General features: G+C 46.0%; 5 protein-coding genes across 7 annotated transcripts; 2 read left to right on the top strand and 3 right to left on the bottom strand.

Moving 5' to 3' along the window:
- Positions 1-19,504: 19,504 nt before the first annotated feature.
- On the top strand, positions 19,505-26,967 carry LOC149340275 (uncharacterized). Its single transcript, XM_089549016.1, has 4 exons — positions 19,505-19,561; positions 21,013-21,171; positions 26,467-26,568; positions 26,905-26,967. The coding sequence occupies exons 1-4, from the start codon at positions 19,541-19,543 to the stop codon at positions 26,965-26,967; spliced, it is 345 nt and encodes a 114-aa protein (XP_089405142.1). The 5' UTR covers positions 19,505-19,540.
- Positions 26,968-29,418: 2,451 nt separating this feature from the next.
- On the bottom strand, positions 29,419-33,650 carry LOC149340274 (neprilysin-3-like). Its single transcript, XM_089551092.1, has 4 exons — positions 33,503-33,650; positions 32,127-32,578; positions 31,126-31,275; positions 29,419-29,796 (listed from the first exon to the last, which is right to left on the bottom strand). Exons 1-4 carry the CDS (start codon positions 33,648-33,650, stop codon positions 29,419-29,421), a joined length of 1,128 nt encoding a protein of 375 aa, XP_089407218.1.
- A 12,501-nt stretch (positions 33,651-46,151) lies between these two features.
- Positions 46,152-55,284, top strand: LOC149340273 (solute carrier family 2, facilitated glucose transporter member 8-like). The gene is made up of 5 exons (XM_089551091.1): positions 46,152-46,422; positions 47,320-47,543; positions 49,201-49,469; positions 52,187-52,459; positions 54,936-55,284. The coding sequence occupies exons 1-5, from the start codon at positions 46,152-46,154 to the stop codon at positions 55,282-55,284; spliced, it is 1,386 nt and encodes a 461-aa protein (XP_089407217.1).
- Positions 55,285-177,732: 122,448 nt separating this feature from the next.
- LOC149340271 (nephrin-like) lies at positions 177,733-560,549 on the bottom strand. Of its 3 annotated transcripts, XM_089549015.1 has the most exons (21): positions 559,629-560,549; positions 433,629-433,689; positions 362,540-362,575; positions 311,483-311,539; positions 290,017-290,133; positions 264,525-264,578; positions 253,745-253,801; positions 243,434-243,781; positions 242,225-242,335; positions 241,302-241,505; positions 236,501-236,791; positions 231,560-231,856; positions 230,522-230,815; positions 215,845-215,957; positions 213,468-213,654; positions 196,278-196,403; positions 193,242-193,269; positions 181,657-181,754; positions 180,684-180,808; positions 179,875-180,084; positions 177,733-177,870 (listed from the first exon to the last, which is right to left on the bottom strand). In XM_089549015.1, the coding sequence occupies exons 5-21, from the start codon at positions 290,087-290,089 to the stop codon at positions 177,820-177,822; spliced, it is 2,667 nt and encodes an 888-aa protein (XP_089405141.1). In that variant the 5' UTR covers positions 290,090-290,133; positions 311,483-311,539; positions 362,540-362,575; positions 433,629-433,689; positions 559,629-560,549; the 3' UTR covers positions 177,733-177,819. The 3 variants fall into 3 exon arrangements, with proteins under 3 accessions (XP_089405141.1, XP_089405139.1, XP_089405140.1); XM_089549013.1 differs by lacking the exon at positions 253,745-253,801; XM_089549014.1 differs by lacking the exons at positions 177,733-177,870; positions 179,875-180,084; positions 180,684-180,808; positions 181,657-181,754; positions 253,745-253,801 and adding an exon at positions 192,263-193,081.
- Positions 184,986-190,542, bottom strand: LOC149340272 (uncharacterized). The gene is made up of 2 exons (XM_089549012.1): positions 187,884-190,542; positions 184,986-186,458 (listed from the first exon to the last, which is right to left on the bottom strand). Exons 1-2 carry the CDS (start codon positions 190,110-190,112, stop codon positions 185,799-185,801), a joined length of 2,889 nt encoding a protein of 962 aa, XP_089405138.1. The 5' UTR covers positions 190,113-190,542; the 3' UTR covers positions 184,986-185,798.
- Positions 560,550-576,716: the final 16,167 nt, after the last annotated feature.

The raw sequence follows: 576,716 nt of genomic DNA, 5'->3' as shown, positions 1-576,716 counted from the left end.
CTCATCCGTTCCGTGGTCCGCGAGGAGCTGCAGCACCTTCAAGCCACCTTTGCCCCTCGCGTCGATTCCGTCACCAGCGTCATCCGCGAGGAAGTCCGACAGGCACTCAGGGCACAAGACGCTGTAGCTGTGCCGGCACCGCAACCGACCTCATACGATCCCGCGCCGTACCCGACTCCTGTCCAGCCAGTCACGTACGCGGACGTCGTGCGCCGCGCGGCCCCATCTCCTGGGCCTTCGCCTTACACCGCACCATTGGTCGCGGTGCACTCTGCCCAGCCGACTCCTTACTGGGCGGATCGGCGCCAGGCACCGCGGAAGACTGACCTCTGGCGCACTCCGGATCAACGCCCGCTCTGCTACCACTGTGGTGAGGCCGGCCATCTCTACCGGCGGTGCCCCTATCGCGAAATGGGACTACGCGGTTTTTCTGTCGACAGCCCCCGTCCACGCCCTGGAGAGCGCCCTCAAGACATCGCCGAGTATGTCACTCGCCAGCGTAGTTCACCATCTCCTCCGCGCCGCGAGTCGCGATCGCCCTCTCCACGCCGGTCTTCGCCCTCTGGGTCCCGTTTCGCCTCAGGACAACGTGGTTCCTCGAGCCCTCGTCGGGAAAACTAGCTCCGGCGGCCTTTGGAGGCGAGGCCGCCGAACGCCGTTCCGACGCAAAGCTTCCACCGCCGCAGCAACTGAATCGCCCCGACGTCGCACGCCGCATCGCTACACAGTTTTCCCCGACGCGCCTTTCGTATCGCCGCGATGCCGCAACCCCAATCGCCGACCCGCTTCCGCCGCTGCACCGACCCAATCGCCCCTACGCCGAACGCCGCATCGCCGAAGAGTTTCCCCCAACGCGCCACTTGAATCGCTCCGACAGCGCAACCCCAGTCGCCGACCAGGTTCCGCCGCCGCACCGACTGAATCCTCCACAACAACCATCGACGGGCAGTGCTGAAGGCAGGGTCTCCTTGGATATCCCTGTTCTCGTCGACACAAAGGAGGTCAGCGCGTTGGTTGATACGAGCGCAGATTACTCTATCCTTAGCGGACGGCTTGCGACGGCCCTGAAAAAAGTGACGACACCGTGGGACGGTCCCGACATACGCACGGCAGGCGGACATCTTGTCGCACCACTCGGCATGTGTGCGGCCCGTGTTACGGTTCGAGGCTGCACATTCGTTGCCACTTTTCTCGTTCTCCGCGAATGTTCTCGCGATGTCATCCTTGGCATCGACTTTCTTCGCGAGCACGGTGCGATCATAGACCTCCCGAACCGCTTGGTGACGTTTTCTACCGCAATGGCCACAGAAGAACCTGCGCACCAGGGTTCTCGGTCCGCCCTGCTAGTCGCCGACGATAACGTTACGGTGCCACCACGTGCCAGCATTCTCACGAGAGTTACCTGCGACGAGCCACATAGGGGACTCCGGGTTGTCGAGCCTAATGTCTCCCTCGTACTCACTAAGGGGGTTGCGGTGGCACGGGGCCTTGGATCCTTTCATGACGGTTGTACAGAGGTCCTTGTCACCAACTTCTGCAATGAACATCGACATCTGTTCCGTGGCACAGCCATCGCTTACGTCGACCATGTTCAGGAAGTGGCCGAATGCTTTGCTTGTGCGGAGGACACACCTGGAGCTGACGCCGAAGCGATCACCAGCGTAGACATAAATCCTGGCCTTCCACCCACTGAAAAGAGGCAACTCCAGGACCTCTTGCGGGAGTTTGGTGCGTGTTTTACGTCGTCGTCCAAAGTGCGCCAAACGTCGATAGTTAAACACCACATTATCAAGCATGAAGGAGCACGACCCATCCATCAGCAGCCCTATCGTGTGTCCCCTCGTGAGCGAGATGCTATTCAAACACAGGTCGAAGAGATGCTCACAGACGGCGTCATCCAACCGTCAAGCAGTCCGTGGTCGTCTCCTGTCGTCCTCGTGAAAAAGAAAGACGGGACACTACGGTTCTGCGTCGACTACAGGAAGCTGAACAGTGCGACGAAGAAAGACGTGTACCCGCTCCCGCGTATCGACGACTCCCTCGACCGACTTCGTCAAGCCAAGTACTTCTCTTCGGTCGACCTCAGAAGTGGTTATTGGCAGATAGAAGTTGATGAGAGGGACCGTGAGAAAACCGCCTTCATTACACCGGACGGGCTGTATGAAGTTCGCGTCCTCCCATTCGGGCTCTGCTGTGCTCCTGCCACGTTCCAAAGAATGATGGACACCGTTCTCACCGGTTTGAAGTGGCAGACCTGTCTTGTTTATCTTGACGATGTCATCATTTTTTCCACAACGTTCACGGAACATCTGCACCGCCTCAGGACTGTCCTCAAAGCCGTCCGATCCGCCAACCTCTCCCTCAAACCAGACAAATGCCACTTTGGGTTCACCGAATTGAAGTTCCTCGGGCACGTCATTAGTGCTGATGGAATCCGCGCTGACCCAGAGAAGCTTGCTGCCGTTGCTGCCTTTCCGGTCCCCTCCCACAAAAAAGCAGTCCGACGTTTTCTGGGCCTGTGCTCCTATTATCGCCGCTTCATTAGAAACTTCGCCCTGCTCGCCAGCCCTCTGACGCTCCTAACCCGTGACGACACGTCATTTTCCTGGGGCAACGAACAACAGACTGCCTTCGACGAGTTACGACGCCTACTCCAATCACCGCCCATCCTGGCACATTTCGACGAAGATGCCGACACGGAGGTGCACACGGATGCGAGCAACGTCGGTCTTGGCGCCGTTCTAGTTCAGCGGCAAAACGGTGTCGACAAAGTAATTGCCTACGCCAGCCGCGCACTGTCGCGTGCTGAGTTGAACTACTCTACCACGGAAAAAGAATGTTTAGCGGTAGTCTGGGCCGCCGCCAAGTTCCGCCCATACCTTTATGGCAGACCGTTTCGTATCGTCACCGACCACCACTCGCTGTGCTGGCTGAAAAATTTAAAGGACCCTTGCGGCCGCCTAGCACGTTGGGCATTACGCCTGCAGGAATTCGATTTCACCGTCACCTACAAGTCAGGCCGGAAACACACCGACGCTGATACCTTGTCACGCGCTCCCGTCGAACCTCCTCCGCAAGACACCACCGACGATGATAGCTTCCGTGGAGTGGTCAGCACATCTGAGCTCGTTTCCATACAGCGTGCCGACGCCGAGCTCCGTATGCTCATCGAACATCTCGAAGGTGGGTGCCCTGAAATACCACGAAACCTAGCTCGTGGACTATCGTCGTTCTGCCTGCGGAGAGGGGTGCTTTATAAAAAGAACTCTACTTCAAGTCCGACAACTTACCTGCTCGTCATACCGTCTGATCTGCGGGATGAAGTCCTCCTTGCCTGCCATGATGAACCGACTTCCGGCCACCTTGGAGTAACCCGCACCTTATCCCGAATCCGGCAGAACTATTACTGGCCCAACCTAACTTCAAGTGTCAAGCATTATGTCTGGACATGCCGGCAATGCCAGCGGCGAAAAAAACCCGCGCTCAAGCCTCCTGGACTGCTTCAGTGCATCGAGCCGCCACAAATACCATTCGACAAAGTCGGCATGGACCTTCTGGGGCCATTTCCTCTCTCGTCTTCCGGCCACAAGTGGATCGTAGTCGCCACAGACTACTTGACCCGCTACGCTGAAACGAAGGCCCTTGCGCGAGGTACTGCCGCCGAAGTTGCCCACTTCTTTATGCACGACATCGTGCTTAGACACGGCGCCCCATCGGCCATCATTACTGACCGAGGCAAGGCGTTTACAGCCCGACTCCTACGTGACATCTTAGCGCTAGCCATACTGCTCATCGACCGACAACAGCGTATCATCCCCAAACCAATGGTCTAACGGAACGGCTCAACAAAACATTGGCGGACATGATCTCGATGTACGTCGACGTTGAACACAAAACCTGGGATGCAGTCTTGCCGTACGTCACCTTCGCATATAATACCGCGACGCAGGAAACCACCCAGTTCACCCCGTTCCGTCTCGTGTATGGCAGAGAGGTTCACATGATGCTAGACGCCATGCTGCCGTACGGCGACGCAGAGCTTCCCCCTGAAGCTGGCCACTTCGTGGAGCAAGCAGAGCAGGCCGGTCAGCTGGCCCGCTTGCACATCAAGGACCAGCAATCCGCCGATGCCCGACACTATAACCTTCGGCACAGGGACGTGCACTACGAGCCGGGCGACCACGTGTGGGTGTGGACACCAGTGCGCCGCAAGGGATTGTGCGAAAAGCTTTTAAATAGGTATTTTGGCCCGTACAGAGTCCTGCGCCGCCTGAACAGCGTCAACTACAAAGTTGTCCCCCATGGAACTGTGGTCGTCGGCCCTCAGCGTCAACGGCCTGAAATCGTGCATGTAGTGCGCTTAAAGCCGTACTTTTCGCGTGACTGAGCGCTGTGTTCACGCTTTTTCGTACCTTTTCCCCTTACCCCACGTGTGAACTTGACTCTCCCTGCATGTCATCTAGCGCGCACTGTATAGTTCACCTCACCCCCAGTCTTTTTTTTTTTGTTCCTCCTCCCCTCACTGTACATATCCCATTCCACATCGACACGATGTTTGCTTTCGCGGGGGGGAATAATGCCACGCGCCTAACGCGCCGCGCGGCCTCCGCGCTGAGTCGAAGACGACGACGAAGCGGCGGTGGGCTCTCGTGACGCGCGGTTCTGTTCGGTGTCGTGGAAGCTGGCTCGATAATTAAAAGAAGGCTCCCGGTCTTGGGTTCTTCCCGACGTCTACCTTCACGGCTCCTCTGGTCGTGACAATATCTTCCAATATTTTCACATAGCACTCTTCTACACCCTGATGCCGCAATGTCTGCATGACTGCTGAGGTTTCTGCTGAGTCGAATGCTTTCTCGTAATCAATGAACGCTTTATATAGGGGGGGTTATATTCTGCGCATTTCTCTATCACCTGATTCATTGCGTGAATATGGTCCATTGTCGAGTATCCTTTAAGAAAGCCTGCCTGGTCCTTTGGTTGATTGAAGTCTAAGGTTGTCCTGACCCTATTAGCGATTACCTTAGTAAGTACCTTGTAGGCAACAGACAACTCCTTGCTCAGTAAAAAACTATTGAAGCATCCCGCTAGCGGGAGCTAATACACTAACTGCCAATCATCGCACCTTGCACCTCGCAGTCCCGATGAGCACTTGCTTTGCTACAGCACAGCATTACTTGTGTCGCGTATGCTGCGTGCTGCGCCTTTATATATTACTGCACCTACCGGCTATGAAGTGCATTACCAGACCCATTTGGAAAGGCGGAGTAAAGGTACTCGACGTGAGCCGTCTTTTCTTTGCCGTATGCTCCGTAAGAGAGGTGCTTACGGTGTGTCATTTGCCCTCTTGTCGCTACCGGACTGAGTCATGTTGTTGCCCATTCTGGCCAAGAGTGTTGCCTGCCGACTCAACGAAACATGACAACAGCTCTCCGTGCTTGCAAGCGACTGCAGCTGTGCACTCTCCCGGCACAGTTTTAGCAAGGATAAAAGGAGACATCGTGTCACAACAACGTCAGAGCTATGTTGTAGCACCTCCGGACAGCAAGTCATGCTTCTCTTATGTCTTTTTTTATTACAGTGAGCAGCTAAACGCTTTAGTCGTTCCTCATGTTAACAGCGTTGGAGGCGGCTCGTGAACGTTACACGATGCAAGACTGACTTCTTACGCAGTAACATTTCAACTTTAATGGCGCATATCATGTGTAGTATGTGAGCCTCTCGCACAAAAAACTTGAGTACCTTTGAGCACTGAAGAGAGCTATGCGCCACGTTCTTGTTATTTTTCCTGTTACTTTCAAATTATTTTTCATGAAACAAGCAGTTGAGTAGCAGACAACATTGTTTTTCTAAGCTCGGAATAGGTTGCGATTAGATATGGCCTTAACAAGCTTCTATTAAGAGATGTATTCACGTAGTAACTAGTTGAAGTATGGCTTCTACAGGCACAACAGATTTAATGCTGTTTGACTCTATCTGACAGATATAAAAAACTATTTCATCGCTCCTAGTTAGCTTTATGAATACAGACAAGGTTGGAGGATGTACGTTCTTGAAAGTTTCAGTTCTGCAGGTTTTTGCCCGAAACGAGTTTTTTGCTTAATATTTCTCGCTCTTGGAAACAACTCCAGATAAAAAAACAATCTGAGGAAAATTTAATTTACCGATGGTTGGCTAAGGTAAAATCAGTAGTAATTGACAGCGACTATTTTCTCGGCCTTTGTTCAATTTATCTTTCAACGGAACATTGAACCGCTCAGATGGGCAAGGTGTCTGAAGCAAGAATAGATGAAATCTCAATGATTTCTTACCGTTTACTGCTCAAACAACAGCAGGTGCTCCTATGGGTTCGTTCTCATGTGAACGACAAGAGATAGAACAGCAAGTGTCGGACATTGTGGTCGTGTTCGCGGCTCCTCTATCAGGCGAAATTTCATTAATCATAACTAGAAAATTGCTTGACGCCTCTTGATAATCATTATAAAAAAGTGACGCCCACAAAAAGTGACGCTTACAGCTTTTTGCCGCTTTTAATTAGAAAGCTTCATCGAAGAAGTATCTTCTAACGCTACTTTTTAATAGTATTTTCTACTGATGCCTATTCGACATAAGGGAAAAAAATGGAGAACCCGGTTAGTAGTCGCCATAGGCAAAAAGAGGGCTAAAAAGCCCGGCTTCGCATGCATTCCGAAAGGTAATTATCATTTGCGCTAAGTGACAACTTCTACATTTCATTGCCACTTTGCTTTGAACAAAGCGCCCCTATTCGTTGCAATTTGTTTAAAATGTTTTTGCGCATGATCTGAGCATGAACGTCTGTATTTTATCTTGCTTATGTGGCTCAGTGCATTAAGTCTTCATCTCTCTTAGTTTTTGTATCCGTTTTCCTTCTCCAAGGTCAGATAATGAGGCTCCTTAGGCCAACATTTCTGCCTTTGCTTACATTGAAGCCTTTAGGTCTTCTTTATTAATACAGACATCATATCAGCCATTATCCTTAGTGCAAACAAAAATCCTGTTGGATGACGGAGAATAATGGCCAATCCCTCTATGCAAAAAAATAAAAAGAAATGCCATGTAAGACTACTACGTTGGAGCTTTAAAAGTCTGTATTTTTATTTGAATAACGCAGTCTATTTGCCTTGGTTACCCTCTTGATAACCTCCTGTAAAACTTCGCCTGTCCTCTATTTCTTCTGTGGGATAGCGATAAGATAACATGTACCGCAGTCAAAGGCCCCTTCATTCTCTTAGAACGCGTTTTTCTGGGACCTTTTCATGCAATACAAAACTTTCTAAAATACACAATAACATTTTAGCCCTAATATTAGCATTTCCTGCGGTGCAGTCGTACAGCGGAAGTAGCCTAAAATACCATTGCTAACTGCAACTTGTATGGAGGCCATTTCAGAAAAGTAACGACGTATAACTGTTTGGTTTCTAACCATTTTATTTTTACAATTAATACTAACTATGAGGAGCATTCTTATTGTAAGGCAGGTTCTAGCCACGGTTATCAGAAGCGAACTCCTAAACCAACAAGCGTTGATCTCATGCGTTACATTAATAATTTTATTATGCACTGCCCATAGCTAGATAACGTAGTCCTAATGACCTTCTGTCTTGCAAATAGCAGCACCCGTTGGAATATTCCAGCAAATAAGTGATACGGAAAGACTTATCAGGTTTCTAGCACTCATGCGGAAAACCGACAACATGCGTGCAACAGCTAATGTACCTTGGGAAGGCTTTGCCAGAAGTAGTAAAGCACAAATATTTGGCAGGTTAAGATCAACACTTTTCACGATTTCGAGAATCCTTGACGGCTCGTCTGGGAAAATCCAGTTTTTATATCTGCGAAAAAAAAAATCCAGAAAGCATGACCGTGGGCTTTTTATAGACGGTGGAAGCGCAGCCCAAGGTGCGCTCCTCGCAGTCCCCATCCGGTATTAAGTTTTTCGTTCATAAAAATCCCGAAAAAAAAAAACCGGAATGACGAAACCATTTCTGAAAATACTCTGTCTGCTTGATTCTGAACACAAAACAACTCTCATAATACTTACACTCTCGCCCACAGCACCCTCGCCACCCGTATTGTAAAATAAAAAATATATATAAAACATCGAAAATGCGGTATCCTACATAAGAGCACATAACCAGTGCACTTACCTCCTATTCAATATGTCTTATTCACTAAGGCTTAACGACTAAACCAGGCATTAGACAGGCGCTCTCCGAATGGCACATGTTGTCATAGAAACAGTAATGTTATGCGGCTTGAGCGTTTGCAGGGAACGTGATGACAACTGACAGCGCCTTCACTCACAATGCCGTAGTCATTTTGAAAAAGGACCCCACCCACGCGACCATCTGTAAGATTCATGTTCCCCTCCTCCCTCCTCATTTTCTTGTCTGGGTATCGAATTTGCGCTGATGTTCCAATTTTAACTTGAATTGAAGAAAACAAGAAAAAGAATACAAGATGGAACTGCGACGCCCACTAGAAACGGTGGACACCTGAGTCGGCCTCTTTGGAGAATCCTACGCGCTGCGGGGGCGTTTCGCGAAGCTTACGAGAGGGCCTGACATCGCCCCTCGTTGGCTTCCAAGGCGAACAGATGTCACTCCGAATAGCCGCGCTAATGCGCTCGTGTCCTCAAAGGCGCGATAAAACTGGCTTTTGCCTCGTCCAAAAACGTGGAAGCTCCGTATTACTGCCTCTGCCGTTTATATCTGCCGCTGAGGACAGGCGTGGGCCAAAGGTGATAATTGCTTTCTCATAGTTTTGTCTTGTTTGTGTTACTGTACTCCACAGCTGCAGAAGATTAATGGGTCTCAGGCAGGATCCGATATGCAGTCGCATTTCGACGACCGAAATTGGTGACGCGTGGGAGGAGGTTGCCTTCTTCGACAGCAGTGTAGTTGAAGTGGGTAGCGCGGGAGGTGTTTTGGTGAAGGGAAAGTAAATAGGCTAGTGAGTCTTCATTGAATGTAGAATAACCAATCAGATCATTTCTTTTCATAATATGACAGACGATCAGTTGATAAGTTAGTTCTCAATATTTCAGAAGACTGGCCCTCTAGGGCGGTGCTAAAAAATTGTAATTGTCTTTCCGTCGCTAGGCGTACATAGGTTGCGAAATTGAAAACGCGATTACCTGTCTCACAAACACGATTACAGTTGCTGTGATCGGCGTCGATCGCAGCAAGAAATAAAGAAAACGATAACACGATATCGAGCTCTTGAGCATACCACGCATATTCGTTTCGTTGTAGAAAAATCTGTCTAAAACTCAGTCAGCTGCGCTACAAATCTGACGTTCGAGGGCACAGCAACCTGGTCTTACTGCGCGCACTGATGCTTGAGAGCCATTCCAAGGTTCGATCTGTGGCATGAATAGTTTTACATTAATGTTTTTACGACTGTGTCTATGTGAGAACACGGCCTTTTTAGCATCCATACAATTTTTTTTCTCACCATTGTCCTGCGGATCTAGCCCTGGAGTGCCTTCGCAGCCTTTCCCAGTGCTGACAGCCGCGGTGGCATGCGACAGAGGAACGTCACATCCTCCGGGAAAATGGTACGTTGCGTAATCTGCTTATTGTCACTGGACAAAACTCGCCCATTACGTCATTGCGCTTACGCGCTCATTATAACGTGACGGTGGTTTTCACAGAGCTCGTTTCCCTATTTAGCAATATAGTGCACCGAGACCGAAAGCACCAAACAGGGAAGAACGTCGAAACGGAAGGCTTTTGCCTAGGGTTCAGCTTCATTCCCCAGTTGCACACGGCTCCGACGCCCACGGGCTCGGGTTGCGGGTTCTGACTACGCCTGCAGTGCTCAATCCAGAAATGAACTCCATTTGAAACATCTTTGATGCCTCTATAAGCGTGAATATTACAGCGTGGAGAATAATTACTCAAGGTGATTTTCTGTCCTTTCACTCAGCATTTTTTACCGAAGTGTTAACACGGTCGTGCCTTCTCTGTTTATCGCGCTTGCAACCGCCAGTGCAAGAGTATTCCGTGTTCTGTGATCTATGAACAACCAAGTATCTCTGTGGTTTACCTGGGGTAATGTCTGGGTCACATTTGCGGCTTCGACTGTCATTTGTGGACACTTAAAGAAAGTCGTTACAACATTGCCTGGTCATTTTGTCTTGCCTGTGCCTTTCGTATCGGTTCAAAACTAGTGAAAGCTTTGAGGCCGCCTCACATGAGACACAATCATATGGAAAACTTACTGCGTAGCTCCGTTTGCTCATCCTGAATATATATTCCTAAAAGGACACTAAAAGAAACTGTCAAGCTAGCAAGACGGATAGAGCATTCGTCGAAACACTACGCGTGTTTTTTGTTTTTTTCTACGCCGAAAGATGCTGATAAAGTTGGAAATTATAGTCCCGGAACCCTTACAGATTCAAAGGGCCTGCGAAAAATGAGCTTCGGCGTCGTCATTCCTATGACAGCTTTGCCCTATGACCAATATGAGGCGCCACTTTCAAAGACCTGGAACGCGGCGGGCAACCGAAAACGAGAGTCAACAGATCAGTGGGATGAGTTAAGCACAAAACCAGACGAAGGACATAAGAACACATATAGGACATTCACGAGTGCTACTATCAACTTCAGTTTGCCAAACACAATATACATAAAGAGAAATGCGAGCATGCGTGGAGAGGTGCATGAGGAGCTTTCAGCACCCAACAAGCTTTGAAAGCTTTGTCCTCGCATTAGTCGTTGTGACGGGGGCTGTACGAAGAAACATGGGAACTGCTACCTGAACAGCGCCATGGGAGGGGTATATAGAATCCCCCTTTCATGCATTACATCTTATGGAGGCCAAACTGGCCGCTGCATTAGTGACCAGCTAAGGGAGCACGAGGGAGCACGCTAAAAGTTAGAAAACAGCAATAAATCAATCTGTTGTGCTACTTTTTACTTTATGTGTCAGTATGTTTAGGGGAAGGTATGAGAATACTAAGGTTCTGGGCAGAAGCGGGATGCAGAGGCTTGGCTTCTATTTCAGGCTTTCTATATCAAAAAGTTGTCTTGTTTGCCCAGTGGAAAACCTCGTCATTATTGCGCTTACTCTTGTAGTACTTTTGATGGTGCCCTGACATGACAGCACAGTCATTGAAATAACTACTACAGCAGCATTCACAGTGATGATAATAAATACATATCCTCGGTAATAACATCCCAAATGTGCGCAGATTGCTGTTCACATAGCAGAGAGGGGCATAGACTAAAGCGGGGAATTGAGTTTTAGCAATTTTTTCTGAAGTCTTGTCCTAGTTGTTTTTGTTTTTTTTTTGAAACACTAACATAGTCTTGAACAAATATTGTAACGCCTTAGACTTGGTGACACCACGTCTGAGTTTATATTTACAGTAATTAGTGAGCTCAGGATAGTAGCAATTACGGCTGCCAACTATGGTGATACTCTGGCACTAAAAACAGAGGTTATGCGCGGAAATGACAACTTCTCAAACGAACCTGGATTTAGAGCACCGAAGGTTTGTGAAAGGTTCATAATGGTTAGTGTGATGAATATTCATGCAGTGACGATGATCTAAACCGCATTTATTTTTCATGGACATGGATCTGAGATGCCCATGCGTCGTCTATCTCTAGGAAATGTTGTTATGAAGAAAATGGTGTATTCACCTACAGGTACGTGAAAGGTGAACTGGGGCATTATTGCAAGGCTTGTTTTTTTTTTCTTATTCCAACGTCTTCTTAAACCTTTTGAACAGTTATAGAGAGGCAGAAGGCGATTAGTGGTTCACTTCTTCAATAAAAACACAGATGTTTCGCCCCCGCGAAAGTTAAAGAATCGACTATGCGATAACCCAGTATGCAAATCTTTGCACGAACCTACTGGCGCCCTACCACTTCAATGTCGCTGTGCCTCGAGTACACGACGCGCTCTTACCGCCACTATAAATACTTTTACCTGTGGCCCGCAGCTCTATAAAAGGACGAGAACGTCGTATAGGTACCGGAGTGCTAAAGCGCCGTATAGCGACTCATACAAAAAAAATTACTGTTGATTTAACGCGGTTAGGAGTCAGGACAAATGAGAAATAGTTGCGCTGGCACCCTGTGTTTGTACATAGTGTATATTGCCACCCTCCCGCCCTTTCCTGAATTTTTGCAAATTCCATCGAAACAGGGATTGCCGTCAAGTTTCGCACCGTTAGCCAACATTTTTGTTGGCTGGAGCAGGTGTGTTACCTCGTGCTTGAGTACCATGCTGGGTAGTGGTAGACATCGCGCTGCCGACGCAGCCTCGCGGGCAAGTTAGAGATTGTCTAATATTCGCTTCAGTGTTCGGTACCTAGAGGGCAGCACTACGTGCTTTTCGCAAACGCTTGCTTTAAGATGCTTTCTTGCGCAAAGATGCCGGAGAATTAGTTTGCACAACAATTCGTCTTTTTAAGCTATCCTTTGTTTTAAAATTTTTAAGCCGAAGTTGTGGTTCAAGATGGCGATTGACAGAAAACTTAACCCTGTTCTTACGCTCTAAATCAAGACCACCAACGCGGAAACGCGTTTGTATATCTGTTCTGTTCATGCAGAATTTGCAGTTCGGTTGCCAGCTTATTTTTTACACGCCTTCGTACTAGAAGTTTCGTCGGCCCTTCTTCCTTTCTTTCTTTCTTTATTCAATACTGCAAACCTTATACAGGCCGAAGCAGGGTGGGTAAAATGGCAAACAAAACAATAATAACAAAGTTAGATAGCACGCCATGCAATCCAAATTCAGACTCGACCACTCTCAAGACTGTCTAGCAAGTAAACAGAGTGATAAATAATAACCAATGACTTTTGCCCTTGCGGTGTTCTAATGATTTAAATAACGCGAAGAACATGACAGCAAGCGTTTATGGTTCAACGCTTTTATATTGGGGAGTGCGTTATGCAACTGCATTAACTGAAAGCCCCTGTTGTGTGCCAAAGATTTCTCTCCTAATATAAGATCATGCCCCTCATTCTTTTTAGAATCCTAATAAAGCGGTTGGTTGAATATGCCATTGACCCTGTCCACAGTTTACTGGTTTCGAACAGTAACGGTCACCCCGGCTCTGAAGGGTGGCAGGTGTAATGCTAACTGCCAATACAATTCTTATAATGCGCACCTTTACCCGGCGCGGTGGCTCAGTGCCTCTGGAGTTCAGCTGTTGAGAAGAAAACAAATTCTAGACAGAAGTACAGTTCTTTTGCAACATACTGTATTGTGTTACTTGTTCAATAGAGGCCTAGATCGCGAAGAATGGGCCATATCATGCCAACGTTCTCAATGAACCATTTCGATATGACCAGTAAGGAAAGATTTCTTTTCTTTAATGGCACCTCAATCCTAATAATAAATTTGCTGGCCGTTTTTTGGTTGCGGTGCTCTGCAGAACTACAGCATTATTAATTAAACAAGAAAGCGCGTCGTTTAACTTTTTTTGCTCTTTGTCTGTTTGCCAGAGAGACATGGAGTAAAAATACAGGGGTACGTAGAGGACAGCAGTGGGTGATTATGGATCCAGGCCACCTTCGGATCGTACAAACATCCTGTGTTCAGTGATTTTGTCTAGAACTTGAATTCAGGACATGAAATTTGGTTTTCCGTGCACACAGAGGACGCGTGCCTGGAGCGTATGCCGTAGATCTATCACTTAAAAATTAATTACTTTTTGGTTACCATCTCGTGCGCGCCTCTTTGGTGAATCAATTTTAAGTTCATGTTTCTTTAAGGCAGGGCGCCCGAAAGACCAAGGTGGTGATGTTCCAAAAGTGCGCGTGTTAAAAAAAAAATTCCAGTAATATAGTATGCTTTATGCAAGAACTATTGAGTCATGGCAAAATTCCTTTTGAAAATTATTTCAATTAAATCAACTTTTTCATATAAATGCAATATATGTAAGAACACGAACTACAATTACTTTTAGAAAATAATGAAATTACATGCAAATCACTTTTTAGTTCTCATGCATACAAAGAAGTACATCGTTACAGCTTTTGCAAGTGCTCGAAATTTGTAAATTTATTGCGCCGCAGGAGTAACTAATGTTGAATTCCAATGGCAGATCGGGATCAAGTTTTTCTGCTCGGTTTGGATCAGTCGTATTCCAATGGTAAAATGGGAGAGCGAGTTGTATGTTCCAATGGCAGATCGGGATCAGGCGTAAATCCCGGATCGCTCCGTGGAGCAGCGATTCTTGATCTGCCGAAATCGGCGGATTTGACCGGAACCTCGCGTGACGTTGTCTTTTCCGCCGCGTCTGCTTCCTGTCGCGACCGGCAGCAGCCGCTTCGTTCCTGTCGTCGCTACGTGGTGAGCCGGGCGAGCCGGGACAGACGGGCACTTTCCAGTCAACAGTGGACAGCAATGATCTTGCTTCGAGCCGTGCGGCACTAATTTTGCTTCATGGAAGTGACAGTTCCGACTCGGGCACTGAAAGCTCAGAGTCCAGCAGTGAAGATTCGTCTGAAACGGACAGCGAGTGTGAAGCTGCCGGCCTGTATATGCCTGCCGCCGGCGTCAGAAAAATGCGCTAATATTCTTTGTTCGCGTTCATAACAAGCCCTGGAGTAGAGGAATGTAAAAAAATGAATCATTTTTGAGGATCGTTGGCCAATACCGAGTTGCTGGTAGAAGTGATAACTGCGATACAAGCACATTTCTTCCTGATGCCCAGTGCGGCTGGCCTGCTGTCTGCTAGCTACGCTGTTGAAGGCGTCGCAGAAATCGATCATGTCTTTATTTTATTATGAGACGAGGAACACAGTAAAACGGTGACGCGAGTAGCACCTTTACTACAGCCCTGGCCAATTCCGAAGCGCCCGTAGCTGCGGCATCGATGAAAAACAGTTAGGCTTAGCGACGACTACGGCAGCCAGGGAGAAACGTTGGCCGGGGGGCAGCGCAGTTCGTCGCTCGGCGAGTCCGCGGGCGGCGTCGTTGCCGAAAGCTCGACTGTCTCGCTGATTGGTTCAGCGGCTTGCATCTCGCAGTCGCAAGACTGGAAAATCGAGCAGCGAGCAACTTGCCTGCGCGTCGTCCGCCACTTCTTTCGTGAACGGTAGGGACAGGCGCACTGGCTCTCCGAAGACCGCGGCCGCATACTCGCGTGTTCACGGAGAGTGGACCATCCTGTAGTACATACGATTTGGTTTTGGTTTTACATTACGGCCTTCGTACTACCTCCTTTTTGTTTCGCCGAGACGGCGTCTGTCAACGCGGAGATCGCGCCTCGCGCAACTCCTGTCGCACTCGAACACGAAGCTAGCAGGGCGTCCGCTCCGGCGGCGCGCCTAGTTTCCGCGGCTCGCCACTGCGGCGCTGGCGTCGCGCTCCCGAGCACGGTGGAAGAAACCGTGCTCCCGAGGGAGCACTGGCATTCCAATCGCAAACTGGGAGGTGGGAAATCTACGCGCTCCGACACGCTCCGTACGCGATCCGACGGAGCGGTCTCGATCTGTCATTGGAATTCAGCATAAGCTTCAAAGCGGGTGTCAAAAATTTTTGCCCCGCTTTGAAGAAAGGGTCTCCTTCATCACGCTCGACAGCAGATGCCGATGAAGGTAACCATGTATTGTGCATGAAAAGGTTTCAGCCTTGGTTATAGCACTGAAAAATCTTGAAAACGCTGATGTCGTTCTTCAGCACGCGGAGAATTCAATTATTGGTTGTGACATGTAGTCGCGCCTATTTGATTTTGAAGAATTCGTTGCCCGCGTCGCTTCTGCGTGCTGTAGCGATTTCTCGTTTACAGTGTCAGCTCAACAGAGAGCGAAACCCGGCGCTGCGGTCCGGTACTAACAGTTACTGCTAATGTAAGTTAACGAGGAGTCATACCAAGAAAATAAAGAACCTAGGCGTCTAATTTTTCAAGACAAAGGAAATACGAATGGAATTACTAGATGCAACAGCGAAATCACAATATCACCTTTCAGGGAAATTATTCTTTGCACAGTTGATGTTAAGTTCGAAGCAATGACATCTCTTATGACCAACGACCGATCGCGTCTTTAATTCACTTGGAGCGGAAATAATTTGGTGCTTCTGCGGTCAAGTCAAGATCTGGCTGTGATTGCGCTAACGAGAGGCATAAGACTCTGAAACGCGCTAAAAGTGACCCAGGAGCATAAATCACTTGCCTGGCAATGATCGCTTGGTTTCACTACCTCACGTATAGGATAACCTGCTGGGCAATGCCTCGTTAACCTCCCTGCCTTTCCGTTGGGCTGTTTCTCTCTCCCTCTCTTTCACACCCACACTTGTGGTCGGAGCCAGCGGCGAATAACTGAATTATTAGATGCTCATGCGGCCTGGTAGCAATTGTCCTCAATGTTACAAGCTGTTGTTAAGGCTAGCCTTCCAGATTTCAGTAATAAACGCCTCTCGTGACAATTAAACGCGCTCCTACGCATCAGCCAAACCATAAAAATAAAACGGGCGTTGACCATGGCGCGGTCGCGCGCACTAGGCAAAACTGCCTCTTTACCGCCCTCTCTCGCTGTCTTGATGAATACCTTACTATGTTTCCCATTTCCTCCCTAGAGGGCGCTACGTTACTACAACGGTACATTTAATTGTCGCTACGTTCTGGTTCATTGAAACTCTCTCAACATCCGCATCAATAAACGTTTACTCACTCACTCACTCACTCACTCACTCACTCACTCACTCACCCACTCAATCACTCACTCACTCACTCACTCACTCACTCACTCACTCACTCACTCACTCACTCACTCACTCACTCACTCACTCATCCTCCGCCTGTTCTTATAAAAGAAGCAAAGCAGGGCTTAACTTCTTGATATTGAACTAACCGACGTAACAGTATGGGACGAACGGCGCGCGATTCCCGTATTGTGCTTGCCATGTTATTGTCCCGATTCATTCGAATTATTGTTTTCGATGCTAGACATTTATATTCATGCGCAAACAGAACTGCGTTTCTCGTCTCTTGGTGCGCAAATACACCATAACAGAACAGATAGCTGAATAAACTGGGAACAGGAGGAAAAAATCTCCATAAAGTGCGATTGACCTGCACAGCGATTATTCATTCAACTGTCGAGGGTCGCAGTTATAGAACAAATAGCCTGGTGGTGAAAGCTTGCGAAAATCCTGTAAATTGACAAAGAATATGAAGGCAGCAAATACTAAATGACATATACTCATGTGCTTCTAAAAACCATAGGCTGAGTCCTATGCATATCAGTATTTTCTGCCATCATGCCTATAGTCGAGTACCACTCATCAATGTCATCGACCAACTCTCCTGACGTCGTGATTAATACTATGAGAACTGCTAGCGCAACATCGCAGGTGGTGGTAAATTGAAGGGGATCAACCGCGGCCTCACTAAAATCGGCCGACATCGCTGGCCAATGGGTCTGCTCTGAGGGTCATTTGCCATTTCGTACTTGAGTTTTACCTGTCTGTGGTAAGTGTTTCACTAGTTTTGCTTCTTTTTCTTCTTTCTTTAGGGGGGGGGGGGGGGGGGGGGGGGGGGGGCAACGAAGCCTCTGCGTTTTTGTTTCAGCGCTGAACAGAATGCGAGACTAGTCAAATCTATCCTCCACGAGTTGAAGAGTAAGATTGGTCGTTAAGCAATGCTTGCTGCATGTCTGACCGTGCATTCCTTTGGGTTAATAAAACCAGCACAGATTAGAAACAATGTCGGGCTCATGTATCCAGCGTGTTTGCGCGTTCACGTTTTACCGTTTTACTTAGCTGTTGTTCCTAGTAGTCCGATGCTTTTTTCCAAACAAGTTCGCATTGGCCAACGGAAGCCCAGTGGACTGCTTCGCTAGACCAGACAAACTCTAGAGGTGTGATCGCACATTTGAAGCACCCTTACCAAGCAGGAATGATCCTCAAAAAGATATTTCTCCATTTCAAATATAGTTGAGTTCAGCCAGTAGGAGAAACAATTGTTTGCAAGGAAACTAACAGCTAGACTTTATATTACAGCGCTGTCTGAATGGTGGAATTTGCCTGCTTTCACATGTATAGCCCCCGCGCAGTGGCGTAGGATAAGGTAAGGCGCACATACGAGGCGAGCTGATCTTTGAGCCTGCTGCAGAGCTCAAATTATCTCCTGATCCAGCGTCACTGTACCACTCGCAATAAGCAATAACAGGTCCAATGACTCCGTGTGTCGTGAATCGATCGTAACATGGCGGTTAAAGCGCAGTCAGACATTCAATCGTCACTGGTGACGAGAAAATATTTGGCTTGAAGCGAGATTCACACTGAGCTGCTTTCGTTGTCCTGTGATAATCTTTTTTTTTTTTCTGAGATTCTAATTTCTTGTTTTCTGGTGGAGATATCTTGGTTCCGTTACATACTGGCGAATTCCGCTTGAGACAATCTCTGACAGTTGTTCTTACAGTATTTGTTGGAACTACCGCCTCTATGACTAACGATGACTGCTAAGCAGTCCGGAACAGCAATTTCAGTCATGTATGCTGAACAATAAGGCGACAAAGAAGTTGAAAGCAAACCAACACCTGTTTTTTTTTCAGCAAAATGTTCTATGTTAATTAAGTTTAAATATACTGCTGTCGTTTTTCATCGATACATTTTTCAAAATTCACTCTTGGATCTGATATTTTGTCGTAATCGCCTATGAAAATTTCCTTGTTACTACAGCTTGGTCAATCTCCCCATGTGGGTATGTGTAATGTCTTTATAGGAAGAAGGAGAAGAAGAAGAAGAAGAAGATGTGTTTTTTGGTTGGAAAACGAAGTGAAAGAAGACAGGAACGCCTGCATCGCAGCTATGGGAAAGGCAAGATTTTATATTTCTTAAAACTCGTAGAACAAAACTGTTCAGCTTCACGTACAAGCTGGGAAAATAGTGCTGCGCGGTGTGCCAATTCGCCAGAAATTTGATGACCGTCCTAATGGCGTGCCCAAGTAGAATTAGCGGCTCTAGCAGCAAAAATCACTCGCGTTTACGCGCATCCTGTCCGCGTAGTTAGCTTAGACTAATGTTAATACATTTATTTCGTCACGCTATGTACATGCCTTCGTATCTGCGATTTAACTTCATGCTGCAATATAAGAGGGCTCGCGGCAATGCGGTCTCTCCCTTCTTGTTTAAAATTTTGGCATTACCGTAAGCCGGGGCAGCGCAGGATGCACAAAATAACGAGAGTTGAAAGCGTAATATAGGTTTTTTCGAATTATTAATCGGATGCGCACCTGACTGATGTGAACGCGACATGGCATTCATAACTACTTTGTTACTTACTGGGGCCGCATTATGAATATTAATGTAAAGAATGCTGCAGATATCACAGCGGTGAAATATTCGAGATGTGTGTTTTGTTCCTGGGAAATAATGACGTATAGACTTTCACTAGCTATTGGTACTGTAGGGGGTATAAACGCACTTCTAATGCTTGTTTGGCAAACTATATCACAGTATGACTAGACTTCTTACCTTCTGTTTGCGATGTCCTTGATTATGCTTTGCATTCCAGGGAACCGCATCAAGAGGATATTTTGGAACAAGGAGAGGTATGGCGGCCGCAACTACCACTGTGAGTACATTTCCTCTTCAATTGTTGGACTCCTATTATGGTTAATGGGGGTTTATCGTCCTAGAGCGATTGAGGCTACGAGGGACGCCGTAGTAAAGGGCTCCGTAAAAATTTCGACCACCAGGAGCTCTTTAACGTGCACTGACATCGCACATTATACGGGCATCTAAAATTTAACCTTTATCGAAACTCAACCGCCGCGGCGGGGATCGCACTCGCGTTCTTCGGATCAGCATCCAGCGCCATAACCACTGGGTCAGCGCGGCGATGTTTAGCCTTCTGCTAATCCACCAGAAGTCTAGCTGCCTGCACCAAGCGGGTTTCAGCAGTGTAACTTGCATCTCTGCAACGCTCAATGAAAGATTTTAATGGGCGTTCTCCGCAGCTAAAAACTTGTAACAAAGCAGTTGCTCTTATTCATTTTGCACTACTGATAACTGCTTGCATCTATTTCTTATCCGTAAGATAGCGTGCTATCGCACACCCAAGTTTGTCACAACTAATGAGATGCTTTTTTCGTGTGAGCTACACTGGTCGAGGTTGAGCAGTTTCGCGTGGCTCCTGGAGAGCCGTGCTGCGCATTCACGAGGAGCAGGTGACGTCACTACGCACAGCTGGCGTGCCTCACCGCGCGCGCTCGCCTTCCTTTACTTAAAATGATCGGAGTGTAAAACGTTGACAACGCCAACGCCAATGAACACAATGAACGCCGATGGCCTATGGCTTCAGCGCCGCGTTTCTCGCACAACGTTGTCTATGCCAACACATGCAGCGCACACCTGTCACTACCGCCACTTAGCTTAGAGCTCGGTTGAGGTGTCACTGTTCCAAGAGGGCAGTCATGCGCCTTTCCTCTGGTTCAGGTGTCCCCCGAGATGTGGACACTTCGCCCCTACCTCATGCTACGTATATCCTGGCATAGCAGAGCTAAGCCACTGCCAATTTTTTACGGCATGCATGACGGAATACAAACATGGGTTGCGATCGCACCGGCGGCAAGTGGTTGTCTTTCTTCTGCTTTTATTATTCTCCCAATGATTAAAAAAACTACCAAAAAGAAATCTGTACTCCTTGGTTTCGGTGGCTGGTGGCTTCCGTCATGCATGCCATAACGAGCACCTCTTTTCCCTTCAACTGTATGCTTAACATGCTTTTGAATGCGACGCTAGTCATTACTCCCCTCTTTACGATTTAGCTAATATGTCTAGATTAGACTGCACGAATAACCGAGTCCACTTTGAAAAAAAGTGAACCTGGGGGTTGAGGAGGGAACCTCAGTCTGCTTAGCCTACGTTTAGACGAAGACAGGCCATCTTGTCGAATCGTAGCTAAGCGTACAGAGACTTCCTCATCAACCCTTGTTAACTTTGTTTCGTGTTGTCAAGAATTGCTTCCTGTTCTATCGCTAACGTGGATCCAAATACAGTTTGCTTTTTCTTCTCAATTCGTAGGGGATATCCTTCGTGATTCTCCTGATGCTGAACATGAAAAACTACTACTTCTACGGACCTTTCCAAATGCTGCACTACCTGAGCTTCACCTATATGCTTAATGGTTCCTTCATCGTTCTGCATGGCATTGTGGGTGACATGGATCCCACCACAAAGTTTGTAAGTGACAAAATTCTTGAACGGGGTCTACCTTACATTGTGACTTTTCTCACTGGCTCTGTAGACGCAAAAATGGCATTAGACATAGTTGTGCCTCCCATTCCGGGCGCATCCTTGATTTGCATCCCTGTAGTAAGAAAGTACGTGAATCGGAATCAACAGTAAAGAAGGTGTTGACAAGTCATCAATGAGGCTACCCTACGTCTGTGCATCTCTTATGGAAGGAAGCATTTGTCCTGATATGGGATTTTTTCTTATGCACCATCACCAATATCGCAATTATGAACAAATCCTTCACCAACAAAAAAGAAAACTGAATTTATTGAAAGAATCAACATTTATTTCTAACAAACTTGGCACATTTCAGCCAAATAAGAGAGATCAGATGGCAGCCGCATGCAAGGTAATTGAAAGATGGTCAAGGTACTGTGCGATCAAAGGGAATAGCACTTAAAGGAGCCCTGAGACAAGTTCCGAAGAGAGTACGTAGACTCGCTAAGTCCCTACAATGTCTTGTCAGGAACACCTAAAACCAAAAAACTTGCTCCAACACGAAGCAGAGAACCCAAAGCCGGCGCAAAATTTGGCAAGCCATTTCCGACAACTTTTCGTGCCTTCCTCTGTTTCACACTCCTGCATATATCGGTAAAGAGATGGCTATTAGGTTAGATTAGATCGCTATTAGATTATCAGACGTCAAGCAGCCACCATGGCTGTGGCAAGACAACCGCTTTGCATCGGAGGATCAGGAAGCTCCGCCCCTCGGAGAATTCCCTCCTGCGTTTGCAGCCGTTTGTGAGGCCACGTGGGTGAGGCCGGCGGAGGAGTAGCGATCTTTCAGCGTGAAACAAAATCACGAGACAGAGGCTCGACAACGCTGAAATTCAAATTTGATTGCAGGTACTAAGCTTCTGAGTTATCACACTCAACAAGAAGGCTAAAAAAAATTCTTACAAGAGCAGCCCGAGAGAGTTCGAGGCAATCAAAGTCAAGACCAGAGAGGGAAACGCCATCCCAAGAGTCAACAAGATCAGAGTGTTGGGAATGACGATCGAGACGCACGGCAGAAACGGCGAGACCGTCACCCGGCTCATTGCGAAAGCGGCGAACGCCACGAGACTACTCAAACGAGTCACGAACAAGAAAAGCGGAATGAGGGAAGAGAGCCTGATCAGACTGATCCACTCGTTCGTCATATGTCACGTAGCGTACGTGGCGGCCTACCACAAGTGGAAGAAGAGCGAGAGAAACAAGATAGATATACTCATCCGCAGAGCCTACCATACGGCACTGGGACTGTTCGAAACAACGAGCACCAAACACCTCCTGCAGCTGGGGGTGCACAACACGCTAGAGGAGAGAGCGGAGGCCCAACGCGCCGCACAACTCGAAAGACTGTCTACGACCAAGGCCGGCCGGAAACTCCTGGACAACCTGGGAATTGTATTTCAAGGCAGGGAACAGAAGCAGCTCCCCGTCCCCGATGAGATCAGGCGCAACATCAGAGTGGACTCGGTACCGAAGAACATGCACCCGGAGTATAATAAAGGGAGGAGAGCAGCGAGAGCCAAGGCGCTGATAGACCAGCATGCGGCCGACACATACGCACGCTACGTTGACGCGGCTGAGTACGCCAAGATACACGGCTTCACGACGGTCGTCGTCGACGCGACCGGCACCGTTCGCACGACCGCCAGCACGAGATGCCCCAGGGCAGAGCAAGCGGAGGAGGTGGCCATCGCCCTGGCCATCGCCGACCGCGACTGCCACACGGTGCTATGCGACTCGAGGCAGGCGGTGAGAAATTACGCCAAAGGCAGGATAGCGAAGGAAGCGGTGCGCATACTGCAGGCAACCAAGAACGACGATGGCAGCAAACAAGTGAGAATCAAGTGGTTCCCGGCGCACGCGGGCGAGGCGTCAGACCGCAACGCCAACCACAACGAGACGCACACGCCGATGCGCGCGCGCTAACGGACCGCGCCTCGGTCGACTGGCCGCTGTGGTTCAGCACCAAGGACCGAATGACCGAATACAACGAAATAACCAAGGCGTTCTGCCTAGCTCGCAGAACCCTTCCACCCCCTTGCTCGGGGCTCAGTCGAGAGCAAGCCGTTTTATTCAGACAGTTACAGACGGGCTCACTCCCCAGCCCGTCGCTGTTGCACAGAATGTATCCCGAGACGCACCCGACAGACAAATGCAGAGTCTGCCAAACGGAGACGGCCGGCTTCGCACACATTCTGTGGAATTGCAGCAAGTACCAGGAAGAAGCTAAGTCTGGGAGGATCCCGCCGCGACTGGAAGCAGCCGCAGGGAGCGACAAACAAGAGGAACAACTTTGGGCAGTCCAGCAGGTCATCGAGGGGCTGGCCCGGCAGGGACCCAGCGACCCGGCAACGGCGAGCGGGGACCCAGGCCGCGCGGCCGGCGCCCAGAGGACGACGTAGGCCCCGTCCGGAGCGCGCGCGCGCGAGCGCGCGTTCTACTGCAGGCCCCAAATAAACGTTTTAATAACCCACAATTACTCGAGGATATTCGTGAAGCAGCTTTTTTTACGTAATACTCGTATCCCAGGCATACCGCAACTTTATTAGTTAGCAGCCCCTTACATATACCCTTACATAACCCCTTTAAAAATTAATGAAAGCATGAGAGGGGGATGATTGGTCACTGACTAGGGCTTTTAAGCAAATTTTAATACTAGATTCTTGCATGGTGAAGCTACTCAATATAGCACGCGCGGGCGGTACGAGAAACAGGACATAAAATGGTGATACGATACCATACGATACAATAAATACAAAACAATACAATGAAATACAATGTAATGCAATTCAACGTCGAACAGTTTTATTCCGTTAGGGATGCTGGTGTTGGCTATGCCCGCGGAAGTGTCGAGCACTTGTGGGAGGGGCACGTATTTCTTTCGGGTCATTCTTGTCACCAGGGCCGTTGGTGGGGAACTGCGAGTAAGAATATCAGGTTCTTCATAATCGCAGGGGAATAATTGAAGAAAACATTACGAAAGACAATAAAAAGAAAAATTAACTAGTAGGGATGCACAATAGAAAACGTAAACTTTGGTTAGTGTGCTATAAAGCAGCGACAAGAAAATAGAATACGGGGTCTGGATTCAACGCAAACGCAAGAACACTGGGACACAGCGACGAAAAGCGCGACACAAGGTATTGTCACTGAAGTAAGACGACAAAACACTACGCGAGAAACAATCCGTTATGGCCACGGGAGTAGCTAACACCATTTTTTTTGTTGTCAATAGACAACGATAATTTCAGTGGCCTAACTGTAACGCATTAACTTTAAATCTAGTAGTTAGATGTCTGTATTTATTTGAAAGACAACTGAACGCACCATATTGGTAAGCAACGCGACTATGTAAGAGCATAATGAGCAGTCAGTAAACAATAAAGGTCAATTCCAGTGTGGAAATGGCGACACATTTGCAATGAATACAATGCAGTGGCAGAGCTTGGAATACACAGCGAATGGATGGCAGGACGACACATGAACTCGTCACAGTACAGACCGCCTAGCACATTGGATACACAGGGTGCAGCGGCAGAATGATACATTAGCATAGAGAAAAATTCTAAATCCAAAAGCTTTGCATGTAGAGAAGCACTTCAAATAAAGAACTATAGATAGGCAATTCTTAAATGCCGTGAACTGATACTACCGTATTGCACCAGAATATGCTACGCGTTATATCTGTGGTAGCATACTAAGTTTGTATAAGTAGTATACTAAGTTCGTTCGCAGCCTTCCACCGGCTAGTGACAAACAGCAGTCGCCATTTCCGCTAGCACAGGTTTTTATATTGCTAATGCAGTAACAATAAAAAAGAGTAATCAGATGATACGGGGCACATTGCTACGATTAAGTGTAACAGACTGAGCGCTTCATTGGATGAGTCTGGTAGATCGCCAGTATTCACGATCGGGTCACGTAAACGCAGGCTTTTTCATCGAGGGAATCAACAAGATAAACTCTTTGCCAAGAACCCGCGCGATTCGAACGTAGTCTCACATGACACTCAACTTCGCTGACACGAAGACTTTATCAATAACGTCACCGGCTCCTTAGTATGAAGACTTGCTGAGAGGATTAATTAGTCGGAAGGGATACAAAAATGAATGAGGAAAAACACAGCTGTTCTCGGTGCTGCTTTACTATAGTTGAAGGTACAGCACAAGCTAGAGAACGCTAAGACATTCCTTTCTACGATTCGAAAACATGAGGCTTTGGTTAGTGGACAAATTCACCTCGTAGTTTGCAACTGTACAGAACCCTTTAACGAACGAATGCGTGTATCCCCTGACGTTTGTGCTTCAACTATGGCTGTCATGTGCCAGCAAACTCAACATACCAAGCAAATGTCCTCGCATCTCGCGGTCTCAACGTTTGTATTGAGTGCTGTAAATGGACATAGATCAAAACACTCTGTGTCATAGTGTTCCCTGACATCACCGCCCTACTATAAATATACTGCGCCTCTCACGATTTACTCTGGAGTTCTTTTGTGAAACTTGAGGAAGGAAGCGCCTAGGCACTGAAGCGTGTTATATTCACGTGTCGATGAGTGAAACAATAGACTAAATTTAACTGAAGGTTCTTTTATCAGTTTTTGTTAATTGATAGCGTTCATTTAACTCAAGGACAACAAATACATGATCTTGTTTTGGGTGTTCCTTCAAAAAATGATCCCTCGACTCAAACGGAAAAGCGGCGATACCAAAGCAACTAAAAGCGGAAACGAGGATTGGAGCAGGAGCGGACATATAGAGGTGTCACAATGACCTCAAAGCTAGCAGTATACTAGTTTTTCTACTTAGAGTTCGAGCTGTGTTTTACTAATATCTAAAAAAATTACCTCTTCCAGGCGTAGCTAGATTTCAAAACTCGCAAAGCGGGGGAAAAGCGCTAACGACTTGAAGAAAAAAAAAATGGGCTTTACATTTTTTTTTCTTTTATAACCTTGCCCATTGGCTGCAAATCTAAGGCCTAAAAAGACTTCTATTGCCAATCTCGGTTGCACATCAAGCTATAAATCGGTATTGTGCTATAAAGTTTTGAGTTCTGTGGCATTAAATATATATATATTTTTTTCGCAACAAAGCAGGATCACTGGTCTCTTCTGTGACTCAGTGGGACCTTAGCAAGTAAAATGGATTTGAAACAAGATTCCTGAAAAAGGGATCTGATACAATCGATAAACAGCAAAAGTTCACGCGTGGTAGCGTTCATCACGACTCTCTCTCCCTTTTCTCGCAGTTAATCACGTACTACGGCAGCGGTGCACTGATGTACCTCGTCTCCAGCTTCATGTCGTTCTCCTATCTCTCCAGCAGCCACATGATCACCACCGCTATAGCTGTAGGTATCATTTTTGCACTCCAAATCACGATGAACCTGCACTCAGCGCGCGGCTTAATTAATGTCGCGATACATCCCAGTGTTCTAGATCACAGGAAATGAGACCATGTTTTTGTGCCACTTCCATGCCAGCCTTTTAAGCGAATGCTGGTACTGAAATGGTGAAATGCCTTCACTGAATTCGCAAAAATATACGCGTGTTATAATGGGAAACGATTGGCCGGTACGGTCACTATTGTGCTTATTGTTCTAACAGTTTTCCGAGGAACGTGAGCGAGCCGGACACCAGCTAGTGCTTTCTTCGAGACGCTTTGCTTTGCGTGTTTTTTTTTGTAGGGTCTTGGCGTCATCCAGGGAGTTCTGATGGCCGCCCTGGCGATTTTTGTCACAATGCTCTAACGCCCTCCTTTGAGCGACATGGGAACTGCGAGAAGATAGTGCCTGCACTAAAAGCTCAAATAAACAAAATGCTTTAATTTTTGGAAATTTCTACCGCGCGCGTCTGTTGTTTATGACTCACCGGGTGAAGATTAACAGTCAACAGTAGCAGCTGCTAAATTTATTTACCTGTTGTAAACACGCTTTTGAAATCTTAAGGAAGTCACTGTGCATCATCATCATAGAAACTTTATTGTAAGCAGAGGAGTTTGGGGCTCATAGACCCCAGGGCCCGCGCACGGTTCCACTGCACTCAAACGTTCATGTTCCTGCGGATCATGACGTCGGCAGCCCGGCTAGTTGCGATGGCCTGTTTGGCCGGGTCCGCGAAGCGCAGCAGGGTATCCCTTGCCTGCCAAGTGGTGAGGTGCATGCTGGTGCACCAGTCTTCTCTGAACGAAAATTTGAGCTTCTCAAAGCCTGAATTCTCTATTTAAGATAAGGCTCATTTATCAAAGGAATACACCCAAACTGAAGCCCGTTTTTGAATGCACCATGCTGGTGCGCTTTTAGCACAGCAGGTTCCGTGCCCAACGTAGGAAAGAGTGAGTGAGTGAGTGAGTGAGAGGGTGTGTGTGTGTGTGTGTGTGTGTGTGTGTGTGTGTGTGTGTGTGTGTGTGTGTGTGTGTGTGTGTGTGTGTGTGTGTGTGTGTGTGTGTGTGTGTGTGTGTTTGTGTTTGTGTGTGTGTGTGTGTGTGTGTGTGTCACCTGTCTCTAAATGACATGAATGGTCAGCAACATGAAAGTGGCCCCAGCGGCTATAATTATTTGCCTCGATGACGGGCACTACTGGCAAGGATGGAAGAACAGAGGCCTCCTAGGAGACTCTGATGCTCAGCTCTGACGGAGCTACTCAACTCGCTGTCATGCAACTGGCTGAAAAAGCTGCCTGGACCCAAGAGCTCTTAACAGTCGTCTAAGCGGATGGGTAACCCAATCCTCCTTTGTTGGACATAAGTTGTAATAGTTATATATTTGTTTCATTCTGTTTGGTGACCATTTTCTTTTTTTGCAAAGTTCATTGCAACGTCTCTATTTTCCTTTGTTTTGCCAATGTTAGCTGTCTGCCAGGCGCTGCCACTCAAGCCCTTTGAGGCTTTGGTAGGCCTGATTTATGTTGTCTGGCAATTGACGTGAATAAAAGTTCTATCTATCTAAAAAAAAAAAAAAAAGTTATTTCAACCATTCAATCTTTGCGACCGAACATCATGCAAGATTATCGGCGTTCACCGGCTTAATTAAAGAAAACTACCTATCTATTTCGTAGTTTAAGTACGCGTCAATACGTCTACGTCCGGCCGATTATGCGCTACCGAACAGCACAGAGGACAGACAAGAGAGAGCTTTCTTCGTATGAAAGTCTGAACACAGATCAACTGCAAAGCTTTGTAAAAAGCCAGCGCAGAAAGCGGAAGCTGCAGGCAGGTCGGCGCTCTCACACATTATACTTCGCATTGCCGTTGGCGGCCATTAAAACTGGCGCACAGAAAAAAAAGTAGCAGACCGGAGGCTGAAACGTACCTTGTTCCCCATGGACATCGCAGTAAGTTGCTGAGTGCACTGCGTGGCGCAACAGTGCCCGTGTATTTCACATTTCAGACGAAGCTCAGCGCTGTTTACGCAACGTAGGGCAGTAGTTTCATCATTAGACCGAGCCGACATAGTGGGCCTAGTTCTCTGTGCGCCAAATAATGGCGCTGAGGATTTCGGATTTCGCCTATTGTTCGCAGTGCACGTGTTCGGTGAAGAAAAATCCAGTAGCAGCGATTATGAAAAGCTACTGCTTCCACATGTTCATGTCCGCTGTTTTTGGAAAGTACGAACTCTGCTGCGGTCAAAAAAGCTCGATATACCCGGGTGCTGGGGCAGCACGACCGCATGCTACCGGCTTACGAATGGTCAGGCGACAAAACATTTGAGGAATAAATGCTTCCAGCTAGAAAATGTATTCTAGGGTCACATCGCCAGCGAAATTCCCATATCTTATCCCGTAAAAAATTAATATATTTTTGATTACAAACTTCGAAAAAACAAGTCTCAAATTGCGGAAGTCAAAATTCTTATCGAATGGAATATATTGATTGAATGGCGAAATAACCAGTATAAACACGTTCAATATAGCGACTATGAAGTGAACAGTTCCCAGAATATTTTTATTCAGTAACCAGGCACAACCTAATATAAAAAGTATTCACTTCATTTCCAAGAAAATTTTGAGACTCCTTAGACACAAGCAATGCTTCAGAGACTCTAATGCTCAAGCAAATACATGTTCACAGCAAATCTCAGCCAGACAATGCAAATAGAGAGTACGCGCGCACGTAAGATACAAAAAAAAATATTTAACTTAAAAACGCCGCCTTGCTTGTCTCTAAATAGCTTTTCGTCTGCGGACACAGTAAAAATTAGCTTTCAAGACGTACACTTATCTCGGGGGTTCATCTTCGAACCAACAGGACAGTTGAAAGCGTCGGCAAATTCTGGAATTCGCTTCACAACAGTGTTGCACTGGTATGCAGAATCGCCAAGCGAGGCAGTGTCCTCGCAGTAGGAATCGTCATCGTACGTCGGATCGGATCCCAACTTTTCGGGATCGCAACAACGCATAGCACAGTTCGCCACAAAAAACAGCTGCTCAGCCGTGTAAGGGAGAGCGGTCAGGAAGTCTTTCTTCGCGGACACGGGACGCCTGCGGAAGGCTACGTAAGACGCGGACGTCGCAGCTACTGCGGCAATGAGTTCAGGGTCTCCGAGCACGCCTTCAGCATTGTAAGCATAGTCTTTGAATGGCTGAAAAAAATACAAAAAATGCGGCTCATAAGTTTCTACCCTTTTGTTGTAAATATCGCGTGTTGCTTAAACCAGAGAAAATCGAAAAAAATTCTCTCGGCCTAACCGCACGTTTGTTCGGGCTCAAATTTCACACAGAGGTTGCATTTGGCAGTCAGTTTTGTTTTATACCACATTTAGGTGGGGTACTTGCCTGATTCCGTCAGAATTATTTGGAAATCCCCATCACCTGCGGCGACGGGGAACCAAACCTAGAGACTCGCAGCAGTGGTACCCGTAGCGCCATCTCGTACCCACCGGAGAAACCAAGCTGTGCTAAATTGGTGAGCAAATCATCTTTGCTTGGTGCTGTCTGCTGCGAAGCAGCGCAAGACATCACCGAAAATGCGGTCGTACATCGATCAAGAGAAGGTCATGGCCGTGACTTGGCTATGCGAGTCCAAGTCCTCCCACGCTGCCCTCCCCGGTAGAGGGCTCGTTTCTCCGGTAAGTGCGATATGGCGCCACGGGTACCAGTGCTGCGAAGCTTTTCGGTTTTTGTTTTCCGTCACCGCAGACAATGGGGATTTCCAAATAATTCAGACCGAATCAGGCAAGTACTCCACCTAAATGTAGTATAAAACAAAACTGACCACCAAATCCAACCTCTGTGCGAAATCTGAACCCGAACAAAAGCGCGGTTATGCCGAGATAATTTTTTTCGATTTTCTCTGATTTACGCAACAGTCGGTATTGATTTCTCTTAATGCTAAATAAACTTTCGTGACTAAACCCAGCATACGAAGAAATTGGCGGGCTATCACGCGATGTGTTCCGACAAATCTTCGTTGGCAGTAGTTGTACATTTCTCTTTTACAATGAACGGCTTCGCATTGCATCTTTAAATTTTATTTAGCCCTCTCTTTTTCCTTCTGCTGCTGCCGTGTCACTGCATCGCGCCGTGCTTGTCGAAAGACTTACATTATTGATGGGGTGTGCAGTCAGAGGTGCGACGGCGCTGACAAAGCGCTTATTGTGGACAATAATTTCGGAAACCAACTTTTGGTCAAATACTGGGTATTTGACTCTTAGGTCTACGCGTCGAAAATCAACTGCAAAACAATATTTATGTTTATGTGTATCGTCTTATACCAATGTGCTTCATGTCCGAAGGGACAATAACTAAGTTGAGTGGATGGATGGTTGCGTAACAAATACGCGTGCAATTCTGAACACATATTTACTTTAAAATATTTATTCAATAAGAAATAAGCTGATGTGTTGTACTTCGGTTTGCCACAAGCGCACGTTATGAACAATAGAGATCACCTCTAATCATTCAAAACTTACCGGTTCTGGGTGAGATTTGGTGCACTTCGACACTCGGTTGTAGAATGAGAGCGCGACGGCTGACCTCCAGTTTGCAGAGCCTCTGGCAGTGTCTTCCAGTCCTGGCGAATCCGCAGAGCACCCATCGCGCATGATTGCCCGTGCAATAATCTACGTTTCAAGAAGAGAGGGTTTGTTCGAGTTAGCAGCATGATGTGCGCAAAAACACTTATAATATCTCGCGCGATAGCCGCCGGAAGAAGGAAAACATGTACACTGATGTTACGTAATTACTACGTCTAAACCATTTGAGGTGATACTTTGAGGTAGACATTTGAGGTAGACATTTGAGGTGATACTGATCATTGTTTCTCGTCATGCCTGGTGTCACGTGGTAATCCTACATTGCTTAATTTTTTTTTTGCAGAACTTTGCTGGTTGTGTTGTCACAATGGAATTCTATCTTGTAAACATAAGCAGGCTAAATTTTTCATTACCGATCTAAACTGCATCACCAATAGTGTCACGGTAACAACACGGAACGCTTCTTTAACCAATGTGACATCCTTTTAAGTAAATTCGAGGCCACCGGATTTTTTTCCTGACCCTCTAGCGGAGCACCAGTAACACCTGCAACACTCACGACCTCTTAAAGTATGACGTTGGTGACAGTTTTCACTCACTGCTGATCTGGATTACTAAGTATAGCATGCGAGCCGTTCTACAAGATACAGAAGCAAATCCGTTCACTTGGGAACTTTTAAAAAGTTCAATATCTTCTGTATCCCCCTCTCTCTCTTCTGCCCAAACTTTTGTTTCCCGGTAAGACATGAGAGCGGAGGTACCAAAAAACACATTTTGGCTTCACAGTACAAATAAAGCCTAGCGTATTCATTGTTCACACCTTACTTATGACGTTACATATGCACAAGCAATGTGCATAGTTTAAACCATTCACAAAAGCTTGCTACGACTCACAAATTCATAAGAGAAAACAAATTATCCTTCACACGTGCGCATACCATCCCCATGGTTCCATAGTGGTAGACCAGGGGAGCGTTTTTCATGAAGACAGGAGGCCTGGCAACACCAGCAGGAACAACGAGCTTGTTGAGGGAGGGCGTGTAGGCGGCCACCGCACTCGCAGCCGGAAAGTGCACGTCCGTGGTGGCGACCCTCTTCAGAATACGCTTCTGCGCTATGCTCGCGGAGAGTATCCAGGTTTCCCAGAAGACCCCGTTTGCTTCTGGGAAGTCTCCATATATCTCCTCCAAGTCTGACTCCGTTCGGATGTGGGCGGGGAATCCGACGACCACGTCCGCCGCAGCAAGTCGTCGTAGCGCTTCTAGCCGTGTGGCCTCATCGGGAAGTCGTGATGAAAAGCTGGACTGTTTCTGTTTGACATGTTCGATCGTTGCATTCAGCAGCACCCGAGATAGAGTTTCCACTTGAGCTCTCACTTGCGGCGTGAACGCTGTGTTTGAGAAAGCGGCATATTATAATGAAGCCACAGCGATTTAATGCAGAATCCATCGTATAACAATGTGTAGATTAGCGAGGCAAATACGTAGTCTTAACTGTACGGGATCGGGACTCAAATAAATGGGGAATCATTTGATGAAATCTGATCAATGCGCCCACTATTTGGTAGGGAAGCAATAAGGGTAAATACGAGGGCGGAGTGCTACTTTGTTTCAAATGCAGATAAATATTTAGACTTCCCCGCGGAGGTTCTATTTCGCGGTTTCGCTCAACCAGCTCGGCCTATTATAGTGGCGACAGTATACTCCGGCATGTCTGTGCTTCGCTCCTAATTGCGTGAATACGGATGTTCTTCTCGTGTAGCCCAGTATTATTTATTGATGTGCACGTTAATACGCGACCGCTCAGTTCAGCAACCACAAAAATGCCACGATCAGTTAACGAGGAAATATATAGGAGTGAAATTCTAACGTCTTTTTATACGTAAGACAACGCTTCTTCTTTCGTACGTAATCATATTTTGTCTTATACCACGCTCATTAGGAAATTAGGAACTTTGTTTTTAACTCGTGCAGCATCGTATCCCTTCACGAAAATACCAATAACAAGTATAACGAAAACGGCCTCAGTGCTGGGAAATAAGCCGTAATACGCAGTAAACACACCTTTAGCTGGCACCTCATTTCTGACGAAAATCGGCTGCCTATACCAGGCATTCAGTTTCTACCTCTGCATTTTAACGTTTCAAAGGAACAACGAACCGTTTCAAGTTTTTCATTGATAGATGTGCCTAGGCATGAATATTGGAGGCGCACTCCGTTCCTCTCAGAACACGAAGATTCGAAACGACACTAACGAAAAGTTTTCTGAAAAGAACGACGCCTTTTCCACTGGCTGGAAGGCGCTCAGGACCTACTTTTCAGCAGGAACAGTCCCTGTAAAGCAGGTCCCATGACTTGAGATACTTTCTGGATGCAGCGGTCCTGCAAATCGCTGACGCTGTGCGCCGCCAGCAGCGAATTTCTGCCGAAGCCCACAAGTTGGCGAATGAGGCTCCACGTCATCAACTGATTTGCTTTTGGCCGTTGCTCTGGCAGTGTTACCAGTTTCAGGAGCGCAAGCCCAGCCGACGTAGCGTGCGCTGTATCGTTGACGCCGTAAGCCAGAAGCGAGGTCCGTTGAAGTTCAGTGTGCCACTGATCTGGGAAAAAGTTTCAACATAAGATGCAGGAGTTAATGCATTAAGGTCGACCTCGCGCACGGATGAAAGAATGCTTACAAGGAGACTAAAGGAAAATATCAAACAAGACAATAAGGATGAATTACTACTCGGGAACAATACCGACCTTTTTTTTTTTTTCAGTGTGTAAAGGTGACTGCGTTTCTGAGAAAATCGCAGATGAATTTCCCTAAACCGTTCCACATACAAAACGTCTCAGATAAATGTCAGATAAACGTCAGTTTTCATGACGCATTTGAAATAAAGCTCTCTGACCAATCATAGGCGCCATTTCTAAAGAACGGGAACGCGGCCGGAAACCGAAATAGTACAGGCCGTCTCCGCCCTTCCACTATAGTCCACCACCCACCGAGAGGCAGATGCTTTCTGATTTACGCTGAATCGCCTGCAAATGTGTCTCGTGGAAATTCACGCGTATGAAATAATTAGCCTCCATGAGTTCGAAAGAAACTATGTGATGTTATCGAGGGCAGACAAAGACTGCAAAACAAACTGCTGATCGCGCTCACGCCCGTATACATCAGCGGCGACGATGCGAGCGGATGGACCTCGGTGCGCTGTGGGCTGCCGTGAAGTGTACACATAAGCTTCAAGGGATCCGTAAACGCTTGGAGTGGCAGTTCGCGCGCTAATGTATTTCACCTGAGTGAAAAACTGCACGCGCATTCCTCATCAAGTGGTGGGCTGTGCTGTCCATTATCACGTATTTGTTGACTAGCTGCACAGTAAGCATGATCGAAGACGACCCTTGTGACTGACTCTCGTCTTGTCGTTGCGATGTCTTCGTAAGTACGTCAATTATTTCAGCGTTACTACTACAACTACTCCGACTAAGCTGACAAGTTAATGCTGACACCGACGACTACAACGCGGAACGCAGGAAGGGGCACCCAAGAGCTGCGCTCTAAAATGCGACTGATTATTGCACTAAAAAACTGTTAAGTAGGTAACTTTACGGTTAAGTGACTACGATTTTGTTGTAGATCAATATACAAAGAAGCTCTGTGTATGAAAAAAGCGACCCATGCAGAATTCACAGTTGTCTAAAAGAGACGTCGCTCTATTGTTGGAAATCAATTGCTTCTGTGTACTTTCAATTGTAAGCTCCCCGGCCAAGGTAAACTCCTTCCAATATCTGCGCAGACAATTAGGATCGCGTGCATATTGTTCGAAAATTCAACCCGATTTTAGTAAAGCACGGCTTGACATGGTGAAACTTATGTTGAATCTTTTGCATCCCGGCTGCGATAAAGCTTGAACAGCAAGTAAACTTTTATCCACTATTTTTAAATGCAACTTCCCCTGCCTGAACATGAGACTTACACCTAAGCGCATTCTACTTTTATGCATTTATTACAGATCTTCTGGCACTCAGCCAACTGTTCCCGCACGTGTCTAGCGCACGCCCGACTGTTAGTCGGGCTGACTTGCGTACCGTCACGAATCATAACTCCAAGCTAAACATTACATTATGGTATGACGGATGTTTGCCCTTGTGCCTTTGTACCGGAGAAATCATTTATCTTTATAAGTTGTGTGACAGATGTCCTTACGGTGGTGATAAGAAATGGCATTTAGAAACAGAAGTGTCAGCACATGCATATCGAGGGAAGCTTCTCTACCGCTGCCTTTTGCTGGCTGTTTTTTTAGGGGTTTGTCATGTATTAATATCGATTAAGATACCTCAGCGCAGGATTTTACGTACATTGATGACATACCTGGGGGTTGGTACCAGTTGGCATAGGCAGCTAACTCTTCCAGGTTGAAGAACAGTCCTTCCTGACGTCTGTTCGATATTCGGTCTTGAGCTTTAAGTTTCCGGGACGCTGGAATAATAGTTTATTAGTCAGTGTAACAGTATTGCACGTACTTTTTTTCCTTAGCTCGTGAAAGTTTCTTTGCACATATCGTGCAACCCTCGTTTTAGCTTTAGCACAGCAGAGTAAGGTTTGGCGACGGGTGTGTTTTGGTACGGCTAAGATTCAGGAACGAGGTAGCTGACGGTAAAGTTCGGAAAGTGGCACGATGGCGCTGCCGGTTTACAATATTGACAACACATTTGCGATAGATTTTGTTTTTCACTGACAGCCACAACTCCTTTAAGAGATTATGCATGCTGCTAGAGGAACTACCAGTGCAGGCATTCGCCTGTGATGCACTGTCGCTAAGATCGACGAAGGCAGTGTGCTCAGCGACCGTAATTGTCTGATAAAAAAGTAAGTGCCGACGTATTTCTCGTGCAGTCAATTGAGAACAAAGCAAAGTCCATGCTACGCTCCCATTGATGGTCAAGAAAAATGGTCCTACCTTGCGCCAGAACATAAAGTGCATGAGCTTTGCCAGAATAAGCTTTTCGTACCAAAAATTTAGATCAAAGTCCTTTTCCCTGCTGGTCTGCGAGTTTAATTTTTTAAAAGGCATGAAAAGTTTTAAGACGCGGAAGCGACCCTATTCAGAAAAATTGCTGTTTTTGACATTCCCAATATAGCGGTGGCACCTTGAGATTCGAAGTTCGCGATGTCCGGAATGAGCATCACAACTTCTGGCAACAGAGGCTTTTCTTCATAGACCAGCAGTACGCCAGCGTAGTAGTCTTTCTTCTCTTGCTCGCTTAGCATCGCCCTCTCTTTCAGCCATTCCTTGTCACTGCTGCTGACGAGAACCTGAAAAATGTGCACATCTGCATCAGTTCCTGCACCACATACGAAGAACCGTTTTCAGACTGCTGCGCTGCGAATACATTATGCGCATAACAGTCACCAGAATGTACAGCCTTGGACAAAAGTCTCCGGACCACGTGTTCCCCTAACGAAGCCGATAGATCTGCTATTGGTCGGCCGCTGTCTTCAGCCGCTGTCTGATAGTAGAGCTATAAGCTTCGTTTGAGGAACACGTGGTCCGGAGACTTTTGTCCCCGACTGTACATTAGGTACTAGTAGAAGAAGAAAGAGTAAACCCCTTTTGATGCCACCTTAACGTACTTCCATAATGTACCATTGCCTTGCTTTTTGTTTTGGAATGCATAACGCGTATTGTTCGTTGCTCTCAGCTTGATATTTCCTGCGTGGATTCGTATTTTCTATTCCCTTACCCCGTTCGCAGTGAGTATCTTTCTTTTGTTGTTTTTTGTTTGCCTTTTGCCGTTTTTCGCATTGTCTGCGCATGTTTTCATTTTTTAAGTGATCGAAGCAATAACTACCCTGCGTAGGGAGTACGCACTCGCTTTACTCTATTGTCTTAGTAAAAAAAGTTGTTGTGAGCTAACTACACATGGCGTCTGCCTAGGCTTTATGCACGGCCAGCTGAAAACGTACTACGACCTAAATACATGCGACTGAAGGGGTTCGCCCACAGTGGTCAATAGCTGCTTTTTAGCGGCGTCTTTAGTAGCGAGCGCATAGAAACATCATGTAGTAAGAACCCTTAAAAATTTAAATGTATAATTTTCATTCGAATTTCAGGAATAATATTGCAGAGTTTATTGGAGAAAATGAAGGGTCTGCATTACGGCGACTATTAAAAGTGAACGCCACTCTCCATCGAATCCTTCGTTCGCTTCCCCCGGCCCTTCATTCCAGGCTATGATCGGGGAAACCAGGAAGAGGCAAGCTTTATAAGCGCGGCGATGAGTCCCTTCACTCTCTCTCTCTCTCTTGACGTCATATTATACCCGGTCGGACGTGCCTACACTGCTGGCCATTGGAAGTATACCCGCTGACGGTATATGAGTCCAATATGTGCCTCTTTTTTTTGAAGATTGCCGTAAGCCTGTTCCTGTGTGCCCTCGGGCAGAGGAATTGGGCACAAAATATTGCCTAAATATCGTGCCAGAGAGGGTAGGTAGGGTGGCCGGTTGAAACAATAAGGTTATTCTGAACTGAACTGAACTGAACAAAACATTTCCATGGTTGACCAAAAAAGGCACATCACGGGGCATAAAAACCATAATTATGAAACTGGCCGCTATGAAGCGCGCACTAAGCCGGGCTCACCACCTATAATTGTTTCATTTGAATGGAGCAGGCGCTAAAGGCTGCACCTAATACTGTCTGTGCAAAAGCAGAGAGTCACCATATATGTGCTGAACAAGGCTGAAGCCCAAGTGGTTGTGTGTAAATCAATGGCAAGCGATTGTGGCAAGCGACATACTCGCAAATGGCAAGCGATACCAACACTTTTTGTCGTAAGTGCTGTCACAGAAGACATTTGACCCAGTTATGAGGCTTCAGATCCAGTAGCATCATAGCAGCCATTTTCTCTTGGCTGTTGCACCATCTTTTTGTACAAGAGCTTCGTTCAGCGCTGTGCAACTCATGGACTCAAGTTTCGAAGCGGGCACAGAAAAATAGTATTTCCAATGCTTATTCGAAGTATTTTTCTCTTAAGGAACTGTACGCATGGACACGCTTACATACGACTTGATCACTACCGCGAGGATGACAAGACGGTGCACGAAGCATATAGGGAGTCCCCTTGTCGTTGTCTCTATTGGTGGGCCTCGGCAAATCCGAACGCAAGGAGCTGATTGATGCGAATGCCGTCTTGAATATTCGTGTTCTTTCGAATATTCTAAATGCATGGACGACTTTCGAATTGAATTCGATTATTATTGTATAACATCTGATTGCTTTTAGAAATCGTGAAGTAGTCGCGCATCCCTAGGAGGAAACGTATTCACAAATATAAATACTAAGAACTTTAGGCACATTATAAACGTTGATATAAACGAGGTGCGAATACATGTGACATATTTTGACCGCTGGTAAAAGCATGCAAATCCAGCAAAAAATATAAACAAAGCTGCTCTTACTCGAAGTATCTTCTTGCCGTTTACGGCGTGTAGACCGTCGACAACAAAAGCCACGAATGTGTGCAGCGCATATTGAAGCGAAAGGCGTAACATGGGAAGCATCGGATTCTCCGCCGTCACTTCGCCCCTGTCCTTCGCGGCAGCAGTGAGGTTCATCCCGATGGATGCCAGAAAGCGCCGGATCCGGGGCAGCTCCAGAGCCAGCCCATCCGTGGGGAACCGCACACAAGCCCGGAACATGTTGACCGCCTTCTGAATCGCCGTATGGTCTCCCTCCGGAATTGACTGGGACTCGAGGGCCACTTTCAGCGAATTCATAGCCTCAGTTCTCATCTGGGATGGCGCGCAATAAGGAAAGCACTAAATGCGCAGTCGTACATGTCACAGGACGGTGGCGGCTGCAACGATTATTATGACACATTCTATATAACAAAGGCAAAACTACAGAACGAATTCCTGAATCCCGAGGCTACAGAACTGTGCGCACTGTGAATTCCTGCACTGCATGTAACGTCGTGATATTTTTCTTCATTTAACAGTTCTGAGGTGAAGGTACATGCAAAACAACCAATTTCCACGGCTTTTAGAGGAGCTAAGATAGTGCTCCTGGGCCTTTGCTGGCAATAAGCAACGACTGGGATATTCTTAACATTTGAACTTCAGGCACGTCCGCGCACGACACACGGCAACTCCCCTAATGCGTGAAAGAACCTGGGAATATTAAATAAAGGAGTTGCTTGTGTTTCGCGCTCTTCAGCAGTCACTCCGTAGCCCTATTCTTAACGTGTCTCTGAGGCAGCAGTTCAACTAAAGTTGACCAAAGATGCGCAAGGAAAAGCGTGCAGGTTGATGACTATATGTGCGAGCTTACGCATATAGGCAAACTTTATTACAGATATAAAGTATAAGCTATTGTAGCCAGTTTAAAGAAATCAGCGGACACTCCATTCGAGAATCGAGTGGAAGCAGAGAAATTACTCGCGATGGCCGGAACGATAGCGGATACCCAATTTTAACTTCAATATACCGCGGGCATGCATGTAGTGGCAAAATATACTTGTTACCTCACCTGTAGAAAGGGATTGCCCGAGCATTCCTGACCACCACCACAGACGTGCTTGTGAAAGTCGTCGCACGGGTCCACAGTGATGTCCATAGTACTAGGAATTAGTCGGGCGCCAGGTTTCTTACAAAGTTCAGTCTCGCATGGCACTGGCCCGGCATCCCTTGCTTGCGCTCTTTCCGCATCACGATGGTGTGAACCTATCGTCATTCCAGTTAATTTGATCATCGGACTTTTGTTCTTGTTTCGAACCACTTTAAGTATTTCATTTACCACTCGCAAATCATGTTTTTCTGTTTCGATAGATGCAGCGTTTGCCGCTCGAAAAGCACTCTCCTCTGATTCTGTGGGCGTGTTGTCAATCCTCCCATCTTTAAATTTCTCACTGGGAGAACTTTCTCTCGAGTTTGAGGCAATATTTACTGTGCGTTGATCTTCATTCTTACGACGCTTCGAGAAGGGCTTCATTGCTTTGATTTTATGCGGCGCACGTCTCTTGTAACTGATCCAGCGATTCCTCATGCTTTGTGAATTGGCAGATTTGGTGCTTACACCTTCGGCCGTTCCGGCACCGATAACGCTGTAATCGGAATAGTCCTCGCGTCGGGCTACATATTGTTGACGAGAGCGTGTGCTGGACGTTCGTTCTTGGTTGACGACAAGCCGTATGTTGAGAGCTGGTTTCGTGAATTGGCTTATGTTGAGGAAGGCTGCCCTATATATTATTCTTCGCGACATTCGCCTTGTAATGTGAAACCTGGCACGCCGTTGTATGATTGGCCTTCTCAGTGAGCTCCGTACCGTAGTCGCAGCATTGAGCGGCAGTATTTGATCGTCATTCCCGACTGCAGCGATTTTCGATTGCAGTATTGTCAAGTTACTCGCATGATCGGACTCGTTGCCGCTTGAGTTATATATTATTGTTTCATTTCTCTCGATCGATATGTTCCCGTCAGTTTGTCGTTCATTGTAGCTGCTCAACGCCATGACAGCTGGGCTGGCCTCCGCCAGGCGCCAGTACTTCCCCCTCAGTTCGGTGTCTAAGTCATCGACTGTCAGGTCTACCTGTAAACAAGAAAGACACACGGAAGGGCAGCGAATTTCTCTCTTTGTAAGTCGTTACAATTTCTTTCTGAAAGAAGATAAAACAATGTAGTGCAAAATTTAGGAAACATTAAAAGACACTGCATCAGACCAAAATAATATAGTTAATCGAAACATCGGCGTATGTGAGAAATTGTTTCTATTTCAAGCGCAAGCGCCGTGTATTCACATTTCATTAATGCTAACGACGGTTGAATGCCTTCAGTAAAGATGGCTTCTTAAAATGAGGCGCCGGAGATAAGCAGTTCACATCACTGAAAGCATGACACTAGCTGATCATGCCTATTGAGCTCAATAGAGTCCAACAATATGTGCTAAAGGAAAACAAAAGGTGGCAGAGAATCGTTCAAAACATCTGATATGGCGGCTGCGCTGTTGCTACTAGCATAAATGCATACAAGCAAGTACTAACCACCGCTTTCAGCCCAGCGAATTAATATATTTGCGTTGTCTAGAGTGTGAAGATTTTTATTTTTTTCCAACGTGCAAGCACATAGAAGTATTGGTGTGAAGATTTCACACACAGAGTAGCGCAGCAAAGGCTATCGCACTCGAACGGTCTTGCCCGTGTTAGTATTGGGCCGCTTTTCGTTCTTAAAGTATACACACTGTTATTTGATGGCGCACACCAATAAGAAATGCGTTCTTAACTGTATACCTCCGATCGAATATACTATAGATATGAGAGTTAACTTCTGGCAGGAAAGATTAGTAACGTCTACAACAACGATAATGATTGTGATTTAACATTAGAGTTTCATAACCGATAGCACAAAAATCAGCAAAATACATTAGGCGCCGGAAATCATTTAAGTAGGTGGTATACGAATTCTGTGTTTGCATATTTTAAAGGCCATAAGAATTTCCAAACGAAATAAAACTTAATTTAAGGTGGTGCAGCTGGCGGCACAGACGCCATTTTACGACGTCGATGACAAACAAGCTTTGCCCGGAAACCTTCTAATCAACAGTTCGAGTTGCATAACTGAATTGTCTGGAGGGTCAGTGAGCTAAATTAGCTCATAGGATGACTTGGAAGGCAAGGTTATGTTCGCGCAGCGTCGATTGTAATGCACCAGTCAACTTGCGCTCAAAATTCGCACGTATTATGAAGTTTCTAAAATACTTGTGAGAGGCGGTTTCTTAACAAATCACACCGCTTCATATTACGGTGAGTATCATTGATAGCGGTCCCACGCTATAATAAGGTTTTTGCAAGACTTACGCTGTTGTCGCCGAGGCTTCTTAAAGTAACGTACACAGCGGAGATGAGGAAGGCAGCAAGGAGCGCCAGCGCTGTCATGCCGACAGTGGCAAAGTGCTCGCACCTCGCCGGAGTCCCTTCCTCACCCGCCACATCTACAGCCACGACGTGTGGTTCGGCAAGGACTTCAGCATTGTCGGGAATGTCTTCGGAATGTCTCGCGGGTGACTCCGCTCCATGCTCCGTTTCGTCTCTGTTTGGCAGCAAGAGAGAGACACGTGAGTTTGCTGCGCAAAGTTGAGATCAAATGCTACTGCTGCCAAGGGAAGTACCCCTCAATTGCATAGCTTCTGACCAAGATGTGACTTGCATTTGTAACCCGTAATACTACGGCACTTCAGTGCGTATCGCCGACGCAAGTCTGTGTTTTTGTTACAAAAGTGTCGAATATATTTTCCACCTAGACAATAAATATTTGCATATTTACAGAAAAATGCTCTATAAATCTTGTCCTACAAATGACTTGCTACAATAGAACCAGCGCCTATATACAGCGCAGAACAAATTTTAGGGAAGAGCTTTTTGGCAAAACACACAAGATGGCTCACGGACGGAGCATATTGAAGGTATACGATTGATGTGTCATTTGTAACGGTTACCCAATTCAAAAATGTCTTCAGGTTTGAATGGGTCAGCAAGCAGGATTATGGCACGTTTGGTTTGGGTTTACGTGTTTAACGTCCCAAAGCGACTCAGACTATGAGGGGCGCTGCAGTGGAGGGTTCCGTCTGATTTCTACCACCTAGAGTTCTTGAACTCACACAGACACCGCGCAGTACATGAAACTCGCGAGTGCGATCCCAACCACGGCGGTCGCATTTAGATGAACTGAAATGTAAGAGGCTCGTGTACTGTGTGATGTCACTCCGCGTTAATAACCCCAGGTGGTCGATATTATCCGGCGCCGTCTACAATGGCGTCCCTCATAGTCTCAGTTGCTTTAGGAGGTAAATTCTGCAATACCAAGCCAAATGTGAACTATTTACATTTGCTGACCCATTCATCTGCACACGTGCAATAGGATACTCTTTTATTTCACCCACTCTAATGTAGAATAATCTCACGCATGACAAAATGCGGTAATGCTAGTGACTGGTATAATAAAAGCCGACCTCCCTGCAATTTACAGCCAGAAAAGCCTGACATGCGAAATCAGCTTTGCAACGTTAACATACTTGCGAACGTTTATCAAATATTGACCGCGACCTCTAGCAGAGGACAGTAGGAACAGCGGCGTCAGTAAAATAGTACATATTTTATGCGAACACTGTGTACTTTCGCAGTTAGATGGGGAACAAGGATCACGGGCGGGACAGAAACGATCTCCACATATTTTCTTCAAAACCACAGAGCTGGGCTTTGAAAAACGGCGTACAGCGACATATTGCAGGCCGCACTGCGCGCTTAAAACGTATTTTTCATTGCCTCGCGGGTCCGTCATTTCATAAAGTTTAGATAACACTTAACAAAGAAGGGGCTTACTGAAGCGAGTGAGCAGGCGAGGTGCCTGATGTCCCAGCAGTCTCTTCTTCTGAAGCTTCTGTGATCATTGGATCGAAGACAGCGCAGATCCTCCTCTTCTAAAATTTGCTTCTCTTCAACCTTTTAATAGAGCACCTACGACCAAAAAAAAAAAAGCCAAGATGTACTAAACTGTTGAATCTTAGTTTAAAGTTAGTTTCCAGCTTCTAATAAAACGCGCAATAAAACAGTGAAGATACAACAAAGTGGTTGCCACTTTCAGCGGAGTGTAGCATAGCTCTGTCCGAACACGTAATAGGCATAAACGGGTAAAACTACTGACATATCTTGTCTCAATAAACAAATGTTGTGAGGCTCGGTGCGAGGGCGAAGAATGAAGGGCGCTTCGTTATTAACGAAAGAAACATATTTAATGACACTTAGGCTCGGCAGCGCACACAAACACACCACAGCACACAAGGCATGGGCGCAAGACTACAAATAACGCACAAATACGCCAGCATAGGGTACCTTGATATCAGCGCGCCTCACCAGCGCTAGCATCGAGGCACCCTACGCCAGCAAGATGGGAGCTGCCACCTGTCGTGTGGCATGCAAAGCACGAGGGTGTGAACCAAGCATGTGCTGCCATCTGTTGGGAGGTGTCACGGGTGCTCATGTCGTCGGGAACATGAAGCTACTAAACCAACTCTAGAGAGAAAGCGGCGGCAACACTCCCATGTAAACCCTCTCCACTTTTTTTATAACCATGGACCGCAGCCACCGCAGTCGGGAAGCCTTCCGTATTAGCACCCATTTCTCCTTTTAGTCCTGACAATCATTTCTGACAGTTTCCTTCGAGTGGGCAATTGTCAGAAGCATCTTCGAATGGCCTAAAGAGACACCGTATCCCAAGCACAGCAAGACTAAGACCCTGCAAACATTTGGAGCTAAATTGGCAAGCTTCCGCTGATAAAGAACACAATCACAGATTTGCGGCAGACATTTAGTACCAGCCATGTGAACATTCGACACGACGGTTTTTATGCTCGAAAAAGGATGGAAAAGTAGTCCTCCCTAGGAAGGCATTATTACTTCCCGCCGACAGATCCGGTCTCGCGCAAAGCTTTAGGCAGTGCGCAAGAACATATAATTTTCTGTTTCTAGGTTGTTTTTTTTTGTTAAATGATAAAAAGTTCTGTGTGTTGTACAATTGCCGATTTTCCTTTTCTGCAAACCAGGTTCTGCAAATAGACACGACGCAGACATTGAGACAACAACCTTGGCCTAAGCAGGCTTACGCCGGGAAACCTGAGCAGCTCCTCCGTAAGCGTTCTTACTGTGGTAACGTATGAACCTCCAGCAAAACAGTCTTACCTGAATGTCCAGTTAGAGAAACTGGCGGAATATTGCGGAATGTTGGTGCACTAATGTTGTTGCTGGTGTCCTCACAAACTGGGGCGCTAAATCGGAAGCAGCCGCTTCTTTTTCCTTCACTTCTACTTTATTTACTTGTTTACTCAAAAATGTCTTCTGTTATAAGCTCAAGTACTGTAACTGGCCAAAAATTAGCGCCAACCTAAGCTCTTTCTGAATATTTTTTTTTTACTTCTGTTTATGACGTTGACAATGCTTAAGCGAAATCCCTGAAATAGCGATGCTCCGTGTTCACTGCCAAGTTTGCTATTCATGGAATCTACTAGCGACTCGCGCGGGACCGTCTGCAACCCGAACGTGCCACGCTATAGAAGAAGGAGAAAACTGAGCTTGGCGTTTCGTCGCTGCACCATGCGGGGAACAAGGACGAAAACATTCTCGTAAGACAGTGTTATGTTACTTTTTACTTGTTCGTTAGTCGACAAACAAAATTTTCGTTCCTCCAGCGTGTAGACATAATCAGTGGAAAGGCCCCGTTATGTGGTGATGTGTGATCCATGGGGCTTAGTCTAAAAATCACGCATTCGTTATGACGGACGTTGTAGTGGAACGGTCTTGATTAATTTAGACCACCTGCTGTTCCTTAATGTGCGCTGACATCATTGAACTGAATGCGGCATACGGGTGCTTTTGTATTTAGCCTCCACTGAACTGCGGCCGGCGCGGCGGGATGCAATCCCGCCTGCTTTGAAACCAGCAGATAAAAGCCAAAGCCAATGCTCTGCATCGGCGGGCGTGAAAGACAGTTAAGTACTGTTTTCAACGAGTTAGATCGGTACGTGGGTGTAAGGTGCGCCGTACTGAAAGGCTCCGAATTCACTACGGCCGCGAGGAGCTCTTCACGTGCACGGGCACCACAATGTGGAAGCCGTTACCTCTTACCGCATTTGAAATTATGCCGCAGCGAACGGGATTGATTAGAGAGCTACGTGCAGCAATGGGCTGAGACAATGTGGGCAGAAGATACCCTCTGCATTTGGTTCGTGAGGGCGGTAACTACTGAGAGAGCGCTTTCACGTTGGGTGGACTTGCCTTGAATAGTGGTACTGGCTACCCTGAGTCAAGAAAGATGTCCGTTTGACAGAGGGACGTATCTCGCAGTTCACAGAGCGTGCTGACACCGACCTCGGCCCCCAGCTCCGATGGCAGCGCAAAGTCTTCTCCCTCGTCGCCGACCAACCGCGCGATGGCGGCTCTGCGCCGCTGGCAGCCCGAGTTCAAGGGCGGCTCGCCTCTGGACAACTCGCAAAGCCCGTCGCCATGCGGGAGCCACGAACGCGCCATGATGGTCGCCTGCTTGGGCTCGTGCGCCGCCGGCACCACGCTCGGCTTTGCGTCCGCGGCCATGCCTTCCATCGAGCTCGAGCTCTGGTACAAACTGCCGCACAGCTCTCCAGAAAACCGCTGGGGCGAGGCCGTCTTCTTGCTGGGTGCGTCCGCTGGAGCCCTGCTTTCAGGTGAACAGAGTCTCCAGGAAAACGTAGGAGAAGCTGATTTGATTTTCAGCATAACCGAAATGGCTGCGATGATCAAGTCGAAGGACTGCTGTTTCAGAGATAATTGGTTTTTCCGGCACCCTACACAGGCCAAGCGCCTCGATGTCAGGGGTGGGCATTGGGCTATGAATCGTGGTGCAGTTGTATACTGAGAGCTACAGTGCTGATATACAGGACTTGGCACATTAGTTCGGCCTCATGCAGCCCTAACCACTGCAACGGTCCACCAACTACGTGAGATGAAAGCATCTGCAGAACCTGGCAGGCTGTACCTCTTTCGACTCCGTGCCGGTGCCGCTTGCTCTAACTGCTCACTCACGTTGGCGAACTTGAAGCAAGCTTTTGGAAACAAATCACGACAAGCAAAATTTACTGAGGCAGCTCAACAAATTTCTGAGATAATCTGATAGCCTAATGAAGAGCGGGTGTGGGTTAATGTAGCGTGAGAAATTGCAGTCTTCAGAACTGGAATGTCTTGGCGGTGGATACGAAGTTCTGGGAAGCCTCTGTACTACGTGATGAGGATGATTTTCTGCGTGCTGTGTGAACTAGCCAAACGTAATTCGGCTTTATGCGCAGAACACCTAGTCTAGAGGCTAATACAAAAAAAAAGTGTAGAAATATTTTCTAGCACCTGATGTTGAAACACTGCAGTAGCGATAATTACCAAGAAGTGCCTCGTACGTCACGCTGAGATGACAAAACCAGGTTCTAAATTTTCTAGTCTTTACAAGGTTCTATTACGTATCGGATACCATCCTATTTCATCGCTCATGAATGAAGTCATATCTCCTCCGTAGAAGCTCAAGTGAATAGAGCTGCACTGCGCTGCGATCAACGGGCGTGTCGGCCGCGCAGGGTTCTTGCTTCGTTTCGCGGGCAACCGAAAGACCCTGCTGTTGTCTGCCTTTGGCCTGCTGTGCGCCTGGGTCGGGGTCATGTCGTGCAACAGCGTCACCGCGTTCATGGCCAGCCGCGTCACGTGCGGACTCTGGCTCGGTGTGACGGCGAACAGCGCCCTCGTGTACGTGACCGACGTGGCTCCTCCCACCAAGAGGGCGTTCTTCGGTGGCCTCACTGAGGTGAGCAAGCGTTTCTGCCACACTAGGCTTCGCCATTATTATGTCAGCACTGCGAAAATGTTGTAAGGAAAGCCACATGAACATGCAAATCAAAGATAAAGATGAAACAATTTTTTTGAGCATTCGTCCAGATCGAGATATGCGAATGTATGAAGCTTCCGGGTGAAGTATACCCGGTGTTTTTTTTTTTGCCCTTGCATTTAAAACGGGGAGTAATCACCGATATAACTCGCCGTGACCTTCAGGCTGCTTCTCTTCACACCGCAGAAGTGCGGAGAAGGCGTCTGTTGGCGTTATTCGGGTTGAGATTTTAGATTTCCACTGCCATCGTCCACATGCTGCGTGCGTCATCCGATGCATCTAAACAACGCTTCGCGGGATTCACATACATTGCCTTTGGTTTTCTTAATCTGAAAAAAAAAAAACATTTTTTTCGTTGAAGCTATACTACTGATGTAGATGACGTCATCATCGAACCCTCTAACTGCCTAAGTGCGTTGTGGAGAACCGTGAACACCGTCGTGACTTTATTGAGCGATTGGGTCATTTCAAATGGTAGCGCAAAACGCCTTTGCGTGCTTCACCCTCAAGTTGCACGAACTAGATCCCTTTAATTAAAGCTCCTGGCATCCTGAGTCGGCCTTTAAAGTACGCCATTGGCGTGGCCCGTAGTATTTCGTTGATGGTACTTGCACTTGGTAGGTGTGTAAAATTCAGCTTCCTAAAGTGGCACATGGAGATATCAGGGCGCCTAGAGGAAGGATTCTGACGTAGTTAGGTGAGTAAAAAATTCACCAATAACTTTGGCTTAGGTCAGCACAACAAAGGCGCCGTTCTGAGCACAGCTTTATTTTTTTTATTCTATAGTGCATATATACACTGCGATGTCTGCCGAAAAAAAAAACTTTCGGTCTTGCACTGTGTTCGTAAATGCCTTAACAGTTGCCGCTGAACAAAATGCACACCCATATTTTTCCAACCAGAAACATTTTACAGAATGTCATTAAAATATACTGCAATAGAAGAGACACCTGGGCTTATTGGTACAGTGACATAATGATTAAACAGCGCTAAAGATGAGGACGAAGAGCAATGAGGAAGAGCGCGATTTTAATATCATTAAAATTTATTGGTTTATTGTTGGTTTACGGGGTTTAACGTCCCAAAGCGACTCAGGCTATGAGAGACGCCGTAGTGAAGATCTCCGGAAATTTCCACCATATGGAGTTCTTTGACGTGCACTGACATCGCGCAGTACACGGGCCTCTACGAATTTCGCCTCCATCGAAATTAGACCGCTGCTGCCGAGATCGAACCTGCGTCTTTCGGGTCAGCAGCCGAGCACCATAAACACTGAGCCACCGCGGCGGCCTCAGTAATAATATATATCCGGTACCCAACTACATATCCTTCCGTCCCGCGTCAGTCCTGCTTGCCACGTACTTATAAATTCGATTACGGATGACACCCGTGCTGGTTTAAAGCAGACATGAAGCACTGAACTACTCACAGTATACGAAAATCATAGCTCTCAACACCTCCCATTGTGTCGAAACAGTTAGAAATACCCTTTCTACAGTATAACTTTATCTGCAGTCATTTGCGTTCCTAAGGGAAACGTGATTTCATGACGCAAAAACAATCTCCTGTTCCTCAGGTTGCCTTGGGTGCCGGAACGCTGGCCGCCAGTACTCTGGAAAGCCTCAGGTGGGAGCTGCAAGCGACCGTCTGTGCCGTGTGGCCCGTGATAGTGTTTTCCTTCCAGCACTACCTGGTTGAGAGCCCACGTTGGCTGATTGCCAGAGGCTCTCGCCAGGAGGCCAACATTGCGGCGGCTCGACTTTTTGGCATAGACCTGCCTCCGGAGCTCAGGCCGAAGAAGGAAGGCGAGCCGGTCCACTCCTATCGTTGCCTACAGCAAATCCGGTGAGTTCAGCAGCTGTATTAGCCCCGCGGATAACTGTCCATGAAGGTTCGTGATACTGTCATAGAGTACAATACAATGTGCTTTAGTTGTCTCCTCACTCATTCAATAAGGTTTAGATTTTACCGTATGCAACAGGTGAAGCTGAGACCATGGCAGGTTTACGTAATACAGCCTAAAGCAGGAAAACCGATACCAATACAAAACTAACAAAGTAATGAAAGGTATAGTACTTTGCTTTTTAAAATCAATTTTGACAGGTGATGACGAGAGAAGAAGAACGAATGCGCATGTGTATGCATGTCTACATGAGTTCTGCGGTTAGCTTATGCGTCTGGTATGTTCACGGGGCACTTGCCAATGAGCTTGGGCTGCTTATTCATATTGGGCAAGTTTTGTTCTATTATGTCGTTAACGTCATAATTTCAGTTCGTCGAAATAAATCATACGAGAGCCGAAAACAGGACGTCTAGCACGCTGTGGTTGCATAAAAAAGCTGCTACATCCAGTAGTATAACCTCTTTGCATGAATCTAGATGTCAGAAAGGTTTTTTCAAGCCTTAGTGCCACACTGTTCAATCGTCTTTTGTAGGCACTGAGCATTAGGCCCCAGTCAAACAAAGCGAAGTGCATTCCGAATCATCCACATTCAACTGCTCCAATAGAAAAGGGCAAGGCGCCGCAATCTTCAAAGGCAAACTCTCTTAACCTCACTTGCCAAGAGTAGTTATTATTTGCATGCTGCATCTCTTGTTTGCATTTTTCCAGCTTCATGAAATGAATCGACTGCTGTTAAAAGTATGCCACATCCGGTCCCCTTTTCTACGTGGTTTTAGTAATGAGGGCTCTCGTGGTGGCAGATGTGGAGTGTTTAGTTATCATCGTCAGCCCAACATCGACAAATGCAGGACAAACGCCCTTCATTGATGAGAGTCAATCCGGTCCTCTGCGAACTGCACCCGCCCATTCCTTACAGACTGCCTGGTTTCTTGCATCTACCTTTGTCTTCGTCACCCCATTCTATCTTGCCTTCCCAAGTCCACGGTTTTACATGTTCACCGCCTTAAATGACCTACCCAGACCAATTTTCCTTTCTTTAACTTATCTAGATAAGAATTTATTGTATTCGCCTCATATTAAAAGTTCGAGTGCATTTATACGGCGCCTACGATGACGGCGTCGTATGAATAAGTAACTGCAAAATGCGTTATCCTTCAAAAGGTCAAAGTGGGGAGGCTAGACATTTGAGCTTAGTAGGAAAGACCGCAAGCAAAGCACTGCCATGGATAATACCAACGTGTGCTCGGTACAATGCCGTATTCTTTTTATTTGACGTAATGCTTTCTTCGTCAGGTTTGTGTGTACATAAAACCATGTTGCAGCGCCCAGAGTACAACCAAAAAAATAAACATGGTGGGAAAAAACAAGATGCTGCGCACTATGGTGTTCTTTCCTGCTTAGTGCCCCTGTCGTGACAGCGCTGAGAGGTGCTTGCGGTTCGCTAATGTTAACTGCTTAAAGAGCCCATGAAACTGTTTTGAAAGCGGATATTTTTATTAGCCCGTTATGTAAAGGCATGTCGTGAAAAACGAGCCAATAATATACATATAGGAAAACAGCTTTCTCGCGCGAACCCAACCTTACAAGGACATTCGCGTGGCGTCAATAATGAAGGGCTGTCATTGGCTTGTCACGAAATGCTGTCTCAACGTTGTCTACAGTAAACGATGTCTATTCAGACCAGGTACACGGGAGCAGAGGCGGACTGGAGGCAGCGCGTCGAGCTAGGTGCCGTCTTAATTAACATAGCGCTTCCGTTCTTTATGCATACAACGATGTCTCGATGCTTCGACGTAAGCAGCTGAACAGTCATTGAATCAAATTTGACTGCTGAGAATAATCACTGAATAGTTATTGCATTTTCTTGTGAACATAACATAAGCTGCGAGGCCACATGATAAGATATACAATTCAAGGCATTGGGCACAGGTGAAGACTTTTTTTTTAATTTTACGCAATTAAAGCCGAGCTAGCTCAGCCAACGGTGTTATTTCGCTTAAAGGGTCCATGGAACAGTTTGCGCAGAGGTGAAGACAAGTGCGAGACGCATAGATAGCGAATAGTCCATCATCATCCCGCTGAAATTTTCAGTTTAGTTATGCAGCGCCACAGACATTGGACATTAAAAAGTAGTCCCTCCATTTTTTCTCTCAACTGAAACATCGCAGGAAGCAGAAAGAAATATTACAGGTGGACTTCGCTGTATCTATCAGTCTTGTACTTGTCTTGACCTCTGCGCGAACAATTTCATAGGCCCTTTGAGGGAAATAAGATGAATTCCTGCGTTAGCTTGATTTTCCTTGCAAAAATTAAAAAAAAAAAAAACAGAAAACGTCATCACCTAAGCTTAATCCCTTCAATTGTATATCTTGTCCTGCGGTCGCGCGCCTGCTATCATGTTCATAAAAAAATGCAATAAATATTTAGTTATTATTCTCGGCAGTCAAACAATGAATCTATGACTGTTCAACTGCTTACATCGAAGCAATAAGACATCGTTGTATGCATAAACCAGGGAATAATTGACTTATAATTAGACGATTTTCGGGTGGTCCATAAGCTACCCTTGCGGTTCATAGCCCAATTTACACTAAATCACGCAGGTGTTATATACGACACTCTGCTTTGACTTTTCCCCTTGTATTTCGCTTTGCTGCAGGCTGGTGTGGTCGTGCCTTCTTGTGAACGTGCTGCAGAACCTGTCGTTCGCCCCGCTGTTCTTGCTGAGAGCAAAGCAGGTCCTAGGCAGCCTAATGGGCGAATTCACAGGTGGCGCCGCATCCGTGCTCCTGCTCGCTGCTTACGTGAGTCTAGGGGCATTCTTCGCTTTCCAGACATCCGCAGTCGGTCGCCGATGGCTTCTGGGCTTCTCTGCCCTCCTGGTGGCCGCCACGGTGTTCGCCTTGCGGCCCTTGGAGTACTTGGTGTTCAGGTTCGTTGACGCCACGCAGATTTTTTTTTTTTGTGACCTCATTCACAGTCTTTTTATCTTGTAATTAAGCTTTGTTTCTGAGCGCCCATCCACAGCGACTCCAAGAGGTACATGTGCTTCGATTTGCGCCATCATCCTGTGAAACTCTGCGAGGTCATGTGACCAGTGTCAGTGTAACAACACCGTCGGACAAGTATAGCACAGAGCGACTGACTTCGCCGACCTCAAATTGTCACATGGTGACAAAGGCAGTCTTGCAGTAAAGAAGACAGTGGAAGCCTTCCAAAAAAATTCATTGAAGTGGCGCCCACAGTACAGTGAAAAACTATGCGGCAGAGATAGCGCCAAACGTGCTCGGTGGTCGTCGAAAAGTAGAATCACCGCCGCTCTGGTTTTCAAGCTCACACAGAGCTTTCCAGATAAGGCGCCAAAAGCAAATACGACAATCTCAGACGTAGAAACAGTTGTTTAGGTCTCATCATTCGACATAAACTTGGTCGCATCTCACGTCACAGAAAAAGTGATGAAGCCGTGTGCTAGAGGCTTTGAGCATGAACAAACAAACGTTGCAAGCACTCGCGACAATATTATAACGGAATTTACTGGTGCTCGGCCACAGCCGGCACACGGATGGGCCGCAACTCTCCGTCTTCGCGCTCGTAATCAGTCGTTTAGTGGCATGAGATTGCTAGCGGCTTATACCCAACGCTTTACTTTAAGATGTCGTGAGAAACCGTTCCCTGTCACTTCTAAGAAGCAACAATGAAATGCGTGCCGCTGTATGGCAGTTGTGATGCGGCGCTCATACTCATACCACGTGTCTGACTCCGCCGCAGTTTACTTTAGAGCACATATGTCGTTGTAATTGGCATCACCCGAAAGAAGAGATTCCGTAGTATTTTATGTCTCTCAACACATGGCGGCCATTTAACGCGGCAGCGTTAAGTGCCCCGTTCTTCAGAAAATCCGTTGTCCGCGTTGTCGGCGTTGTGAGCGAAAAATCATGAGTATGGCCCTGGAAGGTGGTCCCTAGAGAGAGCAACCTAGGAAGCAATTCGGCCGCCTAGGTCACGTGACCTTGCGGCGTCATCACAACCTATCCATCAGACAGCGAGAAAACTTCCCACCCTGTCATGTGGAGTTAAAGATTGGTCGCTCTGGAACCACGTGCCATTGCAGGGCAGTGGCGCGTCACTTAACCGCGGCGCTACTGTGCCAGCAGGACTACCGGGGATCTAGGAATGTAAAGTAGAGAGTGACCTACAGCATATATGCTAATTAGCCCATTACGCTGTCGCGTCATACCCTTAAGGCGGAGCTTAAGTGTCGCTTCCAATTTTTTGGTAGCTGAAATGTAAATCGTTCGCACCCTGGCGGCCTAATGCCCCTTGGCGTGTGTAACCAGGCAGTCACAGAGGGAAGGAATGCGGCACTTGTGAGCCGCGCCGTTAAGGGCATTCAATTACCCTTGATTTCTACGTGCTTCTTCGCTACTCTTCTACATTGTTGGAGGTGTCACGTATTATACCAACTAAGCTTTTGCAGTGTTCTATGTGTGTGATTTTTTTCATTCGCACAAAGCAGCATTTGTGACGTCGCCGAACGGCCATGAGGATTATGAAAACGCATGGTCACCTGCAATAATCTCAGCGCCCCATTCATACAAGAAATAATGCAGTTATGGCAACGTCCCCACAGCAATATTCTTGCCGTCACGCCTGGTGCACCTGAGTAGGGTGAGCTCGACAGAACTTGCTGCAATGCCGATGCAACTACTAAATGCGAAATTTCAAGGAAAGCTGGGATGACTGAGACGTGCTACTTCTATGTCAAAGAGGTTTTCACATCTTTGCTCTGCGTATACCTAACAACGATAAGTGTGACTGGGTTGGTTGTAACATGAAAACTTTTCTAAATCTAGACGGCTTGTAATTTCATGTGGAAGGACACCTCAGAAAAATAGCTTCAGTTCATGTTTATCGCTTCGTTAAGGACACCTTAGAAATGTGTCATGTACTATTTGTGACATCTGACCTCAGGGAAGCCTTTGCTACTAGTCCGGTTCCGTCGTAGGTTTGTCCTCATTATGGAACAAAATTTGCTCTATTTATTCAAGCAACAGTACTCGAAATACACACTAAAACTGTTCCAAGATTAATGGCGGCGACAGTATATTATGAGCCAAGGCAATTTGAACTGTTTAATTACTGTTAAAAAATGTGGCTGAATCGCAGTTTATTATATTAACTGAATAGAATGGGTACGAAGATCGGGCTAAGTAATGCAACTTTGAGGCTAAACAGCACAGAAGAACGAGGGAAGCTGCCAAACAAGACTACGCTTATTACAAAGTTTGCCTCATTGCGCTCACTGAAATTTTGGTTACATTTTACCATCAAGTAGATCTGGCACGCTGTTGTCAGCGAGAGGCCTGACAGCCTCTTCTGATTAATACTTCTATGTTCATCACTTGCAGTCAGTGGACTATAGAGAAGCGGCCCAAGGAAATCAACTGGCGCGGCGTGCTGGCAGTCGGAATCCTGGTGCTGAGCTACTCGGTCGGTCTCTGCCAAGTGCCGCCTCTGCTGACTGGCGAAATGATGCCACTACGGCTGCGCTACATCGGCTGCTCATTCGTATCTGCATCGCGATGGCTGGGGACTGCGTTGCTGCTTCACTTCGACGGTGAAGTGGTGGAAGCAGTGCGGTACCGAGAGTCCTTCTTGGCCTTCGCTCTAGTATACCTCATCGCCGCTGCCACGGCGCTGGTCATGATTCCGGAGACTGAAGGCCGCACATTGACAGACATTGCTAAAGACAGCTGATGCCGAGAACTGAACTACGGTTTTCTCCATGTTTGTCTGCCCAAACATTTATTTCAACGCACGCAAATTCCGTCCCGCACTTCACAGGTGACAAGCTCAAGTCTCTGGAGCCTACTACACCGTACAGGTGGCCTTAATAGGATTAGCAGTCTATATTTTTATGATGAAATTTCACTTTAACATGCAGGTTTTATCATTCAATTTTTAGACTTTTTGATGTTTTCTCGCCTCAGGACCTATATGCTATGAATTGATATGAAAAATCTTATTGTCTAAGACTCATTGGGCGGGTTTTGCATTCTTAGTGTGTATAGCCTGCTCGCAGCGTTTAATCCCTCCACACCAACGAACATTCTTAGGGCTCCAGCCAGTTCGTTGTTCTGGCGATGAAATTGTTTTTCTCGCGCGGTTTCAGACAACTTGTAACTTGATTACTTAGCCTAACCTTTTACCTTTTGTAGCAAATTTACGTCGTCTCCTGCGTTCTTCCACTGGTGCCGCACCATTTATATTTTATTTCCAACAAATATGCTTACTTAAGAGTTTAAGATTGAGTTAAAAGTGGTGAAGAAAACACACTTAGATTTTTGGTATCAGCCAATATGCATGAGAATTATCCTCACCAGTGTTACAAACAACTGTCAGTTAGCAAACCAATTTGTTAATCCAGAACCATCAGCATCTAAAGCATTCTTTGGTAATGGCTCTTAACCGATGTTGTATGGTATGACAGCCAAAATCTATTTATAAAGCAGTTGACTAACTGAAGAACTGCTTTAATACGCAAGTGCATTTTGAATTTAATAACACCACAAAGAAGTATTCCAGGTCTGTAGTGCTTGCTCTTTTCGTTATCACTCATGGCGCCTCAATGACTATGGCAAGAAGTTGGAATTCTTGGTTTTTATTTTTTAGAAATTCGCAGTATAGAACGCTAAAGCCAAGAGAAAAGGGCGAAGAATACGTCATGCTACAAACCATTATTACATATTTGATATGTGCCTATGTGTGGACGCACATCAGTCTGAGGTCATTACATACACGTTGCACGCACAGATGAAGTTTTAAAACCCGTGCTGTGTTATCACATTTCTCAGTATTCCGTACCAGATGAATAAGCTTCGGTTCCTAAGCGCAAACTGTGCAAGCCCAGTCATTTCTTGGAAATACGACTCCTTTCCTGAAGGCATTTTGGGAAAAAGTCTGAGAACTTTATCAGCTCAGTTCAAGTTCCAGGCGCTTAGTAACTTCACCACATGTTGCTTACTTACTTCTAGTAACTTCTAGTAGTACTTCTAGCGCTTAGTAACTTCACCACACTTGCTTACTTAGCATTCTAAGCTCGTGGCTGCATAAAACATACCGCTTACAGATCTGACTTCATGACTTTACAGATAAATATCTTGAGAATTGTTTGAGAATAACTTCGTAGGGAGGTAGGTGCTCTGTGCGAAAAAAAAAAGTATTTCGAAGAAATTTGTATTCACCGAAAGAAAATAGCCTTAGCAAGAATCAAAGTGGCTGTGCTTTTCGTAACGAGTGTGCCACCAATATATTCAACCTCGGATTAATTGCTTTCAGTGCAATTCAAACAGACATGCCACGTAGTTTTATTTTCTCCGGCTCACCCACACCTTCGCAGCGGCGCTTATGTGCCTCCTGCGGATTGTTTCCATTGCTGAGACGGAGGAAATATTATAAAAGGGTGCACAATGACTGTTCCACTTTTTTTTGTCGTGATAGCGAGCACCACTACCGGGTTTATACACTACACTACAGCAATAGGCTGTCGGCCTATCTACATATCCGAAGCCGGGAATGTGGGGCTTAGTGCCACTAAGCTGCTCGTGGGCTGTTAGAGACAGCATAATGTCGGCGTCGGGAATAACATCAACCGCTTGGAGTTCATTAGCGCCCGGTGTTATTACGTCACTCTTGCGACTGCTATCCCATCGTACCGCAATCTTTGTTCGGGCGAGACTTCAGCTCTCAACCAGCGCGGCAACCACGGGCAAGGGGTATGTCTGTTGAAGAGCTGGTATGGCGAGGTTTACGTAAACATTTATCTACACTGTAATGAGACACATAATACAAAAGTTCGGCACAGGGGCCGATGCCATAAAGGCTGCTCGAGGTAGGGGCTCGGCCAGTGAACAGCGGCGATGACATTATCGCTGCGTCTCTCCCGGTTGCCTTCCTCGGACTTCGCGCTCAGTTCTTCTATACCTACAAGCAGACTAACTTATGTAATTGTAGATGTCTGAGCTGTATTGTGAGTGCATGCAACAAGGACGTAAATAGCCAGAAATGCGCGTTAGCAAACCCGCATTGAATCTCTCGTCCAGAAAAGCCTAATAGGTCTGAAAATATTAATCAGCACTTGTCCTGGTGGTATTTTCGGTTTATACCCAGAGTTTTATTCAAGCATATGGCCCTAGCCCAGAAGGTTCTCAGAAAGGACATCGAACGCAGCAGTCACTGGAATATCCGACGAAGTTGATGAAATTTTAAATAACCTGCAGTCTTTGAAAAATAAATAAAATAACCTTGGTACGTACTGAACCGAAAATCAGTAATGAGAACTGGATATTTTAAAACACAGAGTTGGCTGTTTAGGTTTCGTATGAATATCTAAAGAGGAGGATTTTGCAAGCGTGCAAAAAATCTAGTCAAGATGAAAATCAAAACCACTGGTTAGGATGCAGTTTTAATGCACGACTTCATTTTTTACGTTCCATACGTGTTATAAACATTTTTATACCCGCCGCATTCTTATATAACTTGTTGCAGACACTAGCTCTGAAGACAAAGAAAGCTTTTGTAGACAGATGAACCTTTATTCAGGAAGTCTGCCACCCATAGAGTTGTTACCTGAACGCAAAATTTTTCTGTGTCGATTCAGACAGGAACATAATTTGATAGCAACTTTACTTCTACCTTTATCAGTGAACGTCGTAGCTTATTCCACAAAGACAGAGCAAGAACCACTGGCTATACTAGGCTACGGCTAAGTTAAGTTAAAACACCGATGACAACTATCATGTTCATTTCTCTCTTCACTACAGCGGCTCAATTTTTCCTCCTTTTTTTTCTTCTGTCTCTCATTGTCTTCTCATCTCTTTTTCCTTACTTGTTCTTATTCCTTCAGCGTGTTTTTCTGATCTTCTTTCTTCCTAGTCTTGATCTTTCTTTTTGCTCTCATAGTGAACTATTCCACTTCCTTCTCTTTCGGTCGCTTGGACAGTTTAGGGCTGCTTCAGTGGACTCCATGGAACAGAATCTAATTCATTCGGGTACAGATTGTGGTGACAAGGCTTTGAGAGCACATTTCGTCTTCTAACCAATGTATATGCGGCACATGTCACGGGCATCTAAAAATGGACATCTGCGACTGACCTGAAGGCACCGCTGGCCGCGTCCAATGCCTTGCGCTCTTTAGACGGGCCTGGTCGGCTACCACTAATACGAATGCACTCCACTCCCACAAGTAATTTATTTTCTCCTTATACGGGTGTCCGCAGAATATCTGCGATTTTCACGCCCCGCAGGAGGCTCCTCTAGTGATCCAGCACGACAGCATCACGAAGGACTGCTTCTCGGGCTAGCCTAGATACAATTGCGGTTGTTTTAAAATGGGGGTCTATGGTAGCAGCCTCTTGTAAGACAAACAGTCTCGTTTCTTGAGACTAGAGCTCTCCCATAGGCGTAAGGTAAAGAATGATGACAACTAACAGCATGGAAGGGCTCGGTTACGAATCGCCACCGCTATCTGCTTAGCGCCAGCATCCTAGGGCGTGAATTTTATTCTTCGAGTAAAGTGGCAGCCCTCCCGGCATAGTCACAAGCGCTGCGTAGTTGCGACAGTCCTTTAGGCGAATAGTCGGCTAAGGTACCGAGCCACGTTATAGCCCGCTTGCATCCCAATCAAAGTGAATATGACTCGCAACTGGAGCGGGAAATCTTTCATGGCCCATGCTTGAAGCGTAGCGAAGACGCTGTTCCGTGGTATGGCGCCATGGAAGGAGGACTGCCACTTGGATGCCATTGTGCCGGGTTTCACACCGGTTTTGTGGAATCCGACTCTTCGTAGGGCGCTCCGGGCCACTTTTACTCCGCAGAAAGCTCCGCCTGCAGGTCAGGACGATGCCGATGGAATATATTGTTTCCATGCAACACTATGACAAAAGCACCTACTTTCGTGTTACTGGTTTCATCGCTATTCTCTGCGGTCCCTCCACGAGAATCTCTTCTTTCACACAATAACTTTAAAAAGAATGGATCGGCAACTTAGAAATGTATCTTTTAGATGCTTTAAGTTCTTACACTGATGGAAAAATACTGAAAATCATTTGTTCGAATAGTTCCTTGCTTCATGTTTTAGTCGTTGGGGATTACCTGACAGAAAAACCCGAAGCAGGACCGGTCACGGAATTCTGGCCAGGCGCTAAGGCTCCATACTTGCATGCGTCTAAGTAGCTATCGCCCTGCCATTTAGATTTCACGGCTAATGCACAAACGACGAAGCTACAAAGAACCATACCAAAGAAAAAAGTGTCGCGACCTTTGGTGACACTGTCTATTAGTAGGAAGTCAAACTTATTCGAATGATATTGGGTCTCGGCTTGTACAGCCGGCGTTTAGGCCTATCGTTACCGCTCCCGCTGCCTACAGATGCAGCACGTGTGCCGCGCATCTGCACATTCAGCACCTGGCACGTGTGTTAGATGCTAGCACGTAGGTTTTGTTGCATCAAAGTACTTAAGGACCCTCGTTCCCCTCTCCCTTGCCTTAACAAAGAAGCAATTTAGGAAAATAAATAAAAAACATCATGTTATTTCAGCCGACATTTTTGCTACAAGCCTCGAGACACGGATGTGCACAGAGACTAGCAACAACAAACATTTTGACGTCACACAATATGGAGCGCCCGAAATTTGCTTTTTTACATAGACATGCCATACAGGCATGTGTATCAGGGATAGCGGCTGTGCCGTCACTATCAGCTTAAGAACAATGACCCAGGGCAAAGCTCAATAGTTAACTTGCACAGTTCTGTATATCACTCTATAGTGGGCATAGAGATAATATTGCTCGCTAAACGACGGGATGCAGAAAACTTGGGCTATTTTTGCTTGCGAGCATGGGCTCTCAAGATAGGGCAGGGAGGGAAGCATTGTGTCTTTTACAGAATGAAACGACATCGGCAGGATTTTAAGGATATGAAGTCGCTACAGGAAGTACAGTCTGTAGTAAATTAAGAAGCTTATGAAAGTTGTCATACTCACAAACAATAAAGATGACGGCCAGCATACCCATAGTCACCTAAAACAGTAAAAGGTCACGAGAATGCCGGTAGTCAGTCATGAGTCGAATTAAAGCGCGAACGCGAGCTTAGATTCTCTTACGTTGTCTTTGCGTTAGATTAACCTATGGACCATGTTATTTTATCCTCGCACGCAGGCAGTGGGAGCACTCCTACTCTCGATATCAGGTGCACCTGTCCACCTGGTTGCACCTGGTGTCCAGTGCCAGAAGGACAGTAAATTGCAACTGTCAAGCAGGCGCGGTGGCTCCGCAGCCCCACATTCCCCAAAGAAACGCCCGCCCCGCGACGTGTCAGTCGGCAGAAATTGGCCGCTCAGGAGGAGGGCTCTGTATTCTAGTTTATGCGCTACATGCACCTTTGTTAACCTTTTCCACTTACTTTAATCCCAGCTGCAAAGCCAAACTGCAAAAAGGCGCAAAGGTCTCACGAAGCGCATGATCTAGACGTTAGAATTATTGCTGTCAAGATCATCGAAAACAGTTTTCTATGGTTTTCTATGGCGTTTGTATGTTCTAGACCTTAATCATCTCGGCGGCTTTTCGTATCTGTGTCCGTTTAATTACACTGCATGATACGGGGAACAGCACACAGAGCTTTCTTTGCGTTGACCTCTCAGATCCTTGGCGCGTTTACGAGCTTCCATTTTACTTGTTCTCGAATACAGATGGATATCTTAAGGCATAAACTACCGTTAATATGCACAAAGCGTGCTAATGGACATTCATTGGCCAAAGTTTTATGGATGAATCGTTATTTAAGATATCTTTAACGTCCATTTTCCTTTCGTTTTTTCGCCAACAGACAACACGACCTTTCCAGTGCACCCCATTAGAACAGTAACTCCTGGACAATCTCTCGACATCTAAACCCACTTTTTTAAATGTTCGGACCAGTAGTTCTTCCGCGGGCTGTCTTGAGGTGCTACCTGAATGAAAATGCAGCATGTGAGAACTAGAAGGCTTGTGTGAAAGCACGGGGCACCTTTTAAGATGACTGATATCGGCCGCGTAAAACTGAGCACGAACCGTAATAAATTTCTTTGGTGCTCCATTTCTGCAATGCTACACCTGGTATTCGCACTCTGGTCTTGGTGTCTAGGTTGTTTAGTTATCAATCAATACTGATCATTGCTAGTACACATGCGGTATTTCATGCATGCTTGTGCTCCAGTGCACAAACTTTAGAAGCGAGGTCATTTGCCATAAGTCCGGTTGTTTCTGTGATCACACATAGTCCAGAGGTTTTAAAGTATTTTTTCGGCGGGATTGAAGTTCCCAGTGGTGCACAAACACTTCAACGCGTTCAACTCTCATTTCAAGGATGCGCAAATAAACCGCGATGAAAATTTGACTAATCTTGCACGTGTGGCAGCGCCAAAAATATTTCAGAATGGTTTCTGTAAGATCAGACGCTCAAGAAGAAAACATGGTGCTCCAGATCTCAAATTCAGCACATGGAAGTTGGCGTAGAACGCATTTTTTCCAAGCAGTAGGTTTGCCATTCGTAGGAACACTGCTACCAAAGCATTCTACTTCAATTGTTGTGATTTGAATAAATAAAAGGAGGCATATGTTACCTTAATACGGCCTAAAATCGAATATGCGTCGGCCATCTGGGACCCGGATCAAGCATACCTTATTGATGACTTGGAATCTTTGCAAAACCGTGCCGTTAGATTCATCTTTTCTGATTATTCTCGTCATACTAGCGTCACCGCACTAAAGGCTCGCGCCGAACTTGATACGTTATCACATCGCCGCAAACTATCACGCTTGACCCTTTTCCATAAACTTTACCATCATGTTCTGCTCCATGACGATTTTTTTCAATCACCTGAATCTTTTTTTCCACGTCGCGACCACCCGCTGAAAGTTAAACGCATATCATGCCACACTTCTTCGTTTGCTAACTCTTTCATACCACGTACTATAGTCGACTGGAATAATCTTCCATCACACATCGCTTCTGAACGGGATCTTAATAAGTTTCAGGACCTTCTTACCCAAATGTCTGTTTAGCTTCATTAATTGATTGTACCACATGCTGCATTCAGCTTTTTTGTTATTTTGTTTTGTTCCTGCGGTTGTTATGCCTCTAAAACACTATCTGTTCTTTTTTTCGTGTAAATTACAATGTATACTACAGGTTTTTGTTTATTTCTTTTGTTTTCTACATGTGCTTTCAGTTCTTATGTATTGCACATTGGCGCTTGCTCAATATTATTTTGCGTTGTGTGTCATTGCTCCCCCCTATGTAATACCCTCGATTGAGGGCCTTTAGGGGTTTATTGAATAAATAAATAAATAAATAAATAAATAAATAAATAAATAAATAAATAAATAAATAAATAAATAAATAAATAAATAAATAAATACCGAGCTGTTCTTCTTGCGGTGAGCCCAAGATGCGGTAGCGACGTCCAAGTTACTTAGACAAATGTTTCACCTGCAGAAGGGAAGCGAAATTTCTCATTTCTGCAGAGAATTTTCTGCAATCTGCAGAGAAGTGGTTTCAGCTGCAAAGGTGACGCCTAAGCTCATTGCAGGCATCCTTTTTATCTACGGATGTTCCGAACGCTAACACGTAGCATATTGCAGCAAAAAGATTTCGCCCTAACACTAACCCGAGTTCGGTAAACAAAATTTATACGTTATACCGTTTTATTTAGGCTATGAAGGTGTCACTATGTGCGGCTCCGATTTAATGCCGGTAACATGGAAGCAGTCGATATACATAGAAATCTTGTCATGAAAACTTCCCATGCACTCGGCCTCTTCATGAAAGCAGCATCGCAATTAAGTTTCGAAAACTTTGCGGCGTCCATGGTTTTACTGAATCCTTGCCGCCTAGCGACTTGCTGCATCCATGCTGCACGCGAATCGCATACAGATGGGTTAGGCCTTGTAAAGCATCCGCCTCACATTCGGGAGGTGCTGTGCTCGGTCCCCAGTTCTGCCAGGTACCCACTGTTTTTCTAATGGGTGCAAGACTTCTGAAAGGCTGGTGCTCGAGTTTAGAAGGATCTTGTACAAAATCGTTGCTTTAACGGGTCAGTGATTAGCTACGGAGTAAAACAACTGAAATCCTCTTCGTGCGGCAAAGCCAACTTTTGTTGCAAACCGACAAGGGAGCGTAAAGAAAGGAGCTGTGTATTAGGCAGTTAACGCAGATGCGATTGAATCAAACCGGTACCGAATGATAAACACGATACCCGAAATGGTAAAAGAGAGAGAATAAACATTTATTCCGTAAAAATAGAATTTCGCACGTTTTCTCTACAGCAGATTGGAAGCAGCGTCTTCTAATAACCGCTCTCTTGAGAAAAGTGCGAAGCACTGGAGCCCTGCGACTTTATATCTTTGACGTTATCAACTTCACATTGCTTTCTCCTTGGGAGTGGTTTCACTAATTTACGAATGAACGGTAAATCGTAGCCTATGCGACATTGTGGCGAAGTGTTTTAAGTAGTGTCGCAGTACAGCTAAGCTCAATCAAGAACAGAACGGAATAAGAACACGAACACATCATTCCTGCACCAGTCTTGTCTGCGACGTACTGTCTCATTTTCTTCGGTTGATTTCACATCCCTTTTAGCGTACCCTTTTAGCGCGGCTCCTTTCAAAAACTTATACCCCGCGTTATGTGTAAAGGCATGGATCTGAATATGTTTTTAATCTTCTACTGCAATTTTACAGTACTAGACACAGACCCATGACTCGACAGTGATAACGGGAATAAGTCATGATCTTTGGGGTGTACTCACCCCCCTCAGGCGCTGCAGAGTTGCATACGCTTCTACCGCCGGCACCGTTTGACGCACGTCGCCTGTCCTCAATCTACGTGGAGGCCCGGAGTGCTCTTCGTCTTCTTCGCGCTCTCTGTCGTGCACAGGGTTCAGCACAAAGTTACGCTAACGAGAAAAAAGAAAATGTTGACAATAGCCTTATATGCGTAGGAAAGACCATTAGGCTGCTCAGCCGTGCCGCATGCTTGCTATGTTCGCTGTTAATGGAGAAGGCGGGTGGACCTTGCGCTGTGGGTACAACGCCCTAAAAATGATGGCACACGTTGGAAGCTCGAAGACGGCGAAGAGAACAACACCGGAAGTGCCGCACAACGCACTTTCTTTCACAGCGTCAGATGTTAATGGGAAGGTGTGTCGAGAGCTTGTGGTCTGTTAGACACCGCAAGATGAAAAACAAAGCATTTGACACAAAACTAACAAATGGACTGGACGATATTCTTTCCATTATGTCCACCAGTCTGGTTTATGCTCCTATGGTGCTGATCAAAGTATGAAGAAAACACCGTCAGAAAATGTACTGCAGCGCTGCAGACTGCACGTTGAGTGGAACAGCCCAAAACATACCAAAGGAGAGGAACCCAACAGCAGGTGGCTAGTACTAAACTTGACGCGCGCTAAATCGGTAAAGTCACAGCTCCCAAGACGGACGTAAATCACAAGACTGAACGCCACAGCGGCTCCCTATCCTACTTTTGTCTGCCCATATGCAGAATATTTCGCTCCTTTGCGAAGTTTGAAGCTTTCCTGAATTCTTCTTCGTTCTTTATTAACACCTACTGAAAGACCGCAAAACTTTATTTTTATATGCATTTTGTTTATTTTACTATATTCTGCACTCGTCTCTTACCGCCTTTCTCTCCAGAAACACCGATCCAACGCAGAGTATCAAGCCAGTGCTGTTTCATCTCCGGCTAAATCCGCTGTTTCATGACCTATCTCTAGACCGCACTGTAAAACTCAACGGTGCTGGGGCCTTTCTCATGGTGACATGTACTACCGCGACCAGAATTTTAACGAGAGGCGTGTACTTAAGAAAACGTTCCCTGTAGCTCTGCCTCTTGGCCACGTCGTGTGGTATTATTACCTGGGGATACAGCCTGCACGTCACCACATATATTTACACATTTCAAGCAGCTAGACGGAGTCACTGTGCCAAAATAAACTTTTTTTCGCACATCCACATCCAATATATACGACCGTATATACTGATAGATGGGCGATCAAAGTTGACCTTGTAGTCAGGTTGTCAGCAGCGGCTTCAGGAAAGCCGCATTAAAACATGCCGCAACAAAGGTATTGGATTCTGAGGGTGATATTGAGGAGCCTTTGGGCGAAGTTGACATGATTGACTTGTTTCATTCTGACAGCTCCGGGGAAAGTGATTTCGCCGGCTTCTAGAGGTGAAATCAGTGTGGTATAATTAAGCGCGCAGTTATGCTTCTTGACAATAAAATGCTTGCTTACCAATTTTATACTGCTTGCAAATAATATGAAAGTTATCTTTAGCCGAAATTCGTCCCCGCGGACTATTCACAGGGTGAGGACTACCTAAGTAAGAAAATTTTATTTTTAGTTGAAATTACCCCTGCAGACTACACACCGGGTGCAGACTTACAGTCCCGGAAATATGATACATGCATTCCCAGCCCGACGACCGCCTAGTGCACTTCTTATTCCCGATGGCAATTTGTTTTCTTTGCTTCATGTGTGTAGGCGCAAGTACACGGAATAAATTCATTGATATCTGCGCCACCCAGTTTTTCTCCTGACTATGGCTGTCGACACCACACGTATTAACTCGCTTGCGTAAGGTTACCTTATTAGTCTGTCAAACGCGCCTGACGCGTACAGGGTTCTCCTGTGTGGTGTGTGCTTGCCCCACGGACTTGAACACTTTTCTCTTTTTAGTGTGAAAGACGACATGTTTTAAATGCAGGAATGCATCTAACGGCTACATTTCGAACTCTCATTGTCCGTCACGGTTCCGTCCACCAAGGCTACAGGGTATCCATAGGTACCCTAGCGAGACTCAGAAGAATTTAAAAAATTCTCGTGCGTTGTTGTTGTATGGAAGTGAAGCAGCACTAACTGCAAAGGGGATTAAGTTACTACCCACAATAACGACATTGCGAAGTCACAAGATTGTAAGTCTGGGAGAGTTTCTAGATTGCCGCCGCCGCGGTACACTTAAAAACCCGCGGCCATTAAAAACAAGAATCGCGGTGGTGGCGCCAGATGGCGCAATTTGTCCAGGAGGTGGCCGAAAATCCGACATTTGTGCCGTCGGAAGAGGCGTCAGCGGACGAGACGGGGTCATAGCCAGTGGCGTAGCCAGAAATTTTGTTCAGGGGAGGGGGGGCTCATGTTGCAGCGCAGCCTCCTCATAGAATTTGTGGAGGGATCAAACGCAAGAATAATAACTACATTGCCATATTGACAATGACACTGTGCATTAGATAACGCTACGCCGTGTCTAGACAAGTGAAATATGCATTTTTTTAAAATAAAAGAATGTATTCGTATGTCTTAAAACTCGTGGCAGACATAACTGATACCAATGCTTCAATGTTTTTGCGTATATAATAAGTAAAGAAATTATCCACCAAGTCTAGAACTATGTCACTCCGAAACCAGCAAAGCAGTGCATGCCAGTGATATGAAAAACGTAAAGACCATGAAATGAGCAAGTAGAGGACAAATATTTTAATGAATCTTCATCGTTCAAGGACCTTTACATTTTGGTGCATTGCAACGGCCAGGGAAAGGTCTGAGTGACGCTGTCCTTCGTTCCAGTGTACTGCGCAGCAGCAGCTGTCACCGGTCATGTATTGCGAGTAATTGCATCGAAATTTTAGTCGCAACAGTGACCACGTGTATAAAGGATGAGTTCTGCAAGATATACACTAGACGTGCGAAGATAAAATGGAGTATTCGAAATGCGAAGATACAGCTTGATAAGGACAAAAAAGTGTCAATGGAAACAAAGTCACTGTATGCATACACAAAACCTCGCAACAAGATATTTAAATACAAATATATACAGCGCTGTCAGTACGCATGCATTCGTGCAATGGAATACTCCCGGCGTAGCACGGATTAGACCGATTCAATTTTTTCAGCCGTTGATTTATATTTTTTATGTTTACAAGTGGTGAATAGCAACTGGACGGGAATCGCATTTTAAAGGAAGAAACGCGCATTCATTTTTTTACTGTTCGCAATCTTATAGAGTTGAAGAAAATTCAGCTGAGCGGTGCTGCCACCCAGGGACAAAGGACTTCAGCTTCCCATTTGGTTTCAGCACGTGTCACCACGTGGCGATAGCGTCTTCAGGCAGGTCATCCATCCGTACATATTTTCTGTGCTTTCTTTCCTTATTTGGTGCAAATTTTTTCTCACAGCGGTGAGTTTTGTTCAGATATTCGATACTTTCTTATACAGTCTCATATTCTGTAAAGGGAAACATCTCACAGTTGAAACTAGCTGTCTACGTGGCCAAACTTTCCCCGTTCTACAATTCCATGCGCAGTGAATAAAAGGCTACAAAGGGTAGCTGTAGTTCGAAGTTTTGCTTTTACTCAACTCGGCGAATTTTTTGTATGTTTTGCTGGAATTTCTGACATATGACACTTGCAATCTAGCATTACTGGACTGGTTGCTAACCCACAACACTTCAGGCGATGTGTTTCACAGCATAGCATAGCACACCGTAGTTTCAATACTTCATTTTTATCTTATATTCACATTTGCTGTAGCAATATTTTCTTTTACTTCTTTTTGTTAATTTTATGTTGGTGTACACTGTACGAGCCGAGTCTCACAGAGAACCGTTTCATAAATAGATATCCTCGTTGCTACCGTGTGGTTACCTCTCCTCTAACTCAACTAATGGTAGTGACAATATGGAAGGGACATGATTGGTTTGTTCAGTAAGTTTCCTCACTTTCTTTAATAATAATCGCGGGCACATTCGGCGTAGCAACCACTAGACCCATATTTCGTATGAAGGGTAGTACATGCAGCCAGGATAGAAGTAGTGGTGATAGTTTGATGGATAAAAAAAAATACACTGCACCGCCTCAAAAGCTGTCCGTCTCCATGCGACATATTCATTACGCCTCGGACCGACCTTGACATGTTATTAAGGTACCAGGACAACGGGCAAGTTTTTGCTGGAAACATACATACGGTGCCATCCGCATCGACGGCGCCACCGACGCTGTTTTCCTCCTCACATACCCTCATCGAGCGAGCTTAGCGAAAAAGCAAGATGAGTAGACGTGCACACTTTAAGTGCCTCATCGATCAGTAAGCACTTTAAGTAGCCTTTATAAAAGAAGATGATAATGTCTGATGCTGTTTGATCAAAATTGCATTAGCCCCCTTTGACGGAGCCTAGCAGCCGTTTAAACTATAATAAATAAATGAAATTTTAATAAATGAATAAACAACTTCAGGCACGAACGATATGACAGGGGCGACGATTCGGCACATTCTCCGTGCAGCGCATCATCTAGACATTCCTGCTGCATTATTTGGTGATGGCGGCGGGTGACGTAAATAACTCCCTCATAGCATGCCTAAGGTTTTGTGACGAACGGGAGACACTCTTGTGCAGCGTGAGCAGAATGGACGTTCCGTTGGACGAAGCCTCTCGCATCGTGTACTCTGAGGAATCACGAACTGATAGGCGAACAGTGACAAAAACACTCGAAGTGGCTTTATGGGACACTGATACACACACATTCTTTCAGCACAGGTAACATAGGTAACTAAGGCGGAACAATAGCCGACCGGCCACTGTAAGGCTGCAGGCGGACCGGTATATCACAATGGTAGCTGCAGGTTGTAAGCTCCTGCGTTGGAAGACAAAGTATAGAAGATGGAAACATGGTTTACACCGATATATGGAAAAACGAAAAATTAAATTGAAATATCTGAAAGCGCTGCTATACAAACGTGCAATCAGTACGAGAAGCAGAACATCGAATAAAAAAAAATACTTTTTTTTAATGAAGTGTCAAAGTAAAAACGAAAATCAGGAAACAATAAGTAATAGCAGTCTCGCAGCTAAGGGGAAAACGTAAAACCAACAAAGAGCAGCACGCTTTCTGCAGACTGCACTGAGTGCAGAGAAACACGAAACTGGCGTGAGCCGATCTCGTGTGTCGTAAATTGTCTCACGATGTGTTCTGCAGCTGTTCCCGCGGAGGCCTTACTGCCGGCCATTAAGAAGTCCTCAATCTGCGCTTTAAAAAACACACAAACGTGAACGCCAATCGAAGTTCAGGCGCAGCAATAGCAACCGACAGACGAATGTTGACATTGTAGTGTGAAGCAGGAAAGTGATGAAGGGGAAACGACTTTAGACGCTGCGTAATCTATAGCTTGGTGTCCCGAAAATAACCTTTGTGTTTATAGCTCACGGTTGCCGGATAAAGGCCAGCTGCCTCAATATAAATCGATACATGAAGGAGCCGTAAGTAAGAGACTTCTCGCGGCTGCAAACTATACAACATGCGTAGAAAATATGCATGCCGCTATTAGTGTCAACAACTGGCTTTAACTGAAGATCTCATAAGCGTTTTCGCGTGTGGTTTGACTACCACAGGGCAAGGGGTGTCATGATACGGTGTTGTGAAATTTGCGCTTATAACCCAAATGGAGGAAAGTAAATTTAAGCTCGTTTCTTTTGCCGTGGACTTTCTTCGGGCTATCACTGACGCTTTCATTTCGAACCTGAGGTTCATAAATCACAGTGGCTACGTGCACAAACCTCATGCTTTAATTTGTGTCGTTGTGGAGTCTACACGAATGAACGGTGAAGCGAACAAATGCGCACATTGCATCTCAGAAATACAGGAAGTCCGAGTTCATACGTACTGCGTAAAGAAGGAAGTGTATGACCCTGACGTATGCAAGGATGCTGGACTCTGTTAACAGTAAGGAATGGTATTGGTACTATCTTCACATAAGAGGGTGTAGAGTATAACATAGCACCATTTTGGTAGAGACCTCTTGCCCCAAACGCGTGGCGTATTGAAAGCATAGTTTAATCTTTGAGAAATCCGGAGATATAGATGTGGCCACGGGTGCATGCGCATTAAACTCTAGGTGCGATTTCATCAATTCATAATTTTTTTTTATAAAGAGGACGTTCATTTTGTTTTGCTATTTTGCTAACCAGAGGTTCTGACGGTGTTATTGTCGAGGATTAAATTTGCTTCCTTATAATTATCAGATGAACTAACGGAAATAAGATTTGTTAATTTTTTTTTTTTTGAGTACTATGATGTGGCAGCATACTCCTTTGAAAACTACACATGCACGCCAAATTGAACCTATAAAACAACCAAAGTAAATGGGTCTGAAAAAGCCTGAATCTATTCTCAGGTAAGGCCTGTAGCGAAGCATTGTAATGTGCCTTCAGCCTTCAGCCTTTTCGAAAATAAAGAAATAGAACTTTCCAAAAGCAATTCTCATTTCCGATAACTATGTTGCTGTGTCATTTTCTTATAGTTAGTAACGCCCTCCTAATAGAGGTCGGGCGTTAACCGATTGCTTTCTTTGGTAATGCTAAACAAAACACATCGCGGAATATGCATATTCCTAAAGTAATCTTTCTGCTTACATAGGGGTTATTAATGACTTCGTTTTCAGTCTCATCATTTATATAGATTTGTATGAAAGTGAAAATGATTTATCGTAAGGAGTACTGGCACTCTACTTGCATGTGCCAAGCATCGACGCGGCCCGAAACTTGGCAGAACCTCCGTTATGCAGGATCCGCGAAGGCAACGGCTGATCAGGGGCTTCGTTAGGGCCCCCTTGCTTCGGTGCCACGGATCAGAGCGATGTGCTAGGAACGAACCCTGGGATCCAAACGAGTTACAACAGCCGGGCCTTCGGGGCCAGTCCCGAATGCCGTAATCTGCCCAATGGGAGCGGGGAACGAAGGCGAGGAGCTTTGCTTCGTGGCGAATTATGTGCCGTACTGCCCGGAGATGCGCCCGCTGACCCGAATAAAACAGTAAAGTTTACTCACAGCTGGCCCCTCACTGCAAAATTCAGAAAGATTGTCTTAAAACCTCAATATCTGCGCTGAGGAGAATATAGTTTTAGGTTTGTGTGAAGGCGCTTAGTATAGCTTATCTGTTCCGCTCTCCAGATCTTTCGCAGCTAAATCCCACTATTTATCTGTTTTTAGCTTGTGCGAAGAAACGCTCTAACAGGCTTAAAGATCATAACAGGGCTCTCTTTCTCAGCCACACATGGGCCGGACACACTTAGAGCACGCCGTTTACTCCGGAGAACGCAACTCATGAACTGCCAAGTTAGATTATTTAAATATACAACAATTTTCGCAGTATAGGTCATAACTAACCATTGGAGGTGACCAGCTTGAGAAAGCTTACGAGTAGTTTAATTTTATCCACTTATGTCAGCACTTTCTTGCAAAATTCGCAGCTTCATTAAAAATAATTCTTCAGGATAACCTCAAGGTCCATCTGTTGCAGGGTATTATGGGCGGGTAAAACGCAAACTCATTATAGGACTATTCATAGGAAAAAAGAAATGTAAGGAAAGTCCATAAAAGAAACTAAACTACAAGCGTATTCATAAAAAAATCAATGCGTTTTCCAAAGGACGGAAAAGGCATAAAAAGATACATAAAAGAAGGAAAAAAGAAGAAAACAAATCAAGAAAAAAAAGGAAAACATCTAGTAGCAATCGTGTGCATAAATAGTTAAAAAGCAATAAGGTGCGCTACAGAGCAAGATAATATTGAAAAAAAAGGCTTCCAGATGGCAATAGATAAACGCAAAAGCTCTTAGAATTTAGATAATTAGTTTTGGTGGTGAATGGTAGAAGTAAGGCATCCTAATCATTAAACTGAACGACTTACTTCTCATTCTCTGCGAGCCTAAACAAGTTAAAAGGACCTGGCTGCTTGCACATTCCTGTTTTGATCTTAAATATCATGGTTTCAACACAGAAATACGTCAGCCACTTTCCGCAATTCGCAACTGAAATTAGTGGACAGCGTGCATGGACCTCCTCAAAAGCGTCGCGTTGCAAGCGTGTACACCCGAAGAAGGCCTCTATTTAGAAAATATAAATTGTCAATCCGCACATAAGCAATTAATAAAATCAAGAAGCACAGTTGGCTGCGGAGTTTTGCCCCTCTAACCCGCACGTCTGCCGTCTACCTATCGGGCGTCCATCTTGTCCTTCACGAGCTCATTTGCATACTAAAGCCTCAAAGCTAATGGCCTGACTGCCCAAGGAAATGAAGGGGAAGGAAAGGAAGAAGATTGACGTCGTCTGGGTCTGCCGTTGTGGTGGCTTGCATCACCTTGTCGGCGCAGGCCGCTGCGAAAGACATGCAAATGGGGAAATTTATGGGCTTACATAAAAAAAGGAAATGTCAAGGAAAACGCAGTAGCTGTTGCGCAAGTACGGTTAGTGCCAGCGCCAGCAGTCGGGGTTTTTTTTTGCCTTTGTTCGTAACAAGCGCCCTCCCCCCCCCCCCCCCCCCCCCCCACCCCCCCGTGAATTCGTGTTGGTCCCAGTGGACGTGAAGAGGGTGGACATTGTGGTAACCCAATGGCAGGAAAGGAGCGCTAGCAAGGGAATACAGGAAAGCACGTTCTCTTCCTAATAGAGAAAAGACGCAGGTACCAGCCTTCCAGCCAGACAAAATATTCCCTCTTAAGCACTGAACTTCCCGATGCGTGAATGGGGCAAAACTGAGCTAAATAAACGGCAGCAATTTTTTCATGAAAGTAGAAACACTGAATAAAGAGCTGAAGTTAGCAGCTAAAGCTTTAAGTTGGGCTAGTTGGTAGTCCGTATCACACATATACACAAGCTAGCAGAAGAAAACTAAAGAAAAATACACACAAGAGACCTAGCAGGACAGAGAGACGAGGCTGGAATAGTAATGTGCCTCACAACGAGTCAATTCCAACTTTGGCTTCAATGGTGCATGCTGTGCGTGCTGCTATTCTGGAAGTCAGTCACGGTGGGGTCATGCTGTACATTTGTGCCTTCAAAGAAGTCGAATAGAGCCTTGATTTTCTCAGCATGTCTTAGCCACGGGCGATCGATGCGACTAGTAAGTGATGTAGCTGAACGTTGTGAAATAGCATTTAATAGCATTGAAAACTGTGATTTACGATTTCAGAAGTGAACAATGTAAAAAGTTTACAAGCTGCAAAAGCAGCCGACCCTGAGTCCAAATGCTTTTGTTTCAATGTTGTTAAGTCATTCCGCATGTTTAGTTGTAATATATCACTGATGATTGCAAATACTAAAAAAGTATTAGTGTTATGTGATGGGCGGTGTTGATTCCCTCAAAAAAGTGAAACTTATAGTCATGTACCAAAAGCATAAGTCGTCTGTCGCAGTGCACACATGTCATCTCTCTATCTCAAAGAATAAAAGCATAAAAAAAGAAAGGAAAAGCGTAATATCTTTCAAAAGATTTCAAGTGTCAGGAATCCAGTCGGCATATCGGCAACACTAATTCGAACAATAAAAATGTCGTCAAAGAACTTTGACGTCTCGCAGCAAAAATCAGCGTTTAACACTTCAGTTCCCCGATTTTTCAGCTGGATAAGTACCGTAATCACGTTGTGTTCGGGCCCGCGAGATTTCGTGTTTATGCTCTGTCGTGGTTGCTCTCTTGCCGGACACAGAGATAAAAAACAAGCATGACTCCGAAAAACATTGCTCCACTAGACAGGGAAGCTATAGATAATGGGCACCACCACAGGTATGGCAAGAATCAGTCTTGTTGCGAACATCACGTAATGAAGATATCTTTTTTCCGGGCGGGCTAGATTGAGATGGACGACCGGCTTTGTACTTGGACAGTCAGTGGCCGTGATCGCCGCGGCAGCAAAAGCGCTGTGTACTGGATTTTGCTCCTACCCGACGTGAGGTTGCGCGAAAGCTTTTGGCCCCTGTTTTTTTTAGATTTATTTTAATTATTTCTGCTTCGTTCCACTTCTTCTGTTGAAGTTGCTGTCTTTATTGGAGAAAACATGTTGTGTGTGGCTCAAAACAACGACAAAAAAGTGCTCAGTAATTACCCCTTTATTTAAAGGGATAATAAGAGTAATCATTAGGAAAAGTCGTACGTTTGCTTCGGTGCATGTTCAGCGGCGGTAAAGAGAGCACAGCTAAGTGCACGCAAATAACGCCGGCAGTCAGTCGTAGCTAATCAGGGGCTTAGGTACGATAACTCTCTTAATTCTGTAACTGACTGATGATGTTCTTTTCGAGGCTATTGTCACGAATTCAGGACATCCGATCGCACGCTTCAAAAGCGAAGCCTGAAGAATGTCAGTCTAATCTTCGCAAACTGATATCATATCAGTGCTGGGAAACAAAAAAAAGTAGCGAAGACATCTGAGTTTTTATGAAAAAGACAAACATCTGCATTCCTCCGGAGTGTCACGCAGTCTCCATGTGCACAGTAGCATGTCGCCCGAAGACAAGCGTGCAATTCTGAAACTAAACGTTGCAGTAACGGCAATAAGAACATTATCGCTGATGGCTTAAAAGAACGGCGCTGATGGCCGTTCGTAAACGACAGGCGTCGTCGGCAACATCGGTAGCAGGCGCACTCTGCGAGGGTTTCAGAAATGCTGCTGTTGCAAGAAAGGTATCCCCCATAGTGTAGTAAATTCGTAATGAGGAACAAAATTACTCATTGCAGCCACTCAAACGCCGCCATACAGCTACAGATAAAAACTATACAGCTTCCACATAAAGTTCGTACTTAATGATAAAAGTCGTGCTGGTTAAAGAAAAGTTAAAGAAAAATTTGTACCCAACACTGCAGAAAGGACGGGAAGAGGTTTGTTGACAGTTTCCATTATTTAAAGTTTAAGATCTCCGAAGCCTGGTTCCTCGGTTTACAGAATGGATGTAATAGTTAGGGTTTACAAAACAACATGCGAGGCGACATGATTCCTATAGTGTTACAGATTATGCCAAAGTTTTGAATTGTGAAGGCTTAACATTGTGCATCCGTGTTAGTAGTTTAGAGAAACTAGTTGTGCTACTAGTCACCGCCATGCGAAGATCATCACTAGAGCTTAGAGAACTTTCCCGCATTGAATACACCAAACTTGAGACTTTGCAACCGACTCAGACAATACCGAGTGCGCGTGCTTTGAAACACTGGTGGGAAAGTGCCTCACGTAGCACACGGCGCAAAAATTTTGTCATTTCGTGGGAAGGATTATTTTGGATGGTGTCTACTGCTTTACGTGCGGCACAAGAGTTTACCTGTCTAGACTTCGATGCAATGAGTTGGCGTTAGCAGTTTGTGACTAGAGTTGTGCAAACTTAAATCATATATTTAAACCACAACTCGACGCTCTTTCCCTCGTTTTCCATGCGTGCTACAGACACGGGCAGATGCGCTTTACTAAGAGATTAAGAGGCGGAAAAGGGAGACGAAATTGGGGACAGGACAAGGGCGTCCGCAGCACTTTTTCCAGGGGGTGGGGGCACCCGATGTCTGGGGATGGGGGCGGCGGTAGGTTAGCACCAAAAAGGAACTAGTGCATAAATAATATATTTAATTCCAAGGGGGGGGGGGGGGGCAACCGATGTCTAGGGAGGGGGACGGCGGTAGGTTAGCACCAAAAAGGAACTAGTGCATAAATAATATCTTTAGTTCCAGGGGGGGGGTTAGCACCAAAAAGGAACTAGTGCATAAATAATATCTTTAATTCCAAGGGGGGGGGGGGGGGGGGGGGCAGCCGATGTCTAGGGAGGGGGGCGGCGGTATGTTAGCACCAAAAAGGAACTAGTGCATAAATAATATCTTTAATTCCAAGGAAGGGGGGGGGGGGGGGGCAACCGATGTCTAGGGAGGGAGGCGGCGGTAGGTTAGCACCAAAAAGGAACTAGTGCATAACTAATATCTTTAATTCCAAGAAGGGGGGGGGGGGGTTGCCCCCCCCCCCCCCCCCCCCCACCTGCTTTGCTGCAATACGTGGGCCGTAGCCCACACTGAATGGATGTTTTGAGATATTACCGGGATAAGATTTCCTCTACAGTGAGCTTAAAGCGGGGGACAATAGCAATGGAGGCAGCTTTTATTTGTCCCGAGTAACGAAGGAATACGTTTTAAGACAAGATTTTTTCTAAATGCCAGTACTTTGAAACAACCTCGATTTTTCCCAATGCCATTCGAGCACGTGTAACTATAAGGAATAGAGGGAAGCCGTCGTGGCCGTTTTGCCTTCAAATCCTGTAGCCGAGCTGCCCGTTTTTCGCAGGTGGCGTCATACAGTGGCGAAAAGTAATAGGGGTATGAGGGCTTACATTTTACCGATCACAAGAATATTTTTTAAACATTTTTATGTGTCACTGGCTGCGTAAATCCAGCATTTTGTTTGCGTGGACATTTTTCTATGTCTCTTAAAGATAAAATTCAAAATGAGCGGACGCCACTTGTTCATTGGCGATATTGATGCAGACACCCAACTGAGCACTAAAGGCTACACTACGGGCTACTCGCAGGGGCTACACGTTAGGCTAAGCTGAACACAGTGGCAGGTAAATGCAGCAGCAGCTCCTGATTACTTCCGGCATGGCATCGCAGTTCCAAAAACAATCCTCCAGACCTTCTACCAGGTAATTCAAGAAAGTACAGCACTAACTTTTTTAAAGATATGCAAATATGCAAAAAAAGGCATGGGAGTCGGAACCAGCAACGTGAACTTGTGCAGCCAGTAGTTAATACTTTCTGCGAATACAAGCGAAGAATATGAACCTCTAAGCGCTGGTGTCCAAGAGGTTCCTCTACGGGCGATTCGTGAACTATGACCTGTGCAACGCTAAGGCACTGAGTAAGGGAGAAGAGATGTGATAACGAGACGATGTGGGGATTAGGGTGTATTGTGGCACTGCTCCAGTGCTTGCCCTTCCGTCCTTTGCTTCGCGTATAGTACAGGCGCGGCCATAAGTAAACGGAGCACGCTATTGCGTTCGAAGTGCAATCACGCTTTCTCCATTGGTAATGAAGAAGCGTTGTTTGTCTACAAGAAAGCCCGCCAACCTCCGCTATCAGCATGCGCGTCCCACTGCTGGAAATTGCAATTAGGTGACGCGCGACAAATATTCGAAGACAGTTGCGTGCTCCGTATACTTTTGTCCGCGCCTCTACCTGTGTCCGCCCTGCGCATCGTGTTTCGTTCGGCCCTTCGTCTCCGCGTGAATGTCTGCGCCCCGCTGTCGCGTGTTCTGTTAACTGAACAGCTTGCCGCGACTGCTCCTCGGGGATGTAAAATTCCAAGAAAAATTTGAATGTGCGAAAAAACATATTGATCCAATTTTTTTAAATAGAAAATTTCGCAAAAACAATTAAAACGAACTTCATTAGCAAATTTACTTTGTAACCCACTAATAAATAAAGAATTACATTTTTGAACCAAAACAAAGAGGGTGGATGGCCACTTTCAGAAAAGGATGGTGACATAACGCATAAAGTTAAAATTGATGCAGAAACACTCGTCAGTCTTACTCGTCACTGCTGTATAAAGAAGTGCCTGCATGGGCGCCTTTTCCACGCTGAGATTCAAGAGCACGTACTCAAGTTCTTGCACGCATTCTCCCGGAAACCTATTGCGCAGCTTCGTATGCACATTATCGAACTGCGGCAGGCTTCTTTTACATGGCACGGACGACTGGAGATTTCGGAATTGCCGACAGACGTCCCCGGTTGCTTACTATCTATGCCATCATGTGGAGAGCTCCAGCTCTTTGGCGCACTCCTAATTAGGCACACTTCTAAATAGTTCGTCTAAATAAAATTTCGACGAACTTTTACTATGCGTAATGGGGGTGATACCGCCGCAGATAACTGTTTGGAAACTTCGCCGCTTTTTTTTTTCGTTCTTCTAGACTATGAAAAAAAAAGCCGAAAGAAAACGTTTTTCTCCCAAATTTCTCAAGTTTCTTTTTCTGCAGGCACTCATATCTCTACTTCTGCTGCATCCGAATCCTCTATTACGCTTCGAAATTTATTTTTTCTGCGACAGTCCCCACCCCTCAAAATAGGTGTCGCCAACCCACCCATGCCCACCCTCGACCGACCTCCGCGCCCCTTTACCCCCCCCCCCCCAAGAAAAAAAAAGAAAAAAATTCTGTCGCATGTGTGAAACTTTGGCTTACAGTAAAAGCGCTTAGCAAAGTTGCTTCTTTTATTGCACAGGGTTCTGACCCATCTCCTGTGTGCAACTCCTGCCTTCGGGAAGACTACTAAACCAATGAAATGATTGCTCATTATAAATTCATAGTTCGCGATGCTACTGCATCGAGTACGCTAATAGTGCGACGTGATTCTACACGGAGATGGCAAGATAAAACAAATGCAAGAACTTGGACCCAAAGAAATTAAACTGTGCTCAGAAAGCTTCATGGTGTTTTCCGGGAACTCCCAAAAAGCCTGAACGAAAGACAACCGTGAATTAGTTCCAGTGATATTCTCTGCCGCGCACTGGAGCCGATTCTGTTTTTTTTTTCTTTCGTATAAATGGCCTCTCGCTGTCGATGCTCTTATGCAAACTAACAGTGTTGCTCTGGGAATTTGCTGCAATCGATATTCGCGTGGGCGTTGTTTAGCTTGCTTCCCCACGAGGCTTGTCAGTTTCCGCATTTATCCGGCAGCCCTCGTCACGGCCAAGTACAAGGAATCTTCATCTATCCCGAGGGCTCTCGGAAATTCAAGATAAGGGCAAGAGCTCAAAGGCGTCAAGCAGAAAATTACCCTGACTGCGAAATGACGCCATTCCGGGAAGAATCCGGTGCCCTGCTGCATTTTTAATTGAGGCGAGAGAATACGTCATTCTCTCGCATCCCATCGCGCTTTGTTTCATTCAGGCCTTTTCGTTTTAGGACTCCGAGTGGAGGGTGTTGCAATGTCCTAGGAAGAATTAGTGAAATTTAGCATCGGGCGCACGATCTTTTGTTAATTTGTGCCTTCCCGCGAGCGAAAGCAATGATAAAGCATTTCGCTCTCGCTCTAAGAATACGCTTAAAAGACAAACATGGGAGACTTTGCAGCGCCTCTGGTTATTTTTTCCGATATATTCTCGCAAAGAATTCTCTTTTCAAGAAAAAGCTATTTTTATGTAACCGAGTAAAACAATACCAAGAAAGGAAGTAAAATCTAAAACACAAAATTCCTCTCGTAGCATTCCTCGAGGCTCTCTGATCATGCAACTTACGCAGGTTTCCGTAACCTCCAATTGAATCCAGCACACTAATTACTCCAAGACTTAGCTGATTGTTCCTGCCCTTAGGGCATTCAGGTCAACGGCTCAAAGAAGGTTTCAAAACAAGATGGTCAGGCTACTTAAGACCGGTGCAGAAAGCAAATCCGAATAGAGGTGTTGCTTGTGGGTCACGGGTTGATCTGTCGAGCTGTAAGGAAGTTTCTGTTTTGTGTTCAGAAGGGAACTTCGTACCGGAATCGCGGTAGCCACTTTTATTACCTCAGCTGCTGCCGTCATCTTTTCGCATTGTGCTGCTATTCCATGGTACTTACATACTATTTATTTTATTTTATACATACTGCTAGCCTCTGGTACGAGGCTATTGCAGGACTGGGCGAGTAGAACATTTGCAAAAACACAAATTAGAAGGCGGAATGTCCTTCATGTAATGAACCTTACAAACACTTGGGAGGCACTGAGGAACATAAAAAGTGAATGTTAGTACCAGTATTACATTGCACAAAGCGATGAAACAGCGAAACAAAGACCGCGCACAGGGAATAAATCTGCCAAACACTCTTAATGCGTGCTCACGTATTGCACTCTACCATATATTCTAGGGATATGCACTTACCATAGATGCTAGACATACGCTAGACATTTGCATTCGGGCGTCTCACCTAAGATCTTCTGAAATTTTTTAAATAAGCTTTTCGATTTAATAGAGCCCCTTTTCTCAGTATAGCATTGCCAGCGGTGTAGTGCATCAGAATACTGCTAAGACGCGCTAACTAGTAGGTTCGTTAAATAATATTCAGTACTTAACTAAGAGCCTCCCTCTTTATTGAAAGGCTTGTTGCCCACCGCAAGTAATGTTCATGTGAGTTTTTATAATTGCGATAACACAGCTACCATCGGCGCGGTTGCTCAACAAATTTGATCTATATCGGGTCAAAGTACATGCGTTTTCGAGAAGCTTGCAGGGAAAGCAACCCCTAGAGAGCACATAACCAATCGAAGTAGCCAAAATTTGCTGGGCCACTGCGCCAAAAATTACAGAACATCTTAGGTGAAAAACTCCATATATGCTACACATATAGACGTATATAGTCGTGCAAAAACACAATACCTCCGTTCGAGATGCCTCATGTGGTTAGTCCAGCAAAAGAGCTTTTTCAGTGTATGACAATTCTGCATTGACTTCATAGCAACATGTTTCTCTATGAAATGGAGAGATAATATTCTTGAATGACTTATTAGGGTTTTGATTATTTTGCAGCAGAATAATATCTTTTTTATTTGCAAAGTAAATTTCTCGCTTTGTACACCCTATGGAGACGATAGTGCACGTTAAAGAACCCTGCAGGGGGTCGAAATTTCCGGAGCCCTTCACTGCAGCGTCCCTCATAGCCTGAGTCGCTTTGGGACGTTAAACCCCCGTAAACCAATAAACCAAACCTATGCACACAATTGCATTGCCAACAAAAGAGCTTCTAGCACACGTGTATAAATTTCTTCAGCGCCGCAGGGACATTGCAAGGGCGACCGTAATGCATCTGTTACTGCGACCGAATAACAAGGATGGAAGTGCTCTGAACGCTTCGAAAGCAGAGTGGTCACCCCTGTGCGCAACCAGAGAGCTAAACCCCGTGCATTCTTCTAGTGCAGTAGGCCAGTAGGGTATTGGCTAGATGGTTTATAAGGCCAGACCAGAAATAGCGTTTGGTGAGACGCGAGCTCTCTTATTCGCGACTAAGATGCACACAGTGTTATGCAGTGTCCTACATCATTCTTACTCATTCTCTTTCGTAGTTCGCACGCGTTCCTCACCACTTCTGTAGGTATTTCGCTGAAAAAAATGCCGGGCAGGCCGATAATTTGCAGATATTGGCTCTTAAATTAAGTGCTAGTATCTTGCAAGCTGTATTTCATGATTTGTAGAATTTGTGTTCTCGCATGGAGCTTTATGGGCTCTCAGTACGTTCCAAGTGACGTTACCAGCTGGACGAACGCGCCGCTTTATCTGAGCGGTGGGCGTGTTCCCGGTAATGGTTTGTATAGCGAGAGCTGCTTTCGTGAGGTAGAGCACGCAGTTTACTCTGCTTACCGCGAGATAGCGCTACAACTTTGCCTAGCACAGATAGTGCTGCCAAATTCTTCGTCCGCTTAACCTAGCTGAGACTTCGCTGCACCCTCTTCAGGCGCGTGAGCGCTGTAGAAAACGCTTTGAAATGAGGTGGCGCTGTGAAACCATTACGCAGTAAATTTTCATTGTTCGGTGGTATAACGATGAGAGATGATTGGTCAGAAGGCTCAACTGAGCTCTTGCTGAGTTCTGCCTCTTACCCTGCATTGGTAAGCACTGACTAATTTCTCTTTTTCTTCGATATGAAAGTGCAGGCCGTTTACAATGTCATTGTCTTTGTGAAAAAAAAAAACACTTTATTAGAAAATGGCTTCCACCTGTAGTGCCAGATTCGTGACCGTTGTAGTGTGTCGACAGCCCTCGTCAAAAGGCGGCTGGTGATAAATGATACAAATTATGTACTCGTATTTCAGCGCTGAAAAGTACCGATTTTTGAATACAAAGAGTTGTGCGCAGTGGTGGCTCAGTGGTTATAGTGCTCGGGTGCTGACCCTAAAGAGACAGGTTCGATCCCAGTCGCGGCGGTCGAGTTTCGGTGAAGGTGAAATTCTTGAGGCCCGTGTACTGTGCGATGTCAGTGCACGTTAAAGAACCCCAGGTGGACGAAATTTCCAGAGCCCTTCCCTACGGCGTCTCTCATAGCCTTAGTCGCTTTGGGACGTTAACCGCCATAAGCCGAGCCAAAATACAAAGAACAAACGCATTTTGTTCTCTCCACTCTCGGTTGCATGCTGTTCTTTACAACTTTTAATTCAATATTGTTTTCATTATCCTGCCTTGCTGCTACAAAAAACAAGGTCGGTGTGCGAGCGCTGCAGAAGGTGGCGGCCTTTTTTATTGCAGTGAGTTGAAGGTTAACGGAGCGGATGAAACATTAGCATTTGTCTGTGTGTCAGGAGCTCCACAGAGGCACAGGTCTGTTTTTAAGTATTTAATACACACACCCAAAGAAGCCAGAAAAGAGACCAAGAATAGAGCGGTAAAGGACAGTAAAATATATCAAGTAAGCAAAATTTAAGAAAGGACGAAAACTAAAGGAAACATTTCCCTGCAGTTTTAATGTTTACCACTACGTGGGCTGGTCTTCGACCCTTGTCTAATGACTTGAAAGGAAAACCATTGTTCCCGAAACATTCCGGTATGAATGCGTGAAACAATTTTAAATACCAGATCACAGGCAAAGGATCTCAAATGGATATTTCGAGTTATGCATTACTTTATATGAGAGGGTTTTTTTTTATTGTACAGTGCACTAGGCGACTATAACTGAGGTCCTTGCGGCAAACTACAGACAAAATATATAGTGCATGGTTCAGAAGAGTTGTAAAGAGCCGACGCGGAAATTATCATGCATTCTGAACATGCGTTATTCAGCTCTGAAACTGCCATAGATGATGACAGGATAGTACTAAACGCTGAGTATAATCTTTGTTCGTGCTCCTGATTATCTTTTGTTATGGTTTTCTGGTCTGCAATAATTTTTTTTCTGACCCTTCATTTCTTGTTACTGTGTGTTTTGTAAAAAACTTTTCACAATATTACAGTGGTTCTTGTTACAGTGCTTAATCTTCAGTCAAGAATAATTACCCAATAATAGGCTTTGTAAAAATGCCTAGTGTCATCCGTCAGGGAAATGTGTCGCTAATGTTACTCTGATTGGCATTCGCGTATAACAAGGTATTTATATTTTTCTGGCTCTATTGTGCTCTCCTTACTTCTCCAAGGCATTAGCGTCAAAGCAAGCGCAGCGTTCACGATAACAACGCGTGGAACGGTATATTTGGTGCTGGAGAGCATAAAAATATAACGGACCCAGTAATAACCGCTTAATAATAACGGTATGTGCCCTCGTACATATATCTGCTGCAGAGAGAAGCGGATGTAATGAAAATAATCAAGACTATCAAGCACGAATATTACAGCGGAAGGGAAAATAAGTGTTTGTAATATTTATTAGTGAATCCCTGAAACTGCTATTCTACTCAATGGGGCTCAGCAACTTTTTATTTTTATTCCAAAAAGCACCTAAATTTTCTTGGTGGAAAAAAAAGCGGCCATGAAAGGAAAAAAAAATGGAAATTGTGCCATCTTCGTGCAGTCAGCGAAAAATCAATTTTTCTTCCTCGTGATCTCAGTTTTGGCTGCGTCTTAGCGCTTTATTTTATTTGTGCGCGCCCTAAGCGAGAAGCTAGGATTTAGGGCATTAAAAGCCCATTAGGTGTCCGCATTATAGAATTCCCCCGCCAACCTGTTTTTCAGACCTCTCCCGGCTGATGTTTCTGTGTAGGTTTTAAAATTTTTCCTTTATCACTTACGGACGATGTATGACGGATCTCTTTCGCAGCATACGCTGCAGGCACGTACCTTGTCTGTGCTTTGAGCACTTATCTGCGCAAGTCAAGATGGAAAGAATTTAACTAGATGGGCCGTGCGGCTAAAATGCGTAAACTGATGCGTTTATTTTTTCCAAGAACCCCATGATCTAATTGCTTTTTGATACTATTCCAGGAAGAAGAGTATTTGCCCTCTGCTTTCAGTGCTTACAAGGGCTCATTACGTTGTAACGTAGAATCGATGGAACCCATCAAAGATGAATAGTTGCATGTGCTATGTATGGCTGAACATTTACATCTTCATGAGGCAAATTTTACTTTTTTTTGCAAAGATTTATTGCAAAATTTCTGAAAAGAGAATTTCTTTATTTGGCTGCGGAGCTCAAAGAAAAATCTTAACTTAACGAGCATAAAGGGCTATAAAAAATAAAATAGTCAGCCCAGAAAAGAATCGACTGAAGATTTTCCAGACGCTGGCTAGACGTTATTTGGTCGCCAGAGGCCTTTCATCCAAACCATGGGAATTAGTTCGAAGTTACTACGTTTCTTTATAAGCCGTGCACTTCTTGATACGTGACCTTACTATTGCTATAACCTGATCACTTCATTTTTATTTAGTTATTTTGGGCTTTCGAAAGGACTGGCTCCGATAAAAGGGGACCAGAAAAAGGATTTGGACGATCACCTTGTTGGGCCTGGATTTTAGAGCGGTGAAAGGAATATAAGTAATTTGACAAACAGGTATCCGGGTAATGGTAATGGTTATCACATCATCTGAATCTATTTCTGATCGGATAAAATTCGTAACAAGAAGGATTTCGTGAAAGGTTACTTATTCCATTGCACAATTGAAAACATACTAAGAACACGCAATTCTTTTCTTTAGAAAAAATATTTTCGGCGCTTTGCATTGTTTCAACCGTGGCAGAGCGGTACATGAGCGGTACATAAATTGGGAAAAGGCGCCTACAAACATGCATGGACAGAAATTCTGTATACAGGTTTTACGCTCTTGTAAAAGATAAACGTGCGTTTTTTTGTGGCTGCAAAATTATGAGAAGCATGAAAAAATGCCATGCAATATTCGAACTATCAAACTGAATATTTGAACAATATTCGGAAAATATAGAAAAATATTACAATTTGGCGCTGGCGGTAATTAAAGTGCAGGTCAGTAATAAAGTATAAAATAAATTGATCCTGCATATGGGGTACTTAGCTATCATTATGATAGGTGTCGCTATCATTTTTATCATGTTGCAAAAAAATGAAAATTTTTGTTTAACCTAGCGCAGTACCTCAGATAGGGCGGCTAACAATCCGAGAGGGGAAAGGAGTCAAGCGGCTTTCTGATCTTTTTTTTAGTCTACGTCAAGTGCGAGGAACCCGAGTGAGTATCCAATAGCAGCGCTCATTCGCTCCATGAAGTTTACCTATAACCATTCGTCCGCGTGATTCAATTCCTATTGTCTCAGTCGAGTCAGAGTTAGGGCAAGAAGAAGCCACTTAATTCGTGCTCGCACTTTTGTGTCCCTGCCCTCGTTTCTCCACATTCGATCAAATGTCGGCATCGGACAAGACCTTGTAGTTGCTACGCGTCAATATGAAAGCTATTGCTTCCCGTCTTTTCACCGGAGGTGGTCGTGTCATCTGACCTGCGTCGAGGAAACGGCACGCCAGCTTGCCGGGTATTCCTTCCACGTGCTATCTGCAACGCGCGAGGGAGGGAATCGATATAAGACGTGGTGCCCGTTGTTTCCGGTATTACCAACGACAGCTGGCGGCATGCAGAAGTATAGTCTTGTCCTTCGCTTGCCACGTGCGTGTCAGGTCGTACAATGGGTGCGAAATGGGACCGCATCGGAGAAAAATCGAGCTAGACTAAGCGTTTGCTGAGGAAAATGGCATTACTAACGCGACGTAGTTTCGATTTTTCTAGCACCTCCTTTCCCCAACCCCTAACTAGTGAAAGGCCGCCCTTGTCAAAACAGGCCTTGATGGTCATGAAGAAATGGCTCCTAAACAGGGCCACCGGAACAGCTTCGACCAATGGAATCCTGAAATGGGGACTCCAGCGAGGAGATTCATACTCAATTTGGCCCATAAACATTCTTATAAGCAACAACGACTCATAAGGGAGAGAAAAAAGGACAGGAAGGGACAGGTGCATCTAGTACAGAAATAACAAAGTGGCTGCTCATAATTTATATAAAGGCTACTTACTGAAAGCGAACTACTGCTACTGCAGGAATATTGTACTCCTTTTACTAACAGAATTATAATCTAACAATCATGTCTAACTAGAAAAACGTGAAACGGATGCTTAGCGTGCGTTGTTCGTGCGGCCATGGTTTAGAATAGACTAGAACATACGCATTCTTTAGGTTTGCAATGTGCCCACGTAATGATAAGCCGGTTATTAATCCCAGCGAATGACGTTCGAGTGCTTGAAATGAAAACAAGGAACCCGTGAACAAGGAACCCGTACGGGTCCCGAAACGTCAAACTAAGTTTTTTTTTATAAACCATCTTTTGGCGAGTGTATCTTTTATTTTACCATAATGAGTCAGTTCGCCCCCTTTTTGCGAGGACTATTCTCGAATGGTGTTTTAAACCCTGCCATACCAGACTGGAAAATATATTCTTTCCACAGTAGTGTGCCGTTTTCAATACCTATCCACATATGCTGCTAGCGTTCAGTAAACGTGAAGGTAGAAGTTAAAAATCAAAGCTTGCTTTGAAAAGTCAGTTGTTCTGTATTTTGTTTACTTGATGTCTTGTTTTCAACGTGGGCACAGCAGAAGATGTTAAGAGAGTTTTTTTAGTTTTGTTTGCCTTTTAATTTATTCCGTTAAGATACCATCGGTTATATCGCTAAACTTGGGTAGCACCAGTTAATGTTCATATTCAGTATATGGAGGAAGGGAAAGTAGTTAATAGTTCTTACAGTACATGAATACAAAGTCAATCTGATAATACCCAAGAGTAACCACCTGCACTAGTCCAAAACCTAGTTCTGAAAGTTATTGAACTATTTTCTTCACACTTGATCTATTCATACTGTTTTCAAAGCATCCACCTAGCCCCAGATAAGTGTTTTCGCAACATGCCGCAACCAAACCCGGTCATATAACGTATATACCAAATGACTGCCACACAAGCTTTTCTTCAACATTGTGTAAGGTTATCTTAACGCAGAATGCGCGACGTCTGCATCAAGAATCTTGCTTTCCAACGGATAGAGCGTGCTATATCAGAAAACGGGGACCTCGCGGGAAATCCATGCGCTCATGCCATCTCCTTTGAGACCCGTGCGCAGCAGGGATCACGAGCCGCACAGAGCGGTGTTTCCAATCGATGGAGGCATGGCAGGCGAAGAAGCAAAAATAAACAAGGCTTCCAGCACAACGGCAAGCAAGCACTGAGGTCAGCGCGGAAATATCGAAAGGGAAGATGCGTGTATTGTCAGTTCATCATGAATAGAAGGCCTATATGGTGCAATACTCTTCCCGATTCACCCGCCTTCCTAATACCAGAGCCACCGAATTACGTTACGTAACTTGCCTACTTTGAGTCCTTACGTCCTTACGTCACGGGCGCTAGCTACTTGTCATAAAGAATATGTGAAAGAGGAAGAGTTGTTGAAAAATATTACCTCTCAGACTCAGTTTATGCGCAATAAAGCCTGAAAAAAAAAGTCGGGCTTTTTGATCTCCCAGGGAGCGTTTTTTCTTTCCTTGCACGAGGAAGACCGTGTTGCGCGGTTGCTATTCAATCAGAACATTTTATCAGATACATGAGGTTTAATACAGTATATTCATCGCAGTGTCGGAAAGTAAATGGCGCGAACAATGTGCTGCTGTGAAGAAAGGAATTCTACAGGAACGCCCAACAGCGTCACGCTGGCTATGCCCTGTGATGAATACCGCACCTCGTCAAAACCATCTTATTTTCGAATAATAAAGAACGCCTGTTACAGTAATTCTTGCCTGTTTCCGGATTTAAGAATTTTTGCAGTAAATACAGGAAAAAACTTTGTAACAGTTCTGCACACTATCGAAAAGGCAAGAAGCACAAAATAACTTCAGTAGCATTCAAAACAAAGGATGAACAGAAGAAGAAATATAGAAAAACTGACATCTTATGTTGATACATAGTGCCTATATCTACTGCCGTAGTTGTGATAACTGGCACGAACTTCTTCACATATTCTTGGACGGTCATAGATTCCTCCAGCCACATTGTCTGAATCGGCTCTGTCCAGCTGTTTAGAATGGCATTGACCCATTTGTTTATTTAACCTGGATGCGCTTTTCTCCACATTTCGGACATCACAGCCATTGCTAAGCAAAAGAGTTCCTCTTTGTTTTGGCGTTAAACTCACTTCGCCTTCCAGATTCTGAAGGAGTATCCTTGCTCTCATCCAACTTTTATCCCCATTTCGAGCCGTGTACTGCCATGAAGCGTGTCGATACCGTTAAGACATTAAACTAATGGTTACACGCTCTCTCTGCAGTTAGCCGAAGAACCTACTGGCTCCTCGGCCGCGGGTGGGTTCGAATTCCGCTAAGAATCCATATAGAAGTTCCTTTGCTTTATATGAAAGCACGTTGCCTTCTTTTCATCCTCCTTGAAAGCATGTTACCTCACATTAGTAGCGTGCCCTGTTACTGCGCATTTTTGGGTATTCATATTCGGCAGTACGCCGCTGACCAATCGCTGCAGTGAAAGAAATGAGCTCTTTATTGTTTGAATACAACAAACAACCCTGAGGTATCAAAATTCTTGAACTCATAGTTTCGTCTAGTGATCAACTTCTCGCCAAATAAGGAAATACTTAACAAGAGACTACCGTTTCTCGCGAAAGAATTCCGTCCGGCGGTTACTACATCCGACGGTTACTACTACGGCGGTTCCTTCCGGCGGTTTTCCCTTACTAAGGTTGCTACACACTTAAGTCGTCCCCGACAATAAATGTGCTCTCTGGCATTTCTTCTGTTTACTTCTGGTTTTTTGGCGCTTCATCTTCCACGATGTACCGCCGCAGCCGCTATGAGAACCAGCCATCGGCACCCTTTTGATTTTTTTTATAAGAGGTTACAAAAAAATAAACATACAGAAAGAGGTCCCAGATTTACTCTATCGGGACGTCCTGTTACTTGTAAACAAGCATGTAGTACGCCAACAAGCAAGCAACGCATTAAACTCACATATAAGAGAACAGGGAAAAAGAGTATAAATAATGTAGCGTACATAATAACCAGAGGAAATTTGAAGGCTTAGAAAGGAAACACATCTAAAGTAGGAAACATACAAACACAAAGAACAAACGCAACAAAGCCAAATACACTAAAAGAAATTGAGAGCCAGGCTTAAGAAATATAACGAAAAATTAAAATACATACAATGTAGCAATTACAAATGTTTAGAAGTGCATAAAAGCAGTGATAAACAAAAAGTAAGCTATAATGAGCAAGCATAACACTAAAGAATAAAAGCGATCCTAATTAATTGTGCTCTCGTAGAAGAATATTTTTAGTTTTTTCTAATGTCCTTGCCCAGGAGTAGCGTCGTCTTCACTGTTTATCACCATGATGCGTTTAGAGTTCGGGGACAGTCCATTTAATAAGTATAAAAACAAGAAGCAAAAGGCAGCATAAAGGACATTATGAATTGCTTAGGAAAGATCCTTTCATAGCCGGTAGCCCTAAGGCATTACTGCATGCACTCAATAGGAGCCCCATTTCAACGCCGCGTTTTTGACGGACCAACACTTGAGAGGTTCTGTCCAAGCGCTCGCTGCGCGGTCTCCTGAGATCCAGTACATGGGCACTTCCCGCGCTCAGCGGAGCACAGGCGCATTTGGCTTGGACTCATCTACTGAACGCTTTGCGATTGAATTGGGATGCCGAGTTGATGCTTCCCCAAATCGCTTCCTCATCTTTTTGCCGAGGTATTTCGCATAGAAAAAGCACATGGTACAGAAATGGAGGAACAAAGTGAAAACGAATTCAGGTTACCTCAGGCATGCGCAAGTGTTTTCTTTATCTTAGGCACACATTCTATTCCTTTTCACAGACCTAGCTCTGTTGACACGTTGGAACCAGTGCATATTTCTCTATCTGCTTCCTAAGAAACGCACCTTCAAAGAGAGAACTTTGTTCTTCATGACATGACATGTTGACCGAAACGGATAAGGATATCAAACCAATTGTTTTCGTTATTCTACTAGATTTTTCATACACTTACGTTTTTCTTGTAATCTTACCCAGCCTTTTCAGTCTTTTCAGTGTATATCCAGGCCCTTGACCACACAAGCTAGCTGGCTCGCTGTTTCTCGGCACGCATAAAAAATACATCCTTAATCGAAAAAATAAACGTGTTTCCTGTGAACTGCGCCAAGGCCTGAAAACAATTTTCTTTTTATTACGTGTATTGTTTTGAGGGAGGTTAAGCCTTTCCTATTTTTCCGGTTTGGGAGTCGTCCGCTGTTTCAAAGCAGCTGTGGCCGCAAATCAAGCTCCGCTCATAGGAGCCTATCTTGATTGGGAAAAAACACATCTACAATGGTCCAGGTTTTTTCGCAGTATTTTCTACTTGAATTAGCGCTCACTGCAGGTAAATGTTTTTTACTGATGCTTCTAGGATTGGTCGAGAGCGTAAAAAATTTTATTCATATATAAACAGCGCTCTAAATAAATAACATGAAAGAAAACAAAACAATATACGCTAATTCACGGAGCCTGCTCACGGTACTCATTGCTAATCACCGCACAAACCATAAATTTCTGTTGTGTTCCGAGCCACGTCGGAATAGATGGTAATGAGAGAGCTGACTTATGTGGTGCACGTACAGCCTTTGTCAAAAGTTTGGAGCCGAGGGGGTTTGCTTCTGAAGCACTCTGTCTGGTTCGTAATGCATCTCTGGCACTCCACTTTTGCTGAAGGTAAGATGATTTCTGGTCCTGCCTCCTCCAATGGGTAGGGCTGCCACGAATGTTATAGGAGTCCCACTGCGAGGCTTAGAAGCAAACCCCCTGGGCTCTAAACTTTTGACAAAGAGTGTACAAGCTCGCAGATGTGAATTCAAGAACGCAAACATGCCGTGTAGAGATGCCGCGAAATTAATACGCAGTGAATTTAGAGATAAACGCCAGACGAGTTTAGATAACAGAATAAACAGCAAACTGCACTTTGTAAAGATTATCTTGAGAGAATGGAAGTCATGTAAGCAATAAGAACGATTCATCAAATTTTGTGCCGTCTTCACATCGGACACACTAACCTAAGACACAGCTTCACACTAAATAAACTAGGTAAACCTTTCCGTACAGTGTGAGGAGATGAACTCTCAGTAAACCATATGCTAATCTTGTCAGAAAAGCTTGAACCACAAACAAGAAGCATTTTAATCTGTTTTTATTTAAACACCTCCATTTTCTCCTAGTGCTTGCCTTAGATGAGAATCCACTTGTTGTTCTCTCACGTATCTTCAAGTTTTTGAACGAATCAAATGTTCTAAACAGTAAATTTTAGAACGTCTTGTCTTATAGGCACAAAAAACAAATTGGGGGGCACTTAAGCTTCACCTTTACGATTTGAACGCGACAACATGTTGGAGGTGACGGTTATGTAAACGAACGCATTTTTCATTTGTTTCATTTGATTGAATTAATAATTGAACAGTTACGGACTAAAATTTTTAATTACCATTATCAAGCATTGGCTTCTTTTTCTGAGCACTTTGACACCTTTGAATCCTCTTTTTATAAGTTTTAATTTTTTCGTTCCTTTAATTAATCACAATGATTTCATTAACTAGGCATCGCCTATCACATACCAATCAATTATCAATCACTAGAGCCACAAATTACCACGATAGGATTTTTTTACGTGGCATTCAATTTTTTCCAACACGCGGTGCCGGCTACTGCGCCTACGGCTTTTCGTTCGAACAAGCTGTTCACGATGTCGCGTAAAAATCCAGGTCCAGGTCAGAAGTAAAGAGTAAGGCCCTCCTTGGGCCGAAGCGCACTCCTCAATGTAGCTGTGGGGCGTGCGGAAATGTTAGTCACAAAAATATTTTAACTTATCCCGATAATTCCAACAACCTAACATAATCAAATAGATGATGTTACTTATATCACTAGAGATATGTAATAAAAAATATTCAGCTAGATTGGAAGCGCTCCTTAAATGCGGCACACCAGAATTTTCTTTTTCAATTAGTAATGAGCTGCGGCAAATTCTAATATTATGGTAGCTGTTCGCGAAAAATAAGAGCGAGAAAAAAGGAGATTCCTCGTGACAAGAAGTGCACATCGCTATGCACATTCGGATGCAATATCCCTGCGCGTCAGAAGCATGACGGATTATTTCAGCGAACTCTTTGGGGGGATGCAGAAAGACTATACTGAGCCTCGATGTGTTTTTAGCCAGGCACATGGGGGCTTTCAAAACGGGAAGACTAGGACACGTGCTGGAAGTATTAAAACTGCGCTGTTGCAGTCTTATTTTAACATCCGTTCTATAACAGAAAAAGTGCGGCTTTCGACTGCGCGTGCCGAGGAGCTGTAATGAACGTTTGGATTAATATTGGGAGCTGTAAACTTTTCTTGCGAACTATATCTAAACTTCAGATGAGATGTGCGCAACACAAGAAAGTTCTTGCTGAATATCGTCAAATTGTTTTCCGAGACTTCCTACTAATGAAGCTAGCAAACCGTTGATTCCCACAAAACTAACTCGTAATGTGACGGCCAATTTAGAAACAGTGTTTTGAACAGCTTCAAGAAACTTTCAGGAAACGGTAATGAATGTAGTCTTGATCCAGTGCTTGGCTCCAAAGATACCTGTCATCTCTTCACTGGAGGATTTTGTTTTTTTTTGGGGAGAACAGAGGGGGGAGGGGGGAGGGGGAAAGCGAAAAAGTGTGACTCGTTTGCTAAGTGAAAGTGCTACCAGAACCATGACACAGAAGGTCATCGAAGGGAATTGCGAAACAGTTTCGGAACAGATTTAGCGCTTCCATGGCATATTATCGAAATAAAATGGAGCAGAGGTAGATATGTAGAAGGGCGTAAATAAAGAGCGTGGGGCTGAAGCCTTGTGAACGACTTCTAGCACTACATCGTTTACATTTTACTTCCAAGTCCTAAACTTTCTACGTCAACATTCTCTGTCTCACGACTGAATGGAATTTGTACAGAGAGAGGAGAAATACGAGGTAAGGTAGCTTGTTTTGCAAAGTAACGGTTACCGAGTTTGCCCCTGTAAGAGGTTCACATCGCTTTTAACTGTTCGATGAAAAGTCCGAACCAAAAGCTCAAGTTTCCAGAAAGGTTCTAAGTAGAATATGGCTAACACTGCAGCAAAAAAAACAAACAAAACAAAAACAAAATACCAATGATAGGGCGGTTGTGTGGACCACCAACTTCGGTCAGAGTAAGAAAATATGAACCTCCACACTTCCTGCTGCGACAAGTAGAATCTCCGCTGCAACCGGCTTCACATTCACCAGGGGGCCATAATGTATCTTCCTCCAGCAATATCCCGTTAGCTTTTTGCTTGCATTTTAATTTGTTGCGTCCATTGGCCATACAGGCAAGATGAAACGATAGGGCTAAACAAAGAGGGCAAAAAACAGATGGTTCGCGTTAGAAGTGAAAACCTCCACCTCTCTTGATACCTTGCTGCCATTAGAGCCACATGAATCGTACTTTAAGAACAAAAAAAAATCGCGGTGACAAAAAAGCCCTCCCAGCTGAATATTAACCTTAGTCCTGAACTTAATACCCGTAGCACTCTTTTGAATAAGAGACTTTTCTCTCGGACTTGTGAACTTCGTACCATCCACTAAATTATGCCATTTTCATAAGCATGCAGGGCACTATATTTTCTCATTTTTCCATCAGGCTCGAGCGCGCTTCAGTAAATGGCGCTAAACTGTAACACGAGGTGAGATATATTTCTCTTCAAGGTGTTCTTAAAAAATACATATATTTAAGCACGTGCAGAAGCCTGTAATATCTATATAGATTGCTATTTTCCTGGCGCACAATAATATGTCCTTTCCTTACCATTCCCGCGAACAAATATCATTCATAAATCTCTCTGACAGCTCTTGTATCTGCCTGGTTGAAGTAAACTCAGTCGTGGAAATTCAGAACACATTTCGGGGAAGAAATAGATGCACACTGAACTTAGGGACAATGGTAGCCGTCAAACGTCTCCATCTCCTTATACGAGTGGGGAAGGAGCAATCAAGGATGCAGATCTTTGCCAAAAAATTAGGATGGTGTCTGTTCAACGCTGACATAAGGCGTCACCCAGAGGCGCTCGCGTAAGCCGCGCTTACGTTATTACAGAAACGGCGCATCGAATGGCGCTCATGCCACGGGGTAGAATGAATCAGGAGAGTGCTCAGGGTTTGTACACTCCAGTCATTTTTTCTATCGTGTTCTGTCTATAGTGTTTCCTTAGTTTCTTTTGCCACGCGACTGGAGATGGTAGGTAAAACCACCATCTCGAGACGATGTGTATCTCTAGTTCTTTATTCGTGTTGAAGTACCGAGTGAAGGTTTAACACTTGTCCTACCCTCCTCACTTGTGTTCTTGTTTGCTTGCACAAGTTAACAGGCCTCAAATGTTGGGCGACTTATTAGCATCCGCTAAACGCTTCACTGGTAGTATCTTGCACCCATTGCGCGGCTTTTCTTTCCAGCCCTCGAGAGGTAAACCGGTTAATCGTGCCGGTAAACCAATAAACTTTGATTTCTGCAGGATAATCTAACAGACAATCGGTGAATGTTCATTTGAAACTGCTTTCTTGATGTGGTAGACACCTCAGCTCAAATAGTGGTATTTGTTCAATGCTGTATAGACAGCATCGCTACATTGACGGCAGGGTGCGTCATGTGCTGTGCGGTTGCTCGCAACCTTGGCTGAAAAACAACGGAGGCCTCCTAAGCATAACAGCGATGCATGTTCTTCTTTACGTAACACCTGGCCTACAAGACCAGAGGAATAACTCTTCCTGCTCCATGTGCACCACGACAGGTTAGAACAGCGGTAGCACAGCGAGGCTGGTGCTCTTAATTATCAAATACACGAACAGCGGCAAAGAAATTATAGGTAACTGAACAAGAGAAGGCCGCATCCGTAATGTTTAAGATAGTGGCTGTTTCGTGACTGAGACGGCGAGAAAAACTGCGAAGTAATGCTCCCGGGGCTGTCATCCCAACATGCCCATTTTTTTTTTCGTTTCACCGGCGAAAATGTACTGCAGGCTTGAATTTTTATCACAAAAAGCTACTTAGGGATGAATAATGGCACTGCTTCGAGAAAATCTTGTTATTGCTTTTGGTATGGGTAAAAGCTGTAGTTAGCGGTTTCCCCAACAAATTGCTTTGGTGTGCAGCGTCTGTTTTGCTTCTTTTTTACTCGAAAATCTGGAAGATTAACGAGAACTTCACCCACTTGGGAATCAGTGGCGGCGTCAACAATTGTGCACGGGGGAAGTTTTGGTTTTCGCCTGAAGGTTCTCGTACAGAACAGCCTTTCTTGTTCTCCGCGGCTCAAGGAAACCAACTCTGATTCTGTTAATGTCATGTACAGTCCTACTAATTTACGAATGCACACTCCCTGAGATATACAATAATGTATTACAGAAGGTACCATTACGATTCTCTCGTGGTTAGGAATTGTACTTCGGATAACACCTGCGAAGAGAGCAGAAATGAGGCAAAAAGTTTAAATTTTCTGACAGATGTCTACATTCAATCGCGTTTTATAAATATATCGTCGCAACCGATTCGAAGTACCAGCGAATTGAAAAAGTCTGGCATAAATGGAGTGGTGTGTATTTTAATGCCGCAAGTGTAGATTGGGTATGAAAGCATACAAAAAATAGTATTAAGGCGAAAGCCTTTAATGTCTCGTCGTTGTAAGCAGCAGTTGTCGACAGAAATGTCACGCTTTTCAGTTGGTCGAAACGGTCGTGACGTCACAGTGCGCCAATTTCAAACGGGGCCAATCGTACTTTGGCTAGTAACCATGCAACCAATTGAAGGAATCATATAGTGATGCTCCAAGTGGGACTGAGCTTAGTTAATTGCTTAATTACCCAATTAGCCTAATTAACTTTTCTAGTTAGGCTATATAAATAAATAAAACCGAGTAAGAAATTGGTTGAGCTCGGGAATCGAACCCCGGTCTTCGGAGTGCGAGACGAGCTTTCTATCCACTCCGCCATGCCACCTCGGTGGTTTGGAATGAACAAAGGCGCGTCTAGTGAATACGGTGTCCTCGCTCACTTCCATCCTCCTCCCTTTCCTCCCGGCGAGGTTTACGTGTCCACCGAGGTATGAGAGACAGATACATTTCCTTTCCTCATAAACCAATATACCGACGAGCGAGGTGTAGAACCAAATGGGCGAAGGCGTTCTATGGACTCCCTGGCAGCGTTGCAAGACGCTGTTAGGGTGTTCCACTCTTGGAGGCGAAGCTTAACATCTTAACCACACATCAGTGACCACACTTTAGGTCAAAAAAGTGCCCCCCTAAATTTTGACGGCTGTCCATCGAGATATGCCACAGTTACTGCGTAATTTCCTTTCCTCAAATACAATTTTCACTTTCTTCATTACCGGCCCTCTTTGTCTTCTTTCACTCCCACTTCCTCCCTTCCTCTACGGTGCGGTTCAGATGTCCACCGAGATGACAGAGAATTACTGCGCCATTTCCTTTCCTCAAAACGCGTTGCGTTGAAAGGGCAAGGCATCGCGCCGAACGGGTGGTGGCGTTCCGTGGACTCCCTGGCAGCGCTACAACACGCTGTCGCGTTCCACTCCTAAAGGCGAAACTTAAGCGTCATTAATTAGCAGTTAATTAGGATTCATGCATTACTCATTAATTAAGCATTAATTAGTGAGTTGTCATCACTTAGTAATTAGTACTAAATTATATGTGACGTCACCAGTGCCACAGAAGCAGCGAAAGTGGTGCGGAAAACGCTTTCGCCTCTATGCACTTTAGACAGTCAAAGTGCCCCGTGAATTTTTAGACAGTAATCAATAGTATACAATAAATAGCAAACAGTAAAAACCGCAAAAACCTGTTATCTGGGTGTCGTTGTTACAGAGAATGGGGCAAAGCTAAGGTATTATTAGAAAAACATACGATGTTTGCATATCCCCTGTCCTGTGTTCATTCTAGTGCTAAAGGTTAATGTGCTTGCAAGCTCACCTTCTTTCTTGGGCGAAAAAACTGTCCCGTGTTTGGTTTCTCGTCCAAGTTAGGTGCAGGTTTATTCTTTGTGCGCCTGAGTCGCCGAAATTGCCGGCTTCCGGAAGAAGTTTTGGCGTTCCTTTATGCATACGCTGACACAACAAGCTACTTCCAAGCCTGATTTTCATGAGGCGGAGTGTTTTTGCATAACATGGGCAAGCCAGACAAGCAAGTTGTGTAATATTTTCAGTTGACTACTGCTTCAGGTAGGTAACAATGATCAACAAACTACAAGGATGACGAAAAGTTGCTCGACATAGTATTCGCACGTAGCAGTCATTCTAAACCCACGCCATGCGGAAGACACGACTATGCCCCAGGAGACTGTTTAATGTATTTTAAGCTGTGTCGAAAAGCTTACTGTTGTAAACAAGTTCATCTGCTTACAAACAACACGTTAGAAGACTTTCATCTCTACACCTATAAATTATACAGCTAAGACTTACACACATAGTGGGTTTCATATTCGCCTGCGTCTAGTGGCTCCTTAAACCGTCATCGATCAACCATGGTTGTAAAACGCCACCTAACTAACAATATTTAAAGAGCCGCAAGGCCTAGCCCCCCTCTTTGTTGTCCAGGCCACATTCAAAAAATTTTGTCGTATTCCAGTTACAAACAAAGTTATTTGTTTCTCAAATGCGATGCATAAACATGCGACAGTGAGTTAACAATTATATCAGAACATACCTTCCAAAATAACACAAATATAATACAAGACACATTACGTACAACACTGACAAGATACGGACAAACTACGGTATGGAAAAGCAATCTTTCATAATTAAGGATTTTCTAAATCACCATCCTACCATTCTCACTATTGTAAACGAATCCTCATCTCTAGAAAACTTCAAAAAAAAGTGAACTTGTACTTGTTATCGATTCAGATATGATTGTTTATCTTGAAAGTGCAACATACTTTCACTGTTTCTATTATTTACTGCAAGTACCTTCCATTTTCAGTGTACGTATATACTTTATGTAGTTTGCTTTCCATGTGTTGCCTGAGTGTTTTGTGTATTCGGAACGGGACTGACACTTAGGCATTCGTTGCCTTTTGTCAGCCTCCTCGACAGAGTTTCTTTGTACTTCCGTCAAATAAACATTCATTCATTCATTCATTCATTCATTCATTCATTCATTCATTCATTCATTCATTCATTCATTCATTCATTCATTCATTCATTCATTCATTCATTCATTCATCGTAATGCTTTCTTCCCTCAAGGGGTCAGTAGTGACTAAAACCTTTCTTTCGCTTGTAAAATTGCAGCAAAAGCCGTAAAAAAGCAATTAAGACGCTGCGATGACACGCGGCTTTAAGCGTATGAGAAAGGTGAAGACACAGATTAAAGTAAGGTAGAGAGATGGGAGAGCTGACGTGTCGGCATACTGATAGCAAGAGCGCATAAGACCACATTCTGTTTCACGCTGTTGAAAATGTCGGCAGCTAGGAAGAAGCTTACTGCTTGTGTCAAAATGAAAAATGGGGTTTTAGGCGTTAAGGGAAGAGGTTTTTTGGGTGATTCTTTTGGTGCGGGCGAATATGCGTCTGAAGTATGCCATTTGACTATATTCATGAGACTACATAAAAAGCTTTTAGTTCTGAACTGGCATTTTAGATTTCCTGAATTCAATGCGTAGGCTTCGCGTACCTGATGGTGAAAATACAACGTTAGCTCTAGGCTAACAGCCGAAATTAGCCGGCGGATGTTAAAAAACACGTCAATCTTTACAACAAGACCACTATATTACCCAAGATGACTAAGGTCTAAGCTTTGCCTTGCTTTGTTTTAAGATACAATCTAAATATGAAATGAACTTGTAAGCTTTAAAAATATACCATGAACTTTGCGTAACAATTAAAGTAAATGCCTTTACGCTTTCGTAATAATAATAATTTAGAGTTGTGCTTTCTTTCCAACTTGACCCGTGAGCACGTGAATATGTCTGCTTTTTCGTGGCACCGGCTTGAGCGCGAGCATAAATCGATTCTCATCAGCTTTCATTCCTATTAGACACTTCATTCTTAAGGCATAATCTGCTAATACTATTTCACACAAGCACTGTGGTGCGAGTTTAAACTTCTAGGCGTAAATAGCAATGCTAATCAACAAGAAGGTTCACAATAAGAAGAGCCCATATAAACTGCGTAAAATGTCCGAGGCGGAAATGGCACAACTTTGTTTTGCAAAGGTATACCTCATTTGCGAAAATACGTTACCTTTGAGCCTATCTTTAGGGGCGGGGAATCAAATACTGTCCAAGTTTCTAAGACACCACTGTCTTTTTCTTAAAAAAAATCTTCGATAATTGCGATAAAAATCTTCGATAATTACGTGAAAGCATGCTTTCTAGCACTAATCCGCCTAACAACAAATTGTCGCGAGAGGGGCTTGGCCTGCTTGCATCAAAAAGGCAAGATGCGTCATTCATCAGACGAGTACGTTCCGCGACAGGACCGTGGCATTAGAGTCGCCTCTCATCCATCATGTTGTCGAGGCTCCTTTTCAATGGAGGGCTCTGCTGGAGGCGCAGTCGCTTTTTGTCGGCGGCAATATGATCTCTCTGGTTCGCGCTCCATTAGGCCGGTGAAAAAAGAGCAGCAAGGTGACCGGCGTAACGCGAAAGCATTGTGACGCGACAGACCGCTTACGACGAGGGCTGGACTTACTTTTTTCTCTACTGTAGAAATTCTCAGCCCCACAAGCTTAGTGCCCGCGGTTTGATGTGAGTGACGCATTGTTCCATTCATTTTATAGTTCTTTTATCTCAACTACTCGATTTTTTTTCCTGTGTGTCAGAAACTGTCTGCGTCGTTTATTAAATGCTCCATGTATAAGACTCCTTCGTTTGCATGATTTTCGGAGTTCTTGTGCAGCGACAATGAATTTTTTCGCAAGCTTAAAATGTAGGTTAGGAAGTTCTGTTTGGTGTCACCAGGGGCCGCAACTGGTGAAGCTTAGGTGTTCATTTCTTTATTTTGCCTCATTCTTGTTATTGGTGAACACCATTTTCGACGACACAGACGGTGAACAATTGTTGGTATTGCCAGCTACTGGCGCACACGTAATATGCGGAATAGAAAATAGTGAAGGCGGAAAACAATTAATTGGGTAAATATCATTTCAATATACGGCCCAATTCTGAAGTATAGTGCACTGTTTTCATTGTATATTCCTCATGCAGCTGTAAGCAGATCAATGTTTTTCGCTGATGCAAACAATCTCCTAACACCATACTAAATATTGAGCCAAGAAGTTAGTACAGTGTGAATGTACAACAGAGCGTCTCACTGAAAGGTCTAAAAAAATTTCGTTAAAATTTCTCCATTTCTGGGAAAACGAGGCTACTTAAGAGGTAAAACAAGAAAATTTAATAAACCAGGAGGCAAGAATAAGGTAATTCAATGCACAGAATAAATTATATCTGAAAACTGATGATACCTCATGTATTGTGATCATATTTATTAAGGTGAATAAAGATATGTTTCGTTAACAGAACCAAATAAAATGAATTTAATAAAACTTCACAGTCAGTTACGATGCGCAATCGCTACAGTTTTGATCCTCAAGAAATGATACCGATGCAAGGCATTGCGACGTATACATAGAGATAAGTCTCAAAGCTAATTTCAAATTTTTTTTTCTGTATTAGGTCAATGCTTTTGAAGTCTCTTCAGTAGTAGAGCAGAGGGGTGAAGAATAGCGTATTGTATCAGAAAATCTTAGAGTTCGCATAAACCGTGGCAAATATAAAAAATAGCCAATGCAGGAACACGATTAATACTTCTGATTTTACATAATGTTGAACGCTCGCATGTACCAATAATATGTGTCGAGTCATGAAACGTAGTTATATGGGCTATGTTCGTCAAGTTATTTTTATAAACCTCTCGGAGCGCCGTGAAAATTTTAGGCCAAATTCAGACAATCGACTGTGAAGCTATGATTGGTTAAAACGTGTAGCTACAAATGCAGGTTTTAACCGTACAGAGTCGATCCCACTTGTCTAGAGCGCTGGAACAGTGCAGTTCAGGGGGAGGGATTGAAGAGAAATTATGAAGCAGGAATTGACTCTCATTGATAATGCTTGCGCTCGAGAGCAGCTGAATAGAGCCGTGAACGCACAAGCACCAGCGCCTTACCCCCAGCAAAGCAGCGGCGAAAAGATTTCAGTTCATTTGCTCCGCAGCACAAAGCCCGAGCACTCTAGACAAGTGTAATCGACACTGTAAGTTAGCGTTTAATGTTTTAACCGTTTTAAAACGTAGAGCTAAAATGTGCAGCTACAGATAAGTTTTCCAATTAACGAATATAAGACAACTAAGGAATTAACAATTTTCTTTCTTTTACGCAGCCTTTCTGAGATACTGAAGGAAATTTTGCTTCTACAACGATTACCTTAATGCAATGAGCATTTGCTATCAAAAGCTGGTTGAGTCTTCGAAACGTACCAAGGCACATTAACAATGTTTCGCACCACCCCAGAGCTGCTGAAAAGGTAGCTGTAGAGCGTGGCGTTTACTTGTACATCGACTTTTCATAAGTTAACCATGGACTATTAGCGGCGTCCATCCCCCAACGGAAAGTAGATAATTCGAAGAATTCGAATTCAAGATCAGTAGTAACTGTTAGTTATTTGATTACATGTCGACTTATATGCCTGGCGAGACGATGTCGCCGCTACAAGAAAGCCATTCTCGGATTGTCGGGAGCAGCACCAGTCGAACGCACGAATAATTAAACTTTCTGGAACACTGAAATGCCCAATCGTTTGGTTCAGCGAAGCGCGAACTGGAAGCTTTGTGATCAGTTGTACTCGAGCACATAGTTTAGTGTTGTTCTGGTTCTACACTGAACTTTGCTGTTTATTATTCTTTTTCACATTACCTACAGAAATTTAATCACTCCCCACTCTTCATTAATTGGACGAAAAGGGATGCAACAGTTTCAGTATAACACTACCAAACCACAATCCCTTTCACAACAGCTCCCTAAACAGCGAAACGCAAGAAGATTGCTTTTATGGGGCAGGCATGAAGACAACAGATAAGGCGTCTAAAGAAGCTGCTGCTATCAATAAGTTTACACAAATTACAAGCAGCGCTTTAGAAATCTCACGCGTCTATGCTCGAGGCAAAAAATATTTTTGAAGATGTATGATATAGACGCGTACATACTCGCCTACGGAAAATTTTCAGAGATAATAAATATATGATATTTATTTACTGTGGCGATAGCTGTGCAAAAACTTTGCCTGTCAAGGAACTAAGACGAGAAGGAAAAGGTAGATTATTTCTTCTCCGAAGCCGGTTCTAGCAAGGGGAAAAAAAATGCGTGCCATTTCTAACAGAACACGCAGTGCGTTAAAAGGAGAACACTTTGATTGTCATTTCTTAATCCTTCGAAGCGAAGCAGACAGGCTAAGCTTCCAGGATCGAAGGCTGGACACAAAAAAATCACCTTAAGGCTGCAAGAATAGGAACATCATCGCGAACCTCTCAAGCAGCAATGGAGCTCAGCTGGGTTACGCAAGTTTACCAAAATTTCGAAAGGTGCCTTTTTACGAGAAAACAGGGGTTTCTGTGCATTCTGACAGCTCGCCTGTTCCTCTTTTGCGCAAGAAGGTTCATATCATGATGGCATATTTTACTAAACTTTAATGAGGCCCTCACAACAGAGTAGCATCAATATCTTACGTGCGATTACGCGGTAAAAGTACGCTGAAACCTACCTGCTCCATTATATGGAAAAAAAAAAACGAAACGAGATTGCAGTAGGACATTTGGCTATGTATTTTAATAGACGGGTGTGTTTTTGTGGCCGAAAAAATTACCGCACTGTAACCGATGCCATAGTATAAGCGTGCGGGGTAAATTCTCCAAGTTTTGATAACTGCGGCTGGAATGCCAGTGGTGGGGCCACTTTTAGATTTTCACATCAAAATTAGCCTACCGCGGCTTGCACTTGTTTTATCTGCATTCTTTGTTTTCTTCGTGTCGCTGGAGCATACACTCATTGGGTTACTCGAATTTTGCTCGTTCCACAAGCCAAGTACTTTTATTAGAACCGATATTTCTCCTCCAGTTTAGATCGCATTCCGTCCTCCCTAGCCCCTTACCCCCTCCTTTTTGCCTGACGAAAAATGAAGCTTCATCATTTAAATGCTGTACTGCAGCAAAGCCAGTGCCAAATACAATCCTAAATACGAGATGACCGCAATGTCTCCTCCGAAATAGCAAAGCTCTAATTCGCAAAACAGAGCCCGTACAACGCAATCCGGTCTTCGCAGAAATGCAGAGGACGTGGGATTTTTTAATACAGATGAATTGCGTCTCCAGATTTGTCACCCTGGCACCACTACTATGGCAAAGTGGCGTTCACCGCTGTTTCAATTCAAAGCGGATGCGAATAGAGTCCACATATTGGTCCACGAGCTATTTCCTTAACTAAAAGGTTAAAACTTGAACCGGAAGGTGGAATATGTGACCATTCTAGCAAGAATAAGTAGAGCTATAAAAAAATATACTCTACACTTATGTGGGAAATTCTGTGACGACTACATCGCGCTACCGTTTCTATGTCGCTATGTGAATTTGTACTTTTTTATGACATTTCAATCGCCGTGTATAACAGTGATAGACCGATTTTATTTTTACGTATAAAGAAAGCCAATGCTTATTGCGTTGGATTCCATAACTGAAGAATGTTAAACCCGATTGAGCATGCAGCGGCACATCTATTCTGGGAGTAACATTAGGAATTACAATATGCGGTCTCCATTCAGCAAAATCCCAAAAAGTAGGTAAATCAACGAAGAAACAAAACCAACTTGTCCCAAAGATCCATTCCGAAACTTTTTTACAGGTTCTAAGCTCTAGGCTACATTCTTGTGTACGAAACCAAATGTGAGAACAATTTCTTGTTCCAAAAGACATAACCGACAACGGAAAACAAATTCCAACTCTTGCTAATGGATTCTTATGAGAATGCGTGGGTCGACTGGTTTTGCTCGTCATGCACCTGGTCATACTTTAACAGCACGGAAAACAAGGACGAACGAAGAACTAGAGAACACCAGCGCTGGTTCTTCGTTAGTTTTCGTTTTCGGCGCTGTTGTGATATGGATCGTAACCAACTTGCCCCGCTTTCTGTCCTTCCGTGCATCTGGCCGTGGTCTGCATCTATCTGCGCTCCAATTCCCATCAAACCCAGACGTAAACACATCGAAGCACTCGATCTGGCCACGTACGCTGCAAATGCTGACGCCTGATGCTGCTCGTCTGAGCCTCCCACGTCAGCTACAAGATCTTTGATTGAAAGCATCGCAACTCCCTCCGCGCCAGCACGCGAGGATCTGCTATCATCGAACACCCGGGAAAGCTTCTGTTGCTAACCGCTAGGTGCCCATGTTTCACTGCTTCTCTGTCGGCTGGTCCACATGTGTTACTTTTGCATGGTTCGAAATTAGATTTCTCTGATATATTAGTACAACACAGCGTAAAATTATAATGCGCTCTTAAAACACTATCTTACTTGCGTATTCCTCCGCAATTTACTACATCATCATTTTTCCCGCCTTTAATGTAACACCTTGCAAAGAGTGTTTGAAGAATGACAGCAGTGTGAGAAGTTCTCAGAATTAATTGCAGTTATGATCCACATGAACAATGTGATGTCGTAGGAAGCACGAGACATGAAATAAGTTCAGCATCGTACTTTAAAAATTTACTGTTTAATAAAAATTTTCCTTTCGTATTCAGGGATACAACCTTGCACCGGTATGTAGTTTGCTTTGCTTTCCCTGGTATCCTTTCTTTCCAAAATTTTTCATGTGCTACACTTTACCCTGGCCTCAAGAAGACATAAAGCTTGGTCACTTGGTATATAGACTGCTTCTGCGAGGAAGTATTCTTTCATTGTGCCCCAATATCAGAACGAGTTTTATATACGAGCAGTGGAAAAGTGAGTTGCGGTTATCTTTTTTTTTTACTGCTGTAAGATTACCCTTAGGTACACCTGACCAGCATGAAATATCCTCTCTCGTTTTAAGCGCGTTAGTTTATGGCTCAAATAGTTATAAATACCTTGCGCAAAAGATATAAATATTTCAAGCCTTGCCAATTTATCCTGGCAGGCAAACCAACAACGAAATTTTGTACCCAGGGGTGACATTGTATGCATTCTTGCCCAGCCCATGCGTTCATGAGGATTCGAAACAGAAACTTGTCTCGCAAGTTCGGCAAAACACCCCACATGCAAGAAGCATGGCGTTTACTTGTGTTTGAATGTGTCAAGGTAACTACTGCTTTACATTTTTTCATGTGAAACTCCAAGGCTTTACCATCGGCTGTGGTGACATCTTGATCAATAAATGCCTACACACATATATTTTAGGGCCTATTATCGAAAATTAAGGAATGAAACTTCTTCATTTCTTCAAATTTCTTCAAAAAACTCTTAATGGTTTATATTATATCAGACTACCTTAATCAGCCATAATGCGGACAAAAATTGTACCTTTCTGGTCGTTGAGCTTATATGCCTGAAAGGGATATATAAGAAAAACAAAACAGAACGAAAGCATGTCTGTTAAACACTGGCTATGGGCGCAGAAAAGAGGCCACGCATTTGTTCAGCTGCTGTGAGAAGCCAGTACGCCTTCTCATCCAATGGACATGGCCAGCTTCCAAGAGTGCACCGCGGTTCTGAAGTACAGGCAAGGACGAGCTTCAAAAGCCGTATTGTTCGCCCCAGCCATGGCCTTCGCGGTTGTCCATGTCGTGCGATATAGAGATAGCACAAAGGCTTCTTTGCACGGCTCATGGTGCTCAATACGACGCGTTGCTGCTTGATTGTTACGCTCTCATGGGCTCGCTTACCGGCTCGCGAAGGTTGCATTTGAGTCTAGATTCCCGCCTGGTGACCTAGCAGTACCCTCCGTTCTTTGCCATCGCCTCTCCGTCATCCCGCAACACGTCGCAGTCACTGAGCTTTTATGGGTCCAGCAAATCAGGCATCGACCGGCCATCGGCTGTTCTTTATGGGCGCCAGCGCGTGGCTCTCGTTGTGGGCCAAGAGCTGTGCCATAGCTTAGGTCGCCGAGATGCATGGGACTAAATGGATCGTTAACGCGAGGTGTCGCTCCTTGCGCGCGTTCTTGTTGTCACTTTGGCAGCGGTGTTCCTGTGTTATTGATCAGCCTTTTCATACGGTATTTTCCTGAAGACGATGCCCAAGGCGCCATATACGTCGTCCTCATAATGCCTTTCCTTTCGTGAGCAGCAAAAAAAAAAGAAAACAAAGGGGAGTAAAATATATGTAACGATGTTTTGACTTGCATTAGCATATTTAAGTATTCTGTAAAAAGGCACTTTTGAGCTGGAAACGTCTGATGAACGGAATTCTTAAATATAATGCAAGATTTCACTACCACAATCATTGCATCCACAGGTAACGCGACAGCGGCCTTCATTCTTTTTTTGCTATTAACGTTTTCCCTATTCTCAAGAGCGTTGCTAATTGGTTTTCTACGACAGTCCTAACTGTTCGATGTGATCGGTGGAAACACTTTAAAAGCAATATTTTGCTACATATCAGAAGAATGGACTATTACCTTAATATTTCCACAAGGGTATCTAACAATTTTCAAATTTTCAAAATTTTTGTACTGGAATGTTGGACATGGGCAAGACACTTTGCTTGAGTGCAGTATGCGCGGTACTGAGCTTATAAAACGCAATGGAGAAACACGGTCTTCTGAGGTCATTCTACCTTAAATATATCAGCGTTTTTTTACATAACCACTGATATAGCAAAAATAAATGCCTTTTTCTGTCTATTTTTCACAGCTTTCTGCGTCTCTTCCAACGCTCTCTTTCTCAGTGGCATGGTGGTCGAAGCTGTGCTAACAAGTGCCTAAGGCGGCGTTAATGAGGGAGCGCTTGGACTGACCTCATCAAGATTCCTACATCTGAAGTAGTCAACCTTGGTGCGTCCGGAGCTATATGCAGTGTCGCAGTGTCGCAGTAGCACATAATAGGCCCCAGGGAGCTTTCACTTGATGTTGGTATGGTATTATAGCATCATCTCATATAATAAATGCATAGGCAATACATCTTAACTCATAATCACTTATCTCCCCTGGTGTTCCCTCCTGGCTTCTTTACGCAGAACTTCTGCATTGAACCGCCGCGGTGTCTCAGTGGTTATGGCGTTCGGCTGCTCAGCCAAAAGACGCGGGTTCGATCCCGGCCGCGGCGGTCGAATTTCAATGGAGGCAAAATTCTAGAGGCCCATGTACTGTGCGATGTCAGTGCACGTTAAAGAACCACAGGCGGTCGAAATTTTCGGAGCCTTTCACTACGGCGCCGCTCATAACCTGAGTCGCTTTCGGACGTAAAACCCACAAACCATAAACCAAACCTCTTATGGTTTGGTTTATGGTTTGGGGAAGCCGAACTCAAGTTACGCGAGTTACCTTAAACCAGAATGCATTCCCAAAACAAAGAGTGAATACTGCTTTCCTGAGAGCCGTCAAATGAGCAATGCAAGATACAAATGCTATTTTCAGGCGTTTTGAAGATCAGCAGCAAAACGATCAACCTACAGAAGTGGCTGCAGCGACCTGATGAGTAGGACATTATACAAACACCTCGGCTAGATAAGGCCTACTAAAATAAATTCTTTACGGTTAACTACGACTACGATCTTAGTACGCGGTAACAAATCTGGAATTATGACGGTGGCTACACGAATGGTAAATGCGTGTGAGGTTCGGTTGAAACAGTGCACTTTCAGTCAGGCGACTTTGGCGAAGATGAAAGAGTGTGCCCAATTACGGACCTAACAATGCTGCGATAAATTATCAGCCAGCGTCTTCTTACGTTAAGGATAAATTGCTTTCTCAGCAGAATTAGAGATCATGAGTACAAAAATGAACAGGATATCTTCTCACTAATTTTTCGCACAACGAGCTAAAACTTCATTGGGGCAATTCATCGAAACAATAATAGCGTAAAGTCCATTAAAACCAGTCGGAAGAAAGGATACTGCCTAGCACGAGTATTTTGCATCACAATCTGGTCAGACTCGTGTAGTCTGCCGCGGTTATCCTGCACCTAGGAATAAAGGATTTGTATTCGGCTTCTAAAATGCGGCACTCAAAAGACCGAAGCACACATAACTGCTTTAACGCTTGGCGAATAAAGGTGAATCTTGTGAATGAGTTTTCTTACGACTATATGATAGTGAGTAGGTGCGTCATTAGAAAGGACGGAATCTAATGAACCTCGCAACAGAGCTCTCAATAGAAAAATGCTTTCGGATTCAAAGCACGCTAGCAGTCTTAAATGCCCTTCGTTTCATTTTTTTTTTTCAAAATGCCGAAGAATACCATGCAAATAGCGTTCTCGGACATTCTGGACAACAATTTCGCACCTTATTCACTCCGGCATTATTCCTGAAATTTAAAGCAAAAAGCAAATCATAATATTTTTGCCAAATTCAACTTACACATCTGCTTATTGCACGGATATCCCTTTGCAAGATTAGAGGAAGTGCGTATATTAGGTTCGAGAGCTCATAATAGGCCCGCCGTAATAGAGAAATGTCTGAGTGAATCAGACGCACTGGTTTAGAGCACAAAGAAAATAAGAAATGAGAAAAACTATGGCTGCAAAGTGAACAGGTGGGCAGGCTGGCTCAGATCAGGGCGTATTTGATAACACACTCGAGAACTTATATGTTGTTGTATACACATAAATTGATCACAGTGATTAGCGCATTATTTTTGTGGCCTCGTGTGCACAAAATAAGCATCGCGTACTTTGGTTTTCCTAGCACCCTCAAATCGCGTGCACTTGCGTGCTTTTTTTTTTTCAGTTGTGAATTCAGAGGTAAAATGTTGCATTGGGGCTCACGGCTGCTGCAGCAGCTCGCTTTGAGGTAAAGCTTCGACGAAGTGATGGATGCGTAGAGAGTATTTCGCTGATGCGCTTGTTTGCAGTCATACACAGCTGATGGATCATAGGTCAAGCACGTGTACGTCTAAAATAATAGCAAAGAGACTCAGAGCATTGCTTATTCACGCCATATTTTGTAGCCGTCATGAAAGCGGATAATGAACACATTAAAAGCAAGCGCTTTTGTTATGCTCAAAAACACCGCAACTGGAATGGAAAAAAAAAAAATTGATTATACAGGCGGGCCCATACTTTATCCTTAACTTGTTTTGGGTAGCCAGGAGAGGCTGAAGATGAAGCGTGCAAACCCCGTCACAGCTAATCATTCCGTATGCACATCATCTTCCAACACGTGCCTTTTAGCTGCTGTGCTGCTAAGACCTCCATGCGGTTTTCGGTCTTCTCAGTCAAGTGAAAGTTTTGAAAATAATGAATAGAGGGAAACAAAAAGATAGAAAAACAGACCACTCCTGTAGTGCATAAATAAATAGGTTTGAGCGAACTCCTAGTTTAGAGGGGCTTGCATTGCTTATGAGCTTCAATTTCCGCAGTGCACAAAACTAAAGAAAGTAGAAACAGAGAGCAGAAACAGTGCCACCCTTAACCTGCGGGTGCATGCAATCACGTTAGCGCAGCCTAACGTTACTGCTAAAACAATGGACGGTTCTTCGATGCTTCTAATCTCAGCTCAGCTAAAATTGCCCCGAATAAGCGACAATAAAACAAAAGCTCTTTCTTTTATGCTACATATGTGATACATTTTATTAAATAAGAAGAAAAGATATTTGTTCCCTCTGAATTTCCCAGGTTATTAATGCGAAAGTATTTCTTGTGTCATAAGTGGCGTGTACAAGACCTGTCATCAGAGCGTGTCCGAACGAACTGTCAGTTATCCATCATAGGGGTGATTAATAGAACAGTTGAATACAGAATTATGTAATTAGAATGAACGAATAATTAGGCCATGAAAGTTATTGCTTAGTTGAGCGATTAATTAATGCCGATATAATTAATAATCTATAATTACTAAATTACTTCATATATATCCATCAGTAATTTAATCCAACTTACCAATCATGTACTGAATTAGTTAATTTTAGTGGTTATTAATTAATTAGCACTTAGGTCTGCTTACTAGACACTTCAGCAACGGGACCTACCTTTTCGGATGTGGTATAACCTAAGTTAGAGCGAAAACACGATTTAGAAACGGCAAAGACATAAAGAAACGAACACGCAGCAGCATAATCGACAGAAGCAAGAAAAATATTTTCCCAATACTGCACTTAAGCAGACTTCATTGCACCCCTGGCATATTTTTAATGTCTGCAACTACTCCAGTGCGCAAGATCAATAATGTATTTCCTGGGCGAGTTTTTCTGAAAATAAAGACCTTTTACACAGCCATCAGTTCTTGACAAAACGTAATGAGTTGCGCCCACTGTGACAGGGGCCCTGTCATGAGATTTGAGCGTAGAAGAAAACCCAACAGGTGGGAATAATAAAAAAAAGAAAAAAAGAAAGCGCTCACACGCACGACACAAAGTTACGAATGAGCGAATGTATTTTGCATGAATTGAACACCACTTTTCGCAAAGAACAAAATTACATCCGCTGGAAGAGTCGTTCGAGACCAAGATCTCGAGACTGATTTCCTGCCGGCCACGTTTGTACTAATAATTAAGGCAAGCTGCGACAGCTACCTACAAAGATATCATCAAAATTGAAAAAAAAAATTGCAGCACAGTGAACTCGTACCGCGCCACGCCGAAGTGGTTTCCAACAAAAGAAATAACCAGAACATTACACACTACTTCCGGCCCCCTAGGGGCCCAAACATGAAATAAATGCATTTTGGATGAAAAACAATGGGTGCAGGAGGGAAGGTTTATGTCTTTAATGTGAGCCGATGGAGGAAGTAGTGAGGTGGTTTCGCCGCTTGTTGGTAAACAGAAAAAATAGCGCAACATCTATCTATGCTGTTGATAACCCACATTTCCTCTGGATTGCATCGATTGGTTTCTTTGTGCGTTTCTATATAACACCGACGGCACGAACTGCATTGTTTCTCCGTTGCTACCGGACCCAGCGCGCAACAACTCGCTACCGCACCTCCCGTGTTTCTCAATTACAGTGCTGTCGTTGTGCTACCGCATACGTTTCTAACATGATCTCTCTTCCAATGCTGACAGCGAGAGTGCATGTTTTCTAAATAAACAGAGACGCAGGCGCTTGTCAGGAAAGAAAAGTAATAAATGAAATCCCAAAAAAGCTAAAAATCATTTCAAGGAGTGAATGCTGCTGCTAATATTGCTTAACTACTGTCGGTTCTTCACTGCGAAGGACTATTCCCGGGAGAAATCGCCGCTTCTGCAAACGCTGCATTTTCACAGTTTTATTTGATTTTCGTTATAATCCACGCTGTTCTTAAAAAAGGGTTTTATTTTTGTTTTGCAGCGAAAGACTTTATGGAAATTAGCCCGAGTACTCGGGTAACTGAAGCCCATTGTAATTTTCGTTTGCGTAGAAATGCGCAATACAAGAAAGAGAAGAACAAAAAATGAAAGAAGAGTAAGAGGAAAAGAAAGAGGAAGAAGAAGAAGTCTGAGGAAGACCGAAGACAGAATCCAAGCCGTGCCAGGTGATTGAAGGCGAAGAGAAAGAAGAAGAACAAAAGAGAAGAGAAAGAAGAGAAAGAAGATGCAGAGAGAGCAAGAGAAAAAGCAGAGGAAGGAATAGAGAGAGAGAGAAAGAGAGAGAGGAAGAAATAGAGGCCCGCATGTTTTAACCAAGCCTAGCCTCTGCTGCTCACGTGCTTACGCTGCTCACGTGCTTCACTAAGGTTAGATATTCTTCTTAATGCTTTTTAGAAAAAAAAAAGCACGCATTAATGGCATGTCTATAACCCGTGTTACCCTTACTCTTATAAAGCTACCTATATGTCATAGGACGTTTAAGCTAACAGTGGTCATTTCAGAGCTAGGAACATTGAGACTGCTGTAGTATATACCGTTTTGTGAATAATTCACAACTTCGCTTAGTATCTGGAAAGTGATGCGAAAGTTTAGCATTCGAGACAAGCAGTAACGCGCAAGTGATTTCTGGCGTACGCCTACATGGTATTCGTCTGCCGAACTCACGCTGCGATTGGCCCCAACAATATGCAGGTTTTTCCTGCCTGGCTTCATTTCTCAGTGCAGGCTGCCGGTAGGATCTTAGTTGCCCCGCCACCGTTCCGAATGAGCCACGTGCTCAAGGGAATGAGTTTTCAGCTACGTGCCTTTCTGAAATTAGGGCAGGAGTAATGTTCTTTAGCCTTGGTGACTTGACTGCTCTAGCTTTAACCGCGTATTGAGAGCGAGTAATTTCAGACCTGGGAACCAGCGCTTCACGCGTAACGACTATATACGCATTTACGTAATTACTAGATGGAACTATTACCGAACGAACTTCGTCCAACAGTTTTCATCAAGGCTCAGAAGAGTTACTGAAAAAAAAAACTGTCCGGAGCTATTGCAATAAGCTAATTAAACTGGCTCAGAGTGAAATTAAATTGCATTTAAGGTTTCGCCTTTTTGTTATATGTGGAAGCGAATCAACTTCGGCAACATGAAGTAATACTCCAAGTGCATTATCGAAGGTCTGTATTGAACTCTTTTTGTTGATGTGTAAAAGTAAAAAAATATTGCGAAATGAGCTTGCAGGAGCCTCCCAAGCACGTGAGCAGCGAGCAACATAGCACGACAATGGGGGTGAAAATGTATATTCATTGTACGAACATGAAACTCGGGCGCCGCACGAGCCTCTCTCTGCATTACTTGGATGGAAATTTGGCCCAACGGAGAAAGCAGCAACAGTTGGGTTCGGCTTGTGTTTGGCAGACATTACATTACGCATGCTTTCTGAACAATGCGTTGTATTTAGCCCAATTTTTCTGACAGCGGCGGCATGGCAAACAAATGGCAACGGGTGACAACTGCCCTCCTTGTAAAAACCTCTCGGACGTCTGTAATGCGCGTCACTTGTGTTCGTGCCCAAGACGACTTCAGCGCGGAAATGTTTCCCGAGGAAGGCGGACTTGCGGTGAAATCCGCGAAGCTAATTTTGAAAAGGGAACAGTGATACTCTTTATATCAAAAACCTTTATGGGGCTCCCACCAAACTTACCTCCACTCATAGAAACTTTCTCGTACATCCCAGTCCTTTACTAAATATATGCCTCCTGGCACAACTGTGCAACTACTTCCACTCTGTTTCCACTGTTGTAGATAACACGAGGCCTCTTTATATGCCTCCTGGCACAATTGTGCCAGAAGGCATATAAACAGCCCTCGTGTTATCTACAACAGTGCAAACAGAGTGGAAGTAGTTGTAATGAGATTAAAGCAATAGTATGCCTCTATAGTTCTTGTTAAAAATCTTGTTACCTTGTTACAAATTACGATTGGAGTAAAGCATGACTTTTTTTTTATTGTGTACGCAATATTTGTAAAAAAAAAGTAGCCGAAAATTAGCCCAAACGTGGCCAAAACTTCTCCAAACGCCGTTTTTAAGTCGATAGGATGAGCCCTCAAATAATGGCCGATGAAAAAACGGGAACGATTTTAAAATTTTGGTTTAACTTGGAATCGGGAGGAGCTTCACGATAAGTGAAGGACACCAGTTACTGAAATCAGCTGTTTTTGGACAAGCGTGCATTTGCGCTGCAAGAGGAAATAATGTAACATGGTTTTCTGTAGCTTGTACGCAATAAACTCCAGTCCACTGAGCGTTGTCAAGATTAAATGGATTGTGCAGTGATTGCTTCGTGTAAATGCGAACCAGTGTGCTGCTTTTATTTTCGCTTCTGCCTGCGTTATACCAGTCTGAGTGGATTCCAGAAGAAGGAAAGCGTTGCAGGGGGCGGCAGAAAGTGAGGTGGGCGGATGATGTTGGAAGTTTGCGTGGATAAGTTGGCCGTAACTCGCACAGGACATTGTAAATTGCAGGGATATAAGAGAGACATTAGGCATGCAGTATACATAAGAATGAAAGTTAACCTGCGGAAGTTCACATTTTTCCAGGCTGCATTCAAACAAGGCCCACACAATGACCTTGAATGGCAATCTAAAATGAGAGGCAGTTTCTGTGTTTGAAAAACGAGACATTGCAGCCAAATAAGCCTTCCTGGACGGCTTCGAATAGGAGAAAATAATGTGGGATTACAAATGAATACACCCCCTATAGTTCTGCTGTTTGTGTTTTTCCGCGACAGTGTGCAAGCATGTGTGTGTGTGTGTGTGTGGGGGGGGGGGGGGGGGGGGGGGTGCACGCGCACGCGCGTGTGTGCACGCGTGCGTGTATGCGTGTGTCATAGAGTCTTCATGAAATGCAGCTTTTTCTTGATTTTGAGGAAATTACGTAGCTCCAAAGAAAAAAAGAAAGATGTTGATGCAGTTCTCCTAGATTCCTTAACAAACCACAAGAAGCACTACATCCGCTCTCGAATAACGTCACTGTGTTCACAAACCACCCAAGCCATTAAAAAACACTTGCCTCTAATTCGAACATCAGCTAGATAGGTCATCAAATGAGGCTAACAATTAGCCAGATTGCGTTCATATATTTTGAACTCAAACAAAAACGTCCGTTATACTTTTCTCCAAAAAACGGAACAACCAATTTTGCTAAAGTCGCCATACATGTTTATTCTATAAAACGGTAATAAGCACGGTATAAATGAGTAACCTTTGGCTTTACTCAGGTAGGCTGAGTAAAGCCAAAGGTTTTCCTTGTTTTGTGTTCCTAAAATTTTTGTCTTGCTAAGCTTGTTGCCTTCAATCGCCGCCTTTCACTCCCGTGAGCTGATAGGTGTTTTAAAATTGGCCGATTGGACTTCAATGACGAAGACGTGGCTTCCGCATCTACCCATCTACCCGTCAGTTAATTTCACTGGTAACTTTAGAGTTTGCAGTTAACTAAATTATTCCGGCGCTCGTCGTATCTATAATACGCTTTTTTTTAAACTTTGTGCGACATATTAGGGGCAGAGTCTCTTTTGCGTAGGCATTTATTTTTGTCCCGTCGTACTCTCTTCTCGATTTCCAAGTTAAACGAATGTCACTGGAGCAGCCTTCGTAGCATTCGTTTCGTTTTCAGAATTTTTGCTTCTCGATAGGTCTGCTATGCACAAGAACACTAAGCCTACCTTTCTATTTGCCTTGGTAAAAAAGCACTGAAAATAAATCCGACGGAGGCATCAAAAAGACATAGTTTTTCAGGCTTCTCGGAGGAAAATCTAATTTAGCACAGGCACGTAAACTCAGAAACCATCTCGTTTTAGTCTCGGGAGACACACTCGCACACATTGCAGTTTTTATCATACAGACGGCCCCGCCACCTAACAAAAAAAGGTTTCAAAATGCTTTGCGCTCTGGGCCTAAGCGCTCTAATAAGCAGCCCTGGGATCGCCGCGACTTATTTCTACCATAGCTTGTTTTATTTATGGAGTTATGGTTGCTTATTGTGAACTTCACTGGTGGTCGCACCGCTCTTACAGCATACGTGTGGCGCTAAATTAGTTGGCTGGAAAAGCTTCGGTGATTCGCAGTGAGTGAACATGCTGAAAATTCGGAGGAATAGTATGCGCCAGTGCACGATCCGAGTCATGCAAGAAAAGTTTGTCTTTAGTCTTATTAATTATTTGTATGCAGAGGGTAGGTAGACTTTGAGATCACATCAAATGCTGCGTTATCATACTTTTGCGTGGATTATCGTCGTCTTAATTCCATCATAAAAGAAACGTATACCCGCTATCTCGTACAGGTAATGCCATATACTGCCATTCTACCGCCTCACACTTTTCTTTTCTTGATCAAACGTTCGGCTACTGGCTGATTCCTGTGCACCCTGAGGGTAAATATAAAACGGCCTTTGTAACGCCGGGCGGTCTTTTTGAATTTGATACAGCCCCGTAACCCACGGGCCGTACTTACGCAATGAGCGAAAAGAGATGAGTTTGAATTGCTGGTGAGTTTTTATGGCGCCGGTTGCAGTTATTTATTTCTATTTGTTTTATTATTTTCTTCGTCATTATTATCGTTCATACGGTCGTAACACGTGCACGATACAATGACGGAGTTGTCTAATTGTCAGTACTTTTGTCTTCAGACACCAGACTGGAAAAGTAAAAAAAGCTGGTCACTCAACAAATGAAAACTTGTTGTCTATCTCGTCGCCGAGAGTTGGTCTATCTCAGGAAATGCGGAACACATTATAGGATGGCTAATAGTTGCAGACAGATGGACATCATTGGACAGGTCCTAAGGCAGAACCCTTCACCCACGTCTCTTCAGCTGCGCAAAGCACATGGCCCCTGTGACTTCTTTCTCAGTTAGAGGAGCTGTCACCATGAGGATCTTCTCTTCCACTTCAACAGTACGCTCGAAATTCATCGCTGCTTCTGTTGCTTTACGTGCAGCCGCGTGCGGCCGGTTGCCTTATCGCGTTAGGCAGCCCGCTTCACGTCAGCGGCTTCTGGACACGTCATGACACTCGCCCACTTTCTTTGGGCATCAGCACCTTCGATTGCGGCAACTTAAACCTGCCTTTGGTGACATAGGGGCTCGTTTCAGTCTCTTGGCTCATCTGGGTCCGTTTCGCGGGCACGGTGACAGCACCACTGGCGCGAAGCTCCTGGAAGCGCTGAACCAACCGATGAAAGATGCCGAAGATGGCAATTTGATGCAGGTAGCATGAGAGGATTCCAGTCAGAGCATATAACGCAACAGACTATAGCGATGGCCGTGTGAGGGGTCTAAGACATGGAAAACGCAACCTATCTATTTTTCAGTTCGGCAGACGCAACTACCACGGCTAGCAAGCGCATCCTTCAATGCCATGAACGCGCGATCAAAACCATCATCAATGAATTGACTCCAGGTCACACGGAAGAGTCAGTAGGCAACGCGGCAGAATACTACGTGGCTGCTTCGGCCGGTTGGATGTCCACGTTTACCTCCCCACATTCCCTGCCTCATCCTTACTTGACCTTGAACGGACAATTCACGCCTTCATTTGCCCTGATGCGCTATAGACGGACCTGTCTTCGCAGCTTAAGTCAGCATCGAATGAAGGCGACCACGCCGCCTCACTTTTTTGCGCAAGACCCCTATCACCCGATGCCAGGAGGACTTTTAGAATAAGCTCCTCCCCTATGCGGCTTATACGCCCCGTATTATGGCTCGCTGGCTTCGCTACACATAGGAAATGATTACGTGCTCGCAGTGCACGATGCTAACGTTAAGCAGCACATCTCACCTCTGTGAGATATGCTGCTGAAATTCGCCACCAGGCATTCCGAGATCTGACTCTACCGTCTCAACTCTACCGCCTGAACTGATTCTGATGTCCAAATGGTGTTTGCAAGATATGGCACTCTTAGTGGCCTGATCAGAGAAATGTGAAGTCACTGATGACCGTGAAAACTGCAGACTGTCTACTCCGCATTACCCTCTTCCATGTCCATGCGCCTTACTTGCCCAATAAGGGACTTTACAACTCAATTTCGAGGCGGTGGTTGGCATCCCGCTCGGGGGCTGACTGTTCGACACCTGTCGGATGGAAAAGAACAGAACGTTTCGGTATGGTTGGGACACAGGTTCGCGGAGGTTTCTGGGTTATTTTGGCCTGAATTTGCCGAGAATGGAAGCTAAAAGCACCGATTACCCGATAAACCTTCTGTATTTTCGTGATGCGAACTGTTACCATGTTATTTACATGACGAGGTGAGAAATGTTTTCAGTCGATGGGGAACCATCACGACACTGTCTATTGCACTTTGTGCCATTTAGAGCAGCGTGAGAGGTACGCAGGTTGGCACTGGAGCTCACATTTTCTGCGTGAAACACTGGCCAGTTTTTTAACCGTCGCCTCAGGACATTGGATCTTGGATTGCACCTTCGTCTTTCCCACATAATAGAGTGTCGCGAAGTTTGCCTAGTTTGCCTTCTACGGCTCGGTGTTTTATTTACAAAGCAAGACACGCTCTGAATTGGGATGTCCGACAGCTCTGCTTGCGAAAGATGTGGTTGCAAAGAGACAATTGCACGTCTCCTGTGTGAGTGCCCTGCTTTCGTGACCGAAAGGCGTACGCTGCGTTGTGCCGCGGAGGTGTTGGTTTCAAAATCCACCACGTTTCTCCGTGACAATTTTTCCTGATTGTTCAAGAGGGTTCTGATGTCATCATCCCCATGAAATTTTAAAATTTCGGGACTAGAACGTTCGAGTGCTTTTCATTGAATTATCGTATCGAAATATAGTAACCCTAGCCACTCGTCCACTTTATCCACCCATTAATTCCCAATAATCCACATCAGTTCACCCACTGATCCCCCAAAATACACATAACCTATCGAGGAATCCTTTGGTCACCAAAAGGCTGCTGGCAGTAATGAATAAAATTGATAAAAAAATATTAATCTTCATTCACCCTCAAATTCCCACTTATCCACCTTAATCCATTTTCTGGGGTGGGACTGCTTAAAAAATTCGGGGAGGGTGTACTTTGATATATTTGGGGGCGGGCCAACTTCCAAATACTATTGCATCTTAAGAATGTGATCAAGAAGGCCAAGATGTTTTTAAATCCGTTTGAGTGCTTCTAAGCGTTAATGATACAATTTCATTCCTTCTCGGCTCCTACGTTTAGGAGTCCAGAGGCTTTCGTGACCTTTTATTTCTAGCCTCAATAGGGAGGCCGAAACCTCTACTGCCTTGTTGCTGCTTCACCGAATGCTTACGTCTCCTACGCTGGCCGTTTCCGCCTAATAATTAGAGTGAAAAATGTATCTGCGACATGAAAGCTACACTGCCAGGCGGTCGATAAAGAACACCGCGTTTTTTTTATCATACTCAAGGCTAGGATCGCCGCCTGGGAACGGGCACTCGAGTCCACTCGAAGCGAACATCCGTAAGGCTCTCGCTAATGAGGCCGTTGTTTCCCCGACAAAGCTGCGGTCTCCGCCTAATAAGAGGAAAGGAACCTTCAGTGTGGAGCACTGAGAAAGTGGAGAAAGATGGATGCGGAAAAACGGGCTCCCCGAAAGAGTAACGAGGCAGAAGAGACCCCCATGAAGGCCTGGAACAAAATCCGTGTATAGCTTGCACCTTGTCATTCTACGCCGCGGTTTTCTTCATTTTCTCGCGCAAGAGGGCAGTTCACAAAGGAACCTTTATAGTGCCGCCTGCGTGTGCAAGTCGTGTAGGGCGGACCACACTTGCTCGCGTATGCCGCACACATGCGCGGCTAATACTTTCAAGCGGGTTAATTTGTTCTTTTAACGTCCGTGCAGTTGTTGAGAATATCATGCCGAAGCTTAAGGAAAGCTATGCTGTCTGCTGCTGTGTGTAAAGTTCATGTATATGAAGCGTAATGAGGGCAGGTAAAAAAAAGTTCTCAAGATTTTGTCTACCGGAAAGCAAATTGTATTTTAAGCTGCAGCTTCGCAGAAAGCTATGCTCATCACACGTCTGAACTCAGACGACGCTGTGCCATTTTTAACATTTATTAAAAACACCTGATGGCTGCTCTCACTCATTTGCAAGGAACAAAACAAAGCAACGCAAAATCACTGCATAAGAAGTATGCGCGGCACTTTATGACTATGTAAATCTTGAGTGTCTAGAATTCATATCATTGTAGTGTCAACATACTATTGAAACAGTAATAGTGCCAGGTCGACAAAGGTATAACACCAGTGAATATTTCCAGGCATCTTTTGGCGTCCCGTCTTAAGAGAAGAGGCAAGCACTAACGTGCGGGAAAACATGCAAGGCGACGTAGACTGCCCTAGCGGAAATCATTTCCATTTGTTCGGGGAAAAGCTGGTAATGTCCACTTACCGAGCAGTACTTTCCGCACTTTCTTTGTATTTTTTTCGTCTTCTGTCTTGAGTGCTCGTATTTTTTATGCTGAGCCTGCGTTCAGTTTAATGCCATCTTGATTTTGGCGTTGGCTCTCACTACTCTTCCAACATGCGGCGGGGAGGGGGGGGGGGGGATTTAGCCAAAATTGTAAAAGAAATCTGAGTAAACATCGTGTTTATGAGTCTCATGTTTCACTTTACACAACCTCTCGGGCGCTTGCTTTCTTACTTGCATTTAAAGCATTGAGCGTCTCATGGTTTTAATGGTGTATCTGTGCTTCTCATGGGTTCCGAGTTAATAACCTTTGCTTAAGTGTCTGCAGTGCAATCCAAAAAAAAAAAATTGCTTCTGATGGGACGCCGTTCTTTTCTCAGCTTTCCAGCGTGCCGTTTATTAAACCATGATCTTACACAGTATGGCTTCGTTTAAGGCAGCTTTCCCTGTGCGGGGAGTATTCAGTATTTTAATTTTCCTCCTGAGCAGGAAAATGCACCCGCATAAATGAGCTTTTGCTGCTAAGACAGGCGTCCCTCTTTTATATGAGCCACTATCCTTTGAACGAAAACACTACAAACGCGACATGATAGGAACACAAAAAAGTTTGCTGGGGTTTGCATTCATGGCTCCTCTTTCTTTCAACGCGTTTCTGCTGTTTCCATTCAGTATACAACCTCTTAACGCTCACTGTTCTTTCTAAACTTCCTTGCTCTATGTGGCTTTGCATGAACTAACTAGCTTCGTGAAGCTCAGAAAGTACAGAAAATGCTTCATGCAGGGAAGTGAACTATTGAAGAAGGAGTCAAAATCAGCATCTGTGTTGCTGAGAACTGACGTTCACGTTTTAATCGATCCTCGAATATATGTACATTTATATCTAAATAAAGCATATTTGGTCCCCTTCGAACTAATACCGCCCTTAGTTGAGTCGATATTATTAAAGGTACAGCATTGGTCAAAAATGAAGAGCCGGAGGCGATTGCTTCTAAACAGTGCAGTGGGCTCTTGGAGCATTCGTGGAAGTCTTATCTTATGGAAAGCTGAAGACGAGAATTCCTGCTACCTTCAAGGTATCTGCAACGCTCTCGATTCATAAGGAGCGAAAGAGCATGGTCCAGAGTGAAAGCCCTCAGGCTCGATACTTGCCACAAAGACTAAACGTCAGTTGCTCTTCTGTACGCTTCAGTCTGAGGCGCACTTAGAACGTTGTGAGCGGCAGGTTTAGCCGTAATCCTACGTCAGGGAAACACAGAGACCATGCGGACCTACTACTTAAGTCGAGGAATGGCATAAAGGGTACTGTAATTCATATGGATCATATTTACCTATACATTTACCTCTCCATGTCGGAAAAACACAAGCAGATGATTCGTAAATAAATTTTTTTAGACTACCGTAGTATAATAGCCAAAAATATTGAATAACATAACCAAGAGACGTAGACAGACTATGCCTTCGTGGCCACTATGAGCGAATTTCTTCTTCATTCATGCTTGCAATGCGGTTAAGCTCATGAATGGGCACGCACATAATAGAGATAAGTCCACCAATCAGAGCGCCATCTTCGTCGTGTTTCTTCTAGCGGTGTTCGCGCACACAAAAAAATATTGCTATTTCTCAGAAATGTTCGTACCTCCTCGGCGAAATAGGCAGCGACGAATCGACTCGCCAGGAACCCATATTATGGCTCGTATTTTGAGCTCTCGTGCATCACACTGGTTCGTTACCGTTTGCAAGTGCAGTCTTTAGAAAAACGTCTTCTAGACTAAGGAATAAAATTTATAAATCACGGACGCATTATTTGAGCAGCCTCACCTTTTTTTCTCTGGAAATACCAGTGTCTCTGGCTCAGATTATTAGCGTTCTTGTTACGGATTTGGTAACTCAGCCACATTGCTGTAAGAAAAAACAAGACTGTGGATGACTCACTAAAGTGTTAATGAACTGTTCCTTTGAGAAAATTAAAAAAAACTATAACTGACTGCCTAATATGCGACAAACAATGTTGCTTGAAAATGTCGACTGCAGTGAATTCTCAGACAGCAAATAAAAGAATGCCTGAAAATGGTGCGAAAATTTCTCTACTTCTGACACATAACTAAAAGATCACCACGAAAAAATGAAGGCACAGCCGAAAGAGTGTCATGCGTGAATGGGAATCAGAGAAATCGGGCCATATCCTTTGTGCCTCGCTATCATTATAGAAGGCAGAAGACTTAAGATGATCGCGATCGACATGCTTTTGGCAAAGACGACGCTTCTGCCTTCTTCGCGGAGTTTTGATTAATGATTCACTTTATGAACGGCACCTGATTAATGACGCTCTTCGCATTTAATTTCTCTAAGACGAGCCCGCCGACACTCTATTCATCTTGAAAATATGGCACTCAATTTTTTTCATCTCTTTTCTGAAAAAGCAGCCAAGCACACATGTCAGCACTTCGGGTCTCGTCTGAGAATATCCGAGTTAAATAAACGAAAAAAGACGAAAAAGCACTTCTTGAAGTTCGTATCTCTCAAACCGATCTTCATCAATACTTTGTCTGTGAAGAAAGGATACTGCAAAACACCTTAGCCTTAACACACGCTTTAAAAAAAATGATGAAGTGATGATAACCGCTCCTGTGCATTAGAGGCCCAGTAGCCTGGATCCGCTGCTCCGGCAAGGAGCCCCTTTCTTACGCACTACACATTCTATTTTGTACTCGTAAAATAGAAATTCGCTATAAAACTTTTTGCTTAGGAATATCGCTAAAATAATGTAAATCAGTCATTGCTATGAAACTAAATTGCACTTATTGACTCGAAATGCATGGCTAGAAATACGGTCCATTGGGGCGCTGCCATTTCTCTAATAAAAGAAGTGGGCAACCACCCTCCTTTGCTTCTACGATAAATATATGCGCCAATATACATATAAACATTTATCTGTTATAGGCATATCTCGTAAAATTTCTTTGCGCTACATTTTTCTTTAGACAAGGCACAAAATAAGTACACTCTTTTATGCTACTTTACGTGATGGCTCTTTTGTAATTTATTTCCCCCACGTATACATTGGGTTGGTGTCGAACTAAAGAGCTCAAGTTGAAAATTGAAGTTTTCTTATACTGCAAGGAAATAATAATGGTCTGTATTCAAGTGTCGAGCTTCCTTGACAAAGTGTACTTATTCTCAATACCTTCTGGAGCGCTTTATGGCTAAAGGCTAAACTTAATAAAAAGGGCATCAATCACTGATAAGCCATAGAAGCTTCTCTGTTTACAACGTGAACAAATAATCATTACAATGTGAACACATCCGACATCTTAACTTATGGCTTGAGATATTAAACTAGATGTCGTCATTCTCTTGCAATAACTGCATGAAACTCTCGTGGTAGCTGTTTTAGTATTTTTTTTTCTAAGCACCATGACTGACTGCATGTATCGCTGATGATGATGTGATGCAGTAGCTATTGTACTTATTTATCGAGCATTTAACCTGATTGCTGTTTATCAGATTGCCGTGGCATTCTCTTCGCTGAGCCTGTATGCTTGCATTGGTTTTGTTTAGTACTATCGCGCGTAGTATGACTTGTAACACACATCTGGTGGCACGAGCTGATATCACGAAGCAATGCGAGTCGGGCGCGGCTGCAAATTTCTTTATATAGCTGCCGAGCAGCATGCGCGCGTGCCTTGTACTGTGAAGCACAGCGTATTCATTTTATGTGAAGCGCAATCCAGGATAAAGTGGCCGCCAGTGCAATGCAGGTCATTCTGATTGCGAAAGTTTTATCGGGGACAAAAGTGGTTTTTCTCCACGCAGCGAGAGCCGGAGCAACGGGAAACTGCGTTCCAACGCCATCTACAGGCGGCATCTGGGATCGAGACAGCCAGTGCGTGACCTTTATTATCAGCAGGCATGTCGCTTGGCTCCTATCAATGTTTCGTGCTTTTGCCCGCCAAAATGCCGCAGCTTTCCGTTGCTCCGGCTCCCGCCGCGTGGAGTATACCACTTTTGTCCCCGATAGTGCATGCATATTTATTTGGTTTCTTGGCTGAGCTATGATAGGGGTTCAAGATCGCAGTATTCATAAATTACAGATGGCTATTAGGAGGTCATCATTGGATCATTTGAACGTTTTAGCAGCCAAGCGTTCGTTATATTCGAGGTATACACACCGGTATACTTCACTATATCCAAGGTGTTACATTTAGGTTCATTATATCCGAGGTCCGCATACTAAGCCTGTTGCACCCGTGGTCCAGACACGAATGTTTGTTATATCCGATGTGGTTTGTTTTATCTGAGGTAGTACACTAAGTTTGTTCGTAGACCGTAGGACAACCGTCTGGCAACTGCCAGACGGCGGTCTGCATTTCAGCTTGGACTGACCGCTCTAATGCTGACGCTTCAGTTAAACAAAAAATGCTGCAGAGATGTATTTTTTTAAAGAACTTCAACTGAAACGTCACTTAGCCAAAGCGCCTCTCGTGTTGCGCACCAGAAGCCGTAAAACCTGTACTACTGTGAGCAAATTTAAGAGACCCCTGTGGGCGATTGCTGAACCGGGCCAATCTGTATGCGGGCGCTGCCTGACGAAGCAGTCTTGTTGTTGAGAGCGGCGCGCTAGCGTGCGGTTATCTCAAGCACAGAAAAGCAGCGCGCACTACGCCCGCCTCGACAACAGGAGTACTTCGACAGGTAGCGCCCGCATGTAGTCTGGCCCGGTTAAGCATTCGCTCGTACTGGTCTGTCAATTTTGTGCCCGATTGTACACTTAAGATGCTCTTCACTGGGGTTTCGAAGTGGAAGCCACTATTATATCAATCTTTGATAACGCGTAGCTACAACGAACTGTCCGGTGGTGGTGGTGAAAAACATTTATAAGCAATTAAATTTTTTACAGAAAGGTGATTGGGGTAGGACCCTAATGGCCCTTTCCCCTCACAGTACTAGGTGGAGCCCCTATTCCGGGGCCCCATTGGCAAGCAACGCCGCCCGCGTCCGTTGAACCAAGGCCTTTTGGCTCTTCAGGTCTTGACAGCCGAGCAGGGCTGCCTCCCAGTCCTCTCTGGTGGGGTTGGGGTTGGGGGGGATAGATGGGTTAGATTGACACGCCAAAACCATGTGGAGGTGTCAGAGACCTCCCCACAGAACTGGCACGTGCCATCAAAGGATGTATTGAAAAAGCACTGATTTAGCCAGTGAGCCTGACTCCGCTTGTGAGGCCCACAGCAATTTTGGCTTGACGGATAATACTGCGCGGGCTGGGCTAACGCCCAAGGTGTCGTCCAAGGTATGGGCCTAGCACACGTCGCCATCATCATATTTGCGCGAGCGAGTTCATGAGAGTGGAACACCAACGAATATGTCCGGCAAGTTCTTTGCCGTCAGCGCCGTGAGCATGCGCGTCATCTCGCCGGCGGCCAGGCAACGGACGAGCATGGCTGAGCGAAAACCACACCAGGGGTAGACAAGAGCAGAAGCGTAGCCCATGCACCTCGTGGCTTGGGCGGCACGGACCTGCAGCCAGAGACGCGTTCATGCATCGTGTTCTATGGGAGCGGCGTCCTTCCCGGATCTACCACTGTGGTCTACTGGCTGCGTAGCTGCGGCACATGGTGCGAGTGGCGGCGACGCCCGCAGCCTCGTCATTTGTACAGTGTTGAAGCTTGAGTGCCGTGCCGTGGTGTGTTTAGAATCTACACTTGTTTTATATCGGTATTCGGGCATTGAATTGTGTTTTTGGCAGAGCAGCCGAGTAATCTATGTCCGTTCTAGCGCGGTGAGCGGGAGTAGCTGCGTCATTTAGCAGCGTTTCTTGTGCCGCTGTTAGCGGGACGTAGGCCACCGTTGTTGGAACCGCCATGGCCGTCCCTCCATTGTAGCTTCTAGGATCAGCTCGGACGCTAACGTGAGGTTGCGCTAGTGTGAGCGCTGTAATTTGCATGGGCCGCGATGAGGTCGCATTTGGTTTCCTGTACACATTCCAGTGCTCATTTTGTTAGCCCGGAATAAATGTTGCTGTACTATGCGATGTCAGTGCACGTTAAAGAACCCTAGGTGGTCGAAATTATCCGGAGCCCTCCACTACGGCATCCCTCATAGTCTTAGCCACTTTGGGACGTGAACCCCCCAAATCCAAAACCAATTGGTGCTGTTTCCTGCTTGCAGGGTTCCTCATCGGGCGATACCATGGTTAGCGAACACCCTTGAATAGGGATATCCCCTCAGCCTAAACGATCGTTACCTGTCCTAGAGGAACAGCGCCGCATGTTTCAGAGTGATGTATTCCTCTTTTAAACTTTACTGTGGAGGAAAAAAGGCGCAAAAAGAAGTGTAGGAGGTTTTCGAACGGGGGAAAAATAAACCAGTTAGGACGGCAGAGTAGGAGGATGCTTGTAGCCAGCATCTGGGCATTCAAGTCTTGCTTTAAAGATGCGACAAACAGGTTGTTCTCGTTAGACCTGCTGTTGTCATCCAGCTTGACCCGCTCTTACAGCACAGTCTAAAGCATTCAGGCATAATGAAATGACGTACCATTGAAGGCAAGAAAACAGAAACAAGCAGAACATTAAAATGGAGTTCAGTCAAATGTCAAACTCTCTCCTTCCCAACACAAAGAACAGGTCACGCAACCTCTTAGCGCGTGTTCTTCGCTGGCTTTGGCGTCTTCGTGGAATGACGAGATTAAAGAAAGCAGGTACAAATAACGCAATAAAATGTGGTTGCTTTTTCTGCCAATAATTGTTTTGTGATATCATGAAGTGCTTTCCTCTTGGCTCACCCCTTGGCAGGAAAGGAGCCTTCACAAAAATATAGATAGCCGTTGTCGCGCAAGCGGGCGCTGGCGAATGTCTTGGAGAAAATAGGTGTCCCGGCCATTATAAATGAAGCCTCGTTCATAAAACGCCTTTTTGATAAAAATGGCTCAGAACGGACCAGACCACCTCCCGCCTGTGATGAACTGGCCATCTAACGCAGAAGTCGTTCTTCCATCACTTCCCTTTATTCTTAAAAAGACAAATAATTGGGGAGGCTGGTTTGCGTGGCTTCATTTCTGAAATTAATTTTTATCCGCTTGTTTTCTTGTACTTTCCTCTGGTGGTTTTCGTTTGTGCAACAAGTCTCCCTTTCTTCTTAGCGTCTAGAATTTTGTAAACCGGTTTTTATTTTCCGCTTTTCCCGACGTGGTTTCAAACTGTAGAATCTGCAGTTTAACGATAAATTTGCTTCTGATTAGCTCTCGCGGCAGGAAAATATGGGATGGACATTTTTTTTTGTGATAAAGGTCACCTAAATGTACCAAAACCTAATTAACATCAAAAGTTTTGTGGAACGAAGACTCTTCGGGTTTCCCGACTGTCCGCGTTGAAGGACGCTCTGTTGCCTAAAAGCAGGAAAACCGTCGCACTGACTGCATGTCTTGTCCTTTTTTTGCATAGAAGGCGTCTAAAGGTGTTCACAAAAGATAGTTTGGTTCACCTTGAAAACATGAATTTAAGTGTGCGCAACGAAATTGCTATTTACTGGGGAGCCAGCGCGGCAATGTCAAGAATTTTCATGAATGAATGAATGAATGAATGAATGAATGAATGAATGAATGAATGAATGAATGAATGAATGAATGAATGAATGAATGAATGAATGAATTCATTCATTCAGCGTACCGGTGCAAATAAAGTTTGGCTGGTTTATGTGAATGAATGAATTCATTCATTCATTCATGCGTTTGTTATATTCCAACAACGCGACCAGCACCCGATACACTGGTGCGTGAGGTGAAAAATCGCAGTGGTGTGTAAGACTTTTATTAAAACAGCCTTTATGTTAGGATTTTAATAGATCCTGGGCCAAGGTGACGAGGGCGCGTTGCAGTTTCAGATCCAGGCAGGCGAGCCAGATGGGCCACGGTGGGGGAGAGGGGAAAGGATAGGCGGGCACTGTTTAAGGCAGTGTTTCTATGTCTGCATATGTGTGTGGGCAGTTTGGGCACTGAGGTGGGGAAGCGTACCGGTGCAAATAAAGTTTGGCTGGTTTATGTAAGAAATTAAACTGTACTCGGCGAAGAATGCGAGCTTCAAGCCTGGTGTATAGTATCGCAGGCAAGCTGATGAGCCAGCTCATTGCCGGGAATGCCCTAGTGACCAGGGATCCACCGAAGGGTCACCGGTCGTGCGCTCAATGCTATGAGGGCGGCATCCAAGGTCGATCCGGTAGGGAAGGGGAGGGCTTTTTCGTGGAAGGCACGCAGAGCTGCCTGCGGGTCTCTGTAGACAACGTATGCGGCGGCGGGGGGTAGGGTGGCAAAGCGTGTGATGGCATCGGCGATCCCGGATAGTAATCATATGAGAAGAAACGAAGACAATAATCCTCAATTGTTAGAACAGTCGGCTTAAACGCCTAATGAGCTCCGCAAGTTTCTCTTCAGAGTGGCGAAGTCCCGATTAAATATATCCCCATGGTTCAGCGTTAATTTTCTACAATTTATTGTAACGTATTATGCCTGCTTGCGAACTGTTGACAGGGGACATTACATTCTACTCTACTGAAAAACGTTTCAGATAACATATCACGCTCAATGTATATGAATAAAATATAAATAAACCAACAGCGTGCGCAGTGAAACAGAATTATAGAGACTATAAGCATTGAATAACACAATAGACGGATAAGCATCAAACAACAAAAAAGGGATAGAAAGTACTTAATGCAATAGCAGTTGCATGAAGTAATAGTACTAACTGATATGACCATTAATACTTTGCAGAAAGGAGATAGTTATTTCAGGGAGGCTAATGCTAGCTTCAATTAACTGGTTTAGTAAAAACGGCAATTACTAGCTCATCCTTTGACGGCCGTAATTTGTTCTTACAAATGGCAAAACCCCCGTGGTTTATGGCGATGCGGATATGACGAATCAGACTAATGCAAAGGAGTCAGAAGGGAAATGGTATCAATTGTCGGTTTTGTTCAACATTACAGAAGCGCAACAGTCTGTAAGCATAAAGATTTAGTATGGTAAAGGCTTTTAAAAAGTCTCTAGGTGCCATTCTCAGCTCACAAACAACTTTTATGAGCTCGTACGTTGCTCGGATGAAAGAATTATACTTACGAAGTAGCCTGCATTCTATAGGCGTGGTAAGAGGTCAAAGGAAAGTAAAAAAAAATAGAAAGCAAATGTTATCTCCAGATAACTTTTTCGGCCACCAACACGATGATTTTCAATAAAACTAATTAAAATTCCTTGTTTTCCTTGTTTTTATTTCTGAAAAAAGAAAGCGCGAAGAAATGTTTACTATCATTGCCACTCGCCACGGTGGCTAGTGGTTAGGGTGCTCGGCTACTGATCCGGAGTTCCCGGGTTCGAACCTAGCCGCGGCGGCTGCGTTTCGATGGGGATGAAACGCAAAAGGCGCCCGTGCGCTGTGCAAAATCAGTGCACGTTAAAGATCCCCAGGTGGTCGAAATTATCACGAAGCCCTCTGCCGCAGCGCCTCTTTCTTCCTGTCTTCTTTCATTCCCTCCTTTATCCCTTTCCTTCCGGCACGGTTCGGGGGTCCACCGAAATGTTAGACAGTTACTGCGCCATTTCCTTTGCTCAAAAACCAAACTTAATTGTTATTATTGCCTAAATGTGACTCATTATAAAAGCGAAAAGGGCGCTGATAGCGTGCAGCAAGCGTTCGCCATGTTGTTACTGGGGGCCGCAGAGGCGACTACGCTAGGCCGGCAAGTTGTGCATGCGTCACCACGTTGCTGGCGTATAGTGGTAGATTAAACACGCTCAAAGTGGAGGCCACCAGGTCAGATTTCTGAAGGTAATTACTTAATGGTGAACTACAACAATGCAGTCGCATGAAATAGTTCATCTAGCGAAAATGCCATTGTGTGCTGTTCCATGGGAATAAAGACTGGTAATCAGGAGTGGAATTATGTGTGGATTAAGCAAATGCCTCCATTGGCACCCGCCTGTGAAATCTAATCGCGTTAATGTATGCCCATGTAGGCAGGCAAGTAACGATAAGACTGGGAAAAGATACCGTCGCGTAGCAGCCTGAAACTATAATTAAATGTAGCCGTCGATGCGCAAGCACCCAAACAAAGTCTACTGAATGGACGTGTGGCGAAACCAGAAACTTGAATCGCCGAAATGCCTTTGATTCAGTGGGCGTTAATGGGGCCGAGCACACCAATAATGTGAAATATGTGTATGTTTTTGGTGGTTTTGGCCTTTTAAAAGATGTCACATACCCACACTCGGTAAAATATGCAATAATTTCAATAAACAAGAACATCCGTTTTATTCCTCTTCTTATGTTTTATGGCCAGAATTAGAGAGTCCCATAGTGTGGTTTTAAGGAAAATACATCTTGAATTTAGATAGTAGCTGCAGTTGAGTGAGATATAAAGGTATAAAAAAAGAAAAATAAAACAGGAAGGACAGGAAAGGAATTAACTCTTTATACATCTAATGTCGGCTGTGTTATGTACACATGGTGAAGGCAGCAAAATTTTTTCAATTACGTGAGCACCAGTTACTTGCCTTCTGATACATTCTTCCTCTCTTGTATCAATCATGTACCTTGCAAAAAAAAAAAGCGGGAAAAGGACGGGTGGCAGGATTGGCGACTCCCAAGGGTGTGCTGAGTTCTCGATCGGGGCAGCGAGAAAGGCTCATGAGAGACGTGAACCTACCGGCGACGCGTAACGGGCGATCGGAGAGGGACTGAGCTCACCGAAGCGCAGCCAAATTGTTACCGTGCCGCATTGCATGCAACGAGGACCGGGACTTCGGATTATCCCATGACGAGAGAAGCGAGCAATCTCAACGGCTCCGCTCCACAAGCCCTCCGCGATGGGACCAATTTGACGGGGCAACCATCCCGCAGAGACCTCGTAGCCAAACGGTCGAGACCTTGCTGGTCGGTCCTTCTAGGATGTTTGGATCGGGGATTAGTCGCGTGCTCGCTGTTCCTCCCCAGCAGATGGGAAAGGACCGGCTAAGGAGGGGAAAGATTAGTTGAACGTGCATTGCTTTTAACAAGGTTTGTTGATATTTTGTTGCTGCTTACGAGGATATCAGATATAATGTAGCCTAAAGGTTGGCAATTTAGCAGCATCCTTTCGAACACCGTGCACCTGGGCATGTAGGCAGAGGAATGCCGCTCGGTACGGCAATGTGGGCTGCGATCACGGTGGTGCAAAGAATTGAATAAAAAATATATAAATTAGCCAGAAAAAGAAAGTTGATGAGAAGCATCCTAATAATTTAAATCCAAGCTGTTCTTTCGAACCGGCCGGGCATCGAATTCGGTGTATTAGTGTGTGTGTCGATTATTTACTGTTTTTTTCTTTGAACCCACTCGTCTATTAACCCCACTAGTGGCTGTAGTATCAATGAATGATTAAGGAAAACTGTGTTCCTAAAGTCATTTTTGCTGAAGTTAAATTCTAGTGTGCTGTATTTCTGGTCATGTTCCACCAACTAGCTCAGAAACGAATTCTTCTAGTGCGAGTCAGGCCAGGATTGCAAAACTCATAGTCGTCTGCTTACTAATGGCAGCAAGAGAACTGGCATATTTCGCTAAACATGCTCCCATACACCCCTGGGTTAAGTTCGGCCTCCGCTGCCATTAAATTTACAGCTATCTTAAAACCTGAACGAAAAAGATAAAGTCGCAGTTGTGATTTTTTTCCGAAACAAGCCCGGACATTTTTTTAGATGAAGAGCCAATGTGGGTTATCGACACCGCAGCTCTCGGGTGTCACTTTTCGGAAAAATCAGGAACATTTTTTCACCCTTGTCGTTTTTGCACACTGGAAAGCGTTTAAAACACTTCTGTCTATTTTTGACGAATAAGTGTTGTCAACATATACACAAGCCGTTGAGAACTCCAGAGTGACCGTATTCAAACGCAGGCGTAAATTATCAGAGAAGGCGAGGCGCTTCATTTTAAAGTTGCTCGGCTAAAACCAAACAACAACGCACAAATGCTGCGCATAGTGGAGTAAAGGGTGGGGGTTGCGGGGAAAAGCTGCAGAACGTCATTACAAGCCAGTGCCTCTGGGGAGAGTAGATTTGAACGCGGCGTTTCAAAGCAGGGCTCGTCAAGCGGGCATTGACACAAGAGGCGCTGAAACGAACAGTAGAAAAGAACGGCCTTGGCCGTTGTGGTTTCTTAAGCTTGGATCTGGTGGAGCCTGATTGAGGTCTAACATATGCAAATGCGAAAACTTGCAGCAACCGCCGCGGGCGCGATCGAAGCGATCCGGGTGCCGGTCCGAAATAAATCAGGATGTGCCGCTGCGTAAGACTGCGACCTCGAACAAGCTGCTGAAGGCCGAGGGAAGGTGATGAAGCAGGCAGCCAAGCCCAAGATTGTTTCATGAGAGGAAAAATAAAATAAAGTATGCGTAACGGCGTTCATTAAAAATAGAAAGTGCTCTCCAAAGGGTTTATTACTAGAGGCTGTACAAGAAAACAGTGAAGAAATAACCCTTATACAAGCCAACAAGAGAACGACTCAAAGGATGACTAAAATGTGCCAGTAATAACGGCGTTGATTTGAGCATTTAGTGTAGGTACATGAAGTTTTATAGCAGTGCCAGATGGGAAAATTCAGTTTCACTTTCAAAGCGTGCACTTCGCTTCTTAAAATGGCCCTGTGGCATTTTATGCGGCATTTGACGACAGTTGATAAAACTTAAACGCGCTAGAAGTTTTATCATAGCATGCACTAATTTTTATCCTGATCACTAGTTTCAAGGGCTCAAAGTCGCCTATAGGGAATCCTTTTCCAAGTAATTTCCACCAAATGCATTCGTATCATTAGGTATTATCAGCCGTGAAAGTCGTGAACACATTTAGTACACTTTCAAGAAACACAGCGGAACGCATTGCACTTGCTTTTAAATAGGCCGCCCACATCTTGAGTTCCACTCATGACATGTTCAATTTACTCTTTTCACACGAAAACACCCAATGACGTTTTCTTATTGACAGAAACCTACGGAAACTGCGCAGGCAATCTTCATGAGCCCACTGTTTTTTTTTTATTTTGTTTTTCTTTTGAAACAGCGAGCTGCCATCCAGCAGGGTCTTGTCAATAATCTCGTTTGGTGCAGAAAGGTTAAATAAAAATAATGTTCTTTTCTACCGTAATAGCTCTTCCTCTACAGAGTTGACAACATGTCAGCCATAATAAAGCCGGAAACGCTTGTCATTCTTTGTCAACAGATTGACAAAAGCTCCTTGTCGTGAAAGCAATCATTGTGACGGCAAGAAATTGTTGGAGCCGGGGCTCAATGCTTAAGCCGAAGATGGGGCTGGGTTACATTCCTTTGTGCTCGAAGAATACAGAAGTAGCATAAATATGAGAAAAAAAAACGTCATGTTTTGTTTCTACAAACTTTATTTTGTCGCGTCAGCTTCACAGGAAATGAGTAAGGATTCAGGAGGACTGTAATACTTCTGCTAAAAGCGAGTCATTGCAGATAACCTATGTACAGTCGAAGGCTACCTTTGTATTTATTTCTGTAGTAGTTACACCTTTGAGAACCTTCTTTTTTAGCAGCACATTTGTATTGCTAGCACCGGCAGATAGCGTGGCTTTACCTAGATGTCCTCTGTTCTGCCTGCGCTAGTGTTTATATCGCTCTCTGAAAAGCTGTAGTTCATCGCATTTTGACAGCCCGGAACGGAGCGTGTGCAAAGAAACAGCGGAATCTCACTGATTCCGGCATGGGCAAAGCCTCCGTAGGGGCAAAATTTGGGCACAGCTAACACATGGAGGCAACAGCTGTTGATTTTCGTGCGATCTCTAACGTACTTCAATAGAACTTGCTGCAGGGCTACTTGGTCACTCATTCGTTGAAACTGAAGGTAGCGCTATTACGTAGACCACAGAGACATGGAGACACAGCACAGAATAACGCTAATCCTCACAGCCCTGGCATCATTATTCAAAATGTGCTTGATAATACGTGCCGCGCTAGAAGAAAAACCTAAAGGCAATTATCTCGACATGTCTGCAGTGACGAATGTTTGTTTCAAAAACGCCTTCTTCATTCTTCTATTTTAATTTCCTCAGAAGATCAATATTTTAAACTGATATGAAGCGTGTACTGTGCGAGGTCAGTGGACGCTAAGGAACCCCAGGTGGTCGAAATTTCTAGAGCCCTCCACTATGGCGTCGCGGATAACCTGCCAGACTTTGAGACGTTAAACCCCTATACCTAAACCTAAACTAATATGAAAGACTAAAATGAACCTAAAAACGTATCATTACTAGAACAGGACACTTTTGTTGGTGCCCAGTAACATGTAAGCTATTGGCGATGATACATTAGGTTGATAACTATAATCTTTTTCAGGTAGCAAGACTCCGTCGCGTGTGACAACAACAATGTTTGAATCGAGTTGCGCTGTAGTTTCGGTATGTGGTGAGGAAACTGAAAGCCGCAGCCTGAGATGAGCATTGCCAAAAGTAGCTTCTTTGAAAGCTAAAATTGTACCACTGACTTTTGCAGCCACATGAGTTTTCAGTCAGATGGGTCAAATTTTTCTCCGCTCAGCGTGTGGTAAAACCGCTACTGGCTCTTCAACCGTAACTTTTGTGCAACCTGGTGTTTGTGCGGTGCATTCGAGTGTGCGTGCCTCTGTGCCTGGGCGTGTGTGTGTGTGTGTGTGTGTGTGTGTGTGTGTGTGTGTGTGTGTGTGTGTGTGTGTGTGTGTGTGTGTGTGTGTGTGTGTGTGTGTGTGTGTGTGTGTGTGTGTGTGTGTGGGCGGGCGGGCGGGCGGGCGGGCGGGCGTGTGTGTGTGTGTGTGTGTGTGTGTGCGTGCGCGTGCGCGCGCGCGCGCGCGCGTGTGTGTGTGTGTGTGGGGGGGGGGGCGTGGGCGTGTGTGTGTGTGTGCACGCACGCACGCAAGCACGCACGCACGCGCGCGCGCGTGTGCATACGTGCGGGCGTGCGTGCGTGTAAACTTCCCCGTTCTTCCTTCAAGATAGTGTGCTTCGCATTCTCTCTTCGAAAGGGCACCTAAATTTAGGTACTGAGGGCAAAACAGATGTCTGGAGCGACCGAATTATGTGTTCCGAAGCTCCCAAAGCCGCTGCGACGAGGAAAGCAAAAAATGACTATGAAATTATTTAGTTTAGCTGCACATTATTACATACACACCATTTTTAACCGAATGTTAACGCGAGATACCGGCTGTTCAGCCCTAAACACGCCCATTTTGCCCTCTCTATGACTGTGTCATAATGTTGGCACCTTCCGTTTTTAATTCTTCTGCTCTTTTATTTATTAACGTGACTCACGCTCGATGATTCAGACGTCGGATGTTGATGATTATGAAGTTTTTCGCTGAATATGTTGACAAATTAGGTCTTGCACTCTCGACACTGAGTCAGTGAGCAGTTTCATAATGCTTTGTTGATTTTTGTTCTGCGGCTGCTTCGCGTAGCACGCACACCAGTAAAACCGTTAACTCCGAGCTTCTTTCTTCTGATCTCATCTGCTTGTTGCTGACCCTTCAACTGTACGTTTGTATTAGCATGTATTTACTCCACGCACTAGAAGTCTAGATTTGCGCGTCATACTGCTGTTGCACACACCAAAGAAAATCATAGGAAACATGTCTGCGGTTGGTTGGTTTTATCACTACGGGCTCTGAATGTCTCTGGCGTTAAAGAATTATAGACTTCAACCTTTTTCGCACTATGGCCGCAAAAAGGCTTTCCTTAAAGCACATTAGCTTTCCCTCCTTTTCAAAAAGCCTTAATGAATTCGTTATTTTATTCAAATGCGTGAATTAAAAAGTCATGTCACCATGCAGCCGCGCCTAAAATGCGGAGTGTCTCTGACTGCATCCACGTGTTTCCCAATGCTATTTGTGCATTACTTTTCGTGTGAATATAAAGTAAGCTGCGTCACATACTGCATCGATTTCAAACGTAACTCCTATACCCTGCTTTTAAAATTAAACTCAACAAAAACAAAATAAACACAACTGCATGTCTGCATTCTTTACCTCTTTAGCCGAACGCCTTTGTCATCGAGCTGAGGGACAAAGGGACATGCTTTTTTGAAATATTTTTCTTCCCTGAGTAAGTTATGACGAAAGGTACAGACTTGACTGCCTGACTAAAGTTACACGCGGTGTGTTGAGTGATTCGCACTGAGGGTCACATTTGCCGCCATTTCGGCTTCGGAGCCAAGCTTTTCCTGCTGCTACTTGACTGGGCACTGAATGCTCTAGGAATTTCAGACATTTTATCACGTGAAATGTTAGTTCCCTCTTGGGGCAAATCTTCACAAGGAATGTGCGTGGGTGAGGCGATCGTTCGCAGCCGGGCGTTTAACAAAAACACAATGGAAAAAATGCAGAGACATGGTGAAAGAAGTACGCCAACCTGAAGTGAAACAAATGCCCAAGGCCAAGTGGAGACAGATGTGTATGGTAAAAACAAACAAAAAGATCAAAGTCTACTGAGGGTACTGAATAGCTAAACCGGTCAGACAGAGAAACGGCGGGCAGTATGGCCTTTTTTGTGCTTCAAAGGAATGGTGTTTCTTTTGAGGTAAAACATTCTCTAGTCGAAGCTCTGAGTGTAGTGCAGGGGTATGTCAAGACCGCTTTTACGTTTTGGGTGCGTGAAGCATTCGCTCGTCCACATTACTGCCTTTTTCTTTTAAATATATGCATTATTTGAACGCTGAAAAAATATTCTACACCTAAGTGACATAAAATTAGAAAGAACACGGTGCCATTCTGGAGAAATTAAATGTACTGTCTCGATTAAAGCGGTATATGTTTTTTTACTGTCATGTGAGAAGTAGTCTCAGGAAAAGGAGACAATTCAGTGACGCAATAGACCTACCATCGCCGGTTAGTATCTCCGTTGGCACCGAGAGAATTACGTAACGGCCCATGATGAAGGCAGAAAATGTGGCTTGGCTGGTTTATGGGGTTTAACGTCCCAAAGCGACTAAGGCTATGAGAGACGCCGTAGTGGAAGGCTCCGGAAATTTCGACCACCTGGGGTTCTTTAACGTGCACTGACATCGCACAGTACACGGGCCTCTAGAATTTCTCCAAAGAAATTCAGCCGCCGCGGCCGGGATCGAACCCGCGTCTTTCGGGTCAGCAGCCGAGCACCATAGCCACTGAGCCACCGCGGCGGCAGAAAATGTGGCCGCCTTTCGCTCCGCCGATTGTTTTTTTCTATAAACTGAAGTCTTTACCTAAGCTCTTGATTTAGAGCGACATTCGCGTTCAGTTGCTCCCCCTAGGGTCCAGTCTTTCTGGTGATACTTATAGCGCTGCCGTATATAATGTTTATTTCATCCCCGCTACTTTCACAAAAGGGAGGCGGTGAACTAAGAGAGCATCTGGCTTGATTTACACACAGTAGCGCGAAAAAAACATAAAAACATCCGCCCGGTATATTATTCTTGGCGCTCACACATGTACAGTATATAAAGAAAGTTAGATACGCCGGCTACCTCAAAGAGGTAACGGCGAGAATGACAGCCATGATTTCGTCCTTGCGACGCTGCCTTTTTCTTTAATTCTTTTACCATGCTTCTCACTGTTAACATTTCCTTGTTGCACGTGTTTGCTGGGTTTGTTGCGAGTGCTAGTGATTCATCTGTGTTATAGAATTCTTATAAAGGAATCTAGACGGGTGACATCAAAGGCCAGGATATGAATTTTTCTAAGGCAGATTTGGAGAAAAATGTATTGAACCCGTGAGGGCCATTATAATGGGCTCATTTTGTGTGTTTTAAACCACAGGAGAATTTTCATTACTTTATTATTCATATAAACTGGATAGACTCGTCATGAATTCAGTCTTCAGTGTAAGTTCTTCTCCTGACCTTACATCACGTTGTTCTGAGAATATAGGCTTAACTAAATCGCGTAGAGCCAGAAATGCACGATATAAGAAAAATGCCCAACGCTGATGCCCATTGCATTGTTGTTTGTTTATATTGTTGTTGGGCCAATCTGTTTTTCACTATGCAATGCTAGGGATGTATGGGTGGCGAAAACGTGGGGAAAATTTGGCATTGTCCTCCGGTTCACCAATTGCTGAGCAAATTACTCCCTCGTCCCGCATTCTCTGTTAAGCCGTTGACTTTTCACATTTTGCTGAGGGAAAGAAATGGTTGGGCAGAATATCACAAATATGCAGTTCGCCACAACAGGAACGTCCGATGCTCGGAAACGCTCATTTCAAAAGACAAATTCGTAGTACTCCAAGAGGTGCTTGTCATCTTAGCGTGAAGGCTTTGGCTTGCTTCATTGTCAGTCTCTAGAGGCTCATAGCAACAAGAGAATCTGTATAGAATTGCAGTAAATAGATGGGCACAACAATAGGAAGCTGAGCAGTTCGCCGTATTCTAGCAAAAAGAATGAAAAGCTGGTTGCTCGTAAAATTAGGTCAGCTACACGCCAGGACTGAGCAGATTTGACATGTGTTGTGGTTAGCACTTGTATGCTTCCGGAGCAGTGTATTCACATTTACTTATGCCCAATGAAATCGCGTTCTCCAGCCTTTCTCCCGCGTTCCGCTTCAAAACCGAATGCTCAAGACTGGTCATTTTGGATTCAAGACGATGAACTTATCTGCAGAAGTGATCGGCAATTATATCAAAAAGCTGTATTTGTACACGTCAGTTGCCAATGTTCGTATTATTTTCACAGTCGTAAAAGAAGGGCTGCATATAAGAAATTGGAATAAGAAGACTTATAGGCTGCACTGGTTAGGAAGTTAATCAAATTAAAGGAAGGAATGAATCGTTGTGCTTAGAAATTATAGTCACCCTGTTCCCATTGCTTTCTCCGGGCTGTACGCATCTAGGCATTAACGGAAGCTTAGTGTGTTTTTATCCATCCATAGTGGTCCTATCCTATCCAAACTGGTCGTTGAAAAAAAAAAAGAGGGGGACTGGGGAGTGTGCAGGAAAACAGTGGATTTAGGAACTTTGCGTTTCAGCTTCAGAAAATTTGGGCTAATGATAATGCAAGGGAAATTTAGACCTTCAATAATTCGACCTGCTGCGCAAAGCCACCAAAGCTTTTCAAACAAAAAGTTTTTTGGGGGCCCTGAAATCTTAAAGATGTTTAAGCATATTTGATCTTTAAAGATTTTTTCGGCTACGATACTTTGCAGAAAAGTACTGAGCGTCATATCCAGATCGTAGTGCGATGCTATTGCAAATTTGGAGTCCCGGGAAGATGGCTAATGAACACGAGGCCACGAAGAAAGCGAGCAAGCACACGGCTGCGCTCGAACTCCAAAACTCTCCGGAAAGCGATGAGAAAAGATGAACAGAGCGTCAGCCGACAAAGAGCCGGAAGCAGAGAACGCACGGAGGACATGAACTCTCGAAAAGACGCGTAGTAAAATAAAAAGAAATCGAAGCGAACAGAGAGAGATCTCTGTGAGCCAGGGACGGTACTATACTCGACCGAACTCGGTGCTGCCTGAACAATAATTCTGTGCCGGACGTGCCTGATCCTCTGATAGCCGTGACTGGCACCAGATGAGAAAAGAAGAAATGGAGTACCGCAACGCTGAGTAAGAAACGCGGCTGTAATTACCGGGCATGACTTCTGAACGCAAAGCTCAGCCCCATCCAGGTACGTGCTCTCGCTGCCATAAGTTATCTTTAGTTTTCATGCACTTTTTTCTCGATTGGAGCTTTTTCTTTTTTCCCTGGGGGCGTTATTGCGCCCCCATGTGCGAAGCCATCCATGGCTCCTCTAGCACTCCCCCTAACAGGGCTTTTCGATCGTGGTTTTGTCATTTCAGTTGTTCACGACTCCTCTTAGGTGCTCTTGGTGTTATCTTTGCGTTGTGTTTGTTTTGACATCCGTAATTACTTCCACTTCTCTTTGTTCTTACTCCTACCAGCCGTTTTTACCGAAGTCTTCCGGAAATAACGAACAGCCTTCTAATAATGAATATGCTTAGCTTAAAGCTGCTCTTTTCGTATCTCAATTGTGTTATACTTTTCAGGCAGCTAAGTTTCGCTGTAGGCTCTAGTGCAGACGAGGTGAATGCCTTAAACTATCGCACACTTTTTTTTCTTGATACTGAACTCTAAACTTGTCGTTATTTCTGCAAATTGTTTTATTTCTAATGGTTATTCAACATCAGTAAGCTCTGCCTTTTCAGGCCTACCTAGGTCTGCCCGTGTATACGTTCGAAAAGAGGTGACAGACAAGATATGATAGCAAGTAGAAAATGAGAAGTCGGCACGTTGGTGGCCTCCGTAGCTCTACTCGCGTGCATGTTGTGCGGAATGCATGCTGGCGCACTACACAATGGGTAGGGCCAATAGCAACATCACGTCTAGGATGTTGCGAGTGGGACTTACTTAAGCTCTGCCGTGCAAGAAGCCTCCTAATTTTGGACTAGTAGTTTATAGCAAGTACATGCTTAATTTAGGATATGCGATAAAGTGGAGACATGGTTGTTTCGAAGAACCCGAAACTCGGCCCTTTATTTTTGTTCACACAGAAGTTTTTGTTAATGAGAGACAAGCGAAATAAATTTACGAGGTGTTCTAGGAAACAATCGAGGACCACAAAAGAAGAAGCGTGAAAGTTTATTAATCCTAACATAGTTTACAAGCTTACGACAAGTGTTTTGAGTTTGAAGCGCAAAAACACTTTTCATCACTCTGGAAAAGAAGCTTCGACGAGCTTGCAGGACATTGCGATGGGCGGAGCGAACCAAACAGGACAGAGAAAAGAACAGAAACTAGAGCTATATGATTCATTCTACTTTTATTTCAAAACTGAATTATTGAAGAGTTAAGGTGCGGGCTAGTTGGCTGATCACGTTTGATGAAACAGTGCAAGGGCTGCGTCCATCCTCTTCAGTCTACGTTCTCGTCCTATTGCGCAGTTTCATCAAAATGAATTCGACTCGTGAGCATCTATTTTCGGCCGCCTTAATAGATGTTTATAATTGCTGAAATCGCCTAAGAACGCAAATATTCGAGCTAGAAAAAAATCAGGAGAACTATTTAATAACTATTCCTATCTTTTCTTTGTACCTCGAACAAGTTACATGCAAGTTAATCGGAGTTCATGAATTAAAACAAAACATAAAGGTGGAAGTAAGTGCCTGGTAGAAATTACGTACGGTGCACTCAACAGGAAGCAATTACCAATATATGTTCAATCCAGGCAGCGCAAGCTTTCCTTAACAGAATAAGTATTACTCAACAATCCACGGTTCCTAATTCCTCCCCAACTTCCGACAACTGCTTGCCGCTCCCTCACCCTCCAATGGTTCCTTCCAGAACATCCAGCCTTGCTTATTTTTCTCAAAGTTGGCATTTTTGTAGACATTTGGCGAACGCTCTCGAGTTCGTCCAGTCTTTTCACCTCCGTTTCCCATCCTGATTGCGCTGTGTTGCGTAATGACCTACCAAGTTGCCCAACATTGAGGGCTATTATTACCACACTCTGCCAGTGTTGTCCTTTCAAACGCTTCCTTTTAACGTGATAACGTTAAAGGTCCCGTGTTGTAGGAAATCAGGCGTCGTCGCCGCTGTCGCTGGCCGTGAGCGAAAAATCACCGAAAAGTCCCCAGAGAAGCAACCAAGGTGGAAGGTGGGGCCCCTAGGTGATGTGTCCTTGTGACGTCATCACAACCTGTCAACAGGATTGTGAGCAAAAAGCCGTCTGTGGCAGGTGGCAGTTAAATGAATGAGTGATCGCGAACGGTTTCTTGGAAAGAGCAACCCGGGTCTCACAAACCTTACCGGTGGCAACGTTTGCCGTCGGAGGGCAGTTGCGCATTGCTTAATCGCTGCACCAGGGAGCCAGGAGTGCTATGATAATTAGCGATCTGTAAATTTCAAGAATGGCCAGTTCCTCATATATGAGTATTAACCCATCAGCGCTATCACGTGATACTCTTGAGGCGGAGAATAAGTGTCTCTGCCATCTTTTGCAAGCAGACTACCTGCTATTTTGGATGATTACAGGGCCGTTTACTAGATCACCAGCATGCGCAGCCATCCACTTTTATACTTTCCTGTGTAGCACACCCACAAGGGATGCTTCGGCATATAGCGTGAGTGCGACTCTCATTGGGAAAACTCTAATTTAGATCTCCCGTTTCGCCACATTTGTAGGCACATCGTGGCCAAAAGCGGCCATTTCTTTTGCTCGTAAGACGTGCTTCTGATTCCAGTAATAGCAATCCACGTTAAGGAATATTTCGCCATGCATCATTGTCATCCCGTACGTGGTCCGTCAGATCCTCTTCTGAGAAGTGTTCCTGCGTCATGTGAACTGGGGTTCATGTATTAGTATACAATTTTGTCTTTTATACAACTTATGATACAATTTTATTACCTCAAGAGATAGATTTGACGCCGCATGAGTGGTATCGAAACTGCAATAGTCTATACCCAAGCCTTTCTGAATAATATGCGATAATAAAAACTAAAAGGAGCCGCGACTGTAACGGAAGGAGTGGAAAAAGCTTTGGAAGCAAATAAAATTTGTAGCCGGCAGAAGAAGCAAAACTTAGACCTCTTTACATTTAGAGACCTGATATCGCTTTCATAATTCAGCCTTAAAAGTTGATCTAACAGATACAACGATGCAAAGCGCACTGTATCGATGGTTAGAGTTTTTTGTTATATGATTAGCCCTGCCATTAGTGAGAATTTAAAAAAAAATTAAGTAAATATTCAAACCAGGTCCTCAATGGCCCCGTCTATCGTAAGTGCACCCTCTATACGTAAGGTATGTGTATTCCCATTATTACTGCCGCCGCGGTGGCTCAGCGGTTATGGTGCTCGGCTGCTGACCCGAAAGACGCGGGTTCGATCCCGGCCGCGGCAGCTAGAATTTCTTTGGAGGAGAAATTCTAGAGGCCCGTGTACTGTGCGATGTCAGTGCACGTAAAAGAACCCCAGGTGGTCGAAATGTCCGGAGCCCTCCACTACGGCGTCTCTCATAGCCTTAGTCGCTTTGGGACGTTAAACCCCATAAAACCAAGAAACCAAACCATTATTACTGACGCTGTTCTCGTGACATAACTAGAAATCGGGAAGGGCGCACCATGATCGGCGCAACCTCGATTCAGCACGTCTAGTTGCGCATAGAAACCAGTTCATGAACTCCTCTGAGGCAGGTTGCAAGCTCCAAGTACATTCCTTGGTCTTTTTCGCCGTCGCTTTTAACATTACCCTCAGTGCGCCTCAAGAGCTCAGCAAGAATGGTTGTGCACACTGCGAGAATGGAGGAGTGCAGAAGAAGACGGACGTGGCATGCACCTCAAGATCGTTGGCAGCCTTGTTAAAGTCGTGAGTGTCCTGAGACAGCTAGTTACTGTTACATCGGTGCTGTGCGTGGTAGAGCTTTTTTTTTAATACAAAATCTTCCCTCCATAACACTGCATAAAAAGAGTTAGGGGTGTGCGAATAATCCAATTTTTCGAATAATCTCTCTTATGTCATTCTATTCGGTTTTATAAACGAGTCGAATAAGGCGTATTGGAAGTTGTCCGAAACAAATCGAATCCGTTTTAAAATTTTCGCTTAGTTATCCAATATACGGCACGAAATTTTAATACAGTGGGTCGTATTTTTTATACACGGCTGTTTCGAAAACGAAGCCCTCTCCGACGCCTCACAGTATGGTGCCGCGATTTCTCTGCGCGGCAACCAGGGTTAAGTGCTGAGACGCCGTAGACTCGTGTGACGGCCTTCAAGACAGAGCGACACGGCACAGTTCAGTTAGATTTAGGAGCTCTTACCTTCATGCCATGCCAATCCTCTTAACTCTCGTCCCTCTCATCAACTGAGATGCGGTGCTAGTATGTTTGCTCTCGTAATCGGCAGCAAAAAGCATTTTTTGTGTGCTTATGACATGCCAATCACAGACCCCTAGTCCACTAGGGCACAAGCCACTTTCGCTTTTTTTTTCCGACAGCAAAAGCTTTAATTCCACGAGTCATAGCGCCACGGCTGGCGCTGGCACTTCGCTTGAATATTTGTATTCTACGAATATTCGTACAAGTCGCGAATAATCATGCCAATACTTTAACCCTATTTTCTTCACTTCATGCACTATTCAATTCGTATTCGATTCAGCAGTGAAGCTAGGCTATTGGTGTTCGATTCGATGTCGAAAAAAGAAGCTATTCGCAAAATGTTATGAAATAAAGAGACCCCAATCTTGTGAACATTCCAAAACATATGGCCCTAAAAAAGGATGCAGACTTCAAAATTTCTCCAATTGAGTAGGAAAAACATTCAAACGAATGTGGAATTATTTGCCTGGAGCTTCAACCGACTTGCAGAAACCAGAGTCGAGCGCACGCAAGTTTAAGTTTGCCACTCTTTAAGAAGTTCTTATTTTCATTCTATTTGTTTCCAGCGAAAAATGATTTCCTTACGAAACCAGAACGTTGTCTTGCATTGGCTTTTACGGGAACTGAAATAGAAAGAAGATTTGTTCAGTCGATAAGACGCAACTAAGAGTACCGGAGACCGGAAAAGCGAGTGATTGAAGAAGAATAACGGTACGAACCTCGCGGAGATTCTGCACGTGTAGTTCTTGCGTATGCTATATACTCCCATCGGATAATAAAAATTACGGCAGTACAATTCCTCAAACAATTTTAGCTCGTCTCGAGCGTTTTTGAGTGCACAGGCACTAGTCATTCTCCCGGGGGCAGAGGATTGTCGGAGACTCCATGAGCGAGCAACCCTTTTTCGTGTGTCTTGAGACTCGTATTCCGCGAAGCAAATTTCATTTCGCGGAAGAACGTACGTTCTTATTTCCTCTGGAAAAGGGAGGCACGGCCGGGCCAGCGATGCCTCGAAGCCATCGTTACTTAGTTCAACTCCGCGGACCAACAATACACAAGAAAACGTCAAAATCTACATATTTATTAATCTCTTCGGCGCATATCGGGCGCTTCAGTACTTTCAATTTCGGCCTGCAAGTGAACTAACATTTGAAAAAAAAAGAAAATTTTATCGCTTTACTTTTGTGTTCTACGTTTCATGAGTCCATCTGCACAACATTTATATTGCGCTTTATTTTTGTTATCCTCCCCCGTTTTTCAGTTCGTACTTTTATCTGAGTAATAAGTGTACGTTCATGTTTTTTATGAACGTGAACGTGGAAGAAGGTATTTCGCTCGTTGAATTTCCGGTTTCTGAAAAACGTATTTTCCCGCACTTTGAAGTAAAAGATCGTAGCAAATAGGGACCATTTTTCGGTTCACGTCCAAATATTGCTTCCTTATCCAGTTTGATATCTGCGATCGGTCAGCCTTTTTGTGCACGTAGCTCTATTTGATGTGGCATGTGGTTACCGTGGAAGTATACTATGAAGAAGCATCTGAAGAACGAGCAAGTGAAAGGCGTTTTGTAACCGAATTGAAACGGGGATGTTCTTAAAATAGTTCTAAAATTACTCTGTGAAAACATTCAAAGAGTTTGAGAAGTTTCAACAATAGCGGTTTCATAATAGCCTCGATTAGAGGGCATTGTTTCTTTTTGCGAATAATAAAACCATTCAAGTGGCGGCAATAGTAAAGTGAGTGTTACGTTGGCAATACGTGTCGTAAAGTTCCAGTGAAAATGGAAGTAATACTGTAGAGTAGCGGCTATTCCACAAAAATTAAAACTGTTGAGCATTATATGAAAGAAAGCTTAGCATGACAGCTCACCCGAAAGAACACTTTTCTCTTCCTCGTGTTAGCAGGCAGCTTTGACTCAGATCTCACGCGGAAGCGCAATCCTGACTGACACTCTAAGAGGAGTCCTAAAATAAAAATATCTTGGTGAATTTATTGGCTGGCTCACTTTCGTGAATAGCAGTTGCCATGGCATCTGCAGACATCATTGCACTCGTCAAGTGAGTATCAATAGTGGGCTTTTGTGAGTATCAATAGTGTCAGCAAAAAAGTGGGCACGGCGGCTACCCTCTAAAAACTAAACCAGCAGATTTCGAAGGAAAGTGCTTTGTTGACGGCGAAATTTCCCCTAGAGGAATTCTGTTGCTCGTTTTCCGCTTCTTTACGCTAAACTTAGGTAGTCGACATGCCTCACGCCGCTGCTTGAGCTTCTATGCCTGTGGGCACAAAACAAAGAACTGCCAACACCAGCCTTCCTTGTTTTTTTTTTTGTGTGTGGAACGTACAGCCCTTCAAAAAGTTTTCTTTTTTCACTCTGCCTGTCCAAGCCGCCTCGTTGTTCCATTCTTTAGTGTTACGAGCGGGCTTGCATCCATCGCGCATAGTTTCGCCGCATTCTACCGGGAAATCCTTGGTTAGGTTACGCCTTTGTATTTCTTATAGCTCGTTCTGTCCGCTTTTTTTTTTCATTTCCTCTATTGCTTGAGCAAGACATCTTCGACTAATATTTCTTCGCTGCGGTTCTTACTTGAGCATCTGAGTGGAAAGGAATTTCTTCGTCGAACACTGCACCCGTAGCTCCTTTGATGGCCTTTACCCGCTGTGTTCACCGGAGATAAAGCTCTCACGTCTTTGATTACTTTTCTTTTCTTTTTCATATGTTGCATCCGCATGCTTCACCTTTTTACTTCTTCTTTGAAGCGCCGGGACCACTTACCGGTCTTCTGATGAGTACTTGCTTCTGTCTTGTTTTCGTATACATCTGAATGTTAGCTTCTCGCTTAGCATCTTCCCTTCTTTGTGTGCCTAACGTCCCGGAAGTATCCTTGTTCTGATCTATTTCCATGAAAAAAGATTCAAAACAAAGAGCTCAAACTTTACTTCGCCTCCAGCAACCCTATATATTTTCTGTTCCAAAGTCTACGATGCCCAACTTTTGTGTCTTCGCGTGGTCGCTTTTGCAGGCACGTTTACAGGCTCCAGTATAACTAGGGCAGCTCTTTAGCTATTACACGTGCTGTATTAAGCGGCAGTTCAAGCATTCAAGCAAGAGAACCTATCGTTTACCTGGCTCTTTCTTGTTCAGTAGTTCTTCCGCAACTGCTTCCTTCCCTTTGTGCGCCAGTTAACAGATTTTTTCTGAACGTGACGACTAGGCGGCGTTATTACATGATGTACTTTACGCTAGTTACGCGTCAGCCATGCACAGCATCCGATACTGAAAGAGTTGCTTCCCGGTCGACACTCCTGAAAATGCGAAGAGAAAGTTTCACATGTCACTTCTGTTATCCTCAGGATTTGAATGTTAGCTGTGTTTGATTGTTTCCATTGCGTGTTTCGAAGAGAGTGTGAGCGGCTTTTGTTTCTTTCGTGCTGAGAGGGGACCAATTCGTATCCAGAACCGCTGCATCACAAAACCTGTAAGAACAGCTTGAAGAGCCGGGGATGGAGGCTCAAGCGGTTCCTGAAGCGTTTTACTAGGGGTGTGCGAATAATACATTTTCCAAACCAAATCGAATACGAATAGTTTAAGTAAAAACTGAGTCTACTAGGAACTGAATAGTGGCAGGAGCGGATCAAATATTTGTTCTAATATTCACTGCTTGCGCGAATGTTTGCGCAAAAGGAGAAATCATGCGAAACATTGAAACGCCGGCGAAAGTGCTGTGCTAGAGTGCTATAATTAGAAGGCGCAACGCTTTTCTCCACTACGAGGTCGCAACTCGAAGCCAGTATGTTAACTCCACGACCGTTAAGTGATACGTAAGGACAGTTGCATTTGGCTCTTGTTGGCAACAGAGAAACATAAGCGGAAGCAGCTAAGTATGAGCCATGGCCTCCGGGCATAAGGCAGGTTTTGCAGAACTTGCCTCGCTGAACTTGAACGGGCAAGGCATCGCGCCGAAAGGGCGATGGCGTTCCGTGGACTCCATGGCAGCGCTGCAGCACGCGGTCGCGTTCTACTATTAAAAGGCGCAGCTTAAGCGTCCTCCAGTTTTCTTTTTAGTTTTAGGGATTGCTTTGGTCATTTTAGGCGATGACCTCTTTTGTCGTGAAGGTTCTCACAAATGTAGGAAACTATTCGTGTCTTTTGAATTAAATCAGACTTTCTTCTTCGAGTACGACGTTGCGTCCAAGAAAGTAACCTGTGGCTTACCAATCTTGTGCTTGACAGAAATTGTTACTACTTACTGCCATGTCTTGCCGCCAGCTGAGAGAAAACATGAACTGGTGGACGAATACGTCCACGTGAATGACACCTAACCTAGCTTACCGCCCGATCGTTCAGTTCTGGACATGTAGCTTACGTTTCTGACTCTTTAAAAGAACGTAGCTTATTGATCACCTGCTCCTGGCTTTATTGGAAATAAAAAAAGGAATGTGCGCAAATATTGGGCAACTCACACGGCGTCGAGTATGAAAGCCTGCTATTTAGTTACCTATTTATTATAGTTCTCTATATAGAAGTGAAACATTTTCGAACCTATTTCATCAATTTTAAGGCGATATATGCAATTGATGACCGAAGAAAGACATGCAGCATTGTAAGGGGAAAGTTAAATGCTTTATTGAAGTTACATGTAAGGTGAGAAAACCTACTCCAATCAACTTTTATTAGTTAAAGGGTCACTTCAAGCTGTGACAGGGAGCCGTGGTTTGAGGGCTTCCAATGAATTCCCGCCGCGTAAATGTCTTAATAAGCACACGAACTTCACAGTGGAGAATTTACTGTTTTATCCTCCATTGGAATGTGTCTGCCCCTAGGATGGAACCGCTAACATTGTGGGCATAGACAACGAGCAGCGGACTTCTCAAGCAGTATTAAAATGGGCTTCGAGAAATGACCTGAATGCTGGTATTTGGGAGAAGCAATTGAGCAGTTGAGGTCGTTATAAGCTTTAGTTGCAAAGCATGTGTTCGTTTTATACAGCAGTAGCAAGAAAGTTAAGAGTAGGATATTGCTTTCTCAATATCTTTTGTGACCTCAACAGTATTGAACTGCTCCTGTGGTCATGGATTTGCTTCTTTTAGTTTCCGTGCGTTGTGATAACAAAACTGTTCTGTTTACTTCATCCGCGGAAGGAATGATCCTTGACGACAATACAACGATTTTGGTTAACGGCTAGTCTAACAGCGAATTCAGTCTCCAGCAATTCGCCAACACAGTGCCTCTTTTTTTCTTGCGATAAATGCTGGTAAACAGTGCGTGATCGCTTTTCCAGCGAGTGAAATGTATTTTTTCTTCTTCCTCTCATTCAACGTCCCGCTCGCTCCTCGAATACCGATGCTCACGAAACTATGAGCAAAGACACTGTTGTTAAAGACATGCCTAGGCACCCTCATGTAAGAGTGTAGACGGCAATAGATTCTGGAGTCGCTACAGCGAAATGCAGCGGAACCTCTCTAGCCCTAATGATTTGACCTGCATTTCGAGCTATTGTTCCGGGCTGCTGCTATCCATTGTTTGCGTTCGCCCTCCAATGAGCAACACTAACCATGTAGAGACGCGAGCAAGGACTGCGAGTGGAAAACTTACGAACCAAGAGAATAGGTTTCGCTCTGGTTAACGTACACATTGGGCTGCAGAGAAAAGGTTGATAAGCAAGCTAAGCGGATCGAGATCTGCGGAGAAAACGGGCTTCCTTGCCTGCTTAAGCGGGTTACCCGAAAGAATTGGTTCTCCATGTAGCTTTCCTGCCTCGCCTCTTTTCCTACTATAGTTTAGGTCTCTACTATAAGACTGTAGCGGCACGGCTGGCGCTTGTATATTAACCACGTCGCTAGCGTAAACACTGTAGACGCCTTATTGATTTTTTTGTATCCCTGGTCATCACGTCTGCAGAACAGTGTGCGCATGTGCAAACAGTTCAGCACCTTTCTTTGTAACACGGCAATCTGCCCAAGCGTGCTGACGCCATGGGCGTCCGGAAGGGGGGGCAAGGGGGGGCGGTTGCCCCCCCTTGGAATTACGGATATTATTTATGCCCTACCAGAAAACAACTACAAACCTACCGCCTCCCCCATCCCCAGACATCGGGTGCACCCCCCTGGAAAAAGTTCTGCGGACGCCCTTGGATGTCTTTTTCTATTTATTCGCGTCTTTTCACACTTCTTTTCTCTCTTTTGTCTTTTTCTTGTTTACCACCTACATCAAACTGCTGCCTAAGGGCTTTTGCGTAGGTACAGTCTTAGTCCAAAGTCTAAAGGCAAAAGGCTTTTCGCTTCAGCTGCATAACAGAACCATTGTGGCACTATTAAAGACCGATTGACCTAGAAACGCTACAGAAGGTTTCTTCTTGCGATAGAGAAGCTTCCTGCTTGACTTGTGTTTTGAATGGTTGGATACATAGAGAATTTCAGGAACATTCCTTTCGATGCAGCTTTGTGCAGTGGCCTTAAGACTTTTGACCAAGAAAGTATGCAAATATTCTCCCTATTCTTCCTACAGAGGTTTAAACATACCGATTCTGTTCTAACCAACATGGCTTCTTTCCCTTTCTTACAAAGCGTTAATATTCGCGTTTTGTTTTATCGGCCGTCAGGTACATGCACCCGCTTCAGCTGTATTTTACTTTTACGTTTGCTGCATGGTTGACTGTACTTCATTGTTTCTCTTTCCCTCGGCATTTCTAGACGCTCAGTCCACTTCTCACTTCGTAGTAGCGCCTGTCGACTTACTTTAGTTGGCGCTATTTCTAACACCCCTGTTGATGCTTCTGTTTCGTTGCAGCCTATTGTACTTTTGCACGTTCGCCCGAGTTAGCCCTGGCACCCTCCGCCAGGCGGTAATAAGGGCGCCAGTATGCTAACGAGTAGCTAAGGCGACGTTAACGACCAAGCGTACGGTCGCTCCTCATTAGCAGTCCGGCACGTAGCGTAGCTGTGCCCGCTATTCCAGTGTCCGCACCCCAACTTCCCGCTGAGAGAGAGGGCGCAGAAGAGCGAGGCCAATGACCGTGGAAAGATGCTGATGCAGGCCACTGTGTTGGATAAAAAAAATTCGGGGAGGGTGAGGAGAAATGCAACTGCCATTTTTTTCGCTTTATGTTTTTCTTCGCAGCCAGCTTGCTCATCTAAATTAGGCAGCACAAGATTATGTGCGCAACAAGTTAAGAATAGTCTTGTGTTTTTGCAGCCTAGGTACTTCCAGCTCCGGAGAGGAAGCAAAGAGGAATTTGCCTTTTGTAGCACTGGTCTCTGAGACTCCAGTTACGTGCCTGCATTCTAGCTTTTATTGTAACAAAAAAAGGTCGCTACGCAAATGACACTGCTGACCCAATGTTCTTTCATTTACGATTGCTTCACATAGCAAGAGAACGCGACCTGGTCATTCGCCGGAATATAGCTTGTCGTAATGAATGATGACAATCATTAGAACTGCTACCGGCTGCATCATTTAGGAACTTTTTGTCGCAACTGGCCGTGATAGTTGTAGTAGTGGTTCTTTGATGAGCAATATAAGAAAAGGTCTCCATAGGAATCGCATATTCCGCCTTAGCCAAGGAAGACGGCCTCCAACTACAAGGCATCGACTAAAGCATTGCCGACTTAATAATGGAGTGTGGACAGGATGCTCGCAATCTTATCCAAGGGACAAAGGGTACTATCAAGAAGCGGAACAGCACGATGATATACGAAGTAATGTGAAAAATTTACATTAGCAGTAATTGTCGCACATTTCGCTCAGATCAATCGCTTTCTCAAGAGAATGTTTCAATTTCATTTCAGCGTCACGCTTTCGTTCCGCTACTGCGTGTGTTCTGATGGGTGGTGGCTTTCGGAGGGTGGATGTGGGAGGTGGGTACCTGGGTTGAGGGGAGGTGGGCTGAAGGGAAAGTGCCATAGCTGGAGAACCGGGGGGGAGGGGGGGGGGGGGGGGAGAGTCTGCAGCCTATCGAATTTCATATTCATAGTCCCTACAGCAGGGCTACTCCCGACACTAATCGCAAGGATAGCTCGTCCTTTAGCCATCAACCACCTCAAACTGAACCTGGTCTTCTCAATGCATAAATGATAACTGATTCGGCCAGCTGGCGCAGTGGCAGTAATTGCCTACGTAAAGGACGTCTTTTTAGCTCTCTGACTGGCTGTATATACTGTTGCTATGGCCTCTTGCCCGGAGGATTTAGATTTAGACTCAAGGTTTCAGACAAAAAAAAAAAAAGACACCATTCAGAAAAATAAATTGTAAGGCTTAGAAGCAGGGAATATTAAATTCCATCGGATGTGATCTGCAGGCGTGAATCTCTTCTTCAGAAAGGAGATCGAAGCGATCAAAAAGGAAAACAGGCTGCCGGTCTCGCTGAGCGTTTATATAAAGGATAAAAAAAAAATGCCCCGACTGTGAGGCGCCTCTTACTGAAGAGTCGGCAAAATACGCCCACTTAGACCAGGAATAGCAGGAATCAAACGGACTCAGTGCCAGTCGACGAAGACTGAATTTGGATCACGTTTGCAGCTCCGTCCTCCTTTCCTTTTTCCCGCTTCCTTCCAAATCAGAGGCGCGGGGGCTGAGTAACAAACTTGCACCGATACGCAGTGATGGGCAGTTTCAAAACGCCTTTTACTAGCAGGACCTTTTGTGCGCTGCTGTATTCCCTAGGTACTTTTAAGATTAGCTTCATAGAGTGCTTGTAGATGCCGCCTGATGAAATAGTCACACCAGCCGCCGGAGAAAAAGAAATGCTGGCTATCACTTGAGATCTAACTAGGGGATTAGCAATGCTTCCGTCTGGCATTATTTTTCTATATTTTTGAATTCTGCAACGTTCCAATATTTTGCTCATTATGCAGCTAGCAAGCTTGAAAAATATACACAACTATAGCCGTCAATTGGTAAGTCATTGTAGTTTATTCGAGTCAAATAAAAGAGGATATGTTCTCCTGTTCACGAGTTTATAGCCATATTCTCTTCGGGACAGGTACTCGGGTTGCGTGGTAATTTTCAGGTTGTTTCCTATACAGTGAGAATGAAATCAGCGTCACGAGGTGTCGACGCCTCTCCTGTCTGTGTTCGAATAAGGAGTAAGCACATAATTTTAGACTAGTCAGCGCAAAGACTTCGACGTCGCATTGCAAGTCGAGAGGTCACCAGAGCCACACAACGAGTCGAGCTCAGTGCGATAGTCCGGGTTGCCTGTCAGCTATAGCGATACCTGCGCGCGCGTGTTCCATGTCAGTGTTCTTTGAGCTTTGGCTGTAAATTGTTTTCCCCAAAGAAAAGTGAGAAGTCTGGAACCCTTTCGTGTCAGGGAGGAAAGAAAAAAATGGGGCAAACACTTCAGCTCCGCCATCAGAGTATGGCACGATGGCGTTAATGGGCCTGAGGTCCTCCTTGCATAGCACTTCGCAGACAGGTACATTTTGCTCTATTTTATTTAGTTTTTGTTTCATTTTTAATTTCATTTATATTATTTTTTATTTCTTTATTCACAACAAGACATATGAACCCTCCCTTTAACCTAGTCTAACGAGCGTTCCTCAGTGGTAGAGGGGTCGCACGCCCAGTTAAAGACCCAAGGGACAGCAGCTTGAGTCCCGGCTTGGCTATTTTTCTCTCAGTTGTTATCGGGTGTTTTAATTATTCTAGCGAGGTCGCGTGGCTGTGACGTGCGACCCTCTCGACCAATCCCGATGCGAACTACGACACTGGATATTCGGCTGAACGGGAGCATTCACGCTAGCTCGTTAATAATTGCTCGCTTCAATGTCGAATGATCCTGAAGACTGGGACGGGCAGAAACAAAACGTTTAGGCTGCCTTTTACAGAACGGCATTGCCCTTCGTTTAACCTATTAAGACCGCGAAATTTCTAATGAAAAACTAGAAGCCATGAAATGAGGTAAGTGCAATGCTGTCGCATGGGTACCGTGCTTTGGAATTAAGAAATACTTTTCATTTACAAGGTATTTTCCTCTTGTAAATGATGAAAAGGCCAACTGCTGCTACAGATGTTCCTGAATTACATGAAAGCGCCGAAAGGGAAGTATGCTACCTGAATAGTATCATGACGTGTGTAACGCTACAACGCTGGCTACAGTAACGGGGTAGCAAAGTTCAACAGGCGTCTTGCTCGGCAATAGGGTACTTTTCCGCCTTTTTTTTTGGGGGGGGGGGGGGACGTAAGGGGGGGGGGGTCGACAAGATAGCTTTAATTAATGTTTCTCGTGGTTTGGCTACTCTCTAGTGACAGGAGGGGTTACCCCATTGAAAATATACCCCAGCCATTAAACATCTGCCTTGTGTGGGTAAGCGGCTCTGACGACACCTTTCGTTTTGTATTTAAGTGCTAGGTGAAAAGCATCCGACCGTTTTTAGCTGTGCACGAGGCAGCCGACTGCCTCAGTTGATGGATCGCATCATTTTGAACGAGAGGCTTCTTGTGCGACCACCAGAGTGGAGGCTTACTGGTCCCGGTGAGTTGTTCAAGAAGACTTCACATTTGAACAGCACGTCCCAATGAAAGTGGGCTCTCATGTATGCGCTATCTTTTTCTACAAGTGTTCTGAATCAAGCTCTTCCTTTTTTAATATTTGCTGCCTATTTACATGCAGTTTGGAACTATTACATAGGGGCACTCCGTAGCCTATGTACAGTAAACACTACGTTCTCCTTGAAAAATAATCCTAAATACTGGTGTTTATCAAAACAAACTTGCTTGATAAAGGCGTAACTGGAAGGAAAACTTTCTAAGAGATGTTTTTTGTGACTTCTATTTCTGTTATATTTTTGTGTATGTGAAGGAGAGGTACATTGTTAATTTATGCTTTCAGATGTAGCAGCATGGTACGATATTGTTCAAAGATGCATGCCACTGCAAAAGATAACCAAATTACTGATAGCATTCGTTTTTTTTTTGTTGAAAAATGTGCAGAGGTGTAATTTTCACAGATCACTTTTTTCAAGTTTCTAAAACATGCTGAGCCAGACATTTTTACAAACGGTCCTTTCAATGCGACTTTTTTAACCCGTTGTGAAGAAAGGACGATTTTAGTGCATTCTCCTTTCTATTTTTCTTTCATTGAGTTCAAAAGAGCACCCCAAATTGGACTATCAGAAGCGTGGACACAATAAAGATAAAAATAAAAATCAATTAAAACGCTTAACGCTATACCCGTTAAACGTTAAACGTTAAACCCCCTTACACCATTCTGAGATACCGGGTAGGCGCTTCCAGACAGGTCTCATTTGAAATAACCATACTGTTCTGTATTGTCATCTGTATTATTACGGTCACGAGATGCGGTAAGTAGCCAGCATAGTCCATTGCTCCTCATTGATTATTATTTTGTTGCTAATTGGTACTAATAAGCCGCAAATATCGATACTTGGAGGACTTAAGACAATATTATGGGCTTTAGGGTGGCTGAAAACTTTCTAAAAACAAAAAAAGCGCTAGCGACGGGCCACACACGAAGGAAATACACAAGTGCGCATGTGTGTCCCTTCGCTAGCGCTTTATTTTTTTTTTTTGCATTAACAACTAGCCGGTCACATCGCTATTGTGAACAAAAACTTTCGACTTGCACACACAAGGCACTGAATGAATCTAAGAGAAAGAATCTTTGCCTGAAACTATTGTTAGTTCCAACTGGGAGTCGATATTTCCGATTCAACGCTCATTTTATCATCCGCCACCTCGCCCTTTAGATTCCTATTTTGCTCCATGCCCACATTGATCACCCGATGGCGCTTTCTCGCGCAAAATCCTGGGAGGGTTGATTCGAATTAAGAGAATAATTCAGGCATTATTCTGGATCACACATTGAAAGCGTCAGTGCATTATTGCGAAATCGCAGTGCAGTTTCAAATTGCGCCAGTTTATTTTTCTTCAGGAGACGGAATTTCGCAGGGTTTCTTTTCTGAATTGTTCCTTTAACCTGGAGCACAAACGCGCAGCATCAGCAGCCCCACCAACAGATTCCTGCAGAACACTGTACATTGAAAATAGGACCAATAGATGCGCGCTGAACGAATAAGATCAGTACATCGTAACGTGAAAGCCCGGTCATGTTTCCAGCCAAAAAAAAAAAATGCGTATAAATAAAAACAAAAATAAATTGTGGTGAAAAAAAAAAAACCTATATGCTGGGTGTGGAAAACACTGAAAAATGGCGTACGTGCCCATGACTTTCAGATCGCGTGCCTTGCATGCTCATCAGCTGCTTTCAGAAATGCGGCTAGGTTTCATGCGCGGAATTAAATTTCAGCACTTTTGGTGGTCCTTCTTAGCCCCCTTTTCCCCCCTTCGTCGGCATGCCTGTGGTGGCTTTTCTGAATGGATCTATAATAGCGCCCAAATTGTTTTCTAAGAACGGTTCGGGGCCTACGGCAGCTGCGAGAAACGTGCCTTCATCGTGCCTCCAGCGGCATGCCGCGTTGCCGATTAAAATGTGACTGTGTGGAATCTTTAATAAACGACCGCGCTGCCGTAGAGGCGTGCGGAATTCTAGTCTCGCGTACTGAATTCCGAATAGCGAGTTTTTTTCGCTTTCTATACAATTTGTCTTCTTGAACGACGCGAACTCTTTAAGCTGCACCTTATTTCCAACGCACGCATTGTTCGTAATTACCATTTATCTCAATACTGTCGTGTTTCTCTAAACTTTGTAATCGCCAATGGCAACTATTTTTTTCTTGCTGTGTTACACCTCAGCGGCGGTGGCGGCCATCCAACCGCATTTTTCCGACCGCATTGTTCTGGCCTCGTCGCTCTAAGGCCCTGGCGTGCCCGCTGACGTCCTTATTATTGAATATTTTGTCGCATATATTTTCTGAAGATCTCATTGCTGTAGTAGCTTTACTTCGCTCGTGACAGCTTTCTTCAAGAACGCAGAGCCTCTAATCAGTTCTAATAAGGGAGTAATTACTCCCTTATTACAAATCTACTCCACCTTGGGGGATTCCCCTAAACATTTGACCTCTAATGAGTTGTTTTCGAATAGGATTCGACAATGAATTGTGCGACAACCCCAAGGACATTTCCTTTCTTTACAGATTTAAACATAGCTCGCTAAGTGCGAAGTGCAGCTTAGATATTAAGTTAGCTGGTCCCCACTTCGACTAGGTTTCTTCGGGTAGACGAGATAGTAACATAAGGCTAAAAGACGAGTGGTTAATTTGGAGCCTTGGGGTTTTCCAGTGGCGTAACGAAATATGGCCTTGAAATATCGTGTGCACTCAAAAAGCCCACTATGTATTTATGTGAGGCACCTAAAGGGTAACTGCGGTTGTAAAGTGTACGACTAAGAACTTAAAAAATAAAGTACACTCGTGTTGGTTTGTCGTGACGCCGTTCCGTTTACTTGCCCCAAATATTTTAGTGTAAATACTGACTTCAGGCTTCTTTATTCAGATTTGGTGTGTTTTTCTTGCTTAATTCAATATCGTAGTTAGTGCTGAACGCTCACCTTTCTGTATCATAAATCCCCTGAAACATTTTTGCAGCACTATTAAGTAAATGACAGAATACCGAACGCTGCTGCACTAGCGCAAACCGGCCCGTTTATCGAATAAAAAAGTAATTTTAGCTCGCCCAGCAAAATTTTACATGGTTATTCGAGCCGGTCTGTTAGCTCAGCAAAAATTAAATTTCCGCCCCCTTAGTTAGAGGGGCATCTTTCTTTCATTTAGAATCCTGCGTTTAGCGAAAGGATCTTTTTTGTATTGTTTTCAGTTTAGGTTCTCTACCGAAGCTGGTCACCGTCTACAAAGGCATTCATTTTTACTTTCGAAGGATCAGAAGTACAATTATTCACACTTAAGAGTGCAGTAACTTTATTTTTATTTGTAGTCCCCATTACAACTGGTCTTTGTAAAATATAGCGTTGTTGAAAGCAAAAAAAAAAAAAAAAACTCCGGCTCTGAAAGAGAACAGTGGGGCATGGATTGGAGAAAAAGTCAACGAAAAGCAAAAACAAAAAAGAAACAAAAGTACGGGAGAGAGACGGAACCGAAACCTCGGAGCATCTGTGAAAATGCATGCCCCTTTTGAACGTTAGCTGTTTGGCGCGCTGTAAGTGGCATCCATGGGCTGCTAATATGGCTGAAATGATCGTACTTTTGTGTTGCAATCTCGACAATGCTTAAAGTACGAGTGTATAACCCTAACAATAGAAAAAAAATCTTTTAAAAACGCACTGAGAGACTATAACGCAAACGGTGATTGAATTTAGAGAACTGCGCGCCTTACTTTTATGAGCGCTTGGCAAAGAATTTCGAGTGACTCCAAAGCAGAAGTTTCTTTTTAGGGGAATAAGGGCCGGTACTCTTCACTTGCACAATTAAGGACGATGCACCAACTTTTAGTATTTTTTTTTTCAGAAAAGGCGCTCTGCAGAGCGCCCTTTCCGCAAATCCCCTAAATTAAAGCATACCACACCGTACCAACAGGTAACAAGACACCGCCCAACCTCAACAATCATTGAAAAACGCCACCCGCCAGGAGCCGCACTGAGTGAAGGCGTTGTAAACCGGGTCTGTGGCGACTTCCGGCAATGTGCCTCATTTAGACTCAATGGACGTCACCGTGGCGTCTTGTTGGATACGGCCATCACAGTGATGTACCGCAGGCTTTGTTCTCGCATTCATCATCATCATCATCAACCTGACTACGCGTACTGCAGGACAAAGGCCTCTCTCATACCTGTCCAGTTCACGCTGTCCTGTGCCAGCTGCGGCCACCGCATTCGCGCAAACTTCTTAATCTCATCCGCCCACCTAACTTTCTGCCGCTCCCTGCTACGCTTCCTTCTCTTGTTATCCAGCCAGTTACCCTTAACGATTATCGGTTACCTAGCCTTCGCACTACATGCCCTGCCCAAGCCCATTTATTTTTTTGATTTCGACTAGGATGTCATTAACCCGCGTTTGTTCCCTCACCCATTCTGCTCTCTTCCTATCGCTTAACGTTTCACCTATATCATTTTCCGCCGCCGCGGTGGCTCAGTGGTTATGGTACTCGGCTGCTGACCCGAAGGACGCGGGTTCGATCCCGGCCGCGGCGGTTGAATTTATTTGGAGGAGAAATTCTAGAGGCCCGTGTACTGTGCGATGTCAGTGCATGTTAACGAACCCCAGGTGGTCGAAATTTCTGGAGCCCTCCACTACGGCGTCTCTCATAGCCTTAGTCGCTTTGGGACGTTAAACCCCATAAACCAAACCTATATCACTTTCCATTCCATAGCACGCTGCGTTGTCCTCAATTTAAGTTGAACCCTTAAACCTAGGATAACGCAACTTGCTATAGAGAGGAAAATGTTCTACCTTACGGCGCTGTAATAAAGGAGGCGCCACGAGCAAGTTACGCTTGCATTAACTATATCGCCTTTGCGTGTGCAATTCTGCGAACTCGTATGCGCAGCCTTCAGCGAGCACTGCCTGGATATCTAAGCATGCATTGTTTTGCTCTTGTACGTGTAGGCGTATATATTGTGAAGAATCCATACATGACTTCCAGTGCGTGCCACTGTCATTTCACATTAGAGATAAGAGCACCAGAGAATGTCGGGTTCTGTTATCTCAATAATGCTGTTCATTTTTTGCGTAACAAAAAAAAACGAAATTCTTTCAAGACAACTTCCTGTTTCAATTTTTTTTTCTTTCCTACGCGACAGGGATTCCGCAAGGAATTTCCTGGAAATCACAATTACGGTTTTCTTTCGTGATTTTCACATGAATCTCTGTTCTAATCTAACTAACACAGTCTTCCAGGGCTTCGCGAAAAGCACTGACAAAGTACCTCACACACGTTTTCTACTAACGTTTTCTTCGGTGAACCCAAAGCCTAGCATATTGGAGTGAATAAGAGTTTCTAGCTAACCGTACCTAGTTCGCTTACGCTGGTAATCAACCCTCTAGTTCTCTTCCAGTAACATTAGGTGCCCTGAAAGGGCCAGTCTTCTATTTTTATTCTATATTAACTACCTACCCACGCATGTTTTGCTGTAACATCAGTATGTTCTCAAATTGCTATGTTATCTATCTCACAGTTTACAACCCCTCAGATCAGTTAAATCTCCAAAATAGTCTAAATTGTGTGCAACGTTGGTGCAACTAATTACTCATAGAACTTCACCACGATAAATGCAAAGTCTTGTTTTTTAACCGCAGACGTAATCATCTCCTGTTCTCTTGTGTAGTCTCGTACGTCATGACAGGATTAACACTCTCATATAAACACCTGGGCTTACTTTTATGTAATCACCTAACCTCTAACGCTGATGTCATCAACGTCATATCATCCGCTAACAAAATACTTGGATTCTGCAAACGTAATCTACGCCACGCACCGTCAGATTCAAAATTGCTTGCTTGCACATCACTGGCCAATCTACGCTGGAATATGCCTGTCTCATCTTCAGCCTTAACCAAATATATTCAACAAATTTCTTAGAATCAGTACAAAATTGAGTCACTAGATTCATTAATTTATATCATTCATAAAGCACCAGCATATTATTGCTAAAAGCGGAGTGCGGCCTAGCAAGTCGGGCTTGTCGCCGTCGAATTGCCAGTGTGTACTTATTTCGAAAGGCTTTTTTTTTCTAAAACCTCACTTTGTCATCCGCTCTAAACAAATCCTTGAGAACGCATTTCTCTCCGCATTGATTGGTCACCCCCTTTATGTTTGCGAGCAACTGCGCACACTGCATTTTCTAACATTCATTCCCCTCATTTTAAGCAGCGAACATACGTGTACTTAACGTGTTTACGTGTACTTAACCTTTTCTGTGAAGCCGGACAACTCCATCGCTTTTTGGTTATCAGCCCCGATGTCCCAAGATGAAGCTGAGAGCGACAGGCAAGTGAAGGAATAGCCAGAAAGAACCGCTGAAAGTGCAGAACCGGTAGCTTTTTCATTAAAAGGGCTCTGCAAGAGGTTCTCACTAAAGTTGTGTTATGCCCAGGCCAGGATGCTAAAAGACATCTATTCAAAAATACGCTCCAGCAAGAATTTTTTTAAAGAACTCTGTTAAAGCTTAACTATCTGTAGTTAAAAAATTTTTGCGCATTCGCACCTTTCACTTTCCTCTCGTCACATTTTTCATGCCGAAATGTCGGCGCTTCTCCGCCGGCTTCCGACTCGTGCGGGGATTTTCCAGACAAAGGGGGGGGGGGGGGGGGGGGGAGCTTTCGGACTACTCATAGCGCCACTGCTGAGCAATGGCCGCCGTGGTGGCTGTGTGACATTTGAAAGAAATGGCACGGTGAACCAATGATGGTCTTCCACTGTTAACGTAACGAGAGCTACAGGATGAGTGCGCGCGGATTCGGGCGAAAACCCGGCACCGCTGGTCGCCGCGAGACACGGAAGCGGGAATTTTCAAAAATGTATTGCAAATTCTCGGCTCGCTTGTGACGTCTTGTGCGGGGCATCAATGCTCGGTGGCTTGTGCTCTACATAGTGCAAGCATTTTATAGCCAACCTCAAATACCCTTTTCTGGAACCTTTAATAACAGAGCATTGATTTTAATTAACGCATAGCTAACACGATTATTGAATGTTGGCAATAACGCCACCAAGTATCTAACAACAGGGTCAAAAATAAATTCATCAGGAAATACAAAGACCGCTATGAAAGCAGGTGGCCCGGAAGGGAAGAGCCATGCAGAAAACATACTTTATTTATAGTATACGCCGTATTGTAAGACTTCATGTCTTAAAGAATTAAGAGCTCTAAATTACACGAGACACAATTTTGAAAAGACAGGTTTGACACGGTCGAAGCGCATGTGAACTGACGGAGTGTACCAACGGTAGCTTGAGGCGACTTGGAATTGGGTCTGGCATGATACAGCAGGCTACCAGATAGCTCCAACAAAGCACCAATGCGCATGCACGCACACACGCACTCACAACACACTCACACACGCACGCGCACAGTGAACGAAATCAAAACCAACTAGCCCCTTTTCAAGCACTGAAGGCAGTGGAACGTGGCGGAGACTAGATCACTTTATTTTCCCTTTTCGGAAAGCATAATGCGCCAGCAAGGCGCTAGCATGAGCCCAAGATACACAAGACCCTGCACTGAAAAGGCACATGCAGCTAAAAATTGGTCCCGGAAATGCATGAAAGAAAAAGAGCAGTGAATATGGAAGCAATATATTCAAAGCTGTGGCCTACTTATGTTGTCGTAGCCGAGAAAAAATTGTAGCAGTGGTGCCCTCTTCTTTTTTTAGAGGGAGAGTGCACCAGACCATGGAGCAAGAAGAAAGCATTGAGTGGCGTAGTAGGACTCGCCTATTCTGCTGTCCAGAGCGCATAGATAGTAATACGTCGTGGCAGACACGCATGTCGAGGGATTCTCGCTGAATCATATCAGCCGCGTAGTGTCTACTGTCCCACTTTCGCAGAAGTGGCCTCAACGTCCGCTTCGTGCTCGTCATCCAGTCGGAAGTGCATGGAGACGCCAACGAGTGTTTACGGCGGCAACGCCGACTGGTTGGTACACTACTCCTGAAAGAATTGTGTGCCACGGCTTCTTCATCTTCTGCGAACATCGCCCACGGTTCTACGCCACAGAACCGAGCAACCACCGCTCGCGAAGCCTCCTGGCTGCATCTGGAATTAAGTTTCACGATCAATTTTCGGAGCGTCAGCCCTTATGTTGGCATTACTCAAGATCGCGTTATAGTAGGAAACGCGAGGCCATTCAAATGGGACCACTGGGTGGTACGATTGGTACACAGATTGTGGGCCACCTAATTTGTGCAGAACGTTCAGATGGTATCAAACGGTTCAGCGTGTTACGGATCATAAGATTACTAGTCGAATCAAAGCGTATTGTATCATATGGATCCGCACCGACGACCTTTCAATACCAAATCTGTGAGTTCATGAATCTTGAAACGTCCATTACGGCCAAATTAATTGGCGTGGGACATTCTAAGTGGTGTCAAACGGCTGGTCTTCTCGCGCTGTATACGTTGGCATAAAAAAAGTAGATATCGGAATATAACGCAAAAATTTGCACAAGATATAACGAAGATGGCTAATGAGGCAATATTCTTTCAATATTGCTAATGCTCCATATTCGTACGCTCCCTCAGCTTTTTGATCTTTTTTTTGCGTACAACACTAGTCATTTAGTGAGTTGTTGCTCCTGTCGTGTCGCATATTTGAAACGTTTCTTGAGTGCGCGGAATTTTTAAACTGAAGCGCAATATTTATTCTGCTTTATTCCATACATGTCTTACTATTCGCCCTGCCCAGAATGTAACGAGAACGAGCAGCAGACTGGAAATTCTTCTTTCCGGTGTTTTCCACACGGCAGTCAGTCTTCTTCGAAAGGACCACAAGCCAGCCAAAAGTTCATTCGCGTCGTTCACACGACGCGGAACAATGTCGATGGCTACTCATCAGACTCGAAGCAGTGGACAGCGTGGTAAACTGTTAAATGCGCTGGGCTATTCGGCCACTGCTTATCACATTCTCAGTGTAATTCTTTTAAAAAGAAGCTCCCAGGCATGGGCGTCCAGGCGCAGTGCAGTTTGGCTCTACGGCAACACAGAGGATGTTGTACTTGGCCATCTACTAAACTTGTTGGGAACTTTAAGAGCTTTCCCAACATAAGTCGCGTTCAATCAGTGCGAGATTAGGTGCCGTAACTGAGCTAGTGGTTGACCGGTCATATAGAAAATGTCGTTGTGTTGATTCATAGCACCATACAAGGCCCAGTAAAGGAAGCGTCTTTTACTGTATCAGGTGCAGGCTAGTGAGAAATGGACCTTCAGGTCACGCCGTCATCCGTAAACAAAGACTGCAGTGGCTGATATCGCCCCTCCTTCCTTCCCTCTCCTTACTCCCCTCGGAAAAAAAGGCCCTTTGTTCGGTGGCCGTAACTTCTTGTGTAGACCATTTTCGTTGCTTTCTTTTGCCTGTATTTTATACTTTGTTGTTACATATCTTTTGTATAGCATACGAGGGCATACGCTATGGTGCCAACCAACCTGGACACCAAGGTTACCTAGATAGGCAGTAAAAAGCAGTGTAGTGGTTGGCATCTTCTCTTTGACCATGAAACACGGCAAGTTTCTTTCCTTTCTTTCATCGATGATAACGGTGTCTACCTTTTGACAGGAAGCGTGTTATGCTCGATATTTATTAGCCGGAAAAGCCACAGATGTGCGCCATATTTTTTCTATTTTGAAAAACAATGATTTATTTTGAGAACGAAATGACAAGAAATATAGAATTGCCGCAATTGCTGCCGCTCTTGCGTACCTCGTGTGAAACATTCGAAGTAAGAAACAAATGGAAACAAAGCATTAGACGAGCTGAAAGTAGGGAACAGGTATACAAAAGAAAACGAAAAAAAAAACTGTAAACCGCAACCATTGTCACTCTGTACCTCATTTGCAGGATTTTCTTTTTTTTTGCTAATAACATTCGATGGGACAACGGTAGAATAAACGCAGGAGGTAGCAGTGCTAGCAATCTTCCAAAATACACGTGACAAAATAGAAAATATACTAGATCAAAAAGACCGCAAGGACTTTAGAGGCGCCATTCAAAGCGCTATGAAGGTTGTCGCTTTTTCAGAAACATTTGCAAAGAGTGCAGATTTTTTTGCAGCCTAGTATCCAAAGACTAAATTACTTAACGAAAATTGAAAAGCAGGTTGGAGTATGCAATTGTTTAGAGAATTTCTTCTGATGAAATATACCCTCTATACATTTTAATACATCAAAGAAAGCGCCGAGGAAACTTATCACCATGACGTAGTTGAAAACACAGGGCACCTGCTAGTGTTTTAATAAATACTCATGCTCCGAAGGTCGCATAAAGGCTAGCTGGAGTCATGCGAACCCATGTATCAGCTATAAGGGCTGATGTGACGTAGAGTGCAATGTGCTGCGGTTCTTAAGTTCTTGTCCTTAAGTTTATTCTTCCTGCTCGCGTTTAATTGGATTGTTCCGTCCTTCTGAGATTTCTTTATAAACCCTAACTGTTTTTACTTGAACAGAAACTGGGTCTTCCATGCAACACAAAGGCAGTTGGCAAAACTTTTACTTAGGTGTTGCATTTCGTTGCCAAAAAGCTTCTTGCTCTTGAAAAACTGCAATGTAAAAAGCAGCTCGTCTGTCGTCGCTTAATGCAGACGTACCTCTAAAATTGCCTGCCACATTTTGTAAACAAGAGACAGCAAAATGAGCAAAAACTCGCAAAAGTGTACAAAGCATCGCTTTTTTCCCCGCAACAATAAGCAGAAAAGTACCGCTTGACTGTTATTCTGTCAGGAATTTTGTACGGAAAATAACGAGTGCTGCATGCAGTTAACGTGCGAACTTTAAACGGTCATTTGCAGGTCCCAACAAAATTGGAAACAAATCATAAACAAAAAAATCACGAAGCGGAGAACCTGAAGAGACAATGCGGCAAAAACCGATAACTTTGAAGGAATAACCGTGCATAACATGCCGAGATCCTTTCATCAGCTCACTGAAGCTCACTGCCCACACAAGCACCTTTCTGTACGTTCTCTTGCCTGGAGTTTCGGCCTGTTGTTTCCCTTTTCAGCAAGATTTCGCCCTAGTTGCAGGAAAACATCGCACAGGGGCGACAGTGCGCCTGGATGCTTCAGCTATCAGCAACGCATTCCTCCCCTTCCCGTCCTACTTTTCAAAAGAAACAAAGAGGAAAATCGCAGCTCTCGTTAATCTTTCGCGATTAATCAGAGTGGTATGAAGCGTCTGTTCTCTTTTCCATGATTATTAGCGTGTATTAAACCTAATGTGAAAGATTGTTCGCCAGGCAGGAACGCGCAGATTATACTTGTTTGCACCTTTTTATGCGCCTCCTGCAACTCCTGACATCATTAAAAACTTCATGTTAAACCGTGTCAAGCAAACTACGGGCTCACTCCGACCTGCTAGCGTTGGTGCCTCGTTTGATGAGACACCGCTCGTTAAGGATAACGGCAGCTTGAAGCTAAGGATTATAAACAGAGAAATTACCGGCATCCGCTTTTTATGTAAAAAAAAAGTGCGCCAGCAATGAAAGGTCAGTGAAAAGAAATTTCCCGGTATGCTGAACAGGCCAATCTACCAGAATAACAAGGGTTACCAGGATTGCGTTAAAAACATGCGCATTTGGCAACACGATCATTGAAGTGAGATAACGTAGACGAGTTCAACAAGAATTTTGGCGCAAAACATTAATTATAGACATTTTTTAATGAAATAAAATACGATAAGTTTTTAGCAGGGTCCAAAGGAAAGGTTAGACGTAAACAGCACACCGGGTGCTGAGCTTACCGATAGCTTACCAAAGGTAAAGTCATGATGGTGCTGGAATCTTCGCTTGGATATCAACACGTCTTGTACTCTACCTCCAGTGAAAGACACAGACACATTACTCACGTTTAGGCTCACATGGTGTCGTTGAGCTTAAAATAATAAATAGCACTTCACGCAGAAAGCAACGACAACCAACACAAAGCGCAGTACTTTAGGCCAAGGCTCTCAGAAATATAAAGATGTCTTCCTGTAGTGCAACACTGCTTTTAGCGTTGCACACTCTGGAGATCCTTTTTGCAGCCAGGCAGCTGCAAAAAGCGGGCAATGCACAGAGATTAGCGCCACAAAAACAAATTCAGGCCATACTTGCGAGCGCGAGGGGCTCGATTGAGTGGCTTGAATAAGAGGCAGGAACAGCATGTACCGTGTCACGCCGTGGCCTCCATTCGGTTACCAGCCCGGCTTTGCAAAGACGTGTATCTATAACTGTGTCGCGCTTGCTGAAAGCAGCTAGCCTATGGAACCCTGCGTGTAAAAATGGTTGAAGTAAAAATAGAAATAAATCCTGCTTCCTTCTGGTCTTCTACGCTGAGCCCCTGACATATGACGCCTCACCGCAGGGTGGTGCTAGCCAATTTATCTTCATGGTGCACCAAATAAGGGCCGTTGCTCTGGGACAATAGTTTCACTGTGGCCGCAATGCAGTGGTCTGTTAACGCTGTGGTGAATGAACAACCCTGATTTTTTTGTATGGTCATGTATGCATTTAGCTGCGACGGAAACTTAAAGGAATAGAGAAGCAAAACTTTCGGTTGCATGTTTTCTTCTTTGGAATGATGCATGAGGAACTATACAGGGTGTTTCAACTAAGACTTTCTGAAATTTTTAAAAATAAGCTGTTTGAATTAGATGCGCGCTTTTTCTGGCATGGCATTGTCAGTGATGTAGTACATCATAATGCAGCTAAGACGTGCTAACTAGCATGCTTGTTAACCAATATTTAACTTTTAAACTATTACCGTTGGGCTCCTTAATTATTGAGAGGCATGTAGCCCACCGTAAGTAATGTCCATATCCGTTTTTAGAATTTTGAGAACGCGATTATCCTCGGCGCTGTGGCCCAACCAATTTCGTCTACATCGCGCCAAAATACATGCGGTTTGAGAAGCTTGCAGGGAAAGCAACCTCTCCAGTGAACCTACCTCGTCGAGATAGCCAAAATTTGTTGGGCCACAGCGCCGAGGATAATCGCGTTCTCGAAATTCTAAAAACGGATATGGACATTACTTACGGTGGGCTACATGCCTCTCAATAATTAAGGAACCCAACGGTAATAGTTTAAAAGTTAACTATTAAAATTGGTTAACAAGCCTGCTAGTTAGCACGTCTTAGCTGCATTATGATGTACTACACCACTGACAATGCTATGCCAGAAAAAGCGCGCATCTAATTCAAACAGCTTATTTTTAAAAATTGCAGAAAATCTTAGATGAAACACCCTGTATATATAGACCAGTACGCGCTTTATCTTACAGCCATTAATGTAATTGCAATGTTACTCTCACGCTGTTTCGCTTTCGCTTTCAACAGGGCGTGGTGGCTGTGACGTCCAAGGCGAGACACGTTTACATGAAAAGACTGTATTTTATGTTATGCTTCTGTATTCATAGTCATTACGGTACTTGAGGCAGTCTGAATTTAGCTTTGCAGAGAATTTAATTTACGAGGAGGTAATATATAGTAGTTTTTTTATGCCTCACGTGTCTTATACTGGACTTTGACGTCCCACCCATTGTTGGGCTGTTTAAACCGAAACCGAGAGCGCGTTAGAGAAGAAATTCAATCATAAATGATTCAGCATTAGTAGCGAAGAGCACGTGGGGATCCATTCACATTGCTTTTTTACGCATCATTGCAGAGAAAGAACAAGCAACCAAAATTCGGTGTCTATACCCCTTTAAGGAAATTTTAGCGCACTACTCTTTCTCCCAATATGTATTACAGCTAGAGTAAAACCAAGTAACGTGAGGTTAGTCTAAATAGGTAAAGAGAACGCAGGTCTTTCGGCGCCGAAAGCAGCTTGCCAATAGAGACTACATTCGATTCACTTCTTAAAAAAGGGGTAGGTCAGTAGCCATGCAAAAGCGGGTGTTCATTCTTCAATTGGAGTGGACACTTAAAGTGCACTGAAGAGGAATCTGTACTCGTCTTTTTGCCGCGGGAACTCAATCTGCACGTTCCGAGCATTCTTAGAAACTTCGATTTATTGCCCTGTGTGCCTGATTTTCCTAATTCAATCGAACTAACGTCCGGCTCCCGCCTTTTTTTTTTAATTCTGCCTCGTACGGTGGGCGGAGTCGACCTTCGCGTGGAGTGCCTTTCAGCCAGTCCTGCGGCGGCTTGCCGCTCTGCCATCGGCGCAGTAATACGTAGTAGTCCGTAGAAGCAAATAGACCGCGCGTATTTTTATTTCTGCGGGCTTATTTTGCGGCTATATTACCTGCGAATGAAACTATTTATTGACGAAAACCTAAAAAACAAAATAAAGTGAAAGCAAAGCCTCCACGGAGCTGGCTGCAAGGCACTCCACGCGTTGGTCGACTCCGCCCACCGTACGAGGGAGAATTAAAAAAGAAAGGCGGGAGCCGGACGTTAATTCGATTTAATTAGGAAAATCAGCCACACAGGGCAATAAATCGAAGTTTCTAAGAATGCTCAGAACGTGTAGATCAAGTTCCCGCGGCAAAAAGACGAGTTCAGATTCCTCTTCAGTGCACCTTTAAGCTACGCCTTAAGGGTATATGACTCGATAGGTTTAATGGGTTTATGCCAATATATAAGGAGGATTGGTCATTCTCTATTTAACATTCATACATGGCGGCGAGTCCTCACACTACTACCCGTGCAGTGGCGCAGCGGTTAAAAGATGCGCCATTACCGGTAGGAATTATGCCACCCATATTCCTCTTCCCAAGCAAACCTCTCGCGACTAACCATTGATTTAACCGCCACCTGCCAGGGCAGGTTGTGATGACCCCACAAGGTTACGTGGTCTAGATGGCGCGACACCCTCGTTCCACTGGCTACAGCTGGAGCGAGGAACCTCCGAACTTAACCGACCTTCGTCCTCGGGTAAGCTTGTGTTAGTTCCGAGCACAAAACACGACATGATGACACGATTCTTGCTCGGGGTTGGTACGTCTGCACTAGTGCTTTCAGAAGAATATTTCTATAGTAATGAAGACAAACGATACGACGCAGACGGGTGTGAGTGGAAGTGAAATTTATACTGCAGTGTTTGCATCGCGGCAGAAATGAATGCATCGTAGCACGCGTTTCATTTTTGAGGGTGTATTGTCTTGCGGGATTTACCATTTCCGTCCCTGTCACCAGATGCATGCAAGGTACTGCTGCCGCTTGTAGTCACTGCTCCAAAAATTGGTGGTGCATGTTTCGTGGCCTTCTTATGGTACATGAAAACATCTTCTGGCGCCAATGGAGGTGTGAAAGCGATTGCTTGAGGACGGAAAGCGTGACACCGGCAGGTGCGCAGGGATACCGCTGGAAGAGTTGCTACGAACTATCGCTGAAATGAACAGTGTAAATCATGTGAAACATGTCAGTTAGTTTACAGCATAGGTGCTGTTTGTATGTTCGGCCGGTCAGCGTCGGTCTGTACCCATATTAATTAGCCGGACCTGATGGTGTTGCGAGCCGCATGAGAGAGCCATCACTCAGTTGCTGATGACCTTCGCAGCGCGGATGAATCACTCGACGCAGTACTCTCAACAAACACTTTTGAAACAGTGCCGGGAATGAAAGCGACGACTACGTAAAGATCTGTAGTTGCACCCCTGCAAAGCGGAAACAAAGGGCCATTGGCGAGGGGTTCCTGATGTGCGAGCTTCTGATGCTCAGATGACGATACAGTGGCGCGAGTGTAAGGAAGTAGCTCCCACGAAGTCAAAGTCACTGGAAGGAAGACACGAGCTTTTCATGTTCGCTCAGCGAGAAAGTCACAGCAATTTACATTGTCTTTGCTTGTTTCTTCGTTAGATATGTCCCAGATAATAGTGGCAGACTACTGCTTTTCACAAACGCTGCTTATCTAAGGGCTCGGAAAATGATGTGAGCAACAAGGCCAATGGTTTGCCTCAACAACAGCTCCGATGGATCAGTAAGAAAGGCACAAGGTTCTTTGTGTAGTAAAAAGCCAAACTTTATTTATTCCAAGAAAATTCAACCTATATAGTAAGGAAACGGCATGCGAAGTACTATGTACACTTCAATTCACTATTTCTTCTTCGAACGTTATTTCCATATATGCACTTATGTACATTCAGATCCGGCACTACTAGTCAAACACTATGTACACACTGTCAAAGATGCCAAAACCCTCAAAGGTCACGATCCGTCGGAGTGTCGGCGTAGTCTCCCAGTCGGATAGCGTCATCGTCGAAGCAAAAACGCAAAAAGGCGGAAACATACACTTTGCTTCAATGCTCGACTGCTGCTACCCTGACGTCACACGCGTATTTACAGGTGAACGCTTGGAGAGAGAAAAAAAAACACATTCTGCACGCGTGCACATACAAGAACAGACAAGAGCACGATACACACACACCTTTTTTTTTTATTCGCGAGTTGTTTTCCGCGCCAGCCGTCGCTCTCAGTCTCTTTTTTTTTCTTGTTGTAGTACGGTGGGTACGCCTGTTAATGACTTGTATGAAGGCATGCCTGCGCTAAATCACCGGTTCCTGCCGGGCTGTGCCTTTCTTTCATATGGCGTGGGCGACGGCGCAAGCGGACCGGTAACGGTATTGTTGTTAGTGTAGGACCGCTGCGAACGTGTAGTGGCAAAGGTGCCGAACTGGTCGCGTGTCTCTTGCACCTCAGTCATGAACACGTCAGAAAAACAAACGCAATTCCTTCTTACCTGCTTGAACCATTGTTGCATTCTTTACAGCGTTTACTTTAATGTAGAGCGAAGTGCTGCGACTAAGAGAAAGAAAAGCAAATTTTCGTTTTGTGTAGAAAGATGCCGACTAGCCCTGCTGCTGTCCTGGGCGCTGAACGAAGCCAGATCGCTGCTCGAGAAATTACCTCTGAAAGCCGCGGTATGGCTACAGACGACGAATCGTTTTTGATACAGGTTATAGATATTTCTGACAAGGTAAATACACTTAGGATAACTTTCTTAAAAGAAAAATTGCAGTAGTAGTTGCCATTGAGAACTATTTCCTCCATATACGCCGACGCGATGGAAACCTCCCTGTACGCTCTAGTTTGGGGTAAAATGCTATGAAAAGTGCGTTCTCAATCAGGTACATACTAATTATTAGCCCATCAGTGTAGCTTACCAGTGCGCATGCGAAAATCCAAGTTGCCCAACGTCTTCGTCTGTCATGTTCTAGGTATGCTGGAGCGTTTGAGCGTAAAACATGCATCTGTCGCTAACAATTAAATCAATCCTCGTCAGGAATAGAGCAGGAGCAACACGCAAGTTTTTTTTTTTAATAGGTTGAACATTATTCGAGGTGCTCTAATGCAGATAGTGCGTACTAACATGAAGAGAGGAGGAGGTGCCAAACCGCTTATTAAGCACAGTGCAGACGAAGCGCACAAGGGGGATGTGTTAATTTCTGGAGATTAGCAAAAGTGCTGGTGTGATTGCGTTTGAGAACATGGTGCCCTGGTCTCGGTTATAATAAAAAAATTTTTGGGAAAAACAAACAGTGCAGATTTGAGCAGAGACAGAGAATGAAACTAGTACACTACAGCCCGAAAATATACATAATGAGGTTGAATATTTTCTTGCTATTGCTGTATTGATGAGCATTTAATTTTTCCTGGCTCTTTAAAAAGAGCCAGGTGCTTCTCAAGCCGATTGTAATTTTTTTGCTCATGATAAGTCCAGCTTGCCTTGCATTTTGTGTTACTCTCTCCGCCTTAAGGCTAGTAAAGCTTGTATAAAGGAATTTTTGGTCTGTTGACAGGGCAGCACTGGTATTAATTGACCATTTAGAGTCAATATCGGACAAACTAGTGTCCGTTAGGGGGTTAAAGCCTCATTATACTTCACCTGCGGTATTCTAGCGCTGTTGTGCGTAAAAAAAACTTTGTGAGCCCTGAATAACTTCGGTGCGCAGAGGAAACTTTAGGATGACGTAGAGTGGCGAAAAAGAAAGCAAATCAAGCTTCACGTTAGTTTTAGCAGAGACAACATTTAATAAAAAAAATATGTGCTCCCAATCAGCGAAGGGTGATCATCACAAGAGCAGAGACAGAAAGGAAGTAAAGAAATGGGAACAAAATCCTTAGTTTCGACGCCAATATGCACAGAGCGCCAACACTATCCGTGGTGTCAGATGAAGAAACGAGCTCCACTCATTTCGTCCACAATATCCTCGAGTGCGCCGATCTTCGATGGACGGCCACAACAAGGGAGTACGTCATCAATAAAGCGAAATAACACAAAATTACAGAACTAGGACGTGTAAGAGTAGGCGCTGAGGCCTCGTGTTAGCGACCAATATTGTGGTGGAAATCCTGGCGCCTTAAGAAAGGACACCGTGCTTGAGCCCAAATACGAGACATCCGCCGGAGACCATAAAAGGCCAGATGGCGGGTCGATGCCTGACTCTGCTGTGCCATAAAGACGCCACCGCTAAGCGCAGCATTACGAGCGATGAGGAAAGGGAAAACGCAAGGACGACGACGACGGAAGCAGTGTCCCACCCTTAAACGATGCGATCCAAAATCGAATGCGGCTTTCTGTCCTCGAGGACGACCGCACAAAGACACAATGACCAGACACGTCGCAGCGCGACGCATTAATGGCCGCTTGTCCCGGGTTACGCGCGGCCGCCTCTGCACGGTTTCCGCCGGAATGGCCTCCATCGGTCGCGAGCCCGGCGGCGGCAAAGACGCACAATGCGGCTGGCCTTGATAAGCGGCCTCTGGCGACAACACGACAATGGCTACAACTGTTGTGCGTTCGCCCGAAAAACCGTGCACCACTGAGCAAGACGGAGGCGGCGCCAGCCAATCAGAGGCTGGATTTTGCGAGGCTAACCAATCACAAAGCGAAGTGAAGCAAGATGCCTAATCACACTCCAACATCTTTGGCGCGTGCCAAGCATGAGCGAGATGTATTTTGAAATCTTCATGCGAGTACTAATTGTATGACTTCACCGGTAGGTTCAGGGACATTGTACACGTTTATAGCGACAGATTAGCTGTCGCTATATATATGACCCATAAAGGCTGTGGCCTTTATGGGTCAGTCTGAGGGGGAGCGTGTGAATCGCGTATTGGTGCTCGTTTCGTGCCCTAGATGCGCGCGCTCTTCATGTGTAAAAATATTGCGATTGGTCTTGGTGCTCGATCTTTAAATAAGTCAGCATTATTGGTAGGTTATTACCGCCCTCAGGAGCTATACGATACATTTCATAAAGAATAAAGCAAGAAAAAGAATGCGTTCTTCCTTTTAGAATGCAGGTGTAATACCCATATGGGCAAAGAAGAATTCTGCTTTCTCTTCTATCTAAACGTGCTTTATCTGTGGAAGGCTTAAATAATTTTGAACAATAAAAGCTGTCTATTCGCGTTGTATTGTATAAGTAGAAAAGCAGTGTGCACCGCCTACAGTACTGCGACCAACAACTTTCTCTATTGTTATTCGCGTAAGAAAATCCCGAGGTGTCGAAGTAGAGAGCAAAGCGCTGTTTAAATGACGTGGATATCTCAGGGTTACGTTTTATTCCAGGAGGAGTCTGAGTTGTATTTAACTGTGCGCAAAGCTCTACCGAAAGAGACGCGCGCATACAAAGTGTCTTTAGGTCGCTGAACATATCACAAACCTTGACTAGCTAAACTTCGCGAGCAGATTTGAAAGATTTCCTTGAAGAAAAATGGTAGTCACACGTGACGAACACTAGGCTGTCACGCAACGACAGGTCACCTGCTTTCTGTGTCGCCACAGCTTTAGACTACGGCTGACCTAAAACTGCTCAGTGCGTGACCGTCCCCTTATCTTGCCTTGACATCAAGTTGCACTTCATACACGGGAATCGCTTTCATGAGGCAAAGATTTCTCGAGTGGAATTGGAGTTAGATATACGGATGACTAGATGTTTTCTCGGTAAATGGGCGATGCGCTCTTGAGCACTAAAAAATTACAGGTGGGTGATGATGAAGAATGAAGTGAGAGAAGAAAAAATGCGACCACGACCAATCTCCTTCCACTCTTGAGTAACGTATGATAAGAATAGATTTTTTTATTAAAAAAATGGAAACAAGCATAGAAGGTGACATTAATGTGTGACAAGCATAAAATAAAGACGGATCGTACGAGTTCTACCTGAACACAAAGGCACGTCGTACAATTCGCGCCTAAACCTCTAATGTAAATGTAAAGAATGCAATATAAGAACTTCCTCTGTGGAAGTGATTTTCGGTGCCATAATCCCTGTGCGTTGTGGCCCACCGGTGGGCCACCGTTAGATTGTCTTCGGTGCGGCGTGACACACCAGTGAGACTCCGGCGAAGTCAACTTATAAGAATCGCAAACAGATGGCAATAACAATCTGGCATGGGTGTTTTTCGCGGGCTCTTCCCGAAATCTGAGCTATCCCAGGGCTTCGTAGCGGCACTCAGTATTTGTGCCGCACAGCAGCAATGCATGACGAGACCCACCGGTGACGGACGACGCAGTGTACGTGTTAATGTAAATAATTTAGTCATTAATGTTGAACTTTGCTGCCCTCGTTCAGCTGCAGCTTTCATTTTGATAATGGTACCAGCCTACAGAAACTTGACGTCGGAAGACATTTAATACGTGGTTTAGAAATGAAACAGGAACTTCTTTCCCCAACATCACTGATGCCTTCGCTCAGACATCCGTCAGACATCCGATTTAGCACAAAAATAAAAAGCTTTACTGTAGTCAAGCGAAATTGTGGGTTAAGAATGTCTACGCCGGTGTACCCTAAAAAAAATCTGACTGGCACTGGAAAAAAAAAGTAGTTTATAATACATGTGATGACTAATGAACTTCAGCGAAATCATGAGGCTTACCGTATGCTGTATTAGAGCCATGGAAGCAATTTGCCTTTCAGCAGAATGAAATCACTGTGTACTGCACTGTGAATACGCCGCTTTTTCTAAGCCTGAAGCAAATGCAGCAAATGAGCCGTACATCAATTCGGAAGCACTAAAGTTACCTGATTTTTGGGCACCTTCGTCACAATATACCGTTATGACATTGCAGCTTCACGACGTGTCGACTAGCTTATTTCATTTCTCGTGAAACTTATGTTTATCATTCCTTTCCTTCGAATCCAACTTTTCACTTGTCTCGTTACGCGCGATATTGAATCAGGATTCCACTCCACGCCATTCGGTTCGCACTAGGGAGCCACGCGGTCTCAAACGCAATTTCGAACTTTGATAATACGCATGGGATTCCGGAAGCACTACCTAACCGCGAGAGTTTAAGCTGTAGCACCGGATGATTTACCACTTTGTTATCGGCATTTAGTGCTTCTCATAGAAGCGCCCACGCAGAATGCGGAGGCTACATTTTTTTTTTTTGTGCGGCGCCTATCTCGGTTTAGATTGTTTTGGCTCCATTGCTTTCCTCTGAAGCCGTGTTTTTTTTTTTTTTGCACACAATGCAATTCAACGCAGCTGTGTTCGAACGGATACGTACCTGCGCGAAGAAGACGGTACACAACAAAGGGACATGTACATGTCCGTACATGTCGTGTGTGTTCCTTTGTTGTGTACCGTCTTCTTCGCGCAGGTACGTATCCGTTCAAAGAGGACCCAACTCGCCCAAACAAGAGTATTACTTGAGCTGTGTTTTTCAACACAGCTACTTTTTTACACTCATTTGACGCAACTTCAACTCCCCAGGATCGGGGAGGACCTCAAGGTGAACGATATTGCAAGTCATCAGAACTTTGTTTTAAGCAAAACAGACCAAACATATGGTTGTTAGTTAAGCTACGGATTATGAGACGCAGTGCTATTTACGGGAGTTGAGACTGAGTGCATCATTTTTGATGGTGCAATGCACTCTGGAATTTGAGGATAATTTCACCAGTATGAAAAGGCATAAATTAAATAATATATCCCTAAAAGACGATTATTTCTTCCGTACACAAGAAGGGAAAAGATGCTTGTACACTTCCGCTTCCCTGGCGCGCGTTCACAACGCTCAAACAGGATTTCTCTTGCGCCTGACTTGAACCACCTGTTGTGCGGTTTTTGCTGCGGTAATAAAACAAGGGTGAACACGCTTGCCTACACGCAGGCACATTTTATATTTCGAGCACTGCACAAGCTCCATCTCCTGAGGAGTAAACATTCTATTAAGTTGCTATCATGCACCTCATAGAGAATGTCTAAAGTCTCTCCCAGGTAAAACACCAAAACCACGGCAGTAGGAGCGCTCTGGTTCGGTATTTGAAGCCACATGACCACTGTACACATGGTGAGTAACGTCCTCCAAGCTGACTTCACTAGTTCGGTCGAGCTTACGGTATATTCTACGCAGGGGCTGCATGGCCGTATCCAAAAATTGAGGGTGAAACGCTGTGTATTACGTGCACTTAATCAAGCCAGAAAGAAACTACCATACTACTGCACTTAGAGTGCAGAAGGCGAACAACACATCGTCTCAAGAGGCAACTCAACACTCTTTCACGGACGCGCTCGCCGCTTGTTCGGGAAGAAGCGCGGCACGAATCCACGTTGTGCGGGACAGCAGTCCGCTCGAGTCCTGCAGACACTCACACGCGGCAACTCTTCCTCGTACCCCGAAGCGTAGCTCCCGAAGCCGCCGAAGGCTCTTCGGCCGAGCCGCGCAGCTGGAGCTGTCGGAGGAAGGCCGTGTTCTCGTAGCGAGGACCTTCGTCTCCGAAGGAGTTTCGCCGCTCCTGCATCGGCTGAGGCTGCGGCTGCGGTTGCGTCTGGGAGTAGCCGCCACGAGGGAGAGTGGCTCCCAGCCACGTCTGCCTGTGGTGGCGAAGCATCTCTTGCTCGTGAGAGCCACGAGGTCTGGCGGTGGTAGCGGCGGACTGTCCCGCACTCCAGGACATGTAAGAGTCCGTGGAAGACGCACTGTCCCGGCGTCGGCGCGTGCCGAGTTCGAAGCTCTCGGCCGCGGCAGCGGGGTAGCGTCTCTGTTGGCTGGAGAAGGCACTGGCGGTGTTGTCGCGAAGAGGGTGGCGCCTCCTGGAGGAGGTGGCCGCAGCGGCAATCACAGAGGGCTCGTCGTCCGGGCATTCGGCGGCGGAGGCATCGTTCGGGCAGAATGGTGGTCCGGGCTCGTCCTCAGCGCCATACGCAGCCTGCCCGAACGGGACCTCCGCTTGTCAGACGGGCGTCGAGATGGTGCGCCGCTCCCGCTCGGGGGTGTCGCGCCGCTGCGCAGAATAATAAACTCTTACTTTCTCAAAATACGGCACGAAAGGCGTGGTGTAGACGATCTTTTAGAACGCACATAAGCGCTGTAGACGCGAGCGTTAATGTCAACATTTATTTTTAACCATGAAATGGTTTGAGCCCTCGTTGTCGCCATGTCGCGGGTGACCTATAGGCGTCAGAACGATGGAGTACATTGAGCCGAACATAAACGACGGGTTCGAACCCGACCACGGCGGCAGCGTTTCGATGCAGGCGAAACAAAAAAATTGGCAGTGGTTTAGCTCTGGTTAAACCTGGAGGATTGCGAAAACAACGAGGAGAGAGAGAGGAGAACGAGAGCGCACGGAAGCGGCGGCGGCCCCGGCACGCTAGCTATGTGCCGCTACTGCGCATGCGCCACTGGCGAGCGCGGCGGCGGCCCCTTTGAGTCACCCGCGCAGCGATGGCGGCGGCGCGTCAGCTGTGCGCCGTGTGAGGTCACTGCATACAACCGCATGCGCAGTATGGTCTTTCGTCAGCTCCGCGAAATGGCTCGGCGACTCGCGTAGTGTTGCTTTCGTAACAAAGGGCGCCCGTGTGCTCTGCGATGTCAGTACACGTTAAAGGTCCCCAGGTAGTCGAAATTATCCCGGAGACCTCTACTACGGCACCTCTTTCTTCCTTTCTTATTTCGCTCCCTCCTTTATCCCTCCTCTTACGGCGCGGTCCGGGTGTCCACCGAGATATGTGCGACAGTTACTGTGCCATTTCCTTTCCTGAAAACTAATTTCATTTTCATTTAAACTTTCAGTTTACACGCTCCCTGGTGTTTACGAGTTGCGCTGCCGCCGGCGCAACGTATGCATCAAAAACAGCGTCTTCATGGTTCCCTGCTGGTAAAAGATAGCGTGCGGAGCGAAGAAGTTCTGCTGTGCGGCCAGAGTGGCACACGCGCAGTCCTGGTGGCACTTAGTTAGCAAGGCGACAGTGACGCGTGAATTGCCGTTACTAGGAAATGCGCGCGCCGGCTACACAGGTCCCTTGGCGCCATCCATCAGCACGGCAAGTGATCAGCTCCGGCCGCGCGGGCCGCCATACACAAAAAGTGGCAAAAAAAGAGGAGCGCGCTGACGCTCGCGAAGGAAAGCTTAGGAAAGAAAAGCGACTGATGTGGGATGCTCCCCAAGACTCGAGTGAAGCGGTCAGTATCGATGAGCCGTCCTGGAACGCGCTACGCCTTTCTGCAGTCCATTTCATGCTTGCGTCTACTCTCGATGACGAGATAGTCAGACTTTTTGATTTGACGTCTGATAAGAGGAGTGCTGGTTGTTCTATGCAAGCACAAAAAGCGAGTAGATCTACAGAACGATGCCAGTCAACAGCTCCTTTTGAGGGTGAAGTATCATGGTTACTACTTGATGTGTCACCCTATAATGTGCGTGGTTTCAGTGACATCCGTCACCCACAAAGAAAGCTTTCACCCAAACGCCTACAGTCATGCAGAAACCGACCCCAACACTATCACGAAGCTGACAAGATGCATGCGATCGAAATGGTTTGCGCCATTTATGTAGCGAAGATAGGCCTAAATTCGATCACGGAAGGATGAGGCGCTGCTGTACCTGTGCCTGTTCGTTGCGCGCAAGAAATCAGATGCATACAAGCGGCAGCAAGGCTAAGGAGCGGGTGAAGTAAGGGACTACGCGAAACATTCTGAGCAGCGGCTCTACACGGAAATTTGGTATTTGCTTTACTAAACACGCGCAATGAGCCTAAAGAAATACACTTAAGATGCGCAGCGACCCAAGGCATAGTTTTTTTATGTATCCTGGAAAGCAACGCGAGCCGCGAACGGGTATTCAATCTATTAAAGTAAAAAAAAAGAAACGATGGAACAGGACATATCTAAACCTGCGTCGCACGCTGTAGGACGTACAGGAAGGCCACTGCTCGGTTTGCGCATTGTGACATCTGACGGCGCAAGCTGCCTGCATTTCGTGAAAACAACCGATGGCGAGACACACCTGTGGGCTCCTGCGCATGAGGGTCGCTGTGTGCACGGGTGCCTTGGAAGAAGCGATCATCCGGTCCACTTCATCCGGGTCAGGCATGCTGCCCTGGGGCCGGAACGTTCCGCCGCTTCGCTGCCGCTCGCCGGGACTGCTGTCCAGGTCGCCACCCATCCCACTGCCCGGGTAGTACCGCTCCCGGTACATCATGTCGTCGCGGAACTGCTGTAAAAGATGGACATACCGGAAGAAAGAGGTGAGAAAGGTAGTGATTTTGTCTATTCCTCATTCTCTTTTCGCGTGTTAAGTCAGCAGCCGAAGCGAGAAAAATCGTGGGTTTCTGCTGAAATACTTGCTGCGCCATAGTTAAATTGTATTCGCTGCTTTCCTACTCGCTGAAGTTAATTTCTATAAATCGCTTCATTTGCTTTGTCGGCTGATCATCTTATTTGGTTCAGAGAGAAAAAATTCCCCCGCGAGAACTAGTTTTGGGACGTACCCCATATAAATGCAGAAAACATCTCATCAGGTACATCTGGTGCCGAAAGTAGTTCAATGAATCTAGCTCATATTATAAATTGTACTGTCTCATACCTTTGTTTTTATAATAGATGTATCCAAAGTTGCTCGCATTTTGCTTCAGTTTCTCATATGTACCATTTTGAGGATACCCGCACGGCGCGTTTACCAGTATTTAAAATTTTCTTTGCGCCTTTTTTTAAAAATAAACAGTCGAGCTACAATATTTCTGCCTGATCTGCACCGTAACTGATGGCGAACTAGACAAAATATAAGCACAAGGAAGGAAACGTTGAGGCACGCACCTGGGGCGGTATCTGGACCTTGACGTTTGGCAGTGTGCCGTACATCATGCCGCCTTTGGAAATCCCCACGTCCTGGCGTATCCTACCATTGGATCCGTTCAGTTGCCGGAAGACCCACTCTGGATCTGCAGTAGAGAAATCGAGATACAAACTCGCAGAGGGTGTTAGAAAACATTCAGTTTTCAAATTTTCAAACATTCAGCTCTCAAAACATACCCTTCCTCTATTGCCAATATAAAGAAGCCTGCCGCGAATGCTGCTTTCACCCAATGTGTAACCTAAAATAGGATTTTTCGTCTACTCATTCTCTTCGCCATGCATAAATTCTTGCGTTTCACGTGTTTTCCTCAATGACAGGCTAAATTAAAACTCACAATAAAGGCCTGCAGTAAATTATAGCCACTCATAACCGTAAACAGCGTAGGAGCTTCTATCAGTACTCCAATATACGCTTCTGTCTGCCATGCAAAGAGAGTTCGTACGCTCACGGTCCGAACTACGCACAGCTCTCTATGAAAAGTTGACAGGCACACTAACAAGTCGCGTACACGAACATTGCGAAGTTTATGCTAAAAATTATATCTACCGAAAGGTTCGCGTAGTCGCGGAAACTCCTGCGCCATTGAACTGGAGAGCCGAGAGCTCATACGCATTTGCCTTGTTTGTGCTCAGATACACCCTACCAATTCTTTCCTATAGCTTTCATAGCAAATCGATGCATTCCAGTCATGTTGGAAAAATTCCAGTCGAGTATTTTTTAATTCGTTTCAAAATACTCTTGTTTATTCAGATATTTCTCATTATGAAAGTTTTGAGGAAGGTGGGTGGGGGGCAAATTATCGGGAACATCCTCGTCAACATTACAGAAGACGTATCACAAACAACGAGAAGTAACCGGCAAGTGCTCTCCTCAGCTGGCCACATCGGTCGAACGAGGCTAAGAATAACATGGTATGAGCATTTGGTAACGAACCCTCTAAGTCCGTCTTCGGCGGTATGATATCCGGGTCCTTGATATCGCCCTCGCTGGTATCCTCCACGACGACGCCTTTACGCAGCAGGGTCTGAGACCTGCGCACCAAAGCCGGAAAACCAAAACAAACGAAACACAAAACAGAAGGAGACGGAAGGGAAAGCCGGATGCAGGGCAGTTAGTACACGCACATTTCCAATGAGCCACATTTGCACGCACACGCACAGGCCCCTAAACCAGGCATGTCTCATCAAACACAGAGCGTCGATTTAAAGGCATGTCATGTATTTCCCAACTTAGATTCAGTACGCGTGAAGGAATGGAAATATTTGCTTTGCATCATAAATGGTGATCAAAAATCGAGATTTCATACAAATTTTAGAAGGTAAACCATGAGTCGTGTAGAAAAGCCATTTTTGCTCGTAAATTATGCTACTAAGCGGCCTCGAGGTGAGAGTATAATTGTGGCCATAATTTGCTAAATTACTAGACATCAGTTCAGTCACAGCGGTTTTCATGTATGCTTAAGTCTAAGCTCTAGACACGCTAGTGTTTTTAGACTACATTTGTGTGTAGGGATCCTGGGGCACGTCCCTGCTCCGAAATATTTATTCCCCGACTTGCAACTCACGCAATACACGCAATTACTGGGGCAGTAATTTTTCTCATTACTGACGCAAGACCGCGAAGATGGACGCAAAACTCATCCCTCGTTGAATGCAGCTCTGGCATGGGGGTAAGATCATGCAATGGCTAGCGAAATGTCGAAGAGGAACATTTATCAGCGTCACCTAACACTCTACACCACAGGGAGCCCACACGCAACCTCTGCACCGCAGCGTGCAGAATTTTTCCACCGATCGTCGTAGTCTTTCATCCGTGAATGTAAAGAATCAGATGGAAATTGCGAAGCGGATACAGTGGAGCACAGGTTTGACACGAGATTTCTAACAAATGAAATAGGCTAGGGATACCGCAATACAGCCAAAGCGCACTAGGTAAAATTATACTTTTCTTGCTTAATATACGGACAATTGTTGTCTTTATATTTTTATCGCGTAACAACCATGAAAAACCGATTTCCTGTACTCTCATCACTGTTCCCTTTTGTTTTAAAATCGCTAAGCCTAACTCTGATGTTCTGTGTGTACGAATCGATGGTACTGTGCGACGGTGGCGCTGTGCGCCGGTAACGTCCACGCTTAAAGGCGTGCCGCCGCGGTGTCTCAGTGGTTATGGTACTTGGCTACTGACCCGAAAGACGCGGGTTCGATCCCGGCGCGGCGGTTGAATTTCTTTGGAGGAGACATTCTAGAGGCCCGTGTACTGTGCGATGTCAGTGCACGTTAAAGAACCCCAGGTGGCCGAAATTTCCGGAGCCCTCCACTACGGCGTCTCTCATAGCCTTAGTCGCTTTGGGACGTTAAACCCCATAAACCAACCAACCAACCAGCTTAAAGGCGTGACCAATGTTAAGACGCGCTCGCACAGCAGTTACTTTGATTTTTTTTTTTTTTCTTATCTTGCGTGTTCCCGCAATACAGCAGTGGTGCGGAGGAGACCACATCTACCCTCCCTCTCACTCTTGCCAATGGCGCATGGCCTGAAGGAAAGCAATAAATAAAAAAATAAATTGAAAGTTGCTTCCAGCAATACTTTATAACTTTCTTCTTTGGGAACAACTTTAGAAATGCTTATAAGTTTGCTCCCATCTGAAATAGATGGGGCTACCACGACTAAACCGATTGATCCGCGCTGCATAGAGACGGCCGGAGGGCGGGTGCTCCGGAAATTAAATTCGCAAAGTAATATATATCAAGCGGTGTTCATAAGGCACGCCGTTTATCAAAACTCTATCTGAACGCGCAGCACACAACCCGCATCGCCGAAGGCGCGCTGACCGCATTATGGCTGTCCTTGAACTTTTTGAACACTTTGTGTTTTTCTCCTGGCTCTTTTTTTTTACGATCTATGCTGCCTCTCCATTTTTTGCGTTCTTTTTCTGAATACTCGTCTTCCTCTGTGCTTCCTGCTTTTCCTTTCTTGCCCCTGCAACGCTTACAAAACGCGAGATTTTTGCCATTTCATTCCCGAAGGGAGTATTATCTTACTCTTCACATTTATTTTCTTTGAGAGCTCCCGTTCAGTGTATTTGTGTATTTTTTCGGCACTTATGGTTCTCCGCTCAGTGACCGGACACCCGGACCGGATATAAGTTTTTTTTTTTCATATCTTTATTTCTTACGTTGTGTTAAAGCGCAATTTCTTATTTTTTTTTCCGACGTTGATAACCGCTCCACAAATAAACGAAAAAGAACGTCATGAGCTGCCGTTCCCGCCGCGTTTTGCACTTTTCGAGACCTTGTCAAGCCCAAATCAAATTATTTCCCCTCTCAACAATACATGAAGATAGAAAGAATTGTGGAAAGCGAATACTTTTGAGAAGAAAAACGGCACGTGGCGTTTTAGATATAAAACAGAAATATGGATGGAATTGGAGGACAACTGATTTTTTCAAAGGATTGTTTTAGTAGATTCTAGTCCCTATAGGTTTACAAGACGACGACAAGAGTGCTTCCAAATTTCACTCGTATGGTTAATGTTTTGACGCAATAAATTATTGTGTTTAAATTCCATCATGCTGTCATCTGTAGAGCTGAGCAGACTTGTCCTGTGCATGTGTGATAAGGCCTACTTATGAAGCGAAGATGGAAAATAAACGTTACTGCGTTAGAAGTATAGCCGTCTTTCAGCGATGTAACCGTGGTGTCTGCGTATGTCTGAAGCCTCCATCCCTCAGTGCCCCTAGCGGATCAAGGCACCTCCTGGGTAGACTCCGGGCAAGGAAGGAGCCTTGTTCGAAGCACACCCCAGTGGGTGAACCTTCGCCAGCCACCCGTAAAAATGGATCTCCCACCAGCAAGGCCCCAAGTAAAGTTGTTCCGGTGGTGTTGGTCCGGTGGTTTCCAGCAACTGGATGCACCGCTTGAAGGCTTCTCGATGAAGTGACTTCCAGGCGGAGCGATTCAGAGAGAAACGATGAACTTTTATACAGGCTATTTACAGATGTGTACAAGATTCAGTACGGCCAAACTATCGCGGCCGGCCTAGCCGACCGCCTGCACAGAGGCGAGGGACACCACGTCCCAACAGTCGAACTGGCGCGCCTTGCACCAGCTCTCAACGGCCGCTACTCCGCGCTCGGCCCGACCGAGCGCCTGACAGCTACGAGTAGCTAGCAAAAAAAGCCCTCGGGCGCGGGTCTCCTCGAGAGTCCACTCCGATTTTCCAGCGCCCCTTTCCACACGCAAAAATAAGCAGTGCTACAGCTTCCCGCCTGACATCAGTTTTAACGAATAAGAAAGCTCAGAACTGATGTCAGCGCCTTTTCCCTCACCCCGAAATTCCTCCCTACGTGGCTGCGCAATCCTCCGCCAAGTGGAGCGGAGGCGCGCCAGATGTGTGGGGCCAACGGACACTTTCAGCTCCTAACCGTGCTGGCCTAGTATACCGCCCGTCGCGTAACGCGACGAAACCGAGACCGTTCTCGCTTGTTTATGGCCGGCGGCTTCTCCCCCCCCGGGAGGCAGGATTCCGGGAAGATGGGGGACAGGAGCCCAAGGTCGATGTCGGCAGAGAGCCCCGCCATCTGGAGTGGCAAGGGAAAACGCAAGAACGAACGGGGAGACCAACCGAAGTGCATGGGCGTTCGAGCCGCTCCTCGCCTTCCAACGGCACGCACTAAAACAAAACAAACAAAACGAAACAAAACGGGGCGCGCAGCCTAGTCCACTCTCCTCTCGCGGAATGTTCGTAACACATGTACAAAAAGAGGCGGCAGCGTGCCGAACCCTACACCTTCCCCCCAAGACTCGGCTAATCTATTAAGAGATAAGCCGAGGCAACAAACAACAAAAAGGGTTCGGCAAGTATAGCAGTTCAGTACATCGGCACGAGTAAGCTGCAGGAGCCTGTGGGCCAGCATGCCGCGGCCTTTCGTCACACACTTCACAGATACATGCTAGAGAGTCCACCAAACAAACACACACAGAACACTACCACTTTCGCTGGGTTGGATCAGGGTGTGTCTCTTAAGTCCAACGAGTCTGTGTGCACTGTTCCCTCGTCCAGTTTCCCAGCGGTCACTGCGGGACGTCAGCCAGTGTACTATTCCAACAAGCGTTGGGGATCCTAGACAAGGCATCCGCGTTACCGTGGTCGACTCCCCTGCGATGCTCAATGTTAACATTGTAACGTTGGAGCGCCAGAGCCCAGCGCGTAAGCTTTGCACTTTGGGGCACGCTGCTCGTAAGAAACGAGAGCGGATTGTGGTCAGTGATGACAGTCACGGCGGCGGCAAATACCCACGTCTCAAACTTTTTTAGTGCCCAGATTACCCCGAATGCCTCCCTTTCGATTGCAGCCCATCGCATTTGCGAGGGTGCAAATTTGTGACTGGCGAAGGCTATCGGCGTCTCAGTGCCGTTGTCAGAAAGCTGCGCCAAACAGGCACCAGCTGCTACTGCCGACGCGTCTGTGAAAAGCAGATACGGCTTCCGTGGGTCCGGAGTGGTCAGTGCAACCGCCTCGCATAGAGCTTTTTTCAGGGCTTTGAAGGCTCTGTCGGCGTCATCTGGCCATGGTATTTTATTCGGCACGCCCTTGCCCGTTAGGCGTGTTAGTGGCAGAGCGATTTCTGCAAAATTCGGAACATAGCTACGGTAGTAGCCACATAGCCCTAGGCAGCTCCTCAATTCTTTCTTGGTCTTAGGGACTTGAATGCCTTCAATAGCCTCAATTTTCTCCTTGGCTGGGCCATGCTGGCCTGAACCGACAACATGCCCCAGGTAGCGGATTGAGGGCAGCGCTATTTGGCACTTTTCCCAGCTAGCATGCAGGCCCACCTCCTCCAAAGTGGAAAACACACGGTGCAGATGACGGATGTGCGATTCGAGCGATGGGCTGAACACGGCGATATCGTCTAGATAGGCGCAAGCGTATTCTTCCTGCCCGGCTAGTAACTGGTTCATGTTCCTTTGGAAGGTAGCCGCCGCGTTCTTAAGACCGAAAGGCATCACCCGCCAGGCAAATTGACCTAGGTGCGAGATGAAGGCGGTCGGAAGCTGAGAATCCTCAGCGAGCGGCACCTGCCAATAGCCGCGCCTGAGGTCAAGAAGGGTTATGAACCTCGCGGCTCCGACTCGCATGATCAGCTCCTGGGGGCAACCCATAGGAAATGCGTCCGTCTCGGTCACCGCATTCAGCGCTCGATAGTCTATGCAAAGACGTACCGACCCGCCCTTTTTTGGAACACACACGATCGGGTGTGCAAAAGGGCTTTTGCATGGGTAGATGAGGCCTTGTTCGAGGAGTTCATCAATCTGCCTCGTTACTTCGTCTTTTAAAGCCTCTGGGATCCTATAAGGGTGCCCTCGCTTTGGATTTGCCCCCTCCGCGAGTTTTATGCTGTGCTCGCCCACGCGTGCGATAGAGGGTTCATTCCGAAACAATGCCTGGTGCTGCTCGAACGTGGCGTGCGCCAGCGCCGCGGCATCCCTGTCTAAGTGGCTTGTTCTATCAGGCTTAAGAACTACACAGTCCTCCAGGAGGTTCTGTGCGCGCGGGGTGTATTCGACTTCTCCGAAGTCGCAATCGTCATGAAATATGACGCTCACCGAACCCACCTTGCCGACGTAGGGGCGTAGCTTATTTGCATGTACTAGCATGCGGCGACCGTCACTCATCTGTACGTAGTACGAGTGCTCGCGGTACCTTTTTGTCACCACCCCCGGCCCCAGCCACTTCGGGTACATTTTCCCTGGCCTCTTTTCGTCGAAGACGAGGACCGCCTCGCCTTCGCGAAAGATTTTCACCATTGCATGCTTGTTGTAGTGTGACGAGTACGCCTCCTGCTGTTTTCTAGTCGTTAGCTCTGCGGTGTCGGCCGCGATCTCGAGCTGTGCTTTCAGCTTCTTCAGGTACTCCGCCGGGGCGCTCGCCAGTTCCCCGGGTACTTCAATATCTCCCGCCCAGCTTTGCTTTAGGATACCTAGTGGTCCTACTGGGTCTCGGCCGTAAAGCATTCGGAAGGGCGACACGCCAGTGGTGTCGTGCGGCACCTCTCGATAGGCCCAAAGAAGAAAAGGGATGAACTTGTCCCAGTTTTTCGGTTCCTTTTCAATTACGTGTGAGAGCATGGTCTTAAAGACTCTGTTCCACCTCTCCACCGACCCATTGCTTTCCGGATGATTTGGGGCGGAAAAGCGTGGGGTACAGCCGAGCCTTCCAAGAAATTCCTTCGTAAGGGCGGCTGTAAAATTGGTGCCGCAGTCTGAGCACACTACCTCGGGAACACCCGTCCGGCTAAACACCGAAAGCAGCGCATCGCAGGTTGCCCTGGCGGACAAAGACCTAAGGCAGACTACTTCTGGCCAACGCGTGCACAGATCTATTATGCAAAGCGCGTATCTATGTCCTCGGCCAGACGATGGCTCGATCGGACCTATGACATCTATGTTCACTTTCTGGAAAGGAAACTTCGGGCGAGTGAGAGGCGTTATCGGTACCCTGTCAGTTCGCCGGCGGTCTGAACGCACTTGACAGCCATGGCAGCTGTCACAGTGATTGCGAATATCTGACTCCATGCCCGGCCAGTAGAAACTGTACTTGAGGCGAGCTTTAGTCTTGCGAAAGCCCAGGTGTCCCCCCCAATAGGACTCATGTGCTAGGCTTAGTGCGGCCTCGCGCCGTAATCTTGGCAGCACTAGCTGCTGTACCCCCTGGCCTAGCACCTGGTCTTTATGATACAAAACTCCGTCTACGACTGACATGCCCGCCTTTCCCTGCTTAGCGTTCTGCCAGGCCTCACGCAGTGTCTCGTCCTCACGCTGCTCAACCCGAAACTTCTGTGCTCCGCCAAGCTCAGCCGTGCTATCCGTCTGTGATTGCTCTCCTTCATTTCTGTCAAGGGTCTGCTCGGGCAGGATTTCGTCCTCGAACGTCAAAACTGACTCGGCACCCGCGTCTGGCCCTGATTCATCCGGTCTGTCTTCACCCGGCGGCGGCAGAGTTCCAACCGCCTGCACGAGACCCTCGCTGTCCGATTTGCGCGTGTCGTGCAGCTGTTCCCATGCGTCTGCCGAGATCAGGCAATCGGCGTGCGTGAGCTTGTCGGTGAGCGCACACGTCACCGGTGTCGCATCATCCACATTTTCAATTAAGGAAGCACCACGATACAGCTTCAAAGGAACAACTGCCAGTTTCGCCTCTACTTTTTCTCCGAAGGCGGAGATGAGATCGATTGTCCCATGTGGGGATACAAACTCTTCAGGTACAAGGCTTTCGCGCACTACGGTGATATCTGCGCCGGTGTCCACAATGGCGCTGAAAACTGCCTCCCGAGAGCTGATTTTAACGTCCCTGAGAGTTGGACGCGTGGTCTCCGAGGCATGGGTGGACACGCGTGCCGTTAACCTATCCTCGCGCGGCGGGCGCTCTCGTTTGTCAGCTGGGTTCTCACGATCAAATGGGCAGTTCGCAACAACGTGCCGCCAGCTTCCGCATCGGAAACAGCCACCCGATCGCGATTCCTTTCTCTTTTCTCCTCCTGGCCTGACTGCAGCCCTTACGTCTCCTCGTTCTGCCCCAGGCTTCTGAGCAGGTGGGGCCTCAGACCTCGGTTTTGGCCGGTTATCAAAACCCTTAAAGCTGTCGGCTTTCCTCTGTGCGCTTCCCTTCCCGGCGGCTTCCTCGTACGTCTGCAGCAATGCGGCTATATCATCCGCGTTCAGCCATTTCTCACCCTCGCGCAGCTTGACATATTTCCGTGCTTCTTCTGATAGCCCCTCTTTGAGCTGGTCGGCGACCAGAAGCTTCAGAAGTCCGTCAAAAGTCGACACGCCCCGAGACTTTAAATAAAAATTTAAATAACTCTGGACGCGTGTGACAAAACCCTTCCAAGTCTCTTCGCGCCTCTTGGTGGCCCCTGAAAACCGCCTTTGGTACTCTGCGGCTGAAAGTTTTAACTCGTCTAGGACCACCGTCTTCAACTTATCGTAGTCTCTGTGCTGTTCTGCGGTGAACCGAGTCGATAAGTAAGTCACCCGCTCGGCCAGCACTGGGAACACAAGCTGCGCCCAGTGTTCCTTCGGAACGTTGTAAGCCCTGAGCGAGCATTCCACTGATTCAAACCAGACGGGCACTTCACCGTCTGCAGGCAATTTGGGAAACGCGCCGGCGAGCAGCTTAGCGTACTGTCTCAACCGTTCGTCTTCGGAAGGCGCAGCATTCTGGCTTCGAGCACGAATGATTTGCATTTCAAGCTCTAAGGCTTTTATCTTTTTTTCGTACAATTCCAGCTCTTTATCAATGTTTTGGCTACGCCGTGGCCTCGACACCTCATTGATGCCCTTGTCACCACCGTCCCTACTGTCACCACTGTCACTATCGCTGTTCATTGTGGATGCCTTGTCAGGGTTAAGATGCCCAAATCGGGTTATCATTAACTACGCCCGCCGTAGTCAAACAGTGACCGCCAAGAAAAAGGAACCAGGGAACTCACTCGGAGCTGCTCGCAGTGTCCTCTTTTCGGGCAAGAATGGAGTCGACCTCTTGAGGTGCCGATTGAAGCCGCTAGCGGCTGCCGTTGCTCGGGGATGCCACTTGGCGTCCGCTGAAGGTCGTGTCCGCTTCAATTTCCCAATTGCCGCCGTTGCTCAGGGATGCCACCCTCTGTCCGCAGAAGGCCTTGTCTTCGGCGTTTCACGCCCGATGCTCCTCGCACCTTCGTACCCTTAGCCTGTCGTCCACTCGGTATCTCGCCTTGGATACCGAACTTCGTCCTCTCCTGGGGGCCGCTGCAGTGCACCAGTACTGTCGACTGCGCCAGTAAAGTTGTTCCGGTGGTGTTGGTCCGGTGGTTTCCAGCAACTGGATGCACCGCTTGAAGGCTTCTCGATGAAGTGACTTCCAGGCGGAGCGATTCAGAGAGAAACGATGAACTTTTATACAGGCTATTTACAGATGTGTACAAGATTCAGTACGGCCAAACTATCGCGGCCGGCCTAGCCGACCGCCTGCACAGAGGCGAGGGACACCACGTCCCAACAGTCGAACTGGCGCGCCTTGCACCAGCTCTCAACGGCCGCTACTCCGCGCTCGGCCCGACCGAGCGCCTGACAGCTACGAGTAGCTAGCAAAAAAAGCCCTCGGGCGCGGGTCTCCTCGAGAGTCCACTCCGATTTTCCAGCGCCCCTTTCCACACGCAAAAATAAACAGTGCTACAGCTTCCCGCCTGACATCAGTTTTAACGAATAAGAAAGCTCAGAACTGATGTCAGCGCCTTTTCCCTCACCCCGAAATTCCTCCCTACGTGGCTGCGCAATCCTCCGCCAAGTGGAGCGGAGGCGCGCCAGATGTGTGGGGCCAACGGACACTTTCAGCTCCTAACCGTGCTGGCCTAGTATACCGCCCGTCGCGTAACGCGACGAAACCGAGACCGTTCTCGCTTGTTTATGGCCGGCGGCTTCTCCCCCCCCGGGAGGCAGGATTCCGGGAAGATGGGGGACAGGAGCCCAAGGTCGATGTCGGCAGAGAGCCCCGCCATCTGGAGTGGCAAGGGAAAACGCAAGAACGAACGGGGAGACCAACCGAAGTGCATGGGCGTTCGAGCCGCTCCTCGCCTTCCAACGGCACGCACTAAAACAAAACAAACAAAACGAAACAAAACGGGGCGCGCAGCCTAGTCCACTCTCCTCTCGCGGAATGTTCGTAACACATGTACAAAAAGAGGCGGCAGCGTGCCGAACCCTACACCCCACCTTCCATATCCTCCACATACCTCAGTCCACCTCCACCCAACTGCATCCTTCAGAAGCTTATACCCACCAGAAGCTGATGCAGCAACAGTACGCAACAGAAGCGGCCAAACTAAATTCGAAGAATTAATGGTTAAGCGATCGCTATGAAATCAAATGTACTTCCAATAATGCTAACCCAGATGCGTCGTATATAACATAGCTTTATCGCCTGTGTATTTTTTTTTCTGCTCACATTCACAACAAGCCGCCGCGGTGACTTAATGGTTATGGTTCTCGGATGCTGACCCGAAAGAAGCGTGTTCGATTCCGGCCGCGGCGGTTGCATATCGATGGAGGCAAAATTCTAGAGGCCTCTGTACTGTACGATGTCAGTGCACGTTAAAGAACCACAGGTGGTCTAAATTTCCGGAACCCTTCAATGCGGCGTCCCTCATAGCCCGAGTCACTTTGGGACGTTAAACCCCTATAAATCAATAAACGAACATTCACAACAGAGGCAAACCTGGAGGAAGTCTGTGAAATGGTGCCTTGAGGAATGTGCAGCGCGCAGAAATGTATTCTCAAAACTCACTTTGCCTCTTCAACCTATTTTACTGATGTCGTAGTTATTTCCTGAATTAGAAAAGATATCTTTTTCTTTTAACAGAGCGGTGGAGCGATGCTACGACAGTTCTTTTCTTAGCTAATTTCCCTCAGTGTAATCTTACCGACAACTACGTTACAGGAGAGTTATTATGGCCGTGCTATCGAGCACCTCATAATATCTGGTTCTCCCAATTTTTAATACGAATACCCCTTCTAGTATATGAAGCAAGCCTGATAGAGAGATGGAGCAGCCTAAAGGAACGCCACTGCAGTCCACATGAATCATTCATTGTCTTGCTGTTATAGCGAGCCATTTCGAACGCAGTTTGTACGCGGGTACAAAACTGGTGCACAACAAAGTATTCCACATCATTGCTTATTAAGACAGTCCTCAACAAGACACTACAACTTAGTTAAGGGAACCAAGTGTGGCCCTAGATAGCATGTCGTCGCTTCTGAGGCACGCCACATAAGAAGGTATATTTTATTTCAAGAACCAAGGAGGAACTACAGATAGGCATCGCAGAGAGCTTAAGACGACATAACAGTTCCAACCTTGCACACCATCCAGGGTCACAAAGAGAAACATTCTACAGAAGGTGTTTTTAAGCAACCGAAAAATTCTTCGAACGAAGCAAACCAGGCCTTTAATTGGGCAAGTAGGCCTTGAGTTTTTCGCGCACGCGGGAAACGCGTTGCTCGCTTCGTTCTCTTGGGACTGATGTTTCTCGGCTTCGTTAAAAGGCAACCACATCACGCACGCTTGTACAGTTCCAGACTGCGTACGCCGAAACGGCAGAACGACGAGCCATAGATGCCAGTGGCTCCATTTGAATGCCGGTGGCCGCGAATGGACATGAATCATGCAGGCGAGTGCCTCAGCTGCACAATCTTCGCAATGCTGTGTTTCGCCGCTCACTCATTGTCTTCCGCCTGGATGGCGCCACTGGTATAGCTAAGGCGTTGCTCGGCCGTTTCGGCCCACGTTGCCTGAGACTGTGCCGGGAGAAGCCGTTGCCTTGCTGCGACAAAAATGTTGGAGACATTCCGATTTCACAAACAACACGGCCCTTGAAAACGAAGCGGAGTGGTACTTTACACTAGTTCTGTGGTAAAAGAAAATTAGAAAGAGAGAAGCGCTGCTCAAAGAGGTTCATCATGTAAAAACACCGTAGAACTCACTTTTCAGCAGTGTTGAGCTCTCTTGAATCTGTAAAAAATGAAATAAAACAAGAAAAAATCCATGAAACTTTCAAGAGCAGGAGAAGGTAATTATGTTTATGTTTACTGGCATCATAGTACCGCCCAAGTATACCTCAGTGAAATGAATCCGACACAATGAAAGAAGATTTAATTGACCAATTTAAAGCAAACCGAGGTATCTTCAAATACTTCTCATCTCTATCAAAGTCACAACACTCTGACGCGGTTGCAGAGAGACAAGCACTGACCGAGGGTCTGTTGGCGTGGCTGAATACCTTGCAGCGTCACACCTCGCCAAGCTTTCAAAGATTGCGAGGAAATATTACTTATCTATGCGTCTTATCTGCGAGAGTACCAGCATCAGATTCTTTTTATGTACTTTTAGGCTTAAGCATATGGCCAGTAGCTCTATTTGCGCCGTCCAATATATCTCAAGTTGTCTCAGTCACAAAATTTCTCACAATGAAAACCTAAGCAACGAATCTTACATTGTTCTATTACATCTATAGCTGATATATTAGCCCTAGCAACGCATGTGCAAGCTATGCAAACCAGTGTGCACCGACCCACTTATAGCCCCATGCCTGCCTATACGCTGAGGCCTGAGGGGAGGGGGGGGGGGGGGGGGGGTAGCAGCGCCACCGCTGCTCAAGTCAGCTACGCGCCATCTAATTAAAGCGCCGTCTAGTGGCCGCTGAAGTCGCCGACGTCCCAGGCTCAAAGCTCGTGGGATATAGGCCGTGTCTCCGTAACGCAGCCTCATCGCGCAGAAGCCAAGTGGGGAAGAGAGAGAGCCAAACTCTTAGCGCAAGGCTGAGGAAGGGGAGAAGAGTCAAAAGGGTTTGGAGAAGCCTCTCCGTCAAAGGTACATCAAAGAATCACGAGCCTCTTTCGCGCGCTTCCTACGCGTAGCGAGAAGCGTCATTCACCTCGAGCTGAGAGAAGCGGAAAGGGATCCTTTCAGGCTTTCTGCCCGCGCGGCTTGTAGCGCGGGGCTGTGCGGAGTTTCTAAGCAATTTAGGGCCGCTCGGTTGCGAAAGGCATAAAGGCCGTGGAAGGAGGGCAGAGCGTTCTAAACCAGCGTTGAAGCGCAGGATGTCTTTAATGAAGTAAGCTCATCTGGTGCATAAGCTCGTCCCTATCTCGATCGGATCGTAATCTGGCCGTTGGTGATACACTTTCATGACGAAGGTTTTAAAGAGCTAGTCTTTAGTGAGAAATCAACGAACTGTAATTCAATCAGCGCTCAAGTTTTGATCGATAAACGAACAGTTTCGTCTTATCACATAGAACAGCGTTATCACACAGAAGAAGTAAAGCAAAAACACTGCCTGTTGGTCAGGTTGTTGACCCATGGCTGAAAATAAGGTGAAAGAAGGAGACAATGGCAAGGAAAGAGGAATGAGTGGAACCAGACGATGCAAGTACAACAGGAAATACTGAGCCCACCGAATGCTGAAGCACAAACCTTTGTTCGTGCTTCGTGGAATGGATGAAAAATTCGTGAAGTTGATAATAGTCACCCACTGTTCCTTCCGCCTGCAGACCTATTTGCAAAATGCTTCTTTGGCTCGTACAGACTATCTATGACGACTCCAGGAAATCAGCGGGATGTGCTAAAAATTCAAATTTCTCGGCCTCATTTTTTATGTTCAGCGGCGCGCAGTACTTGAATTAGAAGTGTTTCTCCTAATTTTCTGGACTTTGCTAAAGGCCATACGTCGAACAATATTTTTTTTTTTGGTAGGTCAATGATTATAAATCGTACAACCGACTGCGTATTGGCTATGTGCGCGCCGAAAAACCTGGCCTTGGATGCACAATTGTCCGACGCTGTGGATACAGTCCCAAGTTAGCTACATAGCCGATGAGCGGAAGCAGGTAGCCACAGTAGGCAGCGTCTCCGAAATTCCCAATCACAGACTCCCTCTATGTAGGCCAGCGCGAATGTTGTTGACAGGTAATTTCCCTCTCGCTGGCAGGCGTTATTGATCAGGCCCGGAAAGAGCGCCTCCGGCTACCGCGTCCGCCGAACACGGCACGCTACGCTGGCAGTTTCTCTGTGAAGCGTAATATTGAATGAGAAAAAAAGGCAAGACGACCGTTGGCCCAATTTCGAGCGTCGCCGATCTCCACACAGCTTCAACTGCGACTGCTGAACAAATAACAGGCGTAGAAGTGCAGGTGGGTTCTGAAAACGTGGGCGTCTTTCTGCGTTCCATCATGGTCCGGAATACAACGACTGAAGATGTGTTGCTAGGTTGTGACTGGAGCTCCAATAAGAAGATCACTCCTATCAAAGTGCGTTTCCATAGAGCAATTAACGAATAGACAAAAAATAGAAATAGAACTTATCGCAGACGGCATTAACCACAAGGAAAAAAATCGAGTTAACGTTAATCTAAGTGCCGCAATGCAAGAAAGGAAAGCTATTCGGCTTCAGTCACTGTTAGCAGTTACTGATACGCGGTCCCAGTGTGATGTGAATATAGAAGAACAGGCAAGAACGACGATTACAATATTTTTTTCAGCTCAAAAAATATTGCACGCTTCAGTACCAGAAAACAACTAATGGATACGGGCCGCAACCACCACGGAGGCTCAGTGGTTAGGTGCTAGCCTACTGAGCCGGAGTGGCCGGATTCGATCCCGGCTGCGGCGGCCGCGTTTCGATAGAGGCTAAACGCACAGGCGCCTGTGTGCTGTGTGATGTAAGTGCACGTTAAATATCCCGAGGTGGTCGAAATTATTTCGAAGCCCTCCATTTTACTTCATTTTCTTCTTCCACTCTCACCTTCCTCCCTCCTTACGGCGCGGTTCAGGTGCCCACCGAAATGTGAGACAATTACTGCGCCAGTTCCTTCCTTCAAAAACCAATTTTTATTTTCATACGAACCGTGAGCCAAGTATTTTGGCAATGATTTGTTTCGAATGTAACTCTTTCGGCTCGCAACAATCAAGAATTTTAGTTATCAGTGCGTCATTGGCCCATGCACAGTAGTATGCGAGTCTCACCTGCGTCGTTGTCGTGAGCGCGCATCCTCATGATGATGACGATGATGATGGCTACGAGGATGAGCGCCGCCACAGCACCGATCAGAACTCCCAGGAGAGGACTCATGGTCAGCTGCAGCGAGTCACCTGGAAAATCCGATTGATGTTTATAAAGCACTTCTGGCATAGGAAATTTGTCTAAAGGAATGCCGGGACTTTCGATGAGAGTAAGCCGTTATTAAAAAATGAGGGAGAATAGCGTGGGTCTCAGAAAAACGTGTTCGTTTCTATATCGCATCCCTGCAAGGAAAGGAAAAAATGTACGGTAGCTTGGGCAGAAAGGAAAGGATGCAAAAACTTTCGCTATACCGTGACTAAGCAGTTCGTACTCGGAATAATATACAAAAACATCGCGGGGTACCTCTATATTGCCGCATGCCTGATCATAACCTGTTTAAGAGCAGCCAGGAGATTTCAGCTTCATCAGACAGATTGTGTCCCAACAATCGTGCTTCTTCTCTGCAGGATATAGATGTTGGCGAAATGTTCAGGGGAATCTCCGAAGGTGGAGTATATTTGTAATAAGGGAGTAATTACTCATTGACATCCACCCGAGCGCAGCCATACGGCTACAAAGCAAAGCTACACAGCTGCGCTCGGGTGGATGTCAATGAGTAATTACTCCCTTATTATAAATATACTCCACCTTTGGGGATTCCCCTAAACATTTGGCCAACACTGTTCCCACTTCGAGTTATTGATCGATTCGCTCTCGCCCTACCATAAGCTTGCCGTCCCGGTTAGCTCACTTGGTAGAGCGACTGCTCCTGTGAAGCGGTGGTCTCGGGTTCGAACCCCCGGACCAGGACGAATTTTTCTTCAACTACGAAGTTTCTGAAAAAGCTGTGCAGCTTTCCTTTGCAGCCGTATGGCTGCGCTCGGGTGGATGTCAATGAGTAATTACTCCCTCGTTATAGGATATACATGATGTCCGTTCCTCGATTACGAAGCGGGAATTAGATTCGCGAGATGGTTAATACGGAAGTCAGGTTCGCGACTTGCCGCATCTACGGGTATTTTGCTTACTCTTGCGATACGACACTGTACGAGAACCATGGAATAAAAAAAATTACTGGTAGTAGCATCTCTTTTAGTCCGCCAAGCGATCCGCAAAGTTCACGTACAGTGAAAATAAATCTTCTTGATTTTCTTTTCTTCACCTTTACAATGATCGACTCAAGCGGATCGTAAATTGCAGCCTTATTTTGTGCATCGATGATTGGATTCTAGAGTGTAAAATGCAAGCTTATCTGCATTGATAATATATGCTTCTGTGAGGCCAATCTAATGCGATCTTCGCAGCTTTTTGCAAAAGTAAGGAATTTCATAACCTGGCATGAAATCTTAGAACAATAAAATAGTAGTCAGAGAGTAATTACTAAAATATTATTGAAACCAAAGTATCTGGAAATTATTTCTTACACCAGAAACAGCGAAGCACAGAAACCAGACTGCGAACCGAGCAACACTTGTGCTCTGAAGCTGAGGCACCGATGAAGGCTACGTTATTGATAAATGTCATGTTCAATAGCTGAGATATACAATGCCTTCAAAAACCATGGCATCCACGTGTCTAAGCACAATGAAGCCAACGTCTGAAACCGGGAATAAAAAAATCTAGTTTCTTTGAAATCAGGATCAAAAGTGAGCCAAACCAGACCTGAACGCAAAACAAGAATTTAGTGAATAATGTGTACGCCAGCTTTGCTGCGTCATCATCATCATCATCAGCCTGACTACGCCCAGTGCAGGGCAAAGGCCTCTCCCACCAGTCCGGCAGATTACAATCAAATGCCGAAAAAAACAACATAAAAACAAGGAAAGCGCATGAAACGCCGTTAAGGCCAGTGATCAACGCGCTCTTTTCATTAACCCATCTTCTGATTTTCCCAAGTCGGTAAAAACTGAAAATTACCAAAAAGCACAAGGTAGTGAAATCAAACACTGTTTCCGTGCTGGCGCTAACACAACTTAAGTGGTAAAATGAATGCGCAGAGGAAAGAGACAGCGCAACCAACGATCAGCTGAATATGCATGCTGAAGCAAGAATGCATGCCTAAACGATATCTCCGGTATGAAGCACAAACAAGCCATCACTCTTGCCGTTAAGAGGGAAAAGATTAAAGACCATGATGCCAGAGTGGAAAGGGCATTGCTAAAAGTATTCCGTATCTCCCTTAAAAGAAATAAATTATCGAAATGCTTCTCTCCTCAACATTAGACCTTCAGCGTTACGGGTTGTCGGGCACGTTCGGCTGACAGAAGTCGGCCATGACAATATTGTCACTCGATATTTTGGGCAGGAAAACCAGCAAAGTATAAAGTGACAGAGATGGAGAGAAAATAAAATGACGGAAATGCAAGAATGCTATCCCTGAGCCGTTGCCACGAAGCTATGACTAGGGATAGAATTTCACATGGGCTAAGACGGGACACTAAGCTGCCGAAAAAATTGAGCCCGCGGAATTTTTTGTACATAATGTCTTGTCGGCATAAAATATGTTTCGCGGGGAACACACCCACTTGTTGTGTTCTACGCTCTAAAGTACCAGCTGCAATGGTAACGCACATCAAGGAGAGAGCTGGTTTCTGCAGGAGAAATGACCTTTCATTTGTACGCGTCGTGCTAAAAAAAAAAAAAAGGAAGGCACGAATGCTCTATCTTCATCCCGAGGCACAAGGCTAGCGCATGAAATGACACATTGTTTATAAGCGCCTTTCCATGTATTGATCTCCATTTCACTTGTAGGTTTACGAAGCCTAAGAGGTCATCAGCTCTAGACGTCATAGCACCATGATGTTTGGAATGAAAATGTCGAATGAATTTCCTCTCTTTTAAGCCCCCTCTCCCTCCCCCTGCCCCTTCATCCAACCATTACACCCACACCTCTTCCGATAATTTTCTGTAGTTGCTCAAACTTTTAAACTTACACTATTTAGGAAGTTGTCATTCTCTGCTGTTGCGTCACAACAAACGCAGTAATAATATGCTAGCGTTGGGCAGAGTGCATGGAAGAGAAAATATATTGATGCGTTTTCGGGCGGGCCGTAAACACGGTTTGGTAGAACGTGCTCTCTCCTATGAGAGAACCAACCTCCAAGGCGCGTCGCATGCAGCGGTACGCGCTATCAACAAGGCTTTCGCGTTAGTCTTCCAGCACGCTCGCACGGAGAAATCAAAGCCTGAAAAAAAACGAATTAGAGGCCCCCAAACACCTATTCAACATTTCGTTTTTGATGTCGTCGCACGTCTATAGCGGCTAGACTTCGTGCTCTATTATGCTTTGTACCAGAAGAAATCGGTACCTGTTTATAAATCAAGCATACTTCACAGACAAAAGTCGTCTAAAATTGCATGGGTTGTTAGAAGATTGCTTTATAGGATTTGTGTACGCAATCTATATATCTTTTAGACAAATCTACGGGGAGTCTATGGACTGTATAAAGCAATTTTTGTAAGCGTGTGGTGGCCACATTTCGCGTACTTTTAAGCTTCGTACTAAGAGAAAACCAGAACTGATACTTAAATCAGCATTGTTTCATCGGGCATATTGTTGTAGTACTGCGGAAATGAAACAAGAAACCTGACACAGTATATTTTTTTCTCTGAGCATGACACAGTCACACCGAACAACGCTTTTTCATAAAGAAAATACCTCACGTGACTTGAGCATTTCCGCATCTGGTCTTCGCAGAAGCACGTTATTGGTTGTTGGCTGTAGGCGCTGTGCTCTTTAAAGGAGGGCCCCGTAACGCTATCCATGCCTCATTACTATATTGATGCAGGCACACACAAGAATTTTTCAAAATACGAAGCTCCGACGCATTTGTATTTTTACGTTCAGTAGACCTCGAGAATTCACGAAACCCCTGAGTCGTGCAAACACTGAAATGCCTCAACTTGGCATTTCCAGGACTATGCATGCGAATAACGGAGTAGAGAGAAAATGGGTTACTGATACTACGATTCAGAGACTTTTATGGCTTTATTTATTTCAGTATGAAATTTTGGCAGCTTCAGTAATCCGAAATTTCAAGGTTTAAATACATCAACGCAGGTATTTATAAACGACATCACAGCGCCGCCTGGCAAGGGAACATCTCCCGTGTCTGACAACAACTTGCGCACGCGAGACAGTTCGTTCTTGCGGCGATTAATCCGCGCAAGAAAGCCGGCTTTGCGGTTGTCGGGAGCACTTGCCAGCGCCTGTTGTGTTTCTACCCCCCCCCCCCCCCCCTTAACTCTCTTTGTGTGTTCCCGTCACACCTGTGTCCACCCGGACCACGTGGGCCCGATCATGCAGCTACCGTGAACATTCATCAAGGTCAACAACCTCGCGACGACCATGGGAAGTGGGATGCTTGGAATGCCCCTCCGAGCCTCAGCGGATTAGTGTAGCAATGCCAGGGGCCATTGTCAGCAGTGACCCCAGCGAAATTCCTTGAACGGAGGCGACCACTATAGAGGCGAAGGCCGGGGACGCGCCGGAGTTATTGTCCGAGCGACCACACCAAGGCGACGAGCCGGCGCCGGTCACGCTGGCGGATAATTGAAGAATTCTGTGGCCCCGACTCGCGTTCTGGGCATTCGGCGGGGAAGCAAGTTTATTCACCTGCTGGAGGACTTCGGGAGATTCCTATCCCGCAGCGCTGGATGGGTCAGCATCTCCTCCTCTCATCAACCAGCTGCGAGAGAGTGAAAAAAAAAACCCGCACCTGCCCAGCCGTGGGCGGTAAGAAGAACGTCCCCTTCGGTCCATCCGATTGGACAGTGTTCGTCGACCATTATTCCCCAGCCAGGGATCTGGGGAAACCGAACGATATTTAACTCGGCCGTGAGTGTGGCCGAGGGAAGCCTGCTAGCTCCAGTCGACTACGGTTGACGAAGACGTTCCCCTTCCACTGAGAGCCATTCTCAGTCCCGCTCTATGTAAATAATGTAAATAATGTAAATACAGTTTTTCCTTCACTTCCCCTACTCCCCGTCTCCGGCCCACGTTTCCTTCCTCCTTCGGCACTGCGGCGGTGCTCCTGGACCCGATGCCTGGTGGGACACGCTTCTAGCATCGACAAATATATCAACTGGTTGGCAGCGGTGGGATCTTCCACGCTTGGTCCTGGCTTCAGCAGTGGTGAGCGCTTGACTTTCTTTAAGAATCTGCCAGGCTTGATAACTCTGGAAATTTATCACTTCCTGTAGATTGTTTTTCTGCACGTGCTCGCTTAAGCATTTCACGTAGCAGCTTGTATTGAAAGTCCTCGTTCGGAAGTTGCCATGGATTTGAGCAAGCTAAAGAAGCCAGAGTTGATGTTGCTGTGTGAAAAGCTGGGTATTGAGGCCAGGAAGAGTCACAGAAAGCCGCAGCTGATTGAGGCTATTAAGGAATGTGGTGCTAAGGAGGGAGACAAAATTTTGGAGACCTGGGTGGTCATTCAGGAGGGAATCAGGAACGCTAAGGAGGAGGCCGACAGGGTTGAAAAGGAGCGCAAAAAGGTAGTCCTCCAGAAAGCAGTCGCGCGCTGAACTCGACAGATGAAAGTTCTACTGTAAGCGAGGAATGCGCCTCATCGCTGCTTGGAAACAAAGATCAGTTCAGCGATAAGGGAACGACAGCCGCTCGCGACCGAACACCCGAAAACGAGTTATGCGTCAATGAAAACTGCGTGTCTTTGCCAATTGCCTGCGTCGCGATCGAGAGCCCGCTCGGGGTGCGTCTGACCGAGGCAGCCATCTCCCAAAACCTGCCTAAGCAGCATCCCTCGATTTTCTCAAATCGCTTGGATATGCTGCCTAAAGAAAAAGGCCTTTGTTTTGGAGATAACGCTGCGCAAGTCCTTACCATTTCGAAGGCTCGTGAGATCGCAGCGCCAGCAGAGCACGTGGTTGAAGAGGGCAAACCTGAACCTGTAAGCCCGAAGCCTATAAATTCTCACAGTGGTGAGCCAGAGCCGGCTCTAGTAAAGACTGGCGATGAAACGGACGCCGGCGACTTAAACTGTGACGGCTCCGCGTTACCTAACGGCGAGCCAGCCCAGGACTTACTCACTTCTAGCACAGGTGTTAAGAGCACCGAAAGTAGTGCAAGCTATAGTGAGTCTTCCGAATCAGGCGCAAGTGATGACCTGGAGCTAGGTGAGGAATTGAATTCCAATCTAGTGTTGCCCCACTCAGATGGCTTTCTCGAACTCCTTCGTGTGGACAGAGAAACGTTCACCGCTGAGCAAGAGAAAGACCAGACTCTACGAAACTTGAGTCACCAAAGTGACCTAGGTGTGTCACGGAAGAACATACCTTTCCAGCTCCGTTCTGGCCTGCTGTACCGCCAGTATAAGGATAGGAAAGGTATCCAACACGACCAACTAACTGCCCGCGTCGCGATCGAAAGCCCGCTCGAACTGCGTCTGACCAAAGCAGCGGTCTCCCAAAACCTGCCTATGCAGTATCCCTCGATTTTCGCAAATCGCTTGGATATGCTGCCCAAAGAAAAAGGCCTTTGTTTTGGAGATAATGCTGCGCAGGTCCTTACCAGTTCGAAGGCTCCAGAATTCGCAGAGCCAGCAGAGCACGCGGGTGAAGAGGGCAAACGTGGCCCTGTAAGCCTTATAAACTCTAACGGTAGTGAGCCAGAGCAGGCTGGATCACAAACTGACAATGAGGCGAACGCCGACGACTTAACCTGTGACGGTTCCGCAATGGCTAGTGACGCGCCCCGCAAACCAACAGCGAGGGTTTCCACAGAGCGGCAGCGTATAGAGGTGGCCAAACGGGGAATGTTAATGAAGGGGAAAGTGCGCCTCATGTTGACTGCTGCACAGAAAACCGGACAACCGGTTACCCGCCCCAATTTGGCACCTCAGCGCTCAAGAGTTCGCACGCGCCGCTTGAAGGGAACACAAGCTAAGGGGACGCAACGCGCGAACCCAATCCGAGAAAGGCAGATTCGCTGGCACGGCATTCGCACTCGTTCGCTCCCTTCTCGCATTCTGCTTTCTGAGCGTCAGCTAAACTTCAGAACCGCGAGACTTGGACGAAGAACAGTGCAGGGTCCCAAGCGGAAGTTTCTAGCCTTGTGTAATTTTGCACCTGCTAGAGTAGCTATCGGATCGCGGCCGCGCAGAGGGCGGCTGAAGAATAGGAACCAGTAAATTCCTCTAATCGTAACGCTGTTTCTGGACGGTTTCGAGGAATAATCCTGTTCAGTTTATTGCTTGTTTCTTTTTGTTCATTTAACTCTCCTGTACAGAAATGCAAGCTGAAATTCCTAGCATTATGCAATGTCTCATCTGCTAAAGCAGCTGTCGGACCGCGGCCGCGCAAGGGGCAGATATGACGCATAATCTCATATTGAGTTTAATGCTTGTTTTTTGTCTTTTGTTCATATCACTCTCCTATGCGAAATGAGAGCGAAAATTTGGAGATTGGCATTGCCGGACTCAGTTTACATGCATTGCAGTAAAGTGCGAGGTAATGGAAACGCTGATGGCCTCAGCCGAAGCTTTCCCGTGTAATGCCCTTTCCTGACTCCCCAGACGTTATTCCGCTATGCAAATTTGTATTTTGTTTTTTTGCTTTAGCGGGAATCATTTTTGTCTGTTTTGTATGTGTGTTCAGCAGCTCCACCTTCCCTTTGTGCTCTCACGGGCGGTGGCTTTCTGTGACATACACCGTGCTACGGCACCCCCCAAAATTTTAGGAAATTTTCCTCCCTTTTGGCTAAACAAGCTCTGTGTATTCTGGTTTGGTCAAACATGTCAACTTTCGGAGGAGGACGTAAATTTCACGCTACAGCTCATTTTATCTAAAGAGGTTTTGTTGACCGAAAACAGCTTGGCAGTTCTTGAAGTCGGTTTGGCGCTTTCTGCTTGTTGGGCTTTGGACTTTGCTGGTTGAGCTCGTTACAGCTGTCAACGAAGCAAGAAGAACCTTTGGGCCCAGCTGTGACCAAAGGCCGAACGGACACAACTCCAGGTCTCTGCGCGCAGCAGCGTTGGCTGCAACCACTACGAGACCTCTTCGGGCGGCGGACGTGCTGTTGTGTTTCTACCCCCCCCCCCCCCCTTAACTCTCTTTGTGTGTTCCCGTCACACCTGTGTCCACCCGGACCACGTGGGCCCGATCATGCAGCTACCGTGAACATTCATCAAGGTCAACAACCTCGCGACGACCATGGGAAGTGGGATGCTTGGAATGCCCCTCCGAGCCTCAGCGGATTAGTGTAGCAATGCCAGGGGCCATTGTCAGCAGTGACCCCAGCGAAATTCCTTGAACGGAGGCGACCACTATAGAGGCGAAGGCCGGGGACGCGCCGGAGTTATTGTCCGAGCGACCACACCAAGGCGACGAGCCGGCGCCGGTCACGCTGGCGGATAATTGAAGAATTCTGTGGCCCCGACTCGCGTTCTGGGCATTCGGCGGGGAAGCAAGTTTATTCACCTGCTGGAGGACTTCGGGAGATTCCTATCCCGCAGCGCTGGATGGGTCAGCATCTCCTCCTCTCATCAACCAGCTGCGAGAGAGTGAAAAAAAAAACCCGCACCTGCCCAGCCGTGGGCGGTAAGAAGAACGTCCCCTTCGGTCCATCCGATTGGACAGTGTTCGTCGACCATTATTCCCCAGCCAGGGATCTGGGGAAACCGAACGATATTTAACTCGGCCGTGAGTGTGGCCGAGGGAAGCCTGCTAGCTCCAGTCGACTACGGTTGACGAAGACGTTCCCCTTCCACTGAGAGCCATTCTCAGTCCCGCTCTATGTAAATAATGTAAATATGTAAATACAGTTTTTTCCTTCACTTCCCCTACTCCCCGTCTCCGGCCCACGTTCCTTCCTCCTTCGGCAATGCGGCGGTGATCCTGGACCCGATGTCTGGTGGGACACGCTACTAGCACGGCAAAATATATCACGCCGTACAGGAGGCTCTACGGAGACACGGTGGCGCTCTGTGTGCCTACCATGAGCCTCAGAGCCGTGATTCGCATCTTTGGGCCCGAAAGGAAGGTAACACAGGTGCAAATACAGCGGCGAATCTTCGAGCAACGTTAGTGGGTGCGGCACAGACCCGGAAATTTGAATTGCAAATCAGACTAAAGCTTGAGACGTGCGAAGGCGTGGTTAAGTCCGCTGAAAACTTTCGCGCGCACCCTGGATGCTGTCGCCTGAGCGGAGGCGGCTGTGCTGTCGGCACTTTCATGTCCTCTGGAGCGTGATGTTCAAGCACTGCGCGGCACCCGCCGCCCTAGAAATGTGAGAAGAAAAAATACAAAAAAGGGTGCTGCGAGATGAAACGCGTTCCGGCGATTCAGTGTTTAGTTTTGCCGTTTCCTCCGGGTCCATCTCGAATGCACGATCTGTGCTTGTTTTTCGATTTCTGTAGCGAGTTTGTGCCAGAAGTACGTGGGACTCCGCCGTCCAGCACACGCTGCTTAAAACTTGTGTTTGTTTCTTCGGGTGAGCGGACATCTGAGCTCGAGTTTAAAAGTTGCCAGGACGAATAACTACTCAGCTATATGAGAACAGAGACATTCGGAACGGAGAGGAAAAGACACTGGCACACAGCAAATTGCAGTCTACCTACAACCGTAATGTCGATGGAGTAGGTATAGATTGGAAGGTGAAGAAAAGGTATAAGATGAAATCTCTGCTTCGGTAAGGCGCAGAATGTGAGGAAAGAGGCGGGCATGGGAGGCGGACCTTGAACCCACAGACATCCGGAAGGTCAAGTAACTGAGGAACACGAATAGTTCATTGACTTCTTTGTCTACTAAAATAAGAAATAAATTTATACTTAGTGCCTTTAATCTGGCAGTGCCGCACTATGTCGAAAGCAAAATACAAAGTCGAGGGTTGGTGTTTTCTGTTCCTGTCAACTCAATAACGGTAGACAAGACGCAGCGAACAGCGTGGTGTTGTTATTTCAATCGCGGTTACCTGACTCAGATGGCGCTGGGTGCTTCAAGAAATCTCCTGCGCTAAAATTTATAACTGAAAACCTCAGATATCAGTGCATAAATGCAATAAAATAACGTTTTACGCTGCTATTCGGCCTCTAGAGGGAAGGCGGTAATGAAAAAGAAGTAATGGCAAAACCTTAACTCGCTCCAAGTTCTCACAGCTAGCCTCCGTTGAGGAACGTAGAATATGATGGATGTGAGCTTTCAAGAAATGTGTCCTCTTTTAACTGGTAACTTTGTCCGAAAAGAACGCTTCGATCCACTATGAACAATTTGTATGCATACACTTTAAATGGACACGCGGAGCCCTAGTAGATCTTTGACAAGTCATCTGCATCCACCTCAGCACATTTTCAATTCATTGATTGAATAATTGATTGAATTCCTTTCACATTGTAGCCAACGCTTTCAATATCAAATTTGGCTCTAGCAACTTAGTTTTCAATATTCTATAGTAATGAGAACCTTAGAGGCAGTACAGCATCAGTGGAAATCCCTTTCGCATACTAAAGCCGTGCGCACGTGAACCACTTTCTCTAATGTGTAAAAAAAGAAAGAAATGTTTTGCGGGTCATCACTCTGTTGAAGTTTACTGAGACATAAATGCAGAATCTTCCGCAATATTGTCGAAAAAGGCCAGAACAACTAATATTGAGCATGCTAGCTAAAGTGCTTCTGCTTTGCTCAATGGCGCGAAACTCGGCGAAAGCAAATGTAGTAAATATTGCGCATTTGTCTAAACGGCTCATTCATAAGCAACTATGTTACGAACCAAAGCCTGTGAAAATAACCGAGACACAGGGTGGTGACCTGCGCTATCCTCATAATAAAATATTGGTCTTGAGGAAACGAAATTGCGCACTAGATGTCTCACTTTTTTTCTGAACACCTCAAGCGCGCCGTGAGGATAGGGGCGAAGCAGTGAGGGAGAGAAGAAAGAGGTACCGTGGTGGAGGGTCCCGGAATAACTTCTACCACGTGGAGATCGTTCGCATGTACTGACATCGCACAGGATACAAGGAGGCACTTCGCGTTTCGCCTCGATCGAAACGCAGCCGCCGGCCCGGGAATGCACCCGCGCCATGGAGCTTAGCAGCTGGGGGCGTTTGTGTATGTGGCTCCACGAAGAAAGGAAAGAAAGGAGTACGGGTCTGGCGACTGGCTCCAACCGTGCCACTATCACTGCCTCGTGCCAGAAGAAGAGAGAAAAAGAAAAGAATCTAGAGGTGAGGGCGCGTACTGCTCAGAAAGTGAGGGTAATAGAACTGACGTGCGCCATTGTCGCCTTTGCGGAAGCGGCCGCTACGGCTAAGCGAAAATCCTAATACCCCCATGCCTCGTGCGTCGCCCCGAAAAGCAGTCCCCGAGCGCGACAACCATTAGGCCACCGCGGCGGGCACGGTATTCTACAAAATATATTTGCGGCAAGAAGCATTTCTGTATCTATGACACATGAAACCGTTCATACTGCAGCCTGAAATCGAAGTCGTATTACTAATCAAAGTTTAAAAGCGACGCTGGCAGCGAGGCTCCGAAGCGAGCACGAAGTAGTGGGCGAGATTTAGCCTGGACTCGAACGCGGGAGGCACAATGTAGAGACTATGAATGCAGTTCTAGAGTCAAAATTGCACGTGAATCAAGCGAATAGTTTTTTCTTTCCATGCTTCCAATTTTTAGCTAATTCGCGCCCAAAATCTATTTTTCTCACCGGGCATTGAATGTGAGAGTAGGTTCCATGAACATCCACGGCATTTGCTTCCACGGGGTACAGGAACTTAACTATTAAGAAATATTATCAGAATCCACCGTGTTGCAGATTAGGCACCACACGAGCAGTTCAAAATGCCTACTGGAATGCATAGTTGTATGCCATAACGTTTTGGACTTTCGACAGTTTATAGAAAAAAGGAGCAAGGAAACCAAAAATGAAAATTTCATTCTATAAGCACAATCGACATGACAAAGCTTAGTCTAAAATGTATCTGAGCAGGATAAGTGCGCTAAAGGAAAGAAAAAGCCAGTACTTGTATTCGAAATTAGAGGTATACGGCCTGGCTTATTCCAAAAGGATAACGGAACACGGTAGGCTAAGTTAGAGAATAGTAAACGTGGCAGAAAACGGCACGTAGAGACGGGGAAATGAGAAGTTGTACCCATAGAACGCTCTGTTTTTATCGTATTTCTTGTCCAGTCTCTACGCGCCGTTTACTGCAGTGTTTATTATTCTTAAAGCATCGGGGCATTTAAGAAACTAAGCTAGTTAGCGCATAAATCGAGGTGATGGAATTTAAGTCTTTGACCTTCTGATCGACCTAATATGTAACAGCTTTCAAGAGGCGCCAATTATCTAACGTCACACACAAAAAACGCGTGAATTTGAGAAATGGCTTCGCGCTAACTAAGGTGGTGCTGTCAGTTCCGTCACGACATTGTGAGAAAACTCGTCTCTCAAGGCAAATCCCCACCTTAGGTCTCATGAAGTAGCAACTTTTTTCTTGTTATACATAACCAATATCTGACTACGGCACTGACACGTGCGCTTGTTAATACTGACGTTGATGGCCTCCCCAATTACCAAAGGAATTAATTCTGGAACCAAACAAAACATAAACTGAATCCTGATATCGCGCTTTACCCTGCAAGGAAAGAAACATTTCCAAATAAAGTAATAAATGTGAGGCCTGGCTGTAGGCAAGTATCCTTAGTAACATTCGAAATCAAAATGAATTCAGTACAAAAGAAGCATCAAAAGTAAGAAAAAAAAGAAACTCGATCCTATAGACACTACTATTAGGTAAAGCGCTAGTCGAGCACAGCTGAACAAAGGACGCCGTCCGCTCTAAATTCCTTACCTCATATATTTCTTAGGGTGAAAACTTCCTTGAGAATAAATTGCAACAAAAAAAAATAAGCTTCACAAGGTATTCACTTAGACACGCGTCTTTTCTTCCTTCCCTTTGATGTCGGCGGAGCGAAATAAGATATCATGTTAAAGGAATGAAAAAAAAGGCAAGCCAAAAGAGAAACATTGCTACAAGACACGTGAAGGCTCAGTGAAACCCATTTTTAACAAAGAAAAATAAATTGGTTTCCAGCATTCATGTACATACAAAACTGCTATCTACAGCAAGGCACCCGTGACGCCAGTTTGAAAAGACAAGAATGTATCCGGAACAAGAGTAAGGAAACACGCGGTAATAAGGAATGCCGCTGAAAAAAAAAAAGCAGGGGGAAAGAATCGCGTAGGGTAACACTAGCGCTGCGAAAGGTCTGCTCAAGAGCGTCCTCGGACCAGCTCACATTCCCCTTTCTCCACTTCTTCACTTTTTTTTTTTTACCTGTCTCTCTCTGCTTCTCCGTTCCTGCCTTACTACGATGCCACTGTTGTAAAAAAAAAAAAATGATGCCGAAGGAATCTTGACGTCTGAATTGCGCGCCTCAATTGGTTCGCCGTGCAGTGCATGGACACATTCCAACCCTGCGCGTTCCCGGAAATCGCCCGTGTTTAGGTTTGTTTCTTTTCTTCTGCCTTTAAACTTCGCTGAGCTTCCGGCATTGCTTATGCTGGCTGTAGTCATCCGCGCTTTTTCTTCCAGTTCGATCTACGAGCTGCATGCTCTTAGGATGAGGAAAAAAGAAACAGCAGCGACACCTCGTTTTTTATTTATTTTAAAGTGAACAAGGGGAAGCCGGAGTTCGGTCTGAGTCGATTGGTGAAAGACCGAACAGGGAGCGGGTTTAGGTGAGACACGTGGAAGGCAAGGTGCGCATGCGATACGTGAAAGCGAAAGTAGGTATCAGCCGTTCGAGAAAATGGAATAAAGCCGATAAAAAAAAAGGGGGGGGGGGGGTAGGAGAATGCAAGGGGCGCCTCGCGAAAATACGATGTTGAGGTATTGCAGCAAGAACAGCGACGTTTCAAAGCAACAAAATAGAGTATGCTGCAAAGCGAGCCGAGAATTGGAATGTGGTGGGGCCAGTATACGAAAATGAGGACACTGGGGCGCCGAAGGTTTGCCCTTTCGCGCGATGGACTTGACGCGGGACTAGATGATTATTGTTTTTCTTTTTCTGAATTTAAATCTTGATTTTTTTGTTTATCGGAAACTTTTTGTTACGGACAGGAAGAGTAAGAAGGATAGGCTGCTGTCCGAAGCAATATGGAGAGGAACGAGGAGCCTACCCGACCCTTCCGCCCGAGGTGTGCTAACATGTTCAAAGGAGAACCGGCTGCCAGTGGGCTCTGCCGTTAAGTAAAAGTGAAACCGTTCTGCCACCCGTCACATAAAGCGCGGACGAGGATGCAACCAACCACGAAGCAGCGAATGCGCCATTGTTCTGCGATTCGAATAGAGTTGAGTCCATTACGTGTATATATCCTTTTACGTCCAAGCTCGCACGCACTGCAAACAAATACTCGAGCTGAATAAAAGCGATTTAATTAACTATTGCGGAGAGTCAGCTTTAACGTGTTGCACCAGCTGTGTGCTGAGAAGAGGCGTATTGGAAGGCTGTAACAAGTTTGCTTAACAAAGCACACTCGGCAATACGTTCACCAGTTTGTTCTTTCCTATTGCATTGTGCACAGTTCTAAATAAACAGGTAAGACACAGCTCTTTGCCTTTTGAAAACCTGTTAAAAAGTCACGTCTTTATATCTATCGCAGTCGGCTAGATACTTAGCTGTGCTGCTTCCTTACAAAACGAAGAACGCCATGTTTCATAAGCGTAAAACCAAAAACGATAACGTATTGATTTGATACATATGCAAAGCGAAAATTTATTTCCGGGCTGATTTCATTTCCTGGCAAGTTTTGTAATATTTGAAATTAGAAAAAAAAAACACATAGACCTTGCATTTCTGAGATGCGAGTCAGACTGGCGCGCTTAACGTCGAATAAGAACGCGCATGCTCCGCATCGTCTTTCTGGTCCTTGACTTCTCACTCTGACCTAAATATGCGCCTCTCTTCCTTTCATTATGCCTCGAGGTTTTTCGGCAGGATGCACTCGTTCGGATTCCTGCATGCATACGCCGCGTCCTGACAGTTGTCATCACTCTTGACGCTATTGTCGTGCGAGAGTCGCGGCGTCGCGTTTCCTCCATGTCATTCGGAAAGAGCGAAGTTCTCTATAGCGTCACAAGTGGAGCACAAGTGTACGTCATGCAGGCGCGCGAATTTTCAGAAATCATACGGAGGGAGCACGTAAGAAGAAGTAAAAGCGTTTAAAGTGAACCGTGTGATGTATACGTCGCCGCAGGCATCATCCCATGTTGTGTACCCTGATGACGTCTAGCATTCGTCTTCCTGTTTGGTCGCCTTTTCAATTTCCCGCCGAGGTTTACTGACATTTTTCTTCATTCCACACACTCTGCTCTCCAGTCTCCCAGTCTCTCTCTTTATATATATATATATATATATATATATATATATATATATATATATATATATATATATATATATATATATATATATATATATATATATATATATATATATCGGTTGTTTCAGCAAACGCTTTGAAGCATTCTCAAAAATAGGCTTTTTAGGGTAAAATGATGGCTTTTGCGGCATGGTACTGCCAGGCCTGGCGGGCCCCAGAAAACCAGTGAATCATCCTGACTAGTAAGCAGGTTATTTAATTTCTAATAATTAACTTTTTAACTAATATAGTTAGGCGGCTGGTTGAAATTACAGATCTGTAGCCGGTCATAGTAATGGCCATATCAGTTACAGGGTTTGGTTCTTGTTACAGGGTTTGGTCGACATTTTACACAAACTGGCGTCTACAACATTTTGTCGTTTATTAAATTGCGAATACTATGCGTCTACAGCATTTCGCCGTTTATTAAAAGACGAATACTAATTGCCTGCTTATATGTTGACGACTGCCTGAAACAATAGCAGGGGCTGAAGGAATCCAGGTAACTAGAATTGGGACCTGCAAAAACATCTTCGGACGCACAGTTAGCTAGTCGAATGACTCAGGGTAGCATAGCTGAAAGACAAGGCTTAACGTGCACTGATGCTTTGTCATAAATTAGCACGATGTTTTTCTTATTGAAACAAACGTTTACGCAGCATTGTACTGCCGTTTTTTTTTTTTTTTGCTCACTGAGCTTATAGCTTATTCTAACCCTCATGTCCGAAGCGTGGCGCTACTTAGGCTGCAAGGTTGTCCTGGCGCCAGGAGCCCATTTAGGCTATCTATGTTGCCTACTGGTGCCACGGCGAAATGAGAGAATTGATGTCAGCGCCGTACTAAATATAAAAAACGCGCATCTGCGCCCGCGTATCTGAAAAGCACAGCCCATTGACTCGTGAGCATTAAAAAAAATGGATCCGCGCGTCGATTTTATTACAGGTTCTGCGCAGTGAGAACGCGGTTATTTAACTTTGGTAAAAGAGTTTTAGCTTGATGTACGTATGTACTATCGCGCTCAATATGAGTTAACGCGCGGTCATCGACCGGGGCTCGTTCCGTGGTGTGCCTCCTCCAAACAGTCGCTCGGAATTCTGGGAGAAACTTTTTCCTGAGCGGGGGTGCTGTTGTTTCCTGGAACAGCAGTTTCTCCCAGAATTCCGAGCGACTGTTTGGAGGAGGCACACCACGGAACGAGCCCCGGTCGATGACCGCGCGTTGCAAGTCATATTGAGCGCGATAGTACTTTTATTAAAGCTCAAGAAGTGGCGATAGTGCGTCACATCACGAATTGAGAGTTACCCAAAATAAGCTGTAAAGGTTACATGAATGTTCAGACGTCTTCACTTCCTGGCAAAAACCAGCTCACACTATTTAGATTATTGTAGACCACTTTAGTATTAACAATGTCAAGAAATGTCGCTATCGGCTTCACGAACTACGGATGCTCTTTACAGCTGTGTATAAATTGGGCCGCGGCTATAATTCGCGTACATCAAGCAAAAAATTACTTGATGTAAAAAGAGCAAAGCACTAAAAAAATTTCTTTGCATGGTCTATAGACTCACCATGTAGGTGAAGTCTATAGACGATGGAAATCCTATAGGAGGTCTATGCGCAATCTCTGTATTTATGGCCGTGCACTTGTATTGTACTTTTTTTCTATAGACAGTATGTAAATTATGAATAGACAAAAGTAAATATATACGGGAAGACAATAAAGTTTATAGGAAGTTAATAGGAAGTGGGTAGACCAATTTTACAATGGCGGGGTACTCACCGTCTGTCTCTTCCCGCGCTTCCTCCGTGCTGGCGGTGAAGATGTCGCTGTCGCTGCGGCCCTTGGCGTTCTGGGCGAAGGCGCGGACGATGAACTCGGTGCCCGGCGGCAGCGGCTGCACCAGGAACAACGGCCGCTCTTTCTGCTCCCGTGTGGCCAGTGTTTCGCTACGCACCGAGTCGATGACCTGCAGAAGCGATGGGCGCTTTTACACAGGATTCACACGACATAAGCTGGTCGCGTGGTAGGGCCGCTTAGACTTTCATCTAACACTGCGTGGTTAGCTAATGTATGATATGTCGATTATTGACGAGAAACAACGTTTATTACTACAAGGACATTATCAGTCAAATGACGCGTGGAGTAAACCTGAAACAAGAAGCAGTACCAAGAAGCATACTGAAACAAATTCTAAGGTGTTCTATCGTAATTTTGCGTGATTCATGTATAGCTCATTAGCGACCTGCCAAAATTCAGACAAAACATCACGGCTAAAGCTTGTAGTCTCGCAATTACATAGTTTTGCACGCCGGGCGCACAGGTCGTTCCGAGCAAGGCTTGAAGGCAAGAAATAAAGGGAAAGAAAAAGCTGAGTCAACGAGATACAAGGGCTCGTCCATTCGCAGTAACGAGGCAGGCTTAAATGAAAGGGTTTCGGCCACTCGTCTAAAGGAAGAAGGAAGAAAAATCGATGGAAGATAAAAGAAGCTCTGAAGAGGAAGCGCGGATCCGATTGTCACCGGGCTTCGCCATATACGAAGACAACTTGGCCGGCCCATTGTCTTAGATGTGGAACACCGAGCCGTCTGATGGCAAAGGCCTCCAGATTGCTAGGCGATGGGACCAATTTGAGGGGGAGATCCCGCGGCGAAGATATCCAACCAAAGCACCTAGAAGGATGGTGATTGCACTCGGTGACGAACCATAGATCCAGGATTACTTGCAGGACCACCCCTGTCTGCGTTTATATTGAGGATAGCAGTTAACGGCGGACAGAACTCATTTGTACAGGCTGTATTGTATCTATTCCTAGAAATTTGCTGCCTAGAGTAGAGCTGAGCAGCATGCGGCGTATTACCGTGCTCGACTTTCTAGGTCATGGCGAAAGTTTAGCTTTATTTCAGGCACTACGAAGTGTTTGCAAGCAATGCAGAATAACCCGCACTGGCGTTTACTTCTTTGCTTACGTTTACTTCAAATTTGATTATGTAGCATAATCAGTGCATGCCAGTTCAAAGGAATAAACTTTTGTTTTAGATATTCCGGTATAAAAAATATGGCTTAGCGTTGTTAAGCATAGTTCGATAGTTGCAACTGTTAGCAATATAACATTTATTCAATACTCGCTGCAGTGCGTTTATCAGTAAATGCTTTTTTCAGATATTCCGAAGCAGTTTCTTTAACAATATGCAGGTTCCTTTATTGGCGCCTTATGAGAGTGTGATATTTTCACAATTCTCCAACACTGAAGATCATTCATAAATCAACCACAGAGGAAGGCCACCCTTCTCACCCTACGGAACAATATCGAAGTGGTTGAAAGACAGCCCCAATGCAAGAGCGTGTGCGTACTGATAACAAGGTTGTTAGAATACTTTGCAAAAGCTCCGGGAGCATAAGTAGGAGAAAAAGAATTGTACGTGCTAAGGTGCAGACCTGACATAAGATAAGCTGCCGATTACGAAAACATCTAGCGCTATAATGCGCTGGTGCATGAATTGTGGTCCATCTTTGCCACAGGAAGCTCCAAAAAATTTATCTAGCTTCTCCATCGTTCATTTTAGATCACTGCCAATACAGGCTGCTCAAGCAGTTCTCATATGTTCTCATGCGTGCTACACGACTTGCAAACTTCCGTGGAGTCATAGACATTTTACTTTTGTGAGTCCTTCAACTGTGAATGCTTGCTAAGGTGTGCATTTTCAAATTGTGCTTCCGCAGATGCTGACATACGAAGTGGTCGTGCCGGCTGGTAAACATGCGACAGGGACAGAAGGACAGCAACAGACTGGGAAATGCCAGTCAGGGAGAAACAAAAAATATATATATGAAAAAGAACAGCTCTGAAGGCAAATAGCGAGACAGGCTTTTAGAAAACAAAGCTATTCATCTCACGAAAACCATTTACTGGACTGTTGAGCCACGTGAATGATGAAATCTCGCCCCTGCAACAGTGAAGAAAGGGCTTCCTTTGTCATAGTGCATACTTCAAGTAAGGGATGCTGCCTTGTTACTTGCATCTATCTTGCTTAGAAGCATTTTACCATTTTGAGCAAGCGAAAAACAAAAACCGAAGAAAACAACGGTGGTGTGAAGAAGAGGAATGAAACAGACAACGGAGACGAGTAGTAGTCATTGTTTTTTTTCATGCACTCACCTCTAAATGAAAAGTTTGCTCGAGGCCTCCATCGTATCCCGAGTCGCATTCGATTTTCAGGGAGTCAGACGTGGCGTTTACAACGTTGCAGTTACTCAAAGGTTCCGGAGGCCCTGCAATATAAGAAAGAGTGTGGAAAGAATGTTAGCAGAACGCACACAGTATTTGATATATTTTGGTGGCAAGCGCATCTTTTTTATTCTTTTTCTTGTTTAAATGCCTGCGTTTTTTTTTATTTCCTAGATATCGTTCCTCAGATTATTATTTCCTTGCGATAGTGCACTAGCACTTTGCACGCTTTTTCATGGGCAATATATGTACCCAGGAGATTAAAATAATGACAAGAAAACTGTAGTCACACACTGTCATAGTGACGTCTTTAAGATCCGGTACTCTCAAAGCAGTCCCTTAGTCTGTGCACGAATTATCTCACTTATAAAAGAGTCCTTGAACTCAGCAATTTTACGAGCGACTACTTGGTCATTTCACCTGTAGATAAAAAAGTGAGCTGCAATGAGAGATATCAAAGCCTATCTGAAAAAAAGCAATGCGCCTGCTACGAAGAGCAATCTTGTAGTGAAGGAGCAGCTGCATCAGTAGCACACACGAAAGCTGACTGGAGAAAAGTTCGTCGGAAAGAAAAAAAAATCCGGCTTTTTCATGTGAAAGCGTTCAGCTTGCTGCCATGAACGTTCTGCAGCAAGATAATGTGTTTTAGTCATTTGGTTCTCTATGTGGAAATGTGTCTCTCAGTAACATGACATGACCGGGACAAGCCCTCTTGGAAAAACAAAAAACTATCTTGGCATTTACGAGGTCACCGAACAAAAAGATTACTGAAGCAGAATACGTTAATTACGCTACCACTCTAGGTAGCCAACGTGAAAAAGGGTACCTGGCTACTCCACGACCTGTGATCCTCGAGGTATCGCAGTGAACATAAGGCAAGGATAATGCGATGCAATATTAGGCTTACTCGCTCAATTCACAACATTTTGGGCACAAAAACAAACGAGGACACGACAAATAAACGACGTCAACGTTATTCACGCATACAGAGGTCAATTTAAAGGATACCATAACCTCGTGACAAACATTAGCAATCTAACATTGACCCTAAAATATTTTTAGCCAGCTTTGTTATGTCTTTGCACGCATGGCTGCTACGAGGTCGACATATCAGTAAAAAAATGCTTCACAAGATTGTTCGAGCATTTCACGCGATGATGGGTTTCTATACACTGACGTGTGCATGAATTAAAAAAGGTTGTTTGGAGTAGGCGGCAGTCCACATTTCTGATGTTCCATGTCCCCGTTCTTTCTTGCACCGCGCAGTCCATACGCTCATTGACCAAGTAGCCTGAACAAGGCTTTCAGTTCAACTGAGTTTATCTTAACGCGACAGCGTGAAGGCTCACGTTCCGCAGAAAATGTGGAGTCGGCGTTGGGAGCGAAAAAGCAAGTGGCCCTCCTGCGACCTAGTTCACGTGACCTGGTGACGTCAATACAACCTGGCCACCGCAGCAGGAGGGTACCTGCCCATCGGATTGTGAGCAGACTGCCCACAGCGGCAGTTAAATTAACAACTGGTAGCGAGAGGTTCCGCGGGAGCGCACCCTGGGTCTGACAAGCCCCATCAGTGGCTGTGTTTGAAACAGCCACTTTCCGCGGTGGGGGGGGGGGGGGGGGGGGGGGGTGCATTGATTAACAGCTGCACCACTGCGGCAGGAGTGGTATGAGAACTCTCCCCGCGATCCATGAATGCAAAGTAGAGAAGGATCAATTCCGCATATATGGATATGTAGGCAGAATCTAGGCGAAGTGATAGCAAAGAGGACTCCAAGTCGCTGAAGGGAGCCAATAAAGCTATCGCGTCATACCCTTGAGGAGGAGTTTGCATGTCACCTCAAGTTTTTGCTTCCGCATCAGTGAAAGAGTTTTACTGGGATGGTTAAATTGACACAGATAGCAAATTATGAAAACAAAACTCTAAATTATGCTTGTACCTCATACGTGGATCTGATGCGTAGCTTCTTGCCCATAAGGGGCTCCCTTTACTGTAACTGCCTGTACCTCATTTTTGTTTCAAGTGTTTTGCTTTCTAATGGAATGATACTTGCCTGCGTAGTACCGCCTACAGTGATTTACGATGCAAATTTCAGTTATCGGATTGTCGTCCACACAAAAAAGCAAAGAGTGGTATGAAATAATGGTGCTGAGCCAACCCTTACAAAATTTTTTTGAGGCAGTCTATAGACTGTCCATAGATTTCTGCCTATAAAGTCCATAGACTCTCTATAGACAAATACTAGAGAACAGCCTAGAGGATATACAAATGCTATAGACACTCCATAGAAAATCTATAGATTTATGGCCATATACAGGGTCTGTTCTGAAAGTAGTAGGACTGTTTTTTTCCTGGGCGAACGGGTGGACGAGAGGTGGTCTGCGCGTGCAGGATCATTGAAGGGGGATATTGGGAATGCTGAGGAAAACTGGCAGTCGGCTCTCGGCCGTTGAAGAGAGGAGGCCGCTTGTACTGTGAACCCCTGTCGAAACGTCTCGTCACGCAGAATCATCGAGCGTTTACTGGATCAGCGATACGCGATCAAATTTTGAGTAAATCATGGTAAAACGGGCAAAGAGACTCACAACATGATTAAGGAGGCCTACGGTGACGCTTCCATGGATAGATCAGGTGTTTTTGAGTGGCACAAGCTTTTCCGAGAAGGTAAGGAAAGAGTGGAGGAAGACGACCGCTCCAGACACCCTTCGACCAGCAAGACCAATGAAAATGTGTAGCGAGTGAAATATTTACTTAACAGTGACCGTAGAATGAGTATCAGAATGATTGCTGATGACTTGAGCATTCCTCAAACCCATGTTTTTGAGATCGTGACAGAAAACTTATCCATGAGGAAAGTGTGCGCGAAGTTGGTGCCGGGAGCGTTGTCAGAGGAGGAAAAGGCCAACCGGTAGGATCTTCTTCATCATGGGAATGAGGACCCCGATTTTTTGCCCAGCACAAGGCGGCAACGCTGCCTCAGCCCCCCTACAGCCTCGACTTGGCTCCGCCAGACTTTTTTCTATTCCCGAGAATAAAATCTACGCTCGAAGGGAAACATCACGGATTGGTAGAGGTGGTTCAACAGGCCGTAACGAGGGATATAACAGCATTTCGGCCCAGGCGTTCCTGGAGGCGTACGAAAACTGTAAAACTCATTGGCAGCAGCGTGTAGGTGCAGAAGGGTGCTACCTTGAAAAATTCTAATCGTTTGTACTATTCTCATGAATAAATTTTGTTTAAAAAAATGAGTCCTACTAATTTCAGAACAGACCATGTACTTTTAGTCATGAATCTATAGATTATCTATAGACTGTCTAAAGCATTTGTATAGCCTATAGGCTGTTCTCTAGTATTTCTCTATAGATAGTCTATAGATTTTATGGACAGAAGTCTATGAACAGTCTATACACTGCCTCAAGAAAATTTTGTAATGGTTGGCTCAGCACATTTATTTCATACCGCTGTTTCCTTTTTTTTTTTTTGTGGACGCAATCCGGTAACTGTCGTCCACAAAAAAAAAGCAAAGAGCGGTATGAAATAAAGGTGCTGAGCCAACCCTTACAATTTTTTTAGGCTGTCTATAGACTGTTCATAGACTTCTATCTGTAAAGTCCATGGACTCTCTATAGACAAATACTAGAACAATAACCAAACACATAACCAATAAACAAACCTTTAGTACTTTTTTCAATAGACAGTCTATAGACTATGAATAGAAAAAAGAAATATCTATAAGAAGGCAATAGAGTCTATAAGAAGTCTACAGAATGTCTGTGGACCATTTTTATAAGAGAATATTTATAAAAGGCCAAAAGAAGGATCAGGCCCCTTGTCTAGAGCTAACCAGATCCATTTCGTGTACTGCTTGGGCGACCTATACATGATAAAAACTACCTCTTGCGAATGCCCTCACATAACCTCTGGTGCAGTGCGCAAGAAATTTTTATTTTTGATCAATGGTTCGTTTGTCGTTAAGTGCGCAGAAATTTAGACAAACCCAGCTTCTTTCTTGCAGGACGCCACAATGGCTCAGTGGTTAGAATGCTCGGCTGCTGACCCGAAAGACGCCGGTTGGTTCCCAGCCGTGGCGGTCGCATTTTGATCGAGACGAAATTCTAGAGGACCGGGTATTATGCGATGTCAGGCTACATTAAAGAATACCAGGTGATCGAAATTTTCCGGAGCCTTCCACTTCGGCGTCCCTCATAGCCTGAGCCGCTTTGGGACGTTAAACCCAATAAAAAACCAAAACCATAATCTTTATTTCTGAGGAAATCTATCTGCGTCTGGACATATCGCAAACGATACAATACCTTCGCAAGGTACGTGACAACCAGCGGTGCCGCTCGTTTTACACCGATATTTTACCCATATCCTGCATCGAATCGCACTCAAGGCGCTGAAACGTGCTCCTTGCGGACGCCCGGAAATGCGAAAAAAAATAAAGAAAATAAAGAAGAACAGAGGGAACCAGCAGAAGAAGGGGTGATAACGACTCAGCGCGCCGCACCGTGCTCCAAGTCTCCAACTGGGAGTCCCCCGTCTCGTTACGCGAAAAAGAGGCCTCCTTCTCTGTTCTCCTCCTCTCTCGCTTTGCTGCTTGGCTTTGGGCTAAATTTGGGCTACCCTGCTTCTCCTCCAGGCGTGGGATGCTGCGCGACTCGGCGAAACAACGGCCTCATTAGAGAGCACATTGCCGATCCGTTCTGGGAGCTCAGTCGAGCAGGCGCCGTCAGGGGTGCCGATTGCTTTCTTGCGTGGGCGTGAAGAACATCGCAGTGTGGCTGCGGCGAGGTTCTAGCCTGTGGCGATGCTGCGGCCGGTGATTTTTTCTTCCTTTTCCGGTGCGCGTTGCCACGTGTTGTGCTATACAATGATCTGCAGTATCAGTTCAGTCTTGCTTTATGTTATTGCAGTCTCAAATTCTACAGTCGCTACAAATGCTTGCAGGACCAAAACTCACGAGAAAAATCAGTGTTTAAATATATTACTGTCGTTCTTCGTGTTTTCTACGTTTTGTTTTAAGAGTTATGTCCTTCATTGTTTTTGGTCTTTAACGTTAGCTCGATATTTAAATTTTTTATATTGGTACACCTTGTGAAACTCTGCACTATTTACTAATTTTTAGAGACCGTTGTGTTCATGAACTGTTTTTACCCTGCACTCTTGTCATGGAGTGTCCACACAGGGCTCTGAGAATATATTATCAAAGCGAACAGATAAAGTACGCTCAAACTCTGGTGTGGAAATAGCACCCACTCTCATTACTCAAAGCTCCAACTGTCTTTTACGAACTGATCAGTCGAACAATTTGATGCTCGTTTCCCGCAAATGGTGCGTTTTTGTTGGTGCGATTTAGAAGGTTTGAGAGTGGTCAATAGCTGTCCCCACTACGTTTTCTGGTACTGCCGTACGTTCCTAAAAGAATAAGGGCAGCTTAAGCAATCACTGTTCTGAGTGAAAATTTTATTTTTCGGCTCTTTTCGGGCGTGTTAACGCCTGTCCTGGAGCTAAAGAATCGTTCATTGCGGCGAAAACTGGATTGAAAAATCATCTCGCCAGTCCATTAAAACATACCATGGACCAAACAGAACGGGCTGCCACTGTTGCGAAGCGAGCGGCAGTGCCGCGTACTATCTAGGATTAGCGCTTAAATACCGGTGTCAGCGCATGTATTTTATTTTGCGAAATCGGACTAGCGATAACGTTACCTCTATGTAATTTTTTTATCTTTTCTAGCTTACAAAGCCCCGTCTTCGGCGATAGTGTGGTTTTGCAATTAGAAGGCAGTACTAAATTAATACAGGCTGCCTTCAGTTTTTCTTCAGCGTCTTTTTAATACTGACGCAACTTGAGGCCCAGCTGCGTTCAGATAGTTGCCCCATAGAAAACAATGCTGCTGAGTGCCATGCATCAGTGCCCCGAAAGTAGCAGGAGTACATGTGCACGGGAAGCTGGCCCCTTTGTCGCCTCATGCACGCGTAGTGGCCCTCTGAAGCCATCTTGGTCTCAGTGTCCCCAAAGTGCCTTCATATTACATTAAAGCAGGCCGGAATGAAACGCGAACTGGATGACTGAAAAGGAAAATAAGGAACATAGTGATATTAGCCTCAGCAAAGAAAAGGTCATGAGGGTCCATTTCCAGTTGTACTCAGCAGTAATTGGGCCAGGAAAATGCTAATGAAGTAGATTGTTATTTACTCTTCCTTATCTAAGATTGCCTTTTTTTGCTTCTCTCATGAAATTCATCATGTTCGCGTTTCATTCCGGCCTTATAGTAAAGCTCTGTCTTAGGAGTACGGGAAGTGGTGGCTGATAGCTGGAAACTTGCTCTGAAAGGCGAACCCGTGAATCAGGCGATGCTTAGAGGCTACATTAGGGAATCATTGCACAAAAGAATATCAGCTTTATCTCTACCCGCCATGGCGGCTCAGTGGATAAGGAGTTCTGCTCATCAACATGAGGCCACGAGACCAAACATCGACAGCGACAGTCCCATTAAGATGGAGTCGAGATTGAAACGCGCTTGTCTGCTGTGCGATGTCAACTCGCGTTAAATAAACCCGAGTGGCTGAAATTAATGAACAGCTTGAAGCAAGGGCGCTTCTCGTGGCCCAGATGCAGCTTCATGACGTTAAACCTCATACAAAACACTATGCCATACCATATCTTACCCCAGCGCCGGCCTAATGGTTTGGGCATCCATCACGCATACAAGAAGTGCGGGGCACCCATCGGTGATGCAATGAGTACAATTACTACATGTGGCCTGGTGCTCGGCTTATCTGCGGTAAATTTTGGGGCAAAGGTTTTTTGACCCCACTTTGAGTAGCAGCGAACACCTGGCGTCATGGGGCTGCTTGGCAAAGGCTGCCCTTGTGCGCTAAAAAAAAAAAAAATCGTCATCATCATCATCACACCAAACTCGATTTCTGCAATTAATTATTTGCACGCAGTAGTTTCTCGCTTGTTTGAGAACATGAAATGCATTTAAATATTATAGTGGGGATGAACTGTATCATTTTCCGATCCATGCATGCAATTTCGAAGTCGGTGAATGCAAGAGAAATTGTGAAAAGAAATCAAATACAGACTTTGAATAGCAATCCTGCACCGACGAGTGGTATTGAGTCGTGCCTCAGAAACAGAGATGAAAGCGTGCGTCCATTGCCTTATACGGAATTGGACGTCGCTCTGGTCACGAGGGCGGGGAATTCCTCCTGGTCGTGTCCTTTCTATTTTCGGCTTGCTCCCTTTTGCGCTCCTTGAGTGCGCAGAGGTAAACACAGCGACGCACGCAATCTCAGCATGCCCGTCCCGCCTGGCTTACATGTAGCTAGTCTTCCCGTCTTTGGAGCGAGGTCGCGGTCTCTTATTGAACGCAGTTCCCGCTCTCTCCATTTTTTGTGAAGGTCGAATCAAACCACCTGCCGTAGACATTTGATCTATGTGGATACGTGGATAGGCTTTCATTTTTTTCGTTCGCTGAGTCTTCCTTCAGTAGGCAGCTTTTTTTTTTTGCGCTCACTCTGAATTAGGCTGAATTTAAGGAACTTCTCGGTCATCGTCAATATCGTCGTCAGCGCGATAATGAAAATAACTTTCACCCTCTCTAGCACAAAGGCAGGAATCTGCGCATAGCTGCTCTTTCCCCCATTTGATTCTACTTTTGTTTAACCCGCGTGCTCTGAATTTCTACGCCCAACCACCTCGTCACATCTTTGTGTTCTGATCCCGTGCCTAGTTGTCCACCCATTCGTACATCTGTCCACTTGTTGCCTTCTGTAAGCATCACAGGCTGTATTCAGAAAACATTTCCTGAACAGGTGTGGTTCTTGATTCGCGCAGCTCCTCCTCTTTCGCGAACATCAATGCCGAGTGCTCAGCGTTGGTTGAGAGCGGGCTTTCCTTACGTTAGAAGGCGTGGGGGACTTTGCGAATAGATTTCGCGTGAATTCGCATACATTTTGCTTGCTTTACTCTCAAAATCAGATATACCGTAAAACTAAATTTTCTGACACAAATTTCTCTTATTTCATTCCACAGCACGACGCCCTTCCTGATGACGTTTACGCCTATTTGCGACAAAACATACTTGGAATTCATCGCAGCTCAAACAAACCAAAAATAAGTCGGTAGTTCGACTTGCATTAGTACTTTTAAGAGCACAAGTTTTGAGGGAGCTAGTGGAGATTACTGCAGTGATAGAGTTTGGAGAGTTCTATCCCAGTTATGCCCTCCCCCCTCCCCCCTTCCCGCTCTCTGACTGCACCACCGAGAAAACGTCCCGCTCGTGCTTCCAGCCAGCCATAGAGCACGATGGACAATCCTGTTCTCATTGATACTGAACGACCTCGCTTCTGGGGAATACTCGTGCGGCGAATAATCCTTCGCCACCGAAATGCGCGGCAATGAGCTAGAGCAGAGAAAGGGAGAGCGTTGCAAGCGATTAACCAGTCACAGGATGCGCGAGCTCATCATCATCTAAAGAGTTAGAAAAGGAAACAACGAACCAGCGTGCACACAGAATATATCACTAGCGACAAGGCGATTTACGTCCATGGGGGCCACTTTCGTCTTCTTTTTTTTTTTTACTAATTGCTACACCCCTCGCTTTCGACCCATCCCAATCAACGTCCACCGCTGCTGCCGTCGTCTATTAGTCATAAGCGCGAATCAGCGATGGCGATCAAAACATAACCTCGTATTCTGTATCACGCGATTACTCTTGTTGCAAATCTCGCCTTCCCTTTCATATTTTTTGTGTCTCGTTCGATCGTGGCTGTGTCCCTTTCGCGCTATCCCCTTTAGCCTTATGATCTGCGGGAAAGTCATCACGGGTCGTTTTTCATCGTGGAGGGCCGCCGCGACGGCTGTAGCGAGCGCAGCCTCCCGCCTTCATTACGCTATGCATCCCCGCTTTGATTTCTGCGTGTGATCCCTCTCTCTGTTAGCGGTGCAGGTCCTCGCTATCTCGCTCGCTTAGTGGCTGGCGCTCGAATTGGCTCTCGGTTAGTCTGGCTTGCAGCGTCGTTGAGCCTTGTTTATGTGAATTTATATCCGCACTTTTTTTTTAGTTCCTGCTTCGTACACTCACGCGTGGCTCATGCAGTATCAGCGACATAAATTAGCACTGGTCGCGGTTACCTCTGCTTGCGTTAAATACCTAAACAAGATTGAGCAGCATTTTGTGCGAGCGCTGCTATCGATTTTGCCTAAGGGAAAGTACTACAAAGCATAAGTGTTTTCAAAGCGCCATTTTCTAGACCCGGCCACAAGTGAGCCTTAATGAAGGTTCGAAATGCTTTCCACAACCAGGACTTCAGGTAGCGCAAAAATATCTGTACGTGAATGCTTCGATTTTTAAGCTCAATGGAAATGTTGCTGTGGTGGTTACAATAGTACCCGATACTTCGTTATTATGCTGGATATCCAGAATACGCAAACAAATGCCAAAATCTTCTAACCATATTTTGGTGATTATTATGGCTACATCGCTCCAAAATGAATGCGATTTCGAAGAGCTTGCAGGCAAAGCAACCTTTCCAGTGTACGTAACTCGCCGAAATAGCTAAAATGAGTTGGGTCACAGCGCCGAGGGCAAACACATTTTCAAAAATATAAAAAATGATATGAATATTACGTATAGTGGGCTACACGCCTCTCTGTAAATAAGCAGCTAAACTGTAATAGTTTAAAAGTTAACTATTCAGTATTAGCTAACCAGCTTGCTAGTTAGCACGTCTTCGCTGTATTCTGATGCACTACAACGCTTACAATGCTAAGGCGAAAAAAAACGCTCTTCTAACTCAAGAAGCCTACTTTTAAAAATTGTGTAAAATCTCAGATTGGCATTGGCAATATATTGGCAGCAATATTGGCATTTGTCACGAACGCTTTTTTTTGCGTTCAGTTTATTAGAATCTTGACAGCGACTCCATAACTATCCTTACACTCCTGTTTGTGTGATAGCGCCTAGGACAGTTGTGCGCTATAGCAAGAACTTCAGCCTCGATCTCGCTGAATCAGTCAGCTGCAGAATAGAGTTGGCTCCAGCGAAGTCGTACACAAACTCACAGATAATGCAGCGCCCCTTTAGTGGTCGCACCACCACCAACCGAGTCAGGAAAGACGAAAAACTGGCAAGAGGAACGGGAGGACAAGAGCAGAGGAAAACAACCAACCACGCCGCGAAGGGTTGTCTGTGCCTTAAGAACACCTCTCTAACTTCAGTACGCCCCTCTGGTGATGCTCTATCGCTCTTGTTATCGTCTTTTTCTCCTGTATGTTTTTTTTTTTTGCCAAGATCAGGTCCAGCTCATTAGTCTTTCAACACCTCCTGATTCTTCGCCTATACCTCAGCGTAAGTACATGTGTTTAAAAGGTCGGAACGCAACTGCAATTCACGTAACCAGCGGTTCTGGTAAGAGCGTAATTTTTGGCAAGGAAAGAAACGGAGGAGCTCAAAACTCTTCTTTCGTGCTTTCATCGTGCCTTATTAAGCTCATCAAATTAGTGCAATTATTGACTTAAAATTTATGCTTTGCGGTGTGGTAAGAGTGAACCATAGAAGGATGCTAATTACGACCCTCTACGTGCATTTCTTTCATTTAAATAAATAAAAAGCTGACACTGACAATTTTCCGCAGGAAAATTATGGAATAATATTTTGTCTTAGTGAGCCTGTCAAAGCTACTCACCAGTAATTAGCAACTACCAAATAGATCTCGGCTGAACGTGATAATGCTAATAACCCTGGCAATGCGGAATCATTTCGTATAATTTCGTTAAAACGTTAAGCATGTTTACTTAAAACACGTCTACGCAATTTGTTTGCTTCAACAAACAAGCTTTATCAATGTTGCCGAGGAATAAGGAAAGAGCTGTTCAGAAACAACTTGGCAAGCACTTTGATCTTCAGTTGGGCATAGAACACACCCGACAGAATACGAAAAAAAAAAACATCACTGTACAACCTACAACTCCTGATACCATTCAGTGAGAGAACAATGCATTATGAAGAAACTCATGACCCAGGTAGCCACAAAAGGAAAAAAAAAAAAAGCCCAGAACATGGCAATGCCTAGAGCAGGAAAAAAGTTCGGTGAAAAATCGTAAGATTTTCCCGCTCTCAAATTTCGGCATATCGTCACTAGCTAATTAACCCAGTAATGTCTACGAAATTAATTTGCTCTTTACAAATATTTTCCTTATATGGTTTTATAATTCATCTCTGTGGTCAGAAGAATTGCTGCTTTTTTAGATTTATTGCTACGACTCGAATACCCAGTATTTAGAAAAAAAAAACTGCCCGGAAAAATCTCATGCAGCAGCCCTTAAATTATTTTTTGTTTAAACACAAAACAAGGTGAACAAGAATCGAAAGGGAGCCTCAGTTTGCTAGCCAACGAAGTCTCAACAAGAGCAGTTGTCTGCGTCTGGGCGAAAACAAGTTTTAACTATGTAACCCTGTTTCGTCTTTGCCGAGTAGTTGGATTGATGGTAGTATTAGTTTATGGCGATGGAATTTCCTTCCTTATCTTTGAAGCATTTGCAGTATAATACAACTGTCTCTTTCAATAAAGGGCCTGGACTCCAGGGCTTCTGATAAGAACAATAAATACAGAGAAATAGCGGCACAGTTCCTACGTTAGTAACTGCAGTTCTAATGCAACAGAAGCCTTATAAGGTAAGAGGCATCGTCAGTCCCAGAATTCGATCATTGGCTAAAGGGAATTGACGTTTCCAGGCCAGGGCACTCCCACTAGCTGGAGAGAAGTAACGTCACAAGACCGGAAGTGATGCAACTTCCGGTAAGGGTATCAACAGCTGCCAATTCTATGATTGCCAGCTCGTAGTGGAATTAGCTGTCCCTGTCAGTTTTTTATTGCCTGCGTGCTTGCTAAAATGTGTCAGTATGTCATACTGTCTGACTTAAAACTTTGCCGAGCGTCCCTCACGGCAACAGTCAAAAGGATTACCTTCGACGCTTCTCATAATTAAGATTGAAATCTAGCCAATATGGTATTTTCTTGATAGTGTCGCAAACTTTCCGAACACGTTAGCCGTTGAAATTTTTTGGGGGGCGTAATTTTTTACACCACTAATTTTTTTTATATATATTGCTGAACGACTACGACTTCATTTCACATCCGTTGACATTCGATGGCATGTCATACAAGTGCAAAATATAGACTTCACAGGAAGCCACAGCCAGTAAGCATTTATTTTAAAACTCATGACCAGCAGGCACAGGCAGACACCGAATTCCTTTCAGAAAATCAGTGCCGCTGTTTCGTACTGGTCGAGTGCCTGGTCCGCAAGCAAAAAAAACGAGCGTAAAAAAAGCGGCAAATCACCCGCTCCAAATGGGAGGCAGCCTAGAGTTTCTTGGTGCTGCCGTGCAAACACGAGACTTTTACTGAAATGGTTCTTGATTTCAGGGGGGCCTCCTCTTACAACTTCAGGAAGACGAGTTAAGGCAAATGTAAATCCTTTTTACCTCGGCGAAAACCCATTTAAAACAAAAAGGGAACTTGCCGTAACTGAAAGCAATAAGCAAACCAGAATGCACGAAAAAGAGAGTTTCAGCTTGACGGCAATAAAGAGTGAAGGCATGTCTTCTTCGCAGCGTTTGTTCTTTACTTCTGCCAGGCGTTTTCTTGGGGTAGAAGTGGCGTCGTGTTTCTTGTGTTCCTTAGCTTTAATATTTCCCCCTTAACGTTTCAGGGTCTCTGATTTAACTGAAGACGTGGAATCTTATGTTTCTTGATTAAAGGGCTGATGGGTCCCACCTGTTTTGTCTGCGCAGGGATTCCGTGCAAAAGCCTTTTTCGATGCATTTTACAAGGCTCACTCAGCAGAGATCGAAGTTTGAATCTCGGCGCCGAGACATGGCAGTATTTACTTTTTTGTCGCTTCTTAATGTTCTAAGTTTAGCACGAATTTGGTTTCTCTTCATTTGACCCAGTAAACTTTTCTTTTCATACCTTCTCCGCTAATGTTGAGCCATCATTTATTTGCATATACTGAAGCTTTCTAAAGGGCTATCGCCTAAACGACATGTATTATGTATGGAGCACGTAAAAACACAGTCAGCCGCTGCTTAATGGCTTGTACGGATTCCTTTAAAGGCATATTTGAAAATCGACGGGTAACAAGTGGCGTCGGAAAAGTATTCTGACAAAAAAAAAACATTGTACTCGCCGGTGCGAGCATAAAGCGCAAAGTTGTGACGGAATGAGTAATTCTAGTCGATCACACATTTCAAAACCTAACATAACAAAGAACCCTGTGACAGCTTAACGCCTGAGCACCAGTATCCCAGGATATCTACGCGAAAACTTGCTTTCATTCACACAGCGTGAAGACGAACACGGACAAGAGGGGAGACATCACAAAGCACTTAGTTCAACAACATTTACGGCACCGCGCAGCGTATACATATACAGTACAGCGCGCAGAAATAAGAATTGTTGAAATCAGCCCCTTGTGGTGTCTCCCGTATTTCCGTGTTCTTCGTGCTGTGTGAATGAAAGCGTGAAATACCAACTCGCCCAGCAACTGGTTCTAAGAAAACTTGCTGGAAAGGTGTTGTACTGTTGTACTGCATGAGCAAAATGATGCGGCGAAGAAAAGTATCTGACTTGAAGCAGCAGACAAATCGAATAGCCTTCAACAGATCCTATCTTGATAGTACGATTCCAGAGAGTCCTGATGCAGTCCAATATGAAGGACACAAGATTTTTTTATCTCAATGAATGGGTAGGCACTGAGGCTACACGCAGAGTACGCTGTAGGCATCCTTGATGTTTAATGCCTGCAATAGTCACTAAATTAGTATGCTTGCAGCGGGACATAGTGAGCAAGAAGAGACTTTCGAAACACCTTTCCGTTCACACTGTATCCTAAACACACACGCTCTAACGACCGCTTAACCATCGAACCGATTCGGTGGCTCAGTGGTTATGGTGTTCGGCTGCTGACCCGAAAGAGGCGGGTTCGATCGCGGCCACGGCGGTCGCATTTAGATAAAGGGCAAAATGCTAGCGGCCTTTGTACTGCGCGATGTCAGCACACGATAAAGAACTCCAGCTAGTCGAAATTGCCCACAGCCCTCCCCTATGGCGTCCCTCATTGCCGGAGTCGCTTTGGGACGTTAAACCCTATAAAATCAAACCAAACGACGGCTTATTGTTACTCTGCCGTACAGTTTGCGTTAAGTATGACGATAATCGAAGTGGCCATCGTCAACCAACCACATTCATTATTCATTCTCATGGCCTGCATGAAAATGCGTTACATCAGCTAATTTTTGATTTCATTTGATTTATTGGGGTTTAACGTCCCAAAGCGACTCAGGCTGTGAGGGACGCCGTAGTGAAGGGTTCCGGAAATTTCGACCCCGTGGGGTTCTTTATCGTGCGCTGACATCGCACAGTACATGGGCCTCTAGAATTTTGCCTCCATCGGAATTCAGTCGCCGCGGCCGGTATCGAACCCGCGTCTTTCGGGCCAGCAGCCGAACGCAGTAACCACTGAGCCACCGCGGCGGGCTACATCAGCTAATGCGTCACATATGAATAAGTACTGCATGCTACAATGGCTCACCGGCAGCGACTATGGTGAAGACGCATGGCTTGGCCTGCGTGCCCACGCTGTTTTTTCCCCAGCAGACGAGGGTGCCGTAGTCGGTGCGGCTCCGAGGGACGTGTGTGGCGACGCTGCGCAGCCCTTTGTCGACGGGCATAGAGGACAGATGGCGCTCTCCTTCGAAGGTGCTGTTAAATCGCCACTGAAAGGACACGTCCGGCGGATCCGCCTCCAGTTCGCAAGACACCTGGGCCGCTTCGTCCTTCGCCACACCGTACACCAGCTTCTGTCCGCCTCGGCAAACGGGAGCGACTGCGGAACAGTCAAGACCAAAATCAAGAGTATAGTTAACAAGGTTTCGGCGATCTCTAAGCTTTGTGACGGCCACATCGTGCTAGTGAGCATTTTGCGGTGTCTGTACACAGTATTATCATTCTTGAAGTCAACAACTCACTTAGACTTCAGCAGGCTGCACTTGCCAAGAAAACTAAACTAACCAAATTTACCATCTTTCCGAGGAGTGGTGTCTACGAGAGCTCGGTAACGCAGCACCTACAAGGCTTGAAACCTAGAGGTACACTACAGTGCAAATTTGTCACAAAGTTGTGCCAAGTATGCAAAATTGATGAAACCAATGGCGAAGTGAAGTTGCCTGTACACGCTTGATGGCATTTGTGTGCAGTCATGGAAGACAGATTTATACATTTGGCCATGTTGCCATGACTGTTATTCTAGCATAAATGTTTTGTAGGTGAAGAGTTAGGTGTAGTGCACGGCTCTCCATTCTATAGATTTTCTGGTAGTCACTCTCCTTTTTGCTCTTTCATATTCACGGTACGGGGTAAAAATGGGCAAAACTTGTTCTCTTGATTTGTGTTCTCAAGCCCTTTGCTCTTTACGAAGAACTCTAACAAATATGCAATATTCTGTACATGATATGCACTCCGTGCTCGGGCATCTATTTTAACTTTAATACCACTCACCCTACGAAATGCAACGGCTGGTGTGAGTCTATATGCGCAATTGTTGGTGGCATGTGGTTCAAATGCTACTCACACTTGACCTGCAGTTGTAGCTGGTTGCTCTCTCCGTGGCCCTGCGTGTTGCTCGCCAGGCACTGGTAGGTGCCGGCACTGGTGCGACGGATGCGCAGGAGCCGCAGGGACTGGTTGCCGAACACCAGGTCCAGACCCGCGTCTCGGCTCCGGTCCAGCAGGCGGCCGTTGTGCTTCCACCAGACGTCTCGCACGGACGGGTTGGCGCGAACCGCGCACTCTAGCAACACGTCCGACCCTTCCAGGATGGCACCGCTCGCGTGGGTCGACGTGACGCTCAGAGACAGCTGCGGCGCGTCTGCGGGAACAACAGAGAGGAACCAGTTTTTAAGATAATGAACAGTTTGGTAACTAAAAAAGAAAACGTGGTGTTACATTGACGCCTGTATGCGATCATTTCATGTCGCTCATGGGCGCCGATAGAAATGAGCTTGTGACCTCCCGCATTTTAATTTCCTAACTTTAGGGAGCCATCTGCAACCCGCTGTTCGAAGCTTCTGTCCTATATCTACGTACTACCTCTAAAGATCTCACATCTCGTTACTGTGATTAAAGAAGTGAATGAAAAGAATCGATTTTCATTGTCGCTGCAGGTACTATATATGCGCTTGAATTCTGCCCATGGAAAGAAGAGAAGTACTACACCATAACATAAATATTTGCGATAATCAGTGGGATTTGCGTAATACAGAAACAGTCTGGAGAAATTTTGCAAGTTTTTGTTCTTGAGCGAACGAATTAGCACACCGGATGTACCACCGTCTCTTTTTTAACAATAAGCAAGTTTCTCGCGAAGAGAAAAACTCTGGGACGACAGCCTCAGTTTTCGTCATCACAGGGTGCCATCAAGTCCTCTTTAGATACTTAAAACTGACAGACTTAACGCTCCCCTGCGGACGCTCCATGTACCCCCTTTGTCAAAAGTAACCGGGCACAGGTGGTTTGTTTCTTAACTGCGTAGCGAAGCACTTATGGCAGCCCTTAAGCTATGACTCTACGTAACGTAAGGTGAACCCTTGTCCTCAGGTTCTGACACCTTTCGGTCCTGATGGGTGCCATAAAGGCTCCGTTATACGGTTGAGAAGCAAAAACGTGCTGCTCAGTTATTTTTGACAGGGGGCTCCGTCCGTCACATTGTACCCATTTACATGATCACGTGGACCCGGCGGACTAAGCTTTCCTTCCCTTTCATCTCCTGCATCCTCATCGCAATGTGTAGGGCAGCCAATCACGAATTACGCCTGCTCACCTTCGCTCTCTCTCTTTAGTCTGCTCTCTCTCTCTCTTTCTTTTTTGTTGACCTGCAAAAGTGTGCACTCGCTCTTTTAGAGATGGTCACCGTTTATTAGAACATGACCAGCGTGGCCTTTTCGAAGCAAAATGCGCCAATTTCGGCTGTAGGGAACTCCTCTTGATGAACAACTTTATGGAGAAAGGTACAAAAGGATAGCACTGCCATTTCTTGCTAGGGGAGATTTCACCTTAACAACAACGGTAGCGCGTGTTATTAATCCCCCTATTCAACGACGCTAATTATAATCTCAGAAGGATGCACAAATTACCACATTACTCGGCAAATATATCTGTGCAAGACGTGTTCTTAGCGCCTCTTGCCAATACAAGATGATTTGAATGTCATAAAGTATACGTAAAAAATTTTGGTCCTAAGCTGAACATTGTTAGTTAAATTTCCTCGCTGGACGTGCGCAACTCCTTTTACGAAAGCTTTATTCCTCTGTTTTCCTGCACGGAACTACAGCAGCCTGTAATGGATGTGCTCGGAAGCAATTCTTCCCGCCAGGACAGTGCATTTGGGACAGTTTGTAGAGTGCACTCATTTAACTAGATTGCCCTGCTTGGAAAGCCCCATTTTCTGTCGCAAATTGGTTGACGCCTAAATCTCTGTTATTGTTTTCCTTTTTCCTCGGTTAACTCCTTTTGACAGAGCGCACTTTTCTCCAAAGTCTTATTCGCAGAAATATGTTTGGTTACTTCATTCACCACGTGCTCTTACTTTAATCGCTTCCGCCCCTTGCTTCCAAGTTCTGAGCTCAGCGATTAGCGAAGGAAATAAAGTAACCTACCCCAAAAGCTGGCCCCAACGTCGCTACAAGGTTTTTATAAATGGTTTCAAGCGAAGCAGCTGCGATGAGAGGCAGGATAGAGAGATGGAGAGAAAAAAAGTGTAGAGTAAATCAATTAACGACATCGTTAAGCGTACGTCGCCGGGAGGGAACAGCGTCCCCTCAATGACGGTTGCCCCGGGCGACCCTAAATGCACGAACGTCGTCGGCGCCCATTTTCGATGAAGGGAGGTCGTTGAGATTTCATTGGTGACCGCCACCCATCCAGTCCCCACTCGGAGGTCCCCGTGGAGGGAGGCTGGCGCGTTATCTTTGCTCGACGACGCGCTACGCGCACACTTGGCCTCAGTGGGAGAGAGAGAGAAAGAGAGGTGGAAGCCGCGCGCATGGTCTTTATCTCGAACGGGAGTGTGCCGACCGATGGTTATGCAGGATAGCTCCCACGCGACTGAACCGAAAATGGCACACACACAAACACGCCCAAATAAAGGAACGAATCTTTGAACGGGTGTTTTGCGCGCAGATATGAGAGGACAGTTTTGGCACATAATGTCCTGCGGCGCATGACATCGGAATGCCTGCTGGGGACCTATACACGCGAGCGTAGTTTGTAGCGGCAAACAGAAAGTATAAAACAATACTTGAGAAGTAGCGAATCTGCGTTCGTGTTTATATGGAAAGAAGCTGACTTGAATGGTATGGCAAAACAGCGCTGTCGGACGGGACGGAAGAAGGCAAGACAGACACATGCGCTGAACAACCAAATGGTTTATTGCGAAAGAGGGGGCCGAACCAGCCCGACTCAGCCCTCTCATTGAAGCTGACTGATAGTGGAAAGGGTGAGCGAAGGTTGGAGAGAAGGTGTATCCTAGGCGGCAACACCAACGACCGATACTCCGAGTGCGACGGACACTCCGGTAATTACTTTGACCCTAGACCTTCGAGGAGCAGCCCCACCTTATGGGCGGGATATGGAGCTGCCTTCGTCGCTTCACACACCCGCCATGATTCCATGCCAGGCCAACTGAACTAAAGCTGTAGTGGCTCTGTTTTTGTTCGTGACTATGAAATTGAAAGGATACTTCGCAAACGAAGAGAAACAGCCTACAGCGAATCACGCTTCATTTAAGAAGACACATGCCGGCTGATGTCGGGTTTAGCGCTGGCGCTATATAGAGCGAACCTGGGAAGGGCCTACAACCCGACAGCAGCTGTTTCAACTACAACAAAGGTGGAGCTTCCGAAGGTCAAAATTATTGTTCTGTAAAGCTCTGCTGCAGGACGCAGATCATTACTTTCACCTGCAGCTCGCCACAGTCCTTCACCAGCCTTCGTACGCAAGCACAGAAGACACCACAGCCGTATGGCCAAGTGACGTCTGTGTCGCGCTTGCAGCAAGTCACCCTTCTCATTCGCTGCCAGCGCGCAAAACACTTCCGGAAATAAATGCTGAGCTTTGAGTGGGCTGAGGCGGAATACGACAGCTGTTCCTCTTTGCAAACATCTGCAGATGCTCTGCTAATCTTAAGTGAAAACACAGCTGTGAGCGACAATCCAGGGCTCTCGCTCCTTTTTAGACGTATCCAAAACGGCACGACCCCAATAAAGATTTGGGCTATACTGGAGTAATGTTTCTGATGGTCAGAACCACGCAGCAGTACAAAGAGCAAACATCTTTGCGCGCTCGTTGTGAATTACACTTCTTTCGCAACTTCTGTCATTTTTTTGCCTGTTTAATCTCATATGGAGATTTCACTTATCACTAAGCAACCGCGCCAGTTCTGCTGTTTGCTAGTGCGCTAGTAGTGACTAGTGCGGAATAGGTGTCAGACGTCCCTCTTCGCAGTGAGTTCATCCGCCAGCATCCATTTGCCCCCAACTCAAACTATCATGTTTATTTTGTAAACCAGCGTCGGTCCGCGCACGGCTACGGTAGTTACTCTGTACTGGCACAGCCGTCTGACAAGGCAGCTTCTACGGCACATGACGCCTCCCCTTAACACATTTCCGCATGGTGTGGTCTCTTCGGCGGAAGTGCTTTCTTTTCGAGGCTATCGCTAAACTTGCAGGTGGTGCCAGACTGAGCTTTCGTCATGGAATTGCCTGCGCTCTCCGCACTATAAGAAAATGTAGTAGAGGCCAGCAGTTTTCTTTAAGATGTTAAGTATTCCTAGTATCAAACTATCTTTTGTCGTTTCGGCTATCAGTAGGATGGTTCGCTTTACCTCTCCTACTTGTTGACATATTCACCGCAATGCGGCCTTCGATTTGTTCAGAACAACACCGGCCGCGAGTTGTGTCACTGAGCGATAACGTCTCTGCGCAAATATGCGTAAATGGTGACCTGCAGGTTGCGTCCTCATCATCATCAGCCTGACTACGCCCACTCAAGGGCAAAGGCCCCTCCCATGTCTCCAAAATTAACCCTGTCCTTTGCCAGCTGCGGCCACCGTATCCCCGCAAACTTCTTAATCTCATCTGGCCCCCTAACTTTTTCGCTCTCCCTGCTACGCTTGCCTTCTCTTGGAATCCACTCTGTTACCCTTAAGGACCAGCGGGTTATATTGCCTTCGCATCACATGCCCTGCCCAAGTCCATTTCTTCCACACACACGGACATGTGCTCACACATATTTTTCGCAGTGGTGACGAGGGCAGGCACCGATGAGTGGTTCAGACCGGCGCACAGATTTCTCTCATGCTCTTGCTCCCAAACACGATCATTTTACGACGGCAGGGCCATCGATTAATAAAAAAATGTTGATTCTCTCTTTTTGTGAAAGCCAACAGAGACTTACAGGCTCTGCATCTGGAAGAGACGATTGAAATCCCTGCGGTGGGAAGAGGTGCGGTACTCACAGGTGACCGATAGGAAGACGGCGTCCTCGATGGCGCTGTCTGGTAGCTGCGGGTTGTCCGCCTTGCAAGTGAGCAGCCGCTCGTGGTCCTCGGGTCCCGGCACGAAGATGAGCGTGCTTGAGGTGACGTTGCCCTCGAGCTTCTCTACGGTGCGGGCCAGCTGCTGGCCGCCCTTCCACCACGTGATGCGCGCCGCCGGCTGCGCCCCGCGCGACTGGCACCGAAGCTCGGCCCGGTGGCCCGCCACCAGTAGGTCGCGCGCACTCGTGACCTTCACGTCCAGGGGCCGCACTGCGAGCAAGGAGTGCGCGCCGGTGCAAGAGCTTCTGAGGACGAAACTCATCATCATCGTCATCATGAGCCTGCAAGACGGGTGCCCATCTGGTAATCTACAAATAACCTTGTCTTTCGCCATCTACGGCCACCATATCCCCCCCAACTTTCTAATCTAATCTCCCCACGTGATATCTGCCACACCGTGCTACGCTTGCGTACTATTGAAATCCACTCGTTCACACCATGGGGCCATCGCGGTTGCCTCCCTTCCACCACTACATGCGCTGCCCATGTGCGATTTTCATGCTTTATTTCTGCAAGGGAACCTTTGTCGCACGTCTATGTGTTAGCTCCACTGCTTTGTTCCAGTCTTTTAATGTTAGCCCTATCGGTTTTCTTTCCACGAGATGAAACTGGGCGCTTGTTTTCGTCGTTGGAAGAAAAAATATGGAAGCAAACCCTTATTCCGCACCGTATTGTGATAACAATTTTGTATCCTTCCTTTTCATAACACGCCGCGAAGTTAATAACGAAAAGAAAACTTCGAAACATCCTATCCTTTTAAAGGACGGATGAGTGAGCGCGATAGATTTTTTCGCACTGCGGTCCCTTTGAGAGAAAACACTGCTATGCTCGTATGCAGGCTAGAATCATACAGGCTAGGCCCATATGGATGATATGAAAACGTAGATTTTCGACAGCGTTCGCTACTCGGTACAGCTGTGTAACTAAGGACTTTTGTCTAAGCTAGTTGGTGCGTAGCTAATCGACGGAAACCACAGCGACCGTCCTGTCCTGTGTGTTCCTTCTTATTTTCGTTCTTTTTCCGCTGTGCTTCCGTCAATTTACCTAGGTAACGCTCCCATTACCCAAGAGGGGAACGCGGAAATTTCCGCTCTTGAGGCGCAACCAGATGCCAACGGCGATGGTGTTTACGCCAGCGACAGTGTACTGTGTAATTGCGGTAAACAGTGCGCGTTCTTCATTGCGGCGGCAGTTTTACATGCGTAAACGTACTCGGCGTCGCAATTGGTTTTAACCTAGAACTCTCGTGCAGCTGGCACACCAGTGTGAATGCTACACTTATGGGACGACACTGTGTCCTGAGTGGTCACGTGACATATATGGGCTTGACCTACTTAAGTGAAGACCTGCAGTAGGCGCTGTCATTGAGCTGGGGAGAAAGAAGCACTGTGTCCTGAGTGGTCACGTGACATATATGGGCTTGACCTACTTAAGTGAAGACCTGCAGTAGGCGCTGTCGTTGAGCTGGGGAGACAGAAGCACTGTGTCCTGAGTGGTCACGTGACATATATGGGCTTGACCTACTTAAGTGAAGACCTGCAGTAGGCGCTGTCATTGAGCTGGGGAGAAAGAAGCACTGTGTCCTGAGTGGTCACGTGACATACATGGGCTTGACCTACTTAAGTGAAGACCTGCAGTAGGCGCTGTCGTTGAGCTGGGGAGACAGAAGCACTGTGTCCTGAGTGGCCACGTGACATATATGGGCTTGACCTACTTAAGTGAAGACCTGCAGTAGGCGCTGTCATTGAGCTGGGGAGACAGTGCCTATGTGCCTTCTAAGCGTGGAGAAGGTGGAGTATGATTTCTCCACAGGAAGTGAATGAAGTGGAAGTTCGGGTAAGGGAGTCGGAAAAAGCCTGCGAGGGTTTTCAGCACGCATCCTTTAATTTATCGCGGTCATTTGTTTTTGTTAGGCTACGGTTGTTCATTACTATACAAATAATCATACCTTGGACTCTTGTGTGTCAGCAGTTAAATTGAAGAAAGCACCTTTTTCCCTTTAATTCGTTTCAAAGTTTTAGTCGCAGTTTTCGACAGCCGTAAGCGCTTCATTGTGATATGCACAGCTTTGGACTCGAAACCTAAAGAATAAATTTTTGGGGAAAGCTGTCAACTTTAGTTCACAACGTTTTTAGTTATAATATGAATTATTTTTTACAAGCTCTACTAAGCTCGATTAGGCAATCATTAGAAAAGAGGTTGTCTATATTCCTAGTGCCGTAAACTGTTCTTTCAAGCAACTTTTGCTTTCAAGTGTTATCGAGAGGGGAACTGCGGCTTGGTCTTAAGAGAGCTAAATTTTCTGGTTGTGTCAAAAAGAAAAAAAAAAGAAGTGAAGAAACATTCGCACAAGAAGAGTTCTAAAATCATCAAAAAGAAAAAGACTTGGCAAGCAGCAAGCTTCCGATGCATCTCTGGAATATGAACTCGCTCTGAATAGCACAGCTGCAATGGCCATATAGCAGTGGCGGCTCATATTACGAAAGTGAAAGCCCAACGCCTTAAGCTGCCCGGATTCAGGAAGGACCCTTACAGACAGTAAATGCGCCGTGGAGGAGACTCCTTGCCAGACAGGAAAGAGGGAATGCTTTTGAGCTCTTCCAAGAGCGCGAATCGCATTGGGAGCTATGCGGCCGTATGCAAATTGCGTTTCTTTTTCCGAAGCTGCTGATGCTTCAAGCGTGGCTACTGCTAGTAGTGCTTTTTTAGCCTCACTACCAATTTATGGCCGGAGAGCTAAGCCAAGGTACGCGCCTCATGATTGGTGTACGAATGAGGAGACTGAAAAAGAGAAGTAAATATGCAGAAGTACCTTACCCGGGACTGATGGCAAATAATCTAGGACACGGAGGGCAGTCAGTATTAAAAATACAAAAAAAACAGCTAGCAGGGACAAATATAAGGATTCCTTTATTTATAAAAGCGAAATATGGATTATTGAAAGCGCAGCCAACAAAAAAGTAATGATTCTGATAGAGTTAATGTTGGTGCAGCCAAGAGTGAAGTTAAGCGGCGGTTCTGAACGATGTCTATGGCGGCGTTTTGATCATTGCAGTTCAAACGCAATCAGACGCCTTTGAGGAGGTGCCTGCAGCAGCAAGATGGACAAAAAAAGGCGATTGAAAGCAATGACAAAATGGTAACGGCCAACGGCGCACGACAGGCAAAACGTCTTTGCTGAGCGTAACTTAATTTACGAGCATGCTCTGAACAGAAATTACGGCTCTCGGGTTTTTCCGTTTCTTCGCTTTTGGTCCTGATAGCGCGCAGTTTAATGCGCCCGTTTCAGTATGCTAAGACGGCATGCGCGATGACTTTTAAGAACCGTGCTACGAATTCGAAGCGAAGCTCGACGGAAAAATGACTTTCCAGTTTTTTGTGCACTTTGGAATGGGGTGGGCGCTTTCTCGTAAACAAGAAACTAGTAGTCACGAAGCTAACTCAGCATTTTCTTGCCATTGGCTATCCTCTTGCCGGTAGCCCAAATAACCGGTAAGTCACACAAATTTTTCAGAATTAAATTCTAGCACTGCTTATGTCCGAGTCAAAAATTTTTTGTTACATATAATATCTGCATCTAAACCAGGCCACAAATACCTGGTAGTGTTCACCGTGTCCTATGCGCCTGAGTCGCTCCGAAGGGTTTAACAATTGCTCTGTATAAGATTTACTGACCAGTAAAAGAGAAAGCAGTGCAGATTTGTGTTGGTGTTGGTTGTTATAGAAACTTCTTATAATCCTCGGGTTCTGTGAGCCCTAGAAAAGCGACTTGAGCGGTATTCCGTTACCTAGTCTTTAACCACGGCATTTAATATTTATTTTTATTAGGAATATGTTTCGAAGATGAGCTTGTGCTTTGTCAACACTCAGCTTACGATCTGTTAGCACCGACTCTGAAGCCGCAGCTGGTTCAGGGCAATCAAGGGCCAGAGTTTCATGTCGTTAATATGCTGCGATACAGTGAAATTGGTCGCTACTTTTGCCGTTGCATGACGGGCTGTGATTATTGCTTTAGTGACAAGTGCCAGCCACCCGTGGACTGTTCTTACTTGTGAGGTTCCTTGAGAATCAGGCTCTTGATTGCTGAGGCCGGCTCTATAGCTTCCAGTTTGATGCCGACATATTGCAGAACATGGAATAGAGCTAGTCAGGGAGAGAAAAACAGCTAAACCCGTTGACATTCTAGCCTTATCAGGCGGCTACTGGGCACAGAAATGTCCACAGGTATACGCCGACGTTGCCACGCAGATACTGTGCTACCTAAACAGGGCCTTTACGTTTAGGCTACTGCGTTGTTCTGGATCCGAAAGGCGTGACTTTCCTGAGCAAACTGCGTTAACTTCGCTGTTCAAGTTAAGCATTAGTTCCGCCTCGACTTTTCCCGTTGTGTCCCTTGCTGCGTGAGCTTAACTGGTAAAGAAAACACCTACCTCTAAAAGGCTGTGAAAGAAAGGGGCGGGGGGGGGGGGGGGGGGAGGCTCTTTTTTTGGTTAAGTTTGCAGGCGCACTCGGATGCATGCTTGTGTCCTTATTTCTAACCCTAGAAGAAAGATCGACATCTGAGCTAGTTGGTAGTGAATGAGCAACTAGCTAATGCCAACTAGGTAATGCATGTGTTGTCTTTCCTACCTTGTCGTTCGTCGTGAGTGCGCTAAACCTTTTCGTGGTTCTAACTCCAGGCTGAATGTAAAATTTTGGGGCGTGCAGAATAGGTGCTCACAGTTCATATCGATGGTCACCGAGGCGTAGACAGGCAGAGTCAGGTTGGTGTTCGACGCCTGACAGGTGAGCACCGTGCGGGCGTCCGATCGCTCCAGCTTCGGGATCAGCAGCTCGTTGCGCGAGGTGCCTTCGCTGGTGTTGTGGTACTGGTCGTCCAGAAGGGTCATGTCCCGCCACCACGTCACAGCAGGCAGCGGGTGCCCTGGTGGGTGCATTATCATGTCATTCAATCAATCAAAATTTGATCCCCCTTCATTTACTAATTTTTTGTAAACATAAAAGAAATATAAGCAAATGATCAGAACGAGCTAATTTTTTTCTGTCAACAGTTATGTTTAGAGCTGTTTTTGTAAAAAAACGTAGCAGTTATCAATCGTCCACTCCTGCAGATCAGAGTTTGCAGGAAGTATACTTTTCCAAATACAAGTGAATAATGTAAGGCGGAACAAATCGATAATTTCCTTACCCTGTCACTGAGGGCAGAGAATCAAAATTGTTAAATACGGTGGTTCAAGACAATCATCTTTAATGGGACAAACTTCGCACTTTACAAGTTGAAGAATGCACCCTTTTTTTTTTTTTAAGCAGCAAGGTTTTTTTTTCTCTCTCTTCTCCCCAGTAGGAAGAAATTGTGTGCGTTTTTTGCTGCATTCGAAGCAAAATGATTTCAATGGGTTCAACAAAATATAAAACAATCTGGACTGCGCTATGCAACTCAAAGTTTTCAAGTTTTAAGCCACTGCTTGCAACTTCCTGCTTCCTGCCTAACTTCCTGCAGGGAAATTCCTACTTTGTTTCGACAACCAGAGTTTGTGCATGTAAACATTAGTCGTCAACTGTGAATTCACAGTGACTGAAGCCTCAGGTAAGCCCGATAGTCATAGGAGTTAACGAGCGAGTTTTCTTGAAGACGCGTTTTACCTCCTCTTGTCTCACAGGCCAGCTTGAGCGGGGCTCCTTCGTCGTAAGGCCCAATGACGTCTTGGAGTGCCTTCCCTGACTCGTCCGTGATGATGGCTTTTTTGGGGGGTACTAAAGAAGGCACAGAAGGCAACATGAATTGAAATTGAGGAATGAACACTTGATAAGAATCGAAGAAGCGCCCGTTTTAAGCTTGCTCCATTGTAGGTAATGATTCGCTATATTATAACGCCACAGTGTGAATGAGCATGAACGGAAGCTGTTAATTCTTAAGAACGGCGGTAAAAATAGCGATCATTTCGGTTCACATACCACTACAAACTGAGTGGCCGCAGAATGAGCCTATATTCAAAGAATTAAGCACCGTCTTAGAAGTGAGTATCTACACGCCCGCATTTTGTAGAGACCCGTATGCACCCGCATGAACTGTAGACCTGTGTACACAAAGCACTAATTCCGCGCTCGATTATCGTTTGGAGCGCTTTGGAGCAGTCTTCACAGGCCCTGATTGCCTGACAGTGTATATATAGGTCTGTCGGTCCGGAGATGAGTAGAGTAGATTAAAGTGCACGAAATGCAGAAATATTATCCTGTGAGCTATAGAGTTTAATACTGTGATTGCCGTGGCGTTAAATTATTTTTTTCTGAACGTATTGAAAGACTCAGCATGTTAAACTGACGCCATAAATTGAAACACAAAGCTGGTTTCATTTTTTTTTTCAAATGCCTCACGACAGACACACCCGGTGCTTCAGCGCAGCGAGGCCACACCTTGCAGCCGGGCCTCAGTACTTCTGTGTTATAGGAGGAAGAGTGGGAATTAATTTGGTCGAGAGCAAGCAAGTAAAGATGGATATGCCTTATTGAGCATACCCTTTTTATCGAGGCGGTGGTGAGTGCTAGTTAGTCCAGCACATTGAAGTGCTGGTTTTATTTTATTTCGTACCTTTTTTTCTTTTTGTTTGCTCTAATCCCACAATAATTCTTTCGGGCTGTAATCTTTTCCCTCTTCTAAGCTGTACTTTTTTTGTTTTCCATTATACTTCCCCCATTCGCATCCTACTTTTCTGCCGCCAGTACTATAGCCATGTTTTGCTCGCGTACACCACTGTTTTGTTAATTTTCCTCTCATTATCTCTGAAACCCAGAGCTCCCGAAGGGCCGACCAAGTCCCCTTTAAAACCAACCGTGACATGTGGCGCCACTTACCGATAACTTCCAGTGCTACGACGAAGGTGTGCGTTCGGGCCCATCGGAAGTCGACGCGGCACTTGAACTCTCCGGCGTCTTCGGGTCGCACGGGCTCTATGCGCAGCAGCGCCACAGGCTGGGCGCTAGTGTTGAAGTCGTAGCGGCCGCCCAGGTCGGGGCTAGGAAAGTGCTTGGCACGCTCCAGTGGAGCGTTGCGGGCGTCCACGCTGTACAGGGGCCCGTGGACGCCGGTCTTCGACCAGAGCACCAGCGTCACGTTGTCCCGGTCGTGATTGGACGCCGGCACCGACAAGTTGCAGGGCAGCTCGACGGCACCCTCAACCACGGCGGTCAGTCGAGGCACCACTGCGTGACACAAGGGAGTAGGCAGGGAGAACCTTAGCTAGGGACGATCTGCACATTAGCCCATTGAACCCTATTTGCGTTACGATGGTCGTCGTAGCTTCAAGGCTACGCTCCAAAACAAAAAATCTTGCTTTTAACGCCGAATGGGGATTTTCGAACTCAGCCCCGAATTTTCATAAGCCGTTTTGTGCAATACCTTAATCTGCTTTTCTGAGGACACAGCCATTGTGAGTGGCGCAAATTATACCGGAGTAGTGAATTATGGTGACAAGGCGCGCAGGAAGACATAAAATTGTGATGAATTCGCTTACACTTAGAAAACCCAAAAGCCAGGCTTATACTGGCATTGTTCGTGTCGTGTTTTTAATAAGTGACGTCTAATTGAGAATTTTGGTGGGAGGCACTTCAGCTGGCAATGAGCATGGGCCCTCTCTATGGAACTCGGTGAAGGAGGAAAACGGCAATCGTTGTGTAGGGTGGTTACCCATTTCCTGCTGCGTTCAGAACAAAATAAAAAAAAAAAGATAAGGTAACATCCGTGCTGGAAACATTTGCGCTGAGAGTACAACTGATCATCACAGGTCGTAGCAAGAAATTGGAGCACCTGTCACTGATTCGCCGGTGAGCTTTCAATATGAGGCGGCACGTTTTCTCATTCCCGCTTGGTCAGAAAAAAATAAAATTGTGTGCTTGATTTATTTGAAGCAGAAAGAGAAGTCTTGTCTCAAGAAAAAACACTGGTGACCTTGCAGAGTGTTCGCATTTTCTCACCCAAAACGCTGCGCATAACCACGCACGAATTATCCGGGATTGAGTAGGCACGAAGCGTAGCGTACTAACGATTATGTGGTGCAGAATGCGGATGTTGACGCTTTCAACAAGAAGGTGCTTCAAAAAGAGTCCCATATAAAAAGTGGGTGTGAGTTGATGAGGCTGCCACTATAGTCAATAGTAGAGAGGGGAATTTCGGTTCTGGAATGTTAGTAATGTTGTGAATTGATAGCATGTCGTAAGCATGAATATAATTGATCAAAGTGGAAGAGATTGCAAGGTCGTAGAACCACGGCCAGCTGCATTAAAAGGGATAATGCCTTCATCATCGAAGCTGTCTCTTCTCAGGTCACATTCAGCTCACAGGAAGGCACATGGGCAGTCTGTGGAACATTGGAGAGCGTCGATCTACTGATGACTTTAATCTTCTGGTTTTGATGATTAATCTCGTGAAAGGGATGCACTCTGCTCTTGCCGGAGGCAAACGGCAATGTCGTCATATTGTCTTCGACAACACCACAGAAGCCGCGAGCAATGGCAAATGATCGACAGAAATGCACAAATTGAGCACGTAGAGCGGCAGACGGATGAACTCGACTATCTGCAGTCAATGCTATATCTACTCTTTGACACGAATATCAGCACGCTAAACCCCACAAGGGCAGTGCCTGGTCAGGAAAGAAGTTTAACCGCGGCTTCACTTTTAAACACATAGTGCATGCCTGTTGATCTTGTCAAGCCGTAAAGCCTCTCGATTTCGTATCGCCACATTTTTCACATTCTCCACATTCTCAGTACAAAAGTACTCATCGACCGCGGAGTCAGAAAAGTACATTCAGTTTGAGTTGTATCTAAGAAACGCTACACCGTCTGACACGGAAGCCTTGCGCACTAACAAAAAGTATAATCACTGTAAGAGGTTTCTTCCTTAATATGTAATTGTGACTGAAATTGAGCGCCTCTTTAGATCCTGACCGAGTCCTCCGCACCTTCACTCGTTCTCTCGATGCACATGAGATAAGCTAATTGAGCTACGTAGCCAGTGCAGGAGCCCGGTTTCTGAGCCCGATAAACGGAACGGCTCTCGTTGCTGAAAGATAATGTTTGCAATGCCAACGCTCTTTGCCAGAATGATAGGCATCTGACGCGGCATTGGTGCGAAGCAATCCGGATCCCAACGAAAAAAAAAAAAAGAAGTTATAGGCTTTCAACGTAGTTAAACCGAGTAGGCGTGCGAAAGCATGTGTTTAGCCTTATCGGCTCATGGTTTTGCTTTTCTGGGTCGGCGGCATATCTGGCGACGATATTAGACTCACGATAAGCTGTGATTGAGGTTAAGCAGATCTGATCTCATCCGATCTGTTCGCGCCGCAGACCGAAGTTGACGAAAACGTAGGTGTGCAATGCACAGCGTAAGAGGGTGTTGTAGTTTAACACGAGGCGGCTTAGCTGCGGGGATAGCATGGTCTTTCATGGTATTTATTCTACATGGTTATGTACAGAAAGTATGTATATACCATGAAAGAGAAAAAACGCAGGGATAGGCTAGTGCTCTTGTGGAGTGGCCGGCGAAGTTGATCTGTTGGCACCGTCGAGAGTTCGAATCCCAGTAGCATCGGTATTTGTTTTATTTATTCAAAGGCAAGGGCAAGGCTCCAGTGTTAGTTTCCCTTTTGCATCTTTAGTCGCTAAGTAGTGTTTGCGCTCTAAATATTCCAGTCGCTTACCCTCAAGATACAAAGAGTGATCAGCGAAAGCTGGTGAGCAAAATGATTAAAAAGACGACTTGTGCGACTGCCCCTTTAACTGAACCTCTTTTCCTCTGCCACTTAACTGTGACTAAGCGCATATCGAACCAGTGGGTTATGAATGATTCAGCGCACCCGTATTTTAGGAGAGAACTGTACCATGCGTAACGGCCCGGGAGAAGGTACGGCTTGAATTAGGTTTTCCAGGTTTTATCTCGCCGGGAAGCAGTGTCCATGGAGATGCTGTGCACCCTCACCGGTCCAGCTTTTTACATAGTGATAGTACTGAACGCAAAGATAATATATTCTAACGTATTAAATAAAAAAAAATCACGAATATGAAATACTTGTTGGTTATTTCTGAGCATATTATGAGGCAATAATGTCATCTTCTTCCGCCAGGAGCTCTCGGGAGCGTAACTTTTCGCCCTCGGTTCATTCTTCATATTTGTACTTTCATGCATGCTTCCCATTGAGTTCATTTTCAGTCATGACCCTAATGAAAAAAGCTGTATGATGCAATAACCTCATACAGGCTTTATCCTCTATTTCTGGCATTGACTACGCAAGTATGCTAGGGTTATTTCAATTGAAGATCTCTGAATAAGCAGCACGCGTCGTCTGAGGAGCAGAAAAGCCAGTGTCACTGAACAGAAAGTCCACCAACTGCTGTCAAGAGTAGGAAAACGCAGGCTAGACGTTCACTGACAGCTACCTGGACTCCATGTTTTGGCGGAGTCAAGCAGTGGTCGACGGAGAGAGCTCGCGTCCGAAGTACTGACGGCCTTAGCTAATGTGAAAAGACATTTTTGAACAGTTTGCCAAATTTTGTAATAAAAATCACCCACTATACTCGATACCTTCAAGCTGCCCAGGAAGCAGTCCTTCAGTATTTTTGTTACGGGATCGAACTGTGGCTTAATGCGATGATAAATATTTGTTGCTTTAGCCTAAAACGTCAGACATGGTTCACCACTCTCGTGCGTTAGCTTTAGTGCGGTAAAGAAAGTTAAATTCGGAACATTTAAATATCATATCTTTTGTTCACTAGAGTACATATTTGACTGTGTTACAGAACGGGGTATCTGCATGGGGCGACCGAACAAACGACGGCGACAATGACACAAAAAAAAGAGGAACTATAGTTAATAAAACTAGTGCTGCAAAATCTTTAATATAGTACTATTGAAAACTGTCACCAAACTTATGATGCGCGCTTACCAATACTCAGCCGCATATGGCGAAAAAAGACGTAATGCTAGAAAGAAAAGGCATGGAGGCTTAACCCGTCACTGCAATCCTCATCGATTTTCACTTGCAACGAGAATTTAGAAAAGAAAAACAGGACTTATATATCGAGAACAGGACGTGGAGAACAATATATGAACCACTTATGGGTTCAAATTGTCCAAACACGATGATAAGAAGCAAGTTCAATGTCAGGAAGCTTGAGCCCATAGCAAGGGCTCATATTTTCCACCCTAAGATTTTGCCGAGCAAATCGCTTTAACAGAGTTGTAAAAACACGGTGCATGAAATAAATTCATAAAGCCTTTTATATCAGCCTGGCCCAATGGCCGTGGTACGCCGCAAAAATCCGTGCCCAGTTTTTTTTTTCCTTTCATCATCATCATCATCATCATCATTTATTGAACCCTTAAAGATCCCGTCTGGGACATTACATAAGGGGGGGGGGGGAAGACAGTGATGTGAAACAGTCATACAAAAGCATATAAGCATAAAAAGCATAACAAAAGAACAAAAAATAACAAGAATAACAAATTCGTCAATTTTTCTAACTGCAAAGCACTGTGCGAGAACTACAACCAAGCGCGCCTTGCCAGGCCTCCAGCCAACCAAGCACTAACAAAAAAAAAAGGCGAAGAAAAATCACTGCATAACAAAAATTCTATCTCATTGTCCCTGCCTTGTTTCCCTTCTATTTTCTCCCTCTCGCATGACCCGCTATCCCCGACCGCACGTTGTGATCCGCGGCAGCAGCGTACGCCGCAAGGTTCTATCGTTTCTCGAAGCTCGCGGTCGTGCCTAGAGGAACCAAGGCACGTTCCTTCCGGCGTGTGACGAGGAGGCGCACAAAGAGAAATTTGAATGCATGCGACACAGAGATCAGCGGGTGCTGAGGGAGTACGCCGGGAGAGGAGGGAAGGCCTGGGGATGTTCGGGACAGTACGGGGGAGGTGAGTGCGGGAGAAGAAGACAACTCTCGGGGAACCGAGAACCAGCGACAACAAAGCTTCCCCTGAGGTGTCGCGGCTGCCTGAATGCAAACGTGACGCGCCGTTGATTCGGCGCCGCTGCTGGCGTCTCGTTGTCGCACCACGGGCCCCTTCCATTCCCCCGCGCTCGGGGATAGCGTTCGTGTCATTGTTCGACGTAGCTTGCTGTTCACTGACTCTTTCGCTTCCGCGTTCGTTTGCGGGTATCGAAGAGGACCTGAAAAGACGAGGCACGCGGGAAACGCGCTCCCTCTGTCGCTTGCTGGTATCACCGAGGAAGAATCCCCGTGTCGACGCTGCGTAGGCTGTGACTTGCACGCTCTTTGCGCGCAGCTGCTTCTTCGCGAGATCAAGGACGTGAAGGGAATGGCGGGTAGTACGGCTGACGAGGCTGCTGCCCCCCCTTGTGGCGAAGACTGCAGCGGCAACAGTGCCGCGGGGAAGTAAAAGCGAGAACGTGCCTTAGTGCAAGCGCGCCTTGGCTGACGGTAGCGTCGGATCGCCTACGGCGGGTGAAGCCAGAGTAGCGGTCTAAGGAAGAAAACACATTTCGTTACTGTGTAATTGAAAGCCCAAGTTTAATATCTCAAACATGACTAATTTTACTTTGAACTTCAGAGGGGAACGCCTATGCGCGATTTGGAAATTTTGGCATTTTAAGAATATAATTCCCTCCTTCATTTCCCCCACAAAAAGCCGTGGTCCTTGCATAATATGTACACAGCTATATTGAGCTCAGTGAAACGAAAATGTCAAAGAAGAACGAACATATAAGCATAAGCATCAGTAATATCGAAACCAGATACGAGTAAAAAGTTTGTGTAAATTGGCCGAGCAGAGAGTAGGCGTTAATGGAATGCTTCAGTATGTCTTACATGAAAATTAAATACCTCTATTGCAACTGGATGCGCCATTTGATGATGGCGTATCCCCTTAGACGAATAACTGCTAAAACAGCGCCTATCATGTAAATTTAGAAGTACTACCTTAGTAAGGAACTGAGGATGTCCAGAAATTCACTCTGCCCGTAGTTTGCAGCCAGCACTGAACACTACGTGCATAGACAGATAATCCTTTCCGGGAGACCCCTTATCTCTCTCTGGTGGTATTTGTTGACGTGCAGTGCGTATGAGACAACGCTTTTTGGGTCAACGTTATATCTGCTTTTTTTTTTATAATAGGAACAAGTAAATGAGCTGTGAGGGAGCCTTATTCTGAACTATCTGTATTCGCCGATGAAGATCCTCAATATACTCCGAACCCTACTCAGAAGATATGAGATCATGAGTTTCGGGTTTGGCAGCTTTAGTCAAATGAGCATCGAATTGTGCATTTCGGATGATAGTGCTTATTTGCGAATATATATGTTTCCTAATGCAGTCGTGACGAACGGCAAGGTTGTTAAGTACGTCCCCTTTTTTTACGGCACTCTACATGCTTGCTGCCAGTGGCAAGCAGCACAGCGCACCAGGGCACTTTTTTTGTTTTGCTCAGTTTACTGCGAAGGCCCTATGAAGGAACGTGTGCGGTGTTTGCGGATTGTCTTTTCCCAAAAGCTCTGTAATATTGGCGACCGTGAGAAAGTGGTGGCATGGGCGGGTGCATCCGGTAAACGATGGCAACGCCACCCCTGCTGTTTCTTAAAGCTTTAGTTGGCTTGCTGAATTCCTTCTTCAGAGACTGGAGATGACTGCTGGTAGCTCTGCGTACTTTGAGGAGACGCGAGGCCCCATGGTGTCTCAAAGCGGAAGCCACGGTGGTTCGAAGCAATCGCATAGTGTCAGAGGAACGCCACACTGCTCATGGCTTGCAACGCATCTGCAGTGCGCGGCTACGATGCGTGTTGGGGCGCACGTTCTGCGCTCTCTTAGTAACGTTTGGCCTCTCTCACTTGTGCCAACAGGCAGCAACGGGCCTGCTGCGCCTAAAGGTGACCATAAGGTTCTGACGCAAGCACTAGGCGAACAGTCGGCTTGATTGCCGGCATCCTGCGTCCGGTCGCCGAGAAGTTGTCTAGTGCGATGGATCTCCCGGGAAGTTCAGCGATCGACAAGCTCCCCGTCTGCTTCTGAAGGCGGTTGCGCACCTAGACGGTTTTGCCGGCCAGAACAACAATCTCGGATGTGGTAATAAGGGGTGGAGGGGTGAATCGTCTTCATAACGTCATCGAACTTGTAGATCACTTCAGGAGAGAGCACTGTACGATGTGAAGGTATTTCAGCGTTGAGAAGTGGTGCGCCGAGGATCGAACACGGCCTCTACTTGTGCGAACCACACGGATGGGTTCCAAGGCCAAAATGACTGCATATAAGCGAGAACACTGCCGATGTCCCGCGGAGCCTGTTCAAGAGCTGGAAGAGATGGAAAGGTGTGCTGACGTGAAAGAAGTGAAACTTTTGGTTTATGTTAGGAAGGCGTACTTGGTCAAGGACGCTTACTTTCCTACCGTTCCAGGAACTAAAAGTTTACGTTGTGTTTCCAAGTCAAAAACCTAAATAAGAAAAACGCTGGAATGTTTCACTTGGAAGTGCAGGAAACAAAAAAAAAGTTGCAGCTTGGTTGCAAACTATCGGTTGTGAAGGCGCGAATCAATGATTTCAAAATTTGTTTTGTATATTTAGGAAAATTTTTCTCAGGAAGTCTCTTGGAATGTTACGAGAACAGTAATGCTCAATTTTTATTCCGTTGCGGCAATTTTTTGAATAGGACCTTCTCTATCTCTCCGTAGTTTGCGCTTTAAGGACTGTGCCAGAATAAGGGCACTCATTCTGTTTCCCGAACTTGTCCTATTTGATCAGTCTAGGAGGCACTAAACGATCGCTATTAACCACTGTCTCTTCTGAAAACCCAGCGGTGTGTCATGCAGATGCTGAATACATATCACATAAAAAAGGCACGATGTCCTGTTCAGCCCCGATGAAATGAAAAAATAAAAATTTAATCTCTAAAAAAATTAGTAGAGGGTAAAGCAACAAAATACTTCTGACCTCAAGGAAAAAATGAACCTAAGTTTGCGCCTCTTTTCTCCTTATTGTTATTTCAACCTGCATCCTGCATACATTAGCGTAGCTCTAGCAACGCCGAGGGCCTCGAGTTGCTTTGGTACTACATGTTAATAAACTTGTAATCAAGAGCACTGGAACCCTTCTTTCCATTGAAAACTGCATCTACGCCTCATCTGGGAAGCTGACGATGTGAACATTGGTATGCAATATGACTAGTTTTTGTAATGATGCCGTGCCCAACTACTGCCGACTGCGGTGTCGTCACCTAGCGCGCAAATGTTGTTTAATGTAACAGAAATAACCTCTCACTTTTCTTGCCCGGTGTGTCGTTACACACACCGTTTCACTGTGGCTAGTGCCAACTACACGTAGGTAGCAAAATGAGAAAATTGCTGCTTGTATACAGCATACTTCAGATATGATGTAAAAGCAATCTGCTGTTTCTTTTATATTATGATTTAGATCTAAAAGTAGAAATCGAAGCTCTGGAGTTATTCAAGACATCCACATACAGGGTACTTGTCCTTGTACTTTTTTGCGTCGATATCGCAAAATTTAAATGTCAGTTGCCCGAACAAGCTTCTCAGTAACACTCCTATTTAACTTCCACTTGTTGCGCAGTTTTCGCACTCCCATTATTTCAGAAGCATCTTCAGTCCAAATGTTTGGCACGCCAGACATATTTTAGGCCACTGGATGGCTCTGAGCCGAAAGTCTACGTTAATTAGGCTCAGTAATATAAATAAGAAAAATAGAGCCCCGCCCGAACCGGGGAAACACACTACACAGGGAAGTTAAGCTCCTCTCGTGCTGAAGCTTTAGGTTTCCAAACGGCGCCTTATTCCGAGGTTTGGTTTTCTCCACTTCTTTCGAAAAACTGAAAATTATGGTCAATGCAACGAGTTTTTCAAAGCTTGCACTCAAAGGTAGGCAGAAAAGATAAAGTATAATAAGTAGATGCTTTGAACGGAACAGAGGTGCGTTATCTGCCAAGCAAATTTCCCTGTTCTCCTGTCAGTGATGATTTAAGAGTTTTTGAGTGAGACCGTCAATGCTGTTTATTTACTTACCTTTCAACCTTTGTATTCAGTGGGCTAAATTTAACAGAATATTTCAGCTGTGAAAACGGCGTTCGACTGTTGAGCTAAGGGATGCTGGATCGAATAGTGGCCGCCAAAGCCGCATTTCAATGGAAACGAAGTGTAAACGCGCCCATGACCTCAGCGATGTCAATGTACGCAAAAAAAAAAAAAAAATCCGGGCGGTCAAAATTCATTCGGAGCCCTCCACTACGGCGTCTCTCCTAGGCAATCTGCCTCTATGGTAAATTAAACCGTGCATACCACACAGCACTGTTCTGCAAATATTAAAAAACACTGCGAGGTTGGCGTTGAGCGTCTATTACTTTAATGACGGAAAGATCTTCAGAAAATCTGAGCTCCCTTCGACAAGACACAGCCCAGGAAGTATTCCTTTCTTCCTAAATGAGCTGTGTTCTGTGAATAGAGTGAGCAGAAGTTTGCTTTGAAGAAAACAAACTTACTTTTATTTCAGTGCTTAAGAAATAATTTCTAAGTTCTTGACTGCATGAACAGATCGCCAGTGTGGCTCAAATATGAACGAATATTGCCGGGATATATCTGTAAAGCCAAATGGAAAGACATCTGCCTTCCAGACACCTATTACGTATTCCATGAATAGCAACTGTATTGAACTAACCCCTACAGCCGTTCCAGTCTAGGAATGCAGGACGCAATTGCTTTTTCTTTTTTGCCCTTCAAGAGCAACCAGCTGCTACAAGGTGCTGAAAAATCTGCGATGTTTTAAGGCATGCAGAAAGAAGCGAGAATGAAAACAAAATAAAAACTTAACTCATTCTACAGCTGCAAGAATGGCAGCGGAAAATAAAAGTAGCGTGCATGCTGCAAATGCAAGTATCAGAAACTCACGAAGTGAGAAATATAGAAGAGCATTCGAAGCGTTCATGAGCCGAAGAGAAGAAAGGAGCGAAATTTCAGGCGACTACGAATAGAAGGAAAGCTAAAGCTGACACTAAAAAAAGAGAGAAATAGGCTGAAGAAAGGGAAAAAGTTTAAGGGAAGGTTGTAGGAAACAAGCAGTAGCCGCAAACTGGCTATGACTACGACTAAGGCTAGAGAGGGGTTGAGAAGAAAATTGAGCAATCCTCTTGCATGTACCAACCTCGCTCTCGTCTGGTAAATGCGAAATGGTCGTAGGAGTCGACAGCGACTGCTCTTCCTGTGTTGGGATAGCAAGAAGATGTGACGAAACACCGTGAGATGACGTGAACGAAATGCACCACAGAAACATCGGTGTACCGACAATGCACTGGCGAAGTATGCTTCACCTATCACATACAATTTGAGGCCCTGATTCCTGAGCATTGCACTGCATACTGCATTGCACTGCATCTCCATAATCCGCGGTTATTGCTATTCAAGTAAATGCACCTTAATGGAGACACATGCGGGTACCTTGTTCGAAAATAACAGTTAAGCTGGCCGATGCGATTTTGTGGAATTGTAAGGTGTAAAAAAGCCTAGATCTTTCCAGTTGTGCGGAAAACATCAGCTAGTGTTATTTTAGTTTACCACAGAAACCGCTGCATCTCCTGTCGTGGTATGATGAACTATCACCATTTTCCTCCTCAGCCTTTTTAAACGAAGCGCCTCCAATCTTGGTTCATTTACTCACAATGATACCTTTGTTTAAGACTTTTGATCTAGATTCAGTTAAGTCACCTTGGTAGTTACGTGCAAGTTTACATCAATTACGTTTGTCAGAGAACAGATGCCAATAAGCGCGTGAGAACTAAGTTATGCCATGCTTTAAAAAAAAAAAAAACTGGTCACATGGCCCATTATATTAAAGTGACTGAAAGCACCAGTAATTGAAACTGCCCGTGGAATCAAGAAAGAAAAAGCTGACGACGCTTTACTCGTGCAAAGCTACACCCTCTATTGATATAAGGTGCACTGAAGAAATCCTAAGAATTTCAACAACAATCTCATTTGCTTATTATATGCGCCAAAATTTCAGCCCCTGGACGGGCGAACCTGTAGCGTGTGCCTCGTAATCAGTAGAAGTTGGATGTTGCTTGTTTCGAAGCTTTCGACTAGGAACATTCTGTGGTGTAAAGCGCATGACATTGCCCCGGCCATTAGTTGGCTGCGGCTTTTCTAAGAAAAAAGAAAATGCCGCAAACTAGTTTTCAATGAAAAGCAAGTGATGGTCAGTAACCAGGCTAAGGAGGCGCTAAAAATCGCATAAGCGCTGTCCTTCTGACTTAGAGGGTGAATTCTGACAAGAGAGGTGGAATTTGTGTGTAGCCAGTCTTCTTTAGTTGCAACAGCCAATGGTGCTTTTGCGCTATGGTACTGACTTGAGTCCCCGACTACCCACATGTCTACATGAATGTCAGCAAAAAGAGTACTCATAAACGTAATATCCTGTGGTAGCTATATGTACAATTAAGGATTAGAGACTGAACCGCGTAGGAGAATGCAGGAGCCAGCGGACGCAGGGAAGGCGAATGAATAACGCCTGAGGATTAGATTTACTCTTCCAAGTGAATAACAATTTACACTCCAGGAATAAATTCAACCATAGATACATTTTAAAAGGTTTGTTTGTGTATGTGTATGTGCGCGTGTGTGCGCGTATGCGCGCATGCTTGCGTATAGGAGTGGGTGTATGTGTGCCTGCGTGTGTGTTCCGCTTCTTACGAATTGACATCTCTGTCAAGCCCTCAGCGGTAACCTGTCTGTGGTAATTCTTCTAAGAAATATTTTTTAACACGTTAACTATGTTAGTCTTCTTATTATTTTCCTGCATTTTCGCACAAAAATGGAAGAAAGACCCCTCGAATAAGATCAGCTTTGATGCCAAGATTTTATTACCAGTTAGCATTAGACGTAAGTGGCATGTGCACATCTATGCGCCCTATTTCCTTACTTACTTAATATCTCTTAGCAGTGCAATGCTACTTCGCAGGTTATCGCATTCGAAGATTAAACAATGTTTTTCCAGTCACATGTACCTTTTCGCTCAGGTTGACAGCCTTACAGAACAAACGCTCGCATAGGAGGAGACAATTCACCGTACTAACAACGCATCCCCAGCATACCAAACTTGTGCGACAGCTGCGGTCAAACTCAAACACCTCGAATGAATGTGTCCCTAAATGAAGGCGGCCACCAATGTTACAACTCTCGCTTTGTCCAGACCTCAAAATAAGTTTTGACTTTTTGTCGAGTTCTAGGCGAATCGTCAGACACGGAGGCCTGCAATCGATCCTCTGCGGCGCGTTAAGGGGAGCACGCGGGGAAGGGTGTCGACTGGAATGCGGCCCAGGCAGTGGTGGAGATGAAAGACACGGCGTTAACGAAGATTCTTTAGACGAACGCCGCATAAAGGGCGAGAGGGCAGAGGGGAGGAGACGCAAGTCGAAAAGAGTTTGGCCCGATTGCCGGAGTTTCCCTCGTTTCGGCTCCTCTGCTAACACCCCTTAGTGCCTTCCACGCGCCTTTGAGAGGCCCCCGGTCGATATCGTTCCCACTCACTGCCGCTCGTGAGCCGCTTAAGCCCTCGGCCCCAGAGCGGATCGAAACTGTCACAGTCTTTTCCACGCACAGGGCCTCCGGAGTTTTGAGAGCCGAAGAAGAAAACTTGACGGCAGCGCCCGTAGAACGTTTGAGGTCACTCTAAAGCCGCCCTCGGGGCTTCCGGACCTCTCCTCGCCTTTGTTTGTCTTACCTTGATGACCCGTCAAAACTGGCGTTCTTAGGAAAGCACAGCCCCGCACTGACCACCGCTGAGATGTTCGAATCTCTCGCTGTACAATTAAAAGTGTGGTGGACTGGTGGACGCGGGTCTCGAGCATAAGCTTCAGGGGTGGTGTGGGCTCTCGGAAAGTCGGGATGAATGCACTTCACCGTGGATGCGTCATCGAAAGGGCTTATTCGAACGCATTAAGACCATTACATGTAAACTTCAATGCCTGGACATCTGCAAACAGCACCGCTATGACAGGCTTCACTTTGTTCGCATTCGAGAAAATAATTTACTTTTATTTTCTTCAGCAACTTCGAACTAGTACAGAGACCATGCCTTCGGAGTAAAAGTATCAGAAGGAATAAAACTGTGCTTCTCCCTGACACCTCGGCTTCGCAGCAGGTGCAATACTAAAAAAAAAGAAAGGGGTCCTCTTTCGTATTGCTTGCAACTGCAAATACAATGCGCCAAGTCTTCGCATATCTCATGGAACAGCATAATAACCATTTTTGTTGTTTGTTTCCGCGTATGTTTGCGACCAATACTGCACTAATGATTGCCCGGCCCTAGTGTGTTTCGCTATGGCTTGTGGAAAAATGGATACATTTAAAACACTATGTATATTTCATTTTCGTTCAAAAAACTCTTACCTGGTTTGCTGCCGCTTCTCAAATTATACTATTCATTTTTGTGCTTCTAATTAGACATGTTTGAATAAGATGAGCACGATTTCGAATTACGCTGCAGTCTCAGTACCACTGTGAATATATAAAATAAGGGTTCGCAGGTTGCGGTTCCCTAAGGGGTGCGCCCAATTTTTCTAGAAAAGGAAGGAAAAACCTAGCGAAAGCATAAAACCACTTACGTAGCTCAAAATCTTTCATCTCAAAAAATAGAAAAAAAGCCCATCTCTAATATCCGCATGCTTCACTGCAGCCAAAAAAGTTATCCCATCTTCTCCACTATTTTTTTTCTGGCGCATTTCATGTTAACGATCGTTTAAGTGCAGCTTGAAGGCTGTGGCTCAGTGCCTGCGCTCTGTCGTGATAAGTACAGGTTCCCGGCTTCCACCGTGGTTGTGATGATGGTTTTTAGACGGAAGAGCGCGACCATATAGTCACGAAGTGGTCTTCCCGTGAGTGTTCAATAACGCCAGATAGTGAGAACTTACCACAAGCCGCCAACTACGGCCTTCTTCACAGCCTTAGCGTAGCGATGGACATCCAAGTTCAGTAATAGATGGTGGAAAAAACAGCGCAAACTAAGACAGAAAACACAGAACAAGAGGAGAGACACTACAAGCGCTTGTAGTATCTCCCCTCTTGTTCTGTGTTTTCTGTCTTAGTTTGCGCTGTTTTTTCCACCATGAATTCACACCAACTAGCCCAAATGTCTGCTTTGCTTCAGTAATACTTCGTGCAGTACGAAAAATTTGCTAATGCCAATATAGCGCCAGTTGTTATTCTCTGCATGGCAAGAGACCCTAGAAGCAGCAATCCCTTTCACAAGGACAAACTACAGTTGTGGGAGCAACACATCAAGACGAATGTGAAAGGGGACTTTGCTTATGAAAGTCAGTTTGCACTTACGAGTACCTCATTTGTAGTTAGATGGAGATGATATTTATATGGGGCTATAGGGTGAAGGGGTAGGCGAGGATGAAGGTTCAATAGAACAACCAAACTTAACCTAATAGAGTGTGCTGATGAATGGTAGTAAAATAAACACAGAGCAGCGTGCGTATTACCTAAGTTTGCCCCAGGCTGCAATGCTGTACAATACACACCACAGGGGAAAAACTGCAACGCAGCGCCGCCAGAAGGAAAGGAACGTCTAATAAAATTCTTAAATCAGATAATATGGGAGACAGGTAGAAAAATGAAGAGGCAATGAGAGCAATGACGAGCATGAGGAGCAAGATGGCATGCCATGAACGAAGATCGAAAACTCAAAAAGTGAGTCGGCAAACATCCGTGAAAACTGCCACTTCGAAAGCTAGCACAAAGGGTCGGTGTAGGTATTTTCTTGCAATAGGAAGTGAAGAGACGGAACACAGAGGCTCTTCTCCCAGTAAAGCGCGAATACTTTCAGCTGGCTATGCCAGAAAGAGCAAAAGTTAAGAACACGCAGTCAGAGCAGTAAAACGCACTGACGTCAACAGCCTCGTCCCCACCAGCTGTATGCTTCAGCTACCTTCCAGTCGAACTTGTAGCATTGACAGAAGTGCACGACGCGACCCAAGAACTGCTCATACTGGCGACGAGTAAATCGAATAGAAGTCAGTGACGCATAGATGACGTACGTTGCTCCGCCGGTACGCTGAGCCCAAGCGTTAAAAGGACGAAAAATGTAACTCTGGGATGGAGACCCGTGCGCCGAAAACACAGCATAGAAAACCGGAAGGCGTAGGATAGCGGCTGCTTAAAAGACAGGAACGAACGTTCGATACAGACCTAGAGCAAAACAGCTGCCTCCAAGATGTCTGATCCAAGCTCGCCCGTTCTTACTCTCCCGAATTTCTGAGAGGAAAAAAGTAAAGCTCTGAGATAAGCATGCGACAGAGATAGTAAATATGAATGCGGGGCGTCGGACGGCCTGGCGCAGATGAACAAAGAGTCGTGGCATGGCATAGAACGCCGGGCTCCTATTCCAGCTTGTAGCATCTTCGAGCAGCACACCACGTCTCTTTCTAGTCACCCCCTCCCTCCGACCGTCGCCCCCTTCTGCAACATACAAGGCTCTCTTCGAAGCCGAGACCCCCCGCCCCCCTCTTATGCTGCGGAGACATGCCGAGCTGGCGCGTTCTGCGTATCCGACGTCTGGAAATAGCGCATACATATTCGGCAGGAGGGACACAACGACGACGAACGCGACGCAAGCAGGGCCGCCTCGCAGCAAAGCCGCCGTATTCTTCGCGCAGTCCCGCGGCGCCAGCTTGAGGCACGAAGTAGCGGAGGAAAAAACGAAAAACAATCATAAACCGTCCTCGCCGAGAGTGCGGTACGATAACAAAACTAAGATGGGAGGCGATGCGCACGAGTCACTGGTCGCAAATTTGTCCCTGTGTTCTGCCCTGTGCGTGCGTGTGGGTGCTAGGAAGAGAAACGGCTCGGCGCGCACGGGCGTCGCGTTCGTGCCCAATGGCGTGTCGCCACCGGAGCCGTGTTTATTCCGCACCGCGGAGCGGCACGCGGAGCCTCTGCGAGATAAACTGGGCCCGGTGAGGGCGCTGGGGCGCGCTGCTCTGCCGTGCAGTCGCAGTCGGATCTAGAGGGAGAGAACGCGCGTGCCCTCCGCTGGCGGCTTTTTCGCGGCGCAGAAGTGATGCGGGGAATGCGGGAGTCAGCGTATAAGATCCCGAGGGAAAGAAGTCTCTCGTACGACGTTATCCTGCCCGCCGCGATACGGCAGAGAGCGGAGAAGCAGCTTTCGTTCTCCACGCCAGGCGAACGGCTGCTCTTCGGAGATTCGTTGGGGAGTCGCTTTATTTCCTCTGTGACATACAAAAGTCGTGGGGGTGGCTTGTCTTCCATTCCTTTTTATTGTCTTGCGGCCGGGGACAGGAGGGAGAGGGAGAGGGGGTGGCGCGGCATTGCCTATGCAAATGTTGCAAGGGCAAAAATAAAATAAAACGGAAGAGATAAGAATAAAAATTACGAGGAACTTTAGCGGCTAAAGTGCTGAAAGGCGAAAGCCTGAGTGCTGCATCTGCTACGCGATTGTTCACTTCACATTTTGTTGGTGCATTAATTGCTAATTAAGGACGCTTAAGCTTCGCCTTTAGGAGTGGAACGCGACAGCGTGTTGTAGCGCTGCCACGGAGTCCATTGAACGCCACCACCCGTTCGGCGCGATGCCTTGCCCTTCGAACGCAACACTTTTTAAGGAAAGGAAATGGCGCAGTAATTCTCTGTCGTATCGGTGGGCACCTGAGCCGCACTGTACAGGAAGGGAGGAAGTGGAGTGAAAGAAGAAAGAGGGGCCGTAATGTAGAAAATGAAAATTGTATTTGAGGAAAGGAAATTACGCATTAACTGTCTCGCATATCTCAGTAGATCTCACTAGTCGAAAATTGTATTTGACGAAAGAGAGTTGCGCAGTAACTGTCTCACATATTTCGGTGGACACCCGTCAAAATTTGGCGCGTGGTGGCATCACGACAATTTGGACCAATCGGAAACGCGGACAAATACGCCTTGCTCGTCAGTAAATTGGTTTTTGAGGAAAGGAAATGTATCTGTCTCTCATATCTTGGTGCACACCTGAACCTCGCTGTAACGGGAAGGGAGGAAGATGGGAGTGAACGAAGACACCGTGTTCACTAGACGCGCCTTTGTTCATTCCAAACCATCGAGCTGGCATGGCGAAGTGGTAGCGTGCTCGACTCGCACTCCGGAGACCGGGGTTCGATTCCCATGCTCGGCCAAATTCTTACTCGGTTTTATTTATTTATCTGGTCTGACTAGAAAGGTTAATTGGACTAATTGGTTAAGTAAGCAATTAACTAAACTCAAACTTACTTGGAGCATCACTATACGATCCCTTTAATTGGTTGCATGGTTAGTACCCAAAGTACAATTGACCCCGTTTGAAATTCGCGCACTGTGACGTTACGACCGTTTCGACCAACTGAAAAGCGTGACATTTTCTGTCGACAGCTCCTGCTTACAACGATGAGGCATTAAAGGCTTCCGCCTTAATACCCCGCTGTAAAGCCGAGCATTCCAACGGGCAACGAACTACCGGTAATTTTTTTTGTCTTGCCTCATCCTTAACGGTACTGTTGCTTAGAGCGTCGTCTTGTACACGCCACTGTAACAGATAAGAACTGAGGGCTGCTGCTTCAAAACAATATTGTTTATTCTGGCGAACGCAGTGTGAGGAGCTCGTGCAGCGTATAAAACGCGATTTTATAATTTTAACATCAGCCAACATCTCAAAGATTTATCCTATGTTTTTCTTTTCCCTTTGTTTTTTTGCTCCTAGAAAGTCACGAGTTTATTTAAACGGTGGAACTTGTCGGGCTAGTTGCCTCATTATAGACGCGAAGAAAGAACTGGGCGAACGAGACAGGGACGGTGAAGAGGCAAAGACGCACACAAATGCGCGCACTAAACAGACGCATCCTTGACAAACGTAAGTTGTAAGGCCTAACGCTCTTAAAAAACTGTCGCAGTGCCATCAATCAGGTTTCAGTCTAGTTTCCGGCAGCAGTATGCACAAAGCGCTTGCAATTACTGGTATATAGGAAGCCATTCCCTTAATAAGACTCTCAAGTGGAATACTAAGCGAAGCTATACTGATTGGTCAAAGTCATGCGATACAAATGTCATTTTAACAAAAAGAGAGTTTATGAGACAGAGAAGCCAGGAAATGCCATACACGCGTGATGATAAGCCCACAGGGATTCCTGGAAATGCACCTGGTAACGTGAATTCGTTCCCGGTCATGACTGGTGCAGCATTTGTCTGACATCGCTATTTCGCCTTCTCTGGACAATTGCCACCGAAATTTGAATAAAGCAACGCAGCGAGTGCAGCCAAGAATGCGAGGTTCTATAATAAAAACATCGCAAATCAGACAACGGATGGAAAGACACGCAACAAACAGGAACTTTGAGCCGCTCGCTCGCATTTGTGCACTTAGCTTGTGTTCACCGTTGTACGCATCGAGTTCGGAGCCGCGAGCTCTCAGCAATATTCACTTCTGGAAGTGGCAGTTCTGAATAGCCGGGGAAGTCTGTTGAACATACATCATAAAAACTGGCATAACGTTCGCCGGTTTCGGGGCCCGTGAATTTGGAAGGATATCGGAAATTTCATTTCTGATTTTTTTTTTCATCAATGCAGCCACCATTCAGCACAGAAAAAGAAAATCGTTGGCAGTGCTGCCGATAAATATTCTATGCGGACGTCAAGCGAAGCTTATTTCTTAGTTTGCTATTTCGCTTTAGTGTTCTTTTACACTGCAATGCGATCTCTTCGACTGCATCGATTTCTTGCCTAAAGGTTTAGCCAGGTCACACAGGTTTTTTTTTTTTGCCCCGTGATAGTTATTCAGGCTAACCAATACGCGATATCGAGAAGGGTGTTTTATTCTTTAGAGATTAGCTATTCAATGCTAAGTCTCTTTGCTAAAATTATTAAATTCTACCACTCCGCGCAAAAAGCAAACTCATGCAAAGTTTGCGTCGACTGAAGATGCGAATTATATTATATCTGTTTTATAACTGCCCACCGCATTCCAAGCGCTTTCTCTGAGCTGATGGCAACATATGAAAGTAAAAAAAAACAGTTCGTTAGAGACCAGGAGCCAGGAGAAAGGCCTGGTTTCTAAATATCATCGCGTTGTAGAAAAAAAATAGTTTATGGCACCCAGGTGACTATAGACTGAAACGCGCGAAAACTAAGATGTTTGCATTTTTAGTAGCTACAGTGGGTGTCGACGGGTGCCGCTCGCTGGGCGAGTTCTTGGTTGGTGCTTGAGCGAAGCGTGAGGAACAGTACATATATTTGCGGGTATCGTGGTGCAAAAAAAAACTTCTCTGGTGGCGTGTTAAGTGAAAATTAAGGCCGCGGGGAGATGGGTTCACTCGATGCTATTGAAAAAAAAAGGTGGGAGGGGAACCTCAGGACCCGTCGGGTGCAATTCATTTCAGCGCACAAAGCCCCGCAGGTGGCCAAAATACTTTACGATACTTACATTTTGTGCCGCAAATGTGACTCCACATTATCATTCTGCGGTTTTAAATGGAATCTAAGGTTTCGATATCGCTTAAAAAGCTAATTATATAACCCCGGGGCACATTACACTTGTCTCCCAGCAGGGGGCAGTGGTGCAAAGAACTGAAGACGCTTCCAAGAAAGTATTCACACGCGAAATGGGCGAAGCTAAGCCTATTAACACTCGAAACTGCGCATTTCTATAGATGACTATGACCGGCGTATGTCCCTGGCCGTTCTCTGTAGACAGAACGTTTGTCACGCCGAGAAATTGAATGTGGATTCCATGTCGTGTTGCATCGAAGGTTGGTGCGGTGAAAAATAATGTACCTTGGGTAACCTGTAGTTACGAAGCTTAGAATTTAGTGTTGATTCTGGGCGCCCTTCAAGTGTCAGATGAAATCAAATCACCAAAGTGTAGTAGTACTGTAAATTAATTTTTATATTTTGGTCTTCCTCATTCACATACATGACATCCATTGCTTTGATAGATGTCTTTTGTTAGACGGTTAAAAGGTCAGTTTCTTCACGCAGCTTTAGCTTCAGGCTCGCGCACTGCAATTTCCTTTCGCAATCTAACCTAAGTAACGACAGACACCCTTCGCAGGTTTCTCTACGGCGCTACGCAGCACTGGGCTCGACAATCAATGGTCTGAGTCACATCTCTTTTTTTCACTCGGAACAAAGGCATGAGCAAAACAGTTAACGTCCATACTGATGCAAGGCTACATTCAACTGCCTCCCTCAAGTTCTTTGTACGTGCTTAATATAAACTGATACAGCGTAGCAACCGCAAGTTTAGATATGGTATTTTCTAGCAGAATCTAATCGATCAGAGTAGCTATATCATGTTTTTATGAACTGACTCTCAATTCTGGTTTACTCCCGCCATATTGTCTTTTGATTGTTCAGAGTACACAAAGATAACATTGCGAATACTATGTATCTTAATTGTTAATGTTTAAGCGCAGAATCTTTCACAAAATGTCAGAAGTACGCCCCTTGCGTAAGAAATTCTAAGTGGTGTGAGATGAGCGCAATCTGGCGGCAAGCTCACATAGTTTCAGTAGGTGATGAGCCTTTATCTTTTTGAGTATAAAGCCGGGTAATGAACCGAATAATAATTTTGTCGTGAACAGAAGAGAGTGAAATGTTCAGCAAAACCGTGTGTCAAGATGGCAGCCATAAAATGGGCCTGACCAGCTGTCTCAGATGAGTGAAGGTGAGGCAGCTGATGCGAATACATACCGCACTGATGAAATCCACAACAGTTACGGCGGTGTCTTAAGGGAGTTATAGTCAAGCAAAAACTTACCTTTTCATTACAGGACACAACAAAAAGTCGCATGATATTTTATTTCTTCTTTTATGATCTAAATGCTTAACTCCTTGCACTGAGCCTGGTAGACGTGGCTGACTAATCGGCGAATCATGCAAGGGCCAGAATATAGGCTGTAGTTACTTACTTTGAGCTTCATCTGTGACAGTTGTCATTGTGCGCAGCTTGATGCCGGGAACACCTGAAACATGAATGAGAAACGAATAAGAACGCTGCGACTGTTAATAACAAAACAAGACGGGGCTTGTTCTTGTAATAAATACGCCGATATATTTCCAACGTCTGTGGGCCTCTGAGCTTCCAGTTACGCATCTGGTACTCTAACGCGCCTAATTTATCGGTATTACTCAAATACTTTTCTTGTTTATGAGATACGATTTGCTGATGTTGTTCTCACAGTTAGACTACCTCACTCTTATTAATGCACACACATCCGAGGTGAGGGCGCCTACCGGGTCTGCTCATGTGTATAACTAGAATCAAAATTAGAAATACGTTATTATTAGTCCATGGTGTTACACTGAAGTTTTATATACGAAGGACCCCAAAAATCAATACAGGTCTTTTCAGCGAGATCCTTAAATTGAGCTAGGCTTTATTAAAAGTATAGAACACGAGACGCTTGCTTACGAGCCACGGAATAAGACTTCTGTAACAGCTTGGAACTCCAATCTTTAAGAGCGGTGAGAACAAGAGTTGCTTTCAAGAGATTTGAAAAGATAGCGATATATAACGACCCACATCGCACTGATGAGAAAGAAACGCTTTAGGCTCTTTAGCTTTGACAAAGGCTGCCCGTTGCCCTAGATAACCAGATTACGGACTAGTTAACATTTTAGAAAGGGTTATTTCTGCAGCGCAAACATTTTCAGAGCGCCGAAAAACTGCCAGAGGTGCATAACTTTTTTGCTTAATCATGACTGATACACACCAGCATGCAAGGCATGAGAGGCAGCTCAGTTTGCACGATATCGGTAGCGAGCCGTGAGAAATATCGGTGGCTGCGGGAGCAAGAACTACGCTTCTTCTGGCACACTCAACCCCATGGGAATCGCCCGCCTTTATCGACAAATTGAGAGCCACGTACCGAGAATGCAGGACTAAGACGCTGTAGTGAGAACTGTCGGGTGGATTGCAGTGATAATCGAATCTCTCGCCGAGTTCTACGCTTCCGCGCAGCTACACCCCTACTGCATCAGATCAGACGGGTACCTAGGGACGCCCATTGTCAATGAGTGTCAATGAACGGGAAGTGGAAGGCAAACGAAGCGTAACGCCGCTGACGTTTTGCTTTTATTGGACAGCCAACAACTCTTCGTAGCTGCTCTACTCAGTTAAGGTGCGCCCAGCGACCCATCCTTGTCGTCGGTCAGCCTGTCACCCCTGCAACTTTGGTTTTAGTGCCCCTACTCCTCGCCCGTCTCTGCAAGAGGTCTTTTGCCTCTCTGCGGGTCATTAGCGTCTGCTTCCACATTTCATAGGTATTTCTTTGCTCTCAACAATCTTAAGCTATGGATGTCTAAATTCCACAACCATTAAATTGGACATCGACCATCGTCGCCTAGTTTTAACGTTATTTTAGATTTCTTTGAGGAAGCAATGCAGGAATACAGGTAATTTACTTTAGCCGGCCTCCGTTACAATAGCGTTGTTTTTCGAGTGCCTTGTCAACTGTCCTCGCCTATATACTTTGGTTTGGTTTATTGGGGTTTAACGTCCCAAAGCGACTGAGGGTATGAGAGACGCCGTAGTGAAGGGCTCCGGAAATTTCGACCACTTGGGGATCTTTAACGTACACTGACATCGCACAGCACACGGGCCTCTAGAATTTCGCCTTCAAGAAATTCATCCGCCGCGGCCGGGATCGAACCCGCGTCTTTCGGGTCAGCAGCCGAGCGCCGTAACCACTGAGCCACCGCGGCGGTGTATTTGCTGGGTAGTGGACATACATCACCTTAAACATTACAAGGCCTGTGTAGCAACCCAGCTGAGAAATAATGGAAGTACTAGCTTACACAGCTCCTGTGACATGTCGTCCCAGTTTTGCTGCTTTCGAAGCGCAGCACGGGAAGGATCTCTCAACGTCGAGAGTATTGCGAAAAAAAAAAACATCTATGACAAAAAAAATTCAGCGAAGCCACATCTCGCCCAGGTTTCTACCAGTGGGAAAAAAATGAAAGCAAAATTGCGAGGCAACGTGATAGGGTACTGGAAAGGCTGTTGACACACATGATTCCGCCGCAAGCAGCGTTTCTTTCTTTCTCCCTCCCCCCCCCCCCCCCTCCTTTCTTTTTTTTTTTTCATTCTCGGGCTATTCTACAAGCCGTCATGTGCGCTCCTCCTGACGCGATATTTGCGCAAGAAAACTCGGCAGCGCCGAAACCGGTATCGACGGCGACTCGTTGTGCACGCGTCGCGCAGCGCCTCTCCAGGGCGGCTTCTGTCGATGACAGACTCGCCTCGAGCCGTGGCTCTTCGGGTCGATGCGTTCCGCTCGCGTCTCGGCGCCGGGGCAAACATGGGACCAACAACGATGCAAAGGACTTGGGCAAGAGCCAAAATGCAAGATGGTGCCGGCAAGGATCGAGATAAGAGCGGGGGCTGGCACGATATGAGGGCGAAATAATGCAACAAATTTGGATGCTCCGGAGAATAGCGAGGTTGCGAAACGGAAGAGGATCTGTTCGAATGGGCGCTGCAAAGGCTGGGGCGCCGGCTAATGCGTGTAAAAGAAATGCGACCTCTCAAAGGCGCGTTGATGCTGAGCAAATAGCGAGAACGCTCCGACTCCACCACGTGTCGTTCCTTTTCAGCTCTGATAGCCTTTCTTCAGTTGTGGCAGCTTAAAGGCTCTGATTTCATTTTCTCGAGAGTGTGATGCCTTCCTTTCAGGAATTGCTGCAGAACGGGTAAACGGGAGAGCGTAGAGAAGTACCAAACAACAAAATAAAAGACGTGTTGAGGTGCTCTATGATAAACTTACTTCTAAATGGGTTTGGGGGGCTGGTTTATAAGGCTAATTTGATCGTGTAACCGTATGAACAGTATCCATACAAGTAAAAAATTCAAGTGTAATTTCTGGCAGAAAAACAAAACAAAACAAAGGAATGCGCACACATTATATAAATGTGCCCTCTGGCAGTTTGTTATTACACCCATTTTCGAACCGATCTTTTGCTCTCCGATGAATACGTTCTGTTCCTCTTTTCCAAATGGTTTCACCCTTTGGATATGCGAAGAAAACTTTAGGAATTTTAAAGCTCGAAGAACTGATGACCACGTGGGTTGAATGAAAGCAGCTTCACACTTGTATTGTCCGTAGGTTAACTAATCTGGTTTGGTTTGGTTTATGGGGTTTAACGTCCCAAAGCAACTAAGGCTATGAGAGACGCCGTAGTGGAGGGCTCCGGAAATTTCGACCACCTGGGGTTCTTTAGCGTGCACTGACATCGCACAGTACACGGGCCTCTAGAATTCCTCCTCCAAAGAAATTCAACCGCCGCGGCCGGGATCGAACCCGCGTCTTTCGGGTCAGCAGCCGAGCACCATAACCACTGAGCCACCGCGGCGGCGGTTAAATAATCTGTGCAATCATGCGCATCTATAGAAACACCTGGATTGCTGAGGATTCCCTACGGCGCCGGAGACTAGGTGGCTTCGCCCTCACGATGGCTTTGCGAAAGAGTAGTTTTGGGGCACTGCCCTCACTGCTCCGAGCACTCCATACACTCAAGCAGAGCAGGCTCTATGTATCAGACGGCCCGACATCCACGCCTGACAACAGCAGGTATGTGCAATCTGCGGCAAAGGACCTTTCCGTGTTTCTGTTCCCGGAGAGTGCTGCTTCGTAAATGAGCCAACACATCGTGGAAAGCGGTGCAGCGCCTGGTCCTAACCCACCTGCTTTATGGCTCTCTGCCGCAACTGTTGTTAAGGGGCTCTTCTCTGCTTTCTCATCCTTTCAGCAGGTGTCCTCTCCAGAAGTCACGAACCAAGTAACAGGCATAGCCCGGTGCAAGTACCCGCGATTAGGTTATCATCATAACCTCCTAGCACTTTCTCTGAGCTTAGCCCGTTTTCATGCCTGGTTGGTTAACCAGGGTTCAGGAGAAGAAAACTTTGGCAGCGTATCACCAAGAGGCCCTGTACTGTAGATTTTCTTGCCGTAATTGCAATGTTGGTGCGGTTGCAGTGCCTGTCGTATAGGTTTCTTAACCAATATTTCGCCCACTGAAGTTGCCGCAGTATCGTGTGGAATTGCCCAAATACTTTCTTGGAGGCCATTATTCCCGACTAAAAATTTATAATAGCCGTATCAAGTACAAAGGGCTACTACAATCTAGTTCCCTCACTATAACGGCCAATGCAATAGAAGTTTATCTACGCCTTTGTACTGTTCACATCAAGCACAGCAAAAGAACTCGGGATTATATAGAGTGCGTAAGAAGCACGGAACGGGGAAGAAATGAATGAAAAGATGGCCTCTCCTGCTCGTTGAGAAAATTACACGAGGTGCCTTGAGCCTTTAAAAGCACAGCTGAAGAAATTATGTGCCCTTAACATGACGAAAAGGTTGGAGGTTTTAGTGATACCCTCAGGTAAATTAGTGTAAGTAAATAGGACGGAACGTTCTCTATGGACTTGCTGTTCAATCATTTGCCTCATGTTCAAAAGCACACGAAGTGACGCCGTACTATTCCTGTCTTATTCTTAACGTACAATTTCCGCGCGTAGCCTCTTTGAGCGCATTACAACACACAAATATGCATGTTTATTGTGGAAAAGCAATCATTCCTGTCTGCACTCATCTGCAGGCGTTTCGCTGTTTATCTGCGTTCTCTCAAGAAGAAAATTTTCTGAGCTCCCCATCATGTTAAGCATTTGTATCCCACTCAGGCGTTCTCAGGCCACCTCTCCTTGGTCTGATTTATTTAGAGCCTGCAAAATCCGATTCATCACTGAAGCTTATGGTTGTTTTTTTCTTCTGCTTTCCTAATCAATAAGCTTTCAGCGATAAAATATTCAGTAATATTCTAAATTGATCAACACCACAAAAGAAATAAATAAATTAAAATCCCCTGTGTCCCTTGGTTTCTGTGGCTGTTGGCTTCTCTTATATATATACAGGGTGTTTCACCTAAGACTTTCTGCAATTTTTCAAAAAAAGCTATTTGAAATAAATGAGCGCTTTTTCTGGCATAGCATTGTCAGTGGTGTAGTACATCATAATGCAGCTAAGACGTGCTAACTAGCAGGCTTGTTAACCAATATTAAATAGTTAACTTTTAAACTATTCCCGTTGGGCTCCTTAATTATTGAGAGGTATGCAGCCCACCGTAAGTAATGTCCATATCCGTTTTTAGAATTTCGAGAACGCGATTATCCTCGGCGCTGTGGCCCAACAAATTTCGCCTACATCGCGCCAAAATACATGTGGTTTGAGAAGCTTGCAGGCAAAGCAACCTCTCCAGTGCACGTAACTCGTCGAAATAGCCAAAATTTGTTGGGCCACAGCGCCGAGGATAATCGCGTTCTCGAAATTCTAAAAACGGATATGGACATCACTTACGGTGGGCTACATGCCTCTCAATAATTAAGGAGCCCAACGGTAATAGTTTAAAACTTAACTATCAAATATTGGTCAACAAGCCTGCTAGTTAGCACGTCTTAGCTGCATTACGATGTACTACACCACTGACAATGCTATGCCAGAAAAAGCGCGCATCTAATTCAAATAGCTTATTTTTAAAAATTGCAGAAAGTCTTAGGTGAAACACCCTGTGTGTATATATATATATATATATATATATATATATATATATATATATATATATATATATATATATATATATATATATATATATATATATATATATATATATATATATATAGAGAGAGAGAGAGAGAGAGAGAGAGAGAGACAGGACGGTCCTCTGTTCGAAACTGTCGGTATTAAATGAAGATAATTGCAAAGTTGTAACCCCTTATTCTCTCTCTCTCTCTCTCGGTCTATATATATATATATATATATATATATCACGAAAAGATAGACGTACCTGGTTGCTAGAGGTAAAATGCGAAATTAGGAAACGCTTCATTTAGGTAAACATTTATTGCGAGGAGTCAATGTTTACCTAAACGAAGCGTGTGAACAGATCAACATCGCTGGCGACTGCACGACCGCACTACGCTATCGCCGCAGCCGATCACGCCTCGTGTTAAACTGCAACACACTCTCGCGCTGTGCACTGCACTTCGTCGTCTTCATCAACTCATCACGAGGATCCGAATTGACTAAAGAAACAAGAAGGGAAACGACGCTACAATAACAAAACGAATCAGCCGGTGACACGCAATGAACAGCTGTGCACATGGCAGCGAGGGTGCAGTGACAATCTCCAACTATTACTTTTTCACTGGCGCTTGAAGCACAGAATTTATACAGCTGGAATTTTCGTGCTTTCGCTTTTATCTTAGAGTCGCTCTCTTTGAAATGTCTTTTCGTTGACTTAATCTTGACAGTAATTCCTGCCCAGCGCTGCCGTTCCAACAGTCTCCGCTTACTTTCCGTCCGGAAACTCCATTTTGTTGGCTATCGTTTAGTATTTATGTTTCATCCGCCCATCTTGTGCATTTGTCACGCAGCTTTCCATTTTGCTCTCCTCGTGGCTCCCGATAAGTCTGTGGAAATGAAATCAACAGACATGCACCTGTTTTTTTTTCTTTCATTTCATCCTTTATCCGTCTTTTGTCGAGAGGCAGTAGTTCTTCCTGTTCTTCTGGCGATCATTTGTGCCCGGAAAAGAAGCGGACCGGAAGTTGGGACAGAAGGTCAGAAAGTATCCCCCCCCCCCACCCCCTCCACCGACAGGCTCTTACTTAATTGCCATCCCGCGCACGAAGAGGCTTCTCGGGATGCGGAGGGCAGTGCTTTTCTCTTCTTCTTCGGTGCGGCGCTGTCGGAAGTGCGCGCTGTCTTCGCCTGGCGGTCGGCGCGGTCCCGGACTGGAGGGACCCACGGCAATCAACTCCAAGTGGAGAAATCACGGCGCCAACACACAGAGAGAGCACAAAGGGCACTGCGTCGCCGCGTCCTTCTTTGTCCCCGGTCATTGTTTTGTGCCAGTGGCCGCCGTAAGGGCGACCAAAGATGGGCGAACTGAAAGCGCCCGTTTCAACCAAATGCTAGTGTTTCTGGCTTCTTGAAACATTTATGTTTCGGGAGATTGTTATGTGTGCATGCTTTCTTTTTAGGGTGATCAGATATATTGTTTGTGAGTTAACTGTTGTTTCTTTAAAATTGTTTCCCTTAACGCTTTTGCTTTCCCTTCTGTGTGTACTTTTCTTTTTTTGTTTGTTGCTCTTTCTCGGGCCACTGATCTGGAGGTCGTCAAGACCATCCGTAGTGGTGCAAAGGAGACTCACGGTTGTCCTTGGTGCCGCATTAGGGCTTCATTGTGCGGTCGGAATAATATACGCCGTTTTTGAGGGCTCTGCACAACCGGTGCCTGTGTTCTGCAAATTATGACCACAAAGTAGTCCCACGCTATTCTGTGGGTAAATATTAACGTCTTGATCAAAATATATGTAGATATCATGGCCGCTGTTACAGGGTACCTGTCTCTCTTAACAGGACCTAGAGGCGGATCCAGCGCTTTATAAAGCGAGCAAGAAAATGCAGCTGGACATGATCGCTATAAGTCGTTAAGACAGCCCGATTTCATTAATAGAAAAATTAAATCTTTGGCACGACATCTAGTAAGGAAATTAAACCTGTGAAGTAAATTCTATATGCATTTCCTTGCAACCTGGTACCGTCTTCGTTATAATTAAATACGAATTCAGTGTATTTCACAAATCCGACTAAGAAACAAGTGGCTCCGTTTGAAGAGCACCTCACCGGAGTGGCTTCTACCCTGAAACTAAACCAATTAGTAGATTTGCGCCTTCCAGTGGGTACCGGACAAACCGTAGGCGCTCGATGACCGTCGTTGTTCTGTGCCAGCCGACTCAATACATCCGCGAGCAGCCCTCCTAAGTCGACGCGGTATCTTTCCCGTAGATATAGTTCCCGTGATGCCCCAGGCTTTCGGTGACAAATTGTGGCTCGTTTACAGTGCTTCCGGTCGGCACTGACGTTCGCCTAAGTATGTTTGTTTAATCGCTCTACCGTAGGTCCAGTCCCTAGGCATCATGTCCGCAGCTTCACATCCCCGTCGGGCAGGAAGCATTCGGCACGCCAGGATTAGCAACGCCTGGAGTTCGCAATCTGGCGGCATGGAGCTGAGGATCTGGAGACCTGCCTCATGACACGGGGTTTACCCCGTGTCTCGTGAGAGAGAGCGAGTCGCGTGATAACGAGTGTTTGTACACGTGGTTAGGCAAGGATAATGTTCAGTGGTACTAGTGGAAGAGAAGTATTCGGCAAATCACCTGCCCTGTGAAGCGGTGAGCAAATAACATCCAGCTTACTGCTGGCGCCCCAGTTTTTAGCCGTGCTCGTGTCTGTACAACGTGCTACTGCGACCGCCGCAGTCTAAGACTATATGAAGGTACCTATGCAAACAAAAAAAAACAAAACGTAAACCTGGTTACAGACTCCACGGTTGTTTTCAGCGCGTATAATATGACACGCGTCAAGTCTGCCTAGCCAGGAAAGCTTAAATTCAAAGCTTCAAGTGAGCCGCTTCCGCGGCAACTGTCCACGTAATTAAGCGCGACCTTCTGTGAATTGTGACATTTGTATTTTTCAGTTCATTTCATTGTGGAGTGCCAACGCTACGCACTTTCAGTTTGTTTATAACTGGTTTAAAATTCAAAGCTTCAAGTGAGCCGCTACCGCGGCAACTGTCCACGTAATTAAGCGCGACCTTCTGTGAATTGTGACATTTGTATTTTTCAGTTCATTTCATTGTGGAGTGCCAACGCTACGCACTCTCAGTTTGTTGATAACTGGTTTAAGAGTGATGAAATCAAAGCTGATCTCGGAATACCAAAAATTGAGTAAAGTCCTAAGGTGTGGACTTTGAATTCTGGTGTGAATAACTCTGTGCAATTAATAAACAGCTTAAATTTACCCAGGTTTCATGTCGTTTTAATTAAAAACGCGACCTTTGTCAACCTTGAACGCACTAGAAACGCTTTAGTGAAAACCCAGTATCTATTTTCGCGTGCAATGATTTCGGGTCCTCCCGGACGAAAATTCCCTTAAGGCTTAGATAGAACTTCCAATCGCACACCTGGCGGTTGCGCTGCGCTAACAGTCATAATAATAACTTGCCAGTTACTCTCGTAACCAGTACCAGAGAAAATTACAGGCGTCCGTGTTTGACTGCTCACATGCCATGCAACTTTACTTACTTTTTGGTTCGTTTTCACTAATTCGGTTCTTATTATTCTCTTGGAATCATTGTGTCTAATAGAGCATTCGCATACCTGAATGTAAGGACCAGCCGCTTTTGCTGAGAGTTTTCAGAATATAAATTGCCATTGGGTTTGCAGAGAAAGTTACCTCTTTCAAGCAATTTACATTAAAAGAACTCGGTTAATGTAAAAAAAAACACAACCCTAGCGTTAATTGTAAACAAACTCATTTTAGTGGGCAAGCACTGCTTCACTGCGTCAAACCGATTCACCTTGAGGGTGACCTAGGAGAAACCATAAGTGAATAAATAAAATAAGTACTGCCGCGACTGGAATAGGAGCCCGTGGCGGCGAGAACAGATCATCAGCTTCGCTGGGCAGTGCCCGAGAGGACTATGCTAATGCCGCAGCCGATCACGCCTTGTGTTAAACAGCAGCAAACTCTCACGCTGTGCATTTTACATCCTCGCTTCCATCAAATAATACTACTATGAAACTAATGTGCACACTCTGGTGCTTTGCACTGTACGTCGTCGTTTTGATGAACTAATACTGCTGGAATGAAGATGATGATCATGTGCCGACGTCAACGATGACGAAGCTCTTGAGACGGCCGGCTGACGCTCGAGCGGGAGAACTGCTCCTTGTGACCATGCCTCTCGTCCCGCTGTTTCATCGATTACTTTTGCAAGGCTCTTCGTAGCAGGCGCTTGTCAAGTCCCTCTAAACCGCCCTTCTCTACTATCGGAATAATATCGTCGCCAGAGGTGCCGACGACCCAGCACAGCAAAATCACGAGCCAACCATGCAAAACACAAGCTTTCGCGCGTCTGCTTGGTTTAACTACGTGAATACCCTACCACATTTGTTACTAATGGCTGATTTTCTGGAAAGCCCTTTCTCTAGGTGTCAGACCTGTTTGAGGGTTCTAAATGAGTCGCAATTTGACTTCGGTTGTTCTATTCTGAGTGGTGTCCAATGCAGCAAGTAATGCTATGCGTTCTGAGAAATAAAATACCGGTTTCGCTGAGAGGTTTCATTTCTTGACCACACTTTAACGTCACCCAATCTTATCGTGCGTTCTTGCTTCGGGGCGTTCAGAAATTACTTACCCTGACTGAGAACCTGGTAACGGCTCTTTTCAATCGTTTTTATTACGAATGTTTTATTAACTTTGAGAACGGAAGTCACATTTCTCATGAAAAATGTGGTATCTCTAACTTGACACCTTTAAGCTTTAATCAAAGAAAGGCGTGTGAAAGCCCTAAGGTTCTTAGACGTGCCCCCCCCTCCCCCCCCCTGTACGTTAGCGCTGCTTCTCAGCATTTAGTTATTCCGAGAAAATCAGCTTGTTCAACCTTTTGCAAAAATTGGAAAAGTAATGTCACGCCCTTTGCAAAACAACAGGATTCTTTGATAACGCTACATTTAGCGTTTCATAAAAAAAACAGCTTAAATTTTCTCTTTTTTGTGTAACCACATTTAAAAATCTCCATACACCATTCTCATCGACATCCGTGGATGGGAGGACTTCGGTATTGTTGTTCAGTTTTAATTTAGAAATATATAGTAACACAGAATGAAGCTACAGGCTCTACAGGTGCCATACCAGTTTTATTACAGGTGTGCGGCCACCAGAAGGGTGCAATCAAGACTAACTGCTAGCATGGTGTAGATGGTTATTGTCGTGGTATGTATGTACAGGCGAGATTAGCGCTACTATGCTGTGTTGGCAATTGCTCTGCCTGAGTAATCTGCGGTGATTTCCAGTAAAATGTGGTATTCAGTGTAGCGATTCTCTCTAACTAGCATTCGTCGAGCCATTTAACTATAGTAACGTAACAGAACATTAGTTTGAGTTCACATGTTCTGGTCTTAGCCGAGAATTCGGTAAAACAAAAGGCGTCATTAAAATATTCGGGACAAATCAATCTGCCTTCAATCTAAATTATACCATCAAAACGCGAGGTACGTACATTTGGGATTGCTAAGGCTAAAATATTTCCGGATTTTTACATCACTCATTCGCTAAGCGATGGGAGCTGGGTTCTGCTGTCAGACGGAACCACGTTCATCAACGAACGCTGGTTATCTTATTGCCAGTTTTGTGACCGGGATTTTCAAGATAAAAAACTTCCAAAATATGCACCGATTGAAACAGTCGTGCAGATGAAAAGTGACATTGACATCGCTATCGAGAACAGTGAAACAACTTGACCGTTGTCTGGGCCCTGCAAATTGCTTTGACAAGTTTCATAGCTTTCTGAAAACCCAGTTACTGCATGATAGAGCTTTCAAAATGTTTAACAACTTTTTCAAATTCACGTCTGCTTCCCAATCTTCCTGGCCGTAACAGCAATTGCGGAAGCAAAGAAGGCGCAACGAAAAAGAAGCCGGAAGTCTCATCACCATAACATCCAGCAATTAATGACTTCCTTGACAGACTTCTTTCGACGACACTACTTATTATAAGTAGCCAGTGCGCTTCATATAGGATTTTTACTCGAAGGGATCACTTTAGAATTTATTATTCGCATAAATGAGACAAAAAATCTCAAATAAAAAGTGTCAGTGAATGTATCTGTACTTTCGTAACTTTTGAAGACAAGCTTTTAATGTGACGTACTCTTTCTCGAGCATGCATCAAAGGGTGCAGAATTGCCGCTCTTTTGATAGACATGCCTAGCTTTAGCATGGCAGCTGTCGCAGTGAGTTATCTTTGAGAGCCACTTGAGCCAGCGACCTGGACCAGGAACGCATAATAAAGTTTTCTCCCTCGCCTTATCTCTCTCAGTCTCATGAAATCGCCAGAGCACTAGCACTACTGAATTACCATAGGCAATGGTCGCCTTGCCGATCAATTATCTATTGAACCAAAGTAAGAGCGGTTACGAGAACTGCTCCTGCTACCTTCGAAGAAGCTCTTCCACCCGTTCTTTCATTGATATCCATAACTCGACGGGAACGAGCATACTAGTCTGGTTTATCGAGCGCACATCCAAACAAAACAGTTTCCTTCCGCGGAACTCGGGGGGAGGGGGGGGGGGGTGGAAGGATGGGAAAGGAGTCGGATGGTAGAGCGCAGCTTGAAAATTCACGAACAGACTTAAATATTTTAAGCTCGCGCTAAATTTGTCAGTGTCTAGTAGCCTAACTCTACTAGCGCACTAACCTGCGACTCGCAAGTCCCAAATTCCAAGCGCGCTTCTGAGTGCTTGGGGACTGAGATATCCCAAAGAGATAAAATTCGCTGTAATCAAACAACATTAGTATATATTTTCGAGTGTTCCCAGCACATCGCGCTCGTACGTTCGCGGCTTTCGCCTTGGGCCGTGACAAAGAGCGGAAGGCGCTGATAGTTGTTTGTGTGTGTACTTCTCCTGTCTAAGTCTTGATACAAAGGCACTGCGTGCAAGCGCGGAAAAGTCGCGGCACAAAACAGAATCAAAGCCAGAAATTGCAGCATGCACAGCCGCGCCGTACCAGCGGTGTTTCGGAGGCTCACGTAGCAGAGACATCTTTTTTCCGCCGAGCTAGATTGAGATCGACGAGCAACTACGTGTCCTGCCGGCCAGCGAGCCATCTCGTGGGGTCCGAGCGGTGGTCTTGATTGTCGCAGTGAGAAACGTGTCTTCCTCGTCGCCGCGTTTCGGCCCTCCCCACGAGGCCTCCTTCGTGATGGCGTCCCAGTCGCGTCCCCTTATGTGCGGCGTCATTCCCTGGTCCGGCCTGCCCCGGACATCGTTTTCCGAGCTCGCGGAAGCGTGCTGTGCCACCCAGACCCGCGAAAACGGGAATAAGATGACGCCACGTAATTAGGTCTCAGACAAAGTGAACGACCAGGAAATGCCGCTGGTGGGGGGACACGCCAGCGACTCGGGGTCATCTCTGAGTGCAACTGCGTCCGCTAAGCAGAAGCGCGTTCCAGGAGCGGAAAAAAGAATCTTAAATACACTGATCAAGAGTGAGAGAGGTGATGACCGGAGGCTGAAACGTTCCTTTTGCCGTTCTTTCCCGCAATAAGTCGGAAGAATAGAATGCGGCTTCTGTCTGAATTTGTTCACATCATCCTGACGACAGTCACAAGAACTTGCGCCCTTGTAAGATGCGTCGTCTGGACCGAATGAAGATTTACCTTGAGCATCAACTAAGCTTATAAGCACCATTGAGAGTTCAGAGAATTACCACAATTGTTGTCTTCTAGGAAGTAACAAGAACATTTAATTAGTCTTTATGGTTTCGTAAACAACATCGACAGACATCACCTAATTTGTTCTCATTGTACTTGTCCTCACGGTATTATTTTCGTAGCCATCTAACAGCAGCCATAATGGTGTAAGTATCTGTTGTGTTTCACGTAACTTGACCAAAGAATAAAAAATAAGAAGGAACGGGCAAATCGCAGCTGGCTGAAACCGAACACATATTGTTTGTCGTCGTGTGGAGCACCTGAGCGTAATATTTTCATTCCGCTGAATTAGTTAATTGGGATTAGTTATTTAAAATTTCTAATAATTGCTTTATTCAGAAGTACGTTTCGTTAAGCTGTTGAGGGGTTTCAGGATCAAGCGATCCATTTAAATAACGCCCGTGAAATATGAAAAAAAAAAAAACACGTCACTGCACTCTTTGGCAACCATATTACAGCGCCGCCAACCGTGTTTTCAACGAACGAAACGTGCGCGTTGACCGTACCCAAATCAGCTGCTGCCGCTCAGTTTGACAGGCTACACAATAATACTAGTAAAGAAAAGGGTTTTGTTTTATGGTTTTAGGGAGGTCTGACGCCCTGAAGAGACTCAGGCGATGAGGGACGCCGTTGTAAAGGGCTCCGGAAATTTCGACCACCTGGGGTTCTTTAACGTGCGCTGATATCGCACAGTACACGGGCCTTTAGCAATCCGCCTCCATCGAAATGAGACCGCCGCGGCCAGGTTCGAACCCGCGCCTTTCGGGTCGGCAGCCGAGTACGAGAACCACCTTGCCATCGCGGCTGCCAAAAAAAGAAAAGGTAGACTACCTTGTACTACGCGACTTCACTGCTTTCCTTTCCTTTTTCATTTTTCTGTGGGATCGATCAATAAAACCTCGATCTCAAATGCCCGTACGTGGCCTGCCTATCACTTATTGAAGATCACGGCACGCGCTTCCCATGTTTCGGAAAAATGAGGCGGTGCATTTTCAAGACTATGCCGGCAGCGGCATCGGCCGCTTACTTTGAGAATATGAGCGCGCACTTACCAATATTCGGTTTGGTTTGGTTTGTGGGGTTTAACGTCCCAAAGCGACTAAGGCTATGAGAGACGCCATAGTGGAGGGCTCCGGAAATTTCGACCACCTGGGGTTCTTTAACGTGCACTGACATCGCACAGTACACGGGCCTGTAGAATTTCTCCTCCAAAGAAATTCTAGCCGCCGCGGCCGCGATCGAACCCGCGTCTTTTGGGTCAGCAGCCGAGCACCATAACCGCTGAGCCACCGCGGCGGCTTACCAATATTCAAAACTCGTTTGGCAGCCATAATACATTGCAATACAATACGATACGTTAGCGCAATGCGGTGCATAATGGTACAATAAGGTACAGTAAGCTACTATACAGTAGCGCGAGAGCAGGATTATGGGGCTTTTCATATTTTGCGAGTTTTCTTTAATGCTTGAAAAATGGACCACGCAGGAGATACGCTGCTGCCAAAAAATTGTATCGGTTAAATGTTCGCCCTCCTCTACATCTAAAACAAACGCACTTGACCCTAAATTGAATATCAAAGTTCTTGCATAATAATCTTAGGTAACTAATCAATATAGTGGAATTAAAAAAATCAACACTCCGAAGAGCAATACACGACGGGAAACAATGCGTCGTTGGTTTCAGCTGCTGCAGTGAGGCGCTTTTTTTTTTTATCCTTGGCAGAAGATACGTGAAACAGACCTTATATACTGCTTTGTTCATTGCTTCCGCAAGAACGATAAAGGTGAAAGGAGATGGTTCTTTTCGATAGGTTACTCTGAGGTCAGAAAAAAACCGTAGCTCTGTGGTTTACGCCTTAATAAGCTCTAACTTTTTGAAACGCTAACCGTTTAACTAAACCTATACCATGAAGCTGAGGCTCCTACAAACGTTAGGCAACTAGTAACAGGTTATACCTCGTGGCTAATTGTTTCGAAGAAACAAAGAAGAGTTTTCTTCAGATAGAAGTTGGATATGATGTCGCTTTGTTTGCATTCTGAGCTGAGGGAAACGGTTTGAAGCACATGAAAAAAGTTGAAAAAGGCGGAACTGCATCGCATGCGTCAGGAATTTGAAAGGAAAATTATAGCAGCACAGACTCCGCTAATTTAGCAAGTACACAAGTGCTAATGTACACTGCATTATGTTAAACAACATGTTGAAGAGACTCAAGAGATGGGTTGAGAGGTTTTATGGAGCGAAGATTTCTCCCTCCCGACAACTTCTGCCATGTTTATAGGCAAGCACGGTCCCGCAGTTGCAGGCTGTGCCTCGTTTACCTATCTACCATCGTTAAGAAGGGGCAGTAACGTAATACCTAAAGATGGGAAAACAAAAGAAATCAGCGAAAGGGAAGACACCCGTGTTCAGGGAAGGATATTCCTACCTCCCTCCTAAAATGCGGCAAAGCACGGAAAAATGCACTTGAATATATGTACTCCTTCATGGAAGAGTATTCGCGTCAGTCAGCGTGAAAGCTCTTCCCTGAAGTGCAAAACTTAAGCGAAGCAGAGCCAGTAGGAAGGGCTTACGGTTGAAAAAGACAACAAACAAATATGCGCGTCATTCGCGAAGTGATCGAAACGGCGTTGGTAGTTGCTATTTATGTTAGAACAAAGAAAAAGCAAAACGTGACTCGACACTGAATATAACAACACAAAAAGTCACCGGTACATCCACGCCAAGAGGGTAGAGGGAGCGCTGGGTGACTGTCGGATTTGCCAGCACTTACGACTCACTCGCTTCTCGTCGAAAACAAGAACATGAAATATATGCGCCCCGCGATACTAACGCAAGAGGCAGTTTTAGCGTAGAGTCGACGGAGCGTCCCTAAGTAGCTCGTGGTGCGCTGCTGTCATCCTAAGGTAAGGTGGGCTTCCAAGCTTAAAGCCTGATGCTCCGGAGTGCTGTCGAATAGGATGCATTAAAAGAGACTACAGATATTCTGGGAACGCTACCATCCGGTGCCCTATCTAGATGGAAACGACATAGAAGCGAGATCTCGCTTACAGAAGCCGGATTTCATGAAGAAGCCTACCGCTTCGAGTACGCGCATGTTGCTTTGATGGAAAGGGGAGGAGGTCGAGGAGAGGGGAGATATGAGCGCCGCCGTCTTGGAGTTTGCTATGCTTGCGCACAGCGTGGGCAGCCCTATCACAATGGAAGGCCGTGTTCAATTAGATGTCCCGACGACTATAATAGTTGCGGCGCCCTGATGTAAACAGTGGCCACCCCAGGGCTGACATTTACGCTCGTCGCAAGTGTGACGGGGGCTTCGAGACGGGATAATGTCGCGAAAGGCTATAGCTCTGGGCAAACAGGGATCCTGGGTCAGTTGGAAATCTGGAGTAGCTGAGGAACCGTTGCGATTAATCTCCGCCAGCAGCGTTGAATGGAGCGACCCCGATCGTGCAGAGCCTAAAGCTGCAGTTCGATGAAACTTCTATTTGCGATGCCCGGAGGTTCTGGTCCTGGACCAGGAGGATGGAAAGAAGGGGCAGGGGAGGGGGAAAGAGTATGGAGTAGTGAGGACAAGACTGAGATCTAGAGAGTAGTGTGCGAGTCTGAAGAGGAGGCCTGACCCAGTTTTCCCGGGAGTGTTTCCTGAGAGACGGGCAGCCACGTCCTCGCTGAAATGCTGCTCACGTCTACTTTATCCACGTGGCGGTGACTAGAAGAGCACTGCCGCTCTAGTCCAATTAGCTCCTTTTAATACACCCACTCTTTCGCTTCGTCCGCGGACATGCATGAATCGCTCTAGCGAGGAGCAGCGTGGTAGCTCCTGAAAAACAGTTTGCTCGGCTAGTTACTTCCATGAAGCTCGTGCACGAATCTATCGCGCTTAACAGAGCGGTGAAAGGAACGAAAGGGTGAAAGGATGGGCCATGCCTGGAAAGGGAAGAGGTGTCGCCGAGAATAAGAATGATTCCACGTGACGCTCCTCATCAAAAGCAAACTGCGTTGTCGAAAGGGGGGAAGGCCAAAGGGGTTCGTTAGGACTGCACCGCCCAGCTAGTTACGCAAATGAGCGCCGGGCTTGTCTTTGATAAATACGCTCCTTTTATTTTTGTTAACGTGCGGTAGGAACGCCGAGGTCGCTAGAACTTTGAGCCGATGTAATACTAGAAGTACTCATTGGGAGTGCAGGGTCGTAGTACGTCGCATCGTGACCTAGAATAAATAATACAAAAAATCAAATGAAAGGTAGACGAAAGCAAGGCCGGACGTCCGAAAGAACGAGTATCAGTTCACTAATGGCAACGAGCCTTTAAACTGTCTCCTTATTTTAGCCTCATTTCGTTCTGGCCTAGGAGTATGATAGCAAGTGATATTTCTTTGTGGAAATTTGGTTTGCCAATGACACGTGGCGGCACAGTTGGGAAGAGTAATTGTACGTGTTCTGAATTCCTCTTAGCAGCTACTTTGGATTCGGGCTGTTCGGTGCACTTAGAATACGTTAGTGTTGAAGGCTCAAAACGTAGCACGTGGCTTTTTCTCTGTTCTGAAATGACAAAATGTACCTACATAGCAAGCCGAAATTCTCGCCGTCCTCGCTGATCAATGTAAGAAATCAAGCCAGCTTTACAGAAGGCTGGAAGCGCTACCAAACATACTATATTCATCGCATGTGTTTAACCCAAAATTTATTAGAAAGAAAAGATAAGCTTTAATGTAGTGTCTTTTGTTATTGCTTCAATATTTCTCGCTTAGGAAACGTGAAAACACAAAGGAAAAGCACGAAATGTGTGCAATTGTAAAATCATATAAAATACAACCATATTATTACAAAATTCTTCGAAACTTTTGTAGGAAGCACTGATGGGTCACCAATAATGACTTTTGCTCGTCTTCGAGCGAAACGAAGGAAGAGCCCAATAAGCAATGAATTGAGCGAAGCAATGTTACAGTTTGAATGTCGAAGTCTTACCGACCCTCCTATTTTCCATCTTATTTAAGAAGCAGCGATTTTACTGAACGCAAAGGGACACACTGAAGATTGCCGTATAAAAACACAGCTCTTGTCGCAGCATACATGCAGAAACAAGGAATACCCTTCAACTGCTTCGTGACATCGCGCATTCCACACTGAACGGCTTAGAATTTGCTGTCATATTACGGACGCTGCGGGAGCATAAAATAAAATAAAAATTGTCATAGCCTTGTAACGTCATGCATACCAAAGGGATACTGCATCTGCGGAAAAGGTAATTAATTGCCTTTTCACACTGCATAAGCAGTGAGAGTGAAATGCTTTTTCCTCGCTGCGAGGTGTCGGGAGTTTATAAAATGCATTCACAACTGATATTTTAATTGGCGACGATGCATGCTGCTAGACGCACGTTGCGACTTTATTTTTGTATTTTTATGCGTGTAGTTTTTTGTTTTCTTCCGCAGCCAGCACTGAAACAAAGCATTACTTCACAGAAACAATTCATTCCCTGCCGTGGTGTATACAGAAGCACACAAGAATAAACAATTTAGACTGACGGCAAAGGAACACTTTCAACCTTCCGGGAAGTGAAAATTAAATGCAGCGGGCGGGGAAGCGGTAGCAGCTCGTCCCGAGGGAAAGCATTGACACCCGAGGCACGTAAACGTTAAGACTGAAACTCTCGTATTAACTTTTCTAGGCCCACGAGAATCGAAACACACACTTCTGCTCGGGGCTTTAAGCTTTCTTTTTTTTTTTGCCGTCTCAATTTTCTGCCCGTGTTGAAGCTCGTTTCCGCAAGTAAAAAAATTGCTTTGTTACGACTGCTTGCGTTTTTACCATGTGCTTTTTTTGTGTTCAAACTCTTAACAACACTCCGGCTCTTTATTTTCGGTGCTGTAACGAGAGCATTTCTCGAAGGTGTTTTACTAGGCACGGAGCCGGAAAGGAAAGCACGAAGCAGCGGCTCCATGGTCTGAGAGGCAATATGGACTGTATTGGGAACTGATATTTGTTTAACGTAACGCAAATTTCCACGCTTACATCAAAGAGAATCTCTTAGCCGCTGCCTGGGAGCCAATGTTGATTCTCTTCCAAGAACTCCTAGCATGAAGAATGGTATGCCGTGTTAGAAACCGCGAAGCAAGACAGTAATGAGCACCTTCAATGAATTAGTTTTCAAACGTGATGCAATTTTTTACCTCTCATCTGTACAAAAGCCACGATGAAGATTTCATTTTATTTCCTCCGTACTCCTTTCCACTTTAATGAGGACACTCGTTTTCTTCAAACGTTTTTGAAACCCTCTTTATATCTGTAAAGATCTCCAGCTAACAGGTGCCCTCAATACTTGCCACTATTTTATCAAAGAGGCTCTTCGTGCTTTGGTGTTTGTCGTCTTTCAAAATAAACTTGCTAAGCGAAACAATGTGAACGAGACCATTAGTGTACAGCGCATCGCAGATGCCTCATTGGAAGCATTTAAGCACGATGTTACAAACTTCGACTGGTCTTGTGTGCTGCAAGAAACGGACGTCAGTGATGCGTACGACTTATTTTTTCACCATTTCCTTCGTCTTTATTTGGGGCACTTTCCGCTCGAAAAGTACCCCCCTTCCAAAAAGATAAGGAAACCATGGATTACACAAGAACTGTTGAAAACTGTTGAACTGTTGAACGTGTTCCTTCGAACACGTGTAGCAGATGCACTTCTTTCCTTTCAGAAGTTAAGAAACCGTTTAAAATCGGAGCTACAGAAAGCGAAAAATTCCTATTATCAACAGGTCTATTCTACCGTAAGTTCAAAGAGACCTAATATTGCTTGTAAGGCTTTAAACGATGTCCTAGGTCGCTGTGTGAATAACCATGTTGCAAAAACTCTGCTATTGAGTGGCAAGGAAATAAAAGGAAGAGCACTCGCAGAATATTTTAGTAAACATTTTCTCAATAACATTTCTTCATCTCAAGATCTTACGGACACTGATGTCGCCGCTTACACTAACCAGGTTAGCGAGACTATATTTTTCGAGCTTTTCGATGAAAATGAGGTTTATAATAAGTACATGGGAATTAGTAACAGCAAAAGCCTCAGATATGAATAACACGAAGATGAAACCACTGAAATATGTCTAACCCACAATTTGTCCCTTGCTTTCTCACATATATAATCTTGCACTGGAATGCGGGGTCTTCTCAAACGGATTGAAAACTGCAAAAGCGTCTGTAATCTGTAAAGGGGGCGACCGAAATGTATCAGCAAATTACAGGCGCATTTAAGTGCTTCCTTTGTTTTCCATGAGACTGGAAACGGTTATTTTGTCAAGAATCACGAAGGTTTTCGACAAACATAGGGTAATAACTGAGTCACAGTTTGGTTTCAGAACTGGTAAATCCACAGAAACAGCCTTACTAACAATGAAAGAAATTATTTTGAGCAACATTAATGAGAACTTGTATTCGATGTGCCTTTTTTCTTGATTTCAGTAAGGCGTTTGATTGCTTAAACCATACGATTCGTGCTAGCAAACTTCAAATGTACGGTATCCATAGTAAACCACTCAGTTTGCTTGAAAACTACCTCCAAAAGAGAAGTCAGTCGGTGTCTGTAGATAATGAATTTTCTTCCCTTTTGCCTATCACTTGTGATGTCCCACAAGGAAGCGTACTGGGACCTCTTTTGTTTAATGCGTACATAAATAATATTGTTAGTATAGACCCTTCCATAGATTTTGTAATATACGCCGATGATAGCACAATACTTCTTTCAGGCCCTAACCTTAACGATTTAATTGTGAAATGTAATGACACACTCAATAAATTATCTAGGTGGTCAATGATGAATAAATTAAAGATAAATCCTACAAAGTCCAAGGCTATAATATTTCGCGCTAGAAACAAACCGATAGCACCCAACTGCACGCTCAACTTTGAAAACCAACAAATAGAATTTGTTGAAGAGCACAAGGTCCTTGGAGTATATTTTTCGCCTCATTTAAACTGGGATGCCCACGTCGAACACTTCTGCAAAAAACTCTCTTCTGTCTGCGGTACCCTTTCGCGATGCCGTGACACCTTAGCTTTGAAATGTAAATAACTAATTTATTACGCATTATTTTTTTTCACCATAATTACTGTAGCTTAGTATGGGCCACAGTGACCAAAAATAACATAAATAAGCCTTTAGCATTGCAAAAGAAAATTGCTCGAATAATCGTCAGTATTGATAACATGGCTACCACCAAATACGCCTTCCAAGCACATAATATTGTTCGCGTTGATTTTTTATATAATTTTAAGTTCTGGCAAAAGATGTATTTTCCATGGCATCAAATGTCAATTTTTACTTACTGCCGCCGCGGTGGCCCAGTGGTTATGGTGCTCGGCTGCTGACCCGAAAGACGCGGGTTCGATCCCGGCCGCGGCGGCTGGAATTTCTTTGGAGGAGAAATTCTAGAGGCCCGTGTACTGTGCGATGTCAGTGCACGTTAAAGAACCCCAGGTGGTCGAAATTTCCGGAGCCCTCCACTACGGCGTCTCTCATAGCCTTAGTCGCTTTGGGACGTTAAACCCCATAAACCAAACCAAACCAATTTTTACTCGGCCCTATGATCTTTGGACACGAGTCGTGCTAACATACATATAAGAAGTACTTACTCATGGAACATGCCATGTTTTCGCACTGATTATAGATTACAAATGTTGTCTTATAATCTGCCCCGTGTTTTAAACACATATCAACATACATCGGGGTATAAAAAAGCTGAGCTGCGGAAATATTTTGTTCAAATGCCATTCTATACCTCCACTTTCTTGATTTTTGAACGTTTGGTTGCGTGTTAATGTACTTTTCTCTTCAACATATCTATGACCATTTCAGTGTTTTATCTTTTTTTTTGCATTATTCGAGTCAGTGTATATATGTGTCGAGTGTTTTCTGTATTTAATCTACTACTGTATGTGCGACTGGTTTTGGAAAATTTCTTGTGCCGCTCGTGTGCTACTGCTTGTAGGGGTTTCCTGGACCCAGTCAAGCTGCCCAGGCAGCTTTTAGCCAGGAAACCCTCCAGTTGAACCTGAAAAATAAACTAATGGACTATTGACTGTATTTATTCGCGTTTTTTTTTTTTGCTCCATTTGAAGAGGTTGCGAAGTAAGGTTGTGGCTTTTGTTATTGTTAAAGTAAAAACTGGAACGAATGATGCAAAAATTGCATTCATGATTCTTCTTGGTAAGGAATATATTCGATATACCGCGGAAAGAGAGATCGAAAAAGGCAGTAGTAGGCCTTCAGCCTTTTGAATAAACCATTAAGGAGCCTGAAGAGACGGGCAAATGAGCGTAATTCAAGGAATAACAAACAACGCCAGAAAGCTATGCCCGAACATATAGGTCCTAGCATAGGTGTGGGAGGAGTTCAACTTCACTACTTCGAGATGATATTAAATTAACACTGCTGCAACGTTCGTGAAGTATATCTGTCTGTTTGGAGGCGAACTAGAGAAGTAAACTGTTAAACGAATAGATGTTAAGCGATACCGTCAGCTCTACTGTTCAAAGAAAACCGAAAGCTGAAGTCCTACTTTCTTGAGAAAGAAAGCGTCAATTGGGCACCTTTATCTACAGCTGCAATAATATCCTACTGGCGTATTCGTAATGTGTTCCTTATGTATTAAATTACACATTATAAATTTTCACTATTTGGAATTGCGGACGCCGGCTCATGTTGCTGGTTTCAAGCTCCGCTACAACGTCACCCCCAGTAATATCGAAAAAACCATTTTAACACCCACACCCACGATTTTAACACCCACACCCGTGCGTAGGATGGGCTACTTGGCGGCAACGTTGTTTTTCTACGCTTAGTCGTTTGGTATTCGGTGCACGGTCATTATTCATTTCATTTCATTTCATTTATTGATACTGTCAGCCTTTCTCAGGCTATTACAGGAGTGGAAAACCTAATAAATTCACATTCAAAACAAGGTACATTTCACAACTGCGATATCGACACAAAAACAAAGGAAAAATCAAACAGTAGACAAGAATAACGTATGCAAGTGCTGAGGCAAAACTATTACATTGTTGTACTACGGTCCAGGTAAGATTTTAGGCATTCTAGAAAGGCGTCGAGGGAGTTAATATTTACAATGGACTCTGGCAGCATGTTCCGTTCTTTAATAACACGAGGAAAAAAACTGTACTTAAAACAATCGTTATAAGAACGCGGCACAGGAATATACATGGAATGGCGATGTCTTGATGTTTCATTAGGGTGTATTGTAAAATATGGTGATGTGTTGATATTCAAGTGGCCATGGATTAAAAGGTAAAGAAATTTCAGCCTATCTACCTTAGTGCGGTATTCTAAACTTTTAAGGTTTGCTAATTTACATAATTCGGTCGGTGAATCAGTTCGGCGATATTTATTGAAAATAAAACGGGAAGCAAGTTTCTGAACTTTCTCAATTTTTAATTTGTTAGACGCAGTGTAAGGATCCCAAACAATTTTACCATATTCAATTACAGGTTTTACAAGGGTGTTATAAGTGAGTGTTTTTACATCGGGAGCTGCGTTACGGATTTTGCGTCTTAGTGCCCAAATTGTTTTGCGTGCCTTAGAGCATATATTATTTATGTGAGTATTCCAGTAAAGGTCAGAAGTGAAGGTTAAGCCGAGATACTTATGCTGATGTACTCTATTAACTGGTTTACCTGCAATGGAGTAAGGGTATATCATTATATTTTTCTTTCTAGTAACAGACATAATTACGGATTTGTCAGAGTTAAGCACCATCTGCCACTTAGCGCACCAATGTTCTATTGCATGGAGATTAGCGTTCAGTTCTTCTTGATCAGTTGGGGTCCTAATCGTTTTGTATACGACACAGTCATCAGCGAAAAGTCTGATTGGGACTGTGATAGCTTTTGGGAGGTCATTTATGAAGACTAAAAATAAAAGGGGGCCCAAGACACTTCCCTGTGGAACACCTGAAACCACAGGGGAAGAAGACGATTGAAAACCTTCGAGGTGTACAAACTGTTCACGGGAGGTGAGGTAGGAAGAAAACCAGTGTGTTATTTTTATCGTGTGTTATCGGGAAGCTTTAACTCGCCAAACCCTTCAACCTGCTATAAAGATCAAACCACACCACTGGTTACAGAAGGCCATTAGGAGCGACGTTTTCATGGGCATTAAACAAATGGCTTCCTGTTCGAACTGAGTGCAGTGAGACACGAGCTGTACCGACTAACGATTTATTGTAGCCGTATTCGTGGCAGCACGGCTTTGCACAACACAGACGAACATCCTAGTCGACAACTGTGCATGAATCGAAGCGGCTACTTCGGTGCAAAACAGCGCTGCCGGGTACGTTTCGATTGGCGTAAGTCATTCCAGGAAGTAGTAGGTTACTGTCGGCTCTTAGCCACGAAAAACTGCCTGTGTAGAACGCCCAAACGGTGCATACATTAGTCACTGAAAGCGGATGAGCCGGGAAAGGTAATTTGAGCCAACCAATCGAGTGAAGCTGAAATTTGGGCGAGTTGGTAAGTATTCATCCTAGAGGGAGCAGCACAATAAAAGCAACAATAAAACCAGTTGCTAGTCAGCGCATTTCTTCCGTGTGTCCCGCCTTTGTTGCACTGTTCCCCCTACGACCAACCAATCGAGCTGGCTGGAGGGTAATTTATCTAAACACAACCTTTGTTCCAGAGCTTTTACCAGAACTCACCTTATTTGTAATGATGATTTTCTCTCTTTCTTTTTCTTGTACAAATCCTCGCTTTCAACGCATCGTGACAGAACAGACCTCAATTTCATTGCTAGCTGCAGTCAAGAGTGGTTTAGTTTCTCAGTCATGCGTTAACGAATGCGTGTTTTAGTGCTCTGGCATTTCAGTCGTGTTTGCATACTGCCAGGTAGACCGCGCAGCCGTTCGACAGCAGCTTTTTTTTTTTTACAATATAGAGAGCAAATTGCTTAGCGTGGTACTTAGCGTTTAGCGGAAGAAACGCTCTTAATTGGTCCTCGTGGCCTTGATACGTGGCGCTTCGTTAATCAGAATGAATACAACATAAGAAATATTAACGCTGCTTACCTGGCCATGCGAAGTCGAAGAAAGACACCAGTAGTGCCAGGGTCCACGCAGAAAGAGGGCGCGGGTGTCGCATTGCAGCGAAGGCGGCAGCACAGTCAAGCACGCCTTCTTATACGCCTATGAAAGGAAGACAAAGAAAAAGATACAGCATGTCACTCAAAGAACAGCGCACATAATTTTTCTTTTCACCTGCTATAAAGTAGTGGATGTGAGAGGACCAATGTATTTTCTTTAAAAGCCTCTCACTTTTTATGGGACACAGGAGTGGGTTATTTTGATTAAGGATATAGTATATATCACAATTATACAAGGTGATACGTTTTAGTGCAGGCTGATATGGCGCCATGTTTATTGCTTCCTTCCGTTCAAAAGCAACATTGTTCTGGCATGTGCCAGAAGAAGGCGCAGACTAAAATTTCAACCTCGCCCACTTGCTGGATCAGGACTAATCATGGACGTCAACTCCAATGCTCACGAAACGCATCGAGAAGTTCAGTAGTGTGTTATCACTCTTCGCGCAATACATTGTGGCCACCAGAGGAAGTAGGCGATTGCCACTATGGCACTGTAAAAAGAGTGAATTATGCGTATTTGTGAAAATGAAACGCATAATAGTATATATGCTACAAAATTGCAGTTGCAGTTTGTCTGCACTGCATTCCTGCCAAATTACGTCGACTACAATGCGTTAATGCTTCCTTTTCTGTGTCTGAATGAGTGTAGCCATGTACGAAGATTGAAAAAGACAGAAGAGAATTTACCGGCTGGATGTGAGCATGCTCGCATCGTATAGAACTGCTGTTTGCACGAAAAGCGTTTCCCACGGTGTTGATCGCTCATTAGGCTTTTGAGGATCAAAAGAAGACAAGTAAGGTAGCAGAACAAAATATAGCGACTAAAACTATAATTTTGATACCTTATCAGCGCGATTAACTTCAGCAGTCACTCCTTCACATGGCTACAAAAACAACTATAATGCATATTTGCTGCGCACTGTTGCGACCGCTCAAACAGCAGCTGATTACGAGTCATCCTAGGATAGCTGCTGATTTGCACATAATAGCAATCATCGCCTGTAACATTTTCTTTCTTTTACTTTTTTTGTTTAAACGAATAAAATATTTGTTTCATTATTCGAAATTAAAAACTTTGCCTCAAAAACCCCGTTCACCTAAGCTGGTTCTACCGACATGGTTTTCCGCGTGTACATGAAATTTTACATTGGGCATAATGTTGGATGCTACATTGCTCAACGATGACAATTCGCCTCCCCTCCCATGCGCACCCTAAAAATGATACAGAAGCGGACATTCAACCTTCCGGTTGTATTCGAAGTGCGAAGCAAATCATTCTCGCATCTCAGTGGACGGTAAAACCCGTTTTCGGAAAGCCAGGGAATCGAGCACTATTCGGCAGCATGTGTGATCGCCAATTCGCAAGCGCAAGATTAACTCGGAACATTACAGACAAAGGGTCCGTTATAGGATGTCTCTGAAATTAAAAGAGTTCAGGCGCGGCTGCTACGCTGTGACTGGTGCTTCACGACACCGCTGCAGACAGAGAGCTTTACACGAGCTTGCCATAATCATTTTCAGCGTGCCACAACAAACTTAGCAGCTAAATTTGTGCGCACCCCATTTGGTTTGAATTTGTTTCAAGGCAAAAAAAGAGACAAATCGAGTAAGATAGCAGGAAAATGCAAAAAAAAGATGACCTAGCATTGCTCTGTACTGTACTGTACACGTGAGGAGTAGGATTGAGATTCATTCGCGGGTTTAAAGACACCCGATTTTAGTCCTCAATCACTTCGTATCCAGGAGCCCACTTTGTTGCCAACTCTGACTTCTACAGGTCCGTCTTTCCTGGTAGATACGTCTACAGCTTTTACTTTGGCTTGAAATCTACACAAGTTTCGTACTTTAAAAATTTCTGTGCGTTTGCTGCTGTTTACATGCTGCGGCTGGAGCACTGACAAGGTCAGGGAGTCGAAGCGAAATATAAAATACTTTGAGCTCTTCGATGAAGACTGCACGCCACGTGTTCGCCGACCTTAAATAGAACAGATAGAAAGAAGCATGCCCTGAAATGATTTTATGTGTTTTACGCCGGAAACGGAGCAAATGGTGAGGCTCCAGGCATCGAGCTTCAGTCTTTTTCTTTTTTTTTCTACCGTTATGTGTTCATTGGTGTTATTGCTGGGAATATTTTTTGCCGTTAAATTTTCTAGGAGTAAAAAGATTGGAAATAATACACCAATTACACTCAAGAACGCGGATGGCACATCCGCGTTGTGCTGAAGTAAAATACTTGGGAGCGTATAGACTCAAAAGAAAACATTCGACAGAAGTCTGTCTGGTTGGGAAATTTAATGTTAGGAGAAGGTAAGTGACGCCAACCAAGTAAAATACAGGAAAAACACGACGTTTCGGGACCGGCTCGGCCCCTTCTTCACGGTGTGACTACGGGCGAGCGCAGCTTGGCTTTTTAAGCCCCTGTGTGGAGGACCTGCGGGTCAATGGCCGCAGCCCATGGACGTAGGATGAGGGGAGAGTCCCCAGGGAACGATTAACATTCTCTCGTGTTTGCTGTATGTGCCACGACTCGAGTAGAAGCCTCCTGCGTGGGTTAGCTTCCGTTTCCAATACAATGGTGCTGTCGAAGTCAATTGGGTGGTCACACCCTTCACAGTGTTCGGCCACGGCGCTGCGTTGACGATTCATGTGACGGACGTCCGCTTTGTGTTGGTTCATCCTTTCCGCGAAATTCTTCGTTTCCCCTATGTACGACGCCGGGCAGACGGAACACGGAATTTTGTACACGACGCCCTGGGCCTTTTCTCTGGGCTGCCGGTTTTTTGGGCGGGGGAGAAGGCGACCGATAGTGCTGGTCGGTTTGTGCGTTGTCAGCACCCCTTCTTTTCCGAGAATGCGACCGAGCGTCTCGCTCACGCTCCAAAACTTGTTTCCACGTGTCGTACATTTTCATCGTTTTTGGTGACCTTTCCTGAACAGACTGCACTTTAATCAAATTTAGCACTGATGAGCTTCCTTGGAAAATAATGCTGCCATCCTGTTGGAGTGCCCAGATCTATGGCAAAAGCATGGAAAAATTGGAGATGAAGAAATCGAGTTTTTTGTTTTGAAGATAGGAATGTCCAGAACGCTGTGTCGTGTGAGAGAAGGTATTAAATTTTAGGCACGGGAAACTTGACCACTGTGAGTGTCATGCGCATTAAAGACACCGCTACTGAACAAGAAACAAAATGTACGTTCTATTTAAATTGGTATCTCCGCAGTATTTTTGCTACCGGAAAAATGTCGTCGGCATCGTTGTCTGCATTAAAAAACAAAGCTTTGCATTCATCAATGAAAATATTATTGAAGTGGGCATTGGAGTCGGTGGTCTTGTCGGGTGAGTTTTCACGAAATTCTTTTGCTTCCTTGCGCGTAACTAAGGCGAAAAACTGATTATATTCAAGGCATATATTGTTGAACGAAGGGTTCAGGCCAAGGGCTCTGTAACATGATTGTTTCACTGACATGCATTTTCTACAAAAGAAAAATGGTCGCTATGGCACTGCAAGGCTGTAACAAAGCTGTAACGAAGCTGTAACAAATTTTCTATTCTATTAAGCATGAAGCTGCTGCAGGGAAATCGCGTGGTCACAGTGCGGGTGTGATGAGAGGCTGCAGACAAAAAAGCCGTGAGGAAATGACAGGGCCCCAAAGAAAGTTAGTGTGTAGGGTAGATATTGCGCGCCTATATATGCTTTCCTACCGAGGCGTCTCCGTGGAAAAAAAAGACAACACTTGCTGACTCTCAGATGGTCTGATGCGATAAACTGCGCAAGCAGAATACGCTTTTAGCATTTCGCTTTTTTTTTAACGTCCCAAAGCGACTGAGGCTATGAGGGACGCCGTAGTGAAGGGCCCCGGAAATTTCGACCACCTGGGGTTCTTTAACGTGCACTGACATCGCACAGTGCACGGGCCTCTAGAATTTCGCCTCCATCGAAATTCAGCCGCCGCGGCCGGGATCGAACCCGCATCTTTTGGGCCAGCAGCCGAGCGCCGTGACCACTCAGCCACCGCGGCGGAAAGGCATTCCGCTTTTCAATTTGATGCTTTTCTCTGTGATGCTTCTTCGTTAAATGCTTTTGAGTTTTCCCGCATCCGTTGTGTGCAAATTGCGCCAGTTACTCTTCCTTTACTTTGGCTAGCTATTATATCTCGCTATGTGTTGCACTGTATATAGTTCATCTTGGCGCTTCGCGTTTGATCACGTTGTAACGGGCGCTCGCTTTCGGCGCCGCTTTCCCTCTCCACGCACTTGCCGCCAGCTTGCGGGCCCCGTTGCGCCATCCTCAGCAGATGCAGGTTTTCCCTCTCGCTTCTAGTCAGGCCGCTAGACTCGCGCTCGGCTCACTGCAGGCGCCCCTGGCTTCGCACGGCGGACACGCAGAGAGCCACGCCGGTATTTTTACCTCATGGCAGGCACACTGCTTACGCAGTAAAAGTAGTAACTGTTCTGGTGAGTTGGGCGCACGTGAAATAAACCTGATAATTCAATAGCGTTTAAGGGCATGCTTTAGGTAACAAAGAACGATAATGCTTCTCATGATTAGCTCCTAGAAGCACTTCACGGAATAAAGCAAAGCTCGTGTAGTACAGTCCGGGTCGTATTGAAGAAGCGTATGCGATCGGAATCCGTGACAATGAACAACTGAGCACGTGTTAACGGCAGTGAGCCAGGGACTCATTTTTATTTAGGTCAGAAATTTTAGATGATGCTATCATGAAGAACCGATTCTGCCACCTGTTTCGATTTTTTTTTTTAGTAATATGCGGCTGCTTCCGCTTTAGGCACTCCGGTGAGGCAACATATCATGCAGCACTTAGGAAATAAATTAAGCGACTTTTTAAGGATTATTGGTCGGTCGCCTTTTGAGGGACATTGAGGAGCGCAATACGGAAAGAGCCACTGAACATTGATTGCTTCCTGTTCTTCTTCAAAGCAGCCTTTCATCGCTGGTCAAATGCCGCAAAGAAAGAGATTTCGTTTCAAAATGTTGACGTCACTTTCTTTACCAAGAATCTTATTTTCTCAAGGCAGATGCCGACTGTAGTCTATTAAACCAGATATTATGAACCGAATGCAGTTGTCAAAACAAGTGCAATGCCTTATTGTTTCTTCCTAGAATTCTCTTTGAATATTGCTACAACATGTACGTTGCAATAGATAGAAGCGTCCTAGGAAAAGTTGGAGGTATCGCCAAAGAGTGTCATCGCGCCAACGAGCACGAAATACCACAAGAGCAAGAAAAAAATATCTAAGCAGGAGAATGAGCTACAATAATGATTGCCCCTTTGCAAACACTGGGAAGTCTAAGGTAGGTTTGACAGTCTGTTAACTGTAAGTTTCTATTCAAATTCGTAGCAATATATAGAAGAAATGGGTTAAAAACACTGATAACAGGATCAGCTTTGCTCTATCTTTGCGAAAAGCGAAAAACGCAGTGCACAAGGAAATGCGCTTAAACATCTCCCACGCAAACTATTACGGTTATAGGGATAGAAAGACAGAAAGAGAGAGAGAGAAAGAAAAAGAAAAAGCAATCAAGGCAATGCTCTGCGGGAAGCCAAACGAGCGCTCGGAGGTAGATGGCATGTGCTTAATGAGCAAATAATTATTATAAGCCCGTCGTTCGGCGCATCCCATTCCTAGATTGCTTTCTGGGTCATCTAAGTAAGCTGTTTGATAGCCGGAAGCTCGCTACATTAATTTACTTCCCGGCTGAGGCACCACCTTCTGGCTTGATTATTTATAAGCCGTCACGCATTTACATCGGGCGTCCACTTAGCAAAGCAGCGTTTACGGATATCCGTTTTTTCTGTCACTGTATTTTACGTCGTTGAGTGAAGGATCGCATTGTGCCGATGAGAAATTCATAAGGAAATCTCTTTAGAAAACGGGGCCCCACTCGTGGTGCAAAGCAGGTGTGAAGCATAAAACGTTCCGGCACACAATATTATGGCAGTTCTGCTTGCGACTGATGTTGCTGTTACCGGTATAGTTGGCCACCCTTTAAGCATAAATATAATAAACTAACTTATTCGGCTATGGAAAGGAATCGCATGCTGTTCATCTAGAAACATAGCTTAGGGAAACGTGGTGTATTTATTGCATGGTAATAATAAGCTTAGGCTACGGGGCACGTTCAATAGAGTACTTGAGCTTATTGTCAGGTATCTGGCGTCATCAAACACGCTAAAAATCTTGATTTGCGGGCTCTTCTCCTTTCACTTTCATCTAAACGCTGCCTCTACCGGGTAGTAATTGAACCTACGGACCTGAGAACTTGAGAAGAGAAGAGCTGTCTAACCATTCAGAACTAAGGATCGAACCCACCACCGCCTACATACGAGGCTATGCCACCTCCGCGCTATATGTGCAGGAGGCCAGTGATAGCTACACTAGTTAGGAGGCCATCAAATTCTTGACGAGGGACAGAAGAACCACCCGAAGCATTAATCGATGGAAAGATGATGTATATTGGGCAAGCTTGAAGCGTACACACCGCCGTGAAAATGTTCGCCACTGTGCTGTTCCGTACATCTTGGCTAACCCATCGCAGCACGAATTAAACAAAAAAAAGGGCTATGACTAAAAGAGACCTGGTAGTCGGATACGACATGCGTAAAAACACTGTTAGCTTATTATCTATTCGTCCTATGTTACAGGTTGGCTACAGAAATCTGGAAGCCAGCTTCCCTGCACAAGTTGGCCACAGGACCGGCTTTTGGTGAAGAAATTAGGTGCAGCGCAGAATAGTTCTGCAGTCTCAGAAATCCGGCGAGTCTCCTTGCCGTTCCTGCATTGTACTGCTGTTGTGATTTGTGATTAAAGTATTTAACGCAGTCCTCTCAAACCACTGCTTCGCGACGGGGGACCAAACGCAGCCGTGCCAAACTTACTGTGGCTCTGCGGCCAAGGATAGGCAGGAAAGAAAAGGAGACAGACCTTTGTCCCCTTGCAGTGGAGAGTGAGTAATCGTAGTACGGGGATATAGGCGCACTCAAGGCATAAGGCTTACAATAGAAATCTCCAGCACTGCACCCAACTTCTGCCCGCAGGAGGAGCCGCGCCGCCATTGTTAAATTTGTTTGCTTGGCACAGAAGCCCACTTCTGTATTTCTGCAACCCACCTATTGATGCGAGGCCGTTGGGCGCAAAGTAAACGCTGTTACTTGTATAACGCTGTTCTCGTTGCGACATGAGAATGCTTACCGAGACCTCAGGCTTTGTTAAGCAAATTATAGAGCTCTGTGCACCTTCGGCAGCCTCTAATAAAAACTATTGCGTCACTTAGGAATGATAGAAATGAGAACTGTATGCATGGAATAAACGCAGGAAGGCTACACAAAAGCTTGCGCGGTGGTGTTAAAAGCATGTGGGTGCAGGAAACCTGCTGATGTGAATTTTCTCGAGGGGTTAGCACCATCGCATTCCCGATACAAGTACCCAGCATGAAACCAATTTAGTTACCTACCCCAACTGCCCCAACAGGATTTCTCACACGTCTAGTTCAGCCTTCTTTTTACTCGTCTCCGCCCTCCCCGACAAAGCGAGAACTGCTGCTACACAATAAAAATGTCAGCCACCCTCGTAGTTCTCTGCTCCAAGCTTTCGCTGTCTCAATTGCGAGAGTCAGTAAAGCCGTTCCTCCTGAGTGAAATCACATTGCGAGCCAGCAGCCGAGAAACGCGATGGCAGCAAGCAGCCATTTGGGGCGACAAACACAAAGCAAAAGCGCAGGAAATACGACAGAGGAAAAAAAAAATCGCCGCTATATGAAAGCTGGCCAGCACAAGAGTGCTCAAATGGAGCGTCGCTGCTACAGCTGCCCATCGACGGCCGGCTCTCTTGGCACCGCTGTTACAGGGCTGTTTCCGGGAACGTTTCAAGCCAGCGCGCGTCTGTCTGAGTCGGAGCCAGCCTGGGCTGGTCGCGCCTATTGTTTACAGACCTCTCAAGTACAGAGGCGGCCCAGGTCCCTTCCTTCCTGGCCGCCCGGAGTGGCATGGAACAAGAAACGCGATAAAAGCGCCGCCTAGGATGTTGCGGAGACTTCGGTAAAAGCGACGAAAGATGAGCCCTCGGCCAACGCAGTGTCCGAAACATGAAACTGCGGAAATGCCTGCTCCGCTCTCAAAAAGGCGCCTCCATAAAGCATCCGCTCATTGCATTCGCTCCCCCAAAATGCCTTTCTCCTCTCCTTCCTCGCCCTCTTGCGCCCTTGTTCTGTCCACCTGCTGCCTCTGAATCCCAAGAAGCGTCAAACGTGCGAGTGCGCGAAGCGAGAGCTGAGGGCACTCAGAGGACGTTCGTGCCATTAGCGCCATCTGGATCGCATTTCCAATACAGAACTGCCCGGCTCCAAGCGCAAGCGAGCCGCTTACTCTTTATGTTTGCTTGTGTAGGCTGGAGATCTACTTTCGACAGGAAAAGTGTTGCTCTTGGTTCGTTTTTCTTTTGGTATTTACGTAGTGCAGTATGACGCATCGCTTTAGGACCAGGCGTAAAAATATGATATCCTAACATGACTGTTGAGATGTTCGGTGACTTGTTACAGTGCTTTCAAGAACGCAGTACATTCGGTTCGCTGAAGCGTCTACGCCGTCTAGGTTTTCACGATGAATCGGGCTGAAAGCGTGGAGGAAATGGTGTCCTTTCATGAGTAAGAGTGACATTGTATTACGAAGAATCGAAAAGGCGTTATATATAATCCTATCAATGTAGCTGTTTCTATTTCTTCTTGTGTATGCTTATCGATGGACATGTCCGAGACAAATGGCGAAAAAAAAAATGGGAAAAGTTCGGCATTTTAACGCGTTTCACTGTCATATGCTCTCCACCCGCGCATTTTGGACATGTCGGGTACCACGCATTTCTCATGAAGGAAAGGACACACAAGTCGTGCAGAGATTTTTTTCGTCGCCTGTCACCCAAAGAGGGCATTCTAGCCATACTTCACACCAAAAACGGATGTGTTTCGTATTTGTGTATATATCCTTCACTTTAACCACCACGCTAAACAAAATTAAATTGTCACTGTTTTAAATGGCCGTTGCGTACACAGATCACATTCATGTGGGCACGGATGGTTCGCCCCAACACCGCAGCTTAAAAGCTGCATTCTCTGTTCATCGTAGAAGCAGTAGTCGTTTTTCGTACTCATCTTGACATCATCGCTAGCAAATACTACACGATCCTGTCCGCCAGGTGGTTAATAATTCGCTTAAACCTGCAGTAAAAAAATTCACTAAAGAAATAAAGAACCTACTCTTCGCTACAAACAGAAACTGTAATAGCGTTATGACATCGCGCCACGCTTGCGCATTCAGTGCCGCCGTTGAGACCTAACTTCATTTTGTTCACGACTGATGTCACACACTTATTGTTAAAGCAATACTTCTCCGGAGAGATCTAAATTTCCCCGCGAGAGAATTCTCACTGTCATTGAGAGAGGACAGTTTGATACATATGCGCTCCAATTTAAGGAAAGCTATTTAATTCCGGCCAATTCATGTGAGAGCACTGTAGACTTGATAGTTGACTCCAATTTTCACCGACTTGCCAGTATTTCTGGATGCTGATATAGCGGTGCCTTCAGTTGCAAGCGGTGCTTTAACTGACAATTGCAAGTGAATGTTTTCCTCTTGGTCGGCTTTCTTTAAACGTGGTGCCCTGGTCACATATTAAGTCTGCCTCAGCACTAATGATTGACACTAGACTGCTGCTGAGTCGTAACAACTATGTCATAGATATCATTTATTTGCGATTTTCTATTGTCAATCTTGCGTTATTTCATAAAGCAGCCACTAGTTCCAGGCAATAAGAGCACAAGCCTCTCTACAGTACTGCTTTTATGATCTAACCAGCTTGATCCTTAAAACCAGTTCACTTTTAGATGCCTGCCACAATCTCCTCGTCTGATATATGATGGTGATAACCCGCCGAGGAGGATTCTATATCGGTGCTTTCGATTAAATTGAAAAAAAAAAAGATCACGAAGCATGATGGTCCACCAAGTTGCTCCAGTACTTTGCATGTAACGCCGACAATGAAAACCGACATACTGAATGGTACCTTACTGCCGATCGAATAGTCCGAAACCGCAGAGATAACCAACGCATGCGCAGCGCATCAAACTCCAGGAGATGCCCTAATGAGGTCTCAGCTAAGTCCTATATTTTGGAAGTATTAAATCCGTTCTGACACCGGTACATGCATCTCAGGTGGAAAATCTTGAACATGCCTTATTCCAATTTAACTGCTCCCCAAGCCTTGCTTATGGATAATGCATGCGCACTGGACCAACTAGCTCAGTAAGGTACTGGACTGACATGCAGTACTGACAGTTGTAAGACCACTGGAAGTTCTTCGCGATCGTAATTTATACAAGTGCTTCAAATGCATCGTTTCATAAGTATTGAAGCCAAGAATACGCCCTTAAGGAGATAAACATACTATAGGTTGATATTAAAAATGCGGTTTCTATTTCATTGCCAATTTGATAACTCTCAGCGCAAGAGCCAAATATTTTAGACAGTAGTATCCTGTCCCCGGAGGACTACACAGTTAGAGGTACTCGTGACGTTTATTTTTGTTAAGCCTCTGGTCGGAACGCACGTCGTAAAATTTCTACTTCATGTCGAAGCTGTCACTGTATTTCCCAATAAAGTACAAGACGGTTTCTTTCTTCCTGTCGACCACAGAAGTCGAAGGAGGTTCCTTTGCACTTTCCGAAGAAATGTTTACTGCTTACCGGTGCGAGATGATTTGCGGGTTGTCAGGTTGTAACTGTCGCCGACATCTTCGCACAACTTCGGCACCGAAATCTGCGCGGCATTACCTCGACTGATCGAAGCAGGGCCGAAAACTGTTCAACTGAGTTTTATTTTTGTTTTCGATTTTGTTTACTTTTCTCGACATTTAGAAGAAAAAGTCGCTGAAATTGTAGACTCAAACTGCTTCTCATAAATCCCTCCAGGCGCAAGTGAACAGTTTGCTGAGAAATGTGGCAATAAAAAAAGTCAACGGAAATAATCTGGCCTTAGTCCCAAGAAAAAGGGCTTTTTATAACTTTTTTCACTTTTTGCTTTAGTTACGTGAAGTACACTCGGACAGCTGTCGGTTATGTGATTTATTTATCTTTTTGCTGCCAGCTTAGTAAGAGGCTAGTGTCCTAATATCTCTCGAGTGCCTTAAACCCTCTTGGTCGTCTTCCTGTTCATTTTTTCCACGGATGCCCCAGACAACTTCATCCGTAAATGTTTGGTTTTAGTTTTATGACATTTAACGTCCCAAAACGACTCAAGCAATGAGGGGCGCCGTAATGGAGGTCCTCGGATAATTTAAACTACCCGCGGTTCTTTAACGCGCATTGTCACCGCGCAGTGCACGGGCTTCTAGCATTTCGTCTCCGTAAAGATGCCCCCTTCGCGACCGGGATCGAACTCGCGTCTTTCGGGTCAGCAGCCGAGCACGCTAACCACTGAGCCACCGCAGGGGCAATCCGCAAATCCGGCAGCGCTACTTGGGACAATCGTATTGCAGTCTCAGTGCTGCGTTTTCCCCTCCTTTTGTTCAGCTTGAGATTGGTGTGTTGTGGCAAGCCTACGGCGTCCGTCAAACTGATACTAAGGATGAAAGTTCACTCACCGGAATGACCGCATTCTTCCGCCTCCCTTAGCAGTTTACTCATTTATTTCTCAAAAATAAGCGTTTGTGCCAGTTATTAGCAGCCGAAAAAAAATGCATCCACCGGCCACTCCATTTTCTGTTGCTGACATAGAATCGAGAGCCTAGTAAAGAATAAGTTATAGATAATTGGTCCCTCGAAATTGACCTACGTCTACAGAAGTGGTATTAGCCGTGAGGACTGCATCTTCAGGGTGCGCTTATGTGTTGTGTTCGCGTCTATTGAGCACGAGAATACAAATATACTCACCATTTTTTATAAAACTTCTGCTTACTGCGGTCGTTTGTTTTCTGACGTTGCTGATGATGCCAATATTGTATCTGCGACCGGTTTTGGGTTATGCTCTGCCCCACTTGTTCCATCAAGCAAAAAAAGTATGAGACTGCGTAATGGTTGAGGCAGACTTGCTAATTTGCGAACTGGTTTTAGGCGGCTCTTGGTATTATGATTGCCACAGCAGCCCCATTGTTTCCCTTCGTACAGACGCGCTCTGCAGACAAAAACAAAAACATCAGCGCACATAGTTCTGTACACGTGAAAAAAGAAAATAAAAAAATTATTTTTCAAAATTAACCCATGGCCTTCCTCTGCCACTACGGCATATCCGTAACTCACAATAATGCTTTGACACTGAAAAACCAACCATCAACTTAGAACTGTACCGTTGTCTTTTCTCTTTATTATTGTTCCCTGTTTTTTTCTCTGAGAAAATTGATTCGCTGATATTTCCTGGTGCTTATATATAAAAAAAAAACGCACTTTGTAATGTTCCTGACACACCACTCTAATTGCTTTGTGCCTTCAGGGCAAAAAATGAATAGAGAAACTATGTTTTCCGCTTCTTATGCGCACATTCTGATCTGTTATGTTTTCCGTGCTGTTGTGTGAAACTCAAGGTAGGCTGAATTCGTTGTGAAATGTTTAATGATGAGTTTTGTTTTACACAGACACTTCTTTTAAGTAAATTGGCGTTTCTTGCGACGCTTTTGTGATGTTGACACTTTCCTTTTTGACATGTAGCATGACATGTGAACTACTATTCCATTTATCGAGGCACAAGGGAACTGACTCCATAAAATGGATTAAAACTCTCCGGCAGCCTTGCCAGTCTCCTTTAGTCAGAAAAGGTCGTCAAGACCATCCAAGCTTGGTAAATGCAACGGAAACGTTCATCTTCGCAGCAGTCTTTTAGGTTCAGAGCACCACTCAAGCAAAAAATATAAGCACACAAAAGCAGTCACCGACTGCAGAGATCGCAGAGCTTTTAGAGCTCCTGCAGCTTCGCAAACCGGCCCACCGTCGCGACAAACCGTGTACATTGTTTGTACTAGACATTATCTCCGGACTCATTTTTCACCTATGCAAGCATGGTTCGATGCATATATAGCGATGGAAACCTATACGCGGATGCAATACCGCGCGCTTCACGTTGCAAAGAAAATACCTTTCGAAGCTGCTACGCGGTTAACAACCATGACACGGTAGTGTAGCTTCAAGAGTAGGATAGTTGCGACCAAAATGCGCTGCCGGCTGCGCCTGTTCTGGCGAATGAAGCAGTTATGTTCCATCCGGAGAATTTTGGGTCTTTTAGGAATGTTGAGACGGAAAATTTGGCGAAAAGGTAACCTTTACGGAGTTCCAGAGTATTTTAATAATCGATACTGTCTCAATTCTTATTCACAGTGGCCCAGTTTTCCAGCTTCTGCAAAGAAAAGGGCTTAAAAGAGATCAATTACAGGGGATAGTTGGTGGTTCATCGTGTGGAAACCGCGCTGTACTTGAAAAACAATACACACTTTGAGGACGAGAGAAAAAATGAAAGCAACACAGGCGAAAACAATCATCACCTGTGCCCATTGCTCAGCGCGAAGAACTCAGCCACAAAAATTCGCTATCTTATTTCTTTTCTTTTGTAAAAAAAAATCGTCACGTCTTTGTTTCACATAAAAGCGTAACCCTTCCGGAATAAAATTTAGTTGAAAGTTCGCGCTTCGTCTGTCATCCTTAAAGTGTGTCTTGTTTGTTTAAGTACAGCGCGGTTTCCACACGTTACAAGAGATATTTTTGGGTCTATTTGAGGAATGTTTCAGCTACAACATGCAGCATCACATGGATTCAAATGACAATGGTTGCGGCTATCTGCTACCCTTGCATCGGCTGGCCCGTACAGATCAGTATATCGTTCTCGTTCAAGTCAATATACTCCTAGCACATAAGAACATATAGTGTGACGCGTCATGGGGAAAAATGGGCAAGATTAATACTTCTTTAATCGGTACACATGCAAAACTTACTATTGCACTTGCGCATAAAACCGGCAAACATTTATAATTTTTTGTGTTGCGCAGTGCGATAGATGAGTTTGAACGCCGAAGCGCGGCCCACATTATTCTATCCACGACTGTACACCACAGCATCTTGTACAAAAGCGGCTTGTCCTGTAGCTTATATATAGACATGCTTTATATGGAAGGACGGAACGCCGGCCAGAATTTGTGAATCTTAGGCGTGCTGAATTCAAAGCGAAGGGCCACGTGCAAAACCTCTGGTACTTTGGACGCTGTGCTAGCTTTGGTCGCTGTACATTTGGACTGTAGCTAGTACAGTTGGGTAAAATTAATATTACGGACATTGGCGGCACACACCCGATGGGAACAGAACATTCGCAATGAATCCCTAAAACTCAGAAGACATGAAAAGCAAGAAGTCGGGTGCGTGAAATAGCAAGGACTATTTACGTGAGTTCTACCCGTAACAGAGCTATCCGGCCTATCGCCTCTCGTGGCGTAACTCTCACAAGAATGCAACGACAAAAGGCAGCAATTGGGGTTGCCTGCTTTCAGGGTTCGTTTGAACTATTTCTGTATATGTGACTGAACTGCTTTGTGCCGAGCCCTTTTCTTCCTCCGCTATTTCCGGCCTTTTCATGCCAGTGATCTAATAGAACTTCTCTTCCCTTCAGGGAAGGGCCACAATGTTCTTTTTGCGATCTTAGTTGACGTCCCTACTCCCCACTTTACTCTTACTTTATGTGTACGAGTTCAGTAAGCAGCAAAAAGTAGCGGAAACGTCTCTTTGAAATCAGAGAAATCGTTTTTCCTTTTCTCCAGGTCCACGGATAGAGTTCTTATTTCGAACTGACTGCAGGAGAAGAAAAAAGTCAATATCTTCGGTTCAATCTAGGTGACTAAATCACTGCCACTCTCCTTAAAAGAGAGAAAAGAAAGAGGGGAGGGGGCAGGCGGGGACTGGGAATGTCGGCGCTTTTCCAGGATAGCCAGGTACCCGAGATGTCTTGACTTCCGCCGAGAAAGTTGTGCCAACACGATGTGCAGCTCGCGGACTGAGACAAATTTTGTGTAGCAAAGTGAAAGTCCTAGCATGAGAAACTGAAAGGAAAAAGAAAAAACAATGTGTTTACAGTAGGAAGCAAGCGCTACGATCGATCGACGTTTCTTCGGAGTGAGTCACTTCGGCAGTGCGCGCCTAGACAGAAGAAAGCGCAGGCAGGCAGGCGATCGCTTGAGAGGCCTTTAGAGTCGTGAAGGAATTCATAAAATTGAGCCCACAGTTTCGCACCTCAATGCTACAGCGGTGTTCATTGTGTGGAATCCTTCCGTTTTCAGAGAATTTAGTTATTTTTGGCGAAAAGAATTTTACAGAGTTTTTTGGTCATTTCAAGAAGCGATTTGTCGCAGATTTTTCAAATTTCCAGACTTTTGAAACTGCAGCAGGGAGGAAAGGACTGAATTAGAGATTTTAGGGTCCAATTGAAGGAATTCTTGGTCATGGCATGGAACATCAGAGCAGCGCAATGCGAAGCAGTTCGACGCCTGGATTTGCGTGACTTGAGCCGGACCGGCACAACATTTCTCTTATGCTGTGCATCACAGCGGAGAAATTTCCCAGTTTTCCTAGAAGGGACGTTTTAGTTCAAAAATTTGGAAGGGCAGGTCGTCAAAAGAAAGACGACGCTTATATCTTCGTCGACACTAGAAACATTTTACCGTGCTCCGTACGAATACGGCAATTGGGTTATGATTGTACCATGCACCATTCTTACTGTAAAGACCACCAGCAATTATTTTATGCGAAGCATATTGCTAGAGCTACCACTCACGCCGTCGCCGTGGGACCCCCACGTGACACCGTGACGTCACACCACGTGACATCGGATGAGAGAGCCGGCCTCCACCTCGCGCCGTCGCCGTGGGACCCCTAGCCGTCACGCCACGTGACAGCGTGACGTCACACCACGTGACATCGGATGAGAGAGCCGGCCTCCACCTCGCGCCGTCGCCGTGGGACCCCTAGCCGTCACACCCGCGCATTCCCGCGCATTTCGAACGCGCGTTCACACTCGGTGTAGGTGAAACGCTCGCTCCACCGGGCAGGCAGACGCGGCTTCCGTGGCAATCCATGCGCTCACCCAACGCGCGTCTCGGGGTTAGTCGGCGTTCCGCTGTAGCCATGCCGTTGTCTTCCCCCACGACGAAGGCTTCTAGTGGTTGTATTAAAATGACCAAGTATTAAACCAAGGAAAGCCATGTATTACCAAGCCTAGCTACTAATATGCTTCGCATTCCCCAGGCTTAGCCAAGCTGAGCCTCAGCAGTTTTTTATTGTCAAAAACCAGGTACAATATTCGGCAACGTACAGCGGAACAAAAATTACCTTTAAGATGGGGTCGGAAGAAAGCTACTTAAAATAAAAGTAATCTTCCTTGCGGTCGAATAACTTTACGGATTATATGCGACAGATTTCAGACATGTAGCGAGAAATTATGAGCACACAACATTATGCAGCCTGCGGGTGAGACGCTGCTGCCAACTGAACTTCATCATACGATTCTCTCACTTAATTTGGTCCAGCATTCTTTATTCTGCTCATCCTCATACGTAAAGCATAAACAGTTATCTGCTTTCGTCGGACTGCTGCACAATGGATGTTGAACATTTTGGGCAAGTCAGTTTGTGGTGCCTGTCCAAAAGAGCCCCATTTTCATCAGTGTCAATTCCGCTACTTCGTGGTCCACACTTCTCATTAAAATGCTCTCTAAAGGACAGGAAAACCGCCGAAGACCTAAAAATTTTGTTTCCGGTGTTATTGGAAAGTGATGGCCTATTTTAAACCGTGACTCTGCTTCCCTCACTTTCTAACATTCTCGACAGAGAAATTCATGAAGACATTCCGTACAGGACTATTAGTTGAATCATCATATACTCTGGAAAGGAGAAGAAATTCAGTGCCGTGATTAATCTAGCGGCGCTTGTACATTCTCTTTTGTCGATGTTTTCAGCCTTAGCGTAGAAAATGCCGTAGACTGTGGAGACATGTGGCAGGGCGATGTATTGACTCATTTGGGAAGACAGTGCTAGCTAGGCTAGTCAAATCTAAACTATTTCTATCGCACCCTCCATTGGATCATTATCAGATTTCTGTCGCAGCCTTCACGGGATTATTGTCAGAAATATTGCTCTTGATTAGCTAGTAAACCAATACGTCCTCCTTGCCATACATGCAAAATTGAGCAACGCCTTAAAAATGAATAAATATTACTGTGATTGACCGCCCTTGTTTGAAGCAAACTGTGGTAAGTACCATGAATATCCTATATAAATATGTGGCTTTTATCTACCATGAATGTGGTATTGTACTGCACGTCTCCTGACACTATAATCGGATCAGCGTGCGAGCTTCGGGGCAGACAATCGAATTGGTTCACCAGCTTGGCGCTGAATTCAATTACCGCTTCTGTAATAAGTCAGTTTTTCTTTGTACGAAAGCGAAGGTTACCGTATATTCCGACGGATAAGCCAAAACGAATTTAAGTTTTTAAAGGTTAAAGACGGAAGTGTAAAAAAAATGTGATAGCTATAATTTAGGCTGGAGATAGGTTTTGTGCAGTGGAGGTAAAACGATCCCATTCGCATGTAAAACAAGAGACTAAAAAAAGTGTGGAATTTTGATCAGTGCATCCGTACAGACACAATCTCAACGCAAGTACAAACCTTCATTCAGAACCTACTCATAAGGTTTAGCAAATCATCGGAGCACTCAGTGTTACGCAGTCTAAAAATAAGAATCAAATTATTGTACTCGTTCAAGGAATGTACGCACAGATTTAATAAGAGCTCCCAATGCCGAAATCCGCCCAGCGGACCTCCTGTTAGAAAACTGCGCAAAAAAAAAAAAAATTGGAGGAGACACTTGAGCTCCTCCTTAAGGGTATGACGCGATAGTGTGACGGGTTAATTCCTATATATGCAGGTCATTCTCTGCCTTACATTGATAGATACCTGGGAGTACTAATACCCCTTCTGGCGCAGTGGTGCAGCGGTTAAACGAGGCGCCACTGCCCTGGGACGGAAGGTGCTCCCAGCGTTGGGATTTGAGTGACCCAATTTCCTCTTCCGGTTGACCAAAGAATAATTTAGCTGCCACCTGTCACGGTCGGCAGGTTGTGATGACGCCACAAGGTCACGTGACCTAGGTGGCCCACCTGCCTCCTCACAAGTTTCTCTCTGGGGACCACCTGGCACAGCCATGCCAGGGATTTTATGCGAAGCATACTACTTTAGCTACCACTTCAGCCCTTCACCGTGGTTATGCGCCTCCAAATCACGTGATACATGACGTCACACCACGTGACACGATGACGTCACGACAGTGGAGAAACGGGGGCCAACCTCGCGCCGTCGCTGTGGTTGTGCGCCTCCAAATCACGTGATACATGACATCACACCACGTGACACGATGACGTCACGACAGTGGAGAAACGAGGGCCCACCTCGCGCCGTCGCTGTGGTTGTGCGCCTCCAAATCACGTGATACATGACGTCAGACCACGTGACACGATGACGTCACGACAGTGGAGAAACGGGGGCCCACCTCGAGCCGTCGCTGTGGTTGTGCGCCTCCAAATTACGCGACACGATGATGCTTCGCATTCTCCAGGCTTAACCAAGTTAAGCCTCAGCCATTTTTTTTGGCTCTCAACTTCAATTTTCCGCGTTACGGGGCCTTTAACGCGACAGCGTTATAATGTTGAAGCATAAACAGAGGAAAATGTTTCAAAGGGTTGCATAAAATTATTTTAATCACACATAAAAATACAAGACGATGAAACTATAAGCGAAACGGAATTGCAAAGGTAGCAATAAGAAAATAGAGTTAAAGGAGAATATGAAAGTTTATAACTCCACACAATGTAAGTGAGTGCTGCGTACGCAATCTTCAAGAAAAATTTTAGCGGAAAAGAAGAAAACGAAGAAAATGACGTTTGCAAATATTAAGGTTGCTTCACAATACATGCTAATAATTTCCTCGAGTATGTCGCAGAAAAATTGTCAGTGAATTCCACCGTACGTACTTTACGGCTTTGGTTGGCAGAAATTGTTGTGGCTTGTGAAGCGAGTGCTACTTTGTTGAGAAAAGTGGGTACTTTCCGTAGTTAGAAGAGTGGGATGTGTTCCTTTCTTAAACATGTAGATGAGCGTACCGAGAGAACAATGAGCCATGCATGCGATTTCTAGGATTTGTTGAGATGAAGTAACAATGCAGCACTGCATCAAAAGTTTCTGAACGTAATAATGCGTATGTCTTGAATGTATACGTGTTGTAGAAGTTGCAAGTGTGTCCTAATATAACTCGAGCCGAAAGCATAGTAGAGCGAGTTCAGCGGCTGTAAATTAAAATAATGGCGCATCTAGTGAGCACTGTTACGTCACACGCGGTTTTTCATGTTAAGCATTTTATATGACTGTGGAATTTTAGGTGACAGTAAATTTCTATTATAAGAAATATCCCGTGATCAGAAGCAATGAGTACGTTAGAGTTGAGGAAAATGATTGGAGATTCAAGAAATATCTTTTGTGGAGATGAGAATATGACATTCTAGATTCAGAGGCAAAATGTCAAGCATGTGGTCTTGACACCAGAATGCTAAATATGCAGCATTACCATTCAGTTTATATGTATGGTATGGAACCTATACACTTGTCCTATGCTACTATGGTGGTACCGTTGGAATAAAATATACATTAAGGAAAGTTAAGGCGTGATGTCAAATCAGTAATAAATATTAGGTTGAGAACTGGTCAAAGAATGGAACCCCGAGCGAAGCGAATGATATTAGACTTGTTTCAGAGTAAGTACCAGGGATTCAATCTGCTTATACTCGTTTGAGTAAATCGTTGCGATTAAAAGTGATTGCAGGATGGCATTTTCCAAGATAGTTTAATTTGTCAAAATGTATGCAAAAATAAGAATCCAGAGAAAATAATAAAACAACCGTTGGGAATAACCGAATATACTTATACTGTATATTTCACTGATACTATTTACAAATGATCGTTTCGAAGATGCTTAAATTTTATGCAACCAACAAATACTTGTTTTCTCCAGCACGAGCTTAAACTTGAGCAGATGTAAGTGAGAGAGTGTGGAAAGAATACTATTCGGTATGCGCGATGTGTTTCATACGTTATGCAAGTGACAGTAGGTGAAGGATGACATTCTTTGCAAACAGGAAACCCTAATGTAGGAAAATTCTCATTGATAATGTGATTTAAACGCTCATCATGAAATCATAATGCACTCTATGAATAGAGAACTATGATTATGACAGCCAAACTGATCCACCAGCCAGCAAGCCGATTAATCCTTTGATCGGTCGATCGAGTGAGAAAGCAATAAGTCTGTCAATCCGCTGAGCAGCAGAAATACTTGTCTCCTTCATAAGTGTCCAGCGGTGTAAAGAGTGAGAGTGGAACCATCAATAGGTATTCGCTACTTGCCTGCAATAATTGCTGGAAGCGCTACATGGGGAAGGGTGGGCGCAGGAGTTTTCTCGCAAATACCTGAGAAAACCTTACTTCGTTAATGAAACAGCCTTTTTAACTACGTTGCAAGAGAAATCGCAGCGAAGGAATAGTGGCTGGAACAATCAGAGGCTCGCAAAAGGCTTGACAATTTCGCGAGAATAACTGGGGCAGCGCTTTCTTTTTACGGTGTGGCGAAAGCACAGCAGTTTTCGAAAGGCAATAAGGCGTCGGACACCGTGAGCAAATATATTAACTCAGGCAAAAGCAAGGAGGCCAGACGTGGATACAGCCAGAGTAATCATTGAGACCTTATGACTGTTATGAGTTTGTCAGAGTGCACTCAGGAGAAACTTGTACACTCCTGCTGTTCGGGGGCTCACGTTTTCAGCAAGCATAAAGCATGTAGCCAATGTATATTGCCACCACTCAACTGAAGAGGCGTAAATTGTAGACAGAAAAAAAGAAACCTCGAAATGAAACTAAAACCATCCAAACCAGTGGTGCAAATACAGTATTACGGGAAAGTCTTAACTCAAAGAGCAGCAGCTGCATGCGCAACGCAGATCGCGACACAGGCGTTCGTATGGAGACTGCGGAAATTTGTCCCTATTGATTGACCCAGCTGGTGTTAGGCAAGGGCGAATAAGGATCACCATGTACGGCGCAAAAGGGTCATGTCATGAAGTGAAGGGCTTTACTTTCACAAGGATTATGATGACACTAGTGAAAATAATGCTCAAACCGCATGCATGCAAAAGCAGTTCACGGCTGCGATAGAACGAATGCGTAGTAATATATAATAATCTTCGCAGGAGAATGCGTAGAGGTCATGTGGGAAAACCAAGCGATGATATGGTGTCAAACGGTGCTCACTTACCGGGAAAGTCAGTCATGCACTGGTCGCCGTAGTCGGGGTTGAAGAACATGGCACAGTCTGCAAAAAGACGAAAAAAAAAAAACCGTTGCTGCTCATGTTTGAGCGCGCGCGTGTCACATGCAATATATCAGACATAATATTGCCACGTATCATTGTAGTGTCCGTTCGTTCGCGCAAGGCCGCAGGAAAGTGGTGTTATCATTTTTGTTCTTGACGCGAGAAGCGACCGGTCGAATCTCGAATGTTCGCAGCCATGAACAGCTGCATCTACGTGTTTCCAGATTACTCTAGATGATCTCGACCTGTTATCTCGAAGTTTCCTTGCCGACTTTAAATTGAACGATGCCGTGAGCAGCGGGCATTCGTAGATCGACGATTGACGAGCACGCTTGTTGCTTACGCCGCCACCGAGTGATTCAGTTCTTTTGCGGGCGCAAGTCAGCCCAAATAAAGAGCTTCGTTTGCAAGTATTTCTGGTGTCTTCCTGACCGCTGGACTGCCGTCACTACAACGTGACATCTGGTGGAGGTGCTGGGTAGCCTTCCATGTTCCGGACACCCCCTACAAGTCGTGACGCAAGCCCTCTGAGTCATCTACCGCAGGACCTGAGTCCAGTCCACCGCGCAAGCCGATGCCTGCAAGGGGACGCACCTGAGTTCGGGATTCTGCCGAACCCTACCCGGAAGCGAAAGCCAGCAGAAACGTCTACCATGAGCTTGCCCCAGACGACGACTCCAATCATTCTTCAGCAGCCCCGAGTGCCACCAACCTTCGACGCTTCGCCTAGCGCCGACCCCGAAGAATGGCTGGAACAATTCGACCGTGTGGCTGTCTTCAACAACTGGGATGATGCTACGAAACTTAGGTACGTCTTCTTCGCCTTGGAGGGACCAGCAAGAATCTGGTTTGAGAATGAGGAAGCTAGCCTCACGAACTGGGAAACCTTCAAGGAGCAGCTTCTGAAGGTCTTCACGAACGTCGTGCGAAAGGAGAGAGCCCAGCAGCTGCTACAGTCTCGCATGCAACATCCAAACGAGACCGTTGCAATGTACACTGAGGAGATGAAGCGTCTCTTCCGGCGTGCCGACGCAGACATGAAAGAAGAAGAAAAAGTAAAGCTTCTTATGCGAGGAGTCAAAGAGAGACTCTTTGCCGGCCTCGTCCGCAACCCACCGAAAACCGTCGCGGAATTTGTAGAACAGGCATCCACGATGGAAAAAACTCTTGATGCCCGAGCCCGCCAGTATGACCGCCAGCAGCGCGTTTTTTCAGCAAGCTGCCTGGACAACGCTAACAGCAATGACCTGCGGGAGGTTATACGTCAAGTTGTGCGTGAAGAGCTCCGACGATTGCTGCCAACGGGAACGCAGCCGCAGCTTACTTCGCTCACTGACGTCATCCGGGGCGAAGTTCAGCAGGCCTTGGGTGTGACGCCATCATCCACGCAGCCTCTGCAGCCCCCAGTCATGACTTACGCCGCAGCAGTGCGCCGTCCTGCACCTCGACGACGGGACCCAAGCCCCTATCGCTCACAGCAAGCTGCGTTGGACCGCTGCCCTCTCGCCCCAACCCGCCCGTTCTACGAGCGCCGCACACAGACGAGGAAATGCGACGAGTGGAGAACTCCCGACCAGCGCCGTCCACTATGCTTCCACTGTGGCGAAGCCGGTCACGTCCTCCGGCACTGCCCATACAGAAGACTGGGCATCCTAGTGTTTTCTTACGACGCTCCACGACCCCGACCCGGCCAGCGACCAGCCGAAATCGAGAAGTTTTTGCGTCGGGAAGGATGCTCATCGCCGAGCCGCCTATCACGTTCCCCGTCGCCATCTTCACCGCGCTTTGTATCTCCTAGCCGAGGTTACGCGATGCGTGGACGCTCCCCCAGCCCCCGAAGGTTAAACTGAATAAAGCAGCCTCTGGAGGTGAGGTTGCTTCTAAGCGCAAGGACCAAGATTCTCCATCAACAAAAACACAAGACTATGCCTCAACTACGACGACCCCTACGGCGACGACGACGACCCCTACGACAACGACGACCACCACGACAACGACGACCCCTACGACGACGACGACCCCTACGACGACGACGACCCCTACAATGACGACGATCCCTACGACGACGACGATCCCTACGACGACGACGACAACTACGACTACGACGACAAATACGACAAAAACTACAACACCGACGACGACGACTACGACGACACGGCCAGACTTGAAGCTTTTACCGCTGTTCTTACACCTTATTAGGAACGCTAAAGGACTCTAAGTTCTCGAAGCATTCTCCGCGTTGATTTTCATTTTAAAGCATCGAGACGATGCTTCTTTGGGAGGGGGGTAATGCCACGTATCATTGTAGTGTCCGTTCGTTCGCGCAAGGCCGCAGGAAAGTGGTGTTATCATTTTTGTTCTTGACGCGAGAAGCGACCGGTCGAATCTCGAATGTTCGCAGCCATGAACAGCTGCATCTACGTGTTTCCAGATTACTCTAGATGATCTCGACCTGTTATCTCGAAGTTTCCTTGCCGACTTTAAATTGAACGATGCCGTGAGCAGCGGGCATTCGTAGATCGACGATTGACGAGCACGCTTGTTGCTTACGCCGCCACCGAGTGATTCAGTTCTTTTGCGGGCGCAAGTCAGCCCAAATAAAGAGCTTCGTTTGCAAGTATTTCTGGTGTCTTCCTGACCGCTGGACTGCCGTCACTACAACGTGACAATATTCCGGTTTCATCACCGGAGGGAAAACTTTCGCCATTTCTTAAGCAGGTAAGATATAAGGCGCCGCCTTAAGAAAAAAATGAAAACGAAATGGAGTGTATGCGCCGACATTCTGTTGTTGCTTTGAGACACGTTGCGAAAGAGTTGCGCCATGGTTTTTCGTTCAATCAACCATGCACACTGGAAGCAAAGAGAAGAATGACGATGAAAAACTAGATACAGAACAGCGAAAGAAAGGAAGAGCAGTTTGTCATCGACAGCCAACATTTTTACGTGAACGCGTGATGTGAAGGTGGCGAACGAATGAAATATGAAGGCAAGAAAAGAGTGAAAAGGGGAGTGTAGGACCACTTTTACACATGAGCACGCCTACGCGAGCGCAAGGCGAACATGCAGCCCTATGTAGATCTATAAATAGATGAAGCAGAATCATTATTATGAAACAAAAACAAATTTGCATCAGAGAAGTGTGTGGCTAAGAACCACACTCTCTTCAGGAACGAAAACATCATTAATTTCCTTGGAACACTAAGTGTAGAGAGCCAACTCAATCAGTGACTGAATAAAAAAAGGCAGAAAATCAACAAAAAATACTAATTATTATTTTGCATTCGGTGAATAAGTATCTAATTAACAATGAACAACGACTTGAAGAATTATGACGTTGTTTTGTCTAGAAGAACGGGCCGCGCTCAAATGCACCGGAAGGGTAGATAATTCAGGAGCTGGGAACAGTTTTTTTTTATTTACTGGGTTTTTAAATTTTGTTCGAAGTACTCCAGGTAAAAAATTTCGTGCCGTGCAAGAGGCACAACGCGCAGAAAACAAACGCACAGAAGGTTCGAAGGCCCTCTTCGAGGTGACAAGTAATACAACAAAACAATACAACACGAATCAACGAATTATCTGCTGTTCAAGAGCATGAAAACGCTAATTAAATGCAAAATGGCTCTCGGAAAAGTGCTCTTGTCAGAAACAGTTGACGGAGAAAAATTTTTCTTGAACGTTTTAGTCCTCCCCTGTAAATTACAGCCCTTCTGTGTGTATTGCTCAAGTTTACACGTTTTGAGTGACGCAACACAAACAAGAGTTTGCGTAGGCATCAGCCTTCTGAGAAAAAAAAGTCAATTTGAATGAAGTGCAAGCAGCCAGTACGCTGAGACAAAAACATCACCCTTTAACATTTGCACAACATCGGCGGTGACCAAGTGCGCTTTCGAAATTACATCGACGTCAATTCGTTTCCAGGAATTTCTTGAAAGGAACCCCATTTCAGACGTGTTTCAAATTTGTGTAGCACCAATAGTTCGACCCGCAGTGTATTGAATTTAAATGACGGCCCCTTGGAGGCATATTTCGCACGTCGTCTCAGCGTGGGCGTCAGTTCGCGCCCTTTTAAGCCCTCGTAGTAGTGTCGCGCAATGCCACGCCTAGCAACGTGCTGCTATCACCTCTCGACGGCCGATCACGGAGCAGAGGACCGTTTTAATGGAGGCGGAATGCAATAAGTTTGTGTATTGCTCAATGTTAGCTCACGGGAAACGACTCCTTGCGATCGAAAATTACCTGGCTCACTTCCCTGCGTGCCTCTTTCTTCTTTCACTCCCTCCTTCATCCTTCTCTCCATTCAGGATTAAAATGTTCACCGAGAAGTGAGGCAGTTACTGCGGCTTTCTTTTCCTCAAAAACTAATTTTACCAGCTTTTTCCATGGCGACCGTATAGTGACGCTCTTCACAATGCTATTTATTGACCCTCAATCCTCTGCAGAATAAAGGCCTTTCCTTCCCTCTGGGGATTCCAGCGAGGGATACCCCCCCCCCCCCCCCCCCCCCCGGAAATTCTGCATCGTTTTCTTTCCCCCTGATCGAGTGCTTCCTCCAGGTACGTTTCTTTTTTCTTCTCTCTATATCCACTCTGCTAACAACCAATATCTATCTTTAACAATTGTAATCAGTAGACCTCTCGCCCAGCTTCATTGCTTTCTCTTGAGTCGCTCTAGGATATTTTTCCGTCATGCACGTTTAACGCTAAGCATTGTGGGCGGATGAGATTAAGAAGTTTGCGGGGATACGGTGGTCGCAACTGGCAAAAAACAGGGTTAATCGGAGAGACATCGGAAAGGACTTTGCCCTACAGTGGGAGTAGTCAGGCTGATGATGACGATTGTTTTGCCTCCGTCTTAAGACCGCAGTTACATCCATTTTGTTTCCACGGATCTCATCGCTTACTGGGCGTCCAAAAAGAAGTGGTTTCGGAAACGGGAGGACATTTGCTTACTTCGTCTTTATGCAATGGCATTAAAGAAAAATTGCCGACAATTACTTAACTTCCTAATGCGAAATTTGAGCGCAGCTCATCAGCTGGTTCAGCTTTTCGATAGATTGAGGCAAAGAATTGACAGCGGCGACGGTAAGCTTCTGCTTCGGCGGCACGCTCCTCTGGATTCTGGCGGCGACGGCGCTGGGCCTCTGCTCTGGCAGCTCGTTTAGCAGCAGCGGCAGACGAAGGACTTCCACCGGTTGCCTCGCTCATGGCTCAGAAAGGACTGGCAAGGAATAAACTATTTATGTAGGCAGGCGGTTCGCAGTGGCGAAGGGTGGCGGCTATGCCTTTCGGCTAAGGCGGTGCACATATCATAATCCGCCGCCACTGATCCGGCGCTATAATGGCCGCCGCACAGGGGTGGCATTGGAGGAGGAGCGAAGAGAGCAATTAAGTTATTGGGAGGTCGCGGCGCATGGCGCCAGCAGCGAGTGCAACTAGAGCAGCGCGCTGCCCCGGCTGCGGAGCTGGTTACGAGGGACAACGGCGACGCCGCGAAACGCAGGAACGGGCGCCAAAAAGCTGCGCTCTAAAAAAAACTGACGCCGGCAAGATTGCTAGAAGTTCCTTTCCATCGCGGTAAGACACCTCTTGAGTGATTCATCTGAGAGCCCTTCATTTGTGTTACCAGTAGCTTTGGGCTCATTTTCGCTGCTCCATCGAAATTGCCGCACAGGTTTTTGCCTCCTTCGGTAAACGTAGGCGCGACACAAAACGATCATGTGAAAGGAAGACAGAACGACGCGCTTCATCGTCCTGTCTTCCTTTCACGTCACGTCATAGTGCGTCATCCTGTCTTCTTTTCACGTAATTGTCTTATGTTGCGCTAACGTCTACCGAATATGCACCAACTTCCCGGCAATAACGTGTACCTGAGTTTTTTCCTCCCCCTGTCTTCTTGGCTAGTTTTCTTTTCCAGCGGTTCAGAGAAGTAAGACACCGCTCACGATCGAAAGAACAGAGAGACAGGGCATGTGGGCACTCTTTGACCACTCCATATGTACTACACGCCAAAGAGCCCGGGAATGCACTCTGCGAAAAGTATCTGTCCAAGCTGTACGTTTCAAAAATTAATCTTTGACCTTGATTTCCATGGCAAGGCTCGATGTTCGTTCTTGTTCGTAATTACCAATGTTTCACACTTTCAATCGCTGGCCAAGACGGACCCAAATCCACAAACCGCGATTAGGGATATAGAGAGGAAGGAAGTGGTAGTACCACGCTTTTCTAGAGGTCAAAGGTCACTTGTCGATATAGTTTCTGTGTGCAGAGAAACTATAGGTCAGTGTGACAAGCGCCGACAGTCAGCCAGATAGCTCTGATTTTCTCACCGCATGGATCGGCATGGAGGAGGGCCGACAGGCAGGTACGCTGCGTCGCCACACTGGAGCGCGTATTGTCGAGTTAAACCACGCAGCAAAGATAAACCGATGTTTTGCTCTGTGCCATTCCCATTTTCGGATCTGTGGGGGCTTTCTTGTCTCGCGAACACTCGACTATGCACCATCCACAATGAACCTCGACGCGCACGTATTCCGCGAAAAATCATTTTTTTTTTTTTAGTGCACGCGCTCTCGCTTCGAAGATAAACCGGGCTGCGTTTCAAAGAGTAAACAACAGAGCATTGCTTTATACTCGTACATACAGATTGTGCTTGCTCCCACGCGCAAAAACATGCGGGTTTTCGTAGAAACCTCATTTCAGCGTCTGCATTTGGAAGATTACATCGCTGCCTCTCAGAGCACATATTTCTTCATTTTCGCCGTCCGCAATGTTTGAGTTTTTTTTTTTTTTCAGAAAAACAGAAAAGACAAAAGCGCTCCAATGAAGGCCAGACCACAAACCTCACAGATGACGAAGCGCGAAGCTGGATTCGACTTAAGAGTGGGGCGCGTGCGAGAAACGCGGCCCTTGTTCTGCGTATGGAATGAAAAGATTTTCTGAAATAAACGGACAGCGGCGTGCAAAAAATAAAAATCGAGCCCACTTATTGCAGCCGCTGTCTCCGATAAGCAGTGATTGTTTCCCTTCCTCAATCCCTTTGCTATCCACTCAGCAGGCCTTGATAACGCCACAGGAGAAAACCTTTGCATCGCAGGCGCTGTTTAGTTGGAGGCGGACTCAGAAAGGAAGAAGAAAAAAAGCAGCTTTGTTTACACCTAGAAGCATATACTTGCTCACTATAGGAGCGGGAGCAATTTTGAGGTGTAAGGCGCTGCGACGCACTATAAATCCTCTAGTGCTGACTTTGTTGTCTCGGCGAAGAGCAAAAAAAGAGAGCTATCCTCATTGGCTATTGTGAAAAGCAAAATGAGATTTGCTTTACGTTGAACGCAGTTCATTTTGGTGACGCAAGGGATCTGTTCAGCATCTGCTTTTGCGATGACAGGGGAAGTGCACTCACTCCCTGCTGGGCGCAATGGGTTTTAAGAGCAGAACTGAGTTCGTATAAAAGGCTCAGATCGTTTACAGCTCCCTCTGGTGGGTCTTAAGAGCAAAGGATAATGAAAACAAAACAAGATACGGAGAATTTGTTCTGGGCGCAGCGAGCGAACGTTTTGTTTTGACTGCCATCGCGGACTGCAGCGGCGCTGGAAGTTCTTATGCTGGCTTGATCCCAGACTACCTTGTAGCCACAATAGACATCCCTTGTGGTGTTATTTATTCTGTTACTGAAGAGTGCGGAAAAGTTTTAACTAGCGCTTTACGATTATGGAGGGGAATTTTTTTTAATGTTACCATTCGACCTATGAGCAGACAAGGATTGCGGTATGTCGGGCTCGTTATGACAGAAATCGGAAAAAAGCGAAGAGTCACTAAAACCAACGAACAGTGTGGAATGTCTTGTTTTTATTTTTACTTAGAAAGTTGATCAATTGGAAATGGGATTCAAAGCGAAGACCTTCGTGCGTCGTGTATGGTGCCTTTCCAACTGAGCTACGGCGGTAGCTGTCGAGGCGTCTACTTACGAGTGTACTCGTGTTGCACGTAACCTAACGTTGAGTAGCGGTAGATGCTGGCGCCGCATGGAACATGATCGCATGATGAGGGCGGCCTGCGAAAAGGTCCTTTTAGGCGACACCGTATACAGCTCGTTCAATCGAAAATCCGTCGGCGCCGCAGCAGTTGTCGTGAGCACCGCTCGTCAGAAAAAATTATATCATACCAACCGTTTACCGCAGAATGCTCCGGATGCTGTCATACGATTCAGCGTATCGTGACACATATACTTACTAGCTTAGTTAGAGCCTAGCTTGCGGTTTTCTTTCTACTTTCTAATCAATTATCTTTAACGTAAAAATATCATCACTGCTAATTTTCAAGGGATGAAAATCACATATTAATAAAAATTGAGTAACATATTCGCTTGCGCTTTGCTTGGTTTAAGTGACGGTTGGCTTCCTTCAACTCCATCGTTTTGATAGGGTGTCCATTTTTTTCGAGGGTTTCCGTGCTTTAATTTAATTACCGGGATTGCAATTGAGACATGATGTTATCTCTACGGAGGAGTGGCTGCTTTAGGCTGAGCCTATGTATATAGGAACAGTAAGATGCAGTGAAATTGGAATGGTTCTCGCTTTTCTAAGACTTCACGTTGAGAAACCTCTAGCCCTGTATTAGGTTAGTTAGTGTAGACGCTTTTTGATTTTGGAAGGCTAAATTCTAGGATTCTGATACTGGTCAAATTGGACGCAATGTTTGCTACAGAAAAAAAAATACAGTAAGAATCTTTTTTTACTTCGCTAATGTTTTTGAGCTCAAAAGTAATGCAATTTCTTCTGCGCCGGAAATTTTGTCCCTGTTACTGACCCCGCAATTTTGGTTGATGCTTTTTTTATTAAGCGAACACTTAAGAAGGTGGTCGCTTCTGAGGTTTCCGCCGTCTAATGTCATGATATAGAATGAAATCCTAGAATAACTCACAAAATAATACGCAACGTATTAGAGCTAGGGTTAGCGTTACATTAAAACTGATAACAAAACACAACACGTAAGTAATGCTTACAGAATTGGGACAAAACTGCTAATAAATCGCGGGATGCGTTATAAAAAGACCCCTAGAAAATACGGTGTATTTGAAACAAAGTAAGCTATATAAACATACATACGAAAGAAACATGAAACAAAAACAGGTGCTACTGCAGTCTCCCAGTGTGGACAGGCAGGAACGTAAAGCTTACCACGGCAGGGCTGTACTGCAGATAAATGTTTTTTCGTGTTGAAATATCCTAGGGTGCTTGTGTGTGGTGCATCTATAGCTACTTTGAGCCCGAAACTCGAGGAGAGGCATCAAAGACGTCTTCCGAAAAAGCGCAACCGAGGAGGGGGGAAGAACCCAACGTGCGTGCTCCGTTGCCCAGGCGGCCAAGTGGAAAGACAGCGCGGTGCTCGGAGAGCGATCTTCGACGACTGCCTCCAGTGCGCAGGAATGCGGAGAAGTTTCGTCCGCGGAGTGGCGAGCGCTGAATCTTTTAGCGCGGCTCGTTTTCCCGCGCCGCGTAGCTTACTTACAACACGGTGAGGCGTAATAGATCGTGAGCCATTAGAGGGGAAGTCCCTGTAGAGGTGGTCGATTCCTCTCACCTCCCCCCTTAGGTCGCCCTGACTTCTGAGCTGGAAGAGAAAAAGAAAGTCGGAGAAACGAAGCAGAGCCTAAAGAACTGCCGCGCCATCAAAGAATCATCGTCTTCGCCGGGTATTTTTGTGTTAGGAAAAAAAAAAATTACACAAGCGACCCGCGCCGCACTTTATCCATTCCTTTGGTTCTTCTCGGTATCTCCAGAGAGAAGGAAAAAAATTAGCCGAAAGAAATTCACCTTGAGGGAAGCGAGAATAGACAGGGGTGATTGGTGTTTCCGCATTTAGCGAAGCTGCCCAGGTTTGTACCCAAAATAGAAACTGTTGTTCGATGTTAACTTGTATGTCGCAGGCAGGTTTAACACAGGCGTCATCATTGCCTTTTTTAATGCTTGTTTTGCACAAATACCCTGTTACGAAGCAGTGTGGAAAATGTCATTTACTCTAAAAACTGTATGGCTAATGCCGTTGTGCCAAACTGAGCTTTATATAGTGACAGCCGTTACTGCACACGAAACTCAGCGGATCGGCCTTGTGTTTGCCGGACTCATTCGGTACTTGATCTACTCCTTTACGGCGACAAACTTTACAAAACATGAAGAGAAGACCTGAAGTTTTAATTTGATTAGATGGAGAAATAGATAACGGTCCTGGCTTTGCTGTTTTCAGCTAATGTCTGTGCCTCTCGTGACTTCCGAATGACGGTTCATAACCTAGAAGAAAAGGTGATTTGTAGCCTTTTACTATCTTCCCTGAAATGTTATTACCAGTTACTCTTCCCGTGGTTCCCATCTCAAAAACCTCGATTTGCTGCATCAACGTTTTTTTTTTTGTGATGAACTGAAGTTGAACGTAGAACTACAATAGGCTCATAGTTTTATTAGGGAATTACACGAAGGAGCTTTAAGATCGTGAGGCAGATTAGAAGCCGAAGCACGGCGAATATCCCTGGTGATAGCACCTGATTGATTACGCAGCATGCGCAAGAGAATGATAGCAATATGCTAATGCTTCCACTATGAAAGCGTTCAGAACAATGCGTTCCAATTGAAAAAAAAAAACATACGGCAGCAACTACTTTACACTCTTAGAATTCCGTAATAAAAGGTGCGGTACTAGTCGTTGCCTTCTGCGATATACATGCTGGCTTCTGTACAGCATAGACGCCTTATGATATAACAGATGCGAGCAGGACCTGCATAATGTAGAGAGCTCCGAAGTGCTGGTCTGGAAGCTGCCCCTTATTCTTTCGCGAAATGATTCCGCAACATCGTCTTAATGAAGGTCGTCGCTGCTCTGCGGGGGCTAGCGAAAGGTGCGCCTTCAGAAAAGGCACTGGTATCCAAGGGACTAGCAGGCGATTACTCTGCGGTAGAGGCCTCCGCGGTGCAGACTGTCTAATGAGCGCGTCCTGAGTTTATTAGGCAGCTCGCGGCTTCGCTAATGAGCGGCATGGGTGGAAAACTCCGTCGCCAAATTGCTTCCTTAAAAAGGGATATGTGCTAAAAGTTGGCCGCGGGGTAAGCCGACCCAGCGAGCCCGGTTGCGAAAGGCAAACGCGGAATTCTACAGTAGCATGAGTCGAATGCTCACCCCCGAGAAGCTCGTTAAAACTGGGGAATAGAATGTTCCGTTGCTTTCGTGTTTGGCTTACGAGCCGCGGGCAAGCCAGATTGTAGATCAGCCCGGTGCTGGAGCGATAAATACGGGCGAAACGAGGCAGAAGCGGATCATTCTTTCCGATCGCCTCGTGTCTTTATGAGGGCAAGCACCTGATTATGCTTTGAATGGGCAATGACAAGCAGATGTTTTACTTACTAAAGGAGGCTTTCAGATGGTCGGGCAATGTTAGACAGCTGGGCTAAGTTTGAGAGCATTATATTTTGGCAGCTTTTGCAACCTATGTTCTTTTTTTATCCGCTACTATACTACATGCACCGTTTTATTCTTTCTCGAAAGACCGCCGTGGTTGAAGTGGCAACAAAGTTTCAAAGAATGTGCTGTAGTTTTGCTGAATTTGACCCCATATTCTTTAATGGCAGTTTTGCGGCGAAAGCAATCGGCCTTTAAAAGGCATTAATTGATAATGCATTTTGCACCATAAGCGAAAATATATACTAAAAGTCCTTAATGGCGACTGAAACTTTTTATGCAGCCTTAGGCTTCATAAAGGGACATTAACCTCAAGCGCAGCTTTTCAAAGGGCCTCGGAACCACGTTCAGGATTAAGAACGGCGAGACATAAAAATCAGAATCAGACGTCAGGACTCGCAGCTGGCAAGCAACTCCGGCTCTGCTATAAAAATTTCGTTTGCCCAATAGCAAACACTGAAAACAGTGGATCGGGAAGTGAACCGTTACTAAATGGAACCGTTCACAGTTCAAGAAACATGGAGTGTTGGCCACTAAGCAGGGCATTCGGCCTGATATAATTATTTGGCATGCAAGTGATTCTTGTTTTGAAACTAATCTTTCTTGTTGTAGGTGAAGCGCGTATTAGCCGTGACCGTGGAGGTGTGTGCCAGCAAAATTGTTCAGTAAACTACAAAGGTCTTTCGTTCAAATTTACCGCTCGAACTAAACGTCAAAGGGAAGGCGAGCATTCCGTTCTAATGCATTCCGTTCTAATGCACAGTGCGCGTAAGTTCACAAGTGACTCCATGCTTTTTTTTTTTTGTATTCTGGACTAAATATTTGGTACACCTACACAACTGTCTATAATCGAAGTTCTGTGCTCATATTGCCACGCATCTTTGTAGTGTTTGTTCATTCTTCAAAGCTGCCGGCACGGCGCTTTATCGCTTCGTTTGCGATACTAGCGACGAGATTTACCTCGATTGATCGCATCCAGGTGGAGCCGCGTCTACGCTGTTCCAGAATGTTCTAGTAACATTGAACGCTTTATCTCTAAAGTTCCCTATCAGCTTTAAATTCAGCACGGCCGAGAGCGCCGGGCATTGTGTTCGACGGCCCCCAGCACGATTGTTGCTACTCCGCCGCCGAGCCATCCTGTCTTTTGTGGGCGCAAGTAAGCCCACATAAAAAGTTTTGTTTCGGAGCCATTTTCGCTGTATTCCTGCTCTTCGGACTGCAGTCACCACTGTGTGACAATATATATCTGGATGTCTCTTGAGATGGCTTGACCAGTTGAATGCTTATAAAGATGACGGCCAGGTTATCAACCTACAGACTTATAATGAGCCTTGGCCCCCACACCCGACGATTTCTGGCGCCATACAGTCTGTTGTTCAAGCGCATCCGGGGTCCCACAAAGGCAAGATTTCGCCTGAGATAGCAACCCTCCGGACACCCGCAGCGCACTGTCACACTAGCACTGAATAATGCGACTTTCAGTGAGAAAAGGAAGGAAAAATGAATCATAGCAGCGCATGCTAAGTTGCAAGGCTGAACGTGTAGAAATGCTAACGCGTACTTTTGCGATGTTTAGCTAATTTAAAAAAGTAAAGAACATTGACATCTTAACAGTTGAGAGAAAAATTATAGTTGCATGAAAAATTTTGTTTTCAATCATAAAGCATTCCCTTCAAATCTCATATACCTACCGCGATATGGATTTCGTTGCCCGAAGCGAGACCTCATGCAAACCGGCCGGGCTCACTATCACCTCTAGAAAACGTTGACCTCTAAACATTACAAAAATACGACTCTTGAGCCGTCCTTTGAGCCTTCTAGTTGAAAAAAGACCGCAGACATCCTTCAGCGAAAGGCCAATGGCTGCTTGAGAAAGAGGTTGGCCTATGAAAAACACCCCGCAATACTTGTCTGCCCACAGCATCAAAGGAAATTCTTGAACGAGTCCTACGCCGGCTTACACGTTTTTTAAAGCTGCTAGCTAGATCATTAAAAAGTACGGAAAAACTTTCTGGCATTGATCCATTGATCCGAGCATTGACGTCGACAGTTACCATTTATGCGTGCTTTCATGTTTGCTTTCATGTCCATGTGCCATGCTTTTGAAGCCTTTGATTGTTGCTATGATTTTTTTTTGTGACATTTACATTTCTCGCATCCTTCGCATCACTACTCCCACTTACCTTATATTGAATTTTCTTTGCTTATAGAAGATAATACATTGCTGCGTACGGAAAAGCTATCAGGTGCGTCGTAATGAGAAGAGAATCTTCTACCAACCCTTGTGGAAACGAATAAGCACGAAAAGACCGAGCGCTTCCATGTTATTCAGGCGTTCACAGCAAAGGCAGGCAAAGCCTTTTAGCATCGCCGTGGTAAAAACAACTTTGGCCTCTCCACAAACTGGCGCTTTGTAACAGAATCAGCCTAACAACGTCTTTGTTTTTTTAATGAGCAACCTAAAAGCCGGATACAACCTTGTTTGCGTTAAAACAAGTCAGGCTTCGTACACGTGTGCTTGAGTGATGTCGTAAACCTTTCCCGCCACTTTATAGTGTGTACACGAGGCGGTCTCATCGGGCCGTTTATCCAAATCGATTTGCGAGGCGGATGAGGAGCACCGCTAAGCCTCGCGTTGCTTTTGAGACGGCGTGTTTGCAGAGCGATGGCAGGGCACAGGCAGCAGGATGGCTGCCAGTGTGTCAGGCCAGGCGAGCTCCGACAAATAAGCTGGAACACGGTGTTGGGAGCAGCCCGAAGAACCGTAGGCTTCAAAACATGTGAGACAGCGACGCAGGTTTCCTGAGATTGGGGAATAACGTGAAACCAAATAGAAGGTCGAAACTATCCTTACAAGCCTGACTACGCCCACTGCAGGGCAAAAGCCCCTCCCATGTCTCTAAAAATAATCCTGTCCTTTGCCAGCTGTGGCCATCGTATCCCCGCAAACTTCTCAATATCTTTGATTTGAGCTAGTTGGTTGTAGCATGACATGTTTACGCAAAAAGCGTACTGGCGCTAAAAAACGGAGAAAATACACACAACAAGACAGGACTGGCGCCAACACAGGATTGGCGCCAGTCCTGTCTTGCTGTGTGTGTTGTCTCAGTTTTTTAGCGCCAGTAGGCTTTTTCCGTAAACATGTTCTTAATATCATCCTGCCACCTAACTTTCTGCCGCCCCCTGCTATTTTTGCCTTCTATTGGAATCCAGTCTTGGATTCCTGCTGGAATTCTCATGGAATTAAGGGTGACGGAGTGGATTCCAAGAGAAGATCGAAATACAGCTAATTATATCAAGGGTGTGCTGTGCAATACTCGTGAGATGTCTAACCTATGCAGGCATATTTTAAATGCTTTTAACGCTTTTTCAATGCCTTTTAATTATAACTTCAGCAATAGAAGGCATGAACATCAAATATTAGGATCCTGTATAGGGGTATCTAGGAAGCAGATTCAAAATTTAAACGCTATTTCATCATGATTTTACAGATGATATCTATCTACGGAGATGAAAGAGCTGAAAACGCGATGCTAAAAGCGCTTCGTAAAGGCAGCGGACAAGTTATTTTGCAGTGGTAGCTTGGCTGAATTGCAAGAAAACGGACGCGTGGATTGCAGTTCCGAAAGTATGCAAATATAGTGCATTTTACATACCTATGCCCACACTCACTATGCGTGTACGCATACGCACACACGATCCCCTGCTTTGCATACACCTCCGGTGCTAAGCCAGAGAAGATAAACGATGAGTAGTTATAATTTATTCCTTTGTTGGTTACTGAAAATGAGTTGGGCAAAATGAAAAAGAAAAAAAAAACGTAGAGGATGGTGCTGTCTTTGCATTCTTTTTTCCATGCCCATGACGTGGGCTGCACTCTAAACAGGAATACGCCTATATGGGAGCTAAGAGGGAGTAATGCGTCCTCTAGCGCACTCCGTTTGGGGTAGAGGACAGACTATTCCCTTCTTATTCTTTTCTGTTTAGAGAGTAGAGTTAGCTTGGCATGCCAATCTTGATATCCGCATTAAGGCTCGTCCGCATATGCAAACGTGAGAAGAAACGGCGGTTAGCAACTTTTTAAATAACCCGCAATAAAAAGACTACACACGCAGATGGCATTAAAATATGCGCTTCTTGCTTTCAGCAAACATTTTTGATGTTTTGCATGTGTTTATTTTTTCATCTGTTTGAAAATCTGCTCTTGAAGGGCGTGAAGCACAGTTTTCAAGCAAATGCAGGCCATCCATCCAAAGGCCGTGTTGTAATAAATCAAACTTGCGGACTGCGGCGCAGTTCAGCACGAGCGGGCGTTTTGTGGTAAACTTCCCCTCTAACCCGTTCTCCAGCTAACACTCCAGATTCTTTCACACCCGCCGGCTGTCCCTCATACAAAACTTCAGACTAAAATCACGGCATCCCCATTACATTAACTCCGCACCAGACGGTTAAGTTCACCCTTAAACAAAATAAAAAGAATGAGCTGAAAGGGTCTGCCATAAGCTATGCTCTGTGCATCAGCGCTCAGCCACTTGCGACGGCACGTTCGCTATAACTAACGTCACGCTTCCTGAACTCACCAGTGGACAGAAATCGCACAAAAATAATGGAAAAAAAAATACTTGTGGCATGCCTCTCAGCGGGTATTTCAGTGCCCTTTATAACGTATGCATGACAAGTGCGCGCCTCGGAATACAGCCGACTGAAGTATAGCACTAAAGACGGCATTTAGTTTTTCTGTGTGTGAAGAATAGCTGATGAACTAAGCGCTCCAAGCGTTTTGCGCAGGAAGAAGCTACCACTGTAATGAAGGCCCCAAACCCGCATTTGACGTCTGTGACGTACTTTATTAGTTCTACAAAAGTATAAAGAATCTAAAACCAAACTGTCGATTATACATCGCGGTGGCTGCGTCAGTGAAGAAAAGCATACCAAAAAATTATTCGTGGAAATTATTTGTGTTTTTCGCCAGTGTTATCTAAAAACCCGTACTAATAGGCAACTTTCTGTGCAGTAGACCCGCTCATCGTGTTCTCGGCTTTGCAGACCTGCTAGCCACGTGAACCGACTAATGAGAAGACGCTCGTTTTTGAGGCATGTATTATTAAGAATATATATATATATATATATATATATATATTGTCACGTAGCAGTTGGTACAGGTAGCGCCGCGTCCAGACGGCAGAGGAACGCCAACACCGAGATGATGCCAGCGCACACCGAGACGGCCAGGATGGAACGTCGAGCTTCGTCTTCTTCAGCAGCGAACCGCGTGGCGCACGAGCTGCGTGCCGAACAGCCGCCGAGCGGCTATTGTTGTAGACGCGGCATTACCCTCCCTCTCGGAAAGAGCATCGGCCCGATGCTTTAACAAGAAAATAGAGAGAAAGAAATAAAAAAAAACACAGTAACACACAGCACTTAGTCACTGAATGTCTCGCGAAAAATAGGGCTTCATCCGCACTACATGAACAATCTCTGGTCTCTGCTGACGGCGAGTAGTCTGGGAAGCCCCATCCGGGAGAACTTCATAGGTTACGTCACTTAGCTGACGAAGAACTCGGTAGGGGCCGAAATACTGCTTGAGCAGTTTTTCGGAAAGACCACGGCGGCGAATGGGGGTCCATACCCACACTTTTTCGTCCGGGGCGAACGTCATCAGTCTGTGGCGGCGGTTGTAACGTCGGGCGTCACGGTCTTGTTGGTTCATGATGCGCACTCTTGCAAGTTGTCGAGCTTCTTCTGCGCGAAGCGTGAACTCCTGGGCGCCAACGTCGGGGTCGCGGCCATCATGGGGCAGCATTGCTTCCAACATTGTCGACACTTCGCGGCCGTACAACAGACAAAAGGGCGTCCTCCGCGTTGTTTCCTGTTGAGCCGTGTTATACGCGAAAGTAATATATGGCAGGATATCGTCCCAAGATCGATGCTCAACGTCAACATACATGGACAGCATGTCGACGAGAGTTTTGTTGAGGCGCTCGGTCAGGCCATTCGTCTGGGGATGGTAGGCGGTTGTTTTCCTGTGAGTAGTGCCACTCAGCCGCATGAGGGATTCCAAGAGTTTGGCAGTGAAAGCGGTGCCTCTATCTGTGATAATTAGTTCTGGAGCGCCATGGCGGAGGACGATGCATTCCACGAAAAATTTCGCAGCCTCGGCTGCTGTGCCGCGCTGGAGGGCCTTGGTTTCAGCGTAGCGCGTAAGGTAATCGGTGGCAACAATAATCCACCGGTTTCCCGAAGATGATGTTGGAAAAGGGCCGAGAAGGTCCATGCCAACTTGCTCAAACGGGAGTCTGGGCACTTGAACGGGATGCATAAGTCCAGCTGGCTTGACAGGGGGTGTTTTTCTTCGTTGACAATTACGGCACGTGCGCACATAGTGTCGTACAGTCGCTGCAAGCTTAGGCCAGTAATAGCTCTTTTTGATCCGAGCCAGAGTGCGGGCGTAGCCGAGGTGACCTGCGGTGGGCTCGTCGTGACACGCCTGCAAGATTTCTTCACGGAGATTCGCTGGAACGACGAGGAGGTAGTCGCTTCCGGTTGGAGAAAAGTTGGCTTTGTACAGCACGTTGTTGCGCAGACAAAAGGAGGACTGGGTTCTTGCGAAGGGCTGGGGAACCTCCTCGGTACGTGCTTCCAGGAAGTCGATGAGAGGTTTCAACGCCGGGTCTTCACGTTGCTGACTGGAAATAGTCGCTGCGTCTACGGCTGCGATGAGAGGAAAGTCCGGTTCGTCGTCGTCGAGCGCAGCTTCGACTGGATATCTGGACAAGCAGTCGGCATCGTTGTGCTGGCGCCCTGATTTATACACGATGGACATGTCAAACTCCTGAAGGCGTAAGCTCCAACGCGCAAGGCGGCCAGAGGGATCCCGTAAGTTCGTCAACCAGCAGAGACAGTGGTGGTCGGTTACAACTTGAAAATGCCGGCCGTACAGGTAAGGTCGAAATTTTGTCACAGCCCATACCACGGCAAGGCATTCTTTTTCGGTCGTGGAATAATTAAATTCAGCACGAGACAGAGTGCGGCTGGCGTATGCTATTACACGCTCAGCGCCGTCCTGCCACTGGACGAGTACAGCACCGAGACCCACGTTGCTGGCATCTGTGTGGACGAGAGTCTCCGCACGAGAATCGAAATGACCAAGGACAGGCGTGGATTGCAAGCGTCGCCGTAATTCATCAAATGCCTGCTGCTGCTGTTCTGTCCACGCGAATGGGACGTCCTCTCTTGTAAGATGCGTCAACGGTGCAGCAAGTCGGGAAAAGTTGGCAATGAACCGCCGGTAATACGCGCAAAGGCCCAAAAAACGCCGGACCGTCTTCTTGTCCGAAGGAGTGGGAAAGTTGGCGACGGCAGCTGTTTTAGCAGGATCCGGCCGGACTCCACGATGGCTGACGACATGGCCCAGGAAAAGGAGCTCCTCATAACCAAAGTGGCATTTCTCGGGCTTCAACGTCAGGCCGGCAGATCTTATAGCCTGTAGCACGGTCAAGAGGCGCTGGAGGTGTTCTTCGAACGTTGGCGAAAATACAACAACGTCGTCCAGGTATACCAAGCACGTCTGCCATTTCAGGCCCGACAAAACAGCGTCCATCATTCTCTGAAATGTTGCCGGAGCTGAACACAAACCGAAAGGAAGGACCTTGAACTCATAAAGGCCATCCGGCGTCACGAACGCTGTCTTCTCGCGATCCCGCTCGTCAACTTCGATCTGCCAGTAACCACTTTTTAAGTCCAGCGAAGAAAAGTAGCGCGCGTGCCGCAGCCGGTCAAGAGAGTCGTCAATGCGTGGTAACGGGTAGACGTCTTTCTTGGTAACCTGGTTAAGCTTCCGGTAGTCAACGCAAAATCGCAGACTACCATCCTTCTTCTTAACCAAAACCACAGGCGAAGCCCACGGGCTCCTCGACGGCTGAATAACACCATCCTGCAGCATCTCTTTGACTTGTTCAGCTATGGCTTCACGCTCCCTCAGTGAGACACGGTATGGGTTTTGTCGAATTGGTCGGGTACTGTAGTCCGTAATGATGCGGTGCTTAGCGAGAGGCGTCTGTTTGACTGCCGACGTAGACGGGAAACAGTCTTGGAACTGATGCAGTAGGCCGACTAGGCTCTCCCTATCGGCTGGGGGTAAGTCTGGGTTCACGTCGAGGATCAGCTGAGGTGTGCAAGAATTGCACGTTTCGCTCTGGAGGGCAAGGCAGTCGTTAATTTCAGCGATTCCCTCGAAGTATGCGACCGCAGTGCCCTTGGCGATGTGTTGCCGTTCGGTCCCGAAATTCGTTAGAAGGACATCTGCCAGGCCGTTCCGTAGCGTGACGATACCCCTCGCGATGCAGACCCCATGAGAGAGCACAAGCGCAGTGTTCTGTTCTGCTACGCCGTCAGCACTGCACCGGTCGTCACAAATGACAGTAACGAGGGCACAGGATCGCGGAGGCACGGTCACATCGGCGTCGATTATGCGCAGGGCCACTCTGCGTGGTTCGGTGTCGGCTGAAATCGTTCCAGGGGTCGAAAATGTTACCAGACGATCAGGAAGGTTTATGATGGCACCATGCTCACGCAAGAAGTCCATTCCGAGGATCAGGTCTTTGCAGCAGTGCGGCAGAACAACAAAAGTGCCAACAAAAGCAGAATTGGCAATGGTGACTCGAGCAGTGCATCTTCCGACAGGCGTCATGAGGTGACCGCCAGCAGTACGAATTTGAGGTCCATCCCATGCTGTCTTTACCTTGCTGAGGCGATCCGCGAGGTGCTTGCTTATTATCGAAAAGTCCGCGCCTGTATCAACTAAAGCAGTCACTGGGTGCCCGTCAACGTGAATGCGGAGGTCGGCGCTAACTGCATCGGTGTCAGGGAAACTCGGGTTCACAGAATCGGGCTGCGGCGGCATCGGGATCTCGGCATCGCGCTCCGGCGGCGTTCGGGGGTCTTCGTTATATCCGCTGTCAGCAACCTTCCCCCCTGAGGTCGCCGCTTTCAGTTTCCCCGGCGCGGGCTTGGAGACCGGCCCCGCCGTCCATCTGGGAAAGCCTGGCGGCTGGGCGACGTGATGCGTGCGGGAGACGGAGATCGGGGTCGGCAGGTAGAGGTGGTGTCATGGGCAGCAAGGTACTCCTCTATTTCGTGGGGTCGCTCACCGAAACGGGGACAGGGAGCGTCACGTGGGAAACCCCGGAGGCCGATTTCACGGTAGGGGCAACGGCGATACAGGTGGCCGGCTTCCCCGCAATGGTAACAGAGCGGCTGCTGATCAGAAGTGCGCCAAACAGCCGCCTTCCGGGCCGGTGGACGCATGGCAGGTCCTCGCTGAGGCCGCTGGTAGAATGACGGTAACGGAGCGGTTGGCGGCGGCGGGTGGTACGGCAAGCGTTGCACAGGTGGCAACTCGGAACGGAGAGCCGCGGCGTAGCTCATGGGGCGTGGCTCCGGCATGACTGGAGGAGGCGGTGAAAATGCTTGGCGAATCTCGCCGCGCACAACCTCGGTAAGAGCCGCAGCCGTCGGATCAGAAGAGGCAAGGGTCAGGTTCTGCAGCTCTTCACGGACCACCGCGCGTATGAGCTCACGCAGCGACGCATTGTCGCTGGACACGCTCAAAGAAGCCGCACTGGCGCTTGGCTCACCGCACCAGGAGTCATTTCGGCGGCAGCGCTGATGCAAGGCCCGCTCAATGGCGGTCGCCTCTTTGATGAAGTCGGCTACCGTCTGCGGGGGATTGCGGACCAAACCAGCGAAGAGTTGGTCCTTCACACCTTGCATCAGGTGGCGGAGCTTCGTTGATTCCGCCATATCTGGGTCAGCGCGCCGACAAAGACGGGTCACGTCCTCGGCGAACATGGCAACGCTCTCATTAGGCTTTTGGACGCGGGCGTCCAGGAGGCGCCGCGCACGATCCCGGCGGTCCGTGCTAGCAAAGGTGTCCCGGACCTGCTGGCGAAAGGTATCCCAGCTTTGGAGATCGGCCTCCCTGTTTTCGAACCAAATCTTGGCTCCGTCTTCGAGGGCGAAATACACGTTCCGCAGCTTCTGCGCAGGGCTCCATTGGTTGAAATCGGCAACCCGCTCAAACTGGTCAAGCCAGTCTTCAACGTCTTCGAAGGTGACGCCATGGAAGCTGGCTGGCACGCGGGGTTGCTGGAGCGTCAAGTGTGAAGCGCTAGCCTGCGCCATGGTGGTATGCTCACCAGGTCGATGAGTGCGTGCCTCTTTTGGGAGAAGACCAAACTCTGGGACCAGTCCCAGGAGGCGGCGGCTGCTGCGGTGAACGGGCGTGCAGACAAGGGGTAGCTGGTCGGGACTCGATGAGCGGCTGTCTGAAGAGGTGTTGGACATGGGACGTCGAGCCCGCAACCTCCACCAGTGTCACGTAGCAGTTGGTACAGGTAGCGCCGCGTCCAGACGGCAGAGGAACGCCAACACCGAGATGATGCCAGCGCACACCGAGACGGCCAGGATGGAACGTCGAGCTTCGTCTTCTTCAGCAGCGAACCGCGTGGCGCACGAGCTGCGTGCCGAACAGCCGCCGAGCGGCTATTGTTGTAGGCGCGGCAATATATATATATATATATATATATATATACACACGTACTTGGTTGCTAGAGGTAAAATGCGAGATTGAGACTCGCTTCAGTTAGAGCCTTTCCGAAACGTCACACGGTCGTTAGGGGTAATCAACTGGATTCCAACAGAAAGCAAAATTAGCGGGGCAGCAGAGAGTGAGGTGGGCGGTAGAGATTAAAACCTTTGCGGAGAAAGGGTGGACGTTGTCGGCACAAGATAGGGTTAGTTGGAGAGATATGGGAGAGCCATTAGCCCTGCAGTGGGCGTGGTCAGACTGATTATGATGATTTCTAATCGTATTTTCAAGGTATCTCTGCGGCGGAGTATGTACAAATCATAACGCACTGTTTTTCTTATGCGCAGCTTAGTTTCAATTAATATAAAAGTAAATGAAGGAAATATGTAGACACAAGAAGAGAAAATCAAGAAAGAATACAACCTCAGCAAATGCACTGAGAAACGACATACACCTTTAGGAGCAAATCAGGGAAGGAACGAAGGCGCACTCAGTGAATAAGCGTCTCGTTTCTGGTCTGTTTTTTTTTCTTTACTTAGCGCGTTCTTTAAGGGAATTTCATGTAGGCTACTCCTCGTTGCACAAATGCGGCGCGTGCAAAACAAAGGCTACTTCCTCGGAAAGATGAGGGGTTGGTGATCTAAAGCGCTAGAAAAGAATAAAACAACTAACAAACATCCCACCAGCCTCAGCGCTGAAGCCGTCAAGAGCACACACACATTCTCGCGCGCTGAGCGAGGCAGCCGAGCTTTAACGTTGATGCTGGAGAGCGCCGATCCTTTGCGAGCTCCCGTCACGCCAACCAGCACAGTGGTACGCTCTCCGCCGCGGGATATAGAAAAACCACGAAACAAGGAGCAACCGCCGCTGCCGCATTATGCTGCAGACCTATTTCACGCGAGCCAACTCGCTTTCATTCTTTCCTTTCCCTTTCTTCCTTTTATCCCGTTCTTCTGATGGCGCTACGAGGAGTTGGGGAGCGCGCCTGATTCGTCGAGTGTGGTTGAGCGCGCGGAATACGGCGCGATGGAATGGAGCGTACACGGAAGGCGAAAGCGGTGGTGGGCTGCGATGCGAGCGCACGCTGCGTTTAGTTGATGCGCGAGTTGGGATCTGGCGACCGTCGCGCCTTATTTATGGCAGACAGTTGGCAGGCAGCCGAGTCACTGTGCAGCGGGAGGCGCGCGCGGGAGCGATGCGTTTCTTCTCAGATGGAATATCTACTCCAGAGAAAAAGGCGCGCGCGTGAAGGCACGGTCAGAACGAGACAATTCGCGCCGTCGGGCAGAGCCGAAAGCGTGCCTGCGAGGGGCGTCGGAAAATGAGCTCGCGACGACGACGAGGGAGCGAGGAGTGTGGAGGAGGGAGAGAGAGGCACGAAAGCGGGCTGTAAATTAGTCCCGGTGGCGTGTTTTTCGCCGCCTACTCCCTTCCACTTTTGAGACACAGGGTACACGGCTATTCCCGCTGCCGTCGCCGTTGACGCTTCGCCGAAGGCTGCTGCGGCGAGCGTCTATTCTGTTTCTCTCATCCCTCACTCTTTCTCATCTCTTCTGTCCTGACGAGACAGGCTTTTCCACGTTTCCACTTTCTCTTTATGCAGCCACCTACGCCACTTTTGAATATGGAGGCACAGGGGGAGTAAAGAAAGAAGAGAGGTAAAGAATTGCTACGCGTCAATTTGTGGATTAAGGAACAGAGGTGCGTTCATACCTGTATTTCTTCTCATCCTCTCGCCTTTGTCTGGCTACCAAAGAAACAAGGTGGAAGGGTGTTCGTGCAAACGATATGCGTATCAAAAGCGCGGCGTCTGTGCAAGCCTCCGCGAGGTTTTGGAAGACAGAACGGCGGAAAACGATCGCAAGAAGTGAAGAGCTCCATTCCATTCCAGCTCCATTCACGCATGATCTTAAAAGTGGCTCCGTGCCACCCTAAGCTTATCTGATGCCCATCTACTACCTCGGGACCGGATTTCTGTTATACACTAACGTGAATCCAATGCATTGGGCGGGTAGTATTCTACACGCCATAGGAGGCTAACTTCTTAATTAACACCCTTTTTACTCCGTCCGTCTTTATGCGTGTTTCTGCCGCCCGACCGCTCGCTGCATTTGCCGACCTTTTCAATATCTTTACTGCTTTTTTTTTTTCATTGCAGCCTTGCTAGCATGACGAATTTTTTTTTTTACTTCAACTCTACCAGCTTTCTCACCAGACTCGGGCTGCCTGATGAGGGCGATTCTTTCTTGCGGTACAGGGGCACGCGCGAGGAGTCCTCCTTTTTTCGTTTTTACTTGCCTACGCCCGGCTGTCAATGGTGGCGTTTTGCTCTCGGGTGAAAAGAAGCATGGCCGCAATACTAGGAACCCACGCTTTCCCGCAGACTACCTCCTTCCGAAAGGCAGTAGTGGCGGGATGTGGTAGGGTGTCAGGAGTAGAAACGACTCAGCAGTAGAAATGACTCTGCACCGAGAGGTTGATTTGCCATCTTGAATGGAGGGTGTTTACACGACGGTGTTTATAAGTGCTCATAATAGCATACTGAGTAAGCTTTTCTAGGTAAAGGTTCTGTGTCGGGGTCAAGCAAACACTAGCCAGTCCATCGGTGAGGACGAGCGTCTGGTCTCTATTGCTTACTTACACCGAGCTGTTTGGCAAGGTGCATGTTAAATCAACCAGGTAAGGACGATGACACGTAGGAATTCACAGCAGCGAACAAACATTAAACCGCAATTTTTGTGCATACATTACATGAGTTCTGCTATCTTGACCTTACCGCCGCCGGGCACTCCGACCGTCATTCGTTAAAAGCAAGTTTATGTAAGCGAGGGCGGGACGAGCTACAGGAGCTCGACTTCTGACTCGACACGCTCGCATGATGCTGATGCAACGAGCCTCGTTTTGATACTCAAAGAGAGTTTGGGTGTCAGAAGACCCCGCTACATGGTCGATATCCTTAGTCCGCGACACCGCACGACGAGGCCCGTATCGCACCCGCTTTACTAGTGCCCTTTGAGACTCCAGTGTTGAGCAGTTGAGGAGGGCAGTCTCCCATGCCTCTCGGGTGGGGGCGGGGGAAAGGGGAAGGTGAGGATTCGGAGTACATGCCCACACCATGTGAAAGATATCGCAGATCGCTCCACAGTGCGGGCAGCGCCCATCTGTGTTCGGATCGAAGTGTTTTGCTATGGCAGGACAGAGAAGAGTTCCTGTCTACAGGTGCCGTAGAGTTCGCTCCTCCGCCTTACTCAGCCCCTTGGCAGGTGTATGGTAGAGGCGGTGGCTGTCGCAGCAATGAATTTAGATTTCGCGGAACCGCAGAAGCAGTTTATGAGCTTCTGAGCCAGGAGAGCTAGGATGAGGAGCCCGGTGTGTGAGCGCTCGGGCGGCCGCGTCAGCGCCCTCATTGCCTCGCAGACCCTGGTGGCCAAGAGCCCAGATTACCTTTGTGCGAGTTGGATCGAGCCTCGGAGCCTTGGTGCTTTCACGCTATATCCATAAAATGCCACTACCACTGAAACATGGGAATGGGGCGACAGCAGTTGTCGATTTAAACGCGTATTTTCTGTACGGTGTACTGGATCCCTTGGAGCCAGAAAAACTATTTGGGCTTCCCGTTTATGCACAAAGCAAAGCGAAAGGTGGTGATTCAGAGAATAGTTCATCGCCCTTCTTACTATCCCAAACGGTGGCTGAAGCGCGACAGCCCTTGTTATTCACTGAATGTCTGCAGATTAGGTTTAGATGAACTTCGGGTGATATTCACTTATTGAATGTTAGTGTCTAAGTTACCGGGACTACATTTCAGCGCTGTTTTTGCTGCAGCAATGTACTCATGAAATAAAAAAAAGTGTCCACACACTATTGTCAGCGTTCACGTATCGTCGACACCACAGTCGCCTAACATTTTACCGCGAACACATTTTGAGTTTATCGCGGCCGCTTACATATCATTGCCGCGTGACGTTATCAGCAAGGGCATCTCTATTCCGTTGCATTATCTCTCGCTGTTTTTCAGATACGTTAATGTGTTCGCTAGTGTGTTGTGTGTGTGTTCGTTAAACTGCTCCAGAGGTGACCTAACAAGACTTCATTGCTTCTTCGGAACTACTAACCCTTAACACGTCAAGTATTGTTGTTGTTTGGTTGCACGCATTTTATATATAAACGATGACCTGATAACGATCGGGCCATGCAATCCGTACTGTAATCAAAATAGTAAAGCGCCCTAATTTCCTCCAGGATTGTTAGCTTTCACCGACTCTTACAGCAATGGGAACCAAATCACGAAAGAGAGCACAGCGTGTTAATAATACATCTGAAGACAATAATGCTCGGAAAAAAGAAAACAAACAAACACTACAGGTTAACAGAGAAAGGGAAGCATCAGTCACCTTTAGTTCGTAAAAATTGTTTTCTGTTGAAAACATGCAGCGACCGTGACATATCTATAAGCAACAAAATGAACTAAAATAATAAAGCAGCCGCTTACAAAATGTGAACGCCGCTACTGTTTTGTTTTATGGCTACGAAAAACTGCACTGAAAACTTCGCAACTGAGAGCTGTCTTGGCTGCAAGTTTTCTTCGCCACGCTTTTCATTCGCTAAAATCCTGCAGCCTACAAGCCTCCACTGCGCAGCCTTTGGCATGACAGAATTCCATTATCCCCACGTCAGCACGCCAGCGTCAACCCACTTAATTGATTTACTGCCAGACAGAAGAAATCTCACTCAGCTCAACAATTATGAAGAGCGAACTGGAAAACGCATGACACGGTGACCTTTGCGAACGCCCTACGAGTTATCCGGGTAAACCACAAGAGCAAACGGCCATTTCGGGCTCAGTTTGCGCAGCGACTGTAGCTGTGGTGAGAAAATATCTGACACCTCTTTCCGGACAGGCGGTAGAGGACGCAGCAGTACAGTTAGTCTTGATTTTAAAGCATGAATATACTTGCTATACGAACACAAAACTGAATTTTTCTTTATTTTTTTAGAAGAATTTCTCGCCACCCCGTCCGTGACTCGCAGGCATCTCCCTGCCAACAGTCTGTATTTATTTGGTTCCCTTCTTACAGTACACAAGCGTGTGTTTGTGTTGGGCAAGCACCGAGCGAGCCATGAGCGTCGCCGTGTAGTCGCTGAGATATTAAGGCGGAAGCCTTTAATGCCTCATCGTTGTAAGCAGGAGTTGTCGACAGAAAATGTCACGCTTTTCAATTGGTCGAAATGCTCGTGACGTCACAGTGCGCGAATTTCAATTGGGGCCAATTGTACTTTGGCTAGTAACCATGCAACCAATCGAAGGGATCGTATAGTGATGGTCCAAGTAAGTGGGACTGAGTTTAGTTAATTTCTTAATTAATCAATTAGCCTAATTAAGATAGAGGAAAATGAAGAGGTCAGAAGAAAGAGGAAAAGAAAAGAAGGACGCGCGTCGCAGCGACAACAGCGTCCGCGGAAGGCGGCGCTGCTGAAAAAACAGATAAGTACAAAGCCGCGTTCGCTCCCCCACCACGCACTTCCTCACTCAGTTCGACGTTGCTCGTTTCATATACATTGTGTCGAACATCCTAGACAGTTCCAACATTTGACAGGTGAATGACAGAACAGGATGGATAGAAATGCAATAATATAAATATGAAATAGCCTAATTTACCTTTCTAGTTAGACCGCATAAATCAATAAAACCGAGAACGAAATTGGTCGAGTTAGCGAATCGAGCCAGGGTCTCCGGAGTGCGATACGAGCACGCTAGCCACTCCGTAATGCCAGCTGAATGGTTTTGGAATGAACAAAGGCGCGTCTAGCTAACACGGCGTCTTCGTTCACTCCCATCTTCCTCCTTTGCCTTACGGCGAGGTGCAGGTGTCCACCCAGATATGCGAGAGGGATACATTTCCTTTCCTCATAAAATAAATTTACCGTCCAGGAAGGCGTACAGCCGAATTGGCGATGGCGTTCTGTGGACTCCCTGGCAGCGTTGCAAGACGCTGTCGCGTTCCACTCTTACAGGCGAAGCTTAACATGTTAACCACACATCAGTAACACACGCAGACAGCTAATGGACGCGTCATTCGCTGGCAGCACTTGAATCATCCTTCAGAACCACATTCGTGGCAGAATGCTGTACTCAGGCTTTCGCCTTGCACCACTTTAGTCGCCAAAGTGACTCCTAATTTTTGTAGGTGGCTATGTATTTTCAGACTATTGTCGTTGGTAAAAAAAAAAATAGAATGCACTTAAAACAAGATTTAACGAAGTGACGAGCGGGCTACAATTATTTCGTTAAATCGAGAAACTCGTAAAATCGAGAAGGGCATTTTTTGGTGCTTCAAAATCTACAATTGTGCCGTAGCGACACCCAAAAGAAACAGCGGCCGCGTATTTGCCGCGCGTCCAAAACTACACACGTCGGCGTTCAGGAGAGAACTGCTAATTTATTTTGCCGTGATGAAACCCGTGATCTTCGGATGCACGCCTTTCACCAGTAGTGGGTGTACACACTTCTCATAGAGGCAATCTCTTTCATGGCACTCTCGGTTCCGTCCTTGGCACCAGCAAGCCGCTAAGAGGCCGACAGCGTCCATCGCCTTCCATAGAGTGGAAACAGGAGCTTCGGCGTATTCTACATCACTCGCATGTTCCGACTGCTTTGTGTCCTCGCGCGCGTAGGCATCGGCTGCCACAAGCTGCCGCCTTACATTCTTAAGATAACTAAAGCGCCCTAAGAGTTTTTGCTCGCACGTTAACATGCGAGGCACTGTGGGCAAATCAGTTGAAAATCACACTTCTTTACTCATTTCTTTCCGGAAAAACTTCGTTAGATCGGGTTTGCGGGCCGAGTCAGTTTCGTTAGTTCGGGTTGATGAGAGGATTGAACCCTATGGCTACCTGCCAGAGAATGAAACTTTGTTCGTTAAATTGAGCACTTCGTAAAATTGGATATCGTTAGATCGAGTTTTAAATGTATGTCGTACTCTTTGTTGCAACAATATGGTGAGCAGGTTCTTATGAAATCACAAGACCATGTGACATAGGTGTTCCATCTGCCCCCTAGGTTTCTCCTCTGATGAATTTTTGTGGAATTCGCATTCACGGTCAAATCTCAAGTGCACAGATTCTCTTTTGAGATAAAAAAATTATTTTTCCATGTTTTATTTAGCCCGCTTACTATTATTTTGCTTGTGATTGATGTTCCTTATACTAGTATATATTTTTTACTCTGTACCCCCTGAGTAATACCCTCGAATGAGAGCCTTTAAGAGCATGTTCAATAAATAAATAAATAAACGCTTGCGCCTCTTAAACGAACCAAAAATGTTTGTGGGGAGAGTCACCTGAGGGTTGGGAGTGCAGTAGGGAAGGGGTGGAGCCTAGGACATTTTTATAGGTGCAGAGTTAAGGATATATTTAACTAGTCCGAAATTTGATACGTGTTTACAACATTAATAAGGGCGGAGTGCCCGGCCTTGGAAAAAAAATTGTTGACGCCAGGCATTTCCACGGAAGGCGTGTGGTTTCTTTATTTATCGAATACAGGAGTGTAAAACTGTCCCAAAGCACTCAGTACGGAGCACGACCGCGCCACACACGAAGTCGTGACGCACGACTACGGAGACGCGTATCGCGTTTCGGGAGCGCGGGCGGCGGAAGGCCGGTACAGTAACGGATGCCCAGCGAACGCAAAACAGAGACGGGGCAAGAAGACGCGAGAAAAGAAGCTCATGCGTGTTGTCTAGCATCCCCCGGAAGCGCAGGAGCAGGGGAAGAAGAATACGCCCTTCTGTCAAGCGTGGAGGATGCCCCAACTCTGCTGCCGGGTGGGCCCGACGCTTGAACAAGCACGGGCACCACTGACGCTGTTTGGGACCGGCGACGCCCGGCGCGCAGGACTGGTGCCTTCTCGTCTCCCCCTCTCCTGTTTCTTCTGGCCGTCGTGCTGGCGTATAAATAATGCTGTCAGACTCCCTCATCTGTTTGGCTCCCTTGTTCTCAGCGAGAAAATGAGTTGCCCGAGCGCGCGAGTTGTTGCTGTTGTTTCTGGTTTCTTTGCCCGAGGCTCGCTCATCACTCGAGCCCAGCTTCACTCTCGGAGACCACCCCCGGGGTTCTCGCGCGAAGCTTGTCCGCGCGGCGAGGTTCAAAACGCGATTCGTCGATCGCGTTTTGAGAGTTTGACGAAGAGCTCTTCGTCGTAGCTTATCGCAGTAGCGTGTTTTTGTGACGGGGACAGCGAGGCTGTGACCAAGGAAAAAAAAAGACATATCTTTGGCAAGGGCAAGAACTGTGAGCTTTAGTTCAAATGCGTTGCCAGCCGGGATCTGAAACTTCGATCTTTTCCAGCCGAGCACCTTCTGTGCTTGATCTGCTGCCTTGGCCGTTGTGCAGTTCGGACTCGCAAAGAAGCACGAAGACGATTTACAGAAAAGGCAGAACATTGTACTGAATCACGATTACATGGCGTTTTGGTTGGTTTTAAATTTAACGTTTTTTTTTTACATTTTTAACTGAGTTTCCAAATAAAACGGCCACTCGGTAGTCGGTACTGCAAGAGATGACACGTGAAACTACCCTCTAATCGTGGTTTATATGGAAACCTGGTAAAGCGCCCAGAAAGTTTTTTTTTCTTTTTTTTTTCGGCGCATGTGTGTTCTGACTCCTCATAGCTGGTATACGCTCCCTTCAGCAAGCACTTCCCTCAAAACTCGGCGTGGTCTCCTACCACGATTTCTCTTCCTGTATTGCACTTCATGCTTCCCAAAAGTTTAAGGTACTTCACTCATGCGAACTCAAAGCAACCACCGACCCCTCCATGCTCTGCTCTCCATCCTCCGCCTTCTGGCGCGAAAGTATGCAATAATTGTTTCTTGTGACTGCTTCCGCCTCTGACTGGGAGCCGCCATACTTGATAGGACAGCTTTCGAGTAACCAAACCTGCATTCCTTGTTTATTGGAAAGTGACCGTGATAAAGGTACAAGACCACATGACATGACGAACACAGCAGATGGGAGTCAATAAAAAGAATGAACAAGTAAGGAAAAGCAGCATCACGGCCCTGGCGCACTACCTTTTTGCTGAACCATGATTGGATTATCAGACGCCATTCAAGAGCTCCAAAAGGACATGTTAGCGGAAAAACACGGCCGCCGCGGTGGCTCAGTGGCTATGGTGCTCGGCTGCGGGCCCGAAAGACGTGGGCTCGATCCCGGCCGCGGCGGTTGAATTTCTTTGGAGGAGAAATTCGAGGCCCGTGTACTGTGCGATGTCAGTGCACGTTAAAGAACCCCAGGTGGTCGAAATTTCCGGAGCCCTCCACTACGGCGTCTCTCATAGCCTTAGTCGCTTTGGGACGTTAAACCCCATAAACCAACCAAACCAACTTCACCACCGGTTTGCCCGCTGCGGGTTAATTGCGTGATAGACTCGTCTCCAAATGCTTGTCGTATTGCCAAAGAATCCGCTAAAGGCGTTAAAAGAGAATTTCGTATTTTCTCCTTTTTTCCATCTTAGGGTCGCCATCCACGCACCTCTGGTGAAACAAAGTAAAAGAGAAAAATGATTCAAAGAGAAATAAAGAGAGAGAGAAAAAAAAAGGAAAGGAAGGAAAGAAAGAATGAAGGAAAGCAGCAAAGTATGTATAAGCAAAGAAAAATTTATAGAAAAAGAAAAGGAGGAAGAAAGAAAGAAAGAAAGAAAGAAAGAAAGAAAGAAAGAAAGAAAGAAAGAAAGAAAGAAAGAAAGAAAGAAAGAAAGAAAGAAAGAAAGAAAGAAAGAAAGAAAGAAAGAAAGAAAGAAAGAAAGAAAGAAAGAAAGAAAGAAAGAAAGAAAGAAAGGAAGGAAGGAGCCGGAAGCCAGAAAGAATGAACAAAGGAAAGAAAGGAAGAATGTAAAAAGGCAGTGAATGCGCAGAGTACCAGAGCTAGCCTGCATTCCGACGTCATCCGGTTGAGATCGCTATCAACGCGCCAGGGACCATCAAGTTCCCTGTAAGCACTGGGTGCTGCGATGCGGCTGCCGTTGTTCATGCGCTAAATCGGGCAGAAGCGGTCGTGAGGTGCCCACGGTCACGACGCCGCCTTTACCTTTCGCTCTAACATAACCCTCTGTATCCTCGCGCCTCTTTCGTCTACGACGCGCTACTTTCCCTTACCTGTAGCCACATCACACCACCCTGTGCGCGCCAACGCCCACGCACCCTTTACTTTCCACAAACTGCAGCGCGACAACGCCACCTCCACCACGCATCGCCGAGTACCACGCAAAGCTAGCCGGGAAGCCAACCAGCCAACCAGCGGAGATCACAGCTGCGTCCTCCCCAAAGCGCCTGCGAGCGCAGGCACGCGCTTATGCATTCCGCTGCGCTCCACTGCGCAAAAATAAACCGCGCCCGCTGCCACGGCGGCACAGCGCGACATGTGTGCTCAAGCAGCTACTTTCGGCCGCGGACCGTGGAGATGGCACGCGCGGGCCAGATGAATGTGCCCGCCCTGTCTAACCCGCGTTCAGAGTGCGGGGCCTCGACCTCCGCCGGCGCCGCCGTGTAGCCCCGGACTCACCGCAGTGTCGTACGCGGTGTCACACTTAAGAGCGGACACGTAGGCGTGCCAGACGCTCTCCCGTGCCTGTGATGCGAGTTCCGTCTAGAATGCGCTCGTTTCGTGCCTTCTTGCAGATGAGCGTGGCCTGCCCCTCGCATACTTCAGAATGGAATGTGACAAAGGAAAAAGAAGATGAATTTTGGTTGTACTTTAAAAGAAGAGCAGAGCGATTGCCTGATGCCCAACTGACGAAAACGTAAATCCGTTTCCCCTCTCTATCATTCTTGTAGGAAGAACTCGCTCATGCTTTTGCACACCATTGCAAATTTACCATCTGCAAGTGACGGTCGCACTGGTTACAAATTACCATTTCCAGGAAGCCAGAAATCCAGAGTAAGCCACGTCTCCAGAGTGAGCTAAAAAATTTAATCGTAGCAGGAACTGCAACACGAAATTGTGACCGTGTTTCAGATCCTTCTACGTTTGAGCCATTTGTTCGAAGGCACAGGCATGCGTAAGCGTCTCCTCTGATTTATTTAATTTCCCATCTGAAGGCAATCAAGAGTTCTAGTGCTATGGAAGTGGTGTGGCATTTTGTAGATAATGAAGTAGAGCCAGGGGTAGAAAACTGCGGCTACTTTCAGTTTCAACTACTTCAGCGCACCTGGCGACTGATGGTTAAAATTGAATGATTCATACCCACGTACGTCGCGCGAAAAGGCTGCTGCCGTGACATAATTGTCGCACGGACCGTAATACAAAGCTGCTCTTTTTTCGACGACGACGGTTCGAATCCCGCTCGGGGATGAAGTTTTTTTCTGCTATAGAGGCTGTTGTCATGACGACGATACGACGCTCTAGTTGGCTCCCCTCCGTCCGATATGGGAGGAATTGGTGCTGAAGTCTGTATTTGCTGGATGATCGTGTATATGGATGTTTTCTACCTCTTGTAGAACCTGCAGCCACCGGGAGCAAATCAGGGTTCAAGTGCTCAATGCTGATGTCCCTGTGAAGCAGTATCTAAGTGGCGCGAACTTTTGCTTACGAAGCCCAGGATATCGTGGTTGGCGAAGCGATGGGTGCAAGCTATTCGCGAACCATGTTGCGTTAAAGAAGCTTTGGCCATTTGACTCCCGCTTAAGCTGGCGTCAGCTGTAGCTTCCGATTCAGTGTCAAAAGTATATATGGACAGAGTATACAAGGTACATAGAGGCTAAGGAAAAGCGTGGATTACGTTCGAAACCCGCTGAAGCGTGCATGGGCATGGGTTCAACGAGCAATTATTCTGCTCGAGAGTTTCGTCATATCAAGCAAATACTCTCTTCGATACACGACTGCGACAGATTTCGTGCCAGCGATTGCCGCGCGCTACCTGCACTGCATTGTCTGCGTGTGACAGGAGTTAGCCAGTGTCCTGTTCATTTTATGGACCGTTTCTGGCTTCCGTTCACCACAATAATGACTGCCCCACGCATGTAAAATAATCAAAAACAAATATAGAGTTCGAAACACCACTGTGCAATTTGTCGATTCGCGCAACTAGTGCATTGTCGTGACGAAGTATACATTGGTTTATGGTCAAAGGGTACTCTTTCAATATCTCTCATTTCACTGTCACCTCACCCAATACTCTGGTTTATGCACATTCAGTCAGTTACAACTTTTCTCTTTTTAAGCGGAAATAAAGAAATCGGTTACAGCAATCCAAGCTGTCACTTGGCTTTACTTTTTAAAGCATTTTCAGAACTGGTGCTAAGCACTGACTAAATATTTCCTTACGAGAGAAAGAACTCGTTTTCTTTTCATCGTTGGGAAACAATGATTAAAGCCACGACGTACTATTTGAAGGTCCCGCCAGCGTGTGAGCTTATTTGTAAGACGGAATAGACAGAACTTTCCCAGCCTGCCTCGCATATGACCTGACCTGCGGGCGGGCGGGTGGCTGACATTGAAGAAGCGCCCAGCCAAGAATGTGTCATAGAAGAGAACGAGTGTTCCGGCATCAGCAACACAGGCACCACGCGTTTCGCCCTCTTCTAGTCTTTTTGCCTGTCTCTGCAGCCACATCCTCTCCCCTAACCACCCTCTTTTTGATTTACTTCGCCTTCTGGGCCCCATGTGTCCTCTTCGTTACACCTCTATAATTCTAACGCGACAAGCGGGCGTCTCCCATCGCCTCAGACGGTGCCGTGTCCCCGCCGCACCTCAGGTGAGGGAGTCTGTTTTTAGCCTTTACCGGTTAATTGTCTTCTCGCAGACTGCGCTCAAGACGAGCGGGACGGGACCGCCCGCGTGTCAAAAATAAAATAATGAGCTGAGACGCGCGGCATCCGACGCCGACTGAGACGGACGCGTCTCTCGTTTATCCACCCCTCGACACTCCCCGTACAGCGCCCTCTTCTCTTCAAGCCTATTTTTTGCATGCCGCTTCTATTTTATCTCCGCTGAGGCGGCGCAATATCGAATCTCTGCCGTACGCTATAAGCAGTGAGCGGGAAACGGAGGAAGAGAGGGGACCGCGTCTTTCCCGGGCCTCCTGACACTTTTGATGGACGTCGGTCGGGGCGATGCGTCAAAGCAGAGACGCGCCTGCCATATTTGCGCAGGCCTGGTACAGAAAGCAATAACCCAAATAGCGGGCGGGATAGGAGGAAGCTCTATACGAATGTTGTCGCTGAGTGAGACGCAACGACGTATGCGTTACGTTCAAGGAAGCCGCCGGCAATGCAGGAATGAAGAGCTGTTGGGGATTTTTTTTTTTTAATGAGCGCCACGAGACCTGAAGAGTGTTCTGGTCCGCTCCCGGGCAAAGGACGCCGCTCCAATATAATGAGGCACCCTTCCACCTGCGCGAAACAGCGCGCAACCTTAGCGACAGTCTTTCGGGCTGTGACGGGGAAGGTTTGAATACACATACCCAGCGATTCTGGACAAAAGCAATTTTCAACAGGAACGAGTTTATGTACGCCAAGATTTCCCTATAACAATAAATATACCCGCAGACCTTCCTTCGGCAGGCTTACATTTGTTTGGAATTAACGTTTTTCATACCGTAAAAAACGTTCGCCATTGGTTTTCTATCGCAGTCTTGAGTGCTGGATGCGGCCATGGATAAACTTTAAAAGATTTTGCTACGCATCAGAAGCATGTACGATTACCTTCCATATTTCCATAACAGTACATTACAACATACCAATATTAATTTTTTTTTTTCAGGAAAACTGGACATGAATCATCATTTGAAATTCCAGTGGGACTGCGTAGGAAATTATGCAAAGGGAACAAAAGAAATGGCAGGGAGGAAGGTTGTGCTTGTTCTTATTGCTTGTCTAGCTGGCATGCTACTGTAATCGGCACGTCGCTTCAGGCCTTCCCGGTTTCGGTACATGATGTCTGAGGTACAGATTGTTTTTCTTTAAACCTCGATGTTGAAGGCATAAATTCATCTGTTTGTTGGGCTGGAAGGTCTGTCCGTTTCGGTGTAACTGTAGTTTCACTCTTAGTGCTCACCTTAGAGAGTTAATCGAAAACACCCTATTTTATTGACACCTTTCATTTAAAATTTGAAGTACAATTAATAAAGTTTTCCGGTAGTAAGAAAGGCACGCCACTGGCTTACAACTTAGCTATCGTAAACCATCATTGCCACAGTCATAAGGGGAGAGCCGGTGACGAACCGTTCTTTTTGTCTAACCGCTTCAGGTATTTAGCCCCAGATTGTGTGGCGGCGGCTATTGCTTGTACTTCAATGCGAACAAAACTTAGCAGAGTTTAAATTTTAAACTGCAGTTTTTCATCGTTTAATTATTGCAATCACCTTTGTTATGGATCTGTCTTACCGCGAGATCACGAGCACTGATTATCATTTCCTGAAATAGTTAGTACATCACAAGCATAGGCGAGACGCTCAGTGGCAGCGCTCTGTCAAGTACAGCGTCAGGCAACCGTCTGAAATTGAAGCGGAATTACCTCTGTAAAGCCTCTTTGTCAGCTTTTTCTGTGAGCCTCATAAAATTCAGGCGAGGAAGACAAGCATATTTTCTTTTTGTTATATGGTTCGCAGTGATATACACTATACGATAATGCAAAAGACCTCCGAGATATTTCTATGTGATAGCTTCATCGCACGCTAAGCCGCAAATGCCGCTCATCGTTAAAAGTAATGCCGATATATTTTCTTTTCAAAAAAGCGTTTCTTTTCATTGCTACCAAAGATATGAAAGCATATTATGGGTATTCGGCAGGGCTCCTGTTGTTTTAAGTTCGACAGGTCAAATAAAAAGCCTATCAGCTTTATAAAATACAAAATGAAATGGTTTTGGCGTCCGTATCCAAATTAAACTATCTACCAGAGATAGAGAAGGATCGATTATAATTTTCTTATGTGCACTCGTTAATCAAAAACGCATATATGCATGCTCTACTATATACACTAATGAGCCCAGTGTGAGTTAATGAATTTCAAGTTGCGCGGACAAGACAGTTGAGGCTTCGTCTAGGTATAACTACAAGAACTATTTCATATCAGAAGCATAAAGGAATCAAATGACAATATTTTACAACAGATGAACAGAAAAAAATCATTGAAATTTCTTCATATGAATTTTTTTTTCAAAGACAAATATGGGCACAGTACTTCCATTAAGACGCCATAAAAAATTTCAGAAAAGACGAAGAAAGCGTGAAAATTAGGGAAGTTGTCTTCCAAAGCCTCACCTGAAGTTGGGGGGTAAACACGCAATTGGAATAGTCTTCCGCGTGGCCTTACTACTGTTGTTATTATGATTTGTATCACCTTATGTATGAATTTCTCCCGTTTTTGTTTACGAGTATTCATTCCCTCTTCGGCTTTAATGCTAGCAACCGGGTAATGCTGGCAATCTGGTGACGAATACATGAATAACTACAAAAGCCGAAATGGGCCTTACCATCCTCCTGTCCTTCCGCAAAAGCGTACAGACATTCAATTCCGCACACGCAGAGACAGACACGCATTCACATAGAGGTATCAAAGCGTACAAATCTCGAGATAAGCATTGCGATTGACGCATAAGGTATGAAAACAAGCCTTGATGCAAACTAAGCTCGTCGTTCACGCTTGAAGCGGTGACATCAGGCTTCCCAAGCGATGATGGAAGCTTGCCGTCCAAGACGAACACAAAGAGGGACACCAGGCAGCGAGACTACTTTGCACATCAATGAAGCGCATATACTTGAGCGTAGAAAGCTTAACAACGCCGAACTAATAACAAAAAAGGCAAGTAAAGCACGGACACAGAGCTCGAATTGAAAAGACGAGAATGAGTTGACGTCGCCGTCATCCCTGCACACCCTTCCTTCTTCGTCTCCACCGACAATCTATGCCTCGCGGGCTTCCCTTTATCACTTCATACTCTCCCCCGCAAGCTGCCGTCTTGGTGCCTAGGCGAGTCAACAGTGGAGAGATAACTTCTCAGCATACGACTAAACAGCCACGCCTCGCTACAGAGAACACAGAGGAAGAGCAAGGGATGTGGGCTCGAGCGGAGGGGGAGGATGCTGCATGCGTTTGCCTCGTCTCAAGCAAGACACGTCTCGCCAAAAGCCCCGAGCTTGCTCGAGCGGAATCGGGCATCGGCTGAGGAACGAAACGCGCCATGGCACACACACAATCGCCCCCAGCCCCGCCCCTCCTTCCTGACGCCTTTTCTCCGATCCAAGGAAGCAACAAAATAAAGGCAGGCTTCGGGAATGCGTGCGTTGCGGCTTGCATCACGCGGAGCAGGCGAGGCGGTCTAGCGCCACGTTTGGGAAAAGTATAGAGGAGGTTTGGGGATAAAGCAACGCTTTTAGGGAACGGAAGAGGGGGTTTAGGAGAGGGTAGTTTTGGGACGGCACCGATAGTGGGTACAGATCTGCAATCGAGACGGGAGAATGAACGTTTCATCCCCTGCAGTCGTCCTTTTTTTCCTTTCCTAAGCGCACTCAAAGCTTTAAGCAAAGCCATAACGAAATGGGAAACGCTTTTCCCTCAGCGTTCTTTTGTCCCGTCCGCACTAAATACCGTGCAGCATTATTGAAGATCGAGTTGGCATCTGTTGTTCAGGGGTAAATTGTATATGCCGGCCACAAGTAATAAGAATCGCGATTTGTTCGTATCTTGGCTTTGGTTTTGGAAGTACCTTAGAGTCATTGGTCAGAGCACTCAGGCATCGTCAGTTATGCACCTTTCTTACCTGCGCTTTCGTGCCTCTTATAATTTGGGCCCCTACCACGGTGGCCCCTGCTAAGTTGCGCCTGCTCAACCTTCTACAGCAACGCTGCATGCTTTTGCTAAAAGAGTCGTTCAGGAAAAGAGCAGCCCAACGCCGCACAAAAGCAGCCGGTTCTAGATTTAGGGAAGGCGAGGATCCCCGGGAGCACATCTTTAATGCTGAATTCTCCTTGAGCGAAGCTGACTCTCTTTCGTGGGAAGTTATGGTTGCTACTCCGGTTTCAGGGGAGCGGCACCCTCGCCGACTCTTCCCCGCACGATGCTCCGTTCGTCGCCTCATCGGAAGTGCCACGCGGCACGCACTTGCGGTGGTGGCGCCGCTGGTGTTAGTCGCGGCGCAGCTCTCCCCTACCCGGGACCGACCGCCTGTCTCTGTCGGCTCCCCGCTTCCGGTTCGGCGTTCCGTCGCGCTGCGGAAGATGATTCCGAGCCGCCGAAGCGTGAGGCTAAAGCGCGCGCGCATGCTGCGACAGACCACTCGCTAGCGAGCAAAGGAGGCTCCCATTACGAGCCTGTTCCGCGTGCCGACTTTTGTTTCGTGTTTTTGTCTTATTTTTTCTTCACGTCCTCTCTGCTTTCTGCGTAGTTCTCGGCTTTCATCTATCAACACCATTTTTCATTCCGTACTTTGAAGCGCCTCTTTTATCTTCCGTCCTAAAATGTGTTCACTGATTGCATGGGAGGCGTTTTCTCAACGTCATTGCTCCTTTCGCTCTCGGCTGCAGCTAGGTTGGTTATTGTTTTCCTTTTCTTACATATGTTGATAAGAAAACTGTGGGGGGGGGGGGGGGGGGGGTGGTCCACATGTTCAAATCGTTCAATTAGCGCAGCCCGCATCAGAGCTAGCTGAAAAAAAAATTCACATGGCGGGACCATCTTCTAACGCCAATGACTCTTTGGGACTTTTATCAGTTTTTCTTTATCAATTGTTTTATCAGTTGGCAGGACTTAAAGAGAAAGTGAAGGCTAAAACTTACTCCGCTATCCCTTGAACCTCTGCGACCAATGTCAATTTGTCTCGAGTGAAAAACAAAAATACGTCCTTGGTGCCGGAAAAAGGTATTTGTGAAGTTAGAAGGAAGAACCTCCTTCGCTCCAAACATGGTAAATGAGTACAAGAGAAGAGGACTCCCCGCTCCACATAAGTATAGCGAAATTTCTTTACGCGTGCCGTCAGAGAATACATAAATAAATTCGGATGTGCTCTAATACTGTAATATTAGTTAGAGCAACCTGGGTCACGAAGTCCCACTGAAAGCAGTACCTGCCATCATAGGGCAGGGGCGCATCGCTTAGTTAACCACTCCACCAGGAGTGGTATGATGACATCCAGGGATCTATGAATGTAAAGTCCAGACTGACGAATTACGCATGGGCATTACTCAATAACCTATTAACGCTACCACGTCATACCCTTAAGGCGGAGCCTAAGTGTCCCCTCCAATATTTTATAGTGTAAATACCTTGCGCTCAGTACGTTGCCATGACCTATGCCCCTTGCAGTCTGCAACATATAGTCGACGTATACTGCCTTCGACAACCTTTTATTCTTTCTATGCAACGAAGAAACGAAGTGATGAGCCGATGCGCACTCAATGAAAGATCTGAAGCAGGAGACACTATTGTCATTGCTGTACCCTGAAAAAAAGTAAGACCATTGCATCAAAACAGCATAAAAACAAGTGCAATGCCTTTTATTGACGTGCTATTAGCGCAAACAAGTGCGAAAGCAAAATATAACCCCGGGAACCTTCAATGTGGTAAGCAAGTGCAACTAAGCAAGTGAAGCAAGTTCACCTGCATGTAACGGACGCACTGTCGAAGCATGGTTATATTGAGCAATGCGTTCTGTAATGGCAAAAAAAAATTAAAAGCAAATATAAATGGTTAAAATTTCGTATAGACATAACAATATTGAAAGCATTCTTCAAAAACACTCAAACTATCAAGTGATTACCCTTTGACTAGCCACAACAACAACAAAAACAATAACTGAGAATTCTTTAAAAAAAACAGAAGCTGAAGTTTGCAGTTACGCACATGATGATAACACGGCCCTTTTCAGCTCGATGCTGAGCGCAGTTCTCCATGTTATCCTTTTTATTTCACGGATCCCGTTTTATGTAAGCTGTCATAAATACATTTCCTTCCAGCCGAGCACACATGTTTGCTCGTTTCGATATTTCGTTATCCCTGTCTTCCACAGGTTACTGCTCTCTCAAGGCTCTGTTGGACTGTAAGCAGCGTCCACTCAAAAAAGGGCAGTCTGTGACGTACTGTGTGCAAAGAAGCCTCAAGAGGGATCAGTGATTAGGAAATACTGCTGCCAATCAAACTGGTGCATAGACAGGACACCATGTAGTGGAAGGTGTTTGTTGCCGTTTTCGCGGGAGCAAGGGATAATAAATTCCGCGAAGTTTCTTCAGGGAGCCTTCATTACTTTCATCCCCTTCAAAAAGATGCCAGCGGTTCCACCTGCTTCGCAACCGAATGAGACTCCCTCCTGGTTACTCTCTTCTCGTGAAGCCGGCGTCCTCAGAGACCCTCTCTTTCACCGGCAGCCTCGGCGTTCGTGCTATCGGTGGCGTGCGAGTGGGGACATTCTCATCTAGCGAGACGCTGAGACGCCGTCTGCCAATCTTGCCGCCATCGGCTCTTCTTGTGCAACGCCGGTGGAGGCGCCTGTGGCATGCATGCTTAGAGTGTGTTGCGACACCATGGTGCTTAGCACAAGGCGATGGCCGCACCCACGTGCACCCTATAGGCAGCACGTGGCACGGTACTCGCACTCCTTTCTCTCTTTCTCTTTATCTGTCTCTTCTTTTTTCCCCTTTAACCTTCAGGAGTTAACGCTCACACAGTGAGTCAGAAGACTTTCCTTTCTTCATAAACTAACCTAACCTAACTTAAGCTAACCTAACCTAACCTCTTGTGTAATGTAGAAACTTGCAACTCTTCCAGCACCGCACTGCTCTTAGTAACAAGCGTGGCAAAGGAAAATGTATTTTTTAAGGGCATTCGGAAAGTAAAGAAGGTCACCACATCTGTAGTTATCTCTTTTATTCTTTCTCCCTCAACTCTGCACTCTTATTCTTTCTCCCTCAACTCTGCACACGTGTGCATGCATGATTTACTGCCCGTCTTCCTTAGTATTAAGCGGTTCGCTCAACGCTGTCCGTTGCGCTTTCCTTTACTGAACGTCTGAGGCAGCTAAGCATGAGGAGCTGCGCTCAGCGGAGTCAACCCGAAAAAAAAAGAGCGGGGAAGGCGATAAGATATTCTTATTCAAAACGCTGAGTTGTGCTGTTATTTCTCAAAAAGTTTCTTCATTTGCTCGATGCCATGACATAACCAGCATGAATATTCCCGTTGGTTGCTCGGGGTGACGATTTTTTCCGCAGATTTACACTTTGCGTTCTGCCGGTGAGAAACAGAAAAGAGCTCGGAAAAGATAACCTTTTTGCTGGAGCGTTTCTTTAGGGCGCTCTGACGTGTTCGGGGGCGTTATATTCATGCGCACGTCCTTGAATATGGAAGTGCCGTGTTGCGTTTTCCGACGAACTACCTTCATCGCTCCGTCAGAACCTGCCAATCAGAAGAAGCGCCCTTCATGCATACTAGATATATACAGAAGCCAGGCATGGCACATCGCAGGTTAATTGAATTAAAAGGAAAAGGAAGAAGGAAAGAAGGAAGGGCGTAGTTTTCTGCTCAATTGGCCAACTGACCCTCTGTGTACCGCAAGCGCAAATTCCGTGTTTATTGCAGGAAACAAAATATTCCGTAAAGAGCGCGATCACAAGAATAATTACATAGGCATCTACTCAACATTTTCGGCCCTCAAGTAAATACCCCAACAGAAGCAAATGGAACACAAAATAAATTGGGTTACAGAACTAGTAAATTATTATTAAGGTTAAACATGTGAAATGCCTTTGAGAGCACGGAAATTTGTGACGCCACTCATATGCCCTTCAACCCCCCCCCCCCCCCCCCCCCTTCCATCCCTCCTCAGCTTTGCGTAAGAGCCAAAAAGTCAAACGCAAAAATATCGCTGTATTTATACTCCGTCTCACAAGATGTTTGCAGCACTACGAAAGGTACAGCTCTCTCGTCCAATCAGGATGGCGCGCACTACATTAGTGTGTTCATACGCGCCTGTGGCTCGATCCACCTGATGTCCAGACGCCCGTTCCAAAGGGACTAGCCCCACTTTTTTTTTGTCGCAACCTGTTCTCACCAGTTCCTCTGTTGTCGCGTCGCAGTAAATTTCAGTAATCGTGTCATGTGCATATAAATTTATTTACTCCAGCGTGCCGAGGCAGCCGAGCGTTCGCTGAGCGAGCGAGGCAGCCGAGCGAGGCAGCCGAGCGTTCGTTGTAAAGCGTTCGCTCGCTCACCTGCGTGAGTTTTGCCGTCCTCTTGATGAGCGCATTTGTACTCCAACTGCCCCCGCACTCGACGCGAAGCGCTTCAAGAACATTTAAAGCCACCTGCTTCACCTGTTTGGGGAAACAGCGCACTGTCGGTGTAGAGCACACAGGAGATACAACAGACTCGACCGACGCCATGTTGGAAAGTGGCGACGCATCACTACCTCGCAGCAGGCCTCCGCAGAGCTGTGTCCGTACGGGCTTTGTCTGGTAATTTCACCAGTGATTGAAACACTCCCTACCATTTAAATATACCTGTCCAAATCATGTTTTTAGTTACAATGCTTATTGTTTTGATTAATAGTGATACACTCCTCAAATATTCGAGGGACTATTTTCTGCGTTTCTGCAGCCCTGATTGGACGAGAGAGCTCTACCTTCCGTAGTGCTGCAAACATCTTGTGAGACGAAGTATAGATCTCGGTACCCTTTCGAGAACCAAAGCGGATAGAAATAAGGTAGGGGCCCCTTACCAAGACATCCCTCATGCTGCAAGTTAGGCTGCAACACGAGACACTCACTAACCACAGGACCCTGAAGCAGTGTGTGCATTCCCCTGCTGCATGATTTGACTACCTGAAAGTGGTGACAGCATGGTGCCGCGTGAAAAACCTGTATGGAACTCCGTCTCAAGCAGATCCTGTCGTGTGATTCGCGCTTTTTTATTTCTTCTTAAGTCAAATCTCGCCTAGAGTGCAGTTAACGGTGCAAACCGATTGCTGCAGTCACAGGGAGTCGGAGTTACCAAGAAACACTCCGCAGTGGAAGTATATACAGTTCAAAGCACTAAACACACTTACCACAAAACTTGGTGGAAAGACGCTTATTGCCCTTCATCGCTGCTAACCCATGCAAGCTAGTGGAGTTTGCGCACAGGCAGGATCGAATAAAGAGTCATTAGCAATGCTTGAGAGAGGCAGCGTTAACAATACGGTAATGGGAGAACATACGAGAGAGAGAGAAAGAGGGAAAAAAGAAAGATGCGAAGGGAAAGAAGGGGAAAAGCGAGAAGCGCACGGGTGATTTGAGCCGCTCGCCAGCGTCACTATAGGAGATCGCACTTTTCCCGCGGGTGAGCCGTCGATCGTACAGCGTCGGCAGAAAGCCGCCGCGATTCGCTCGGGCGTGTGAGAGCAGCAGCGGCGGCGGCGGCCGAGGTCGCTCGGCGTGCGTTCGCGGAAACGGCGGATTTGTTCGCCGGGAGTTTGGGGGGGCGGGGGGGGGGGGGGGTACAGGCGCGAGCGCTGAACGGGCGCAGATTACTGTACCACCCCCTTCTCCCTTTTGCTTTCCCTATCCTCCCGATGCTCCCTTTTATTGACCGGAATGCAACGCGCGCATTACCGGCGGCAACGCGTTTCCTTTCACGATCTCGCTGCTAACCACTCGTTGCGGATTGTTCTTTTTTTTTCGAGCGTTATCGTCGCTGCAGCTTAGGGTGTTGATGCCCCGATGTTAGCGAAGCTAGCTTGTGCTATCAACTCGCAGACGTGTTGCTAGCGGTGATTGCGCGCTCGTTCCCACTAACACTGATAGTGTTCTCAGCCCTCACATGAGCCCATCGACAAAGCATCTCGCGATACTAAACTACGACTGGCTTTTTTTTTTTTGCTTCGTGTAATTTGGTTTCGGAGCTGGAAGGCGTTGAATTGACGAGGTTGCTCGCTCGGTTATAGCTTTCAGAGCATACCGCAGAGCTCGACTGCTGCCACAGGAGAAAGGGGTACCAACATTGAAAGAGACTGATCACACAATAAGATCAAGCAGCCCTCCCGCATCCCTCTTCCCCTCACCCCATATTTTTTTATACAGTTGAAATGAACAAGCAGATTGAGCCCATGGCAACGGTTTTTCAAAGCAAAGGGCCGAAGAACTCCATATGGATGGCTCCTGTGAAAAAAATTATCGTCAGAGGCGCTCAAAAACGTTGCAATAAATACAGAACTATAGGTCGTTTCTTTCAAGTTCTGGAAAGAAGCGCGTTGCTTTGCTCTTTATGGCTTCTGAGTAGAAATGCAGAGACTGGTGCTGAACGATTAGAGAAGTCCCTATTTTCTGAGTGATAAGAAGGGAAAGAAATGTATTCTGAATGTAGAGAGAAAGCAAATGCCAATGTAACCCTCACGTGCACAGAAACGTTTTTCTGAGTAAGGTACAACGGCAGCGGCACACACAGTAGATGCAGTAACGTATAGAGGTGAAAATCAAAAAGGATAGGTTTACGACTTAGAAGGGCCTTACCGAACTGTTCTATTATGTCTGCGACTGGCCAGTCATCGCACGGATGCAAGCAAATCAGACAGAAATTTTAAATAAAGGTAAACGTCATACGCGCCTCACATTCGACCCTGAGACACCTATCGAGAAGGGCGGTAAGAGTGAAACGCCTGGAATGCACGAGAAGGTTACATCGCCGGATTTTCTACATTTTGCATGAAACTTTGCGGTAGTGGTGGTGAAAAACATTGATTTATTTCATGGCCTAAAAAGAAACGAAAATTATGCAGCAGCATTGCGGGCGGCCTTCAGGCTGCCGGTTGTGGCGTCCAGGCCGGGGTTAGTCGCGACGTCCTCTGCCCAGGTCACCGCCGAAGTTGGAGATTCGGCTCGGGTGCTGGACAAATCAGCCTCCCACTGCTGCGGACAGTTCAGGTGCCAAAAGGCACCTGAGCAAGTGTGCTGGGCTGGAGAATAGGATATGAGCGTAGTCGGCTCTTGGGCTGTCACATAAGCGGCAGGTCGGCGAGTACGCTCCGGGGTGGAGGACGGCAAGACGTGCAGGGGTGAGAAAGGTGTGGGGCTGAAGGTGGCGCCACAAGCTTTGCAGAGCATGACCGCTTACCAAAGATTCCTAGAGGTGTAGCTAACTGGCGCCAAACACCCAACCACTAATCCATTCATTCCCTTCCGGCTATGTGTCATACCTAAAAGCCAGGAAGCGAATGCATTTCCCGCTCCGTGAGACTGAACGAAGAGGCGACAGTACGTTTTGGCGAAGCAGCGGCTGGGAAAAAAGGTTCGTGGAAGTTGAATGCATTTCTCATGAGCCAGCGCCGGTGCAGGCCTTGCGGGTGCGGCAGTACGACCCAGCGTTGTAATCAGCGCTTATGGCGGAGGAAAAGCTGGAACCTTTTCTGCAAGTGGTGCCTATTTAACGCACACGCTGTTGGGCTTTGCATTCTTTTACCTGCCGGTGTCACCAGGCAGCAGAGTGAACACCTACGCGGATGTTCCCTCCCTCTCTCCCAACCTCACTCACTCACTCACTCACTCACTCACTCACTCACTCACTCACTCACTCACTCACTCACTCACTCACTCACTCACTCACTCACTCACTCACTCACTCACTCACTCACTCACTCACTCACTCACTCACTCACTCACTCATTCTGTGACTGCACCAGTGCACCAGAGCACCAGAGCTCCGCACACCGGGAATCGGTATGGAAAGACAATAAAGGCGGCCTCTCAGTGCAGTTTTTTTTTACTTGTTTGTGACAACGAACTATAGCAGAAAGGAGAAGGGAAAAGGTGCTGGTTAGAAAATACATGACAGAAGCCAACAGTCACGGAAACCAAGAAGCATAGATAATGTTTTCTTTAAATGTGGTGTGCATCAATGGCAGACAAATAAGGTAATTATTTTAATATAATTGATTAGAAAGCAGACGAAAAGACAACCACAAGCCGCCGGTAGGATCCGAATCCACAACCTCCGAATTTCGCGTGTCCAACGCTGTAGCGTTTAACGAGCCTGTTCTACGCGTTTTCTTCTCTGTTGTGTGCCCTATGGTGCGTTATGAAATTTTTGGACTGGGTTAGGGATTGCGGGATATGCGATTTTATTTTTGTTGTACTTTTTTTCCTTCATTGGTAGATGACATGCTACTTCACATGTGTTATATGTCGGTTATATAATGAGGAATTGACGCCATCTTGCCAGAAGCATCAAATCGAACCCAAACAAGATAACTGTGGCCTAGTAAGAAAACTCAAAGATATCATTTGGAGAGGGAGAAATAAAGGGCCGTTCTGTTAACGGTTATATGCAGCTATTTTCGCGCCACCGAACTGATAGTCAAGCGCGATTATACTCGGTCTGCCTTAGCTGCATTATTTTGGTATTGCTATTCCCGTTTCATAAGATTTCTTCTCGTTTCAGTTAACGCTGCAGGCGGTAATTATAATGACGGTTATGTGCTTTTCTTGACTAGCTAGTTCTAGTTTAATGAATTTAATCAGCAATGCGTGCCCCGTAAAAAAAAAATCCTCGACAGTAAAAATCTCCATGTGCTCCTGTGGTCAAGAAACCATATGGTGTGTCTTTGTCTCATTAGTTCCGGCAGGAACACGGCGCTTCAAGGCAGCGCCACAGGAAGCAGCTATGCTTAGCAAAAAGTGACACTTGCGCCACTACATTGCGCGCCATTGATCAAGTCAGAGTGGCATACAGAGCCCATGTAAGACGGCATGTTCTGCAAGCTTCAGGTATGTTTCTTTCATACTCTTCCACTTTCAGTGAGGCAGAATTTGCATTTTAAAGCAGGACCTCCTCGATCCGAAGCCTACCGTATTCTAAACGGAGCAGGAACGTCTCAATGTTCAAATGTATTTACATTCCCAGAACAAAGGCGAATGTTTTGAAGTGAAAAAATCTTATTTTAAAGCAGCGGTTAGATTTAAAACTGTGAAATAGTGATCAAGAAAACATGAGAAATAGACATGTAAGCAGCGTTATGTTGCGTTGTGTTGTGTTGGGTTTAATGACACATAGGCAGCTAACATGTAAGAAGCGCCGGGACGTGTACCTCAGCCTGCCGATTACCCTGTCACGTGCAGAACAGTTTTCAATTTGCAGTAGAATTGATTAAATTTATTACTGCAGGTTTTTACGCGCGGAGTTCTTGTTCATTTGTGATGTTTTCTCTTTGCTCAAGCAAAATCAAGGTGGAGAAATTTGGTTATATTCTCCATTTTGTGACTTGTTTTTGCTTTGTGCAATCAGCTCTGTCAAAAATAAAACAAACAAACAAACAAAAAGGGCGACAAGGGCTATCAGTAAAGCCAGACACTTCGCCTAGCTTCTTTTCTGAACACAAATGAATAAACTTGGACGGTGGCATTGAAGCTTGCAGTTCATTGAACTGTTTGCTTTCGACGGAGCAGTGATTGATGGTTCTTATTTAATTTTTTGAGCATATTTACTTTCATGGCCTTTATTTGTCTTATGCCGGAGCCGTTTCAAAGCCATTACTCTTAATTTAGTGCCTTCAAGCGAAAGAGTTTGATGCAGAGGTTTTCATTCTTTTTCACAAAACGTGCATTCACGTTAGTGCCGAGCTGAAATATTGAAATGGTCTGTTTCGTTCAACAACACGCGCTCGAAACCGACCAATGTTAATGCCCGATCCCGGTGTTTTACAAAAATGTGTCTGAGGGTAAAGTAAACTTGGCCATTCACAACATTTATTGAGTAACGCTCGAGTGACAAAAACAGCCCTGACGCTGTACAGAAACACCGCACCGAATTTGACGCCCAAAGAGTAAATGCTTTTGCTTCTTGACTAGGAAGATCTCGCTTTTCATTCATGTATAGGCTCATGTGCGTGTTTCTATCTTCTGCTAACCGGCAAACTTCTGAAAACTAATTCCTTTTTTGTTGCCAAACAAACCGCACATTTTTCAAGCACATGAAGTGTGGTGTTTTGTTGGTTTTTTCGAGCTAAAGCGAGAACAACATTGGGTGTTTTATATCGAAGCATCTGTAGGCGCTAAGGACGTGGTCAGAATTGATGCATTTGTTCACTTTCTGGTCATCTTTTCGCGCGAAGCAAAAAGCGTATGTCCGGCGAGCGAGAAAGGAATTGAGGAAGCAAAATAAGAAAAGTACGGATTCTATTTTCCATTGTGGCATATGTATTCCGAACCATGCTTGATTCGTTTAGATGCGTGAACGTGAGCTTTTTCTTAAGCACGCTACGATGGAAATGCTCGTTCAAGGGTGAAAACCGAAGTTGCCGGTCAGGTTTCCCTTGTTTACAACTTCTCAGTCAAACCAAACGAAAAAAGTAGCCACCGAACAAATGCAAAACAGAGCGCAATGCTCCCGTTTAGGCGTGCGCAGATGACGCCGGCATCAGAAAGCTTTCCATGTCGGGGCACTGAAACGTGTCTGGATGGAAATCATTCAATGCCTGTCAACGAATGACCGCTCCCCGAAACACGGGCCCACCATATTTTGACTTATGCGTTTACTTTTTTGTGGGTTCGTAACAATACCTTAGTGCTATGTCTTCAAAATTTTTGGAAAGGGTTTGTAGCCAACACTATTCGCCTTTGAACTTCTGATGTGACCAAGGATTATACGCTGGGTTGCGTGTATACCATTGTATTTGTATGCCTAAAATTGCGTACCACAAAGCAAGTGTCTGAGAGAGAGAAAGAGGGAGAGAGATGGTGAGGGTGTTAACCGGCGGTGTAGTCCGATTGGCTACCCTGCACTTGGGGAGAGCGATGAAGGGACGAAGGAAAAGATGGAAGAGCTGAGGAGCAACGACGTGAAGTAAATAAATGCTATCTGCTAAGTCACAACCTAAAACAGAAGCAGGGCACTCTCAGGTATCGAAACAGCGCTTTGTAGGCATCTAGGCCGTCGATTCCTGTGGACATACAGTCTGAAGATCTTACTCTCCATGAAAGGGGGAGGACTGAGGCAGTCTAGAGCAGTGCATATGTCTTTCGGCGCTAAACCCAGGGCATTCACACGATACATGTTCTACTTTCTCCGCAGAGCAGCTTGTGTCACAAGCAGGGCTGTCGGACATGACAATGCAGAACGCTTACTGCTTTGGATAAGTAAGACCGTGCCATAGACTGCCTAGGAATGTTCCTTCACGTCGCTGTAAATTAGGCAAGAGACGATGGCGTAGTGCAAGGTCCAATGTATTTAGGCGGCGTTTGAAAACCTCGTCCATGTTCCGAGCGGCACATTTTAGCTCCCGCGCAGGCCTGCTAAGTGTCTGTGCTGTGTCAACCATTGATACATGGATAGTTGCATGGAGTCCGTCGTTGTGGAGAGATCCGGCTGCTTCGTCTACACGGGGGTTTCCTGCGCTGCCGCAGCGTCCAGACAGCCATTGAAAAGTATACCGCAACCTGTGATTATTGCAAAGCGATAACGTTCAGGGATTTCCGAAACCAGGTGTCTGGAATTGCACTCGAATGCTCATATACGTACCAGAACACAGTTCGGTCTTTTCAGCAACGAGAGCCGCACTTTGCCTTATACGTACATGGAAATTTTGCTGTTGCCTATACCGCTTAAAAACTACGTATCTGGCACTCAATTTATAGTTAAGGACGTGCTAAACAACCCCTCTGCCCGCTATCGGGCAGAATGGTTCCAGAAGAGAGGGCAGCCTTGACACATTAATCCCTGGAGATATTTGTGCACTGTCATCGGCAAAATAACCAGGCTACCCTTACTGCTTCTCGCGATATCAGGTGAGTATCTTTCAGATGTGGATGACAATGGGATAGGTTTAAGACACGCAGATTATCGTCTCAGCCGAGGAGGGCCGCCGACAGCAGCGTCGCCTCTCCACCATCGTCCTGCTTCTTTTTTTTATTTTTGCGTTCATGAGCCCGGTTACTTTTGGAAAAGACGGATATTTCCGAATGAAACGGAAGAGAAGGTGGATGGATGGCGCGACACATAATTATCGACGGTGTACTTACAGCACTACTTCTCTGATGACCATTAGTCCAGATGTTCTGAAAAATAAATTGAAAATCGCATTAGGCACGGCAATTCCACAGCGACCTCTGGCGTTGCAAAGCTTTCGCTGAGCACACTGGCCTAATGAAAAGGAAGTGGAGGGAGCTAACAATGTTGTTATTTCGTGTGTTTATGTGTTTAAAGGAATAGTGAAAACACTTAAACGGCACCCCTTTATTGCCTCTGCAGGAAAGAAAGAAAAGAAAGAAATGAAATGCAATCGACGAAGGCACAGCTCTGTGTGGAGCATCAAGGTTCGGAAATTTGTTAGGGTAGTGAGGGCTCGGTTGATGCAAAACAGGGCCACGTAATTGGGAGGCAAGAGGAGGTGGCCTTTATTTGTACGATTATGCTGAACTGGGTGAGTTGGAGAGGATGAATCTTGGAAGTTCAGCGCAACAAAGGGACGAGTACAAAGGAGTAGTTACGACACAGTCGCTTGCCTGTGTGTTCTTCCTTTGTATTCGTCCCTTTGTCACGCTGAATTTCGAAGGTGCCTTTATTTGCTTTGGACCTAGTTCGCCGATTATAGCCGTAATGATGATGATGTTGATTATTATGTGATTGGTAGCAAAAGAAAGAAATGGAAATAAGGCTTCGCCCGGCTGAGCCTTTCGTTGGACTTTCGAGACGGGCCAACTTGCTGAGGCCAAAATATTTTCTTGCCATTGTTGAAATGCTGGCTACACCGCATAGGAAACAATGAAGTTATATTTGATGCCTAATACCCTCCATACATAAAGGGCAAGTGTCACTGAATTTGCAGAACGTCTCGAATGGCACCAAATATGATCGAATTTCGGCACCATAAAGACAAGTGGTCTTCTTTCTTCTCAACTTTGTATTAGGAGGCGGTGCTGATGAAACGACCATACCGCTCAGTACAAGCCTTTGCACTAACTTAATGCCCGCAGAAAAGTGTCCTAGAATGTTTCGATGCGGTACAAAATGACGTCATGGAGGCTACGTTTACCCGCTGTTGTAACACTGAGTGCCAAATAAGCCGCCTGATACATTCCCGATGATTTATTTACAAGTCTTCACAATAGTCACATCTTTAGATACCAAATCCAGACAATGAGAAAACAACTGTTTGGAAAACCATGCAAAGGCTTGATTTTTTGGTATCTCTACCACAGTTGTATGTACGTTGCATGCCACCGACCACTTCCCCGATAACTTGTATACTTTCATGATACTGCATAAAGCAACAAAATCCTCGCCATGGAAAGAAAAAAATGGAATATTTGCCGCAGTGTTAAAGATCTCAGTAGTTCAGACCTGACGGCTGCTCGTTCGCGATCAGGAAATATGTCCAAGAAAGTTTTTTCCTATATTTTTACTTGATTTCCCGCCGGTCTTCTGGGCTCTTTCAATAAATAGCTCTAAGCGTAAATTTGGGCTATGACAAAACTTGGCTAAAATTAAGGTTGACAACTTTTAAGGAGAGTTTCTAGAAGCTCGTCTTGACAATCGATCGGCGAAGTTCTGGTAAAAGCCTATAGAAAGAGCGCTGTCCTCAACAGGCCTAATGTCGTTTGCGTCATCACGGCAGACACCCTACCTGATTTCACCTCGATGAATTACTGAATTCGTACCGGCCTTAAAAACTGTCTTCGTGATCAGTTCTAGGTTTTCCTTATTGTTTCCGGAGTTACGGCACCTCAGGCCACTTCGTTCTTCAAAAGGTCGCAAGCGCACACAGAAGAAAAACAATAGAATAACGACAAATAACAAATATTCTTGCATTTTACACTCCATCATTTGCGTGATTTATTGACCATGAGAATTCTCCAGCAGTTGCACGATAATTTGATTTCTTTTTGTTTAACTAGACAAAAATTGTAGTTAAATACTTATGCGAGCTCTGCTCTCTACGTTCTTCGATGAATAATAGGGCACATAATCAATGCCTATGCGTCCTAAGCGTCTAACACTACTTTCATAATGCGAGTTTCAGTAATTTTAACAGTGGGAATTAGTGATGGCCCCTTTTTAACTCTTAAGTGCCTTCGGAGGGTGGCCCCTGGTGTATCGAATGGCTCTTAGCTGCGCAGACGCAGTCGTTACCAGGAATTCCGGACATGCGCTTCTAGTTCCCTTACCCGCCACCACGTGACGCTGACATCATCCGTGACTTAAGAAAGGAAGAGAATGACCGAGTGGTGGCAGAACAGAACTTGATAGGTAGCTAGGCTTTGCAGCAATGGTTGGCCGCTTTCCAGAATTCTTGGTAATAAGTCTTGTTTATTTATTTTTATTTCGCGCCTGGACATGTTTATACTTGGATGCGAGCTAAAGGTACAATACATGGAGAGTATATTTTTAATCAAACTTCAAAATGCACCTGGAGCAAAAAAACTTTTTCTCCTTGTGATCTCACTTGAAAAGGCGGAAGGACTGAAAGATACTATGTTTGATAAAATTGCCTAATCTGCTCCCCAACCCTCTAATTCCACTCGTGTGAAACTAACAATGTTCCGTTGACTAGGCCTCAAACACAGCACTCCAAGCTCTCAGAACAGAAATTTTAATATAGACTCTCTGGTTGCGCAACACTGGCGGCCACAACGAACAAACTTTTTCCCAATTGACACAATCCATGCTGCGAAGCGCAAAGTTATATTTAGCGCGCCCTGCAGCCGAGTTCGGCGCGAATCTAATCTAAGGGCGCGAACGACAGCACCAGAACAGCCAGCAAAACAGCGCGCTGGGAAAGTATATATAGACCAAATATATACACGTGTCGGGCGAGTGTTTCGGCGACGTATCCAACGAGTGCAGCTAGCGAAAAGCGCCGGCCTTCACCATTTTCGCTGCTGCGTTCTTTTCGCGTTGCTCGCGAGAAACTCCGCAAATGGCCGCTGGAAGAGGGCCGGCCTCTACTGGGTGGCCTTTTGGAAAAAAAAAAACAAGCCCCGCTGCGTGACATGCGGTGCTACTAATGAGGTGCGACCAAGCGCTCGCTCGTTAACGTCGCCTTAGCCACTCGTTAGCATACCCGAGCCCATCTGGTCGGGATGCGGGCAGCGTACTAGAACCTACTCGACGGGCGCCCAAGTACAGTGTGTGGCCTCAACAAACAACAATAACAAAAAATAAAGAAACAAGGGAGGATGAAATGAGAAAAAAAAGGAGCAGAAACGCCACTGACGTAGCGAAGTACACAGAACAACACGAATGAAAGAAAAAGAGAATAAAATATTTACACATGCAGGCCAAGCGCGGTCCCTAATAGACAGCGAAGAGAGATCAAGACAAGAAACACAATGGAGCACAAACGCGGGAGCAGCAAGTAGCTTGCTTCTTAGCGCAGTGACCATGCGCGCTCGGGTGAGGTTGGAAGCGCGGTTAATAAAGTAAGGAGGAAAAGTTGAGAAGATGGTAAGAGCAAAGTTAATAAGAAGGCTAACTTTTGCTACGTGCTCGCAAATACCAAGAGGCGCCTTAAAAGCGACATTAATCGCCACCTCTTTATTCAGTCGGGAGATTTGGTTTAGAAAAGGCTTAACGAAAACTAGAACTGTACTCATAGCGGCTCGCAGGTCAACGTTGTTTGTAATAATATTTCTCGTGGCCACGCATATTTTTTGTTTCTTTTTTTTTTTTGCCTAGAACAAGTCCCAGCCCTCAGAATTTTGAAGGTGCAGTTGTAAGTTAAGGACAGTGGCCCATGAGATACCATTACGGGCTTGCAATTAAAGTGTGGCTTGTAATTAAAGCGTCAAACGCACGCGGAAAAACGCACACAGAGTTCTCGCCTTTAGAAATTATTGTATTGAGCCTAAATTCAATGTTCACCCACCGTGCGGCCTACACAAACCAGTGTGTGCTTTGTATTCCCAGCTCTTTCACGAGCAAACCTATCAGTTATTTCTGGTGTTGAAATTGAAGAAATGAAATGATTCAATGCCAAAAAAAATTGTAGTTAAAAGTAATTTTACACAGCTATACTAAAGGTAAACCCATCCTTACTGTAGTAAAGCTCTATCCTGATTTGTTTGTCGCTGTTTCTGTTTCGCTTTTGAAAACTATAGCAGTGCAAGTGTGTCGACCTTAGCAACATTATTAACAAGAATATCAAATGAAAAATCAGCAACAGTACCCTTGAAATAAAGCATGCAACCGTCTGAGAAGCGGGAAAAGTTATACTACCAGGCAGCATTTATTTTCTTCATTTACTACGCCCACCACACAACTTCTCGACCGCCATCTTTATTTCTTGTTTCTGAAAAGTGATCCTCTTTTCTAGGCGTGAAATGGCTCTATCATTCTGTCCACCCGATTTCAAATGTAGCCGGCACCTTTGACTTCGTAAAGACAGCTTTAAACGCTTCGAAAAAAGTTTGAACCATCATATCCACAAACATTCCCTTATAAAAATGGCCTATAGACAGTCTACAGACTTCTTATAAACTTCATTGCCTTGCTACAGTTATTTCTTTTTGTCTATTCATAGTCTATAGACAAAAGTCTATTAAAAGTCTACGGCCGTAAATCTATAGATTGTCTATAACATTTGCATTGTATATAGACTTCCATGGACTGTATAGAGAGAAGTGTATGGAGAGTCTATAGACTGTCTAAAAAATTGTTGTAAGGGTGGACGCGGTGTCGCACGGAGTCACTTGTGCCTTTGCGGCCATTTTTAACCCAATAGTGTTTAGGGTCCCGTGTCGCAAAAAAAAAGTCGAGGTGGGCATTGGCCGTGATCGAAAAATCGACAAAAATCTCCATAGAAGCAACCTAAGTGGAGGGTGGGCCACTTATGTCACGTAGCCTTGTGACGTCATCCCAGCTTGCCGACCGCATTGTGAGCAAACTACTGAGCGTGGCAAGTGGCAGTTAAAAATATCATCGGTCGACTGCGACCTGGGACTCACAAGCCCCACCGGGGGCAGCTCCTGGCATCGCAGGGCAGTGGCGCATCGCTTAACCGCTGAACCACTCCACCAGGAGTGGTACGAGGACTCCCAGGGGTCTGTGAATGTGAAGTCGAGAATGACCGATTCTGCATATATGGTCATTAACCGATTAATGCTATGACGTCATAACCTTAAGGTGGAGCTTAAGTGTCCCCTCTGGTTGTTTATTTCTCTATTTATTTATTTACTTACAATACCCCTATGGGCCCTCGTGCGAGGGTATTACATAGGGGGGGGGGGGGGGGGGGCATACAAGCATAAAAATATGGCACAGGCACTTGAAACAAAATACACGTAATACTGAATTAAAGCTAATAATGTACACAAATAACACAACAAACAACGTAGAATAAAATACTCAGCAAATGCCCATAATACAACAAAAATACCAAATCTGTTAGTCCATGGTTTGCTTTAACGAATGCTGAAACGATTGTAGGTTAACCTCAGTAGCTATGTGTGATGGAAAGTTATTCCAATCTATTATAGTGCGAGGAATGAATGATTTCGCGTAGAGCAATGAACGGCATGTGATGCGTTTTATTTTGTTATCGTGGTCGCGGCGAGGAAAGACTGCAGGGTGTGGCAAAAAGAAGTCGTCGTGGAGGGTGGGATGGTGATACAGTTTATGAAGTAAGCTTAGGCGAGCGGAATGGCGTCGACATGATAGCGGTTCCAACTCGGCACGTTGTTTTAATGCTGTGACACTGGTGAAGCGTGAATAATCTGAAAAGATGAAGCGAACAGCACGGTTTTGCAGGGATTCAATGTTGTTCCGAAAGCTCCAGGTTCTCTCGATAGGAAATTTGTTGAAGCTTCCTTTTGTCTCCGTAATCCTACAGTGCGCTCTTTCTCTTTGAATAAAGGGTTATTTATATTTGCGTCAATTAATGACGTGCTCCGTTATTCCTGTTATGGGCGAACATTTTGTGAGGACCCAGAGGTGGGTAAAAATTAGTAGCTATGTGAACGAATATCCGCCATCGTCTACGTACGCGAGTAGAGTAGAGAAGCTAGAAGCAGGCAGCGGCAAATGCGTTTATAAATCACGTGGAGCAAATATTTACGGCAGAGCGTCTCCGTGAAATTGCAGATATTCTTATTTGTCTCTAATGTCTACTGACCCCTCTGCCACCTTTCCCCGCCGGAAAGATATTATAAGCAATATCCAACAATAGCAAAAATAAAGAAAAACAAAAGGGTTAAAGTTTTTTGCTTGTTCAGTGAATACTTTCCTACCTTAAGCTTGGTTAGTTTAGTTATATGGAGTTTTATGGCGCATAAGCAACTGTGGCTATCATGCGCCAAACACAAGGTTAGATGATGTTATATTAAGTGTATAGATGTTACATTATATTATTAGATTTAAAACATTGGCTTTCTTTATAAACTTACACACAAGCGAAAACTCGGCGAGTATTTGCTCGCCTAAAAGCAATGTGGGATGAAATGGAATGTGTTCATTATAAAATACAGTAAAAAAAAATATTTTCTAAGTTCTTCGAGATGCGAACAAGAAATTAAAATGTGATTAACTGTGAGCTCCTCACCACACTTTTCACACACGGGTTTGTCTTTTTTTGTTAATAAGAAGCAATGGTGATGTGTGTGTGACCTATGCGTAAACAACATAAAATTACTTCTATGCTTGTGTGCTAAATCTGTAGTGTCGTTTGACTGCAAAGATCGACTTGTTTTCTTTCATTAAGTTAGAATATCTCGATGGCAGACAAGCTTCAAAATGACTCAGGCCATTCATAAGCCCCAGTTGCCAGCGAGCTTAATTACAGAGTTACATGTTCGAACAAATGTTGCCGAATGCAGGCGAGCAACCATTTCTGCCTTCTTACTGTGCGAACTGTTAGAAAAAGAAATATTCCACCTTTTGCTTTTTGTGCTAACATTCTACCAAGTAATCTATCAGAGGATCAAAACTAACCTCATTTTGGCGCAAGCACTTTTTACTCAGGATATTAGTTTAGTGAATGAAAATTAAAGGAGGCAAAGCCCCATAGACGGCGCACTAAGTTACCAGAAAGAGTTGATTACTGAAGGACACGCTAATTACCTAGCTGCGAGGCTCTTTGATCCGCCCACACTCCTTTTATTTCACGCGCACGCGAGCCCGCCTTTCACAAGTTGCCATGGCCAAAGCATAAACGATGTTGATGCGCACTCTTTCATGATCCCGGGTGCGTGGGGCCACCCCACCGCGGGTATGATTCCAACAAACACACGCTCCGCACGAGCGAGCCTTACTCGTGTTATCAGCATAAGAAGTGTATTTTCCTCTTTTATCTCGCATGATTAATAACACCGCGCGAGTCGAGCCAGTCAAAGTTTTTTTGCGGGAGAAACAGCAAGACAAACGTGTTTTCCCGTTCAGCGGTCCCGGTCGGCGCCATTCTTTGCGAGACAGGATCTGCACTTCAGCTAAAGCGAGCTTAGTTTGCCTTGCAAAGAGTGCTTGTGGTTGTGCTGCTATCAGTGCACCCTTTGATGAAGTCCTGCTTTTCAGCAGCGTCGCGGTAATGTAAAGTTAAGCGCCGTGGAGAGGTTTTACTATTTACTTTAGGTGGGATTCAACCCAACTTGAACCCACATGAAGGCGCAGAGTTCACCCGGTTATTAGAACGGGGTATTCGAAGCGCGTAAAAGGAGGATAATGAAGCGAAGCAAGTGAATACCCTTAGCAGAAAAGACGGTATTGCTGAGATGATGTGACTGAAAAGTGAGCAGCATGAAGAGAAGAAAAGGGCAGATCTGGCAAAAGGCCCAAACCTTCAGCTTACGGTAAGGGAAAGTATCGCACACATGCACACATAAAGATACGAAGGCAATCCACGCAGATGAGAGAACCCGAGGCAGCAAGGGGAATTCCGGCGGCCTTGTAAAGAACAACTCCTTTCAAGCAGGGTTAGTACAACATGCCGAGGCAATATAAGTAGAGTTCTCATTCTCTGTTCTCCGAGGCTAAGCCCAGATTCTGAGTACATACAGCATTGTTGAGTGAAAGAAACTACAGTCAATACGACCGCCACTGCTCACTCCTGAGTAGGGTAGCACAATAAAGGCCAAACCGCGAAAAGCAATAAAGGTCAGCGTAGTCAGCGAGCAAATAGCATGATCCCATCGGGCTATAACGGCACAATGGGTTGTTATGGCACTTTGGTTTTGTTGGCGCACGGCGCTGCTCGCGTATATAATGTAACAGCGAAAGAAGACGCCGAACCAACGGAGAACAGCAATGGCCGAAGATGCAGTAGCCTAACGTGCAGATTTTATCGGTATAAACAGGGTCTGGTATTTTGCTCGCTATCATACGGTGATCTTCACTTCCCTCTTGACCATCCGAAGCCGATTTGTCGCTTTCGTTGTTCTTTTATTTTATTTTTTTTTGTTTTCCTGTAACCGCAATCGAAAAGCTCGCACCATCACCGGCAGGCCGGTCCTCGAGAAACGAAGGAGGCTCTCCGAACAGCGAGCAGGTCGGCAAGCGAGAAAAGACGGAGGTCGGATTGTCCGGAGCATCGGGCCGGAACGGTGTGTCCTGAATGTGGGATTCCGCCAGAATGGGTCATATTGGCGCGCACCTACCGTCTCCCGAGGCTCTGCCTTTCCGACGTCGGTGGCTCCACCAACGACGGCGGTGCTTGCTCACAGGTGCATGTCGATCTCCATACAGCGGGCCAGGGATGAGGTGCAGATAAGGGATCCCTGCTGTTCCCCCCGTAAGTACGGCGCCTATTTTCTCTCTTCTCTTTATTCCCCACAGCGTTGATCGCATGCACATTCGCGCTCATGCGATCGCGCATAAGCGTAAGTCGGGCCAGAGAAGTGGTGGTCATCGGCCTCCCTTCTCATCATTGATGGGGCGGGGTGCTGGAAGCGGTGCGCATAACGAATATGTTTTTTTTTTTTCATGGTCCCGCTGTCATCGTCTTGTCGGTTGTTGGATGGCGGTGAGTGGATGACTCTGGTCGTTTGCAGGCCGGCTTTTGTGGTCAGCCATGGCTGGAGCATAGAAGGTGCTCGCCAGCTCGTGAGAAGCCAGCGCATTGCCTTTACGAGTACGCGTTAGCCCCCTCCTGATTGCTTCGGGAAGCTGAAGATGTAAAGCGACAGAAAATGGCCGCGCGCCATTCAATATTAAGCTCCATATTATGTGTGCCGCCGCAATGGAGGTATGATCACTGCTACCTCTCTTACACGGATATCAACAGTACGCTGTTGTGTTTTTTTTTTATATATATTGCGTTCGTAAGGACGTCCAATATTACTTTGATTGTATTCTACGTTCAGCGATTTCGTGGCGCGGCCGCATTCAATTCGCAGTCTCGTTTCCTGATGGGAGGAAAAAAAATGGAGGAACAGATTACTAGCTAAACATGAAAAAACACACTTTACAATATCATTTCATAGCCGTAGGATATTGCATCAATCAGCATAATACTGTCATTGTTTTAAATGTTGCAATAATGTCGGCTGCATTAGAGCCGGGCTCCGTGAGAGCACCGTGAAGGTACTAGCAAGATATTTTATGAATGCAACAAAATTGTTAAATGCCGTTCGAATGTTTTGAATTAGAAAAAAAAAGCGCTAATTCCAGTACACGTCCTAAAGAGTCAAAAAGAGCAGCATAGCGTCAGAAGGAAACTGAACGCAGTTTTGGAATCAGTCACTTCACTTCACTTTATTACCTTAAAGGCCCCAGGATTGGGGGTATTGCATATACATATTGGGGGCATTACATAAGTCCTGATCTCAACAAATCTAGAAGACGTAGTCTACCGACGTGGGAGGGTTTCTTTGCGATCTTTTACGGCAGTGTATTACGTCCATAGATTTCCAGCAACCTGAATTTAAGCGAGGTTTCAGTTAGTAGAATTCTTTTTCTTTATTTCTCACTCACCTGATACCTGCCAAATAGCTGAGTATGACCGGCAGACAACTGAATATCGCCCCGAATTTCTTAGGACAGTCCAGATCTAAAAGAAGTACTACATTATTATACATCGCAATTATCACTAAGCGCTCGCCTTTGCCCTAAAGTGGGTGGTCCAGTGGCTGAACTAAGGTGCCCTTTCACTATTTCGCGTGCAGGATTACTAATGCCTGGAATTACCTTCCTTCCTCAACATTATCAATAAATTCGCTTCTCTATCTAAGATTTACATCTGAGCGGTATTTCGTGCCGACTATATCCTATGCCATTCTAAATTCACTTTTGAGACTAAATTTTCTGACTTCTTGTTTTTCCTGTCCCAGTTAATCTGCAGCGCTCTTTTAGACTGGAAGATATTCATATAATTATGAAATGAACGGCGCCGAAACAAGGGCACTAACAAGAAAGGGACAACACATTGCGTAGTGTTGTCCTTGTTAGTGTCCTTGTTGCGCCGCCGTTCATTTCATCATGCACCAAGTCATCCTTCAGGCCATTATTCTGTATAAAATAATTACTTTATTGCAAACATTTTGCAATAACTCCCCATAGCTTTTTACTTACTCCTGCTGAGCCAATATACAGGGCTAAAGTGAAGAGTGTACATAAATTACATTTGTTGCAGTGAAAGTTGTTACGTGGCCCTTGCAACTGTTATTTTAGACTTACACTCGCAATAATAATTATCTATGTTGAAAGTGTGCGTAACCCTTAATCTCCCAACTCTGTATTATTACGTTTAAGCCAAAGCCGAAATTGGTTAGAAATGTGTCGTAGCTTGCTCTTGAGGAATAAACTGCTTTCGCAGAATCATTATTTCCACATGCTTCAACTAACCGGCCATTATATCGTAACTATGAGTAACAGTCATTACACGCAGCAGTTTATCTCCTTGGGCACTAACAGCTAGTTGCTAAAACGTTCCGGTCCAGATACGGCCGCGTTTCCTCGTTTAAGTTCTAGGCATAAGAAGCGAATATGACAGCACTTAGCGCGATTTCGTAACAACTTCTTTACGAGCTTGTAGTGCTATACAGTTTTTGACAGGTGAATGAACAAGCTCGCGATGCTTTTGTCGGATAGCCGGAAAGCAGCAGACCAGTCTTACATGGTCTCCAAGGCCCCCGCCGACCAGTGCGCGGAGCGAACTCTACAGTCGTTCCTTCCATTTATTACCCTGCCCGGTGAGAATGTGTCAGCAGCGCTGCGAATTAACTCGGGAAACAGAACCATCGCACTCCTCATAGCGACTTGCACGAGGGAAATAGCGAGTCCGCAGTATATGCTTTTTGTCAGATTCAGTCGCCATTTTGCAGACAGGCAACGACCTAAGTGCAAGCGGTGCAAGCGAAGACGCCTCAACACCCAAACGCAGAACATTTACACCTGAGCTCTCCTTGCCATGAAGTCCACTCCGTTGCTTATTTAGCTGTTTCCTTTTTTTTTTACATCGTTACGACGAAGCAGCGTGCGTGGCTATAAAACTGAGAGTTCGTGTCTCCTTTGCTGAAGCAACTCGTTTTACAAAGCGAACCAGCTCGCGCACACGTCTTTGCTACCGTTTTCACGAAAAACCTTCTGCCGCCAAGCACTAATGAGTGGTCCTCCGTTGTTCGCTTTTGTTTTGAGAATGAAGACATCAACGCATCACGGAGTACGAAGCGAAAAACGTAGATGTAGAGAGAAAGAGCGAGGGAGCGTAGCGTTTATGCGCTCATAAACGTTTCTCCGCTGGCAGGGTACATTTACGCGGAAGACCATGGCTGTCTATGATGCATATTTAAACGGTGCTTTGCGGGAAAACTGCGTCACCTTCCTACATCATACACCGCGTCGTTTTCGGACCTCATACACAGCGCTCCCCTAGTCGGTAGTTTTCAAAGAAGGGTGGCAGTCCCTCTGCGGTCGCAGCCCAGTCGTCTGCATCGATCCGAAGGCAGTGCGGCGAAAAGGCGGCATTCTGTGGAATCAGGGCTGCAAGCTTTCTTTTTTCTTTTTAGGAAATGAAACGTTCTTTCCAAGACAACCGGCAGACTGAAAACATGGACCGCGTAGTGTAGGCTACGCATGGTGGGAGGTAATTTAAACCCAGAATTAGCAAAAAGGGGTCAGAATGATAATAAAAGATTCCGTGTTACCGCTGGTTTAATGCCTTCACTTTACTAGTGATGTCGCTTCAAGTAGAAATGCTATACGAGCGATCGCTTCAACAACACTGCTTTGAACGCACTGAAAACGTACCAGGCGCATGACAGTCGAGGAAAAACAAAAAATGCAAACAATTTCTCCTTTGCCTAAGCAACTAGCCCCGCTCCATTTCACCCGCCTTACGTTTTGCAATGTCCTTGAACAGCTCAATCCCACGTTCACTTGCTATTTTTCTTGAATTCATCTCCACTACACTGACTGCTGGTGCGGCCAAACGCCAGTTCATACTCCGCCATTTATGGTCCTCCTAAACGAATGCATGTTAAAAAAATATAAAATTTTCGTGTTCACCACGCTGTCGTTTTACGGCGACATAAGGGATTGAGCAGGAAACAAAATGGCAAACAACACACTGCTTTTTACCAGCTTTGAAACGTGAGGTACGCTTCGCCGTAAAGGCGGTGACGACTTTGAAGCCGACTTTCCATGATTTAAGACAAAACGTCGAGCGGGCCCTTTCCTCTAGCATTCGGAATGGTGAGAGTGATCTTAGACGTAAGTTTGTGCAAAAGAGGTACAGGCGTCAGAAACAAAGGATGAAAATAAAAACAGTTTCGGGGGAGGCGGAAGGATTTTGGTTCACGTCGACCGCGGCGAGCCAGACGAATGCCTTCCGAGAAAAGAGACGTCCGAGACTGCAGCCCGCATTCAGCTGGCGAAGGCGGCGCCGCGTAGCGTCGTTTCTCAGCCGCCGCGATTCGCACCTCGCCCAGGGCGTGATAAATGGATGCTGCTGCCTAACGCCTGGCTGCCGTCGTGCTCGCACCTGCTGGCATCGAAAGACCAGAGAGTTTTCCGGTTTTCCTATCCTCGGTGTTGTCTTCGAAGTTCGCGTAGTGAACGCGATTTTTTTTTTTTTCAGCGACATTGCACGAATTTAATGGAGCACCCATTGCATACCCCACGCTGATGTTAGAATAACAAAATCATTTGGTGGAAAACCCATAACCGAGAAAGTTTCCTTGCTTTTAAAGGGACCCGCGCGCAGATTTAGTAGTTTTACGAAAGGCTGAAAAAACTGGTATGAAACTATAGGGACACAGTTTCCTTAGGTGTAACATCCTGTGTACAGGACAGAATGATTTCGTTACAGGGTCCTGACGCATTGTCGTTGCAGTTATGTTTAGGCATTTTGTTGTTACAACTCTCCTAAGCAGTTGGTACGAACCCCACGCCAACGTTTACGACAAAACTATAGTGAAGACAGATAAATGAATGTCGTGCTCACACATACATGACTGACGAGGATCTTTATAAATGCCCTGGCACAACGTTTTCAGAGGGTAGAGAGCTAACGAATAGCATAACCCGTATTAGTCGACAGAATAGCTTGTAGCAATGCAGCTAAACCAACGAGATTTAGAAGAACATTTTTTTTTTACCTTGGGAGGAAAAATAATAATGTCTTGGCGACATTTGAGACAGTTCAAATTCAGAATTGATCAGAATTCCAGATTGGTGATTGCTGAAGCTTCTATGCCTTAGGTCTCAAAGAACACCCCCCGTCAAAAGTACAGAACCCAAGGGGTTTGCTTGCGAGGTCTTCAGCGCGCCTGGTTATGCATACTCAACGATTGCAATCTCTCGAACGATATATGGCTTCAAATCCTCACTACAACAAAGCTAAACACCTTAGAAGCGAACCCCTCGGGCTGTATACTTATGACGGGGGCCGTACGTGTTTGTTGTTTACTGCGTCCCGTCATAAAAGTTTGCATATGCTTCAAGCATTAACAGGTTGACAAAATGAGCATTGCCTGCCGCATTGACTTATCTGATGTTGCATCCGATTACTGAGCCGAAGGACTCGAGATTGAACCTCGGGCGCGACGGCACCCTTTTCATAGAGGCGAAACGTATAAAGGGCCGTGAGGTGTGTGTTAGTACATTTTAAAGCAGTAGAGACACCTAATTTTGGTGGCATGTTTTCTTTTCTGTAATGATGCATAAGACACTACTATGCATTAATGACCATGTTGTATTCGCCTACGACCGCTAAATAATTTATTATCGAATTTTTCTGTCATGCTGTTTAGGTTTCGGTTTTAACAGCCGAATGATGGCTGTGACGCCAAAGAGAGGTTATAGGTCACGGGAGGTATGAAAAAACTGCAATATGATCGCTGCTTCATCGTTTTAATTCACTATAGTGCTGAAGCCAGCCTTCCGAAAAAGCCGGAATGACAACGTATGTAGATTCACCAATTATATTGCAGTTTTTTATGCCTTACGTCACCTATAACCTCTCTTTGACGTCACAGCTATCCTTCAGCTTTTGAAACTGAAACCCAAACAGCACGAAAAAGAAATTCGATTCTAAATTATTTAGCGGTCGTAGAAGGATACCACGTGGTAATCCGTGTATAACAATGCCTTGCGCCTCATTACAAAGAAAAAAACGCGCACCCCAAAGTTAGGTGTATAAACTCATTTAAGAAACCGCAGGCGGACTGAATTAATTCTGAGTGCTCCAGTGCGGAGTATATCCAAGTTCATAAGCAGCTTCGTGGATATTTGTGAACCCAGCATACCATATAATGCGAAATGAGCACATTCATAATTTTCCTTTTACTTTTTCAGCTCATTTTTTGTCTACGCCTTGTTTTGTCCCGGCATAAAAACTATATTTGCGCAATATTTAATATACCACATTATTCGATTGTAATCTGCTGGTTTAACTTTTTATGTTCTATTTTCAAGATTACTGTTCAATCTGGCGGGCGCAGAAGTAGAGTAAAGCGCAAAAGAATGGTGGGCAGGTTAATCAAGTGGAATTTCTTTACTGACTACCACATCAGGAGGTGGGAGGTAAAGAGAAAAAGAAAAGGTCACAAATATTCTATGCGAGGCTTATAAAAGTAAAAATATTCTAACCACGTATCTAAAGGTGGACACTCGCTCTTTTATGCGTTAAATATCAAACGAATGAAACTGAAAAACGGAAGAAGCTGCCTTTGGCTCAAGGCGTTTCTGTGCTCGGAACAGGTTCCCCTGCCATGGAGATTAAGGCAAGGTATGGAAGACTATACAAGCAGTGCGGTATTGATTAGAGCCTCCCATCTCGCTCTTGGAATAAAAGAGTTTGCTCAGCGGGATTGGGAAAGTTCCAAGGCACTGAGAACGGACGTCAAGAATTGCGACGCGCCCCTTGTTTGCAATTTCGCCCCGAGAAAGACTCCCGAGCGCTGATGTAACGTGAAGAGAGTCAGAGCGATGAGGGTTATAAAACACGGCCGGTGCGCAAATACGGCGACGTGGGGGCTGATGAAAGACTCAGGTGCCACGTTGCACGACTTCCAGAAAATGCGGCAGGCACCAAAGAAACCTTGCGGGCTTGCACTCGATGCTGACCTTTGTGCTGGATGCATGTTTGCAATCGAAAAAGTGTCCCCCCCCCTCCCCCCCCTCGAAGGATGACGGCAGCGTACTTTCGGGAAGGCAAATTTGAACAAGGTGGCGGTGTCCCAAAAATGAACGCCGAATTTTTGGTAAATAGACTCGTTTTGTCCAGGCAGTCTTCAAGACATGCTAAAAGGAAAGGTCACATTGAGGCATAGTAAAACGTGAGTGTCTAAGGATACTAAATCTGGCAGCCTTACCAAGAGTAGGGGCTGAATATTTTTTCCCCTTCTTCCCGTTCCATTGTTTTCTGTGCCTCTCCACTATAAGTCTTCTTCTTGAAAACTTAAGAATGCAAGTTTGCTTGCTAGCTGCCAGCCCTGATGCTACAGGTGGTAGATTCCGATGATAAAGGAAGAAAATTGGAGGGGAATCTTAAGCTCCGCCTTAAGAATATGCAGCGACAGCGTTAATGAGTTCATGCCCATATATGCGGAATTGGTCATTCTCTACATTCGTAAATCCCCGAGAGTCCTCGTTCCGCTCCTGGCGCAGTGGTGCAGCAGTTGAGCGATGCGCCACTGCCCTGCAATGGCAGGCGCTGCCACCTGTGGGTCTCGTGCTGCCCAAGCAGCTCTTCCCAAGCAACCTGACGCGATCAACCATTAATTGAACTGCCACCTGCCAAGGTGATTAGTTTGTTCACAATCCGTTGGGTACGTCGTGACCACCCCACAAGGTCACGTGACCTATAGGTTGCTCGCTTAGGTTTCTTCTCCGGATGCGGCTGTCTGGGCCACCCTACGCCACCCTATTTATCGCTCACAACGCCTACAAAGCCGACGCCGGATTTTCTGCGTAGCCGGGCCTTTAACGCTATCGCGTTGAAAAGAATGAAGGGGAAGCTACAAAATAAGGACCGATAGACAATATAAATGATGAAACTCCCCAAATGGAGGGAAAAAACAAGACGTACAGGTTGGGCCAACTTAGACGCAATGCTTGAGCGCATGTTTTTGCTGGTCTCGTAGCATCAGCTGCGCGCGCATCGCGATGGTTGGCCACTGCCACAGTGTCTGCGCCCTGTGGCAATGTAAGGCCACGCTGCCTGTTGGAAAGTTCAGATAACTCGAGGTCAGGTAGTTCGAGAACAGCGTGCCAGAGCCACCCGCCGGAGACCTCACATCTATTCAGAACTATTTATCGCAGTAGCATTTAGGCAGACTCATTTTATCGCAGTAGCATCTTTTTGCACGTAATCACTATCGCATGCAACCGCAGGCTGTATTTCGTATTACCACTTTTTGTTACCGCCATTTAATCTTTTACTTTCTCTTACCATCGCTCAACCCGAGGAGGTACAACCATTCACGTTCGCCGCAGCTATTCAAAGTAGCATTGCGATGATACAGTTATTCGAACCAGCTCAGCAGCAAGAACGAAAGCGTCAGCGTCTCGCATATACTAGAATATGAGCTGCGCCCGAGACATCATCTGGCGCATACCGGTTCACTTTCGGCGAATCAGCTGCTCCTGCGAAACCTGCTCCTAGCGACCGGGCGAGCACTTCGTGCTGCGAATGCGAAACGGCTGAGGCGAAAAACCAGCCTACGTAATCAAATATCAAGCCAGCCAGCGAACCCGCTGAGCGCATGCGCGGTTGCGCGCTCGTGTTAGAACTCGCGCATGATTCCTTTATTAAGGCGCAGGTGAACGCAGGTGTGTCTGCAATGAAGCCTCCCTATCGAAGCGAGAGCGTATGCAGGCAATTTTGTTCGCGCTGCGCTTTTGGTGCCGAAAAAAGGCAGCATCGCTTCCATGAAACGTGGGATTGTCAGAAGCAACGCGATCGTTTCATCGCAAAGGTCATACAGCGCCGAATAAGGCAGTGTGTTCGGAGCTGTACCTGAACGAACGCGAACTTTGCTGGGAAAGATTAATGGTTGAGTTTCGCTAGCAGAACCGCTTTATTTCAATGAACCTCTGCTTTCGCACGTTTCAACGCTTCCTTGCAGGGAAGAACAGTTTTTTTTTTGCTTTTTTTTCGTTAAGCGTCAGTATTCACTGCTAGGTAAGAAAAACCTAAAAAATTGTGTTTTTTTTTTGCATGTAAATCTCTAAAGGCCCCATACAGATACTGCAGTTTTATTGGTCTGTACGAGCCGGTGATAGAAAAATAGAATCTTTATGGCCTATTACTGAAATTGCCCTGCTATTGCTAAAGTTGGAGTTCTGATGCTCCTTATTGAAAAACGAAAATGCATTTTCATCACTGACTTTTCAGCCACAGTAATCAGAACTACGGACCAGCTAACATTCTAGATACATAGGAAGATAATAGCCGTTTTTGCAGCCTTACGGATATTTAAAAGATACGCTCGCCAATTGTATCCAGTTCTTAGCGATACTCTGAGCACCTCCCTCACTTTCATTTGCGGTTTTGAGCACGTGCAAAGTGATCTAATGAATTAGAAGTGTGTTTCATTAAAGAGATAACTGAAGCCGGTGCTTCATATAGGCGGAAAAGTAGCCGGTTAATATTGCTGTGAAGTGATGTAGCAAAGTTTCAAGTACTCAATAGGAGCTGTCGTATTTATAGTCTCTTAAAAGAAGCTGTAGGTGTCACTGCCGAAAATTAAACTTAATTCGTCTTCTTCGACATCATAAGTTAGCGCCTCGAAAAGCACAAGTGAGAGGAAGGACCTAAACCAGGTTCAATGAGTCCATAACGTGGTCTTTACACTGGGGACATGCGGAATTTTTTTATAATTTCACGAAGCTCAGCGTCAAGCAAAGACGCGGACCTAAAGGATTGTCCAGCATTCCTATTTTAGCAGCTCCCAATCGGGATGCCTCGGCACTCCTCATCTGGCCTGCATAGTACCACACAAATATATCTTCCGGGCATGTCGCGTCAGCCTCAACAAACCTGCGCGCGACAGCCGGGGAACATGGGCTGGATATCTGTGCAAGCAATCGTGAAATTGCGAAGCCACACACGTCGCGACCGACGGGAGCCACAAGAAGGAAGTGGGGGAAGATTCGAAAGACGTCTACGAGCTCCGTGAGTGCGGGCGTACGACATATAAATACCCACGGGAACCACCACGCATCAGTCGTCGTCGTCTCTGCCCCGAGCGCCCAAACGAAGGCTTGGAAAAGATCGTTGTGTCTTGCGAGGTCGGAAGGTGGGGAGGAGAAAAGGGGGGGGGGGGGGGGGGGGACGCTGCTGCTTGGACGTGGACGACGAGCAGGGTCGTCGCGTTCTCGGAAATGAGCTCTGTCAGAAACGTCGCGGCTGTCAGCTCGCGGGCTTTTCGAATGACGTCTCTGGAGCGCCAGCTCTCACGTATAACCAAGCCCGCGAGCTCAGCTGTGTGGCCCCCGCTGAGGATGCGGAGGAGGACCACTTCTCCCTGAGCCACTCCCAGGAAGCACTAGACCGTTCTTGCTGCGCTGTTTTTTTTTTTCGCGGCTCCTTTGACCCCGCTATCTCCAGGAAATGCAGAAGTTCCTTAAGGAGCAGGGGGTGCTCGATTGAAGGTGTCCACCCACTGGAGAGTCCGTCAGGCTTTTGTGCCACTTCTCTTGTCTGTTCCCACTTCTTTTCGCTGCTGCTAGTTTCATTAACGATCCGAAATGTCGGGACCTTCCTCTAGACGACCTCGCATCCGGCGTTATTGTACGTGACTTTGATTATTGGGAGCGAGAAGAAGGAGATTGAGCTTTCTTTTGTTTCTTTGTCGGCTCCCAAAAATGGATTAGAGCACTCCAGAGAGACGATGCATCGTGATTGTGTTATCATTTCCCGTATACTCGATGACGTTCTCTGTACCCGCTGAATAATAGCGACCAGCCGCATTGATGCCAATCTTTCCTATGTAAAATAAAAATTGGCAGTGACTTAGCTCTGGTTAAACCTGGAGGATTGCGAAAGAAACGAGGAGAGAGAGAGAGAGAGAGGCGATGGAGAGCGCGCGGCAGTGGCGGCGGCCCCGGCACGCTGGCTATGCGCCGCTACTGCACATGCGCAACTGGCGAGGGCGGCGGCGGCACTTCTGAGTCACCCGCGCAGCGACGGCGGCGGCGCGCCAGCTCCTCACTGCTCCTCGCGCATGCGCAGTGTGGACTTTCGTCAGCTCCGCTTAATGGCTCGGCGACTCGCGTAGTGTTGCTTTCGCAACAAAAATCACTTTGGTTAGAAGTTGGACGGTACCCTCTATTTCGCGTGCTCCATGGGACATTTTTACAATCATCGCGACTCTGAAATCCTTTCCGCGTTATGAGTCGCGCCTGCCAATTTGATTACAGGACGTTCGGCGTGGAATGCCTTGCAACCCACTCGCTGCTTATTGGCTTACGAACACTTATTTTATTTTATTTATCCGGCCATTTTGTCGTCGGGTAGGTATGATGCCATTTCTTTATGAGAAATCAAAGCTGCAATGATTCACTGAATTTCAGGAATTAAAATGTTCCGTGCAGTTTCTGCCTAATAAAGTTAGAGTAAAACTACGCATAAAAAAAACGCGAGTGCCAAAACGCAGCGATGTTTTCTGACAGTAGTTTTAATTGCCGGCTGTTTCATTTCATTATATAACCGTCCGCCCACTACCAGACGTGAAGAATGGACGCCGCGTCTGCTTTTTGCAACATGTGCTTTAAAAAGCTGGGAGGACATGGACACACCGCAACTCTTAAGGAACACGTTTTTTTTTTTAACCATCCGGTCTTCTGAAATCTCGTTAACATATCTGGAGTGCCTAGCGTTAAACTCGCTCTGCGCACTGAAATATGCGAGGGCTATTGAGCTGTTAATAGGAAACAGGCATTACAAGTCATTAACTATCAGAAGCTTATGATAGTTCGTTATCGCTATTGTGAAAGAAACATTAATTAGGCTTTCTATACTCCGTTGTGTCCGACTTAGGCATTGCCGTCTTCTCGTCTATGCAAAACCACTATAAAGCGCACATTTTATATACCGTCCCTGAAAAAGAACAAGCACTTTTTGTCAAACACACAGCTGCTACGAAAATTCCGCCCTCGTTAAAGGCAAAAGGCTAAAGGCGTCCGCTCATGGGAGAAATAGTGGCGCGAAATCTATTATTGTACTTCTACATTTTTGAACTTGCGAATGCCAGTACCGGACAGTTTGTGCAAAACGTACGTAATAAAGAACGAAACAAGCTGCTGCTCCCTTACAGCTGCTCGCATCGCTTTCTTTAGGCGCAAACGACAACTGGCCTTCATCTTTCACACCTACAGCCACCGAGGTGTCAACTTGTGGTCACTCTGGGCTATGCACTGGTGCTGTGTATTTTGTTTCCCTTGAGAGGGAAGAGATGAGGCGAGATGGTGGGATGGGTTTTGTACAAGAGACGAGGGAGCATTCACGTCAAGCAAATGTAGGAAGCGCGGGAAAACTGTACAGATACAAGAATAACGGATTGCCCTGTCGCTTCTCGCCTTTCTTTTCCCTGGGAAACAATCGGTCATCTTTCCCTTTGACAGCAGCGGAATAGGCTGGAACGTGCTTTGCCGCGAATCGTGACTGTGTGGGAGATGGCAGTCCAGTGGGCGAGAATGTCGGGGGAAAAGAGAGAGAGAAAAAAATAACCGGGTCCGGAAATTTGCGACACTGTCTCTGTGGGTTGCGTAATGTGAAAATAAAAAATAATGCGGCTTAAACTAAATAAATTATGCATAAAATAATAAAAGTTCATCGCTGCTCAGCGATGATGACGTAAGAGAAGTAACTTGCGTCTTTGTCGCGTGCGGCCAGCTGTACTCGGTCTCTTGTTTTTGTATTTTCTTTTGAGAATTGAAACAGGTCTGCGGAGTGGCGATAAGCTGTTGCTCATACTCTAAAAAGTAGACCCCATTAATCATCGAAGTCCCGCTTAGCTCTGTCTGTACGCAATAAGGCATCTTTCTATGTTAAGAGAAATTTCTTTTTTGAAGCTGCATCGCGTTTTGGCTGATTTTTTTATCGGGATATACAAATCATGATATATACTTTTCTGCGGAGATTGTGTTTCATCATTAGTATCCCTGAGTTTTTTCTTGAAGGGAGGTTTTGTGCGAAGCAGAGAAGAAGGTCCTTCTTCCTTTCCAGAAGCGACGCAACCTTAGTGAAAACATCAAGCACACCACTTACCCCTTCGCATAGTTCTGTCCTAAACTAGGTTAAAATTTCATGAATGGCGGTCCCAGTAGGTATTCCGTTTTCTTTCTTCGTTTCGGACCCTCGTTTCCACTAGAGTTTTAGTCATTAGCCTAACGAATTCTTTACGGTGATAGTTTTACTACATGCATTGGCCAGAGCCGTACACTGCATGTTTCCCTGTATACGACTACTTGAGCATTGGTAGTAAAACACAGGGTTGACCCGTGCCCACAGACTGAGGCACCGCCTTTAAAACAAAATTTGATGGCTTCTAGGGCAGCTAAATACGCGCTTGAATATTTTAGAGGCGTATGTAAGAAATCATTCGGCTAGCCGACGTTGTTTTATGGCTCAGAACATTCCCAGAGATTAAACTTTATGAAACCTGTAACTTCGTCTGAGAACTGAATCGAGTGTGGCCTGGTTTCCCCGCTTAATACAGGATGCTATTGGTACTATATAGGGAGTGGGTTTTCATGCTGAAAATAACACAAACGCTTTTTATTTTGCATTCAAGCTGGTTGCCGGTAAGACTAGATACTCAAATGCTCATACGATCGCTGTCGCTCACTCTACCGTGCAATAAAACGAATCCAGCCTGCATTGCACGCTGAATTGTGCGCTGCATTCGTTCGCTTAATAGAACGAGATGAAAAATTGATATAATATATTAGTGTGCTCGTGCATTCTCTTAATAGCTTCACAATGGCTGCACTGTAACCTACTTTATAAATCTATTGTTGTTGTGTGCGTATATGTGTGCCTGCTTGCCTCTTTGCATAATAAAGGTTCACTTACGGTGCCCACCTACGTGCAGTCAGTAGCGAAAGGTTGTTCACTGGGAAGCGAATGTTTTATGACGACGAAGATGCTACCAGAAATTGCCTGGCAGTTTTTATGTCTCCGGGACGGGAGAAACGTCGCTCTTGGGAATTCAGCAGAATTCGTGAAACCACTGAAGCAAGACGTTCGAATATGCCACGCTTAGGCTTCTGCAGGTGGCCTCGTCGTCGAAGAAGCTAGCTTGAAATTGAGGGCACGCCTGAAATTTTAGTGGCCTTCAAAAGCGGAAAAATCAAAGGGAATTCAACAAGGCACCGCCTTGGCCCAGCGGTATTTTTAAAAGAAGGCTATTAGAGTTTCACCTCATTTCGCTTTCAAGGAAGCAGTAAATAAGGTTTTCGTTATCGTCCACGATATGCCACAGTGCTGGAAATTTAGAGCTCATTGGCCTCAAAGCACGCTGAACACTGAACTTCGTTATGTCGAATAGACTAAACATTTAGAATGGCAGGCGGAAAAACTACGCAGCGCATTTTGTGACCACACTCGAGAGAGTTAGGATTACTATGCCGCTACACCTTACACAACACTACCATTCTGGAGTATCTACGCGCGAGGAATGCGTTCTAATTCAAGTGCAGAGAACGTTATGACCGCTGTGGTTTGGAATGCCGTCTGCTTGCACTACAGCGCATGCTGTACGCCCGCAGGAGACGCAGCCTTGGAAAGCAGGCGCATGTAGTACACCGATGCAGCAGATGCAGAGACAAATGCTCTCTGCGTAGTAAGCAGTCAACGTAACGATTAGAAAAGCCATGTCATTGTCTCACTCCTGGTGTGAGGAAGTGAGAGAAATAATACTTTCAATGGACCACCAAGACTGGTGCCATGCAGACAGGACATATGCTCTAATGGGTTCCGTGAAAGGTTCTCGGCGAAGGAGTCACCAGGGTGCCCCAAGAAATGCCGCTAATTGGGGTGCTTGGCGGCAAGCATTGGGGTGAGGGCAGCACACAAACTTGGATGGGGGGAAAAGGGGGCAATGGGTGTTAAGGGATAAGGACACAGTCATGAATAACGTTTCATAACACTCGTCCTCTCTGACTTAGTTGGCCAGTGCCGCTCGACATGGCTATGATAAATCGGGTACACTGAATTGTGAACAATTTCCCTGCTCCGTCGTCGGTCTTCCGCTTTTAATGAGAAATAATCCTGAAGACCACCTAGCTTGATAAACAGTTAAGTGGCCAATATTATCTCGTAAGTATACGACGCATAAGAAATAAGATCAGTGCAATATATAAGACAAATCCTCAAACGACTGATTGCAAGTTCAATTTCGGTTGCCGCTGTATCATCTGCGATCACGCTGCACCAACTAAAATCTCAACGAAGAATAAATTCTCTTCCAAGCTCGAATTGCGTTGCATGCCAGCTGAAAATGGTGGGCCCAGCCCTCAATCACTTCGTGCGCGTTCGATTTCCTTCGGTTCACTTGTCGCGACGGAGAAGTGAATAAAATTGAATAGCCGTCTGGTGCAAGAGCCGTGAAAGGTTGACAGCCTAAGCTATACAGGAATGCATGCAGCCGGTTGCGCACTTCTCGGATCACGCGGCATGCGCATCCCACGGGCCATTGGAAACCTCCCGCGAAATTTAGTTTCCCTTTCTCTTTCTCTATTCTGCCTTTCCTCTCTCTCTCTGTCTCTCTTTCCACTGCGTATACGTTTTCGCCGCGCCATGTATAGTGCCAGCTGAGAATGAACATCCCTGGCAATAAAATCTGCGAACGGAATGACGAGAAAAAAGGAGCGAGTGTGACAGAGAAACGCGTGACAATGCACAAACAGCAACAACAGGAGCGAGTCCTTGCAGGTTTTACGCCCGGGCGGAGCGTTGAGCCGAGTGCTGGACTATAGACACTGACGCAACGGCGGCGTGAGCAGCGGTGGAACTGGAAGCAAGAGAAGCCAGATCCGACCGGCATCTTTCAGAGCACGTCTCCTCTGACGGAACGGAGTAACCGAAGTGCGACACGCGGGTAGCGGCAACAGCTGGCGTCGAGCAGTGTCTGCAGGACGTCTCGCTTGCTCGCAGATACTGCGGAGGAGGCTCACCTTAGCGCAGCGTTCGTTTTTACGGGCAGAGCTTGCTCTTCTTACGCGTGCGTCTTTGCTTTGCTCTAACCCTGGCTGAGATCTGTGGATGAGATTTCTTCTCCTTCGCTTCTCATGGCACGTACTGCGTGGCTCAGTCGCTATATATGCCTTCCTCTGTGCTCCCTTTAGCGAATTTGTTTTTTTTTTTGTTTTTCGTGTCTAGTAGGCTCGGCTGTGCCGTGTACTTTCGGGTAACCTATAAGATCGAACGCTAGGGAGACGGGTATAGAAAGCAGCACACGTGGGCCGTAAAGCGGGTAATGGAATTGGATGACTCGACCATTAGATGTTTGTTATTGCCTGTCGGATCGTTTCGTTGCCTTTGTTCCTTTCTTTACCTCTCCGAACTCTGAGTGTTTCGCCTTTAACTTTTCACATTAGCTATTTTGTTCTGCATTTGTTTCGACAGCCTGCACTATATATTAGATTTCCTCACGTAATTTTTGCATTCTTAAGCCGCGAATCGACGTGAAGGAACAACACTGTCTTGTTGCCTTACCTCCGCCCACATATGCAAGATGTATATATTTTTATGCTAATTTCAGAGCTCGATTTTATTTTAAGCTATCTCGTAGATCTGCTGAGTAATCTCAATTTAAAGAATCGTAAAGCCATCTACGGGCCGTTAAATAATTAAGAAGAAAAAGTGCACGAGTTTTCTAAGACAGCAAGTTCATAAAGTTCTGTTCTGTGTAACAAGAGTATTAGTTATTTTTTTAGATGCCAAAAGCATATTGAAAAAAAAAAGTTAAACTGAAGCATGCATACTTACATGAAAATGTTTCTGAGAAAAATGCCTCTAAAAAAATAATGCCTTTTTTCATAAAAAAAAAAATTTAGATTTTTTTTAGCACTTCGCAACGCCTCAAAATTCATGCGCAAAAAAACAGAAATATTCTATATCCAGTCGTTACGAAATGCCATTTAGATGAATGAGACCAATCGCAGAAATTTTGGAAGCTCCGATAATCAAGTTCAAAGTCTATTGCCTTCTTTACCTCGTTTATCATCTAGTATAATTTTGCTTTAGTCAGAAAAATGCCGCATTGCGAGCAAGAGAAGCTCAGATTTTTGTTCTCTCTCCTCTTCACGTATACACTAAGATGAGGGTGCTGTTCCGTCTAAAACAAGCTGAGTCCTTGACACGCCGGAACAATCCGAAGCACGATTCGATCACAATTCACGATGAACGTCTGTCAGAAGAATAACATTTTTTTTTTACTAATTAAGTGGCTGTAATTTTCTCTCACGAGACAAATGCAGACCCGAGAATTACGACAAAAATAAACTGGAGAATAAAAAATTTCGACCACTTTGCGACATTTTAATAGCAGCCTCTCCTCTTAAGGAAGCGACCATTCATAACCGAGGATCCTAGCTACGCTACTTCCGCACCAAGCTGCCAAAGTGACGTGTGAGTTGCGCATAAGGGTGCGTTAGAGAGAGCCCTGAGTCAATTTCACTGGAGTAATTATAGTCACCGAACTCCTGGTTCGCAGGGGTATACAATAATTACGGCTACGCTTGATCAGGGCACCTGTCACTGACGTAATGGCTTTGCGCAAAATGTTTCGCATCCCCCCCCCTTCCCTCTGCAAACTCATGATCTCCGTAATTTGTAAAAGTCGGTTGGGCGAATTTCAGTCTCTGTGCGATGGGCATCACCGCCAGAAAAGTTGTAAAGACTATAAGAGGAAAAATTAAGTAAGAAGCCCAATACACAGGGCTGGTATGCAGTATAATTTCGAAAACATGATCTCCTCACGGAATACCAAAAAAAGGGGGGCGATTAAGATGCCAGTGATTGTAATAATCACAAAAGAGCCTATGATATTGCTTCAGACATAACGATGTCAGAACGCAGCCGTCGTTATGCGCTTAATTTAGGGCCTGTTCCCGTAATTCTAAAACGTATCTCCAAACAAGATTAGCTGTGGCTACTAAGCTCTGTCGGAGTATGGCTAGCCAAAGTCCACGTGCACAGCACATTCGTCGTGCAGTTTCTAATATTGCATGTCTAAGCAGGTAACTTTCGTATATCAAGCAGCCCGGAACGTGTTAATTCAAATGGTTGGGCCGTTAACTCTACGCAGCTAAACCTGTCACAAGAAGCTGCCTCTAGGAAGCACTTCGGAGACCAAGGTTCGAGGGCGTAGGTTCTGCAGGGCATATGGTATGCAAAACGTGTAAGTTTCGCTTTTCTATCCAAAGGCTGCATGGGATAATTGCTCTAATGCGTGCCCAAAAACTTAGAAACTTCTCGCACTGCTGACTCCAACATCCATTAGGCTAATAACATCGGCCATCACCTCAACAGAGATAACGAATTCTCCTTGGCGAAAATTCTCAGTTCTGCATCCGTAGTGGCAGCATACGATGCATTCATTGGTCAGGGTTCGGATCTTTGAATATTCGCTCACGAAAAAGCTTGCGATGTATAAGGACGACGATGATGAAAGCTGCGCCGTGACCTGTGCGGGATCTCCTTATCGCAACTATCGGGATGAACGTAGACATTGCACCCGATGGTTATTCCTGAGATATTGTTATCTTGAAACCTTGATTGAAGTACAGTAGATTTCCGGCTTCCACAGAGCGAATAATAATTTGCTTGCTCACTTACCTGCACGCGCTGTTGCGGTGATAACGGTATTGTGTTCGTTCTTTCGTTGATTGATTCCTTTTTCATATCCTGAGTTTTCTCAGAGCGAACGTTTCAAGTGCTGAATATTATCCAGTGGCGGTCGAGATGTTGATCGAGAGGTAAAATTCAAAAACTCGTTCTAAATGCATGAACATATTCATTTGTTTAATCATTTACTCAGTGCTTAGGAAATTACTTTCAGCGTCCTTTTTGTGCATTTTTTTTTCTAAGAGCGGAACACTTCTAAAACCGAGGCATGAGCAAGACAGCAGACACTTGGCCCTAAAGAGCTGGGATCATTCATGCGATCATTCCGAATTAATTCGAGATGAATATAAATGGAGCCAATTATTACTGGCAGTGGCTATCAATCGCTTTTAACACGCTAGATAAGTTCTGTGAGTCGCAAGGTATAGATTCTTAAGTCGCTTCATGGAAGTCTTCAATGCTGATACCAAAGAAACTATCTTGCGCTTATACAAAGACACTCGCCATGTCTTGGCAAGTTTCCAAATTTCTCTACAGACGTGCTCTAAAAGAAAAAAAAATCTCGTTCACAATACAAAAAAAAATGTGTAGCGAACAAGCCTAGAAAAATGAAGACTGAAAAGCGCTCACCAGAAACTATTCTCTTCGAAACCTGGGTCTATTCAAAGGCAGAATAGCCCCAAAACGCAGCTGTCTTTCGAAAATTGGCTTTTTCAGAACATAAAGAATGGTCCTCGCTGAGATCGTCCGCAGTGGATCTAGCTTTCGTTCGTGATGAAGTTAAAGCGCGGGTCCAATGCGACGCCTTAGAACGTTTTATGCACGGAAAAAAAAAAACTGCTTTTGAAAGTCTGATATTAGGATTCATTATTTTTCCTTCTTTCACAGCCCTTGTTCGAGGGTTCGACGACAGAATATGGTTTCGCCATAAATTTTGCCTCCGCCTTCCCCTTTATCCTTCCTTTGTTCACCCGGCAAGTGTTACTGAAAGGAAAGCCCTACTTGAATGAAGCCGCTCTCAAGTGGGCTTTTCAGTTCGACTGTCGAGACGTAGAGAACAATTAATCCACAGGGAGCATGAAAACAAAAATGCCTGAAACAATCCAAGTATAATATGCATTGAAATATGGTTGAAAATGTGCCTTGAAATAGCTTAGGCGCAATTTTTCTGCCTCCTTCTTCACATTATCGTGTCGCGCGAGAGAGACTACAGTTAGAAAAAAAAAAACAACGAAAAGTCAATTTGCTCATTTAAAAAGAAAATGATGAAGAGACTTTAAATCCAAAGTCTCTTGAACGTAAGTTTTAAGCTTGCTGGAGGTTTTACCTTTGCCGATTGCGCCAGAGAAGCTTAGCTGGTGCTTAAGCAACATGCGGAAGTTATTGTTCTTTCAACGAATCCAACATAAAATAGTTATTTAGATCCCCGAAATAAGTAGGAATAGGATATTTCGGTTGTGATGAAATCACCTATGCTCCAATATTTGGGGTGGTGGCGAAATTAAAGGGAATGTGCTCACCTCCAAGTAAGGAAAAAGGGAATGAACGTAAGACCGGAATACAATAGAACGAAATAAACAGATCATCGAGAGCTTCTTTGTTGAGCATAAACGCAACTGCACTTGTGCAGGCATTGAATCTTTAGTAGTCCCGCAGTTTCGCAAATGCTGAGCAAGGTGGCTCATACAAGCTGACGCAGTATCAAACACCACTGCGCTTCAGTTAGGCTTATTGCGCCACATTATGACGGCTTCCACTATGCAGTTGAGGAAAAACCTATGCCGCTATTAGAGCGGGTGCTTCAAGAAACGTTTTTTTTTTGTCCAAACATATATGTTTTGGTTGTTTTGTGCGCCAGTTGGTGGTCTGTACTTCAAGGAATGCTTCGGCGCGGCAGACGAGGACAAGCCGTAGAAAACACACCACAGAGCGCCACTAACAACTGATTTTATTGATACACGCGTCAACGAATGCGCCCATCAACGCTCATCAACGACAAAAAAAAAAATAAAATACAGTGAAGAGAGCACTAGGTACAAAATTATTAGCAAACACGGCACTTGTGACACAAGCGATGTTCGTCTTGCAGCAAGTCCCATAATTTTTGTCGTTGATAAGCGCGAAGCATATATTCGTTGACGCGGGTTTCAATAAAATCAGTTGTTAGTGGCGCTCTGTGGTGTGTTTTCTACGTCTTGTCCTTGTCTGCCACGCCGAAACATATCTTGAAGTGTTTGAAGAAGCAAACCGAAAATTCAAGAAAAAGACCCTCAGTCTTTCCAGTACCCAGAGCGAACCAGCACTTGACGCACACCTTGAGCGTACCTTCCGTTGCAGAGATGAACCATGTAATTAGTTGCATCTTATTTTGCATTTGTTTATATCTCTCAGTCGTTGTCAGAGCCAATGTCAAACACACACATACGCTTCCTTCAAGAAACTGAAAGCTGGGATAACATATTTTATGAATACGCCATAGCTCACCACCATTTCATTCAGAAAGAAGAAACATTTACGACAGACAAAAAAATTGTGCCGTCCTTGCGCCCCTCCGCATCCAGCACAACCGTATAAAAAATTAGAAAAACATATATGCAGAGGAAAGTCCAAATAATGCTCTTATGAACATGTCTTCTCAGCGCAGGCAAGTTTTTGCAGTTGTTCTTAGCCTCAAAAGTGGCATCAACAGAACAACTTGCCTGCACTGCAGTCATGTATGGACGCGTGGGCACTAGGGGGCGTATTTTTTTGGTTTAATTCCTTGCCTCACGTTTTCATCATGCGAGAATTGTATAAGTCCGGCGCGGCAGCAGTTTTTGAAGCTAAAAAGAAAAGTGGCGAGGGTGTAGGACAACCCTATAAAAAATTAGAAAAACATATATGCAGAGGAAAGTCCAAATAATGTTCTTATGAACATGTGTTCTCAGCGCAGGCAAGTTTTTGCAGTTGTTCTTAGCCTCAAAAGTGGCATCAACAGAACAACTTGCCTGCACTGCAGTCAAGTATGGACGCGTGGGCACTAGGGGGCGTATTTTGTGGTTTATTTTTTTGCCTCACGTTTTCATCACGCGAGAATTGTAGGAAGTCCGGCGCGGCAGCAGTTTTTCAAGCTAAAAAGAAAAGTGGCGATGGTGTAGGACAGAAAACAGCAGCTCACAGGAAAAAGCACGAAACCGGCGGCCGGAGCGTCAGCGACTGCTGAGCGTTCGTAATTAGGTAAGCGCAAGTGCTGACTTTGCCTCCTCATCGAGGAAAATTAGACCAGCGCTCCGGACAGGCAGTCGGTGCGCCCTGCATTCGGGATTTGACTAAGCAGATTCCGGTGCTTGCGTTGCCCTTTCTACGCGCGTGTGTGCGTGCGCGTGTGTGCGCGCGTGTGTTTCTGCGCAGGCGGAAGTGACTGCGTTAGTTTTACGTCCAGTCTGGAAACAAGGTTGTGTCAACAGCCCAGCGCCAAGTGGAATTTGATTCCGAGAGCAATAATTAGGAGTTCTCCACGGGCATTTTTTCTTTCGTCCGGTAAGAGAAAGATTGCTTCCGCGCGAATTCATTTCCTATATTTGAATCATTTATTCCGGCTTGTGCCCTCTTTTATACTGCTCTTAATCAACAATTAAAGCGTGGTAAAAGAAATTTATAGACAAGACCCCACATGTGCTCAGCGTGGCGCCACGGTTCTTCCAAATATCAAAGGAGGTTTGTTTTTTCTTACTCTCTTTTAGTTTTAGAAAGTGCGACAAGCCTGTAAATTAAGTTTTTACGCATTCAGTATTCACAATGAATACCTTGTAGTCTAAAAAAAAGGGAAAATATATTTTCATAATCTTACGCATTCAGTATTCACAACGAATACCTTGTAGTCTAAAAAAAAAAGGAAAATATATGTTCAGAAATGAGCCGAAGGAAATAAGAACCAAAAATGTGATGTGTCTTTCCTTTCATGCAGCTATGGCACTTATTTATATTTTAGTAGAGAGCTAGCATGAAGGTTTCGTCTAGTTAGTCCTGACTTTAATGAAAGCTCTAGTTTTCAATAAGCGCGCTAAAATTAAAAGATGGCTGGAATATATATTTAAACAGAAGACAGAGTTCACAACTGACATTCATCACATGGGGCATGGGGCACTATGGGCTCTCCAATCTAAGCGTACAGTCGTGCATCGTGTTTGGCTAACTGAAAGGCCAACACTCCCTTTCACCAATAAATAACAGCCAGTCAGCGAATCCGTCCGGCCAAATCATCTGATGACGTCACCTTTCTGCCAAGCTACAACTTTCTAAACACTGGGCCGTGAACCGAACTCAAAATCTGCGGACGAGCACAGTGCAACGCCAGCCGTTTCTCCACCAAACAAAGCACGAGCGGTCCGCTATCCCTAAATAAAAAAGTAAAAAAAAAATGCAAGCCCATTCAAGAAGAGGTTTCATCATTTGTGACAAGATTTTATCTGCGCGCACGTCTCTGTCATACGAGCGGAACACCGAGAGTGCCTGACGCAGCCCCTGTGTAGGCATTCGCGCTCAGTTCTCGCTGGCAGCCAATATTGGGCGGAAGATGGAATGCCCCCAAGCCGTGAGGCGAGGGTGGGGGGGTCTACGGGTTTACGGCTTCGCGCGAGAGGCTCCATTCGTCGTCAGCAACCTAGCAGTTGCGAGCTCGTGCACGCCTGCGCCAGGAATTTCGTAATAAGAACTCTTCTTTATTGTTTTTTTTTCGAGCCAGCTCTTCCCTTGATCGATGCCTAGTAGCTGACGCGAGCGTTCTGCGCAAACTTCACGCCTGCCCGCGGGCGATATCGCAAAAACTCTACTGCTTAACGAGGCGTCGCCTCGCGTGGATGTGTTCGCGGCGTTCGTCTCGCGTTCACACCTGTTGAAAGGGAACGAAATCAGTTTTGAACTAATGTATGACTGAGTCGCAGATTGCGTAGGGCGGTGGTCTTGCATAGCGGTTGTATTTGACTTGCGAAGGTGTTTTTAAATAGTACGTGTCAACGGTCTTGCCGTATGGTTTGTTAGGCACACTAAAGAGAACGTTTTTCGGGATGCATGCGGTAGGAAACAAATATATTGGCGCTCTACATAGTGACTACTATGTACTTGTGTGCGTACCTGCCGATATAATATCATACTCATACAGGGAGGCATATCAAGCGATTCCCTTGCGTGGCTGCGCCCAAGTAAATTTCTTTCCGAGAAGTTTCATCCTGTAAACATTTCTGCCGCCTTCTTATTTAGTTATCGAATATAGAACACCTGTAAGGGATAAATAGCAAATATACTGCAACTGTTATAATCCTGTGAGTTTCAATACAGAAGCACCGAGAGGCTACGACTTGGATTGGAGATTGTATTTAAAGGTTAGAAAAAAGAAAGCGCCGAAAATTTCCGCGAAAACTTTGAAAGAGATGTTGGATAAGCCTTCAATCATTATTGCGCCCATGCTCTGCATGTTTAGCGTGTTGAAAGCATTTTTGCACTTCACAACAATCGGCTGTTTTGCTTCGCAACTTCCCAACTGGCAGAAATGCCTTGAAAATGCGTGTAGACTTTGGTGTCTTTCAACTCATAAACTGCTCGCTAAACCTTCTGCGCCATTTACACCTGCATCTCGCAAGCTGGAAAAAAAAAAGCAAGCTTTCGAGCTCGGTAAGAAAGGTTGTCCGGCATAACTGCAGCAAAGCGCTTCATCTGACACATTAAAGTTAGACTAGCGCAGCGTAGTCTTCTTAATTAAATGCAATACAATCAACTAAGGCAGTGGAGGATGACTGCTCTAAGGAACCGCGAGAGAGGCCCTGTACTGTTCTGTCTTCGAGAACTTTCCAGATGTAGCTTTTATTTTGTTTCTCCTGTTGATCATTCTTGTTCCCTATGTAATCTAATCTTAGGAATGACCAGCATAAAAAACGCTGTTTTGCTGGGCCCAGGTCATGGCTTAGAAGGTTTTGCTATGATCACACTCGGAGTCACTCCTGTCGTCCATGATCTGTGAATGATCACGGATAGTGATGCTTTCCAAACGAGCAACTAGCATTTCTGTAATTTGTCATCTGGTCAGTTGCAGCAAGTAGTATTTAAACAGTCGCCCACCGTGACAGAGTTTGACACTTCCGACCTTTTCACCTCTGCAAGTGCGCAGCCTCAAGACGTGCGCTGTGGAGTGATTTTGGAGCCATAATTATGTCAGTAGCATTGGGCATCCCTTGTGCAAACCAGTGTGGGTCCTGGCCAATTAGTAGAAGACCACGAAACCTTTCAGCCAGACGCCCATTCCACCTCACGTTCTCCCCTGAAGCTCATTACACTAATGCACGCCGGTACAACTGTTCCTCGTAACTGAAGGTTAGATACAGGCATGATCAACTGAGGAAACGATGAGATTGCACCAAAGAAAATTAATTCTTTATTTAATGTTATTTGTTTCGAGAAGGCACCCGGGAAACCAGTATAAAATTTGCTTTTTTGAAATGAATCCTTTAAAAAGCCTAAGCTAATACAGCGATCTTCGTTTTTTGAGCCCGAGCCCAATTCAATTGTTAAGAAAACAATTTCTTTGTTTCAGAAGGCATTATTGTGGAGCCCATATGAAGCTCGTTTTGTACGATAATTTTGTATAGCAAGTCTTGTGAAATAGAGAGGGAGTTTCTGGAAGAGACATACAATATAACGTAAAAAAGCCAGAAAGTTAGGCTGAAGAAGGGACGACTACGCTATTTGTCAGAAACAGAATCGAATGCGAATAATTTAACTAGGAACAGAATACGAATCGGAAAACGAAGGAATTAAATCGCATATTCATCGAATATTTGTATGATGATTCGCTATTTAAAATATTCGAACGAAACGATAATTTATGCGTACCAGCGAAGAGTTTGCAAAAGCGCTGTAAAGTATGAAGTTAAAGCTGTAGCGTCCGAAATATGCAACAGCGCTTTTCATAATGAGGCATGCTGCACAAAGCATTTTCACTAAAGCGAAAATATTATAAAGTTATAACCGTAACTTCGTGCATCTCGGAAAATTGCCTTTTATTATTAACGGTGAAGACCATATCTCAGCTGATGAAAGGGACGACATATATAAGCATGGCCTCCAAAATCAGTAATGAATGCAATATTTTCTGCGGCTGGCTGAGCCCTCCCACGTCGCCCAGTATTGAAGGCCATGTATTTGAGCGTCATGAACGCCTACACACGAATGGACCGCATCGCAGCGCTGGCTGCGGAGACGTATCGCAACAGTATGCTGTACGGCGTACAAGTATGCTCCATTTTTGAAAGTGCCGTCTAAGAAAACTACGGCGTGCCCGTTTCAAACTTTGAGTCTGTTAACCGAAATATCTAAAAGGATTATTGATTCTTTATTCAATAATTTCGAATATTCTCACACACCTACAATTTTTCAATGCTGTATTTACGCAATACATAGCTTTTAGATACAGTCCTCCACGACAGCCATGCAACTCCGCCAAAGATGCGCTAGGTATTGCGTGGCGTTACGGATGAACGAAGGACTTAGAAAGACACCCGGAGAAGAAGAAAATCACTGCAGAATAGTCAAGTTGGTATCATCCCAGATTTTGAGTTTTTTTTGTACCATTTAGCCCTTAATGAAGGAGGCTGTTTTGCCTCACTAATATCAAAGGTCCGACCTATGCCATTGGCTGTTTCTCAATATGAAGGAACATGTCACGGCCACGCATTTTGAATTCCACGAGTAGGTTGAGAATCATGTGCCATTTGGCGGTGTAACAACCACCCTTATCTGCCCTGCTTCTGTCTACTGAACTATGGCGAGACCGGTATGGCGAGACCAGTTAACCACCGCTGTAGATAGTCACCGCTGGTGGCAACTACACTGAAATGTCATACGCTCCTGGTACAGATGACAGCCGAAATATTTCTTTGAAGTCTTTCTGCTTCGTGAGTGAACAAAAGAATCAAAGTGCAGAAATCCTAGGGTCACGTAAGTAGCCTTACAAGCGTAATGCGATAGCGTTGCTAACTATACGGTATGAGGTAGTCGCATAAATCCGCCACACTATCCGAGGGTTAGCGCGTCCGGCCCACGACCTATTGGACAACGGTTCGAGTCCCAGCTCGACCCTTTTTCTTTCCAGCGCAGTTGCTTTTCTTTATTGGGCGGCACTACGTAATTGTGGTGAAATGACGTCACACGGCTGTTGACCAATGAGGAATGGTGTAGTGATGTCATCACTGTTGTGCTTTGTGATCGTTGTAGGTTGTTTGAACTACCCGCGCTAGGTCATGTGGTTGTGACGTCATATCGTCGTGCACCAATGAGGAATTTTTCTGCGACCCAGTAGTCTTCGCCGAGCGTCCGCTCTAGCGCGATCGCGTTAAGAGACAAAGCTTACTCAACCCTCCTTTTTATATATGCGCTTATTTCCGTACCGCACATCAAGATTTCCGCAATGCATCTCTATTTACCCAGCGAATCAAAACTGCCGGATTGCGCGGCAGACAAGCTCACAAGTACAGGCGCATAATGCATCACTCGTGAAAACTAGCTCGACGGCTCTCCTGCGTACTGGAGTGAGTGCTAAAAGCTGTCCGAGCGTGGTTTGTAAGGCTTCGCCTTGCTCCGCTCCGGTGGCGTGTATGCCAAAACCCTCGCCGCTAAGGCCACGCCTGTTTGCTGCTGGACTGCAGCCGCGTTCGGCACAATTGCTCTCTTCAGTGCCCTGCTGCCTCCCCTTGTGCGCGTCCGCAGGACAGCCTGCTTTGTTGATCTTAGCGAAAGCGAGCGCACCCAGTTCCGGCTGCCTGTTTACCGCCGCTTGTCAACACGAGGCGCGTTAGCTTCGCACACTCGTACGCGGCATCCACCCGGCGGCCCCGTCCTCCCTACCGCAGCCGTCGTCGTTGTCTCCCACTTGCACCGGCAGTTGCTCCAACGGAAAGCAAACGCGCAGTCGCCGCCGCCTTCACGCCCCTCCTATGCCGCCCCGTACCATCGCACGAACAGGAGCGAGAACGGCGTGTTTACAGTCGTACTCCTGCGCGCAAGCTGTAAGTACAGCGCAAGCTCAGTTCCTCGGCTCGTCACGAACTTGGCGAATGCGCCGGTTCACAGAACTCGGCCACCAACACCGCCTGTGTTAGCACGACGTCTCACCGGAAGTCAGAGCACCAACATACAGGGCGTTTTAAAGTTTGAAATTCTTTCTTATGACATGTACTACATACGTCACTGATGCTTCTGCTCCACCCCATATTCACTGATCCCCACGACGGGCTATTGCAAGCATTAAGTCGCTCAGATAAAATATATCATCGCGACAACAGCTCAGGTGAAGCCTTGTTGCTCGGTTATCAAGAAATATCGGCTTCGTAGCTTCGTAAAGGTTTGAAACACAGCCCATTCTTATTGAGATCAAACATTCCGCACTAGCCGCTCTAGGCTGGTAGCCATTGACTGCGCATGCGGAAAATAATGGTCAGGCCGCCGGTTTTTTTCCCAATCGGAAATTTTGCTAACAGCTTCAGGAACACAAGCCTTTTTCGAAACAGAATGGAAAACGTGCTGAGCCCAACCAGGTCAGTGCTGAAAAGAAAGGCTATTGAAATGCAAATAACGTGATTCAGATGAACGCGAGAACAATAAGAATCATTTCAACAAAGCTCGAGGAGTTCAACTGCGGGTCATCATCATCATCATCCGCCTTACTACACGCCCTGCAGGGCAAAGGCCTCTCCCATGTCTCTCCAATTAACCCTGCCCTTTGCCAGTTGCGGCCACTGTATCCCCGCAAACTTCTTTATCTAATCCGCCCACCTAACATTCTGCCGTCCCCTGCTACGTTTGCCTTCTCTTGGAATCCACTCCGTTACCCTTAAGGACCAGTGGTTATCTTGCCTTCGCAATACATGCCCTGCCCAAGCCCATTTCTTCCTCTTGATTTCAACTAGGACATCATTAATCCGCGTTTGTTCCCTCACCCACTCCGCCCTCCTCCGTTCTCTTAACGTTACACCTATAATTTTTCTTTCCATAGATCGCTGCGTTGTCCTTAACTTGAGCTGAACCCTCTTTGTTAGCCTTCACGTTTCTGCCCAATAGGTGAGTACCGGTGAGGTACAGCTGTTGTATACTTTTCTCTTGAGGGATATTGGCAAACTGCCATTCATAATCTGAGAGAACCTGCCATATGCGCTCGACCCTATTGTTATTCTTCTAGACATTTCCCTCTCATGATCCGGATCGACGGTCACTACCTGCTCTAAGTGTACATATTCTCTTACTCGGGTATTACCTCTGAAACCGACAATATTAAGCAAGTCGAATAGTTCGTACAGAGAGCATCATAATCTCTTCCAACGGAGCTACCAACTTGAAAAAAAAAAGCATGTACCATCGGGGCCAAACGTAACAGATCCGCTTCTTCAAGTCCCGACACGTGCCACTATGCAAAGGGGGGCGCCACCTGACAAATCACTTCTGGTGTCGGAACGGGGCCACTACGCCGGTCTCGACACCAGAAGTATTCTGTTAGGTGGCGCCCCCACGCAGAGTGGCACGGGCCGGAATTTGCAGGTGGTCTGTTACTTTTGCCCACGATGGTACGCTAATAGCATACAAGGCTGTACACTGCCGCGGAATATACTCATCATATTTATTGCGCGAACACTACGAAAAGGTGCGAATTTGTTTTATCTTCTACACGCTCAGTGGTCATTTTCCGAAGTGAATGATCCGCATTCATGATTTTTTTTTTCACGTTGTATCGGGCCTACTACACATATTTGCAGCACTATCAGTTTTTTTTTTTTTGCAGCATGAAAAAATTCTTACAGAATGAAAGGAAGTAAGAATGATTGAAGTCAAAGTATTTATTCAGACAACGCATGGTACAGTTGCCACAGTGTTGCAACTAGACCACTAAAAGAGATATGCTTCCTGATTACGTAAAGAAACTCGCTTTGTCGCCCCATAACACGTTACTGATGGCCTTAAGAACCGGCTAGCGTACTGCACGTTAAAGAAAGGACATGGTGCTGTTTTTATCCATTACTGGTGAAGGATAGGTCTGAAAACTCTCCGAACAACAATATCCATCCTGGGTGCAACCCAATATTGGGCTGGTGACATATGAGGCAAAAACTAACAATCAGACCAGACTAGTGATTTGCAATCGTTCGTGAACGACCTTGGTAGAGACATGTAGATGCGTGGATAGATACTGACAATAAACTAAGTAGCTCCGTTCTTGGACATGCAACTCTCCGGTATGAACGTCGGCTTCTCGGATGATGATCGTTCATATATCTTGATAAAATGCGAATTTGTATTTTGCTATCCGGAAAATAAGAGCAATGACGGAGTGTTTTCCTCGCGATAGAGTATGAGGAACTAAGCACATATACGATAAGTACGCCGTCTGGTTTCCACCAGCTAAGGTGTTTTCCGCACGCCAACACTGGCTGTCCGGGTTCATGCCCACCGATTGTTTGCTGCCGGCAGTGCAGAGACTAATATACGCATTGCTGCACACACTGTATTTATTGATCCACATCCATCTTCCTGGTTAGCGTCTGTAGCGACAACGTTGACTTTGGTTCGGTTCTGGCAAAGAAAGACGGAAGAGCTTCCATGGCTGTTGATGCAGACGCACAGGGCTATCATGAACACGGGCTTCATCTGCTGTAAGCATCGACGACCCTGGCCCTTTCTTTTTCTTACTTGCATTTTATCCTAAATATTGGTTTTTGTTTCCGGGAAACGTAAGTGTTACCTGAGGATTGTTCGCTATGGGACCCATGCCGGTGACGTTAGTACATAGACCACCAGAGAGAGTAGCAGATTTGTTCTACAAAAATTGCCGGTATGGATAGCAAGAGTGTCGAAAGGAGGTAGGAACCCACATTCATAATTTTAAATCTGTTCTGAGCGTGTTTGCGCTGTGATAGTGATGGTTTATTACACGTTTGTCTGCAAACATGCCCTTTCGCTCTTGTTTTTTTTTCGCCCTTGAGCGTTTGACGCAAGCCAAAGAAAAAAAGGAAAGTCATTCTGCTAAGACTCAAGACTCTCTCGGTGGTCAGGCCCTCGGCAAAACTTTTTGACGAAAGCACCCCAGTAGTTAACAAAATTGAACGCAACAGAAAGTAGCTTGTTCACAATACTTCACCGCAAAAAATGAATTTTGAAGTTTTTTCTTACTAGTAGAGCATAATGCACGTACCTTGTAGAAGAAAAAAAACGATTAATTACAAAAAATTATGAAGTATGAAAACTGACGGGTGTAGTTAGTTCTGAAATACGGGAAACGAAGAGGCATGCATGAGGCGCTTCGTGACTGAAAAGCAAGATAATAATAGTCGCACTTACAGAGTCCTTAGCCGCCATTTGCGTGTTCATTAGGCTCCATCAGGAGCCCAGCGAAGGAGTTTTTGCATCTGGCTTCAGTGTTTCTTTTTTTAATTCTCTGCCAGTTCTATTCTGGGTGTTTCACACGTGTAACGTGATTACGCCATGCCCTTCGACGTACCTGTGTAAACTGTCTTCGGGCACTTAAATATATTTGCGCTCATAGAGAGTGTTTCACCTAAGACTGCCTGTAATTTTTAAAGCACTATGTTTGGCTTCTAACATTGCTTTCTTTTTATTGAGGAGGGGGGGGGGGGGGTAGTATCTTCCGCACTGTAGTGCATCAGAATACGGCTTAACAGTTCTGACCAGCAGTTAAGTTAACTAATAAATATTTACGGCTAGGCTGGTTATATATACAGAGGCTTATAGCCCACCATAAGTAATATTCATATCACTTTATTCGCGGAGTTTCACCTAAGACCTTACACAATCTTTAATAGGCCTGTTGAGTTTTTAAACCTACTACTGTCAGGCTCCTTAATTTTGAGAGGCGTGTAGACCACCGTTATTAATATCCATATTAGTTTTTAGAATTTCGAAAACGCGGTTACCCTCAGCGCTGTAGCCCAACAAATTGTGGCTATTTCGACGAATTACGTGCACTGGAGAGGTTTCTTGGGCCGCAAGATTCTCGAAAGCGCCTGTCTTTTGGAGCGATGTAGTGAAAATTGGGTGTGGCTCCGTCTGTGCGGCTGTTCGCCTAACGGCCCTTACGAACTGCTATGTCATTAGTCCAGGAGAGTGTCTGTTTTATTAGAATCCGCGCTTCAGGCAATCGATAGCGCGCTTTCGCTGACCTGGCACTGGAAATTTAGACAGTACGACGTGAACAGTAACCGCTGAGTCTTTCCAGGCTCATGCTCCAAAATTAAGCTCTTTTTTCTTCCTACGATCGGCCATGAACCCTCTCGCAGGTGCAGCCTTATCCATGGTGAGCACCGTTGTAAAACAAATCCATTGCGCAAGCTATGCACATTCCCTGGCTGCGCAGATTTTGAAATATTACGTGCGCCTTTTGAAATGTCCGTCAGATCGATTTTCCATCGCTTGCGGCCCTTTTGCGTTACTCACAGGCACTTCATTCCAACAAAACAAAAACAAATAAACAATGGGCCTAGCAGATGCACGTGAGGCAATTTGCATCCACGAGGAAGCTAGGCTACCTACAGCATTGTAAAATTTTCTTTTCGCCTCTACTCATGCGCCTGTTCGGGTCGGCGTACAGTCCAATGGAAACAACGAACGGTCGGGCCAAATGGTGGAAACGCAATTCGACGTCGGTAACATGTACAGGGAATGGGCGCCCTTTTTGTACTGCGGCTGTCAGGGGCAGCTGCTCGAGCAACGACTTTGGGGGGGGGGGGGGGGGGGCAGCCATTGACCCAGCCTTAGCCACGGGTTAGGAAATCTCGAGTACAATTGACGGCGGGGCTTTCAAGCCTCCGTGGAGCAAGAGAGAGAGAGAGAGATAGAATAGCATATGGTGCAAGCACTGGCTCTAGAAGACGAAAAAACGACGTAACCAATGATACCGGCATCGGGCAGTGCGTGACACCGATTGTGCAAAGGTTATTTCAACTGGAATCTCCGAGTTTTATGCGTGTTCCATACGGTATTGCAGCTTCATCTTGAAGCAGCCTCGTGTGTTCCACAAGATGACCCCAACATTGAAGAATGCGAAACTACCGCAGTAACGGCGGTAGTCAGATGCTTCAAAATATTTTTCATTGATTTATTCGCTGATGTGAAACAGCATATTTTAGTTCTCATTCTAGAAAACAATAGGCTAACATTAAGAGACAGCAAAGAAAGCAGCGCTATCAGATAAAAGTGTGTCGCCCGCCGTTGTCAAGATTGGGTTCACAGAATTGCGTGGTACCGTGCCCCGGTGCGAAATCTGGAAAGAATAATCTGGCAATTATTCTACCATTCCAGTGTACTTTATTTTTGCGCTTCGTCATTACCTGAAGCCACGCATGGCACCGATGTCAGTGGACTCGGGTCAGTGTTGTTGTGATCGGGGTCCCAGCCAGGGGAAACAAGCGAGCCAGGTAGGCGCCATATCGAGCTACCGCGACCGAAAACGCTGCTGTTTGGAGGAAGCACAAGAAACGCCGGCGTGGGGGCGGCTACTGGCGACGGCGTCGCCGTGAACAAAGGCGTCTAATCCCCTTCGCCGGGGATGCTGAGTGCGGTGTTTCTCCCGGACGGCCCGTGGACCGACGGAAGAGACCCAGTGGAGGCGACGGCGGAGGCGACGGCGGCGCCAACCCATTGCCCGCGTGCGCCCTGAGCGGCCGACAAAGTGGGGGTGGTCACGGCTGATTTGTCCCTTCCACCCACCTAAAGAGGTCACCGGTGTGAGCCGTCAGCACTCGCGTCTCCCACGATCAGGATCGCCACACAGCAGCTAACGACCTTTGGGCCTGGTCGGCCCGCGGCAAACCAAAGAGTTCGTGACTGCGAGGCGCCAAGTTCCTCCTTGCCAGTGTGTGTGTCTGTGCGGTGTTCGCGGTCACGTGGTGAGGGCGGAGCCTAAGAAAAAGCTAACGGCCCATTGTACGCTTAGCCAGAGATCAGATTCCCTAGCTGGGTGCCTGGGGAATATTAACTGTATTTAAGCAGCAAACTGTTGTTTGTCGAGAGCTTCTTTCCTGACCTTTGGTCTCTCTGATTATACTGTTTATTATGTGAATAGACCGTCAAGTTTACCGCTCCTCCTGAAGGCTTCCTCCGCAGTCTGCCCTCCTCATCCTCATGCGGGGAAGACCCGGGTCCCGAGACACCAAGCACATCAGTGTGAAGAACATAAATAATGATAGAGTAAGATTTCAATTAAATCGCTACACTATACCCACCCTGTCCTTTTATTTGCCGGTTGATTAGGAAACGCCTTGCTCACTTTTGGGAAAGAAATTGCGCAAGGTCTGCCTAGACTACCTGATTGTAGCCTGCTATTGGACCATCTCTGAGACTACCGTCACTGAAAAGATGCAATTACTGCCCAGGTTCATGGTCATTCTATATATTAAAGTCCTCAGTAATTTCTTGGTGATTTAGCACTGCGATTTAATAGCACATAACCTAGAGATAGCTCTCACATGGTAGCGAAGGTGTCTTTATTTAGGTGTCCTTATTTTAGGTGTCTTTAACTAAAGTTGAATATTCTGAATCCAGACTCTGGTTGTCAGCAACAGGCTTCCTGAAGGAAGGTCTCCGGACCAAGCACTTCTTAGGTGACAAAAAAAAAACTACAAGAGGAAGTGCACATTGGCGTTTGTATACGCGCGCATTCATATATACGACATCCACTCTTAGAAAACAGATGCAAAATGCATTCACTTTTTGCATGTATCTGTGATATATGCGTGGGCAAAGTGCATCTCTTCAAGGGGTAATAATGTGTTCTCGGTTCGCGATATCTTCGAGCCGTTCTCTAAATGAAGAAAACAAGATAAGTGCATGGCTCCCCCGTCATTGAACACACAATGCGCAAAAACGTAGGAATGAACAATAAGCTGAGAGGAGCATGATCATATGCATCGCATATAGCTGCGAGAGTCGCCGCGAGACGGCGCGACGGTTCCGAAAGGAATTTGCGCGCGCAAATGCGTCCGCCGCTGCGGCAGATATTAGACACTTTTAGTTGCTGCGTACGTAGCGACATTGCGTACGCAACGCTCACTACGTTCCGTACGCTGTAAAGGACACCCCTGTCACACTTATAGTTGGCCGTACCGCCGCAGAGCAGTCGCGTAGCGCGTTGTGTTGTGTCGCCATCTAGTGACAAACACTGAAAGCGCTGTAGCGCTCGGCTCAACATTTTTCAGTTTCTGACAATATGAATAGTATATTACTATTTTTAATGAAGGAAAAAATGTATAATGTTTAATGAAGTGCAAAAGTAGGCACATGACTAAAAAAATTATTCGACAAGTGTGGTTGCTATGACGATAAACGTACACAACCTGAGTTAGGCTTAAAAGGTCAAAAATCGCCTCATTATCTGAAAAACAAGGGGCATTTGTCCCTAATATTTTGGCGTGTGGGTGAGAGTAGACAAAATAAAAGCTAACGGCACAGTTTAGAGCGAGCCATCGCGTTGAAGAAAGCAGCGGCGAAGTGAAATCGGTCCGAAGCGGGCGAGATGGTCGCCGCCATGTTCTCTACGCGGCACGTAGCGTCCCGCGTTGCGTACGCTACGTTATGCTTTACAGCGGGCGGGCGTCCGCAACGCGCGGCTAGATACGTTGCGTTCTGCGCATGCGCATTCGTTACCCGCGGTGTCGTTGCGTACGCAAGCTCACTGCGTACGTCCAACTAAAAGTGTCTATTTGCGCTCGCGTACGCATCCATATAAGACGGTGAAGGAGGAGCTTCGCGCATGCAGCGGGCCTCAGTGATCACTCAAAGGAGACGACGGACGAGCGCAGCTCCGATCAGGAACAAAAGCGCCCTGACTCCCGTGACGAGTGGAGAAAGAAGGAGTGAGGTGAGGCCTTGGAACAAAGCAAAAGGAAAGTTGGGGAGAAAAAAAAAAACTAAGACGACGAAGGGAACGAAGTTTTGGCCGAGTTATTGTATCGCTCTCGTATCAACGTTGCCAGGCAGCGTTGGCAGCCTGTCAGCGCGAGGGAAGTGCAGTGGCGATGCGAAGAGGAGTCTTGGCTCTAGCCCGCGGGAATTCTCTCCGTCTGCCAAGATCAGCAACGAAGACATTCTATACGGGCGAGTCTCTTCCCTGAGAACTACTGTTTATGCTACTTTCCGCTCGAGCGCTTTTCCTTTTTTATTTGCTCGTGTCGCTATTATATATTTTTTTTCGTCATCCTTTCTCCTCTGACGAGGCACTCTTAATATTTGGTTTCTGCTCCCGAGTGAACGTAGAAGCTTCCAGCGAACGCCAGGGGAGAAGGGGAGAGAAATGCGCGCCTTATTAGAAGCATACACACAATGAAAGGGGGGGGAGGCTTGAATCAAGCGGAGCCTTCGTAATGTTCCTTTTATGCCGCGTCGTCGTTGTGTATGTGCGTTCTTTGTGTGCTTGCTTGCGCCACCGCCCGCTACGCCCCGGGGGCGCTTGCGCGAGTATTATCAGCGTATACACCGTCGGCTCCCGGTGGTGTTTGCGCTCAACCTTCTGCTCCAAGGAAGCTCGGCGCGCCGGCGACGGCGCCGTGCCGCTGAAAGGAGCGCATCCATCGGGGCTGCAGGCATGCGAGTTGAGTTTCCTTCGTTCGTCCCACGCCTCTCCTTTCTCACATCTCTCTCTTCTTTTTTTTCTTATTTTTTTCTCTGCAGCATATGAACACGAGCTTGCTCGTATCTAAGCGCACGCCAGGGGCGTCCTCGGAATTCCTCCTTTCTTTAATCCTTTCTAGCTGCGGAAATGAAAAAAAAAAAATACGGGCCGTCATCAGAGCCGTCTGACGGAACAAACGTGAAGGCGTCTTTCTGAAGACGTTTCTTCTCCGCGAAGTTGGCTGTCGCCTTTAATTCTTTTTTGTTAAGTTACGTTTTGTAGTTTTTACGAAGAGCATCGAAAAAGTGGTGCCGTCGGCGAAGAGATAATCTTGCCTCTATCATGCTCCATGCGTTGAAGTCAAATCTTGTGAAATAATGTTTTTTCTTTTTATTCTGTTCGACTCCGAGTGGCAGTTTTCAACAGTATTCCACGTGTAACGTTGCTGCTGTTTGGTCTCCAAACTGGGAGGTGTCAAAGGTACGTGCAAAAAAAGTACAAGAACGAATAGAAAACCAGAAAGAATCAGTAGCGTACCGGAATTGTGCGAAACAGATACGTGACTTTCTTTTTCTTTCATTTCCTTATCACACTTCGTTGCGTTGTGTTACTCTCAACTGCGTACTCTTACTTCCCACCAGAACGCGTGCTGTTTCCTGATGCTAACCAGCCTAACTAAGAAATGAAAAGGCGCCGGAACTCCGACGAAAATCTTTGCCATACTCTCTGCTTATTTTTAGTCGTTTCGTCCTCGCCGTAGTGATGTACATATTTCACCAAAACGTGTTATGCCGACATTTCTCGGTCGTTCTTTGAGGTCACTTAGTTTGCGCGGCTATTCCGCTTACCTTCTCGTTTTCACACCTTGCTGCTCTCTTGGCGACACTGACCACTTTAAATGCTTCTCCTCACACTGTCTCCACCTCCCCCAGGAACTTAGCCATTCTTACGCTCACGCTGCTCACTTGGCTAATACGTAGACAGGCCTAACTGTGAGCGCTGACGCCAATCCAATCGGCAGCGACACCACCTTACAGCTGTCGATTGTAAATGTTAATCTGTCGGTGCCTTTAAAAATGTGACGAGGCCTGGAAACGATCAAAGAAGCGGAAATCCGATGATAAGGGTTTCACGAGTATGGGCTAAAAGGGGTGCGAGAAAGTTTGGTCCCAAGAGTAGCAGTTTTGAAAGAGTGCCGCTCGGATGCGGCAGCAAAAACTTTCATTTGCAAAAACTTTCATTTACCTTGCACGCTTTCACAAGCATATATGCGCTTGTTAACAATTTAAATTTACCACGTTGCTGATAAAAACTTGAGTGCCCGAGTCAATATGTCCTTTTTAACACTCTCAAAATAACTTCGGCACACAGTAACCGCGCGTTGTGGAAACTGCTATGATGAACTCAGATTAATTGCACCGCAAATAGTGAAGCAGCAGTAAGGATTCTTTGCCATTTATAGTTACGTTAGCTAGGATGAGACACGCATACGTAGGAAAGTGGGGGCAGTGCGAAACAACTAGCAGAGTTTTACAACTTTCATTGCTGGCCGCGCAGTTAAAGCTAACCGTAAGCTGGTCGACGCCTTTGGCAATAAACAGCGTGTTTAGTACCTAGAAAGTCTGCTCATTTGTTTTACCCTTTTACAAAGTGCAGGTTTACGGATTTGCGTCGCAGTAGTATCGAGTGCGCAATGTAAACTTTGGGTATGCTCTAGAGAGTGCGTTTATTATGAACTGTGCGGCTCCACCCAGCGTTTGCAGTTTTTACCTAGTGCTTTTCTTTCCCCATTTCATTTCCTTTCATAGCCCACAAGTTATCCCCTAAAAACTGCTGTGTATAAAATTAGTTACAGTAGTGGAGATGCCTTTGTTCTGCAGTAAACGTGATTAACTTCGAGATGATGAAGATGATAATAATGGGTTTAATGACTGGATGGACGTCCAATCCGAATATGAGCTGTATTACATGCCCGTCTTTCTTAGATTCCTGCCTATCGACTCACAACAGCCCTTAACCACCAGAGCCTTGCTCAAAGAAGGAAAAGTTCGTGTCCCGATATACGTATGGCATCGTATCTTGTTTGTCCTGTGATATCAAATGAACACCCGTCAAAATAAATTGCTCCCTACATATTTTTTATATAATGCCCGCTCAGAGTACGCGCTGGACCACAGCAAAACGCAAGTACCACTGAGCGGCACTACCTGCTCCTGGCATCAGCCAGCATTAGGAAATGTGGCTCAACAGGATAATTAAATAACCCGCTGTTGTTGAGGTAGTTTTAACGAGCGAAGAAGGTAACGGATGATGTATAGTCTGTAAAGGACTAATGATTGGATACAAGCAAAACACATGAGGAAGAAGGCATTAAAACTAGACGTTGCTTTTCATATATACGCTCGTAGTACTCCGTCTTCACAACTTATTAATGGACATATGATGACAGTCAAAGGCCCGTGATTGACTTTCGAAACTAATGCGCGAAGTCAAACAGTGTCTGAACTGAATACTTGTCGCCTTTAATGCGGGGAAAAAAACTGGTGCTTTTGAAGTATCAGACAAGTTCTGCTAACAGTAGAATAAAAGCGACATGGCGCGACACTTGAGAGAAAATGAGGTATGGTGATTGCATGAGTTTTGCATCCTTCTCAGGTCTTTTTTTTTGTGATTAGTTTTGTTTTGCACTGCGACATGCTTTCTCTACAATGAATATATTTCGTAGGCTGCTAGAAAAGAACTGGAAGCATAATTTAGTAATATTAATAATGTAAAAGTGAGGCTCCATGAAAAAAAAGAACAATCTCGAAATATTGAAGAAGAATAGACCGGTAGAAGAAAACTGAGAAAAATTGGGGCGTCACGTGTCTCAGACACTGCGCAAAAGTGAGACACTACGCTTAAGGTTACGGAATTGAAGAAGTACGGTGCAACGAAACAAAAACAAGTTCCCAACAAATGAGCCACACCACCCTCGTTAGATAAAATCACAAGAGATACGCATGTATAAAAAAAGACTTCAAGCATTTAAGTTAAACAGAAATAGACAAATGAGCATGGGTCTGTGCCTCAGATGAGCACATAGATCGCCTTCAGCACTACGCCTTTCGAGAGCAAAGATTTTGTTTTTGTTCACTTCCTTTTTCTAGGCGGGTTCAGGAAAAGGCTCGGCGGCAACGGTGGATTTCTCGCGATAGGAAGGGAAAAAAAAGTAGATTCCTCCCTCCAGCGAATCTGCTCGATTCGGGTTAAGAGGGAAACGTACACGTACCGCGGTCACAGAAGAAGCCGGCTGGCCGCTGCACAGTCGTCATAAATTATTCAGTGCCCGCAGACCGCCGCCACACTTTGGCTTTCAACCATCCCTGAGGCTATCATCTCTCTGGCGCCGCCGTCGGCTTGAGCATACGTGTCTAACTCTTTCACTCTCCCTCACTCACTCCTTACCCGGTCTCCGAGCAAAGCAGACTCCCGCTCACTACTAACCATCATCGCTCCAAACCATTCCGGAAGGCTTGTTTCTTACTACACTGACCATTCTCAGATGTGCTATTCCCGGCCGTAACCATTCTTGCACTGCAGCAGCCCAGCGGCGAGAGCCACGGCTGCACTTCCACGTGCGCAGGGAGAAGGCTGAAATCAAAGACGAGACGGCAACTGTGTTGGGGTACCGCAGGCAGCGTATATTTATACAGCATACGCGCGCGTAAAACGAAACCGCGTTTGCTTTTTTTTTTTGTTATTTCACCAACGGCCGCTCTTCTTGTCTCTCACCCGCTGCCTCCTTCTGCGTCGGATTCGCCGAGATGAAGGCCTCTCAGAACCAGGTCTACAGACAGCGTTGGTTCCTAGTGCCAGCGCTCGCTTACTCCTTCGCTCAGGCGGTGAAGAGAAAGCGGGGATCAAAGGGGTGGAATAGGGACAGGAGAGGAGGTAAAAAGGAAGCGCAACTGTCGAGTCTCCTTATACACGATACGGGAGAGCCCACCATCTCTCTCTGGGACTCGACGTCGCCACTGTCGTCGGCGTCGCCCTGGTTTGCGGGACTTACTCGTCGTCGGCACTGCGGCGGCTTCGCCTTTCTCGTTCCCGCCTTTTTCCTTCTTGTACGTGAGTTTCTGAGTCGCGACACGGGAATGACGTCTATAGCGGTCGTCGCGCGACAACGCAGTAGCGTCGAGACTCGTGCGTGGTTCGTTTTTCTTACCAGGATACGAACAAGGACCAGGGAGAGAAGGAGACGGAGATGTAGGCAGAACACGCGGAACCGAATCGCCGGAGTCATGCTGCGGAAATGTCGACGCTAGACATGCGCTCGCGCTCGAAAAAGGATTGCGGTCGCCGCGGCGACGACGAAACAGGGAAAAAAAAGGATGTTCTACAGAAGAGAGAAACAAAGAAAAGAATAAACGAACCATGCTCGCAGTGTACAGGGGGACGAGTTGAAGAAAACGGCGGGGCCGTAGGGATGAATCTCTGGACGAAAAGGAGGCTGCTCTTCGTGATCGCGTCTCCGTTTCGGGCCGAAGGCAAACGCTTCGGGCAGGGAGACAGACAGCGTTCTTATCTGTCGCCGCAGCAGTAACGGCGGTGGTACTCCTCCTACGAGCTCGAAGAGAGAGGAAAGGAGGAAGGAAATAAAAATATCGAATGCTAAGAAGGGAAAATCTAACAAGGTAGAATAAGGAAGCGAGGTAATAGGGAAATCGGAAGAATGTGGGCGAGCGAAGCGAGGGCGGGACTAGGGAGCGGTGGCGAGGTATGGGTAAGCGCTCGGCGTTGGCCACCAAAGCGAAGATGCTTTCCCCATTTCCCTGTCGGTGGGAAGTTAAACATGCGCCGGGGCTCGGGATCCATTAAGAAGATGAAGAAAAGGGAAAGCGGAATTCGCTGGCTGCCCCCGCGGGAAGGCACGGGAAGAGAAGAAGGGGAGCTCCACTTGGTGGAGATCTTCCCGCGATGTTCAGTCCCACCGTTTGTGTTCACTTGTTTTTTTGCTCGCTCGTGTGTTTTTGTGCTGTCTACCGTGCCCCTGCTCAGCTGCTTTCTTCGGCCCCATTCGGCCGAGGAGCGATCTGTCTCCTCCACTGCGGTGGATGTGTACAGAGCCGAGCGATGTCTCCGGAAAGCGGTATCGCGGAAAAGGGAAGACTCGACGGAGAGCGTTCGTTCCTCGGTACGAGAGATTTCTTTTTTTTTTTTTACGTCTCTCGCCTTCTGCGACTCTTAGTTTTATACCTTTGCGGTTCGCCTACACGTCCCCTGCTCCTTTCCCTGAAGACCTACTTTTCCTTCTACTGCCTCTCGGTGCGCTCAGCGGACGCTTTCCATACCGATGCACCAGAGGCTGGACTACGAAATATCGTATGGTACGCAACCAGCATGTGCGACAATTGAAGTGCACACGTGTTATCCTGGCCCAGTGTTATTCTGATGGGGCTAGCCCTTGACAGAAACAAGTAAGGAGAGTGCTAAAGTTTTGCTCAATAATTAATTTGGTTAACACATATGCATAATCTGAACGAACAAACGTAGCGTTTAAACAGGACACAGAAAGATGAGGACAGGACGGGGCTACAACTTACAACTGAATGAAATCGATAAACGAAAGACACATCCCTTCTCAAGCAAAGACACGCATGCGCAAACTTGAAAGAATGGCAAAACTGTGATAATCTAGAAAAATCCGGTAAAAGAAAAAGAGACGAAAAGGGGAGGAATAGCCACCGGTCATGAAGACTGTTTACAAACATTAAGTTCGTCTTTGAAAGTTTCTTTCTTTTTCCATTAGATTAATAGATGGTGTGCTAATGCACATGTCACTACCGCGTTGTGATATTTCATGAGCTTCCAAGATTTCCCTCGCCAATTGATCTTTACCCCTTCCTAAGATCTTCGTGCGGTTCAAAGAGGGAAAGCAACCTGGGCAGCTCTTGCAATGCTTTGGCAAGTGCTCATCAGTTTGCTGACGAAGCGAAGATGCGTGTTCACTCAGCCTCACGTTTAGGCATCTGCCCGTCTGCCCAATGTACACACTTTCGCAGCGTAGAGGGATCTGATAAACAATATCTGTGGCGCATGAGACGTGCGGCTTCTTGTGTTTTGTGCTAACGCTACGTTTGTTCGTTCAGATTATGTATGACCAACTGGCACCACAGTGTACTCTGTTAAACACATATGCACACTTCTCAGCGCTATTATTTATATGATATTGACATTTTTTTTCTTGAAACGTTCAGTCCACAACCAGAATAACTCACCCAAGACACGGTGATTCAGCGGTCCTCTAGCTTTATTTTAACTCACATGCATGATTCAGGCATACCAGTCCCTTGACAACAACCAGTCGCGCGCAGAAACTATATGCGGGTTAAAGAACTAGGCATTACACTCAAGGACTTTCTTTTCTTACAAACTGCGTATCCAAAACAAATATAACTTGCTTTGAACAGCTGCTGTTAAGGAAAGTTTTGACTTGAACGTAATTATTTTAATGCGGGAAAGAAAACAGTAACAAAGCCAAGTTTAAATGCGATTACGGAGCAAATAAATCAGTCACTAAACGAATGGCTCTACGTTCTAGCCACGTATGACGGTCACTATGCTGGAACTGCAATATTAGAATGCATGCATCAGCAATTCGTTTTCCCCGAGTCCCCGAAGAAGTCTCTGTGCCTGCATGCAAGAAAAGCAATCGATATTCAAAACTATTTTCTTCTTTTTATCGGTCCAACCAGCTACTTGTATCACCTCGCTCGCATATTGCGCCGGTGACCGCACTCGAATTTGCATGAGATCGTGAACGATATTGGAAACCGGGGGAATTATTCAGGAACCATGTTACGATCCTTACCAGTTTTTTTTAACTTTTCCTGCCATGAAAAATTGGGGTTTGAGAAGAAACCAAACCTATATTCAGCGACTATTGCTTTAGTACGAAGAGTTTTTAAACCTTTCAAAATTCATCGCTGTGTTTTTTGACTTCGTTTCCTGTTGGCCTCATGGCGTTCCGCTGCTTCGCTTGATACTGAACGTTCTGAATTATTATGAAACCCTCATAAGCCTGCGAGAGCCGAACGAAACTCACTATTGTAAGACGAAAGTGGTCTACAGGGAGATAAGGGCCATCTTCAGGACTTAGCAAGAAATAACTTTCGGTATACCCTGAACTGCGCTGATTTCTGGTTTGCAACTTTCTGCTTGAACTTTGAATGCTCGATATGATATGGTACGAGGCTCTCACATTAGATTAGATATACTCTGGATGGAAAACTCCATGGATATTCTGAAGTACTGCGTGGCTCAATCCAGTGTATGGAAAGCGCTCACCGTACTACACGGAGCAAGGACGTTATAGGTATGCCGCTGGTTTCGTAAGTTGATGAAACGAAGGGTCATGACAGATTTCTACTTATTCAAATTTGCAGTTTGCAAGTTAGGCAGAACTCATAAGATGCCTACTTTTCGTGGAATAAATAGTTTTTAAATCATGTTTTCATTCTTCACTAAAGTGATGTTCAGTTTTTAATGCATGGCGTTGACGTGTAGGGAAAAACACGAGACAAAAGAAACGAAGGACTGGATGCGCTTTCAACGTTTTCATTCACTTGTTTGTTTGCACTGTCTGAGCTGGTTTCAATCTGAAATTTAAGGTTTGAAGATATCTCTTCTAGTCTGATAATAAAATCATGTCAAAACGAAAGGAGGGATGCCGACTAAATAAAGTTGCGACTGCGATTGGTCGATGTTATGGCTTGTGTTTTGACATTGTAGAAATGTGTATCCAATGCTTAAAGCGTCTCTTGTGCTGATGTTCAGAGCATCGTGTTCGTATCTGTAGAAAGAAAACTGTATTTATTAGACATTTAGAAAGCTGAGTACTCAAAGCTTGCTTTGCTCGAATGCAACGCACAAATTTCTAAAAGGAAACAACATCCACACAAAGTTCTTGTTATTGTTTGGGAGCAGCACAGAGCGGCAAGAGGAAGCCCGACATCGTTTTTTAAACCCTCCTGCACACGTAATTCTTCGAACCACTCAGGTGGGCAGTACAAGTACTCTTCAAAAGCACGGATATTTCAAGAAAGCTCTAAAAGGGCGTACATGCGCTCAGACTAATTTCAAGTTTGAACTGAGATCTTCTTGAGCTTCGCGACAGGTGGGACGGTTTTTTGCGCTAAGCTGTAGTAACCGATATTGATCGATAGATCGCTTGGTGAATGGTACATGTATTTAACGTCTCGAAGCGGAGAGGGCGGGTATAAGTGACGGCTTACTAGGGCGCTCCGGATTATTCCGGAGCATCTGTGGTTGTTTAACGTGTACTCACACTTCACAGCTCAACGGCGTGTTTCGCGTTTCATATTCATCGAAACGCGGTCGCTGAAGCCTATCCTATTCAGCAGCCTCGTGTTCTGCAGCCGAGCGCTTTAAGCAGTGGGCGACAACACAAGCATTAAGACTTCGGGTGGCGTCCAGGGCGTACCCTAAGCGTATCTCAGCTCTCCACGGCGCCATCCGCATATAGGTAGCTTAGCTAAACTGCAGTATAGTATTCTATACAACTTTAGTTTTCTTAACAAGAACTTCTCCGACGAGTGCACTGCGATACTACTCTGGCACTCAGGGAGCCTACTCGACAGTATAAATGATAGCCCCGCAAGTTCAATATGTACGATTGTTTCTATATACGTTACAACGACCCGCTATTACTATCCGTGCACAATTTTTATGCCTGTAGGGAACTGTCACCGTACGGCTGCGCTCACTGGTTCATTGTTCTCTGTTCACAGACAGAAAAGGAATAGCCGTGAGTCTTTCCAGTTCACTCCTAAGCAGTGAAAGTTGCTTTGAGAGTGGTTAAACACGGCATACCCGTTTCTTGTAGGGTTTAGAGAGGAGGGGAATTCTGAGTTACATCGACGTGACGCCGTTTTTTCAAGCAGCGAACATCGCGCTCCAAAGGGGCGGGCTTCGCCATTCTTCTACGTATTCCCATTCCGTAGCCTAAATAGGCGGCCCGGTAATGACCTGCGGCAATAACCGAAGAAGGAATAAGTGGAACCAAAACCGGGGTGCGGCGCGCCTGTATGCAGTTAGCTAAAAATTTCCAATGGGCGATCAATCCTGCGGTCGGCGAAGAATGGGAGAGCTTGGAGGCAAGCTAGCCCATTCATCGCTTGCCGCCTTAATTAATGGATGTTAATACGCCGCTCGTTAAGAGGAAAGCCAGTGGGAGACTTATACAAGCTTCCGAGCCGGCATAACTGTTTTCACTTGGAGGCTGGACGCGCGCGTACGCTTCTTCACGGGGTTTGCAAAGATGTTCAATCGTTTGTTTAAAACTAAAAATGTTATAGTAGCTAACAATACATTTAAGAAGTATGAAATAGACTTTTATATAATTCCCGACTGTTTGAGTGCGCTATGGCAATATGGTTTTCCAGATCCGCATCTCAGATTCTCTACCGCGGTGGTAATAACTACTTGTGAACCATGTGTAGCTCTACTAGAACTCTCACATAATCTAGAAAGAAATATGCAGCTTTCAGTTTGTTTGAAATTATACCTTATTTGAATTTGTAATACAGTAAGCGAACAATGCGCACGTTGCACACAATAACCCAGCCTTGTTTGGAAAGGACGAATTTAGTGGCCGAAGAATTATTACGCGTTAGGCGAGTCGTTCAGAACACCACGCTTTATAGCAGCCTACCCAAGAATGAAGCTATAACATGGGATCAAATAGGTGAGGTTTTTTTTTTATTATTATTCAACGATATCCCAGATATTCTTCATAAACTATATTCTTCATAAATAGTTTTACAGTTTTACTTATGTTCTGTGGCCTTGCCACGGTGGCCCAGTGGTTTCAGCCCTCGGCTGTTGACCCGAAAGACGTGGGTTCGATCCCTGCAGCGGCGATAGAATTTCGATGGAGGCGAAATTCCAGAGGCCCGAGTACTGTGCGATGTCAGTGCACGTTAAAGAACCCTGGTGCCCGAAATTTTCGGAGCCCTTCACTATGGCGTCCCTCATAAATGAGTCGTTTTGGGACGTTAAACCCTCATAAACCATAAACCTTTGCACACTTTGTGCTTTGTTGCACTGAAAGCAAACAAAAGAAAAGATCTTGTATTACGTGCATAGCAATCCGCAAACGTCTTGTGAATTATAGAAGCGGTTGTGTACTCGCTACTCCGATGATTCATTTCTTGAACCTCTTGCTAATCTAGTTTACAGGCGCTCAGTAACATTCGTGCTTCTGTCAGGATTTTTACGAACAACTCAGAGTAATCAACTTGCAGTCGTACACTGCATACAAACTAGGGCTTCGTGGAAACAAAATAGGCGGCTATACCGGAGGACTGGGAAAGAACAACAAAACACTTCGTCGCAGCGGTGTTTCTTTTCGCCTTGGTGTATTTTGTGTTAAAAGCACTGCTGCGAATGCATCAACAGTGTTTGTTTATTTTTATTTGCAAACGACCTCTCTCATTCCCGTGCTGCTCCCAGAGTAGATGAGGCCTTCCGCATCGCATTATCAACCAGCATCACCAGCAACCCGGGCAGCCGGATCTAACGCCGCGAGGAGACGAGAAACACGACACGCATGCGCCCCGTCACACCCTCGATGAACGTCGCAGATACACGCGCCCCTGCTCTCAACCGAGCGAACTTCGGGCCGCACACAGATGCCCCACGCAGCGTGCCAGGCAGGAAAGAAGCGGGCGCCATCCCGACAGACGCCACCCACTGCATGCGCGAAAGAAGAGAGGAATCGCACCGGGCTTGCGAACAGTTTCCGAGTGTGGTCGCGCGGACGTTCGTCGCGGGTTACGTAACGTGCGGCGACTACGCTGTTTATCGTCCTCACCTACACCCTTTCTCTCTCACCCCCGCCCCTTTCCTGCCTCCCCCCTCCTTCCTCTCACCTCTTTCCGCGTCGGGAATTGGAGGGAACACGGCCGGGAGGTGGCGTTCGTAGGCTTGACGAAAAGGAAGATAGCCTAATAACGCGAATGCCGGTCTGGTTGCCAGCCGGTGTGCCTAGTGGTAATGGAAACTCCGTCGGTCGCGGCCAGGCTCACGAGCTTCGAATCTAATTAGGGCTTTCTCCCGTTCTCCGTACGCGCGGTGAGTAATATTTACAGCGCTGTGTGCAGTATAATGTCACAAAAGAATGTTGTGCAGGCATGTGGACACCGCGTGTGCCTTGTATGTAGCACTCGCTCCTAAGCTCACGTGTCCTAGGTGCTAACGTAATCACTGCCTTTACTTTTTTCTTCTTAACGTTGTGCCGTCTTGCATTCTCCGCTTCTCACCGCCTGTAAATGTGACGATGCCGAAAAGAACGCGCTTGAACCCGTCGGGGAAAATCTAATCACTTAGGCATTGAGTGTTTTCGGCCATGTAGTGTGTAAGAAACTGCCTCTCGGTTGCTTGCAAAGTAAATGCACTCCCGCGAGGCTGATATGGTAGACCAATCTTAAAAGCGCCCTCTCAGGATGCATTTTGAGATAGCCTTTCAGCGCATTTGATTACCTGGTAGCGCTTTGACGGTAGTTGTACAGCAGAGGCATTCAGTATTCATACCGCATGAAGCACACGGAGGAGGCGTGCATGGGGCTAACACAACCTCTCAATGCTTTTCTTTCTGGAACGTTTCCTTTTTTTTTTCTGAGTAGCTGTAGTGACGCGAGAGGTGTTCAATTTTTGCGCAGTCACTTCTGCGCCCAGTTCGAATTATTTGTCCCCCACCATTAAATCCCCTCGTCCCTCTCCTCCAGCGAAGGATAGCAAGCTGGCTTCATCTACCGGTTAACCTCTTCCTCCTCCTCCTCGAATTATTTGTTTAAGCATTTGCTTAAGCATTCAGACAACACGATTTTACACTGTGCTTGCACCATGTTGTCAGCATCCTTAAGGCGTACTACGGTGGAAGGTTTAACATCAGCGCAGGTGTGTATTCGTTAAACCACACGGCTAATGGTTTCCACAGGTGAAGGGAATCGAAACAGACGTAGAAGATGTGGGAATCCTGGCTTTCCGCCGTTGCCTTTGCGCGGCTGTGCCGGCTTCCCGCGTTGTTTCTCCTCTTTCCCTTGCTCCCGCCTCAGGCGGTGGAGAGGCGGCTGGGTGACTAATCACTGTCATTTATTTATTTATTTATTGTATTTATTTATTGTACACCTCAAATGCCCCTGAATAGGGGTATTACATGAGGGGAAACAGTACAAAAAAAAATGAATCTGAAATGAATGACATGGGGTTTAAAACAGAACATTTTCAATGGCTTGTTTAAAATGGACGGGGCTGGTGTGGAGTGCGGCATCGGCAGGCAGGCCATTCCAGTCTACTGCAGTCTGGGAAAAGAAGGAATGAAGGTGCGCAGTGGTGCGTGCGCGGGGGGGATGAACGGCTTTGCTGTGACTGGTGCGAGGAGACACGTGATGAGCTGGTTTTAGATCTGCAAGGGATGAATGATAAAACTTGTGGAAAAGGATTAGTCGGCAGATTTTGCGTCGCAGCTCGAGGTCAGGCAGGTTAGCTCTTGATTTCATGGCAGTCACACTAGAATGATAAGAGTAGTCTGAATGGATGAATCTAGCAGCACGGTTTTGCACTGATTCAAGTGCTTTAGTTAGATAAGAAATGTGAGGGTCCCAAACTGCGCATGCATATTCCAGCTTGGGACGAACCAACGTTATGTAGGCGAGAGTTTTAATAGACGAAGAAGCTACTGACAAATTACGTCGTAAGTAAGACAGGACACGATTAGCTTCATTAGTAATGACAGTGATATGGGTGGACCAAGAAAGATCATGCGATATGTTAATTCCCAGGTACTTACATGTTGATGTCGGAGAAATAACGGAACCGCAAAGTACGTAGCAAGGAGTTGGGTAAGTGCGTCGCCGATGAAAAGAAATTAACGAAGTTTTTTTCACATTCAAGGACATTAACCATGTTTTGCACCAAGTTTCTATGTGTGAAAGGTCAGTTTGGAGGGCATGAGCATCGGCTTGATGGTTAATAGGACGGTAAATAATGCAATCGTCGGCAAATAGGCGAATGGAAGATGAAATGTTTGAAGCAATGTCATTTATATATATTAGAAAGAGTAGAGGACCAAGGACAGTACCCTGAGGCACACCTGAAAGTACGGGAGACCTGGAAGAGGCGGTATTGTTAGCATACACAAACTGCTGGCGGTTAGTTAAGAAATCACATATCCATTCATATATGCGCATATCAAGGTTAAGACACGAAAGTTTTAAAAATAGCCGTTTGTGAGGAACCTTGTCAAAAGCCTTTTCAAAGTCTAAAAATATGGCATCAACGGGAATGTTATTATCGAGGCTAGAACTAAGATCATCAATGAATAATGCTAGCTGAGTGTCACAAGAGCGACCTTTACGAAACCCATGTTGGTTGGGATGAAAGAAATTATTAGATAATAAAAAGTTTACGACATGCGAGTGAATTACATGTTCCATTAGTTTAGAACAAACGCAAGTGAGAGATATAGGACGATAATTACTGGGTGACTGTGAAGGGCCTTTTTTCGGGACTGGAATGACCTTGCCTACCTTCCAATCCTGTGGAACAGTGCTTGAAGAAAGGGACTGTTGGAAGATATGAGCTAGAATGATACTTGAGATGTGCTTGGTATTAACTAATATTTTGGCATTAATTCCATCCACACCAGCAGAAGAAGTAAGTTTGAGTGATTCAATTAGTTTCAGGATTCCGCGAGGTTCAAATATTAAGTCAGGCATTAAAGGGTGATGAAAACACGGAAAAACTGGTAAGGTGGTATCGGGTTCACGCGTAAACACAGAGCAGAATGTTGAATTCAAAACTCGGGCAGCGTCGTGGTCTGGTACAGTGGTTCCATCATGATCGAGCAGAGCCACAGCTCCGCCCCGGCTCCCCAAGGGCCTTTGCCATTGGCGCCTTTTGGCGGGAATTCGGGACCCGCTTTGGGCGGTCGCGCCCCGCGCGACCGTCCGAGCGGGGCAGAGAGAGAGATCCCTCCGAGACAGCGTAAGGTGCGTACGCAACTGTTTTGTCCGTGCCGGCCTTTGCCGTTCGGACCAGTGCATACTCGAGCTCGCCCGCACGTGTCCTCTGACCTGCAGCGGCTCCAGCCTGTACAGCGGGGTCCAGCGACCTCCGACAGGCGTACATTGCGTTGATTGCCCTGTAAGGTATCGGTAGTGCGTGCGGGGTCATTACTACCACTAATTCTTTCTCAGTACCCCGCAGCTGCCGTCTTCAATGGACCCCCCCCCCCCCCCCCCCTCGACGGGACGGGACGGGACGGGACGGTGGGGTGCGCTCGAAGGGAAGAATGACATTTCTTGGAACGATGCGCGCGCGCGCGCGCGCGCGCAGGCGCCGGGCCGCTCGGGCGTCCATCGCCCCTTGGGGCTGATTCACGCCGGCTAGGCAGAAGAGCGGTGAAAGCTATGGGGCTGAAGGGCCGCCACACGTCGACCCCCCCTTGTCTTGATCCCCTCGTCTTAGCGGACACCAAATATGCGACACAAGCTCGCGACGAACGTCTCGTTCGAAAAGTCTGCAGGATTCCTGACAGGATTAAGCACTGCCGGACGGAACGGCGTCAGGGCGCCGTGACGAGGGGGCAAAAGAGATGAGGAATAGCCGGCGACAGCGCGTCTAGCCGCGAGCAGCGAAGGCCCGAGTTGGGTGACGCTACGGGTACCGGAGAGGCGCCGACTAAACAGCCTTGGGAAGGCTAAATCGCCTTGGAATGCAGGTCCGAGCTCGCAGTGTCAGCTACAGTGGTAGCTGCCCGCTTAAGCCCGATAATCCCGATTCCGAGACGACGCCAAAGTCGAGGGTCATTGGGGAAACCGCCGTCACGTGCTCGCACGAGTGTGTTTTGTGTTTGTGTTTACTTTTATTTTGGAGGGATAGAATGTTCTACCCCGCACATGGAGAGGGTGTTTTGCCCTACGGAGGCTAGAGGGCTGGCCATGCCCTTGAAGAGCCAATCATGTGAAGAGTGTAGCATGATTGGAAGCTGCGAAATGTGGGCCGGGCCTTTAGGGCTTTAAAACCGGGCCCCGGAGCCAGAAAAAGGGTTCTGGGCTAAGGTCAGGTGCTATGCATCTTCGGCTACGCCGAGTAGGGGCCTCCCCTAGTGTTAGCCAGTTCCACCTTTTTGTTGTTTGTCTTTTTGCTGCTTAATATGTCTCCAGTGCCTTAACTTGTATGTGATTGTAAATATCTGTACATAAACTTCAAGCATTCCCTTTATCCCTGCATCGTATCTCATCGAAGATCGTCTCTGACGGGGCACCCCTGGTGCGAAGAAAAGCTTCAGTCTTCCAGTTAAGCAAACCGTCTCTGGCGGTGCACCTCTGGTGCAAGGAAGGAAGATAAAGAACTTGTGTGAGAACTTTACTGGCGCAGTCGACAGGATCCTGCGGCCATCGGAAGACGGCGCAGGAAGAAGACTGAAAGAAGGGAGAAAGGCGACGACCAGGCAACAGGTCAGCTTTCGAGAAAGGACCTGCGGAGAGACGGAAACCAGGAGAAGCAGCGCGTCGAGTCGGAAACTCGACGGTCACCGGCGGGTCGAAGCAAGGCGACGGCAGCGGGCACAGGAACAGCGGCGTGCGACAGCTCATCGCAGCGCGCGGTGAAAGTGGCGGTGGACTCCGACACCAGGAAGCTGGCAATGCGGATCGACGCATCGAAATCGTGAGTTTCCTTGGTTGCATTGTTCACGTCCCTGTGCATGCGTTCGAGCCGGTAGGACAACAGACGGCGTTATGGAGGGTTATCCATGGCGACCCTCACTCGATGGGAGTTGCCAAGTAGAATTGGCGAAGGCGCGCGTGGCGTACTTTGAGGCCAAACTTGCAAAGGTAAATGGCGGAAAGACGCTGCTTCGCGAGGAAAAACCTCAGGACGTTAAGTCCGTTTTGAAGGCGTTAGAGGCAAAGCGCCAGCAGCTAGAGCTCGAGCTGGCTGAGCTCAAGGGGGTTAGGAGGGCTAATGAACTAGCCAGGGGAAACTACTCCGAGTCCAGACAGACTGCGCTGGAAGGCAAAGGCTTGTGCTCGTCGAGCACAAGTGAAGGAAGCAGCAGCCAGGTGGCTGTAAACAAGCAGCCGGCATGCGGGAACACCTCGTCGTTCGAAAAGGCCGAAAAAAAGGCAGGAGGTGAGGGCGAGATTCCTGAGGGGCGCGAAAATATCACAGCTTTTCCGCCACTACACGCGGCTAGCAACGAAAAGGAGCAGCCAAATTCCGATGTTTCGGGGGAAATCGAGACGAAGCTGTCCGATAACAAGCTGGACAGCGGCCTAATTCCTGCAGGCTCGATTGCTGAGTTGGGGACCTCCGACACGGAGCTAGTGACAGCAGGAAATATAACGTTGCCGCAACGACACATTATGTCAGGCATAGGGCATGAAGTGCCCCATAGCGTTAGTGATGACAGGAACATTCCCTCCGAGGCAGAGAACGAAGGTGGGCCTGATGGGCTTACCGGACCGGGTGCCGCGCAGTTCTTGAACGCATCCGACGGGTGTCACACCAGGTCCTTCGAGGACAAGGAGATGCGTAGCGACTTGCCAGAAGGCAAATTCAAGTCGAATGACTGCGAGGGAGCTCATGCAGCCCCAGAATTAAACGATACTACGGAGCCGGCCAGCGCCTATAAAGCTGGGAGCGGAAATTTCAGTGTTGGCTCCAGCAGGAACGGGGCAGATGGCTCCAAGCGAGGCGAAGTAGCAGGAGGCATGGGCGTGGCTTTCAGATTGAAAGTCGGTGTGAGAAACAGTATGTTCCGCGCTACAGATCGCCAAATCAAATGTAGCAAGACTGACCATACTGGTATATTTGGACGGGCCAGGGGCTATGCCCGTTACGCAGTACGCTGTTCGTACTGGTGCGCCGGAGAGAGCGGTCCCTTACGTGCGTCGTGCGGTCAGGGGTTTGGACCCATCGAAGACCGGGACGTGTTTGATCCGGGAGGGCGCCGGCTTTTGAGTTCTCGCCCCGTGGCGTCATCAGCCTAGTGAGCTGAGCGACCGCCAGGCGTTGGCGTTAATCGGGTTGATTAACGCGTAGCGGCTCGAATACACACAGGGACACTCGGTGCGACTAAGGAGGCTCACGTGGCCGCTTACGGACCCCATATCAGTGCTACTGAGTGCACCAGTTGCGAGTGTGTGTGTATGTGTGCTCGTTCGCGAGCAGGACGACGGTGTGCATGCATGTTCACTGGGTACAGCCTATCAACTTGTTTCACGGCGCACAGCAAGCATGCCGCCGTGTGTATTTGAGTGTGCAGTTTGCTTATGTTTTCTTGGTGCCCGTAAGCATTTTGCGTAATGTTGTGTTGGTGCTCGTGAGCATTATTTTGCTTTTAGTTTTGTTGATGCAACTGGTCCCAGCGCGACAGCTTGGACTTCGGCCAATGCGCTGGATTTAAATGTCTGAATCGCGCATTTGAATGTGTACATGTTCTTAATGTTCCTCGTCCGGCGAGGGTTTTGTTGGTGCAAGTGCTCACGTAATTACTAATTAAGTGCAGCACTACAGTATGTCACCCGCAGGGTGGTGTCGTGACAGATACCGATCCCTATTGTTTGTAATTCTAAAAGTGCCATTTGAGCCCTTTTTAGAATCTTGGAAAGGGCGTGTAAGGTATCGGTAGTGCGTGCGGGGTCATTACTACCACTAATTCTTTCTCAGTACCCCGCAGCTGCCGTCTTCAATGGACCCCCCCCCCCCCCCCCCCTCGACGGGACGGGACGGGACGGGACGGTGGGGTGCGCTCGAAGGGAAGAATGACATTTCTTGGAACGATGCGCGCGCGCGCGCGCGCGCGCAGGCGCCGGGCCGCTCGGGCGTCCATCGCCCCTTGGGGCTGATTCGCGCCGGCTAGGCAGAAGAGCGGTGAAAGCTATGGGGCTGAAGGGCCGCCACACGTCGACCCCCCCTTGTCTTGATCCCCTCGTCTTAGCGGACACCAAATATGCGACACAAGCTCGCGACGAACGTCTCGTTCGAAAAGTCTGCAGGATTCCTGACAGGATTAAGCACTGCCGGACGGAACGGCGTCAGGGCGCCGTGACGAGGGGGCAAAAGAGATGAGGAATAGCCGGCGACAGCGCGTCTAGCCGCGAGCAGCGAAGGCCCGAGTTGGGTGACGCTACGGGTACCGGAGAGGCGCCGACTAAACAGCCTTGGGAAGGCTAAATCGCCTTGGAATGCAGGTCCGAGCTCGCAGTGTCAGCTACAGTGGTAGCTGCCCGCTTAAGCCCGATAATCCCGAATTCCGAGACGACGCCAAAGTCGAGGGTCATTGGGGAAACCGCCGTCACGTGCTCGCACGAGTGTGTTTTGTGTTTGTGTTTACTTTTATTTTGGAGGGATAGAATGTTCTACCCCGCACATGGAGAGGGTGTTTTGCCCTACGGAGGCTAGAGGGCTGGCCATGCCCTTGAAGAGCCAATCATGTGAAGAGTGTAGCATGATTGGAAGCTGCGAAATGTGGGCCGGGCCTTTAGGGCTTTAAAACCGGGCCCCGGAGCCAGAAAAAGGGTTCTGGGCTAAGGTCAGGTGCTATGCATCTTCGGCTACGCCGAGTAGGGGCCTCCCCTAGTGTTAGCCAGTTCCACCTTTTTGTTGTTTGTCTTTTTGCTGCTTAATATGTCTCCAGTGCCTTAACTTGTATGTGATTGTAAATATCTGTACATAAACTTCAAGCATTCCCTTTATCCCTGCATCGTATCTCATCGAAGATCGTCTCTGACGGGGCACCCCTGGTGCGAAGAAAAGCTTCAGTCTTCCAGTTAAGCAAACCGTCTCTGGCGGTGCACCTCTGGTGCAAGGAAGGAAGATAAAGAACTTGTGTGAGAACTTTACTTGCCCACTCTCTCTCGCAACCGGCCCAACGGTCGACACGAGAGAGAGATCACAGCACTGCCGCGGGGACATTCTCCTGCAGCGGCGTGCTAGCGGCGCGCATTGCTCGAGTCGCCTCGTGCGCGCAGCGGAGCCTTGCTCCTCGCGCGCCCCCGGGACGGGGTGACGATTGAGTGTGTGTGTACTGCTGAAGAACGACGTGAATAAACGTCTCCTTTGTGAGATTGGAGGCCTATTTCTTTGCGGCGAATCGCTCTCCTCCCAGCGGAGGTTGAGTGCACCGCATCGGTGTCCCAGTGTGTGTGTGGTGACGGCTGATCGGGGCCCTTGGCTCGCGCGAAGCTCGAACCCGCGGTGGGTGGTGGCCTTTGTCCACTTAGAAACCCACAAAATGAAAAGGAAGGAGACTAAGATACTATCGTCCCCGTTCACCATAGACGTGTATGAGTGTAATTTCTCGTATACAGTTCATCCCCGGAGCATAGACTGCAGCGCTCAATTTTAGCGCAAAAAAATAATTTTTTGACAAGAATTTTCAGACCTACCATATTCTCCATCCAGGCAAGGTTTGTAATCGGCGCATGAAAATGTTTGTGCATGCGCTGACTAAGATAACCCCGATTGTCTCAGCATGAAAATTCCTTCCGTTTCTACGTCGAGAAAATGCTCATCCCTGGGTTCGGTATGTTCGCTGTTACTTTCTTCATCGAGCGCAGACGATCACAAGCAGGCTTCAGCAGAGCCATTCACAACATCTAGAAAGGGATCGCTTTCTTGGATTCCTCCACCCAGCCACCTAATTGCACCCTTCTGGGTATATTAATATTCCTGGAAATTGATGTAGCATTCACGTGATGAATAGAGAAGCACAACGTTTGTTTCACAAAGCTATGGGATAGAATCACATTGCGCATTTCATGTTTTATTGGCTGATATTGAAAAAAAAGCATAGTGTACAGTCAGCACCTTTAAGTAGTCCGGAAAGACGGAATTTTAATTGTAAATTGTATTTAGCCCGTTGAGTATATGTCAGATATTACGGTACTCTAGTGTCAACGAACCTCGTTACACGGGCGTTGTGTTGCCAGTTAAGAAACCTGAAAGAAAATTTATGGTGACTGCCAACGTTTTAGGCTAAAGGTTGGCTTGGATGGCCAAGCTAAAAATCCCGACTTGCAGATAATTAGTTCTCACCGAGAGAAACTTAAAAAGAAAGGAATATTTATTAACAAAAGAACTTGTTTGCGATAACTTAGTCGCCCGTCCCGACAGCTTCTAAAACAAGCTCTCAACCTTCGTCCCTCGGCGCCACACTGTATGCATCCCGCGTCTATCCTCACAGCCTCGGCCACCTGTTCGCGCATAAAGAACGAAGATACAGGGAGTCAGTGCATCACCAGGGCTTTGCTTCCCTGGCTTTACAACATATATGCGTTTGTCATCCCTAGTTACAAGTAAAGAAAAGCGGCCTCATTATCTTGGCAAAAAAAAAAAATTAAAAGCAGAATTGCGTACACGAGGAACTCTCATTTACCGCGCCGGCGGCAACAGAGAGATGAGGATGATGTGCAGTGTGAAAGGAAGAAGGAGCTTGTGTGTGCGTGACGTAGTTTTCGGGGTGGAGGTCAGGGGAGGGGCTTGTAGCGGGAGCTAAGCCGCGGGATTACGCCGAGGAGTGGTCGTGGACACAAGGAACACTGGAGCAGCAAAAGCATGGTGCCGGGCAAGAGGGCCGAACAAAAGGGGGAAACTAATATGACGGGAGTATTATGCAAAGTAATCCCGAGTCTACGACGCGCACGCTTTCTTTGTCCCAAAGATGGAAAGACAAGGAGGAAAACGATGGAGCCGCGGTGGTGGCTGGGAGGATGTTAAAAAGAAAGGAGCTGAAGCGCCCGGCGGCCATATCTGAGACGGGGACCTCGGCGGCTCTGACTATCCAAATAAAAGATAAAATACATAAAAATAAAAACCACTCGCGCAGCATCGGGCCGTCGGGAACGGGTGCTGCGGAGGCTTTGGACAGCCTCCATTAGCTGAGCCTTAATCGCCCGTTGCTTCGCTCCTTCCTCGGAGGCTCGTCTCTTCGCCATCAGGGAGGGGACTGTAATCCTCGTCCAATGTACCTCGACCACGCCAGAAGCAAGTCGCGAGGAGCCGGGCACGAAGCTGACGTGTGGTTTTGCGGAAGCGACGCCCGGCGGAAGCAAGCCTTTGCACCTCGTTCCTCAGCGCAACCTCGGCCGCGGAAGATAACGAATTCTTTCTTCTCTCCTTCTCTCAACCACTCTCGCCTCGAATACGAAGCAGTTGTTCTCTCTCTCTTTCTTGATCTGTCTCTCGGCACCGATTTCCAGACCAGCCGAAATCTTGGCCTTTCTTCCCGGAGTTCGGGGGTTCAGCGCTTCAAGAAAATAAAATGAGAAGGGGAGGGGGAGGCTGAGTATGCGATGATGCGACATCGAAGAAGAAAAAAAAAACGGAAGGGAAGGTCCCTCATTTCACAGGAGTGCGCTCAGCGATCTCATTCTACTCCGCGCGGCATGGGCATTAATTCCAGCGCTCTGAATTCACGCGCGGCTGCATATCCGATGCGCGTCCGGGCTCGTTCTACAAAGGATTAAAACAACGCGACGCCGTCCCTATAACAAATGAGGTGTACACGAGGAGTGGCCGGCGGGACAGTACATGCGCCGGCGGTTGCCGCTCGCCGATGGTTTTTCATGACCACCTCCCGCCCCTTACCCCTTCGTCGGCCGTGTTCCTGGAGGAAGGGGGGAGGGGACGCGGTTTGTATGAGCGAGCCGTTCGCTCGAGAGACAGCGCGCCGTACCAGCAAGCTGGGATTAGAGGGAGATCCCGCGCTTCTGATAGCGGCGTCATTTGACGCCCGTCCCCGGCCATGTTGCCTGGCTCGCTTCTCGCGAGGTTCCTTCCGAGCGGAAGACCGTCCCTCACCCTCACTACCTCCTTCCTGTTGCGCCCCTTTCTCTCTCTCTCTCTCTCTGTCTCATTGTTGTCACTGCGGTTTTGTAGATACGCCCCGAGCTGCGGGTTTACGGCCGAGTAATGAGTAATCTGCGCGAAATCATTGCAGCTGTATTGCAGGCGGCACGGGTACCTCATTATGTGGGTTCGTACAGGGCGGCCGCGAGCAGTACGTAAAGTAGACTGACACAACATAAAATAAAAAAAGCAACGGTGCTTTACTAACGACTGCACTGCAAATCGCACTTCATTAACAGGGTAACTGTGCAATTGTACGCCTTCAGGTTCATTCAGATTTGTTGCTTGGGCTTAAGGATGGTCCACAGTGCAGAGAAAAATGAAATAAAATGAAATTGATACGTGTGATGTTATACGCTAGTTATTTTATGTTAGTGGGCTGGGTGTATTCGTGCGGCTGGGCAAATATAGAATGTCCTGTCTGTTCGCAGCTATACGACAACATACGTAGGACTTTTTTCATCCAGCTTGAGAAGCGCAAAATGCAGTAAATCATTTGAAATAAGAGTCGTCCATAGGGTCAACCCTAACGATATTTCCCGATGTCTCGTATCACCACTATAAAATGCGACGTCATCAAAGTGTACACTAGAGGGAAAGGAACGGAAGAAGAAGATGAATTCTGGTTACGCCGGAGTAATATCCAGAGTCAGAATATGACCACGCCGCCGAGGAAGCGAAATGAAGCGCTCAATCTGAGCCCTCCGACCCATCATGGCATAACCATTACTTTTTTATCGAGACACGTAATATGGAAGCGATTGCGTACGTGCGTGTGCACAGAAAAAATGATACCGCTAAATAAGGGGGCATTTGGGAAGCGAGAGGAGCCGGTGCGAAAGAAGAAATAAGGGAACGGTTGGAGATGATTGCTCCGCGCTCTGGAGGAATATTAGAGAGAGCACGACAACGCCCGTAACGCAGCCAAAGGCCAGCACTGTATACACTTACATGCGTTTAGAATTGTTCTCTGTACGCGTTAATGTCCACCCAACAATTTGAGTTGAAGGTAGAGGTACAAACGAAGTTTTAACTAAGAAAGTTGTTGAAATGTGCCAGAGACAGAGTCAGTTTCTTTTTTCATTATAGTAATATGCGTTTCGTTGGTGTCTCGATTTCATTCTCGTTCGCAAAGCTACTTTCTCCGCCTGACTCTCTTCCGAGCACTGAAGCTAGGCTTTGCGCAGAGGGCAATGTGGTGCGGTCTTGGTGAACCGGGTCAGGGCACAAGCCTGTATGGCGATTAAAGTTTTTTTTTTTTCTTCGAGAGTATATTCTAATATGCGACCAGAATGTTGGCGTCCTAAAATCGCGTAGGCTGCCTCTTCTTTTGCTTGCTGACGACAAGCGTTGTAACAAGGAACCAAAGTTACGCTCAGGGTCACGTAAATTATGTACAGCTAGAATAACTTCTACGGACTACGTAACGAACCAAACTTCGTATTACAAGAATAATGTGTTACTACCAGCAGATTTCAGGCAGCTAGTAGTTATTCTGATAATACGTCTAGTGCAACAGTCAATAACATAATAAGTGCTCAGTTCCTATCGTCATGTCGTTCCAGTCCTTTCCACTCGCATAAATTACTAATTTGTTTGAGTACCTCAGTAAGCGTGGCTCCTTAAAAAAGTTATGAAATATAATGCATGCAGTGTTGTAGGATGTAGGTGCTTTGATTCACATTCAGTTTTGGTGTGGGAGTGCACCCAATATTACGGGTAGAGGCACGCTAAGGTGTCTGAGAAGGAGCTGAAAGAATATTTTGTTTAGCAAGGTTAGTTGAAAATTATGTGAAAGTAGAAGAAAATATGAAAGATTAGAACAAAAACAGCTGCGCATAACTTCGTGTTCAGCTTTGGCGCATTTTTGTCCCCACAGTATTGGCTTTAATGTCAGTAAAAAGTCATTCTTGGAGCATATGGCAAAAATCGAGGACTGTGTGGCGTGGGTGTCTCGACCTTCAATACTAAATAGATGAATGGCTCGTAAAACTTAAGAAAAAACTAATTGACTCAAACGCTAGTGTAAAGGCTGGCTTCACCTCTCCTTAAAAAAGCGAACACATTGCAACATATAAACGCAAGAAAAGAACAGCTGAGAGACTAGCAAATTACAAAACGTTCACATCTCCCTATAATATGAAACTTTAAAATGACTGCTCGTGGGTGTTCATTCACATTCAGCCACTGCTGGGCGCGACCAGTTTTTTTCTAAGTGATATCTAAAAGCGCCACTTCTTGGTAGCTCTAGCTGTGAGTGGAAAAGTACAGAACAGTCATGCTTTCTCTTTTATACCGGGTGTTTTTTTTTAGAAGGTCCAAAATTTTTAAAAAAAGGTAAATTGCTTTAGATTTTTTTTAGCACTGGGGCTATACTGGAGGCTACGGCGGGCGCCAGGCAAGAGGAAAACTGCTTTAATTAGTTCGCTGATTAACTAAATATGTTAATTAACTTTTGTAATTTTTGTTTTAGGGGATGTGTTGTATTCGCAGAATTAGAGATCGTCCTCTAAGCAGTCCAACAGAGAAAAAACAATTTTGATTAAACATTTTTCACGCACGTTACGAGGCGCGAAAAAGTCACCCTGGTAGGCATCTTCACACCGTAACGCAGCGACGGGAGCGCCTCTGACGTAGTTCACTCCGCCCTGCGCTTTGCGTCAAGCGTCCCGGACTGGCGGCCTGCGCTATCTCGCTTCGCTCTGCGGCCTCACGGAATGCCGCGCTGGAACAAAAACGCATTGACACAAAGTGCAGGGCGGACGGAGCTACGTCACAGGCGCTCACAGACGCTGTGTTACAGTGTGAAGCTGCCTACCAGGGTGACTTTTTCTCGCTTTGTTACGCGCGCAAAAAATTTTTTCATGAAAATCTTTTTTCTTGGCTGGACTGTTTCGAAGACGATCTCCAATTCTGCTAATACAACATATCCCCTAAAATAAAAATTACGAAATTTAATTAACGTATTTAGTTAATCAGCGAACTAATTAAAGTAGTTTGCCTCTTATCTGGTGTCCGCCGTAGCCCTCAGTATAGCCCCAGGGTTAAAATAAATCTAAAGGCATTTACCTTTCTTTAAAAATTTTGGACCTTCTAAAAAAAAACACCCGGTATATGATACTGCAGTTGCCGGCACGACGGCGCCATTTCTGTTCCTAAACTTTTATGCCGCGTCGGAGCGAGTAGAATAAACGGATTGAAGAGCAGATGTTGACGGGAAGTTCAACTTCATTACCGGTGACGACGCCGTTTCATGACCCAGTCGGTCGAAGACCTCCCTCGTGAAAGGCAAGAGCAAGATTTAATCAACTTCCTTCATCCGGTTGCCATTCGCGGACACCGACCTTCAGTGCGTTTCGCCTTTTGCACGACCTCATGATGGAATTACCTTTGTTTACTTCTGTGAACTTGCGAAGGCCAATCCAGCAGGTCAAAGTACGTGTCAGAAACAGTCATTCTGCGAACACGTCTGACCTTCTTGACCTCTGAGGCGCTCTATCCACTCAAGCTCTCTTGGTCTTTCTTCGATGGCGTATGCCCGCTGGTTCGTTTGTAAGCTGCTCTAAGTCTAATGACGTCACTGGACGAGTTTAGCACTGTTTAGTTTGCTCACATTTATTGTGGAGTGTTTAACGGGAGAGGTCAATGCTTGAAGCGACGGCGGCAACGTTCTGTGTAGCATGTGCTGTCGACATCTTGTCTTATTTGGCACGTGCAGCGCTGGCCAAAGGGGTGGCTGCAAGCCAAAAGCTGCGAAAGAAGCCAAGCGCGTTATCCAGTTAAGAGAAGTGGCTGACGACGGAGGCTATTCAAGACTCGAGTGTGGTTCCCACGATCTATAAGGCCTTCTAGAATGTGATGCGCCTTTCATGCTTGCATCCACTCTCGAAGACGAGATAGACGATTAATTTTTTTGTACTCATGCAGTAATAGTTGTGGTGCAGTGGTGAATTCAGCACTGACGGCGTAGAAAGGCATGAATTGTGGGGTATATGAAAAAGGACGGCGACCTACATAGGAGCGCGAAGCATTCCTTTCCAATCTATTAGTGCTTATTAGGAACCCTGGACCGAGCACACCGCCTCCCTGATCGGCATGAACGTAGTCTTTTCATTGGTCGTTCTTCTAATGGAGCAGGATTCTCATGACACAGATGAAGACGGCTAAAGGTCGCTCGACTGACCTGATGGTACCACCAAGAAGAACAAAGCACGTGAAGATTGTTTGAGGCAGAGAAGCGACACTAACTTAAGGTTAAGCTACAAAGGAGGTAGCTTTGGACACATATACTCGTATATTTCATTAAAAAAAAATGGTTCTAAGCACGTACCTTTAGTGTGAACCGATGACCCTGGTTGACTCTCGATGCGGGTTATCCGATTTGCCAGCACCTGAAAGGAGAGAAAGGTGTTGAGCTACAGTACATGTGTGAAAACGAAGCAGAAATTTGGAAACCACTTCTGCTGGAGCAATGAAGGAAGGAAGGAAGGAAGGAGAAAAATATCCACACAAAGAGAGACATTATTTTATCCCCCCCCCCCTCTTTTTTTTTCGCCTGTGGTGTTTTTCATCACTCCACTCTTCTGAACAAAAATGCACGTCCTGAGCCTAAACGAAAAGAACAATTTTTTTTCACTTCAAGCCTCTGAAAACCGAAATGGTTTTAGTTAATTTCAAGATACAGCGTCGCGATAGAGACAACGTATGAACTAACAGTGTATTTAATATAGACGGCACTGCGTAAAAATGTCTCCCTTTCCCCTTCGCCTTCTTCCGTGTTATTTCAATTTTGTCTTCAGTTGATATACAGGGTGTTTTTTTTTAGAAGGTCCAAAATTTTTAAAGAAAGGTAAATTCCTTTAGATTTATTTTAACCCTGGGGCTATACTGAGGGCTACGGCGGACACCAGGTAAGAGGCAAACTACTTTAATTAGTTCGCTGATTAACTGATTACGTTAATTAACTTTTATAATTTTTATTTTAGGGGATATGTTGTATTAGCAGAATTGGAGATAATCTTCCAAACAGTCCAGCCAAGAAAAAAGATTTTCATGAAAAAATTTTTTGCGCGCGTAACGAAGCGAGAAAAAGTCTCCCTGGTAGGCAGCTTCACACTGTAACACAGCGTCTGTGAGCGCTTGCTCCGCCCTGCACTTTGTGTCAATGCGTTTTTGTTCCAGCGCGGCATTCCGTGAGGCCGCGGAGCGAAGCGAGATAAGCAGCGATAGCGCAGGCCGCCAGTCCGGGACGCTTGACGCAAAGCGCAGGGCGGAGTGAACTACGTCAGAGGCGCTCCCGCCGCTGCGTTACGGTGTGAAGATGCCTACCAGGGTGACTTTTTCGCGCCTCGTAACGTGCGTGAAAATTTTTAATGAAAATTGTTTTTTCTTGGTTGGACTGTTTAGAGGACGATCTCCAATTCTGCGAATACAACATATCCCCTAAAACAAAAATTAGAAAAGTTAATTAACATATTTAGTTAATCAGCAAACTAATTAAAACAGTTTTCTTCTCGCCTGGCGCCCGCCGTAGCCTGCAGTATAGCCCCAGTGCTAAAATAAATCTAAAGCAGTTTACCTTTTTTTTAAAATTTTGGACCTTCTAAAAAAAAACACCCTGTATACTTCCTCACTCTCTATTCAACGAATACAGCAGCATAACCCTGCAAATAATCTGTGACGCTTTAGCTATAGCGTCACTTATGGCCCCGTCTTGGGCAATTACCTCGCATTCGTCTGTTTAAATTCATCGTGAATTAAAATTTTAGCCAGAAAGAGTCGCATGAACGCGAAACTTATCTCTACGAAACACATTTCGACGACGGAGGTGGCTTTCAGCCGGCAGTCTACGGATGTCGCTCACTATGATGAACGGGGAAGGAAATTAAACACAGCCGTTGTGTCTGGATATGCAAAATTTATTTTACATGACCGACACTTTGCGGCGATGAATGTCGTGGGGCCTCCAAGATTGAAAGCGGAGGCGTTTTATAGCGCTTTGATGCATCGCGCTGGATGCCTTGGAATTTTTTTCTGCGCAGCTGTAGATATCCTTTTGACAACGTAAAGAGGGCACCCACAGAAGTGCAGTCTGTAGCCAACCTATGATGCACTAAAACGTCTCTGGTACAGAATTTCGTGGACCACTGTCGGATGCCACGCAAGGCTGCGGACGTTAGCCTAAAAAATGTCGTTAAAAATTCACTACGGCACATGGTATAATGTGTGGCGTCACTTTGACAAGGCCGTGAAGTGGCATCACCCCTCGAGGAAAACGATAAACGCCCACTCGAATAGAAAAAGCACATTCAATCCAGTTAAGATCTGCCTTTCCTTGCTTTCGTTTGTTCTTTGGTATCCGCCATGGCTCGGTGCACGGATGATACTAAAAGCTACTCTTTAAATTCAAAGTTTACATTGCGAACTATAATTAGTGAGTTTTTTAACCAGATGAATGATAAGTGATTTTGAGATTCGTGACATAGCTGTCTTTCGTGAATATAACATTACAAAAAAATGTTATGATGATGATGATATCAAAAAATGTCAGAACGCGCCCGCGCTCCGTTGAAAGCAACAGGCACACAATGGACAAGAAGTGTATATTACTGTAGATAACATAATTTAAGCGAAATCTATTTGCTACTACTTCGCCGTACTCGGCTTTGATTTGTAATGACACGCAAAAGTCACCGACAGGCCTTGCACTGCAGCAAGCACAGGACTCTTATAAAGCACAAAACAAGACTGCGAATGACTGCTCGAAAATCTGCAAGGGTTTCATAGTTCTTCTGGCATAATTCCCCGCACCACATTCCGGATTCTGCAAAAATGGACACCTTGTATCTAGTGCGCGTATCTTGTCTAATCTTTTGTGATGATAAACAGAGCTTTATTTGTACTGTAGTTGCAGGTATTCAATTCTTTTAACTGATACCTTGCAGGGCCATTTTTTTCACTTTTGCGTTTTAGTCTATTTATTTATTTTTCCTGAGAACATAGTACTCTCTCCACTAAAGCCTCTCTGTTTTTGCTTTGCAAGATCAGTGGCTATTGATATCTTCAGTCTGGGCAACGAATTGTGCCGCGATGTTTCTGCCTTTGGTCGTAGGAAATCATTACTGACAGAGCCATTAAATCAGATAGTTTTGCCCACCCCAGAGGCAAATAAATATAGCAGGTGTTTTAGGGAAGCCTGCCATTAGTTTTAAAAAATTGGGTATATGAGGGAAGTAGAAGTTTTTTCCGGCATAGTAATTCCGGTGCTCGTGGAAGTTAAAAAACAGGCGAATCATGGTTGCCTAAGTTCTAACAGTTGACTTTTTAACTTGCATCGATAGGCACCCGATTGTATTTAGAAATTTATAGTGGCCCGTTAGTAATAGACATATCAGCTATTAGAATTTGGAAAACACGGTTACCCTGGCCACTGTGGCTAAACTGATTTGGGCCGTTTTTCGCGCCATTCGAAAAACATGCGCTTGCGGGAGGGCCCAAAACGACGTCAATCAAATCGCGACACTCCGTGACGCACGTATCACGTGACAATCTCAGCCCCGCCCATGCTTCGCTGTTCGTCGCTCTTCGCCACTTCACTACTCCAGCGTGGGCGGTGCAGAGATTTCGCGTGGTACGCGCCTCATCGAGTGCAGTAATTTAATTGACGCCACTTTGCGCCCCCACCCTCGCACCCCTCTGCAGGTGCGCGATTCTCGAAATGCGCGAGATATGACCCACATCATTTGTGCCACTGCGGCGAGTGCAATCGTGATTTCGAAATTCGAAAAACTGATAAGGCTATTACTAACTGCCGGCTACAAATCTCTAGATGCAATCGGCCGGGTGCCTATCGAAAAAAAAATTTGAGTCAACTATCACAGTTTAGTTAATTACTTTACTAGTTAACATGATTCACCTGCTTTTGACGTCCGCCAACACTGATATTACTAGGCCGAAGAAGTTCGTTTACCTCAGAAACCCTTTTTCAAAAAATTAGTGGTAGGTTCCCCTGAAACACTTTGCATACGTACCAACGTACGCTTGCGACAGTAGCGGGACAACACGCCCATATTTTATTGCTGGTGGACGTAGCCGAGACAAAGAGGTTCGTAGTAACTTCCACCAGTACCAATTACCGTGGTAATTCAGACTTGAAGCTGCGCGGGCTAGTTGCAACGCGGTAAGGTTCTTACTCCTTTTTTTTTTTTTCAGGTACAAATGTTGTCTCCCGTTTACGCCACTTTAAAACAAAACAAAAAAAGGCACGGGTAGTACTCGTCTGTTTCACAGTCGATCTTAAACTTCTATCAAGGGACGCGGAGTCTTCATTGTAATGAGTATTGTATTGAAAAGAGCAGATTTGCCATAGAACACTGTACAGCCTGCGTTATGAACAGCGTACAATCATGCAGCAAGAACAGTGTACGAAAGGCGATTACCCTAAAGCGGCGAGCTGTGAGTCATTCTCTAATGATACAACTGCGAGCTCGCTAAACGCTTCTACAATCTCACTGCTTTTTATCATCTACCTGATTCATCGCAGATCTCGAAACTCTTGTTAGCTTCTTACACCGCGTTTCCCGTTCTTCGCGACCTTCAAGGTACCGAACCCCTTTCGCGCCGGAGTGCATTACAGTAATTATCCCGGCGCACCGTGGCCTACTGCCAGCTACGCGCTTGCCTGGCTCAGACAGCGCCAGGCTGAAAACTTACCAGGAGCACAACGAACGACTGTTGCCGGCTACAGTGGCGTTACCTTGGACAGCCAGCCTATAGCCTGCGCCCACGCTGCACTCGGACTGTAGCTGTTGTATCTCGCAACGTAATCACCTGAGTACTGACGACAAAGCAGCTTTTCCAGACGGCGCGCAATCCTCTTAAAAGTGCGGATCCTTAGGAAGAAGGCTCTCGGCGCACAGTTATCCGTCGCAAAGAGTAGAAAAGTGTGCTGTCCAGAACCGAGGCGCGAGGCCCAGATTGAGTCCGTCTGCGTTGCCGCGTTGCGCTTGGCCGAAGGTTCTTTTAAAGCTGCTCGTTACCAATGGAGCCTTTCGTAACAAAGGCAAATGTACATTAAATAAAGGAAACAAGTATAATACTGTCCGTAGTTCTAGATTCAATGCTGTGAAACGCAAGAAACTAAAAACTCAAGCGCAGTTTGATACTTTAAATCAGTATTTATCAACCATGATTTCATTTCTGGGCCCTCGATTCGGTACACCTTGCAAAACTTCAGGAGCGGTGAGTGTGTGTTGTGGAAAGGAGATACACAGTTTACGACTGTGAAATATTATTTTTTCATTGGATCATTTCTGTCAAGGTGAGACGTCAAATGCGATTCTTGCCGTACGGTGGTGGGATACGCTACAGCGACTAATAATTATTTACTTTCCCATCCATTCTTTCTATCGAATGGCATGGTTTTGCATCTTTGACGATAATCTAAAAATGCATCTTGCACTTGAGTATCTCAAGTTTTCGGACAGTGTGCTGGTGTTTATGAGATTACTTTAGTAAATATTCCAGCTTTTTTCCTTCTCTTTACAGCAGCCCCTCCATTTCATTCAAAGCAACGCTATTAGAGCCAGCAAATTGAGTACAGGAGGGGGGAGCCTCATTGTGCTTAGCCAACGTCTGGATAAGATAACTTGTTTTTGTACGGGCAAAGTTACCATCCTTCCCACCTCCCGGATTTCTTTCTGCTCTTTATCGCAGTTTTGCAGGTCAACCGGCCAACCTCTTTAGTAGCCATCCTGTCTAGGCAAGATTTTCCGGTTCACGCTCCCTTTCCTAACACCCTTCTCACATCACCCCCCCCCTCCTCTCTGGAGCTTCCTTTTTAAAGTGAAGGTTCTATATTGATATATGGCTTCGAAGAGACAGAAGTAGTGCGTGCACTAGTAGAAGAAGAAGTTGGTTGTCTCTTGCTCGCGCGCTCGGACCACTGAGGGACCGCCGCAGTTTTTTCGTCTCTGCTCCGGTGTTCTATTTCGCGTTGCACGCTGCAATATAAACTCTTTACGCTTTGCCGAGATGAAGATAAGAACTTTTGTCGTAATGTCGGCTAAGCACCCCAAGCCTTCTCCCTCTAGTTCACTTTGTTTGTGTGGTCAGGAAACCCATCTCTCTCTCTCTACCATGGACAATTAGAGTATATATGATCATCATCATGCTGACCACGTCCACCGCAGGACACAGGCGTTTTCCATATCTCTGCACTTGAACAGGTTCTTTGCCAGTTCACTGCAATTTATGATCTGACAGTACCCGCCAAATGTGCTCCATTTTAATCTTATTCTTCTTGTTGCTTTTCTCTCGTCGTCCGGATTTGCGGATTCCTAGAGAGTAGATATAGCATTAAAATAAAAAATTCTGTTTCCTCAACTAGGCTAAAATGCGCAAAGATGATGGAAACCCAGAAAGCCGCCTTGGAAACAAAAACGTTTCACTGTTTCCCCATGGTTCAAGAAAATGTTGATTTTAGTTATACATTTTTTAGTATTTTCAGTTCTCTTCACCGTCATTGCAACACCGCGCTGGCAGACCTATCCATGGTGTAAACGACACAGCCAGAGAATTTACTAGGGCGCTATGTTTTCTTTTCACGGCTGGGTAACTCGATTTTCATTATGACCCTCTTGGCTGCTTTTAGGTGCTAAATGTACTACGAATCACATCTCCCGCCATTCTGCCGCTAACGGTAGAAGTCAGAGTTTGCACAATGGCCTGACTTGCATACAGCATGAATGCTCCTTCTTTGTTTACTTTTTTTTAAATTTTAAATACTGCTCTTGGAAGGGGTCCGGTTTGCGAGGTCATAAGGGCATTCATCCGAAACTTTGAGGGCCCTTCCAACGACTGCGCTGCATGTTTTGGTGCTGGCTAGTAGTCGCAACCTGCTGCTGTTACCTCATGAATTCTCTTGCCGCAATAATGTCTGCGCACAATTCCTTCATTTTCTAACCTTAAAAAGGAGCAGCAAGGCAGAACTGACAACTAAAAGCACGGAAGCCGACTAGAGAGAGAAACAGCTTGATTAAGAGGCGAAATAAACTGCGTTTTCTGTCGACAAAAGTACCATTGCCGAGTACATATTCATGAACCCTGATTGGGCTCACATGCAAGAGAAAAAATTGGTTTGGTTAAAAAACCGTAAAGAGGTTAATAAGTAAGGAATAAGGTAGTGAACACTTGAAGCCTGAAGTAATTGCCTGGACCAGATTTTAACCAGGCATTTGACGCACAGAAAATAGCCCTGGTAGAGGGAGCATGATCAGAGAACGAACTGTTTCACAGATGAGAGTAGTAATGAAATTATTATCTGGTCGATCACAAACACAAAGAAGACTAGGAAATAAGAAGCATTGTCAATAGCCTTAAAGTGGAGGCCGACCATACGGCTCAGAAAGCATGCTGTTTTTAACGCAAGCATATAAATGGCCGGTGTCATCCCGGTGTCGTTGCGGTTTCGGCCTTGTGTAAACTCGGTGTCGTCTACCAGGTGTTCCAGTGAATGCTTTAAATAATTTTCAAAAACAAGCTTTTTAGGGTAAAAATATGGCTTTTGCGGCATAGTTTTACGAGTGTTGGCGGACACCGGAAAACCGGCGAACTGTCGTCAGTAGTGCGCTGCTTACCTGGTTTCTATAATTAAATTTTGTAACTATCACAGCTAGGCAACTGGTAGCAATTAGAAAGTTATACCCGGTCGTTAGTAATAGCCGTATAGTTTTTTTGAATTTCGAAAACGCGATAATCCTCGGCGCTGTGGCTTGACAAAATCTAGCTGCATGTCGCGAAAATACATGCGCTTTCGAAAAGCACGCAGGCAAAGCAATCTTTCCAGTGCACTAACTAGTAAAAAAATCCAAATTTTAATCGAGCCACAGCGCCAAGGCTAATAGCGTTTTCTAAATTCTAAAAACTGCTGCAGCTATTACTAACGACCGGCTAAAATCTCTAATTGCCACTAGGTGCCTAGCTCCTAGCCGAAAAGGTAATTATAAAAATTTAGTTAACCAACTCACCACTTAAAACGATTTACTGGTTTTCTGGTTTTTTCGCAGCACTGATAAGTCTGTGCTGAAAAAGTCATATTTTTACCAAAAACATGTATCCATGAAAAACCAGGCATAATGACGGGTCACTTTGGGATATTTTGTTGCGATCTGGGCCGCACTGAACTCGTGTATGAGGGCCTTATCGGGCAAATACGCCCTTTGAAGAGCAGATTTAAGCGGCCTCTACACGAAAGTTACGACCAGGACTCACGAAAGTGGGCTTTAAAGCAAACTATACTGCGCCTAAGTAGATTCTGTCCTGTCAGTGTGCTTACTTGCGCGTGAAATATTTCCTTCCTTTCTGTTTTTCTTTCTTTTTCTAATGCATCAGCTGTCAGTGGCAACCATGGAAACAAAAGCGATATGCGGTCGTTTCCCAGCCGGTTCAATTTACATAGCTAAACAGTTCACTCCTATGAGACTAGCACTAACTAGAGTCCAGAGCAATCTGCCCGCAAGCCAAATTATTAGACACAGCAAAATCTGGCTGATCAGTGAGAACGCCAACTAAAAGAGAGCTAAGCAAGTTTCCCACGTGTCGTACGAATATTTTACTTGTGAGCTAATACGTCTCGCCTTCTGGATGACCACACGAGGAGCGACGAATAGAAAAAAATGTAAAAAATAAAAGATGTAACAAAAATGCAGGGAACTTTCCAGCCCGGGGCACGTGTTCATTTCTTGATTTAGTTCATTCGACCATTAAGTGGAAAGTAGCGTCGCGTGAATCCCGACTTTTTTTCCAGAACCAGGCGCAAGAGCATGACTCAGGGAAGCCTCTTTTCCGCGTTATCTGACGCTGACGTGTGGAGAACGCCGTGGTAACGTCCTCAGCGTGTCTCATTATTGGATCGGAGGAAACGTCTCACGTGATGGACACGCACGGGAAGGCTATTTTTCTACACATCCCCGCTTAAGCCCGCCTTCACTCAACCGTTCCCCCCAGAGCTCAAAGAAACTAGTTAAACGTAAAAAAGAACTCCCCTAAAACAAGAATTCAAAAAACCAACTGAACCATGGGACAAGTATTACCTTAGAAGAAAAAAAATACTGCAAGAAGTCAAGAGCACAAACAAGAAAGGTGGGAAGCCCATCGTAAAGGCAGACTGGCTTCCATATCATGTGCGGCTGTAAGCGACTAAAGTGAACAAAGCCACAGCGTAGGGAAGATGTTTAGGGAAGAAGGGGACAGATTGAAAGCACTCGGTGATATTCAAGACGAAGCCTGCAAGCGCGAAGCACAGAAAAACCCAAGAATGGGGGTATCTCCGTGACGCACACGTTATCGCCATGGGCTGTAACGGGAGCTAAACAGCACTTTGGGGAGGGACACTGACTCGCGATACGTCCTGCACAGTCAAAAAGAGAGCGCTTTCCAAAAATGGTGCTACGTGGGGAAAGAGGGAGAATGAAAAGCGCATTAACATCAGGCAAAGTGCTCGCACCAAAAAAAAATATATATAAAATCGAAATATGAGGCATTAACGAAGAAAAGAACAGCAAAATATTGAGGTGTAAAAAAAGGAGGACGATAGGATGAGCGGATGGCGGTGGATGAGATGCAGAGCGACGAGGGGAGGGCTAGGGCTGCGCGCATTTTTTGCCCCGACGCTACGAGGCGGAACGGCGATGAACGGGAGCGGTCCTTTGGTGTGCGGCGACAGGAACGCGCTGCCACGAGGCACGGAGCAAGGAGAGCAAGGGAGAAGTGCTGGTGGTGGCGCTGGGATAACGAAGAGAAAGAGCTATACGGGAAAAATGCCTGCGAGATGAGAGGGGGAGAAAGTTAAGGGCGAAGGGGCCTTAGGGAAAAGGGGAGGCTAAAGGGAGGGGGCGGGGGATAGGAGCGAGAAGGTATATTTTATTGAGCCTGGAAAGAAAAGGAGAAAAGGAAAAATGCGGGAGGGTAAGGGTAAGAAGGAAGGTGAAAATGAAGAGGCGTTAGAACGAGCACGAAGAATGAGAGAGAATGAGCGCTGAGGGGAAAAAAATGCCTTGGCGCACGCGGCAGAAGGAAGAAGTGGGAAAGGGCGAGCGCCGCCACCGCCGCCGCTACCGCTCATGGCTCCCTAGCCGGCCGCCTTGGACCATCGATTCCCGAGGCCGCCAGCGGCGGCGCGACGACAATGGCAGTGCGCTGCTGCCGACGATGCGGCTGCTTGCTGCTGCTGCTGCCGCCGCTTTTTCTGCTCGCTCTCTCCCGTCCCACGCCCGGAAGACTGGCCCGGGGGCGCGCCCCAAATCGCCCTCGGGGCTCCCTTCTTCCTCATTCTCCTTTTTCCTAAAGCGGAGCCCATGTACATTCAACGAGGGCTCCCCAGTGCGCTCTTGCCCCTCTATCTCCTCCTGTCTGTCTTAGTGCCACCCGAGTGCCTTAACTTCCAACGGCATTCTTGGCAGCTCCCTGAAATGCCACTCTCGCCACCTGCTTCCCGCCCTTTTCCCCGGTCTGTCGTTTCCCTTGCGCGTGACTAGAGCTTAGAGTCGCCTAACTCGCGCAGAGGTGGTTAAGCGGCCAGAAATATCTGCCTCGTGCGTAGGTTTTCATTAGCGGGATGCAAGCTGAGCTGCTGACCCAGCACCTAATCTAACTGGCAACTCTCCATTTTCTCCCGACACTTCCTGCGGTTCTTTCCCTTGCGAACGCTCTGGCCTCGCTAAGTAAAGAGCCCTTCCCAGTGGTCCTTTAGAAATATGTGGTATTCTGTCTTTTTCATCTTTGGCTTCCTCCAGCAAGGAATAGTCTGTTTTCATAATGGTCTCCTTAGTTCTAGACTACAACGTTTAACTATGATTGGGTCGCACCCTTTCGCTTTCCTTTTGCACGCTGGAAACAAAAACAAGCGAGATAAAGCGCACTGCGTTCACCCAGCAGGATTTTCATGTGCCCAGGTCATAGTGAAGCACCTGCCTGGGAATAAACGATTATGGTCTCTACTGATTAGGTTTCTTAGTACGCTCGTTCTTCCTCCTTTCCGCATTAGGTAGGTAGTGTTACGCGAAGAAGAAAGCGTATGTGTGTACTCAGCCGCCTTTACCCGCAACTGACGTAGCTACGCTTGTGGTGAAGAGAGCATTGCAGGTAATTATGCTGTTTCCGGCCAGAGGCAAAGGCCGAAAAAATCCCGGAATTTCTTCAGCACATCAAAACTCTCTCTCCTGGAAGTGCACGCGTAGGCTTCTGCAGGTGAATGCATTCCTGCGGGTCAGCGTACTGTAGTGAAGAGACTTCGCAACGGTGCCTAGTCGTCAAATGTTACTAGCGCTAAGCTGTGGCAGTAAACCCCATGCAGGTGGATGTCGGCAAATAAGGATAACGTTAAAAAAAATAGAACAGTAGATGATTACAGAAATTTGTGGATACGATTCACAGTGATCGTTATATTGTTGTAGAGTACCTGATGGCCCGAAGTTAGGGGCCAAATTTGTGTTTCCCTCCAAAACCGGAGGAGAAACAAGACAGTATAAATTTAGTACTTAACTGGTCGAAGACCAAGACACATCAAGCTATTGCGGTCGCATAGAAGAGGTGACCAATGAATAATATAAGGATTTTGTCAAGTACAAGGAAAGTGAGTGTATCCTGCTTGTCAACTTACAAAACAGAAACTCTAGGAGAAGAAATACGAGCTTTTATAATTACTCTCAATAGGATGTCACACATTGTAACCAAAGGGACGGGCCGTGCTGATGTTAATGAAAACAACGTCGGTAGCTTTTACCTTAATAGCATAAGTCTATTCTACTCAAGGTAGGTGCATAAATACCCACAATAAGAAAAAACGTGCAGGACTAAAGTAAAAATTTGAAAATTCTTACCGCATCTACCGCACAGCTGGACCAGGCGAATAATTGGTATTCGTGATCGTAGGGATTATTCCTAATTTGATTAGAGACACCTAACGACACTCAAGTGACGATAGACACACCTGTCTTTCAAAACTGGCAACACCACCGATGTTTCAACAAACACGTCGGTAGTGCATAAATATGTAAAAATTGCGTATGTTTCTCCACATGGAGAAATGTGTGGTTGGACGATGACGACGAGAAGGAACATGCTTAACATGCAGCCTCTACGTGCTAGCTCCGAATAATGAGTGTGCCTCTTGACGACAGCAAACAGCGATCTGCATTTGCGACCTCTTCGTCAGACACAAAGCGCGTACCCTAACGATAACCTTTCATCTCGGAAAACAAGTACCATGATGTCCGGAATATGCCGTTGGTTAGGCACAGAATTGTGGAACGCTGCACTTCCGAGTGTTGTCGTGTTGAGCGACCTCATCTTTCTGAAAAACTCATGCAGACGCGAAGCAAAGTTCTGTTTTGTCAGGAAAAAGCAGGCTCTGTTAACAATTTCTTCATGTTCGAAATAATAAAGAGTACAACGCCCTCACAGTCCCCAAGCACCGTGACCGTTACCATTCGATGGCTCTAACTGCAACTTTTCGTAACAATGAGAACATGCATCTAGCTCTCACTGGACTCTCGTTAATTCTGTGGTTTTGCGGTAATGAGTCAATAACTCATTCTCGGTAACGGCAAGAAGGAGGAAGTGATCACCCTTCATACCGTAACGAGGCAAATATTTCTTGGTTGAAGAAGCCGGCACTAGAAAGAATACGAAGAAAGACATCTCCACTATGCACCCATCGCCCCGTCGTGCGGCGCATCATTACGTTGTCCTTTTTCATTGTTTGTCCATAACTGGCGCCTTTAACGAAGATTAATTGCAACAAACTAGCCGAACAGCAAGTTCTCTGGAGTAGAATTGTGCTGGCCTAATCACGCCTTTTTCATGTTAGTGGAATGTTGTGGTAGGCTCCCTATCCCCGCTAACTCCTTAATCTCATCCGCCCACCTAACTTTCCGCCACCCCCTGCTGCGTTTGCCTTCTCTTATAATCCACTCAGTTACCCTTAACCACCATCGGTTATCGTACCTTCGCAATGCATGCCCTGCCCAAGCCAATTTCTTGCTCCTGATTTCGACTAGGATGTCATTTACCCGTGTTTGTTCCCTGACCAACTCTGCCCTCTTCCATCGTTCGCTGCGTTGTCCTCAATTTAAGTTGAACTCTTTACGTTACCCTCCACGTTTCTGCCCGTAGGTGAGTACCGGTAAGATGCAGCTGTTGTATGCTTATCTCTTGAGGGATGCTGGCAAATTGCCATTCATGACCTGACAGAAACTGCCAAACGCGCTTCTCCCCATTCTTATACTTCTAGTTATTCCACTCTAATGATTCGGATCTGAGAACACTACCTGCCCTAAGCAGACGTATTTCCTTACTACGTCCAACCCCTCGCTACCAGTTGTAAACGGGTCTGCCTTACGAGACTGTTAAACCTTACTTTAGTTTTCTGCATACTTATTTTTAGACACACCGTCCTGCTCTGCCTGTCTGTCTAACTCATTAATTACGCTTTGTAGTTCATCTCCTGAGTGACTTAGCAAAGCAATCTCACCACCGAATCGCAGATTTCTAACGTATTTTCCACTAACTCTTATCCCTAACGGTTCCCAATCATGGCCTATAAATCAAGGCCTCCTGTAAACAGGCGGTGAATAGCATTGGTGAGATCGTGTCTCCCTGCCTGACATCCTTCCTTATTGGAATTTTATTGCTGACTCTATCAACCACTATTGTAACTGCGCAGCCTTTATAGACATTTTCCAGTATTTTTACATAACGCTGTTCGAAATACTGATTCTGCACTGTTTGCATGACTGCAAAGGTTTCAGTTGAGTCAAATGCTTGCACGTAATGTATGAAGGCTCTATATAGAGATTGGTAATAATCTGCGCATTTCTCTATCACCTTATTGATTGTGTGAAAATGGTCTGTTGTCGACTATCTTTTACGAAAGCCGGCCTGATCATCTGGGTAATTGAAGACTAAGTTTGTCATGACTCTGTGAGAGATTACCTTAGTAAATGCCTTTAGGCAATGGACAGAAAGCTGATCGGTATGCAATTTTTCAAGTCCTTGATATCTTTTTTTTTTCTTATAGATTGAGATGACGTTAGCGTTCGTGAGAGCCACTGGTACGGTCGTGGTCATAAGGAATTGCGTATACAGGGTGGCTATTTCTTCTAGCGCAATCTCTCCTCCAGCCTTCAATATATTTGCCGTTATTGATCCTCACCAGCTCCTTCCCCCCTATGTATTGCTCCCTAAGCATTTTTACTTGTTTTTTCGATACTGGGGATTTGTCTCATTGCTGCTGGGATGTCCTTACTTAATGTTCCAGTATGAAGCCTATTTAACTTTTAGTCTCATCACTGGGGATCTCCCCATTCGCTTCCTGTTATCTAGTTTTTGCACGAAGGTATTCCTGATCCGTAAATTATTTCTCTCTTCGAAGCTACTAGTGAGTCCCTCCTGCTATTCCTAGACCCTATGCCATACTAACCTACTGCCTGGTCTCCCGCCTGCTTCTTGCCTACCTTGGCATTGATGTCATCGATCAGTACAGTGTACTGTTTTTTTTTAAATTTTATTTATTATGCGTTGCATATTGCAATCACTCAGTTCAGCCCTTGGGCGGGGCCGGGCAGCCATCAAACCACGTGACGTGACGTCACGACAGCCGGAGGAAAAGCTGGGCCCCAACTCGCGCGGTCGCGCGCGGCCGCAGCCACCCCCTTACTCCCGCTCCTCCCGCTAGGGGCGCTGCGCCGGAGCGTGACGTCACGGAGGAAAAGCTGGGCCCCAATTCGCGCGGTCGCGTGCGGCCGCAGCCACCACCTGACTCCCGCTCCTCCCGCTAGGGGCGCTGCGCCGGCGCGTGACGTCACGGAGGAAAAGCTGCTGAGAAAATCGAGTGCCGCCAAGCAATACCTCGCGCAAAAAGACCTCGCAATATGCAACGCATTCTTGGCTTAACCAAGCTAAGCCTGGGCATCTTTTTTTATTTCATACTGCAGATCATCTCACAGATCCAAGCAGAACTTTGCTTATTGCAGATTCCACGTCTTCATAGAAGCTTTTAACGATCTGCTCATCATGGCTGGATGTAGGCGCGTAGGCGTGTGTCGGCTTCAGTTTGTACCTCTTATTCAGCCTAATTACGGTAACTTCCACCGTCTCGTTATTGCTGTAGAATTCCTCCTTGTTGCCGGCTATATCCTGATTGATGAGGAATCCCACCTAATTCTCATCTCTTTGTTAATCATTGATAGCATAGCACGTGCCGCCCTTTAGCACCGCATACGCCTCATCTGTCCGCTGTAGGCGGACGGAGCCAGCGGCCGATGAAAGGTTCATGGAAGCAGATGCGGCTTCTCCCGAGTGATGCAGCGGCGACGACCCAGGGAGTTGTGGATGGAAGCGGTGTTTGATGTTAGTGGGTGGAAGGCCTGCAGCCCGGTTTCTTGTAGCACGTCGAATTCGTGTATTTGTGCCGCGTCATTGTGTTCACGGCCCATTGTGTTCTCTTCTCGTTTCGCAGTATAGCGCTCAGACGCTTGCGCCTCGTTCACTGTTGCTAACTCAGTGGTTCGTTCTCAGTAGCATTCTCTGCGCCACCGTCACATTTTATGGTATGCTCTGCGGGATCTTTCATTGTTCCAGAATAATCAGGCGCTTCGATACTGCGCGTCGGTGTGTGACTCATCGGGCTAGGCCTGGCTCCTGGCCTCGTTCCCTAGAATGCATGGCCTTCAACTGGTAACTGAGTAAAAAGATGCTGTATATGAGAAAAATTGAAGTCTTATATTTAATCCTAGAAATTATTGGTAATGTTACAGCTCTGCTTGCGAAACGCATTGAACCCCCTTAGTATATCTTGAAGCATGTTTTGTCAAGCTGTAAATGACAGCATGAGGAGCCTATAATCAATTCTGTGACAAATGAATATAACATCGATTCTTTTTAGCATTCTGTATACTCGCAGGAGGACCTCAAAATGCGCTAAGTGTAATTAGGAATTAAGAAAGTACCTAGCGGAATGCCATTTCATGGACACATCGCTTGTTCAGAGCTTGCAAAAGAAACTTTCAAGTAGAGACCCTGTCTAATATTCTTATATAAAATAAGTTTCTCGATGCCGATTAGGCATTTTCCATGCATCGTTCTCTCGATAAACACCATGTGCAAGGGTTCGTGACGTGCAACTTGAACTATTCATCAGGTGTGCAACAGTGTTGCACGTTTCGAAACTCAGCCCTAATCTACTAAGCAGTGTACCGTGATCTATAAGCTGGAACATTCTTCGAACAAAAATGGCTATTGTTCGAGGCAGTCGAGGTGATCGAGAAAGAAACATAAAATAATCAAGTTCTTGGGCTAGTCAGTCCTATTTGTTTTCGCGATACAAATTAAGGAGAGATAACCAGCGTTGTCTAGAGCAAAATTCCGGAAGCCAAAAGAACACTTTCGTTCCTTCTCATCGAGGTCTTTTGATCCTTTTTCTTTTCGTCACCAACTTTTATCGGATCCATTTGCCAAACACGTGGACCTTCTCCTTTTCCTTCGTAACTGTTTTCTTGCGCGCTTTCAGAGTTGGCCCACTGGGGCCTGGCGGCCAGCCACTGCGAAAACCACGCGTCGAAGCGAACAGACCGAAACCCTGTTCACCAGTCTAGGCCTTCTGTGGCGAAGCCTGGGAGGGCGAAGGGTTGAAACCAGAGTGGCCAGGATCAGAGACCATTAATTCCGGCCGCTACACGAGCTTCTGTCGGGCTCCTCGCGCGGCGCCACAACAAGAAAGCAAAACGTGCAGCGTCCGTCGCCCGAGCCGCCCCTGTTAATCTTGGGTCGACGCAACAAAGGACTCGAGCGGCAGCCCTGGCGTTAGCCTCGGCGGCCTGCCCGCGTAGTGTGCTTGCGCGAACTATGGCAAGTTTGCCCGCTTCTCTGTATTCTCCGCGCGCGGCCCGGGCCAGCCAGCTCAAGCATTTGGCTGCGCGAGCGCGCTGGCAAAACAAAGGCCCCTTGTCCCGCGAGCGACGAAGACAACGAAAACTGGGTCGTCGGAGCTGCTGGCTCGCTATCGATCGCGAATTGTTTCCTCGTTGAGCCTGCTGCTGCTGCTGTTCGTCGCGAGAGCGCTGTTGTGGCTGCGCCTTTGCTTTGTTTTCTGGGTGCTTTGTCTCATCACCGCTGTCGCCTTCGTCGTCGCGCGGATGACAACAGCAAGCCTGTTTTGTAACACCGACGCAGCGTGCCGAATAAGACGACCGCTCCCTTTTATAATCAGCGCCTCGATGCTGCGTCAGAGCCCTGAAGAAGCTCCCGTTTTTCGAGCCAACACGTGCGTACGGACCGGCGCGAACTGAAGATAAAGAAATGTTTGGAAACTTGTGTGGCTCTCTATACAGAGAAGAGACGCGATGGAAAGGAGGAGGGCCGGATGAGGAATTGGGGACTGCTTTTCAGAAGTCTTTTTTGATTGTTTTGTTCTTGGTAATGAAGCACAAGCAAAGGGCTTTTCTTTCGAAGTCGTGCGATGAAGGCAGTGAGCTTACTGTAATGATGCTTCCCGATGTTCCTTTTTCGCGTCTCGGAGCACGAGCATGACAGCATGCCGAATTCTGATTCGCGTGATTGGAGCAGAATAACGATTTTCGAAAGAGCATTCTACTTATATTTTGGACACATACGCGCCAAATCCTTTGTCGGCGATTCTGTACACCAAAATTAAAGAGGCACCTACGCTTGCCGCGGTGTTATTCCGTAAGCCTGTATATGTGTTGTTTTCAGCACTACAATGAGATGTGCCTGGCAGATATAGGAAATATATGCTGTTGAAAATATATATTTGGTTTGTATTGCAATGGTCAGTGGGTCAAGTTGATTTTGGCCTCGGATCATGTTATGCACCGGCCGTAAAAATTTGTTTGATATTTATTGATGAAGGAAAGGTTTTACCAATGTAAAGGTGCTTCATAATATGTCTGAACAGTAAAGGTTCGCTTTTATTTCCTTAATAGGAACTCGGTAACCTTCGTGCATGGCGATTAACCTAATTAATGCTTGAATGCCTCGCCTTTTGAGTTTTACTGTCCAAATCGGGTTCAGAAACTAGTTTGCCTAGCACTTGGTGACAAGGGTTGCACGGTAATAAGAAAGTCTCTCCTTGACGACTCTGAAGTGGCGCGAACACTGCTATTTAATTTAGTTAAGGCGCGCATTTGTATATATATATGTATATATATATATATATATGTATATATATATATATATATATGTATATATATATATATATATATATATATATATATATATATATATATATATATATATATAGCACAATAAGGTAAACGTACTTGGTTGCTAGTTTAAAATAAGATGCGAAATTGAGAAACGCTTCGTTTATTGGGAGTCGACGTTTCGGACAGAGCCTGTCCTTTTTCAAGACTGAGGTTACATGGTTCTTGCTTCTCTTCTTAAAGGGTCTCCATCTGTACACGTGTTCGACACCTGAGCCAAAACAAGCCGACACTGCAGAGGGAAGAACGGCTCAGGGAAGAGAACAAAAAGAAAAAATTAACAAAAAATACACAAACGGGGCAGGGGGTGGGGAGGGTAAATGTCGTCGCCCGCCACCCACGTATGCGGTCGCGGGGAGAAAAGAAAAAAGGAAAAAAGGGGAGGGAAAAAAAAGGAAGAGCGGGAGGGGAATATGGACAGAGAACTGAGTCCTAACACAGCGGACAGCTAGCAAAGTGTATAGAGACAAACAGTGGCCGACGCACAGCATAGATTTGAGGTGCACTCAAATGTTGTCCACTTAAACGAGTAAACAAGATACAATGGAGCAAAAGGGCGGGGAGAAAAAAAAAAGAAAGACTTCCGCCATGTGCAACTTCTTTGGCAGGATGAGTCAAGGCGGGCAGAGTGGGATTTAACGAGACACACGTGGAGTGTACCTGCACACACCCACACAGGCAACAAAAAAAGGAAAAGAAAAGGCCGGAAACGGAGGCGACTTTGGGGAAGAATCGTCGCGTGGGGCCACTATGAATGGCGGGGGTGCTTAAGTTCTTTGACGGCGCCGCTCTCGTCAAGATGGTCGAACGGGGGAAGGTAAGAACGCTGTGGGCGATGAGGCCATCGGTGTAAGCGTATGGGAGAAAGCTTGCGAGGCCTGTCAGGCCGGAAATCCAAGGTCAGTACTGGATTTGAGGGGGCGTATTGAAGACAAAGCGCCCAGGTTCTCATTAATGCCTTGGGCAATTGTTCCAAACTTATAAATAAAGTACGACTCGCGTTGCTCCCGCTCCCGGGTGTTGTTGAACCCACCCTGTAAGACTGTTAATTTAAGTGCTTCAAATGGGTGTTTTCTGTCATTAATGTGTTTTGACAAGGGGAGGTTAGGTAGAGATAGGGCATGAGCGCGGTGGTTATTAAAGCGAAATCGTAGAGGGTTAACCGTCTGCCCAATGTACTGCATACTGCACACACCACATTCTAGGAGGTAGATAACGTTGGAGGAGTCACAATTAAAGTCGCCATTGATTTTCCATTTAAAGCCTGAGGCTGTGCTTATCGCACAGCTGGTTGTTTGCATATGTTTGCAGACGTGGCATCTACTTTTGGCGCAGGGTCGGCAACCCAACCCAAGGTGGTTATGTGTTTTTGAGTGTACGAGAATGTTTTGAATGTTTTTCGGTCGTCTGTAGACTACGTGAGGGGGAGTAGTGAAAATTTTTGCGAGGCGCTCGCTTTGTTCGAGAATGTTGAAATGTTTTTTAAGGATTTTGTTTACGTTGGGGGGATTACCTGTGTAGGTGAGTACCAAGTTTGCCCGGTGATCTGTTTCTTCGCTGCGTCGACGTCCATCTAGTATTTCATCTCGGTTGAGTTTAGATGCCCTTTCAATTGCATCGTCGACAATGGCGGGGGGATATCTTTGCTTGGTGAGGACCTCTCGCATGCGATTGGAATTTCTCTCGAAGTCTTGATCTTGTGAACAGATTCTTTTAAATCGGTGTGCCTGAGAGTATGGAATGCTTGTTTTGGAGTGGCGAGGGTGACAACTTTGAAAGTGTAAGTATTGTTGACGGTCCGTCGGTTTTCTATATACGCTGGTGTTAAGTGAGCCTTCCGTTACCGAAATCTCGACATCTAGGAAGTTAATTGAGGTGTGGGAGTACGCGTGAGTGAATGATATGTTGGGGTGGACAAGGTTGAATTGTTCAATAAAATGTAGGAGTTCTTGCTCTGTGTCAGTCCAAATTAGAAAAATGTCATCCAAATAGCGTTTGTATAGGATGGGCTTGATGAGAGAATCTTGCAAGAATTTAGATTCAATACTATGCATGAAGATGTTGGCGTAGGCGGGGGCCATCCTTGTACCCATGGCTGTGCCATTAATTTGTAAGTAGTGTTGATTGTTGAATTCAAAGTTGTTGTATTCGAGTACGATTTTCGCAAGTATTTCTAGAACACGTGTGGCAGGAGACTCCTCTTTTCTATCTTGTCTGTACGCTTCGGTCAGAGATCTGATGCCATCGGAATGAGGAATATTAGTGTAGAGTGAGATTACATCTAATGTTACCAGAAAGGCACCTTCCGGAAGTTTAAGGCCCTCTATTTCGCGAAGGAAATGGTTTGTGTCTCGTATGTAGGATGGGTGTGTTGTTGGAATATGCCTGATTAGTGTGTCAATGTAACTGGAAATTGGTTCTGTAATCGTGCCAATGCCAGATACTATAGGGCGGCCAGGATTATCCTTTTTGTGGATTTTCGGTAGTAAGTAAAATCGACCTGGCGACGGGTGTGGTGCGAGGAGGGCTTTAGATAACCTTAGGGTTATGTCCCCTTTTTGCGCAAGCTGATCCAGAGTCTCTGCTATATATTGTTGGTATTGTGGAGTTGGGTCTTTTTCAAGAAGCTGGTAGAAGCAAGTGTTAGAGAGTTGTCTCAAGCCTTCCTCAATGTATGCTTCACTATCCATTACTACTATACCGCCTCCTTTATCTGCTGGCTTTATGGTTATATCTGTCCGTCTGCTGAGAGCCTTCAATGCATCCCGTTCTTTTTTGGACAGGTTCGGTCTCCCTGGAGTGTGGCTTTTGTAAGCGTGAATTATGTCGTTCTGGACCGCATTAATATACATATCCAAGTGTTTGTCTCTTCCCATGGTAGGAGTCCAGTGTTGGTTTGTAACGCAGAATTCTCTGCTGTCTGCACTAAGTTGGGGCCTGTCACAAAAGTATTCTTTCAGTCGCAACATTCGTGCAAAATTGTCCAAATCTTTTAAAACTGAGAATTCATTGTATTTACTTGTGGTGGGGCAGAACGTAAGACCTCGAGAAAGAACTGATTTCTCGTCAATTGTTAGGGCGCTGGATGATAGATTAATAATGCTATCCTGGAAACCGGACCCAGAGCTTGTAGCAACGGGTTTATCATTAGTGGCTGCTCCCGTTCCAGAGCGTTCTGCTTGTGTTGTCGGTATTAATGTCGTTTGTGTCGTTGCGTTGAATTTGTTGTTGGGGCTTGCCGTAACAATGGGGTGATTATTAGTAGCTACCTCCGTTTCGGATTCTTCGCGTTCAGCTGGGTTTGTCCACGCGAGGTGTGGAATCCCGTCCCTAATGAATTTTTTGCGTTTTATCTCGCGTACCTCGCGGGTTCTCTTTTCCTCAAAGAGCGTAAGTTCGGTGGCCTCAGGCGCGGTTAGGGGAATGTGTTGACGAGCACGACTCTCTTCTTTTTTCAGAGCCCCCAAGACCCTCTCAAAATGGCCAATCGTAACTCCAAGCAAATCCAAAGAGGCAGATTCTAGTACACGATTCCAATTATCCTTTTCCTCATCACACAGGTTACCCATTGATGGTGTTAGTGAAATTTGTAAACCTTTTGGTGCGATTTTGGATTGCATATAGATCTTTAGGCATATCCATAGCCTAAAGATCTATATGCAATCCAAAATCGCACCAAAAGGTTTACAAATTTCACTAACACCATCAATGGGTAACCTGTGTGATGAGGAAAAGGATAATTGGAATCGTGTACTAGAATCTGCCTCTTTGGATTTGCTTGGAGTTACGATTGGCCATTTTGAGAGGGTCTTGGGGGCTCTGAAAAAAGAAGAGAGTCGTGCTCGTCAACACATTCCCCTAACCGCGCCTGAGGCCACCGAACTTACGCTCTTTGAGGAAAAGAGAACCCGCGAGGTACGCGAGATAAAACGCAAAAAATTCATTAGGGACGGGATTCCACACCTCGCGTGGACAAACCCAGCTGAACGCGAAGAATCCGAAACGGAGGTAGCTACTAATAATCACCCCATTGTTACGGCAAGCCCCAACAACAAATTCAACGCAACGACACAAACGACATTAATACCGACAACACAAGCAGAACGCTCTGGAACGGGAGCAGCCACTAATGATAAACCCGTTGCTACAAGCTCTGGGTCCGGTTTCCAGGATAGCATTATTAATCTATCATCCAGCGCCCTAACAATTGACGAGAAATCAGTTCTTTCTCGAGGTCTTACGTTCTGCCCCACCACAAGTAAATACAATGAATTCTCAGTTTTAAAAGATTTGGACAATTTTGCACGAATGTTGCGACTGAAAGAATACTTTTGTGACAGGCCCCAACTTAGTGCAGACAGCAGAGAATTCTGCGTTACAAACCAACACTGGACTCCTACCATGGGAAGAGACAAACACTTGGATATGTATATTAATGCGGTCCAGAACGACATAATTCACGCTTACAAAAGCCACACTCCAGGGAGACCGAACCTGTCCAAAAAAGAACGGGATGCATTGAAGGCTCTCAGCAGACGGACAGATATAACCATAAAGCCAGCAGATAAAGGAGGCGGTATAGTAGTAATGGATAGTGAAGCATACATTGAGGAAGGCTTGAGACAACTCTCTAACACTTGCTTCTACCAGCTTCTTGAAAAAGACCCAACTCCACAATACCAACAATATATAGCAGAGACTCTGGATCAGCTTGCGCAAAAAGGGGACATAACCCTAAGGTTATCTAAAGCCCTCCTCGCACCACACCCGTCGCCAGGTCGATTTTACTTACTACCGAAAATCCACAAAAAGGATAATCCTGGCCGCCCTATAGTATCTGGCATTGGCACGATTACAGAACCAATTTCCAGTTACATTGACACACTAATCAGGCATATTCCAACAACACACCCATCCTACATACGAGACACAAACCATTTCCTTCGCGAAATAGAGGGCCTTAAACTTCCGGAAGGTGCCTTTCTGGTAACATTAGATGTAATCTCACTCTACACTAATATTCCTCATTCCGATGGCATCAGATCTCTGACCGAAGCGTACAGACAAGATAGAAAAGAGGAGTCTCCTGCCACACGTGTTCTAGAAATACTTGCGAAAATCGTACTCGAATACAACAACTTTGAATTCAACAATCAACACTACTTACAAATTAATGGCACAGCCATGGGTACAAGGATGGCCCCCGCCTACGCCAACATCTTCATGCATAGTATTGAATCTAAATTCTTGCAAGATTCTCTCATCAAGCCCATCCTATACAAACGCTATTTGGATGACATTTTTCTAATTTGGACTGACACAGAGCAAGAACTCCTACATTTTATTGAACAATTCAACCTTGTCCACCCCAACATATCATTCACTCACGCGTACTCCCACACCTCAATTAACTTCCTAGATGTCGAGATTTCGGTAACGGAAGGCTCACTTAACACCAGCGTATATAGAAAACCGACGGACCGTCAACAATACTTACACTTTCAAAGTTGTCACCCTCGCCACTCCAAAACAAGCATTCCATACTCTCAGGCACACCGATTTAAAAGAATCTGTTCACAAGATCAAGACTTCGAGAGAAATTCCAATCGCATGCGAGAGGTCCTCACCAAGCAAAGATATCCCCCCGCCATTGTCGACGATGCAATTGAAAGGGCATCTAAACTCAACCGAGATGAAATACTAGATGGACGTCGACGCAGCGAAGAAACAGATCACCGGGCAAACTTGGTACTCACCTACACAGGTAATCCCCCCAACGTAAACAAAATCCTTAAAAAACATTTCAACATTCTCGAACAAAGCGAGCGCCTCGCAAAAAATTTTCACTACTCCCCCTCACGTAGTCTACAGACGACCGAAAAACATTCAAAACATTCTCGTACACTCAAAAACACATAACCACCTTGGGTTGGGTTGCCGACCCTGCGCCAAAAGTAGATGCCACGTCTGCAAACATATGCAAACAACCAGCTGTGCGATAAGCACAGCCTCAGGCTTTAAATGGAAAATCAATGGCGACTTTAATTGTGACTCCTCCAACGTTATCTACCTCCTAGAATGTGGTGTGTGCAGTATGCAGTACATTGGGCAGACGGTTAACCCTCTACGATTTCGCTTTAATAACCACCGCGCTCATGCCCTATCTCTACCTAACCTCCCCTTGTCAAAACACATTAATGACAGAAAACACCCATTTGAAGCACTTAAATTAACAGTCTTACAGGGTGGGTTCAACAACACCCGGGAGCGGGAGCAACGCGAGTCGTACTTTATTTATAAGTTTGGAACAATTGCCCAAGGCATTAATGAGAACCTGGGCGCTTTGTCTTCAATACGCCCCCTTAAATCCAGTACTGACCTTGGATTTCCGGCCTGACAGGCCTCGCAAGCTTTCTCCCATACGCTTACACCGATGGCCTCATCGCCCACAGCGTTCTTACCTTCCCCCGTTCGACCATCTTGACGAGAGCGGCGCCGTCAAAGAACTTAAGCACCCCCGCCATTCATAGTGGCCCCACGCGACGATTCTTCCCCAAAGTCGCCTCCGTTTCCGGCCTTTTCTTTTCCTTTTTTTGTTGCCTGTGTGGGTGTGTGCAGGTACACTCCACGTGTGTCTCGTTAAATCCCACTCTGCCCGCCTTGACTCATCCTGCCAAAGAAGTTGCACATGGCGGAAGTCTTTCTTTTTTTTTTCTCCCCGCCCTTTTGCTCCATTGTATCTTGTTTACTCGTTTAAGTGGACAACATTTGAGTGCACCTCAAATCTATGCTGTGCGTCGGCCACTGTTTGTCTCTATACACTTTGCTAGCTGTCCGCTGTGTTAGGACTCAGTTCTCTGTCCATATTCCCCTCCCGCTCTTCCTTTTTTTCCCTCCCCTTTTTTCCTTTTTTCTTTTCTCCCCGCGACCGCATACGTGGGTGGCGGGCGACGACATTTACCCTCCCCACCCCCTGCCCCGTTTGTGTATTTTTTGTTAATTTTTTCTTTTTGTTCTCTTCCCTGAGCCGTTCTTCCCTCTGCAGTGTCGGCTTGTTTTGGCTCAGGTGTCGAACACGTGTACAGATGGAGACCCTTTAAGAAGAGAAGCAAGAACCATGTAACCTCAGTCTTGAAAAAGGACAGGCTCTGTCCGAAACGTCGACTCCCAATAAACGAAGCGTTTCTCAATTTCGCATCTTATATATATATATATATATATATATATATATATATATATATATATAGTTCGGTGAGTTCGGTCCCCACCGGCGGCCCTTTGTTTTTGCTTCTGCTTTTCTAATCAATTATGTTTAAGCGGTAACATTCAGTAATTTTCTTCATTGATCAACACCACAGAATAAATACAGAAATAAATCGCCTGTGTTCCTGGGTTTCTGTAGGTGTTGGCTTCTCTTATATATATATATATATATATATATATATATATATATATATATATATATATATATATATATATATATATAGGTTTTCGATTTTTGTGGCATGGAAACGGCGCAGTAATTGTCTCACATCTCCGTGCACACCCTAACCGCGCCGTAAGGGAAGGGGGTTTGAAACAAAGGACAAAAGAGGTGCCGTAGTGAAGGGCTCAGAAATAATTTCAACTACCTGAGACCTTTAAAGGGCGTCTTTGGCATTTCGCCACGCATAAAGAAGGCTTACTTTCCTGTTGAGCTTATTTTATTCCTATCAATCAGTGCTCTTTACTGCAAAACTTTCGAATTATACAACAGTTGTCGTGAAGCAACGACCTCTTTTTCAGCTCCATGGTATATTGCGGGAAATTGGTATCATTTTATCTCACTCTCAAGAAATGACCGTTTTAGTTTTGTTAGAAAATAGTTATTCCTAGCTATGAGGAGAACCGGAACAGCGAGCATGTGGTTGGGCCGGACGAAAGCATTGACTTCCCGTAGTAGTGATTAGGGAGCACATATCACGGCCGCATGCGTGGTGTAGAGGGCACGGATTTTTCATTTTTCTGCCGAAACAAAACTTATTCAGCACATTAAGGATACGCGAACGTACAACTCTTGCACTATAAAAATAATTTTTCGCCAGTGCTCAGAAGTCACCGAATTTGATCCAAACACAATATTGCGATGAAGGTATGGTGTCGTACGGAACAGTATAATATGGTACTGTATGGAATGTCTTGGCCTTGGCATGGTGTGGTGTGGTTTGGCCGGGATTTAATCCCGTATCTTTCTCGACCATCCGGTTTGAATGTTCATCTTTTTATGTCAAAGTTGTTTAACGATCAAACTGAGAACGTTGTAGAAATTATACTTATTTCTTTGTTTGTGCGTGGTCGATGAGGCGATTTCTATAGAATTTCACGGAATGATAAGCCGGACAGTATTGCGCAGGAGGCGTTTGCGAGGAGCTGTCCTCACAGAGGACAGAAGGGTATTGCTTTATAAAACAAAGAAACCCTCATGTTGAAGCTTCGACATAAAGCGAAATAATAAAGGCTGGCCCATACTTTTGCCCTTAGAGTTGCGGTTTTGACGCCAGCCTCCGAACGCAGGTGCTGCTCAGGTTGACAGCTATATCTGAAAAATTTAGTTCATCGATAATAGTCGAAATTAGTGAAACATGGATGCGTGTACAAAGCTTAAACGATGGTTTCATTAGCCGCAATATTCGCGACATGAGAGTAACCCGAACGTCGTTCGCGAACACCTCGCCCGCGCGGACTGAAACATATCGTCTTCTAGAGTGGACACGATGATACTGGAATCCCGAGATAAAGGTACTTTAACTGCAGCCTGAAGACTAAAATTAAAACTTTAATTTTCTGCCACACTGTTGGAGGTTTGAAAGCGCCACTGTAAGGCACTCTAATTGGTAATTAACATGAATGGGCCCGTATTGACACAATTAATAACGTTTTTTTTGCCTAAGTTCATACAAAAACTGCGTCAACGGGCTGTACACACTTGCCACATAGCGCTAAACAGACAGGGACACAGGGAGACACACAGGACGGGCGCTCCCTCTGTCCCTGTCTGTTTAGCGCTATGTGGCAAGTACACCGTCATCAACTCGCCCAAGCTTCCACTCTGGCTGTATACACATCATGCCGAACGCAGGATAGCTAAAATGTAGTTACACGTTCCCCATAGTTTCAGTTCTTTTATCATGATTTAAATATTGGCTTCCCACTTACACAAATTTTGCACTAGTTTTTGTGGACATCTCCACAAATTTGGGGGGTCATAGTTCTTGCAGTGAAAACAAAATAGAAAGTGGAAGACGAAGGCACAGCCAGGATTAATGGGTACAACCATAGTGGCATTCGCATGCTGAGCACCATGGCTGAGTGCTGGGCTTTGTTTATTCCCTGAAAGATCGCGTAACTGCCTACGATACTACATATGGAACGCGAATGGAACGCTGCGTTCGTTGCGTGTACTAGCGGAAAACGTAGCTTTCACTTCTCCGCACGTCTTCTTTCTCTTGCTCTTCCGCTTAGCAGCAATGCCGGCTTAGGTGTGCGCCGTTTCGTCGCACATTCCCGTATTAGCGCTGGGAGAGATTAACACGGCACAAGTGGCCGACGCTTGGCGTTGACGTAACGCGTCGTTCGCGTCAAACGACTCCCGGCAGATTGAATAAAAAGGAAGCAGACCATGGACGAGAGCCAGTGCGCGTAATGAGTTGTTCGGTTCCGTAGCCCGCATTCCACATGAACCGCCCGCCGCGTGCTTGCGGCGCCTGGTCGCTAGCGGCAGCAAGTGAATCGGGTGCCCGTCCGGCTCGCCACTGCAGGAATGCCAGCCATTCGGGCAATTAGCCGCCTCTGCGCTGCAGAAGCCGCGGCTGGTGGGCGAAAGATTCTTGCTTCGAGCCTGCAACGCCGGTCGGCAGTGACATCATGCTCTGCCTCGCTCACGAGAACGAGTCACGGCTGAAATTTCCACTTCTTGCATTATGAAAGAATTAAGAACAACTGCAGTTGTGAAGGAAAAAAGAATACAGAACCTCCCAGAATAAACGATCCGTCGTAATGAGTCGTTCACTTCAACACGCTAGAATAAGGCGAGAAAAAGAGTTTCGAGACCGGCACTGCGTTTCTATCTAGTGGTGCGTGTGGACAATTGCCGCAACATTTTTTTAGGTGCGCTAGATGGAAGTTAGGTTAGGTGCCAGTTAGGTCCCAGTAATTATTATCTACCAGCCAATGAAACTCAACCAACGTCACTGAAACAAGTTCCCAGACTGGTTCACCTTTTACGGAATGCCTTGTCTGCATGCAGAAAACATCCCGAGAAGTCCATCTAAGCGAGTGAATAAGTTGGCCACCCCTTCAGTCTTCGAACTTGCTTTCACGAGGGGCGACAAGAACGCATCCATCAAAGTAAGAACGAGCAATAGACGCATTCGAGCAAGCACCTAATCCGACCAAAGCAAAGGACACACTTGAGAACTCATTAGGAGAGCTAAGCAGGGGCCACCGCAGCCAGCGGTTATAGCGCCAGGAGCAACAGCAGGCAAAAGGCCGCAGCCTGGCACCGACGAACGAGGAACGGTGGTCGCGCCATGGGCGCGAGCACGACGGGAAAAAGCGAGAACCGGCTGCTCCGAGTTTGCGCCCCCCGTCCCTCCTCCTGTTCTGTGCGACGGGCGCGGATGACCGCTCGGGCTCGTTTGGCCCCGGGGGTGCGGCGTGCCATACGCGAGAACGGGTATATACGGCTCCCTGCAGCGAATGCAACGCTTCTCGGCAGCGCGGGGGGGTGCGCCTTAATGATTACAAGCCGGTGGCTGCGGCAGCGGCAACGGTCTGTTGGCTAACAAGGAATACGCGAAGGGAAGATTAGGGACAGGTCTGGGGAAGGGGAGGGGTTGAAGGGGTGCCGGGATGTCGGGGCGAAAGAAGGAAAAAGAATAACTTGGCGGCTGGTTGCCCCTTGCTCAGACACCGGAAAATAAAAGACACGCTAGAAAGAAGTGCTGCACGCGTCGGCGGGCTTAGAAGCCTTAGGTTGCGTGTGCTGGGGAAGAATGGGAGGAAGGGAGTTTGGGAAGGTGCCACGCGAGAAGGGTAATGGGCAGTGCACTCCCGAAGAGAGAAACATGAAATGAGAAAGGGAGGGTTGGGGAAGGCAGACAAGAACGTGGATGTCGCCTTAGTTGGTCGAGGACCGACGTGTGCGGGCCGTGTGGTGCGTGAAGCGCTGGCGTAGTCATTTCAGTGCTGCACCAGAACGACCTCGTTTGTGGTCAAGACGACAGCGCAGGCAGCGGCGAAAAACAACGCCCGACGGCGTCCAGGCCTGATTTGACCCTAGCACTTGCCGGAGACACGGGACTGAGAGAGAAAGGAAGAGAGGCGAGGCAGAAAGTAGAACAGCGAAAGGTAGGGCAGGGAAACAGTTTTGTTGTCTAAGCATGAATACGAGTGTTTCTCTAGGACGCAAAATTTATGGAAATACACTAGGGCAAAGCTTAAAAATATAGCATCTATAAAAAATTCACTTTAATGCACCTAATGGCTTTCGGGATACCTGATGCCTAAAGACAAAACTGGTACAAGTAAGAAGTTGCTGCGTGGATTATGTTCAAGCGTTTGCGGTCACGCAGCTGATATCGCTTAAGCGCATGACATTTTGTCCTGTAGGTAGGATTACTTTGCTGCATGAAAAATACTTACCGAAACTGTCCGCCTTGCTTGAGGAAGGTGAAACTCTGTGAATGAATTGCTCCCGTCTTTCGAACTGTCAAAGCTAACTTTGATTTCATAGATAGTTGAAATCGTGAGATTCATGGGTGAGGACTCATAATCCTTCATTTCAGATTGATAACTCATGTTGGGATCCTTATTGTTGTCGTTGTTGCTTCGGGCCGTTTCATTTCTTCTTTAGCCTTCACCTTGCACCATCTTTTTCTTATTTTGTCATGATGCATACACCTTCCAATATTTTAGAAAGCGCCAAGACTGCATTTTTCATCGAAAGGAAAAATAACAAATAAGTGGAAAACAAAGCAGAAGGCAAGCCAACTACAAGCGATTTCTGTTCATTAGGCATGTATAAAGTTTTTGCCAGGATGATTAGAGAGCAATTTAATAGCGCTTTCAGGTACCTAGATGCAACTGCTCAGCGTATTTGAATCCTAAATTTAACCAAGACGTAAGAACCAACATGACACACGTGTCGTTCCTTCCAACGCATCTATCTTAGTTTGCGGAGAAAATATATTCAGCAGCGAGCACTAACTAAGAAAGCACGAAGTTATTTTTGTAGACGGTAACCATGCACAAGGAAAAGGCGTTGGTGCGCCTGTATCTTACAGTGAGAGCTGAAGGTAGTTAATGTTGAGGGAAAGAAAGACACAGCCATCTTGCATTCAGAGGCTGTTTTAGACACAAAGTTTTTGCTTAAGAATCTTGAACTTTCTGACGCCACATGACAAATAAAACATTTCAGATTTCCTGCGTTGCCTTCTGAAATTCGGCACACCGCTTCATTACTAACTTGAAGCTTTAACGCTGTTTTTTTCTGCCATGCTCTACCCGAGTGCGGGCGCTTTTGTTTTTGCACCGCAGGTGCACTAGTTGGTTACTGCTGTACGCATGTTGAACAGGCGCCGAGCGAAGCTAAGAGACAGCCAGCCCGCATACTGCCCGGCGTTCCACGAATGCAGTTCGTTGTCAGAGGAAGGTCACCCTCGCAAACCAAGCGCATCGTAAACGAGTTTGTTTGGAGCAGCCATTCTTCGTTCACTCGCCGAAAGCCTCTCGGGAGCCTGGCAGCGATTGTTGAAGAGGACGATGCACTGCGCTGGTGCGAACGCAACTACACGCACAGACACACACTCCACAGCAGGCAACCGGCTCAGTCGCTTCAACAGCAGCAGAGAACCGAAGCAATACACTGATAGAGGGTGAGTGGGAGGGCATGGGATAGAGCGACAAAGAAAAACTCATGGTATAAGGAGGGATCATAATTTTCTACCAATCCATTTTCAATCAGGCGACACTCGATGCGCGCCCCTGCAGCCGAGCCAAAACAGCAGACGATCCAGCAGAGCCACGCAACGCGGGAAAGGAAGCAGCATAGCGGCAGGACCATCCAGTGTTCTGCCGCGTCCCTTCTTTTGTGCACACTGAGGATGCTGGTGAAAGGAGGAGACGAGGGAAGGGATGCCCTGTACACTACCTCTCTCATTCTTTTTCTACTTTTCTTGGCTTTCCTCGGCTGTGTTTTCTCTCTTCTCCATTTTCCGACTTCGATTTTTCTCCTTTATTCTCGCATGCTCTACCTTCCCCTTTCCCTTTCCTTTCCCGTTTCGTCCTTCAAACGGCGCCACCATTCGAGATAATTGCGTAGAGAGTGCATTTGCAGGCGCTGCCGGCGCCGGAAAGCCAGAGGCGTTTTCTCTCGAGCGCTTTGTCCTTTGAGCCCCGCGATGGCTGTAGCACCCCCAACAGCGGCACCAGCGGCATTCCGCTGGGTCTCTTTTTCCTCCTTTTTTTCTCTGTCGTCTCTTCGTTAAGCTTTGTGTTTTCACTCGGAGGCGCTTCCTAAAAGCTCATTCCAGTCCGGCCAGGCTCCCAGCACTGGAGTCTTGTCGTTGTTGCTTGCGCCCGGTGCCTCCCCACCCCGGTGCAGGCTGGTCCTGCGTTGTCAATCAAGACGCTCAGTAGTCCGTGCGTTGCCTCGCTCGCGTTCACCTGTTTTCGTTTTCTTCGTCGACCTGAACACTTCCTGTGGTCTAAAGAAAGGCAGTGGCTGTCATAGACAGTCCGCTTTGTCCGCGGGACAAACAAGCACCTGTCTTTGAAAGCGCACTCCTGAGGAAATTCCAAACAAGCTGTTAAGAAAAGAAAAGCGCGCAAGCGCTTTTCCAGGCCGAAAGCAATTTCACTAATGGTAAAAGAGAAAACAAAAAGGCCGACGCACAAATGATTCCTGCCAGCAGTGCACTATTTTCTGCCTGCCGCCTTTCCCTAATCAAAAAGCGGGGCGTCTGTGATGCCGCCTACTCGAGAAAGCAAACGCGAAAGTCCCTCGTAAGCATATTTCTAAGCACGCAAGCCAAGGTGCGCTTCGGCCTCAAGTCTGACTACTTTTTCCACAAAAACAAAAGTAAACAAAAGGCCTCCAGCGCCTTCTCCCGGCTTTTACTTCTCAAAGAGTCAAGCGAGCGCCTCCTTAACATGGACAGCCCCGTCGCGCAGTACATCACTCCCTTCTTCTCCATCTAGGAGTAAAGTGCGCGAGGAAAGTCTTCTGGGGACTGGCTCCCACTTTCGGGACCCGTGCTCGCCGCCTATTTTGTTCTCCGGCGTTGTCCGGAAGGCCGACGCCCTCTCCTCCCTTATCCCTGATGCCGCCGCGGCCGCGGACGCCGCCGTCTAGCGAGCGGTGGCAGCGCGTCACTCGAGTCAGCCGCCTTTGGTTGCACCGCGCGGCTCGGGCAGTTTAATTCTGGGCCCGGAAATTGGCTTCCGACCGACTCGCGCCGCTTCCTTCGCTTCTAGGGCCCGATTCTCTCTCTTCATCTCTCTCCTTTACCGCGCCTGAAGTTAACTGTTGGTAGAGCTCTCCATCGCCGCCTCCTTTCGCTCCGGAGCGCTCGACGTCTACAACTCTTCCCTATATCACTGCCAATTTTCACTCCAATCCCGTGGGGTTCTTTGAGCCGTTTGATTTTTCTGGGCCCGTAAAATTTTGTATATTTTCTTACGCTCGAACGGAACAAAATAAAAAAAAAGACTCCGGCTTTTGTTTAACACATTGCATTACTTTGCTTTTTACACTCTTCCTCTTTTTTTCCAGGTCCAAAGCGTTGACTTTGTTATGAGGACCGGCTATGTATATTAAAGCGGCTTTGAACTACCTGGGTGAATATGGTAAATAGCTTCACTAGCCAACTAAAGATGTGTAAGTGGATCATGGGAAAATAACTTTGATCGGCAGCTTATTTTCGGATCAAAGTGGCTGATAGGCTCGCTAGCTTATTTATGTGCATCGTAAAATACAGAGCCATTCTAGTCGCAAACACACTTGAAACTTGCATATTCTGTATGACGCTGGGTGACGTCCATGTGCCATTTCGTATGGTTTATACTGTCTGTTTTCCGTAATACTGTTAGACATTTAAGGGAATAATAAATCATTATGACGATGGTGACCTATTTGGCTTAGATAGGTTCGGCTTTTTTGTGCAACAGTGTTGGCTGCAGGCAAAGCACGCTTTACAGAAGACCAAAAGCGGAGGAAAGTACATATTCACCAAATAGCACAACGTGGAGGCCCTCCGCGGTGGCTAAGTAGTTAAGGCGCTCGTCTATCGAGCCGGAGTACCCGGGTTCGAACCCCATCGCGGTGCCCGTGTTTCAATGGAGGCGGAACGCAAAAGGCGCCCGTGTGCCATGCGATGTCAGTGCACGTTAAAAATCTCCAGGTGGTTGAAATTAAGGCGAAAGCCTTTAATGCCTCATACTGTCATGACCAAGTTGTGTTAGCAAGTGTGTCCGCGTTTCGGCGTCACTATTTAAAAGAAAAACCTGTTTCGAGGCTGGGAATCGAACCAGGGCCTTTGGCATCTGAAGTGGAGATGCTACCACTCCGCCATGAAGGTTTTTTTTTCTTTCTTTCATGGTATTTATTAGATGGATTTAGTTTAGTTTAGTTTATGGGGTTTAACGTCCCAAAGTGACTAAGGCTATGAGAGACGCCGTATTGAAGAGCTCCGGAAATTTCGGCCACCTCGGGTTCTTTAACGTGCACTGACATCGCACAGTACACGGGCCTCTAGAATTTCTCCTCCAAAGAAATTCAACCGCCGCGGCCGGGTTCAATTTCTTTGATGGATTTGTACAGAAAGGATATATATATATATATATATATATATATATATATATATATATATATATATATATATATATATATATATGTGTGTGTTTGTATACATACACACACAAAAAAAAACTAGTTACAGAGCACCTAGGTAGGTGCTGCGTGGCACAAACATGATAGTGGCTCAGGGTTCCAGCATGAATAAAGGCGCACCCACTGAATGCATGGGTTTCATAAATAAAATAAAATAAATAAAAAATAGATATAAGAAACTAAAAAATGAAAAAATATTAAAGAAAAATAAAAAAACAAACAGTGCGCCAGGAAAGGTTTTCGCCTTGCACCACTTCAAAGAGCCAAAGTGACCTCTGAATTTTTATTCCTGAGACCTCCACTACGGCACCTCTACCTTTCTTTTTTCACTCCCATCTTTCACCCATTCTTTGCGGGGAAGTTCAGGTGTCCACCGAGATATGTGAAACAGGTACAGATGCTCCGCCATTTCCTTTCTTAAAAAAAGAAAGACAATTTATAAACCAACCAGAACGTGGTGACAAAGTGGAGACGAGTAAAAATTGGTTTTGTTTTTGAAGAAAGGAAATGGCGCGCGGTATCTGGCTCACATATATCGGCGGACACCTGAGAGAGAGAGAGAAAACTTTTATTGCTCTTTCAAGAGATTCGCGGAGATGAAGACTTCTTGGTCGTCCTGCTTGGGCGCTGGCGACTTGAGTCTTCGAGCAAGGGTGGGCCCTCAGTCCAGGGCTCCACTGAGTCGTGCCGCTTCAACAGCGTGCTGTACCAAGGCCCTCTGGACCTCGAGCTCGCTGCTGGAGAGACAGCTCTCCCATTGCTCCTCACTCGGTGGTTGATAATTGTGGAATGCTATGTTTCTTTCGCACTCCCAGGTAATGTGATAGAGTGTAGGTGTACCGCCGCACCAGGGACAGTCTGATCTGAATTGCGTTGGTGACACTTTGCTGTATATGTACAGGTTAGGAAAAGTGTTCGTCTGTAGCCTACGCCATCCTACAGCCTCTTCCCTAGTCAGTGCTCTGTGTGGTGGTGGATACCTCAATCTAGTTCCCCTATAAAGTTGTAGGGTCTCTGCGTAGCCTCCCTCGCACGTGAGTAGCCGTAACTCCGGGGCGTCCGATAAGCCTGCTCGGTAAGTGAGCCCTCGAGCCAGGCTGTCCGCCCTTTCGTTTCCTGCTACGCCTGCGTGAGCTGGCACCCAGATGATATGCTGTATAGGCGTTTTTCCAGCGGAAGCTGCCGCCTCGCCGATGATCCTAAGGGCGATGCCGCTAATGTTGCCCTTCGTATAACTCTTGCATGTTTCTTTCGAGTCCGTTAGAATGTTCAGGGAGCGGCCTCTTCTATAGCCTTCGGCTACCGCCAGCGCGACGGCAATCTCTTCGGCCTCCGCTATCCCCGACACTCCCACTGAAGCGCAGGAGGTCATTTCCCCTGTACCATTGACTACCACTACAGCGGCTGTGCGCTTCTCTACGCTTGCGTACATAGAAGCGTCCGTATATAGTGTGTTTTCGGATCGGCCTAGCCTTTTGTCCATCTGCTCGGCCCTAGCCCTCCGCCTCTCCTCGTGTAAGTTGGGATCCATGTTTTTAGGCAATGGCCCTACATTGAAAGTCTTTCTGAGGTCGTCTGGTACTTCTGTGTATCTGTCAGCCAGACCACCGGTGTTCCGACCCAACCTCTTCAGGAGCGCCCTTCCTGTGGGGGAGCCTCTGAGTCTAACCAGTTGTGCACCCGTTTGAGCCTCTGCGAGCTCGTCGAAGGTGTTGCTGACTCCGAGCTGGAGCAGTTTTTCGTTTGATGCGTTCCTGGGTAGGTGCAAAGCGATCTTGTAGGCCTTCCTGAGGACACAGTCGGCCTGCTCCCTCTCCGCTTTCGTTGTAGCGTGGTAAGGCAGCGAGTACATGACCCTGCTGACGATCAAGCTGTTTACGAGTTTTAGAGTGTCTTCTTCCTTCATTCCGTATCTTCTCTGAGATACTCGGCTGATCATTCTTCCCACTTGTTCCGCGGCCCTCTTGAGCAGGGTGATGGTGTGACTGCATTTGCGGCTACTTTGCAGCAACATACCCAGGATGCGGACCAGGTTCTTTTCCTGGATCAGCTGTCCTTCGAGGACGACATCCAGTGAAGCTTGGGTGGGGTGTCTCCCTATTCTGATGATCTCCGACTTTTCGGTCGAGCACCTCAGGCCTCTCTCCCTTACGTAGTCTTCTATGCAGGTGGCAGCTTCTTGTAACCGATCTTGTTTCTCTCCTAGCGACCCTTGGGTGGTCCATACGGTAATGTCGTCGGCGTACATCGCGTGTTGAATACCCGGGATCGCTTTGAGCCTTCTCGCTAGTCCTAGCATCGCCATGTTGAAGAGTACAGGCGATATGACAGAGCCTTGGGGTGTTCCCTTGCAGGGCGTGGCGAAGACGTCGCTTCGTAACTCGCCTAGCCCTACGGTTGCTGTCCGGTCACTTAGGAAGGCCCTGATGTAGTCGTGGACCCTCTTCCCGCAATTCGTGTCGTTTATGCCTTCCATGATGGCGGCGTGGCTCACGTTGTCAAAGGCCCCTTTGATGTCGAGGGCCATGACAACGTTCTCCCCGCTTCTTGGCATCTTCTCCAGTACTTCCTCCTTTAGCTGGAGGAGTACGTCTTGCGTGGACAGGTGAGCTCGAAACCCGTACATGCTATCGGGGTAGAGTTGGTTCCTCTCCAGGTGCGACTGGATTCTCTTCGTTATTACTTTTTCGTACATCTTGCCTAGACAAGACGTAAGGGAGATCGGTCTGAGGTTTTCCACTTGTAGTTTCTTGCCAGGCTTCGGGATCATAACCACGACCGCATGTTTCCACTCGGCGGGCACCGTTCCTTCCTGCCAGAGTTTGTTGAAGTAGGCAGTAAGCTGATCAATGGCTGATCACTTCGACCACCTCTTCTCTGGTAATGGGTCTGTCCATATGAGGGTTCGCTTCGCCCCGGTATTCTTCTTTATAGCTCTGGGCCTGATCGTTGCCATAGCATTTGATCCGGACTTCCTCCATTAGCTGTTCGTCTGTACCGGTGTATTGGTGCACCAGCCTTCGGATTGCCTTGCCGCTCTCTGACTTGTTTTTGCTTGGGTCCATGAGGGACTTGAGGATCTGCCACGTCCTGGCCGTGCTCAGGGTGCCGTTCAGCGTACTGCTAAATTGCTGCCAACCTTGCCTGGCCAGCTGTGTCGCATACTCCTCCGCCTGCTTGGTGATTTCGGCTATCTTGATCTTAAGCTTCCTGTTCAGTTTTTGTCTTTTCCACCGCGCAGTGAGTCCGCGCCTCGCCTCCCATAGCTTGAGGAGCCGCTTGTCCACCTCCGGGGCTTGTTCGGTTCGATCCACCTCCTTGGTGTAGAGTTCCTGGATCTCCTTGAGCTGTTGACTCCACTCCCCCACAGATTCAATGTTGCCTCCTTGCATCTGCCTACAGTGGGCCCTGAAGGCGTCCCAGTCGACGAGCCGAGTCTTGCCTATTTTCCGCTTGGTATTCTCAGCGGTGATACTGATTCTCAGTATGTAGTGGTCGCTCCCTAGGTTTTCGAGTAGGTTTTCCCACTCCACCTGCCTAGCGCCCCTTACAAAGGTTAGGTCAGGACACGTGTCTGGGCTGACGCTATTGCCCTGTCTTGTTGGCTGGTCTTCGTCAGTCAAGAGTTCGCAGTCCGTTTGCTCTGCTGCGATGCAGACTACCCTGCCTTTCCTATCGTCTTTGCTGTATCCCCATCTTGGGTGTTTGGCGTTAAAGTCCCCTGCTATAACCAGGGTGTTACAGCCCGCTAGTTTTCTGGCTTCTGTGAAGAGCCTAATGAAGTCCCCGTCCTTCTGCTTAGGCGGGCTATATAGGTTGATAATGAAGGTGCTCTTGGATTGCGCTTTCTTTTTGGGTATGATCTCTGTAATCGCGTGCTCGATCCGGGTATCCGTTATTTCGTCATGAGCTATGGCTACCAGTTTTTTACTGACAAGGGTCGCGGTGCGGCCAGCCTCCTGGCACGTGTAGCCCCTCAGCGAAGGTGTGCAATTAGTTTCCTGTATCATGATTATATCTGGTGTTCTCCTGGCGTAAATGTACTGCTGCAGGAGGCCGTGCTTTTGCCTGTACCCCCTGCAGTTCCACTGCCACATCTCTAGTTGTTGGAGGCGCTCTGCCATGTTGGTGTACTGTTATTTGTATTAAGGGTTTCTGTGCTGAACCTGCGTTCGTTAAACAGGCGGTCTCTAGCGTCGTTAGTCATTCTCTGCGTGTTCTGGTTCTTAATGTGTGTTCTAACATTTTGCTCCAGAAGTGCGAATTTTTGTTGCATAAATTGCATCTGTTCTTGTGTCTGTTTCTGCATGTTCATTATGAGGGCCTTAAGCTCACCATCCTGTTGCTGTTGTGTTTCCACCGTTGGGGGCGGTGGGACCTGAGTTCTGGGCTGCGTCTGCCCCGTCCTGATTTCGCGTAGTTCTTTAAGGACCTCGCTCAGCTGCTTCCTGAGCTGGCCGAGTTCCTGCCTGAGGGCCTTATTCTCTTCCGCTAACTGCTTCTCGCGAGCGGTTTGTGTGTTTGTGTTTGAGTGCGGAGCAAAGAGCGATTTGGGAGGGCCGTCTCCCCAGCTCACCTTGACACCGCCGGTTTTCTGTTTCTTCTGTTCCTGTCCTTGCTTCTGCTTCTGTTGCTGCTGCCTGCCTCCCAGGGGCGGGAAGGACTCGTCCCGTTCGGATCCCCGGCTCTGGCTCCGGTTGCGGCTGCCTCCGCGGCTGCCGCCACGCCCGGACTCCTGGCTCTCGTCCCGGAACCATCGCGGCTTTCCCTTGCGGCTGCGGTCCCGGCTCTTGCGTTGCTGCTGCAGGGGTCCCCACCGCAGTTCGCTTGCCGACTTGAGTCGTCGTTTGCACTCTCTCGTGCCCGTGACGTGGTCCCCGTCACACACCAGACATTTTGGCGTGCACTGATGTTCCTCTGCTGGGTTCTGGAGCCCGCATTGCCTGCAGGCTCTAAGGTCTGGATTTGGACATACATCCATACGATGCCCCTGTTGGCCACAGGTATAGCATACCTGCCTCGTGGGCCGGTACGGGTGGCACCGATATTCGCTGCTGTGGTAGATAACGAATTTCGGGAGTGTGGGTCCGTCAAACGTGATGAGGGCTGTGCTTGACTTCCCAAGCATTCTCGCCGTTATGACCTTGACGCCTTGCGTGCGAATCGTATGTGTGTCTTGAGTTCTTCAGGCGTAGTGTCCGGTGCTGGACCGTGAATCACCCCCCGTAGCGTTCCCTCCGGAGCCGCCACGTGTGTGTTTACTACGAAGCTCTTGCCTCCAAAATTGATCTGCCTGATGTGCAGAACTTTCTTGGCTGCGTCCTCGTTGGCTGTGCTCACGATTATGATGTTTGATCCGTGGCGAAGTCTGACGAGGAGGTCTTCCTCCTTACATCCTCTTCCGGTGGCCTCGACCACCGCTCCCACCACTTTGTGTTGCGGTAAGTCCTTGACTACTAATCCTCTCGGTCGGAGGACTATCTTTATGTCGTCCTTTGGGAGAGGAGGCATGCGTAGTCTTGGCCTTCCTTCCCGTTGTCTCTTCTCCGTCGCAGCTGACGTCATGCCAGCTGTGCTTCCTCCTGTATCGCCAAAAAATGGCAGTCTCCCTGCACAGTTTCCCGCCAAGACTTGCGATCTGTCGCCGCCCTCTTGGCGTTTCTTCGACTTCTTTGACTGGACGACTGCCCAGCCTTCTGCTTTGTCTGCGTCGATTCCGTCGACCTGTGGACGTTGTAGGGTCGTTGGGGTGCTGCATCTCAGGGCTTGGGTTCCTGCGGCGGCGAAGCCTCCGTGGCCTAGCGGCACATGGGCCACGTCAATGGTGTCATGGAGATCCTCCTCCATGTTTTCGTGCAATTCTGTCGAAAATCCTGGTTGTCTTAGGGTTGCTGGTTGTTCTTGACTCGAAGTTTTATTTCGGGACATCGCTCCGATGCGTCTTCACCGCGGGCCGGGAAGGCCGCGGAGCCCCGAGCTCGTGCTAAGCCTCGTTAGGCCTAACGCCTGGCCGACCACGTGGGAACTTCAAAGTCCGATAAAATCCGAAAAAATGGACCCACCGGCTCAGAAGTGGTATCCTCGTGGTCCGCTTCACTTTCGGCGTCGATTCCAACAGAAATTTTGGAGATCCGATGAGATTAACCGGGTCAAAGGACCCGAACCGCGCCGTAAGGGAAGGAAGGAAGGTAGGCGTGAAAGAAGAGAGAGAGAAAGTGGTGCCGTAGGAGAGGTTAATTGGTTGGTTGGTTTATGGGGTTTAACGTCCCAAAGCGACTAAGGCTATGTCTCCGGTATAATTTCGACCACCTGGGGATCTTTAACGTACACTGACATCGCACAGCACACGGGCCCCTCTTGCGTTTCGCCTCCATCGAAACGCGGCCGCCGCGGTCGGGTTCGAACCCAGGTACTCCGGCTGGGTAGACGAGCGCCTTACCACTGAGAGACCGCGGCGAGTATGCATGTGGATTTCACTTGCAGTGTCCGATATCAAGCGCACACAACCTGCTGTTGTTAAAACGTGTTTCTGATGCATTATCACTGGCAAATTCGGCATATGTTTTCACATACGGCGCTGTCAAGCCTTAGATAGATTACATTTCTCAACACAGATTTTGCGAGTGCCGCAGCAGCAGTGGCTTGTGATGCCCATTTCGTTGATCTTCACTCTTCTCATGATTCTCAATACTGTCATGTTCTTTGAGCTCTGCCCGCCTTTGCTTCCGCCATTGTCTTCGTCCGGGATTTCTTCCAGGTACCCTTTTTCCTCTTTTTTAAACAACCCTCATGCCTGCCATTTTTTTTCCTCTTGGGCACATGGTGTTTGTCAGGCGTGTGCATTCGCAGACAGAAGAGGTATATTTCCTGCAGGTTACCTAGTTTCGCTGATGATGATATTGAGTTTGATGATATGTTATATTTCAGTGTAAAGTCAAGTCAAGCAGGAAAAGCATCCAGAAATTGTTTATTAGGATAAAAATGTTGCTCTAATGTTGCTCTAAATGTTGCTCTAAAAGAAGAACAGTGAGTGAGGGCAAACTTACTGCGGCACACAGAAAAAAAAGTATGAGCGATATGGCACGAGGCGGCGTAAACTTATTTGTCTCAGATGGAAGGTTCTCAATTCACATTTGCGAGCTAGTGTTGCCTTTTCGAAATGTACGAAGAAAAAAAAAACACGTGTCTTGTGCAGGTAAGTGCTTCTTCGTCGTGAAAACTAGCATAGTGACACAAAAACTGCAGACACTTTACAAGCTACACGCCCCCTTAAATTTCTGTTTGTCGAAGCGCTGTTTCTAGAAATGCTTTCCGCCGCTTGTCGGAAAGGTCAAGAGTGTGCGCTTGCCGCTCGCCACGGAGATTCAATATGCATTTCACTCAAGTAGTGCGCACCGGCTGCACAGCTGGCGCTGATGGAAGCACTTAACTTCGCCCACACTCGGTGTCATGTCGTGACGGCCCTTCTTCTTGAAAACGGGAAGCTTGTTTGTTTTGATTTGACCAGCGCATACAGCGGACTGATGGGAAGACTCTTTATCAGCGATGTACTGTCAGTTCACGAAAAAAATAAATATTTTTCCATGATACGCAGAATTCTGATAAAAGTTAGTGGGGTAGACATTGTCATGCTTTGCCGGTGTTTTTGCGGAACCCTTTTTTTTTTCATTTAGTTAGTTTTGATTTGCTTTGTGGGCGCACCTTGATGAAGACTTGGCCTGCACCTCTCTATCTTATGTGGCTGAAAATAAACAAATATTATTATTGCTTAACGTCAGCGAAAGCATATTTCGTTAAAGGATTCTTTTAATAAAAACTAGAGCTTAGTGGAGAAAAAAACTTCGCATTTTATGCCCTTGTGTGCCAAAAAGAATGAGTTTTGCTACGATATTTTTTTTTGGCGGGAAAGGAAAGGGTTGTTATGTAGAGATTACTGTGACAACGATGAACCTTTCATAACTATCGTGCAGACCAGCACCTTGGCAACACCGCTGAGCAAGTCGCTAGCTACCTGCCGGAACCAGGGGATTAGCGTCCTTTGAATTAACTCGCACCAAGAAGCTTGGTGCTTTCGCATGCAGGGCTTCGCACAGTGTACAGAATTCGTGCAGTTGCGAGGCGGTTGCTAAGCATGCAGCTTTGTATGGGGCTTTGAGATAATTAGCCTTGCCAATTTAAAGGGCTTCGCTGAAAATTATAAAGAAGATAGATGCGTTTGCAGAAACTTTAGCCGTTTAGTGCTATTGAACGGACATCACATAAGCGAATATGCCCTTTGAAGCCCATTGCCGCATTAAATGGGGTTGCTTTAGTCATCTATAATGTACTACAGTTCCAATACGCAAACTTGAATGTTAATGTGTACTGCACATAAAGGTGACACCTTAGCATCGGTACCATGCCAGCATGTTGTCGATGCCTGTATTTCAGGAATTATTTCCGGAGTATCTTTCAAGCTCTGCTATCTAAGGCGGAAGCTTAGAGGTGCTTTAAATGAGGTGACCTGTTAGCATATGCAACGTTCATAGGGCCAAAATTAGAGTATTATTTGGTCTTATCGGACGCCTTTAAAGAACTACATTGATCAGCTCGAGATTATGCAAAGAAAAACGATTAAGTTTACTTGTAAGAAATACATGGTAGAGAGAGGGTGCGGTAGATGGTTCTTGGCGATCACAAAATGAACAAGGTTTTCCCCTCCCTTGTTCATTTTGTGATTGTAAGAAATACAGGTTGTTATGTTCACGTACGACACTAATGAAAATAAACTACATCTCAGTACTTGAAGCGCACATAAAAATTTTTCTATTGTGTCTGCACAACCTTTTAGCATAAAAATTAACAATACCTCATCCGAAAATTCTGAAACAGTTGTAGTCTCGACGAACACATCTGTGAGAAATTCATTAGCTCGAACCAAGTCTTGCAAGGACTGAATCATTCAAGCGTAGTTTTTTCTTGTGCACCAGTTCCGACTGGAACCGTTTTCAAGAGGCAATTTTCCAGTCCTCTAGTTTTGGTAAAGCTTTTGAACAGCATTTGTTTGTTGCATCTTGTTTTTTCTTGATTGCAGTCTCGTGAAGTGCTTTCTTCTTGTTCGATTTTTTGTTTCTATGCCCTCTTCAGCCTCTCCTGCGTGGGCCAAATATGTTGGTTGGCCTGCAGTATTTTGAAAGTAATAAATGACGCTCATCAAAAGCTCCGCCTTTTATATCATAGCACAAGCGGCCATGAAAGGAACGCTATGCACTCGAGTGATATGCGGGAGAATTAAAGAAGAAAAGCATTGTCTATTTCATTCTTTTTACACATGGAGGGCTTTGCAAGCGGACGGAATCACCGGGACCAGTCATGCGTTCTGCACAGACAGAACGGAGTTCTGCGTTGCACATTCCTTCATGGCTTTCCTTATTTAAAGAAAGTAACTTATCTTAGCTAAGCGTTGTCTCATAAAACAACGTGAAAGCAACTAACATGTACGAAGTGCGAACTTACGTGTGGCTATGTACGTATATGATAAAATATGAATATTGAGGAAGCTAGACATATTTTCACAGACGCTAAGGGCGGCCTTGCGACATTTCTCTACAAATAAATCTTTCCGCATATCGGTCGGGATCCTTTATCAATTCATAAGCACCCTCCTCCCCAACCCCCTCCGCTATTTCTGAGCGAGCTATAAAAGGCCTGGAAGGCATCTTTTTCTGCATTAGGGATATATATTGTGTTTTTTTCTTGTTCTTCATTTTCTCCATTTTGTGGTCGTCATCGACAATTTTCCGTTTTAACAATTTACAGTCGCAAGAATGCAGCAAATGTCGTACTCCGACGAAAAGTAAAGCGGATAATCTCTTTTCTTTTTTTCTGTTCAGTACACAGCCTCTTATTCCTGACTGCAAGCAGTTTACGGAGAAGAAATGTCCTTGCTGTTATGTTTCGGCTGGGATGCAAAAATACTGTCGAGAAGTCAGATGCTAGTGTCTCTTGACGAACAGGGGCTGACTCGGCGCAAAAGAGAGATAGAGAAGAGAAAGAGAAGATACTTTTCACCCGCCTACTAAAGAGATTTTTTCTAAAACATAATATTCTATCAACTAAGCAGTTGGGCTTTAGAGATAATTGATGTACTGAAATAGCGCTACCTAAACAAAAAAAAATTAATTTTAAATAACATAGAACACAAACTACTTACCCTCGGTGTATTCGTGGACTATTCTAAAGCTTTTGACAGGAAGCACTATTCAACTTTGATACAGAAACTCTTTATATATGGGGTTCGTGGCGTGCCGCTTGATCTATTTTCCAGCTACATGACTGACCGCACTCAATCTGTTCACTTAGGTAACTATCGCTCGCAGTTTAAATCAGTTAGTCATGGTCTCCCTGAGGGGAGCATATTGGGGCCCCTGCTATTCAACATCTACATAAATGATTTGGTACAAATAGACAACGAGGTCTTTTACACCTTTTTTGCCGATGACATAAGTACATTTATTTCAGGAACTAATGCAGAATATTTGAAACGTAGAGGAAACGGTGTAATGGCGAAACTGCATGCATGGTCCAGAAGAAATGCGTTGCTCATTACCACAGACAAATCTAAAGGCGTCATATTCAGAGCTAAAAATGTGTATTTTGCGACCGACCTCACCTTAACACTCGGTACGTAACACAACAGCAATAGTGAGTGCTGTAAAAACTCTAGGCGTTTATTTTAACTAATTCATGTTGTAGGACAGTCATGTGGACTTGATAACCACTAAGCTAGCTCGTGTTGTCGGAGTATTAAGAAAATTTCAGCGCAGATTACCAACTAAAACAAAGATCGCATTATACCATGCTTTATTCAAGTCTTATATTAACTACTGTAATTTGGTGTGGGGAACCACAGCGTCTGCTTGTAAAAATAAACTTCGGAAACTTCGGAGCCACAGCGAATGTATCTTTTATGTCACACATTAGCTCCCACTTCTCAACATACCACATCATGGAGTTCGAAAAAATATATGAATTCAGCATTCTTAGGTGCTATAAAGTTCAGGCTAAACAAAACAATATGTTGTTTAGAGACATCGCTAAGTTACATGCAAATCCCACAAATTACACAACACAATGCCACGAACACTGGCGCGTTCTTCATCCGCGCAAAAACTATGGCTTTGAAACACTTAGGTATGCTTTGCCATACACATTAAATAAGTTTAGTCACACAACAAAAAAATACCAGCTCTTCTTTTCCTTTTAAATTCATGTAATAACTTTTTTTTCTAATGCACCTGTATATTGATTGGACGAGTACCATTATAAAGTGAACATATAATAATGTCTTGTATTGTTGTATTTGCACAATTTTTGTTGTACTGTACTGCTACTGGCTGATTTTTGTTATCTGTTATGTTTTAGTGTAATCTGTGTTTTCTGTCCTGCACTGCCGAGTATAGAAGGCATAGGGGAGCTTTGTCAAGCTGCTCTTGAGCGGCTTTTACTACCATACACCTCAAACATGCAGGTAAACATGCCTGTCTGAAATAAACTCGAACTCATACACAAAAGGCGGTCATCGTTAGCCTTATAGTAATTTACTATTAGCCTTATAGTCATATGCTCTACAACAATGAACTTGCGACTAAGCAAACGCAAGATGAGCTCGAGGGCGCATTTCAACGCGCAGCCGACTTATTTTCAAGCGTTACAGGGTAATACTAGTTTTCAGAAAAAAACATGAAGCACATTTTCACAAACCAGGCATTCTTGTGCGTTTTTTTTTGTTCCACTTCATAATTTGTGCGTGCACGAGTCACACTGCGCGCCTGTTTTTTATTTCTTTCGTCACACTTCAGTGCGTACTCTTCCCGATGGTCCGCGCCTTCGGCCAGCTGAAGTGAAAATATGAAACTTCAGGACGACAGCAATTCGGACTTTTTCCTCGGAAACTGCAGTTCTCCTACTTTAAATCGGCGCTGCTTTAGTAAACAAGCTTTCCCGCGCGCAGTCTAGCAACGTTACTGGCCGCTGACGCAAGGGCGGCTGCTCGCGTCAAACACACGCCAGGAAGCAAGCGCCTCGACGTCACTCAGTAGATGCGCGCTAAGGCAGGCTCTGCGAGCTATCGATCAGGAGAGAAATTTTTGCTCATATCCGTTCTTCACTAACTGCCCTTTCAGCAGTAGTAAAACGTATGCAGTGTATGCTGCAAAGCACTGTGTCGAATGGCCGCTTATTTTTTTATTTTTTTATGAGAACAATCTAACCCCAATAGACAAAAATCACTTTTTTTTTTATCGCATATTTCGTCTTTTTCACACTCGAAGGGAAAAAGTTTAAAGTGTAATTTTGCGTCCCCGAGTGTGGCCTGTACGATTTTCAGGCTTTCGCGTTCATTACCAATTCCGACTGTGGAAGTGCGGTCACTTTTGTATGCTGTAGCAATCTTAGAAATCTGCAGGTTCTTAACGAGCATTTAAAGGTAGTTTAGTGTGATTCGAACGTGTACCACGCGCTAGCTTTCCGTAGTTTCCTGTTACAGTTCTATTACTGTTTACCTGTTTTTAAAGCATAACTGTACAATAGGTTAAGTAAAGAACAAATGCGTAGTCGAGTATGCAAAGTCCGCAAAGGCCTTGCACAGGGAGCCTTTATTACCTTGAAAAAAGCAACGATAAAAACCTGCAAAGAACGTATCCAACTCTGCCCCGTTAGGAGAAAAGGAAGGATAATGAAGACAAATAAGAAGCACAGCTCCCAGTGAAAGGATAATATGAAGTGGCTGGGATTATGATGAAATCAAAGTAGAAGTGTCTTGATTAGTTAATCGCCATTTCAGCTTAGTCCTTCCGCTAAAGATATGAAACAACGAGGTATTAAAGTGGTTATTTAAAAACAAATATGACAATGCAATGACCGGCACTCCATCCCAACCGGTTATTTCAAAATAATCCAACAAGCTACACATCTAGAACAATGTTCGGTCATTCTGAAGACCAAGAAACTTCCCTCGTCGAGGCCGGGAATGAACGCAGAGATTATTGCTGTTTGCAATGCAACGTCATTAAAAATTGAGCCCTGATGCGCCGCCTTAGCGAGACTGAGTTCCGAAGGTCTGAATAAAACAGTTGCATTTTTAAATCAAACAAGCAACAGCGTGCGGGATTCTGAGTCAGACGCTGCCGTAAACCTTATTATAGCTTTGAATGCGCGAGGATTAGAATAAATTTTGCATGAATGCTGTTCTCCGACTGACAGACAGAAGAATGCCTGTTGTAGAACGCCCACTCAAACGGAGCATAGAAATTTCATGGCATGATAAATATTCTCTGATCTTTTTCCTTTCGGTCGGGCAAATACTTGCGCTCGTCTTAGTAAGCGTGGTAAACTAAGGAAAGTCCTTCCACTCTCGCTTGATATTTTTTATTGTTTTTAAGCTTCAAGTGCGAGGAGAGCAGCCTCGTTTTTGTGGTTCTTTTCTGTATTGTTATCGGCCGAGTTCCCCCCGGAGCATTTCGCGCAGTGCCGGTGGGCGTGGCTAAAGAGCACTTCGTTACGCGGGCGCCATCGTTAGACGGCTAACGGTTTGACGCCGCAGTAGCTTCGGTTCATCAATTACCGCAGTGACGCATAGCCAATGAGTCATAATGGCCAGTTAGAGCCTGGTACCGAGTATCTCCCTTCCAACCCACCGCGTCCCCTTTCGGGTCACACCTTCCGCGCTCTTTTCAGAGCTTCCCTAATGGGCGAGGCGACCACGCGAGATGAAAGCGACTGGCGTGGCCTCTGTATTGCTTCGGGTGCCATCAGGCGTGAAAGCAGTTGTGTGCAGAGACGCCGAAGGTAGTAGCCAGAATAAACAAAACAATTACATGAAGAAAGGCTTTTTAAGCTGGAGGTCAATTAAGTTTATCTGTTGTCTATAATGAACAGGTGACTGGAGGTGCAGTACATAAACGCTCATATGAAGGAAACCTTAGCCTCCTGATGGAAGGAAACAATTAGGGTGATAAGTTAGATAAGCCAACAAGCATTAAATATTATAACGTTAGCCAAGGGCCTGCGTAACTGAAGAGAATAGTTTCTGTAGTAAGCATGGCTTCCCCGGTAAGGCGACCATAATACAGTTACAACTGGACCGCTCTGGAAAATTGAATAGATCGAAAATAAATATACGACATCGATTTGATGAATGAAACGGAAACGAAAAAGCGAGTCGCGAATAACGCTTGTAAATCTATGTGCTTTTTTGGGGCTTCAGCAGAAGGCCTAACACGCTGACATATATGCATTTAAAGCGCGTAACTACTTTGAACTCCTTTAAAGCGTTGGGTGGGATAAAAATGTTGTGGTTCGCGCTTTATATCTTGAAAGCAATGGCCTGAACTAAATATTCCGAGTTCGTAATGCTAACGGCCCGCGAAGCATTGTCATATAATGCAAGGAGCTTATTCACAACGAGACCTGCAATGGAAGGAACTTCTCACTACTCTGTTGTGAGTAAGCTTTGTCTGCTTTTCAGTCGACAAAGCTGTAGGCATCCTGTGCCCAACAAAGTTGACAAACAAGGAAAGATAGACCCAGCATAATTTTTAAACGTCAACTGTTGTATCATCACCCTTTGCACACTATGATATCGTCGGCATGCCATGGGCGCTAGAGGCTAAGGAGAAAAAAAAAATCGAGGTGATTAACGGCTACAGGATTCCCTTTGGAAAGTGCATTGAGGGATAGTGTGGATGTTATGGTCGGCATGACACGCACATACTGTGAAACAATGTGAGCTCACAGTCACCCTGGTACAAGAAGCTTAGGGTGCCTACTATCGTCACGTCAGGAGACGCTAGCCCTCTTGGAGCTGCCACTCGGTCCCATTCGGATAAGAATTAAGAGCGTACGCGTGTGCCGACAGCATCCTGGCATCCGCACTTGCCACTACGACGTTAAGCACCCCCGCATCTCCAGGTGCCAAGCACCTGATAGAGGCTTCCTAAGTGCGGGGATTGCAGTGTGGAACCTGCTCGCAAAATGTGCGCCGTACTTCCGCCTAACGGTCAGTGATGCTCAGAATAGCATTCTCTGCCAGTGGCGCTCAGCTGGGCACTCATACACAGAAAGAATCTCTATATCTTAGGGACGACCATGCATAGGATAATGTGTAAGGACCAACCATTTGCACCTTTGCAGCCGAAAAAGTGTGCTATGAAGTCACAAAAAGAAATAGGAATAATTTACATTTGTTGAAGGGCAACATTTGAAACTTAAATGTCAAACGAAGCTACCAACGCTAAGTTCTGAGAAGGCAAGGAGAACTGAGATAAGGCTGTCCTTCATTTTCCTCGGGCTGCGCGTTCTGGGAGTGCCGCTGCCGCTCGCTGATTCCCATTACAGGGCATTGCGCGAGAGTTCTCAAGCTGGACGACGCAGGTTCGTCGTCACTAGCACCACGTCGACGCCTTTCTTGGACCCGACAGGGCGACGCGGTGCCAGCAATCAGCAGCCGACGGGACACACGCACAAACTGCATTGGCCACTTCGCCCCGGCGTCCGCCGAACACGCACCCACTCACTCTCCGGGCCGGTCCGCGCCACCATTTGCGACGGCACTTCGCAGCCATCCGGACAGGGTCTCCCCCCACGTCGCTGTCGGCGTCGAAGATGTGTTGCCGCGCCGCGCACCTCCGCAATTTGGTCGGCGGCCCAGTCGTAAACGCGAATGGCAGGATGCGCTTTGTGATGGTCGTCGTCGCCGGCGCCGCTGTCCCGCTATTGCCGCACTGCGCACGCTGGGGTAGAGCTTTATTTGTGAGAGCCGTTCCGGCAAGCTCCTTCCGAATGGCGCCGGGTTCTTGAGGCTCGGCGCAGACGAACGGAGGAGGTGGCCGCCAGTGCCGCTGGCTCACACCTGGGGCTTCTAGAATCGTCGTGAACGGACTACACGAGCTCTTTTTAACTGTTTTGTTTTATTTTGTCTTCCTCCTGCCCACAGTGTCGTCGCAGTAGTCTCTTCATTCGTCCTCTTTTCTTCTTTTTACTGAAAAGGTTCGCTATAATGAAAATGGAAGCAGGGGGCAGGGGCTTCTCGCCTCGCTAATTATTGATGTGTCGAGTAGTATGTTTACAAACACGCAGCAATGAACGCTGGCTCCAGTTGTTTGCTCCATTTTTTGGTGGAAGTACTGTTGCAGTATTTGCATTATTTGAACACTTTGACTGGTCGCGGTGACTAAAGGCATTCAGGAGCGTTTCAAAGGTTACGCAGACCACATGTAGACAGCGACTGAAGTCATAACTTGTTATAGATATCAAAACGCAATATCCAACTGGTCTCCCACATACCGATGCTCTAAGCCGCGCACTCAGAGAAATATCTTTATCCTGAAAACGCCAATTTTTGAGAAGGTTCACTAGATAATATTTAACCCAGGTGATTGTTTCATATTTGCCATTTACCAGGGATACCGCGAGGAGTGGTTCCCAGTATAAGCGATTTATTTTGAAAGAACCGAAAAATGACGCAGTGAAAAAAGAAAGCAGCTCGGCTTTGCGTAGTGTTTTGCTGCCAAGTTGTGTATGATGGAATCTACGTGTATAGAGTGCGCACAGTGTAGTTGGTTCCGAAGCAGTGCTTGAAAGGCGACTAAACCCAGGAGTTCGAGACAACAAAATGTGGCGTGAATTAAGATGCAGGAAAAGCAGTGAAACATCGCTACCACAACGGCACCGATAAAATAAAAGAAAAAAAAAGGACTATCCGATATTTGGGCTCGCAAGCACGAATGCGACACATGCATCGCTTTTTCTTTCTTCAAGCCCTTCGCGCGGACATAAAATACCTCACACCCAGCGTGAATTGCTAGGAAAGTGAGAGGAAGACCGGTAATCTCCTTATTGAGTGAGCCTAAGCCAATTTCTCCTCGAAACGGTGTGAATGACACCCGCAGGCCTTTTGTCGGCCGCCCAGGGAATTCGAGCCAACCGGCAGAATGAAATCGGACGTGTGAGAAAGCGGCGCGGCGAGGGAAGAGGAGCTGGAGAGAGTAAGGAAACTATGGAAAGCGGCAACTCGGGTTCGCAGGCATGCGCACAAAATTGAACAGCGACACGCCTCGTCTCGACAAAGCAGCTGCGCGGGTGAATCGTCCGCCATAAAAAAAAAAAAATTGTGAAGTGGTGGAATAAAAAGAATAATATAAATAGCGGAGATAAATAAGTGAGCCTTGATCAGGCCTTCTAGGTCCTTCGAGCGGATACTGAGGAAGCATATACGAGCAAGAAGAAAAAAGAGTAAAAGTAAACTAAAAGTTTTGTGAAAATTGAAAACCACCCGCTGTTTCATTCAATTGGAAAGCGGATTGTGGAAATTTAGTGCGTAAGAACGCGGCTTTTATTAAATGCAGCAATAAACTGTTCTTATATAGCTTGAATGTATCAAAATACTGCTTTTAAGTGCGTTTTATGCAGTGTCCGGAAATACCGCGGTTAGCTTCGCATTCTGTTTATCCTTGCAAAAGAATTGGATTTTTTTTTCAGTACCGCTCCATTCTAGCCGTCGCCCGGCGAAGTATTTCGCCGGGTCGGGTCACCAAAGCTCTATGACAACACTTCTGGCAAAATTCTATTACATTTGTGTGGTGGGCTTATTTTTCGGGCAGTAGTTAAGAGCAGCGCTGGATTCGCCTAGCCGAGGTTGAGACACGCCTTCCACGCTGCTTTTGATCTCTTTAATCCGTGACTAACGAAAGCTGGCGAGCTTGACCGCGTCTTTTTTCTTGAAGCTGTTGTTTGGGAAGACCACGCGTGCTTCTGCGAGGGCCTAGAAGATACTACCAGTGCATATAATTATTGTCCCTCAGTTCGTCGCGTTGTTCAGTGAGGAAACGTCCCTCGTGGAGTAAGCGTACGCAGACATGCTCAAAGGGTAAAATACGCTAAAAATTAGTGCGCTTCGCAGTATGCATGCACCAAATGCTATTTAAAATTGAGCCTTAATATAGACTCGCATACGTACCCTATAACCCGAGTTTAGCGTGTGCGGCTCCTGCGCAGCTAAAATAGCGTTTACAACATGGTTACTTCCTTCAAAGCAGGGTGCTCGTTTCAGAGCGGATTCATTATTTTTAGTGCGTTTTTCGATACTTTCACTGGATATAAATGGGCCACCATGCTTCCGCTTATTCTCATCTTTCCTATAAAAAAGTTATGCGTGAAAAATTCGCTCATTTTTTATTTCGAGTGACGATTCTGCCGTATCTAGGGCCAAACACGAGCGTCAGCTTTCTCACACAACTGGTTCTCGTTCTAACAACCACACGTTGCCACTAGGCTGAACTTATCTTTGCGTCTCCGTTTTAACTGAAAGTTCAAATGTGACATATAGCGTAACGTGCCGCGAAATGTTAGTGCTTGGCGTACATGAGCGTGCATTGACTATAATAAAACTGTGTATTAAATGCTACATTTCTTCAACACACAGAAATGTAAAAAAATATTTTTGTGGAAAACAGATTGATGTGTGCGTGTGGTTTTTTCAAATTTAGACGCCCAGTTTCACAGTAGATCACTTGACCCCTCAAAGTAATAATAATACAAACAAGGGAACAAGGATCGCCAGCATAGCTTAAACTTTGCCGTGAAGCCAAGTTGACGAAATCCACTTGCGACATTTTGCCCACTTTCATCCACGGAACGTCAAAAGTCTTTTGTTTAGTTGCCCAATCGCCCTGTAATGTCTAAGACCGGAAAAATTCGCGAACACAAACAAATTCCAGTGCGCTATTGGCTTGTTACGCATCAGTAATATCTTTCGCGTATTCGTCACATCGCCATCCTGATTGACAGCTTTGAAAAAAATTATGATCCTATGAAGCTTCCATCGTTGCACCTTCACATAGCTAGCAGCGCCATCCGCTACGCTCCCGCCTCGTTCTGGTCTGTGCCATGCAATGCTGCAGAGCAGCCTTTTTTTATCAGAGACGCACGCTGGGACGTCATTAAGGGCCAGCAGATCCCCCGCCGCTCGGACGCATTATACGGCGGCCCATAAAAGCTCGAACAGCGCTCTCTGCGGGAGAGTTTAGTTTCAAAGGGCGCCGAAGCGTATTCACACTGTATCCCTAAGCGTTGGCCGACTACGCATTTTCTAATTTCCATGCTCCGTTTGCTCTCTTTGCTTTACTGATTGTTTCGCGAGGCAAGGGAGATGGCCCGCTCAATTAAGGCTCCGCACCACATGCGAAGAAACCCAAAGGAGGCGTTCCTCAGAAGAAATGGCTTTGCGATCGGTTCAGAATGTGCCGGGGGGTAGAGGGAAGCTGAGGGGGGGGAGGCGGTAGGAAGCTTTTATGTGGTTTGAATGGACGAGGAAGACACTCGAGTCGTCTCGCGTGAGGAACGGGCCGCACCCTAGCATTGTCTAACGGAGCCGGTTTAGTGGCTGGACGAGTCTAAGTGGGCTCGTTGTGTCGCCATGCAGATTGCAGCGTTTGAGGACCAACGCTTCGGAACACTTCACCTAAAGCGGGTGGCTCGGGAGGAGTTCGTGTTCTGAGAGCGGGTAGACTGTTCGCGTCGAGAATGGACCCACCCACTGGACTTTATGCGCGACTGCCGAATTCGTGATATGCGCTGTTCGGGACATAGTAAGGGGAAGTTTGTAATCTCTGCAAGCATATGTCGTGGGGAACGTTACGACATATCCTGAGAGGAAATGCTCTCTGAAATACTGTCTGCTGCTTCACTAGACAGCAGTTTCCATTGTTTTCAGAAACGTCCGGTATATGCTATGTATGAAAGACTTGATCTGTAGAAAGAACTTAAAGAGTGGGGAAATTTTCAGAAACAGGTTACTAAGAAAAGACGAGGAATATTCTGTGGTGTAATGTGCTTTAAAATTGGAGAAGTCTTTGAAAGTGAAAACTTACTGAAGTCAATAGTTACAATTGGCAGACGCACTGCATACGGAGCTGCAGCTGTCACACTACGAAAACTATACGGCAGCAACAAAGAGAACAAAACGAGTCTTTGTAAGGTGAGTGAACCAATAAGCCAAAAGCATACAAACTATACATGCCCGATCTACTTTCATTTATTGGTTACGTTGAAAGACTGCAGCTTGCGAATATTTGAAAGGACTTCATTTGGACTTCGTGTTGGCCCGATTAAAACAGGTAACATTAGAGAACCAAACTTGGTTTGTGTGTTTCTGTAAAAAAAAAAAAAAAAGAGGAGGAGGTCGGAGAACAAGTCGGCCGAAAAGAACACTTTCTTATCCGTCTATGTCCTCTTTTTGTTCCTTGATTCTCCAGCAACTACGCAGTAACACGAAGAAATGGAACAGGCAGTGCCGCTAGGCTTTCGAGAGCAAAGAATCTTCTAGTCTCGAAGGGGCGTCGGAAAAAGGTCTCGACACTCGTCTGAAAGCCGACCTACACCGCGGCGCCATAAATCATCCGGGCACCGCAGCGACGGTGAAGGCCGATGTGCTTAGACAATAATTACGGACCTGAAGGGGCTGCAAGACGGATCTCGAACTCCGTAAGCTCGCCGCAGCCAAAAAAACAAAAAAAAAAAAACGGGGGGAGTACTTGTGTGGCGAAATTCAATGAGCTCTAGAGAAGGAGAGAGGCAGCCAAGGGGGGGCGGAAGCGATCGGCAGCGCATTTCATTTCTAACACGAGAGGACAGCGGGCTGTTCTTCTCTGTGGTCGGTCAACAGCCTCTGTTCTTTTCATCTGGGCGGACGTCGCCCGAAAGCACATCAGCGACGACAAAGACATTCACGCCTACCGACGGGTCACGCTAAGCGCATAAAAAGGCACAGAGGCGTAAGAATAAGCGCGCCGCGGAGTGACGTGAGAGAGCGGGACGGAAAGGGGCACGAAAATGTAGAGGAGAAGAGAGAACGAGAGGACTCAGCAGTGCCGACGAGTCAAGCGGATGCGGGGGCAGAAAGCGCGGTGGGTGAGAACGGAGGGGGTAAGGGAAGCTAAAAGCCGTCGACATCCAAAGCGGCGGTCGCAAATGGACCGCGTGCCGAGCGCCGACATTGACAACGCGCCGAGACAACGGACATCCATCAAACACGTCGGCGCCGCCGCAGTCGCCGCTGCCGTTGAGGTCGCTTTCTCGAGAGGAAACTCTGATCTCTCTCGCTCTCTGGAACCGCACTCTTGACGCCTTTTGTTGTACTTTTGTTTTCTTGTTCCACCTCTACCCGCGAGAATTGATATTCTTGGTCATTCTCTATTCTGTGTGTGTGGGCGTGCGTGTCTCTCTGTGTGTGTATATATATATATATATATATATATATATATATATATATATATATATATATATCACACACACTTCAGCCTTCGATTGTTTTGGCAGCAAGCAGGGGACAACAGTTTGGCTCCAAAGGAGATCTCAGCAGGAGCATGCGCGGGGGCCAAATCAGGCAAACAAAAAAATTGCGAGTACACGGGCGCATCAGGACCCAAGCAGGACGTCCGTCAGCGGGGTTTCACCGTACGTATATACACGCTACATTACGGCAGCGCCGCAAGCGTTGTCGTCGGGAGGCTGGTTTCCTTTCTCACCATCTTCCTCCTCTTTGCTCCGGTTTCCGGAGTGCCAAAACCACCTCTTCCAGGCTTTTACGCAATCCACCTTTGACGTTGCGTTGTTGTTGTTTGCCGCGCACAGGAATGCGAACGGCAACATTTTGCGCAAGTGAGCGGGGAGGGAGCGAAGGAGATGGAAGAGCCCAGTTCAGCGAAGAAACCGAAGAAGAAAGAAGCAGTGAAAAGAGGAGGTTTAGCGGGGAGGTCGGAGTGCCACAAAAAGCATTTGGGCATGGAGAAATGCGACTCACCGCTCTCCGACTTTCTCCTGCTTCCCTGTTACCCCCCAAAAGAGCCCCAGTGGCAACATTCTTCTAGTGAAAATTGGTGAAGCATAAAGCACCATTCCTGGGGCGGTGAAACAGTTTCTTCCGTTCCCTCCATTCTTTCTTTCCTTTATCGCTTTATTTCCCCTTGCATTTACCTTCTCCGGCGGGCTGGAAAAACTGGCTGCTTTCGAACGCAGCATTAGGCTGAGTCGTCGTGCTCGAATGGGCGAAGCGACGCCAGAGAGCCGCGACGCGTTTCTTTTCTTTCTTTTCTTCAAGGTGTTCTTTCGATTCTCATATTTGTGGCAGAATTCAAGGTGGAAATAATCAAGAAAAAGGGTTAAAGTTGTGCAAGGCCTGCCTTTGGGATAAGGCTCCATGCATCCAGATGAAGCATATGAGAGGACGAGTTTGGTTGTGGTTGTTTGCTCTTGTCTGCCTTTCCGTATCCTGTGCAAGAAGAAAGTAGGATATTTGCAACATGAAGCAGAAATAAGCAACATTTAGATTTTGAAGCACAAAACTCTCTGACGCAAGTGTACTGACGCAGAAGTATGGATACGCGGGATCACTAATGCAATTTTTTTTTTCGTTTGTGTACACTACCGTTGTTTGGAGAAAACACTTTCAGAAGGAAGACCGACTGAGGGTGTTGAAAACAATGGATGCTCACGTTTCTACGCCTACTGTTCCTGATTCGTTATCGACTTTAGCTTTTTTTTATTTTTCAAGTAGCGGAGAGGCCCTTCTCCACACGTCCCGTTGATCCGGCATCACTTCTTTGTAAAAACGATATGTATATATATCTATAAAGAGAAAACGTAGTTTGGCGGCTGCTCCAGTTTCGGGCAAAGGGATTTCGAACGGGGACCCGAAGGCTCCTCAGTGTTCGATGAATAAATGTATCGGGAAAAGGCGGGCCGGATAACCCTTAACGGGCCTGCGAAGTAAGAACGGAAAGAAACCCAAGGAAAAGCAATGGATCCTTCGAGACGTGCCATGCTGCGGAGTGCCTCTCCCTGGTCGCTCCGCAAAAATGTCGAGGGACGTCGAGAACAAACACTTCTTCGCTACACGACGGCAGAGGGGGCTTTCGGCGGAGGAAACAGAGACCTTACAAAACTCATAGGCGCACGAAAGTGAAAACGCGCAGGCCATCACGGAAACCGAGAATGGAAAGTCTTCTCTTGGTGAGAAAAGAAAAAAAGGTTATAATACAAAGCGTGACAATAAGAACTCAAGACGGCCCTTGTGAAAGCTGGTGATGGAAGAAGGGTTAGTTTCTGTCTGGAAGAAAATATTGACGCGAAGACGGAATGCAGAAAGAAGAATGGTGCTGGCGCACGAAAGAAGCAACAGAGAAAGGAACCCAAAGGAAATCGACGAGTCTCGGCTAAGAAAGAAATCAATAAGCACGAAGGGGCACTGCTCGGGGCCCACCGAGTTTCCTGTTTGGTCTGAAAATCGCGTTTCCACGTCCACTCCCAGCTGTCCTAATGCTTTTTCTAGATCCTAGCCGGCAGTGTTTGTATTCTCTTAAAAACCTTTCTTTGCGAACTTTTGTGTGCCCGCAGCCTTCTTGAGGACAGCTTCCTGTTCTCTTATTGATAGCCTTTTTCGCTTTAGTGTTTCTTCCCAGCTGATTGAGTCCGGAGAATGATCTGTGCTCTTGAAAAGCTGACAGCCTTCTCCAAAAGAAAGAGAAACGTCCAAGCAGCGTCAGCCTTCGAGACGGAGTTCGCAGGAAACACCTCACTTGTGCCCCGGTGCTTTTCTAACAGAGGACATGCAGCAGGCATTGGCAACTTCTCAGAGAAGAAAGATCGAGCTGAAATTTTGAAGCCGGACGAAGGATTTAGTGGGATTTGGTCTACTTTTAAATTATTTAGCTCGTCACAGGTTTCAACTCTCACAGAAGCTATCTAAGAGAACTCAGGCCACATCGCCCTCCTGAGAAGTGAAGGAATAATGACAGCTCTATCTAGCCCCTTTCTCGCCTCAGGTGCGGCCGCATCTGAGCCTACAGAAATGACGTGATCATGAATGACGCATTTTTGAGAACACGCACACCATATGTACGCTATGATTCCGGTCGATCTACGTAAAGCTATTTCTGCCGAAAGGTATAATGCAGAGTAAGCATCCCAGTGAAGTCAAGAAGCTGTTTTCTAGCTCTTGGAGACTTCCTGCTAATATACAGCAAACAATCACAAATGCGAAGTATGCTCTGTAAGTATAAGAATAACATGGATAGTCATGCTGCGGTCTCATACAGGAAATCAAAGTTAGAGAAAGCTCATACGCCGTGTGTCGTGACGAAGTTGTCTATGAACGCAGCAAGCAATCGAGGAAAAGACTCACAGTCAGTGAGCCAGTTATGAACTATCAACCGCATTGCATGCCATATCTGCTTCGGTCACAGATATTTATCGATCAAATAAAAAAAAAGTTTCTAAAAGTGACGCATGTGTGTGGTTCTCTCTATAAAGAGAAACAGCTGAAATAAAGTCTGAAATTTGATTGTCCGCCCGTTTGAAGAGCGTGCAAACTCAAACGGGACAAAATTTAAGCTGGCTGTGGAAATATCTGTGTCTACCAAGGTGCACAGAATAGTCGTACTCAGGGCGACATAAAAGTACAAATGGGGATAGTAATAAAACCGCGAATCAGCGAAACGAGGTTTCCAGAAAACAAGGAACTAAATCTGGCGGTAAAGAAAGGGTGCCGGTCGCTCGAGAGGCGCCTTTATGGCTCGGGGCAGGCGGCGAACACCGCTAAGCGACTGCGGCCATGGAGGAGAAGTGCGGTGCCCTTTAGGGTCTCTCACTGCTCGTAAGGAAGAGGGGTGTGCGTCACGTTCTCTGTACCTCGAGAAGACCACGGCACAGCGGGGTCGTTTATTCAATGTCCCAGGGCTCTGCCTAACGCCCGGGAATGCTAAGCAGATTAGGAGCAGCCAGCGTGGCGCACGGTAGAGAGTAACGTCGCGGACAGTGTGGCACAGAGCCGCCGAAGCGAGCGAGTGCCGTTCTTACGGAAGCGGGGGCAATGTACGCCGACTGGCGGCGTTCGCGCCAAACAATGGAATGTGCTCCGTGCCACGCGGCTGACCGCATACTGCGGAGACAATGGAGCACGATTATGAAGAAAAGTGGGGAAGGGTTGTCGGCAGGGCGGTGCTTCGCATTAGCCAACGCCGCTAAGCCGCATAATTTACGGTGTTCTTCGCGCCTGCACCAAACGCATGTCGTCAGTGTTTGCCGAAGTTGATAGTCAGCACCTGTGTCGTCTTGACATTTCCCAGTTTTTCTACCGTTTTGTTTACCACAAGATCACCAACCTGCTAGCCCGGCAAAACGCAGTTTAGGTTTGCTGAAGGTTCCCAGGAGCGTATCGAACAAACTGAAGTCGTGTTTTGTAACTTTTTATTTCCTTTCCTCATACGCTACGCAATTCCTCAACCCGGCCTCGACATTTGAGCCGGTGACAGGTATCTGTTTTCAGTTATGCGTCCTCATGTCAGGCCCTCATTCAGGGGGGGGGGGGGCTCCCTTCTGAAATCAAGGGTTTCTCTCCCCCCCCCCCCCCCTTCACCATCCTATAGAAGTGTCCTCTTTGACCACACATCGCCAAGTACAACCCTCCACTCACACTCCCATTACAAAAACTGCCTTGGGCCATCACGAAGAATAATTCCTGGCTAAGTTTCTGCTTGATGTTACACTTGGTAGCTACCTATTTCAGAAAAACAATTACTCATTGCATAAATAATTCGGCATAAACTGATCCCCATGACGCGTTTATTTTTCTGCATTATTTTCACGCTTTCCCCGTCCTCTCGGTGTTCTCGGCATCAGAGACTCACGCGTGCCAACTGCCTAAACCAGGCTCACACGGGAGGAAATCACCTCGTCAACATGGCGAGATTTCTTGAGCGCTGAAACTATTATGCTGCTGAGTCAGGAAGGCATCGTTGTTTCATTATGCAACGAATTTGGGCCTAATTCAAATTGTCCTTTCTCTACGCTGGCCTTTTTAAAGGCCAACTGGCCATGTTGGTGGTGCGTTTGTGGAGCATATGTGCGTAATTACGACATCTAGATTGCTCAGTCTGCTGCTGTGGGGGCCATGAATGCACAATGTGGAGAATGTGCAACATTTGATGTTGGGACGAAGTGTCGGAGTTTATTTACCTTATGAATATATACAAATGGCTGGCCTTTACCCTTTTTAACAATACCGGTGAACTACCGCATAACACAACCGCGGATATTACGCGTGATGCAGAAGCACATTATACGTAGAGACTGTCGCCTTTTCTGACTGCGATCATCACATTTTCTGCTCTCAGTGCATCTCCTTCAAATATTTTTTTTCCTTGCTGTTTCTTTTGCGTTATACAGTTATGCGCATTATAAACTTTACCCAACGTCAGAATTTCCTGTACGAATAAACCTGGCACTTGTACAAAGCATATAATGTACTGCAGTCTGTTTCATCAGCTCAAGCTTAAAGACGAAAACCGAAATTTGTCCCTAGATGTAGTTCAGCCGAAACAATACGTGTCTCACAAGAAGGACATTTCGAAAACATTTCGAAAACATTTCGTGCGCAGTCGCGCTGACTGCGTCAGCGCATTAAGGGCAAACACAGCATTGTGTCTTTCTTGCTTATACGACGCACAACACGGGCTATACGGCTTAAAAGCCCGAGGGCTGCAAAGAATTTGAAAACTTGAACGCCTGCTTTTTCTAATGGGCCATCGAACGAACAAGAGGCTTAACTGAACAACGCAGTCACGCATTAACAAAAAAAAACACGTTAAAGCTCGCTAATCCTCGGGGAAATGGGCAGCACCCCATCACGGATGGCATTCGACTCGAACGCGCCCATTAAGCTTTTCGGGTTATTGAATTAACATCCAGCGGCGCTCCATGCTTGAGTCTCTCTCCTCCCGCGCTCCCGTTTTTCCCTTTCCCTAGGAAGCTTTCCCGGCTGGTAATGCGGTTTGCTGCCGGAGGGAGTTCACGGTCTGAAACCCAGCCTGCAGCGAACACCCCGCGTTAAATCTACCCAAGTTTGTGTTGGTGTGAGGAGGTGAAGACTGCAGGTAAAATTTACGCATTAACATTCATGAGTTAAAGGAAAGAAATAAACGAGGCGGCGTTTGCAGGAAAGGAAAATCTAATTGAAGTATTGAAATGAAACGGGAAAAAAACAGACAAGAGAGAGAACAAAGAGGAAAAAGGAAAGGAAAACAAACACTCGCGAGAAGACAGTCAAAAAGGAAAGTCACACTTAAGTTTCTTTGTGTCCCGGTGATGAGCCTGGTGCGTCGATCGAGGAGGTGTGGCTGGGCGTCGGGGCAGACTTTAGGCACGTGTGTCGGGTTCCCTTCGTTGACACCCGGTTGGCGGCGTTCTCCACGGCGGCCTCAACGCTGCCGAAGAAAATAGCGTCTGTGTGCTCCGGGCATGGCCCTCAGGTCCGGTAGCCCAGGTACGCCACGGAGATGTCAGAGGCGGCCCGTGTCGAGAAGCTGTCGGCTGGGCGGGAAGAGAGGCGCCTGGATGTGACGGCCGAGGTTCCCGACGACGGCTGTCCGGGTCTGGTCACCCGGACGTCTGCAGCTGAGGCCCAAGCCTGGTAACTCGGGGCGCCAGCAGAACAGGTCCACCTCCGTCGCCGACCGCCGTCTTCTTCTTCTCTCCCGCACGTTCTCTCTGCCACGTATTCCTTTCCTTTTCTTCTTCGTCCGCCTCCCGTGCGTCTTCTGTAACCGCAGTGTGGCGCTGGCTCCTTACAAAAGCCCCCCTTTCAGAGTTTTTTCCATCGGAAAAAATTACCTGGGGCAGCGGCACACAAGACTGAAGCCGAAGACGCAACGAGGAGGCGCTGGACACTGTTTTGCACGCACCACATCACCACACACACGCACTCTGAACCGAACGACTGGTTTGCACTAGCCCAGTTCGCACCAGATAACACTGATCACACGACAGTCAGGCATACAGCAAGGGACACAATGGAACACCACAGGGGAAACACAGGAACACACTAAAGGAGCATATATACATTGCCACTATGTACAATATTTACAGCATGAGTACACGTCAGTAATTCAAGCCCTTCAGCCCGGTGCATTAATGAGCGGTAGACGGCCCAGCGGGGCTCTCGCTACCTTCCCTTTGGGTAGAGTATCCTGGCATACAACGCAAGACTTTACGAATCTTTTGATATCCGCCTGAATTCCTGGCCAATAAAACTCTCTGCGCACCCTCTCAGTGGTCTTGCGGATGCCCTGATGGCCGGAGAAAGCGCTTTCATGTGCAAGGGTAAGGACCTGATGGCGCAGGCTTTTCGGAACCACGGCCTGCTGGATCGTTTGTCCTGGACTGCAATGGAACGAACGAAACAGAACTCCGTCTTCGAAGTGAAATGAATAGGCGGTGTTGTTCTTGCCAGGATATGTCTCGCCGACTTTGTTCCGGCACATATCCAATGTTGTGTCCTCCTCTTGCTTCCTTCGGAACGTGGGTCTCGATACCTCCAATGTTTTGATGGACACGTCCCTGCACGGCACAGGAACCTTCGCCGTCCCTAGCAAGGCAGAGCCTTCAGCTTTGGGGACAGTCAGAACTCTTGGTGGTACCGTCTGGTTGATAGAAAAGGGGTCCTGGGCGCCTGGTACATTCCCAATGATCACGTCGTACAGTGGAGATTCCAAGCAGCGAGCGATGGACTTGCCCGAAAAATATGGCGACGAGATCAGCACCTCCGCCTCTGGGACCTCCAAACTTCTGCCATCCACCAGGAGCAAAGTAGTTCTGTTACCAGTAAGAGCCGCGTCGGGAACCAGGTCTCTACGCACCACGATACTGTTCGTGCCAGTATCCCGCAAAACAGAAACCGGCTGCCCGAACAGCTCTCCTTGCTGCACCGGCATGTTGACACTCAAGACCGTTGGCCGGCAGCCTGCATCCACACTGGTGATATCAGGCCGCACTTCAACCGGAGGAATGGCAGGATGCATACAACTGGCTGACGCCTCGCGGTCTTCTGGTTTCTTGCGCCTGCAAGACTGTACATTATGACCCTGCGTGCGACAGAACGTGCAGTACTGTTGTTTCGGCTGCGTCCGGCAGTCCGACGCTTTGTGCCCTGCCTTATCGCACAAAAAGCATCGCACTTGTAATTTGGATCCCGTAGTACTGTCCTTCGCCTTGGGGATATTTGGCTCCAACTTATCCTTGAAAGCTGACAAGTTAGATTGCCGCTGAGCCTCCAAAAAATGATCTGCGGCAACCGTAATCTCGTCGACTGTCTTGCAGTCACGCTCGCGAATGAATATCGCAAGCTTGGCGTGGCAGTTGTTGAAAAATTCTTCGGCGACTATCATGTCGCGAACCTCTTCGAATGTTTTGCCTCGGCCTCTCATTTCGATCCAACGATCGAAAAAACTAAACAGCCTAGTAGCGTACTGCTTACCGGTCTCGCCATCGTGGGGCTTACTATGGCGAAACTTTTCGCGGTATCCCTCCGCCGTGAAGCGGAATCGCTGCAAAAGCGCTAGTTTAGCTTTAGTGTAATCTAGAGAGTCTTCCGGCGATAACCTTCCAAAAACACGAAGAGCTTCTCCTCCCAAGCATAGGCTCAACGCCGTGGCCCACTTGTCTTTCGGCCAACCCTGACCTGTGGCCACGTGCTCAAATCGCTTGAGGTATGCGTCAAGATCATCCCGACCTTCGTTGAAAACGGGAATGAGCCCATGAGGGTTGATGGGAATAGACGATTCGGCCCTGGGAACAGCTGGTTCAACATCAGCACGTCGCTCCCCACCCTCCATAAGCTTCACTCTCAACTGTAAGTTTTGTGCCTCTTTCTCCAAACGTTCTTTGGAAGCTTCACGCTCGGCGGCTCTCTCATCCCGCGTTCTCTTAAGCTCCTCTTCTACCCACGCGCGCAACTCTGCACCTTGGAGCCCCATGCGCTCTCCTGCCGCCACAAGCTCGGACGCGCTCATTGTGTTTAAAGAAAAACAAGTACCAAAGCGATAACAGCCGACCTCGTCCTGTCGTGGACGCCAAATTTGTGAGGAGGTGAAGACTGCAGGTAAAATTTACGCATTAACATTCATGAGTTAAAGGAAAGAAATAAACGAGGCGGCGTTTGCAGGAAAGGAAAATCTAATTGAAGTATTGAAATGAAACGGGAAAAAAACAGACAAGAGAGAGAACAAAGAGGAAAAAGGAAAGGAAAACAAACACTCGCGAGAAGACAGTCAAAAAGGAAAGTCACACTTAAGTTTCTTTGTGTCCCGGTGATGAGCCTGGTGCGTCGATCGAGGAGGTGTGGCTGGGCGTCGGGGCAGACTTTAGGCACGTGTGTCGGGTTCCCTTCGTTGACACCCGGTTGGCGGCGTTCTCCACGGCGGCCTCAACGCTGCCGAAGAAAATAGCGTCTGTGTGCTCCGGGCATGGCCCTCAGGTCCGGTAGCCCAGGTACGCCACGGAGATGTCAGAGGCGGCCCGTGTCGAGAAGCTGTCGGCTGGGCGGGAAGAGAGGCGCCTGGATGTGACGGCCGAGGTTCCCGACGACGGCTGTCCGGGTCTGGTCACCCGGACGTCTGCAGCTGAGGCCCAAGCCTGGTAACTCGGGGCGCCAGCAGAACAGGTCCACCTCCGTCGCCGACCGCCGTCTTCTTCTTCTCTCCCGCACGTTCTCTCTGCCACGTATTCCTTTCCTTTTCTTCTTCGTCCGCCTCCCGTGCGTCTTCTGTAACCGCAGTGTGGCGCTGGCTCCTTACAGTTGGCCACTGCTAAGCCCGAGGAAAATTCATTTTCAGAGAACACTTAGCGGAAACTCATTAACGTGACAACGTGCGCTGGAAAGAGAGAGAGCCTTGGCAGAAGTGAGTGGACGCATGCGTGATGGCCTAAATCACTGAATTTCTCTCCCAGCAGCAAACGAACGGCGCTGGACAAATGGCAATTGGAAGTTGCGACGTGCAAGGAGGAAGTTAGTCTCGCTACATGCAGCGGTGCTATGGGGACAGAACTGAGGTGCTAATGGGCCCTTAGGCTGGCGCTCGGTCGACCGCACCAGCCGATGTCGGCGAGATTCCGAAGCAGTGAAGCACGCTAACTGCAGTGTAATTATAGCGCCCTTGTGTTGCATATTAATATGGTTACATGCAGTGGAGTGGTTAGCCAACGCTGTTGGCCCTAGCTGAAGTGTACTCGAACGCTTTGTTTCACCTGTGTTATTCATAGTTTGTTCGTTCTTTGCTGACAGGTATCAAGCGCAGGATAGCCCGAAAGGTCAAGGTAACGACATTGTATCTCGGTTCTCGCATTAGCCAGCAATCAGGCCATACAAGAGAACCCCGCCAGTGACAAGAGTTTTGTACAGCGTTTGCGCGAGAAAAAGAAAATGTCTAGTAATTTTGTGCTCTTTCAGATGGATGAAATTTTCTGTCCGACAGCTGTACTGCACCCCCCCCCCCCCCCTAGAAAAAAAAAAAACGTTTTCCCTGTGCAGTTTCTAGTACACGGACAGTATTTTGCTGATATTTTTGCTTGAGTCTTGTTCGCAGAATAGTTATTTGTTTTTTTACGTCTATTCTTTGGTCATATCGCTGTCATTTCACCATTCTAGTATGATAAATACTATTGTCTGGTTTGCGTTCTTTCCCTGTATTGGTTGACGAATATTCCCGCTTGTCCCGATGGAAGCTATACACACAATAGACTACTCTATTAGGCCGCGACTGCTTGTTTTATGAGAGCGGCAACGTGAAGGTATACCTTTCGTCCCGAAAAACGAAATACCTAGATATATCAGGTCGCAGTTGCTGACGCAGGTCCCAGGAAATACGCGCGCGCGTGGGTTTAGCATCCAACGCTATATGCAAAGCCATTGCTGTGCGAAACGCCACACTCCGGGCGAGCAACTACCATACGAGCGCGTGCCAATTCAAAGCGAGACTCATCGACTTCTCGCGACCGATGCGATTGCGCTAGCGAAAGAAGCTCTGCGTCAGCACGTTGGTGCTAAGTCGCGCAAGGAAGCGTGGTGAACATTCGGCTTCAGCGATTCTAAAAGCCTCACAAAAAAGCTCTTCTCATTGCCTCGCTCTCCTCTGTCTCTTCGCTCCTCTTGTCTTCTTCCTTTCTCTCTCTCTCTGTCTCTCTCTCCTCTCTTCTGTCTCGTCCTGCTCTGCTCTAGGGGCTTTCCGATTTCCTCACACGCGCATATCTTCCCGCTTGCTCAGCGAGCAATACGAGAGCAGTGGACCAAGCTTCGATGAACGGATTTCATTTTCGCTCGACGAATATTCTTGACAAGTCCGCTCTTTCCTCTCTGAACCTGGCCCTCCTCATCTCCTTTCCTCTTTTCTCTCTCCCTTTCTCATCTTTTTTTTTATACGAACTTCGCGGTGGTTGTTCTAAGCAGATGAATAGAGAAATAGAGGGAGCGCGAGGGAGGAAGGAAACGGGAAGCGTAGGCTAAGCGAAGCAAAGGCGAGGGTTATTTTGATTAGCAAATACCTAATTAGGATGCAAATGGGAGCGTCAGCTGCTGCCACCAATGCCTCGGGTAAAAACCTTTTCGGAACCCTCCCTTTTCGCCTCGGCGTCATTCTCACACCCCTCCCCCAGCCCTGCCTCGTGGCACGCTTGTCGAGAGTCGACTCCTCGGAGCGAAATTTAATAAGCGCATGAGGCGACGAAGGCTGCGGGCCCCGTCATTGTATTCGTGTCAAAGATCGCATCTCGCGAGGAGATGGCACCCGATTCGATATCTTTATCTTCGCTCGCCTTCTCTTCGTTATTTCTCATTTTGCGGGGCTCCGTGCGCCGACGTCCGATTGGAACGAGAATTTGCGCAACGCTTGGAAGAATTTTGAGCAGGGGTAAAAAGGGAAACGAGAAAAAGAGCGTGAGGAAGCAGGCTTGGGGTGACAGTTTGCGGGCTTCGGCGGGCACTTTCGGTGCGTCCCGAGTGCGCGAGATGTCACACCCCCTAATGCATGATTCATGCGAAGGCTAATTACGATTTATGGGAAAGCACCCCCGTGCGCACTCCTGAACAAGCAAAAAGACGCTTAACTAATGGTTAAAAGAATCGTGGGAGGAAGCACTGGTCACTTGTGTTTTCATACCCGCCAATAATTGCCTTGGATTCCGGAAATTGGGTACATTTCGCCCCCTTCCTCCACCTCTTCCAAATGGGGCATTCTCATAAAACTTTTTCCAGTAAGAAATAGCAACTGAAGTCACATTTTTATTTATTTATTTATTTATTTACTCAAAGGTCTCGGCTGAGACATTACATGAGGGAGTGGACGGTATCTGGCAAACAATGGTAAAAAATGTTAAGATGAAAGGTTGGCGATGCTCCGCTTGAATTCTAGTGGGTTGATGATAATGACAACTTCGGTGGGCAGGTCATTCCAGTCTCGTGCAGTACGCTGAAAAAATGACTGCTGAAATGTCACAGTATGGGCTTGTAGGGGATACACTGCGTTACTGTGGCTGAACCGGGCGATGCGGTGGGCTCTTTTTATGTAGGGGTTATCAAGAGGCAAAGAATGGAAAAATTTATGAAAAAGGTTAAGACGTGCTATCTTACGGCGCGAGGCTAGGGGGGGCAAGTTGATTTGAGCTTTTAGCGCTGAGATGCTTGAGTGGTAGGAATAATTAGATAGAATGAATCGTGTTGCGCGGTTCTGAACCAATTCGAGGGCGTTAGTAAGATTATGCCATGCCGCTGTTTTATTCGCTGAACAGAGCGCACCTTTTGACATTTCGCTATGTGGTCTTCAAGTAAGTTTTGGCAATAATCTCCAGTCAATAATACGTAGTTACTTTTAGAATCAATACGAGTTAAGGCCGAAAGCAGCAATAGATGTCAGCGTTTGAATGCTCGAAGTAGAAATTGCTTTGGGTTCATCATTTCGTGAACGTCTCACTCGGTTGCTCGATATTCAGTGGCAAGATAGCATAACAAAAAGTGAGATGCAGAAAAATAAAGAGAAGTTTCATTCAGGATGTTCTTTCATCATGCCAGTAAAAACAACTTTGTTCATGTCTGTTTTTGCGATTTCTCCCTTAAAGATCACTGAACAGGCCATTCATATTCTTCCTTACTAATATAAAACATGATAAGAAAAACTTTTGCGGGCGAACGGCACACTTGCTAATAGATGATGTCCGCTGAGTATTGAAGAAAAACAAAAAAAAAAACTGTACGAATATTTAATTGCTGAGAACGAACGGACATCTATCAGCCAGCATTGGGAACTTCGCCTTTGTGTCAGAAGAACAACACTGAACACAGGTGTTATAATTCAAACGTAAATGTGGAACGAAGAACATTCCATTGCAATTCGCTTCACGCTTCTATGCATTCTCTTGCGGATGAATATTGCTTGCTATTTTTTTTCTGTATGGCTGGTTCAGAGTTTAAATGTTTGTGTGCTAAATCCATCAACACTTCATTGAAATTGTCACCACTGCACATGTTATTTTCATAGGAACTTAGTCTCGAACGTAAAGCACGCATTTTTTTTTTACTAGCGCAGTTAAAGTAAGCGTCTTCACCAGATTAGCAGCAGTAGACTGTGGCTCTTCGCTTATTAGTTCTTTTGAGAAGCTATTAAGGCTACTACCACTACACTTACTGTACACACGCCCACTATACTGCGTGCATTAATGAGGGAAATCGAATAATTCCAGAAAAGAATGTCTCGTGAAATGAATTCTGTATGTCATCCTATGCAATCGTGTTAAGCGCGGTCAGCCTTGCGTCACTGGCTTCTTCGCCAAAGTTGCACCACGTGAGTTATGTTCAGTGACGTGTGCATTTTATCTCTGCGCAAACCAGTGCGTCCAGAGCAAAGCGTAAAAGAACAAAATAAAGATAATTAAAAGAAGAAAGCCTGTCACTACATTGTCCAGAGCCTGTCTCATCCAAACCCGACGCGTATAAGCCGCGCTTGCACCTCGGGTGGCATCACAGTGGTCATCAATTCAGCCCGGGCTCGTCTCCACAACAAGAAGAGGTCGGTGGACCGGCCGAAGCTAGGGCGGGCGTTTCGAAACGTGGATCGCACGTGAACGGCTTGAGCGGTTGTAGCATCTCGTCGGCGGTCTCTGTCCAAGCACCCGCTGCGTCGTTGGCCTCTGCTGAAAGTACGCTTGGGACGCGGTCACGTTCAGTTGGAGCCGGCCAATTTCGCGAAAGCCACGAAGCACTGTGGCGGCAAAAGTTCGGCGGTGGGCGCCACAACGACTCCTATGACGACATTGAGACACAGCCAGACGACGCGTCCTTCGTTCGTTCCACTAGAAGAAAAGTTTTTTTGTTTGACGAAGAGAACTCAGAGAGGAAAGAATAAGATTGATCGTTAAAGCGAAATAATAAGCGCTCAAGCAAGAAAAAAACATCGGCGCGTAGCGCCGGAGAAGTCGACAGGCGGCCTTTCTCTTGACCGAGAAGTGGCTGGGAAGGTTACGGGGTGAAAAGAAATAATAAAGTCTGGAAATACGAGTGGAGGGAAATTTCCTCTTTTTCGATCCCGAAAGAGAAGCGGCGCAGGCGACGAGGAACAATGGCCCGCCGCCACCGACGACGACGACGACGGCGCCGCTGGGGTGCGCTCAATTCGCCACAATTCCGGAGGCCATTGTGATTGAAATGAGGCGGTGCGCACGACAGTTCCCGCGTGTACGGACGACACTCACTGCGAGCTGCTGCGGTTTTGCGGTGTCCGGTTCCGTCGGCCTACGAAACTGCTGTGTGGCCCTACGCATGCGCCTCTGGTTTCCGCTCAAGTTTTGTTTCTGTTTCGCCGTTTCATTTCATCGATTGTTCTCTCTCTCTTCTTTTTTTTTTTTTTCCTGAGCCGCGAGCTTTTCCTTTAGAGAAAACCGGATACTTCCTTTCGCAGACACGAGGCGTCTTGGGTTTCAAAGCGCTTTCGTTGTTGAAGCGTTCGAGGGACTTCAAATCGTCTTTGGACAACGTTTTGAAGATGACGTGAACGGAAGATTCAATCAACTCCACCGAGGTTGTGTAGGCGTTTCGATTATGTTCATTGCTGCAGTATTGCCTGCGCGGGGCAGCTTGAACGACGTACTATGACCGCGTTTGTAAATACAATATGTTGCCCCCAGCCGTGCGACCCCGCATTTGATGACTCAGCCGAGTCACAGCTGAAGTGACCCCGTACAATGTTTGCTTCTGCTCAGGGAATAACACCCTTTTTTAGTGGGGAAAACAACACTACTTGTAGATTCTCTTGTAATATTTTGACAGGTTGTGAAATTGAAAATAACAATCCAATCTTTTGTTAGTTTTTTTTTTCGTCACTCAGAGAATAACTAATTAGGCTGCAGTCCTCTTTAAGATACGCTCTAAATATCTGTGTCATAATCTCTCGTGATATGAATTTCTTGTTTCATTCTACTCGCACCATTGTGCGTGCGAACGGCAAATTTATTTGTGCGGGACGTTTCATCGCCAATATTAAATTAAAAAAAAATGAGAATGTGCTCAATTCCAAACATCGCTTTCTACTTATTTCCCTTTCTTGACTGCGCTTCTAGCTGGGGAGATGTAGCAAATGTGCAATAAATACACTTTAATGAAGGCTTTAAGGTGTGCAGTACATAGATACTGTGAGTGGAATTTCATTTTGCCCGCATATCACCACTGCTAAAGAATCTTCAAACGACGCAGCCAAACAAGCAAGCAATCACGAGCCAGAAAGGCTGTTTTCAGAACTCCTAGATGCGCTCAAATGGATTCATCAACACGCTTTCATTTTCAGAGTGGAAATTCCAACATTCATTCGCCCTTGAACAGTCCGCATACGTTAGGGATGCCTGTATTCTCTAAATAAGCATGAAATACGACGGCCGGCAGCAGCGACTTCATGAAAGCATATTTACAAGATGATACAATGTGAAATGAGCATTTATATGTTGGGACTTCATATTTAATTTGGTTAGAAGCCCCCTGTAGGTACGGCATCCTGTAATTTCAGAACAACTTGCAAAGGTATAGAGACCAACTTCTTCACGATACTACTGCTCTGCGGTAAAGTGCAAGGAAGAAGGGGGCTGACTGTAGTTTAGAGCAAACAAGATCACTTGTGCCCCCCCCCCCCCCCTTACACCCTTAACCTTCCTTATAAAGGTAAGTAAACAGAGCGGACCGTGTTAACCCTGAAATAAGGTGACATGAATTAAAATACTAGTCCTTTTGCAGGTACATTTTCACCCCGTACTCAAACAGGCACACTGGAATATTTCAGGGGTCACACAAGCTATCCCTCCGCGCTCACTTTGACTACGTGCCACGGGAGGTACAATTGGTAGCGCCCAACACCGAACTGAGCTCAACACCCTAGCAGCATTATGCCTGGCCGAACACTCGGAGACCAGTTGGCGCGGAGGCGAGCCGTCGACAACCTCATCTCCGATCGAAGCGCACCGGGCAGGAAGGAACGCGTCGCAGCCAGGTGCTACCACGGTCCACTTGTCTCTCGGCGGACAGTGGAGTCGCAAGGCGACGTGTTGATTTCACGCTGACTGACCGCTGAGACTGAGCACCGAAGGTGACGGCATTAAGCCTCGGCACCCTTTCTCTCTCGGCTCCATTAACGAGCATCGCGGACAGGCAGAAGGTGAGAGGGAGATACGCGGGAGACGCTGGAATCTCGTCGAGAAAGACTCAGATGGGTGAGCGCCTAGGCTTCGAGAATGCCCCTTCAAGAGAGGGAGTGGTTGCAACGATGTGCGATTAGAGATCGGCGGTGAGAAAAGCGCGCCGGGAGTCAGCGGGGATGTAGCCAGGAATTAGCGCTCTGGTGCGAACTCGAAACTTGCAAATTAAGTACCCGCCGAGTCAGTCTAAAGAATCTAACGCTCCGTCAACGGAGCTCGACTGTCCAGAAGAATGCCACACTAACGCCTAAGAAGCCTTACAACCCTCATCGAATATCCTTTGCACACAGATTCGGTTGGTTTTCGAAGGTATTAAGTGCTTTATTCTTAGAGCAAAGCAAAGTCGCTGTGTTCTGCACGCGTTCAACGGCAATATGCTGTGTATTCATTGTATATATTTAGTGAGAGAAAGATTTTGGTTTTACTATTTGCAATGAAAACATGCTTGTTTTTTAGAGCTGTGCTACTGCATTTATTGTGCTTGTTTGAAACATTTTATTTGCGACATTTATTTCAGACATTTTCCTTTTCTGTCTCAAATAATGCACCATCTAGCCCAAATTGACCTTCTTCTGAAACATTTTATATTTGGCGGATTTTTTTTCGCTGCTGCCGTTGTAAATTCAACTCTAGTTTACTTAAGCATGCTTTGGATTAGAAATTTTCCATTCGTATGATCGCACGAACATTCTAAAATTTGTGATGAAACACTGAGCACAACAAAACAGACAGAGCAACCAAGATGAAACAGACAGCCCCAGTGCAACTCATGCAACACGTGCTTAGCCTGCCGGTCGCATGTTTGTTCCTCTTTGTGCGTTTGTTTTGTCGCGAGCACTCTTTCATCACGGATATATACTTATTCACCTGTCTCCCAACTCTAATTCAGAAATTCGCCAGAAATTCTTCAGTGCATATTTCATATCGTAACAACATCTAAATGCTGCGTTACCTTTTTATTTGGAAGAGACAGAACAGGCTCGCTCGAAACAATCAGCAACATGCCGAGAGTCATCTGGTCACTTCTGAGAGTAGTATCGGACACTAACCTTTCTTCTCTAAACAATAAAATAATGTTTCAGGTCGTGATTATAGTGCACGATCATAGTGCATCGTAGTGCATGAGTGGAGGCCCTGTTCGGTATTTTCTATTACAGTACAGAAAAGAAAAAACGAATAAAGTAAAGTGTTGAAAAATAAAAAATAGAAATTGAAGCGTGGAAGAGAAGCAACGTTAGAAAAGATAAGATTATAAGTTTTTATTATGTTTTGCGAATGATGGATCAGGGATGGATCAGAACTTAGTGACCGTGAAAATGCACGTCTCTTTACAAGAACAGAAACATTACAAACAAGGTTGTACGCCTGAACGCTGATGGAAGGACTTCTAAGCAATGTGTTGAGTAGAAAATAGCAGAAATATTTTCGCCCCGTGTACTTTACCACTAGGTAAAGTAAATGTCTGGAGCGCACGTTCCCCCTGCTTCTTTATGCGCAAAAGGCCGTCTTAGGAAAGAAAAACAAATACCAGTGGCTCCAGCCAAACATCAGCGCACACAAACAGGACTGGGTAAGCGCTGCGCCGTAATGTTTACCGTCGACAGAAAATGCGAAGGCAATCAAGGGCTCGGGTTTACCTTGTAGCACACGCAGCGCTCGCCGGAGGCTTCGTCTGGGGTGCCCGCTGGGCGCGGGACCCGCGTCTCTGCGAGAACTTCGGGAGCCCGGCTGTGTGTGTATTCTTACAATAAATAAGTTTGCAATTCTAATACCGGCGCGTCAAGTCACCCCTTTCCTCCACCTCCGCCTTCCGTCCTCTCTGGTTCATTCGGGGGCCTAGCGGCGGGCCTCGTGGCGTTTATTATAAACGCCGCCGCCAGGCGCCGCCACTGTTCTTCCTTCTCCGAGGATTGAGGATGAAAAGCATGCTCGAACTGGACATTGAACATGGTCAGGCGAACGTGCACGTTTTCTAGACGGGCTTAGAAATTGTAAATTGTGAGATTTACCCTCTCGACGCGAGATATGGACTATCACATGGACGAGACATGGACTATAGTGTAGCTCTCCTGATAAATTTATACCACCTGGGGTTTGTTAACTTGCGCTGAAATCGCACAATAAGCGAGCGTTTCTATACGTTGCCGCCAACGAAGTGCGGCTGGAATGTTTGGGATTCGCGCGACTTTGTAATCAGAAGTCGAACGCCAAAGCTACTATGCCACTACGCGGATTTTAGACGCTCTCGGTGGCTGGTATTTAATGCGTTGAATAGCTGTATGGGAAAAGGCTTAAGTATGCCTTGACTTTATGCGACTTCCGTTACTTGTGCATTCGAGTCATAGCTGCGCAACATCATGCGCATGCGCAGTCACTGCCCGGCGCGATAGCAGTAACGAACTTGTGGACCACGTGAGCTGAGCACAAGCGAGGCTACCACCCGTCGGAAACGCTAACGAATGCTGTATGTGGTAACGACATGTTTAAACATGCGACAATAGGCAACGGTTATCGGCAGTATAAGCCTGCCTACTGACAAGCGAAAGAATTTTTACCTGGCGAACGAGAGAATGAAGGAACGAAATACTCATCACTAATGGGATCACCCTTGCTTAGGGTGCACAAGATGGTGATTTGGAGGAAGGAAGACAGGAGATATTAGGAAAAGCGCAGTGAGCATCTGAGTGAATATCAGAGCGTAGTAGTGCGACAGAAAAGAATTTCAGGGCTGTCCTCTCTCTTTCTCAGGGCTGATCACCACTCAAGACGCTGCTTAGAGGTATCCGGCTGGAATGCGGGATGAATTCGAAAACGCTCAAGGCCACTCACTGCGCAGCTGAAATGCTTAATACGACTGAGCAGAAATGTGATGCGTGCATACAGCTCGACCATACCGTTTTCCTCGTGCAATAGACGGTACCCAAGCAATATCCGAAAAAAAAAACACCATAATAGTGAAATTAAGCACAAAAAGGTATATAATACGCAAGAGAGCTTTAACTTAGCAACGTTCGGTTAGAATGGAGATATAATAATGACAAGTTCAGCTCTTCTCACCTCAGTTCCATATGTCAAGGTGGCGAAGCTGCTGACGGTAAGATTTGTAGGAGATAAGATGCGATAAGTGGCAGCGGAAATAGCGAAACCACTTCTATTACTTCTACTGGTATACTAACGCAGATATTAATATTATTGCAATAATATACAAAACTGTGGCATTCAAGCAGGGAAGCACTCCGTGCCTTGCTTTCACAGCCAGAAAAAATGTAAAATACAATCTACAACACTCGCTTTCGTGCATCCTAAGAAAGATGGAAAAAGAGAGCGAAGCTTGTGCACTTCTTCCTTCTTCAATTTTCTATTTTCTTTACAGATCCCGACGCTGTGAAAGCACCGAAATCCGCTTACACTGAGGGCAAGAAATTCAAGGGATATTGAACCGTCTATGCAGTTCGCAAGACCGGGCGTAGAGATCAAAGGTCAGTACGAATTCATCCACCAGCGCTTTTTACGAGGGAGTAAAATACGTCTTTAGAAAACATTGCACGTGCGTGCGCCAAAGCCTAGAATTATAAAGCGAAACGAAAACACGAGTTCGAAGAAACGAAAGTTGAAAGGCTTTTTCATTCTGGCCAGTCGATAGGCGCTGGGAGAAAAGTATACGAAACAAGGAGGCGTAGAAAAACACGCATCTCCTTTTATTCCTGCTCACTGATTGGCTACAAGATATATGTATGCACATCTCTATGCCAAAAGCAGATAGCATAAGCCCTGCTAAATTAATTGACAGATACAAAATGCGACGCATGATATTGCAATAGAATCGTTTTTCGGTCAAGAAAAAAGAATGATGAAGAGATCTCGAAGTGGGCGCTTCAAGCGTCAGCGCGAAAAGATTTGTACGTTTTTGCAGCGACGTGAATGCTTCCAGCTTCATGGTATTCGAACAATACCGCAGAATGGTACGGTAATAACATCAGGAGGCTGCGTTTGACACCTCTTTTTTCTTAGTTTTCAACCCTGTATACATCGAACGCTTTCCTCAACTCTTTCACCTTTGTGGAACCCTGAGAAGAATTGTTTATGTCGTCCGTGAAAAGGCAGCAGGCATATTGAATGACCTTTCACTCAGCAGCAGCTTTCGATAACCAGAAATATTCCGAAGGAGGGAGGAATACTAGGGCAACAATGCTTCTCATATGAAAAACTGCAAGTGGGATGCTCAGTTGGTGACACGATGTTTGAGGCTAGATCTGACCAGTCAATATTTAGTGCTATGTGTACACCGCAGTCAAAAGTGTATGGAGGGCAGTTTCTCCGAAAAAAAAAAAATTGATTTCGCCGTCCTGTTCTCATACATTCTGGAGTAGATAAGTGCGGCTTAGTTTTGATTGTGCCAATTACACAGTGCAGCATTAAATCAAAAGCAGTACAGCTTTTATCCAGAGAAATTTGTTTCGCCTTCTATAAACTTTTGTCGGCTGGTGTAAATCGAGGAGTAATTGAAGCAAAACCATTGATACAAAAATTACCGCGGTCAGAACACGTTCAAATACTCATTTTTTTTTCCCAAAGGAAGTCGAAACCTGTAGTCCGTCACCGAGTGACAGTGTTAACACTACTTCCGCTGATTCCTTTTAAGTTGAACGTTTATTCGCCTAAGAAAATGACGTTACTTGGTCAGTTTCATATTTTCGCCGCCACTTGCATTGTGTTCTTGTTTTTGCTTTTTATTCATGTTTATATGTACACTTAATTTGACCCACTCCTGCATGAGCCTGAGGAAAACTCACAGTATAGCTAAATAAAATAAATAAATAAATAAATAAATAAAATAAAGTAACTGGTGGCAAGAAAAGCGTCACAGTGAAACTTTTTTTTTTTGCAACGGCAATGCTCTTCTGTTTTAAGTATCCCGAACGGAATTCAAAATAAAATTATTTTAGCGCAATGCAGGTGGTGGTGTAGATTAATCACCTCTTCCTTGCTGACTTTTTATCACAGCGTCGTCGTAGGCCAATGTAGAATCTTTTCTACAGCGTGCAGCCACAGCATGCTGCCGTAACGAACGAGTCGTGCTACAGCTCTCGCTCATCTTACTTGCTGTCTGTATCTCAAAGTGTCACTATGCCTCCAACAATTTTCTTTACCTGCTCGCCCAACATTCGGTTCTTTAACGAGAACTAAAATAGTCGAGCACTGGCTTCTTTTGTATTTCGCCTCCGTTTAAACGTGACTGCTGCTCATGGTACTGAAAGCGATAAGTGGTTCCCAGCAGCCAAAGAAAATATTTGCGTCAGACTAAAATCTCTAGACAAAGAAAGAAATGATGCAGATGTAACAAGCGTTCTCAGTTTTTCATTCCATCAGCCAGAGAGAACCCTTGGAATCACAAGCAGAGAAAATGGCGGTCAAAGCATCTCATTGCACCTGGCAGTTCGCCGCATTTAAATTTCGCACCAGACCTCTAATGCGTTTTTGCCTAATTCAATGTACTAATTAGTGTCCAGATGCGCTAATAATTTTTCTTCTTGAGAATTAGTCTCATGGAGGCTCTTTTAAGCGCGCTTACGGAATTTGAAACGCAATATTTTATCTCTGCCCGTATATCGTCGTGCGCTTTCTGTTTTTAAAGTTGTCTCAAGCAGAGTTGACAGGTATTGAAAGAACGTGGCATGGCCAACATTCCTTTGTTAATGAAGATAAAAGTTCTTGAATGTAAGTTTTACTCGCATTAGCAATAACTGCGTTAAGAGGCTGCCAAATTCGAGATCTTAGGCTCTAAACTTTATTTGTGAATTAGTTCAAACCTATGACACGATGCTCAGTGCGTCCATATCTCCTTCCTAGCCTGTAAAACTGTTCGATATCAGCGCCCTCTCGATCAGCTGCGCCACCTTGGTGGTCGGGTGGTTGTGTCGGTCCCGGCTTGCCGTCTGTGCAGCGCCAATCTGTACTCCCTCTGCAGAAGTAGCTTCGTTTCTTCATGCGGTTATAATTGCTTGCTGCCTGATATTCTCGTAGAGGCGGCTACGTTGGTTATCCAGCTCTTCCTTCCGACGTCCTCGGTTAGCTAAGAGTAACACTATCAGCCTTTCGCGTGAGGCCACTCCCCCTCGCCACCCATTCCACGTCACGCCGTGTCTCTAGCGAGAAACAAAGCAGGCTCTCCGCTATCACGCTCTCTACCAGGCACGGAGCACGGTATGAGCAAAACTTCCGCTCGGAACGCTTGCCACCCGGCAGCAGTAAGGACAGAGCTTGGGTCTCTGGACGCCACACTTCAGAGCTGCGCCTATAATCACGTACAGCAGCCGGCGGGCCGACATGATTAGTGGTGTTTGCGAGCAAGCCTTGCTTGCTTCTCCGCAATTTCGCGCCGCTTCCTTCTTTATCTGCCGCCCCTCCCCGTTCTGCTTGCTGTATCCAGTTGGCGTCGTTCATCTCTGATTTCACTCAGGCCGCTCTCGGATTACGACGTGAACGTGAAACGCCTACTCCCACGCGGCTGCACCGCTTTCCCACGGAGCCGCCGTCGGCCAGGGCTTCTTCGTGAGATGTGTGCAGCGGCGCCGGGGCCTCTTCTGTTGAAGGCGCATACTCGCTTGAGCGTAACGCTGAAAAGAAGCTGAAGCGTAGTGGAAGATAAATTAAGGCCGACAACGGTGCGGTTAACATTAATGCTTATTCGTTAGCGCGCACATCCTAGACGTTATACGCTAGCGGTGCGAGTTGTAATGAATCATGTCGTGTTTACAGAATAGTACTGCGGCAGGAGAGCTGTGCTCCCGAGTGCAACAATGAAGGCAAAATAAGGCCGGTGCCGTAGCACTGAGGAAGGTGCCTTCCCGTGTCAGATCTCTGCTGAATCTCAGGAAATCTGCGAAATTGAACGCGATGGGAAAAAATTCGCTTTGTCGTATTTCCCAGCATAGAGACGTGAGATATGGCGTTAACGTCATCTTGTCCATGTGAATGTATAAAGCCCACATTGCACTGCATTGAGAATAAGCGAAGTGTCAAGCAAAAATAAAACTATACTGGGGCTACATTTTTAACGAAGCGCCCACCATTGAACCTAACAGCAATGATTCCAAGTTTTTACAGGCCGGAGCTTCTTCGTAAGCTATAATGTGAAATAAAACAAAAGATGTTTCTCATTCCATGCCACTTCGTGAGCTTTGTTGTATGGTCGCCTGTTATACACAGGGAAATAAGGCAAGCAAATTACCTCTGCACAGTATATCTATCTGAGACAAAACAGGCGGGACGTTAAATCGCACAGTGCAGCGCGGCGGAGCGACTGGCTGCGGTGCGCGTAACGACTGGGCCGGCAACTCAAGGACAGCAGCTCTCTGGGCCGCAGCACGGAATTCCAAGAAAACCGAAGTGCTCGCAACAGGGGGCGGGCCGCCGCTCCCCGTTCGCGCGGAAAACAAGCTAAATCACGTCGGCTCTAGAGGCACAGGGAGCGAGAAACGAAGCAGAACGCTAGAAACAGAAAAAATTCGTTTCTTTCTCTTGTAGCCGCCAGCTCCGAGCCTCCCGCGGAACTTACGCGCTCCACCGCTGCAGCTTTGCCGGCAGCTGAGAAGTGCACGACGCCGGCATGAAGGATTCGCGTCGTGCAGCGGTGCGCGCTGTTGCGTCCCCTGACTACTGCCGTGGCCCCTGCCGCACTGCTCTCGACGATTCTGCGCAAAGCGGCTTTTAAATATGAATGTCGAGCCGTTTCTGAAGGGGCGTCGCCGTGCATCACGCTGCTTCTTGGACGCTGCGCGCATTCTCTCCACCTCGCTTAATGTTTCCAGCCCCTGAAAAGCCTTTCGTTTTTACTTGCTTTTCTCTTCCACTCAGGTTCCCTCAAACTGCGCTTTCTGCCAGAACAGACAGCCAAGCCCGAGCTTGCCTCTGTCAGTCCTTGCACTCTTACGTTCAGCCGCTTTTCTGAGCATCGCGCTTGATGTTTTTGCCCGGGAGTGTTCGTTGTTCTTGCCTAGATACTTTTCTGTTTCTTTTTGTTTCTTTTTTTGCTTCCTTTCCCGCAGGGTTCGTTCCGCGATGCCACCGCCGGTGTTCCCCGGGGGAGGCAGGTAGGCATAAGCGGATTGGAGTCGGTCTCCTCGTTGCCGCTGGCGAAGACCCTCTCCTCCTTTTTCCCCTCCCCTATCCTCAACACACACAACACACAGAGCACGGCCGATCTGCCTCATGCCGGGCGTCGGGTGGGGGGGGTAGAGAGCCAATCAAAGCAAAGTTATAGGGGCATGCGCTCCGTGGCGGGCCCCTGCCAAGCGCAGCTGGCTCTCGCTCGGCGCCTTTCGCCGCATTTTCTCCGAGCTGCTTATTTCTTGTGTATATATAGATATAAAAATACATCTATCCGAGCGGGCCTCCGTTTTCATGCCACTCGCCTCTAGCGTTAGCTTGCTTGGTTTCCTCCGACGACTGTTGTTTGTACCGTGACGCGAGATTGTTTGTTTTTTATCTTCTCTGTTTTGCTGTCCCTTATTTTCTTTTTATTCGGAGAAAAAACAGTTGTACGTACCTGCCTTCATAAAAGCTCTCTATTTTGTTTCCTCATATTTTTTGCCAGGCACACTTTCGCAGAGGCCTATGCCTATGGCTCGCCGTCACCGAAAACTTTCGGCGTATGCGTATTTGCCGCGCTCTGTGTGGCCAAATACAACTATATAGAGGCCGGCAAGTGCCTCCCAGAAGCGCTGGAGCACATTTGCTTGCACTTGAGTCTCGGTAGTCGCTTTGATATCTGCGCCCGGTGCTGGCAAGCTGCGCGAGGGTATGGCCGCCGGCAATGATACGCGATAGAGAAGGGAGGAACCGTAGCGCCTGCAAGCCGCCTCTTCGTTTTTTTTCCTTGCTATTTTAACTCCCCCTCACTCGCCAAGCGTTCTTTTGCTTTCCTTTGATTAGCTCTGCTTTTTGCCCGGCCTTTGAACTGTGCGCCCACCCGCGTTCTGCCACCCGTAACGCCCACGTGCTCTTCGAATTTCTCGCTCAATTTCTCTGCTCTTTAAACCTTCTCGTTGCTCTCATTTTCACTTTATTCCGCCTTTATCGCAACTAAATTGTAAAGGTGAAAGCCTACAAATTGTTTTTTCCTGCCTTCCAAAAGGACCTCCTTGGTTTCCTTTCTGCACCTGCTTGTGCTTCTAATTTAAATTATTAAACGCCATCCATCGTGCTCAGAAAATGCGACGTACGTGTCTATCTGAGTCAGTGACGTCATGACGCGGGAAGCTGAATACTTTTAGACGAGCTCACTACGAGCCGCGTAGTCTGGATCAAAGTCTGTAATACAGAAAAATGGAAACCGTTGGGCTGAAGGCAATGGCGCGTTCACGCCAGTGTCGGGCAGTCATCTTGCAGCTTGTCAGGGAGTAAAATGAAAACACAGCAGAAAGCAGTTGCGGCAAGGAACAAGAAGGTCATTTAGTAACAGGCAAAAGTGTACTCCAGTACACGAGTGTGATTTATGTTGCTCCCATTACAGCAGAGAGTTGGGGTGGTGTGTGTGTAGGGGAGGGGAGGAGGAGGGGGAGGGAAGGGTTCTCTTTAAATAAAGGCTTCGCGCCACGCTGGGTAGCCTCCTAGACACGACGTCTTGAGGGAGGACTGCGAGTGATGACTGCTATTACATATTAAACACAGGCTACCAGAGAAGTATCTAACCATCTACATAAGTGGGACCCGCACGTCGTTTCTATAGCGTTCTCAATGAAAATAACGTGCCTCGCCATAGGGCCTTGCCTTTATTCTTTCTAGAGCCCGACGTAGACTTGCTCTACTCGGCTCTCGCGATGTCTGTACGCGCATTAAAATGTTATACGCGTGTGTTTAGATGAAAACTAGCAGTAATGAAGGGTTCTAAAAATTCACAGGAGCATCTGATTGCATTATGTGTTTGCAGTGCGATAGCATTAAAAGCTTTATGGTTGTCTCTGTGAGCCCCTACACGTCTGTGCGCACACTATTAGACATCTATTCCGGTCATCTAGGTAGTATTTAGATGTTTCCCCTAAGTCTAGCGGTGGCGACACGGACGCAACGAAGATACATCCAAAAGTATAGTTTTCACTCGCGGTCCGGTGTTGTCGTTTCCCTTCAGAGAATAGGAATTATCCGATCTGTTGACGTCCCTTCGCCCTAGGCAAAGAGCGAAATTTATGACCGACATCCCATTTTCCCCCAATGAGTCTTCTCCAAGAGAACATCTGATGACATAGCTCTAAATTCTCGAATTAGAGAGTTGCTACCTAGAAGAGAGAAAATACCTCGTATTTGAAAAGCAGGTGCTCAAACTTTATCTTGTCCTCCAATTTCCTGCGAGCATTCTAACGAACCAACGAATTATGCGCTACTCTTTCAAAAAGACGCAATTAGTTTTTTTTTTTGTTTTGAAGTATTACAGCCTCAATTCCGAAGGCAAGCAAAGGACGTACCACGTGTGCGGAAATAACGCCAAAGGTTTCTGAAGATAACTCGCTTTCTGTTTCCGCTCGGACCGCAAACGAACTGGAACAGACAACGCAACTTTTTTACACTCATTTACTCCTGCCGCGCAGGCTGGATGCGGCAGAAATAAATTCGAGCCTCGTTTCTCACGCCCGCCTTGCGTATAACTGGCTCTTTCCTTGCGTGCGAGGAGAGATACATTTGCAAAGTTCTCACGGTGTAGAGCAGCTCGACAGGGTTTGCACAGTGTATAAACACGGCACCAGACAAACGTGAAAACGGTGCACCGAAAAGGAAAGACGGATAGGACGCAGATCAGGAAAATGGAAGCACTCGTTCAAAAATGGCTGCAAGCGGAAACACCTAAAAACGATGTGGTACACGAAGGACACGCTTTGAGGGAGAGACAGGAAGGTGTGTAACTGTGCGTTCGGGGGAGTAAGCTCCTGAGGAAGTGAAGAGATAGCAAGAGAGACAGAACGACTGGAAGAGGAGTAACGAGAACAGCGCTGAGATGAGAGGGAATGGAAAAGGGAAAGGAAGGGTGAGTGAGTGAGAGAGGGCAAATAGAAAGTGTGGCGCTAGCGCACGTGGGGAGTGGAGGGAAGCGTTGATAGAGTGACTGCCGCAGGCGTCTGGGAGCAAGAGCAAGCCGCGTGCGCGTGGCGGAGAGCGTCATCATTTATCCTGATTTAGTAGCCCTGAAGGATGTTAATGCATCCCGCAGAGAGAGATTCACCTCGGCCACCCACCCACGCACGCACACACGCAGCAGTGGGCTGCCTGGCGGCGCTGGCGTAAAAAGCAAGCGCGATGTTGGTGCAGCGACGACGCCGAGGACGGGTTCGCGAGAGGCTCGCACGGCCGGCAGCTGTGGGGAGACTCGGCGGTCCGGCGTGGCCGACGCTGCTGCCCCGGAGCCAGCAGTGGCGCCGTGAGGAGAGCGCGCCGCCGCCGCCGCACGAGGTGCCCGCGGAAGCGAAAAGGCGCCATCTTCATCGTCTCGTCTCGCTGCCCACAGCAGCGGCGAAACACGCGTCCGTGTTTTCTCCTCCCTGGCTATTCGCGGGAGAGCAGGAGGTTCGGGCGTGTCTGTCCCTTGGCTTACAGCTTCCTTTCTCCGCCATGCGTTAAGACCTGCTCCTTGTTTGTTCTGTTTATTTTTGTTTTTGGTCTTGTTTTGAGAGAGCTGCAATTGATCACTGAGCTTTGCTTGAACACGCGTAAAATAAATAAAATAGAGAAAAAGACACTAAAGAAAAACGGCGTGTTTATAATTGCGTCGCGTTTTTTTGCTCTTGTTTGTGTTGAATGCAGTCATTTAGTGAGACTGCATCGATGAGGCTTGTCAATATTGACTCTGTATGGGCAAGAGTGAGCTAAGAAATACTGCAGAGAATAAGGGCTGCGTGCACAGCACTGGAGCAAAGTAACAGCTCAAACACAGTTTCGGGCCAAGAGAATATGGGAGGCAAGCAGAGCAACCTGTAATGACGGCCGTTTCTCAAGCAGGCGAGAATAGAAGAAAAAATGATCTATATGACGGAAGCAAAGCAAAATCTACTGAGATCTAGACAGCAAAGAAAAAATATCACCTTCTAGGCGCATCAACAAACTATAGAATTTCTAAAACAAGCTTCACATAGTAGTAGTAGTATAAAACTTTATTCCGCAAAATTGGACGAGGTTTAGGTTTAGCTCATTACTATCACCAAGATGTATGCGATTTGCACGCCGTTACCGCTAAAGTTACCTTTGCTGTTGATTTGATGTTTGTGCAGGAACTTCGTCGGTCTTCCACGATCCACGATCCAGCGAATAAATTCAGGAAGACCGAGGTAGTTGTTTACGCTGCAGTTTTTTTTTATCTCCGTGCTACAAAATTCACTCTTAAGGGAGTAACGTATCGGCTTTGAAGTATTCATGAAAACTATTATCAGTCTAAACTATGTCCTGCAACGTTCCACTCTTCCTCCACAAAAATTTCTTTCGCGCTAGCATTACATCGGTTCGCGTAATCCGTAGATATTTTCTTTTAGCAGAAACCCAAATTCGTAGACTTGTCAGAGAAAGGGCTTTTACTTTCGTTAAGAGTACGGCAACGAGCAATAGTTGCTACTATATAAAACCATTAAAGACTTGTTCTTTTTTTAATTTGTTCCCTATTTAAACATTGTTTACGCTTGCTCAGTGGCAACTTGTCTTATTTTTGGGCCTTCAGAAGTGAATAACATTCAGTTACTAATTTTTGTGCAGTGGCCAGAAATATAAGGGCACAACATCACCCACGCCAGAGCTGCGCCCCAACAGGCGTTCCCTGCTTCATGCCGATTGCGCAGTTTACGAATCTAACAGCAGCGCTCAGCGATGCGACTGCCAAGAAAGCGAGACAATGTCTCCCAGGTGGGATCAATACTCCATCAGCGGTGCCCTTTGCCATGGTTCTTTTTCATTTATTTCTAACTCGGGCACTTGGAAACGAAAGTCGTGTACTCACAAAGCTCCTCATGAGGAATTCGATACTAGCGATCGGTCTTGAACTGGTTTGGCTGCTGGTGTTGCAGGCCAACTTCCTTTGTTACCGTAAAAGGAAGAGCGTAAGTGAGTCACGGGTGTCGATTATGCATTATTGTTTTACATTGCTTTAGTTTTGCTCATTACCACGCACAAGAACACATTGAAAAAAAAGTTTTTTTCTGTCATAGAATGAGAGGTGTGTCTGCAAGTCGAGGACATTGTTCCTGTACCAGGGACAAGGGGTGCCTTCAGTTCTGCCAGAACAAAATGTATGCACTAGAATAGAAGAAGAGAAAGACAAAGAAAAAAGCGCATGTATATCAGTCAAAGGCTTCAGAGCTTATTTATATTAGTTGCTTCTTTTATTGTTCAGCGAGTTATGAATATTATATGGACTGCTGTAGCGAACGCCCACTTTTATTTCGGATATAACTTATGAAGGAGGCGGCAGATGCCCTTCAAAGGAGATCCTTTGGCCAACGGCGTGGACCGATTTTCATGACACCGCCGTTACTCCGATTAAGTCATGGGTATTGCCTATGCATATGCTATGCAACCACCTGCTATTTCACTCTAGCAGGTGCAAGGAGATCAGTCACGGTTTAATCATAAAATATTTTTAATCATCAATCACTACAGTCATAAAACATTGGTTTTAACTATGCTTGTGCGAATAAACCGCCTAACATAAAATCAATTTTGTGATTTGATGCTTACAACTAGTATCTGCATGTAATATCTTTGTATTTTGGCCTCCTATTGAGGCGGGATAGCCGACAACACTGCGATTAGTTCGGAAGTTAGTGCATCATGGGAAGTGCGCCGCGGGTTCTAACTGTTCCGCTTCAGTTACAATCCGAATGCACGGACCACATTTATTTGCTAACGACTTATTTCTATGTTTAGTGCCATTATTTTTTACTTAAAAACGTTGGATCGCATTTTTTTTCTCAGTCACAAGTGAAAACGCAAGCGCTCAGTTGTTCTAATTGTTCACCACCAAAGACTCTTTGCTGGGTGCGATTCTATTCTTCATTTGAAAAAACAGCCGCAATTCGTCATTGTAGGTGCGTCACTGTTCTCGCTGTCCATCGCTTGGAACCTTTGTTGGGCACAAAATTAGTCTGCGCTCTTTGGCTGTTAAAACAAACTCTAATCGAAGCCCACCCGCGCAGGTCATTACAAAACAATACTTAGAGACGAACAACCGGCAATGGGCAAAGGGGCACCTCTATCTCATGCACGCCGACACCGCGGCACACATCGAAGCCGCAACGAGCAAATAACGCGCGGAACAGGGCCCAGTCGGGCCGTACGACCGAACTCGGTTCTGCACGTCACTGGGGAAGGGGCAAGACAAAGACGGCTTACGCGCCGCTCCCCGCATCCCCGCTCTTCCAGTGCATGCAATGCTGTTACAGACAGACTGTCGCACTCGCTATAAGCCTCCGCTTAGCCAGCTCAGACTGGCTGCTGCTTGGGTCAGGCAAACACACACCCACATACGCACCCAGGCAGTGTCCGCTGTGTTGTCGATAATGCAAGTCCCCGGACCGCTCTGGCAACGTATGCTCTAATGGATTCCGAGCGTCCCGTGTTTGGTCAAGGGATCGCATAAAAACCTTGCCTTTGCTTCCCCTTGCTTGGAGATTAGATTGCGCATGCTAGGTATTCTCTGTCGGCCCGTGGCTAGGCCCCGGGCCCGGACCGGCGCGTTCTGTATTAGCCGCCGGCTACCGGCTGTCTTGAGCCTTGAATCATGAATGGCCAATGGACAGCGGGCGCTGGAATGGCTTTCTGAAGATGGTGTCTTCTCTTTTGGTTGATTTGCTTTCCTTGCTTTCCGTGCCCGCCGTTGCGTAATCCGCGTAGCGCAGTCGGAGACTCGTGTTTGTTTACAGAAGACGTCACGTCCAGACGAATGCCCCAAAATAGACCAGCTAGGCCGCTGTCCTGTTGCTTAATACAAATAAATTTGAACGAATGCATCACGGGGATTTGTTGATTGCCTGTCGCATCTTGGTGAACGAAGCGCTGCAAAGCGCCTTCACATGGGACTCGGTTGGACGAATCTGAAAGTTTAAGCCGCGTAAACGCTGTACTCTAAAGCTATCGTTTTGCATATTGAAGATAATGAAAAGGAGTAATGGGGTGTTGTGTTTGCGCGTTCAGATTTCAAATTAAAGAAACCCTGGCACAGATTAACCGTCAAAACAGAAGCTGCAGTAGAATATTGCCGGGTTATCCTGTTCGCTTATTGGGAGTCGAAATGCAGTGCGCAGAACTAAGCTAGGAAGCAGAAAGGAAGACAATTTTCTGCAACTGGCCGATTACGAGCAAATGTGAGGATGCCTAGCATAATTACGACCAAGATTTTTGAGGGACAACACTAAATAGAAGCTTGTGATGCTAATTGAATACATTCAATATCCCACACCAAGTCATCAGGGACTTATAGGGAACTAGACGGCAGACGCGGCCGCCCGAGCGCTCATTTCACGGGTACCTCGTTTGAGCCTTATGGGCTGGACCCCGCGACCACCGCTGCTGGGGTACAAATAAATTGAGGAGTACTATCGCTCACACCACTGTGGATATCCAACCCCCACCGAGGGTCTGGATAGGGCGGGAGAGAACGAATTCTCCGCCGACCCAAAACCAACACGCTGTTCTGCCCGGCTATAATAATTCGACCCCGCGGTCACTGGCAGGAGCAAGCACTGTGGGGAGACAGCCAATGTCTACCACATGGTGTGGGCCTGCCAGAAGAACACAGCCATTCCCCCTCCCCAACCCCACCCGAGAAGTCTAGGAGGCGGCCCTGCTTAGCTTCCGATCTCGGGGCCGAACAGGGCCTCAATGTGGCAGCTAAAGCAGCGGTATCGTCCTATGATCTCCCGGTCTAAGGATGTCACCTAGTTTCTAGGACCCCGTTCAGGGGCTCATAAGCTCTTTTTTTTTTAATAAAGTTCCATTCCCCCCCCCCTCCCCCCCGCCCCCATCAACCCACACACACATACATCAGTGAACAGGCATCAAGTATTATGAAAATGAGAAATTGAGTCTTCGCCAAAGAGATTCACTGCGTAAAATTTTTTTGTTCATAGAGGACATTTTGAGAAATTTTTCGGCTAGAAGCTGTTCATTTGGTACTTCTTGTTTGTTATATTAGATTCTGGGCATCCTTTTATTGGCGCATGCGCGTGCACGAACATCTGAGGTGAAACTTATAAAGCAACCACACCCCACACGTATTAATTTCCCCTCAACACCGCTAAGACTGCGATTTCTTTCTGTTTCTAGCTTTTTCCAGTGTAGACCGCAAAATTTCTGTACGTGTAAGATCATCCTACTTATATGGCACCTTGAAGGCCTGGAAAATGTGCGTGAGCTTCGAATTCTGTCATGCAACTTGAATGCTCGGAACACGCAGGAGGCGTATGTTAGTAATCATAACGATGTTTATTCAATTTATTTTGGGTCCTTTCGTTACAGCTTTCTCAAATCACAGAAACAGATTTGCGTAGACAAAATTGTGCTAATGAGTGGCTTCAGTCTGAATATATTGGCAGGCTCAATTTAGATGCTCCTTTTTTATCAAACTATGACTTGTTGCGTACTTGAAATTTATATGCGTTATGAGTGCAAATACAACGGAGTTCTAGCGCACGAACTAATAATGACGACAAAAACTCGTGACCGTACTCAGCATCATTTGATCTCCTGTAAAGACATGGTTGCACTAGACATTCAGTTGTCAAGAACATGAAAAGATCATGAGAACCGAAATGCCAAAATCGGCGGCGGAGTACAGCCTTATTATGCGTTCAGAAATTATGCACAGTCACACTTTGACAAACTCTTTCTTGTAAGGGGAACTCATTTTAATCGGACAGTAGCAGAACTTTGTAACTGAAAATACAAAGGCACTTTGCCTGTCTGATGGAAACTTGTATCACAAATCGTGTCTGTTAACTGGTACAGTATGAAACAGCTGCTATTGTAGTAAATCACAGTAGTGTTGGATGCGATTTACATGAAGGTGGCTCACGCTTGCACAGAAACTTTCAGAAAGGCCATCACTAGGCTCCTATTTTTCTCACTATGACAACTGTATAAAAGACAGCATGACATTTGCTCACGAGTAGTAAAAAAAAAACACTGAATTCAGTCTGTGTTCCCGACATTTTTTTTTTTCCCCAGCCTAGTACATTTCTAATATCGTATCAACGAAAGCTGCAGAATGACTCATAAGGGTCTGTTAGTATTCTTTTCTAGTAATTTTTAACCATTTTTCTTCTTGTGCACGTTCTGGCACAACGGAGGCATCATCTGCCGGGTCCTAGCGTTTGAAGTTTATGAAGGCTCAGACATGAAACCTTGAAGTAACGGTGTAAAGGAATGTAGCGCTGAATGCGAGAAAAACAACGGAAATTAATTCCACCAGAATTCACAGGATAACAGTTATGTAGTACCGGGAAGCTGGGAGCCTGGCTCTCCCATGCGAGCCGTCTTTCTTCGTTGAGGACCAAAGTTTTAGGCTACGTCTGAAGCGTGTTGTGAGAAGGCGGCACACGTTTCGTTGTGACCCAAGCCGAGTTGAGAACCTATTATAGAGCTCTCTTAGGTGCCGGCGCGTCTATGACATTCTCTTAACATTCATGTTCGTTACCAATGTCAGAAAAAAAGGGGCAATGCCGTCGCCTCTGCTCGTGTTGCCACCGAGCCGTTCTATTCTAGCGCACTGTAACGTCTCTGCCATCATTGCGCGTCTCGTCGCATTTTTACCTTTATCGCAAATTGCTAGCACGTTAATAAATTTCCATTTCTCCTAGTACCACCCCCCCCCTCCTTCCCTTGCGTCTAGGGTACTGAGTGACCTCTTAAACAAATTAATGGTTTAAGTATTTAAGGAAGCAATTCATGAATGAATGAATGAATGAATGAATGAATGAATGAATGAATGAATGAATGAATGAATGAATGAATGAATGAATGAATGAATGAATGAATGAATGAAAAAAAAACGGACTCTGAGCGTATACTTCCATATGAATTTAAGTGTATACGTCCTTGTGGTACCTAACATGGCCTTCAGCTACAAAATTTTAGCATATATAGATAAGAGCCTTGTAGTTGTCCTGAATTTTTCTAACACTGAAGGCTTCGATATTGTGATTCTGGAAGGAACATCTATTTATGCTCGTCCTGCGGGCCATCCAGCTTAGCGCATTTAACAATTTCCGAATACTGTAAACATACTTAAATTGCACAAGACAGGATACATGAGTGTTGGTGCCTTACTAATTCTCCCAATATGAGTGCCTTCTGTGTTGTCTTTATTTCAATAAGAGCACTGTAGGTATTCAAGGAAAACGTTGATCGCAATTTGAATACCGGCACAGAAGCCTGCTGTTATGCTTTCAGCGAAGATAAAGGATGAAGTTTATTTTTTTTTTTAAGAAACTATAGTCGCGATATAACTGGAGACTGAATAAAGTGCGATTTTAATATATCGGGCACGATATTTACCAGTGCAACCAATGTTCTTATTTGCATACATATTAGACACCGTTCCTCGCCGCTGAAACTTTGTTGCAAAGTCTGTGAACAAAGGAACGTGTAACAGATAATGAGATGCCTTATTTCTTTGGAATTTTTTTATTCCGGGACCACGGCAAGACCGTATCTATTAAAGAGGCACTCGATGCCGGTACGCTTACTGATTGTGACATAATGTCGATGCTCGTACACTTGAGCGAAGCATTGTGCAGAGTGGTTTGCTCCAGACAAGTGGAGAACGACTATGAATGACGATCATTGTTCCGACAAGCTCTAGTGGCGAAATAGCAACCAAAGCGGCTCACAGAATCCAAAAATGTACGCTAACGTGTCATAAAGAGTGATGTGTTTTCTTCTAGCTGTTTTCAAGAAATATATATAAATAAAATTCTGAGAAACATTACGTTAGCTCATTTTTAATACACAACGCTTAAATAAATACAAATTTAAGAGAGCAGTTGGTTTGCGTACGGGCGCTTTAGTGCTGCAAGGTTAGCATTTCTGCATCGAAATCAGTGAGCGATAAAAAAGTTGCCTAATCTATGCATTCCTTACGCGAAATTTGAATTTATTATACGTCTCGCGAAAAGTGGAGGTAAATGCAAGATCCCCGTCGCTCAAAACACGTTAGGCGCACAGAAGACACGTCGATAGTAGTTGACCATTGTTTCAAAAGCTTGCGTATGTTTTTGAAAAAAGTTCGCGAAATGCTGTCCCAGTCCGGGCAAACTCAACATGTCCTAATATGTCTTGCGCACCTCTCCACAGCCTTCAGGGTGAAAAAATCTTCAAAGATAAACAATTGTGACTGGAGAAAGATCAAACCTCCCCCTACTTTACATATTGACAGTTCCTTCCGATATTGATCTGTATTATGGATGACAAGCTCTGATGAAGTCACAGGAGCTTTGAAGGTTTTACAAAAGAAGGTGACGTTATAGCAGCAACAATAAACGCATTTGCTAGCACGGGTCTTCCAGCAGATTTGTCAAGAGGCTAGAATATCAAATTGTTGCACATAAAATGTCATATCTGTTTTGACCAATTGTGTATTGTGTGTACATGGGACCGTTTCTTTATTATAAAACCATTTTCCGAGCCCTAGCCTCATATACAGCAATCTACCTCATACAAAAAGTCGCGTTTCGGGTCAATGACGACATATAGGTTTATCCGTACTTTTTTTGACGGATGTTTTATTAGAAAAAAAAACATACAAACTATGCGGACGATAATTAAGAATTGTTTTGAGAGCTCGAGTTAAACTGCAGAAGATAGATTATTTCGAATTTCGACGTACAGTAGAATTGGTTCATGTATGTCCGGTAAAATTAGTCAGGCTGCATTCCAATACGCAAGAACTTTTAGGAGCACAGCAGCTTCCTCGAGTATCACTCTTACTGTAATCAATTTTCATTAACCATCTCTCCCTTCTCTAACTACGAGCCAGTAAGTGTAAATTAAGTAAAAAAAAATGTTCGTAGCTTTTTCATGCTACGGATTACACAATTTTATCGCTATTACAAGCAAAAACTGCGGGCGGAACAAACAGCTTGATCTCGGTCGCCTCACGCGTAGCTGCGAGATGAGAACAGCACACAAGACGTGCTATGCGCGTCCGCCTCTTACGGCGAGCTTGCACGCTCACGCCAGGACGTGCTGGCAAGATGGCTGGCTGGCTGCGCAGCACTACCTCTCTAAGATGCGATGGCAAGGCCGCAGATAACACACGGTTCGGATGGGCAAAGCATTACGGCACGCACGGTTCCGATAAAGAAAGCACTGATTCCGTAAGGACTTCGAACTGTGTGTAAAAGAACGTGAGCCCAATAGGCGTCTAGGTCCAGACCACGCAGCGCGTGCCGCCGAAGCCGCAGCAAAGAGGATGAGGCATGAAGACCTTGCGGTGCACGCTGCCGAAGTTGGGGGAAAGGAGCTTCATCTCAAGACCCCACAGTCAGTGCGGCATCCGCAGAATCAAGGGGCGGTACGTGAAGCGGAAGCAGAAGAAATCACGAAGGCATTTTTTCAACAATTGCTGGACTACCAATTGCAACATTTCCTCTGTGAGATGTGTCTTTGATGTGGTTCTGCAACGACGTTACGGAGTGGTCTCGGGCTCGCCGCTTTACAACACTAGGAATGCCGAATGCTCGATTTCACTTCACTCCACTAGAGCACCAGGTGTCCCTTAATTTTGCGTCGTACTGCGGGAACATTGGCGTCATTTTCTGTTGCGTGATTTTAAATTTTACCCAATCATGCTTCGGTGTTTTTACTTTTTCTGTTGGCGTCGCGTAGTTGAAGTAGTTTGTCAGTCAGCCCTGTGAATGTCTGTAAAGCGTGTTTTGTCTGTAAGACACAACTGTTATGCAAAAAAGCACTACCACAGGAAGAACATGCCAAAGATGGAAGATGGTTTGAGAAGAATGTTCGTAAAGAGTACGGCTTCATGACGGAGTAGGGTGGAATGACTGTGCTTCTATATCTCCACTCCTCCATTCTTTCCTCTTCTTTCCCCTGCGGTATGCGTTTAGAGCGCTGCTCTTAGGCGCCCGCTGCTGCGATTCGCGGCGTCGCCATCGCCGTTGTCCGTTCTAACCAGCAGCGGACACCCTTTAAGTTGCGAAAGCAATGGAGCGGGAGCTTGGAAAGGATAAAGTAAAAGAGCAACCTCCTCCCCTCCTTAGGAACCGGCGCGCCAGGGGGGGGGGGGGGGGGGTGCAGCTGTTCATAGCAACCGTGACGTCACACGGGCGCGTGTCGGCGGTGGCAGCTACACCGCCGCTCCTTCGTCAGACGTCTCGTTGCAGTCGAGTGAGTGAGACGCATGGCTCCGAAGCGGCCCAGTGATTTCGCGCCAAGCGGTTCGGGGAAGCAGCAGTGGGTTGACCACAAGGCTTTCGCCAAGCACACTTGACAATCAAGAACTGTTAGTGAAGCGTTTCTTGAAGAAGGAATATGTGTGAAAAATAACAAGTTGCCTGTAATTGTACACACATGTCTTGCTCGAATTTTTTGCCTCAGTCTATCGAAAATCTGAAACAGCTGATGAGCTGCGCTCTAATTTCGAATTAGGTAGTAACGTAATCGTCGGCAATCTTTTTTTCCTTTATACCAGGCTTAGCAGCTTAGCATCGCTAAGAGAAATGAAATGATCTTCCTCCTTTGTTTTGTTTTTTGCGAGGGGAGAAATTTCGTGGTTTATTTAAGCTGTGGTGCATGAAAACAAGGAAAAGGACCAGTTTATGAATACGTGTAAAACTAAACGTTCCTGACGTTGCAGGAGAGCCATGCGACGATTGTGAGTGGTTGTCAGGACATTGCTCCTTTGAGGACATTGAGTAGTTGTCAGGACACTCACCTACAAACATCTGCAGAAATAGCGAGCGAAATAGGTCAAAACAACATTTTTCCTGTTTAACTAATTTAACTTGAATTTTGCAACTACTATGAGTTAATTTAAAGTATGAGGGGGAGAACAGAGTAGGCAGCCGAAAAAGCAGGTCTCGATTAAAACACTATGGTTACGGATGCCTTTACCTCAAATTATTTCCGACAATTACGGATAGGGGCAGGTTTTTTATCTGGCTGGTGGCTTACGTGGAGAACGAGAAAATATAACCCGTGCCAAGATCAAATTTAACAACAATTTCCGTAAGAGCGTTATCAGTTCCCCAAAAGGAACGCTCATCGGGTGGGATAACCATCCGCAAGTTTTAAAGCGAAAGCATTAATACATGAGGTCGAACCGAATCACCGAGTTTGTGGGACGCTTAACCTTAAGGGCGACTTTGGCCAAATCATAAATAAATGTTGCCGCTTCTGGAATTCGAACCCGCGTAAGCGCAAACAGATCAGTTCCACTGTTCACAGGGCAGGAGCAGTATTCCATCCCCGCAGACGATCACACCTCGTGCTAAACTGCGAGACACTCTTGCACATCCTTGTTTTCATCAACCAATACTACAATAGAACTAATATAAACACTCTGGCGCTTTGAATTGCACATCGTCGTGTTCATGAACTAATACTACTGGAATGAAATAGGTAATCATACGCCGACACCAACGACGACGAAGCCCTTGAGGCGTCTGTCTGATGCTCGTGCTGGAGGACTGCTCCTTGTGATCCTGCCTCTCACCTCGCTACTTCATCGATTACTTGTTGAAGAGTCTCCGTCGCCAGCATTTCCCACCACCCGATAAACCACCCTTCGCTACTATCCAACCAATATCGTCGCCGGAGGTGCCGACGACCCAGCAAAGTAAAATCATTAGCCAACCGGGAAAAACACATCTTTTGGCCCGTCTACTAGGTTTAACTACGTTCTAACCATGCCACATGTTTTTCTCTGATGCTAATTTTGTGAAAATGTAAGAAAACTAGAGAGCGCAGCTAGAACATTATTAGGGGCGAGAATAAAAGTACCAACTTTGATTTTCAACTTGAGCAGAACCAACGAAGTTATTGCTTGCCGGGTCTGAGCAAAAGAAAAGAGATAGGCGTTAACTCAAAGGCTCTACAAAAAAAGTGGACTGTGACCATATATTCACAAGGCGCAAAAGAGGTGCGAACATTAGAAAAAGAAAAAGGGAACAAACGGTTTTATGAAGTGGAAACTTTCTCGACTTCATCTTTTCTTCAAGCCATCCTATGCAATCACGGAACCTAAGGTAACGATGATGCAAAAAAATTCAGAGAAAAGCTGAAGCGCACCTGCTGTAAAATGGCCAGTACGGCATTATTTCGTGCTACATCTCGGTGAGAGAAAACAAAGTTGCACGTAACACGAGCCGATCGAGCAGCACGAGCCCGGGCCCTACGTCAGCAGCTATAAACACATAAAACCCAAGATGATTCTGCCGGCACAAGTCAAGTGGCAGGAACGGTGAGTAACCCGATAACCAGTTAGACAGAACGCAAATTCGTGGGCACGAGAGAATTAGGCTGGCACAGTCCGGCACAGTTCCTCTTTCAGCCTGCCTCTCTGGTGGAGTCACGTTGCAACATGGCCGTGTAACAAGTCCCGTTGGACGTTTTGATTACACTTTCACGTGGACAGGCGTCACGTCGTGCTCGGGTGTCACCCGGAAGCGAACAGCGTCTCGCGGCGCGTAGAAAATCAACACAGGGGTGCTCGGTAGAGCTGTACTGGGTAGTCATAAAATATGTAGCGTGTTTGGCGTACACCAGCCTGGTCGCCATTCAGTGTAATGCACATGCTTCCTGCAACTGCGTAGCTAGTAGGATGACGAGAGAAATATATTTACCTGAAGACGAACTTTTGTAGAATGGCCCCTGTACACACGTAATGGGTTAACTAGGCAGACAGGAACGGCATGCGCAAAGTCACGGCAATAAGTGCATGGCTGATGCATGCCCGCAAACATCGTATAGCACATGCCATGATTAAGAAAGCATAATAAAGATTAAATTTTGATCGAGGTAACAAGAAACGTGAGGGGACTCTTCATAGTATATTAATGCTGATCAACCAAAAAAATTAAGATACAATAGACGTTGAGAGAGCCGAAATAGACTGTGTATGTGGATATACGGAACTTCAAACAGCTGCAGTTGTAGAAACAATTGCAAACCTATATCTATGGCTGTGGCACATCGGAGAAGGACTATTATTGCGTTCTCTTCGCTCACTTAAGAGTGCGAGTGACAAACTTAGTTTGATGTGCACATTGTCGAAACCAAATCATAATTAAATATACCGGGTGCTACCACACATAGAATCTGATTTGTAAAGCTGAGACTAAAATTTCGAATTAACAACATTCCATCCCTGAAACAGAAAAAAACGGTCCTGATATATAATATATAAAAGGTCTCTTTCGAGGTAATGATGACCGTAGAACAGACTACGTCATGGAAAGTTCGCAAGTGTACTAAGTGAGACCTTTTTTTTCTTTGTTCACTTCTTTAAACAGACGGGCCCATCACTAGCAAGATGGCCTGATTTAATTTTCTTTTCTTTTTGTCCAAGATACACGTCAACACCACTCAGTATTTCAGAACGCATGTGGGATTAAGGAGCACCTCTTTGTTGCTTGGTTAGCTCTAAGCACCGAACAGTACTACAGGAAACGACCAATAACGTATTGCATAAAATGCTCATTCTCAGGGGAAAAAAATAAGAGTGATGCAAAAAGAAATACATGGCTCTCGAATGATTACTTCTGCATTGGGCTGGTTGCATCTCTAGGAATTTATGTTTCTTCTTATTTTTTCCAGATAAAGCTAAGCATAAGGCGCGTTATGCGGGATCGTTGAAAGATGTCTTCCTATGCCACGAAAATATTTTCACATCCATCGTCGCCGACGACTCTCGTGAGAGCCCTTCGTGTCGTGTGGAGTGCAAACAGCGTCTCCGAGCACGCAGCTCAAATAAGTAATCTCTCGGAGCACCTTGAGCTGATATGTTGCTTGTCCTTGTCGCACATAGTGTCACTTTTTGTTGCTGCTACGAGAACGACCTGTACAAACAGCATCAACGACAACAGAATCAGCCCTTCCTTTTGGTGCCCACGTCTTTGAGAGCAGCTCCGCTTCACCTTTGAGCAGCGGATCTCCTCTCGAATGTACCACAAAAACGTGAAGCTCTGCTCGCTAGATCGTCGGTCTAGAATGCACGTACGCGAGGCTCGGCGCGAGCATGCCCTCGCGGCGCGCGCACATACGCGCGAACACGCGCATCAGCGCCGGGATTACGCTCTTGAAAGCATTTCTGTGCTCGAAAGGTCGGAATGCGCTGCGCCGCGCTTTTCCCGCTCTCTCACTCAACCGACTCTCCTGCTGCTCCTTGCTGCAGCGTTCTTTCCCTTCCCGCTCCTCTCAAACTGCGACCACGCTGAGCGCCTAGATCGAAGTAAGGATGCGCACAACCAACCGCACGACCTTGCCGAAGATGCGGCTAGCAGGCAGCATCGAGAGGTGGGATTTTTTTAAGAGAAAGAGAGAAAAATGTACGGCACCAAGGTGAACAGAGGGTGAGAGGAAGATGGTAACACATTTGAAGCCTAAGTGCAGCGGGAGATGCGGCAGAGGCAGCGGTACCAGCGGCAGTTCGCCCGCACACCACACGCAGGCGCCACGCACGGAAGGGGAGTGCAAAACAGAGCGTGTCAAAGTGTCGCAGGCTCTTTTCTCGCGACGGGTTCCCCTCCCCTGGGGCGGCTCCGTTGCAAAGTAGCGCCAGCCCGCCGGGTCTGGAGGCTTCAGATAGGACGCCGGTGAACGCGCCGCCGCCGTGGCAGCCTTGCCTGTGGGCACTGCCTCTTCGCAAAAAAGTTCTATCTTTAATTCTTCCTTGCTCTTACCGATGCGTCGCCCTTCCTCTTTTTACCCTCTCTCGATTTCTCTCTTGCCTTTCGTTTTGATTTTTGACTGCCCAGCTTAGGAGCTCCATCGCGCCTGGAGGCATCTGCGCAAGACCGGTATAGCGAGTTTCTGAGTTGCGACGCTGTAAAACGCAACGGCTTTCAAAAAGTGTCGCTTTGAAGTGAGGCGGAAAAGTTTGAGCGCCCGCTTCGATCCCACCGCGCTTCTCTGCGACTCATATGAGAGAGAGCATCGGCAGAAGCGAAACGAAGAGTTAGGAAAATCGCGCACCCATGACGCGCCGGTTGCACGCGGAACCCTTTGCAGCAACGAACAGGGAAATGACAAATAAAAGCTTCAACTTCTAAAGCAGCCTGGATTCATTGTTTTGATTTCCGCTGGCTCTCAGGCATTGCATTCAAATGCCGCTGTACTGCTGAATAATGCAGCTCGTCGTTTTGTTTTTCAAGGCAGAGTGCATGCTCTACCGTAATCCGATCAACTGTGACCGCCACACATAACATACCAGCTCAAATCCACGAGGTTGTCATAGGAACTTGAATTTGAGGTGAAGGCGACAGTAAAGAGCGTGAAAAAGAAACCATTGGTTTAGTACACAGTCTGTATTTAGGTATTGGACCGTCGGCGGCCTCGTATGGAGCTTTTCTTTCCCCAACATTGTAATCTAGAGCTCTAACAGCAGATTTTGGTACTTTTGCGCCCGCACTTCACGGCCAAGCTTTTGTACAAACACTTCGCGGGTCTCTTTAGCGCACTGGCCTATGATCAGTGGGATCCTTAGTGATAAGAAATATTTAGTAATAAAGCCGAGAGTTGTACGAAACCTCCTCTGGTCGGAGACAATAAAAATAAAGCTTAAAAATGGACGCCAACCAAAAGAAGAGACAACAAATAGCAGACAAAGGCAACACCGCAGTCCTTCTGGACCTGATGGGCTACATGAACAGAATGCAAAGCCTACTTCCAGCTTACGCCACCTGTTCCCGTTTCGAGAAGGACCCGACAGCAAATGTGCAGCGTGATTTACAGAAACTTCTTTCCGACGTGTTCAAATTTGTTCCTCCTATCCACAAACAACTTTACTTCAAGCTGTTGCGCATGAACCATTCGGCCCCAGCTCTCTACGAATGCCCCAAGGTGCAAAAGCCTGGCATGCCGACGCGTCCCATCATAGAATACACTCGTTCTCCACTTCACAGTTTATACAGCTACCTGCACCGTATCCTCAAGCCTCTTGTAGGTCTCGGCTAGACACATGTACATTACTCGACTTAGTTCATAAAGAAGGTAAGCGACGTATCACCGGGCGATGAAGAGCACATGGTTTTGTTTGACGTCGTTGCTTTTCACACGCGTTCCCGTTGACCCGGCCGTACATGTTTGGTCTGCTGCCCTCGACACTGACAAATCTTTACCACAAGGACCTCCACTGACGTTCCGGACCTTCGCAGGCTCTTACACTTCTGCCTGGACAACACTATTTCTTCTTCCAAAGCTGTCTTTACTTACACTTCTGGGCACGGTAACAGGCGCCTCTGTCTCCATGATTTTGCGACCCTCACTATGAAATCTCTCAAATGCCGCACCCTTAAACGTTCCCAACACTGCCCAAAATTTTGCTCACATATGTAGACGACTGGTTCTGCCTCATTCATAAAGACGCTTTGCTGGCTTTTGCGTCCCACTCGAATTCCACAGAAGAAGCGATTGATTTCACCATTTAAGACGTAGTGAATGGTGTGCTGCCCTTCCCGGACGTATTGGTTAAACGCAACAGTTGAAATCTATAATTCAGCGCTTATAGGAATTCCGCCCACACCGGAAGGCACCGAAGCTTCGAATCTGTTCACCCGGCACCTCAAAAGAAATCTGTCGCCACAACCTTGTTAAAACGAGCAGAACGCATTTCCAGTTTTACTGAAGACCGGGCAGTGACTTCGATACTATGCGGCAAGGACTCTCACGTAACTATTACCCACTTGCTTTTGTAGCATGCGCAGAAAAGCGGTTATCTTGCCCGGCAGGTGAAGGTGCCGTGTCGGCCCGACTGAGACCAGCCGCTGTTGCATACCTTGGCCCGCATTCTGCGCACATTCAAAGTTCACGTCGACCATGTCCCGACAAGAAAACTGCGACATGCGCTGGTTGACGTCAAAGACGTTCTTCCCAAGAAAAGTACCCTGACGTTACAACGTCCCGTGTTACGGCTGTGACAGCGTCGACATTGGTGAGACTGTTGATTCTAAAAGGCGCCTAAGAGATCACTGTAACGATGTTAAAAACAGAAAGTGAACTCTAATGTTATCGCCAAACGTTTCGTATCAACCGTGCTAGGGCACACGTGCTGGCAGCTGAAAAGAATCTGTTCCGTGGCCTTCCCCTTGAATCATTATTCATTGAAACTACTAATCACTCTCTCAATCGCAGCACTAGAAATCTAACCCCTGTGTACGTACGCTCCCTGCACCCTCTTTTCAATTTCATCTCATTATAATATAGGCTCCCGTAGGGGAGCCGAAACGTTGTTTTTTGTTTGTTGGTTTTCCTTTCGGTTGGCATCTACATTCAAGTTTTTTTTTTTTTTGGGGGGGGGGGGTTATTATTTGTTAATAAAAAAAGGAGTTGGAAGTTTTGTTACTATGTAATATGTGACGTTTTATTTGTTTTGTCTTGCAAACATGGCACCCAACTTATTGTTCTGGCTTGAAATAAGTCTTTTTGTCATGCGTTTTTCAAGTTATATCTATGTTTTTTATCTTTTTCAGTATTATCTCTACTCCTGCATACCACGACTCGGGCGTGCAGCAAATGTAAATAAATTAATGAAATAAATACTGACGTACACCGCCCGCACGTGACGTACACCCATGCATAGCAGGGTATCTCATTAAATTGTACAGGTGAGCTTTTTAGAATAGGAAGTTGAAGAAAAGCTAGAGGTACGAAACGAAGAATAAAATGTGCAACGCTCTGTTGGAGGTCATTTCACAAAGGCGCAAACAAACAAAGGCAGGCGTTTCTGTAGGGAACCGGTGGAACTGGTTTACTGCAACATTTGTGCATGTTGGCTTCGATGTTAATCTGGAAGCTACTTTTTGACTCAACAAATAGGCCTTCCTGGCCTTTAGATGCCTAAAACCGTTGTCATTACTGCCCCATTGTTTTTGCAGAGAATGCGCTAACATTGCGAATTCGAAACTAAACTTCACTCTGAAGAAGCAGTGAACTTAAAATTGAAGCATTGAAACAGAGCGTACTGGTAACGCATCGCTAGCAGTGACACGCTGCGCTGTTCTTGAAGAGAAGTAAGACCATGCGATAATTAAAGGAGTGCAAAGGAGGGAAGGTTACGTGCTGCTCTTCAAACAAGGCAGCACATGCCCAACGTGTTTAAGGTAATTCCATTAAATGGAGTAAGTAGGAAACCGTACAGCTTCCCTTTGTAGCCGTAAGGCTTCGCCCGGGTGGATGTTAATGAACAAGTCCTCTTTTATGTCAAGGCAGCACCTGTGAACATTTCGGCTCACGTACATTTCATATTGAAAAAGCGGATGCTGTAGAATTCTCGACAAGTTTAAGCCGTTATTTTCTTTCTTGGCAATAAATTTAGTGGCAAACAAATGCTGCTCTCGCAGTGGAGCTTACATTAACAATTGCAATGATTGTCGTTTAGTTTTCTTGGTAAGGCATTACTATTCGGTAACTATGGACAAAGAAAGAACGAATATCATGGGGCTATTCATGGTTACAGCATAAAAATTGAGATGTCGCTCTCACTGCAGTCACTTTGTTGTACGAAGGTAAAACCTACAATTCACCCAAAACAAGGACGCACCCTCTATCGCAGAAGCTCAATGATTCTCGCGTAAAAGTATTAGTAGACAGCAGACTTTCAAAGGCTCCCCTGAACATTTACCAGCCTAGCATCTCCAGGAAAATACCCACAGAATAGATAAAAAGGCTATTTGGGCCACACTTTGGACGGATGATTTTTCTGATTCGCCCTTTTAGCATTTCCTTTTCGATGACTGCTGCCTGTTACTTGAGATTTCGTAGCAGAAGATGTCAGTTTCTGGCTCCGGTTTCAAAGTAGGCGGTGATCATAGCCAACGAGCTTGAATACTGAAAATAATAGCCCTTGCGATGAAATCCTCTCAAACCTTACATAAGCCACCAAATACAACTTTAGAAGTTGACACATCACAAATACGAGCATTCCTTTTATACTTGAAGTGGACCTCACCAATGGGCATCAAATCCTTGTGACATCGTCAGCTTTGCGTTGAATGTGCAAAGTTGCTTCAGCGGGGCTGTCTAAAGAATTTGTGCAGCACTAGCAAAAAAACACCACGCACAAGTTCTCAATGGCGCTATCTCTGTTGTATATTAATTACAGTCATGCCGGGATGCAAAAAATAAACATAGCTATATTACTCGAGTCTTTTGCACCATAAAAGTTTAGCCAGGAAGCACCGCAACACTTTCCAACGTTTCTGGCGTTAAAATCGCAACAAGCTTGCAAATTAATATAAATTTTCGACACTGCAGCAACAACTTCGCCTCATTTAGCTCTTTCGACATGAATCAACATTGCAATAACTAGCAATTAAACTCACGCTCGATATTTAAAAATTCATGAATGAGTGCAGAGTGTAACCTTAGTGTTAAAACTGTCATTTTTCTTTAGTTGTTGCTGCCATACGACGTGAATCTTTGGGTGAGTAACAGCTCTGAAGCTTAAGTACGCCAACGGGAAAGGAAAAAATTGCTTCAAAACTCTCCTAAATTGCTTTCCATGCCTGTTAAGCCGTGTTAACAAATTCGTCACATTATATGCCAAGCGGCCGTGTGGAGCAGCTTTATAAACCTCCACACGTATCCTGCCTAAAGCCATTAGTACTGCAGCTTCCCGCAGCTTTTTGGTAATTTATACCAGCAATTTGGGGCTGCTAAAAGCATTAGTTTACTTTTCCCTTATCACACCATTAGGAACCGCCTTTTTTATTGCTGCATGTCTCGCTTTGTCTACTTTTCTTCCGCTTTCCAGCTCGCCAACGAAAATTAATCTTGGTTTCGCAAACACAGCGCTTACCACAAACACACAGTAACGAGTGGCGTCGCTGTTTGACGCCTCGTCATTAATTAGGGAAAAATCTTCAACAACATCGAGCACTTCGAATCACGCAGCCCGCTTCGCGCGCATACGGCCAGAGCCGAGTGCCTGCGACGTGCGAACCGAAGGCGAGCCCGTGCGAGTGGCTTGATTAAAACCCAGTAGCTCCTATTTCTGCCCGCACTCAGCCCGGGGCTGCTGTAGCCACGTACCACCTCCTTTCTTATTCTTATTTTCATTCGTCTCGCGCCGCGCGCCTGTCCCAAAGCGCAGCCGCCGCTTCTCAGCTAACGGAAATTCCTCCTAATTTTGCTGTTTTCGTGGAGGGATCTTTTTAGTTTTAAGTTTTCTGCTCGATACTTGACCGAAAAGTTGAAAACGTCGGTACTTTAAAGGCGCTCCCCGCCCCGTCTTTTAATTCGTCCGCCGCCTGATGACTTACGGAGGTAATTAGTAGAGCCATCAGACCTGAAAGGAGCGACGCCGAGAAATCTATGAAGGCGCCTTCCCTCTCTTCAATACACGATCGTAGCTCTTTTTCTGTTTTTATTCCTTTTATTCCACTATGCCGTCTTCGCATTTATCAGAAAAAATATTAAGAAATGAAAATGATAAAAGGGGAGTGAGGTCTGATGGGTAGAAAAAAAATGAAAAAACGCGAGCACTTGCGCAAGCCGTCGGCCTTTTTCTACCGGTCTTTTTGACAACGTGGGTTAGAGAGCATTAAAAAAAATTATGGTAGGTTAAGTGTGTTTCCAAAGTGCATAGTCCTAGTATGCGCATGCTCTGAGATGGTACATTCTGCCTTGATGCTTGCTGAAACTTTCCGTACGTACTCACTAAGGGTGAATGAGGTCGGTCTTAACGACGGCCTTACGTGGTGACGAAACGCTGGCTTTTATTCAACCGGCAGATTTTGAAACATTCCCCACAGTCATTTTAAAGCAGCTTTGCAAGCTGATCTTTCGGGTAACCGTATGAATCCACACCCGCTTTTGAGAGCCTACTGAAGTAAAGTTAGACGTGGTTCTGTTTCGAAATCCCCGCCTTGAAGTTCAGAAATAAGGGACGCTAATGTGTCCAAGCGCCACCATTTATGTAAAAAGATAGCACTGCACGGTTTTTACCGAATAATGTCTCGCGTAAGATTATGGAATACTGATGCTGTATTTAAGTACCTAAACTCTGTTCTAATGCGATCATTTGTTTTTGCGCACCTCGTGAATATAACCTTGTCGTGCGTACTTCAAAGAAGCTTCGAGTCAGCTTCAGTGATTTGTGGGTAGCTCAGGAGTCAGAATGTAGTCTTTCTTGTGAAGCACTTACAGCTGAAGGTGATAAGCACCAGCAAACCTTTCAGTGTTGCTTTCTGTTTTTCAGAGGCATGAGACTATAGTGCGCGATACGGAGTAATGGTGATCAAAAAAAAAAAAATTCTCTCATCAAAATGCGCGTCTTTCACTATGTTGGAGACATGATAAAATCGGACTTCATATCGCGCATGAGGCTAGATATAGAGATATACAGAGATATCGATATAAAAGCCGCCCGAAACGAAATTTTCAGCACCAAAGAAAGAAGGAAAATAAAAGTTCCACGTGCGCAAGAAGTAGAGGCCAAGTTGCTTCAAAATTAAATATAATCTTTCAATGACAGTCCAAAATATCTTAATATGGCCGATGTCCTGAACACCGGAAAAGAGTTCGAGGGTTAGGGCTCCGGTAAAAAGAAAGGAGAGAATGAATATTGTATAATTTTCAGTGGCACTAAATTAAGCGCCTCCAGTTTTAAATGGTAGTGGTTTCTTTCTTTCAGGTAGTCTAATATTTCAAGTAAGCTCCTTTTTGCGGACGCATAAATACCGGCTATACCGGGTGCTGCGCAGAGAGACAGTCAATTTTATTTTCACATGAATTTTTGGAGGAAAGGCTTTGTCTAAAAGAACCTCGCTTGACACCATGTTCCCGCAGATCTTCGGCTCACAAGGTCTTAGTGGCGACTCCGTGCTTCCTCAAGTCGACTGGCAAAAGTCAGGTGCTTTCAACTGTGCGCCGGAGTGCTCATGCTGGAGTGCTGGAGTGCTCACCGCGTCCTTTCTTTTCCTCCCCCTGCCTTTCATCCTTCTCGACCCCTCTCACTCATCACACAGCGGCACAAGGTATACATACCACCTCTTTGGTTACTGCTCCAGCGGTATATTCCTGTTCCAGCAAAAACCCGCTCTCTGTGCGGCACTGTGAAGTCTCCACTTTCAGGGCATCCTCCTTGCCCGGAAGGTAACTCCTTCCTAACACCTTTCCGTGGGTGCATATGCGGACTCCTACTGATCAAAATGAACCTCCCTTAAAGGTCTACTTGACCGAATTTTTGTAAACCGTGCAAGTGTTGTTTTTAATAGCACACCCCCGGATTATGTTACCCACAAAACTTTACGTTCCAGTTTCGAGCAGCTGAAGTGCCAACGCCACACAAAAATCAGAGTTTTCAATACAGAAACTGGAAAAACGGGTGCCATAACCACCCGCTGGAAGTGACGCAAGTTTGAGACGGGAGTCTGGCAGTTTCGAAGCGTCTGCTGTCGGAAAGCGCTGGTACCGGTAGCGCGTGCAGCACTTTGCTCAATAAATACTGGTTATATGTGAAAAAAAAAAAAACATTAAATCACATAACACGCATCTTAAATCGGATGAAACGCCGCAGAAGAAGTTTTAAACGTGTTTCATGAAGATATCACCGCACCGGGATGTTTGCCTGGCAGTATTCGATTACAGATTGTGCTAAGTTCAGACATCGCGAAGGAAGGCGGCATATTTAAATGGAGGCCATGTAAAAAAGCGCTTGTACTATCATGTCGGCATTATTGAGCGGGCACGCGAGCTAACAGCACATATGTGCTGTGCCATGCATGCAGTGTAGTTATTGTCTTTATAAAAAAATACTAACACAAAAAAGCGCTGACTATCAACAGGTTTTTTTATTGGAACAGTTATCAAGACAACAAGAGTTTTCTGGAAGGCACGTGGCTGGTCAGATAACTCAATTCCTTCTCGGATAATGCAATGGAAGGGCTGCTCACACACATCGTATCCTTGTGGTGAATATAGAAGGCCACCGTTACCTCGCGTGTTAGTTTATCGCTGTGTCGGAACAGGATGCGCGTGTTCTTGTAGTCAGGAACGGATTTGCACTCCTTGCATCGAAAAGTAGACTGGGCATGGGGGCCGCCTTTTGCTATTTTCTGCGTAATTTTTCACATGCTTGCATTGGCATTTGCTGCAGTAGGCGCCTGTATGGGAAAGGGGATCATTTTTTATTGTGTTCTCATGCTCCGTTACACTTTTTTGACACACCTGCCAGTTTGGCCAATATAGATAGATAGATACAGAGAGAGTGGAAAGGCAGGGATAGAAGAATATAGAAGAACCGCATGAGAAGGGGACCTGATATACCCCCCCCCCCCCCCCCCCCCTCCCAGGCACAGTACAGTCTTGAGGGTACGGTAGCCTGTACCCTGCGACAGTACAGTCGAGTGTACAGTCGCAGGGTACAGTCTTCGCGGTAGCAGATTCACTCGGTGCTCGGCGGCATTATTGCGCATCGGGTAGAGCTGCACCCGCAATGAACGCCTACATGTTGATTCAATTTCAAACGAAGCAGTCCTCTCCTTAGACCTCTGCCTGGTGTAAACAACGTGATTCCAAAAGTGCGTGTTAAAAAGTGAGCGAAGCTGTGCACTTAAGCTTCTGAACCGGCTAAGCTAGCTTGTGACCAGCGCTCCCTCGTCGTCTTTATTCTCCTGATTAGAGACGTCCCTCCCCTCGGAACATGTCATGCTTTGCCGATCGGACCAGGAACACGTATACATGCACTGATGATGTACACTGCAAAGCCCTACCCACAAAAGGGGTTAGTCCGAGGGAGAAGCTTCAGTCGGCCACCGTTGTTATCTTTTTCAAAAAGAGAGTGGAATTCACGTTAAAACCTGTGCTACAGACAGTTGACATCTGCTTTAGAGATCGGGTAGTAAAGGGCAGTAGCCAAAGGGGTACAATGGTGCTTTCCGCATTTCTTTCTGCAGCCACATACAACGTTGGTCACGCACTGCGTCGACGTGATGCCAGCAGTTAATTTTTCACGGATACCATCGAGCTTCGCGGCGAAAACATCCAGAAACGCGCCAGAAAAAAGGGCCTACAAGGGGCGCTCACTCACGTGAGAACGCCTGAAACCAGCGAGCCGGCGATGCCGGTGTCTCAATAGCGCGTCATTTCCGATCTTGAATATTTGTTGTCCAATACACCGCAAGGGGCTGCGTCGTCTGCTACAGAACTTTTTGAATGCGTCTAACTAGAATACTAGATGAGTTGCTGCACTAATATTAAAAATCAATATTTCTCATCACATGAACAATTATCGAGCGCAAAATTAGCGTAAGTAAACTTTCGGTCAAGTAGGCCTTTAAAAGAGCCTCACCCCGCCGTACCTCATCTACCCAACACCCACCCACGCACCTTCAACCTCTAGAATCCTCTACTCACCAGATGCCCAAGGCGAAATCAAATTAAAGACCCAATATAAAGCGAAATGTACGACCAGTATTGCTAAAGCAGGTTTATTGCACCACACGGTATGATTTTTTTTGTTCAGATTTCACCCAACGTAAAACAAGTAATTGAAAATGCGAAGCAGTACGCACGTCGCATGGCGCAAGAACTCCTTGACCTTACTGACCACGCATGCCTGCTAGGCCAAGACTACACCAGGAATCGCAGCAACCAATTGCGCGAAGGAAAAGACACCATCCCTGTCTTAGGGTCCTTCCAACGAATGAAAAATATCGAGAATTCGGCCCTAAATGGCCGGTACCAGCTGTAACTTCAACAGTTCAATGGTATTTTAGTGCGATAGAATGCAGCTCACATTTTCCTTCACAAGTTGTCTTCTGACAGATATAAGTTCTCTCTATGTAATTATGTACAAATACCTTATCCAGGACACTAATTACTTACCTGGGAGAGTTCCGTTCTACCCTATCTTTCGTGCTTACATTAAGTAGTAAAGAACTAACTAAAGCCTTTTAAGTCTCAGCTAGAGAACTATATACTTTCGTTTTCTTGCGTTATTATACACTCGCCCAGGCGCAGAGCTTTGCTATAGTAGACGCTCTACTGCTTTCACCTTTCAACCTCAAATTTTCTTTCTTCTTTCTTTTCTTTTCTCTTCTTTCCTGTTATGGGGATTCTCAAGTGTAGCCTGCACGACTTTTCGGTGAGTAATTATGAGCAACACACGTCCAGTACCCTCCACGCGTGCGTACATTTATAGGTGCCGCCTAGCGGCTCTGGTTAGTGCAAAAGAAAGGCAATATAAAATTGAAAAGGCGTTCCCCGCAGCGCATGCTTACGCTGGGGCTTGCTCTTGGTTTTGAACAGGCACTAATGAAGCCGTCTTTCTTGTCCATGATTCTCCCCTCGACTCCTTCCCGTCTTTTCTTTTTCTTCAGCTCCATGGTCTTGCCTACATCCTCTACATTGCCGCAAGGATCTTGGTAATGATGCGAATTGTGAGAGAGCGAAAAAAGAAAAGCACAAGTGAAAGGTGAGGTTTTTGTGAAGAAGCAATCTGAAGGCCCTGCAAATTACGCAGCTTCGTAATGAGAGAAAAAGGCTATTGAGGCCAAATCTATGATGGTGCAGGTAGATTTTGGTTGTTTAGATGAACTTTTAGATCTAGCTTGTTGAAGTCCATTTCGTGCACTTGATGAGGATAAATTCAGTCAATTCATTGTTGCCTTTCGGAAGCACCAAAACACTTGCATTCTTGTAGTTTTCACCGGCATCACACTCGAAACTCGAACTCGCGGAGAATGTTTGCACACAGAACGACACATTTTATTTCGTTACATATATTAGTTACTAAGAGATGTAGTGAACAACCTAAGTGGCCATACGGTTGATAACCCCAGCCCCACGCGCAAGCCAAATGTAACATACTTCGAGCCAAAGTGTTGATGTGCTGGGTTAAGCGATGAGTGAGATGGTTCTAGTTACTACAGCAATATCACATGCATAAAAGAAAATATTATTATATTTATCAGTTTTGTAAATTAAACAAACTCGATTACGGTTCCCCATTTATCCAACGAAACAAGAAGGTCACTGGGTCTTCTCAGCCTTTACTGCGGAAACGGACGGCTTTGTTTTCGACAACAGAACAAAAATTACATAGAGCGCTTCGAATTAGTGAGCCGTCTCAGTAGCCAGCAGTGCTAAAACAAAAATAAAATGCCCATGAGCTGTTCTCATCACGAAGTCGCCTATTCTAGCAGAACGAGACGAGGTCGTTAGCAGTGGCCGGCAAGCATGGCGGAGGGGGAGGGGGGCGTCACTGAACACGCGGCGAGCGCCGTGGTGGTAACGCCCCAGGGGGCTTAAGGCGGTCACTGGGCACGAAAGACAAAGCGAGGTCCGGCGCGAGATTACTGTCTTACGCTGGGATTAGTGCGCAACGACTTGAACGCGATTGTCCCGGAGCCGGCGGAAGGAAGACAGGTTGTTATCGGGGCCGGCTTCTGGCCGGTCTGGCCTGGCGGCTCCACGCCCGTTTCCCCAAGAAAAAAGAACAAGATAGGGAAGAACGGAGAACGATAGGGAGGAGGACGTCCGCTGCGTGCGCCAATCGAAAGAAAATCCGGTAGGGATGGATGGGGAGAGCCACTCGAGCGAGAAACGAAGTAGATAGGGATAAGGAGGACAAAAGGAAAGAAAAAAGAGAGGGTGGGAGGAGGTGGGGAGATCTGCACGCCATCTAACAAGAAGGTGTTCAGTCATGGCTAGTGTAGGCAACGTAACGCGGTAGTTAACAAGGAAGTGGATAAGAGGAACAAGAAGTGGAAGTCTTGCAGTGGAAGCCTACCCAGATTCGGACTCGTGTGCTCTCAAAGGATCCCTCTGATCGTCCTGAGAAGCGGGGCATCTAAAATATTCATGATTCGGAAATGCGAAGACGCCACTTTTCGGTTAGCCGGGGCAAGTGTATGAAAACAAAGATTTTTTTCAAGTTTGTTTGCGTTGTTTGATGAGAAATAGTTTTTAGAGGCCGCTTCCAATGCAAGTGCGAATAAGCGGCACGCTCAATAGGTCTACTGTCCCATAGGCTTGCCACTTTGCAGGTAAGCGACGATTGCTATGAAATCGGTTGTTTTGTCTGCTACGTAGTCAGTCACAAAGCCAAACATTTTCAACGCTACGTTTGGGGCATCGAACGCTGACATTAAACATAGATGAACACGGCGCTTTGCTGATTTATATAAGGGTAAGTCATGTTCACGCCATTACAGAATCTTTTCCCCAATCTCCAAACCCCACCTCCCTCGAAATTCCACTGCTGTGTTGCTTATATTATTTGTATTCACTATGCAAAATTTGTTCGTGCTTTTACGATGTAGAGGATTCTTTATTGTAGAGTGGCGAAAGAGGACACAGTTAATGACAGCTGCTAGGCGCAAAGAAATCGCCTTTCGAAACTAGTGCCGCTGCGTAAGCTTTGCATTCTCTTACACGCTGGGCTTTACTGAGTGACTGTCGTCCGCGGCTGAGAGCATTAGGTCTTGACATAAACCTACATCTTCCATGTATTAATTAGCTGTGTGGAAGTGTGAGTCTTCCCGCCCTAAAGCGGGGTTCAACGTCGAGCCCAGGGGCACCAGAATACATCCTTAATTCTCGCCTCCTCTGCTTCTTACGGACGCGGTGGATCTGCCATGTCCATACCATTATACCAAACTTATATCCCATGTTCTCTTTTCTCCAGTACAGGGTAACCAACCAGAGCACCCGGTTAACATCCCTGCCTTCCATCTTCCTCTTTCTCTCCCTTATCTTTATCCTTAGACAAGCGCAAAGCAAGCAAGCCCCGAAGAGCTCACATGGAGAGGACATTATTGTCGCAATTCCAAAATGCCTCATCCTCGTAGGGCAGTGCTCATAACCCAATGAGCTTCTGGACAACACCCCAATGAAGCCTATTCAAGGGTATACAAAGACCAACGAAACCAACTGAAAATGCCACCGCCGCTACAGCAGGCCATACAAAGCTCCACCAGACGTTTAAGCAACCAGCTTAAGCATACCGTCCGAGTCCATTGAAACTGCGAAAGCTCGTCGGTGTTTTTTTTTTTCCCCTTGCTTATGCATACAAGCACTCTTATCGCAGCTGCACACTGCTCGCAGCGCGCGATAGCCTTACAGCGCGAGCTCGGCGTCAATTAGTCAGCAGGGTGAGGCTGCCGGCTCGGCGACGGTTATTTACATACGTCGAGTAAATCTACAGTCGCAACCCGCAATACATGCGAGGGGTTTAACTTTGATGGCGTGCGGCGCAGCGCGATGTCGCGTCGCGCACCGAGTGAGTTTGCCTGTCTGTGCGTTAGCGCACATGACGACCCCAGAGGAAGCCGGGCGCTGTACACGCGGCGTTCCAGCGCTACCGGACGAACGGTGGCCGCCCGGCGCGCGCCATCGCGCGAACGCTGCCGCAAGCGCTGCCCGTCGAGCTCGTTACGACCGGAGCCCGGACGGTCGCTCAATCATTAGTCCTTTTCAGAGGCCTCGCGGGGCAGCCGTGCGTTTCGTGCACAACACTGGCAGTCGAGGCGGCGGTCGTCGCGTCCGGCTTGGTAGTGGTTGTGTACGGCGGCGGCGGCGAGCAGCACGGCTTTCAAATTGCGGCCGCATAAAGCAGCCCGTTGGGAAACATGCGCGTTGCACTTCAAAGCGCACCGCTCGGCCGCCACGTTGGAAGGACTGGCACGGGATGCGTGTTACTCTTGCTCCTGCTGCTTCTGCTGCTGATGTGGGGGCGCGCGAGGGAGGGCGCTGTCGGCGTTGCTTCCATTTCATGAACAAGGCGGCAGTAGAATTTAGTAGACGCCAGACTTTGCAAGCTGTGAAACAGTATTGTGTTTCCCAAATTGCAGTAATTGCGGCTGCTTTTGATGGAACACACTACTCTTGACGTATAATTTTCCTGGAAGTCAGCAAGCATCTTACCTTTGAGGAACTTTTGGAAGTCTCCAAGGCATGACCATGAAGTGAGAATAAAAGCAAGTCTTTGACGGCTCTATAAGCGCTACGCACTGATGATCTGACTGCGAGAGCAAAGCATCCCCAAAGTGCCCTTTGTGCTCTAATGTGCTCTTCTTTCTTTTAAAGCTTTTTGTTTTGCGAGATTTTTTTTTTGCGAAATTGGTGTCGTAAGTATCGCATTGCGCATAGACTTAATGAGAAAGCAGAAATTCCATTCAGGCATGTAATTCTGTGGATTGATTATGGGAAGCGAACGTAAATTTAACTTGGGTAAAGCGGCTAGATGGCCGTTGTTCTATAACGCATTTTCGGCTAAAGAGTAATTTTGTGATTAATATGTGTTCTTAGTAATAGCGTGCCCTGTTCTTGACCGTCTTTAGTAGACAGTTTGCTTTGAAAGGCGAAATTGTCTTAGAAGGGGCGGCCTATATCATTCAAAGCTACTAAGGTATTTCAGCCTAAGAACTCAACCCCGATACAGCGACATAAAATTAAGTACGCCATCAGTTCTAGTGAACATCAGCAACGACACTAAGGGAATCATGAATGAATAAAGAGAGGAAAAAGATTTTAAAAGAATGCAAAAAGCAGTGATGCCACTCTGTATTCATGTAAGTGTCACTGTTTTATTGCTCCAAAGATATGTAAGCTGTCAAACAGGAATGAATGAACTCCACATATTTTGTTAATAAGGCCGCAGTCAAAATCGAAAAAAAAAACTTTCTCAGACGCTCTAGGTTAGAGACTTTTTTAATTCCATAAATTGTGTATTGTTCGTTTATGTAAACTGTGGGGACATAAAACTGCGCGACAGGGAGAACTCGTAAATAAAATGCCTGCATGACACTAAAAGCAAACAAAGGCTGTCCTTCAAAGCAGCATATTTTTTAAAGAAAAGAACAATCGTCGAAATGAAGCTCTTGTAGCATGCAACGTCCCATGCAATAACATCCTTAAAGGTACCCGCATATAAACCTAGAAAGAAACGTGTTTTAATATACTGAAGAAAACACTGCCGGAAATGCTTGCTGTACCTACGATAAGACCCCCATTTGCGATCTCCCAAAGAAAAACGGGTACGAAAACATCCAAAGTCATTAGCTACACATAATTAGTAATATAATATACAGGAAAGCTCATTAATTATTATATCACTTACTCAATTAGCAAGTAAAGCCCGCTAGTGATATGCAAAAAAGTAAAGAATAACCCTCTTAATCTCCTGATCACAGCGGCAACTGACGGAGATTAGCGCAGCTAACGCGTTCAGCTTTGCGGCAACGCGACAGTCACGTCATCCTTGAGCCATAACGTAATCCGCTTTTGTACAACGACCGTCAGTGCTTGAGTAAAACGGCGTGACCCGGTAGCTGTACACTCCAGGATAAAGAGAATTCATAAAATACAGGCAAAACTCATCGGCTAAATTCATACACTCTTTTCCATTCGTTTTTGTTTTTTCAATTTCGCCCAGCTCTTAATGAGAGCTAAACCTTTCTGGGTTTAAATTCTGAAGTGGGTGTTTCGCTTGTACGATGGTGCTTTTTTCCCCTCCTCGCAGTATGCGTGAGGTATCGCGGATGATTTTTGAAACAAATCTGAAAATAAAAACTTGGCAAACTTAAACGTGACATTTTAGATTGTCAGGTACCTTTTAAACCTAACCACAAAAAACCGAGGGGTGTGTGTGTGTGTGTGTGTGTGTGCGTGTGCGTGTGTGCGTGTGTGTGCGTGTGCGTGCGTGTGTGCGTGTGTGTGTGTGTGTGCGTTATATGTTGGAAATTTTTAATTACGACATACGACACCGAGGGTAGTGCAGTCACCATTAATGGGAGAGGAAGACAATCAAGCAAATTTCCCTGCACTTCGACACTACACTTCAATAGGTGATGAATATCTTCTGACAAAAAATGATGCGTGTTTCCTCTTTTTACAGATAACGAAGTTTATGTAATGCAGAGCAAAATATTAATGTGCTTACTAGCTGCACACTATCTCTGCATTTAGTCGGTAGTTAGACGAAAATCAACCATTTGGTCAGGCATGGTGATTTGATGAAATGAAGCAGCAGTCACCGACCACATTCAAAAAGTCATAGTCGAAGAAAGTAATCGGTGAACCAATTCCGTTGTTCACAGCACGCGTTCTGCACCAATGCTCCATTTCCCGAATTTTTGATTTTTTGACATTTGCAGGCGGTGAGTAAAACGGAGTACGCCCTCTAATAAAACTACTTTCCTGGCACTGTCGGCTTATGGTACGCGGTCGTTTGGAGCTTTATTGTAATCTTGTTTTGTTTTCAACAATGTTACTGGAGACCTGCCATCAATCAAGATCGGGAGCGAAACGTCAAAACTGGCGTCCTCCTTATCTTCGTCGTCAGCCTGACTACGCCCACTGCAGGGCAAAGGCCTCTCACATGTCCCTCCAATTAACTCTGTAGTTTGCGAGCTGCGGCCACCGTATCCTCGCACACTTCTCAATCGCGCCTGCCTACCTAACTTTCGGCCGCCCCTTGCTGCGCTTGCCTCCCCATGAAATCTAATTCATTACCCTTAAGGACAAGCGGTTATCTTGCATTCACATTACACACCGTGCTCAAGCCCATTTCTTCTTCTTAACTTCTACTAGGATGTCATTAACCTTTTGTTCTCTCACTCGCTCTGTCTGCTTCTCGTGTCTTAACGTTAAACCTATCATTTTCCTTTCCATAGCCCGTGCGTTCTATGTAAGCTGTACGCTTTTCATTCCCACGGGCGCGTGCCGGTAAGATGCGGCTGTTGTGTACTTTTCTGTTGAGGGGTAATGGTAAACTGCCATTCATGATCTGAGATAGCCTGCCCTATGCACTCCACCTCATTCTTATTCTTCTAGTTATTTCCCTCTCATGATCCAGGTCAGCCTTCACTACCTTCCCTAACTAGACGCATTCCCTTAACACTTCCAGCACCTCTATACAAATTGTGAACTGCTGTTCCCTTGCGAGACTGTTGAACATTACTTTGGTTTTCTGCATGTTAATTTTTAGACCCATCGTTCTGTTCTGCTGTCTTACTTATTGATCATACTTTGCAGTTCATCTCCTATGTTTCTTAGCAAGGTAATGTCATCAGCGAATCGCAAATTACTTAGGCATACTCCATTAAGTCTTATCCCCAACTGTTCGCAATCCAGGCTTCGGAACACTTCCTGTAAACAGGCGGTGAATAGCATTGGGGAGATCGTGTCTCCCTGCCCGACACCCTTCCTGATTCGAATTTTATTGCTGGGCTTATGGAGAACTGGGGTATCTGTGCAGAGTTATAGATATATTCCAGTATTTTCACATGCCGCTTTTCTACACCCTGATTCCGCCTTGCCTGCATAGTTGGTGAGATTTCCGTTGAGTCAAATGATTTCGTCTAACCAATGAAGGCTATATGTAGGGGTTGATTATATTCTGCGCATTTCTCTATCACCCGACTGATTGTGTGAATGTGATCTATTGTGAGTATCCTCACAATAGATCACAATAGATCGCTCTCTTTGTCTCTTAGCGCATACTTGTGATTTTTACCTATGCCTACTTTCCCCTTCTCTGCTTTTAGGCTTCTTGATTTTTTTAGAGCATGCTCGATTCGCTCCATATTAAACTTCCTTATGTCGGGCACCTTGCGCTTTTTATTAACTTTGATAGCTCTTAGAATTTGATTCTGTCTGTAGAGTTAGGCACTTTCATGTTTTAGCGTTTCTTAATCAGGTATTTTGTCTCTGAAATAGTCTGTATTCGTACAGACCAAGCAAGCAACTTTGAGCAAGGGCAAAGACCCCATGCCAAGCATTTAGGCATGAACACTGAATCGCATTTTTTCGCAAAGAAAATCGCCACCAGTCCTGTCCAGGTCCTTTGAACAAAATACCTCTACGTGTTTCTAAAGGCCTTTTCATTTCGACTACAGTCAGTGACTGCGTCTTCAGTTTATCCTAGCCCTGCATTGTTAAATGTCTTCGGTTGGCTGAAGATCTGTTTCTCCTTTTCTTCAATTTCTCGCTAGACTGCTGCAAGGGCTATATGTTTCGGAGGCTGAAAGCTTAGTTCAGGATAAATTCGTCTGCCATTTCTTCTTGCTGGTTCTGGAAAGAAAGGCATTATCGTCTGATCCTTTTCAGTGGCCCTAAAATCCTAGACTTACCCGCAACACATTGGTTTTTTAAGGTGCAGAATTAAATCAATGAAGAAGTGGGAGCGAAGCAAAGTTCGAGATTCAAAAATGTGACACTAAAAGAAAAATTCACCACTCTCCCAGTCTGAGCTTTAACATAATAGGGCTCACAGTGGATTGTTGCTTAAATGTTTTATTGATATGTAGCCGATTTCAGTTGTCAGTGCTTCTCGGCCTAAAAATGGAATGCCTAATACATAATACAGCCTTATCGCCACACTTAAGCTGCTTGTTATCCTTGTCTCTAATGCCTCTGCGCGTTGCCATTGTTTCGAGTTGCACTGTTAGAGCGTAGTATCTAAGATTGTGAAATAGAACTTTTAGGTTGAGCAAAAATAACATAAGGTGCTTATGCGTGATAGCATCAAGAAAATTTCGCACAAAACTGTACGGAACCATTAAAATGAGCGATTTGTAAGTGAAAAAAAATAATAAACGGCTCCGACGAATGGACGAGGGGCGCCCTTGTTAACAAGCAGTAGAGAGAGGCTCAGCTCCTACGCGTGTTCCACAAGCGACCCCTGTCTTTTGAAAAGCGTCTTTCAACCTTGGCAAGCCGAGCGTGTAGAGTGTTGCTAAGCATATGGACCTTCTGCAGCTAAAAAAATCGAAGTCGAAAGTAGTTGCGAGGCAGAGCTTCATCCCGAAAATGTTCTTACATTCTGGATCTTGTTCACGTTTGGGGAAACTCTGCGCTTCAGTTGAGTTCGTATCGAACATTTCTGAGCTCCGCTTGCTTCTTTTGTCGAGTCTTAATGGCTGTTCGCCCTCGCATTACCTCTTAACGTTTTGTATTATTTCATCGCCGCTACCCTCCTTCTCAGTTTGACTACAAAGAAGTGTGAACCACGGCTGCCACCAGAAAATTGGTCAGGGGATGTTGCTATGGCACTCTGGGACCTCGTGATTGCTGACACGGCACCGAGCAAAGTACGAACAGTTTCTATGTGCGAAGACTTTGAAGATCCGTCCTTAATTTGTTGGCGCCAGGCAAGGCCCCAATTTCAGTGCAAGCACTTCGTGAAACGCTGCGTGCGTGTGTGTTCTTCTTGTGCTGGTGGTGAAAAACTTTTTTAATACTCAGAGAGAGTTTGGGGATCAGAAGACCCCGCTACATGGTCGGTATTTTTAGTCTTGGACACCGCACGACGAGTCCATGTCTAGCGCCCGCTCTACTAGAGCTTTTGGGGCTCCAGTGTGGAGCAGTTGAGGAGGGCAGTCTCCCATGCCTTTCGAGGGGGGGGGGGGGGGGGGGGAGGCGGAAGGTGAGGATTCTGATTACATGCCTACACCATGTGAAAGATATCGATGCAGCGTAGCGAGGAGCAGCATGAAGGCAGTAAGCCGTGTCAGTATTCCGAAAATAATGTAAACTTAGTTCTCGGTGACAATTTTCACAAAATTGCACTCATAGCAATGGTAACTTACTTGGACTGGAAACAGGTTCCATTGTCGACAATGCTTCATTAGAAGAACTGGCAACTAGTCTTTAACACTCCAGCTTATAAGTACAGACAAGTACTTTGGTAACTATGTATGCAGCCAATGGAGACAGTGACTTTCGCTTCGAGTGGTTTGAGGTGACAGGTATAAATGAATGCTTTGGGAGTCGTGATACATTCGTGTTTATTGCTAGGACAACCAACCGAAGGTAGTTCATAAAATGTTCGTGCTACTCATTCACGAGTTTGCATCCAGTGATGCTGCTACGTAATATGCGCAATGATCCAACCTAGTGGGATCCCTGGTCTGTGTGTTTTCTGCGTGTTATATTTTTTTTTGCAAATCTCAGTGAAATTGAATGGACGGCTGCCACGATTGGCTTGGGGCTAGTCCGACAGCCAGAAAATTCTGCGTTCATACTAAATCTGTCGAAATGTGGCCCCAGGATGTCAGTTGGAACGGAACCTACAAATTAAAGGTGGAGCAACAGTGCAGCAAACGTTCCCGTTCAGTGGCCCTCATGCGCATACATTCAAGCACCCAGCAACGAGTAAAAATGGAGTTCCCTCCGGCGACCTATAGAACATTGGGCAAGGCTCTGTGCCGCCGACGACTACGAAACGAAGCCATTACGACGGCTCAGCGCTGAGAGAATATCTGGCAAGTGGAGCAGCGGTGCGGAGAGAAAAACACGAGCTGCTATTAAGAAAACAAAAACAAAAAAAGGTATGTGAACATCAATTCCGGAACACCCCAGAGAGATAAATGCCGCTCCATGGGCTCCCACGTCGAGCACTGACGGAGAACGCTCCTGAAACGCGGGATAACCCAATAATAAAAAGAGACCCTACACTTCTATCGGCCTGTGCTTCTGCACCAAGGCTTTATATCTGCATGACCTTTGTGCTATTTGTGTCCTTTATTGCGTTTGTAACTTTCCTTTTGCAGTCTGCCGGGCTTATCGCACTGGTGAAATTATTTCCTTTGGCATTGCACTTTTGGTCATGTTTTGTTTAGACCGCCCTCATCGCGAGAGCAGAGAAAAGTCCTGGAACCGGCTCTAATCCGCACAAAACCCGTTTCACGTAATGCAGGGCTTCGATGTCTGCGTGTATATAGCACACAGTCCGCAGCCGTGCAGAAGCATAGCAACGCGGACAGCTATGCTTTTGCTTCGCTCTGCGCACTCATGAACCCTTCATTTTAGTTTTTCCGTTTTAGTTTTTCTTTCACGTTCGCGCTCCCCATCGCGTTCCAATATATGTCTTTGTTTGGCAGAATTCAAGGTTGATTTTCTGCGCTTTCTGTGTCTGGGTCTTTCTTTTCGCCAACCCAGCAATAGCAAATGAGTGTGACAGGACTTTATACTTCTTTCCATCGTCTTCTCCGATTTCGTCGAGCGCTATCAGCGCTTCCTTTTACAATTGACAATTTTTCTATTTGCCTCAATTCTCTTGATCGATTCTTTTTTTTGTATTCTCTGCCCTCACGACGACGGCGATAGCTCTGGGCCAAAGTGGGCGCATCGACCTTTCTTATTTTGTCTCGAGTGTTAAATAGAGAAAAAGAGATCCCATGTCTGTACAGTTTAGACCTGGAGATTAATTAATTCAAATTTGATTTTATTCAGCTGCATATCGTCCCGAGAACAAAAAAAAGGCACGGATTATATGTATGCTACACTTGCAATTAAAAGCCGAGAGATGAATCAAGTATAAATATGAATTTGCAGGCATGGAGGAATTTTATACTGCAGTATCGCTCGCATTGCCGATTAAACATTAATAATAGCCTATAATAAATACGTGAAGTTAGTCAGATATTAGCCGGACCTTTCAACCTTCTAGAGTAAAAGCAGTGTTAACTTACCTTTAACTTAACTTACCTGCTAAATTACAAGATAGGGACTGAAAAAGTGTGTAAGATAAAAAGACATGATGCTGAGCTAACAGGAAAAACCACTGCGAACGCTTTCAACCAACATTTTTTTCAAGGTAACACCGCAATTTGCTCCAATGACCTAGCAAACATTCCGCGTTATGATAACTCGGTGTTTCTGACTCCAGTAAGTGAAACAGAAATTGCAAGCATAATTCTGAATTTAAGAAATAGCAGTGCCAAAGACGTAGATGGAATTCAGGTAAAACCAATCAAACGCGTTGCGCATTTTCTTGCTCTATGTTTAATGCATGTACTTAATTTATGCTTTCAGCAGGCCATATTTCCGCCCAAAATGCAGGTCGCACGAGTAAGCGTGCGATATAAGAAAGGTGACAAAAATGATATGGGAAATTATCGGCCCATATCAATTCTCCCGGTCTTTTCCAAAGTCTTTGAAAAAGCTATTTTAAACCGATTGACAGCATTTCAAGAAAAACACAAATTGCTAGCTAGTAGCCAGTTCGGCTTCCGCAAATGATTTAGCACAGAACTTGCCCTCTTGAAGCAGAAAGAAAATATTTTAAGCGGTTTGGAGAAAGGTAAGCTAGTCTTGGGCCTTTACGTTGAATTCTCTAAAGCATTCGACACTATCAGCCACGCAGTACTTATTAGGAAGTTAGAACATTATGGCATTCGCGGAAAGGCCGGTATTCTTATGGAATCCTACCTTAAACATCGTACCCAAATTGTAGCCATTGGTGATTCTTTATCAGATGCACTTCATGTTTGCCGCCGCGGTGGCTCAGTGGTTATGGCGCGGGCTGCTGACTCGAAAGACGCGGGTTCGATCCCGGCCGCGGCGGTTGAATTTCTTTGGAGGAGAAATTCTAGAGGCCCGTGTACTGTGCGATGTTAGTGCACGTTAAAGAACCCCAGGTGGTCGAAATTTCCGGAGCCCTCCACTACGGCGTCTCTCATAGCCTTAGTCGCTTTGGGACGTTAAACCCCATAAACCGAACCGAAACCGAACCACACTTCATGTTTCCCAGGGTGTACCGCAAGGCAGCATCCTGGACCCCTTTTTGTTTAATTTGTACGTGAACGATGTTTACAGTATCGCTCCATCCGCTACATTTTTGAATTATGCGGATGATACAAGCGTGTTTTTCACAGGAGAGTCAAGTGATCAGCTAATAGCTGCAGCAAATGTGGCGCTTGCTAAGCTTGATAAACGGACCCAAAAATATAGCTTGATTAACTTTGATAAAACTAAAGCAGTTTTGTATCATACTAGGAACAAAAACATAGACACACAAAACACACTTACACTACGGTCAACTCCTGTAGAGATTCTGTCTAGTTTTAAAACCCTCGGTGTCATTTTTCAAAACACAATGTCATGGGATGCCCACATAGATTATATTACAAAAAAACTATCACAAATAATAGCCATTGTTTCGCGAAATCGCCATGTATTCCCTCGCCACATTCTGGTGCTGATTTATAATGGTCTTTTCTTCCATAGACTTAATTATTGTCACTTGCTGTGGGCATCGACTACTAAATCTAATATAGACAGAGTGCTCATTTTCGAAAAAAAGTTTTTAAGAGCTGTCGAAAACGTAGCAATGCACTACCACACACATGAATTATTCAAAAAATACAATGTAATTCCAGTAACAAAATCCTATGACTACCGGCTTTGCAAGTTGTTCAAACAAGAAACTAAATGTAACAATTGTAATAATCAGAACATATCTCAGCTAGAAAATAATGTATATTTATACCATACGCGTCATTTTGAACCATGGAAGGTTAAAACAATTAGAACTACATGCGGTCTACAAATGCTGCAAAACAAGTTACACCGATTACTAAACACTTTCCAAGCTAAAAACATCCAACTCGACGATATAACTTTCAAAGCACTGCGCGATCTTTTCAAAATGAAGTAAATGTGATTTTGTGTCTATAATATTTCCCCATGATTGTATTAAAAATGTGAGTACGTGTTACACTGAAATGTGGTAACAGAATATATGATTTAGCGTATCTTGTAATATGTTGTATTTTCACTTGTTTTGTTCTTTGCATGTTGTGATAAAATATGCTGTGTATAATTTTTTTTTACGACATTCCGCCAACTGCCAATGAAAGAGGGTCTGCGGCTCTGTCAAGCTGGCTTCTGGCAGTTTTTTCTGCAGGCTTCCTGCATCATGTAATGTGATGTAAATAAACTTCTTCTTCTTCTTCTTATAACTAATCTTTTTTTCTTCAGATACACTTGCCCCTCTTTTCCTATCTGGTTTCTTCGCGAGTGGTTTAAGTCAGCCGAAGCAGCGCAGAATTGTCTGGTTACAGCAAGAATTACTCCCAATGATCATTAATTATTACTGCAAACAAGGGGCCAGGAGAGATATGGCACATAAAGAACACAAAAGCGTCTCCATCATTTCGTTAAGGTCTCACGATATACCACTACTTAAAGTTAGCTGCAGGTATAATTAATACATGAATGCGGCTGAACGAGACAGAACGTTCATACCCCAGAGAGTTGTGTTACGGTTCTCAACACACGAAGTGATTAAGATAAATTATGACTACAATTGTGCTCGGCCTGGAGTTAACGGAAAAACAAGCGCTTATAAGGGCGTGCTCATGTATAATTCACAGCGCTTACCCAGGATAATAATACTAATGTTTATATTTATGCCCTAGTCAATCAGCATTGGCAGATTAACATCGGTTTGATGCCTTTCGTTATAGGTCGGCCCTTTTAAGTTTTCTTTTAAGCAATAAAGGCATGCTTCATCCTCTGCTTCTTGAGCGTATAATTCGTGCGATGCCTACCTGCCGGATTCATCGTCTAATGAACCACCTCGGTTCATTGTACGATGATTTTTAGGCAGTATGGAGTCTGTGAATGTGTTTGGCGCATATTTTTAATGAATAATAATTACCTCAAACCTAACATACTTTCGCCAAACTTGCTGTCACGTAGCCAAAGCCTGCAGACTAATTGTTTGCTCTGAATCGTTGCTCTCAATTTAGCAATCGTAGGTGCGATCTAAAATGTCAAATGCAAAGCACCGTTGAAATTTCTGCATTGTGTTTATTCCAATTTTTGATGACGGCTTTTACGCGCCCATGCTGCATTAACAATAATGAAAAGACGCTCTGTCCTTCCAACTACTACCAATTTGACCAGTCACAGCTTCCGTTCGGCGACTTATACGACACTTTAAGCTCAAATTTTAATTTTTCTTCTTTCCAAATTTAGGGTGTCGAACTCTTCGAGAAATCTATCAGTTTGTGAGTTGATACGGTAATCATCGTTAGCTGATGCTAACGTGTCTTTTAAAGTGAAGTACAGGTTATGAATTTCTGTAAGTAATTCAGAAGCTTGTTTAATTTGTTTCCTTTAAGAAGTGGCTTCTGAATGAATATAGATAGGTATTGGATTCCTAAAATTGTTTTCGGTTCACACATAGCATTGCGTGTTTATAGCGGCCAATACTCCTCAATTGTCTTCCGTATTCAAGTTGCATGGTGGAGCGCCTAAAAGAAAAAAAAAACCAAATACGCGCAGCAGGTAGTCCTTGGCAAATCCCTGCAATTTGGCCTTCATTAGTGTTGACGAAGAGCAACTAGTAATGAAAACATGATTATCAAGTAACGCGAAAAAAATGCTCAAATTCTAAAAAAAAAATGGTGCTTTTAAGGTGTCGATCGAAAATGTTTAGTGACAGCATGGAACTTCACTGTTGCCGTGCGCTTCCACATTCGATGTATTTAAAAAGCATACGGATTTTCTATTCCTGAGGCTACTTTCAGGGCGGCGTTAGTAGACGAGCCATTCCTTGAACCAGCATGACGTAAAAATCGTTTGTTGCCGTAAAATAGAGAAGAATCGTGCGCCTGTGCACGATCAATACTGCAATCGCAGACCGCTAAACGGCCACGTAGCACATGCAGCTGCGAGGCTAGATACAAACAAAAGAAGCGTGGCAAATTCGGGCCTCGCGGATTTAAGCAAAGCCTTGCGCTCGCTTCCACGCCTATCTCGGCAGGTTGTTGTAAAAAAGCGGATCGTCCAATCTACCGGCTGAGACGGCTCGTCTTCTGAAAGAGATCGGAGCAGAAACAAAACTAAAGAAAACAAAGAAACGGCAATACTCAGTCTGTCTTGCAATCCCACAAATTACCTAAGATAAAAAATTCACGCTGGCACCTAATTCTATTGCGTGTTGGTAATGCGATAACATTAGCGGCTGTTGCAGTTGACGGAACTTTTGGCACTTCCTTCCAGCTGAAAGAAAAACTCCGGTGTGGTGATATCAAATCTTTCCCGCCAGTCTACGAGGTTAGGTTCCGACGAAAAATTTTCTTTACGATGAAGCTACTAACGTTTTCGCACTAAAATGGGAAGTGCTTTTTTCTAGCCTAACCTACTGTGTTTTTAATACACCGGGCATTCTGCCAACAAAGACAGGATGGCGTCAGCAATTTACTTTGGCGCTACGTTCATCGATATTGGTATCACTGCCATCAGCAAGACGGGCACGAACGTTCGGAATTGATTATCTTTAAGAAGGTGCCAAGCTCAGACCTCATAGTTTCGTAATACGTCCATCCAAGCGGAAATTCTGATTTACTTACTGCACACACTCACAGCAGAATATAAAAGATGAGAGCAGAGGACACGGTGATATTCTACGATCTCTCCTGAGGGAAGTGGATATGGCAATCAATACGTGAATAAGAAATAACAGTGATTGCCTAACAAACGCTGCCCCTCTCCAGTCATGTTATGCTCCACGTTTTGAGTATTTCACTCATTTACTCATTTACATATAAGATCATTAAGAATTTCTGTCTTTGGGGAACTTTAAAAGGCAGAGTAAGCATTGATAAGTGAAATATTAATACCATCAGCCTGGACCCCTTCTTATGAGGTGCAAATCAAATAAAGTTATTATCATATTAGAGCAGTCTCCTCTAAACAAGCCTCTCCATGTTGAAAATGGCCGCTTTTTTCATGCTTCTCTGATGCCACGGATCGTCATTGTAACTAAGTCGCACAATCGAAGAGATGTGCATTTTTGTCCGTTTATTAGCGAAGGAGTTTCTCTCTATCTGTCGCTTAAGAGCATTTTTTCTACTAACGCTCTTTTCTGCGTTCCCTAATGTGACTACAAGTCTTTTTACATGTACTTTCTTCTCGAAGGCAGGACCCAAAATCGCAGTCTACTTTCGTAGCGGAATCATTATGCTAATTGCCGCAACATTTAAGATAATACAGGGCTGTGTTCTGAAATAATTTTTCTGCCTCAGAATAGCCTAATTTGAAAAAAAAATAAACAGAAGTTATTGTTAGATTAGGCATGCTCTTTCTCGTGTTAAATGTTTTACATAATGCCTAACCTTTTACTGTTCGAAAACAGGTTTATTCACTCATCCGTATTCGCAGTTCGCCCTAAATATTAAGAAGAATGCGCCAAAAGCTGAGTGAAGCAAAAATGGAAGTAATATCTCGCATGAGATAACAATGTAAGGAAATGACGACCGTCATCATTGCGAAAATACATAGACAGCATATTTTAACAGTCACTCAGAGAAACAGCAGAACTCAACAGCTCCAAGGCTACATGCATCGTCTCCTCGATTTTTGCCAGGACAGCAAATTTTCATCCACACAGTCGCGGTGCACACATCTTGTCATGCTCCAACTGTGAACCCTACCATTCAAGTAAAAGTTAGATGAAACTTAACACCTTCGCAAGCTTTACTCTTTACGAAACGTCCATCGACCAGTACACTAAAACAACAGGCCATGCAAATAACATAAATCTGCTCAGGAAGGATAGACTGGCTGTGCATGGCAGAATGTGATTGCATTACTGGCTATGTCTGCATAAAATTTTACAAGCTTGCTTCCGCGCCTGTACTGTGAATAAATTTGAATATTACCAATGCTCCACGGTGAAACTTTCCTACGGGCCTTTCTCTCACCTGCAGGAGCGCGTTTGCTTATCTCGACTTCAGAGGCAGAGGAAAGGGTTATGCTCTCATTTGCTTCCATGTGAACAGCTTTAAGATCAGCAGCGCAGAAAGCTACGTCTAGCCTGTTGTTTTTATAGTTTTCATAGTAACTCACTAATGTTTGGCCACTCGACTGGCGTAATAAAAAAAAAACGCAAGCCAATTTCTTTGAAGCGTACATAGAAACATACGCTTGTTAAAAAGCGATTCATCCCTAGCATGTTGTTCGCAAATGAAATGTCCTGGGGCTGCAATGGGCTCTTCAGTGTCAGGCGCTGACAGCTAACGGCGACAACTATTGCGTCAAATCTGCCTTAATTAAATTATCCCGCGCGACCTTGTGAGAGGAGTGTGCAGGCGTTCAGTAATTTCTGCATTGTTTCGAAACGCGAACTGAAATGGGTCGCCAATAGAGATTTTTATTCCCACTTTCCCGCTCTTCATTGGAGCGCGAAGTGTTGTATACGAGAGGAATAAAATGCCATTGACATTTTGTTCTTCCGCTCATTGTGGTGTTCATTATCTCTCAATGTAGTCGACCTCTTTTTCATGTACCTAAAGGACCTTCGAGCATCACACCGACACAAGTGGGGAGTGGAGAGAGGGGTGAGTAGAGATCTTAAAAACAGATAGACGAATTGTCGGCAACTCAAAGACAAAGCTGAGACACGCAAAATTCAGAAAGAGGCCAAAAGGCCCAATGATGTTTAAGCAACGAGGCACCAGATGTAATCTTTTATTTTTAGCATTCCATGTGGGAGCGCCGTCAGAGTCGCGATACCATTTTTGAGCATAAAGGGTCTTCGCCGCTTGCTCGTTTTTTGCTACGTTTCGCGGGAAGTACTAGGACATGCACTTACCGGCGCACGTCGGAAGGATTTATCACGCAGATTCCGGTCCCCGAAGCTCGCTGCCAGAAGAACATGCACTTCAATCCTCTGTGTGCTGCAAATCGACGTCAGAACCGGTGTAGCATTCACTCGTCCGTGCGTCCATACGTGCTGACGATTGAATCCCACCGACGCTCGGCTGACAGCTTCCTGGCCCGTCACTCGCCGCTCGTCAGAAGTTGAGACAGAAACCTCTCTTCGCTTCACGCCGCCGTCACTTTCACGGGAGCAGGGTGAGGGAGGAGCTTCCTTGCAGAACGAAGTGATCCCTCAGCGCGAAACACTTGCCTGTCACGAAAGCTACGCCCGCCGGCGCAGCCGGCAGCGACCAACGCCACATGCCGCCATCAAACTGTCACATTCACTGGAGTGCACTCGGTATTCAATAAACAGGTAATCGTCGGGTCTTTTTCGCTGTTGTTCTCGGCCCGCCGCAGCGGGCAAAATAGTCCACACCGCACACGTCCGAAACAAACGCACTCCACGACGCAGAGCCTTCTTTTTACTTTACGAATTTTGCAATGAAAGAGAAGATAACGTCCTTCTTCGTTCCTCGTTTGAGTAGCGCGCCCTTTCAAGCAATTCGTCAAGGTAGTATACGCGGTTAAGAGGCGTTAAGCGATTAGAAGCCACCAGACGCGTTACTTTTGTGTCGCTTTCGTACACGACTGGTTGGCTGCGACGCGGACGACACACAAAAACACCACCACGCGCGCACACACTGTGCAGAGGCAGCACCGGCAGCAGCACAGCGCAGAAAAGCCGCGGCGACAGCAGCAGAGAGCGGGCCCGAGAAAAGGAGCTCTAGAGCTGGGGGCAACTCGGTCGCGCCGCGCGACTGACGGCGATATCGCGGTTGGGGCCCGGGACTCCGCGATTGGTTGCCAAGTTCGCCACAGAGCGGCGCTCCTCTGCTGGCGCTCGAAGCTAATGGGGATGGAGGAGGATGCTCGCAGCATCCTCCGCCGCCATCTCTTCGCTCCTCTCCCTGCTCCGGCATCCTCTCTTCCTCTCCACCCTTCTTTTCCTCTCTTCCTTCTTCCTTTCGGCGTCGGCTGCCGGTGCCGGCGCGAACGGTGCTGGGTGGAAGCAGTACCTCTTTTTGCTCTTTCTTTTCATCCCTATCTCTCTTCCAGTACCTCAATGCTTTATTGAAGCTTTGCACTGTTTTTTTCCCGCCCGCTCAGTCTGAGGAGAAGCATCCAGAGATGAGAGGAGGATGTGGAAGAGAAAGGGCACCAACCACGACGGGCGCGCCAGCGCCGGCCACCACTGAATGTTTTTTATTGCCCCGCGCATTGGTCCCCCCCCCCACAACTGACGTGGTCTGCCGCCCGCTGTTCATTCTCATTTGTTCCTTTCCACCTCTTCGTCGTCTTCTCTCTCTTCCTCGTTTTGATTCCCTTCAACCCACACCCGCACCACCTTCTAACGCTTTCCGACCCTGCACGTCCTTCGGCCGCTTCACCGGAGAACTCCTGGCCGCCTTCGCAGTATGCACAGCGGAGAGCGGCGGCGCAAATGAATGGAAGGCTCTTGGTGCTGGCTCGCCTTCTCTCTGACGGGTCATTTCTTTGTTTATTTTTCGCGTCTTTTTTCGGCCCTGCTGTAGGTGTGCACCCTGTTCCGCTCACTTCCTTGTTTCTGCGCAATTTTCTTTCCTCTCCTTTTCGTTCTCTTCTTCAGCCTCTAATTCCGCCAACCGGCCTCCGCTTCTATGCTCCACGTTTTGTCCATCGGTCGGCGCGTGTGCTGTTAACGTTTACTTTCCTGGGTTGCTTTTCCTGCTTTTCGCGGCTCTTACGAATGCAAGTAAGCGCGTTTCGCTTTTCGGGGGCGCCATTCGTACGTGTCCGTGAATGTTGGGCTGAAATTGCGGAAGGAGAGAAAGACAAAAAAAGGAAATGCGCGACGTGAAAGCTAGTTTGAATTCTGAGGCATACCACTCACATCATCTGACAGCTCGGTTGGCAAAGAAAAACTGCTCGCTCGTTGGCTTGGCTCTCGAATTGCGCTGCACCGCTTTTATCGTAATTGCAGGGTCAGAATGAAGCTGTATAGCGCTCATTTTTCACTTTTCGAGAAAGAAAAAAAGGAATACTCCTTGCTGTGATTGCGATAAACAAATGCACTGTACACAGAAGACACTCGTTTTCAAAAATTCGAATACAAAAATAAAGGAGAAAAAGGAGATGAACAGGCAATTGGCTTTATATCAACAGCGCCGTTGTAAACCGGTTCTTGAAGGTGCGCTTTGAAATAGGTGTTTGAAAGACAGAAGGCGAATCATAACACATCACATGGATTACACAACCGTGAGACAACGTCCTAACAGTAAATAGTGAATAGTCCAAGGTTCGACGGAACACCATCTGGTCAGGGTGAAGCATTATTTATTCACAAATGAAAATTGGGTCACTGACCAAGTCAAAAGATGGAAATAGTTGCATGGTTGCGTCACTTGTCAACCATGCTAAAAACATCTGTTCCGACCCGGTCAGCCTTGGCAACGAGATGAAGCTTATACAGAACGATCTTGAGCGAAACGGCTACCCTAGAAATTTTATCAGCAAAGTGACCAAGAAAGTCACCTACAAACGAGGAGCACAACAGCTGACAAAAAAAGATAAAACCTGCTGCGATTCCCTACGTGCGTCAGATGAGCGAGGCCCTTTCTAGGATTTTCCGTTAACACGGAGTGCACATTGCACACGTGCCAACCAGCAAGCTGCGAGCCGATGTGGTCAACGTGAAGGACCCGCTACCACGTGCCAAGTTCCCTGGAGTTGTTTATCGGATACCTTGCAGCGACTGCCCCTCCGTCTACATCGGGGAAACCAGGAACTTCCAGCGGCGCATGAAGGAGCACCAGGGCGACGTCAGAAACAAGCGCGCAGCAAAAAATGCAGTTGCAAAGCACGTGCTGTCCACTGGCCACGAGATAGGCTGGGATGAGGTGCAAATCCTGGCGACGGAAAGAAACCTATATGCAAAACTGCATCTAGAATCCCTAATCATCCAGACAACGGCCAACACTCTAAACAAGAGTCAGGGCACGCTACATCATATCTACGTGAAAAGATTGCAGAAGATTCTGAAGCGTATATAACCAACCCTTCTTCTGTGACAGCCTTATTGGGAACAAGGCCCCCTATGGGACCCGAAACGTCATTTTTCATCTTTTGACCCGGTCAGTGACCCAATTTTCATTTGTGAATAAGTAAATATTGAAGCCGAGACCACTTCAAAGAGGAAATTATTCGACAGAAGATTTTAAGTCTGTATTCTTTAAGCGGGCTAGGCTTGCTCTTCACGTGATGCTGCTAGCTAAGAAACGTACAAGTTCTGTTAGGGCACTCAACAACACTGGTTGAAACAAACGAAGACGCCAGTTCTCATGTTGGAGACACCTGTCACGAAAAGTACTGGAAAATAAAACGCGCAAAATTTTCATGGAAGCGCTGTAATTCGGAGCACTCTTCCTGCGCGGCTTTTCTGGTTGCCGAAACCAACGCGTTTCCATAAAAGAAAGATTGATAAAGAAGCTTACAATTCACAAAGTTTGATTTGCCGTCTAAACGAGAATGTTTAAAATAGTTTTGCTTCATGTCCTCAGTTCATTTTTTCGTATGAATAAATACAAAATCAGTCAGCGAGGTGAGGCGAAAGAATGTTAATTGCTATCTTACTAAGGATCTGTCATCAGATGAGCAACAGAAGAGTAAACAGTACACATGTCACAATAAGGAAAGACTGCTTTAAGATTAAGTAAACTTTCGAACAACGATATTTAACGACGGAATTTCTTGGAACTTTTTACCTAATGAGAATCGAAGTAACGAATGTTTGGCCTAATTAACTACACCCTGGTCGCTAAGAGCACAACCAAGTAGGTATATAAATTAAATGTTACGAACTGCAGTTTTTATTTCATGTGCGCATATGAGTCTGCACCTGAGTGCTCTTCGATTTAAACCTCGACAAAAATTTAGACTCCGAGGCCAGGAAAGAAACATTTCAAGCCGGCTTGAAAAATTGAGCACCAGGGTGCTGAAAAACTTTGGTCCAGTCATTTTTGAATGGCCAATTAATTAAAAAAGTATAAAATTTTTGGTCTCTTTCTTTCATGAAAAAATGAATAGTATGTGGTGTTTAACGTCTGGAGTGAATACATGGGCTATGAGGGGCGCCGTAGTGGAGGGCTCCGGATAACTTTAGACCACCCGGGGCTCTTAAACGTGCATTGACATTGCATAGAATACAGGCGTTGTTGCACTTCGCCTATATTGAAATCCGGCCGCCGAGCACGGATTCAATCTCGGGACCGGAGACAGCAGCTGTACACTTAATCCACTGAGACACGGCAGCAGGGGTACGAAAAGCGTTTTTGAGCAGTGTAGCCTGTTATCTTTAAACCTTGCAGCTTGCATTGTCGTTTGCATTGTCGCTTGCAATCCAAACCTCCGCTTTCGCACGGAATAAAGCCTTTTTGTGCGGTTTTTTTTTGTTTACGTAAGAGGTAAGCTAAGCGAAAGAATGGGTCTAGGTTTTAAGATGTGCCTGCAATTATTAGAATTCTTTATTTATAGCAGCCGAGGCAGATTTCGCGTCTGGGGCACACGCTTCGTGCAAATTTGTTTACACCTGGGGCGGCTTATAAGTACTCGTTCCCTGCTATTTCGACAGGAAGCCTACTCTACAACACCCCAAAAAGTTTTAAACTTCCCGTTGTTATGAACTGTATTGTCAGTTGGAAGAGAGAGAGACAGAAACAATTTTATTGCGGCGCTGTATTAAGCGCCCAAGATATCCTGCGCCAGAGACCCCAAAGCCACCCAATCTCATAGCTGGACAGATGCTAGCCAGGCCCGCCACTTGAGAGCAGATGAGTATTGGCGCATCAACACCAAAACACTAATTACCCCCGCCCGTTCATTCCTGTAGCATATTTTTCAATATCCATCATGCATGAACCGTCCTGAGCCTTATACCAATCTGGAACACTTCGTTTTCTTCTAATGTTACCATTTGGTCCCCTTTCTTTCTTTATATCGCCATCATTTATAGCTTGTTTCCTACCACTGAGAGATATTTCACAAGACGCGGGAAATACAAAATTGATGATTTCCATAAAAGACTGCGAGCTAAACCTTTGTCGGCGTTCTCAAGCACGCTACTCTGCGCGGGAAAGCGTGCAAAGTAGTGTGTAAGAGCACAGTAATCGAGAGAACGGAAAGGGGATAAGTCAACACTTGGGCAACAGAAAAACATTCTGCGTGGACACAAAAGCAAACTGAAGCAAGCATTAAGTCTGGTTTGCTCATTTTCCGCCGAAATTAACCCGTAGCGCTCCATAACGACTCCTATAATATTTATAACAGTTCTGGGGTGCTGAACGCACACAGCACCACATTGCATTTTACCGCGCCTCGCTTCTACTCTCCGCTCCTCTTTTCTCTCACCACCCCACGCCACCCCACGCCACGCCACAACATGCCACGCCGCGCCACACCTCTTCACACGACCACACTGCATCTCTCCACGCACCTCCACGCCACTAAGCACACTGCTCCGTAACGTGTCTGAAAACTAATTTCCTGTTCTTTTTTTCCCTTCTTTTGAAAAAGCGTGCAAGAACAGGTTTTTTAAATCTGGATATATGTTGTTTACGATGCAGGCCCGCCGTGCATGCTTTGCTCCCTGCGCGCTATGAAGAATGAGTTCGTGTACACTTTAACTTCCTCTTAATTATCGCATTGCAGAGTGCCGAACGTTAGAGCACGATCAGTAATTGATGTTCCTAGATGAGACGTCGCTGACCGAGTAGCAGGGGATGTATAACAAGCCCCGGAAATAAACTGGAGACGGCCACTGTCCGTGTGATGCCGATATGGCCTTTTTAACTTAGTGCATCATAAATGTGGCCGAACTAATGAGGTATTATTTAGGGCATTTAGGGATGGGGACAAGGGTACTTTCGATTCACCAGCTGATGAAAAGTTTTTATCGCCTGGTAAAGTTTAGTTTTAGAGGAAGATTAGTAGTCCACCACGGGCTGATTAGTAAGCTCAGTATATATTTCGCCACCGGCGAAGCTTTAGCGCTAAGCATTTAAGCAGCTTTATACTACTGTTTATTTCCCTAGAGCTAAAATAGGGCCCCAGGTTTCAGTTGAGATTTTAAGCTGCAGAATAATCGGTCAGGAAATACCCAAGCATCTGACATTTATTCAAGGGCTGCTAAGCTAGGCAAGAAAGGAAAAACTCCAAGCCAGACCGGCTGCACAATACTCACGACCTACATCAAATACCATAAAACTTCTTAATGCCTTGGGGAAATACGAAATCATCAAAAAAGGTTTTACCCTCAAGGCAAGCTTGAGTAACAAGGTGGTAGTGCCTGCCGCCACCACGTATCCCGGCACGTATCCCGGCACGCATACCCAAGTTGTATCTGCACTATTGCGATAGGTTATAAGGTACAGGGCAGAAACGATAAACAGGGGTCGTCGCTGCCGTGGTCATGCTCCGGCTGATGGGCCCCCTGTCTGTCTAACAGGTGGATGGCTCCGGAACCTCTCTGTGCATAATAGGATGAACCACAGGCAGCATATTAGGAACCGTCAGGATATACGTATCATATATCCTGCCTCCAAAAAAAATCTGATCGGCTCCTGGAAAGAGTCCCGCACCGAAGGAAATCATGCCAAACCTCCATCTGGTTGTGACCACTTTCTCAGCTCTTAATTGTGTCTTCACTTGATGATAATGCTCCAGCTACTGCTGGCAACTGCAGTATTAACTATTGGCAACGACTCTAAGGTAAAAAACTCTCTTCTGGAGTTATTGTTGTCGAAGAGGCACGGAAACACCAATCTGAGACATCTATAACACCACACCGCAGTCTGAACACCATCCAAGGTGTAATCACTGAACGCAACCTCATCCGAGAGAGTGAATAAGACCTTGTGGAGGGCTTCCATGATTAAAGGGCCGTTGCACTTTTCCACACAGCTATAAGGCGATAGGTTTATAAGGTAGTGACGTCACACGTCGTGATCACATCTAATTCGATGCATTTACCGGACACAATAAACGCAGAATTAGTCCACGGTAAATTTCGATTCCACGTCGAACTTTTGTTCTGTTCGGAAACTGTAAATTTTGTGGAGCATGTTTGAGATTAGTGCCCAAAATATGAACACAAAACCTAAACTTATCGCCGAACTTACATGTTTAAAGAGCGTAGCACAGGAACACACCAGGGAAAACTGAAACCTCATTCAAGTGAAACGCCCCAACTGCCTCAACCAGCGAGAATTTCAAAATGAAAAAAGATTTCGCTTATTAATGCGTCTTAAAACATCACTTTTGCGGAAGCTCGGAAGAAGCTCCTGCATCGCTGCAGAAGTTCTTATGCTGACGCAGCACTCCGGGGGCTGCGCGGTGTCTGTTAAGGGCGGGCACAAAATACTGTGCTGCTGATGTGCCTCTGCCTCGGCCGCCCGCCAAGCAGCCATCCGGTGCTCCAATTTTTGATGTCCCAGAGGCGAAATTCTCACAGGTTTCTGGCGCAACAAAAAGAGAAATGAAGGGGACCTCATTTCTTGTGACAAATCCTGATCTGTTAAAACGTCTTCACAGCCGGTGATGGAAGTGACACCTGGCTCCTCGGTGTCAGAAACTCCAAGGAGTCCCTCAAAGAGTGGTGAGGTCTCTGCGCTAGCTGGAAGCGAAACAACGTCCAACTCAGCTGATAAAAGCGGTCGTATCTAAATGATAGCCTACGTTTATTTCACCCCCTTTATAATCACGGCTGCTGAGAATGTTTTCCAGTGGAACTGCCGAGGACTCATGAAAACTTAAATCGTATATATACGAAATATTAGCGTAAAAAAATCAAAACATAATTTTACGACCAGAAAAACATCTAAACTCATGGCACACAGAGTTTTCTCAATCAGAATGTTGAATTCTGAAAGAATAGGCAAGACAGCGCTCACTCATATGGTGACGTTGCCATTGTGACTTAGAAGTCAATTAGATGTAAAAGCTTCGATTCGTCACTGAGCTATAGGCGCTGGCAACCAGGGTCTCAATTATTGAGACATTAGTACCAGTACGTTCTCTTTACGTGCCACTGGGTCTTGCTGGTTGCAGATATTAATGCACACCACCAACTGTGCGAATGTACAAGAACCGATTCCCGAGCTGTGCTTGTCGAACATTTTTATATTGTCCTCTTGATCGGGTCTATTTAACGAAAAAGAGCGAAAATATTATACCACAGCAGAAAACACATAATTAGCAATAGACCTTGTGGCGTCATTACAGCCTGCCCATTGTTGGAGGTGGGCATTAAATTAATTACGCTTTCGCAGGTCCACATTCGTATTTATGTATAGGAAATAAACAATAGCAATATTATTATTATTAATGATTGGTGGAGAAAGGTTGCATGACCTGGCGACGTCATCATAACCTGAGAACGAAAGAAAGAAGAAAGAGTAGGAAGGAAGAGCAAGAAAGAGACGAAAGAGGAGAGAAGAAATTGAATGAAGAAAAAAGTACTCGAAAATTCGGTTAGAACAAGTTTGTGGCTTCGGCTAACGAAGAATGCCCACTATCTTCCGCTTGCTGAGAATGGGCATCTACTTGTTGGCAATAAATTTAAAAAAAGAAAAGCAAGATGAATAAAATGGATTAAAATAAAAGAAGCAAGATAAATAGCTCGAAAATCTCGTTAGAACCAGTTTTTAGCTTCGCCTAGCGAAGAATGGGCATCTTCGAAAAAGTAGAAAAAAACAATGATAAATTTATTTTATTTATTTAGTAAGGAACCCACGGCGCCGTGGCATTATAATGGGGGGGGGGGGGGGGGGGGGGATGTACAACAAAGAAGCACACATGACACCTCCGCTCGCAGGCAGAGTTACAAGCACAAAACTTTCACCATGTACATCTCACTTCAAAAGAACACATCACAATCGCATCACATCATTAAAGAACGAAAAAACGCATGATTTGATGTCACACTCACAACATCGCTCGGTAGTCTGTTTCATTCTCTAATGGTTTTCGGAAAGAAAGACATTTTAAACAATTCAGTTTTTGCCGGAAATTCGCGGACTTTAAAAACATGGTCAACACGGTTGGATCTATAAAAAGGCTCCTGCACATACCTTTCGCGTTCAACCCGAACAGTTGAATAATAAACAGCATGAAACAGCTTCAGACGCAACTTCTTTCGGCGCGTGTCAAGCAATTCCCAGTTGAGTGCATCCTTCGTACGCGATGCACTGTAACGAGCCCCGCGTGTGCCAGACACGAAACGAGAGGCAATGTTCTGCACCCTCTCCAACTTATCTTTATCTCTAGCAGTAGGCGGGTCCCAGACAGTGCACGCGTAGTCCAGAACCGACCTGACATAAGTCTTGAATAAAATGTCACGACATGACAGTGGAAAAGTGCTTGCATTTCGGCGAAGAAATCCCAAGTTTCTGCATGCTTTAGCAGAGATATAATCGACGTGACGGCGCCAGCTCAAATCAGGAGTAAAATAAACGCCTAGGTATTTAAATTCGAATACCTGTTCTAACATTGTGTTCCTAATAACATATGAATACACATCAGGGTTTTTCTTTCTTGTAAACTTCATATGGACAGTCTTGGACAAATTCAAATTCATATTCCATTTAACGCACCACTCTGAGATTCTGTTCAAATCTTCTTGGAACATTTCCGCATATCGATCACTAGTGACAACACTATAAAGAACGCAGTCATCCGCAAATAACCGCATTTGAGATACTATTCCGTCACCAATGTCATTCACGTAGAGCAGGAACAATAGTGGTCCTAACACGGAGCCCTGGGGAACACCAGACACAACCTGCACTCTTTGAGACTCTGCGCCATTCATAACCACAAACTGCTGCCGTAAACATAGGTAATCTTTTACCCATGATACCACTTGAGGGCTAATATTGTAAAAAGACATTTTTTGAATTAGTAAAGAGTGCGTCACGGTATCAAAGGCCTTTTTAATGACGCAGAAGCACCAAAGTAGCAACACTGGGTACCTCACATTCTCTCACATTCCAGTCTTAAGGTGCATTAACTGTTCCTTAAGTTGTTGCGTAACCCAAAGAGCACACAATTGTTCCCAAGACGACATAACGCTTCCATTCCCCATAAGAGCAGCCACGCATGCTGAAAGACTGTACGTACCAATTTCCAACCTTCAAACGACCTCCTTTAAAGAAATCATTACCCCCTGGGAAATGCATCGTGTAAATTGGGAAACGTCGTTCCTTCCGGTGGGAAAACACAGGTTACCGATGGCTGTAAAGCATGCCCTTATGCATTTACAGGCAAAGTATCGGTCGGCTGAGTTCTACACAGATGCATCAAAGTCCGCCCCGCTATCATGTGCGACGCGTAGCCCCCCATTTTTCGAATTAAAAACAATGAATATACACACACTCGTATTCAGTGCAGAAGGTCATGGTAGCCTCCTGGCTATAAAACGCTTCCTAGAAAACAAAATACCAACACCTGTCATTTACACATATTCCTTAAGGGTTGTACTGCTCTGTCTTGTGGAAAATGCGTTAAGAACCCAATAATCAGTTCCCTCATGATCTTCCTCATGTCTGCGTGTAAATTGAAACTAAATATTACACTGTGCTGGCTACTAGGTCATCGCAGCAGAACGGGTAGTGAGGCAACTGGTAGGCATGCTGTTTCAGCTTCTCTCCGGAATTATATTGATGTTAATCGAATGACATACACGAATCTCCGAATACGCATTAGCAACACAACCCGTCGTCAATGACGAGAGGATCGGGATGCAGAAACTGAAAACAAACGCACAGTCAGACCAAGAATAAAAAATTATGTTGCTGAAAAACGAATAGATTCTAAGTAACACCGTGCAGGCTGAGGTAGGTTGGATGATGGCTTATATAGTTTAATTGCCCAAAGCGACTCGGTCTAGAGGGACGCCATATTGGAGAGCTCCGGATAATGTCGACAACTTTCGATATTTAACGTGCAGTGACATTTCACAGTACATAGGCATCTAGATTTTCGCCTCCATCAAAATGTGACCTGCGCGGACGGGTTCGAACTCTTGTCTTTCGGGCCGTCAGCCATGCACCTTAACCACCGATCTAAAGCAACGGCTGAGGCTACGGATAAGGCATACACAACGCACTCGTAACTTTTAAACAAAGCTCCGGCACTTCATTGCTCGATATGCACTGACCGGCTGTCTGTTATACATGTCCTAGTTGTGTGTTGAAGATTAGAAGCACAATGGCGACACCACTTTCCAGAGTTGTACACGAGACATATGTCATCACACTCCTCAAGATTTCTAGGTGATGAACAAATGTCTCCCGTGGAAAGGGTGCTCAAGTTTTCAAGAATCGTAGGCTGCTTGCGTGGAATTTCCTACTCAACTCAGCCTCTCCTTTATTGGTAAGAATATGACTGAGTATTTTTTACCTTGCTTTTCATGGGCCTCCTGATCTTTCAACAGGCAAGGACTGTCAGTGAGGTTCACTAACAATTTTTAAAGCCCTACACACTTTCTCCTTTTTTTTTAATAATATCATTGAACTTACCATAATTATACACTGTGAATCAACTTTTAGGCCGTTTAAATCATCCTTGTTTTATGACATCCCCGAAACTTGATCCATGGTAATAGTTAAGGACACGAGTTGACCAGTGCACTTGTGTTTGGCTTTCATTGGATGCAGGTGCCCATGCAACAAAAAAAAAAATTCACCGCCCTCATCATCAACAGGTATTTTTATGACGAAACACTTGACATAGCTCTTGAGAGCCTAAAATGAGCATGTTTCGTCAAGCTTCATAATGTTAATACCCTTCTTTCTCTAACAAAATGATCTGAAAGGAATGCTGATTCCTCAGAAATGCAAACGTTTGGAGGCAATGCCTCCAAATGTAGACAAGGCTTTCTGAGGCTGTGAATGTTTTAATTATTGTCACACTGTTACTTGCACTGTTTAGTCAAAGGCGCTGCAAATGTCTATAAGACAGACATTCATCGTTATAAATAAATTGCAACCTTACAGCAAAAAAAAAAAAATAGTCCCGTGATCATCCTTCGTAAAGCAGTGATATTTGTGTCACAATTTTTAGAGCTATTCCCTCTGCGTTTTCAGGGTAGAGATTGTTCGACAAACATAAACAGATAAATATTAGTACCCACTTTGGCGTAGAACTTAAGAGAAGCTTTGATTGAGTAGGAGTAACTCTCCAAAGCTTCTTTGCTTATTCGAGATTCCAGATATGTAAAATTTCATAAATAATTTGCACCTCACATGGTTTTGCAGCGAAGCACATGGGAATATATGCGTCACAGCTGACGTTGCAAATATAAAGTTGTGCTAGCCTAAGGCATAAACAAAGGCAAATATTTGACGTCCACAGCCTTCAGGTTTTTGTTTTGCCATCTTCCCCGAGTAAAACTCTCGCTTGCATTCTTTAATTTGAATTTTCATCGGCAATACTAACTGCAGCTCTACTGGTAAACGCAATTTGCATTCGCTTACCCATTGTTGCTAGCTCCCGGCGGTACCGAAAGCTCCAGTTGCGGGCATGCTGCTAACGTTGGAGGAAAAAACCACTTTTTAGATAACTAGTAGTAGATGACTTTTCATTCATGACTTTCAACTTTACCTTCTAGTTACTGTTTTATATCACTGGTAAATGTTTTAAGCGAAAGCAAAAAACATTTTGAGGACGACGAAGGTTCTTCCTAAAGGGAAATTTGAGCGCAGCTTTGTCTCAGGCTCTGTAGGCTCGTTGTTTTGCTTTGCATAGTTCTCGGCAGGTCTGGCAATGATATTCGTTCGATCGTAGTATTATTTGAAGAAGACAACGGTGTCCAATGCACAGGACACGAGAATGTGTATATTAGTCCGCTAGCAGTATTAGTCGAAGAAACCGAGGACGTGCAATACACAGCGCGAGAGTGCGTTGCAATTTAACAATGGGTGTGACCGGCTGCTGCGAATGCCTACACTACCTTCTTTCTGTTACGCCGTTGCTTAGGTGTGTGGTATTATGATGTGATAGTGACATGGCCTGATCCGCGTCTTTTCTCGTGCTTGATTATTTAGGTGGGTCGCATTATGCATTGTGTTGATTTGCGACTGTTTTCCTCGGTGTTTGTACATAGTTCATGTACATAGAACACTGCTTCACTGCAATCAATGCAATGTTTAAGAAAGAAAAAAAAAGCGGCGACAACCTACTACTCTCGTGCCGCGGCCAGCGAAGCTTATCTGTACGCCACTCCGCGGGTTCGAACTCCAGTCGCGGCAATGTTTATTTTTATTTTTTTTTATTTATTTAGCTGGCTTGGCTCAGCTATATCGATGGCGGAGACGTGGCTCAACCTGTTAGCAGGTGCTTAAGAGTTGCGCTGTACATTATGTTTTGTTTCCAGTTTACAGGATTTCTCTATGGCAATCCTTTTTCTTTATCGCAACGAACAACACAGTCTGGCTATTTCGCCACCACCATTTTCTAAGTTAACCGGATTCAAGAGCGCACGTCGTGTGGCCCCTTTATGCAGTCGTCGATTCTACATCCAGAACCCCGGGAAAGCTTCTTCATGCACAGCGATCGAAACGTTTAGCTGGTTGAAGTAAATCCAAAGAGTGAACTCTGGCGCCAAGATACTAAATAAATTTCAGAAGCCAAAGGGGAACTGAACTACAAGTAAATTGAAAAACACACAAAAATATATTACATTGAAACTAGGCGCACCAAATGTCAAGGCATAAATAACTGAAAGACCACCCAGGAGGCGCGCCGCGCTAGCGGTTTTCGAGTTCTCCTCGCACTAGGTACACGGAGGCAGACAACTCATGACAGATAACCCGGACGGGACGATCTATCAAAGTGCACTTTGAATGTTGGCTGACGGACGCACTCGTTCTTCGTCTAGCGAGGGCGCAACGCGTAAACAAGAAAGGCTGAAACAGTGCGCGTGCAAACTTTATGTAACGCACCGAGGAAAGGCAGCGCAGCGCGGCCTTGTGTTCTGTCAAATCAACGAATGTGGGTGGCGGGGAAGGGGCACTGTTTTTTTAATGTGGCCCCATTAGTCCTCGAGCATTGTGTACTAAAGTTATATTACAAACTGACTTCAACTGGTGGATCGAATGTGTAACGCTCTCTTAACCAGGAAAGGCTTGCGTCATTTAGGAATCTAATAAAGACATTAAATATTATCGTAATGAATAAAGATGTGTCATTACTAGAGACCGGATTTTAGGCAAATGGCTATTTGTTTCAGCGCTTCGTAGGCGCACCATTTTTACATATGAGCACAAATTAGGTGTTGACAATATGTTTAATACTCTTTTTATAGTGCCTATAAATGCCTATTTTGGGTGTCAGTGCCTATAAATGCCTATTTCCGACGTCGGTGCCTAAAAATTCCCTATTTTACAGAAAATCGGCCTGAAATACGCTGTAATTTTGCTTCCAGATTCTGTTTGTTTTCGAATCCATTTCGGTTTTGAGTAGAACACACACGTGGCAACGTTAGATGACCTCCTCAGTTTGCTCTGGGGAACACTGCACCTACGCTGGCAGTGTGCACGATACCAACCACATCAGCCGAAAATATCGAGCAACCTTTTTCCTGTTTTCTGCCATTTTATCGTGGCAGCTTTTTGACGACTGGCTGTTAAAGTGGTAGTTGGCCAAATGGCACCACATTTTGGAAAGTATATACGGAGTAAGTTATAGGCTCGTCCAAATAATTCCAGTTGGTTCCCATTGAAACCAACTGTAAACTGTTCCATAAACCTGCTGGAAACAGTTTAACTGATTAAAATTTCCACCTGGGTAACCTGCTTTATTTTCGTTCCTTGTGCCCCAGATGGTGATTGTCTGCTACTGCTTCCATAGCTTTTACAGTGATTTCTAGATGGATGATGTTTATTTTACCATGGATCCACGTGGATGTACGTAGGCCCGTGCAGAACTATGATTCCTTTCGGCATATTCCGCATCAAGCAGCACTGTGTGTAACATTTTCTAGTATCTCGTATTTATAGTTTCCAGACCCTTCTAATGGCAAGCACCATTTGATAGTCGCGAGGCTCCAGACACGTGAAGCCACAAACTATAAAACACTGTTTACACAAAAGACCATATATTGTTTAATGTTGAAGCATCGTGTATGCCTGCAATGAATAAGTTCAATTCCTGTGTGAGCGAAGACTGAACTCATTTGTCAGGTGCTTTGAATTGACAATGTTTCTATGAATTTCTAAGTACATGGCCTCCTGTTAAGGTGTTCATTGTTTTTACTTTTGTACACGACAAGCGAATTGTTTGTTTCGAGGTATACCAAAGTGTTTTAAAAGGTTTGGTAACCGTCCCTTTTGCTCTGCTGAAGCATGTGTATTGTACGAAACGTTGCGCGACAGCCTTAAAAAAAAACGGGTTCTAATGTTCGCACCTTGCTTAAGTTCCCAAATCATTCCTGCTGTGTTTTTGTTTTATTTTACGGCAGATATTGCGCGCTGAAGTTCAAGACTGTGTGCACTTTTGATAAAGTTTATAGGGCCTATTTTTGTCCGTTAGGTGCCTAAAAGGCAATTTTAGCCGCCTATTTATGGCGCCTAAAACGTGTTTTTTAGTGCCTAAAGATCCGGCCTCTAGTCATTACTATTGAGTGTTGCCAGTGAAATACGAATTTGCCTCGCTGGTGCGGCCATCGAGGATTGTTTCACGGCCAACGCGAATAAGCAAATTGTTATCAACACCAGAGACAGGGAAAAAAAGACGATTTCTTTCATAAATATGTCGCGGAAGCACTTTGCGAAAATGCGCGTCCACTGGTATCACTCGCGTTGACGACGAAGAAGCGAAGCAGAAAATATTTTTTTGTCGTGTGGCTTCAGGCAGCAGGGAGCCACACAAGATGGCCGTTAGGAGTTCCTAGAAGGTATGTGTCATGTTACGCTTCCGGGCTACTTCTTTGTAGACCTCTTCCTCGGTAATGCGTAACGAAAACGAAGCTATTGTTAGTTCCTTATTAACTATCTGGTACCCGTTAGCATTATTTTACTTAATCGCAACCATGGCAGTGAGGGTATGTTAAATAGCAATTCTACGGCCACATTATTTCAGGCACTAATGCGCTTTGCTTCTATACTGAAGGTCATTTTTTTAGAACATTTTGAACATTCATTTCAGCCCTGTGCCTCTATATTTTCTATTTATATTGGACAGGTGCACAGATCCACAAGAAGACAATAGCAGCCGGACTAGCAGCGGATCTTTCGTCGTACCTCCTTAACTGGTTTCGATTCAGCGTCGCATATTCCCCGAAAAACACTATACACCTACAATTTACGGCGCCATCACCACCTTCGGTGTCGCGCCAGCGCTTGAGGCGTACCGACACAGCCACGCGGAGCAATAAAAACGTCTCTCTAGTTTATCTAGTGAAAACGGTCCCTACGCCGTTCGTACGCAGCCTAGCCAGTGGTTTTTTATGTGACAGCGCGGGTTGCCAGTCGTATATTGTGAATGACATCAAGAAATGGGAAATGAGTATTCGCTGGTTTACTCTAAGGATAAGAAGCTGTGCTCCCAAGCAGTTGCAACACAAAAACTCGTGCTGAACAAGGTTTTCTAGCGTAGTAAGGCAGGTATAAAAGTGCAGCATTGAGGTAAGCATCTGAGTTAATTTGGGCGAGGAACGCAAGAGGCTGCTGTGACGTATCTGCAACTAAGACCAGCGATAGAAGGCGTTACACCTCCAGGGGAGTTCATACAGATGTCGGTGATGAAGCGGTGGTTTTTAGAAGCTTTAGCTTTCGCCGCTAGCTTGTATCCTTTCTTCTTGTATGTGAGCCGTGACAAGGGTAATTTCACTCGCTTTTTTTCATTCAGTATGACAGCGGTCCAAGTGAGTATTTTTTGCTTTCATCACGTAGCAGTAATTGTCTAGCTTGTCGTCTACAGTAGAGTTAAGCATGAAACGTATACAGAA

Source organism: Amblyomma mixtum, chromosome 6 (genome assembly GCF_055824585.1).
Source record: "Amblyomma mixtum isolate Tamu chromosome 6, ASM5582458v1, whole genome shotgun sequence".
NCBI classification, from domain to species: Eukaryota; Metazoa; Arthropoda; class Arachnida; order Ixodida; family Ixodidae; genus Amblyomma; species Amblyomma mixtum.
The sequence above is the reverse complement of the archived record's forward strand: the minus strand, read 5'-3'. Positions and strand labels throughout refer to the sequence as shown.

Bases quoted from the DNA above. Each gene is read 5' to 3' on its own strand.
- LOC149340272 (XM_089549012.1), bottom strand. From the start codon at position 190,112: ATGAACAGCGATAGTGACAGTGGTGACAGTAGGGACGGTGGTGACAAG. The intron at 186,459-187,883 runs GTGGAGAGGTGG...CCAGCCAAGGAG, and splicing joins ATCCGGAAAGCAATGGGTCG to AAAATTGAGGCTATTGAAGG.
- LOC149340275 (XM_089549016.1), top strand. From the start codon at position 19,541: ATGGCGGCCGCAACTACCACT. The intron at 21,172-26,466 runs GTAAGTGACAAA...CTTTTCTCGCAG, and splicing joins TGGATCCCACCACAAAGTTT to TTAATCACGTACTACGGCAG. The intron at 26,569-26,904 runs GTAGGTATCATT...TTTTTTTTGTAG, and splicing joins TGATCACCACCGCTATAGCT to GGTCTTGGCGTCATCCAGGG.
- LOC149340273 (XM_089551091.1), top strand. From the start codon at position 46,152: ATGGCGGCTCTGCGCCGCTGGCAGCCCGAGTTCAAGGGCGGCTCGCCT. The intron at 49,470-52,186 runs GTGAGTTCAGCA...GCTTTGCTGCAG, and splicing joins CGTTGCCTACAGCAAATCCG to GCTGGTGTGGTCGTGCCTTC. The intron at 52,460-54,935 runs GTTCGTTGACGC...CATCACTTGCAG, and splicing joins TTGGAGTACTTGGTGTTCAG to TCAGTGGACTATAGAGAAGC.
- LOC149340274 (XM_089551092.1), bottom strand. From the start codon at position 33,650: ATGACGTGGAGCCTCATTCGCCAACTTGTGGGCTTCGGCAGAAATTCG. The intron at 31,276-32,126 runs GTATGCGCACGT...CTTGAAACGTAG, and splicing joins ACTATGGAACCATGGGGATG to ATTATTGCACGGGCAATCAT. The intron at 29,797-31,125 runs GTAAGTTTTGAA...TATTTTTTTCAG, and splicing joins CCAAATCTCACCCAGAACCG to CCATTCAAAGACTATGCTTA.
- LOC149340271 (XM_089549015.1), bottom strand. From the start codon at position 290,089: ATGCGACACCCGCGCCCTCTTTCTGCGTGGACCCTGGCACTACTGGTG. The intron at 242,336-243,433 runs GTAAGTGGCGCC...TGCCTTCTTTAG, and splicing joins CGTAGCACTGGAAGTTATCG to TACCCCCCAAAAAAGCCATC. The intron at 181,755-193,241 runs GTGAGTTCTACG...TTTGGTGCGCAG, and splicing joins GAGCTCAACACTGCTGAAAA to GTCTCAGACCCTGCTGCGTA.